The 576,716-nt window shown below is 37.8% G+C and overlaps 30 protein-coding genes and 2 long non-coding RNA genes across 41 annotated transcripts in view; 15 read left to right on the top strand and 17 right to left on the bottom strand.

The window, feature by feature from the left end:
* LOC134746678 (protein gustavus) overlaps nucleotides 1-51,735 on the top strand; it is an 89,757-nt gene extending 38,022 nt beyond the window's left edge. For 2 of the 4 annotated variants that reach the window (XM_063681189.1, XM_063681187.1), the window contains 4 exons: nucleotides 39,257-39,559; nucleotides 41,920-42,181; nucleotides 44,161-44,416; nucleotides 48,734-51,735. In XM_063681189.1, coding sequence (XP_063537259.1) covers nucleotides 39,369-39,559; nucleotides 41,920-42,181; nucleotides 44,161-44,416; nucleotides 48,734-48,870 — 846 coding nt within the window. In that variant the 5' untranslated portion in view covers nucleotides 39,257-39,368 and the 3' untranslated portion in view covers nucleotides 48,871-51,735. Of the gene's footprint in view, nucleotides 1-3,620; nucleotides 3,737-18,356; nucleotides 18,593-39,256; nucleotides 39,560-41,919; nucleotides 42,182-44,160; nucleotides 44,417-48,733 lie in introns of those variants that run through there. The other 2 variants (XM_063681190.1, XM_063681188.1) reach the window with 2 other exon arrangements.
* Nucleotides 51,724-73,287, bottom strand: LOC134746630 (uncharacterized). Of its 2 annotated transcripts, XM_063681070.1 has the most exons (18): nucleotides 73,095-73,287; nucleotides 71,380-71,468; nucleotides 71,110-71,147; nucleotides 70,719-70,907; nucleotides 70,225-70,307; nucleotides 68,439-68,560; nucleotides 66,978-67,385; nucleotides 66,310-66,687; nucleotides 65,066-65,188; nucleotides 64,293-64,337; nucleotides 63,559-64,176; nucleotides 62,494-62,637; nucleotides 61,397-61,574; nucleotides 59,422-59,779; nucleotides 57,847-58,012; nucleotides 57,234-57,429; nucleotides 56,158-56,290; nucleotides 51,724-53,717 (listed from the first exon to the last, which is right to left on the bottom strand). In XM_063681070.1, exons 1-18 carry the CDS (start codon nucleotides 73,199-73,201, stop codon nucleotides 53,586-53,588), a joined length of 3,507 nt encoding a protein of 1,168 aa, XP_063537140.1. In that variant the 5' UTR covers nucleotides 73,202-73,287; the 3' UTR covers nucleotides 51,724-53,585. The 2 variants fall into 2 exon arrangements, with proteins under 2 accessions (XP_063537140.1, XP_063537141.1); XM_063681071.1 differs by lacking the exon at nucleotides 65,066-65,188.
* Nucleotides 73,288-78,121: 4,834 nt separating this feature from the next.
* Nucleotides 78,122-79,851, bottom strand: LOC134746580 (transcriptional adapter 3-A). The gene has a single exon (XM_063680999.1). It carries the CDS (start codon nucleotides 79,594-79,596, stop codon nucleotides 78,193-78,195), a length of 1,404 nt encoding a protein of 467 aa, XP_063537069.1. The 5' UTR covers nucleotides 79,597-79,851; the 3' UTR covers nucleotides 78,122-78,192.
* Nucleotides 79,852-80,145: 294 nt separating this feature from the next.
* LOC134746649 (zinc finger protein 595-like) lies at nucleotides 80,146-100,247 on the top strand. Of its 2 annotated transcripts, none has more exons than XM_063681150.1 (15): nucleotides 80,146-80,637; nucleotides 80,807-81,052; nucleotides 85,922-86,079; nucleotides 86,927-87,086; nucleotides 88,095-88,217; nucleotides 88,618-88,764; nucleotides 89,912-89,998; nucleotides 90,613-90,712; nucleotides 91,024-91,243; nucleotides 93,054-93,159; nucleotides 94,567-94,687; nucleotides 95,799-95,957; nucleotides 96,343-96,511; nucleotides 98,818-98,907; nucleotides 99,721-100,247. In XM_063681150.1, the coding sequence occupies exons 1-15, from the start codon at nucleotides 80,361-80,363 to the stop codon at nucleotides 99,772-99,774; spliced, it is 2,217 nt and encodes a 738-aa protein (XP_063537220.1). In that variant the 5' UTR covers nucleotides 80,146-80,360; the 3' UTR covers nucleotides 99,775-100,247. The 2 variants fall into 2 exon arrangements, with proteins under 2 accessions (XP_063537220.1, XP_063537219.1); XM_063681149.1 differs by having other exon boundaries at nucleotides 90,610-90,712.
* Nucleotides 100,248-101,816: 1,569 nt separating this feature from the next.
* On the bottom strand, nucleotides 101,817-103,172 carry LOC134746579 (protein twist-like). The gene has a single exon (XM_063680998.1). It carries the CDS (start codon nucleotides 102,951-102,953, stop codon nucleotides 102,144-102,146), a length of 810 nt encoding a protein of 269 aa, XP_063537068.1. The 5' UTR covers nucleotides 102,954-103,172; the 3' UTR covers nucleotides 101,817-102,143.
* Nucleotides 103,173-121,565: 18,393 nt separating this feature from the next.
* LOC134746577 (ATP-dependent DNA helicase PIF1) lies at nucleotides 121,566-123,926 on the top strand. The gene is made up of 3 exons (XM_063680995.1): nucleotides 121,566-122,391; nucleotides 122,471-122,634; nucleotides 122,737-123,926. Exons 1-3 carry the CDS (start codon nucleotides 121,653-121,655, stop codon nucleotides 123,730-123,732), a joined length of 1,899 nt encoding a protein of 632 aa, XP_063537065.1. The 5' UTR covers nucleotides 121,566-121,652; the 3' UTR covers nucleotides 123,733-123,926.
* On the bottom strand, nucleotides 123,923-125,672 carry LOC134746578 (uncharacterized). The gene is made up of 3 exons (XM_063680996.1): nucleotides 125,460-125,672; nucleotides 125,072-125,276; nucleotides 123,923-124,522 (listed from the first exon to the last, which is right to left on the bottom strand). Exons 1-3 carry the CDS (start codon nucleotides 125,534-125,536, stop codon nucleotides 124,118-124,120), a joined length of 687 nt encoding a protein of 228 aa, XP_063537066.1. The 5' UTR covers nucleotides 125,537-125,672; the 3' UTR covers nucleotides 123,923-124,117.
* A 2,805-nt stretch (nucleotides 125,673-128,477) lies between these two features.
* On the bottom strand, nucleotides 128,478-149,603 carry LOC134746628 (protein brunelleschi). The gene is made up of 17 exons (XM_063681065.1): nucleotides 149,197-149,603; nucleotides 148,387-148,477; nucleotides 147,214-147,432; nucleotides 146,252-146,550; nucleotides 145,690-145,866; nucleotides 144,759-145,394; nucleotides 144,184-144,348; nucleotides 143,370-143,530; nucleotides 138,759-138,996; nucleotides 137,065-137,558; nucleotides 136,307-136,617; nucleotides 133,582-133,663; nucleotides 133,261-133,385; nucleotides 132,736-132,905; nucleotides 132,143-132,340; nucleotides 128,992-129,199; nucleotides 128,478-128,833 (listed from the first exon to the last, which is right to left on the bottom strand). Exons 1-17 carry the CDS (start codon nucleotides 149,384-149,386, stop codon nucleotides 128,611-128,613), a joined length of 3,987 nt encoding a protein of 1,328 aa, XP_063537135.1. The 5' UTR covers nucleotides 149,387-149,603; the 3' UTR covers nucleotides 128,478-128,610.
* Nucleotides 149,604-150,284: 681 nt separating this feature from the next.
* LOC134746699 (U6 snRNA-associated Sm-like protein LSm7) lies at nucleotides 150,285-152,049 on the top strand. Its single transcript, XM_063681222.1, has 3 exons — nucleotides 150,285-150,445; nucleotides 150,531-150,714; nucleotides 151,855-152,049. Exons 1-3 carry the CDS (start codon nucleotides 150,410-150,412, stop codon nucleotides 151,992-151,994), a joined length of 360 nt encoding a protein of 119 aa, XP_063537292.1. The 5' UTR covers nucleotides 150,285-150,409; the 3' UTR covers nucleotides 151,995-152,049.
* Nucleotides 152,050-152,457: 408 nt separating this feature from the next.
* Nucleotides 152,458-162,184, bottom strand: LOC134746658 (chitin deacetylase 1). Its single transcript, XM_063681161.1, has 9 exons — nucleotides 161,717-162,184; nucleotides 157,348-157,520; nucleotides 156,823-156,959; nucleotides 155,570-155,695; nucleotides 155,084-155,292; nucleotides 154,694-154,813; nucleotides 154,360-154,517; nucleotides 153,141-153,394; nucleotides 152,458-152,812 (listed from the first exon to the last, which is right to left on the bottom strand). The coding sequence occupies exons 1-9, from the start codon at nucleotides 162,055-162,057 to the stop codon at nucleotides 152,534-152,536; spliced, it is 1,797 nt and encodes a 598-aa protein (XP_063537231.1). The 5' UTR covers nucleotides 162,058-162,184; the 3' UTR covers nucleotides 152,458-152,533.
* Nucleotides 162,185-164,372: 2,188 nt separating this feature from the next.
* On the top strand, nucleotides 164,373-170,206 carry LOC134746576 (chitinase domain-containing protein 1). The gene is made up of 6 exons (XM_063680994.1): nucleotides 164,373-164,741; nucleotides 165,767-165,947; nucleotides 166,369-166,575; nucleotides 168,058-168,219; nucleotides 168,689-168,926; nucleotides 170,018-170,206. Exons 1-6 carry the CDS (start codon nucleotides 164,487-164,489, stop codon nucleotides 170,157-170,159), a joined length of 1,185 nt encoding a protein of 394 aa, XP_063537064.1. The 5' UTR covers nucleotides 164,373-164,486; the 3' UTR covers nucleotides 170,160-170,206.
* Nucleotides 170,207-171,340: 1,134 nt separating this feature from the next.
* Nucleotides 171,341-178,713, bottom strand: LOC134746573 (short-chain dehydrogenase/reductase family 16C member 6). The gene is made up of 7 exons (XM_063680993.1): nucleotides 178,693-178,713; nucleotides 175,940-176,219; nucleotides 174,000-174,115; nucleotides 173,290-173,409; nucleotides 172,748-172,909; nucleotides 171,929-172,128; nucleotides 171,341-171,570 (listed from the first exon to the last, which is right to left on the bottom strand). The coding sequence occupies exons 2-7, from the start codon at nucleotides 176,208-176,210 to the stop codon at nucleotides 171,468-171,470; spliced, it is 972 nt and encodes a 323-aa protein (XP_063537063.1). The 5' UTR covers nucleotides 176,211-176,219; nucleotides 178,693-178,713; the 3' UTR covers nucleotides 171,341-171,467.
* Nucleotides 173,862-246,614, top strand: LOC134746575 (uncharacterized). Its single transcript, XR_010128242.1, has 2 exons — nucleotides 173,862-173,980; nucleotides 244,254-246,614. It is a non-coding gene; the product is annotated as an uncharacterized LOC134746575 (long non-coding RNA).
* On the top strand, nucleotides 188,325-246,614 carry LOC134746572 (estradiol 17-beta-dehydrogenase 11-like). Of its 2 annotated transcripts, none has more exons than XM_063680992.1 (7): nucleotides 188,325-188,553; nucleotides 208,299-208,712; nucleotides 230,101-230,225; nucleotides 230,666-230,776; nucleotides 231,257-231,504; nucleotides 241,600-241,716; nucleotides 243,212-246,614. In XM_063680992.1, exons 2-7 carry the CDS (start codon nucleotides 208,406-208,408, stop codon nucleotides 243,402-243,404), a joined length of 1,101 nt encoding a protein of 366 aa, XP_063537062.1. In that variant the 5' UTR covers nucleotides 188,325-188,553; nucleotides 208,299-208,405; the 3' UTR covers nucleotides 243,405-246,614. The 2 variants fall into 2 exon arrangements, with proteins under 2 accessions (XP_063537062.1, XP_063537061.1); XM_063680991.1 differs by having other exon boundaries at nucleotides 188,326-188,553; nucleotides 208,292-208,712.
* Nucleotides 234,220-235,017, top strand: LOC134746367 (uncharacterized; the record flags this gene model as incomplete). Its single annotated transcript, XM_063680737.1, has 1 exon — nucleotides 234,220-235,017. A coding segment is annotated over exon 1 (645 nt), but the record flags the coding sequence as incomplete, so codon positions are not given.
* Nucleotides 246,548-279,092, bottom strand: LOC134746571 (integrin beta-nu-like). Its single transcript, XM_063680990.1, has 13 exons — nucleotides 278,776-279,092; nucleotides 270,169-270,304; nucleotides 265,357-265,514; nucleotides 264,927-265,092; nucleotides 263,501-263,645; nucleotides 262,162-262,351; nucleotides 260,820-260,941; nucleotides 260,371-260,700; nucleotides 258,288-258,457; nucleotides 254,130-254,321; nucleotides 250,296-250,465; nucleotides 249,614-249,808; nucleotides 246,548-248,439 (listed from the first exon to the last, which is right to left on the bottom strand). Exons 1-13 carry the CDS (start codon nucleotides 278,843-278,845, stop codon nucleotides 248,054-248,056), a joined length of 2,430 nt encoding a protein of 809 aa, XP_063537060.1. The 5' UTR covers nucleotides 278,846-279,092; the 3' UTR covers nucleotides 246,548-248,053.
* Nucleotides 279,093-283,253: 4,161 nt separating this feature from the next.
* Nucleotides 283,254-286,323, bottom strand: LOC134746366 (MORN repeat-containing protein 4-like). Its single transcript, XM_063680736.1, has 2 exons — nucleotides 286,170-286,323; nucleotides 283,254-283,635 (listed from the first exon to the last, which is right to left on the bottom strand). Exons 1-2 carry the CDS (start codon nucleotides 286,318-286,320, stop codon nucleotides 283,268-283,270), a joined length of 519 nt encoding a protein of 172 aa, XP_063536806.1. The 5' UTR covers nucleotides 286,321-286,323; the 3' UTR covers nucleotides 283,254-283,267.
* A 1,165-nt stretch (nucleotides 286,324-287,488) lies between these two features.
* Nucleotides 287,489-298,471, bottom strand: LOC134746570 (dihydrolipoyllysine-residue acetyltransferase component of pyruvate dehydrogenase complex, mitochondrial). 2 transcript variants are annotated; one of them, XM_063680988.1, is made up of 10 exons: nucleotides 298,234-298,471; nucleotides 295,424-295,602; nucleotides 294,841-295,023; nucleotides 294,176-294,211; nucleotides 293,061-293,243; nucleotides 291,661-291,935; nucleotides 290,521-290,615; nucleotides 289,575-289,774; nucleotides 289,259-289,361; nucleotides 287,489-288,812 (listed from the first exon to the last, which is right to left on the bottom strand). In XM_063680988.1, exons 1-10 carry the CDS (start codon nucleotides 298,350-298,352, stop codon nucleotides 288,683-288,685), a joined length of 1,503 nt encoding a protein of 500 aa, XP_063537058.1. In that variant the 5' UTR covers nucleotides 298,353-298,471; the 3' UTR covers nucleotides 287,489-288,682. The 2 variants fall into 2 exon arrangements, with proteins under 2 accessions (XP_063537058.1, XP_063537059.1); XM_063680989.1 differs by lacking the exon at nucleotides 294,176-294,211.
* Nucleotides 298,472-298,924: 453 nt separating this feature from the next.
* LOC134746365 (large ribosomal subunit protein eL43) lies at nucleotides 298,925-300,345 on the top strand. Its single transcript, XM_063680735.1, has 3 exons — nucleotides 298,925-299,025; nucleotides 299,214-299,342; nucleotides 300,164-300,345. Exons 1-3 carry the CDS (start codon nucleotides 299,023-299,025, stop codon nucleotides 300,302-300,304), a joined length of 273 nt encoding a protein of 90 aa, XP_063536805.1. The 5' UTR covers nucleotides 298,925-299,022; the 3' UTR covers nucleotides 300,305-300,345.
* A 792-nt stretch (nucleotides 300,346-301,137) lies between these two features.
* On the bottom strand, nucleotides 301,138-303,818 carry LOC134746671 (solute carrier family 41 member 1-like). The gene has a single exon (XM_063681181.1). It carries the CDS (start codon nucleotides 303,540-303,542, stop codon nucleotides 302,232-302,234), a length of 1,311 nt encoding a protein of 436 aa, XP_063537251.1. The 5' UTR covers nucleotides 303,543-303,818; the 3' UTR covers nucleotides 301,138-302,231.
* A 499-nt stretch (nucleotides 303,819-304,317) lies between these two features.
* Nucleotides 304,318-342,787, top strand: LOC134746656 (polypeptide N-acetylgalactosaminyltransferase 5). Of its 2 annotated transcripts, none has more exons than XM_063681159.1 (12): nucleotides 304,318-304,929; nucleotides 308,683-308,905; nucleotides 317,041-317,170; nucleotides 324,423-324,589; nucleotides 325,104-325,268; nucleotides 327,081-327,234; nucleotides 329,235-329,412; nucleotides 336,360-336,540; nucleotides 338,249-338,388; nucleotides 338,872-338,970; nucleotides 339,944-340,078; nucleotides 342,605-342,787. In XM_063681159.1, the coding sequence occupies exons 1-12, from the start codon at nucleotides 304,771-304,773 to the stop codon at nucleotides 342,773-342,775; spliced, it is 1,902 nt and encodes a 633-aa protein (XP_063537229.1). In that variant the 5' UTR covers nucleotides 304,318-304,770; the 3' UTR covers nucleotides 342,776-342,787. The 2 variants fall into 2 exon arrangements, with proteins under 2 accessions (XP_063537229.1, XP_063537227.1); XM_063681157.1 differs by lacking the exon at nucleotides 336,360-336,540 and adding an exon at nucleotides 331,455-331,635 and having other exon boundaries at nucleotides 304,320-304,929.
* A 45-nt stretch (nucleotides 342,788-342,832) lies between these two features.
* LOC134746901 (uncharacterized) lies at nucleotides 342,833-346,993 on the top strand. The gene is made up of 3 exons (XM_063681473.1): nucleotides 342,833-342,884; nucleotides 342,941-346,824; nucleotides 346,898-346,993. Exons 1-3 carry the CDS (start codon nucleotides 342,833-342,835, stop codon nucleotides 346,991-346,993), a joined length of 4,032 nt encoding a protein of 1,343 aa, XP_063537543.1.
* Nucleotides 346,994-347,024: 31 nt separating this feature from the next.
* On the top strand, nucleotides 347,025-351,281 carry LOC134746569 (uncharacterized). The gene is made up of 2 exons (XR_010128241.1): nucleotides 347,025-347,125; nucleotides 347,637-351,281. It is a non-coding gene; the product is annotated as an uncharacterized LOC134746569 (long non-coding RNA).
* Nucleotides 351,282-353,537: 2,256 nt separating this feature from the next.
* On the bottom strand, nucleotides 353,538-392,573 carry LOC134746568 (mitogen-activated protein kinase kinase kinase 7). Its single transcript, XM_063680987.1, has 10 exons — nucleotides 392,306-392,573; nucleotides 391,930-392,229; nucleotides 391,566-391,745; nucleotides 388,602-388,737; nucleotides 387,786-387,886; nucleotides 386,643-387,476; nucleotides 385,546-385,636; nucleotides 356,783-356,964; nucleotides 355,543-355,653; nucleotides 353,538-353,807 (listed from the first exon to the last, which is right to left on the bottom strand). Exons 1-10 carry the CDS (start codon nucleotides 392,393-392,395, stop codon nucleotides 353,715-353,717), a joined length of 2,118 nt encoding a protein of 705 aa, XP_063537057.1. The 5' UTR covers nucleotides 392,396-392,573; the 3' UTR covers nucleotides 353,538-353,714.
* A 424-nt stretch (nucleotides 392,574-392,997) lies between these two features.
* Nucleotides 392,998-396,840, bottom strand: LOC134746900 (putative ankyrin repeat protein RF_0381). The gene is made up of 5 exons (XM_063681472.1): nucleotides 396,816-396,840; nucleotides 395,865-396,090; nucleotides 395,439-395,606; nucleotides 394,613-394,701; nucleotides 392,998-393,290 (listed from the first exon to the last, which is right to left on the bottom strand). Exons 1-5 carry the CDS (start codon nucleotides 396,838-396,840, stop codon nucleotides 392,998-393,000), a joined length of 801 nt encoding a protein of 266 aa, XP_063537542.1.
* A 949-nt stretch (nucleotides 396,841-397,789) lies between these two features.
* Nucleotides 397,790-400,879, bottom strand: LOC134746567 (putative neuropeptide precursor protein). Of its 2 annotated transcripts, XM_063680984.1 has the most exons (5): nucleotides 400,660-400,878; nucleotides 399,895-400,020; nucleotides 399,379-399,634; nucleotides 399,103-399,255; nucleotides 397,790-398,991 (listed from the first exon to the last, which is right to left on the bottom strand). In XM_063680984.1, the coding sequence occupies exons 1-5, from the start codon at nucleotides 400,736-400,738 to the stop codon at nucleotides 398,448-398,450; spliced, it is 1,158 nt and encodes a 385-aa protein (XP_063537054.1). In that variant the 5' UTR covers nucleotides 400,739-400,878; the 3' UTR covers nucleotides 397,790-398,447. The 2 variants fall into 2 exon arrangements, with proteins under 2 accessions (XP_063537054.1, XP_063537055.1); XM_063680985.1 differs by lacking the exon at nucleotides 399,895-400,020 and having other exon boundaries at nucleotides 400,660-400,879.
* A 2,810-nt stretch (nucleotides 400,880-403,689) lies between these two features.
* On the bottom strand, nucleotides 403,690-406,581 carry LOC134746566 (peptidyl-prolyl cis-trans isomerase-like 4). The gene has a single exon (XM_063680983.1). It carries the CDS (start codon nucleotides 406,451-406,453, stop codon nucleotides 403,781-403,783), a length of 2,673 nt encoding a protein of 890 aa, XP_063537053.1. The 5' UTR covers nucleotides 406,454-406,581; the 3' UTR covers nucleotides 403,690-403,780.
* Nucleotides 406,582-430,715: 24,134 nt separating this feature from the next.
* Nucleotides 430,716-432,672, top strand: LOC134746899 (sodium-dependent noradrenaline transporter-like). Its single transcript, XM_063681471.1, has one exon. It carries the CDS (start codon nucleotides 430,716-430,718, stop codon nucleotides 432,651-432,653), a length of 1,938 nt encoding a protein of 645 aa, XP_063537541.1. The 3' UTR covers nucleotides 432,654-432,672.
* A 7,163-nt stretch (nucleotides 432,673-439,835) lies between these two features.
* Nucleotides 439,836-488,425, top strand: LOC134746564 (runt-related transcription factor 1). Its single transcript, XM_063680982.1, has 6 exons — nucleotides 439,836-440,115; nucleotides 450,420-450,743; nucleotides 451,268-451,484; nucleotides 473,303-473,500; nucleotides 487,363-487,515; nucleotides 487,803-488,425. Exons 2-6 carry the CDS (start codon nucleotides 450,564-450,566, stop codon nucleotides 488,294-488,296), a joined length of 1,242 nt encoding a protein of 413 aa, XP_063537052.1. The 5' UTR covers nucleotides 439,836-440,115; nucleotides 450,420-450,563; the 3' UTR covers nucleotides 488,297-488,425.
* A 1,622-nt stretch (nucleotides 488,426-490,047) lies between these two features.
* Nucleotides 490,048-504,350, bottom strand: LOC134746898 (uncharacterized). The gene is made up of 15 exons (XM_063681470.1): nucleotides 502,779-504,350; nucleotides 502,255-502,400; nucleotides 501,731-501,916; nucleotides 501,244-501,476; nucleotides 500,396-500,492; nucleotides 499,064-499,210; nucleotides 498,716-498,979; nucleotides 497,892-498,000; nucleotides 495,975-496,190; nucleotides 495,118-495,251; nucleotides 493,666-493,826; nucleotides 493,055-493,177; nucleotides 492,493-492,598; nucleotides 490,821-490,967; nucleotides 490,048-490,332 (listed from the first exon to the last, which is right to left on the bottom strand). The coding sequence occupies exons 1-15, from the start codon at nucleotides 504,040-504,042 to the stop codon at nucleotides 490,048-490,050; spliced, it is 3,618 nt and encodes a 1,205-aa protein (XP_063537540.1). The 5' UTR covers nucleotides 504,043-504,350.
* A 4,030-nt stretch (nucleotides 504,351-508,380) lies between these two features.
* On the top strand, nucleotides 508,381-513,279 carry LOC134746563 (carboxypeptidase B-like). The gene is made up of 8 exons (XM_063680981.1): nucleotides 508,381-508,599; nucleotides 509,675-509,911; nucleotides 511,029-511,162; nucleotides 511,695-511,855; nucleotides 512,217-512,342; nucleotides 512,537-512,633; nucleotides 512,712-512,858; nucleotides 512,936-513,279. The coding sequence occupies exons 1-8, from the start codon at nucleotides 508,569-508,571 to the stop codon at nucleotides 513,179-513,181; spliced, it is 1,179 nt and encodes a 392-aa protein (XP_063537051.1). The 5' UTR covers nucleotides 508,381-508,568; the 3' UTR covers nucleotides 513,182-513,279.
* Nucleotides 513,280-513,313: 34 nt separating this feature from the next.
* LOC134746897 (carboxypeptidase B-like) lies at nucleotides 513,314-520,035 on the bottom strand. The gene is made up of 9 exons (XM_063681469.1): nucleotides 519,901-520,035; nucleotides 519,545-519,715; nucleotides 518,830-518,904; nucleotides 518,486-518,619; nucleotides 515,735-515,895; nucleotides 515,156-515,281; nucleotides 514,523-514,628; nucleotides 514,301-514,447; nucleotides 513,314-513,783 (listed from the first exon to the last, which is right to left on the bottom strand). The coding sequence occupies exons 2-9, from the start codon at nucleotides 519,696-519,698 to the stop codon at nucleotides 513,499-513,501; spliced, it is 1,188 nt and encodes a 395-aa protein (XP_063537539.1). The 5' UTR covers nucleotides 519,699-519,715; nucleotides 519,901-520,035; the 3' UTR covers nucleotides 513,314-513,498.
* Nucleotides 520,036-576,716: the final 56,681 nt, after the last annotated feature.

Genomic DNA, 576,716 nt, shown 5'->3' with positions numbered 1-576,716 from the left:
GACCTGTACCAATAACTTCTGAGGTTATAAGAATATTAATGTTGCTTATTTTTTATATATAGTTTCCAGACCATATACTAAACCTAAAAATAATATTTTGTGTCATCCTAGATATTTGCTTAGGTAGAAATTTAGGTATTTCTTTTTTCAATCACCATTCTGTAAAAAAAATATTCGAGACGAAATTCTTTGTTTCCCTGTAAAGGCAAAGTGGCTTCCGACGTACACACGCATTTTGTGTCATTTTCATCCACGGGTATAATGGCATTTAATAAATACCTAATATTGATCCTAAAACGCCTAAAAAAATATTAGAGTCGGTAAGTGAAGTGTTGTACTTTACAGAACATTGTTATATGTTATTCAAACAAATCTGTGTCAAATTCATCCACCGCTTTTATTTAAAAAAAATTTTTTTCTAATTAACACCCTGTATCTGCCACAAAAAAAAATTCATATTATTAAGTTTACGTCTACAATATTATAATACCACATTGAGACATCATTCATAATTTGGGTCATTTTGATCCACGGTTTTTTTACTATCTGGCAAAATAAAACTCAATTGAGCAAGAAGGGCGTGCGCGGGGAAGGGTACCTACGCGGGTGGGGTGCTTATTATACTTGCCGCAATATCAGCTGGCGACTGAGATCTTAATACTATCTCCTTTACCCTTGTTAAGACCAACCAAGAGATGGCATTATGAGCTGTCTCGCCACTTAGTTTTGCGATACAGTGTATTTATTTCATTCGGAGGCATAATTACATTGTCTTATCAATGTTACCGTAGTAGGTATATAAATATAATTAAAAATAAACTGTAGGCTGCACTCCTCATACTGACCAACATTTGTGACGTTCCTAATCAAAAGGTACCACTTTCTCTGACAGGTTATTTGTATAAAGATATAATCAAATTTCGTCTTTATGGTAAACGACAAAGTGGTACCTACCTTTTGATTGAGAATGTCACAACAGCGACTTAAAAATTACTTTTGTTTCGATTTTTAGTAGACTTTTTAAGTTTATTTTAAGACGCAATTTATTGTGATTTTTGTTATGTTTAAGCGTGGCAAGCAACATTAATTACATTGATGATGATGTTCATTAAATACAATATTTTTTCATACTATACTGAACTGTCACCCTATACATGAGAATGAACAGCGCCCTCTTGACAATGATCATATATTACTGGTCAGGCTTTAATATGTGTCATAATTTAGTAAAGTCCCCTTTGTGTATTCTAAGTTTCCGAGTTACAGCAGTTTAGTGAAAGCGTTTTTTTTTAAATATAAATTAAGGGTTGAATAAAGAGGAAAGAAAATTTGATTATTTTTGCGCTACGACGCACGGTTTAGGAGATACAGCCCTATAAAGTTTTTATTGTTTTTTTCTTTTTTTCTTTTTTACATTGTGTTTTTTGTATATTACTTTGGGGTTTCATAAAGGGGAACGAAAATTTATTTATTTTTGCTCTACGACGCATGGTTTAGGAGATCAAGCCCTATAAAAAAAAACTTTTTTTTTGCGTTTTTTTTTTTGTATAAATTAATGGTTACATAAAGGGGACCGAAAAGTTGATTATTTTTGCGCTACGACGCACGGTTTAGGAGATACAGCCCTATATAGATTTTTTTCTTTTTCTTTTTTACGTTTCTAAATATTAATTAAGGGCTTCTTAAGGGGAACAAAAATTTGATTATTTTTCGCTACCATGCACGGTTTAGGAGATACATCCCTAAAGTTTTTTTTCTTTTTTTTTCTTTTTTTTGTCATTGCGTTTTTTGTTATTACTTTGGGGTTTCATAAAAGGGAACGAAAATTTTATTATTTTTGCGCTACGACGCACGGTTTAAGAGATACAGCCCTAAAATGATTTTTTTCTCTTTTTCTTTTTTGCGTTTTTAAATCTTAATTAGGGGCTTCTTAAAGGGGAACGGATATTGATTATTTTTGCGCTACGATGCACGGTTTAGGAGATACAGCCCTATAAAGTTTTTTTGTTATTATTTTTTTCTTTCTTTTTCTTGTGTTTTTGTATATTATTTTGGGGCTTCATAAAGGGGAACGAAAATTTTATTATTTTTGCGCTACGACGCATGGTTTAGGAGATACAGCCCTATAAAGATTTTTTTTTTAAATTTTGCGTTTTTTTTAATATAAATTATGGGTTGCATAAAGGGGAACGAAAATTTTATTATTTTTGCGGTACCACGCACGGTTTAGGAGATACAGTCCTATATATTTTTTTACAATGCATGTGCTCGAAAAGTGCGTTTCCTACGGAGCCATGTCGTGCGGAAAGTACTGCTTTTCCGCACTAGTGCTTTTTGTTTTCAATTTTTTTTTACAGTACATATGGTGCTACTTTCTCGCACTAGTGCGGAAAAGAGCACTTACCGTGCATATGTCGAAAGTTTAAAGGGCCATATGTACTGTAAAACGTACGATACACGTGCGAATAGGTAATTCGCAACTCGTGTCGATTTAAAACACTCCTTTTAATAATTAAACTTATTTGCCATGACATGTTTTTTTATTTACTCGCACAATGCATAGTAAAACATTGTATGATACACGTGCGTAAAGATGATTTCCGCACTTGTTGCATAAATAGCAATTTTTTTTATCAAAGAATGAAAGAAAGTCTCGGTATTTATAACCAAATTTTACTTTAGTGGTACCTTTTCCCTATCACTGTCACAAATGTATGTGGCGTTCACGTAAACGCGATATTTTTAAGATTTCCCTGCGCAATGTTGCCAGCTCGCTCGCAAATCAAACATGTACTTACAGTTCTTTTGCATAATGGTGACATTGTACAATATCTATGAGATTTAAATAGGTAAAAGATAATTCGACGCATTCTTTGCTTGCTTGTTGCTTGTTGTTGTGTTGTTTGCGTAACTTCTTTGAATAAGTTGCGTTAATTTGGCGCACAGGCGAAGTAAACATGCGTTGCGTACGGCAAGGTCACGCCGCGGCCCCACCCTGCACGGCCTCCGTTGCCCATTCAGACCGCCCGCTAGCTTCGTTTGAACGCAAATAATATTTTTGTAATATTTGTTTATGCAGTGGATGCAAGTGACACAAATTCATACATCTTATTTATCCCGCATTTCAAATTAATAAGATGTAAACTCTAATATCTTTAATATTCTTTTGTAACGGTGACAGCCTGTTACAACAAAATCATCAAATATCTTATGAAGCTATGCCTTAATAAGACACAAAATCATTTAATGGACCTATTTAAACGATTAAATTCGACCTAAGTAATTTTTTTTAACTCTAATTTTTTTTTGTGTCATTTAGAATATTATGACATAGTATCAGATTGCAGTGGACGTAATTGACACAAACTATGTTTTCACACTAAAAACACTATCCTAAATGCAACACAGTTACATGTTTTCTCTCGAATATTTTTTTCTCCAAGATAATTCAAAATAAAAAATAATTACCACAAAATAACAAATTACTAGAAAAGCAAATTATATATATGACACAAAACAAAATGTAAGATTTACATCTTAACAAAGTATTCATAAGCGAAAACAGAATTGACTTTAATATTTTTATAACCTAGGGGTCAAAATATAGCCAGCGGTACAGGTCTAACTCGGCAATAATGTGCATAATGTGGACCGTGACTTATTGACTACAGTACAGTGATGTCTTTAGTGTCGTTAATGGAACGTTTTATTGCAGTATTGATCTTCACGCTCTAAGGTTTACCATTTTTGTTTTGTTATTATCGCACATAAGAACGTTTTTTTTTTTCAGTTGTATACATATTGTCTATACCTCCAAGAAGGTAAAGTAGTGTTACTTGTGAGTGCGTTATATCAAAAGTATCAAAACCAATAGACAATTGTATCATGAAAATCCACCCTAAAGTCGAAATCGCTAATAGTTTTTAGGGTTCCGTACCCAAAGGGTAAAAACGGGGCCCTATTACTAAGACTCCGCTGTCCGTCTGTCCGTCCGTCTGTCTGTCTGTCTCATGAACCGTGATAGCTAGACAGTTGAAATTTTCACAGATGATGTATTTCTGTTGCCGCTATAACAACAAATACTAAAAACAGAATAATATAAATATTTAAATGGGGCTCCCATACAACAAACGTGATTTTTTTGTTGTTTTTTTTCGTAATGGTACGGAACCCTTCGTGCGCGAGTCCGACTCGCACTTGGCCGGTTTTTTTTACATTGTATGTTATTTTACACAAAGTACTGTCAATTTCGTGATTGCTCATCCCCTTTTGTCGTCATTGTTGATCGTCATTAGATACAATAAATTCATATCTATGCACGTCGTATTCAAGATCATCATCATCGTCACTTAATTATTATTATATTCATAAGGAAACGATCGTTGGTATAGACTACACGGCAGATCAAGATGTGATCTAATTGCAGCCTTGACGTGTTTACTTTGCCTTGGAAAATGTCATACATAATCATTAAAAACGCCCAATGGTCTAACACCTATTTCCTACTTGCTTACTGCTCTGAGATGCGATGTTTCTTCTTAAAAAGTTTATTGGAGCTTTCACATAATATGGTAAATCAGGAATAGTTCAAGGGTTAAACGAATGCTATTCTGTTACAATGGCGAAAACAAAGCTAAATGTACACTCAGCTGCTGAAATAGTTGACCTGCAAACTTCTATGAAGTGGGGACAGTTATCTCTGCATCTAACTGTATATAGATTTAGATTTATTTATTTCAGGATAAAAATTACACTATAAATTTGCATCAATGTCAAAATTATGCTTATCTTCTTATCATGATCGTCAAACATTACATACCATTTATTATATAACATTTATTATGTATACATATTTATATAACGAACAACTTGCAAGTGCATTTGGTTGATATAAGACTTCCTATTTGGGTGGCATGTTATCATACTCAGACAACTATAACAATTAGATTGACGAACACTTCATCGACGAGCGATATCACTGACCTCTGCCCTCAAGTTATATGTACTTAATGGTGAGGAACAATAATATCGGTAAGGAAAATAAGGTTATTTCGTTTCTTAAAATGTTAGCATCATGTTTGACTTGACCCCAGTCTAACAATGACGGCAATATCGCGTTCCATCGGCGAAACTTATCTTTCACGTGTCTATATGTATTCAATTACCTTGAATATTTTAGAGCGAACATTCAAGACTGCCATATGTTATTGACATTTTGACAAATAGTCACCCTATCCTCTCGCCTCTCACTTATATGTCCTTGCGATCATGTGAAGTACGAACTTCGTTCATTATTCATTGTATGCAATACCTACCTATGAATGAATGTCGCGGCATATATACACATTAATTTACGCTTAAACATTCAAATTTAAACGAAGTCTTGCACACATATGAAAATTGTTCGTTACAGAAGTGAGCGTAGCTCTTAGTGCAAAGACGAAACATACGTGTAAGCGCAGTCGCTAACTAAAAGTGGTAAGCCTTGGTATAATCGAGCAGGGTAGACATATGTGCGGTCATTTAGAAACGGCCGATCGTTAGGTTAGCAAATATTTATCTTAGAATTGTAGCAAGTACCTACGGTTAGACACAAGTTCTATCATCATTATCATCAATCAGAATATTTTATATCGTAGCCATCATAGGTGATCGGATCGTAACATTATGTAGGTTAATAAACCGTTTGATGGAACGGAAAAACCTGCTACTAGTATCTTCATTAGTAAAGCACGTCGATGTAATAACAAATGAGGGAGGCAGTGTTCACAACATAAGATGTTCCAGGTATAACGAGGGCACGTACCACGCCTTGACAAGGAACAAATACCAGGGTGCGTTCGCGGCATTCCAAAGATTTTTACTCTTTGTGTTATATTTTTCACCTTTTTATGAGACATATTTGTAAACTTGAGTTTTAATTTGTTGCGTATTATTATTATTTTACATATCATGTCCATTGCTCACCGAAAATTATTGCTCAATTTTTTTTCTCTATGCAAACGCGTTTAGAAAGTCAGAATCGTTGTATGGCATTCATTTCTTATAGGTACTTGTCCTGTATATTGTATATTATAGTATGAACCTTCTCAAATTATTTTTACGCCCAAGTCCCTAAGTCCAACTCACGCTTGACTGCACATTTCTAATAGGTTTTCCTGTCATGTATAGTTAAAGAACTATTTTGTGTATTTTTTTGTTAATTTTAGACTCAGTAGTTTCGGAGATAAAGGGTGGGGATGGTAATTTTTTGGCTATTTTTTTAAATAACTTCTAAACTATTTATTTTATAATTACAAAAAAAATATAATTCAGATTCTTAAAATTATCTCTTTTATTTCATATACAACACAATACAGTTTGAAAAACTTTATTTTTTATTTTTCTCATTTACCCCTCAAAAGTGGCCCCCATGTAAACACTTCATTTGTTTACGTTATACATGTCCGTCTTTGGGTCACAAACTTATGTGTACCAAATTTCAACTTAATTAGTCCAGTACTTTTAGAGCAAATGGGCTGTGACAGACGGATAGACAGACAGACGCACGAGTGATCCTATGAGGGTTCCGTTTTATTCCTTTTGAGGTACGGAACCCTAAAAAGTTTTAGCAAAAACTCAATATATTAATAGTAATTGTACATTGACTGAAAGTGTAGCGAGACTTTATCAACAATATAACATAGACTAATGGCAATAGAAGGTTTTAAAGATTATCTAGAAACAAAAAGCAGATATTCCAGTCAGTTTCCGAGAATATCTTTTCAACTTCAGGAGACACTTTATTTATATTCATGCCTGAAGTACGAACACACGTTCTAGCTACATCCAAGCATATAGGTTATAATTACCTCATCCAAGATACTAGATAAGATAACAATAACCAAGTAAGTACAAGTGGTTAGACAATAATTTATGCACGACATACACAGAGTTTGTCCCGAAGAGACCAAGTTTAGTAACTCGGGATCAGCGACGCGCTCCGGACTCGCTCATTATGCTTGCTTAATTTTGCATGCTTTTAAATTTCCTAATTGACAAGTTTGGATGATATATTCTGCCTATTCTATTAGGGTAGAAGTCGAGTTATTTTGATAGGTATACTCGAAGCCAAGATTAATTTATGCCACCGTATGGAAACTCAATAGCTCTATTCAATTTCAGAAACTAGGTACAATCTAGATGACACCGAGAATTGATTCGTAGTCATACATATGCAATTAGTTAACATGTCTAAAGCATACTTAATGTATTCGGATCTTATCTAATCCCTCACCGTTACTTGAGTAAGCTCTTGGCAATAGAACTATTTGCTATTCTCTAGTCTCTGTCAGACTTTCGACCTCCACTCTTAACTTTTCTCAAACATAATATAACAACAAACATATTTAAATTACAGCGAGATATCAAAGTCCATAATCGTAACTGTATTAACGCTCCTTTTCCACATTGCACTTGTGACCACATGACAAGAACAAAAGTACAGTGAAGTACCTTGGAATTATGATAGACGAAAATCTAAACTTCAGAGAGCAAGTTTCCGCGATTTCAGGTCGGGTCCGAAAGCTGTGATACATATTTGTATTTATTTATTGCGTATGGTAATTCAGGTTACAATAGCAGGTACTGATAGATACGGAAAGGAGCGAGTAAAACCACAGACGGCCGTTAGCGCACTGACATATATTTCAACGAGTAACAGCGTGTGGACGCAGCCTCACGCACACATATGCAACACTTCCTCCCCCTAGTTACATAACTAACCTAAAACAATTCTTAAAAATATTTCTTAAAACTAATATTGGAACGCTTCCGTAATATTCTTTTGGGGACTATTGGCGCATTGCTCGCCATGTCTGGCTTCTGGCCTCCTGCTTCCGCCTCATGGAATTCATCCTCATCATCTGAGCTTGTCACCTCTTTCCTTACTTCGCTCTTTGCCTTACTTTCCCCCTCTGCGGGGTCGTCCGATGATGGGGCTAAAGTCCCCGTGAGTGAGGGACCCGGCGGTAGTTCATGGGTTGACATCGGCAATGGTGACGGCAGTGGAGTTGGTGGCGATGGCGTTTGCGGCAGCGGCGGTGCACACATATGCAACAGGTACAATATTGCATATTACAACATAGTTTCACTGAACACTACCTTTACAGGTGTACACGCTTGTATATACTTATTACTCTATTAATAAAAACTAATTATAAAATGTCAAAATAAATTAATATTAAGAATACCGCTAAATAATAAAAAATTATAATAATTATGTGGGTTCAATGTCCATGTATTCTCTTAAACTATAATAGTTATTTGTTATACAAGGGTGCAAAGTTGTATTTTACCTGCGAGTGTGGAATTGAAACACGAGCAAGCGAAAGGATTCTATAGTTGAACCACGAGCGAAGCGAGTGGTTCTAAAATAGAATCCTGAGCGTAGCAAGTGTTTCAACACACGAGAAGTAAAATACATTTGCACCCGTGTGTAACACAAAACTTTTCCCCTCACTATAGCGAGGAAAGTGCAACATCCACAGGCGTTAGATCATTTTCATCACTGGAATCACTCATTTTTTTACGATATTATATCAGAAAACACTAGAAATTCTGATTTTTACGCGAGTCGGTGAGAAGAACAGTAAAAATTTTGTTGACATTTCTGTTCTGACGTATGAAATGTCAACGATGCGTTTTGAAATTGCATCGACTCAACTTGTGCGTTCAGAATTATATTTAACATCATTACAAAAAATCTAACGTTTCTTATGGAATTTTAAGGTTTATGACTTAAAATTATTAAATAAAGCTAAATTTGGTATTTTTTATTAGATTCTCAAACCATTTATTTAATGATAATTAATATCGAACGAACCATTATCATGAGCGTTTTACGTTTTGTTATCTGTCAATCTACTTAAACACGCTCCATCCAAGGTCAAATTACTTTCCCCACTAGTGGATAAAATGCGTTTTTCCCCGCTTGTTTTAAAGGATAATAGACTGCTTTCCGAGCTAGTGAGGGGAAAAAACATTTATTTATAAGCCAATCCTGAACTGAACTTTTAAATTGTTTTATGTCTAATATTTTAAAATTATCGGGCAATTTATTATAAATGTCAATGCACATCATGAAGCAATTTTTGGAGGATAACTTCAGTCTTACATAGGGCTTATATAGCTTGTGTTCATATTGACTTCTTACCATTCTAGAAGACATTGCCTGAACCTGTTTAAACATATTTATGTGCTTATAAACAAATAAACATGTCTCTAAGATGTACAGACTATATAAAGTAAAAACGCGTACAATTGATACAATGAAATTGCTACGAGAATCAGCCGATTTTTCACTGTTGAAAACTATATACTTACAGCAAAGATAGATATAACTCCGTGTTAGATGGATACATTCTAAGGAAAAAACGTGCCTCGAAAATCACGAAAATTTGATTCTCGATCAGATGTCGCTACTACCTTTGGCCTACTCTCGTATAGAGGGCGTTGACGGTTTCGTTTGTTATTTAACAATTTTAATGCATATCAGTGACAGAACATGGGTCAAAATAATAAAAATAATGAATGCAAATAAAAAAAATCATTTATCCATATTTAAATACATTTTATCGTATTTTTATAAATCTTCATTTTTAGTTTTAAAGTGTGTCGATAGATGGCAGTGAATTTACTGTGGTTACAAAATTTACTATGACAGTACCGCTCTATAATATTATATCCTGTTTGAATGAATGAATGAATGAATATGTATTTATTGCCACAACAGCGAATACAGAAAACACAATATCAAAAAGTTACTTAACCTATAAACATTATATCTATAATCTATAATCTTAACCTAATATCTGTAACTTAATAACTAAACATTTGCTGTGACAAATGGTTTGGGCGTCAGCATAATGCTGCCAGCATCAACTCAGCGTGAGTGACACTGCAGCGCTGTTTTTCAGCCCAGACCAAGATACCAATTAAAATAAATTAAATTAGCTCCGTATTTAACTACACAACACAAATACAATTCTTTGCTTACAGTAACGGCAAATAATCTATTATATTCCTATTTTCTTGCAGGCATTCATTCGAAAATTCGTGAAATTAGTCTTTATATCATGTAAACCATGATTGTATCATCATCACTATATATATCTATATACATACTAACGTCCCACTGCACGTGGCAACATAGGCAGCCACGTTAGCACAATGCCGATTGAGGACTTCACGCACACCTTTTAATGCATGTTATAAATATTGAATTTCTTATATGAAAACACTCAAAAGCGAATCTTACCAACAATAAAACCTAGATGGATCGATTTTTCACCCTCGTTAGCCTCTGGTTTGAAAACTAAATATCACTAAATAAATGTTTCTTTTTGTTGTTAGTGTTAGTATTGTTTTAAATGTAATACTCCTATTATCTTATTTCCGAAATAAAACATTTGTATTTTTATTTCGAATTCGTACTGATTCTGATTGTTAAAGATTTTGTTATTATAATCCATAAAAAGTAGTCTCACTTGCTTATTTATGATTATAATCATACGAGTAGCAATTAAGGCCAACACCTAACTTAGCAATGCTGTGAAATGTTTATCAAGGCTAATTTACTTTACCGTCAAAACACGTAAATAAATATTACATAACGTGAACTTGGTTAACCGCGTTATGTTTCAGCCAGGCAGGCCACGCAATTTTACCTATACATATTTTTGGTCATATAGCATAGTAATGTGTAGTAACGTAAAATCTCCAACTGCTGATAAGTTTCAAGTTGACTTTATAAGAAAGAACGGGTATTTTTCGTGCTTCGCAATCACGATAGAGAGAGATTTTAAGTTTATTCTTTTTGGAGATACAATCTTTTTCTCTGTATCGGAAATGAAATCTCTACACAGTAGCGTCAAACGAGTATAGCACTTATCTGAACATGTGTACGTACACATATAAAACTAATAGTGTATTTCCAAACTTCTGTCTCGGTAGTTATATATCTTAAGTACTAATAGATTAAATATTAAATCTGAAAGTTTGGATACTTGGATCTTTGTAAGTACATAAGTACAGCGGCCAGAGGGCCTAATACGCCATTCGATGTGACTGGACAGTATTCTACCGACAAGTGGTATCGTTGTGTTCGGTAGAGTTTACTGAGTACGAAATAAGAACTTGTCACTTTCTGAGACTGTGATATTCAACTTACTTATTTTTCTTAGTTTTTGATATATCTGTTTAATTATTTTTAGATTTTAGCCATTTTCAATTTAGAGCAGTTCAAAATCAACTCAGGATTGTACAATTTTTGAGCGTTTTCTAAAAATTTGTTAGACCAAGTAGTGAAAATGTTAGACAATGTTAAGTATATATTTGTAACCTACTCACAAAGCCCTTTCATTTGGTACCCCACATGGTATGTTTAAAAAAAAAAGTTAAAAACTGTACTGCCGATTTTGTGACGTCACAGTTATCCCCCCTCCCCACCCCCCACACTCTTAGAAAGTGACAAGTTCTTATTTCGTACACAGTAGACGCTACCTAACACAACGATACCACGTGTCGGTAGTATACTGTACAGTCACATCGAATGGTGTATTAGGCTCTCGAAAAAAATTACACTCAGGTATGTACTACCTAATAGGTAGTACCTACCACTAGGTACCAGGTAGGTAGGTAGTTTATAACCTAGTAAAGGACGTAGTTTGCCTTTATTCTACAATAAGGGTTGCACATTAAAAACGTCTAAAACAATTGCCCAGCTTATTTTTTAATAGTTTAAAAACTAGCACAACTCTACTATATCTACTATGCATACTATACTATGTTATTGCCATGTAAAATACCTAAAATACCTATGCAATAAGCTGTGTTTGCGTTTTTATTTATTTATTTATTTAAACTTTATTGTACAGATTTAGTTAAATCATGTTTTAACTCTTTCTTACAAATACATAAGTCATAATGACAGATAATGACAAAGGATTCATAGCTAATTTAGGCCAGTAACGTATTTATGAATAACGCTATAAGAGTGTCTGTTGCTTTATCAGAAATGAACGGATAAGTACAATTTCTTTTGAGTGCTACGTAGTTGTCGTAGCTAACAGGCTGGGTCCCAGTGTCCCAGTGACGCGGTGCCTCAAAAATATTCGTAGGCACGCTGGAGCTCGCTTGGATTTCATTATCTTTAAATTAGGCTAGCCGGTAGGAAACGTCAACGTCGTTCTATGGGCTTCCCGCCACTGTTGCACGCGTAAATATACAATTTCAATTTGAACCACATGCTCAAATGTACATATGTCGAGAGGGTAACCTATGCCAAACTTGAAATATTTTAGTCCGATGTCTCATTTGCCAATTCTCAATTTAAAAGAACCCTTTTTATTTTATTTTCAAAAACCATCGGATTTTCAACAGGTCTACAAATCATAACTTACCTAATGGCTTCTACAGGATGCCACTCAAAAGTTTAGAAAATTAATGATTTTTGAGTATAACAAAATTGGTCAAATAAAATTTTGGTAAATAAAGCATCGAACAAACAGTTTTCGAAGTTGCGATGGGATGGGATACCGTTCATATTATATATTGAGTGAAATACACATGTTATTACGATACGACAGTGATTAGACGGGACGTAATCGCTAATCGTGTATACATATACATAAACAAGTACCTACTATTTAACTTACTCTCCTAAGAAAATAAATTATGATAATCGAAAATGGATTAAAACATCACTCATACACTTTTTATTGCGGTTTCATAGACATCAAAGGAGCTGGTGAGCCGAAAATTTATGTTACTTTTGATCTAGCTACTGCAACGGTGCGGAGCTTTCATTTTGCTGAAAAGCTCAATTTTCCTATTCAGTATGGCCGCCCAGTGAAATCGTTATCGTTCGCTGCGGCGGCGCCCATTTTCTAATGGCCGCTTCGCGTGTAGACAGCTTTTTATTAAATGTCTAACCAAACACATTGTTAAATATCTGTACTTTTAGTCTGATTCTACTAGTACCTGGCTTATGCTTTTTGAGTATGATCTCACTTATATGGTACAGTGGTAACTGGTAATGTACCAAACACACCTTACTTAGTACTTCGACATAACCCCCGAAATAGTATTCCAAAAGGTAAGGCAAGGTATTTTTAGGGTTCCGTACCCAAAGGGTAAAAACGGGACCCTATTATTATACTAAGATACCGCTGTCCGTCCGTCCGTCCGTCTGTCTGTCCGTATGTCACCAGGCTGTATCTCATGAACCGTAATAGCCAGACAGTTGAAATTTTCACAGATGATGTATTTCTGTTGCCGCTATAACAACATATACTAAATACAGAATAAAATTAATATTTAAGTGGGGCTCCCATACAACAAACGTGATTGTTTTGGCGTTTTTTGCGCAATGGTACGGAACCCTTCGTGCGCGAGTCCGACTCGCACTTGGCCAGTTTTTTTATTTAATAGTATTGGACTGGACTGCCGAAGGACTGTCTTATTTAAACTGAAAACACAAAAATACGTTTCGCGAAACTAAACTTTAACATAAGAAAGTACATTTAAATAAATCTTACTTTTTTTTGTTACAGGTAACCACCAAGATGTTTTATTTGACGACGGATGTGACATAGGTATTATACTAACAGCCACCCAGGCAAGGATTCAACCTTAAGAAAACAAAACGCTTGCGTGCTTGTTGTAGTGACCGCCGCAATAAACAACCATTTGAGCCAATTCCACGGGGAAATGATCACAGGCTTAGAAAGTTAGTTTTGCCTAAGCGGGGCGTTATTAAGCCCAAATGGAACGGATTTACCTCACCTTGACAAAGACGGATTTCCTTAATTATGTCAATGTTGTATTTTAGAATTAGGTGGTATTTTGTAGGAAATTTAAATATGCTATGCTATGAAATAATAAAGAAGTTAACGAACTAATTTGGTTCATGTCCATCCCTGTGGTATAGCTAGCATACCCATTACTGTAATTTAGTTTCCCATCCTGGGATAATCCGCTCATTATATTTAGGGATTCAAAATAATAGGAACTTACCGCGAACATGGCATTTCTTCTTATACCTAGTACCTATTTAGTATTCATTCTAACTCGTAAATAAAGGCATGTTATGTTGTCATATTATCAAAGTGTCGTGTTACTTTTTAAATACGTTTAAATAGCAGCGGGTAAAATAGACGCATTTATTTTCAAGTGCTCATGCAAAATCCATAAACATAATATTCATGATAGGCTATCGATTCGGCGAGCCATCGTGTATGAAAATGTCGGATGTCGGTTCGAATTTCCGCGCCGGTGTCGGATCTCGCTGCCTTACTTATTATCTGCTTTCAACCGCGTCATCGCCCGCGATTGCAGTAGGTACCCCTGTTATTAATTCACCATGAATTTTACATTTCAAAGGAAACGAATTTATCCAATAATTGCTTATCGATGTGTGCCATCTACTATCTGACCGTATGTATACGCAATTAGTAAGTGCTTGGGGTGCTCAAAGTAGGCAGTTTTATCTTATCGCAGTTCTTCATACTAGATTTAAAGACACAAACAATGGTTTATACCCTAGCGATTTCGGAAGAGCGGGGTTTTCTGTCACAAGCATATCTAATGCTTAAAAGAAGATCCCATCCCATGGTGTAAACTACTTGTAAGGAACCAATAAACATTTTTTCATTTTCGTTCATAAAAAGAAATGTTTTGAACTTTATTATCGGTATTCAAACTATTTCTAACATTGTTCGTACTTGGACTTCGTTGATATTTTCTAATAATAAGTCCTACCTGCCTGCACACATATCAGTAATCTGAAACGAAAATACACAAACTAGATATTGGTTTGTACTTCTAGGTATAAGTGCCCTAACTTAAGTACACATGTGACCATACTGGATGTATAAAAAAGTGGATACTATGTTAGGGCACTGATTGGCATTACATACTGACATAGTTACTATAATTACAGTCTTATAATCTGCTAAAATGATGTTACGGACAAAGGCTAATATACGATAAAATCATAAAATAATTTGATATTAATATTCAGTCAGATAGTTAAATACATAATTAGCTGGTTATATTGACGCACATGGCCGTTTAGTATGCTGTTGCCCTAAACTTGAATCTACGTTAAACACCGATGTCACCGATTAATGTATTCTTATACCAGCATAATATTACCGATACTCGTTGAATTCTGTTTTTTTTTTTTAGATTAGTTATACAAATTTGAAATAACTGAAAAGCATTTCATTTTGTAGATAGGAATTTACAAGTAATGGCAATAAAAGCATGCTACTTCAGTAATGTCACTCTTCACAACAATTTAATTTACAACTCGGGAGAGATTTTCTCATTTTAAAAATTTGAAGTCGTTGCCTTTTGCGCTCCGTTACAAACTTGGTGCACAATAAACTAAATTACCCAGAGAACAACGGAGCTCGAGGCAAAGGCAACAATGATATTTTGGCAGCTAGGAAAAAACGAGAGGGTCATTTAATTCCGGACCCAGTGGGAATACAGTACCCGTTGCGGGTCGTACTCGGAAGCGTTCAGGATGTTCCTATTAAATGCTGTTTACATCGTCACGCAAATGTAAAGAATCAACATAAACATGAATGGCTAAACGAATTGTCCTTTGGTAGCATGCTGTAGGAAAGTAAATAAAACTAGGATAGTGACTTACTGAACACATGCATAACGTTTAGCAGGGCGAAACACATCATAGTACCAAAGAGAACTAACAGGCATAGAGTGCTCTCTCCATCTCCATACACAGACAAAAGCCTATAATAAGTTTTAAGCTACCTTTGCTAGAAATGTATAGAATAAAATTGCGCTGATGGTTTAAAACTTATTAATCATAAGTTTTACTGTAACTCCCATACAACTTATTATTAATAAGTAAGTAAGGATGGCCTTGTATGGAGTGAACACTAAGCTTCCTTGTCGATGATAGTACCCAGTAGATATCTACATAGGGTGACAAAGGAAAGCCACGGCCTGATTCGAACAAGATACACCAAAAACTTGCTAGAAATACGACATTGATCGGATATGTCAGTGTCAAAAGTGACGTTTCTTCAAACAAAAACGTCACTTTTGACACTAGCATATCCTATCCATATCGTATCTTCAGCAAATCTTAACGTATTAAATTATTTTAAACTCACGTATTATTAAATTGGACCGAAACATGTCGAGCTATTCGACTTAATAATACGTGAGTGACCCGGTTTAAAATAATTTAATATGTTTGAGTCTCACGGGAGTTTTATAGTTAAAATCTTAAAGTTCGAATCAGACCGTCAAATAAAAACCCGCCTTCATAAGACTTTTGGGATTTTTTATTTAATTTGATAAGACGCTGGGTTTTTGTGAAGGGTTTACAATTATAACCCGAAATTTCACTTACAATATAATCGGCCAATTGAAATTCGAAAATAACGACGTTTCTTGTATGATTTGATTAGTTAGAGACTTCGGCTCTTATATATAGGTATATCCGAATTTTTTATTATTGTAATGCAATTGGTCTCATGATTGACCTTCATTTGGCCCTCACATAAAACAGGGGCGATTGTGAGACTATAAAAAAATGCCACCTAGTTTATTCGTAGATTTCGTAGTTTTGTCCCTTATTTGGAGCATTTGCAGCAAATAAATGGTTTACAATTTTATCACAGGCATCCTTGTAATGTAAAATGTAACGTTGCGAGTTGCGGGGTTGACTGGCTGTTATCATATTATAATACTGCAGTTCAAATAACTGCCTTTTGACTTTGGGCCCCTTAGAGGATATAACCAACGGAGTAGCCATTAACAGGCGTTCCCTGCTGTCGAAAATAGTCGGCCAATGGTCATACACAATGTATGGACTGACGTTTATCTGACATGGCAATTTTTACGTTACGTATACATACCGCAAAAATCGGTAGACTTTTTTGTACAGAAATTTACAGACAAGGCGTCTCCGTTTGGTTATATCCTCTAAGTTGGGCCCGGATGGATACGATTAGTTCCTTTTTACACACTTTTATTTAGCTTCACTGCGTATATACCCTTGTATATATCTATAGTGCCTCAAATCTTGTAACTAAAATTTGAACCACTTCCCAGTATCTGATTCAGTTGAAATTTGGAATACTATCGTAATTCCGGTGACAATACAATAATATGCTAACATGGAGGTGTTCTGATGATGCAGTCGGTAGGTAGCCAAAGGAAAAACACAAACACATCAAGTTTAGGCTCATTAGAAAGGTCATAAGAAGTACCCAATAGACATTCAAATGAGAAGAAGTACAGTCAGCAATAAAAGTGTGTGTCACAAAAAAAAAAATTTACAGTTACTTGTTGGTCGTTTCCAGATCGCGTCGGGATCTGCAACAAAGGGCCGTTTGGCTACGAAATACGCTTAATTGTAGGCGCACGAGCACGGGTGAAAGTCGGCAGGGCCTTCGGAAATGACTCATGTTTGTGGCAAACAATATTCACATGTAAATTAGGACGTAAACTCAGTTTTAAGTTTCTCTTCAGTTTTGAAACACTTCGGGCCAATTGTTACTTAATAACTCGGAATATGTATCAATTCATGAATGCATGATTAAACTCCCATACCACATAACATCAAAAACATATGTACTTATTAATTGTGTACGGCTTACCCAAACCAACCTGCGTCAAACTACTGAAACAATTTGAACTTTGTGTTGTGGTTACAGTTTAATTAAAATATTTGAAAACCCTTCATGAAAATAAACCGAATTTATGATACGGCCCGTTTTAAAATGCCTATTCGACTCCCTTTTTAAACTTTACAATCGTTTCGAACTTTATTACAACAAACTTTTTCCTTAAAGTGTACGCAGCTATATCTAAACCAAACCCCATAAAAACCGGCTGTTCTCTGCGGTGTTGTTTTGTGGTAGGGCAGCGACAGCGAGTATGTTTTGACGGGGAGCTCGAGCCCTGCCGGTCGAGGCAGGCGCATGCAGGTAGGGTTACCAGATACAAATTTTGAATTACCTGACAAAATTCCTGATTTGCGGATATTTTTCCTGACATTCATATCAGTAACGACGATTGGTGACTTGACTGAGGCGGCAAGCGGGGCGGGGGGAGCACAGCATATATGTAGTAAATAAAAAGGTACCTACATTATAAAAAAGTCTATAAATTCATAAAAAATCTTGAGATTTTCCTGTTCCTGACATGTCAGGAAAATTCCTGACGTCTGGTAACCCTACATGGAGGACTTTTGCGGCATAGCAGAGAGTGGTTGATCCCTCCCCCTCCCTGCGAGCGGTGTGGACCTGCGCGCGCGCTGCGATGCGCACCTCCGCTTCGCCGCGCCGCGGAAACGGCAGGTAGCTCGCGCTCCGCCGGCCGATCGTGCCTCAGTGCGCGCGTTCTCTCGCCGCCAGTGGTAGTGTCCGTGGTGCCTCGACGTTACGCGAGCGATCGTGAGCATGGTGTCAATGCCTCGCTGGTGAAGTGGTCTTCGAAGTGCACTATAACCAACAGACGTCATGTCCTGTGATAGGAGAAAAAAGAGCGCACGTTACCTCGATCTGCGGTGAGTTCTCATCGCCGCCCCATGCTTCCTGTCACACTGCTCGCGACTACGAACAACCACGGATCCTTTGTTGCATCCTTACTTCGAGTGAATTGATGTGTGTGTCTGTCTCTTTTCATCGCGCTCTACCTGCCGATGCCATGCCGATACGACAGATGCTCTGTCTGTGTTGTGTTGTACTTATAATGATTAACTATGATCCTGTAAGACGTTCTTTTGAAATCATTGTTGCAGTGCTATCCATTGTTGATGTAGCAAAGATGCCTCAACTGAGATTGCGTCTAATAGACCAATTAGGTGCACAGGCGATAAGGACAAGGGCTCAGCTGAAGGAAATACTATTGCAATGAGTTTCTTCGTCAGTTACGTTAACATTTCAAGTACAAAGTCATTAGTGTAGTGACCTTGACAGACTAAGTTACGAAACCAGCGAGCCGTACACGTAATATCTACTAGGCATATTGACGGTCACGATTTTCTCTTTATAGCTTTTACGAGAAACCAAAAGTTTCAAAATGATGAAACTTTGTAAACCCTACTTATCTATAGACTACTATAAAGTCCTTCTAACTTATGGGTTTCGCAAAATCATTTACTATATATCTATATATAGATCTTATCTATTTCTGATAGGATTTTAAAAGGGCAGTTACGAATTGTTGCGCCTTCTTTCTCAAGGAATGCAGGCGGGAGGGCAAGAGTGGCACGGCTCAGGCGCAAATGTGGGGCGCAGGCGCACCCCGCCTCACCTCCCGGCCTTGAAAGGCTCTTGACCAGGCCAACGCCGCCGATGTCGTATTTATTGCAACCTCCACGATCCGTACCGACGAGGTTATTGACGCTTCGCAAGCTTGCAGCCCCCGAGCTTTACATTATTTTACATGGAATCGCAATCTCCAACGAGCCGACTCAACTCGACGTCCCCGCTAATGCTAGCCTTCTCCTTGACGCGATTGTTCTCACGCTGATCTGTATAATGAATAGCTACAATAGCTACTTACTTATTACGTCATTGCTAAATGAATTTCCGCCTTAAAATTTTGTTAACGATGTGAGTCACGCAACTGACATGCTTCAATAGTAATACGTTAGAAACACGTTGTATCTGAAAACAAAACGAGCTCAGGAGCATTGTCCGCTGTAGCTATGTCGCTACGTACCTACTTGAGAAGACAACACATTACATAGAGTAGCCGAGTTGATTGTCACTGTAGCGAGAAGCATCTATAAATAAATGCACGCGTCAAGCGAGCATGGGCAAGATCGACGCCCAGCCAATCCTAGGTGAAGGTCGACCATCCGTAGTTCTTCGCCCCCTGCAGACAAGCTCTCATTGACGAGCCAATAAATTCATTTTGCTCAGCTTATAACTCGCATTTATCAACTTAAATGCTCGCTCGCTTCTACAGATATTCGATTTCACATGCTACTCAGTTTACTTCTTTGTTTCTTGTTATTGTCTGTCAACATCAAACATCGTCTTATACAAACGCGCAGGTACTGTAATTACTGAGTATGTTGCAATTGTTTACTTTGTTTTAGTTGTAACAATAATACGTATAGTTACCTGCCCAGATTGTTATGCCCACAAAAAGTTGAATCAGCTGTCCCCGTAACATATGGCGTGGCGCCGCGACCGCACCACACTTCATAACGCGAATGAGGCCAGCATATGCTACAGCTTTCACTCCCTACACTACACAATCCATACATGAATCTATCTATACAATTCGCTAGGCTTTAAAAGAAAAGGTGGCAAATATTATTTATTGCCATGATTAGTTTTGCCAAAGAAGAATGAATAGATAATATGAACAAAAAAAGACTTTATGTAAATAAAATTTGCGAGAATGGCTTACCTTTTGTTAGCTTGCCTTAAATGCCTAGCCGAACAGTAGATGCAAACAAGATTTTGAGATAAGCTATCCTATCTCAGTATAGCAAAATTTTAGTAGCCTGGCTTGGGTTAAAAATAAAAAATAAGTTATTCAATTATCAGATAATATCGATGCGTTAGGTACTGTTGAAAAATGTATACCTTTATCCCATTTTAAATTTTGATTTTCGTTTTCTGGATTTAAAGCTAATTTGACCAAAAATTTTAATAAATTGATCGTCAAAGACCATGATCTATTCTTATTTGGTCAAAATGACTGTCATTGCACTCATTGCTATACCATCGACGTCACAGTTATTACGACCATATGAGTCGACGACCATATATTAACAACGTGATAAAAATCTTCTTTATTCACTTCTTTTTCACAACAAAGACACGTTTGTTAGTAGATTGTTTCAACACATTGATTTTCTAACCAACCAAAGTTTACAAAGAACAAGCGGGGTGCTCCATCGAAAGCGAGGGTAGTTTTTGTCCGCAGCAGCTGTCTACCCCACAAGTGACTCACGTCCTGTGCCCCACTGGTGTGCACCACCGTACGGGGTGCGTGTCATTGACCCCACAGCGCCCCGTGCCTAACATATACACCACATACAATTTATCCATTGCCCTTTATACTCTATTATTTATAGTTCATTCATTTAATTCAACCCTGCGCTTTTTTATTTTGCACGCTCCCGATTATCCTTTTAGTTAGGGATTGTTTGTCACATTTCACGTTGTAGTTATTGTTATCAATATAAAAAAAAGTATATCATACTAAATTTTTCAACCCGTGTTTTATACAGAAAGGAAATTGAATACAATCGAATACCAATTTAAACCAGACATAAGGTTTTAGTGGTGGTGTCAACGTTATTTAAGAGGGTTTTCTGATTTATGACATATAAGTATTTTTAATCCTATATTTACGGAGCAGTAACGTAAAGCAAACTAGAAGGTCCAGTGCTGGATAAAAAGAATCATATACTTGCACGAAAATGAAAGTTTCTATGAGTACTTTATGAAATCCGCTATATTCCTTATGCCTTAGGAAAACTTTAGCACATTTCATGGCTTATATATACATCATGAAATTTCAAGATTCATCAAAATTATTTATTTAAAACGTACTTATCGATAGCACTTCATTTTGCTCTGGACAAATTAAATCATACAGTAAGCACAATCGCAAATTAAACTCAGTCAATATTTTGTGTGGCCTCCTTTTGCGATCAAGCCAAAGCAGTGAAATCTATAAATTTTCTTGCAAAATGTTAGTATTATAACCTTCAGAAGTCATTATTCCATCAATTCGAGGAAAGCTGCCAACTCCAGAACAAGCAAATGAACCCGACACCATAAAATTGCCCCCACCTGCTTAACAGTTTTTTTATATATGACGTTATGCCAAACGCTTCGCCAGGCTTACGCCACACCCTAAACTAGCTTTTTAGTCCAAATTACTGAAATTTACTTCAATCAGTCCGTATCCGTAATACTGACATCCAGTACTCCAAAGTCCAATTCAAATATGTTTCTTCGCAAATGTACGACGCTTTTGCTGGTGGGTAATGCTTGCTGCAAGATGCGAAAAAAATTTTTAGGGTTTCGTACCAAAAGGGTAAACACGGGACGCTATTACTAAGACTCCACTGTCCGTCTGTCTGTCACCAGGCTGTATTTCATAAACCGTGATAGCTAGACAGGTAATGTGTTCTGTAGCCGTTATAATAACAAATACTAAAAAGTACGGAACCCTCGGTGGGCGAGTCTGACTCGCACTTGTCCGGTTTTTTCAAACCATTTTCTCTAAGCTTGCGAGGTCTAGTTTGGGAACTGACCTTAACATCTATCATTTCCCTTACAACTCTCAATGATATTTTTGGATTTAACTTCACGCATCGTACACTACTAGCATCATCCCATTGATTTTTTGATCGCCTGCGACCAGCTTCAGGCAAGTTCGCCACAGTTCTCTGTTTTTAATTTTTTTTTTCTCGAATGTGCTGTACAGCTCCAACCGAGATTGAATATTTTACAACAGTTTTTCGAGACGAAATTTTCTTTTGCCTATGACGTATAACTAGATTGCGAACATCAATGGAAATCTGTTTTCCTGACATCTTGAACGTTTAAGTAATACAATAATAATAAAACTTTACTGGGACAGAACTATTATCACCGACAAAACAATACATTACAATAGGCCTGACCTTACCCTCCACGATAAAGTTGCAAAAACTGTGTATCTCATTGACGTAGCCATACCCAACACACATAATCTCACTTCAACTCACACTGAAAAGATAAGTAAATACGCAGACTTATCAATAGAGATAAAAACCCAATGGCGGGTGAATACCGTAAAGACTATCCCAATAATAATTTCATCTACCGGTGTTATCCCTCGTACTCTGCATACCAGCCTCAAAACCCTCGATATACATCCACTCACCTACATTCTTCTTCAGAAAGCTGTTATAATGAACACATGTAGGATAGTACGCAAATTCTTAGCTTTAGAAAATTTGGGTATTACATATCCTTCTATATTCGTTTGGCCAAAAGCCCGCGAATATGGAAGTAAAATCACCTCCAACCGGAGAGAAAAACAAATTGAAACAAATAAATAATAATAATACAAGTCATTTGTTATTATTTCCACCCAGGTTATTGTATTGTAAAGCGTTCGTATTGTTTATTTTGTTCAGAGTAAAATGATAAAGTAAAAGTAATAACGCTCTAGAAGACCAAGATTATGATAATCACTGAAATACGTCTTAATACTATAGCTCATTACATGTACTATAAGTTTTCTATAAATACCAACAGGAGGCGAAGTTCACAAAAGAAGTATACTTTTTTTCTTTTTGTCCAACACTGTAAATACTCTATAGACATACAATTTCCTGTATAGGTTTTTTTTAGTAGATTGACCAATGGTTTGTTGCATTCAAACACTAAATAAATTTTCGGCTTTGATAAAGAGCTTACTACACTATCCTAATTTATTGACTAACAAGCGGGACGACGCTAGACGTGATAAACGTTAGGATGTATCGCGTCTCACGTACTAGTAGTCACTAAATTTAGCAAAGTGTAATAAGCCCTGTAAGCCGAACTCTGATGCTATTTGACGTTTGCTAAAACTTAAATAAACAGTTGGAAAGATTTGAATGCCAACTAGCGCAACTGAATGTTTAGTTACATAGCGTGCCTGATTATTTTGTACATTAAAATTAATTTAATTAATATGTTAATTTATCTTAAAATTTAAGTCCTATGACCTTATTAATCAACTAAGAGCAATAAACTCCTAGGTGCCAACAATTATATTTAAATAATAAGTATTGGATTTCGACTTTGTATTAGTTGGATCTCTAAATCTGAGCGTCGAGTTTCTCAAATGCGTAATAAAACCTTCCAGTCTATAGTAGTTATAAAAGGCATTTTGTTAGCTGCATAAAATTTCTGCCGATGATATTAAATATCTACTAAATTAAAATCTTTTGAAATACCTATAGTTGCTTCTTATTACAATTTTAAATAGAATGTAACAAACATACATTGTCCAATTAGATTGGCTAAATGCGCTCGAGATCCGCTCCGCACCCTAATCCCAAGAATAAACTTTGGCACTAGTTCTGCCTTTAGCAAATACATATGTATTTGCTAATCTTCATACTTCCTAACTCAGAGGAGAAAGAAGCCTTGGTAGGATTAGACTTTGTCATTTAAGTAGAAAGCTACTTTTACTTATGCAAGAGTAACAACATATTTACGTACAAAGTTTTAAAGATGTTTATACTGCGTGGTGCAAACGTGGTGGTTACTTGTGTAAGGATATCGTTTGCGGAAGCGTCGGAATCGGCCAGAATCCTCGTCATCGCTGGTCACGCATCGCCGACGCGATTTGCCTAGCAAACATCGCTGTTTCCTGCCCGTGCCCTGACCTATTCAGAAACCTTGCCTACCACTCCCCTACAGGCCAACTAGTATCACTGATACCGTCGATCACATGTAGTTTTTACTGCCATGGGTCAGATAATACTAGCCAAGAGCTAACAATCAAGCACAAAAGGTGTGGAAACAGCTTACACTCAAGACAAGACGGTCTAGCGTGCATACCATTTCTTAAACTGAAGGACGTTAAACGACTTTTGGCGATGTGCCTTTGTCTTGGTAGCTACTGTATCAGTATTATAGCTAGGGTTGCCACTTGCCAGACATTCTATAATATATAGTATTTTACTATATTTCCCTCCGTATACTAAGAAATACGAAACATATAAAGTATGCAAAAATACTTTATTTTAAACTTAAACTAGAACAAGCAAAAAATAGGTAAGAAGTAAAGAAATACTTTATTTTTGATCCTTTAAACCGCGAAATACTATCTATATCTCAAAAAAAACAACTGGCAACCCTAATTATAGCTAAGATTGAGTACGCAGTACGCACGCACGTGCTACTGCCGTTTTGGCTGTTGTTTAACATGTTTCGCATATAATTAAATCAAGAGATGGGTACATACTTAGTTATGGAACAAAATTTTACGTTAAAATAATAAAATCATCTTAACTACCATTTTCACTCAATGTAATCAAATACCTAATATCCATTTAATACAGCTTGCCTCAGAAATCACTACACCTTATAAAACAAAGTGCGCTGCAGCGTCTGTCTGTATGTATGTTCGCGATAAACTCAAAAACTACTGAATGGATTTGCATGCGGTTCTCACCTATCAATAGAGTGATTCTTGAGAAAGGTTTAGGTGTATCACTTGTTACTCTGTGCGAAGCCGGGGCGGGTCGCTAGTAACATATACCTTCGTACAACCTAGAGACAACACATAAGTTGACATAACGAGTTTAATTAAGCGCAACTATTTTCGTTCCTAACAGACCATACACGTATAAAACTATTTTACACTAATTAAATTACGATCAATGAATTAGAATTTACATTGTACCTGGAAAAGTCATTGCTTTGTTTCTGCAAATAGGTAATAAATTAATAATGTTAGACACTTATATTTAACTCCCAATTGGAGAAATCAGAAATGGTTTCATATGAAATTGTATTAGACAGATGTGAAATTAAAATTGTCTGTAGACACAAAAGCTTCCCAAGCTTTATACAAAATGCTTGCACCTATGTAGGAGTAGGTATAGCGGCGCTTAGAAAGCGATTTGTCATTCAGGTTGTTCCATAATTCCAGTGCCGAATCAATGTTCTCACGAAGTAGTGTCTGACGAAGGTGGGTATACGCCGTTGCATATTGCGACGGGCTGACGGCTGAGGTCCGATTGTATGAATAATTCAGAACCCGGCACCCTACGCCGACGCGCCCCGTTCCCGACCATCCAGGCTGTGTATTCCTATTGCAAACGAACGTAGCACTGGAAAACCAGTCGAGTTAAGTAACAACTAATCAGTACTGATCTATTAGGTGACATGCTCGGGACCAACCATATCCTACTTAGATCCAAACCAACGTCGATAACCGTAAATTAAGTTTACTGTAGTGCAACCTGGAATGAACTTTATACCAAGCGTTAGTTTGGTGCAACCCAACCTTTGTAACGTATAAGTATGTTTTAATGTTTTAGTGTTTTAAAGTATAATGTTAAAATGTTAAAGTTTAATTAATTGTCATTTGTTTTTATCACAACCAATGTTTTTGAATTATGTACGGACAGTTAAAAAAGTAACAAGAGAAACCGTATGTATACAACTGGCAGAGCTGATGATAATCAATGTTGACCTTGATCATGAAACCAGAATCATCCCTTAAACGTACCTAATGTGAAGCTGGTTATACTGTACCTACACTTGTATGGTTGATCAGCGGGCGCAGCATGGTTCCATTTTTATCGCCTGTAACTATGCCCGTCACTTTCGCACTTACATACTTGTTAGAATGTGATAGGCATGGTGACAAGCGATAAAAATGCGTCCGTGCTACCGCCGCTGATCATGCGACTCGCTTGGTAAGTGATGGGAATGGCGCTGGCTGTAGATTCAGCGCCTCGCGGAATTGAGTCTCTCGCTTACGTTTATGCCAACTTTAACGGCAACGTACACAGCCTGTAAATTGTTTTTCTCTAACTCCGCCCAGCTGCTTATGCTGTTTTTCCTTTTTTGTGCAGACATTGCGATTTGAAATATGTGTTCACTTCAATAACAATAAAATTAGGACTTGAGTGTTCTTCTTTTTCATCCAGCTGATTGACATGCGATGCCGGAAAATTCTTAAACCGTATTCTAATAAATGACAGGAATATGAAATATATTTGTCGTGGCCAGATCATACAATTTGATCATTTCATGAAATGCCATTTTAGAATTTGAATTTCATGATTATGGTTAGGTTAGGTTTGACTTTTTCATGATGTGCCAGCCACCGATCATTTCATGAAATTATCAATTCTAAGATATGGCCACGACCACGACATATTTACATGACAGCCCATTCCATATCGATCTTTAAAGAATGTAAACAAAAAACACGTGACTGTCATTCGGCCAATGAGGTAAACTAAATTCAACATTATTATTATATTCAATATTATCCATTGAATTTTATCATTGGCCGAACTACCTAGTCGGCTCATAAGTTCTGTCACTGGCCTTTAAAATTTAAATTTGGAACTCCTAAAACAAAAACCGTTCTGCATTTGAATTTCGAATCTTTATTAAATATTTGAGTAGTATAATTTTGCAATTTTCTGTTTTCTTCAACATGGAGTGGACGCTTAAAGATAGCCGTACCGCAATAATTGCACTATATCGTTGTGGTCACTCGCCGACTAAAATTTTTAAGCTACTTGAAAATTTAAAATTCTATCTAAGATTTGTGTATCGTACCATAGAAAGATACAGTGAGGTCTCTAGTTTAAATGACAAGAAAAGAAGCGGTCGTCCGCGTACAGCTAGGACTCCAGCGGTTGTACAAGCAATTAGGGCACGCATTGCCAGAAATCCCGCTAGGAAACAAAAAGTTATGGCCCTCCAGATGGGTTTGAGCAAAAACACGGTGAAAAGAGTGCTTAATCAAGACCTGAGACTTCGTGCTTATAAACGAAAAACTGGCCATCTTCTCAATGGTCGGCTTAAAGCTTTAAGGCTTAAAAGATCTAAAGCTTTATTGAAGAAGTACGCTAAAAATAAGCACCGTTGTATACTGTTTTCGGACGAGAAAATTTTTGACATAGAAGAAAACTGTAATAAACAAATGATAGTGTACGCTCGCAATAGTAAAGAAGCGTCTAATAGCATTCCCCGTATTCAAAGAGGTCATCACCCTTCATCTGTGATGGTTTGGCTGGGAGTTTCTTATGCGGGCGTCACTAGTATGCATTTTTGTGAGAAAGGAGTAAAAACTAGTGCCAAAGTGTACCAAGACACGGTGTTGACTAATATTGTGAAACCACTATCCCATACGATGTTTCTAAACCAGCATTGGGTTTTCCAGCAGGACTCTGCTCCAGCCCATAAGGCAAAGTCTACACAAGCCTGGCTCGCCTCCAATAAAATCGACTTTATACGGCATGAAGATTGGCCCTCCTCTAGCCCAGATCTTAATCCTTTAGACTATAAAATATGGCAGTATTTAGAGGAAAAGGTGTGCTCAAAACCTCATGCAAATCTAGACTCGCTGAAAAAATCTCTTGCTACGGCAGTGGCCAATATCGACATGAAAGTGGTGCGTGAATCCATTGACGACTGGCCACGAAGACTTCAAGCCTGTGTAGATAATTATGGCGGTCATTTTGAATAAATGTTATACATTTAGATTCTCTAGTTTATAAGCTTTCAAACGCTGTACAAATTATACGGAATAAACTTAAACTTTTGAAATAAAACTATGAAAACGGATTATATCGCGTATATTGAATTTATACTACATCCCGACGTTTCGAACTCTTCGAACGTCGGGATGTAGTATAAATTCAATATACGCGATATAATCCGTTTTCATAGTTTTATTTCATGAGTAACTATCGCGGTAACCGAAGACAATATTAAACTTTTGATTTTATTTGATACTATGTATATGACAGAACTTATGAGCCGACTAGGTACAGTCACATTGCTTCTTTTGATTACATTCTTCTAAAATCCATATTGAGTAGAATAATGTAGGTACTGGTTTTCTCCTGTGGGAATACTGGACAGTAGACATTTAATGGAATTCTACCGGACATTTCGTAAGATTTCTCGCAAAACTCAATACTCAACAAAACATTGATCATTTATTCCCTTTCGAAGGAACCTAAAATTCAGTTTGATTCCTAAACATGAATAAATTTCAACTCGACATGAAGTTATTCATTCCTCATTAGATATACATTAAAGGAAGGTTTCAGAGGGCGATATTTCTGTTTCTCATTCGGCTCCGTGAAGGCGGGTTGATTCAGTGGCGCTAAAGGCATTTGGAGCTGGAGGGTGCGCTTATCTCAGAAGGGGAGGTGCGGGGTGCGGGGCATTGTTCCCAACCCGCCTGCCGACCACTTAGAAGATTGCTCGGCTTTGTCTTTCCACACTTTACTTCTCGCCTTCAATGTGGGTTTTAGATTTAGAAAATTCTACATTTTATTTCTACATACTTAACACGCTCCGAGCCATAATAGGTAGGTTATCCGAATGGATACAAATTCAAAGTTACCGAGAAGTACATCCTCGTATACGAAGTAATGCAATATATAATGTATTTTGCGTTCCTTGTCTGTGTTATCCGTAAGGAAACGAAATCTGGAATAAATAAAAAATCTCACTTTATCTGGAGTAATCGAATTTAACTGTGAGACATGCTAACATTAAATAATTATACGGTTTAGACTTACTGGTTTTTAGTCACTCGCGCGACATGTTTCGGAGAGCCTAGGTCTCCTTTCTCAAGCACTAACAGTGCGAGCATCGTTCACGACGACCGTCTATCACGTACACAACTAAAAACAAGTGAGTCTAAACCGAAAAATTATTTTTTAATACAGTTGCTCAAAAAGTGCTACTTTTCGTGGCTGTTTAGCGTGCGGAAAGTTGGTTTTCGCGAACTAGTGCTTTTTACTTTTCCAATTTGACTACTTATTGATGAGTGTTAATATTAGTTTCCTTTAAACGTCGTAATCAACATAAAAACCTACTGTTAATGTAAGAATACGAAAAATATGCATATTTTATATTTTATTACTTACCTCTTCATCATTATAAGTATTATAACACGTTTATTTTTTAATGTTGAAAAACCGTTCTTAATAAGTTGTCTGAATGGAACGGAACGCCTGTCAAAGAAGAGGCGTATTTTCTTACTGCAAGAATGTTTTAAGTTTCCAAGGGCAACATTCGATATTGTTTTTATAAATATACGATACGCAAATAATCGTAAATAATGATATTTAGGTAATAATAGTACAATGTTTTAATATTTACAATTGTTTCTGTCTTATAGAACATGCATTTGAAAAAAAAAACTTTCATTGAAGTGGGTTCAATAAAAATCTATTCTAGTCGAATAAAAGCTAGAAAAACACCTCTTCATAATGTCAATGTCAATGATATCACAGAAGTAATAATATAAAAGTTTCGAATTCCATTCCTTACTTGTTGCTTTTCTTATTTTTTCGCAACTGTATTAAAAAACGTCGTTCGATACACGTACGGAAAGGACATACTTTCCGCACTAGCATCGAAATGTACTATAATGTTATCTGGAGTATATAGTTTTTGTATCTGGTCTAGAAGGATGCATTTATATCGAATTGCCTGGCCTTCAGGAGATTGTGCCATTTGTGCCCTTTTATGGTGGTCTCTGAAAATGTTATTTAAATATTGATAATGGACATCAAGAAGTAAATTTTGCGTTTATATTGGGGACAAGAAACATGTTACACAGCTTCACCGCCCTTGACTAAAACTGCTTGTCCACTAATGCGAACGCGGTCCTCACAAGGCGAAATCTGTTTGCATCTAATCAGGCCGCATAGCGAACGTACGATGCACGGATCGGTCGTATTCGTATGGGTAATTCATTTGACGTTTAAGGCCTACGCTACACGATGGCTGCTTAAATCGTTTTTACCTTCGCTGTGTTGTTATAAGCCATTTGTGTGTCAATGCTGAACCGACATCCGACTGACTGACACCACGCAAATTTTCCGGCATTCGGTCGCTAATTAGTATTTCAGGACCGATGATATTTGCATATAGTGACTGTTATCTTATATTGTTGCGTTTTATAACCTTGCTTATTGTCATATGTTCCTTTAATTTAAATACTTCTTGTCAATTAATGTACTACATCTAGGGATATACTTTTGTGTAGAGGTAGACCACAGCTGTTTTATTTATTTCTTCTATTTACAACATCTTATCGGTAGAGTTTATCGCACCCGTAATCAACAGTATATCTTTAGTAAGTAGTTAACCTATATGGTTAATGTTTCTATTTTTCTAACCAGTATTATCACGAAGTGGGTCTACAAAGTTATAAATGAGCCAACATTAGTTGTCATAAAATAAGGAAACCACAACAATGAACATGCACTATCGCATCTTCCGCGCGTCACGTATTTAGTATTTAATTTCCTTTCAAGATGTAGATTTATCATAGCATAGCGGAATTTAGGAATTCTACAAATATAGGTGAAATAAATTCTACTTGTGTAGGTATAGACTATAGGTGCAGCATATTTTGGTTTTGGGGGACTTTCACATGGTCTGAAGGTTAGATTTTCTAGCACCGCCTGTATACGAGTATCTAGGCTCGGCACAGGCGCGGTGGCGGCGAAAGCAGCGCTCCCTTGACACGCTACGCCGCTCGCGCATTGCAGTCAAGGCCCCCCCTCCCCGCGTCCAACCCGTCTAAACTGCACACAATATATACATTGTACTAATGAAACAATATCGGCCAAGTGTAGGCAGATTACTTATACTTAACTGTAAAGGCGTCGCAAATTTATTATTGTTTTGCGTGACCAAATTCCGAAATTAATTATTCAATATGCCCAGTTGATCCAGAAAGCTACTTACTCGTCGTAATGTAACCGAGTTCTAATTGCCTATTCACTGGCGAAGTAATTGAGGTAGTATTTTATTCGACAAGTAAGTTATGATTTGAAATTATGTACCCCCCCTCCATAGACTGATTGTATGCAGGGGGGTCACCTCTCTCTGCAGCTGACTGTACCTATAGTATGTATGAAGTTCTGAACGTCACGTGCGTTATCAATTGAAAGTATGATACGCATAATAATAAGGAACTAAAGTCTTAAATATAAACAAATGACCATGGCACAATAGCTGCATTAAAATATGCCCAAGTCGACGCATCCTTGACACGAGGAGCGCAGCGCGGCACAGCAACAGGCGCGCGCGCAAGTTATGTAATCTTCACCGAGTATCGTTTGTTCACGCCTCTTATATCATCTATTCTGACCCCTCCAGTACTTGCTACTGTCCGTCAAAACTGTCACCCGCACAAAGAATATTTACGAGTTTAATTCTACCGCTTAAGTTATTGATCATGGCAATGCAGCGCTATTTTCTTTAGGTCACGGCAATGTTATGTAACAAAATCGATAGGCACTAAACTTGTACGTAAGAACCTACAAGTTTTACTGAGTCAGTACAAATGGGGTTTATCGGCACAATCCATGCCAAATCTATGTTGGTGATTTCACGCGGCCAGGGAAACTGCTATGTAGGTTTTTCCTTGACACGGGCCCTGTTGCAACCGAGACAAGGTTACAACGACACGCCCTAGCAATTATTAATTGTTATTTAAGCTAGTGCATCGACGCAATGTCGCGCCGCACAAGATTTTTTTTATTGTGAATGTGCAAACATTATAATTAGAACAAGCAAAGAATCTAAATCCATGTTTTTATTTCAATATTTACTTCCATAACAAGTACCTACAGGTGTTTAAATTTTGATAGACACCTAGATTATCAGATAATCCCAGCCACAGGAACACGATTAAGTAAACCATACTCAAGAAGCTTATCTTCGGAAGATTACTAACTTTGGTTATCGATTTTGGCGTAACTTTAGAGAAATATGATTTGGAGCGCGATAAAGAGAATACTATCGAAACTTGCTGTATTGATTTTGAAAGTCGAAGAAGAAACTGACAATGTTGACATTTCTTAAAACGTGATTAAGTTCGTATCCCAAAAAGGCCGTGTTGCGCGAGGCTCGTGGCATCTTTCGCAAGAGACGCCACCCTCGATTCCAAGCCGCACTTTCTCCGTCTGACCCGTCGGGAAGTGCACAGGCTCCAGTGCACGAGTGCATGCACTCGACCCGAGCCTTTGACTTGAAATATTAACGTCTGCCTACGCAGCGCATGTTGAAATATCGCGTACGAAATACAATTAAAGCATAAAAATGTCATGACATCGTTTCGCACTGACAACTATGTACTTATTCCGACAGCCAAATATACTAATACGAATATGTAATTATTTTAAATGATGAACGTTGTATCATTAACAAAAATCGCGACGTTTCTGCAATCAAGAACTGTTGGACATCGTAGCATATTAAATTCTGTTAAATTATAAATCTACATGATGCGATCCGATCCAATTAATAATTTAATCCTTCCGATACGATTTCAATTTCGTTTATAAAAACAGCTTTTATTCGAGTTTTTTATTGAGTAAGTTCATCTTCATTAACACTGAGGGACATCCGTTGCGCTGACAGATGTTATTGATGTGTACCATATCAGTAATCAGTATACCTGATTTGCGAAATATCTGTCATATGTCATATGTTAGTTAACTATATATATGTAGTCGACTTTTACGACAAACCTTGTTTGGCTTGTTGAACCTTAACATAATAAATATTCAATGCAACTACTTTCTTAAAAATAATTACGTTTTTTACGCAACGCCCTCGCCTTTCCAAGTTATCAGTGTCACTGAAATTTTGTCTTATTATAACATCATTTGCGAACAGGAATGGAGCCAGCAAACCTTCGCTTAGTGCATAAGTAAACAAACACCACGCTGCCAAATGAATCGTTAAACCCGATTAAAATTGAGTGAAATGTTTGTGGTGGTTTTAAACAGCCACGGTTAACCAGTTCATTATTTGCGACAAATAACACGCCGGCCGTCGGTTATAAATAAACGTTGTAACACATTATAAATATGTAATTATAAACAATCACTATTCATTATGTGTGCGTACTTATTGTGCACATATCTTAGGGTGGTATTCCACCTGGCCAATGTCATTGCGTCTCACTCTCTCAATAAGCAAAATGTGAGACAAAATACACATTGGATCAAGATATTGGACCGATGGATTACCACCGTAACATGTATTATCATCATACATGGCTATAAACTGCTGATGAAAGATGCCGGAATCTTCGTTGTTAGAATCATTTTACTTATAGAGTTTGACCAAAGAGGATATAATAGGATAGAGCGGTACTGTCATAGTAAATTTTGTAACCACACTAAATTCACTGCCATCTATCGACACACTTTTAAACTAAAAACGAACATTTTAAAAATACGATAAAATGTATTTAAATATGGATGAATGATTTATTTATTTTCATTAATTATTTTTATATGATTTTGGCCCATGTTCTTGCACTGATATGCGTTAAATTGTTAAATAACAAACGAAACCGTCAACGCCCTTTACACGAGAGTCGGCCAAAGGTAGTGGCGCCATCTGATCGACAATCAAATTTTCGTGATTTTCGAGGCACGTTTTTTCCTTAGACTGTATCCATCTATTACGGAGTTATATCTATCTTTGGTTTGACAAAGCTAAGTTAGCAGCGATTTTGGTAGCCCAGACTGCAAGTGTTATTTAAACGTCATAATTTCATAGAAGTTTGACTTTTAAAGTAAGTCTTGGGCGTCTTGTCTATCAAAATCGCTGCCAACTTAGCTTGGTCTGATGCTAAATAGTTGTCCTAATACTAAGATTTGTGTCACGTTTAAAAGAGTATCATAGAGATGTATGAACCAGTCGACAACCAAAACTTGCATCCTATATAATATACTCACGTATTTTTTAAACCAATAACATTATTGGACGATTTGCCATTAAAATACAGTCCACTCGTAATTTATATATATTTGATTAAATCTGCACATCATTCAATAAACCACTATCCTAAATATGTTAGGACAGTATACAATATTTAAACGTACCTATAACTCATGCATGTTTACCATAGCGCGTCACATGTTTAGTTCATTGTTCGGGCTCGTTGGCACACGCTAACCAGTGGCGTAGCATTCACCGATTCCATTCACCTCTCACCGAGCGTGAACGGCGATCTACTCCACACCCAACTCCCCCTTTTTCAAAAGACAATTTTCTAGTTTACATCGCCGACTAAGTCACTCTGAAATCCCTTCACCTTTATCCGCTACTTCTACTTCCCACGGCGCCGGAGGTAAATGCAACGCGATGTCAGTGCTACTTTGCTACTTCAGCGCGCGTGATTAATGACATAAGCTAATTTTAAATGATATTTGATATTCAATTACGTGTTATCTGAAATCCTCACTTGTTACTTATATATATATATATATATTACGATATAACGCATATTTTATTTTAAACATGAAAACGATTGACGGAACTCAATTGAGGAGTTCCAAACGGACCAAACGGTACTGTCACGTGTAGATTTGTACACAAGCGGACACGTGAGTTTATGGATATCAAATGCTATCAATTTTAATTTAACCCTTGCCTGCAAACTTGATGAGAAGGGATTAATATACTTGGGAACGTTTTAGTAGGGATAGGGAAATTTGGTTGGCAGTATTTGAAGAAATAATTTATACATTTTACGAAAAGCTTTTGATACTTGATAAGAATGATAAGTAATAAAACTACAAACGATTGTAGTGTGAATTTATATATTATTCATCTAGAGAGCAACCAAGATGCATTAATGCGGAAATAGCTGGAACGCACGCGGAGCAAAATGGCATCGATAATTGCGCATAGTTCGTTACGAATTCAAATAGTCGTGTCAAGTTTATCGAACCTGTCTGCGGCCGCAGTAGTCGCAGTACCCATTCGCCATTTGAGGCATAATTTGGAAGATTGTCGCCGGCTCGGTATTCGGTCGTTGTTTAGTTTTGTCAGAGGCGACGGAACGGGACGCATTCAGTGCCTTTCACTTCCCGCTTTTGTCGTGCGGCCCGCTCTAGGCTACGGAAAGGCAGACGGCCTTGTAACTTACATGCCTTCTAGGCGTCCCTTCGCATCCTACCTACATAGCATTGTTGTAAATTTACGACAACTTTATTTGTAAACTCAAACATAGACACCGGCCTCGTGCTGCAATGACATCATAGAAGTTACCTACTCGTGTCGGCATATCAATTACAATGATCGTTTGCGACGTCATTATTATTTAGAAGTCGGCGGGCTTACCGCGCGCGCGGAGCAATTATATGTAATTTTATTATATGATATCATAGTTAAGGAAAAACATACAACGCCTGTACATAAGTCATAACCTTAGAGTAGTACGTTAGCCTCAGAACGAAGCAGCCAGGGGCATGTTAACCTTGGATTTTGAGAGGCGACTTTCACGGTTAGACAGTCGTTTTAAGATGAACCCGATCCGCCAGCAGTGACGACACCGCCGTAATCTCTAGGCAACCAGACCGCTCACGCGGACCGCCCGCGCCCGCTTACCAGAAATCAAACAATACCACTTTTAATTGCCACCACACGATTACTGGAATGGAAATCGGATCGTCGTCATCTTACAATTTACTCAAACGAATTGTTTATATTCTGATTTATTCAATCCAGTAACTTTCATAATTTATATCTAGCGATAACTTTGTAATAGCATAGAGTAACTTATACTAGAGCGGTACTGTCATAGTAAATTTTGTAACCCCAGTAAATTATTTACTATGCTATTACAAAGTTATCGCTAGATATAAATTATGAAAGTTACTGGATTGAATAAGTCAGAATATAAACAAGTAAATTCACTGCCATCTGTCGACACACTTTAAAACTAAAAATTAAGATTTATAAAAATACGATAAAATGTATTTAAATATGGATAAATGATTTTTTTTATTTGCATTAATTATTTTTATGATTTTGACCCATGTTCTTTCACTGATATGAGTGATATGCGTTAAAATTGTTAAATAACAAACGAAACCGTCAACGCCATCTATACGACAGTAGGCCAAAGCTAGTAGCGCCCTCTGAACGAGAATCAAATTTTCTTGATTTTCGAGGCACGTTTTTTCCTTAGACTGTATCCATCTATTACGGAGTTATATCTATCTTTGGTAATAGCTATACATTTATGACAATTTAGTATTAATTTCCGTTTTTAAAGTTAATGACCACTACCAATAATATCTTAACATCGGGATAAGCTAGCAGGTAGCAACAGACTTTTACAATATAATCTAAGTATGTAGATTGTAGATATAGCAGTGGGTTGTATTTTCCCACGCTTTTACGATATCGGATCGGGCGTGCGATTTCGAGTAGCTTTATACAATCGTATACCTGTCATTGCCAAGGGTTCGAATCTAGGGTCTAATTCGCAGCTGCTTATCCGAGGATAAGCTAGACCAAAATACCTGTTCTAAGTTTTACGAGTATTACATATTAGCGAAGTATTTATTTGATAACAGAACTTCGTCTTAGTTTAGACTACCTACTCATAAAAACTAAATCCTCAAGAATCTATTTCCATTTAAAGTGTAACAACTGTCAAGGATTAGATGGATAAACGTCAAACTTCTTGTAACCGGCCCTTGCGTATTGTCTTAATAACTTAAAAAAATATATATTTGGCAACAAACTTCTGTACAAGCCTCTATTCGAACCCAATTTAAATACAGGGTGACCTTAGCCATTGGACAAATTCTGGAATCCCACGTAGGGTTACTTCTCAGGAATGCTCTAACGTTAATACTTTTTTAATAAGAAAAAAAAATAAAATAAATATTTTTTCTAACAAAAGTTATTTCCAATAATCGACATCAAAAAGAAACATACTGTATTAAACATTGGCAGTGCCTTTGACAATTTGTTCGAACGGGATACCGCCGTTTAGCCAAAATATTTTTCGCCAAATTTCACTTCCCAACAAACTTATGGTATCAGTTTCATTTCCCAAATGAAATTTTAGCAAGTTTTTTACTTCGCAACCATTTCATTTCACAACCCCATATTGCGAAATGAAAATGACGTACTAGGTTGGGTTAGGTTAGGTTGGATTATGAAAATTTGCGAAATGAAATTTTGCCAAATGATAATTTGCGTAAAATAGTTTGGGAAGTAATACTTTGGGAAACGATTTTTGGCAATACATTAGTAAACCTGTTCGAACATTTCGACATTTGTCAAAAGTCAGAATCTTATTAGTGTCATAAATAAAAATGATAATCAAAAAGGTCTATGAAGGTTTCTACAGCGGTTGTTATGATTCTTTGTATAATGATTCTAAATACCCTAATACATATATACATTTCAGCTTTGTCCAATGGCTAGGGACATCCTGTATAAACGAAGAAACAGACCACCTTAATAATTTTTGCCATTATTCAACATTTCAGTTATTGATCATCTTCCAAAAGTGAAAACCGACAATTACATTAAATTTAAATCCTATTTCAACGAGTGCTCAAAAAACAAGGGTATCTGGTACAGGACCATTGTAGACGAACCACCGCGCATACCTTGGTTTGCCTCTCGAAACCTCAACAGAAAAGAATTAGTTATCTGCTTTCGAACCCGAACTTATCACATCCCACTCAACAAATTTAACTTCATAATACAAAAAGAGGATCCAAACTGTTACACGATGCGAGAGAGAGGAGGACCTCCTCCACTTAGGTCTCGAGTGCAAAATCAACGAACAATCTAGGTTGGATCTCTTAAAAGAAACTCGGTGCTCTGCGGGGAATCTTCTCTTCTTCTTTCATCAAATCTTAAGCTATCAGAATATAGTGGTAGATTTATAAGTTTTATCATACAGTCATTGGACCTTCGATTCGAATATTATAAAAATACTCCTCAAGTACTCCCAATTGTTTAAGTAACACCTAAAGTTTAAGTAACAATGTTAATTTTTTTAAGCCGGCTTAATCATAAGATGTATGGCTTATAAAATAAATAAGATAAAAAAAAAACTCAGTTATTAACAGAGGAGGAAAAAGTACCACACATTCTTGCATCTGGAGTAAACTAGAAAAATCTCCTGGCCCGGACAGGATTCCAAATGAACTAATGAGAGGCTCCTTCGAGGAGATAAGGTAAAAAACTAAGGGACAGAATCCGGAACGAGGAACTAAGGCGAAGAACAAAAGTAACGGACATACTCGAGCGTATCGACCAACAAAAGTGGAGGTGGACAGGTCACATGCTGCGGGACAATAAATAAAAATGGAGCAAACAAGTGACCCACTGGTACCCACGGCTGTAAGCGCAAAAACGGCAAACAAATAACCAGATGGGAAGATGACATCCAGTTTACTCTAAAACCCCACTGAACCAGAGTTGCCTTGGACAGGCAGCACTGGAAAGAGCTGGAAGAGGCCTATGCCGACAGGCTCACCACACTAAGAGACATCCTATAACATAAACAATTAAATATCTAAATTTGTATTTACAAGTTTAGTGTCTCTTATATGAATTAAGGCTTATTTAATTTAATTTATTAATTTTCTCAACAGGCTGGCAAGATGAAATGTACATTTCCAGTATATTAATAGTGTTATTATTGATTGCAGGTACAAGAGCGGGGTGCGCTCAGTGAGGAGCGGGGCCGGCGGCGGCGCGGAAGAGGCGCGGCGCGGCGGCCTCAAGGCGCTGCCGAAGCGCGCCCGCACCCGCTGCAGGGGCATGAACATGGGGCAAAAGCTGTCCGGCGGTGTCAAATCGGTGTCGCGGGAGTGTTCGGCGCCGTACAAGGCGGTGGTCGCGCGCGAGCTGGCTCCCGAGCCGCCGCGGCCGGCGCGCCTCGACGCACTGCTCGACGCGCCGCCCGCGCATCCGGAGATGCAGCTCAAGCATGCCTGGAACCCGGGCGATAGGTGAGCTCACTTTATTGTTACTAACCCTGTGTACAAGAACTGTTACTTACTACTTATAGCTTCCTAGAATTGTACACCGATCCACAGAAAAATGCATTCATAAAGTTAAAATCATAAAGCCCCATATGGCTTAATACAGTTGTGCGCAGTATAATAGCAGTCTATAGGAAAATGAAAATTAGGGTAAAACTATAACTTTAGATCAATTTTAACCTCTAGCTACCCAGAGGCCTATAAAAACGGGCCCCCTGTTCATTGTATTTTGAATCTTCATATTGAGAAATCTAAGTTGCATTTGTCTTGGCAAGTTTTTATTTCTGGGCGGTTAGAGGATATTGGATCTTTTTTTATAATTTTTCTGCATTATTCGACATTGTTTCAAAATCAGCTGTAACTATCATAGAATAGCTGTCACTAACATAGGACGTGTTTATTTCGGGATCATTTTTTACTTACCTACATACATAGGTTTCCAGATCAAACCATTTGGAATAATCTGAAGTCGAAAAAGGTCACCAAATTTATATAACATTTTTCTCACTTATCCAAGCCTCACCAATAAGTAAATCTTTCACGCCTTTACGTTCCATTGAATTAATAACTTATTTTACTTTCCTCAAGAATCGTTCAATTGAGGTATCACAAAAACTAGTTACTCAAGTTACGGAGCTCGGGATTGCTCGGGCTCTTGATACCAATTTCCGAAACCCAAAATTTTGTATTTTGGGTCCTTTTCCGTGCGTGTGCGTCTTCGTCTTTCCGTAACATACGATGTATGTTAATCAAATATTCCCAGCTTTGAGTGTCTTGCCCGAAACTGGGCAGTTACCTTATTACTATCTGGATAATTTATCACTGTGTGGACACCCACAGAGCAATCTCAGTTATCCTTTCTCGGCTCCCTTGAGATATATATCTGTATGAGGTCGTATGGAATGCTGAGACTTTGTGAAAACATTTCTGACATATTTTCGACGTAATCTCAAATAACAGTAAGGTAAACGGCCTCTAGTGCTTGACATCCTAACGCCCAATAGATAACACCCTCCTTTATTGACAATGACTTAAGTTTAAAGCTGACATGTACTCTGACAGCCACGAGCACTAGGACGTCTACCTTATGTATGAATTAAAACATGTTTTCATCATTAAGTCACGTCATCCAAATGTTAAACTAATAGTCTTCGTACAGAAGCTATAAATGCCAATACAGTAATTGACCTGATTTACTACATACACTCAAACATCTGTATACGTACGACGTAACTCCTGTAGCGTGTTTCTCTCCGCCGCGTCCCAATTCCGGATTAGCTCAATAGGGTCGCCTCTAAACATGCTATTTTAAACCCCCATAAACGGATTACCCTTTGCCCTAACAGCTGATTATAGTAAAATATCGTGTCCCAGAGTGTTTGCTATTCATGTTCACCGTACGGTAAAAACGTTAGCATTTCAATGGATCTCGTTTCGTTACGAGTCTTGTCCTAGCTCTATACAACATAAACTATTTCCCTTCGCTTTCCTACAGCCCTACCCAAGCACCTGCACATGTATATATCTATATTTATTGTACTTTTGTATAAGTGCGGTAGAGTAGGACCATATGTACCTACTGTAAAACATATACAGGGTGGCTAAAAATAAGTGCATTCCCGTTGCCAGGGAGGTTTTGGTATATACTGAGCAACTTTTACTATGAGATCAACCACGAAATTGCGGAATTTTTTTTTACCCTCCCATTGAAAATGGACCAGCCAAAATGTATAAAACAGCCAAATTTTTACAGTTTAGTATTATGTGTATTATGTAATATTTGTTTTCCATCTTTCTTACGCGCATCACTGCACCCACCACCCACCTTGACATTTTTCTGTTTGTGCCCTATGACTGACTGGTAGAGAATGCCATGAGGCATTAAGACAGCCATTTGTACTTTTTTTGATGAGCAATAAAGTTTAAAATAATAATAATAATAGTGTCCTCTCAGTGTAGCTCAGCGCGTATTGCGAACGCACTGTTCTAAATATGGATTAGTAAACACATTTTACAGTCCGTGGGGATTCGAATATTGCTTCCAGCTCAATTAGGCTGAAATTTGACACGTATGTAAAATATCATAGTACATCGAGACCCACAGAGAAATTTAGATGCTAATGTTTCTCTCATATATTCTGCAGACGTGATATATATCCACAATTTAGATGCAAACTAAAAGTAAATTTAGATAAGTCATTTAGATAAATCTTATAATTATAGATACTTAACATCTAGAAATTAACTTCAGTATTCAAGAGAAATATCTCTGTACATTTTCCTTCTTACGATTAAAATCTTTAACATAAACCTCCGTCCAATTCCAGATCACTAAACATATTCGTAAAAGAAGAGGACGCGTTAACGTTTCACCGGCACCCGGTGGCACAGAGCACAGACTGCATCCGCGGGCGTACCGGTTACTCGCGGGGCCTACACTGTTGGGAGGTGGTGTGGCCGTCGCGCCAGCGCGGCACGCACGCCGTCGTCGGGGTGGCCACGCAGCACGCGCCGCTGCACTCCGTCGGATACCAGAGCCTAGTCGGCGCTACGGATCAGAGCTGGGGATGGGACCTCGGGAGAAATAAGGTGAGGCTTTGGAACGAAATTTTTAACTTACTGTCATAGGGCGTCCGCTAGCTGGCACGGAGCGGGCGCACGCGCATATGCGTCCGCGTCAATTAGCGTCGGTCATACTATTTTTCGTTAACCCGCTCATCAGGATTAGCCGACGACCTCAGGGGTTAGGATCCCTAAGTAACTGCATTAAATCGAACCTGCACTGTGAAGACGCCGCAATACTGAGTTAGTGATTAGTCATATAGGAAAAACCTTCGTGCATAGCAAGGATTACCATGATGAATTACTCTATAGCATGCCACGTTCCCCCAAACGGATATTTTGTTAGCCTGGTTGTCTACTCTAAGCAAAGGCAGGGAAATTACCAATTTCCTCCAGCGTTATAACGGTAATCATGCATAAATATTTTTCACGTTACTCTTTTTACTTGAGTTAAACAACCTTTAAAATGAGCAGAAACCATTTTGAAACTGTAAATGCAAATGAAGCACTTAGCAGCATATTTCCCTCACTAGTTAATTCACAATATGTTTCTTAGTCATTGTTACGTAGCTTGCAAACAGAATAGCGAACTATTTTAGCTTTTCTGCTATGTAGTTCCCCGTAATTCTCGCTAATCTCGCTCGATTGCTTAATGTCGAAATAGAGAGAGGCGTCTAGATAGCTACATGGCACAGTTCTCATAGTACCAAAGCTCCCCTAATTTACTACGAACTTCTCTATGGAAATGTTTTGCTATCCAGTTGCAATCGATTGGCCGTTTGATGGATTGATGTTGCCAATAACATTCAGCGTCGAATTAGTATTTGGGCACTGAATTAGTAACATTTAGTTTCCTGTTTTGTAGATATTGACGATTAATTTATTGCTATTGGTTTCCAGTCTAAATGACAATTAGTGTTGTAAATAATTTGTAATAGAACAAAACCACAACAGTCTCAATACTTATACTAACAAAAATCATCGATATTAGCGCGAATCTAGCGGGCTAGTTACTACATACACTCAAAGCTACTTATTGTATTATTGTAATAATTATGTGTTTTTATTTCCCAGGTGGACTAATTAGGGCAATTAAACTGTAATTTTAGTATCTGGCTATATAAACGAGGTTTTGTTATAGTCTGTATGGTATAAACTTTATGTACACGTCGTTACATTAAAAAATCCCTCTGACACGTATTTTGACATCGTAACTTGCAACGCCAAGAAAACGCAATATAGCGTGACGACTGAGTTCAGCGTTGGAACGTCAACAAGGCTTTTACAAGCTTTAAAATTTATTCACGTATAGGGTTAGTTCAAAACTTGTAAGCTTTCAGTACCCTTTCAGATGTTCAAAATGCTCAAATAATTATGTTACATATTTGGAGTCAGACGACGCTACAATATTGAAAATTATTACATATTATAAAACTACGCAACGGATTTTGATGCGGTTTTTTTAATAAATAGAGTGATTCAAGAGGAAGGTTTATATGTATAATTTGTAAAGGTTTTGTGTAAATTAGATGAACTACCCGTGCGAAGCCGGTCGCTAGTAAGGGTAAAGATGAGGGTATAGTAACTCTAAAAATACAAAATGAAGTTTTAAAGACGAAAACTGTTAATGTATATTATGTATATTGTTATTGTAAGCAAAATGAATGAATAAGGTACATAATTACTTGGCTAATATATACGGGGCTGTCACCGTATTTTACCTGTCCCGTTTTTGTCCCGTAGGTATATCAGTACCGCTGTAGACTACGTACATAAATGGACACAATCATCTCTGTTAAAATAGATGTTGTGTAATTGGTAAATGAAAGATTGGTGCAATAAATCTTAAACTGAAGCACAGCAGCTAGAGCAGCACGAAGTTTTAAACCTGGAGTTGCAAGCCTCATAGGCTACGGTAATCACTTACTGACAAGCGGGCAGTATGCTCGTCTGGCACCGATCTGATATAAAGAACCACGATTAAACCTTGTACCGCTCCGTTTCAGGTGTACCACAACGCGAAAGGCACGGGCGGCAGCGGGACGACGTACCCCGCGCTGCTGCGGCCCGACGAGCAGTTCATGGTGCCGGACCGCGTGCTGGTGGTGCTGGACATGGACGAGGGCACGCTGGCCTTCTGCGCCGACGGGCGCTACCTCGGCGTGGCGGCGCGCGGCCTGCGCGGCAAGACGCTCTTCCCCATCGTCTCCGCCGTCTGGGGGCACGCCGAGATCACCATGAAGTACATTGGCGGCCTCGATCGTGAGTACACAAACGCAACACTTCTATTCATAGTCAATGGCCGCTACCTAGAAGACGGTGCAATTTTTTTGTCAGTCATTAGCCGTCAATTAAAGATAGTGTTAAACCGACTTCGATCTTTAGATTTCGGGGTCTAACGCCCAGCGCTCATACTCGTAGTAACAATTCACTTTGTCGGCAACCGGCGGCCCGCGGGCCGCATGCGGCCCGCGAACCGCTCGCTTGGGGCCCGCGAGCCTCCGGGTTACATCAGTCCTATGTCACTAAAGTGATCGAGTTTCGCCCGACCTTTAAGTGCGAACTTTAAGGTTGAGGGAGACGATGGCTGAGATACGCGTCATACTCGTGAACGGGTGCTGTTTGTGGAGACCGGTCTGTTTAAGTTTACACGGGCTTCATTTTACCTATGTAACTTTACTTTTAAGTGGCATTAACGTGAGGCACTTCATTCGGTTCTTGTCTGTTTGTCTGATTTAATATCTTGTCTTTTTATTAATTATATAACAATTCAAGTCTTGGAGACCCTTTACATCTCTGGATAATTTGATGATCTTTTTTATTATTATTATATACATTTTATCTGACACCTAGAGACTTTTACATCTCTAAACAATGTTAGTACTTCTGTTGTTTGTATATTTTTTTATTAGCTTTTTTTGTGTAATTTGACATTTATATTTATGTAATTGTTTATTTTTTTGTAATATTGGGTTAATTTTATTGTTTGTAAAAATTGACATGTAAAAGTGCCCCTGTGGCCTATTTGCTGAATAAATGTTTGATGTTTGTGAGGGGCGCCGCAGGCGCCCTGCATGTAAAGAGCGCGCGAAAGGCGCTGAATAACTGTTTAGGGCGCCGCAGGCACCCTGCATGTAAGAGCGCGCTTTCGCGCGCTGAATAACTGTGTGGGACGCCGCAGGCGCCCTGCATGTAAGAGCGCGCCAAGCGCGATGAATGCCGGGCTCCGCCCGACCTTTAAGTGTGAGGGGCGCCGCAGGCGCCCTGTATGTAAGGGCGCGCGAAGGGCGCTGAATAACTGTGAGGAACGCCGCAGGCGCCCTGCATGTAAGAGCGCTCCAAGCGCGCTAAATAACTGAGGACCGCCGCAGGAGCCCTGCATGTAAGATGAATAACTGTGAGGGGCGCCCTGTATGTAAGAGCGCGCGAAGCACGCTGAATGTCGGGCTAAGCCCGACCTTTAAGTGTGAAGGGCGCCGCTGGCACGCCTGGCACCCTGCATGTAAGAGCGGGCGAAGCGCGCTCTGAATTTCGCCACTTGACAAACGACAATGTAGTATGTCTAATAAATTCACGAAATATTAACAGTGTGCGGCCCGCTGCAATTTTGCTCACCGCTATGTGGCCCTTGGCTGCTAAAAGGTTGCCGACCCCTGCCCTATATGATTAATCATTAGCTACAATATTGGTTTTGCTTTTCTTTTCTCAGTATAGAAAAACTCTACCTAAAGAGTAAATTGGCTCTATCTAATTCCATACATGTCTCGGGTATATATTAACTATACTTCAAGTTATAATACAAAACTATTTCACGCAACCTGTAAATCCTTTATCAAAAGGGTACTTAATGTCGGTTGTCAATAAAGGCGCTATTTCCATATAGCTTCAATTTGAAATCAACCTTATCGACAACCGACAATTTGGTACCTTTTGGTTGAAAACGTCACAAATACAAAGTTTCAACGATCATTAACCTCCCAACTCCTACCGTCGGGAGATTGCGTTTGCAGAAAAGTAACTTCTACCTCCACGAGATTCCAATAAAAAATGTATGAGAAATGAAAAACGTCAACAAACAGCTACATTTCGAAATGTCAGAAATCTGCTTCTCCCAATAAGGTTTTAATTAAGCTATAGCAATTATAATCAATGAATCCCTTTTGAATTTATGTCACATTCACATATCATCGTTTAGAGTCGGAGCAAACTCGACTACACTTAACTGTCGGAGTCGAAGCATTCACTTTGGCATAACAAAGTGGGGAACTGTCAACTATGGTTGACCACCTGTCAATTATCTTGCTCCAATGTGCATTGCGTCTCACTCTCTTACTGTGAAATGCAAATACACATTGGAGAAAGAAATGGGACAGATGGAATAGCACCCCATGACATTTATAATCATAATTACACACTTTGTTTTCTTTGTCAAAGTGAATGCAGAGTTGGGCTAGACGGACACAGGAGTACGATTAATAAAGATTATGAATAGTTATTTGTTTTGTTTGAGATTAATCTTGGTCAATAACAGCTGTCAATCATTTATAGTTTAGCGTATATTGTTAAGAAACCTTGTAATGACCGTTGATATTAGACGGATCTTGGAAAATAAGCAACAGTTAACTGCAGAATTATTGTGACAATTAACGTTTTTATTCTGCGTAAGTAAGCTATTACTCAATCATTACCTACGCTTTACCATGCTACGATTAACTGTGTATTGTGTATAACAAAGTAAATCAATAATCATTTGACAATGTATTGAAGCACCAACCTCGATTTATAGATAAGCCAGTCAATAGAGACAATTGTAAATTGTAAAAATTGGGTTTCTTGCCTGCCAAATAAATAATTTATTATTAAAAAAAAAAAATACGTCCCGAAAACGTTATCGGTCTGTTGAACCAGACGGGGTTGTTCATACGAATTCGAATTCATAGGTGCTTTTTTAGGGTTCCGTACCTTAAAAAGGAAAAAACGGAACCCTTATAGGATCACTCGTGCGTCTGTCTGTCCGTCTGTCACAGCCTATTTTCTCCGAAACTACGGGACCAATTAAGTTGAAATTTGGTATACATATGTAAGTTTGTGACCCAAAGACGGATATGTGACATAAACAAATGAATTTTAAACATAGGGACCACTTTTAAGGGATAAATGAGAAAATTAAAAAATAAAGTTTTCAAATTATATCAAATGAAACAGCTTATTGTGAGAATCTCAAATATATTTTTTTTATAATTTTTGGATAAATAGTTTAGAAGTTATTCAAGAAAATAGGCAAAAAATGACCATTCCCCCCCCCCCCTTTATTTCCGAAACTACTGGGTCTAAAATTTTGAAAAAAATACACAAAACCTACCTTACCTTACCAATAGATTACAGGAAAACCTAAGAGGAATGTGCAGTCAAGTGAGTCGGACTTAATTACTTAATTTTTGATTTTTTTTAAAGACATTTCACTCAAGTTTCACATACAAAAATACATTGTTTAAATTGTGTAATGTACGGAACCCTTGGAACGCGAGTCCGACTCGCACTTGGCCGGTTTTATAATTCAATTAAGTTTTGGAGGTATGGAGGCTAGGGATGTCGTGTCGGTTGTATTTATCTGTCTCACACATTAAACAAGCAGAAACATTTTACAAGGAGTTATTATATGTATAGAAACATTGGTTACAATTTAATTCGGCAATAGGGTTGGCAACTGTCAAAGGTTTGCATAGAAGGCGCCAACATAAATTGCCCCTTTCTCTAGTTTAGTGTTATAACATTCCATTAAAAAGACAATAATTTGACAGGGCAAGATATGCTGGCGCCATCTGCTGAATACTTTGACCGGCCAAGCCCATTAAATAATATATTAATTTTACTTATATTTGACGAGAACAAAGATTGCGATAGAAATATTAAGAATAAACACTACACAAACACTGTTAATACAAATACTGTTTATTGCTCGATATAAAAAATAATACCTACAATGAATATAGCACAACTCAAGAAGAGGTAAACAACAGGCGGTTCAGTGTAGATGGAGGAAATGTAGGTATATGGGAAATTTAACATGTTTTAAATGCAATTGTAAATAAGGTGGATATCGAAGGGTTCTAGTCCTTTATCTATAGTCTCATCAGTAGAGTTATCTAGATTAGACCTTATTATTTTCATATCTACTGGGAAAAGCTCGGCCGCAGCGGAAAGTCGCCCGGCTCTTTATAAACGGTCGCATTTAGGAGGCGCCGTTTTTCTTTACGTTTGTAATTAACAGATTCAGATTATATACGGTGACTCGTAGTTCGATGTACTTTTCGGAAGGGGTCATACTTTGCAGCGATCCTAATCCGGCCAACCGGGGCCCACGTTTAAGATTCGGGCGGAGCGAATGCATGTGCAGACGTCCTTACGAGAGACGGCACACCGCCTGCGGGACGGCTGTGTGTATGGCTCAAATATTTTAGCGCCCGCACTCGTGCACGTGTATGCACACGCAGCCGGTGTGCTCGGGCCTTAGTGTATTTCTAGTTTTCCTGTTATTAGTTTACCCTTGAGTCTGCTAACCGTGGCGTTTCGTTTCAGCGGAGCCGCTGCCGCTGATGGAGCTGTGCCGGCGCGTGATCCGGCAGCGCGTGGGCCGGCCGCGCCTGCGCGCCGCCGCCTCGCGCCTGGCGCTGCCGCCCGCGCTCACCGCCTACCTGCTCTACCGCGCGCCCTAGTACCACGTGCGCGCCCGCCAGCATCGCCGGCACCGTCTGCACCCGCACCCGCACCCGCACCCGCGCCCGACCGATACCGACACCTAGAACGATACGTGCATTCATTCCTTTTTACTCCTCCTATTTGGTACCTGTTGATTTTTACTCAAAAGTGTCCCAAGTCTACTCGACGATGACGCTAACATTAATGTCCTCGGATTATCGCGCCGTTCTCCAAAAGCGGTCCTCGTGCTATGTAGATAATATTTTCGACCCGAAACGTTTCCGATACGAAACTGACAAAAGTAAAAACGAACCGGACCCGCCTCTCGTCAATATTTACTAGTCTTTTCGACGCCCGCCCCCGGTCTTCGTGAAATTATAAGATATCAAAAAAATTCATAGTTTGACCGAGACGAACGAGTCTGCGGCGATTTTGATAGCCCGGACTGTGCAAATGTTATTTTAAACGTCAAACTTCTATGAAATTATGCAGTCTACTATGAAAATCGTTGCACAGTTGTCTTGGTCCAACTCTCTAACACGTAAAACGGCCAAATAACTTGAGTAAAAATAAATGAATTCAAATATGGTTCCGGATGCGGAACCCCGACTTTACGCGAGTGGAACTCTTATGTACAAGCTCACGAGCCCGTCCGTAGACTATGCCCGTGATTAGGCGTCCGCTGAATTAGCTCAACATAGAAAATTTGTCTGACGAGACATCAAGCGCTTGCAATGTGACTACAAACACGCGTGTACGCTCCACGCAGAAACATATGTTTTTTACAGACACCTATATCTTGTCCCTCAAGATGTATCTGCGTAACGACCTGACGACGCACCATTAGGTTTGTTAAATGATATGACGAATTGTTACTGAGCGATAGAATCTTCTACCAATCGATTTTAGAAGCATGATGAGTGCATTCGCCAAGAGAACGGTGTTTCAATGCAGACGTGTAACATTTAATTTTCACTAGAACCGTCAGCGCCTATTCCAAATGACATTACCTTCTTGCACTGACTGATTTTTGTTAAAATAAATATAATGACGTAGTGGCGTAGTATCTACGAATATGGACGTGTGGAACCTATAACACCAAACAAATATTGAAAACAATTTTATTATAGAAGACATTTGATTATTTTGATTTGCATTGCAACATACCTTAAATTTATTTTTATTTCAATAATTACTGTGATAATATTTTATTGATTAATCAAAGTCAGAATTTATATAAATAGTGATGAATAATTTTTTCAAACATTTAAGTTTGCAATGATAGCGATATCTCCTATGCTCCGAAAGGGCATTTCTCATAAAATTAATGTGAATTGTATCGCCTAATTAATTTTGAAAGTGTAATGGTGGGCTAGTTCCGGGTATCGTTACCTCGAATCGCGACGAATTGACGATTTATATACGACACTATTTATAAGTTAGATGTGGCAGTAAATATTGCGATGTATTTACATTGTCCTGTAATGCAAGCCGCACGTTTTAAAGCCATATTGATCTCTTAAACAATACGATTTCTGCCGTGACTCTCTCGGGTGACGGCAGAGAGGAGTGTTTCCTCGTTAAGAAGTATATATTATTGTAGAACAACAGGCGGAGCCTCACCGCTCACAGCGTGTCGGCCGCCCCTCTAGGCCAGTGTGTATCGTTGGCGATCTTACTAACTATTATATAGCTCACTAAGCGACTGGTTTATTTTTTAGTTTAGTACCTTTAATTCCTATGTAAAAAACGTGTGAGTGTGTAATGTATATAATATACGCATTAATCCGCAGGAAGTTAACATGTCACCCGGGGATTATTTTAGATGTACATTTCTGAAAGTTTTGCTTTAAGACGATTCCTAGTATGTATTGGTATGATTTGCAAGTCGATCGCTCCTCGTTAAGTCTTCTGTTTTACGACTTAGTATGTAGATTGCAATTAAAGATAAATAGTATCGTGAAAGCACTGTACTAATCGACTCGTCAGCCATTTTTGACCCAAATTAGTTGTATCGTAACCTAAAAATGTGTAAGTACTTCCATTTTAATAAGAATTTTTTCGTATGTAGACGTACGGCATGTAGGCGTCCCTCGTGGAATCCACTTTTGTACGATGTTGATATTCCCATTTTATCTCCGATATAAAAATATATTAGACGTAAACCGTTTAGTTGACTTTCGGGAGATGTTATTTTTTGACGCAGCATTATTTGTAATAAGAGTTTCATGTGAATATCGACATGTTATACGTAAATAGACGATGATAAACTGCCAAATGCGATGATTGTGTGCGTAGTGTGCGTGTGAGAGCGTGTGCGAGAATGTGTGCGTGGAGACGGAGCGTGCGTGCGAGGCGAGGGACGAGTGGCGAGGAATGTGCGAGGAAGCGCGTTAGAATATTTTTGTTGCGTAAGTGATATAAACATGATATACACCAAACTTGATGTAACTGTTGCCACGGCCCCTTACGATAAACCCCTCACTGAAGGACCAACGATTTCTCGTTTCGAAATACCCAAAGTATAGTTTGTTTGCATTCGAATTCTTTCATCTTACCTCCCACTTCTCTCATATCCCAATAAGGGGTTTACTGTAAAGGATTGTCACGTTAGTAGCAAAAAGTAACCATTTGAATTGTATGAACCGTCTTTAGTCCTGTATATATAGTTTATCATTTTGCGGTGTTTAATGACTACATTATAAGTGGAAATGCATTTTAGTTTTATAAGTTTAGGCAATATTTTTAAAAGATCATTTCTAACGGATAACTGCGATTGACAGTCGGAATCTCTTAGATACAATGATTTAAAAAAAAAATAGGAAAACGATTGGAATAAATATAAATGGTTAAGAAAATAATAAATGATAAAGAATTGAAAATAGTTTTTTATTGCTTCATATAAATTATTTATACCCTAACTAAACAAAGCAAAACCTTATACCTACCTAAACCAAAATTGTGATCCATGCTACAGCTAGCTATTCTACATCAAGTTCATAGAACTAAAAAACATTCTGAGCAAAACGCCGATTTCAAATGGACGGATTTCGAAATAAGGGGTTTGTCCATTAATTACGTCACACGAATTTGAAGGGTTTTTTTTAACCCTGCCCCCCTTCCCTTCTTGTCACACCTGGTCACATTTGGCAACCTCCCCCCTGGTGTGACGTCACATATTTGGCAATTTTGTCTTCAACGAAATCAGCAATTTAAATAAAGTATCATAATTGAAATTTCTTTTTTTTATAAAAGCAATATTAGTAATTTTATGACATGAAATCGATTAGGAATAATCACGAATAAGAACTATTTATCATAGTATTTAACTGTACAGGGAATACAAAAGAATCCAAACAATGTATGGAAACAAGAGAAGTTAAAGTGACGTCACAAAGTTTGTGACCACCTTGTCGCACCGTCACATTTTCTGGACCCCCTCCCTCCCCCTAAACGTGTGATGTAATTAATGGATGACCACTAACCTAGTTATTTATGCAAAAAGAAAAACTAAATTAACTATATATAATATACTTTAGCTCCTCTAGTATGGTGAGCAAGCTAGTTTACATAAAAAGGCAAAAGTAGCTAAGCGGTGAAACCATTTCTCTCCCCGCGCCACGTGACCGCCGCCATACATGAGACATGAGACGGGGCCAGATGGGAATGATTCATATGAATCAAAGATAGTTATACAGTCTAAGGAAAAAACGTGCCTCGAAAATCACAAAAATTGGATTCTCGATCAGATGGCGCCACTAGTTTTGGCCTACTCTCGTATAGAGGGCGTTGACGGTTTCGTTTATTATTTATAATTTTAACGCATATCAGTGAAAGAACATGGGTCAAAATCATATAAAAATATTTAATGCATATAAAAAAATCATTTATCCATATTTAAATACATTTTAACGTATTTTTATAAATCTTCATTTTTAGTTTTAAAGTATGTCGATAGATGGCAGTGAATTTACAGTGGTTACAAAATTTACTATGACAGTACCGCTCTATCTTATTATATCCTCTTTGATATGAATGCAACTATTCCCATCTGTGCTCGGCGGGGACGAACCAAATACACCGCTAAGGATGGTATTCCAATATTTGATCAAATTTGTATTTGTGTCACATTTTGCTTTATGTTTGACAGGTGGAATACTACCCTAAGCGGGCGAGGAGTACTCTGTCCTAAATCAGTAAATGACGTACACCCCGTTCTTATCTAAATAATAAGGTTGTGTTCAGTTATCACAGTCAAAATTATCAAACAATTCATTATCACCTGCTTGTTAAGGATGTCTTTTATTTCCTAAATAACAAGGTTCAATTCGTAACAAATTATATACACAAATTTAACCGGTTCGATGCGGATGGCATGGCACGAGAGGCGTGTCATCATATTCTATGGCGTAAGGCACGCCTGTTTCATGTCATGAAACAATTGTTCGCCCGCCGCAGCCAAAAGTTTTTGAAAATGGAACACTCAACGAATCGGTTAAAAAAATTACAAGACACTAACTCCTTTTCCAGTCATCCGTTTGGTTCTGGAACTACGCGGATGAAAGTCAATCTTTTACGAAAATACTGTGGTTGGCTATGAATACTATATACTAAAGGCTGACCATTTTTTCCTAATGTTTGCTCATTTATATATAAGTACGAGAAAGCGACCCAGTCGCATATTAGTCGAGCATTTCATCGCGTTCGACAAGAAACATTTACAGATGATAATTTATTCGAAAAGCGTATGGTGTTCTAACACCGTGTCGTCGACTATGATGATGGTTTCGTCGGAGAGGTCGACGGGCAAATCTATCTGCGCCTTCAGCTCCTGCAGACCTCCAATCAGATCAACCAGGGATGCCTGAGGAAAGATGAACAATTTATAAGTATTGGATGGTAAGGAATACTCTGCTTTTTAGAGTTCCGTACCTCAAAAGGAGAAAACGGAACCCTTATAGGATCACTCGTGCGTCTGTCTGTCTGTCCGTCTGTCACAGCCTATTTTCTCCGAAACTACTGGACCAATTAAGGTGAAATTTGGTATACATATGTAAGTTTGTGACCCAAAGACGGACATGTAACGTAAACAAATGAATTTTAAACATGGGGGCCACTTTTGGGGGGAAAATGAGAAAATTAAAAAATACAAAATAAATAAAAACTTTTCAAACTATATCGTGTTATAATATCAAATGAAAGAGCTCATTGTGAGAACCTCGAGTATATTTTTTTTATAATTTTAGGATAAACAATATAGAAGTTATTCAAGAAAATAGGCAAAAAATGACCATTCCCCGCTTTATCTCCGAAACTACTGGGTCTAAAATTTTGAAAAAAATACACAAAATAGATAGATTACAGGAAAACCTATTAGAAATTGCAGTCAAGCGTGAGTCGGACTTAATTACTTCGTTTTTGATCCGACCCCTACGGGTTTTTAATGATATTTTACTCACGTTTCACATAAAAAAACACATTGCTTAAATTGTGTAATGTACGGAACCCTTGGAACGCGAGTCCGACTCGAACTTGGCCGGTTTTTTAGGGTTGCATTGCTCAAATTGCTTTTTTCCAACTTTCTTTCTTAGCAATAGTAGTATTAATTTTACTTTCTATTCTTATTACAATTGTTGTTGACGTGACCTTTTTTGTACGAGAGCTTATTTGCTTAGATTGATTATTTGTAAATGATATGCTATAGTCAATAGTGTACAAATGTTTTATTTTACCATAAACATTCGAGTTTTAATACATTAACTGGCAGGAACCAGTTCAAGGTCGAGATTTATAGCGCTATTCATAAACGCGTTACTGGCCAGAATTAGCTATGAATTGTTTGTCTTTATCTGTCATTTTGACTTATGTATTTTTAAGTAAAGGATAAAACATAATTTAACTAAATCAGGCCCGTCAAGTTTTATGAATAAGGGGGTTAGATGGTACAAGTATATATAGTGTTGGTAGGAACTGTAGTCCTTTGAGTGAATTTGAAAAACAGCTTGAGTCTTTTAAGTGCAGAGTCCTTTGTTGAGTCTTTTTTAAGAGCAACTCAAAAGGACTCGAGCCTCCGAACAAAGACTATGTCAACAATTTTATAGGTTTTTCTAAAGAAATTAGGCGTTATTGTATGATTTGCGTACCTAATCCACAAATTTTGCATAAAGACAATGCATTTCGAAATCGTTTGTTAAAAAAATCAAGAGTTCTCTGAAAAGGACTCGTCTCTACAAAACTCTCGAGTCTCTAACAAGTTGAAAATAACTCAAGTTTAGGCTTAATTATAAGCCTGAAAAATTGAGTCGAGTCTTCAACCAGACGACTCAAAGGACTCGAGTCCTAACAAACGCTAAGTACATTGTCGAAAATTTCGTAGCTATCATATTGGCAGAGTAGATCGCTGCTGCAAGGTGGATTCTAAACCGCCAGCGCTAGCTTGTAAATAGCCCTACGTTTGATACGAATCGTGGACAACTCCGTCATCTACGATTCAGTTAATCTAAGCCTATAATACGAGGGCTGGTTGAAAAATTCGCGGCCTGGCCTATAAAAAAAGTTTTCTAAACATTCTTCTCATGCCAAATGTCAATATGTACAGTTTGTCAAAGGACTGTTTCATTTCAAACATAGACAGAGAGAATCATACTATCTTTGTCTTACATCAGTACTAGCACCCAAAAGAAAATGATGAGAATAGTTTTCTTTTTTCTTATTTACTGACAATTTGGTTTGACCAACTATAGCTGTCACCCTGTGAATTTTCAGATGGCGTCATTATTTAACCTTTAGGACTAAGAGAAGATGCGCGGAGAAATACAAGCCAGGAAATGAACATATTTCCGTTTTCTTTTTTTTACAAGCCATAGAATTATTATAGAGGCAGTGGTGGCGATAGCTTTTCGAATGAACGGCCTCATGACACGGGCGGTCTCTGTGCGACTTCACGTTAAACTGAGCGCTCGATGTTGGCTCAGCCTCACCGTGGCTAGTGCAAGTAGTGCAACGAATCCTACCTCTCGCCGGGGCTGTCTAGGCTGCCTCGCGCGGCAAACGTCCGAGGCTGCTCGCTCAGTCAGTAGGCGTGGCGATGGCGTTCAAAGGGTTAAGTTGTCCATTAATTCCGACATGTAATTGTGGAATTTCCATTAAAAAAGTCCTTATTGTCGATGGCGCTTACGCCGCACAGCGTCGCGCGGCGTTGTATTTATATCGGAGCATCGTTTATAATGGCGCCATTAAAGCGCCATCGATAATAAGGTCCCTTTCTATAGAAAATACCACATTTATTACGTAATGCCTCCTACCTTGGTTTCCTCGAAATCCGTGAGCACAGTATCCAAGTCCACTTCTTCGCCTTCGAATGGTCCCACCAACATCTTCAGGTTGTCCGGCAGCAGGGAGGTATCCAGTTCGCCGGTATTCTCGTCTCTGAGTATTCTGTATTGGAAAACATTACTTTAGCTGCTAAGTAAGATCAATATCATCAAATCTTTAATGAAATTGTGAATAGAATTGGAAATCGGTCTTATTAAGCCTTAAAGGCAGAGGCAATATATTTCTGACGTGAACTTTATTTCAAATAAGGTTCAATTTTGCATAATTCCCGACACGCTTATTTATGCCTTATAAAGGGTTAACAAGCCAATGGAGTAACTTTTAATTGAAAACTTCACAATTATTCGTTACGATAACTGCGTTCCTTCACTTGTTACGATAATTAAGTACTCGGTTACAGGCTCTTGTAGTGAAAGCATTATGTTATAATAAAAGTAACATAATTACCTACAGTAACAGAAAGGGGTTAAAATATAGGATTTCCATTTTTAAAAAGCGAAGTGGAACCCACTCGGTTTCAAGATACCTATATTGTCAGGACTCAGGCGTATTAGAGCGCCTCGGTAGTTCATAGCACGAGTTTGGAAATTCAGATCTGACCCTATCTGTTGTCTGACCCTATTGGTCAGCGTGGTGCAATTTAAAAATACTCAAGTTAGACCCTCAGCACACGGCGTCGTAGCGTAAGCGTATCGTAATACGCGCGTAGGACAAGAGTACCGCTCGTAATCTCATACGATTCGCTGCAACAACGCTTCGTGTTCGGACTTGTTTGACCATACGTGCTCGGAGCGGTTTCGTTCTACGCGCGTATTACGATACGCTTACACTTCTCCTACGTTACGACGCCGCGTGCACAGCACCCTTACGCGTCGGTCACGACATTGCGCGACTGGCCTCCGCTAAGGCGACAACCATAGGTCGGTGCGAGACACAGCGATCTGACCTTTCGTTCCCACCAATGGTTTTCGCCTTAGCCGAAGCCAGTGAGCAACGTCGTGGCTCGGCCGTCACCGTCAGCCGTCAGCGTCACGCCGTCAGTGACCTGAGTATCCGGTGCCGCGTGAGCTCGGGCCCGGTGAGCGCGGTGAGCGTGGCGAGCGTGGGCGCGCGCGCCTCGAGCGCCCGCCGCTCCACGCGCGCCCACTCCACGTGCAGCGACAGCGTGTGCGCGCCGCGGCCGCGCACCACGTGCCGCGCGCCCGCCAGGCGGGACGAAGCGCCCAGGGACATGTATTGCACTGAAAACGACGCACTTATTATGCCGAGTACACGCACTGACTCGACGTAGGCCAACCTTAGTGTAAGGCCTGAGTGGACGCTCGTTCGGCGGGGCGTGCAGCGTGGCGTCGGGCTCATGTGAGCAGCGTGCACTGAGGCCGCTCCTATACGTTTGCATTTGTTTAACATGCACGCCGCACGCCCCGCCCCGACGCACGCCCGACTCGAGCGTCCACTCGGGCCTTACACTAAGGGACGCAGTTATGCGTTAGAGGAAGCAACGATATTATAATCTCATTCTACCGCATAGCTGCTTTCCTTAGATTGGCTTACGTTGACTCAGTGTAGTCAATATGTATTCTCAGGATTTAGTCGGGACCGACCTCTCTTACAACGGTTGCATAAAATACTATTATGTAGTTGTCTACATTACTCACGGTTGAAGTTCACCCTGGCGCACACGAAGGCCGGCATGAGGGACTTATTGGTCAGCTTGAGGTCTATGGAGGAGCGAGCTACAGCCCGCACGAGTGCGGTCTCGCCGTAAGTGGCCAGCCCGACCCAGCGTAGAGCGTCACCGCTCGCACAACCGAAGAGGTTTACCTGCAATAAAAGGAAAATTTTAAATGCTATCGTATATATTGTTTACAAGTTCCTAAATAACAGTGTTGACACAACAACACCAACACGACAGCAACAACAACAATACAACAACACAATACAATGCAGTAACAGTTTATAAAATAAAATAAAAAATCGAACCAGCGTCCTCTGCTATCGCGGCAGGTGCCTGTGCCATTATAATATTCATTATTATTATATTCAGTATATGACATTTATTTCAGTTTATAATTTATATAGTAGTGTTTCTACTTGAAATAAAAACAAATTAATATACTTAGTTAACAAGGTTTTTGGAAACGAATCATATTATTTTATTAAATATTTTTATTTGTGTTTTTTAAGTAGTCGCATTACTATCACTATATATAAATTATAAACTCTAATAAATGTCATATATTTCAAAAACCTACGCCTACGACGCCTACGCCTAGTCTTACTAAGATGGCATATAGTCGAGAAATTGGGACGGGTACCGCCCCTACCGCCGTGGCGAGGTGGCGTTAGCCGCGATAGCTAAAGACGCCGGTTCGAATCCGGCCTTCACCACTGGAGGGCTTTGTCACTTTTTCTTTAATATATGACATCTATTATAGTTTATAACAATTTAATTCCTAAAAATGACTAGGCGGACGAAGTGTTCAAAATGAACAGAACACAACTTGTTGAAAGAATAGAAGCGATTGTAGGGCAGTCTGAATACCATACCAGATTAGCTATTTCAACTGTTGACTGTACCGTTTAAACCAATACACAACAAAATTACCTTTAAGCTTAATTAAACGATCAAACCTTGCTACAGATGGAAAAACAAATTACTGTTTTCTTTTAACATATTTATTCACTGCAAACACTTGCTACGCTCTATCGTATGTAGCGATAAGCGCCTACGAACAGAGAACCCGCTTAGAAGGTCGCTGGCAAATGTTTTAATAACCTTTCAATTTAAACTGGAATATAAATGTCATATTCGAAGGAAAAAATGACCGAAGCCTCCAGTGTCCAGAGCTGGAATCGAACCAGCGTCCCCCGTTTACCGGACAGGTGCCTGAACCGCTCGGGTATCCGACCCGATCCGATCCGGATTTATAGTTTAAATAGTAGTGTGTCTACTTGAAAAAACAAAAAATTTAAATATTTTCGTAGAAAATAATTTAATTTGTTCTTAGACCTTTCAATTTATTTCGTTCCAATCAAAAGTGGCGGACGTCGGCTACGTAACACATTTAGGCTTTATTGCTATATAACTGTATAATTTAATTAATTTGTTAGTAATACTTAAAGCATTTTAAGCATGTTAGTAAGATGAGAAGTAATAATTGGTTGGACTTTTTCAACCAATACAAGTGAAGTGACAGGTAAACAAAGTTATACGTTACATGTCTGCTTACCTTCTTAACGTGATCATTGTTCTTATCCAGCTTTATAAGCAACGTCGCAGCATTCGGCAATTGCGTCGTCGGAGCGTACACAATCGGCAACTGCCGGCATTCGTTCGGACTGAAGCTTATTATACAACTAGTGCCTCTCGCGTCCACACCGGGCACGTCAATAGTATACGCATCACCGACTATATCACAACGAACCAAAACTTTCTTGGGTGAGAAATTTTTCAAATTTATTTCCTTTCGGCCGCTTCGGACCCACGATAGGATAGCCTTGCTGGTTTTGATGGGGAACTTTTCCGTGCCACCCTGTATTTCTATGGCGGTTTTGGCTCCAGAGAATGTTTCTTCGAACGTTAACATTCTGTGGAATAGAATGGATAAATGTATAAAGCCATATGATAATTCGGATTTCTAATAAACGATTGACGACAGTAGTAAAATAATGCAGAAAAGTGCAATTGCAATTCGAATTTAAATTGTACGAAAGATCCACCGTTAACGGCCTCGTGATCCTGGTAGCCTCACGCCCCAATGGTTTATATGCATGATTCGGCCACGCAAAATGTATTTTCCCCCTTACTAGCTCGGAAAGTTGTAGTTTATCCTTCAATACAAGCGGGGAAAAACGCGTTTTATCCACTAGTGGGGAAAGTAATTTGACCTTGGATGGAACGTGTTTAAGTAGCTTGACAGATAACAAAACGTAAAACGCTCATGATAATGGTTCGTTCGATATTAATTATCATTAAATAAATGGTTTGAGAATCCAATAAAAAATACCAAATTTAGCTTTATTTAATGATTTTAAGTCATATAAACCTTAAAATTTCATAAGAAACGTTTGTTTTTTTATAGTGATGTTAAATTATACTGAACGCACAAGTTGAGTCGATACAATTTCAAAACGCATCGTTGACGTTTCATACATCAGAAATGTCAACATTGTCAACAATTTTTTTACTTAAAACCTTTTCTCACCGACTCGCGTAAAAATACACAACTTCCAGAGTTTTCTGTTATAATATCGTAAAGAAATGAGTGATCCCAGTGATGAAGATGATCTAACGCCTGTGGATGTTGCACTTTCCTCGCTATAGTGAGGTGAAAAGTTTTGTGTTACACGCGGGCGCAAATGTATTTTACTTCTCGTGTGTTGAAACACTCGCTACGCTCAGGATTCTATTTTAGAACCACTCGTTTCGCTCGTGGTTCACCTATAGAATCCTTTCGCTTGCTCGTGTTTCAATTCTACACTCGCGGGTAAAATACAACTGCACCCTTATATAACAAATAACTATTGCCCACATAAAAGCTTTGCGTATTATATTTTGTTAGTAGTAGTAGCACTCACAATCTCTCTGCTTTGCCTTAAGGTTGACTGGTAGAGAATGCTTTTGGCATTAAGTCCACCTTTTGTAAGATAAGTTTTTTCTTTTGTGCAATAGAGATTAAATAAATAAAATTTTGTATTGCGAGGTCACAGAATTTTGTATTGTCTTATTGTAGTTTGTGTAGTTATTGTTCTATACTTGAATTTTAAACTTTTAAAGGTTTTTTTTCTAATGCTATTTTGTTTTAACTTAGTTTTTTGCACCTCCTAATTGGTTAATTTACGTGTCATTTCTCCACTACCTAAAGGTTGTCTGGAAGAGATCGCTCTTTAGCGATAAGGCCGCCTGTTGTCACCTCTGTCTTCATGTATTATTTGTGTTTCCATTCCATGTACATTTTTTCTGAGGTTGTGCAATAAAGAGGATTTGTATTGTATTGCGAGGTCAGTGGATACGGCAGATCCGGATATTTCCAAACTAGTTGATCCGTATTGCAAATCTTACCCCGCCTCTGACATACATATATAGATGTGAGCGGCGGATTGAAAAATGTGGCTTAGTTTATGATTTGTTTAACTCTTTTGTAATTTTAAATTAGACCAATCTGTGCAGGACTGCCCCCAAACATTATTTAAATGACAACTTACGCTTTATAGACAACATCCTCCGGCCCTTTATACGAGACAGTGATCCCCTTGACTTCCCCAGGAGCGAGCTCTACCATCTTCGCAGAGAACCCAAACATCCTGTTGTCATCAACCTTAAGCTTGAGGATCCAAGTTCCTTGGAGGGATCCAACATTTTCTAAGGTTAATATTTTTGGTTCTGTAAGGAAAAGCAATTGATTTATTTATAAGAGAGTCGACAGTGGTTTAAATATATAATTTGAGATAAAAATAGGAATCGGGCGGTGGATTGTATTTTTTTTTAATAGCCTGTAGTGTCCCACTGCTGGGTAAAGGCCTCTCTTCTTTGATTTCCATGACTCCCTTTGTTGAGCTGTTTCCGGCCAGTTATTAGTGAAGGTGTCTAAGTCGTGCCGCCATCTCCGCCTGGGCCTGCCACGTCCGCGCTTCTTTTGCGGCATCCACTTTGTGGCTATACTAGCCCACCTATCCGGATACATGCGGCAGACGTGACCTGCCCAGTCCCACTTCAGCCTAGCGGTCTGCTCCCCTACGTCAGCTATGCCTGTTTTGGAGCGCAGTGTAGTGTTTCGGATGCGATAACGCGTAAACTCGTTGACATGTGTATTCTGCCTGTCCTAACCTACGGTGCCCAAACATGGTCGCTCACCGAGAGTCAGAAGTCCAAATTGAAGGTTTGCCAGCGAGCAATGGAGCGCAGCATTCTAGGTGTCGCAAGGATTGTACTAAAACGAAAACTGTGTATTCGAAATAGTGCTTTTACCATTTAAAAGGCCGGTAATAAACTGCTAAAGCAATAGAAAGTCGCTTTTTTCATACTGGGGTCGAGGACTAAGCTAAGTTTTCACGAACTTGGCAGTGTCACAGTTGACGAAGCATTTTGGAAACTTAGCGTGGTCGGTAAGCAGTTAGGGCTAAGTATTCCGAAATTTGTAAGCAGAAGTGTTGTTATCAACACTTAGGACTTTTGGTTGACTTGGAATGGAACGAAGAACTGAATGATTGAAACAGTCGTTATTAACAATTATCAGTATTAAGAGCTACCACTATGTACAATACTTTTTCAATAGATTATTTGTATTTGTAGTTATAGTTACCTTTTGTGAAAGACGGCGTGTCCTGGGTACTGAGGCGGAGCGTAGCGACACCTACAGAAGCGGACAGCTCTACCGTTTTGATCGAAGCCTCGACGCCGATAAGGTTGACGACCACGGCGCCTTGATACTTCTCCAAATCGTTACCTATACAAATAAATAGAATAATAATCAAATTAACTGTTAGTATACTGTATGTATGGTATAAGTTACATTTTTTCAAGTTATAAAATATACCTTTTCAAACATTTTTGCTAAGACTGGAACGGGTCACATGATTAAAATGCCAACCGATTGCTTTATGCTTTTTGCCCACAACCTTATGTTAATATGGTTTGTCAAAGGACTGTCTCTTTTCTTTGTCTTACACTAGTACTGGCACCCAAAAGAAAAGGAAGTGAGAGAGGAGAAGATCTCATTTACTGACAGTTTGGTTTGACCAACTATACCTTTGCACGTGTTACCGTAAAACGTATAGCTATGTATAACGATAAAATAACTTAATTTACAGTGGTGAAGGGTAGAATAAGTTTTCTGCCGACAAACTGCTATGCAGTTTGGCAGATAAGTAGCAACAATTACTGTACCTCTTTTTTTCATAATAAATAAATTGAAAAAAAAAACAATATTAAGTACCTAAATATTTTCACGGGCTATTTTTCGATCACGAGATACTATAGGTATATATCATATATATGTAATAAATAATAATAAAAACGGCAAAAAATCACGTCTGTTGTATGGGAGCCCCACTTAAATATTTATTTCATTCTGTTTTTAGTGTTTGTTGTTATAACGGCAACAGAAATACATCATCTGTAAAATTTAAACTGTCTAGTTATCACGGTTCATGAGATACAGACAGGCCTGGTGACAGACAGACAGACGGACAGTGGAGTTTTAGTAATAGAGTCCCGTTTTTATCCTTTGGCTACGGAACCCTAAAAAACTGCCGAAATATCGTCTTCTTCTTCCACGTATGCCGATCTTCAGGAGTCTTCCGACAGTTTTTTTCAAAAGCTCATTCCGCCAGTGCCTAAAATATACTGAAATCTAACAAATACTTACCTTGTTTAGTAAAAGAAGGAGCTTCGAAAATAACAGTCGCTCTAATAGCGTTTCCTTTCGTCAACCGGCATAGTTGGACAGCAGAGCTAACTTTCTTCAGTTTCGCCAACGCATGTTTCTCTTCCGCCGCCCCGAGCATCTTATTAACCTCACTCATTTTAATCTCTTGAACATTTTTCAGTGAAAACACATTATTTCCGTCGACAAGCGACAATGATAATTGTAAATCGACCGGTGAATCGCTTAGCAAAACCAATGTCGTTGCTAGTAAAGTTCGTTCTTGAGTCGGCGAAAATACTACTTTATTGGGTCCGAAACTGGATATAGCTTGGACTTCAGGCATTTTGAAATTCACTGACAAAGTTCCTTTTTGATCTTGTTCGCTGTCTATAGAGCTATCGTTGACAGTAATAATGAATGGTATGTCAATAGATAGTTCGGCATTGGATGTGATGTTTAGAGCAAGTTGTTCGGTTTTGCCAGGAGAGAGAAGTAATGGTTGACGGGGCAGCTCGATCCGCAGGGGCCTCGTGGTGTCGGAGCGGTCGTATTTGAATGTGGCAGTCAGCCAGCTGCTAGATTTGGTTGTTATTGAAATTGATGCGGGGCAGTTTACACCTACAATTGTGAAAGGAATATTTTTTTGTTATTTTTCCTTACAATAGAAACTCGCAAACGCAGACAAATAAAATGAACAGTGCAAGTAATGTACGAAATTATTTCTAAAAACTTACCTACAAATCCTTTAACAGACGTTGTTTTAATTTCGATCCATGGTCCTGGAAAAAGCGAATAAGCATCATAATTTATGTGTTTGTGTGAAGGTATAGTGTTTTCAATTTGTAGATTTTTTAAGCACAGTCATGTTAGGTATTTTAATCGGTACCTAAAATGTTTCGTAAGTATTCATTAAAACAATGATATTTGGTCTTAATTAAAAACTTCTAACAATATGGATAATAAATAAGTAAAAAATGTTGATTATTTGAAAACCTATTCAATCATCGTTTTTCGAATAGTAGATCTCCTTCATTAGAATGAGTGTGTTAACAGGCGACAGACACATGACAGGACAACACTTTGTTAGTGAATGTGTATGTTTTGCACTGTTAGTAAACATTGAAAAAGCCAATGACATTGTGAAAAGAAAGATGATCTAAATTTCTATAGTTTCTATACATCAAATCAAGGTTGTATAAGACAAAGTAACTTCAATAAAGACATGTGTCATAATAAAAAATACAAATAAATTACAATAAAGAATTATAAAATAAATAAGACAGAGAAAAAACAAATTGGTTTTGAGACAGCTTGCAGAAATGTAGGCACACATTAAAAAATAAAAGAAGAAAAATCATCAAGGTACTACATGGATGTTTATGAATGGGATGCTCTTGGTTATGATTATGAATAATGTCCCCAAAATGCAGGATGAAGTTTGAACGAATTGGTTTTTTTTTTCACACAGATAACACCCCTCACCGACTGTGCCAAAGCGCCCACAAACCTTGATTAGCCAAGCTGGACTGCCGCCTACACTTCTGTTGCATAACTTCCCGCCAATCTACCGACTTATCTAACTCTTTATACTCAAAGTTTGGGGAGGGGACAGGCGTAGGTTTTACTTCGCCTGAAAAGTGCAATCATTTTATACCAGTGCAAGTGACAAATACAGCTTGAATTTACGATAGAAGTATTACCATTCACATAAGATACATATATGGACAATGATTTAAACTAACACGATTTTCACTCATAATAACAACACAACCCTAGCGTACAAGTTAATAATCAAGATCAAGTGCGGGTAGTTAAACCCGCGCAGCAAGAAGATGTTGATACAATTCCTCGCCAGTCTGCCTGTGACCACGAACATAACGTCACGTTCGAAACGTCAGGCCATAAATAAACGGAAGTTTTTTACGCGATTAAGTCCCGTGTTAGTTTAAAATTATAATTAAGCCTGTTAAGGCGGTTCCCTGAGCCAGAAGGCGTAAAATCTCCTTATATGATCATGTTTTTCTAAGAGGCGTTGATATTCGTAGACGTGGAAAAAAATGTAGTTCTTGACTATATTATCTTTAATAACATAGCTTCCGATACACGAATTATGACACTTCGCACGATACAATTAATTTCCAAAGTAACCTCTAACTCGGGATTTTAATCAAACTTTATTCGGTTATTTATTATGTGATACTATAAACAAAAAAAAGAAGAAAAAACAATCTTAACTTAAATAGCAATTAGATAGCTTTCGAATTTCGATATTGTAAGGTAACGTTTTTAAAATAAATAAAAATCGACAAAATTCGATCAAAATTTACACTTGGCGCGCATGATCTTTCCCGTTCTTTCTTGCGAAATGTGACAGTGACAGCGGAAAACCGATGGAACGGCCTTAATGTCATAAAATACTTAGATGTCGATTTTAATAGTCAAATCCTAGTCAAATATTCTGTATTTTTTAGGACTACGCATATAAGACGCCATCTTATATATATTGCAATTTTATAGATATTGCAATTTTTAGCACCATTTATTTTTGGACATAGCACGACATTATGATTGACTGTTGTATGTGAGCGCGCCTTTACCGTCTAAATCCAGAAACCTTTAGCCATCAAGAGGTAGATTAGATACTTAAGATACATTACTTGATAGTTCTGAAAGATTTAGCAGAATAACACTACAAGCAGAGGTTTACCCTTAAAATAAACATATTTATAAATTGAATTATCTAGAATGTACCTGTACTTTTGCTCACGGGGCTCTCCACAGCATAATTCTCTTGCACCGTACTCAAAGTCGAACGGGTTTTAGACGAAGGTGATTTAGACCGAGTGTTCTCACTCTTAATACTTTCCCTGTCAGCCTGAGCGTTTTTAGTTAGAGAATCCCTCGTAATTAACACTTCAGGAATGACTCTGTTCTCCTGATTTTTCATAGAAATCACTGTATTGACGCTGCCTTCGCTGTTGGCAGATTCGACGTTACGAGTGTCTTTCAAATAGGTAACGGGTATTAGTTCCTGATTTGGTATTTTGTTTGCTGCTAGCAGAGGCTTGGTGTTGTCCTTTTTACAGTATTTGTCGATTATGTCGGAGACGTTGACGACAGATTGGTTTCCTGAAAATTGTAATAATGTTACGAAAATTCCATCGTGTTCGGTCTTGAGGCAAAATCTGTTTAAATGGGATATAGTAACTAATTAAAATAAGAAAATTACTTGACTTGAGACTTCCAACTCGAAAAAAAATTGACTCATAGCAAATACATACGTAAATCACGTTCAGCAACTCACATGAGACACCTCTGTCCAGTAAGGAACAACGCTTTTCGGTGGCCGTATGCTATTAGGTATTAAAAATGTGTTGGGATGGGAGTTGAGACCTTAAAATAAGAACAAAAAAACTTACCCAAAAACTCCGCAATCTTGGAAAGACTAAGCGAATTTTCAACCACGGAGCTCTCATCTCCTGTGGCCGGTTTAATAGAGGACCGTGTAACTGCCTTCACTAAATACTCATTACTAGATCCCGTGGCTGCAACCTTTGGTTTCTGAGGTTCCAGTTTAACCGTGGATGGCTGAGGCTTTTTGAATAGGTCTACATTTTGTGAATCTCCATCTATTTTTAGTCTATAATCTGTGTGGCTCGTATATGGGTTCATGAGTAAGTGGTTGATTTGTTCTTGTTGTTTGACAGCTTGTTTTTCTAATTCGTCAGCCTCATTCATGATTCTGGGTTGACGGACTGGGACACTATCTAAAGATGGGTCATTGCAGGGCAAGTGTCGGAGAGAGTACGGTTGTTCGAAATGTGAGACTAAAATAAAGAGTTGGTGTAAAAATTATAATCATGAAAAACATTTACCAAAATAAAAGCTTTGTCATCTTTTTTATAAGACTTATATTGACCGGGATATAGACCTAAAGAAGGAAGTCTAGTGAAACTAACCGTGAATCATTCAAAACTCTAATCTTTTTTATAGTTAAAAACAAAGACGAGAAGAAAAGAAGAGAGATTGCTCCAAACCGAGACGAATGGAAATCGAGGGGATTGGACTGTCCAATCAGTGGGACACCGTATAGGCTTATAATAAAAATAATACCTAATTCTACATGACATTAAAGCTCTCCAAACGGCCTCTACGTATTGGATCTATATTCTAACTGACCGAGCTTGAAAACCCGAGAGTTTGTGACGGAGATACAAATAATAATAAAAACAAATAGATTATCTGATTAAATTAGATTATGTATTTTTGCGCATACTTAAGGCGGTTCCCTTAGCCAGAAGGCGAAAAATCTCCTTATATGATCATATTTTTCTAAGAGACGTGGAAAAAATATGTGTAGTTCTTGATTATATTATTTTTAATTTATAAGCTTCCAATACACGAATTATGGCACTTCGCTCGATACAATTGATCCCCAAAGTAACCTCTAACTAGGACTTTTAATCCAACTTTAGTCGGTTATTTATTATGTGACACTATAATCAAAAAAAAAGAAGAAAAAAACAATCTTAACTTATAGTAATTTTACCGCTTTCGAATTTCGATAGGTATTGTAAGGCAAGGTTTTTAAAATAAATAAAAATCAACAAAATTCGATCAAAATTGACACATGGCGTGCATGGTTTCTCCCGTTCTTTCTTGCGATATGTGAGTGATAGCGGCGGGCGAACCGATGGAACGGCCTTAACTATTTGAACGCCACGTTTATCGTGTGCGGCGCGTCATCGTGAACCTTGTCGCAATGCACGAAGGTTGATATTGGGCTGTAGCCGCGCGTCAGTTGACGTCTTGATCGTCGTGAGGAATGATGCGATTTTTTTTTACATTTAAGGTTTAAAATGCGTAAAATAAAAACTTACCTTCTGTTAAGCTAGGCTGCATGCTAGATCGGTTAGGACTATCCGAATGGCCAAGAACACTGCTAAACTCAGGGCATCTGTCCACGAAGTAACCTCCAATAGAGCCCACAGACATGTCTATCCTGCAAGTGTATGTTAAGATATTTATGAGCAACTGGATAACGTTAAAATAGAATAAATAAAACTTCACGAGAAATATGGGGAAAGCCAGTAATGAAAATGTCAACTGCCAGTAAAAAGGTCTATTAATGATTTCCAAGGGGTCCCTTTGTTATAATTACCTATGTCAAACAATAGAGACCCGATTTCCAATCATTTGGTCAATCACTACCTAATGGGAATTTTGCATACTTTCCAAACTTCTATAGTATACCTATAACTAAATCATTATGATGAGTTCAGGCGGCAATCCACTGCGGCGCATATTCAGTAAGAATACTAGCACGCGTTCGTAACTAGCGAAGCTGGTGCCAATTTATCTGGCTATATTTATTTTATTAGAGGCAAGTTTTAAGACAAAGCTTAGACGCCTTAATTAGGTCCAAAGGCAGCCAATGCCAAGCTTTGCGTACAGTTCCTTAATGCAGTTATGAAAGCAGATTACCAAAAGGCAAGACGACAATTGGCTCCAAAGATTCATTAATTGACTGATTGTATTTGGTATATTAATAATAATATTTTTGTTTTATATCGTATAATGTTTAAATGTTAATTTATTTATTTATGTGTCGTTGGCGTACGTGTCGCTATTAAATTAAATTGCAGAAAACCAGCGCCACCTATTTTAGCGTCCAAATGTTTTTTTTTTTTATGTCTGCATGCCTTTCTTTTTAGGGCTCCATACCCAAAAGTTAAAAACGGGACCCTATTATTAAGACTCCGCTGTCCATCCGTCCTTATGTCTGTCACCAGGCGGTATCTCATGAACCGTGATAGCTAGACAGTGGAAATTTTCACAGATGATGTATTTCTGTTGCCGCTATAAAAACAAATACTAAAAACAGAATAAAATAAATATTTAAATGGAGCTCCCATACAACAAACATGATTTATTTGCCGTTTTCTGCGTAATGGTACGGATCCCTTCGTGCGCGAGTCCGACTCGCACTTGGCCGGTTTTCATGTACCTACTATTAAGTGGCGTTAAATTTATGTACTTTCTTTCTTTCTACATATTAGATATGTAAGGTCTTAAAAGTCTAAGACAAATCGGTTTTCGAATTTTACATCTTAATGTTTCCATACAAACACCTGTCATTCTGTGTGTGTTCGAAATAAACAAAAAAATAGCTAATGTAAATGGCGTTGTAAGGCTCCGTACATTATGCCGTAACTCTGGTTGTGAAAAGTTGGCGTTTGGCAATTCAGATACCACAAAACATAGCGCCGTACAGCGCAGCGCCATTTTCTTTCTCTGTCAAAATTGGAAACACAATTTTTTTCTTAAACTTTACTAGTCTTGTAATTTATCGTATCGTAATCGTTTATTGCAGACAAATAGTCCATATTATGTACCTACACACTATTTACAAGTAGAATTAAAAATAATTAAAAATAATCAATCACAAAATTCATAAACCAAGTCAAAAAATATAAATAAACGAACAATTATATCATAAAAAAAAATTAAATTAAAATTGAAATAAAAATTAAAAGGATTAAAATTCAAATATTTTAAAATTACAAATCAAAATTTATAAGCATTCTTCTAATTTTTAATTTATACAATAAATAGATGTTTTCTGGCTCGAATCCGATTATTACTAGTTTATAAGTAGAGACTTACGACGAAGGTATGATGATATGAGTCTGTTGCACCGGGATAGGGGCGTAATTAGCCACAAAAGATGCTTCATTTGCTGTTAGGTTCTGAAAATACAAGAATATTTACATAATCATAGACGCAGGGCAGGCAAACGCGGAGCAGGCTGAAAAGCCTTGGCACAAAAGAAATATAAAATTAATTATGTATTGTAAAAAGGTCTGAGAAGTAGATAAAGATACATGCTTTCCCGAAAGCAATTCTACGGTTTTCGGACTGAGATAAAAAGGGAAGAACACTGCGGCACACACAACGAATAACGCAGAGCGGACCCATGAAATTTGTTAAAATGTGTGCCGCCTTTTTTATACGGTAGAGCTGATAAATCGCCTGGGTAATTGAACACCGTTTTAAAACGCCTTAAGCCTTAAGGCCTCAAGGCTATCAATATTTTAAGTTTGGATTGGAATTCAAACTTTTATCATTTTGTAAGCATAAAAAAAACGCAAATATCTCACCAAGGAATGAAGTGAAAAATTCGTAGCAATAGAATGTCTCATAATCTGATTGACTTCACTGGATTGATCATCTAATTGCTTACTAAGAGAATCTAAGTTGAATATGTGTGAATGTCCCATGGCTACATTGGGTAAGTTTTCTTCTGTGCCAGTGGATCGGCCAGTCATCTCTCCGGGGAAGAAGCCAGTCTGAAACATGAGGAGCTTTTTACATACTGGTCCTCAGCGGCTACCTAAGCTAAGGCTATATGTGTTATGTGCAAATTTTCACTACAAGAAGATAGATTAAGGCTGCGTTTCCACCAGAGATGTGTCTCTAAACTCCCTAAAATTAATTTTACTTGTAGTTTTGGTTTACTTGTATGACCAAAATAACGTTTTTACGACTTACAGATTTGCTTATGGATCCAGCCTCAGTCTCACCAAAACCTGAAATCAGTATAAGATTAACACATAGTTTAAGGGCTGACAATTAAAAGGTTGCTTATTTTGTTTTCTTGTGCTAACTGGAACACACACCAAAATAATAACGGATAGACAGACAGTGGGAAGTAGCTAACAAGCTTAGAATCTAATCAATTTACAAATATACAAACATAATTATGAGGTAAGTATATTTAAAAACTTAAGTCATACCCCTGAATGAAATTTATAATATTACCTTGTATTTCGTCTAAATCTAAGAGACCTGATGAAGACTCACAGGCACCGGATTCCATACTATACAAGGCTGCTAAGTGATGTCCAAGGCTGGTAATGAAAAATAAATATACTGGTATAGAAATATACGAGTTAAATTATGTAAGTTTAGTAAAGTTTAGTAGTGTTTAGTAATATATAATAATAATGGGACATTTTCTATGATAATGGACCTTATTGTCGATGGCGCTTACGCCGCACAGCGTCGCGCGGCATTGTTTTTATATCGGAGCATCGTTAATAATGGCGTAAGAGCCATCGACAATAAGGTCCCTTTTTATAGGAAATACCACATATTTCAACACTTGAATGTCCATCTTCACTGACTGAAGCTAAGCAACACTGGTTCACATGAACCAGTCGGCATTAGGTTCTCTTTAAATTGCCTAAGAGAATAACTACATGAAATTCATATGAATTTTTGTTGCAATATGCAAACCAAAGATATAGTCAAGCTAAATCAGTTGTTGAACTCTTTTCACTCCACCAGACCAGTCCATTTTTTTTGTTTTTGTTTTTATTAGCCTAGTTTGGTGTCCCACTGCTGGGCAAAGGCCTCCGCTCGTTTTCTCCACTCGACCCTGTCATCGGCATTTTCCCACCATTTGGGGTAGAATGCGTCCAAGTCATCCCGCCATCTGCTTTTCGGTCTGCCTGAACCCCGGCCTGCACCGTCTATGGTGTTGCGTGGGTCCCACTCAGTAACCATTTTGGCTCACCTTTCCAGGTGCATGAGACAGACATGTCCAGCCCAGTCCCACTTAAGCTTAGCTATCTTGACGCCTACATCTACAACTCCAGTTCTGGAGCATAGTTCCGTGTTTCTGATTTGATAAGTTCTACGAACACCTAATATACTACGCTCCATCGCTCACTGGCAAACCTTCAGTTTCGATTTTAGAGCCTCAGTTAATGACCAAATCTGGGCACTATAGGTTAGGATGGGGAGGATGCACAAGTCAAGGAGTTTGCGCTTAAGACACAAGGGAAGGTCAGCCTTCATGGACCAGAAGCTCTTCCAGGCTTTCTCGATACGTCTATCGATTTCGATAGACCGCCTGTTCTCGAAGGACGCAATAAACAATAAAGGGATCTGGCCCAAGTAAATGTATTCGTCGACATATTGTATATCCTGCCCATCTACTACTATGCTATGTTTAGCTTGATTGTTCATCAACTGAGTTTTCACTCTATTCATTGTAAGTCCAATCTCAAGGCTCGCCGTGCTGAGGTCTTGCAGCATTTGTTGCAGATGTGATGACGTGATAAACAATAAAGGGGAGGATCTGGCCCAAGTAAACGTATTCGTCGACATATTGTATATCCTGCCCATCTACTACTATGCTATGTTTAGCTTGATTGTTCATCAACTGAGTTTTCACTCTATTCATTGTAAGTCCAACCTCAAGGCTCGCCGTGCTGAGGTCTTGCAGCATTTGTTGCAGATGTGATGACGTGTGGTAGAAGAGGACTATGTTGTCAGAAAAGCGCAGGTTTATTAACCTCTTGCCGCCGACTTCAATGCCCATCATCGTCTCCCATGAGACCGTCAGCTTATGAAATATCTCTTGGAGGCATTTGGTGAACAATTTTGGAGCCCAAATGTTGACGGGAAATTAGCTCTACCATAAATCATTAATTAATTTACAAGCACGATATGAATTATAAGTTACTCACGGTTTCACTTCCGTTGGAAACAATTCTTCTTGCCTGCGTTTATTGAAAGACGCATCTTCGGCTAAATGCATCAGTCTCTGTATTTTATTTGGCGTTAAAGGATCCATATTTAACAAGTTTTTTAACGAACCAATAATAAAGAAAACAATTTTTAGCACAACACAAAAACATACACGACATCAGCCTTAACAATTTATTCGTTGAAATTCGAAATTTCAAATCAAATGACGTATATGACAACTGACAACATATGGCTATGACGTTTCGTAACACGCAAAATTGATATGCTGATTTTTAATGAGGGTTCATGATTAAAGCGATAGAGACATTTTAAAACTCTTTGGACGGGACAATCCTCAGAATAATGACTAAAGCATAGAAGTCGGGCAAAAATGCTTCGCAAATATGTATACCCGTACTTTACTTCCTTACGAATTAGATAATGTGCCGAAAAGAGATGCATATATGCTTGTTATTTCTCATTTACGTACGGTGTCATAAATTTGATAATTTGCTAGGGATGTAACTGTGTCGACTTTTTATATCGATAAATTATGCCTAAGTTTATGTGCCGTGTAAAAGAATAATCACGAAATTGGCAAATTGATAATTGTCTGGCTAATGAAAGTTGAACCTGAAAAAACGCGGCAATTTCAAAAAATCTGTAGCAGGCGGCTCGTTGAAATGAAATGAATACAAGGATTGCATAACTTTTATACTTTTTATAATTTTCATATGCTAAAAATCATAATATATTTATTGTGACTATAGGTAAAAAAAAAGGTGTTACATTTTATGGGTACTAAAACCATAGCCTACCATCTTAATGGCGTACAATATTTGTTACTTAAAGCTAAAAATAATATTTAATGTCAAAAGAGAACATAATTAGTACTATTAAAAAGTATAAAAATTATGGAATCCTTGGAATCAAAGAGCCGCCTGATATGAGGATTAATGCATGTACCTAATATAGCTTTTATCTCATTTGCAGTCTACCACTCAGAACCGTCTAACTATACCTCTCGTTTTTTTATCATTAGAAAGAAGGCGAGCGATCTTAACGTGTCGTTTTATCGAAAAACACTGAAAATAAGTCACAACAAATATAATATACGATCATTTACATACTTTTGCTTTCATAAGTAAAATATTGCTATATATTTATAAAAAAACTTGTCAATAAAAAGACACGTGGAAATGGTTTACCGTTTTTTCTGATGCTAAAAGACTAAGTATAGTTTCTAGTCATGTGCAGTCAGCTGCAGAGAAAAAGCACCCCCCCTGATACAAAGTTCTGTAAATTAGTATGGACGTGGGGTACCTTTTCTCTGCAGCTGACTGTACCAAATAGGAAATGAAAAAAAAAACGTTCGTGTAATATATTTTTTTCATTTAATAATAGGGAATATTACGCGAAACTCGGCGTAGGTGGCGCCACTATCACAATCTGAGGGTCTATCGCGAAACAAGAAAATCTAACTTTCGTCATCTAACATCTCTGTCACTCTTGCGTATTCGAGCGATAAAGAGGCAGCTAGATAACGAAATTTCGGATTCGAGTTTTCCGGTAGGTCCCCTGAAAACTTGTCAAAAACCTGTTAAAGGTACAGTATGAATAAGTTACTCTACGGTGCACTAAAAAAGCTAGTGCTGCACTCTGGTGGCAGAACATTGCAGTAATATCCCCTCGTCCTTTGGAAATCTGAAATAAAAAGTTGAGTTTTGTGAGATAGGTAAACCAACAATATTAATAAAAGGAACATTCATCAATGATCATTAATGTCTTTTTTATTAGGGTTCCGTACCCAAAGGGTACAGACGGGACCCTATTACTAATACTTCGCTGTCCGTCTGTCTGTCACCAGGCTGTATCTCATGAACCGTGATAGCTAGACAGTTGAAATTTTCACAGATGATGTATTTCTGTTGCCGCTATAACAACAAATACTAAAAAGTACGGTCCCCTTGGTGCGCGCGTCCGACCGCACTTGACCGGTTTTTAGTATTAAACTATAGTCTGGCAAACACAATCTGTCAGTAAGTAAGAACAAAGAAAACTATAGGTACCATGAATCTAGTATAACTGGATCGGTCATGAGGGGTGGGGGAAAATGACCGAACGGGATAGTCTTATGTATCTTTCAGTAGGAGTAGCAGAGAAAGCGCTGTTATTGTTTGTCCTTGTCATAGTTTCACTTTTCCACCGCTGCCACAACCGAGGTTGTGGCAAACAAATAAGTACGTGACATGTCATGTTTGTTCGTTGCTTGTTTAATTATCGTTGTTTTGTATGAAATTGTGCTTTTTCTTATGAAATATAGTGATGGTTAGCGTTTTGAATGCTTGAACTTTGATAAAATACTAGTGAATTGTTCTGTAATCGGCTGTAATAGCCGCTCTGAGCAAAAATATGAGATCATAACCTTTCACACGTAAGTACGGTATTTTACACCTTCCTCTTAACGCAATATGAGAGAATAACATCGTAAAATTACGTTACACTCAAAGCAATGTAGAAACAAACGATTTCAATAAAAATATCACAATTATTTACGCAAATTAACAAAACATTATTTGTAAAATTATCCGCCCAAATTACGTAGGTAGGTAGGAATCTGAGTTCAGCCATTTTTAAACTTCTTCTTAATTTAGCTGCATAACAATCATGTTAGGGATACCAGATGAAAATATCATAATTTTATGGGTAATTTTGACCTCGAAGTTTTTTCGTACTTCTAATTCCAAAAAATAAATAAACAAATGTTGTGAAGATTAAATGTGGTGTACATTAATTGGTGTGATTGCGATTTGTGATTTCTTTAAATTAAAACCCATAATACATTTTATTTTACGTTTTATTTACCAAACATGTTTAGTTTTGTACCACCTGCGCGAATTATAAGAGGTATTCCATTGTTCATACGCCTAAAAAGAACGGCCCATTGACATTTTATTTAACAATTTTTTAATACCGTCAAACAAGCTAACTTTGCCTCCAGGGTAATCGCCCCAACGTGATATCAAATATTGGGGTAATTTCTACCAATATGGTATCCCCACGTTTATGACGTCATCTATGTCTATCCCTTACGGGCGCACGCGTATAGCTGGTCTATGTAATGCTAGGTCTATGATAGGTACAGTCGAAGGCAAAAATATCGTTCCAGACAAATGGCTTAAAAATATGTGAACACGATTTTATTGTCTGAGCGTACACATATTTTTGAGACTTTGGGAATGTATATATATTTATGCCCTTGACTGTACTCATGAATTAAAATGAGACAGTCCTGGGCCAAACTATAAGAAAGCTGTAAATGTCGATAGGTTATTGATCTGAGGTCGATACATCACTATGCCAAAAATATAACCTTTCATACTTAGCAGAAAAGTTCGAAAATATATGCAAAAATCTATATAGACTTGAATGCAAGTAATAATTACATAAACAACATATCGATTTCTATGTTTAGGGTCAGGTCCTATAAATTAATTTCTTCAAAATTGAACAATACTCACCGATTAAAGGTTATCGGTTCGTGCGTATTTTCTTTTCTTCCTGTATGCGATTTACAGCCCTCGATCACACAAGACATTATCACAAAGGGAACTTCAAACCATTACAAATAAAAAATCAGCACGTTTTCCAACAATCTTTCAGGAATAGCAACAATATAATTAAAATAAACCAAGATGACCGCTGAAATTCCCGAAATATTTCAACTAAAATAATACGACTATGTCAAGTTGTTACAGTTGACACCTACCTGTGAAATAACGAACATATATTTTATTTGGCTGGATTATATTCGAACCACATAGGACCATTTGTCATTTTCCTCAGTTCATCTTATGACAATACTGAAAAAAACGAAAGAACTTGCGGATTGTTGTCTCACTCACTCATAGACAAAAAGTAATAGCGTGTTATGAATACGATATCTTTTACCAAGCTTTTATTTTTGCCCGGCTTCTTTGCTTTAGTCATTATTCTGAGGGACCAACATCAACAGAGGCGCCAACTTGTGAGCAAAAAAACGATAGCCCTCATTGCCAATGCCAAAGATAGATATAACTCTATGCCAATGCTCATCTAGCGTCTATAGTTGGTCAAGCAAATCTTGTCAGTAGATAAAGGCGCGAAATTCAAATTTTCTATGGGACATTATACCTTAGCGCCTAAATTTTTTAAATTTGCCGCCTTTTTCTACTGACAAGATTTGCTTGACCAACTATACAAATCAAAAGTCTGCTCCAGACTAAGCAGCACTAAGACGCGAACGCGAGTGTGGAGCCGTTTTCGCTGATTAGCGAACTAGACTCCACACTCGCGTTCGCGATGAGTATTATATTCTTTGGTTCGCGGCTTCGTGCATGAGTGTGGAGGGCCCAAAAGAATATAATACTCACTAGCCCAGACCGTGCACGTGGTATTTTAAACGTCAAACTTCGACGAAATCATGACGTATAAATTTAAACACCTACACTGTCTGGCCATACTTACTTGGCTTGGTCTAACATATAGAAGCAGCACAAGTGGGCATTAGGGCTCCACTATTCTTCCCAAACCAAGCATGGCGAGGCCTGTTTATGTTTTTTTTTATGTCTGAATTTAAACTCTGTTTATTTTCGAAAATACCCGTCTGCTCTGGTTCCTGAAAACCGCTGTATCCTATTTATTTATTACTTTCTTGAAATAAAACTATGAAAACGGATTATATCGCGTATATTGAATTTATAATACATCCCGACGTTTCGAACTCTTTACAGCGTTCGTGGTCAACGGGTGTCACCCGTTGACCACGAACGCTGTAAAGAGTTCGAAACGTCGGGATGTATTATAAATTCAATATACGCGATATAATCCGTTTTCATAGTTTTATTTCATGAGTAACTATCGCGGTAACCGAAGACAATATTATTACTTTCTTGTTCTCACACATAGCTGCATCAATTAGCATGGACCTAATGTCCTGTACCCATCCCTTAAGGACAAATTGTTCTCTAAGGTTAATTAAAACAACTTATTTGCTTGCCATACTTTATTAATTTTAAGCTAAAATAAAAGTTGATACTTAATGCTAGTTTTACTTAATTAGCTGGTATTGGGGCCTGTAAGGGGCAAAGAATTAATTTCCTTATTAAGCCTAATCTGTTCATTTATCGCGCGCCATGCATCTTCTTTCTCTTTCTTTGTGATTGGCCGTTTCTTTTGTTTGGCTGCAACCATCTTCTTATAAATATCAATACATTCCATGTCCACTTGGTCTAATTGTTTCTTTAGGTTCAGACGGATCATCTCTTGCTTGCAAAGGCCTATAAGGTTCTTTAAATTACGACAGTTATCTTTTCTCACAGCCGTCAGTTCAGTCTGGCATTTTTTTATCTCGGCAAGTATTTCATCATCAGCAGGATTGGTCAAGGGAGGCAAGTCTTCAGGATCCAAAATGCCTTGCTCTACAAGCTCTTTTCTTAGACATTTCTCTAATGTCAGGGAGTTTTTGTAGTTGCTCTTGGCATTGGTTGTCTGCTTCACTTTGATGTCTGGTACTTCATATGGCAGTACATTTTCCTCCATTAGGGCTGACACTAGCCGCTGTGTCAAAGGTCCAGTGATCATATTTTCATTCAACTTGTCAGACTTTTTGCGCAACATAGAGGCATCTGGTGATAGCCCAGACGATTTTTGTTTGTTCGGGTTAGATGCATTTTGGTCTTCAGTCAAATGTTCATCAGCCCATACCTCTGAATAATGTCTGCCGAGAGGGGGGATGGGAGGTAGAGTTGTATTACTGCTTTGAGCCAGCAGAGACTCAAGAAACTTGATGTCGTCCAATGTTACAGGTGCACAATATGGTTCTACTGAATTCCAAAACTTATACGGAATATTGTTTTTAGGTAGCGCTAACTGGGACATTTCCAGTTTTACGGAGTTATCAGAGTTCATCAGATCATTTGAGTAATTGTTTTGTGATGCTCCAGATGATGTATTATTAGGATTAGGATAATTCTTGAATTTGGGCATTTTGGGCTGGTTCGACAACTTAGTGTAGTCTTTCGTCTTAACAAGCTTATCATCTTGGAATTTCCTCTTGACAGGGTACTGTAGTTGTTTGCCAGCAGCTTTACCCTTTTTTTCCCGTTTTGATTCATTTGTGTCGATGCTTTCAATTTCTGATTGAAAATATCTCACCCGGAGTGCTGTGTTACAGAGTAAGGACTCCAACTCTAGTTGCAAAGCATCTAATTCATCCATGCCAATAGGTTCATCTGCAGATCGTGCTGCAATAGCCGTGTACCGCGGCAAATGGACAACATTATCTTGAATTTTAATGTAAGGGATCGGGCACGTTTCTACCTTGGTTTTGCCTACAGACACAGAACCGGGCATTTTCGCTGGCTTGCTGTACGGTGGAATGCCCGGGCTAGATGGTTTGCCGTCGTGCCCTTTGCTCGCTAATCTACCTTTGCTGTTGTGGTGCATCCTCTTTCCCAGCATCTTGATAAACAAACCAAATTTTCCCGCGCCAAATTGATGTACATAAACAAATATATAGGTGTTCTCATTACTGGGCTTGTGTCATTATTACAACTTAACAGTTAACCTCCAAGGATCAAACTATTTTCCCAAACCGACTACTATCAAACACAAGAGCTGTACCGTTAAAATGGACTGAAAACGATATATTTGCTTAATTAACACAATATAATGAGAAAATGCCACGAAGAATACTACAAAATGGCGATATTCTTTTTTTTTTTAATTTTGTTTAGTGTATTTAGTGTTGCAAGCTTTACAAATATGTTTTCAGATATGTTTTCATATTTGTAAAAAAAAAACCTGCTTTTTTTAACGTACGGTTGCTATACATATATTATTTGAAAGTTTTTTTCTAAATTATTAAGACACAATACAAAATCGTCGTCCCTTGTTTCAATTCGCGATTCACATTGACAATAGTGGCATAGTTGTAAAAAAACTTTGTATGCTTAGTCTTTGGTATTTTAAGGCACTCTACCGCTCTACTCAAGTACTCATAGACACGTGCTGTCAAGATGTGTCATGTCCGCCGCACTTCGTTGCGTGTATTTGGATTTTCGTTCGTCTAATCTTCTATTAGTGTGAAGTTGTTCAGGTTAAAAAGTGTATACAAATAATCTGAATTTAGCACTTGGTCGTCACCGAGGAATGATTAGATTATGTTTACAAAATAGTGATTAAACTTTTATGATTTAGGGTTTAAGAATAATTGCATCTAGATAATGGGCGACCTATTGTTAAAATGTCCCTTATGTTGTAGCGAGGTATTTAATTCTCGAGAATTGTTAGTTCATCACTTGTCTAAAGTTTGGCTTAATTTGCGCTGTCCAGTTTGCAATGATGAATGTTCCTCAATATCACATATGATAGATCATTTAAATCAAGATAATTGTGTACCAAAGCCTAAGTCTGAGGTGGTGATCCCAAACCCTATAGTTCCGGCGGCAATCCATAATATTGCTGAAGAGACTCCAACTCTAGAACATCACAATGTGGCAGGTCTGTTGGTTCCAATTTGAATCACTTTATTAACTTGAATTACACCCTTTACGCCCTTATAGAAGTGTAGGTACTGTGATAACTAAGAAATATAATCTATAATCTTAGAATTGTACGACCTGAAATGATTAGAAAACTTATTAATACATATTAAATTCTAATGTTTCAGAAAACCAAGCAGATCAGATGTTAAATCAAACCCAAGATGTGTCAGATGTCAGTAGAATGTATGTAGAACTACTGAGCAAGCAGCTAGCCAAGCCCTGCCTTCAGACCCAGGAGCTGAAGCTAGTCAAGGAAGATGGTGAGAGCCGGTATGTCATAGTCACGCAGGAGGAATCCATCTTGAAGTCCGGGAGCACGGTATTCACTAAGCAAAACAGTGACGGGACTATATCATTGACTACAGTTAAAGGTAATTTTGTTATAGCTTTCCTTGTTGACACATTCGCGGATGGTAAGTGACATCATGTGTCATACGGCCAAAGTGTTGTGTCCGCGAAAGTGTTAAGGACAAATATTCTAAATGGATATAATGTTAAGAAAAAATCATTCTTTATTCAATATAAATCCTAATTGTAAATATTTATTATTTATAATACGGTGGAAATTATTGAGGCATGTCAGTTTTCTTTACAATTTAGGAGGGATTTAAACCTTCTTGGGCAGAGGTGTAGGGTTAGAGCTGATGTAACTTTATATAACACTAGCTTTTGCCCGCGACTTCGTCTGCGTAGAATTAGTATTTTGGGTAGCTTCTTTTTTTATTCAATCTGCTTTTTATTGATTGCTTAAATATACCAACTTCCTTATATCCTTAGTTGAGAGACAATTCTAACTTATGACACCTTGATAAAATGTAAAAGCAATGATTTAATTTGAGCATAATACTACATCATTGTCAGGTGATGCATCAATTATCTCACTTTTGGGGTGGAAGTGAGATAATTTTCACCCTCTTAAAGGGATGATTTCTGGGATAAAAACTATCCTATGTCCTTCCCCGGGACTCAAACTATCTCTATGTCAAATTTCAACTGAATCGGTTCAGCGGTTTAAGCATGAAGAGGTAACACACAGACAGACAAACAGACTCGCATTTATAATATTAGTATGGATTCATTCTAATATTGAAAAATAAACTATCTTTATTTTATCTTTTACTAATGAGTAATTGCATTGGAATTATTACTTAAATTAACTTTTAGACTTAATAATATTTTAATTATGTGAAGGATGTACAATGTACAAAGAGGAAATAATTAATTTCACACTCCTAGGACTCCACGTCAAAAATTCCAAATACCTATACCAATTCAACTCAAACACGCGCACAAGAGGACACAACCTTAAACTAATAACAACAAAGCACAAAACAAATATCGGCAAACACTTTATTGCAAACCGAGTAGTAAAGGCTTGGAACAAATTACCCTCAGAAGTTGTGAACTCTACAAGTGTTAATCAATTTAAAAATGGACTAGACAAACTATGCTAACTGTGCTAAGTGAACTATGATTTAGACGTACCAGCATCAGCTGCCTGTCTAAAATGAAATAATAATAATAATAATTATTATTATTATCTTGAACCCACCATCACCGTGTCGGAGCAACGATTATCGGATCAGGTGCGCGTCATTCAGCGGCTAAAGCGTTTGGACGATGCGACACTTGATCGGCTTCGCCTGGAGGCTCTCTCTGCTCGCGCAGCCTCCGCCTCGGTGCGAGATCTGCCCGCCACGTCGCCGGATCCGGTGCCCGCACCCGACCTGGCACCGGGGGCGCCGCGGGTTGATTTTAGTACCGACGAGGGGGATTTTGCGAGTCAGAGCGTGAGTACATCTGCCAATGAGCAACTGAGGAGGACTTTGGAAGAGGCGATTACGCAGTATCGCGCCACAACCAACTCTAGGCCACGATTACCACGTCTGCCTATAAATAGACGCAATCTAGCGCTAGTGGGAGCCCTAAACGCTTTACTAGAGCCACATTTACGGACTAGTAAAGATTTAGATGATACGCACTCGATCATGTACTGCGGAGCCATCGCGGCGTGCCGTGTTGCTCGAGTCAAGTTTCCGGACGCTGAACGTGCACCTAGGACCGCCGGAGGTGTCCCTGCATGGCAAGCGCGGATCGAGCGACGTATCAGCTCGTTTAGGACTCTCATTGCAAAGCTGATCTGCTTTAGGGGGGGCAACAACCGCCCCCGAGTAATGCGCTTTGTGAACCAGGCGTTCGCGGGGACGGATGTCAGGCCCCACGACTACATGGCCAATGTCACAGAGCGCATCGACTTTCTAAAGCAGAAAGTCTATGCATGGGCAAACCGTATTCGCCGCTACAGAAAGCGTGTGGATCGATTCCAGCAGAATCGTCTTTTTCAAAGTGACCAAAGGAACGTGTACCGAAGGTGGGAGGAAGCCGACTCTCGTGTGTCCGACGTGCGGCTACCGGATGCTACTGCCATGACTGATTTCTGGCGTAGCATCTGGTCAGTGCCTGTGGAACACACGGAGGGCGGTTGGATAGACGTTGTCGAACGTGAGTGCGAGAACATCGAACCTATGGGGGCTATCACCATCAGCCCCGATGACGTAAGTTGTGCCATCCGTACGACCCAGAACTGGAAAAGTCCTGGACCGGACGGATTGCACAACTTCTGGCTAAAATGGTTTCGATGCTCGCACGCACGGTTGGCAACGCAGTTCCAACAAGCCCTAGAGCTCGGTTCCCTCCTACCTTCCCTAACAACTGGTGTAACCTTCCTGCTCCACAAGTCCGGTAGTACCACGGAAGCAAAGAACTACAGACCCATCACGTGCTTGCCTACACTTTACAAGCTCCTTACATCCATTTTGAGAGCAAAAATTAACGCGCACATTGTCGCTAACAATATTTTGGCCTCCGCTCAAAATGGATGTAGGGTTGGGTCCCGTGGTACTAAAGAGCTCCTCCTCATAGACATGACCATATGCCAGCAAGTTCGACGGAACAAGGGGGCCCTCTCGGCCGCCTGGATTGACTATAAGAAGGCCTATGATTCGGTGCCTCACTCATGGCTGAGAAGGGTATTGGAGCTGTATAAACTTGATGCAGCTTTAATATCCTTCCTAAGTGCGTGTATGAGGCAGTGGATCACAGTCCTTCGTCAACCAGGAGGTGGAGATGACCGCCCTGGCCCGCAGGACTTTATAAGGATCGAGCGAGGAATATTTCAGGGTGACAGTCTGAGTCCCCTGTGGTTCTGCCTAGCTCTGAATCCCCTCAGCACCCTGCTGAAGGATTCAGGGTTAGGTTGCCAGCTTCGGAGAGAGGGTGAAGTCATTTCTCACCTTCTGTACATGGATGACCTCAAGCTATTTGCGCCAAATAACCAAGACTTGATGGTGCTATTGAAAACCACAGAAGTTTTCAGTACCGCCATCAGAATGGAGTTTGGTGTCGATAAGTGTGCGGTTATGCATGTACAGCTGGGGGAGGTTGTAAATTCAACAAATTTACAACTTTCTGAGACAATGTCTTTTAGATCTATCTCTGAATCAGAAACCTATAAATACCTTGGTATGTCACAGTCGTTGGGTATTGAGGGCGAGGGTATTAGACGGTCGGTGAAGGAGCGCTTTTTCAGTCGGCTCACAAAAGTCCTTAACAGTCTTTTGTCAGGAGGCAATAAAGTGCGCGCCTTCAACGCCTGGGTAATGCCCATACTCATATACTCCTTTGGCATACTAAGGTGGACTCAGACCGAGCTGGACGCCCTGGATCGGAGGGTCCGTCTACTACTCACCACACACCGTATGCTACACCCACGCTCGTCAGTTATGAGATTGTACATCTCACGGAAGTGTGGAGGTCGAGGCTTCCTTAACGCCAAAGATCTCCACAACCGCGAGGTGTGCAATCTCAGGAATTATTTCCTTAACAACGAGTGTGGGATGCATCGTGATGTGGTGGCAGTGGACAGGCACTTCACGCCGCTCTCCTTGGCAAACGAGAACTGGCACAAACCTGTGGTACAAAGTGCTGCGGGCCGCAAGGCGGTATGGGAGAGTAAGGTGCTACACGGGCGGTTCTACAAGGCCCTCACGGGACCCGATGTAGACCTGCTCGCGTCGGTGAACTGGTTACGATTCGGGGACCTCTTCGGAGAAACCGAGGGTTTTGCCTGTGCAATTGCGGACGAAGTTATGATGACGAACAACTATCGGAAATATATCCTGAAGGACGGTACGGTCGACATTTGCCGGGCATGCCGCCGTCCCGGAGAGTCACTCAGGCATATCATTTCCGGTTGTTCTCATCTTGCTAACGGCGAGTACTTGCACAGACATAATCTCGTAGCCAGGATTATTCACCAGCAGCTTGCTCTTCTATACGGCCTTGTGGACTGCGAAGTACCGTACTACAAGTATTTACCTGTGCCAGTTCTCGAGAATGGTCGTGCCACGCTCTATTGGGATCGATCTATCATCACTGACAGGACTATTGTAGCCAATAAGCCTGACATTGTGATAATAGATCGATCGCAGCGCCGGGCCGTGCTCGTCGACATCACCATCCCCCATGATGAGAATCTCGTGAAAGCCGAGAAGGACAAGTCCAGTAAGTACCTAGACTTGGCTCACGAGATAACCGCCATGTGGGATGTTGATTCGACGATCATTGTCCCGATAGTCGTTTCAGCGAACGGTCTCATAGCGAAGAGTCTCGACCAACACCTTGAGAGACTCTCGCTAGGTGGTTGGATCAAGGGTCAGATGCAGAAGGCGGTGATCTTGGACACGGCGCGGATAGTCCGCCGGTTCCTCTCTCTGCGGCCCTGACCACCGGCAGCTTGGGCCCTGCCCCGCTGCTGGCGGCACCCTAGGTTAGGTTTTTTATAATTTGTTTATATGTATTTTGTATTGTTTTGTAAGTGTTTTTATATTTTACTTTTATATGCATATTATAAAAAACCTAACATAAGAAAAAGAATAAATAAAGAGAATAATAATAATAATAATTTCAAAACATTAAAAGAAGTAGGTATGTTGAAGTAAAATGGTTTTTTTTTTTCAATAAACGTCATAGGAACTTGTTATAATAGAAAACTATTAATACCGGACAACGCCGTCCTCGAAACGTCGGAGGTAAATTTGAAACTATTTTACGCGATTAAGTCCCGTGGAGATAAATAATAATGAAACTATTAATTGTCTGTTTGTTGAAAATCCTTAAATATTCTCTTGGTATCAACCTCTGAACCATCTGAACCATCAAAACTATTTGTTATATTCCAGATATGAAGTTAGAGACGGACCCCGTGGATCCACTTATGCCCGAGAATGAACCAGAGGAGACCCAGGAGATCTACAGCTGTAACACATGTGGGGTCTCCTTTTCATCTGTAATAGATCACATACAGAACTACCACAATGACCAGGAAGTTGTAGTTGAGGTGAATATAAGATATAAGACAGATTCATCCAAGGGTGTTGCTATGGATTTGTTAATATTCTTGTCTGATGATGTTCCATAGCCTGATATAAGAATTTAAAGGTGTTAAACCAGGCATCCTGAAAATTAAAAAAAATAGCATCATAAGCAACATTGTTGTGAAATGATATGATATGTGTTGTGTTGTTTATAGCCATCATATAAACTAAAATTTGGGACCTGTTATTTGCATCTGCATGTATCTCCAAGAGGCAAGAGGCAGCGTCAATACTGTCAAATGGCATTTTCAACTAATAAGTACCACATTGTCGGTTGTCAATAAGGTTGAATTCAAATTGAAGCTTTATGGTAATATGTAGCGCCTTATTGACACATGATAATAAGAACCCTTTTGGTTGAAAATAGAACAAATATCTCAAGCAACAGAATTTTCTTATGGCACAGGTATTTTATTAAAGTATTACAAGTTAAACTCTACAGAGTTTGATGAAAGAGCAGAATGGGTAGTAAGGACGCGACTTTCATCCCCATCACTGCTACAAGTTTAAACTAAAATTAAATTATTTTTCAAGCAAGCCATAGCCAAAGACTACAGAGTTGTATAATCCTTCTGCACATTTAATGAATGTTGGACGAGTTATTTCCATTGCTCCAATTATCAGACCAAACCCAGGCTGTTATTTATAATCACAGATTAGCATTAGTTGTTTAAAAATCCAGATAAGTTCTGGTGGGGTAATACAAACATAGTTTATTTTGCTGGGGGCAACAGAATGTCATTTCTCTATTTCCGTGGTGTTTCTTTTAACCCTTACAATGATTTTAGTAGTTTTTTCAATTTATTACAGGAGTCTCTAGATAGCTGCCAGTTACCCATGGACTATGAACAAATGAACGGTGAAGACGTAACAACTGGGGAGCTGCAACAATCGCGGCGCGTCATCACGGACACGGGAGATATTGTGGAAGCGCCTGTGCTGCTGAATGCTACTTTAGAGGACAATCAATGTAAGTTCACTTTAATCTGTTATCTGTGTAATATTGTCTTCGGTTACCGCGATAGTTACTCATGAAATAAAACTATGAAAACGGATTATATCGCGTATATTGAATTTATAATACATACAATAGGGATGTATTATAAATTATAAATTCAATATACGCGATATAATCCGTTTTCATAGTTCTGTTATCTGTGCTGAAATCTGTTATCCTGGAGATATCCATATCCCGGAGAAAGACTTCTTCGTCTTCTTCATGTGCCATCTCCCTCCCAGAGGTTGGCGACCTTATGTCCGAGCGTCACTCTGTCTGAATTCATGCGCATTAGTTTTTCTATGCAGATAGCTTCCAGCCAGTCTTTTACATTTCTCGTCCATTCTTCTCCTGCCGCGCCCTCGTTTACATTCAATTTACCTTCAAGTGTCGTAGTAGGTCGTATGTTTTATTTCTGAACTAGCGGCCCGCCCCGGCTGCGCACGGGTAGTTCAACTAATTTACACAAAACCTTTACAGATTATACATATAAACCTTCCTCTTGAATCACACTTATCTGTTTAAAAAAAACCGCATTTAAATCCGTTGCGTAGTTTTAAAGATCTAAGCATACAGACGGACAGACAGCGGAAAGCGACTTTGTTTTTATACTATGTAGTGATACTTATATGGCCGAAACATGCTGCTATTTTTTAGGGTTCCGAACCCAAAGGGTAAAAACGGGACCCTATTACTAAGACTCCTCTGTCACCAGGCTGTATCTCATGAACCGTGATAGAAATTTTCACAGATGATGTATTTCTGTTGCTGCTATAACAACAAATACTAAAAACTGAATAAAATTAATATTTGTGGGGCTCCCATACAAGAAACGTGATTTTTTTTTGCCGTTTTTTGCTTAATGGTACGGAATCCTTCGTGCGCGAGTCCCACTCGCACTTGGCCAGTTTTAATGGTTGCCGGTACTGATCTTCTAGCTTAGTTTTAATCTAATGTTTTATTTCAATTTTATCATTACAGTGACAATCGAACCTTTGAACACTCTAGTTGAAAGGAAGCCAAAGCCGCCGCGGCCCGTAGCCACGGTGGAGAAAAAACAAGTGCAAGTTGACAGTGTTGTTACTGACTTGAAGAACAAGGAAGGTAAACCGCGCAATGATATGGAGGGTAAATTGCCCATTGATTGATGCTCTCATTCATACGAATTCATGTGGAGGGATGTCCTATAAAATAAAAAAGACTAAATAATTTGCGCAAAGTTTTACAGGACTGCCAATGATACTGAAATTGAATTAATAAGTTGTTAAATAGGGGTTAAAGGAATCTTAATTTACCTGAGATATTTTAGCATAGAGTGACGTGGGTACTTGGTGCTCTTGTTATACTTTTACTTTTGAATTCGACATTTAGGATGGATAGAATGTCTTTTACTACATTAAAAAAAGGGTATATGTTATCACTACGGCGGCAAAACCTGGCTATAGATAACAAGAAAACGATCATTCCGAAAATGAAAATTATATTGATGCTATTTCAATTTCAGATGTTAAAAAAGGTCCATACCACAAGGTGGTAGTGAAAGAGATGCAAATGCTTGAGGGCGGCAACAAAGTTAAAGTGTACAACTGTATGACTTGTAATATCTATGTCACCACGTTGGACGAGTTTAAGTTACAACCCTGTAAACCTCGTAAGTAAACGCATGAATTAAAGAGCCAGGTTCAAATAGTAAGTAATAGTCACAGATATACAACTTTATGTGACTACTAGGGAAGACAAAGTCAATATAGCGCTGAAGATAACCCATTGTAATGCAAAAATACTAGAAAGGCTGACTTCAAGTACAAAGAGAGAAGAGAACCAAGTGGCTGGGTGAGTGGGGTTGGCAACTGCCAAAGGTTTGTGGAGCATTCCATCGTTACGTAAGGGATATTCGGACCCATTTTTTCGACTATCCGAGTTGGCCTGGTTGTTTTTTGGCTTGCCTTTTTATAGTGTAATATTGGTATCCTCTCAAAGCCGCTTGTTTTCTTAATAAACTATTTAATTTACTTTTACTATAATACTCAAGTCGACAAAGTAATTTGGAATTAAAGCAAATATTTCGTAAGCGATTCGCATGCAAAATACGAGTAGACATTGCATAAATAAAGAATTTTGTTAAAAAAAACTAGATGAAGAACTTAACGTTTTCATGCAGTTTTCATGGAATGCCCCTTGTATAGATGGCGCCAGCCTAGGTTTTCCATGTCTCGCTAGTTTTGTTCTATGAGATTTGCCATAAGACCCAGGCCATAAAATAAAAATAAAACAAGAATTTGGTACACATTTCTTTCTAGGGAATGACAGGAAAACCTGAATGTTAGCGCCATCTGTAAAATACTTCGACTGGCCAACCCCATTGAATTTATTAATCTTATTAAACAGTAGCAAATGTCACTTGCGACAACGCGCGCAAGGAACAGACGAATGCTATATCAATGTCATGTCATGTTCAATAAACGTATCCGTAAAACATCTGGTGGTTCTGTTACGTGACTTTCATTTCTATTCTGTTGCCGATGTGCGGTCAGGGTTCCGTTTAATAAAAGGCTTGTAAACTGTAATTATTATATGTCACTAACGAATGTTGTAAGAACGGCAAACAGAGCCCACAGGTTTCATGCGTTGATAAAATCAACCAACCAGTCAATTCACTGCGATAGGAAATAGCCAAAAGTTTACTCTGCTCTGACAAGATAAATTTAGATACATATTATCAATTTACTACAAGTGCTTAGCGATAATTATCATGCGTCTTGGTTGCTTAAGGATGATTAATCTTGTTTATATTTCAGAAAAATTCCAATGTCCACACTGCTCTGTTGCATATGAAAATTCTAAGTCATTAAGTGCTCATATGAAAATCCACAAAGCTCATGCTGGTATGATTTATTCCAATTTTATTATTTACATTCATGCTTACACACATCCTCCTATTTGTACAGATATTTTAGTTTTTTATGTCCTAATCCTAACCTTTGTACGCGACTTCTACGTGAAGTTGGTATACTGGATCCTATTTTTTATGAAACAGAAACGTCTGCGAGCGTTACTTCAAAATTTTTAATTAAAGGAAAAATGGAAAAATTTACACCTCCGGCCGGACTCGAACCTGCGGCCATTGGAACACCGGTCCAATCACTTATGCCAACTGAGCCATGGAGGCCTCAGGTCCACGGTCTGGTCAGGTGCACGGGGTCGCAGGTTCGAGTGCCGAGCGTAAATTTTTCCATTTTCCCTTTAATTTAAAAATACTAGATTTACTTTTCTTAATCCATCCACTTCCACCTTCCTATAAAATTTATAGTCCCATACTAACTTTTCCCCCTTTATTTCATGCCATGCCATTTTAGGCCATGATTCCCGATAGAAAGTATCCACCGCAGGGCAGGTCAATCTGTTCACTAATTTTGTTACAAACAAATATTCAATTACTAAAATTAAGACGGTTTTTAGTTGACAGTACCTATAGGATGATTTTGTTTGCTTTCAGAAGACGCGGACTCAACAGGGCCGTTCAAATGTGATATTTGTTCAACCGTGTTTCCCAGTAACAAATCATTAAAGTTGCACAAACGTATGCATGATCCAGTCAAGTACGTATTCCAATAAAGAATTTTATAACCTTAATCCTCACTTCCCATAGGGATCCTCAATCCCAAACTTTTGAGACGAAGAGCCAGTCGGAGTAGAAATCACCAGTTTTAGGAGTCTCTAGTCTAGTCGCAAATGGCAATAACTAGTGGTCTAACACTAAGTGTAATTTAATTGCTTGTAATAATTATTTGATTGATCTAAGTATAATAATTGCATTACTTGCCAAAGAGCTGTTTGCGGTTGCAACGTTTTTCCGGCCCCTGTCCAAATTCAACAAAACACAAATATAATATTCTATTTTTATCCACAGAGCACGGCCAATAGAGCTACCAGTAGAATCCGAAGGCACAGAAACCAGCAACGACAAATACATCTGCTCGATATGCGACAAATTAATCCCCACCGACTACCGCGCCGTACACCACAACTCGCACAGCACCGATAACAAGTACAACTGCGATATATGCAACCGCAAGTTCCACTCCAGCGAGTACCTCGAAATGCACATGAGCGTGCACAACTTAGATAAGGTGCGTGTAAAGGTCCCTTCACACTCGTGCGCGAATCGCGGCGCGAAGCCGCGAACGCGAGTGTGGAGTCTAGTTCGCTATTGTTGGTCAAACCAAATTGGCAGTAAATAAGAACCAAAAAAACTATACTCATCCTTGTTTTTGGGTGCTAGTACTAGTGTAAAACGAAGATAGTATGATTATCTCTATGTTTAAAATGAGACAGTCCTTTGACAAACTATAATCAGCGAAAACGACTCGCAGCTTAGGGCCACGTAGGCTGTAACGGGCTTTATATACAGTACAGGGTGACCAACTTGGATGTATACAACTTTTTTTTGCCGCCATTTTGTTTTGGCGGTAAATATGACAGTTGTTGCATGAAAATTACTTTGTGTAGATACGGCAAATTTGTTATGGAGGGTTTTACGACGAAACAACGTGTTTTAATTAAATAAAACGTTTTACTAAACCCAATGTATTGCGGAAACTCTAAGAAAATTGCGGCCAATTTCGAGAAACGGTGACATTGATTGGACACCCAAGTTCACCTGATTTAACAGCTTTTGACTTTTTTCTAACGGGACGTGTCTATGCTAACGGGATAATGAACCTTCAGCAATTAAAACAAAATATTTGAGACACAGTCACTGTGATAACTCACGAAATGTGTGAAAATCTGATGAATAACGCGATGAAAAGGGTTCACATCTGCCATGCTGCTAGAGGTGGGCATTTGTCTGACATTATTTTCCATGTTTAACTGCCGGCCCTAAATACTATATTTAACAAGGAATACTTAATATTTTTTATATTTCATAGAATAAAATTACAAAACTGAGGTGTACACCTGGCCCCAATTTCACCACGGTGACAGGTGCGACAATTGTCGAAATCACTATTACTGACGTCACATGCCTCCATAGGCTACGGTAACCGCTTACCATCGAACGGGCTGTGTGCTTGTTTGCCACCAACATTTTAATAAATAAAAAACTCCATTATATCGCCAATAAATTAGTACTTATTTTGCGATGCTAATGACAATTGTCACAAGAATTACGACAATTGTCGCAAAATTCCGACACAGAACTTATTTCCTGTCAAGAATTACCGAAAATTCTTATAAATCTTGTGACAATTGTCATAATCATCGGCATAAACGTACCTGTTTTATGCCGATATAATAAAGTTTTTTTAAGTATTACAATGATGGTGGCAAACAGGAATACAGCCCGCCCGATGGTAAGCGGTAACCGTAGCCCATGGATGCCTGTGACGTCAGCAACATTGATGTTTTACAATTGTCGCACCTGTCACCGTGGTGAAATTGGGGCCTGTTATTTGGCCGTCCTGTATATGCTGATTGACTTTTAATTTCGTATAAAATAAATCACATAAATAGCAAGATGCTAACGTAGATAAACTGAATAGACCGTTTTACTACGATTTGTCTGTTAAGGAGAGTGATAGAAGTCTTATTCAAAAACTCGGAACCTATTAAAACTGTTTGCTTATCTAAACTGTAAAATGATCTGTGAACGACTCATTAATAATCAACATTATAATCCGTGAAATCATCATCTCATTCATATCATACTGTCCTGGCCGGTTTCGACCACGCCGACTGTTTAGTACTGATTATTGAGAGCGACGCTCGTGAGCTCTCAGGTGGATGACATAACCGATTTTAGCAGCAAATGTACGGCGGCATTCACTGCAGGTCAGCACCCCTCCGACAAAATTGTAATTGATTAACGCTCTCTTCTCATTCATAAAAGAATGAATCCTTATTTCCAAGCAACAGGAATTAAAATCGCATCTGTTTTAGGTCCCAGTGAACAAGCAAGATAAATCCCTTCCGTACAACTGCATGTATTGCACTAGGCAGTTCGCGCGGCCGCACGAAAAGGTCAAGCATGAGAGGATACATACAGGTATGTATTGAGTTATACAATCAAAGCAATGAGTCAGTTTGTGGACTCTGACCACGCTAACTTTGCACAAACTTGGCAGTAAGGATGCATACATCCATACTAATATTATAAATGCGAAAGTCTGTCTGCCTGTCTGTTTGTGTATTACTTCTTCACGCTTAAACCGTTGAACCGATTTAGTTGAAATTTGGCATAGAGATAGTTTGAGTCCCGGCGAAGGACATAGGATAGTTTTCATGTCGGAAATCACCCCTAAAGAGAGTAAAAAGGGGGGTGAAATTGAGAGATTTCATGAATTGCTTGGCGCTAATCTTACTCTAGCTACTGTTACTGATTCCACGCAGACGAAGTCGCGGGCAAAAGCTAGTAACCCTATAAGTTCCATAAGTACTTGACGTAGCACTTGGCATGAAAACTGCGTGGTTCGACTATATGGAAATTCCCGTAAAAAATTACCCGTTTTCATTGATTTCGTTATTGGTTGCGTTTAACCGTTTATGACAGTGACGCCGCTCTGGCGACGTTCACACCTAGTTTCATACTATTTGAGAGTTGACATCAAGTGATATGAAAATCTAATAGTCCATCGAAAGGTATAAGTTTTCTAAGTGGACTGCGATCATCGCTATAATCTGTCAATAATCTGTGATAAGTAAATGTAGGCGTCCATAGTGTAACACCGGAAAGAAAAATATTATCACAGAAATAATGTGTACTTTTTTAAAAAAAACACAAATTTAAAAGTGTTGCGTGATCTCTTTGCCACATCGTCTAGTGATCGTGTTTTAGTACGAATTTATAATGAGCCAGAAATAAAAGCTAGTCTTAATAAGTTTTTGCCAAAAATATAATTTTTGGTACAAGCTTTTATCGCTGACTATACTTTTTTACCACAGGCAACTAATACTCATCGAGACAATGCTAAAAACCCCAAACACAATTAGGTTTGTGGCCACCTCCTGTCTCCATCATCTGATTAGCTCGATGGTACCATAATATTGCATTGTCACCCGACTTACATATGTATGTATGCAAATTTTCAGCTCAAACGGAAATCGAGAAGTGGTTCAAATTAAGCTTCCAAGATCTGACCCACACTAACTAAAGAAACCAACGTACTAACAGGGCAAGTTAAATAAAATCTTGTAAAAAAAACCGGACAAGTGCGAGTCGGACTCGCCCACCGAGTTTTCCGTACTTTTTAGTATTTGTTGCTATAGCGGCAACACAAATACATCATCTGTGGAAATTTCAACTGTCTAGCATCACGGTTCATGAGATGCAGCCTGATGAGTGATGACAGATAGACGGACAGTGGAGTCTTAGTAATAGGGTCCCGTTTATACCCTTTGGGTACGAAACCCTTAAAAGGAAATTCTATCTAACGTATGTTTTTTGTATTGTAAGGCGAGAAACCACACTCGTGTGAAATCTGCGGCAAATCGTTCCGGGTGTCATATTGTCTAACACTACACATGCGTACACACACCGGCGCGCGGCCCTACGCCTGTCCACATTGCAACAAGAGGTTAGTAGAGTTTATATATACATCTTCCTATTTGAAATAAACGTAATTTTGGACTTTAAGCACCTATGTAATTCAGAAAAATGTCTTAGGGTGGTATTATAGTCTAATTTCTTTGTCCAATGTGCATTGCGTCTAACTTTCTCATTAAGAAAAATGTGAGACGCAAATACACATTGGACCAAGATATTGGACGGATGGAATATCAATCTTGGACGAGTATTTGCGAAAAGAAATTATTTATTTCGCAAGTAATTATCAACGCTGCCGGTTTTGTAATTCAAAAGTGTCTGTTATCTTCTCAATAACTTATCTCCCAAAAACCTAGAAAATGAATCCTAAGACGACTTTTGCAAAAAAAAACAAGGTCTCATCGCATCTTCATAATATGTAGTACTTCAGAATGATATCTTGTGGTGTTTTTCCGTTTTAATAATTGTGTATCGTCAAGGTTAAGTGCTAATACGATACGGGCCAAATACGATATATCGTAAGTATCGTAACACACCTTTCTTACCATTGACCAGCAATTATATCGTTTACAACGATTCGCGCGAAAAATCCTAACGCCATCTTTTTTTGCGTGCTTCACTTATGTACAAGTTGTTGTTGTAATAAGAACATATTTACCATTTTAAGTAGACATAAAGTAGTTCGCGAATGAAAGATTCAAATGAAGTACTTCACTTGATGTCACTCGTTCATTCACTAGTTCAGTTCGGACTCATTTAGTTCTTTACTTCAGCACTCCAGTTCAAAAACCTTTTTATTTACGTGCTCATTCGCTTAGAGAGTGACAAGTACGCCATGTTAAACCCTCGATTCATAAATTAATATATTTGAGTGATTCGCATTGAATGAAATTTTCCATCAAATTCTTCATTCAACTCAATATATCCGCGAATGAGAGAAATGAAAACAATACTGTTGAGCTACTGAACTAAACTGAAAGTCTGAAAGAGTGAAGTACTTCACAGCGTACAAAACGAAAGATGCATATCAATATTTTCTTTTCAGTGACACATTTTGCGCATGACTAATTATGAGCTTTGGTTACGTTGCGACTTTCGTCGCTGGTTTAGGTATTTAATGCTCTATTAATTGTCGTACCCAGGTTTAAAGCGCACAGTGTATACAACCACCACCTACTAACACATTCGGAAGTGCGCGCGTACAAATGCCCGTACTGTCCGAAGGCGTTCAAGACCAGCGTGCAACTCGCAGGGCACAAGAACTCGCACACCAAGCCCTTCTCCTGCACACACTGTAACAGGTAATACAATTTCAACTTTCTTGACTTACTGATTTGTTTAAAAGCCGCTTATCCACTAGAGGCAGCCTCGGATCAAGCGGGCTACCTCGCTCCGAGGCAGCGTCTCGTCATACGTGGCTAAAAATGGGAACAGGGACCGCATTTTATAAAGCTAAAAGGTACAATTTTACGGTAAAAACAATCAAAACGCCCCTTGCCAAAGTCGTCAAACCCGTGTCAAACGCCGTTATTACACCTGTATAAAACGGGGTCCAAGGCTCTCTGAAAGATATTATCCCAACGATTAAAAATTTACGACGATACAGGCGATACATGTAAAGTTAATTATTGTCCGGGTAAGCATCCGCCTTGTGTCAAAAAGAGTCAACATTAATTTGTCTTACAGGCCTTTCGCATCATTATACGCGGTACGAGCTCACACAGAAACGCATGCGCGGCAGAACAACCTCAAGTTCGCGTGCACGTTGTGTGGGGCGAGCTACGCGCGAACATTCGCGCTCAAGGACCACATCAAACAAGTCCACAACAAGGAGTTGGACGCTGTCAATAAAACGGTGAGTTTACTAGTAAAAACGTGCGCGGCAGAACAACCTCAAGTTCGCGTGCACGTTGTGTGGGGCGAGCTACGCGCGAACATTCGCGCCCAAGGACCACATCAAATAAGATCATTAAAACTGTGTGTTTGCTTTTGTAAACGGATTTACAGACAGGGCTGTGTTGCTTAAGAGTCCCCGGCAAGCTCCGTTCTCCACACAAACGTAGTTACGCTCTCTTTTTAAAACGACTCGCTAGATTGCTCTGAAACTTTGTACTTACAGTAAGATAAGGTATATCTAGGTCTGTAATTAGTTTATGTAGCTTCAAATACAATAGTAATAAAAAAATACAGCGAATTTAAGTTTTTCATACAAAACTTGTTTTTGCTCTATTTCGTTTGTTTTATAAACTGGTGCTATATAAACTAATTACAGACCTAGATATACCTCTTGTCATTGTATGTGCAAAGTTTCATTTCAATCCAACAGGTAGTTTTAAAATGAGAACGAAACTCCGTTTGTATGGGAAGGTGAAATTCTGCCGAGCTTGCCGGGGACGGGGGTCTTGTAGAATGTAGCTCATTTTGGGGCTTAAACTAGTGCAAAATGCTATGTATTCCATGTATCCATGTAACACTGCAGCGGAGCGCGGTGCGTAGTGCGCGCATCTCGCGCTTGTGCGGCGCTCGCCCAGCTATGGTGTGACGAAGCCTATTGTATTTTATTTTAGATTGCTACAGATACAGTCTAACACACAGCTAAAACTTTAACGTTTACATAACGTAACGTGTTTTACGTTTTTTAAGTTTTTTTTTTTTTTTCAAAAAAGTATTTCACACTTTAAACTTATACAAGTTTATACTAACACCCACGGTTATGGATCAATGCAGATCTGAAATAAACGATTTTTATTTATTTATTTAACCAAATCTTAGTAACTCACTAAATCTTCTTATCCAATAGTCTTGAGTTGAGATGTTTGCACTGAAATGTTTTTGGCATGCGTCATAGAACATGAAAATACAATGTTTTTTATATTATTCGCGTGCGTTGAATTGTCACACACATAGTTTATAACCTGTATTAAAGAGAATTAAGTAGACATAGAGTGCTCACTCCATACATCAGTTTTGTTACCAAAACGACTATTATTTTCGTAGTTGACATCTAGCGTCAAGTAGCGAAATTATCAGTACTGATACTGCTACTCGACACTAGATTTCCCGTGTGTCGCCGCCTTACGAAAAGTGTATTGCTCAACATATATATATTTTCATTTATTTATTAACACGAAGCATATACATTCTAATAATTATGACAGCGAACAAAGCCCCCTAAGACTTAACTGCCGCTATAATCGCTCTTATTTACTCTTAGGGCCTGTTTCACAATGTCCAAGTAAAGTCCTGAATAAGCTACTTGCCACTTATCTGACGGATAAAGTCATCGTTGGCGTTTCACAATCTCCAAATAAGCTTTATCTGCTGGATAAAGTGCTATTTTTGTAGGAAATTTTATCTGGCAGTTAATTTATTTTTTAATTAGCTATCCAATACTTTACTTGGACATTGTGAAACAGGCCCTTAATATTATCTTCTTATATATAATTTTTCAAGCTATGGAGTATGTATTTCATTTCACGAAGTCGGCAATCATGTTTGTTATTATAGGGTGTTAGTCTAGATTCCGCATGTACTTACCCCGCCTTCGTGATATGAGACATTTCTTTAAGTGTGACTTAGTGACGTCAACGACAACTAATATTATAAGCAGAAGGACTTGAAAATAGAGTTCCGGTTAATCCGTTTATAATATTAGCTGAAAATCGTTGAACTTTCCGTTCGTCGCGACATCTATTGTCTACTTAATTCTCTTTACCTGTATTAAAATGTGGGACACTATATTTCGGATTAATTTTATGGTGTATGATAACTTGATAAGCGAATTATGTGCGAACGAACTCCCGAGAACAAGCCAGTAGTTTTAAGATTATTTTAATGTAAAATGGACCCAAATATTGGTTATTTTATTTGTAAATGCTGCTGTGTATTTTCATGTCAGTATATGAGGTCACCACGAGTAAATGTTTTATTAACTTTAACTTGTATTAGTATTCTTGAGGCTTCCTTCCATATAAAAAATAAATTATAATAAAGTCAACCTACCGTTGAAAAACCTACATATCATATCAATGTAGCATATTAATAAGCTAGAAATCTCTCTTAAACTGTTGAGATATTTAAAACCATAACCTTCTTTTTTATCTAAATGCTAAAGCTTTTTATCGAGATAGTATAGTCAACATCTTGTGTCATTTGTTAAAGACGGTGGATCTCAAAGAGGAGGGATGGATATTGTCGGAGGGCGACGCCGACACTGTGCAGGTGTCTCTCGACAAAACTGTGCCAAATGAGGTAAGCATTTCTAATAGAAATAAGTATGTATTTCGAGACTACAGACTAAACTTCATTAATAATGAAGCTTGCTTCATTAGCAAGTTTTGTATGAGTTACTAGCTTTTGCCCGCGGCTTCGCCCGCGTGATTTAAGAATCTATGTCGTTTTGTCTAATGTATAGGGTGCGGGGGAGGCAGGAGATCTACGAAAATATGGTTTTTGTGTTGTAAAAAATCGTTAAAACAGATAATTCTGTAAAATCAGATTGATCTACTTGGATGTTGTAACGCCACGTTGCCACAGATATAATTTTATATTAGTCAAATACATGAATTTCTTTCTCAAAAGGCGTTTTAGTCAGCTTATCTAAAAGTTAGTTAGCTACTTGACATTCCATCCATTTTTTTTATAATTTAAATATGGTTTACAACTCAACGTGTTCGGCATTTATACAAATTACGTATTTTTCGATAACATTTCTAAGGCTTAGGTAAAGTGGACGTACTTACTTACCGAGTTATTCAAGATTCTGGGATTGAATTGAATCCCAATTCTGATCCGTTTACGGGTTTGTATAGTTTTTTTTATTGTATTTTAATTATTTAAGTCACAGTCAAAGATGTAAGTTTCAGACTATTTTTGTGGGTTTTACTATTTGTAATATGTATAACATTTTTAGTCGCGGAGTCTTGTTCTATTATAATAGCATAGTCGACCCCCCAGGGTTTAACGCGTTAGTGTTAGTGAAGACTAGAAAATACATAACTGTCGCATTCTTTACTGTTATAGGTATAAGTATACGATTCATAAATGTAATTTTGTGATTTTCAGATAAATCAACTGGTAGAAGCAGAGTCTGTGATGATTTATGGAAGCCATAAGTGAAATAAGTACTATAAGATAATTAAAACTTATAAAACATTCTTTTAAAATGGTCGAAGTGACCTCGTTTTGATGTTTTATATTTTTTGTATAGGTACATTAGGTACATACGCGTTACCTAAGGCAATAATCATAATCACCAATTATTTTTATATAAAATTTTGATCAACTGTATAAAATAAATCAAATTGTAAACACCATTTTTACGCATATTTTTGTACAGTGATTTTGTTTAGGAAAGTATCACATTTGTTAAAGGGATTATTGTATCTAATGAGCTAATTAAGAACAAAGGATTATTATCAGTGGTATTGTCCTGGTAATTTCAGTGGCCGCCAGCTGCGGCAACCGCGTGGGCTTTTACTAGACCTCCTACAGTTTATAATTTTATAATCTCTTTTGCTTACTGATTTGCGTGTCGTTGTGGCGTGGCGTGGTTTTATTTTATTACTGGTGCTACTTGCGATTTCTAGAGATGAATATAAAATGGTATGTTTGTTAGCACAATTTGATTTTTATAAATTTACTTCATACAAGTCATATTCAAGCTTCTTCTTTATTTATACCATAAACACTTGTTTATTGAGAGAGATGGATAATAAATGTCTCGAATTCGCTACTTTGTTGGTTATCAATAAGGCGCTACCGGCATACAAATTACGACTAGTAAGGGCTCATCCATAAATGACTTCACACGAAATTGATGAATTTTAAAAAGTTTGTAACTGATAAGGGGAAAGCCCCTTGTCACAATTTATTGACCTCTCACTCTCCCTAAACGTGTGACATTAGTAGATGACCCCTATAGGTCCTTATTGGGGAATGCAATCTTGATCTCGCAATTTCGAGATGTCGCGCGACTTCGCACGAATTTTCGAGATTCAATTTCGTTCTCGTTGACAGGAAATTTCGGTCAAGATCTCGATTAGAGTATACACTGCGGCCGCTTCTCCATACAAACGTTTCAGTTTCCTCTCTGGATATTGACATTATTGAAAATGTTTTAACATATTTTGATGTATATTAACCATATAGCTGTGCCCCTATATTTGACTGTTTTCGATTTTTTTTATTGGTGAAAAAATTAGGAGCGATAAACAGATTCCATACAAATTTTTAAATGCTCCTAACTCTTATAAAATTTAAAGATTCGAAAAAAAATCAAACAGCAATATAGCACGATTCTGATTAGCAATGATTTTTTTTGGTACAACAATGAACATGTTAGTGCCTAAAGCCTGTGCTTACAATTATAACTAAAAATAATTATTACCACTTTTCTTACTTACATGCAAATTAGAGTTTTATATGTATTTTGTTTTTTTTAAATAATAGTTGTTTTTTTTATTATATGTTCATTTAACTTGTTGCTTATATTTTTAAAATATAACATGGCGTACCCTTAGTAAGTAGTACTTATATAAGCAAATCTTAAAAAAATTAAATCAAAATAACATCTTTAATTATTGTCAAATCTCGATCTCGAAAGTCTGACGGTCGAGATTTCGAAACACCCAATCTCGATTCAGATTTTTTGTGCGAAATCTCGAATCGCCAATCTTGGTGCGAGTTTGCATTCCCTAGTTCTTTGTGTCAACAGTGTCAATTTTCAAGAACAAACTTTTTTCTTAAATGGAAGCAAATACTTAAATATTAGGGGCCGGTTGAACTCTACCATGTAACTAGGGACTAGGGAATCTTACTATTAATATACATTATATAGTTACTATGTAATTTACGAAAAAAATGTACCAAAATAAAGTAGTGTAAAGGTAATCAATAAATTGTTTAAAAATGATTTGTTGTTTTATATTTGAAACCCATAAAATCGATTGGGGTAGGATCTAAAAAATAAATGAAATGTTTTGATAATTAAAATTTATTGGAATTAAAAACACAATACATGTAGGTTCCTAGGTTCTAATGACTCTTACTAACATTGTGTTTTTATTTTTGGTAATCAGCTTCTTAAATTATAAACACTTAGGGCCGATACAGACGGACTGCAATTTGTATGGAAACTGTGCAATCGGTCTGTGCATAATCCTACGAGATTAATCTTATTTTATTTGTGTTTAACATGCTTTCGCGACTCTTTGGAGGTTCTAATAACTTTATTTACAGCGTGTAATTTTCGTATACACGTCTTCGGTATTTTAAAAAATACCCAAAAATACTTAACTATCACATTTTGTGTAACAATGCATTATGTACAAAATCACTTGGTCTTGGACGAATATCCTTTATGCCAGATGCAACATTGTGAAAGATTTCTATCATTTTAAAATAATCACTTTAAAAATAATCAACAATCCTTAATACTATGGAATAAGTCAAGCGTCTTTTTTCTTTGGTCAAACACTAGATAAGAATCACGTCTGTCCATTCCACTCTCCTTCCATTCTCCACACAGAGAAGGCATAGCTAAGCTTGTCCTGTGCTAAGTACTTGCCGTGTTCACCGCCGGAGTCCGTTGATTCGCTCGGCGCGCACTCGTTATTCGACAAAATCTGGTACAGAAACTCGATATACTGAGTCGCTAATTGAAGAGTCTGTATCTTAGACAACTTGTCGCTTGGCAGCGAAGGTATGATCTGCCGTAAGCTCGCGAAGGCTTCGTTAAGACTCTGCGTCCGCTGGCGTTCTCTCACGTTAGCCATCATGCGTTGTATCTGCATTTCTTGGAACGATTGTGCTTTTTTTCTTGACGATTTCGAGGAACGCCTCTTCGATCTCCGTTGCTCGTCACTTCCGTCGCTGCGTTCTTCAGTGGAAGCTCTGTATTCCCCGTTTTCATTCGGTTCGTAGAACGTCCGTACGGTGTCTTGCGAGTTGGAATCGTCGAAGTAGAATGTTTTTTGCCTCTGCCGCTCCTGGCCGTACTCTGGTTCATACGGGTGGTATTGAGGCTGGTATTCTCGCTCGTCGCTGCCAAATATAACGTTGGACGGCCACTGTTGTTGCGTCGGTCTTTCGGTACCATTGCTGAGGTCCATGAGGTGTGTAGGGGAGGAGGGAGTAAAGCCCTGCTCCGCGGATTGCCTTTTGATTTCCATAGGAGGGTAGCTATAGAAGTTTTCGTCGTCGGGGTACTCGGAGTCCTTCTCTCGCTTTATAGGCACTGTTCTGTAGTCACAGTGTTCGTAATGCATATTTCGCGGATCGGTGTAATCGTGCAACATGGGTGCGCGGTGCAAGCGGGTGCAACTGACTGACTCCTGGGGCCGGGCGTCCCTTCATTGACAAGACACAAAAAATAACCATTTAACCGTTTCCATCGCGCCTCCCTCCACTCGCTCCGCCTCCCGGTCGGCGAGAGCGAGACGGGGATAGACGATCGTCGTATTCGTCGTTTGTTTATCTTGTCCATCATCTTCGGAGCGTATTTACCGCGTATATAGAGGTATGTATACGGTCGCCATTCTGATCGCATCGGTGATGGCGCATCCTGTATAGGGTAGGGTGTTGTGAAGATTGGAATTTTATTTTTTCTTTTAAAATGGCTAAATTATTATGTTTTTGGACGCAGTTTAAGAGGATAGGGGACAATCGATTCTCCATAAAAACGTAGTCCTCATTTTCCTCCCTGGATATTGACATTATGGAAAATATTTTTACACAATTTGATGTATTTTAATCATAGCTATATGCCCCGCCGTTTGATATTTTTTTCGATTTTTACTTTATTATAAGAGTTAGTTTCTAAAATTTTGTATGAAACCTGTTTTTCGCTCCTAAGTGGGGCTCGCGTTCCAAGGGTTCCGTATACATTACACAATTTTTAACAATGTATTAACCTCAAAATAATAAAACGGAACCCTTGTAGGATCACTCGCACGTCTGTCTGTCTATCTGTCCGTCAACGCGCGGTCGGCCATAGCTATGATTAAAATTACATCAAATTGTGTAAAAATATTTTCAATTACCTATGTTAATAAAGATCCAGAGGAAAGTGGGAAATGCGTTTGTATGGAAAACCGGTTTCGAGGCGGTCGTCCCCTTTCGTCTTAACTTGTTCATTACTTAGGTCCTAGGTATTGCGACGTATGTAACTTACCTTCCTACCTGCCTTCCTTTTCAGATTACTATTTACATACCCACCTACAAAAGATTGTAATAACATTCAATTCCACTTAATTCCAACTTGCTTCTTAAATAGGTATGTATAATGATAATTAGGTCACTTTTCGCAACTAATGTCATACTGAGCTGCTCTAAATTGATTTGGTTGGCAAATTAATTATTTGATCGGCAGTAAGCGATCCACCATTAATCAAATTTTATTAAACAATCAGTGGGTAAGCGGATTATTTCATTTTGGATTGGAATTTACCTGATATCTACGCAGAATTTGGTTAGCTGAGAAATCAGTAAATATCTAACCAACCTAACCTAGGTACCCCCTTTGCTGATTTTATAAAAAAAGAATATTGGCCACCATTAGCTTACTTCCCTTTCATTTTGTATTTCAAAAAACTTACTGCCCATTCACAAAATGGGCGCAACTAAGTCTTTGTTGGAGAGGGGCCGGGGTGAAGCAGCGCCTCCGTTTTCGCAATTGCTCTCTAGGGGTAGGACAGACAAGACCACGTGGATAGTGGGGTGCCCGGATTCGGTTTTAGATGACCTTGAGATTTTGGTGACCCTGAGGATGGTGGTGTGGTATCGTGTCATATGGGCTGATTTCGCTCTGCCTGCAACTCTGCCGATTTTTCAAATCAAAGTTAGCCACCATATATTATTATATCAGATTACCATTCCTTTAATATGCTTAAGTACGTCTCAATTAAACTGTAAACTTAGAGACGTTTTTTCTACCAACCAATTTTTTAATCTTGCTGACCAAATAATAATCTTGCAGCTCAACTGTTTATTAAGCAGATAAATTATAATAAAATCAGATCGATATTTGTTATAATGTTGACCGTTTGTCAATTATTTGCTGAACAAGAGTAGGTATAGTGAGTGTAGCTCGATTTTTATTTATTGCCAGCAAAATCTTTGTATTATGTCTGTCCAAATGATTTTATGGCTATTTTTTTTGCAGATCAGTTTTTAAAACTGCTGATCATTTAGGGTTGGATGGACACAGTACAGAAATTCGAAGTAACCATTACGCAATAAAATACTTAAGCTTTCGGATATAATAGGTAGCCTTGTTTTGTTCCTTCAGCTTGCATGATTTACAAAATAAAGCGTCATGTTCCTTTACCGCTCAAAAGCGCAAAATAACGACCACCACCCTCCAAGTCCTCCAACCGCCGTCATCCGAGCGAGTCTGCCTTCGGCGCCACCCAAGCTCCTTCTAATCTCAAATCATTTTACTCGACTTTAATCTCGCCACTAGCATATTTAGAGCTCCACATTCGTAACTACTACACGCAATCAGATATCAGGCTTACACTTGTCGGCTTAGGAAGTCGATATATCGGTAAACTTTACGAAACAGTGCGAGTTTTTTGTTTGTCTCGTCCTGCCTCGCACCGCAGCTCCTGAACTAAAAATACCCGTGACGTAATCGGACCACGGCGGTGATCCCACGCCGCAGCCTGCTCTTTGTTACAACTCGTTATAAATATTTAATTTATTTATCTCACGCTCTATAACACCGATGGCATCTGGGTAACGTTAAAATTTAAAGTACCCTACCATGTAAATTTTAGATAATTAATAATTTTAATAAACATAAGTTTAAGTGGAGATTTGTCCAAGTCCAAGATGCGCAACGGAAACGGATGCATTAGGTAGGGTAGGGTACCCATCGTAATACCTATCCGATGGAAGACTGTTGGTAATGTTGGTCATAGCCAATTAGTTATCCCTACCGTACATTTACTTATCACCTACTTTGTTTAAATGTAGTTAATTATTGGTTGTGACAAGTATATTATGCTAGCCTAGATACTTGATTTAAGTAACTTTTTATAGATAGATTATTATACCTAGATAGTCTAGATACCATCAAAAACGACAATTGTTCAGTTCACTACACACAGCTGATACGCGGTCACCATAGCCAACGGCCAAGCATATTGTTTTTCCCCTCACTAGCTCGGAAAGCCGTCTTTTATCCTTTAAAACAAGCGGGGAAAAACGCATTTTATCCACTAGTGGGGAAAGTAATCTGACCTTGGATAGAGCGTGTTTAAGTAGCTTTTGACAGATAACAAAACGTAAAACGCTCATAATAATGGTTCGTTCGATATTAATTATCATTAAATAAATGGTTTGAGAATTTAATAAAAAATACCAAATTTAGCTTTATTTAATTATTTTAAGTCATAAACCTTAAATTCCATAAGAAACATTAGTTTTTTTAAATGATGTTGAATGTAATTCTGAACGCACAAGTTGAGTCGATGCAATTTCAAAACGCATAGTCAGAAATGTCAACATTGTCAACAAAATTTTTCTTGCCGACTCCGATACGTAAAAATACACAACTTCCAGAGTTTTCTGTTATAATATCGTATTGTCGTAAAAAAAATTAGTGATTCCAGTGATGGAGATGATCTAACGCCTGTGGATGTTGCACTTTCCTCGCTATAGTGAGGGGAAAAGTTTTGTGTTACTCACGAGTGCAAATGTATTTTACCTCTCGTGGTTCAACTATAGAATCCTTTCGCTTGCTCGTGTTTCAATTCCACACTCGCGGGTAAAATACAACTTTGCACTCTTGTATAACAAATAACTATTTTTAATCGGTAGCTACTAGCTACCTACTAGGGCGGCCTAAGATGACAATCGTTGATAGAGTTGGACCAAAATAAGTCTGCAGCGATTTTGATAGCCCAGACTGTGCAAGTGTTATTTTAAACGTCAAGCTTCTATGAAATTGTGACGTAGGTAGGTACTTATAAATAACACTTGCACAGTATGTGCTGTCAAAATCGTTGCAGAGTTATTTTGGTCTAACTCTAGAATAAATGCCAATCGAAAATAATGTATGGAAATAGTCACGTGACTTCGTAGCATCTGTCATCCCGATACATGATTTATTTTCTTTTGGCGTCTGTCGATGTACTAATACTAATGTCATCTTGACTAGACTCCTAGCTTGCTACCTAGGTAAGCTGCTTTAACTAACACTCCTGCCTTTATATTCTACCTACGTAAACAAAATAAATATTTCGAAACGAAAATTCATCAGGCATAGTTTTAACATCCAAAACGTTGGAGCGTTTCATGATCTATGCATTCAGTTACGAAGATAAATAAAGATTAAAACCGCACGAAAATAAGTTTGAACGTCGGTTTAACACAAGGTAAATCAATTCAACGGATTTAGGCTGAAGTTAAAAAGTCAACTCATAGTAGGTTAACCCTCGTCATATTATTATAGGAGCTGTTTCACAGTATTTCGGGATTCTCACCACACCATAACGCGGGTGGCTTATTCATATCTACGATTAATATTCAGTTGTAATTTAAATAAATGCGTACGATATATATAAAATTGATTGGTATAAAGTACCCCTAAATAAACAAGGTAGGTACCCCTAGGTATTACATTGTACCTACTTAGGAACTATAATAAGCTCGGATCTCCATACAAACGTAGTTATCTACGCTCTGATTTAAAAACGACTCGTAGATTGCTCTAAGATTTTGTACTAACAATAAGATAAGGTATATCTAGGTCTGTAATTAGTTTATGTAGCTTCAGATGCCATAGTAAAAAAAATACAGCTAATTTAAGTTTTACATATTAAACTTGTTTTTGCTCTATTTCGTTTGTTTTATAAACTGGAGCTATATAAACTCATTTCAGAGTTTTGTTTTGAAGACAGTTTAATTTCGTATAAACGCAATAATTTTCAACCCTTTCAGAAGTAACGTTGCTGAAAAAAATATTGCATTGTTTGAGTCACGATGACACAACGCACATTCTTACCTATGAAGTATAATGCAGGTGCGTTTTATTGGCGCGCGGAAGGCCCATTGTGTCTTCTTGTCCAATGAGGCTGACGGGATTTAAAGGAGGGACTGCAAACAGTCGCCATAGCTGATTTAAACTGCAATAAGTAGGATTGCAATGGAAACAGGGCCGTGGTTTAGTGTTATATTCTAGAATGTACTAGTATGGTAAAGAATTTTAAGAGATATAACTAGGTATAGTGCGACATAAAATACTTAGTTAAAATTATAGTTGGTCAAACCAAATTGTCAGTAAATAAGAACAAAAAAAAACTATACTCATCCTTTTCTTTTGGGTGCTAGTACTAATGTAAGACAAAGATAGTATGATTCTCTCTGTCTATGTTTGAAATGAGACAGTTCTTTAACAAAATATAAATAAAATGGTACTAAAAAAATTCCATACTAAATTCATACCATGTTTAAGCATTTTATGTCAAAAATGTGACAGTTACGTAGGAAGTGGCGCCCACAATAATTTTCTACAATTTCTTGTCGGACGATAGGTTTCGCATATGCAAATCAAGATTATATTTTATTCTTTCATTTAAATCACAAAAAAAACAGACAAGCAGACAATGCTAAAAAGCTCTCTACAAGTCTAACAGTCTCAACCACCAAAGATCTATTGGGCAAAAAAAATAAAACGGCTGCGGTAATTCGGTTAATTAACTTACCAAGGTATAGGTACGTGAGGACATTGCTAAAGACCTAACGAACTAAAATAAGGTGGAAGTAGGTAAGTAGGTACCCACGTGCTAGGGCGACGTAGGTACCTACAGATTATTAATATCAGTATTAGGACTAAATTGGTTTGCGTTTGTTTTTATACATATTCGTATACCTAATACTACGATAATTTTCGTTCTCGTAAATGTCGGATTCTGCTGCTGACTGACTGACTGACTGATTTTTTAATTAATCGATAAGGTATATATGTAGGTATAGCTTTACATATAGGGAATGTAGGGGTGTGTTTTCAACTTATTTTTATGGAGGCTTCTTTTATATGAATCTATAGAAACTTTTTGAGTATTCAATGAGTCATATGCCAGATGTCGTCCTTGTATTCCCCAAAGGATGCAAACTAACGAGGCAGCTTTAAAACACCGAACCACTCACCGTTATCTCGCTTTTTAAGTCTTTAGTTCTCACACATTTTGTCTCTACCAGTCTACACTGACTTGCCGGCACATTTGGTAAACAGGAAATTATGATCAGAGGTTCATCCCGACAAACTAGACAAAAATACGTATAGAAATTTATAGGTTTATAACAACTTCCCAATTTATTTTAAATATTAAATAACAATTATATTTCGGCCTATATACGTCACACTGCTGGGCATGCATAGGCCTCCTCTCATGCACGAGAAATATAAATAAAATATTAAATATAAATAAATATTAAATAATTTAAATATTTAAATGTTTGCGGTAACCTATAATTAATATTTTTTTTCTTAATGAGTAGGTGTAATAGGTATTCGGTATTCGGCCGAATAGTACGCAATATTTGGCTGAATACCGAATGTTCGGCAAAGAGGCCGAATAGGCCACATGGCCGTGACCAAATATAGACAAAGCTCTACAGTTCGCTTCAAAAGTTTCTGTCCCAGTCTTATTGTATTTAATAAATAGGTATTAATTATTTATTGCAACCATTTGTATTCATACAGTTCCTAAAAATAGAGGAACTATATTTATTTATTTTATTTATTGCACAAATTTACACAAAAAGAGTACAAATGGCGGACTTAACGCCTTGAGGCATTCTCTACCAGTCAACCATTGGGCTAAACAGAGACAGTTAGTTTGGTGCAGGATTGTAAAGAGTATATCATGGACCGTGGTAATTAGGAGCATAGCAAATTGTTCTACATGTAGGGACATATTTTATCTCTATTTGCTAAGTAGGTACAGAGTAGAATAACTAATAGTACTACGTAGGCTAGGTACTAGGTAGCTATTTATTCACTAAGTGTCTGTAGAGAATGGTAGATAGGTACTTTTGACGCGTAGTCTGATCCGTTACTTTTGTCGCTGACTGTACCTTTACAGTATAATTAGAGAGTAATGTTGTAACGCTTTTTAACACTAATCTCTCAAGATTAGGGAAAGCACGTTAAGACGAGTTCGGATGAGGCGTTGTCATCCCCTACTCGAGTGTACAGATGTTTCAACTGTGGGTTTAACGCCTCAGTTTATTTGGTTAAGCGTTTTACGGCATTGTGGTTACCTATTGAAGTTTTTGTGCTGAAAGTGACACCTGCTTTAGATAAAACATTTACGAGTACGATAATTTACACACTCGTAGCGTCTATGGTGCGTAATGCCGCATTACCGCATTAACTTTCTATTAGCATTAGCCTAATGCGGCTCTACTAGAAAGCTGAAAAAGTGAAAAACTTAGGAAAACTCATAGATGAACTTCTATTAGAGCAATACTGTATAAATTAAGATTATTTAATATAATAAGTTGATTACAGATACACAGGTAGGCACTATCAGGTAGTACAGTCACCTGCAAATAATACGTTACTCTTTGAAGGCCGCAAAAATATGTGAAATGCTCTTATGGCTCTACAAATAAGATCGTGTCATATATTTTTGCGACCTTCGTTGTGTAACATATAACATATTATTTATTGCTGGTCACTGTACAATCTAAGTAGAAAGGAAATTATGTTATGTAGAGAACTCCATTTGGAACACTATAGCGCTGTATTTTCTATTACAGCATAGCTTTAGGTACTAAATTAAGTTCAGGATGGTTCAGGTTAATTCCTGAGAGCATATAAACTCCGACTCTTAGGTATAATATTCCAAAAATTGATAAATAGGATTAATTATATTTTTGTAACGATATGTTTTTCCTGTTCCCAAATTTCCCGATGGACAACAGATTAAGCAACTTACGAAGTCCGATATTTTGGTACAGTTCAAAATTATACGCAATTTATTTACGGCCTCTCCCGCCGGCCTTACTATCCATAGTATCTATACATCAAGTCGGCCTAGAAAAAGGCATGATGCCATGCCACAATACAAAGCATACAGCTACAAAAATAATACGATATATCAGTTAAATGTCTCGTTGATGGATGCTGGTACAGTATTAAGGCCAGGCTGATGAAACTGCCATAACATAACATTATTAGTCAATACGCGTACTTACCTATCTATGGCTAGTACATAATTGAGACGAGTAATGTACAAACAAAAGTAGCACATTAGGCAACATCTGGCTTTCGGCCTTGCTGTATTTACTTTAACTGGTCATTGTAAGCGACAAACGGAACCAAAACGGAAATCATTAAAGGACGTAATTATAGTTATTTTAAAGGAACGCCGAAGACGGCCCAGCGCCGTTTCCCACGTCAGCTCACCACATCTGCGTGCCGTATGCCAAAAATGACCGGCGATGACCATTGTTTTCGATAATAAAAACAAAGATTAGGTTCTAAACAGTATCGTAATAAAGTCTTGGAATTGTCGGAGTCATAAAACATCTGCAAGCGTAGCGCAGCTGCGTAGGGCGTCACACGTGTGGCTGATGGCTAATCGGCTAGGCTAAGCTACCTGCTTGCTAATAAAAACCATTGTTCTAGCGGGATTGGGATTGCACACCTGAACTTTGAATTGAATCAAAATCCTTGGAAATGAAAGCGGTATATTAAGCTTTAGTCCAAGAAAGGCTTGCCACACAACGTGGTAACGTCACGTGCTGCTGCTTTTAGAAGACAGTTACACAAGCTTTTGTTTTCAATTGGTCTTTTAACTTGTCACTACGCGTAAGAGATAGATTACCAAGAAAATCGCTCCAGTTATTAAAAAATAATTGTTTATTCGGTAAATGTTCGGCAATTCGAACCGAATTATTAGGCCGAATACGAACATTGAAAAATATGCCGAATACCGAATAATTACCTATAATATTCGGCCCATCTCTAATGTATCTATTATAAAAACCTGTACCAACTATATTAAATCAAAAAATATTGAAAAGATGTCATGTGGGCCGTTAAAGCTTTATTTAAAATAAAAACAATGCGACGGATATCTGCACTTTACAATTTTTTTTCGAAACCGCTGACTTGTAAAATTCTGTAACTGTATTTTTACGGAATGAAGAGTCTTAGTTCTATCCATAGCAATCAGTCAACAAAAAATCCACATATCCACCCGTGTCAAGTTGTCAACCAAGTATATTAAACTATAGTTAAAGTTATAACTTTACACGAATAAATGGTAGATATAGTAATGTAAATAACTTATTCGTTCATAGGTTGAGCACTTTTTACCTATGATAGGTAAGCCGAAGCCACAGCACTATAGCTTTCCTTTTATCCATAACCTGTGAAAAAAGTGCTCAACTATCTGAACTAGCCGGAGGGTATCGAATTATGGACATCACTTCAGATGGCACAAGTAAGTCTTGTGCCATATTTGGCATTAAGTCACATGTCACATTACATCGTTACTCATTCATTACAACAGTAAGTACCAGTACCAGGTAACTTTTAACATCAGGTAATAAAGTTTGACCTCAATAGTGCAACGGCTTTTTCTGAAGAATCTGTACATAACTCCTGAAAATAAACAAACCCCACAAACGGCCAAACGTTACAGTTACAACGTTTGCGACACGCGGAATCGATCTCAGGAAGCGGCAGAATTAGCGAATGTCTCTTGTCATCTGTCTGTATCACCCTACATCGAAAAGTTACATATGCATTCCAACTAAAAAGCCACATACGCCTTTTTGGAGTATTACGTTATCACAGTTGCATATTGCATTTTCTGGAATGCGGGTGGATTGCAGGAATTTAGACTTTAATGTTAGAACCATAGGTAAATCGGTTATGGAGTTCTTTGTGTAGGTGGTCTATGCGGAAGTTTTTGGTGACCCGCCAGCATGTATTTTAACCTAAAATTGTTCTGTTAGAATATATAATATCTACTATCTACACTACATGTAGGTATAGCTGTAATAAACATTTTAACAACGGTTAGGTTACCTAAAAGAACTAGTCTTTCAGAGTTTACAGTGTGGTAAGTATATGTAGGTATTTTGCGAATGGGGTAGAAAACCATAATTACTTTTTGTTTGTTTAAGGCAAAAATGTTTAAGCAAAAATAACTTACGCGACGCGGTGAAATTTTCATTTGTTTGTATTATAATAAGGAAGAATTACCGACATGGGCGACATGTGAATGAAATCTCAAGGTACCGCTTACTTAAATGATTTTATTTTTACTAAACACATGTTTATTTTTGATCGATCCTAAACTAAATTGAATTTAGCAGTAATCGATATTCTAATAACATTAGCAATTAGTACAGCATCGAAGGTTTGTTAGTATTGTTTGTAGTTGGCAGGGCTCCGAGCCGCGCCCGCGCAGCTGCTGAAACCAAACGTCGTGTGAACGCCGGACAATGCAGGGTGACGCTGTTGACACCATCGTGCCGTATTTAATAGGACAAATATTTTGTTCACGATCTGGCAAGCCAACTTTGTTTTTATTTATTTTTCGTTAACTTCTCTGAGCGACGGCCACTCAAAAATGAGTGATATGAGTTACGTAAGTTGGCTAACTAAACCTTAATTCGTATTTTCGTTAACTTTCGCTACACAAGGGGACGTATGAAATTGTAGAAATCAAACCAAATTTCATCTACCTACCTATATCGAAAAATGGAAAAAGGGTCACATTTAATTTTCACCACACCAACTGGTAGGCTCTTTTGATTGTTCAAAAACTGATAAGAAATTTGCATTTTGTCCACATGTGGGGCAAACCGGGCAAAGTATATAATCAGATGCATATTTTAAGTTTTTTCCTTACGTTAGCTGGTAGAATTGACTTTTAAATAATGATTTATAATGATAAATATTTAATTACGTTCATTTGGATTTGATTTTGTTTGATATGTTACAGTTAATATTTTCTTCGGGTTGGTGTGGGAAAAAAAATTGTGTTTCACTCGGGGGAAAAATTTGTGTAACCATCGTGCTTTGAATTTGAAACCCTCGCAACACTCGTAGTACAATATTGGAATCTTTCGCTTGCTCGCAACAATTCTTTGCCCCTTTGTAAAACAAATATAACAATTACCCGTATGTATCCGCCCTGAACGGTAAAACTCATGTAAATATTTTAGTTTTATTATAATTAGTTAATTGTTTAGTATTAAACATGTTTAGTAAATAATCTTAGATAATAAAGATTATACTAAACGGAAATCACATGTACTTAGGTACCTAAATGAATTCAATAATTGATAAGGTAAACAGTTCAAATCATTATTAGGGTTCCGTACCCAAAGGGTAAAAACGGGACCCTATTACTAAGACTCCGCTGTCCGTCTGTCCGTCCTTCTGTTCGTCTGTCTGTCTGTCTGTCACCAGGCTGTATCTCATGAACCGTGATAGCTAGACAGTTGAAATTTTCACAGATGATGTATTTCTGTTGCCCCTATAACAACAAATACTAAAAACAGAATAATATAAATATTTAAATGGTGCTCCCATACAACAAACGTGATTTTTTTGCTGTTTTTTTCCGTAATGGTACGGAATGGTGGCGAGTCCGACTCGCACTTAGCCGGTTATTTGAAGAATGCAAAGACTTTAAAATTGAACTTTGTTTAAAAAAACGCTTTTCAACGACGGACGATGACTAAATAAATACTCCAGCGAGACCGTCCTCATTTTCCCTCCAGCATAGCCAGCCGCGCAGGCGTCGGCAGCGCGGCGGTGCGTGAGCGCACACATGGGCCGCATCTGCGCAGCCCCGACCTGAGCTACGCTACAATCTTACGGATATCTTCCTAGAATGGCGAGAAACGGTCAACAATGTAGAAAATAATTGCGTGATAAACATTGCATTATTGTCTGGCTTATATTAGGTCCTCGTGTAGAACTTGGATATTGATTCGAAAGTGCTGTCGCTGATTTCTGGATCACATAGTAGGTACTTATTGTATACCTAATAAAGCGTGACAAATGCCCAAAAACAGTTAACTATTGTACACACTACACAGGGTTGATGGTAAGTTTTGTTTAAGAACACAAGTAATGTGTATGACTCTGCTGTAAAACAACCGTACCTAATACTTCAGTTGGTTATAGAGCGATCGAATCTGTGTTTCGAGGGGGCAAGGGGTCGCGAGTTAAACGCTTCACAGCTTCACACTGTTCAGTACACCATGAATTCAGTCGTCCTAACCTAACGGATCCTAAAAAATACCGTCTTCCTAGTTAGTCCAGTCAGACTTACTAAACGCGGTTAGGTACGTAACAGTACCTTTACAATTTAGGATTCTGAATTAAGTACCTAGATGTATGAAGAATAATAAAGCGTTATTATCTCACAACCAGGGATCGGATACCAGTATTTTTTGTATGGGAACGAAACCGGTATTTTTTCGTTCTTTGTCAATAATTGGGCAATTTATATTATGGTTATTTCGAAGTTTTTGCAAAAACAACACTGGCTCAACTTCTCTATTTTAGTTTTAACTCATTAGTTCTCGCACGATCCGTAAAATTAGGAGCATCTTTCTAAAGTGCAGTTCTTTTTAAGCGCACAAGACGACAAGTGAAACACGAAACCATACTAATACTGTCAGACAGTAAATCGGTACTACAAGCGCTATGCAGCGACAAACTTACCTCAGAGCTTATACTTGAATGCCATCGGAGCCTCACTGAAGTGAGCAAAGAAGGCAACAAAGTAACAGTACAATGGATAAAGGGGCATAGTGGATCAAGAGGAAACGATGCAGCGGATGAACTGGCCAGGAAAGGTTCAGAAACACCGGCATATGGACCCGAGCCAATTATGCCTCTACCAATATCCTACATCCACAACCAGCTAGAACAACATCACAGACAACTGCACAACAAGTACTGGAGTGAATTGAAGACATGCAGGCAAACCAAAGAAATTCTACCGGAACTGAACCACAAGCTTACCAAAATATTACTGAAAACACCAAGAAGCCAACTACGTAAAATAGTAGGATTAAAACTGATAGCCCCATGTGCAGAGCGTGCATGGAAGAAGAAGAAACAACAAAAGATATTCTCCTAGACTGTAAACAGGTAGAAGTGTATAGGAGCAAATACCTAGGTAATCCATGCACACTAAAAGAGGCAATTAGCAACCTGAAGACTTTGCTAGGCTTCGTGGAGGAGCTGGGGTGGTTAGAGTAGCGCTACCTCGTTTCACGCAAAATAGGCACATTTGGATGTCGATTTGCGGAAAATGCCCAGCATAACTAACTAACTAACTAAGCGCATTGTAATCATGTCTGTACATATTATATGATTTCCAAAGTGGCAAAACTTAATACTTAAATACTGTGGAAAAACAAGGAATAATATTCGTATAAACATAAGCCAAAAAGAATTAAGTACTTATAAAATGGATCACAAAACGGAGTGAGTAAGCAAGTACGAATTTGTATCGAACTGACTTTAATTCCTTGCCATTAAATATCCCAGCCGATGAAAATAAGTTGATAGGTATTTACTTTGAAAGCAGCCGAGTGTTGATACGTTTAGTGGTGGCTTCCGCTGGCATTCAAGTCTCTTCGAATAAAATGTTATTATACCCAATATCCCGCCGGGACGTCTACTATTTCATTTTGATGTTGTGCTGTTGCGAAAATCAGTTATGAATTCACATTTGTGAATAATATAGTTTTATATGCTTATAGATTGCCTACCTATAACATATAAGCTACCGAATCGATTCTCATCGGAATAGATTCTAGTATATTTTTGTGTATGTGTGTGTATGAGATCAATTTTTGGTTTTTGCAAATTCAGTAACACCTTTAACCACTCACTTGCTTACAACTTACAACTCGAGTAACATCTACTGGTGGTCCCTGGAAGCAACTAAGGTAAGTGAGGTAAGACTAATATGTGTCGTTTTAAAGTAAAAGGTACCACACTGTCGCTTACCATAAGGACGAAATTTGCTAGTATCTTTATACGAATATCCCGTCAGAGCGTCCTTATGGTAAGCGACAAAGTGGTACCTTTTGCTTTAAAACGACACATATTAGTCTTACCCCACTTACCTTAGTAAGCCATATGCGACCCTATTGTCTACTGTTTACGAACCTGCTTTGCTTAAAATATGTTTTATTTAATAATAATTAAGTTTAAGTGACATAAATACTTACTCTAGAAACGTTGTACCTACTATGTACCTATATTTTACTGACCTGTAAAACATTAACTTTTACCAATAAATGTCTTGTATCTTGTTAAATTCTTGTATCTTCCAGGGACCACCAGTGACCCGTACGGATCACCGGTTAAGATCCAATCCTCTAAACTAAATCAACTTATAATTTCGATCAAAGACGCATGTCAGTATTGTCAGTCTGCCCTCTTCTGTCTGCTTACACCCGTAGCAAAATGTACTCATTAAAAGGCACTTTGTAGATTAAAGTGTGAGCACGTACTTACAGCACGATTGACTGATGACCTCATGAATCGCCTGGCATCGAGGAATGGTTTCTGTCACAGCGTGCTTTTGAAATATGTATTGCATATCTTTGATATCTTCTCCATCTACTACATATCATATATTACCTAAACCTCACATTCAAATATGGCCTTTATTTTTTACAAGGTAAAATAGACTTTGCTGTAATATAAATAAATCATATACGAGCTTGCTTAAGAAAAAGGTGTAATGAAATTCGTGTACGGAAGGCATTACGTTAGGAGTTAGGAGCAGAGAAAATGTAATAATAGAGACTGCATGTAAATTCCATTCGGAGTCGGGCTCCGGTCCGGACTCCTTATTATTGTAAAAGATGGCGTCACCACGCGTCACATGTCGAGATATCAGATATCATAATAATTTTATTACTTATTGCTATTTAGAAACCTATTTTATCTATTTTTATTAAAGTAAACTCAAACGGTAAAAATATATTTCGCTAACCTATTCGAAAATACTTACGGATGCATGTATGTTGGTATCGTTTGCCGAAATGTTACCTACTTGTCCGACCGAATACATACTACATACTTACATAGTTTTTTGTAAAAGACATCGTTACTTTAGAAGCTATTAACTTACGTTAGGTAGGTTACATTTCGGGTTAGATCAAGCTACGGTTGCAGCGATTTTGATAGCCCAGACTGTGCAAGTGTTATTTAAAAGTATAATTTCATAAAAGTTTGTCGTTTAAAGTAACACTTGCAGAGTCTGGGCTCTCGAAATCGCTGCCGACTTGGCTTGGTCTAACTCTATGACCCTTTTGAAAATCGGCGGTTTTTGAAAAAAAAAACGTTATAATCGGTCAAATTAAACATCGAATTCTTTAAGTAAATACGTCTCACAGTCATTGAAACCGCTACATATGCGATATCTACTGTAATTATGAGGAACGTAATTTCGTATAGGTACGTTGATAACTAGCAGTTTTTATTATTGTCAAGTCTTTAGTTAGGAGATTCTGCACAGAGGGGCTCTGAAACGATAATAACACTGTCTTGTCCGTCTGTCCGCGGATCACGTTACTTAGCATTAACTGCGGGTTATTTAGGAATGGTCTTGCAAAAGATATTTTGTAACTCCGTATAAGATAAGTAAAGTATAATAGTGACCTGGCCTTTTCTCGAAAAGTCTTCTAGAAATCGATTTCTAGAAGGCGTCACAGCAACTACCCCCACCACTTTCGCGCTTGTCATCTCATATATTTGTGTTGGACATGGACATCAAACTGAATGCATTGATACCATATTCACCCACATATGAGATGACATGAACAAAAAGTAACCTAAAACCTGTTCCGCCACCCTGCTAAAAGAAAATAAAACCGGCCAAGTGCGCCGGCCTACACTTGGCCGCTTATTAGTTTTAATCCTGTCGAAAGATGGCAGTAAATTTATTGTAACTACAAAATTTACTATGTATCTATACACTGTTATTCTCTTTGGTCTTGCTAATAACATATATACTAACATATATTCACGCAAAATAGGCACATTGGATGTCGAGTTGCGGAAAATGCCCAGCAAAACTAATTAACTAGATGGCGCCACACCTTTGGCCTATACTCGGGTAGATGGCGTTGGCGACACCGTTTGATTTTTAAACAATTTTAACACATATCAGTGAAAGAACATGGGTCAAAGTCATATCGCGTTCTAAAAAATAATACTAATAAAAAAAAAACATAAAAATATATATTTTTTGATATTTTTATACATTTTCATTTTTAGTTTCGATCCTGTGTCGATAGATGGCAGCAAATTTACTGTGACTACAAAATTTACTATGACCAGTGGGGGGACACTCCTCCTTTCGGGCAAACTCGGCTCCGCTCGGCTCAGCATTGCTCCGAGCAATTATTAGGGTTGGCACAACTTGACGTCCCTATGCGTGCACGACCACAGATAACATAATGACTTGAATTTTGACAACCCTAAATAGCCGAAAGGGACAGTGCCATACATTAGAAAGGGACAGCATGATTCGACCCTGAATCGCTGTCAAACTTCTGTACGCTAGTACTATTACTTATTATGTGCCATAACATGACAATGTCTATACAGTCTAAGATACTATCAAGTATTATTGAAGTAAGTACCTACTCTTAGTCTTAGCAGATGCGTAATGATGAACCAATAAGCCATAATATACTACTACTGAAAGCCACTGTGTGGATATAGTAGGGTGCGTTGGGGTAAGATTGAACGAGTTTTTCATGCGGGGTAAGATGAAAAGTCGCCCGTAATGCTTCGGCATACGGACGATTTTTAGTCTTATCCGTCATGAAAAACCCGTTCAATCTTATCCCAACGCACCCTATAGTACGTACTATAATACCAAAGATTATCCTCTTTGATAATACTTAATAGTATAGTATGTACAGTCAAGGGCATAAATATATATACATACCCAAAGTTTCAAAAATATGTGTACGCTCTTACACCTTAGACAATAAAGTCATGTTCACATATTTTTGAGCCATTTGTCTGGATCGATATTCTTTCCTCCGACTGTAGGTATCATGCATGTATGTATGTAAGAATGAGTGTCAGTCAAATATGTATACTTGATGGACAATCCGGAGCTTATTTGGCCAGCTTAATATTATTCTTATTCGAATATCTGTAGGTAAGCCGAAGGGAGTCGAGTACTATGGCCGGTCCACAACGGTCACCCCAGCCCCAGTAAGTATGGCAATTATTATTATTGTTAACGAAGTACCTACTCCAAACTACTAAATAAAGGCCACCACCTAGATTTATTTGCTGATTCAAGAACTGAATAACTGAGCGATCATAAATGTTTAACGTTTAAGTGGGTTAAACAGAATTACGCTGATCACTTTATTTTGCTAATTTAGCAAAGTTAAATAACAATGCAACAAAGTACAATTACACCCGTATGTAGGTAAAAAGTGTTTTGAAACACATAATGAGCTATTTCTGTTTAGTTCTGACAGTGTGTTTATCTTTAGCCGCGCTTTACGATCCGCCGATGAGTTATTAGCCGTCCCGCCTGACAGCCTGTCTCCGGGAATGAAATAAAATGGAAATAAATACGAAATTTGTACTGTTTTATTGATCCATTAGCGAGAACTGTGCCTACCACGCGTAGTGTAAGTAGCTACTAGGATTTGTGGACCTAGTAAGTGTAGGTTTAAAATCAATGCACTAATCGTTAGGTACCTAATTGACTGGACTAGAAGGCAGGTATTAAAGTCAGTCCAGACGGGATGATCAAACCTCAATATGTAAATATATAGTTGGTCAAACCAAATTGTCAGTAAATAAAAACAAAAAAAAACTATACTCATCCTTTTCTTTTGGGTGCTAGTACTAGTGTTAGACAAAGTTAGTATGATTACTATGATTCTCTCTGTCTATGTTTGAAATGAGACAGTCCTTTGACAAACTATACACAAGAATTGCTCGTTTAATAGTAAGATCAAAGTCAATAGGCCTTGAGTAAGATACCCTTCGAGCCTACATTTTTTAAATTTGCCGCTTTTTTCTACCGGCGGAAATGGGTTGACAGACTTTATTTTAAGCCGCCGCGAACGCGAGTGTGGAGTCTAGTTCGCTAATCAGCGAACTCGACTACACACTCGCGTTCGCGGCTTCGCGCCGCGATTCGCGCACGTGTGGGGGGCCCTTTAGGTACATACAGGTTTTAAAAATGTTGACCTGTTTCGCGAGCGTTACTTTATACATTTATTTAAAACAATGGGTTGTTTGAATTTGAAAATTTAAAAAAACTAAATTATCCGTTTCCACATTAGGCATAGATCTAGTATATACTAGATTCATGACATAGATCTATAGCATATTAGTTATTCTGTGTCTATAGCCCGCTCCAAACTACGCAGCGCGAAGCCGCGAACGCGAGTGTGGAGTCGATTTCGCTGATTAGCAAACTAGACTCCACACTCGCGTTCGCGGCTTCGCGCATGAGTGTGGAGGGCCCTTATGCGTTTCCAACATACTACGATCCGAGTTAGACCAAAGTATGTTGTTCAAGCAAATCTTGTCAGTAGAGAAAGGCGCGAAATTCAAATTTTCTATGGGACGATAACCCTATGCGCCTACATTTTTTAAATTTGCCGCCTTTTTCTACTGACCATATTTGCTTGACCAACTACAGTAATTTTCTTTCATTTTAATCATAATAACTTCCACTTGTAATAAATAATCCTTGCGTATTAAATCTTTGTCATAGTTAAAGTAATTGTGGATATGTGAGATAAAATAATGATACTACAGAAATGTAATTTGGACCGTTGTAGGGTTGTTGACCCTGTTGGCGTCTGTCACCTGCCAGGTCGTTATCTGTCAAAGCAAATTGTGGCGGCGCTGCGTTTGCGCATTCTTGCAGTTTCATTGTTTTAAATTTAAAATTTATGAGATAAAAGCATTAGTTTGAATCGCAAATTTAATCATGGAGGGTGGAGATTCGTTTTTGTCTTGTGCAACAACATTAGAATGGACGACCCCTCAAGGATCCATCTTGAAAAAGGTCAACTACAGAACTGCATCTCTTCGCCTTATTCGTAATGAATTCCGTGAAATGTATATGGAAATATCAAGTGAAAAGAACGCAGCCATTCGGCTGGCATTAAAAGGAATAAACGTGTTCAAAAAGTTCATGGCTGAAGGCAAGGCAAGTGTAAAGTTCCAAGAGGCGAGATGCACGCTCTTTATATCCAACGCGCCGCCAACAAATCTAGTGTCATTTTTAAGGACTATTTTTGTTAAGATGACTGGAGACAAGGAAGCATCGTCAAAACAATCTATGAGAGCTAAGTTGCTCTGTGGGAAAGCACAGTCTTTTGAGGAAATAAGTCCTATAACCGTAGCTGACATACACAATGCTAAAAGTAAAATTCCAAAGTCGACTACAACAACACCTTCTCCTCCTTCAAAAAAGCGAAAGCATGACGACCCCACAAGGGGCCCTGCACCCAAAAAACTGTATTCTCCATCACCTCTTACAACAATTAGTTCTTTGAATCCAGAGCAGCAGAGAGTACTGGAAGCTTGTCTTGGAGGGAAGAATGTGTTTTTCACAGGATCTGCTGGAACTGGCAAAAGTTTTTTGCTAAAACGAATTGTAGCAGCATTACCTCCTGATGTCACAATAGCCACTGCCTCTACTGGAGTTGCCGCTTGCCATGTTGGTGAGTAAAAATGTGATGTTTAATTAACTCATAATTGATGTTTCTTGGAACAGTAAAATAATATTTATTGCTATTTTAGGTGGGACAACACTTCATGCATTTGCTGGTATAGGAGATGGAAGCGGGTCCATTGAACACTTATGTGAGAAAGCAATGAAACTGCCACTTGTGGCACAAAAGTGGAGAAAGTGTAAACATTTAATCATTGATGAAATATCCATGGTTGATGGTGCATTCTTTGAGGTAATTACTGTAATCCTTTAATTCACTAAGCATTTATTTTCATTATAATCTTTGTTAATTTTTGTATTATGTTAACATAACATTCTCCTTTCCAATTTACAGAAATTGGAAGCAGTAGCAAGACATGTTAGAAGAAATGATAAACCATTTGGAGGGATACAGCTCATACTGTGTGGAGATTTCCTACAATTACCACCAGTTGTTGAAAAGGGACAGACAGGAAAGAGATTCTGTTTCCAAACAGCCTGCTGGGATAAATGTATACAGCTGTGTTATGAACTAAAGCAAGTTCACAGACAAAAGGATCAAGAATTTATATCCATATTAAATAGTATAAGAATAGGGAGAGTGACTAAAGAGATAAGTGACAGGCTTATAGGTACTGCTAGACAAAAGATTGAAAGTGATGGAATTTTAGCAACAAGACTGTGCTCTCACACAAATGACTCTAAAATGATAAATAACTCTAAATTGCAAGATTTGGAAGGTGAAGAAAAAGTGTTTACATCTCAAGATAGTGATAATGCTAGTAAAACACTTGACATGCAAACTATAGCTCCATCAAAATTGGTCTTAAAAACAGGAGCACAAGTAATGTTGCTCAAAAATATAAATGTAAACTCAGGTTTAGTAAATGGTGCCAGAGGAGTTGTAGTTCGATTTGAAGAAGGATATCCTGTTGTAAGATTTAAGAATAAAAAAGAGTATACAGCCAGGTCTGAGCGTTGGTATGTGAAGAATGCTAGTGGAAGTCTGTTGTGCAGAAGACAAGTTCCATTGAATTTAGCTTGGGCATTCTCAATACACAAATCTCAAGGTCTAACTTTAGATTGTGTGGAAATGTCTCTATCAAAGATTTTTGAAGCCGGTCAGGCTTATGTAGCTCTTAGCAGGGCTCAGAGTTTAAACACATTGCGAGTTTTAGACTTTGATTCCAGGCATGTGTGGGCTGACACCAGTGTGCTTGAGTTCTACCAAAAATTCAGGCGCCGTTTGCAACAAATGGAAGTTGTGCCTCTTGGTAGACCCCTGGCTGACAAAACCAACAAAAAATTAAAATTAAGAGAAATTCTTGAGAAACAAATGAGAAGGAAATAGTTTTATTTTATTAGTGACAATTATAATATTGATTTAAGACTGAATTGCATCTTTTTTCTAGACATTTTATAATATAATACATACTTTGTAGATAAGATTAAGTTTTAGTAAATTCCATTTAAATTATTTTAAATAATAAGCCTTATAAGTAATAAGACTTGCTAAGGGGTTTTAAATAAAATGACTTCAATAATTATCTGTGTATTTATTTAACTCAGTTCAAGTACAAATTAGGGATGCAGACATTATAAAGAACACTTAATAAAATCAGAGAAATTTAAATGTCATATTTAATGCAAAATTAAAACATTCTTCACTTTATGAAATAACTGGAACATTCAGTGTGTCTTAGTGCTTAAAGTATCAAGAAAATGTAATTACTGTATTACCGAGACTCAACAGCAGTCAGTATTTCAACCTGTTCTTCTAAAGTGGCTTGTTTCTCTTGTAAGCATTTGATAACATACTTATAGTTCTCAATGCTTTGTTCCATTTCTTTTCGACCTGATTTAGTATCAGTCATATTCTTCTGTAGATTTTCAAGGTTTTTATTATTTTTCATGACTGCATCAGTCAGCATATTATTCAAAGATTCTTGTTTCTTGATCAATACCCATAGCTTAGCTTCCATTGGGGCATCAGGCTTACATTTCAAGTCATCATAGACAAATTCATTCAAGTTAATGGGCTCTTTCATTCGAACCAGAGTTAACTTTACGTCGGACATGAGTTCCGCTTGTGTCATTCTGCTGAGAGCCTTATCCAACTTAGAGCTTGAAGTGTTACTATTCTGCAAAATATCAAGAAATAAAATTGGAATATGAATACAATTCTAAAGTGAATCTTAAACCAATCAAAATTTATAACTAACAAGGGCATGCTCTCCAGGACAGGTTGTATACTTTTAGCTATTTGCTAACAAATAATATGGTTTGTTGATAAATACACGATCTTAGTATTAGCATATTTATTGTCCATACAAATAAATCAAAATTTTGATAGAGTCCATGATATAAGGAATGATTTATGTAGTCAGCTGCAGAGATAACTTGACTCAGGGGGGTCAACTAACTCTGCAGCTGACTGTACTTTTTATTACAGCAATTCTCAAAGTGTGCTCCGCGGACCGCTGGGGCTCCGCAAAGCCTCTGTTGGGGCTCCGCGAGAACACTTGTAATAATAAGAAAAAAAACAGCTATTCTACAATGTATCTGGTCTACAGTGACAAATTATTTTTGTTAAATTTGGGACTCCCGTCAAATATTTTGCTTTCCAAAAGGGTTCCATCACCAAAAAAGTTTGAGAACCACTGTCCTAATAGAATGTGAAGATTATATACCTTAACAATAGTCTTAGAAGCTGAATCTGTCCCCATTGCTGGGAACAGTGTAGGTATAGCATTTGGTTTAAGTTTTCTTTGGGCATCAAAGTGTTTATTCTCAAAATGTTTTGAACAAATTCTACTTTTCGTCCAATCCAGTATAGTACATCTATTCTTCAAAATTTGTAACCACCTGTTCCTCATTTCCAGTGAAGTTGGACATCTGAAATCGAGAGAGTAAATAAATAAATACATTTTAGGTTTTTAGGTTATGTTTAGTTACAACCTTTATAACAATCAAAGTACTCGGATCTTTTACATAATTAATGTATATTATTTATTAATATAAGTTCTTGATGTAATTGCAAATGTTATTTACAGCTAGTAAATCACGAAATTAACTTACGGATGAAAGTTTGTGGAGAGACCTTTGTTGAAAAGTGTTGTTTTGCAGCCTTTCACTACGCAATTACTTGGAGCCATTTTGGTGAGGGTTTATTTATATATTGGTAAAGCACCGAAGTTACAAGAGAACGACAGTAATTGCTGTTTATTAGTAGTAGTATTAATTTTTAAATGCAATGAACAAGCCGACAACATTCAAGTTGACACTTATCAGTGACAGTTTGAAGTTTGAGTTAGGCTTGAGTCGGTCATGAACTAAGAACTGTTAAGAATGAAATCCCGTGAAGGACCGAAAGGAACTAAATCTTTTTGCACGCTCTTAATCGGTCTTTAGGTCCTTTAGTTCAGTGGGATCGGAGAGCGCTTGACTGACTAAAACGGTAAATGGATGGAACGAACCGGTTGACAATGTCGCTGGCACAAGTGTAAACGAGATGAAGGAACGACGTGACACTCCTAAGCCCGTAAAATATGAAGAAAAATCTAATATTTTTTTCAGATTTGTTTTTTTTTATTGTGTTAAGGTGTTTTACAGATAACAGATGGACAACATTAACAACAAAATGGAAAGGACCATTACCAGCGAAGAGGAAAACTGGAAGACCTGTCAAACGGTGGACCGATGACATAGTAGAGGTTGCCGGGAAAGACTGGATGTACAATGCCAAACATAGATATTTATGGAAGAAATGGGAGGAGGCCTTTACCCAAACGGGATCCATACCCCAAGAAAGAAGAAAAAATAACAGAAACAACAACAGCATAAAAACATATTTTAACCAAAAAAAAAAAAAAAAAAAAAACTAAATAACGGAAAAGAGTATGGAAACAAAGAGGCTATAATAATAATAATAATAAGGTGTTTTAATGTTTAATATCGACACATCGTATCGTACAAATTAAATTGTATTCAGTTACTAAATATTGAAAAAAATCCAATGAAAAACCGATTCCTATTCATTCCCGGCTCTCAACAACCGAACTGAACTAAAGGAACTAAAAGACCGAACTAGTTCGTTTGACCGATTGACCGAGAGCGGAGCGCTCTCTGTAGTGACCGAGCAGGCACAAGCCTAGTTTGAGTGAAATTGTTCTTTTACTATTCGGTAAAATGTGACTTAGGAATTTGGACATACAACCGAGTAGATATGTATTATAGTCTAGCAACCCAAATTTATCAGTAAATACAAAGAGGATATAATAGGATAGAGCGGTACTGTCACAGTAAATTCACTGCCATCTATCAACACACTTTAAAACTAAAAATGAAGATTTATAAAAATACGATAAAATGTATGGTTTTTTTTATTTGCATTAATTATTTTTATGATTTTGACCCATGTTCCTTCACTGATATGCGTTAAAATTGTTAAATAACAAACGAAACCGTCAACGCCCTCTATACGAGAGTAGGCCAAAGGTAGTGACGCTATCTGATCGAGAATCAATTTTCGTGATTTTCGAGGCACGTTTTTTTTTCTTAGACTGTATCCATCTATTACGGAGTTATATCTGTTTGGCTCTATGGTTGACTGGTAGATAATGCCATTTGGCATTAAGTCCGCCATTTGTACATTGTTGTATATATTTTGTGGAATAAATTTTAAATAGATAAATAACAAAGAAAACTACTCATAACCATAGACCTAGCATTACATAGATCAGCTATACGCGTGCGCCTGTGAGGGACAAAACATACGCAATGCGACAATATGATTGGTAGAGTATATTTGTAGCCAACCATAAACCATACTAAATTTACGGTGGGGAATAAAAAAAAATGTGAGACTGACAAACAATAACAGACTACTGAAAGATACATAAGACTATCCCGTTCGGTCATTTCCCCCCTCCCCTCATGACCGATCCAGTTATACTGGATTCATGCTCATAACCCTTTTTTTTGGGTGCTAGTACTTGCATAAAAGTATGATTGAAATGAGACAGTCCCTGGCCAAACCATAGTTGGTCAAGCAAATCTTGACAGTAGAAAAAGGCGGCAAATTTAAAAAAAGTAGGCGCGAAGGAAATCGTTCCATAGAAAATTAGAATTTCGCGCCTTTTTCGACTGGCCTTTTGGTTGACCAATATATTATCACAAACCATAACGTTGGCTCCACGCTGTCTGACAGGGACAACATGATAGTATCGATAGTGTTTTTATTATGTTGTCCCTGTCACACATGAATACAATTCAAAAACATTTTATTTATATTTATAGCAGCTAGTGTAGACCATATAAGGCGTTATTAAGCCCAATCAGGACGGCGGAACACTCAAATTTCCAATTTGATCAAAAATCAAATAGGGAATATTATGCGAAACTCTGCGCAGGGGGCGCCACTACCACAATCTCAGGGTCTATCGCAAAACAAGAAAATCGAAATTTCGTTTTGTAACATCTCTGTCACTCTTGCATATTCGAGCGACGAAGAGGCAGATAGCGAAATTTCGGAATAGCGTTTCCCGGTAGGTTCTCTGTAAACAAATCGCCTTGGTGCAAAGAATATAATACTCACCCTTGGTGCATCAATGTCATATTTTATTATCTCAGAAAACTTGTCAAAAAACTGTAATAAAAGGCACGGTATATATAAGTTACTCTATGGTTTATTACTAAACGGGCTAGTGGTGTAACCTACAACAGACTACAGGGTATTCGTACCAACTTCGTTTGTAAACCACTGATTTAAACTTTCACGATTTCTACACATTATTAAATTGGTCTTCGTTTGTAAACGCCTGCACCTGTTCCTGTGTAAGGCAATACAAGGAAATTTTTCGAACAGCATTTCAAATACCATTTGTGCTATAAACTTTCTTTGGGAATGTAACTGAGGAGGCACTAGGGAGGTGGAACTCATCTGTAAAATTGGTTTAAAAATAAAAAAGCAGTGTAAATAATGAATGAAAAATATATTTTACACTCTAATCGTTAGCGCAGGCTACTTCCCATACGTAGAATTTAAGAGCATGTAGAAATATAAATTGTCGAGTAAAAATATCTTTAGAACAGAAATATAATTTCTAGCGCCCTAATTATTAAGTAACCTGAACTTACAATTACAAAAATGAGCCTCAGATATAAATAGACGTGCCAATACATATTTTAGATTCGTAACAAAATAAATAATTAAGCTTAAAACTTAAAACTAATCAGTTACACTGATAGCTACGGGCGGTATGAATCGCCAGGTATGGCTGACCTCCGCGCAGGTTTGGATTAGGGACTGATGGTCTTCCATAGAGGGGTCGTCTAATATTGGTTCTGTCGTGGAGCATTGGATGTCGATTTTGTATTCGCCGGGCGTCAGGAACACGACTGTGCATTCATGATAAGCTTTAGCAGATTCTGGCAGTGTAGTGAGAACCACTCTAAAAAAAAAAGAAAAATGATTTAGGTAATATCTTTTACAAGTTGTACAATACTCGTAATATTACGAAAGAGAGTCAAATAGAGTCGTAGTCTTTTAGGAAGACAAGCCTTAAGTTAGAGTTTTGCACAATCTCTTCCTAGTTTTAGAATAACTCACTTGTTGTTCCCGGCAGTAGCGACCCTGTTGTCGAGCTTATAGCTCAGCACGCCGTTGTTATAGTCCTGGTACAGCTGGACGGACAGACAGAGGCGGTGCAGCGGCCGGCTGAGGTGGTTCCACACGGCCACGCCGAGCGAGATGCACTCGCCGGCTGTGCAACTGTATTCTTCTTGAGGCTTGATGCATTGGGAGTTCACGCTTACTTCTGCAAAGGAAAAATAATGTTAAGTAGCGGCGAAAAGTTTTCACAGATAATTTGTTACTTATAAATATGGCATTGATGCATCAAGGCGGTTTGTTTACCGCGAATCCCGAAAATCGACATTTCGTTATCTGCCACTCTATCGCTCGAATATGCAAGTGATAGAGACAGATAACGCTATTTCGATTTTCGTCTGTTGTATGTCTGTTAAGAGGCCGTAGTCGATTTTGGAGCAAAAATTTAAAATTGATAGATTTAGACGTTGAAATTATACACGTTTTGTTACGTTATATATAAATAGGATATGAGGGTTGCAGACATCGTCACTCTATACAAAGGAAAAGGAGATCGCAGGGACTGCAATAACTACAGAGGCATATCCCTACTGAGTATTGCTGGTAAAGCATTTGCAAAGGTGGTGTTAAAGAAGCTTGAAACCTTAGCGGTGCGTGTTTACCCTGAAACTCAGTGCGGATTCCGCGCCGGACGGTCGACAAGCGACATGATATTCACTCTTCGTCAGCTCCAGGAGAAATGCCGCGAACATCGTGTTCCACTGTACATGGCCTTTGTAGATTTGAACAAGGCATTCGACACAGTGAGTCGAATTGGTCTTTATGAAGTGTTGTGCAAGGTCGGATGTCCGCCTACTCTACTTTCCATAGTGAAATCTTTTCACGATAACATGCGTGCTTCGGTAGTGTATGACGGAGAAACGTCGGGAGCTTTTGATGTCAACCGTGGTGTGAGGCAGGGCTGCGTGCTCGCACCTACTCTCTTTGGGATTTATTTCTCGGCGCTGCTTCTAGTGGCATTCAGGGATTGCGACGTCGGAGTGCATCTGCATACTAGAAAGGATGGCCGACTTTTCAATGTCAACCGTTTAAAGTCTACTACAAGACGTGATGACCTATTTGCCAGAGAGCTTTTATGCAGATGACGCTGCACTTGTTGCCAACTCTGAGGGGGATCTTCAGGTGCTAATTGATAAGTTCAGCCACGCTTGCCAGCTATTTTCCATGAGTGTCAATGCCAAGAAAACAGTGGTTATGGTGCAGGGCACAGATAGGAAGCCTAGCATTCTGCTTAATGGTTCGGCTTTGCAAGTGGTCGATCATTTTTGCTACCTCGGTTCCACAACAACATCTATATACGCTTTCTAATAGCAAGGAAATAGCTTCTCGAATAGGCAAAGCCTCGAGTACATTTGGACGTCTTCACACTCGTGTTTGGAGGAATGATAAACTCAACATAGCCACCAAAGTCCTCGTATACCAGTCGTGCGTACTCAGTACCCTTTTATACGCTTCGGAAACGTGGACTTCTTACTCTAAACAAGAACGCCAGTTGAACGCTTTTCACATGCGTTGCCTGAACCATATACTGGGAGTGACCTGGAAGGATAAGATGACAAATGAAGCTGTTCTTGCAAAGTCAGGCATCACCAGCATTACGGCGATTCTCAAACAAGGGAGACTGCGTTGGCTGGGCCACGTACACCGTATGGACCCAGAAAGGTTACCACGCCAAGTGCTGATGGGTCAGATAGCACATACAAAAAGACCTGTGGGACGCCCAATGTTAAGGTTTAGGGACTCCTGCAAGCGCGACATGGAATGCTTTGGCATCAGTACCGGCGGTTGGGAGGAACGTGCTGCATTGAGACCCGAGTGGCGCAGAGACCTATGCGTGGGAGTGAAGAAGCACGACGAAGTGTGGCTGGAAAACTTGAACCATAAAAGGCACAGGCGTCACCAGGCTGGCAGCCTGGTCTCAAATCCAGAGGCTCAACAAATCCATACATGCGACTTATGCGGCAAGAAGTGCCGTGCAGCGATAGGCTTGTATAGCCATAAGCGAAAATGCATTGGCCGTCTCAACCGCTCTTGACACAGCGTTGCAACAATCATCCGTCAGGGATGCAGTGGCCATTGATGATGATGATCTAAATAACAAGTATTGGTTTCTATTAGCACGTTTTCTTATCTTGCCTTTTAATAATGAGGTCGCGAGCGTGCGTCACCGGTAATATATGAAGAGAAGTGGCAGTTTTTAAAAATTCATCAAAAAATTATGGTGGTAAATTATACAAATTGATGTATATGAATAGTTTCAGCAAATGTTGTAGATTGTTTAAGTATCAAAATTACGTTGAAATTAAGTCGATTTTCAGAGAAATTGTCACTTGTTTTGAAGTAATTACTGGAGAAAATTGAATTCGTTTAACTTTCATTTCGTCGAACTCTTAAGTCATATAATAAAAATGAAATCTGATAAACGTCAAGTACAGAATATGTGTAATACAAATTTACCATTTTTAGCAGTCCAAACTACGAAATTTACAAATAAGAGCGACAAAATCAGTGCTTTACGCGCGTTTACCTAAACGTCCATCAGAAAAAAAATCATTACTAATTTAGTGAGTCTGTTTTCAAAAAATTGATCTGATAAAAGGCAAGATAAGAAGACGTGGTAATAGAAACCAGTACTTGTTATTTCAATTAGGTAACAAAAGGTGTACAATTTCACCGACTAAGGGCCAGTTGCATCAACCACAATTAACAGACTGATCAACGTCAAGCAGCAGAGAACTAAGAAACTTCCCATTCAATAAAATTTAGCGAACGCTAAAACGGTGACCGACAGTTTGGTGCAACCCGACCTAAATCTATCAATTTTACATTTTTGAGACTAAAATCGGCACCGGCCTCTTAAACCAATTTGTCAATAAAAAAAGGCGCTGAATTCAAAATTTGTAGTCTCGATTTCTCACCTACATTTTCCAAATATTCCGCATTTTTCTACTGACAAAATTGTAATGTATAGTCTGACAAACAATTTGTCAGTGGAAAATGGGGCTGAATTGAGAATTTGTATGGAGTTCTTCCCTTCACGAATACATTTCTCTACTGGAAAAATTGTCCGACTAGACAATATGTAACATACCCCAATTCAAAGGCGACATGCGCACGATATCCATCATAGCTTGCGAGAGCGTGATGCCCTTGACGGAGGCGCGGCCACGAGTGTCGGAGTGAACGAGGTGCCATTGCAGTTCCACGTTGTTGGTGATGTGCTCGGAGCACATGAGTTCAAGGCTGTTGGTGGACGTTCCGGTGCTTATTGACTTTGATTCCATAGTATCTGTAAAAGGGGAAAAGTATAAAATGTTATTCAATTTTGTCATAACACCCTACCTCTACAGTGGCACCTCAATTGATGAAACTTAAACCGAGTACTTGTGCATAAAACAGTATTTATGCTACACGCAAGATCCTGTTGTAATTTAGTTACTATACACTGGGAATTTCGTTAAGTTTAGTTCTAGATGACGCGTCGTACACGATAGGCGTGGCGTTTAAAGGCTTAAGAAGGAGAGGGGAGTACAGTCGCCATCAGATAAATCGAAGCGGTCAAAGTTCTCGAAAATTTGAACATGAAACTTAACGTCTTGATAATGGAGAGGCTTTGTTTAGATATTTGTAAATACCATGGCCGCTCCGATATTTCTGATGGCGACTGTAGGAAGAATGAGTTACCTTCGTCTTTCTTGCAGGGCTGCACGTTGAACGGGCACCTCGGCAGAGGTACGGGCACGCGGCACGACTCGCGGCTCTCTATGAGGATGTGCTTGTGAGGCGCGTAGTGGAACTCCATCTCTTCCGACGTCAGGTTTGAAACGTCGAGCACTAGGTAGAGTTGGCTGGGGCTGTGAAACATTAAGATAATTAGAGTTTTTCTATTCAAAGTTAATTTGGTTTGTTTTTAAGTTGTCACTTCAGCTTTCACAGCTAATACATACTATAATCTCTAGCCACACTTTAGAGCGTATACTTTTCAAAGATTGCATTTATTCGAGGTTGCCATGACTGGGTGGCTTAAAGGTTATGGCGTTAGCAGCGAACGCTGAAGTCCTGGTTTGGATCAGTTCTCAGGCACCCAAGGGCCTGATCACTTATTCTTTAGTATAAGATATATATTTCACTTCATAACTAGAGTTATTCTTTCGTTGGTGGAGTATCTTTCGCGGTTACATAGACAAAGTGAGAGAAAGTGGTGCTTACATTTCCGCAGGTAGAACATCCCAGTGAGTGATAGACACGCTCGGCAACAATTCTAGATTGATCTGTAGCGTGGATTGCCGACAGTGCATCTCTTTACCTCGGCCCCCGGAGTACCTTATTATCACCTACAAAACACAAACAAAATACAAGAATTAGCCATAGATTTTTCACAGTTTTCATGTGATCTATTTTTCACACGGGACTAAAGGGATCATAAACCTTTTGAATGTCCGCAAAGATCAAGGGCGCAAGCGTGCCTTTTAAATATAATTATACTTACAATGTTTTTATTAAGTTTAAAAATCAATAAATAAAACTAACCTGTGTTTCAATCTGTCTTCCACGTGAAGGTGGCATCACCGATATAGGAGCTGACCAGTTGGTTGTGTGAGAGTTAGTCGACCTGAAAAACAGAAATCAAGTACCTAAAGTATTTTACAATGCATGTGCTCGAAAAGTGCGTTTCCTACGGAGCCATATCATGCGGAAAGTACTACTTTTCTGCACTAGTGCTTTTTGTTTTTAATTTTTTTTTACAGTACATATGGTGCTACTTTCTCGCACTAGTGTGGAAAAGAGCACTTTTCGTGCATATGTCGAAGGTTTAAAGGGCCATATGTACTGTAAAACGTTGTACGATACACGTGCGAATAGGTAATTCGCAACTCGTGTCGATTTAAAACACTCCTTTGAATAATTAAACTTATTTGCCATGATATGTTTTTTATTTACAATGCATGTGCTCGAAAAGTGCGTTTCCTACTGAGCCATATCATGCGGAAAGTACTACTTTTCCGCACTAGTGCTTTTTGTATTCAATTTTTTAATAATTAAACTTATTTGCCATGATATGTTTTTTATTTACTCGCACAATGCATAGTATGATACACGTGCGTAAAGATGATTTCCGACTCGTATTCCTTTATACACTCGCTCGCTTTGCTTGCTCGTGAATAAAATTCCACTCGTCGGTAATCATACACTTTCCGCACTTGTTGCATAAATAGCATTTCTCCTCATTAGCTCGGAAAGCCGTCTTTTATCCTTTAAAACAAGCGGGGGAAAACGCATTTTATCCACTAGTGGGGAAAGTAATTTGACCTTGAATGGAGCATGTTTAAGTAGCTTGACAGATAACAAAAAGTAAAACGCTCATAATAATGGTTCGTTAGATATTAATTATCATTAAATAAATGGTTTGAGAATCTAATAAAAAATACCAAATTTAGCTTTATTTAATAATTTTAAGTCATAAACCTTAAAATTCCATAAGAAACGTTAGATTTTTTATAATGATGTTAAATATAATTCTGAACGCACAAGTTGAGTCTTCTTCTTTTAAAATTATGGCTTCAGCCCAGTGGGACTATTTCGCCAGTATCAAGGTATTAAGAGGTTTAAAAACGACAAAAATTGTACGGTTGTACAAGACAGTGTACGGTGATTTGTTAGCTCTTGTAAATCGATAGCTAGACTTTACAAGAAGCACGTGGACTACCGGCCGTTGACTCCAAGATGGTGGTTAAACGCGCTTCAAAATTAATTCTCCATTCACTGCACACTACCACATTAGTTTACTGTATAATAAGCTATCGATATTACACTTTAAACAATATTAATGAGCAAAAAACAAAGTAATTAATCACGATGCTAACTATCAAGATGGCGCTCGAACCGGAAGACACAAGTTGAGTCGATGCAATTTCAAAACGCATCGTTGACATTTCATACGTCAGAACAGAAATGTCAACATTGTCAACAAAATTTTTACTTAAAAGCACTTCTCACCGACTCACACTCACGTAAAAATCAGAATTTCCAGTGTTTTCTGTTATAATATCGTACAAAAATAAGTGATTCCAGTGATGAAGATGATCTAACTCCTGTGGATGTTGCACTTTCCTCGCTATAGTGAGGGGAAAAGTTTTGTGTTACACACGGGTGCAAATGTATTTTCCTTCTTGTGTGTTGAAACACTCGCGGGTAAGATACAACTTTGCACCACAGTTAGAAGCTTTCAATTCATTTGTGTCTGGGATGTTATCTTTAGTGCTCGACTGCAGGGGACGGTGCGTACGCAACCCGCTGGTGATAATTTCAAAGTGCCCGTAGGCAACGTTGGCACTTTGAAATTATCACCAGCGGGTATCTTGTTCTCCATTGCACAGTTAGAAGCTTTCAATTCATTCGTGTCTGGGATGTTATTTTTCATTTCTCATGCTCTGAAAGAGGGTCATTGTTGTTCTAAAAGGTGTGCAGAAAATGCACTAGAGCATTTTACGTTCGAAGTACGATTTTTTTAATATTTTGTACGATAAACAATTGAAATTAGAGTTTAAATGGATTTGTTATACAATTTCCATTCCGATATTTGACTTTTCATTCCATAAATAACGATACTTTTGCCTGAATTGTGAATTGAAAGTACCCTCAAGAAATACTATAAAAATGTATACTTAGTCATGTTTAAAAAAAACACATGCATTTTACTTTCCTCGTACTCGAAATGAAAAGTAGAGTGTTTAACTCGGGTGAAAGGCATCATTTCAGCCTCGGACTATTGGCGCTCTCACTGCATTCGAGCACCAAAATACCTCGGCAAAAATGAGTGCCTTTCATCCCTTGGTTAACAATCTACTATTTAGTGCTCGACTGCCGGGGGCGGCGTACGGGCAACGTTGGCACTTTGAAATTATCACCAGCGGGTTTCTTGTTCTCCATCGCACAGTGACTGACAGTGAGAACAAGAAACCCTGTCAGTGAGAAGAGATTTCATAAGTTTACACTATATGTAACCGTAAATAATTATTATAATTATAGAGAAAATATTATTTCGTGGGATTTTTGAGAAACTCGGCAGTGAAATTAGTTTTTCTAGTCTAAACAATTCGGGGACATGTTTTCCCTTTATCTCGTTGAATTAGCGCGCTTCGTCGAATAGTTTTTTTTAATGCTCCTAGTACCTTAGTAATGACAGCTAAGCCTCGAAGCGCCCGCTAGACAGGTTTTTTGCACTGATAGAGCACTAGGAATGACAAGAAAATACCTGAAACTGCCAGAAAGATTTCTATTAGGCACCAATCCGCTACTAAGCGACGTATGCGCATTAGAGCTCTGCGTGGGCAGTGACGTCTGTGCATTAGGAACCGGCGATCCAACCCTCGAAGGATAATTCGACGTCAAGCTGTTCGGGAACATGTTTTCACCGCCGACCCCCCCTAAGTCTAGGAAGTCCGCTTCCCCGTAGAGCTTCATGGTTATGGTGGCGGTGTCGTTGGGCTGGATCGGCAGTTGCGATTGGATGTCGTCGTTGGACCATTGGAACACTTTTGATTGGAGCTGGGTGTCCATGTTTGACTAGAATAAAGAATGCAGATAAGTAAGATGCTGAACATGTATACATTATTCAATTTGATCAAATTCTTTGGCCATTATTAGAAAAAGGTTAGAAGAGTGTCAAAAATGCACTGAACGAATATCACTATTCGATTAGAACCATATTTTACCTAGTTACATTAGGTAGCAAAAATTCATTGATTGGATTAGATGTGTAAATTTTAGGAAAAAAATCTTATCTGCAAGTTTGACTGTACGGAGCCATATGTTGTGTGGTAACACTGGTAACTGAATTCAGTGGACAAATGTCAACTTTTGACGACCAGAGTTAGCACATACCTAAATCACAATGTACGGAGCCGTACAGCGCAATCTACATTAGCTGACAAATTCCAAGCACATTTTTTTCTTACGCAATCAAAGCCTTGTAGGTATAGAGATAGCCGTAAAACCTTTTTGAATTCTTACCTGAATCGCCAAATCCAAATACTCAATGGGCACGTTACTTGTATTAGTTATCTTCATTGTACAATCCGTACCTTCCCCATTATGCAGCGAAATATTCGTAATACTCCCAACATTCTCTACATTAGGCAGGTTCAAATTTCCAGATGGCGCCACTGTAGTCTCTATAGTTATTGTGGGTAGGCTTGGGATGACTTCTATAGTGTAGGAAGCTGGGAATTTGTTAGGGGTAGGCATGTTTTTGAGTCTACAGTTCGACTTGACTCCTAGGGTATGGGTAGAATATCCCATAATTTGTAAATCGCCCACTTCTTTTGGAGTTCCATGTAGATTGACGGTGGTTGGAGAGTCGGGGGGTAGGATGATGGTTTCTGGAATGGATTCGAAGACTATTCCTGAGGTTAAGAGGCGCATGTTGGATACTTTTAATTCGAACGGCAGCGGGTTGGTTAGCTTCATTTGGACCTCGCATATGTCGTCTTCTACCCAGAGGTATTCTGAAAAAAAAAAAAAATACAGTGTGAGCTAATGGAACACCTGCTTTATGGCTCCTCTACACGATGGCCCAGCGTAGGCCGGTCCAAGGGACGCATTGATGCGTTAGAAGGAGCAAGTGATATTGCTATCACATTCCACCGCATAGCTGCGTCCCTCGGACTGGCTTACGCTGGGCCATCGTGTAGCCTTTACATAAAAACTGCCAGCGTAGCTGGGTGATATTAAATCAAAAATTTGAAAAACCTTTCCCATATAGTTAATTTTATTTTGCGGTGCGCTTTTTTGTGCTTTTCAGTCACGAGCGCTTTGAGGTTTGTGGACTGTATATATTTGACTGATTCTGCGGATGTAAAATAGTGAAAGGAAAAACAGAGGGGAAAATGGGAAATTCACACTCACTTACTTGAAAAATGTCCGTTTTGGGAATGCCGGCACGTGTGTTCCTTGCATGAGAGCTGACTTTTCACCAAGGCCTTGGACTTTTCTCGTTGTCTTCGACAAAACACTCATCACACACGTTCATTATACGGATTGTTCGATTAACACATAAATTGCACAGATTTTTCTTGATTAGAGACGAGAGGATTCGACACGGAACGCTCAAATCGCCATATTGGATTAGATACAATTGCTCCACTAGGTGTCGCTCGCAGCACGAGTGCGACCGAAACAGCAATATACAAGAGTGTGAATATGAGGGAGCGGGTGAGGTATAGGAGGATTTTTTAAGGGCGTACAAAATCTAATTATTTACTAAAACGAAACTTAACAGTAGCTTTATTTGACGTTCATAAGCGCATTGTAATATGCCTACTTGGGAACCAAAATTAGGGCATATGAGTGTTAGGACAAATGATCTTTTTTTTTATACCACGTCGGTGGCAATCAAGCCTACGGCCCGCCTGATGGTAAGCAGTTACCGTAGCCTATGGACGTCTGCAACACCAGAGATATTACACGCGCGTTGCTTACCCTTTAAAAACCCCTCCTGTAGCCCCTCGGGAAAACCTCGGCAGGGAGCTCATTCCACGGCCGAAGCGTCCGCGGGAGGAAATGACAAACAATATTAGGGAATGCAGAAATAGGATAATTTTTTTTAGGGATTCCCATATAGATCCAATACACATTGGGCCCAAAAATTGGACAGGTGGAGTATAGGACTCGGAGGAACTAGTCTGCCTTCACATTATAAAACGTACCCATCTTTCCCTCATCCTTCTTAGCCTTCCTCTCCAAGCTGCCGAAGTGTATGGGCGTGAATATGAACGGGCCGGTGTGCGTCTTGCACTTGATGAGGAGCGGCGCGCGCTGGGGCGGCGCGGGGCGCGGCGCCAGCGCCGAGCACGCCGGCACGTGCGTCAGGCTGGCGGGCGGGATCACCGCGCCCGACTCCAGCACGAGGGGGACCGGACCGCCTTCGCACTGCGCCGATAGGGCCTGGAGAAACACTCGACAATCGACATTCTAATGCGGGCTGTTTATCGAGCCTTAGCACCTGTACCTGTACTGTACGGAACTTTGGCTATCGGGCCAACTTCGACTGATCAATATTTTCTAAGGGACAGTCAATATATGTGACGTTTTCAAACAAAAAGTACCACATTATCGTTTACCATAAGGACGAAAATTGCTTGTATTTTTATACGAAAAACCTATCAGAGCGTCCTTATGGCAAGCGACAATGTGGTACGTTTTGCTTGAAAACGACACATGTGTCGTTTTTGGGTTAAGCCAGGCGTGGCTCCAAAGAGTAAAGTAAGTATAATAGGTAAAGAGAGCCCACTTGAAGCATTTTATGGAAACTCATTTGACAGCACCGTCTCTGTTGTCTCCCGAACATGGAGACTGTATAAAGGAGCCAAATCTCTATGTATGAAAAGTGTCCATCAAAAAACAGTAATTAGGCGGCGCCACCATACACCGAAATACTACCAAAAACAACCTACGTAATTTGGTCGGGTTATTTGTTGCCTTATATGGTTCATGTTATACTCATGTCCCAGAGCCTAACTAGCGCCACCGGAGAGATTAGGAACTATTATTTAAAGCTTAACGCGGTCACTTTTACAACAATTCTGCCATAAGAGATTGCGATCCTTTCTATACCATCCATACTCCCGAAACTAACTATGTATGCGTGCACAACTACATATACATACGTACGTGTAATTTCGTCCTACATAATATTAGGTCTACTTGGGCGGTTTACAAGTCAATTTTTTGTTTGATTTCTTGTAACTTATCAAAGATTTTGAGTACAAGATATCGAACAAAATATATGACTCGTAAACCGCCCAAGTAGACCTAATATTATGTAGAAAAAAGGTTTTTAAGAGTGGAATGAATATAACAAAAACATATTAGTAAAGTAAGTATTTTTATTGCCTTAAATTTGGTAGCAGAGTATCTGAAAGAGTTGGTCTGAAAATGAACATGGACAAGACGAAGATCATGTCTTACGTCCATGTTGTGCCAACTCCCGTATTAATCGGAGGCTCTGCGCTCGAAGTTGTTGACGATTATGTATACCTAGGACAAACAGTCCAGTTAGGTAGGTCCAACTTCGAGAAAGAGGTCACTCGTCGAATCCGACTCGGTTGGGCAGCGTTCGGGAAGCTCCACAGTATCTTTTCGTCCAAATTGCCGCAGTGTCTTAAGTCAAAAGTCTTTGACCAGTGTGTGTTGTCAGTGATGACATACGGATCTGAGACGTGGGCGCTAACAATGGGCCTCATAAGAAGGCTCAAGGTCACGCAAAGGGCAATGGAGAGAGCTATGCTCGGGGTTTCTCTGCGTGATAGAGTCAGAAATGATGATATCCGCAGTAGAACTAGGGTCACCGACATAGCTCGCAGAATTGCAAACCTTAAGTGGCAGTGGGCGGGGCACATTGCTCGCAGAACTGATGGCCGGTGGGGCCGGAAGGTTCTGGAGTGGCGTCCGCGTACCGCAAGACGAACTGCCGGTAGGCCTCCAACAAGATGGAGCGACGACTTGGTGAAGGTCGCGGGAATTCGGTGGTTGCGAGCGGCATAGGATCGGTCGGAGTGGCGAGCCTTGGGGGAGGCCTATGTCCAGCAGTGGACGTCTATCGGCTGACATGATGATGATGATGAAATTTGGTATACAAAGATAGTACCTTCAATAAGAGCAGGTGTAAGTACCAAGTATTTTGATTCCACCGCTTGCAGCTTCTGACTCTATATCCATTTTCTATGCAATAATTGTTTCATTAGGAGAATTTTGGGTAATACGCCACGCTCTGTAGCTCCGTACACAGTTTGCTCCAGATATTCTTTAAAATACATTAATAATGATGTGATCATTCGGATCCATCTTGTAGCTTAAGAATTTCAGACACATGAATTATCTCTTGTCTAAGCAGGTACCTCCATAGATGCGCTCTAGTTCCACCCACGTGTCTTTAGCGGAATCAAATCCTACGATTTTTTTCAGAATGTCATCAGACATGTTTGTCGTGAACCAAAAAAATGTATAGAAAGGATCGCAATCTCTTATGGCAGAATTGTTGTAAAAGTGACCGCGTCAAGCTTTAAATAATAGTTCCTAATCTCTCCGGTGGAGCTAGTTAGGCTCTGGGACATGAGTATAACATGAACCATATAAGGCAACAAATAACCCGACCAAATTACGTAGGTTGTTTTTGGTAGTATTTCGGTGTATGGTGGCGCCGCCTAATTACTGTTTTTTTGATGGACACTTTTCATACATAGAGATTTGGCTCCTTTATACAGTCTCCATGCTTTTCATACATAGAGATTTGGCTCCTTTATACAGTCTCCATGCAACAGTGTCAGCAATTACCGTTGCTGGGTAACCAACATTATAAGTAAAGAAAGGTCTTGACACACTAGGTATATGCAACCTTCTCAATGTTGGATTCATGATGTATTCATGCCTTAAAATTGTATCAATTTTATAGTGACATCTGGTGACGTAGTTTGCAAAATCGAAAGCATCGGAAGTCGACTACGCAAAAGTAGGTTGTCTGGGAGCAGGATATAGAAATGCCTGCATCTTTACCGACGTTAACTAAATTTCTAGTCGAAACGCCCCCCCCCCCCTGCGTGGCTCCCTCCGTGATTTTGTCGCTACAAATCCATGCGGCCCACACAAAGAGTATAATAATGTATGGGCCCACACCAATTTTGGTATTTTGGTGTCTAGGCGGAAACGGACGTTCGCGCCTTGCGCCACCTAGCGGTCATATCTGTCGTAATAGACGCGTTTTATTAGAGTGAACCTTCTGTACCGAGTACTATTATTTATTCTCTGGTTGAGCTAAAAAACTGTATAATTTATTCGATTCAATACAGTTTGTAATCATCAGTATAATGAATGACACAGTATTCAACAACTTTTACAGCTTTGCAAGTATTACGTTGCCGCTTCGTGACGTCTTATTTATTAACGTAGCATAAAACGAATAATATTTAATATTGTCTTCGGTCGGTTTCTTGCCAAGGAGAAGCGTTACATACCCAGAATGCTGCGCGAGGCCATTGAGATTAAGAAATATCCAAACTTTAATAGGGAAGATGGCTTTTCTCTACCACCAGCTTGGGATCCTGTAGTCCACCTGATAAAGGAGCAAGCGAGACATAGACTGTGAGACCGTAGTGTTGGATGATGCTGGACATTCTGATGTTTTGAAAAGATGTGTCCCGCCGAGTTTGTTGCCGGTCCCATATTGGGATACCCTCCTACAATTTAGGAGGGAATTAAATCTTCTCGGGTCCGTGGTGTAGGGTTGGAGCCGGCATAGTTTTTTATCGCGTATATATATATATATCTTTACTTGAAAAATAATTATAGTGTATAACTAGCCTTATGAACCGATTTTGCATGTACAACCAGCCTTAAAGTTTGTAGTCTATGATTGTTCATTATTTTAGTATGTGGGTATTTTTGCATTTTGTAATTTTTCCTCAGTCACCCGTTGACCACGAACGCTGTAAAGAGTTCGAAACGTCGGGATGTATTATAAATTCAATATACGCGATATAATCCGTTTTCATAGTTTTATTTCATGAATAATATTTAGTAACGAAACCTTGAACCTAACCTACTCTAGACTTATACCCTACTCGTATCAATAGTACAACATAACATTCAAAAATAAATAAACAAAACAATAAATCATGCAGAAATCAGTAGACGCTTAATACAAATGAGAATGCTAAAAAAATCACCAGATTAAGAAACGGAGAAATAATCAAAGGCTGTATAATTCTAGGAGTACAAGCAGAAGCAATACAGTAGGTAAATATAGGGCACATCAAGTAATATTATGTCTAATATTCAATGAGATTTAAAATCTTACCTCCAAGTTCTGTGCATGTAAGATAGGAATTAAAATTAGTTGTGTTTAAAATTATTTTAAACATGGTTTGTATTACAGATCAGAAAAAATATTCGTTTAATTTCATGAGTTCTCCCCGGAAGTGGGAGGTGAAATGACGAATTGACGATGGAGGAAAGAAAGGAAAGGTCCCTTTTTTTGTTACAATCACTTCTACAAAACATAACCACCGACGTGCCGACCGCATTATCCGCTATGAGAACGTCATGCGAGTGAGTGAGTGTAACTCTCGAAGCAGCTGAATTAGCAGTTCAACCGTTCCAAAAACGTAACATTTTACCTGGAGCTGTATAGCGAATTCTTTATGCTGCTGCTTGGTGAGATGCGGCCACATGGTCTGCAGTAAGGTCAAGTGCCGTGTTGCAAGCGCCGGATGTCTAATACAGCGATCACCAACTCTAGTAGCTGAATTAGGAGAATAACCAACCTGAAGCTGTATAGCGAACTCCTTATGTTGCTGTTTGGTGAGATGCGGCCACATGGTCTGCAGCAGGAAGGTCATGTGTCTTGTAGCAAGCGCAGGGTGTCCCATACGGCGCGCTGCGATCACCAACTCTTGGAGTAACTGGATTTGTAGGGCTGGCCAACCTGTAGAACAAATTTGAAAAACGGTTTAGCTGATATGTTATAGCTTACTGCAAGGGATGGTAGTCATACATCCTTATCATCACTGGCGTATACAAGGCGGCTAAAAGAACTGCGGAACTGAAGTCAGCAAGATTTTTTGGGCCCATATCACCCTTCCAATGTAGTTGTTACGCCTTTCAGTTCGATGTTTAAAGTGGTCGACTGTTTCACTGGCCGACTGCTGAGTGCAGGCCTGCTCTCCATCGATTTTTTTGTATTAACTGAACATCGTCATATTCAGAATTATTTACAATTGGAAGAACAAAACAATACTTAAATTAATGATACATTTATATGCAAGTCAATACGTTTCTATGTAAGTTAATTAGATTAAATATAATGAACTATACTGAACATGCCGTTTATTTCTATATGTAGTGCAAATTAATTTAAAGATATTTTCAATGAATTGTATTATAAAGATTAAAATATCATTACAAGCTTAGTTTATTCATTTTATGGTTTGAAATGTTTAGGTTACTCTCAGTGCTGATTAGGAATTACAAAACACTTTTTAATTTCTTCCCAGATTTAAAAAGCAAGTTCCGTTCCGTAGCGATGTTTTTCTTCACCAAAGAGCAATAGAATACAGAATACAAGAATGACGCACTTACCAACTTGATGCTGTATGACGTAGTTGGGGTCCAGACTGAGCTTCTGCCCCGGGAAGCTGTGCAGCATCAGGTAGTAGCACCGCTGCCAATCTGGGTTGGGGTTGTTGCTGCTGACATGTCTTGTTGCCGCCAGGCGTTGGCAGAATGCGGCTTTGCGAAGGAACCCTAAACATACAATGCTATTATATACAATTGTAATATTTTAGGCCTTGATCTTGGGTTGACGCTTTATGTTGCGTTTAGCATCAGTCTCACATTGCATGATAAAATAAGAACATTTCTATAGGTAGTTGTACTCGGCAATTTCTACTATGTGAACAATTCCCAAAGTGCAAAAATAAAATTTGGCTGCGTTTTGCCTAATCAGATTTTTTGTCAGTAATGATGACGCTATACGCACCATAGTATCAATATACAAAAGTCCAAGGCTTTATAGCCAGAACTGCTTTTGTCTATAATCAAAATTGTGTTACTAAATCATGGGGAAACTATGTAAAAAAAAAGTAAATAATTGTAGTTATTTTGTGTATCAACCTATTTATTAGAAATAAAACTTTAATAATAAAATAACGTACCTATTTCCATGTAAAGTTCGGCAAGCGTGTCAAATCTCTGTATCTTCTCCTGCTCACTCAAAGTGAGATTGATAAATATCACGTTCTGAAGGAAACCCGACACGTGAAGGCAATTCCCCTGTTCCACGGCGATCCTCGCCGCTTTGAAGCACGCCTCCGTCTCGATTATACCAGCATTCTGATACTTGCTATAATGGATAATAGCTTTCCTATATTTCTCTACAATATCATCCCCATTCAGCAGGTATTGGTTGATTATTTGAGACTGAGGTTGTCTAGGTATGGAAGGCAAGTCTGGACCTAAGTAGGATTTTTGACTCTGGTATTCAATATCACTGGATGAAGCTAAGGATTCAGAGTCTGCGTTGTCAGTTTCAGATTGTCGCGAAGACGATTCGATACTGTCTGATGACGAAGGAGTTAATTCACTGGGAGGATTGACTGGACTAGAGGTCTTTGAAGACCGGAGAGGGGAGGAAGTGGTTTTGAATTTTCTAAAAGGGTCGGTTTGGGATTGGAATAGGGTTAAGGATTTCGACTTGTTGGGGGAGCTTTCTTGTAAGCTTGCGTTTCTTTGAAGAGGAGTGGGGTTTCGTAAGTTTGGGTAGAGAAGAATGGCGGACGATGCACAGAGGCCTAAAAAAATAAAACAATTTTTAGTAGGCAAAAAAAACATGGGTACCTTAAGACTAATAATTCCATGACAGAACTGTTTTACGAGTTTTGCAAAAAGAGCAAGACTACAGTATAAACTTGTGTCACCTGAACTTCTGAATCACACATGTGCATTTAATCATAAAACCTTCTTGCAATTAATATGACCACAATAATAATTACTAACCTACTTCACCTCCCAGTTCCATTTGATTCATACTTTTCGACACTAAATACATTTTAAGCATTCTAAGCATCATTGTACTTATATACGAACCTTCTTTAGCAGCAGCCAGCCACAGCCAGTCATTAACCGATTTTAATATCTCCGCAGACGAGTGGTAGAGGCTAAGGCTTTCATTTACGAGACCGGATTGCAGTGTCAAGTCAGCTAGGTTCTTCGTGACACGGCCCATGCAACGTTTTTTGTTGTTTCGGGACTCCATATCTAGACCTGGAAAATAGAATTAAAAAAACCAACAAAATAAAAAAACAATGACCCACAAGGTCACAACAGTAGTAGGGTAAATATGCCGATTCTGGACCAGGGATGACGACGACAGTCATGTGATGACGTCATGATGACGTCACTGGTCCAGAATCGGCATATTTACCCTACTAACAGTCAAGTGCTGAGCAAGTGAGCACTCGGTTGTTCATTCTCGCTATAGAATATAGTGTAGGTTTTTAAACTTCTACGAGTATATATGGTGGACTTTTTAAATATGATTCCGGATCCCTTGCTGCTACGTCCAAATGGTCTTAAAGAGCCTCAGCTTCCCTCCGTGCCCTATTTAATAAACCATCTTGTATAGAAATTTCCAGAAACAAAAACTTACCAACAAAATCTTTCTTCTCAAAAGGCGCCAAAAGCAGCGAAACCTTTTCCAGCTTTTCTCTCGACCTCTCCAATCTCCTAGACTCAACCACCCAGAACAGGGCATTGATTAAATCGGCGACATTTTGTTCCAAATCTGGCACTGGGTCGTTCTCTCCGTAGAACATAGCGTGGGTCTTGAAGTTGGAAGGGGTGGTGAAATTTTCTTCTGGGAGGGGGATCGACGCGCTAGATGAGGCGGATTGAGGAAAGCTGTCAGCTGAGGACAGGCTGTCCGTTTGTTCACTGGGGATTGATGCTCTAAAACAGAAATTTTACTAATGTCAAACCTTTAAAAGGCAGAGGAAGTATTTACCACTTTGAACTTCATTTCAATTTTGCGTGATTTCTGACACCTTTAAAGTGTTAACAAATATCTGCAATCAATTTCGATCATTATAATATTATTTTAGGCTGACCATATTTCATATATTTATTCAGTATAACAATAAACATTGTGTTTGAATTTCTATTATAATTAACTAACCTAACCTAATTAAAAAAATAGTTAAAATTAAATATTATATAATAATCCATGCTCATTATTTTAAATAATTACATACATTTCATTTTCAACTTATTCATTATCAACATATTATTACAATTACAAGTGCGAATACAATTAATATAAATAATGTCATATATGTCTATTGTATACAAAACTAGCATAATTAACTAATATCTTGTATCGTCAACCATATCCGTCACTCAAGAAGTTGCAAACGTTTTACACTTGACTAAATTTGGCTTTGGTTTCCAGCTTACAGCCACCGGCGCTCTTCCTCATTTTATTCGAGGTGTTTTGTGTGACCTGAGAAGATTTTACTGGAGAACATTGACTGCATTTGAATTTTACACAAAACTGAACCCATTGAGACCGAGTGCATTTGTATGCTATGTGAAATTAAATAAATTTATTCTCACTTGTCACCAAAGCTTTCTCTCGACTTGTCATCCTCGTAGCTGTAAGTCTCAGGCTCCTGGTCCGGTCTTTTCATATTGCTCACCGGACCAAACATAAACGCGCGAGAATCGTACAACGTGTTGGAGTACTTCACCTTAAGTGATTCATGTACGCGGCAGACTTCGTTCAGTTCTACTTGGTTATTGAACTTGCTTAGAGTTATTAGACCAAGTAGTCTCCTGAAATCAGATATTTACGCAATCAGGAATAACAATAACACACAGACTTAAAATATATAAAAAAATATTACTGAAAACACCAAGAAGCCAACTACGTAAAATAGTAGGATTAATAACAGGACATAACACACTAAACAAACACCTACATAATATGGGTAAAACTGACAGCCCCATGTGCAGAGCATGCATGGAAGAAGAAGAAGAAACAACAAAACATATTCTCCTAGACTGTAAACAGGTAGAAGTATATAGGAGCAAATACCTAGGGAATTCATGCACACTAAAGGAGGCAACTAGCAACCTGAAGACTTTGCTAGGCTTCATGGAGGAGCTGGGGTTGTTAGAGTAACGCTACCTCGTTTCACGCAAAATGGGCACATTGGATGTCGATTTGCGGAAAATGCCCAGCAAAACTAACTAACACACAGACTTTCTCTATTGGGGGTGGGAGGAGGCAACCCAAACTGCATAGCTAAGATTGAAATCGGTAAGAGTATGATTTCAGCCCTACACCCTACACCCCAACAGAACTCTTAATTCGGTTTTGGTTGGTGTTATTTATCTATCAAAAGTTGAAACATCAATAGTAATATAAATATAGCTGTTACTTGGTTCTGTTTCATGGAGCAAGAGATAGGTGTTTCGGGGAGGGTATATGAGGGGGGGAGCAAAACTACCTAGCAATGAAGCAATTAGTGTAGTGCTAAGGTTTGTAACTATTTTGTACCAATGTTATTACAATTTTATCACTCTTGTAAAACAGTATTGTATATCTTTACAGCATATCACCCATCAGCATATTAATGAGAATGTCATGAAAAATACAACATAAATTTGACATAATTAAAACACAAAATATTCTATGGAACATTAAAGACTATTGTGAAATATATCTTTCCATGATTCAGGGTGCAAAAATTACGAAGACTAGTACTAGCATTTCAGTCACAATACCTGTGTGTCTGAAAGTCGCCCCAGTCATTGTTCTCCACTGGGTAGTCTCGGACGTAGCGCACCCAGATGTCTCTGACTTGTCCACTGGAGTCTAGAAGAAACAATGGTTATTGTATAATTCTCTTCCAATTGCTGTAGTGTTTGTTTTTGACATTATTATATCATCTCTCTCTAATGAAGGAGGCCTACACCCAAAGGGTAGAAAAAGGCTAAAGAGAGAGAGAGAGAGAGAGAGAGAGACAGAGAGAGATATTTTCTCTCTGCTGGCTAAGGATCTTGTTGTGTAGCGCCACAATCTAGCATTGTGGCACACACCACATATTTGCTCAAACATTTGACAAAGTAAAGGAAGCCATAGATTGCAATAACAAACTAAAAGAACTAGCAAAATATTGTCCCTTGATCTTTATTTGTTTTTTATTTTGTTTTTATTTAAATGAATTATCAAAGTTTACTTTATACAGTACTAGCAACCCGCCCCGGCTTCGCACGGGTTCCACAAAATCTTAACAAATTACACACCTAAACCTTCCTCAAGAATCACTCTATTGATAGGTGAAAACCGCATGAAAATCCGTTCAGTAGTTTTCGAGATTATCGCGAACATACACACACAATTAGACAGATGTGGCGCGGGACTCTGTTTTATAAGGTGTAGTGATTTCTTTTCTTTATGAACATAACCATGAAAGATAATTTCTACCACATGAGATTTCAAACCTGAATCCACAATCGCTGGTTTCAAAGGCAACAATGTGTAGGTACACATAGAACAACTTTATCAGCCTTAGTATAGCAAAAGTAGCTTACCAGTAACTTTAATGTTGTTCACTCTCTGTATCCTCTCCCATAACTTGTTGAAGTTCTTCAGCATGCCCCCAACGCCTTTAACGAGCACCAGCAGGCAGGCATGGTGCTGTGCCTGCTGCGCGTAGTCGGGGTGCGACATCACCGACTCTCCGGGCGCGTGAGACAGGATGTAGCTCACTGACGATCGCATTGATATCTCATTTGGTCACTCTTTGATATGTTTCCACGTACTTTTGAAGAATATAGGAAGGAGACTACAGGATCGGATTGGAACTAATGGAAAGTTTATGCAATTATCCACGGGAGCTGATCGTTTTAATTGGAGCTCTGGAATTAATACATAATTGAATTAATTGAACAGCAAAATATTTTCACGGGCGTATTTCTTGTTTACGTCAAAACATTGGAACGTCAAATTGGGGTGGCATATACAAAAGGAAAATCCCTTCAATCTGCCATAAACCATTTGAAAACCCCGACGCGACGTGAACCGAACCTTACCATGAACACGTAAACTTAAGACAAGTGATACATATACATATCTCCGAACACTATATAAATCAGGTTTTTATTTTATTTTATAATGACCATTTTGTTATGATTCAATCTTTAAAATATTCAAATTGAGTAAAGTTGTAACAACTAGCAACCCTGAACTAGGTTTCGTTCGGAAATAGTGAAAACGTAATAAAATCTTTTTATGTATTACATAAATAATTATAAATAATCGAATTTAAACTGTTGTGAGACATACTAACATTAAATCATTTTACGGTTTAGAATCACTTGTTTTAGTCACTCGCGCGACATGTTTCGCAGAGTCTAGGTCTCCTAAACATGTCGCGCGAGTGACTAAAACAAGCGAGTCTAAATCGTAAAATGATTTAATTATAAATAAGTTTTGAAAAGATATTTTGTGCTAAATAATCATTAAATAATATCCCATTTTATGGTTTTTGATTGTGAATAACTGTAAATTACTTTTGACCTGTTTTTTTTGAGACAAAACATGTTTTTTTTCCATATTCGTTCAGAAACTACTTTTTTCCTTCCAATATACGATTGATCGTTTGACAGCGGGCGTTCGCGTTTAACATAACCTTAAAATATTGTTTTGATTTGAACTTGTGTTTTGTATTTTGCATGCAAACACAGCTGATACCGCCAGTAAAACTTCCTAGAATAGGCAATTATTGATTAGTATTGTCGTATAATGGCTTCAAAAGAAGGAAGCGGTGATAAGGCAAAGGTAACAAAAACAATATTTGTATGGAACACAAATTTAATATTCTCATGCATTTTCATAACGATTTTTATTTATACCTTACTTATAGGGTCCTCAAGGAGCAGGAGATGGAAAAGAAAAGCGAAGGAAAGAGTCTATTCTCGACTTGAGCAAATACTTGGAGAAGAGTATACGAGTAAAGTTCGCCGGAGGGCGCGAGGCCGCCGGCATTTTGAAGGGTTATGATCCTCTGCTAAACTTGGTGCTCGACAACACCACCGAATTTCTTAGAGGTTAGTATAAAATCAGCCTTGCAGTTAAGGAAATATGTGCTCTTTAATTCATATAACATTTTCCTTTCATATCTCATCTCACAACACCTCAAAAGTGAGATAAAGTCAAAGATGAGTCTGCAGCGATTTTAATATCCCAGACTGTGCAAGTGTTATTTTAAATGTCAAACTTCTATGAAATTATGATAATATGTATAAATAACATTTGCACCAGTGACCGGACAAACACGGCTAACACATTGAAAGACTTTCCCTTTTGAACCCTTACCGAAAAGCTAACCAAAAATAAGGCTAGCTCTTAATAAGGGTTACCCTTATCTTTAAGCGCTTTTTATAAAGGTTTCCCTTTGCGTGAAAGAGACAAGATTAGTATATATCTACGGTAGTGTATGAAAAGGAAAGAAAATACGTGCCTAGTCAAAGAACGCCGACATCGCCGCCGACGATAGCTCGGATTCAAAGTAATGTGTGCTTTATGAACGAGGTAGACGACTTAAATTAGCACGCTTATATGCTAAAAGGGAAGCCCTTTATAAGGCTAACCCTTATAAGCAATATGCAAGGTGTTGGTGAGCGGATGATAAGGGTTTGTAAGGGTATTTGGGCTACCGATTACTCAAATGTGGTAGCTTTATATAAGGGTTTTTAAAAGCAAAACAAAGGGTTTCGTCTGGCAAAGGGTATGGTGAGTTAAGCTTTATGCAATACCCTTATAAAACCCCGATAAGGGATAGCGGGCCGGTCCCTGGTTTGCAGTCTTCCCCCCTTCCACATGGTGGAAAAACATAGAAAGAGACCTCAAAAAAGCCCAATTGCCTGAGCAGACAACCCAAGATCGTATGACTTGGCGCAGAAAAGTGAGGAGACCCGACCCCAAATAATGGGATAAGGAGAAGATAAAGAAGAAGAAGAGAATGTTTGCACAGTCTGTGCTGTCACAATCATTGCATAGTATCTTGGTCTAACTCTACACATGTCATTAAGTTGTAGTTTTAATTTAATACTTTCAATGTGTAACCAACAACAACAATAGACTTATGATTCATAACAAAATGATCAAGTAAATTATGTTTTGCAATTATGTATCAAAATTTCATTTTAAGTGGTTGCTTATAACAGTCTTAATTTTTTTATATACAGATCCTGATGACCCATACAAACTGCTAGATGACACCAGAGCCTTAGGACTAGTTGTGTGCCGAGGAACCTCAGTGGTGTTGATCTGTCCCATGGATGGAATGGAGGCAATTCCAAACCCCTTCATAACCCAAGAAGGATAGTCTGTGTAATGTATCATTTATATTATTAAGTCTACATTAAATAATTTAAGGACCATTCTGTAGTTTCAAATCAAAACCAACAAAAAAATATTATTTTCATTTATTATCTACAAAAAATAAATTATTGCACACATGCTTAACATTTAAAAACCTATTACATTAAATAATACTATGGAACAACCATGTCCAAATCCATTTATCAAGTCATCTGCTCCACTGGTAACTTAAGTCATAAGTTATAGCATATTTACTAACACCAATACACTTAATTGATTATCGATATACTTTGTCTATACTTGCCGCAGCACCATGTAGTGAGTTTAGCAATAAAAGTCAGGCAATAAATGCATACCTTTTATGCATAATACTACCTGCACTACTATTGTGTCCCACTCCATAAGGCGAGTGCGTAAGAGACAGCATGATTCTGATGATTTACCTGACCTGACTCTCCACTTAGTTTTGTGGCAAGCATAGTTGCAACAAGTTATATAAATAGTCAATTAACTGTGTCAATGATGGTACATTCTTTTTAAATATTAATCTAGTCCAAACTCATTTCTTATCCATGGATAGCTCTGTGGACAACCCTGACAGGTTATCATGTATTTATCATGCTGTAGAACCTTTGACTGTAGTTTACAAGTCCTTGGTTTGTGGCAGGCATATTCAACATCCTCCAAACTGTGATTTTTGCATTGCCACGGCTCAAACTTGTTCGTATGGAGCACTGGCGTTGGCCGCTTCATCCATTCAATAGCTTGTTTGTTTGTCACGAAGTAGACATCTGGTAGTTTCATTAATTCACTAATAAATTTCTGTAAAGGAAAATTACATTGCAGTATTTCATTATTGAAGTTGAGGAAGAGGAGATGAGGAAGTGGTTTGGAAGAAATTATTTTCTCATTTTGCCCATATTGCCATATTGCAAATTAGCTAAAGTCTCCATTTTTCATTATCACCTGACAAAGAAAGAAACATGTGGAATAATGATCATTAAAAATATTATGGACTATGCAAGTTGTACAAAAATCAAAAATATTCTATAAGACTCTAGTTTTAATATTTGTGAGTACATTGTTAGTATCTAATGGCGACCCTTTTGCCACGCCTCAAAACTGTGTGTTCATAAATATAATTCCATACCTTAAATGCATGCAAATATTCAGCATTCTTCAACCACGTCGCATTCAAATGAATGCCAAATGGAGCCCTGTTCTTCAGATAATGTCTTTTGAAGTTGCTGACCAGGACATCATACACATCTTTGTCAGTCAGCTTGGGGCAGTGTTCCAGGGTCGTGCACACTTCGTCGCCTTCCTTTCCTCCTTCGTTCAGGAATGGGTTTATGGGCATCTCCCATAGGCCGGCGTAGCTCCGCGTTGGGCAGTACTGGTTTCCTGTTGATACATAGTTTTAAATTTATGTGACTCTAAACTACAGTCTGCAAGCGTGGTCAGAGGAATTTTTGAGGAAACCCTGCCCTCTCTCCCTCCAATCTGTAACGTAATAACGGACTGTACCTATGGTGTCAATTAATATAAGCAAAGTGTATACCGAAGGAGTTAAAGATATTCTAGTAGGGGCGCAATATGCCCGTGCTCCACTTTTATCATTAAAGGAAAGGTCTTCCTAAGGAAACAAATCGCACAAGCGTGAAGGCAGATTCCTTCCTGTCATTAGCAGCTCGAATAAAAAAAGTCATAAACAATAATGTCGAATGGTAATTGCGCTTTTATCATGCAATCGCATGACGATATTCGGAACTGTGCGCGGAAACATGCGTTAACAAAATTCGATATTGTCATGCATGTTTACGTTACGGAAAGGCTTAGCACTTTTATGCCAGGAAAGAGTGTAGTGTGAATATTGTGATGCCTTTGTTATGTAATCTATACGTACATCTTGCGAGTTTCTAGTCGACAGCGGCATAACTGTTACTTAATCGGTCGCACGCTCTAATTACATGTTGATCAAAGATGTCTCGTACAAGTCGTACACAATGAACATCGCGTATTAAAAAAGAATTAACGGTACTTTTTGCATTGTTTATGTTTTCTTTAGTATATCTTGTTGTTCTCTTAAAGCAGATATACGGTTCAATAGCTGTAATTTTCAATTTGTTTAATGATTAAGATTGGGACACCTATATGAGCCCCTTTTTTCCGCTTTCATTCTAAGTTAGCTAAAGCTGTTAGCTACATGGCTGTGGCAATTGTTTTATTACACAGTGGATCGTGTACGGTCGATCCACGCGCGCGCCGTACAGTACACCGACCCAAACATATGAGACATGAGTAACAACCCAAATCTTCAGTAGGTGGGTAAATAATAAACAATTAAGCAACTCATAAGGAATGTTTACCGGAACACTTGTGCGGCATTTTATAATCGAGCGTGTACGGCCAGTACGGCGGGTCCGACACCGGCGCGACCGCCGTTGCATCGTACACGAAGCCAAACTCTTGCATCATGAGAAACTGACGGTTCCAGCCCAGCGACAGGTACGGCACGCGGAGGCCCCTGAAACAATTGAAAGTCGTTAAAAATCTTGCATTTGTTTTGCACTTTTAAGCTGCATATAATCCTTCGACAAGGACGCTATAAATGCTTTTCCGAATTTATAACGGTAGTGGTCCTTCGAGCCGGATACAAAATGGTCTTTGGAAGTGACTGAATGATAGTATTTATGTATTTACCTGAAGTCTTCCATGCGTACTTTAGCGAATCTGTTGACTATGTTCGCTTGACCGACCATTTCATCGAACCAATCCTCTACAGTGGCGTTTTTGGACCACCATTCTTCGGGACCGCGATTCCTGTAATCAAAAGGTTATTTATTGTACTATGTGACTTGTACTTATTTAATTATTTATTCTAAAATAGGGAACGGAACTACAATTAAATAGCTTTACCGCGGCCTTTACCGTTTCAATATAGGTGTACCATTATGAGGTGTACCTACCTCAACTAATTTGATTCCTAGGCCACTATAGAACTTTGTCGCTTTAACTACTAGATACATGCATAAATACATACAGTTTTCGGTACTCGGGCGTGAACAAGTACTGTTTGACCACAAAACTTACGTAATAGAGTTGACAGCGATCTCATGCCCCTCGTTCCACAACTTTTGCACGTGCCTGTAGTTGGTATATTGGTGCGGGATGAAGAATGTCGCCTTTATGTTGCAGCCGTTTGGATTTCGGAGCTCAGGAGTGAACAAGTGTTTTGTGAACACGTCCCAGTTCTCGTGGTTCACTGGGCCGTGGAAGGTCAGGGTGATCATTTGAGGAGTCTACAACAGAATATTTAACACTATACGACGTAGAGAACTTAAGAGTTTCTTTCGGTGTTCATCTTACTTGGGACTCGAGCTGGAGTAGGTAACGGTCAAGAAACTAGGTTTTTGTACTGCTACTATTCTTGCTACATTAAATTTTTACTTCGTTTTTAGGCGGGAAAACCAAAACATCTTAGTCTAACATTACATAAACAACACAACAAATATTTAGGTGCTTCGAAATTTAATTACTCCTAAAATATGTCTTTTATAATTGGGTACCTATTTTTACCTGATTTGGAACTAAACCGCCAGGGATTTCAGTCCCAGTTTTGGTACAAAAGCAGTCCGGCAACTGGCACAGTCCCGTGTCGCAGGGCGCCGCAGAATTAGGGTCGTACTGCACGTCGCACCAGCCCTAAAAATAATGCTTGGTCAGGCGCAGAGAAAGTAATTGCAGTCAGGTGGCACCTATTACATGGGTTGATGGGTGATGATATTATGTAGATAAACTCGTGACACTGTGTATTTATTAACTCGATGACTTACTAGAACTGGCTCAAGATTTGCATTAGGTAATTAATCAATATTTACATACACACTCTTGTATCTCGTTATAATAAAAACAGCCGAAATATTTAATATTTAAAAGTAACCCTTATAGTACTTGTGGGTACTTACCTAGGTTCAGTATTCTTTAGTATTGAGATCAACTTGATAACTAATTTGTAAACTGCAATAGATGTGAATATACTAAAGAAAAAGTGGCCAAGCCTTCCAGTGGCTGAGGCCGGAAACGAACCTGCGAGCTGCGTCTTCAGTTTAGGCGGCTATAGCCATTAGGTACCTCTAGGTCACTCGGTGTCGGTCCCTAAGAAACAATATTATAACTACCTAACTGTATGAAACTCTGTGTCAATCAACATAGCATCTATCCGGGTGTATCTGTAAATGGGCAATTGGAGTGAACTATCTAGTACTACTTTTTCTTTGGCAAAGTTGAGTCGTTACGTGTGGTCTAGAGAAAGCTGACTGGACACTTGGGCACCAGTATTAACAGATAAACAACGCTTACTTGACCTACGCGACGTGAATAAGATGTCTTGAATTGGATAACTTAACTTTTAGGTATTAGAATTTAAACGAACTTCCTTAGGCCATATGACTTTTAATTATCATTTGATTTAGAACCATAAGTATGTATATGTGATCGAAATATGTTGTAAAGATAATCTTGCGGAGAATCCAGTTATTAAATGTTGCTTAGACTGGCAGTTCTGTCGCGTCGCGACCTTTGTATGGTTAGGTACTTTATTAGTCCACTTTTGGATTTCTTTGTTGTAACTTCTGTTGCGTTAAGCTTACTTTTAATTGAACCGTCTTATTTTACTAACGCGATTGATGACAACAGATAATGCTGATGAAGTGACGATAACCGAAATTTAAATTACATTGTCGCCGTGAACTTTTAAGCTGCGTCAGGTATGTTGGGTCAACCCTTATTACTTGTCTTCGTCTGTCAGCTTGAGATAGAAAGGTATTTACTTCATCAGAGGAGTCTGCGCAGTCGTTGGATCCATCGCAGAAGTACTCCGCAGGAACACAGTTCCCGTTAGCACAGGCGAGGTGCGTCTCGTTGGCGCACGAGCCGTTTTCCAGCAGAGGCTTCGGGATATGTGTCTCTGGAACAAAGATGTTTAGATATCGTAGGTACGCGAAATCTGGCCTGAACATGGGTTGTTATTATATGTAATGTACTTTGACCCGAGCAGAAATTCTGCCAAGGTAGCGAAGAAAGGTAGGTAGGAATAAAAAAATAAAATTAAGTAGTTCGGAACAAATATCGCACTTTTGAGTTTGAAAGTTATGGAACTTGGGATCGAATTGGCGTTCTAAAAGGTAGGAGCTTTTTAGAACGCCATTGAAAAGAGCAAATGGGACAACTAAGTACTTCTTTTACAACAAGGGAAACCACAGAGCTACAATTAATATCTTTGTTCTGGAGGCACAGGTAATGTTTGGCTTCATAAAGAGCCCATACACGGCAACAATACAAGGCAAACAACTCACCAGTAGTCACGTCACAGTTGTGAACATTCTGCGCCTGGTCACAAAGTTGCCTGTTCACGTCAAAAAGTAGGCCCGGAGAACATCGAAACTCGAAGACCTCATTCTGGAGACACAGGTAATATTTGGCGCACTCGTCATTTGTCCACATTGCTTCTTCCGTGCGATCCGGGTTTCTGGTTAGAAAATGAGTATAGAGCAAGGTTTGATAAAAAACAAGTTCAAATTTATTTACATAAAGTGGCGTTTAAATGTCTATGAAGATATTGTCAACCTCCCACCAATTATGGATCGTAAATGTTTGATTGTCGTTGAGTGAAACTTACGTACTTCACTTATTATTTGGCAACTCAGAATTCCACCAAAATTACTATGACGATGTTGTAATAGCTCCATTTTTTCTCGACGTCAAATTTAAGGAGTTAGTCTTAACTTTCAACTCAAGATGATATTAGTAACCTTATTACAGCTGGGGGATGACAGATGCTACGAAAAGCCACGTGACTACTTCCATACATTATTTATATTTCCATTGGCGTTTTATATCAACGATTGCCATCTTGATGGCTAAGCCACCGGCCAGGGGCTAAAGCTGGTCCTTCGAACCGGACAAAACAATTGACGATAGATCACTTTCCGAGGCAACTCTAATGTAGAAAGCTACATAAATTCACAGTCATCATTAACGCTTGAAGAAAAGTTTCTCTCGAGGGAGGATTGGGCTAAAAAACGCGTTCAAGCTAAGTTTTAAGAAAAAAAAACCGACTTCAATGGAGGAAGCCGTTGAGAGGTTACTTATGGTTGATGGTGCACTCCAGACAATGAAATGAAAGAGACAGCTCTGTTTGCCTAACTAAAAGGAGGTAAAACCACCCACTTTTCTAGTAGCATTTCGTTTCTGTAAGGGTCACAGTTCTAACCTAACCCAATATTCTGATAGCATTTCGTTTCTGTAAGGGTCACAGTTCTAACCTAACCTAACCCACTTTTCTGATAGCAGTTCGGTTCTGTGAGGATCGCAGTTCAAAAAAGTTCCACTTCATCAAATGACACTTTTTTAAATGGAAATGCTGGATTTGTTGAGGAAAATACAAAAATCACTATATGTATGCCTTTCACATTTGAGGAGTTACCTCGATTCCTCATGGATCCCATCAGAACTCGAGCTTGACAAAAATGCGTCTTGAAAACCTAACTTGCTTAACAAACATAACGAAGAGGACAAATCGCCACACGCGAACTATGCTTCATTGAAGAGTTCCGTTCTGATCATCATCAGCAGTTCCACTTCATCAAATGTCACTTTTTTAAATGTAAATGCTTGATTTGTTGATGAAAATATTAAAATCACTATATGTATGCCTTTAACATTTGAGGATTTCCCTCGATTCCTCATGGATCCCATCATCAGAACTGAGTTTTGACAAAAACGGGACCAATCTGTATGTATATACTTACAATCAAATAAAGAATTTTCAAAATCGGTCCAGAAATGACGGAGTTATGGAGTAACAAACATAAAAAAAAAACAAAAAAACATACAACCGAATTGAGAACCTCCTCCTTTTGAAATCTTGAAGTCGGTTAAAAAGACAATCGATCACAGAACAACAAACTACATGGCAATCAATTAGTATGGATATGATGGTAGTATTTGTCTACGTGATAATGATGTGTCCGTCTTTTTCAATCGTGAGTTAATAAAAAAAACCCGGCCGAGTGCGAGTCGGACTCGCGCACGAAGGGTTCCGTACCATTACGTAAAAAACTGCAAAAAAATCACGTTTGTTGTATGGGAGCCCCACTTAAATAATTATTTTATTCTGTTTTTAGTACTTATTTGTTGTTATAGTGGCAACAGAAATACATCATCTTTGAAAATTTCAACTGTCTACCTATCACGGTTCATGAGATACAGCTTGGTGACAGACAGACGGACAGCGGAGTCTTAGTAATAGGGTCCCGTTTTTACCCCTTGAGTACGGAACCCTAAAAATGACGTTTATATAACGTGGATAAAATCCATAATACGGCTGCGGATCGTCGTATGTGAATATATGTACCTAATTATATGAAGAGCGAAAGTTTCTCTGGACGGCGGAAATGTAGATGCGGCGGACGGACGGTATTAGCGTCAGTCAAGGTTGCGGCGAAAGTCGACCGGGGTCGTTGCCCCGCTGGGAAATTTGCAATCAATGCAATTCGCGGACAACATTGACGTCATTGGCTATTTGCATTTAGGTCTTACCACTTACGTAAAGTATAGTCTAAGGTTTTGCTATACTACATCAGTGGGCCTAGATTCTAGGCCCTAGAATCTAGATGGTTATAGGTACTTATGGTCTGTCATCCGCACCACACTCCCCACACACACACAGTCATGTCACTCATGTCATGTTATCAATCGATGGAGCAAGTAGGTATACAAAGTGTAACAAAAATATTGGAGGTGAAAAAATTTGGTATGGCGGGTTGACCTATTTGACCGACCTGCCTTGCCCCATACAAGATTTTTATTCACGTTATTTTTATACTTATTCTTAATCGGAACACGATACCGATTATTTAACGGATCACCACTATTTTTGTTACCTAGCTCTATATATATGCGTATCTTGAATTACACATGCTTGACATGCTTACTTCTGTTTAAGTCATGGTTCACCAAACGGTTAAGTAAAATTATGAAACTTTAAAAGGTTAGTGGTTACGATGCGACTGCACCTTTAATGCTCTTTGACCGCAGATCGTGATAAACATTATAGCTATGGTATGGATTCGTTAACGTAATCTTATGGTATTTTGCAGCTCATACCGTAATGGGATAGAGTGTATACCTACAGGGAAACCGTCTAGGGTTAGACCAAGCTAAGTTGGCAGCGATTTTGATAGCACAGACTGTGCATGTGTTTTGAAATTATGACGTTTACTTAACACTTGCACAGTCTGTCCTATCAAAATCGCTGACAACTTAGCTTAGTCTGACTACATGCTCTTTCGTCACTTCGAAGTCTTGCGTTTGTAGGTACACATATCTTCCACTTATACTTATGTAAAAGGTCCATAGAGCTGAAGGAGCGAGCGAAGCTCTTCCTTTGACTGTGTCTGAGTGAAGTATGTACCTAGAGTTCTTGCCTCATGTTATGACGGACTTCCCAATCAATTTGTATGCTGTTCTTCTCCACATGACGGTTGGAGTTTTTTTTAATTTTTACTTAAGTCTGGCGGTGCAAAGGGGCAACGCCGCCAGCGTCCTGTTAGGCACCATTCCAGAAGCGCGGGTAGCTTTGGGGAGGTATTTTATATTTACTTTTATATACCCATAAGTGTTGTTATTAATATTTACTTTTAGTTGATTCTTGATTTCAAGAAATAAACAGATATTTATTTATAAATAGTTTAGGTACTTATACGATAAAATTTACACACGCGCTTGTCTTTGTCATTGTGCCTGTTTCCGTCCACATGTTCAGTTTTCGTCCACTTGAAGGATTTGCAAATAATAATTTAATTTTTAGTTTGCTACTTGCAAAATATCATTTTTATGTAGATAGATATATGAAGGATTGCAATAAGTCCAAATTTGTGCTGCAATGTAGGTTATTTCAAATTTCGTCAAGTGGACGAAAACTGAACAAGTGGACGAAAACAATTACCCTATCTTTCCGAATCTTAGCGATTCCCCGTTCGCTAATGAACACCTAATATATAAATAGGTACCTAATAGGTACCAATTAACAAAAGGGATTAGGTATTATAAATTTATGAGGCGTCTTAAACATTAATTCGTGTTTTAATTATGTGTTTTTTTCTTATGTATTACATAAGTATCTACTTTAGTAGGTATGTAGTTGAATTTCGTGCCTATAAAATGACCGGAAATTCGTATTATGTTATGAATAACTGTAATTTTTCGACCAGTTTTTAAAGTGGACCGATTTCACCTCGCTACTGAGATTACCGAGTAATGACATAATGATTTCTTTTCGAAAGGTATGAATTGTCATCGATTATGTGTTAAGCTTTTCCTTTTCTTTACCTACACATTAATAACCAATCATAAACTCAATTCCATCTATTAATTATTTATTCAACCATAAAAACAATTGCTATTTTTAAAAGTTAAGAAAGCACTTTTTTGGATGTCGGTCAGCCTAATAGCATAGCCTAACTTATGTTTTGCCTGGTACCAATACAAATGATGAGAAACTGATCATCATCATCATGATCAGCCCTTAATTCTCAGGAGCGGAAAATGTATTAGCACCCTTTCGTGTTCATATATTATCGAAAGATGACTCGGTTTGATAAGTTTTACTAGCTAGGTTAATAAATGTTAAATGTATTGATAAAAAATCTATGGTAACCACACCTGTAAAATCTTCCATTTTCATGACACTTTAAATTACTGGTGCTTCTTTTGCTTAGCACATGTTTCTTATTTCTGTGCTTTCCTTGCACTCCTGTAATTAAATTCGAAAATAACTTCGCATATTCACTGATCGTATAGGTAGGTTGCTTGAAACCTTTAGGAACTTTTTTAATGTAAAGCAAATATTCAAACTGCTTCTCCGGCGAAAGCAATGGAAATTTGGAATCTTGGCCGCGTAACGATGAAATTATTTTTTGTTTACGGTTAATCGGAAGTCCCTTTAATTTCGAACAACTACCTAAAGCCGCGCACACGGCGAGGGTCGCGAGAAGGAGCCGCATGGCTGTCGCGAGCTCTGTCTTGGAAGCACTGAGTTATCACCGAGTCATTATTGTCGCGGGGTTACTTTCTTCCACCTCCACGACGGCTGGTCGTTCGGCGAGGTGGAACGAATATGGCGACTTCATGTTGTACTTCAAGGTACGTGAGCGAAACACATAAATAAAATATGTACCTAGTACATAAATAGTATAGATTAGATACACAATATTCTGCTTTAGACATAATTTTCTAACTAAGTACTTGTTTTTATACATTATTAAATATCAATTGTTTTTAGATACATTACATAAGCAGTGAAGTTAAATCAAAACTACTAAAAACACACTAACAGCATGACGTTTTTCACGTTTTTATACCTTTTTAGTGTTCCGTACCCAAAGGGTAAAAACGGGACCCCATTACTAAGACTCCGCTGTCCGTCTATCCGTCTGGCCGTCTGTCCGTCTGTCTGTCACCAGACTGTATCTCATGATGAACTGTGATAGCTAGGCAGTTGAAATTTTCACAGATGATGTATTTCTGTTGCCGCTATAACAACAAATACTAAACAATACGGAACCCTCGGTGCGCGAGTCCGACTCGCACTTGGCCGGTTTTTATATAACTATTATCCTGTCCTCACTGTGTCCCCCTTAATACGATTCGAATTTAATTCGAATAAACCTGCACAGTATAAGCTAATCTTGCAACAATGAGTAGGAATAGTCTTCCGTCAGTAGAAAGAAAACAACAAAAAAATGTAAGCGCTAAAGAAAATTTGAATTTCACGCCTTTTTCTACTGACAAAATTGTTTGACTGACTAATTATATGGCCTGACTACTATCCGGGCCGGATTTCCGCCTAGGGCCACAAGGCTCGCGCCTAGGGGCCCATCTAACAGCAATGGTTCTGAGATGGAGAAGGGGGCCCCCCCCCTAAATTCTAAGTGCCATACTAAGTGCCTAGGGGCCCTAGGTCTCTAAATCCGGGCCCGTTGACTATACATACATAAGTATATGCGTACCTACTTTTTAATATATTTTTTTTGCATGATAATAATTCCGGTTTAAAGTGATAAGGGTAGGTATTTCTCAACGTTAGCTCAACATAATTATAAATAAAAAAATAAAATAAAAAAATGTTTTATAGCCACTACCAGAAAAAATAAAAATAAATTGACAAGAGAAAAAACAAAATACACAATACATTTAATTTCACAAAAACATTATAGAAAACATGCACATAAAAGAAAAAAAAATTGAACAGTAAACTATTTACATCTAGGTCTGTTTGTGGTATAGGCAATCTCAGCTTTTTGCTAGATATATGTGGATATATACCCAGCGCTGATTTTCAGACGGGCCCCTTTTATTTAATTATTTACAGGCCATAGAACGTTGAGTAAGTACTCTCCAGTTGTATAACTACAAAAAGTACAAAATCCGGATCGAAGGACCGACATTACAATGTGAATTTTCGCGCGCAAGTATGACGGTCCGTAATGTAGATTCGTGTTATGTCACTTGGCTTGATATGTCATTTTTATTCACTAAATTTAAAATCATGCAGTTTTTTGTTTAACAGTTTTTTTTTGAGTGAACAATATCGTACTAACGAGTTAAAATACTTTTATTAACTATAGTACTTACAGATATATAGTTGGTCAAACCAATTTGTCAGTCAGTAAGAACCAGGAAAATTATACTCATCCCTTTCTTTTGGGTGCTAGTACTTATTATTATCTCCTCGGATTTCACGGGCCTATAAATCCCGGTCTTTTGATAGGCTTGCGTGGGGATATAGTTAGTACTTATTATTATTATTATAGCCTTCATTGCTGGTGACTAAACTGCACATCATTGTATATCAGTTTTCTTCGCATCATTTTCTTGGGTTGTTGTCCAGCGTGTTCTGTGACACAAAGGCCTCTTCCAGCTTCTTCCATTCCTCTCTGTCGTTGGCTTTTTTAGGCCATTCTTCCTTCAGGTGCTAGTATTAGTGTAAGACAAAGATAGTATGATGTATGATTCTCCCTGTCTATGTTTGAAATGAGACAGTCCTTTGACAAAATATACTTGTTAAATGACTGTTCTTGGTGGTAGAGTGACATTTTCTGTATCGCTGCACGATTTTTTTGTACTATGTGGAATCCACCTCCCGCCTCGTTGTCCAAGGCGCCAGACAAATATAAATAGGTAATCGCTCTTTGTTGGGCAAATGACCGATTGTTAGCCGCTTCCAATGACCGCTCCATGGCTGACGTACGGTTTGGACCAAACTCTAGTGTTGACTAGTGTTGACGTTTCGCCTACCAACTACCAAATCGTGGCCGGCGGCGAATTGATTGTTTTCTTTCACATCAGTCGAGACAGTCGATAAAATCTGCAATAACTATTTTCCGAGACAATATATTAATATTAAAACGTGGCGTGTAAATAAAATAGAAAAATGAAATGTTTTCATATTATTCTACATGTTTTAGTTTTGCTTTGCGTCTGTTTAGCGACGTTATCACCACCGTCTGATAAGAAGGGACAGAAAGGTATAAAACCGCAGGAAGGACCTCGAAAACACAATGTTTTGGACAGGAAATTAGTGAATGAAGCACCCTACATTAAAGACATAATAAAGTATCATGCCACTTATCATCAAGACGTGTCTACAAAGAACTTTGAGAACATTGTGTTGGGCTATGTAACGCCGGTATGTACTTATTTCATGAATTAATGCTTTCTTATCATAGGTTATTGAAATTTATAAATGCATTGATTTTTGCAGTGCATACTCAAAGGGTTGTTTCCGTTGTACCGAAAGTGTGAGTTCACAAATGGCACGAAGCAGATGTAAAACGAAATGATCCAAATTTCTCAGGGGCTCACTGGGCTCATGTTTTGCAGATGCTTTTGGTTTCGAATGTTCACTGTGAGATGCATGTAAACTTGTTTTAGACATTCACTGAGAATTCTGCCACCTAGCCCAGTTAGTAGTGACCCTGCCTACAAAGCAGTAGGTCCTGGGTTCAAATTAGAGAGGGGCCGAATATTCGGCTGGGCTAAAACTGCCTAAAACACTAAAAACAAGTTCATTCAGGTCCGCGGTCTGCACTCATAACGTGTTTTTGGCCCTTCTCCCGACCGACCAGGAATGTTTATGCCAAGAAACTGACACGTCTCATACCTGATCGCGATGTTCATCTGTGCTACCTAGGCAACACACTTAAAAAAATATTGTTCATTCGGTATATATTTGGCAGTTCATACCAAATTCGGCCCAATACAAACATTGAAAAATATACCGAATAAGCGGGATACTGAATAATTACCGAATATTTGGCCCATCTGTAGTTCAAATCCTGGTAAAAGGGCATTTATTTGTGTGTTTATCACAAATATTTTTTCCTGGGTTATGGATGCTTTCCATGTATTTAAGTATATATCTACAATATCCATCTATTATTTATATTGTCATCTAGTACCCACAACACAAGCCTTTGTGGGGCTAGGTCGATTTGTAATTTTGTATAATATTGTCCCATAATGTATATTTTTTTTGATGTCCACCTAGTGTTTCATAGAATTAAGCACCACCAGAAGTCGTTTTTTATTCTATTGTCTACAACTCTACACTGAATCCATCCTATTCTCTGTCCGCAACTATTGCTTCAAGGCCAAGAATTTTATTACACTATTTTAACATTTAAAAAATCTATTTAAATTCTTCTGCTTCAGTGGAACAATAAAGGCTATGATGTGGCAAAGACCTGGGCGCCCAAGTTCAACTACATATCCCCGGTGTGGCTGCAGATCAAGCGGCAGAGCCCTAACATCTACATCATCTCGGGGCTGCATGATGTGGACCATGCCTGGATGAAGTCTCTACGCCAAAAGGGATCTGATAGAAACTTAAAAAGTCAGTATTGATATAAGTTTATCCCTTATCAAAGCACACTGGGCTGGCTTATTATGCAAAGTTATTTTTGTCAAAAATTAATTTCCATCTCACAACTGTTTACCTGGCCTGCCCTGCTTAAAGCCAAATGTTTTTGACAAAGAATTTCTTGTTGATGCACATCACATACCTACATATTACATAATAATTATATGTCATAAGTTTCAATACAGTAGTTCATGTCATAAGCTCTTAATACTTTTCTGCGGAACAAATATTTTAAAGTGGGTTCTACCTTTCAAACCATATTCTCGTTTGATATCATTCATAGAGAACTATTTTTTGTACAATGACAACGTTCTAATTTCTCTGTTTCATCTGTTTTGCAAAACCTCTATTTTAATTCATTTGAATTAAATAAATTTCAAAATTTCAATTGCAGTTCTGCCAAGAATCCTATTTGACAACTGGCAGTTGTCAGACCTCAAGGCCTTCTTCATGGAGCCCTCGTCACTCTCAGAACAGAAAGCCCTCATCGAGGAGGTGAAGAAAGCTTGCAAGCAGTGGAAGTTCGACGGAGTGGTGCTTGAGATGCTCTCGCAGGTCGGGAAGTATGCTGACCGCTCTGTTAAATTCATACAGCAATTTGGTGAGTTCACTTGCTCTGATTATTTTATTACTAATTTGGGTCTTAATTGCTTTAAAGCTACATTACCCTATATTCTAGATTCACTTTTAATTTTTTAGAACTTATTTGTTACCTAATAATGTTGCTAAACCTGATTTAAAAATCTGTTTTACTAGCAAAAACAGGCAATATACGTAATTTGAATTTTAAATGCTATTCTTACTGTTGGTAATCAAAATCATAAAATCTGTAAAAAAATTAAATAACTTGCATATTAGAGTTACAAGGCGATAACCAGGATAAAACAAATATCCACAATAAAAATTTCATATACAATTACATTTAAAATAAAATAACTAATCTTAAATAAAACAATAACCTAATAAAATAATCAACTTTGGGAACAAATCAAATTATTTTATTAAATATTTTGATTTGTGTTTTTTAAGTAGTCACACTTATTTATTTATTTATTTAAGCCTTTATTTTTTCTTAAATAGTTTTACATGATAAAAAAAAGTTTTCTAATATTATTGTTTTCCATTTTTACTATTTTAAGGACCCCTGTTGGGTATAGGCCTCCTCCATATCTTTCCACCTTTCACGGTCTTTTGCCTTGATTAGCCAATTTTCTCCGGCTTTTGCTATAATATCCTTGGACCACCTAGTCACACTACTATATAAATTATAAACTGTAATAGATGTCATATATTAAAGAAAAAGTGACGAAAGCCCTCCAGTGGTGAAGGCCGGATTCGTTCCGGCGTCTTTGGCTATCGCGGGCCTGTATTCGTATAGGAGGTGCAAGCATTACTGCTTGCCCTTAGAGTTGGTCAAAGATGCCTAGTCTTATTAAGATGGCATATAGTCGAGAAATTCGGACGGGTACCGCCGTGGCGGGGTGGCCTAGGGGTTCATGGCGTTAGCCGCGATAGCTAAAGACGCCGGTTCGAATCCGGCCTTCACCACTGGAGGGCTTTCGTTACTTTTTCTTTAATATATGACATCTATTACAGTTTCTAATAAAAAAAATTAAAACTAACTAAAAAAGTCCCCCAGATCTGATTCCTGCGGAAGGGTGCCCATAATGCTGGCTACATTCGACCGCTGAATGGCAATTCCGATCCTTTGGCTAAGGAATGAGCCAGCCCTAGGATCTCTGGTGGTGTCAAGGAGCATCTTCTTTAAGTCTTTAAATAAACTCAGCGCCTCCTGACCCCAAGGTCCCAAAGTCTCCACCGCAAACAAGTGATTGCTTGATAGTCCAGCATATTTGCGGCGCTTTAGAGCTTCAGCTGCTTCAGCTACTTACATATTAGTATCCTTCAGCTAGTGATAAAATTAAAACAGTAAAAGATACACAGCACTGCATTGAATACATTTTTAAAAAGGGTTAAAAGGGCAGCAAAAATGTATGTAATCAAAAAGTAAGCATCAAAATTAATAAAAAAAAGTTTTGCAATAGTAATTCTGTATCTAATAATGTATCATGAAATGTTGCAGGTCTGGAAATGCGAGAAGACGATTTCAGATTAATCCTAGTGTACCCGCCGTTCAGAGGCTACCCCACGGACGAGTTCTTCATCCAGGCCTTCAACGACATCTACCCTTACGTCGAAGCCGTGTCGGTCATGACCTACGACTTCTCGAATCCACAGAAACCTGGTAAGGAACTTTATATCACGTAAAAGACGGTGATGATTTATTTATGCTAATGATCTGGTTGAGATTGAGAATAATCTGGATGAGACAGTTGTGTTGTGACCGGTCATTGTTTAGCACCAGCAGATATCTTTTGGCTGATGTGATATTTTATAATGCTTTTTTGGGATCTATTGGGAGTTATAACCTTATGAGTGGGATTGTGTCCTTGGGATAGAATGGGTTTCAATACCCCATATACCCATTTTCAGTAACCAAAAATCTTAATCTATTAAAATTCTACTTGTTTAGAGGTTTTTTAAGTCTGCACGCGTCTACACAGCTAGCGTTCAATCAATGTTGGTGTTGACTGTGTTAGATCTTGGCCTTAACGAAGCCCTTCACATTGTACTATATAGCATGTAGCGTACGGCATAAAGATGAAGCTAAATACCTACGCAGTCTCATAATTTTATTATATTTTGGCTTCCAGGACCAAATGCACCTTTATACTGGATGAAACTATGCATAGAAAAACTCATAGACGACGACGAGAACCCCGCCAAGCGTTCCAAAATCCTACTCGGGCTGAATTTGTACGGCAACTCGTACACGGCCAACGGCGGCGGGCCCATCGTCGGCACCGAGTACATTGAGCTGCTCAAGAACGCCAAGGCCAATCAGGCGTTGACGTATAATAATAATACGGCGGAGAATTATGTTGAAATCCGGTTAGTTCAAGTCATAGACATAGGAACACTAAGGGCCACTTGCATCATTCACTAACCCGGGGTTAACAGGTTAAGCCTGGAGTTACCATGGTTACTAGTACAATTTGACACTGGGTTAACAGTTTAAGCGGTTAACCCTGGGTTAGTAGGATGGTTTGAATTGTTTATTTGAAAAATATAAACATTAAAACAAACTCAACATACCGTAAAATGGTCCTACTTTGCTCCTTGGTGGGTAACTATGCTCCAATTCAAAACAAGGACTTAACGTCTAATATATTCAAACATAATATTTCTATATTATTATTTATATACTCAGATAAACGAAATTGTATTCCTATATTATTTTTTATTTTGAATTGCTACGTTTTAGTCATAAAATTAATCTCACTTTTTTTGGCCGGGCCTATTAATTTGGCGCACATTGGGGTAACTTTGCACCCCGAAGTAAACTATAGGTAGGAGCAAAAATACCCCAGTCAATGGGTATCTTGCGGTCCTTATTCATAGCTTCGTTTTATATAAAACAACATTTCATAAAGTCAAGTCGATTTACCGATAAAATGTGTTACTTACATAAGATGTTCTTCTTAATATTCAATTCGTCTGAATATTTATTCAAGAACAGTTTAAAAAATATTTAAAATTTCCTTAAAGTGGAGCAAATATTGGAGCAAAGTAGAACCATTGTACATTGTAGTCATTTTTTTCCTTTTAATTCTTACGTAATAAATATTAAACAGGAGAAAGGGGGTCGGCCTATTCTAATTTTCTCTGACATAGGGGGGGAGGGGGTAAAACTGATAAAACACGTCTTACGTAATGAATGAATGGCGCCTTATCTCTAAAAATAAATTCCGACTTCGTGGTCGTTGTATCATGGTTGGATTGGGTCATGAATTGCATATTTCTTTTTTGTTATTTTCTTGTTATAGGTGTAGGTATGCAGTTTTTTTATCCCTTAATAGCTAAATGCCTACACAATTTGGTAACTGACAAAGTAGTCTCAAAATACAATGGAATGCCATTTTATAGGCTTTTGGGTGTCTGGAGGACAATTTTGCTAATTAACCAAATCTTTCCTTTTTCAGGACATCGCAGGGTACAAAGAAGATATTTTTTCCCACGCTATACTCCATACAAAAGCGGCTGGAGCTAGCGCGCGAGTACGGCACCGGAGTCGCCCTCTGGGAGCTAGGACAGGGTCTTGACTACTTCTACGACCTCTTCTAATTATGTGATATTAACTTTAAGTTGTAATAAATGTTTGTGTTAGTTTATTGGCGTCTTTTTTAGAATCCCCGATCTTTCGGGAACCGTTTGAAGTTGAAAATCTACAATTACAGTGTCAGCGGATGTGGTTAAAAAGATGTTAAGGAAATAAAGATGAGGTAAGTGATATTTAAGTAGCTTAACCTTAACTTAATTGGCTATTAAATATTTTTAAAGAATCAGATCAGACTAAGGATCGAAGCAAATGGTAATTAGTGATATTTTTATTCTTTGTTTATCTACTGCTTCAAAAACAAACATGATTATAGGGAGCGTGCATTAAATTTAGGGGGCAGCACCGGCTTAGAGGCGTTGGAGCCTTACAGTGTCCGATCCGATATCGGATGTCGCATACGACTTCAAAGAAGCAAAAAGTAAAAAATACCTTTTTATTTATTTTTATACCTACAATTAATTTGTTTTGTTTTAGAATTTAATGCAAAAATAAAAGTACTTTATGCCATAGAGTATTTCTAGCAGCTATTTTTCTCCAAAGGTCATCCGACATCCGATATCGGATCGGACAATAGCAGATGTCCAACGCGCATGGTTTTTTTAGGAGACAAAGTTGCATAGGAGACAAACGAGCAGACAAATCGCCTAATGGTAAGCAATTACCGTTGCTCGTGGACACTTGCAACACCAGAGGGTTTACAAGTGCGTTGCAGTCCTTTAAGATGGTACGAACGGCTACCGGCCGCTTTATTTAAGTCCTCCAGTCAGGTACGGTAGGTAAAATAATCCTCTTTATCTTATTAGGTTAGCATCGCTAACTATTACTATGCGTAATTAATTCCTACGCTATCCCAGCTTTTTCCCGCCTTGTAGAGGAAAGCGACTACAAAGAGAGAACCCACCTAGCGGGTTCCCGGCACTCAATGTGTTAAGAAAATCATCTTTGTTAAAGCAACAAGAGGCAGCTGTGGATTTCATGTTGTTAAGGAACCATTAAATTAAATCGTCTCCGTGCTAATTAAGCAACAATACAACAACAATGCAATAACAACAACTTACAACTTGGGGTCACAATTTGGTTAAAATGATATACAAGTATGTTGTTAAACCTCTGTATTAAATAACAGTTCAGTCTTATAAGTTAATCCTTAACTAACACAAATCATTCTATAGATAATTACCTAAATTACAAAGTTGAAAGTTACCAAAGCCATCACTCGTCATTTGATTTTCTACTTTATGACACAGTCATAAAGTGTAGAATCAACTTTGCTTAGGTAACCAGGCTTGCTACAAGCCCGCACCAGCTATTTGTTAGACGCCAGCCACCTTCGGTTTCCGCTTGAGCTCCATCATTGACTGGGGCCCCTTCATCACACGGTGCATCAGGTCCCAGCACATTTTAGCCGGAAGTAAGCTGGAACAAGAAGAAAAACTGTAACCTGATTACGGTTTTTAGGGTTCCGTACCCAAAGGGTAAAAACGGGACCCTATTACTAAGACTACTCTCCGTCTGTCTGTCTCATGAACAGTGATAGCTAGACAGTTGAAATTTTCACAGATGATGTATTTCTGTTGCCGCTATAACAACAAATACTAAAACTCGCGCGGCTATGTTGATGTCAACTTTAGCCAGTCTTTTCCGAGACCACGGGGACAACGCCGTCCTCGAAACGTGGGAGCTAAATTTATACGCGATTAAGTCCCGTTTTGCTATTTAAATAATAATGAATAAAAATCGCGAAAAAGCGAATTTTTCGTATCTAGGTACTAACCATTTAAGTGGTAGGAGGTACCGCACGGAGCCGGGCATGATGCAGTTGACCTCGTTCTTGCGGATAGAGTCGATCATGGTCTCGGCCACATAGTCCGGCTCCAGCATGGGCATGAGGCGTGGAGTCACGCCGTCGAACATGCCCGTGTTGATGTAGTAGGGGCACACTAGCGTCGCGTGGATCGTAGTGTGGCCGTGTGCCTGGAAATATGTGAAAGTTTATCAATTTATCATCCAAAATATGATGAACCGAAGGATAGGTATCGAAATCCACAGCAAAGGGGTTGTAAGTACGTTGCCGTCAATTAAGATGGAACTCTCCGTTTGTCAATGATTGCCACAATAATCGTGATGCCTTCTTTGCAACAGCCGCACATGCCCGCTTATCGCATTCATATTCCCTGTATTATGTTTTCGCATCAACATCAAAACATCAAACATTTATTCAGCAAATAGGCCACAGGGGCACTTTTACATGTTAATTTTTACATACAATAAAATTAACCCAAAATTACAAAAAACAATTACATAAATATTAATGTTAAATTACACAAAAAAAAACTAATAAAAACTATACAAATAACAGAAGTACTAAAATTGTTTAGAGATGTAAAGGTCTCTAGGTGTCAGAGATAAAAAGTATTTTGCATTTAGCATATTAAGTATTTTGCATTTTCAACATTTTTCCCAACTGTCACCAGTGGCAACAGCTGGCTTTTTAAATCCAGTGATTACTTCTAATATCTACAGCTGGGATTTCTTTCCATCTGTTAATACTAGAGGTAGCAAATTGCAGCAGACAAGCGAGAATAATTCTTACCCTAAGTTCTGTGAAGAGGCTCTCATGGAAGCCGACCGTGGCAAACTTGGTGGCACTGTAGTCCGTACACCGGTAGGTCCCGAGAAGTCCCGCTACTGAGCCCACCGTAACAATATGCCCTTTGCCTGTCTCGATCATCTCAGGGAGGAAGGCTTTTACTGTCTGAAATATGTTAAAGCTTACTTAAACGAATTTGTACATTACGTAACAAACAACATAAGTGTTTGTTTAATACTTTAAACGATGATACTTGGGGCACAGAATAAATAATTAGTAGTATTATACTTGGGGCCAGTTGCACAAACCACAATTGACAGACTGATCAACGCCACTCAGCAGGGAACTTACCTACTCTATGAATTTTCCCATATAACCAAATCTATCGAACAAACGGTTTGGTGCAACGGACCCTTAGTAAGTGCCTTGAAAGTCTACATGCGATTATGTTTTCGACTCTCAAAAGAAGGTCAATTTTAATTTATAATAATCTTTACAGGTTTTAATGGCAAGGTAGGCGACCTTGTTCACCAGTCACCACTCACCCAATAATGCGAGAGGATGTTGACTTTGTAGGTGGTTTCGATGGCCGAGTCGCTCAAATCCAGAAGTGTTTCCCCAAACACGGTGCCTGCGTTGTTGATGAGGACGTCCACTTTCCCCACCTTCAATAATGTAAGTAAATTTGCATTAGTTACACAGTTACAGTGTAAATTTACATACGATGCAGGCATATGTACACTGTATTGTTTGCATAATGACTTGCTGCTTGTCAAGTTTTAAGAAAATGTACATTGAACAGACAGCTGTAGAAAAATCTAATGGAAACGAAAACTGCCTTGGGGTAATCTAAGACACTTTACTGTAAAAAAACAAAAGAAGGTACATTGCAGAGATACCTACTTACACAAAGAAAGTACCTATACTACAAAAGGTATCCCTTTCAGGGATCTCTTCCAGCTAAACTCAAAAAATAATCGAATTCTACCTATATCTTGTATTGTTATGATAAAATATATTGCTATACTTACAGGAGATAACTTGAATTCTAAGTATTAGGTACACGTAGCGTAATAAAAACGCGCTCTCTATTTGACGTGCGTTGCATGTCAAATAGAGCCCTGAGGGCCTACCGCGAACCACGTTCGACGTGTTGCCTCCCTGTCACACTTACGTACGAATTTACAAGTGCGACAGAGAGGCAACATGTAGAACGTGGTTCGCGGTAGGCCCTCTGTTCTTTAGCTTTTTTTACCTCCTTCTTAACATTTTCAGCGGCCGCGTAGACGGCGGCGCGGTCGGCTAGATCCACGACGTAGCTAGCGATTTCGTAGCCCTCCATCGTCACATCTGCGCACGTCTTCTGCAAACCTGGTAAGTACATATTCCCAATTTTACTTAACTACCATCCAACTATAGCCCAAAAGCTTCTAACTATGGGCCGAAACTAACCCAAATAGTATCTACGTTCCAGCACCGAATAAATAATAGTACTTACTAGGTACAGAAGGTTCACTCTCTAGCAAAACGCGTCTATTATGGCAGATAGAATGGCAAGGTGGCGCAAGCGCGAGCAGGCGTCCGTTTCGTAGCGGTGCGCGGCAATTGCTATGGCTAGACACCAGAACTGGTGCAAACATTTTACGTATTAAACTTGTGGAGTGTGGACCATAAGTTGTAGGTTTGGACTATGCATAGTTGGATTACGGTACTAACTGTATTCTTCCCGCATCTTAGTCGGCGTAGAATAATGATTTCCGTGACAAAAACTATCCTGTCCCCCGGGACACAAACTTTAATACCAATTTTATTTTCATCTTAATCAGTTCAACGGTTTAAGCGTGAAGAGTTAACAGACAGACATTCAGATCTACTTTATCATTTGTAATATTAATAGGGATAGGTAGGCGTGTCTTTTTCTTTAGCACGTCCTGCAGTTCAAATTGCTTGATGCTTGACTATAAAGAGCGAGGGGTTGGTAGTTCCGCCTTAAACTTGAATGTAATAAAAGTACTTTGTATATAATTGTTCCTTTTTAGGTCGAGGGTGGGTAGAAATTAGTCAGGTGTTTAAAATTTATATATGTACATATTTATTCATGCAAAATACTTACATAATTAAAAATGTGACTATTGGTATAAAATATCCGCGTCTAAATTGTATAAAATAAAATGTAACACTTATTTTATTATTTGTAGCTTCGGATAAAGTTAATTATTTTAACCCGAATTTTAATCTCGTGCCGCGTAGTTATTTATTGTAATTATACACATTCTTGTTCACAATCTCAGATACTATTAACTTATTACCCAGTCTAAGCACGCGAGTTTAATTTATTACAATCACTAATTTGTCATTCTTCACAGCCATCTGATGGTAAAGTATCTCGGAAGTTACCTCTAATCTAATGCGATGAAATCTGTCGTAAATCTGTGTCGTTTGCATAATGACACAGATTTACGACATATTTCCTTATGTGGGATGGTTATATTGTCAACACTTCATTTTTAGGGTTCCGTACCCAAAGAGTAAAAACGGGACCCTATTACTAAGACTCCGCTGTCCGTCTGTCCGTCCGTCTGTCCGTCTGTCACCAGGCTGTATCTCATGAACCGTGATAGCTAGACAGTTGAAATTTTCACAGATGGTGTATTTCATTAAATTATTAAAAAAGAATAAAATGAATATTTAAGGGGGGCTCCCATACAACAAACGTGATTTTTTTTGCTGTTTTTTGCGAAATGGTACGGAACCCTTCGTGCGCGAGTCCGACTCGCACTTGGCCGGTTTTTTAAAAGTTGTTTAGTTTAGTTATTGTTGTAATTATATACTCTAACTACTTACTTTATATCAATTACTTATTATATTTATGTTCTACACCATATCAACAAGAGTAGAGTATATTTAAACAAATTATTCATACAGCAACCAGCAGTGCAACCTAGCAGAAACGTCGGATTAACGGTAAAATAATGAAATTTAATCGCGGTAGACCTGTTAATGTCGTTAAATATGTGTACAAAACGCGAGTTTAAAGTGTTATAAATTATACAAGGTGACCCTAGTCTCTGGACATTCTAAAACATGCAAGTTGATTTATAAATTTCTGACTAATATACGTATTATAAAAAGCGGAACAGTATCTAAGGTCACCCTGCATTAATGAGTCGGCTGTATTCGTAGTTTCAAACATACCTTCTTTATTAATGTCCCAAACAACCACCTTAGATCCCAGCCTCGCTAACTTGACTGCCAACTGTCGACCCACTCCTCCACCGCCGCCAGTCACCAGTACCACATCACCCTTCAGGCTCTTCATAGGCCTTATTGCATTTGGCACTAAGGTCCAAAATAGCGACTCCATTATGTAGTAACATGATAAAATGAAGAATAGGACAGTGTCCTTTGCGATGTCAAAAATTTTCGACATCTGGGAGTGTGGGTTTATTTTTGTTCCTTCTAACATTTTCGTGTTCTGTAAAAGAGACAATACCTTTTTTTTTAAATATATATACATTTTAATGACTTAAGTTGTCTAGATTATTAATAATAACCCTTATACCTAGATTATTTTTTTGCCGTAGCTTAGGGATATCATACATTATATCTCTGTAGGTAAATTGAGTAAGAAAAGGCATCAATTGTAAGTGATATTGTTAGTAAAGTAGATATAAAAGGATATCGTGTAATAGGATAATAAATATCAACATTGGCAATAAAAGTCACATAAATAACGGTTCTCGTGTAAATGTCATCGTTGCGCAAAATTGGATGGCCGTTTCGAGGCCTAAATTATTTTAATTTGGGACATTCTGGGTCACCTTTTTCGTGTGTGAAATATTCAGCGGACCGCCTTATTATTTTCCTCAATGCCTTATTTTATTTAGTCAGGTCCGTTTCTTAAAAAAAGGCTTTAGTAAAAGTCACCTAAGTATCTCGAGTCTTTAACACGTTTTTATATTAATTTCACTTGTAACAGTTACAACAATGTAATAAGTAATGCAAGTCGATTTTAAGTTTGACCTACTACGAGTATCTATTTATAACAGCCGTATCGTTTTGAAACTGTTCAAGTGTATAATTATAATAATACAGATGACAATAAAATAATCTGGTAACAAGTAATTAAGTACAGTCGGCAATAACTGTGTTTTTGAAAATGATATTTTTGGCAAAAAAAATATTTTACATTGATTTACGGTCTAAAATGAGTGGTCATATGTGTTGTTGGTGCACGCGACGCGAGAGCTGATTGCGGTCATAATAAAACCACTTTCTGCGATTTCTGACATTGTGCGAGTATGTTATATTGCAACAGACAATGTTGCAGTCCAAGAAACCTAGGCTATCGGATTTCCCTCTGTAGGGACGTAATCATCATTACCGGACGATAACTAGAACGTGCCTGCGTGCTTAGAACGACGCTACGTGTGACCCCAAACTGACGTAATAATCCTCTCCTCTCATTTGAGGTTTAAAATAACAATTTAATAACTATAGTGTCTGCAATTAGGGAACTAATTACGATTGTAATGCCAAAATTGTAATTGCACTTAGCATTTACATATGTGATTGTACTTTTGTACTGTCACCTGCAATAAGATCTTGTACCACAAAGTGTGCAAAAATATATGACAAGATCTTATGGCTACAAAAAATAACACTGTCAGATATTTTTGCGCCCTTCATTGTAGAAGTTATTATCGCGGATGACAATGTGTACCTAAGTAGTAGTAGTAGTAGTAGTAAATCACTTTATTGTACAAAAAAAAATTGTTAACATGAAATTCATATAAAGTAAGTATAAGTACTAAGTATTATTTAACATGTCTTTTTATTTTGTTTCTTACACAGATCGACAGAAATATGCTCATGATTTTACGTATTTCGCAAGACGTGATTAGTAGGTTCTCATTAAAGATTAATTAGAACTGATCGAATATTAAAATACGAGTTCACTTTCATCGGTTTCTTCAGCATGCATGTCATCAAAATTTACGAACGGTAGAAGGTCAACGAGTTTGTTTGTTCTTAGAAAGTAGACGAAAAGAAAGTGGGACCGCCGGCTCTTAGCGTGGTTGGTGTGAATTGGAATTGGTATAAATAGTGTTTGGTATTTTATGTCGGTGTCTGAACAGCCTTAACTTATAAGTTTACGTAGTTTAGGTATAGTATACAGACTGACGAGTGTACTGACTGTGAGTAGTAGACTGTTTGATTTATGCTCGCTTGGTAAAATCCATGGGCCAGCGCGAAAGCGTAGCAATATTTTTGCCGGTAAGGGCATTTATTTGTGTGATGAACACAGATATTTGTTCCTGAGTCTTGGGTGTTTTCTATGTATTTGTATATTATATATATCGTTGTCTGAGTACCCACAACACAAGCCTTCTTGAGCTTACTGTGGGACTTAGTCAATCTGTGTAAGAATGTCCTATAATATTTATTTATTTATTTTTTACTTTCGTAGGTATTTAAATTATTAAAATAAGTAAAATTATTTTTTTTCACAAAAAATTGGAACGTGTACTAAAGTTAACTCGCATATTTACTCGTCATACTCCTACATTTAATTGGTTTAATTCACACCAACCATTATTCACACGTTACAATTTTGACACAGTTTTAAATTATATATATAACGATGATATAATACATAATCAAAATCATGCTCTAGATTTTTTGCAATGTCGATAAAAATGCTGCAAATAAAAAGTGGGTCATCTTTTTATTAAGATGGTATCGATAACTATATTCATTATTTTTAAACACCACTTAATCCATTTTATGAATTTTATTTAGAATAATATTCCATAGTATTTTTTAAACAAGTGAACCAAAACGAATACTACATTAAGGCATTATAAAATACTAAATTTTGATAATTTCGATTAACTTCTAAATGAAATCCTTAAATTAAACTAACACAACATAAAACAAAATCATACCTTCGTCCGTTTTTGCTCAATGAAAAAATGTGGAAAAAATCCAAAATATTTTGATCGAAGCGCGCGTTATCCACTCTCGCGCAAGTCCCGTGCGTGCGCGGGCGGTCTCGGTTGCGACTGGCTGCGCCTGCGTCGACTTACGAGATCGCGGACAATACGGGAACCTACTTTTTGACTGGACTGCACTAAAGAGCAATGACAGCGGGACACTTTACTAAGTGTGGTAGGTATGGTAAATTCTTTACAAGCGACCAGTTTTCAATGATCTTGAGTGTGTTTATGATATAGGTAGTTAACTGCGCTCAGTCACAACTTGTTGTCTGAAGTGATATAGAACTGGGCTATGCTATAACCGCGAAAATCGAAGTTCGCATCTTTCTGTGTCACTCTAATTACGCCTTCATTGGAGTAAAAGAGAAAGATCCGCGCAATTTGCGAATTTCGGTTTTCGCAGCAGGCCCTCTAGTCCGTAGTTCTAAATAAATTTTATATACTTTCAATCAGCTGGTCCTTACATATTCGTGCTTTCCGAAAGTAAGAAAGAAATAATGGTAGGTAAAGCTATGAGAAGAACATGGTATTAGGCAGGTACGTATGTAAGTAATACTTACTCATACTTACCTACTTGCCCTGAAACTAAAATGTGTCGACTTTTTTTATTAATGTTTACTATTTTCATCGTTTGAAGCCTCAAAGTTCTAATCCTTAGTCTCCAAACTGATATTTCGCATTTGAGTTTCTAGGTTTTTTGAAATCTTTTGACAGATATCCATATCCATAAGTATATAAGTATAAAAAAATACTTGTCAGTCATATCCACGATATAGATAAATGTCTCGTAGTGCTGATCGAGTGTAGTCCGCTAGCGCATTTTGCTCCACTCTCTGAACTTTCTCTGCAACGGTACTCAATGCATGTGGTTATCGTCTCCGGGTAACGTAATTCAAGGTCAACTGAGGACGTTGCCCTATTTGTAATAATTACGATTAATGTTTACTTTATATAATGATGATGAAACTATGGATGATCTAATTGAGTAGGTCTTATCTTTCATTAATTCCGATGTTTTCGATGTTTGTGGTATTTTCGACTCTTTTTCTTTGTGATCATTTAAATAATCGTATAGGTATAACCATTTAGTAAAGTAGCTGGTCCACTGCAGAACTCAATCTATAGTGACATCTTGAGTTCGAATATTATTATTCGTCGTAATCGAAATATTTTGTTCAGAAGCTTTGAGAGTTGAGATACATATGAATATTTGGCTTCAATAGCTCCAGAATATAAAAAAACCGGACAAGTGCGAGTCGGATTCGCGCACCGAGGGTTCCGTACTTTTTAGTACTTGTTGTTGTAGGGGCAACAGAAATACATCATCTGTGAACATTTCAACTGTCTAGCTGTCACGGTTTATGAGATACAGCCTGGTGACAGACAGACGGACAGCGAAGTCTTAGTAATAGGGTCCCGTTTTTACCCTTTGGATACGGAACCTTAATAAGCTAGACGATGTAAATTATTTGATCTAAGCATAACCTACTTATTACTACACTCATTAAAATAGTGACCGGAAAATCCGTCATAATATTAGTCTATTTTTAGTCCAAGGATATTATAGAATTAGTCGCTTGACTGATGACTAATTCTCAGGTTACTTGGACATTTTAAAGGTAATTTGAATACCGAGGTGGGGTATGTTATACGTATTTATTGTAGATATTATAGGTTGTCTGTTCGAGATTTTGTTATTACTTTATTTGATGTTGTTGAAACTGTTGAAAGTGCTTAAAGCACGCGTTGAAGTCTTTTCCTAGAAAAAAGGCAGCGACAGGCTGATTCTATAAGTTTTTCTATTCATTAATTCAGGTACGAGACAATAAATATCCCGTTTATGTTATTAGTCTCAAGTACTGAAAAAATGTATCCTTGCCTGTATTTAATGTAAGGGTGCAGCGGGTGCAGATTCCCTTCTTTGCAAATCGCTGCTGAAGCGGTCAAGTTTTGATATCCGATTTAGAATTTGCATGTCACTGTGCGACAAGGTAGCTTGGCTCACTTACTGTGAACTGTAACATCCTATGTATACCCTATCTTTCGCAAATAAATTACTTATGACTTATGAGAGCCTTCGGAAAAGAAACGCAAAGGAAACAATGTTTCAAACGAATTACTAAGATTCCATCATCACGGGATGTGACGATACCAGCTAACGTGCAACGCGTTTCTTCACAAAGCTGCTAGTGTACTAACGGCGTAATGGACTACGAGATTCGTATACAATAAAGGCAATAATCCTTTGAACAATGAAACGGTTGAGCGGGTTCGTAATCAATATGTGGCTATTAACGGTAAAACGAATTTATTGTTTTTATTGATCTTAGTAATTCTTTTGTTTTTACTTAGTTTTATTTGAGTGAGTAATGTATGCCGCCGGCATGATCCTGCATGTATAGGTATCTTTCGGTGCATATGCATATTCGTAGGCAAGCCGACCTAATTTGGATTTAGTAATATTTTTTTGCTGTAATCAAATGCTCAAATTAGACAAGCTGGTAGTAATCATGTTATATGAACGATCCACAACTGATGTAGGTATTGAGTATCACGAAGGATGATTGCATCCGAAGGATGACGAAGGAGCTACCTCCTTTTGAGATGTTACCATCTAGGACTGACAGGAGAAACCTATGTGTTGTGTTACCTGTTACCTGTCGTGATTGTTTCACCGGATGGTCTCACCGGAAGATCAGCGCTGGAAGTCGCCAGCAACATGCTGAGGTGAGACCATTTCGTGGCACTTTTTCTTTTTATTTATGTTTCTCTGTTTTGTATAAATTTCTATTTGTGTGTGCTAACGAATTAATTATTTCTATTCTATTCTATGCTGGCGCCATCTGTAAAAAACTTCGGCCTGCCAACCCCATTTGTAAGCGGTTACCTACTTGGGAACTTCAGTGTGTGATGTCTTACAAAAACGGATATACGGAATAGTCAGAAAACGGTCCCTGCGTTTGGAAGCTAAATATTTACTGACAGATCAAATGAGGGCTAACGCGTATGAATTCGCCGCTAGGGGCGCTAGTGTAGATGGTGGTCTTTTCCATAGTTCGAAATGTCAAATGTCACTTGTCACTTCAATGACTGACAGCTGTTCTTTAGTCTTTTGGACCACCATCAACAGAGGCGCCAACTGGTGAGCAAAAAAACAATAGCCCTCATTGAGTTTTATATTTGATAGCGGCTGTGGGGATATTGTATATAGTGCAAACGGCTTAATCCACGATCTATGGCCCAAAAGTTACACAACTGCGACAGATAGGTCTGCGGATGCTCATTGGCTATGCACATATTCATAAAGGGACACCAGATTTATCAACACGTGCCGTCTTTATCAAAAATATGTCTACAACATTGTACCTTAATCCGTTGCAATATGGCGAAACGTGTTTACATATCTTTGCCGTAGATCCTGCAAGATACCGCCATTTGTATGCAGCTCCAGTAAAAGCCATTATATGCGAGGACACGCGTGCCGATTCTGCACTTAGCTGAATTGTTTATTGCCTGTAAGACTAACCTTTGATTATGGATTACTGTAAGGCATATGCAAAGTCATAGTTTGAATGAAAAGGTCATTAAAAGTCGGGGAGACAGGCGAGGTTGTAGCAGAAATCATATGAAACATTGGAAAATAAAGTTATAGTCGAAATGTACCTAGGACAATGACTACAAATGGAATGAAAGACAGTATTAAAATATTTATCGCTAGTGGTAAGTTCTTTTGTAGAGTTCAAAAACTGAATCCATATAAATATCGAACCTGGTCACAAAATTTAACGAATATCGGTTTAGACAATCCACCTAACCTAAGTATAGATTTAATAATCGGACTTACGCATTTTTGGCCAAGAAACGAAAACGCTTAGCGCTCGCTCGGTCAATAAATTAAATGACTACAGATCACCTGCTTCGTTAAAAGTTAAGAAAATGAAAAACGTGAAATAATTAATGATAGAATCCACTAGCCCACATCCCACGTAGGGCATTTTGTTCTAACGAAATAATATAGTTACATGTTACATATATAATTGTATAATCTATACTAATATTATAAATGCGAAAGTCTGTCTGTCTGTGTGTTACCCCTTCACGCTTTTACGTCGGAAATCATCCCTAAAGAGAATGAAAAGGGGAATGAAATTACGTCAAGCAATTAAGCTTATGCTCAAATTGAATGATTGCTATTACACTTTATCCAGACGCTAAACTTACTCTAGCTGCTGTTACTGATTCCACGCAGACGAAGTCGCGGGCAAAAGCTAGTACATTATAACTAGCTAAAACTAATAGTTTTACGAGACCTAGTAAATTTTGCATTTGAAAGCCATAATACAAATAAGTACCTAAGCTAAGTTTAAGGTTTTCTTAAGCAAATGTACTATTTGTATCCATGTAAATAAACTAAAGGTGCGTTTCGTCAAGCTTTCGCAATGTAAACGATGCTCGTTATGAACATGCACAGACTGCACAGTACCCACAGTGGTCGTTTAGGGGGTCATGCCTTTGAAGGTACAATTTGACGAAATTAAGTGTTGAAACAATAAATATCATAACTACGTATGTATGCCGCCAAAGTTATACCTACTTTTAACAAATAGGGAAAATCAATTTCATACCGTAGGTACGCCACTTTAAAACACTTTAGTTCATGTACGTGCCACAGCCGAAGCGTTCGCGGGACGAAATTTCTGTAAAACCGACCAATTGTAACTTAATAATATAAAGTCTAATATACCTATGTAATTAAGTAAAGACATATTAAGTAATACCAATATTTTAGTAATTTTATGACCCAATAGATGCACTCTAAGTAAAAAATAATAATAGAAATACTTTTTAAATTATATGGTATTTGATTGTTTACCAGGGGATTAAAGCGCCACATAGTTTGAATCAGAATAAGATAACAATATTGTATGGCACAAATGCACATCGCAATAGAACGGTGGGTACAAACACAAACTAAAAGTTTAAAGGCTATCTATTTAATTTAAATATCAAGTAACAGCTTCAGCAAAGATAGATATCTCCGTAATAGATGGATACAGTCTAAGGAAAAAACGTGCCTCGAAAACTACGAAAATTTGATTCTCGATCAGATGGCGCCACTACCTTTGGCCTACTCTCGTATAGAGGGCGTTGACGGTTTCGTTTGTTATTTAACAATTTTAACGCATATCAGTGAAAGAACATGGGTCAAAATCATATAAAAATAATTAATGCAAATAAAAAAATCATTTATCCTTATTTAAATACATCGTATTTTTATAAATCTTCATTTTTCGTTTTAAAGTGTGTCGATAGATGGCACTGAATTTACTGTGGTTACATAATTTACTATGACAGTACCGCTCTATCCTATTATATCCTCTTTGGCTTCAGATACTCGTGTTTTTTTATCTTCCCCTTTATTTTTTTTATCTTATAGGTCTCTCAAATTTCAGTTTGCGGGTCCTCTCGCCTCAGTGTCCCACTATTGGTTAAGATATTTAGAAGTCTGTGGTGTGCTTGTGATTATACTATCATGGAAACAGTTACTAAACTCGGAAACTTTTGCATTCCTAAAACTGGTTCCGTTTAGCGTAAGCATGACCCAGCGCATAGGATTGTATTTAAATCTATTCAGCGTATAATACTTAGGTCATACTGAAAGTTCATATAATCTCAAAAACTGTCGACATGTAAAATTGTGTTTTATAATTCTTTTTCTTAACTTTTTCTGACAATGGGCTGGTACAAATTTTCTTTACGATAGGAGAATTTTCGAACTGCCAACATTCCTAAAAAACACATCACACCCAAATTAATTGTACCTGAAAAAATGTTAAGGTGTTATATATTCAAACAATAAACCTTTTGTTTCCCTGCGTCATATCTAGGTGGCTCATTACAGGAATATTTAGCCCACGTATAATGTAACGATCTATTGGAATTGGGTATTGGCCGCCAAAGTTATACCTACTTTTAACAAATAGGGAAAATCAATTTCATACCGTAGGTACGCGACTTTAAAACACTTTAGTTCATGTACGTGCCACAGCCGAAGCGTTCGCGGGACGAAATTTCTGTAAAACCGACCAATTGTAACTTAATAATATAAAGTCTAATATACCTACGTAATTAAGTAAAGACATATTAAGTAATACCAATATTTTAGTAATTTTATAAGCCAATAGATGCACTCTAATAAAATTTTTTTAATAGAAATACTTTTTAAATTATATGGTATTCGATTGTTTACCATGGGATGAAAGCGCCACATAGTTTGAATCAGAAGTGGATGCTTTCACCCGAGTTTAACATAGTTTACACAGTTCATTTCAAATACGAGAAAAATATTGTACATGTGCACAACATTACAACACTTTCATTAAACAACTGAGGTCAATGGATCTTTATTTATGGAATCGGGAGTTAAACATCAGAATGAAATGGATATTACACAAAATCAATTTGGAACCGAATCTTCATTGCTAATCATGAAAAAAAAATATACTGAGAAAGTAAAACTCCCTAGGTTCTAAAATCTAAACGCATCACTTTCAACCCGCTTCGTAGATAAATACTGAGTCACTTTAAGAGTATGAGAAATGATAATAATAGGTACATAAGTATTTACTCGGACATCATGACAAACTAACAAAGGCAGAACAACAACATATTATCCAATACTATCCATAAAGTATATGTATACGCCATACGTTGCGTAAATTGTTTAAAAATAAAAGCTCATGTAGGTTTGTCAAACTCAAGATTAGATTGAAATCTGTACTTAAAAAAACAATCAAATGATCATGACCCGTACTTAACAGCAACAACTTAATTCATATACAATTTAATGAGATGATTAGATGTAATGAGGCGCCTAACAATGCTGCATTGCAATGAATGGTAGTGCTACGATAGTGCCTACCGACCCTTACCCTTCGAGAAGGGATTTAAATGAACTATGTGTCAATGTTTGCCTTTGCGGCCTGAGGCGAATGAGGCCTTTGCCCAGCAGTGGGACACTAAATTAGGCTAGTAAAAAAAAATGTATCAATGTTACATTCTAATCCATAGATCCTTTTTACGTGATTGAGGAACAAACGTATACCGATCTAAACCTGCAAACTGTCAAATTTGTGTATAATATAATTACTATAATTAGTAGTTGCAACAAATGTTACTTATATGTATACGATAGCTAGAAAATATTTGACCCGAGCCGGTAAAAAATATTTATACTCATTCTATTCTAGTTTATTAGTTAAAAGTGGCCCTCAAGTTTCCCATGAAATAACATTTTTAAAAGTAATAGGTACCAAAACATTCGGTACTTCTTTTTTTTAATTAAAAGTACTTGGTTCTTCAACCGGATAGTGGTCCTCTTTTCTGCTACAGTGCTTCCATCTAGTAGCGATGACGGGTACTAGTACACTTGTACGGTGTACCATGTTAATCGAAACTAGAATGCGATGGTGATGGGCTATTAGTGCATGAAGTCCGACAGAGATGGCGCAGGCGTGGTGATAATGTGATGTAATTCAGATTATTTTATTGTCACAAAACACAATATCAATTATCCCATGTTTGCCAAATAATTTGCCATATTCTTGTGGCACTGGTTTTTAGTTTTTAGTTTTATTTTTCTGGAAAAATCCTAAGAGCTTACTCGTTTTAACTTGATTTATAAAAAGAAGAAAGCATTTTTTGGAACGTGTAATGTTATACGTCTCTTTTAAAATTACTTGCAATTAAGGTGGGTGAATTGCATAAAAATTGTACGTAATTAAGGAGCTGTACGAGTAATTACGAGTATATAGTCAAAAGTTAATTGATTCCATTGAGTTTGACAATTAAGCCGTTTCTACTATATACATAAAAGTGTGTTAACGTATGCTATAGACTTATAGGTATGTGTATGAATTAATTACCTACAATGGCTACAATAAATACAATCGAATACAATTTACATAGTAAATTTTCGTAACACAATGGAATCAATTAACTTAAGACTAATTGTGACGTTTTCAAGCAAAAGGTACCACATTGTCGCTTACCATAAGGACGAAAATTACTTGTATCTTTATACGAAAAACCTGTCAGAGCGTCCTTATGGTTACCGACAATGTGGTACCTTTTGCTTGGAAATGACACAATTAAAGATCCTTAACTACGTGCAATTGTTTTGCAATTCTCCCGTCTAATACCTTCTTAAATGACCCATAAAAAGTGTTTTATTATGCAACAATTCAGTAAAAAATTATTAAAAATAATCATGTTTTATAATTATTTTACAAACCTCTATTGACTATTCCATCCTTTCTAATGATGTGCAATGATGCCAAAACGCCCAGGATAGGATAGATAAATGGGTAAGTACTCACTTAAAAACATAAACAATATAACTCTTAACACATTAAATAATCTGTAAGTACATTACTGTGATATCTTTGTTTACCGGAACTTGAACCTGTCCTATTAGGTTCCACCGATTTCGTAGCAATATAGTATTTAGAATTTGTACTGGTCTTGTACTTGCTTTTGCTACGAACGCGCTACGGCGTAGCGCTCCTGGGAAACGAACAGTGAAAGCGTAAATAACAATGTTATATGTACCTACTTATTAGTTAATTTAGCAAATATAACTTTTATTTTTAATTTAGGTTTATTATCAGAAAATAATCACTTTATTAAAAAATAAACTAGTAATTTTTAAAAACTTATCGAATGGCGTGCCTAGAGATGGGTAGTGAGACTAGTAAGTAAAAACTCACTCACAAGTATTTACTCGTTTATACCCAAATTGGTGGGTATAAACTATCTAGAGTGGTGAAAGGTGTATACAAATTTAAAATATGGGTGTATCTTGTGAGCTTCTACTGGATTAAGTACTAAAAATTGTAAGAAATGTATTTACATATTAAGAGGGGTTTTTCATGCTCCATACACGTAACTAATTGTCGCAAAAAAAATCTGAAAGCACCAACGTGTTCACATTATTAAGTGGGCCTTTAAAAATAACTTGAATGTTTCTTAAAACTTTTTTGGATAAATTGAATACTTTTGGAAAAAAACCGTCTCTATAGGCCGAAATAATGTTTATCCTTCTATAACTTTTGAACTAAAGTTAAAAAAATATGAAAAAATATCGGGAGATTAGCCGTAGAATAGAGTACAAAAAATACGTTGAACAATGATCGGTTAAGCCATTTTTGAGTTTTCTTAAAAAAAAAACCCTTAATAAAAAGTCATAAGTGTCGCGTAAACACGCACTTTTGCGGGACATGCACTTATCTAGAACATCGATAGAACTTAATATAAGTCCCATATTTTTTATATAGATACCTTCTTATTTAAACAAAATTGTTAACTACGCATTATCACAAATTGCTTCTCACTAATAATTACCTTTTTTTTTCAAGAATTAAGCGTCCTATGTGCATTTGTGTGTGTGTTGTGCGTACGCGACATACCCTCTATTTGCCCAGACTATCCTGCGTGCAAATTGTCACCCTTACGCCAATATTGTTATCGAGGTTAGGGTAGTCACCCCATGTCTGGCGGCAAGGTCGTCTGCAGTGGGTCCCCGTGCGCGCGCAACGTCGGTCGCAGCTCGTACGCTCAGTCGATCAGAGTCGCGCGTCGAACCGAGACACACCGGCGTGCGCTCGCAAAGGCCTAAAATCCACAAATCGGTATTATAGTACCGACCGTGTTCGTTACCTTGAAGGTATTCAAGCAATCGAGCAACGGCTTAGTGAGAAGTGAGTGAACAGCTGACTACCGGCTGCCGAATTGTGTATGATTGGAGATTTGGTAAGTTTTCATTTAAGGATGCATTGGCAAATGTTTAGGTAGCCGTGTAGGTAAATGTTTTCGCATAGTTCACGAGTGTTTGAAAGTATTTCAAGGCGATCGTGGTTCTCGCCGGTCTCAAATTGAATTAACTATTCTATGTACCTGAGCTTGGAGGTTTTATAAGATTAAAGGAAAAGTTTTTATGTTGCTTAGATACAGAAATTTTGGAAAAAATCCTACCCTAGGTACCCAACCTAAGTAAAAAGATGAAATTATAAAAAGTATACATGTTTTTATCAATCTGTGCAAGGATAGGGAGAAATAGGAATATTTAGTGTAAAACTTAAGTATGTATTATATATCTAAAAGATAAAATATAATAGTGTCTTCGGTTACCGCGATAGTTACTCATGAAATAAAACTATGAAAACGGATTATATCGCGTATATTGAATTTATAATACATCCCGAAGTTTCGAACCCTTTACAGCGTTCGTGGTCAACGGGTGACTGAGAGATAAAATAATAATATAATAAACTGTATGTACGTACAATGAAATTACAATTACAAAATTTCACACGTATCCAAACCTCACGCCTATGTTAATTATTACAAGGATGACCACCCGTAAAGGGTTATTAAATATATACGGTACCTACACATCACATGCAACTCAAGAAACTGGGATTAAATTTGGAAAGCTTAAAAATATATTACCGACACGCACATTAGAGTTAGACGGCCAACTTATAAAAACGAAAGACGTGAAGGTCAGAAAAGTCTTAGACTCAAGTACTTTTTAAGTAAATTTTTTATGCCGTATTGCGGTCGTTTGTCAGATGTTCGTGTTCAAACTTTCTATGGGTTAAGTATACCTATTGTTAAATATGATCTGACGAAAATGAAGATACATATGTTTTTAAGTGTTTGGTAGGTACCTCCCCAAATTAACCAAGTTAACAACCATCATTTTGTTCATCTCGTTACTGAATACCTATGAGAAATATTCAGCATCAATTTTGCTACTTATCTCGCGCTCTTTTTCACACTACCTATTGATACTGTAGGTATTAATTCAGAAATTAGTTCCATCAACATGATGAATAGAGCATACGGAAGGAAATTATTATAAATGCCGCTACATTGGTTGTTCATGTTATGTAAACGTGGAAAACTGTACCTACTCACCGTCTACGTGCTCACTCAATCTGTATCAATATTCTAGAAGGTTATAATGATATTGATCAAGATTTGCAATATAAACAAAAAATATGCATAGTGTAATATAATAAACGCATGCGTTCTATATAAATATATTGGTCAGGTCATCGAATCAAACAAGACAAGTGAAATGTACTAGGTCAAGTTCACGAAGTCAGTACCTACTGATTCTAGATATGACTAAGATTAAGTAATACTTGTTATGATTTAACTTGTTTGCGACTTTGTCAACATGAATTAAACCACGTTATGTAGCCACGTAAACGAAAGTTAACTTTAAAGCCACGAACAATATAAAATTTGCACGTTAACGTGGTAATTTCATGAAAATCTACATACCGGCAAATTCTGTCAGCTTAGTTTTATTTGTCTAATTCTGGATACGAGTTAAGCGTTTTTACATTGTCCGATCCGATATCGAATGTAGGATCCTACATCCACAATGTCGGGCCGCGGGGTGTACTGGTACGGGGTACTGGGGCGCGCCGTCCCTGCTTCAGCGGCACATATATACGCACACAAACAAAAATTATCGGTCCGTCAGCTGACGGAGGGTCCGACATGTCTGTAATTATCGGAAGTGTCTATCTAATATATGACGGATGTCGGATGGCCTCTATGGAAAAGACAAGATGTTAGAGTGCCCTGTGGCCCCTGTGGCATGAAGTCAGCCATTTTTAGGTTAATAATTTTATTTTGTCATGCAAATTTTTAATGAATAAATAAATAGGTACAAAAAAAAACATTAACTTCTTATCGATATCCGTTATTGGATAGGACAAATTGAAAAAAAAAAAAAAAACTCAGGTGGACGTCCGACTTATGACATCTATTTACCTACTTTTAGTAATCACATGTCTTTGATTAATGATGGATTGTTTATAGATAGTTCGATAGTCAACTGTTCCTGTAAAAAAAAAATAATAATAATAAACCGATCAAAAATTTCCAAAAATAAATAATTTTATACCGAACTAAAAATACCCTGACGAAATGTTAACGCCATCTTGTGATTTCAAAAGTAAACGCATGTTACTCATACGTACCATGAGTATTAGGTACCGTCTCTGTTCCCTTGTGGGTGAAAATGTACCTAGGTCATGAAAATCTAATCATGAAAATGGCTCTGACAAACCAAAACTCAATAATGTTAATTTTCAACTCCAGAGTTAAAATCATGCTTGCAAGTTTGTACTTACTAATAAAAACAAACGAACAAACGCCAAAAGTTAAATAAAAATATGGCACATAAACATTTATATAAGCTAAACCTTCGGTCGCCTTAATATTGAGTTATTGTCGAATTATCATTATCAAACAATAGCCGGTTAAGTATAGTTTTGTAGCTGTAGCGGTTTTGTTACTGGCCAGTTACTCTACTGAATATTTCGCTTCAACTAGCATGCTTATTACCTAGTTATTACACTGAATTCTCAGTAAATAATAGGTTCTTTTGCTTTGCATATTCCAACATTTGAAGGTAATTATCCAATTATACAGCTAAGCCCTCATACTTTAGCGGGGCCTTGGGTTTGAATTTGACCGCTATAACAAGTCATAATACAGTAGAGTGGTGATTTTGGAAGAGGTTGTGTAATCTAAACATACGTGACTTTGACGTTGCCTTGACTGTTCAGCGTCGTAAGTGGATGTATTATAAATAACCTGCTAGCCTCTGCTGACTAGTGCTAGGTTACCTATTCAAGTCAATGCTTTCGATATTCTGTTATTTCGATATACTTACACATTTGAACGGAAACTGCTCTAAAAATATTTTTTAATGTATTTAACTTTTAACATCAAAGTTGAGCTCAGGCTTGAGGTAAAGGAAAATCTTGAGGTAACCTGTATAATCCCAATAAGAACTCATGCCCCCCTCTAGGTTGAAAGGTCAGATGGCAGTCATTTCATGAAAGTGTGACTGTGCAGTAGTTGTACTAAGGATTAGTTGGCCAAAAGAACACACTGAGTTCTTTTACTTTTTTAGACGAGTCCAAAGGAACCGAATCAAAAACTCACGTCAAGTGGAAAATTGAATAAACCGGAAAAAAATTATAGTATCCACGTTTTTATCGCTCTCAAAAATAAATGTTTACGTTACAGTTTTCCTTTGCGACTTAATGCAGGAAGGTAACACAGTAGTAGCTAAGGTCATAACCATAAATCTACAGACTACGCAGTCTATTGATGAAATAGAATCGATTGAGCTAGAGCCAGCGCGGGCGCAGGTATCGAGCGTCCTTCCGTCGTTCGCGTGCGCGTTGGGAAACGCAAGAGAAGGCCGCCCGGTCCGCTGATCGATCTTCTTGCACCGCAATAGAAATGCACACGTCTAAACTTTTATTCCATTGACAGATGGCTTATTATTGCTTGCCCGGTTGTAACTTTTGTTGTGTTTTTGAAGCGACTGTTTCGGAAATGCTTGCTCATTAAATTCCTTAACTCGTAAAATTAGGAATAGGATTCGGAATGTACGCAGATCGATCTTCTTGTATTTATCAACTAGGAAAGAAAACCTAAACCACTTAAAAGTTTAAATGTATTAAGAAAATATACGTACTTACTTAACTAATGGTTACCAATAACAGTTAGTTTGTTATGTTTTAAATCCATGCCATTGGTCGTTTATTTTGTAGTAAGAAGGCGTAGTCGAACATAAAAACATGTCCACCTAGCCCGCCGGTGTACTTGGTCACTTTTTCTTTAGTGTATGATATCTTTTTCAGTTTTTAACAAAAGCATGTTATTTCTTTTATTATTTCAAATTAACAAAATATATTTTTAACTGCTGTGAATCCCTCTCCACCCCGACCCCGACGTATCGGAGATTTTGTAATTGTAAGTCACTAAATAATAAATATCAAGCATTATTGGGCTTATCGTGGGATTTAGTCAGTTTGTGTAATAATGTCCTATAATATTTATTTATTTATTTAACTTTGAAGAAGTAGGTTTTAACATGCCTGTGAGGGTAAATTAGGCTTTAAAATCCGTTGAAATATTTTATGACGCCCACAAGAAAGATGCATAACCTAAAGTAAAATACTAAAAAAGTATATGACCATATTCAGGAAAAATGTAAGGGTGCCTTCTCTTTAATGCGGTACATTTCTCATCTTAATACCGTACTTTAAGAAGTTTCGTTTGAAAACATGATATAATGTAAATGCGAGAGAATCATCGTAGTACCAATTATATCTTCATTGTTCTGAAGCTGCCCATTGAATTGTGAATATAAAGTTGTGACACCTGAAAGGATCAGAGTCCAACTTTAATAACTTCAATTATTCGGTGTAGCTATCTATTACTATAATTTAAAAACCAGTCTCTTAGTTGCCACAATCTTCTCTTTAATGACTGCCTGAGATAATAGAATGAGAAGCTAATTACTCCCATTATCTATCATCTCATCAATTTAACCCGAGATTGTAACACTTATGTTGTATATAATAAACTGTCTTACTAGAGCTCAAAATGTAGGTTCTATGCGTGACTAGGTACAATTCCTGTATTTTTAATTAGCATGTTATGGCGTTAAGCGTTAACCAAACTTTGGATACGCGAGATTTCCGTGTTTATCATAACAAGCGATGAGTACCTAAATTGCAGAATAAGAAGAATATTTTATGGAATTTCTTTATTTTTCCCATGGTAAATTCCGAAAACTTGACAGCACTGGCATAAAACAAAGCTCAGAATGCACATTACTGTCATTATCAAAAAACGTGGTCCAGCAGGTGAAAGTAGGAGAGAAAGTTGTGACAGAGACGGAAGATCTGCCCAATATTGGCTAAATGATGCCAGCGCGATAACCATTTCTTTCTACGTATGATCATAAAGAAACGAGAACGATGAACGAGTTTTCACCATTGACATTTGATACTATGTATGTACTAATAAACAGAAAATCGTTGGTTATCATTCGACACGCAAGGTTCAAAAGTAAATGTGAATGAACTGTCATGTTTATACGGATGTTATTACATTTTTACTGTTTAAAGTACTTTAAAGTAACATTTCCGTACATGACCTTTTTAAACTCGGATATTGCTCAGTGAATGAATCAACTGTTTACTGTTTACACAAGGTAAATGCACTAGCTGTACCTATTATCCCGTTGTAGCAAAGTATTTAAAAAAATACTGTATTTTCAATACAACCGAAAAACGAACATGCGATACAACTTACCCTAGCAATACCAACTTCTTTGGGGCCTTTGATTTAATCTGGATGTACAGTCAGCTGCAGAGGAAAGGTACCCCCCCTGCATAGAAGTTTGAATGCAAAGGTGCTAAGCGAATAGTATTGCTGACTGTACATCAAGTTTGCACATCCATTGTGCAAAACAAACGCGCTTGTGACGATTTTGATCGATTTAACTCCCGGGAAAATTCGTTCAACTGATTTTTCACGCCTTTGCAGATCTGGTGAAATCGTTATTAAATTACTCAAAATCGTAAGACAGGAAGTTCATTATAAATGTAATTTAATTAATTTTCTCCCCCTTTTGACAACTGGCGACGATGTCATGCAGTCACACAGATACGAAGGTATGAAGATTTCAGAGTGATGTGATCTGCACCGACCGACGTAGGCGCTCATCAAATACCGCCGATGCGTCTGTTTGCTCCGACATTATCGCAACGACCTTCGATTATTTGCTTTATTCAAATTTATTTTAGACTATTCCGTAAATGGTCAACTGCACATAATGTTTAAATACTTATAAAAAACGGGGATTTCCTGGGTATAAATTATTTAGTGAACACGTGAATATATTTACTGTCTGTAATATTTACATTTAAATTTAAATTTATATTTACATTTATGCAAAATCATTCTGCAATCATTTGCCTTTTCCTTCATGAATTAAATTTGTTTCTTTCATGTTATAAGTAACTAATTTTACGTACTCAGTAGCGGTATCATGGTCGCACTTTTATCACCTGTCATGCCATGCGTCACTTTCGCACTTACATATTTGTTAGAACGTGACAGGCATGGTGACAAATGATAAAAAGCCGACCATCTTAGCCCTACAGGACCACATTATTTCTATGTATCTAATTATATTTTAATATTAAAATACCATTGAACATACATTAGCAGATAAACTTGGTGTTTAACTAATTGCTTCAATCTCTATCCGAGACGTGTTGACCTCGGCATATAGTTATATATTAATTACAAGTTAAATTACTATTAGAATATACTTCTGATTATCATATTAGGTATAGTGTTGTAAGTTAGTATGTTTCTAACCATAAATAGTTATTTGTTATACAAGGGTGCAAAGTTGTATTTTACCCGCGAGTGTTTTAACACACGAAAAGTAAAATACATTTGCACCCGTGTGTAACACAAAACTTTTCCCCTCACTATAGCGAGGAAAGTGCAACATCCACAGGCGTTAGATCATCTTCATCAACTGGAATCACTCATTTTTTTACGATATTATAACAAAAAACTGGAAATTCTGTACTTTTACGTGAGAAGTTCTTCTTCTTCTTCTTCTTTTAAAATTATGGCTTCAGCCCAGTGGGACTATTTCGCCAGTATCAAGGTATTGAGAGGTTTACAAACGACAAAAATTGTACGGTTGTACAAGACAGTGTACGGTGATTTTCTAGCTCTTGTAAATCGATAGCTAGACTTTACAAGAAGCACGTAGACTACCGGCCGTTGACTCCAAGATGGTGGTTAAACGCGCTTCAAAATTAATTCTCCATTCACTGCACACTACCACATTAGTTTACTGTATAATAAGCTATCGATATTACACTTTAAACAATATTAATAAGCAAAAAACAAAGTAATTAATCACGATGCTAACTATCAAGATGGCGCTCGAACCGGAAGTCCACGTGAGAAGTTATTAAGTAAAAATTTTGTTGACAATGTTGACATTTCTGACGTATGAAATGTCAATGATGCGTTTTGAAATTGCATCGACTTAACTTGTGCGTTCAGAATTATATTTAACATAATTATTAAAAAACAAACGTTTATTATGGAATTTTAAGGTTTATGACTTTAAATCATTAAATAAGGCTAAATCTGGTATTTTTTATTAGATTCTCAAACCATTTATTTAATGATAATTAATATCGAACGAACCATTATTATGAGCGTTTTACGTTTTGTTATCTGTCAAGCTACTTAAACACGCTTCATCCAAGGTCAAATTACTTTCCCCACTAGTGGATAAAAAGCGTTTTTCCCCGCTTGTTTTAAAGGATAAAAGACGGCTTTCCGAGCTAGTGAGGGGAAAATACATTTTTTTAACTAGGGTAATTTATTAGTACCTAACTATTCTCAATTAAAGTAAAAAATAATAATAATAATTTGGTAACTGTTTTTTAAGTACTTATTTATTGGGTAGCTGGCATATTTCATCTTTGTTATTTTCATTAGAAGAAAGTAATGTTAAAAAAAATGAAGCTATATAAATAAACCGAAATCGTTATTAATTTAAAGTAGGAAGTAAAACTGCCGCATATGTTAAATTAATAACGGCTCGTTCAACATGTAATGAATGTAATGATACAATACAAGTGCCTTATAGAACACAAAACAAATAGCAATGCGCGGTATCTGTGCAATTTCCGAACGATGAGGCAATGGTGACTTTGTTGGTACAACTGTCTTTTTTTTTTGTTTTAGTTGAGAGTTAGATGGATGATTACAATACTTAACACTGTAATAAAACAACGTAAAATAAAATCCACTAAATCTACCTATATAACAGTACAAATCGTTTTATAAAGGAGCATATTCATTAATTGCACTGCGAGTAATGTCAAATGACTATCAAATCAAATACAGATTTTAAAGTAAACAATGTTAGTTAAGGATATTAATATAACCGTTGACAACATAGTGTTAATTAAGTGCCAAGTATTTTTTTTATTGCAAACGACTTAATTTTCATATTACCATAGATAATGATAATATCACTAAGATTTCGCATTTTATGTGAAGTATAGCTGCCTAATTCATTTTATATTTTTATGAAGGACCTATAAATTTTTATAAAGGTCAAGGTAGTTTCGAAGATACTGTTTTCTGTAGTCTAAAAAAATGTTTGTGCTAGTACGACCTCGTATTGCTTAAACTGGTATAGCTTTGGTATAAAAAAATTGTAGCACTAAGCGTCACTTGCACAATCCCACTAACCCCGGGTTAGTGGGATGGTGCAAGTGGCGCTAAATTTGAGAATTTATTGTATAGGTATTTACCTATACAATAAATTCTTACACTATACATGATGATGTCATGCTTGACTCAACTGCATTTGGGCAGATACCAACAGGTAATAATTTGAAACACGTGTAAGTAGGTATTTAATTTATATTATATAGGTACCCGTTTATTTGATTTTTCGTATCATTATTACTTTAAGTTGTGATAGATGTACACGCTTCTAAATTTTAGAGTAAAATTATCTGTTATAGCTATTCAATTGTAGGGGAGACCGAGGTGAGTTGAAACAGAGGTAAGTTGAAACAACGTAAATTTAGAGAGATCTAGGTATGACTGTTATCGAGCTGGAAAAAACGATGTATAGCCGCATTAGCCGCTCCCCACGGTCCGCGAGTTCCTCCATATGTATAGCTCAAGACGATTAAAGATATCGAAAAAATTACGTTGTTTCAACTCACTTCGGTCTCCCCTACCTACAGTAATCTCTTAGCAGTTATAGCTAATGTCTCGTAGTTCAAGATATAAGACCTGTATAATATTGTGATATTTACAAGGTACTTACCTAAAGGGGCCCACAGACTATCAGACCGCCGGACGATATCGGCCTGTCAGTTGTTCGGAACTGTCAAATTTTTGTCCGGCGAACTGATAGTCAGTGGGCCCCTTAATTACCAATACACTAACTGGAATGTTCTTTTAAATAATAACCACAAGCAGATATTATTCTGCATCCCAAGCAAATAGTTACAACAACAAATCCGAACTAAAAAATGAGGACGCAATTTCTTACCAGATACTAGAATGTATGTATATACTACTTATATTGTATTTTATAATTTTTATATAACCGTTAGATAAAAGGATTAAGTGAAGTGCAAAACTGCAGAAACAGGTACAGAGAACGCGTTGAAGTCGTTTGTTCCATTTAGTAACAGAGATATTTAAACTGATGCGGCTTCGAACGAGGTGCCTGTAACGTGTGTACCTTAGAAATGTAAATGTTTTCAACGCCAAAAAGTTAACATCATAGCTTTTAGCACCATAGCCCTAATTGAAAGAAATAGACAAGCAGAAAAAATACGTCGATCAATTATATTTCTTTAAGATGAAACATTGTAAACAGTGATAAATTGTAATCTTTCACAACAATGCGCGGAAATAATAATAAATATGTATTATACTCGTAATTTATCTGTAAGAGGAATCAGCAACAGTATCTCTATACAAGTTTAAGAGTCCAATTAGTTGCAATATGCCAATAAGTGGGTACATAGTACCTATCAAGTAACGTTTTAATAGTTTGACCGACGTGTCAAGACATACTTCCCATTGTTTCAACCGATATGATATCACACCATGTGTCAAAGTGTCAACTTAAGTAGTGTTGCAGTCATTAACGATAACGACTGGCTATTTATAAGTAGATATATCGTATGGATGTAATTAATAAATTATCCGCGATGAAACGTTTAATAATATAATATTTTAATGATCCATCTTACAGTCTAGGCAAAAATCATTAAATAAATGTTATTTATTCAGGTATTAAACCATCCCATTACATACAAAAAAACATTAATTATATTTGGATGTTTAATTTTAATTAAAGTAGTTACTTACTCTTAAAAATGCTTATTAAATAGGTAGGTGCAACGGAAACCTTACTTTTACAGTAGTAGCAGGTTGCGTATTATATTACCTTAACAATGCTGTTCTAAAAAAAAACTAGTATCTATGAGTTGGGTTGGTTTGGTATCTTCATAAAGAACAAAGGTTGTCTGGAAGAGATCGCTTCTGAGCGATAAGACCGCCTGTTGTTATTGTTACATAATGTAATGTGTGTTCTTTAGCTGTATTCTTTTTTCATTATGTGGTGCACAATAAAGAATATATTATTATTATTAATAAATTACATAACTTTGTAAATGACAGTGTAGTGTCACATGACTGTCATCATTAATATAGTCAGGTACTTGAGATGAGATTTTAGAATGTGATAGTATTTAGTATAACTTAGTTGATTCATTAATATGGTATAAAAACCGGCTTCATTTTAATCAGGGGGCTATTAAAGTAACACGTGTTAATGAAGGGTTTTGTTTGTGAAAGTTTAACGCCCTCTGAATGCAGGGAGAGACAGATCCGGTCGTAAACTCGTTTGGCAATAACTTGAACAAAAATTATGTGGGTTTCAATAATTTTGGACTGGGTACGTTTTTCTATTTTTTATGACATGTTACACAGGGCGATATACCTACGTCATTCCCTGGTTGAACGTTTATAATGTTTATATAGTGAGAAGCTCATATGTATAAATGGTATACCTACGTTTTTTAAATTTAAATGCTAGCTAAATTGGTGTGCTTCCTTAGTAGGAGATATAATAATATGAAAAAGCGAGAGTAGGAAGAGGTAAATTAACAGTTTCTTGTTTCCTAAAAAACGATTTCTCAAATCTATCTATATATTTCTTTGGTATTTCTGTTTTAATATCTATTCAGACGTATTGACATGTTTTCATAATCTTTAAGACTTTTAGCCACGTATCGTGCAATCAGTACTCAGTATTCGGAGTTCTACAGTCGCTTTGTTCTTTTCTTAGAGCCTATTTGATTATTGTGTTAATCTGCCACACATGACACTTGTTACACTAACCTCTTCAACGATACATATTATATTATCTAAACACCGATACGATTGACTGGCGCTGTGGAAAACCGTCTGCGATGGTCCTTGTGCGGCCAGTGGAACAATCGTGGTTGATTGAACCTATAGAATTCTCTCTGTGTTGACTTGCCTAATCATATTCCAATCACGATGCAGGACGATAACGTATGCGCTGGTCATGATGCATTGATGTTTTGGTATACAATTATGAGCCGCTGTAAGTACCTATAAATAAGATATACTTAGTATCATGCACTGCTATACGATGGAGTAGTGTATACATATATGGAATGAGTATTTTGATTGACAATCTTTGAGATCGATTGCTTTTGAGATGCTAGTTTTTGCTAATTATAGGTTTATGAAAACTGATGGCGTGCTGTTTTATGTACCTATTTCTAAAGCATAACAAAAATAACTAAAGCAATTTTGACTTGATTTAACGTCAGCTCGTGACATGGCTATGTTATTCTGGACCCTTTATGAAAAATGCAATATCACCAGCGCACTCTTAAATGTTACTATTCAAAATTTAATGAAAGTCATAACATAAACATATGCGGTTTTTTTAGATAGGGTATTGACATACGAGCAGGTAGTATAGTTAGAATTATAATTATTATATGTATCACACAATTTCTCTCTTACAATTTCTGTCACAAATATTCGTACTAATACTACTCAGTCATGTTTATTATCACATATTCAACATGAAATACGTGCAACAGACCTACCTACACAATTTGGAAAGTCATAGCAAAAAGGACAATTTATTTCCGATTAAACTTGATCACCTAAAGACTAAATTAATAATACTGGACTTTGTATCTACATCATTAAGACATCATTTTTTCGGCCACGCGTTTCAGGGATAAAGTCATGAGCATAAAATTTCTGGTAATATTTTCCTGCGAGTATTTCAACGTCAAGTAACGTAGTTAAACTTATAAAATGTAGGTCGCTGGGTCATCCATCACCGGTGTAAGACATCCGAGAATTTATTGTCTTTAACATTTCGTAAATTCATTACGCTTTTTACTCAACACACGCAAACACCATAGGAGGCATAGATAAAGGATATGTAATAGCCGAAAACCATATTCGTACCTAATGACCTTTGTGATTTTTTAAACAATATTATTTTTTGTCGCTTTAAAATAAATAACCAATTTTTGTCAAGTTTATTCCTCAAAACAAAAATATTTTTTTAGTTTAGCTTGACATACAATTAGATATTTGACGATTGTGGCCAAAGAGTAAGTATGTATAAATGGTGGCTGACAAGTTGACATATTTATTTATATTTCTATTCAAAATATATCGATTTGGAATAATAATTTTGCGTCATTGTCCTTTAACCTCGTAGTAACAGTAAAATAACAACTAGGCAACAAACAATCATTTTATCAAATATTCTCATTTGTGTTTTAGGTAAACGACATTAGACGAGTTGGAGACAGGTTGTGTTACTGTTCAAAAGGCAAAACAATTTTGCTACAGTTACATTTGTGCCGTTTTCAATAAACACTTACTTATTTTTGGTTGTACCTAAATAACCTTTTAACTGTCACATTATTTAAATATGTCTCATGCTTGGACGTCTTGGAACTACCGAAATTATTTTACAAAACGCGATGCAGTTCCCCCATATTGTATCGGCTCAATCGGCTGTCGAGCATTTAAAACGGATATGCAATGCGATTCTGCAAGAGCTGCTTCAAATATTCTTATGAGGTCTTTATCGACAACATTGACACCGCAATCAACTTATTGTACCTATACATACGGTCTCACGATAGACAAATTTAGATCGTATTGTGTGGATGTACTTATTATCTGTGGCAATATGTTATGTGTATGTAATGCGCTTAGCTAGGTGTATGTTATTGCTTATTGTTGTCACTGATGTTTCGTTATGCAACGGCAACGGCACGATATCAATGAGATATAGTGAAGCAAAATACCTAATTTTAAGTTTCCTTTTTTTCTACGTCTTGGTGTGTTTTATGACATAAGGCGACCTTTTTAACGTAGGTAAGTAAATACAGTGCTGCAGGTAATATGAAAATTAACGACCTTACTTAATTAAACGGCTAATTACGTTTTAAAGTATTTCTTTAAACTGATCTTATTTATTACTTCCATAAAACAAGCATCTCTTAGTTTGGTCTCAAAATTAAATACGCGTGAATTAATTAATATGTATCCTGGACAACCTAAATGACAATTAAGTATCAGTAAACATTTTAGTTACCTAAGTACCGTTTTTAAAAACTACCGTAATTGTTCTTGTGTAGGGTAAGAGCGTTTTCACATCATTGTCCGATCCGATATCGGATGTAGGATCCGACATCCGCGTAGGCAGGCCGCGGGGGCGCGCCCATTCGCCGTTTTTAGCGGTCACGCACACTACAACAAGTATTATGCCTCGTTGCCTACACATACGTACACAAACAAATATTATCGGTCTGACAGCTGACGATGACGGGGGGCTTCGACATGGCTGAATTTATCGGAAGCGCCTTTCCGATATCGGATGTCGGAAGGCGCCTATGACAAAAAAGCTGCAGGAGAGTGCCATTGGCATTAAGTCCGCCTTTTTTGAGTGATAATGATTTATTAAATGCATAAATAAATACAGAGAAAACATATATATATCTTACATTTTAATTCCTTCCGACATCCGATATCGGATCGGACAATGTGAAAACGCTCTAAGGGTTGTAGAGCTCCACTAAGAACGAAATATTATCTGAAATTCAACTGTAAGAGGTCGAAAATGAGGCTGAATGGTAGTGGGTAAATTCCTACACAGACGAAGCCGCTGGCGAAGCCTAGTTGCGTTATAAATTAGTAGAAAAGGATTAGTGAACGAGCTTGCTCTTGTTTAATTGGAATTTTTTAGATACCAAGTAGGTAACTGTAGCGGCGAATTGGGTTTATGTTCCATGTTTTGCTTATTGGCATTTTGTTCAGTCTTTTTTACACTAAGTTAAGTACATATTTAAATCCAAATATATAAAGTTCTTCATAGCGAAGGTTTGCAAGGTATGCGTGTATATGTCGTGGTTTTGCGACCATGAAAATCTGTCGATTGCCACTCGCTCGTTGTACATTTGTTTCGGACAAGGTTTTCGTTGTAATTGCTACATTTTCTTCACAATCTACTGGCTCTTGCTCAACACATGTACTTGATAGGAGAGGTGAATGTGCGCTTCTTCACCTACGTGGAATAAAACACTAATTACGCTAATCTGATTCAAACGAGCCTCACTCGCTAAACAAAATTTGCTGCCTGAAATTGTACTAAGTACATTAATTATATTAACGTGCACGTAGTGATTAATGAGTCGTTTTACTTATGTATATTTTTTCAAATGGGGTCTTGAAATTAAGTCACATAATTATTTGTGCAACAAAAGAGCAAAATAGTTTTTTCCCCTCACTAGCTCGGAAAGCCGTCTTTTATCCTTTAAAACAAGCGGGGAAAAACGCATTTTATCCACTAGTGGGGAAAGTAATTTGACCTTGGATGGAGCGTGTACTTAAGTAGCTTGACAGATAACAAAACGTAAAACGCTCATAATAATGGTTCGTTCGATATTAATTATCATTAAATAAATGGTTTGAGAATTTAATAAAAAATACCAAATTTAGCTTTATTTACTGATTTTAAGTCATAAACCTTAAAATTCCACAAGAAACGTTTTGTTTTCTAATAATGATGTTAAATATAATTCTGAACGCACAAGTTGAGTCGATGCAATTTCAAAACGCATCATTGACATTTCATACGTCAGAAATGTCAACATTGTCAACAAATTTTTACTTTAAAACTTCTCACGTAAAAATATAGAATTTCCAGAGTTTATTGTTATAATATCGTAAAAAAATGAGTGATTCCAGTGATGAAGATGATCTAACGCCTGTGGATGTTGCACCTTCCTCGCTATAGTGAGGTGAAAAGTTTTGTGTTACACACGGGTGCAAATGTATTTTACTTCTCGTGTGTTGAAACACTCGCGGGTAAAATACAACTATGCACCCTTGTATAACAAATAACTATTGCTGCGTGCAAATTTAAAGACCCGTGCAAGTGAATGATCTTAAGAAAGAATCACGAGTGAAGCAATGATGATACGAAACCCTTCTGACGGGAAAAAAACGAACATAATTTTCATGTTTTTATTTTTATTGCATTGACAGGGCCGCCCGACTGACTAATTTATTGTTAGGTGTTTTTTTTTGATATTAAGCCGATTGACATATCTACTAGGCATTTTGACATATTCATGATGTAATGTTACAATGAATTTTTAATTGCACGTCAAAATTGACTGAAAGATGGAGTATTTATTAATTATTTGTCCTCATAATTTAATTTAGGCTATTTTCTGCGCGTTCCTTGTTGTCTGTTCTTAATTCACAGACAATGCAATATCATATTATTTCTTTAATATATATTTAAATCATACATTAAAAGTAACAGAACAGCGCTGTGAAACCCTGTCGGGTTTGTGTCGACACTTTCGTGGGTACAAATTACATTATAGATAGTTGTGATATTGTCCATAGTTATTTTATATTAATTAGATCTAGATTAAGTTGTAAGTACACATTTAGAATTGCTGAAATACGGCTTAATTTGTAACTATAAAAAAAAGTAATGAACAAATATAGGTAAATAAATATTCAATATTGCTCCCATAATAATAAATTTTACATGTAAAATTACAAAACAAATTTAATGAAAATAAACTTACTGTAAGTTTACTTTTTACCTACTAATTGATTGTAAAAGCTAGTTATTAATTTCGTTTACGTAGTATATATCTTGTATGTAAATAAAGAGTTTAAAAATAGTTATTTGTTATACAAGAGTGCAAAGTTGTATTTTACCCGCGAGTGTGGAATTGAAACTCGAGCAAGCGAAAGAATTCTATAGTTGAACCACGAGCGAAGCGAGTTGTTCTAAAATAGAATTCTGAGCGTAGCGAGTGGTTTCAACACACGAGAAGTAAAATACATTTGCACTCGTGAGTAACACAAAACTTTTCCCCTCACTATAGCGAGGAAAGTGCAACATCCACAGGCGTTAGATCATCTTCATCACTGGAATCACTAATTTTTTTACGACAATACGATATTATAACAGAAAACTCTGGAAGTTGTGTATTTTTACGTATCGGAGTCGGCGAGAAAAAATTTGTTGACAATGTTGATGACATTTCTGACTATGCGTTTTGAAATTGCATCGACTCAACTTGTGCGTTCAGAATTACATTCAACATCATTTAAAAAAAACTAATGTTTCTTATGGAATTTAAGGTTTATGACTTAAAATAATTAAATAAAGCTAAATTTGGTATTTTTTATTAAATTCTCAAACCATTTATTTAATGATAATTAATATCGGACGAACCATTATTATGAGCGTTTTACGTAATCTGTCAAAAGCTACTTAAACACGCTCTATCCAAGGTCTGATTACTTTCCCCACTAGTGGATAAAATGCGTTTTTCCCCGCTTGTTTTAAAGGATAAAAGACGGCTTTCCGCGCTAGTGAGGGGAAAAATTGATTGTTGAAACGATATGAGCTAACATAATATTTATATCTTTATTTATTTATTTATTTACCCAACCTTAACCATTCCTACTAATGTTACTAAAATCGTGGGGTCAATCCAAGCAAAGGTCGTGCTGTACAGTCGCCATCAGATATATCGGAGCGGCCGAGGTGCTCACAAATATCTGAACACGCCTCTATTGTCATATATCTGATGGCGACTATACAAAGCAATAAAAAATCGTGCAAAAAGGTGACTGCATGCACTAAACAAATACACGAAAGATTGTTGACGGTGTTGTTTAAAATTATTTTTAAAATTTAAGTAGTGGGTGCAAATTTATTAAGTTGGCAAATGTTTATAAGCGCACTTGAGATGGAATGCGATATTAAGACGACCTTCTTGACGAGTGTTGACGGACTCCGGATGCTCGGGAGCGGTCTAAAACGAAGCGGATTCTAAATTTTACTTTCTATTAATTCTTCTTAATTTTATATCACGGGCGTATTAAGTTAGATGTTGGTGTTTTACAGGCAATCCAATAGTAAGCATTCTCTTATTACCTATTGTTTGGAATTAAGATTTAAGATCATATGACAACTACTAGGGTATTGGGGCAATATGAAATATTGGTACATTAACTTTATTTCGTTGCATGAACGATAATAATGATGTTACATTGGCCTTATGGCCGTGAGGTATATTCGTTATTTGACTGTTGACAAATGTGAAATATTATCAAATATAATTATTTTTATTTTTATTAAGCCGTATCGTCTGCAAACGATATCACAATGCAAATTTAATTATTAAACTCCCATCACACTCGAACATATTAAAATTATTTTAAACGTATTATGAAGGCGAATAAACGCTTGACAATTTTCGATCCCATTTTCGAGGATCTTCTTCACGGACCACCGACTGCACGCCTTTACTGTTCGACCAGCATTTTGAAATTTTGGAATAAAAATGGGGTTTCTACTTGAATTCTTAGAACATTACTTTTATATGAAATAAAACTATGAAAACGGCTTGTATCGCGTATATTGAATTTATAATACAACCCGATGTTTCGAACCCTTTACAGCGTTCGTGGTCAACTGGTGACTTAGGCAAAACTGCAAAGTGCAAAAATACCCACGTACTAAAAATAATGAACCATCATAGACTATAAACTTTAAGGCTGGTTGTACATGCAAAATCGGTTCATAAGGCTAGTAATACAATGCAACTATATATATATATATATATCTTTACTCGAAAATAGTTGTATTGTATAACTATATATAATCCGTTTTCATAGTTTTATTTCATGTGTAACTATTGCGGTAACCGAAGACAATATTACTTTTATCAACTTTTATAACAAAAATAAAATTGTAGGGATGAATAAAAAACTGATAAGAAAGCGTTTAATTTTTACTCGGTCGCTTTTAAAAAACTGTCTAGATGCCTTCGAACAAAAGCGGGGAAACCCGGATGGAAATCAGATATCACACTGAAACAGCACTGCTTCCGCTGCCTCTCTAGTGTGTGGCCGCATCTTGTACCTACCAACTGTGAGTACTGTGACTGGCCGAGCTGCACCCGCTGCAGTGTTGCGACACGGTCTGTGCGTCCGAGCGCCCTGCACATACCGACATTCCACTTTATTTACTACCATCCAAATATGTTTATGAGTATTAAGTAAACATTGTTATCGAATGAGCGGCGATGAATTAAATTTTTTGAACCAATGAAAAATTTAAAATTACATTTTTTTTAAAGGTTAGCTACATTGGCTGCTTTTTTACCACCTCAGTAACATTTAAAGCTTTATCTATTTTCGTCTGTTTATAAATATAAATTCATATGTCCTGACTGACTAACTCATCAACAACGCAAAGATGAAACTATTAAAGCTAGAAAGTTTAAATTCGCATATCCGATTACATTTATAATAAGTAAAAGAAAGAAAAGCGATTTTGAAAAATTTGACCCCTAAGGAGGTTAAAAGGGGATGAAAGTTTGTATGTACCTACTACAAGTTTAGTTTTAAGAACTGGAACCTTTGCAAAGTTTTTTTATTAAAATACTAAATAAAATATATTTTTTTGCGTTTTTTTTATTTATCTCTTAAGGTGATAAAACATTAAACAAGGGTTGAAAGTTTGTATCAAGTACGATTTTTTTAGTGACGCACTCGAAAGTCGAAACTTCTTAGAAAGACACATTATTAGAAAAACTGAAAAAGGATTTCAACGTTTTTTCGTAGGGGGTTCAAAGTTTGTATCGAGTAGGTAGGTTTTTTTTGAGCGACTTGAAAATTCTAACAACACAAAAAAAGCAGAAAAGTTATTCTAGTGTTTTTGCAAATTCATCCTCTAAGAGTGTAAAAAAATGTTAATTACGTGTTGTCAAATTATTAACCCAACTGTTATTTTTAGTAGCACAGTGTTCATGTAATATCATATACATATATATCAAACCTCATGAAGCCATTAAATACACGATCGTAACTGCCACTTTACTTTTTTTCTAATTTTGGATACGATTTAAGGAGCCCCACTAGTTTACTAAATCGTGGAGCCCCACTACTTACTAGGCGGAATTTTCCGACGTACGAGTCCGAACCTAGCGAGCTAGATTTTGCAATACGTCTAGAACTATCTAGCTTCTAGATCTAGCTCACATGTCAGTCGGATACTCTATAAACTAGAAAACAAACATCATTTTAATTTATGTTATTTATTGTATGTCAGTGATAAATTAAATTACAGGTATTGTTTTATTTGTGGGTGCCTATTTATTAAAGCAGTTCTCTAGCATAGTTTGTTTTTATTTAGCAGCGTATTTTAAAATAGATGGATAATATTTAAAATACACATTTGACTAAGTGATGGCTTAGGAAGATATAAGATTCATTTTATACAAGTACGTACCTGTACAATTATCACATGTTTGAAAAACTATCAGTATATAAATTTGTCATTAAGCATGCAGGGAAAATACCGACAATGTCAATTTTAACCAATTTAGCTTACTGTGGACATTTAAAACTCTACTTACACTTTATTACTGATAAGCCAACTAACGTGATCTTCCTTTGATTTCAGATGACAGCGAAATTCAGTGAACTATGTGTCAGCCCAGCTAGCACCCAACGACATCCCACACAAGTGATGCACAGCGACTTCAGCCCCCTCTAGCGCACCAGTTCCCCCTTCAAGATGTCCGTGGAAACCCAGGAGTATATCAACGGCATGAGGGAGGGCCCCCTGACCAGAGAGATCCCAGAATGCATGCGAAACAAATATACTATAGTGCAGACCGTTTTCGATATTATATGGTTCCTTCTCCTCGCCGCCGGACATATTATCTTCGGGATATACAGATACATTGTCGGATATCCTAAGAAAGATTTGAAGGGGGGAATAGCGGTGGTGACGGGCGGAGGCGGCGGCCTGGGCAGTCTCATAGCGCTTCGCCTTGCGAGATTGGGATGCAAGGTCGTGCTATGGGATATTAACAAACAAGGTGAGTAATTATTTTTATTGCATAAAACCACGTACGTGTTGATTGTAATCAGGAGTCGTAGCACGGTACGCCTATCACCATGCCCGTCACGTTCTAACAAGTATGTGAGTGCGAAAGTGACGGACTTAGTGACAGGGGAAACCATGCTGCGCGGGCTGGAGGAGTTATTTGACGACATGCGTGATACATGATCTTGCGTAATTCAGACGTTTATTTACATACATGATATTATCGTTATGAAGTCATACTTTTGCTAATAATTCTAGCGAGTCAAGGTGTAATCGAACTTTGTATTACAATATAAATTAGGCAATGACGAAAAGAAAAACAGACATTTATTATTATTACTTATACATTATTACTTATACAGCATGTACTGTACATATCACTGTCAAATAAATAAATCAATAAATTGCATTTCGTCGGAAATTATAGATTTATAGTTTCACCATTTTATACCTATATATGGATTAATTGAATAGGAACGTTGTTCTTTTACAGAATTTCATTGTAATTACTAAAAAAATATATTGTTTTGCTACTCGGCTAAATACCGAAGACTTTCTAGCTGTAATTTCGTTAATCACAAATTAGAAAGAAGAACATTCAGAAATACCTTCAATGACATCAATGGAAACGTGTCACTTTGTCTGAAAGATGTTATGCGATGATACCATATAGTGTAGTGTCTCAAAGATGTTATGATGTATGAGCCGTTTTCACTACTCATGAGTGTAGTTGATGTATAGGTATCTCTAGTGATTGCCAGCATTGTTGCACTTGCAAAACTGTGAGCGATCGTGGTTTCCTAACCCCGAGATATATGTAAAGTGCGTTCCATCCACATCCTTAATCACTGTATTCACTGTGCAAATATCTACATTGACAGCCTAATGCGACTGTTGCAACACTTCATGTAGAATATGATATTGCTTCACGCGAACAAGACAAATGTTCGCGATTTATGATTACGATAAAACTAATGATCATACCACATTGTATAAAGATTGACGTGGCCCACCCAATAACTGCGGTCAACTTTTGTTCTTTTTAAAAATTGTTAAACCGCGATAGTCACGTTCGATTGCCGCTTGGCATCAGATTGTTATTTAGCGGTCGAAACTGCCTTATGATTTGTAGCACGCTTCTAGTTGGTCAAATTGTAACCGCTGATTGTTCCACGTTCCACTCCATCTTCCCCACGCCGCACGACGTGACGGTTAGGTTGCCTTGCACCGGAAACCAGCAGCCTTGATTAGTGCAGGATTCACTGCTTCGTATAGCAAGAACGTTGCAATACACTGGCTACTATGAGTGCGAACACCTACTAATTACTTACTGCACTGCAACTGGCCAGATATAATAACTGTTAAAGTTGGTTTAACCGTATTCACTAATCTTAATTCGACGGAGCGAATTTTTAATATCTCGCGGTTTCGTTTTTGTGTGAAGCAGATGGATGTTGATTTGAAGGTAACACCTACGCATCCTTCTCCTATAATTACCGTTATTTAATCCTACGTAACGGATAAACTCAACGATCATTATCCTGTACCGAATGAGCACATTTTAGAGAGCTCAATTTTAATTTTCTTTGCAGTTATCATAACAATACAAGTAGGCAGTTGAGATAACAATATAAATAGACAGATGGCATGCTATGGTAAAGCAATCAGTGCAATTCTGTCATGTCAGAAGGTCATTGCAAAATTGCATTTTAATGTGGAAGATGCAATCTAGCGCGGCCTTAAGAAAATTATCGTACTTAGAGCCTAGAGCAGAATAATGATGCATGTTGATTAATTTTGTGCAGGTAATTCATAGAAAGCGCTTTATTACTGTCATCAACATGCAGCATCAGCTACTTATTGCTATTGTATTCCATCGACTTTCTATCATTTAGGCGGGTCATTTAAACCGAAGAAGAACAAACGAACACTGCCTTGACATTTAGGAATGTCGTTATGCTGTGACTACGACGATGCACGCTATCAACTCGTTTCAGAGTACGGTCAAACAACGTTTGTTACGTTTTTATGCCGAAGAAACTGGTTTTAAGTATCGAGCAAGTTTTCGGGCGCGATTACGAAAAATCCAGAGTCAATGTCGCGTCGGGGCCGCGGGGGCAATGCGTGTCGGCGCGGCGTGCCGATTGGTGTCCTAGCATGCTCGTTTAATGTTTGCTGCCTAGCTTGCCTGTCGCAACCTACTGTTTGCCCTACCACTCTGTCCTAAGGCCGGAGATGCTTTTGCAACAGCTGATCGGTGTGTACTCGTTCAAACTGCTTGAATAAACTCCACGCGGTCTAATCAAAACAATAAATATTAAAGAGAAGTATAATATCCATTATACTCAAGGCGATTTTTTATTTAATTCTAACGGACAACGGACATTATCTGATCGTGTCAATACTTATACAATTAGTAAGCTTTTCTTTTTAAATAAAATAAAATTAGCTCCTCTTATTAAATCTACCTAGCCTGCAAGTTTCTAATTTTATATCATCTCATGAAATAAACCGAACCGAAAGCGATATTAACCGACGACAATATTTTATATTATCTGTTAATTGGAATAGACTGTCGTTGTAGAATTCTGTATTCAATCTCAAACCATGCTCAGCGAAGCGTTTAAAGCTCGACCTTCAATGCAAAACTTTACAGAAAAACAGGCAATTAGAACAAGTTTCGTTTATAGTCCTGTGAAATACCTACTTTGATATAGAACCGTTATTTATTTACTATCTAAGAATATTTGCAACCAGTTAATGTAGGTTAATTAGACTTATAATTCCATGTTAATTATAATTCAGACTGATTTGAACATTTCATATTTTAGTTCCCGTAACAAAATATCAAATTGAAACAAACTACCTATATGTTGAGCAAATGATAATTTTTTAGTTATTAGGCAGCAAACCATGCTTGATCGGAAGAATTTGGTGATTACTACGAGATTCTTAATTATTATTTATGGACCTTACGTAGGTACTGTGTTAATTACAAGTATTTTAAGAACTTAAGTAAATATAACAGAGCAAGACTAACTGTAATAATATTTTGTCTTATTTTACTCGACATTCGGTTACTATACCTAATATACAATACAATCCAGTCAATATTGCATAAACAAACAAAAACTAAGTAAATACTTAAATATACGTTAATTATTGTTAGCATAGATAATTGTTAGCAAAGATAGATATAACTCCGTAATAGATGGATACAGTCTAAGGAAAAAACGTGCCTCGAAAATCAAGAAAATTTGATTCTCGTTCAGAGGGCGCTACTAGTTTTGGCCTACAGTCGTATAGACGGCGTTGACGGTTTCGTTTGTTATTTAACAATTTTAACGCATATCAGTGAAAGAACATGGGTCAAAATCATAAAAATAATTAATGCAAATAAAAAAAATCATTTATCTATATTTAAATACATTCTGTCGTATTTTTATAAATCTTCATTTTTAGTTTTAAAGTGTGTCGACAGATGGCAGTGAATTTACTGGGGTTACAAAATTTACTATGACAGTACCGCTCTAGTATAAGTTACTCTATGTTGTTAGGTATATACGGTGCTTTGAACTGAATTAAAGTGCCTTTTATTTACACGATTAATTAGTATGTATCTTATAATGAGCAATTTATGTTTCTTTGTATTTACGTTCTTCACAAGTAAGTATTGTTCTCTTCTCGAACAACTTATTTGTATGGGGTCAACTACAATTTACGTGTTCTGAAAATCTACAGAGGAGAATAAGAGAATGCCAACTAATGGTTTAAAGATTAACACGGCGTAGTGAAACAAAAAAAAGCAAAACGTAACTGCATATCTCTGCCCGTGAGATACGAGTTGGTATCCCAATTACGCCGCAAGCAATGAAAACTCAGTTCAATTTGAGATTTGAGATAGGGAAGGCTTTAATTTATTATTTCATGTTATGATGGCCTTCGCAAAATTTTCAATTTTGTTGAGGTTTTCTAAAGCGCTGATTTCATTAATATTATAAGGCAATAAAGGGTGAGAGTCGGTTACGCAATAATCAAGTGCAAGGTCGGTGCAACAAACCGGATTGCGTCCTCCGCGTCGGACATTGCAAGCGTACCCCTTGCCGGCCGGAACAGTAGTGAGTAGTGAGTCGTGAAGTCGTGATGCTTTAGTTCTAATAGCAGGCAATAAAGAGTAGAGTGAGAGTCTGTTATGCAACGTCTCAAGTGCAAGGTCGTCGGTGCAGCAAACCGGATTGCGTCCTCGGGCGACGGACGATGCTAGTGTACCTACCCCTGCCGACCGGAACAATCATGTTCATAATTATTGATAGATACCTAGATTTCTAAAGTTACGCAACTAGCTATTATAGCAGGTAAAGAATCTCGGTGTCATGATGGACCAGAGTCTCTCTTGGGTACCTCAGGTGAATGAGGTTAGCAGGAAAATGTTTGCTGCAACTGCATCACTCCGCAGACTCCGTAATTTCTTGCCTTACGCCACTAAGATTGCGCTAGCTCAATCCCTCTTATTGCCCATATTAGATTATGCCGACATTTGCTATCTGGACCTTACGGAGGACCAGCTAAATAAGCTCGAGCGCCTCCAGAATCTCGGTATAAGGTTTATATTTGGTCTGCGCAAATTTGACCATGTGTCACAGTTCCGTTCTCAGCTCAAGTGGCTTCCTATTCGTCTTCGCCGTGACTCTCATGTTCTCGCCCTTCTCTATGGCATTCTCTTTAACCCCGCTACACCACCTTATCTCAAAGAGCGTTTCAAGTATCTCTCTTCTATCAGATGTTCTCAGACTCATATTCTTGCTTCTCCCTCATCTACTTCTAAATTTTATAATAGCTCTTTTACCTTCCGGGCTGTTCGGCTGTGGAATGCTTTACCAGTAGAATTAAGATTAGCTAAATCTCTCCCCATATTCAAAAATCAGCTAAAACTATACTTTCTATCTCTGCCTTAAGTTGCCATTTTATATATTGTATATATGCTTGTATAAATATATATTATATATATATATATATATTGTATTGTATATTTATTTGTGTGTTAGGTTTCGTTTTAATACTTATATGTATAAGTAGTAATTGTAGTATGTGTGTTTGTGTTTAATAGTCTCCATATTTAAGCTCTTTGCACTACCTGTTGACTTTTGTATGAGTTCTACATTTCCTGCTACCCAAAGGTTGTCTGGAAGAGATCGCTTTTTAGCGATAAGACCGCCTGTTGTTACCTGGTTCTATTTTTTCTTTAAATATTTCTTTGTAGTTTTACATGTATGTAAAATGTATAATTTTGGTGCAATAAAGAATATTTACTTACTTACTTACTTACTTACTATTATACAATACGTATAATTTAATGCCAGTAAGGATCGTTATTCCCTTATACTTATGTAGGTAGTAGAAGAGTACCTACTTATTGTTAAATATTAATTGATATAATTTCACGAGGATGAACACTGTGAATGAGGAAGATTAATTAAATCTTTATTCAATAGTAGCAAACAGATTATAATAGTAAATAAACAAGTGTATCAATAAGAATGAATGAATTTATTGAGACATATTTCAAAATATTTATCAGTACACGACGTACAACCGCCGCGGACACTCGTGCCTGAGGATGGATTCCCAAAGAATCCGAAACATGTCGCCAAAAGCGACTAAAAATAATAGTGAGTAAAAACCGTACTGATAAATATTTTGAATTTATTAGAGTTTTGTTCAACAATAGAGGTACATTTAAAATACAACTTATTTCTAAATTTACAAAGCGTGTGTGGTAACATAAACCCCATCGTTATACTTCGGATGGTGTGGTGTAAATAAAAGCTAAAAGAAGTAAAATGACCTATTTTACACATATCTGGATCCACGTTCGCCGTCAACATTTTATAAACTGCCTTATTTCATGAACACATGCATGCCGAATTTTAATTTGGTTTCCGGATTTCCGGTATTTCCGGTTTTATCGGTTTATGATTTCTGAGTCTATAAGTGACGATTGCGATGATCATTTGAAAAAGTAGGTACTTTCTGATTCTGAGGCTTTTCTACAGGACGTTTTATTTTTCATCATCACTTTAAAGTCGTAAGAAGTCTATTATAATATTATAAGGTGGCCTAGAATAGTGACCGGGTGGAGTGTAGGTACATGGACTACATGGGCTCTCCAACGAAATAGTTCAAACAAACGTAAAGCCTTAACGACACCGTGCACCGGCCACATACTCGCACCACATGTCGAGGACGTTTGCACAACATTAATTATTATATGCACGTTAAGTACGGCGATGATTTAAAACGATGGTTTCAACTAAGCGTTTAGGTACCTATGTACTTTAAAGCTTTAATTGCCATACTTAAATAAATGGATTTCTGTTAAGCTTACTTCGGATCTGGCTAAACGAATACGTAGATAGTTAATAAAATACCTTCTGTTAATTATTATACGATATCCGTTAACTGAACTAGAAATAAACATTTACGATTACGATATAACCTCAACATAGAAAGCTCTCAACTATGTATGTACATGTGTGTTCCCATATCAATTCTAAAGGGGCCCACTGACTATCAGTCCGCCGGACGATATCGGCCTGTCAGTTAGAACAAAAATTTGACAGTTACGATCAACTGACAGGACGATATCGTCCGGCGGACTGATAGTCAGTGGGCCTTTAAATCTTCGTAACGGTCATCCGTACTATTATTTATTTAGTAAAAAATATTTTCATAATAAATGGTGTATTGAATGAAAAGTTACTGTTGTAACATCATTTTACTCTTCCTGGACTATAGTTAGAAACCGTACCTATACGTAAACCGTACCTATACGTTAACCGTACCTATACGTAAGGCTAGGAATATGAATGGGACAGAAATATTCCCATTAAGAGGTAAACAGTTTTCTCAGGTCCCACTTAATGAAAGTTTGACTGTAATAAACTTGACAGTTTTCTCTTTGTTAAGTCCGCTTAGTTGCCGTATGTTTGCATGGATTTACGACACACAAATTCACGTTTCTCGCCGACGCGACGGTTGTCTCCAAAACACATATCTTTGTTTGCTGTATCGGCTTTAGGAAACATGAACAAGGTTGAAGGTGACGTGCCGTTGCTGAGATTTCATCTTGTAAAGGAAGTGAATGTTCGCCATTTTCGTTTTCAGTGTCCTTATTTGTATTGGTCAACGCTCCGAAAAAGGAAAATGTTTGTTCTGTCTACTTCTTTTGTGTCAGAAATAACCTGTTTTGTATGACGACAACATTAAGAACAAAGGATGTCTATAATAAAGGATCGACATAATCGAAGCCTTATTTCATACTCACAGTGACGCGGGTAATTCATCATGTTTTTAACTAGTTCCAATGCCAAACCGCAGCATAAAGGATGACTCACGTTAGACCAGGCCGGGTCCGGGCCGGAGCTTTCGGCGCTTACTTTTCTATGACAAATGACCAATTATCACGTGATGCTTTCCATAAAAAACGAAGTTCCGGCCCGGACTCGGTCCAGTCTAACGTGAAAAGTCCTTAAAATATTCTAAATCTGAACAAAATTGCACAAAAGGTGTAACTGATAGCTTTTCTTGCTCTGGAGATTAAATTACTCTTTATGAGTTTTATGACAGTCCATGGGGTTAGTTTTAGAAAGTATATCAAAATTTTAATTGTCTATTAAAATTAACAGACGTCTTGTAATTGCAGAGAAATGGGAGAAAGCTCATAAATCTGCGAATCTTTTAGCAGCTCTAACACCAACAATAAAATTCAAACAGGCAATAGATAAACCTGATCACCATGTTTTTTGCATGACGATTTTAAATGGAATGTGTAAAAAAACAAATGTTAAATGTTAGCTTTCTCTTGGACTACTTACTTAAATGGTGTGAGGTATATTTTGAATTCAGAAAAATGAAGTAAAGCAGGACATTGTTTGAAAGCATGATGACTTTTTAATGTTTTAGAATTTATGACAGGTACTTTTATTTGGTTGAATAGACTATGAATGCCGTGCCGTTACAATGTTCATTTACAGTTACAGGTAATTGCTAGTAACCTAGTTAGCTGATATCTAATAAAAATGGTACAATGCCTCAAGGGCCTATTTTAGATTTAAGCTAGTTATTATTTTGTTTACGTAGTACCACTGTATGTATCTTGTATGTAAATAAATATGGTAAAATAATATTTGCAAATAGATAATAGATACAAAACAAACACAGCCGGGCGTCATAGGGCATAAAATGACTTGTATTTATTAGTGTGTTACTAACACTGACGCAAAACTGGAGCAAGTTTATGTAGTAACATCCGAATACAAACCAGAGTAAAATGAGACAAATTAAGTACTGGCCCCTGCGACAGAAGCATAGAAAATCGTACAATGCCTACAATGACCGGTAATGCGGCCTCGTTACTGACAGAAGGTTTTTTGTAGGTCGACTTCAGAGACGTGTTATTTTTGCATCTTACTATGTTGTAATACGATACGGCACATATTTTGGACATCGTCTGTACGGGTCTTAAGGGTCCCCGGCAAGCTCGGGTCTCCATACAAACGTAGTTACGCTCCCTTTTGAAAACGAGTCGCTAGTTTGCAATGAAAGTTTGTACTTACAATAGGATAAGGTATATCTATTAGTTTATGTAGCTTCAGATACCATATTAGTTTTAAAAAATACAGCGAATTTAAGTTTTTCATACAAAACCTGTTTTTGGTCTATTTCGTTTGTTTTATAAACTGGAGCTATATAAACTAATTACAGACCTAGATATACCTCATGTCATTGTATGTGCAAAGTTTCATTACAATCCAACCCGTAGTTTTAAAATGAGAACGAAACTCCGTTTGCATGGGAAGGTGAAATTCGGCCGAGCTTGCCGGGGACTCTTAATCGAGATCGATTTTGTGCACGCTTCGCATTTCTTGGTAAATATTGTGGTATTTACATCTTTGTTTCGGGACTTTACAGTCATGAAAAAAGCAAGTAAGACAAGATTATTACAGTAGCGTAGACCCGTAAAAAGACCTTCATAATGCCATGTTGACGTAACATATTTATATTTATGTATATTAGGTAGCTAACGTATATAAGCTAAGCTACAAACAGACAGACGGACATAACTAAACTACTTATACGTTCATCATATGTTCAAACGCATATGTAAAAAACTGCCTATAAATTATAAACTGTTAACACACAAAACACATGCAGTGATTGCAGTGCTCGTAGACTTCTATAGGAGCAGTGTAGTCAGTAAGACAAAGGAAAAGAGAATTTATAACTAGAATAAAACAGAAGTGTCAGTTCCTTAATACATAATGCAAATGCCATTAAACACCTGCACAAATTAAAAATAATAATGAAATCCTAGTCATTGCCTTATTATACTTTATAATTATTGCATGTGACCATAGAATAAGTAGATATGTCTTTTAAATAACCGGTGTTATTGTGATTATTGTGAATGAGCATCTTCTAAAGTGTTTGGATGAAACATTTATTATATAAAATTTATTACATAAAATAATAGATATTTATACAATAAGAGTAATTTTGCTGCGAATGCTGATTTTTAATCAGTATGAATACAAGCCAGAGATCCTATGAAACTCGCTATGCTCGTGATTTTGATTCGCTTAGAATTTCTTCTGAAAATACGAGGAGGAGAGGCAAAATAATATAAAATGTAACTTGAGGTAACGAAAGAGGCAACGAAAATGAAATCTAGGCACTTTGAATTTGTGTTAATTAGACCCACCATTGTGGAATGAAGAGCTGCTTGTGAGTGAAATTGACTAGGCATGCATTTTACTTATTTTTTACGGGAAGCAAAGTAAAATTAGGAAGCAAATTCCGGCAGCATACTGAGATGAGACCATTTCGTGGCTTTTTCTCCTTTTTATGTTGTTTTTTGTATAATTTTCTATTTTGTGTTTGTGCTTACGAATAAATAATTTATATTTCTAAGTGTATGTATATTATACAAAGATTACAAAGCTTTTTCAAAAAGTTACGACAAAGCATATGAAAATGATCGAAAAAAAAACAGTACCTATAAATGTGTTGAGGGTTAATTATTTTAGTTAGGTATTTTAATTGCGCCTTGACAGAAGAGAAATAAAGTTACAGTCGGTAGCCAAATCATAGAACTGAATAGCTAACGACTTTATACTTTGTCTCTGCCACTGACCCCCATACATATTTATTTATTTAAACTTTATTGTACAATTTTTACAAAAAGCGAATTTAATGCCAGTGTGCATTCTCTACCAGTTAACCCTCGGGCCAAACATTTAAAAGTAGTATATTACTTTGTAAGTAAAATGTGCTACGGAATGAAACCCTGAACAAGGCCCGACGTGCTGATATCAATGCTATCCAGATTTTACCGAAATAATTTATTATCTACCTTTATATCTTTTATAATTCTAGTGCCAAACAGGTTACAAAAGCCTTCAATTAAACAAAATAAATGGAACAAGTCTTTGTTTTTGCCAACGTGAAGGATATATTTTTGTCAGTTTGTGGCTGTTTATCATATGTATATTTTCGGTTTTTGAATTTTTTCCAAGCAATCGAGGTTAACAACATTTACTTACCGTTTTAGAGATTCTAGGATATTCTTTTATAATCCTAATAGTTTTGTTGATTCAGATAGCGATTAGATAACATGGCACATTTATGATTTTAAACAACATCTCGAACTAACATGAAGCACGAATATGTACAACATTTAGGAGTTTCCTGAATGCCATAAAAAAAGTTTCATTAAGATTACTTTTCGAGTGACATAGAATCGGACCAAGCTAACTCTGCATAGCATTAAAATGACAAAAGTTTAACTGCCTCACTTTAATGAATAGAATCAGGCGTTACTTTGCGGAAATCCATATTAATTAATACCAAAATTTTGCTAATCCGCGAAAAGATAACGTGCTAGTCAATCAGTGCTAACGCGTTACACTTACTTGCGTATTTTTTACATGCAATTAAAGTTCACACCCTCCCACCGCAATAATAAATACGCAAATAAATATAATAAACCACCACCAAAAGAACACTCGACAGCGGCGGCAAGACATTCAACATGTTACATATTTATTACATATCATTATCATTATTCATATCATATGATTATGCATAATAATTGTGCAAGTCGGAACATATTGTATTTTATATTTTATTACCAAATGTTGTTCATGTAGCTATACCTACATTAACTAAATGTGAAGCTATTACATTTTAGCACCTTATCTTCTTAAATATGACCCACATTTCTTTCTACACTTTTCCCCACTGCGCACCTAAACTTATAGTCCGACAAGAAATTGTAGAAAATTATTGAGGGCGCCACTTCCAAGGATTTTTTTTTTGACTTAAAATGCGTAAACATGGCTTAGTATGGCAATTTTTTAGTTCCATTTTATTTAATAGTTAAATACTATGTTGGTAAAATGAATATACATAATTAATCCAAGGATACATACATGTCATACAAAATAAAACATTACAAAAATCTTAACCTAAACTAGAACCTAACAAACACAAAAACTATTCACAAAATGCGCCCCGCGCCCGTCCAGATGCAAAGGAGCCCATCACGCTCGCCGCGTTGCCACGTTGAACAGTGATGGACAACCTTTGCAAAAGGAACGACCCGGAGCGAGGGTCATGACCACTCTCCCGCAACCGTCTGCCCACTTCCCCAATAAAAGTCTTGGCCTCAGCACACCAACAGCCAGTGGTTTCCACGGCAAGAGGGACAAATAGGTAGTGCGTCAACACCGCATATTTTTTCCGCCTTTTATTTAATTTCTACTATTTTTTGTCGCACTATAAGTGATACATAAAAGAAATTATTGAATGAACATTAAATATTCTATTAAGATAAATTTGTAGGTTTACAAATAAATAATAATATGTCTATTATTAGGTAATTGGGTAATTTTTGAGTAGATCTATTTATATGTAGGTGCGTTAGTGAATATTCATGCAACTTATATAATCCTTTTGGGAATAAAAGCACGCGTAGGTTTCCGAACGTGTTTCTCTCATTAAAATTCTTGTGCGTTTTGACCACAGCGTAATCGCCGGACATTTTCAATTCCACCTGGATTACCGCTTTCGAACGCTCTTCTGCTCTAATGCTCTTTCTTACCGTATACTCTATTACGGTGAATAAACTTGCAAGTCATGTAAATTATTATTACTATAACATAATTACTTTATTGAGAATAATTCGTAGAAACTCACACTAATTAGGTTCAAGATCTAAATTGCAATCTTGAAGCTTGGTATAGTCGACGTCAAATAAATGTTCATATTTTTCGCTTTATTACACAGGAGTAAAGTGCAAAAGTGTAAACATATCTTTTTCTACTCGTCGACTGTAATTGTTGAATTAAGATTTCATATACAAAAGCTTAATTGGGTAGTTTTCATGTATGGATTCCCAACTCAACTATAATATTCATTTCGAAACGGTTTACTCGACTATAATGAAATTGACCAATCACAGCTCGCCGCGGTCAAGAGGATGAAACAAAACGATAGCTCAAATGAATTACTTATTTTAGGTTGTATAGTAGAAACATTTGCTTCATAAGTTTGAAACGCGAATGTGTCACTGTCACCCTTACACTACATCCATATACTACGAAACCGCTTAGCATTGCTTGTTAGTCTCCATGGGCTACGGTGGCCAACATTGAGAAAAAAACTGTCTAAAATTTGAATTTAGCAAGGAGCAGGTACCGGGGCCTCATGAGTTACGAGAAGGTGTCGTTGACCAACCCGCCGGGGGCAACGGGCGCCGGGCCCCATCGGCCGGGGCGCGTACGAGTATAAATGTATCGCGGATGCTTTCGTGTCTTATCTGTATACTTTTGGTTTGTTTACCTATACGATTCTAGTAGTTTAAAATATTATTTTTGTTGACTCGTAGAAAAAGTATTGTATACAATAGTGATATAATTAAACTTTTCAATCTCGTACCTAATTAAGACCACTCAGCAAGCTTCGTGGCCGTACTCGACTGAAAAGCTCTCCATTATGTCACGATTGCATAAAATACTATTGACGTCGACTGTATACATTTATCTAAGCGTATTTTTAAATGTGGTTAAAACTTCAGTTTATGAATATTAATTAATAAATTAATAATTAATGATTGTACAGTCGCCATCAGATATATCGGAGCGGCCAAGGTGCTCACAAATATCTCAGCACGCCTCTATTGTCATGGCGTTAGAGTGCTTGTTCAGATATTTGTGAACACCTTGGCCGCTCCGATATATCTGATGGCGATTTTACGATGATGTAATGACAACGAAGTTAGGTAGGTACTCGAAAACAATTCCGCTAATTTGCGAATAAATAAGATTTCAATACAGTCCGGTTTCCAACAATTCATTCCTTTGTTTCAATACGCTGGCATTGATGATAATTATTATCGCCTGACTATGCCAATTCACCATAAATTGCTGAACCCACAAGTAAAAATTGACCCTATGACGCTACCGGCTATAGGTACCGTCGTTACCTCGTTACTTACCGACCCCGAATTTTACATTGATCATTGATGGAAATTGTCCAAGTTGATGAAGGTCAAGTGTTAGTCGCCTGTTTAAAACGTTTGTCTAGAAAATGTTCTTTCTTATAGTCCGACAAGAAATTGTAAAAAATCAATTAGGGCGCCACTTCCTACGTAACTGTCTCGTTTTTGACGTAAAATGCTTAAACATGGCAACAATTTAGTATGGTAATTTTTTAGTTCCATTTTATTTAATTTCTGCTTTTTTATGTCGCACTTGTACAGATGATTTTTCTCAATGACACAATGATCTGAATGTTCAGTTTGTTTATTCAGGTCTTAATTGAAAAGAATGCACTGAATTTATATTGAAATCGAATCGTTGGTAGTTCACATTGACCCAGTTATTTTGGTTAAGGTCAAGCAGTGTTTGTCCTTCCTAAAAATGATAGTAGCGTTACAAGTATTAATTACGGCAGAAAACTTATGCACACTTATGTAAGCTTTTACGAGCTTTCGGACTGTTACGGTCAATACCATTATTACGATACGATATAATTAAGTGTAGGTACATGTACATATATTTAGACGATTGTCGCCAAATATTGCTTAAAACGGTAGAAGTCAAGTCATGATATTATTTACGTTTAAGTTTTTTGTTTTTAAGACTTTAATATCAATCGATATGTATTTATTAGATGGTATTAAAACTCATTTTTTTATAATATGTTTGATATTTTTATGATTTATTCATATTCTTTTATTCAGTATTGATTATACATTGTCAATATAAAAAACAGTAGTAATATGCTAGTACATATTAGTACTGTCATATAAATCATACAAAAACCATAAAAATATATGCCTGATTAAAATGAGTAATTATGCCCGTTCTTAAAAATAAATGCTCATGAATAAAACATAACAAGTAAATACATATAACATATAAACTAAACTTAAAAATAAAAAGCAGAAACTAAAACTAATCTAAAATACATCTAAAAGAGGCCCCCGATGACATACTTATGTCGTGTATTTTTTATTTAATGCTGTTAACTCACTGACATTTTTTCAACATTTTTCGGTACTTCTTATCATAGAGTAACTTATACTAGAGCGGTACTGTCATAGTAAATTTTGTAACCCCAGTAAATTCACTGCCATCTGTCGACACACTTTAAAACTAAAAATAAATATTTATAAAAATACGATAAAATGTATTTAAATATGGATAAATGTTTTTTTTATTTGCATTAATTATTTTTATTTGATTTTGACCCATGTTCTTTCACTGGTATGCGTTAAAATTATAAATAACAAACGAAACAATCAACGCCCTCTATACGAGAGTAGGCCTAAACTAGTGGCGCGAGAAATGCCTCGAGAATCAAATTTTCGTGATTTTCGAGGCATGTTTTTTCCTTAGACTGTATCCATCTATTACGGAGTTATATCTATCTTTGTTCTTATTTTTTATTTTATTTTATTTTATTTATTAAGGTCTACCAACAGTTATTACATCTGACATTTAATTCAAAAAACAAACAAAACATTCAGTGATGCACAACTAATTAGAGGTAAACACAGCATTTAAAAAAAAAAAGGAAACAGTAAACTTAAAGTAACAGTTAATGGCTAAATAACAACCTAACCTAACAACCTAATGAAGGTATGTATTCTTATTTAATATTTGTAATTATTTTTGTGATAAATATTTGAATGCTGAAATTCCGGCCAGACATGTAAAGAATTGAATTTGTATATATTAACATCTGATATGTAACTCGTGTTTTATCAAATAAACGATTATCTTATCTTATCTTATCTTAAAATAAATTATGAATAAGAAAACGGAAACAAACAATAGGTACAATAAAACAGTGTTACATTTATAACTGGCCTAACCACCGACACCACCGTTACCTCTGCAGCCGAAGATCGCTACAGTGAACTCGTTATTGTACACTTGTTCCACGGGCCGTGGAACAAGTGTACCGTGGACCACGGCACAACATATAACTTCTGACGTTGCGTGTTATTTTTAGGGCACGACGGAGTTCTTTTATAAAGATACCTATGTACTAGGGTTGCCACCTTTTTTCTATACACATATAGTATTTTTGTCAAAGTATTGAAAAAATATAGTATTTACTGGGAAATTTAAAAAAAGTAGGACGCCGATTTGAGGCGAATTAAAAATTCAAGTCGCATACGATGCGATATCGGTGACATTTGTATACCCCATTCTTGAGTGATGAAAATATAGTATTTTTCGTACTATATCGTTTTTGTATAATATATAGTACAAAGACTAAATATGTACTCTTAATTAAATTTGAATGATCGTTAAAATAAAATTAAATTGGTTTACATTTATGTTAGATTCTAATGCCTCATTTCTAACTGTGATCTAAGTCGTTCAAAAGTAATTATGATATGAATGATAAGATTCATACATTACATTAATCGGAAAGTATTCGTTTTAACAAGCACATTATTTAATCAATATGAATAAAGTATTTAAAAAAGAATATTAAAATTAAAAATAATTGTCACTATAAAAATGTAAGTAAATGTGAATTACTGTCACTAGAAAAGTAATTCAATGTTTATAAAAACTCTGTTTAATAAACATAGCGTATGAGTATCAATACCTAACAGACAATAAGTATATTTAGCTGTTACGCATAAAGCATTTTTTTTTCTAAGTAATTTTGCAGTTTAGAGGATATAACCAAACGGAGACTGTAATTTTCTGTACAAAAAAGTCTGCCGATTTTTGCAGGGAGGGGAACGTCAAATGCTCAAATGTATACGTAACGTAAAAATAGCCATGTCAGATAAACGTCAGTCCATTCATTGCGTATGACCATTGGCATTGGCCGACTATTTTTGACAGAGGGGAATGCCTGTAAATGCTTACTTCGTTTGGTTATAAGTTTTGCAGATATTTGCTGAAGGTACTAACTAGTATAGCAAAGTAAGTATATTCCCAAATCCCTTTCAAATACGATGCGCTGCAACGTTAATGGTTTCATACAAATTTTAAATTAACAAATACTCGTAGTTTTCATACATTTGACATGCAATCATGTTTGTGACTTGCATGATAGATAATAACATTAGAGTAAATTTAGACATTTTACGACACGTGCCTGGCAAATGCCTCACGTGCGTGCGCCGTCGAAAGTTTTCTTTGCTGACTGGACCGAGATGGGTACGTCATCGTCACGACTTTGACCGTGTTCTGAGCAAAATATGCTTAATTTGTGAAATGCTGACCGAGAACCAAATATCGCATATTCAAGGTTAAAAATATATAAAAGTACTTTTGCATAATTCAATCTAAGTACTTGAGGGCTAAAATGAATTACGATAATTACGAGTAGCTGACCCTCATTGTATAAAATTGAAGTAATTTAAAGTCCGCTATTGTATCTCTCCAAAACTTTTCCATGCTATGCTAGATTAATATCAATGCTAGAATTTGATAGAAATCTGTTTGTACAGTCAGCAATACTTTTCGCTTAGCACCTTCTATGCAGGGGGGGTCAATTTTCTCTGCAGATCACTGTACATATTTCCTTCCTCCTGGAGTTCAGACATGACAAACATTAAAAATTACTTGGTAGGTTTTGCACTGAAAATGGAGCCCTAATAGGCCAAGAAACAGAAAGGTATAGAGGGAAATGCTTGGAACAAAATTTTTGACTCTGTAACTTTGTTTGGACTAGTTAGGAGGTGAACATATCAAAAGTCCCCGGCCGTAGCCCTGAGCCGAGGGCTCCCCCTGCGATAGGCAGGTTTGATTTGAAGGTCCCATTTTTCGGTTTTTTACTTATATCTTGGAAACTTTGCGTCTTAGCGACATGACTACTTACACAAAACGAACGAAAGCTAATTAAATTTAATACAAGTTTAATTTTGTCAAAAACCCTCTTCACGCTTAAACCGCTGAACTGATTTAGTTATAGATTAATAAATTTGGTATAGAGATATTTTGAAATAGAGAAACAATGTTTCAGCTACGTACAGTTTGTAATAAGTACCACAAAGATGGCAATGGCAATAGATAGCCCATCACAAGCTGCTTAGTGTGTCAATGCCAGCGCGCGCCTGCGCCGAAGGAAGCGCTTCCGCAGCGCAATCGCACCGTGCGCGTTCTTTCTCGAACCACTTTCGATATTTTTATAATTTTCTGGGAGATCCGCTAAGGTATCCTTCTATTGATTGATATAAGTACTTGTTGATTGGTCAGTAACTGTACTGACGATAGTACCTACGGTGATAACCTGATAACAGAATGCTATGATTCCACTAGCTGTTGCCGGCTTCCTTCGCGTGGACTTTTATGCTCGTTATTGTAATGCTACTTAAACATTGTGCTGCAAAACATAGGTATAGTAGTTGGATTCATAACAATTGTTTGTCACAATGTAATACTGTATACTACATTTAATGTAGTATACAGTACAGTGTTAACATTAGGTATTCTTATTTATTTAACTACCTTAACGTAAGGATCTCGTCCCACAATTGTAATGTCATTCTAATGACATGACTGTCATTGTAATGACATTCAGAAAATTAAAGTACTTAGTAAACAATTTTTTGCTCTTTTTATGAGTTTATGTATGTACTGGGTAATTAGAAGTCGTTTGTGTTAATTGACGACTTCAGTGAGACATAAAAAAACGGAAATATTATTTGACAAATGACACTTGACTTACGAGGATTAACAATGAAACAATAAGGTACGTTTTATTTGCATCTTCTTCGTATGGAAAGTTCAATGCTTTATGCATGCTCGCGTATCTGTGGGTTAATAATATGTTGCGTCGCTAGTCTTTGATCGTCATATTACCTATATTCTACCACACATTGTAGATGCATTGACTTTCTATAGTCACTATCTCGACTGAACCACTTACTCTGCAACCATACTAAAAGAAAACAGATTGTTGCACTCTAGTAATATACATGTAGGTACATAAATATAGATGCTAATTTATCAGTCTAATTGGCACTAATTATATGTCTTTTATATCAGCAAAAATATTAGCTTAGCACCCCTGCACACAAATATGTATGCAGGGGTGCTATTATGCTTATCGTTTTGCTGATTCTGCATACACATGACATTCAATTTTTAACTTTAGGTACTTAAAGCGGCCTTCAGTTTTTAAATTGTCATTTTTTTGACGACAAATATTTCAAAAGAAGTAGGTGCTTAATTCGATTATATTGTTTTTTTTTGTTTTTCATTAATTGAAAATTTTTTCACACATTTTGACAAAGGTTATTCCCATCAAGCATCGCGATTATTCGGCTAGCATACCTACGCGACTTTTGTTGTTAGAGGAGAGTTATCCTCTGACCATTAGCGTTCCCTTTAACATTTATTGCATGCTTAACATTGTATGTATTTGTATTGGTATAATACGTATAAAGAGATATGTGAAGGTTTGAATTTCAAAAGTTACCGCTATTCATCAAATTTCTCACAAAGTAAGATTGTAGTGAGATTGTAGACTCGCGCCCTTGCGCGAAATATCGCATGTCAATGCTGAATTTGTTTAAACACTAACATTTCTTCTATTCATTCTCGAGCACATTGCTGGATGGTCACAAGCAAACGCACTTGCACTAAACCCTACAAAGTCTAAAGTCATGTTACTGGGTACAAAACAACAAATAGCAAAGCTTTCTGAAAGTAATTTCGAAGTGCACATAGGCGGTAATGTTCTTGAACGTGTTGAAGAGAGTAAGAACCTGGGGCTTCTTATGGACGGAGAATTAAGGTTTGAAAAACATGTGCTTAATGTGGTTCGAAATTGCTTTTATAGACTGAAACTTCTATATAAAATAAGATCCTTCCTTAGTGTTCAGATTAGGGTGAGGTTATGCGATGCACTTGTTCTCTCACGATTTGATTATTGTGATACAGTTTACGGGCCGCGCCTCCTATCGCGTACTCAGAGATTAATACAAAGAGTGCAAAATGCCTGTGCACGGTATTGTTTTGATGTCCCTCCACGCTCGCACGTAACGCCATATATAAATAAGAACTGCATTCTGAAGATGTCCACGCGTCAAAAGGTCCATTTAGCGTCGCTTATGTTTGGCATTGTGTACCACCAGATACCCTCGTACCTTTACGATAAGCTAACCTGGGCTCATAACTCCAGATCCTCGGAGGTCAGGTCATCTAGGTACCTGCAACTTGTCTGCCCTCGTCACCACTCATCGGCCTTTCGTGGCTGTTTCCGGCACGCCGCTACGAAGATCTGGAATGACCTGCCTCCACCAATCCGTTCGCTGAAGTCGTTAAGTGGCTTCAAATCGAAATGTCGTGCACACTTGTTACAAATTCAATTACAGACATCACAGTAACATATCAGTCACTCACTCGCACACTTATCACACACACTTTTACATTTCCGCGGCAATTTGATGATTTGTTTTAGTAGTAGTAGTAGTAGTAAATCACTTTATTGTACAAAACAAAACAGTTTTAGTTTTAGTATTTGTTTTAGTTTTAGTCTTAAGTTTAGTTCGTTCTGGTGTTGGTTTTTTCTGTAACTTTCGTTATAAATATATTTAAAAAAGGCGGTTATTAATATTTTGTTTGTCTTAATTTTCTGTTTAATAATGTTTGTATTTTTATGTCAATGGAAATTTTATTTATTTGTGTGTCGTTGGCGTACGTGTCGCCATTATTTTTAGATTAAGCCAGGTCCCCACAGAAAACCAGCGCCACGGTTTGCCGCGGCACTATGCTGAGTGGGGATCCTTTTTGGCGTCCAAATGTTTTTTTGTCTGCATGCTTTTCTTTTTTATGTACTATGTTGTGGCGTCAAATAAATGTATTTTCTTTCTTTCTTCTTTCTTTCTTCTATTTACGGGCACAATAAAGAGTATTGTTATGTTATTTATTGTGCCATCATTTAGCCTTGGTAACTTTCCATGAACCTGGATATAGCCGTATTTAAATTAAATGTTACGTAAAATCTAACCTACAGCTTATGTATCTACTGCCACTAAAGCGCTCGCAAGAAGAGGAGTAACTTCCCAGTAGTTATTTATCATTAAACTGATTAATTATTTTTCATCGAATATATATATTGTGTTGTTTTCTCAGTTTTGTGGTTTACACGTAGTACCCATTATAAATAGGATGGTAAATTATGAATATGTATGGTCTTAATTAGGTAATGATTAATAAATTAATTATAAAAAAAGAATTAAGAAAAATTGAAAATGATTTATTTGTGTATCAAAAATGCAGCTTATTACATAGTAGAATTACATTTTTAGGAGTATTCTATTGTTAGACAGCCTAGGAATAGTGTCCTGAGCCCTAAACTAGGTAAACCTGTCTTATAGGGATATTGTTTTGTTTTGTAATCTAAAAAGTACCATATCACATCTACAATTTATACATTGTATAGGGACTATAGAAAGCATTTTAATGCTTCCAATTTGCGAATCATCTCCAACGAGGTCGTCGACACCACATGCACCGACCTGCGGGCCCTGCGGCCGTCCGTCAAAATCTCAGGTCGCAATGTCTTGATCGTAATATTCGTAATGATGTTGGTCGTTCAATTTATGACATATTTTTATCTACGTGATCTTGACGCTTAGAAACTAATAAGCATTTCGTAAAGTTTGACTAGTGACCAAGGTTTATTCCTAGGAGTTTCATAACTCGTTGCTAGACTATTGTTGCCGCGTCTTTTAAATGTTAATAAAGGAGCCATGAAATTATTAGCAACGAGATATACCTAGGTAGGTATCCTATTATAGTTACGATATAATAAATGTGCTTATTTTGTTGTTTCAGGATTGGATGATTCGGAAAAACTAGTGAAGGGTATTGGAGGGGACTGCTACTCCTACGTGGTGAATCTAGCCGATAAGGAAGACATTTACCGAGTCGCCAAAAAGGTTCACGAGGAAGTCGGTAGGGTAAGTGTTATACATTAATCGGATTGAATGAATAGGATTTAAACAAGCCTGTTTTATTAAAATAGATTGGTTTGAATACACAACTTTTTAATACTATGTTGCGGTCAGCTGTAAGATAATTAAATTTATTAACTAACTATTATTATTATTAGGTAAGTTTATAATTACATGTAGGTACTTAAAACGGAATCAAATTGTGTCTACGATTCGCTTTTCCAGAGATCAATGACAGTAAATAGCATAACTACTACGACTAGCGTACACAAAAGATCAGTTCACTTACGCCTGAACCGGTTTTATAGGCATTATTTCTGTCGTCATCAGAAACAGTTACATTGTCAAGGCACATTTTGATATCGGCATTAAAAAACACGATAAATGTGGTCCATTGTTCGTTGGCTTGTCAGGTGCTTGAGCAACTGTTCAATTTGTTCTTGCAGGTAAGTCTGTTGATAAACAACGCCGGCGTGGTGTCGGGGCAGTACCTCTTGGATACGCCGGACTATCTCATACAGCGGACGTTTGACGTCAACGTTTTGGCGCATATATGGGTAAGCAATTAAGTATAAACACGGTCCTGCTTTGCTTCAATATTTGCTCAACCTATAGTTTACTACTACTATAGTAAACATAGGAATACATATAATATTTGAATATATTAAACGTTGTCATTTTACAGAATTAGTGCATAATTACCCACAGGGGAACAAGTAGGACCACTTTACGGTACATTAAGTAAATGGGATCAGCTATGATCATTAAGAACTGAAGTAGGTACATTGGCAGCGAAAATGTGAGCCCATTCTTATTTTATTACTTCTATTAGCCGTATTGATCTAATTTATATTAAACGCTTTAATCAGATCTTATCGTAAATCACAAACTTGAACATATTACCTATCTACATACCAGCAAGTTTCCTTGACTCCTTTGCATGTATCTCTACATTCTCTACCAAATTATCAAAAGAAGCAGACTTTATCCGTACATGTTTAGGTACCTTTTCATAGAAATTCCTCATCCTTTTCCAGACGGTAAAAGCCTTCCTACCCAAGATGATAGAACACAACGACGGCCACATAGTGACCATAGCGTCCATGGCGGGCCACGTAGGCGTGGCCAAGCTGGTGGACTACTGCGCGTCGAAGTCTGCGGCCTGCGGCTTCGATGAAGCCCTGAGATTGGAGCTGGAGGTGCGCGGCGCGAAGGGGGTGACCACGTCGCTCATCTGTCCGTACTTTATACGGTCTACGGGCATGTTCGAGCAGGTTAATTCGAGGCAAGTAGAATCTTAATAAATAATATGTATATTTTACTATGCGTCTAACTGTATTTCAACTTCGACGATGTCCTAAAGGCGTGTATTGTAGATTGTAGGTACACTTCGTTAAACTTGGCATAATTAAATTCCATTGCCATATTGGACCCCACGTCATAAAAAAACAAGTTCTTTTCATTATGGAACATATGCTTTCTGACTTCTGGTTGTAAAAGGTCATACTACCAGAAGTAATTGTACATAAACGTATTCATTCGAAAGGCAATAAGATATGTCGATGAACTTTAAAGGTATGTGGGTGATTACCGTACGCCAGTTTTCAAGCTTTAAAATTATGTTTACCAAGGCGATTACCACCTTTAGCGAATGTTTATTACTCAAATTAAGGTTCATGAAAAACGTGTTAACGTGCAGTGCTACTAAAGCTTATACGTCATATCATGACGTACATTACCGACGTTAAACTTTTTATTGTGGCTACTCCATTCCATACATCTCTGTTTCTTTGTAGCATTGTTTATGTCATGTCATCAGTTATTGTATTTTATTAATTAATTACGTGGATAATTAATAATTTAATGTATATTCAGCCTTTTAAAGTCAGTCTTTTAAAGCTATAGTTCAGAAAAATAAGTTGGATTTTTATCTGAATGATAAGTTATGGCCAGACGGAATAACATGTAGGCGTTTTATGCCATACAAGAAGCAAGAAGAGAGAAGCAATTTTAAATAAATATGTATAACACGAATTTCATCTCGTACAATTGTAAAAATATTAGAAGGTCAATAGATGGCGTTAAACAACTGTGCAGCGAAGGGGACGTTATTGCACTTCAGGAGACGTGGCTGCTGGCCCACGACCTCCCGTTCCTGGAAACTGTTCACGAGGACTTCGGGAGCACGGGCACGTCGGCCGTCGACACTGCCGCGGGCATTCTACGCGGGAGGCCGCATGGCGGCGTGGCGCTGCTGTGGCGCAAGTCTCTCTTCCAGTGCGTTACAGTGATTCCGTGTGCTAACCCTCGCGTGTGTGCAATTCGCGCGTTAACGAACGACGCACCCATTGTTGTGATAAGTGTTTATATGCCTACTGACATGATAGAAAATACGATGGCTTTTATTGATTGCTTAAGTGCTATTTGTGCTATCATAGATGAGAGTGATGCTGAGTCTGTGTTTGTTCTCGGCGACTTTAACGCGCACCCGGGAGAGCGTTTCTACAACGAGCTCGTTGAATTTGCACGGGACCAGGACTGGGTATGTGCCGATTTAAATATTTTGGAGTCTACGGGAGCATTCACATTCATTAGCGAAGCGCACGGTTGCCATCGGTGGCTCGATCATTGCGTTGTAACCAAGGCCGCATTGCAGAGTATCACTGATATACATGTTAAATACGATGTCTTTTGGTCGGATCATTTTCCACTTATAGTGAAATGTAATTTAAACTTAGTGAGCAAAAAGACTAATTTAACAAGTTTTAAATATAATAGTAATAAGGTAAAGTGGGGGCATAGAAGTGTGAACCAAATAAATGAATATTTGGAAATTTGTAATTTAAAATTAAAGGCTATAGATTTTCCCACAGAGTTTCAAGAATGTTGTAGTAGTTATTGTGAAATTGTATGTCATAAGCGCCTTATTGATAAATTATATAAGGATGTAATTGAGGTTCTGTGTCATGCGGCTACTGTAACACATAAAAATAGTATGAATGGACGTAAACAGCGCTTAACAGGTTGGAACATGCATGTAAGTGACGCTCACAGACACGCTAGGCTTGCATTTGATATATGGAAATTGTATGGGAAACCGGGCTCTGGACCGGTTTATGTTGACATGGTCGAGGCCCGTAAGATCTTTAAAGGGAGGCTCAGATGGTGCCAAAACCATCAAGAGCAAATCAAAATGGACTTACTGGCATCCCATCACTCCAGTGGCGACTTTAAGGCTTTCTGGAAGGCTACAAATAAACTAAATCCCAAGAACGGCGTACCTGTGAGTATCAATGGAGTTTCAAGTCCTAAAGAAATTGCCAACTTATTTAGAGATAGATTTACCATTAGCTCACCCTTAGGCCCGTCGTGTCGGAATCTCGAAGCTCTGAAGGGTGACTTGTCAATTTGTGTTTGCGCTAAAGACGTAAGAATAGCAATAAATAAAATGAGAAGGGGCAAGTCGCCTGGTCATGACGGCTTAAGCGTCGAACATCTCCGACATGCCGGGGTCCATCTACCTCGAGTACTAGCCTTGTTGTTCAACTTGTGCTTGAGTCACTCTTATTTACCGCCTGAGTTGATGGAGACCCTGGTGGTGCCTATCATTAAAAATAGAACCGGTGATGCTTCGGATGGTACAAATTACAGGCCTATATCATTAGCGACTATTGTAGCGAAAGTGTTTGACAGTGTGCTTAACTCCTATCTAAGTGCACGCATAAAACTACACGACGCTCAGTTCGGTTTTCGGGCTGGGTTGTCAACAGAGATGGCCATTCTCAGTTTAAAGCACACTGTCAGATACTACACAGACAGAAAAACGCCTATTTATGCCTGTTTTTTGGACCTGACGAAAGCTTTTGACCTTGTATCTTATGATATTCTGTGGGCTAAGTTGCATAGGTCTGGGTTACCGCCAGAGTTAATCCATCTTCTCAGGTACTGGTATTTAAACCAGGAAAACCGTGTGAGGTGGGCAGGTGAGGCTACGGAACCATACAGGCTTGAGTGCGGGGTGCGTCAGGGTGGATTGAGCTCACCTTTACTTTTTTGCCTGTATGTAGACGCACTTGTCGAGCAGCTCAGCGGTACACATGTCGGGTGCCATGTTGATGGCGTATGCCTAAACAACATCAGTTACGCGGACGACATGGTACTGCTGGCTCCCTCCATTGGGGCGCTCCGTAAACTTATAGCTGTATGTGAATCCTACGCCTCCTCACACGGTCTGTTGTATAACGGGAAAAAGAGTGAGATAATGATTTTTAAGGCTGGAAACAAGTATCCCACAATTATACCTCCCGTCCAATTAAACGGCATCGCCCTCACGAGAGTCACACGCTTCAAATATCTCGGCCACGTTGTTACTGATGATCTGAAGGACGATGCCGATATGGAGAGAGAGCGAAGAGCATTGTGTGTGAGGGCGAACATGCTGGCCCGCAGGTTTGCTAGGTGTTCAAAAGCAGTGAAAATTACGCTTTTCAAGGCATACTGCTCTTCTTTTTACACTGGCAGCCTGTGGGTCCGATATACCCAAAAGTCATACAATGCTATTAGGGTGCAGTACAACAATGCTTTTAGGATGCTGATTGGCCTGCCCAAATTCTGCAGCGCATCCACCATGTTCGCGGAGTCACGCACCGATGGGTTTGCAGCAATCTTGCGTAAAAATGCAGCGTCTCTGCTGAGCAGAACGAGGGACAGCCCAAACAGCATCCTAAAGATGATTGCTGATCATGTGTGTTGTCCTGTAATTAATGAAATAATTTTAAATGTAAAATCAAATTTAATTTTTAAGTACTAACATTATTTTTAAGAATATACTAACAAAAATTAAGATCATGTTATCTTTATTGAATAAAATTGAATTGAAAAATTGAATCAGCATATAAATAAAGACGGCAAAATAAGTGGCCAAAATATCGGGACACATCCTTATTTCTATGGTAACAGAAGTGTGTAACGATATATTTGGCCACTTTTGGACTATGTTTGTTTGAAGTGCGCACGCACGACGCACATGCGGCCGTGCCCCTAAGCCCCTAACACATTTTTAGGGTTCCGGGACCCTATAACTAGGACTTCGCTGTCTTTCTGTCTGTCCGTCTGTCACCAGGCTGTATCTTATGAACCGTGATAGCTAGACAGTTGAAATTTTCACAGATGATGTATTTCTGTTGCCGCTATAACATCAAATACTAAAAACAGAATAAAATAAATATTTAAGTGAGGCTCCCATACAACAAACGTGATTCTTTTGCCGTTTTTTGCGTAAAGGTACGGAATCCTTCGTGCGTGAGTCCGACTTGCACTTGACCGGTTTTTTCTGATACTTGCAATACGAGTACTTATTAACCCTTTTACCAGGCATAGTAGAAACGCCAATAAAATTTCAACCAGCATTCCGATTAAGCTTCAAATTAGATTGCACTTTCGGAAAATGTGACTTATTGTCTTTAATTAAATTAATCACCAAATTCGATTAAGTAATAGGAATATATTTGAATTTTGGGAAAACTTGCAATTTGGTGCGACCTGGACAAGGGTTAAAGTATCTTGCTACGGACTACGGCGTAGCACTCTCTAATGACACTGCGCATTGAAAGGAATGTATTCAGTATTCAGTCATTTATTGCCTTCATAGGTACATAATAAGATGTTACATAATAATTTTGATCAGCTATGAACCCTGTAGGGCACTGCAACTTAATACTCACTAATTAACTACATTCTTATCTACGTAACTTACTAACTAAGTAATTAGTAATAAGTAGCTAAGGATCACGATTATAGGTTACAATACATAATATATTAAATTTGACATTCCAATTAAAGATTATATTACATGTTATTGAATTTAACATTAGATAAGAGATCAAATATTATTAAATTTACATTAAAATGGAATTTTACATTGCGATTGGAGATTAAATATTGTTAAATTTACCTTACGATTGAAGATTACATATTTTTACATTTTACATCACGATTAATTACATATTAAATATTTTATTATATTATATTTCATAGTTAATAACATTACATTATATTTCATATAGTTACATCTTCATTTAAGAATTCTAGTACAGAGTAAAAAGCTTTTTCAATTAAATATGCTTTGAGTTGGGTTTTAAATGCACCTATGTTACTCAGTTCTTGGATCTTATTTGGGATTTTGTTAAATATTTTTATTGCCATGGCAGAAGGACCAGTGCTAACCATCTTCAATTTAGTCTCAGGTAGAGCTAGTTTTTTTCTAGGTCGTAATGAAGATGCGTGTGAGTATTGTGGAAATAATGACAGGTTGTTTTTCACGAACATAGAAGCTTCCAAGATGTATATTGATGGTAGAGTCAAAATTTTTTGTGCTATAAAGTAGTGTTTGCAGCCTGTCATTTGATCCACATTAACTAATATCCTTAGGCAACGTTTCTGGAGTATAAACAGTTGTATAGTATCTGTACTGTTTCCCCATAATACTATTCCATATTTTAGCCATGCGTATGCGTAAGCATAATAGGCACAAGTCGCTGTTTTTATATCGGTGCATTTCTTAATTTCATGCAAGGCATAGATAAATCGACTTAATTTAAGGGATATTTGATGGACATGTTCTTGCCAGTTTATTGTAGCATCAATATAAATACCCAAAAGCGCGGCAGAATCTACACATTCAAGTTTTGTATCTTTGAAGCTATAGTCTACGTTCAAACTGCGTTTTTGGTAAGGTCTGAACTCTAAAAGTTTAGTTTTGGAGAAATTTATTCTTAGGTTATGCTCGCTAAGCCAATTCTCAATACTAGATATTGATTCATCTAAGTGATTTCTTAAAGTAATAGTATTTTTGCATGAAATTACTAATGATATATCATCAGCGAAAAGAGTGCAGGAGCAATTTATCGTTTTGGGCAAATCATTAATATAAATTAAGAATAAAATGCATCCGAGAACACTGCCCTGAGGTATTGATTGAGTAACCCTTGTCAGCTGTGATTGAATTTGTTGTATGTTGCCAGTTACATTATTGTGGTAGTTAACTTCTACACATTGGTTGCGATTTGAAAGATATGAAACAAACCAATCATAAGGTAGTCCTCTTACACCAATTCCGCGTAACTTTTGCAGTAAAATTTCGTATAAGACCCGATCATAAGCTTTACTCATATCAAGCAAGATTCCAATTGCATATTCCTTGTTATTTATTATATTTAATACTTCATGCATGTATTTAAAAACAGCTAGGGTTGTTGACCGGTTTTTCCTAAATCCGTTTTGCGAATCGCTAAATATGTTGAATTTTTCGCAAAAGGAGTTCAGTCGTTTTGCCATTGCGGTTTCTATGATTTTTGAAATAGTTGATAAGAGAGCTATGGGTCGGTAGTTGGTGCTATCGTTTTGTTTTCCTTTTTTATACATTGGTTTTACAACCGAGATCTTAAGTAAATCCGGAAATGTGCCCTCAGAAAAGGACTGGTTTATGATGAATGTTAATGGGAGAGCTAGTTCATCAGCACATTCTTTGATTAGCAAAGGTGGTAATTCATCATGACCGTAGCTGCGCTTATTTTTTAAGTTTTTTATTATTTTGAAAACTTCGTGCGGAGTAACTGGGCTCAAAAAGAATGAATGTTCTGGGCGCGTAATTGGTAGCCGTCCTCGCGGTGGTGTGGTACTGCCGTCGACAGTTCCCACCGATGAGAAATAATTGTTAAAATAATTGGCTATTATTGTTGGATTTTCCGTGAGTTGGTCGTTTATATTAAGTTTAATATTGGCTTTTTTCCGTTTTGGAAGTTTGTTAGTTTGTTCATTTACGATTTTCCACATTGATTTAACCACATTGTTTGATGTTCTCATCTTTTTGATATTTATAGTGTTTGTTTAGGATGGGGTTATTCACTTTCATTATAAATGCTTTTAATAGTCGTTTATTCCTACAAGATACTTTTATACCCGTCGTCAACCATTTTTTGTTGCTGTTATTTGTTTTTATTTTGGTCTTAGTTTTTGGCATGCACACGTCCAATAACTGGGATAGGTTTTGGTGTTATATATTGTAGTTTTCATTGACAGTTTTGCCATTTGTTATTATGTTCATAAAATCTATTTTTCTTAGCTCTGATTTAAATTTTTCAATATTTTTCTTGCTAAAGTGTCTTTTCCATGTATGCCAACTAACTTGTATGTTTATTTTTATTGATGGTATACTAACTAGAATTCCTTTATGATCTGAGAATCCATAATCATTTACTTCTATAGTGGTGTTGCATATGTAGTTTGTAAACACCAGGTCAATACAGGTAGCGCTTGTGTTTGTTACTCTAGTCGGTTCATGTACATTTTGTTTATAATTATAGCTAGACAATAGATTTAAGAGAGTTTTTGTATTGTTTGTATGTTCGAGTACATTTACATTAAAGTCACCGCCAATCGTAACATCTTTTTTAGCGTATTTATTTTGTAAGTGTTTTAAGAGTCGTTCCATCGACGCAAAGAAAGTATCAGGCATTCGTTGGCTGTTGGGCCAGTATATAGTTACTAACACTTTATTCGATTTTGGGAGTTCGACGGCACATACTTCAAATAATGATTCAATCGACATATCAGCTATTTCCTTACACTCTAAATAATCCGTATCTTCCTGTACGAATATACACACTCCTCCTCCCTCGGTGTTGTGGCGGCAGTAGTACGAAGCCAGTTTGTAACCGTCGACGCGTAAGAGGTCAAGCTTATTTGGAGAAATCCACGTTTCAGTTATGCAAAGGACGTGCAAATCTTTATTCGTTTCGTTTTCTATTAAATGCCGTTTGTTTTTTATACTACGTATGTTTTGGTAGAGAACTTTTAGATTACCTTCAAAAAAAGGTGTCATGTTTTGGTTGATTTGGAAGAAAGTGGTTTTCTTTATGTACGTCTGTATCGGGGATCGCTGCTCGTAGGTGTTGGTCGTGGCGGTCTTCTTGATCGCCATTAGCAGATGAAGGTTGTGATGTGTGGCCGCGGTCATTTGATTGTAGTGGTAGATGGTGATTATTTATTTCCTCCGGAGGTGTGAATTCTCTCCCGTTGATTATCAGTTTATTGTTTCTAAAAATTGCAAAATGTCCGTTCCGTCGCGCTTCGATTAAATATTCCTTTAGTTTTCTTCTCTGTTGTAGAGCTTCTTTAGATAAGTACTCTGAGACCGCATAACCGCTATTTTGAAAGCATTGGGCGTGTTCAATCACATATTTTGTCATGCGCTTGTTTATCAGTTCGACGATGACAGGGCGCCGGTAACCCGTTCTACCTATTCTTTTAATGGATTCAACATAGCCACTTATGTCTATGTAAAGTAAGTCGCCAAGCATATTTGTTATTCGTTTACACACGTCTTCTTCAGTTTCTCCACGGTGCTCGTCTAGTCCGAAGATTACAAATTTCCTTTGGTTGTCTTTGTTACAATTTAGCCCGATATTATCAAAACTGTTTTGTAGTTCGCGTAATTCCGAAGAAAGTCTTTTATTTTCTCTTTCTAGAGTGTCTATTTTGTGATTTACGGTCTGAAGTTGTTCCGAATGGGATTTTTGTTGTTCTAAGATAGCGTTATTTTTTTCAGTAAATTCCAGTTTTAACGTGTTGATTGCGCCTTTAATGTTACTTTGGATTACTTCTTCCAGGTCATGTAGGACAGTTTTGCTATATGCAAGTAATTTTAGATCAAGAAGAGCACTGATTTGTTCTATGGTGATTCCGTTCTGTGAATGGTTTTGAGTCCCCATATTTCTTGACTCATCAATTGCTGTACTGCGCTGGGTATCATGCGCCAGGTAGTCGCCAGACATGTTTGTGACGTTTAGTGAGTTATTTTGTATTAACAAACTTGATATGGGCGTGTTGTCATTTCTACGCCTATATGTAATGTTACTCGTAGAACAATCTCGGCATATCCATGAGCGTTTTAGTTCATGATTTTTTTCTCTGTAATATGCCGACGTCATATTCAGGCATTGGAAATGGTATGTGTTTGTGCATGTCGTGCAGGACAGCATAACTAAATTGCTTTTGATTTCTGATTTGCATTCTTTACACTCCATTTTTTTTTTTTTTTTTTTTTTCAACAAATAATAATTATAATCGCCCGCGCGAGCGCAGCGCGAGAGCTGGTTGATGACTCACCGCTTGCCGGCTTGCGTTGCGGGTGCGAGATAAATAAACGTTAGATTAAGAATTTAAAACGTTTTTGCTCGTAATTCCTAAACTAAAACACATTTTTATAAACTGTTTTTTGAATTTTGTTCTTCAATTCACTGGCTTTAAAACAGTATAACATACGGATACAAACTATCACTTTTATTACACTTTCTGAATTAAAAACAACGGAGATGAATATAACGTGACTGCTTTGCGCTAGCGGTAACGGCCGGCTCCCTGTAATGTAATATTAGGGTTCCGTACCCAAAGGATTACCCTTACCTAAAGGGACACTATTACTAAGACTCCGCTGTCTGTCTGTCCGTCTGTCACCAGGCTATATCTCATGAACCGTGATAGCTAGACAGTTGAAATTTTCACAGATGATGTATTTCTGTTGCCGCTATAACAACAAATACTAAAAACAGAATAAAATAAATATTAAAGTGGGGCTCCCATACAACAAACGTGATTTTTTTGCCGTTTTTTGCGTAATGGTACGGAACCCTTCGTGCGCGAGGCCGACTCGCACTTGGCCGGTTTTAATAATGTCCTCAGCAATTACCGTCAGCAGCAACTGTTGAATACAAAATGATTTACGACTCTATTGTCAAGCTAATAAGATGTCACTATAATTTCAAACCTTCGCCTAGCTATTTTACCGCTCCGAGTGTGATAAATCTACATTATAATGCGTTTCTATAGAATTAACCTTTTCAACGCCATCTGTCAAACCCAAGAACGTCATGCACACGGTAATATCAATATCTAGCAAATAAAAACGGGACAAGTGCGAGTCGGACTCGCCCACCGTACTTTTTAGTATTTGTTGTACATTATAGCGGCAAGGCAACAGAAATACATGATCTGTGAAAATTTCAACTATCTAGAACTGAACCGTGATAATTCATGACTTTCATGAGATACAGCCTGGTGACAGATAGACTGACAGACAGACAGACAAACAGACGGACAGTGGAGTCTTAGTAATAGGGTCCCGTTTTTACCCTTTGTTTTTGTTCGTTGTGATTGATATATGTACTTAGGTACAGTCGCCATCAGATATAAGGCAAATATCTGAACACGCCTCTATTGTCAAGGCGCTAGGTGCGTGTTCAGATATTTTTGAGCACTTCGGCCGCTCCGATATATCTGATGGCGACTGTACATATAATTTATGCAAATGATGTGTTTTCAGGTTTGTGCCTCAACTGAACGCGAACGAGGTAGCGGACCGAGTGGTGCTCGCCATCCGCACCAACGAAGCCCTGGCCGTCATGCCGGGATACTTCAGTTTACTGCTGCCTCTCAAATGGTAAACATTTACTCTTAAGATAGCAGTAGTATTTAAATTATTTAGGTGCACTTGGAAGAAGGAGACAAATATAATGTAACATATCTTCAATGCAGTAGCGAGTAATTACTAAGATCAATGAGTCATGAGGGGCAAATATGACGTGCTCGCTTAGGGCGCCATCGACATTTATTCCGCCTCAGCTTTTACGCTAGCATGCTGTTACATACACGAGCGTAGCGACAAATTTAGGGCACATAATCTCAGAAAATGTAATCTATTTTTTTTACTATAGCGGTATTCGTAGCAGTAATGTTGGGATAACCCCTAAACATCAAATGCTATATTATATACACTTCAATCGCAATTATTGCGTTTCTTGCTTGCCCTCCCTGGCGAAATATTTAATGAAGCTTGGAGATATTATTTAGTAGGTACCTAGGAATACTTAGTACTTATATGTAAGACCGGCCACCGTTGTCGGAAAGGTGCAAATTTCAAAGGCAAACAGCATTATTTATGTAAGTTTAAAATTAGAAAATATCGAGCCGGTTATTCATAAGCTTTGCATTAGACAATGCAAGAATATATTATTATTTGCTGTTAACTTATGATAATTGTTATAGATAATATTTCGTTACACGCACTGCGCAATTGCGCATGCATAATTTTATACATAAATGTTAGCTTATTTTAACTGTGGTAGATTCTACTATAGGTACCTTCATGGTTCTCAAGTTCATTGTCACAGAAAAAAACAATGGTAATTACTTAAACAAGGAAATACGGTAGGAAGTCAGAAAGGTCAAACCAGTCTAAGGTATCATGAAAAACAAACCTTTAGTAACAAGATTGACAACGAACTTAACCCAACCTACACCTCGTGCTATTCATAGGTATACCATACACTTAAACAGCGTGTGATATACGAGACTTTTGTTAAACTTTAGACGTTGATATCTTTGTTCAAAGCGTTAGTATACCTACTCGTAAAATGCTAACTAAGTATATCAAGCGATAGTAAAAACCCCACATATATTTAACGCTAGAGGTAAATAATTACCTTGCCTATTTATTTGTTTTTTGCTCAATTCAACATCAAGACACGAAATTGCAATTACGACCCTGATATTCTCTCATTTTCCCATTATTATGACGTCTAATGTAATTATCGCCGCTATGATGTAACTTCCCTCAATTTTACGAATAAATTTTGTTTGATCGTACATTTTAGTTATTATATTGCTAAACCACTATTTGACTTAATATACAGGATGTCCCATAAGTGACACGTCACAGTGGCACTGTAGGTAGACCAGGCCAAGAGGACCCAATCTTAACAGCTTTTTTAAAAGCTTTGTTTATTTTTAATTTTGAGATCAAGCTGATTTACAAACGCCGGCTCTTTAGCCTTTTTCAATGTATCGGATTGCGCTTTTAAATATTTTCGAACACCTGTCAGACCTTTTATATATTTAGATAGACCCTCTACCATATAAGTTTACTTTCCTTTCAGGCTCGTCCCCTGGCCATGCCTGTCGGAGTTCCTGCGGCGCCTGGTGCCGGACGCGGTGCCCGCGTCGCACTCGCACGTGCACTCGCCGCCGCCCCCCGCCCCCGCCCCCGCCCCCGCCCCCGCCCGGCCCGCCAAGCCCGACGCGCGCCCCGTGACGCTGGCGCCGCCGCGCCGACACGACAGGCACGTCTGACGCACGAGCACGCTGCGCTACGAGACATGCGACATGCGTCGACAAGGGTGATATTGCTAACTGGATTACCATTGGACCCTTATTAAGTGACGAGACAGCACCATTAGGCCCACTTGCACCATCCCCCTAACCCTGGAAGGTTTAACCGGTTAACCCGGGTTAGTGGAATGGTGCAAGTTGGCCTTAGCTGCTTAAGGAGCTGCCTTCTCTAGGGCTCTGTTCTATACTGAGCGGTCGATGAATTTATTATAGATATTTTGATTATTTTGACCAATGGTGTTGTACGCGGTACGTGTGATTGTGGCAGCTTGATGACATCAGAAGAAAATGACAAACCACATTGTTTTTGTGGCTAAAAGCCATAAAAGATTAACTTTATCGCATGATTTGCATTGGCGAACGAGCTTCTTACTGTATCTAGTTAGCCGTATCGCGGTATCTTTACGCGAGTAAGATTAATTCCCAGATTGTTATATCGTGATGCATAGATGAGAGACTATCAAAATTTGGATGATCAAAGGGAACCTAGTGAATGCTGTGATAGAAGCTGAAGCTTGATTACTTATTGATTAATGGAATTTTATACAATCGGCATCAAAATGCGTTTTACTACACTTCAGCCTTGTTATTTTAAACGGAAAATAGACCCAAATAACTGTAAGAACGATATGGTTTTTTTCTAGTTATTTGGCATTGTTGTTGGTACCGACGTACTTAGTTAATTTTAAAGTTGTTATAGCAATTGTTGACCAAACATTGCGTGTATTGAGATGTTGCGTTTCCAAAGTAATTGAGGTATATTTAAGGTTCCCGTTATCGCAAATGTTGTATAAGAGCAGTTATGATCAGTGCCCTACAGAAAAGTGCCATCGACAAAATACGTAACTTCTTGTATAGAATTACATTAGTACAAATTGATTAACTGTCGCGAACATTTTCTAAATAATGCGATTAAAATAAAACGGGACCTTAGATTACGATTCGTATTTCTGTAAAAGTAAAAATTATAATACCTGTACATACATATGTTAAATAAGTAAGTATTTTAAACGTATCTGTTTAACCAGTACTCTTGAATCTGATGCAGCTTTTAGATTTTAATTGAGGGTAAGGCAGGGCTAAATATCGGTAGGTAAGGGTGAAATGGCCACTATATCTTATCTACTCCGTTTATGTAGTCCATTTGGCTTCGAAGTGACTGTAGTATGAACGAGTTACATTACGTTTCATATTTCTAGGCAAGGCCCTCGGTCATTTCTACCTAACTCTAAAAGTGTGGAGCTGCTTTTTGTACCGACAAAGTAGGTAAATATAGGGAAATCACCCAGCGCCACTGAATTACGTGTTAATCGAAACATTTCCAAAATCTTCAGTATCGCTAAAATATGGATGGAGGCCAATTCGAAGTTACATAGCGATATAAAAATGATGTAATATTGGTATTATTGGCCTCATGATCAGTCTTATATCATTAAGTGGAACCCTATCATTATGACGATAACTTAACACTTCAGTCACAGTCGTAGTGTCTCTATTTGATATTGATAGAGCTTCCTTTAAGTTGCAAAATCTGTGGTAATTGAATTCAGTCTGTTAAATTCTGGTTGTATTCATCTTTTTGAAACAGCCCTCAATATAAAGTTAACGTGCGTGGCGCGTCATTTGTCGGTGTCCACTAAGGGTCTTCGGCAGCCAAAGGAAATCATTTGATTTTGATCATCATACGATCGCCGACGTCCAGATTTTGCAATTGCGCTGTTTGTCTTAAAGGTCTGTTTACTTACCAAGTTTTCAACTTTAACTTAGGTTAAGTAATGTAGGTAGTGTATTGTTACTGTGGTACTTAGTCAAACTAAGAAACGACGAGGATGTGATAGCGATTACCTTATACGATATTGTAGCGACATCGATATTAATTACATTCCATAATTAAGTTACCTTTTAAATACGTAATCATCAAATGTACAGGATCTACTAATGAATAAACTGCACCCACTAAATAAATAAGTACTTAAATGGACCGTTCGTAGGCCTATTTCGAATATATCAGAACTTTTGAGATCAATGAGAAACTTTGAGGTCGAATATTTTACATAGCATTTGAAATAGTCCCTCGTGACGACATGTGTACAAAAGCCTAATTTGTAACGGTTTAGAGATATTCAATGGAATGAAGATTGCTGTCTTTATCATTAACTCGTCTCGACTATAGAGCTTTTACATTACAAGTGCTAAGTTTAGTTAGCATGCAATGCAAAAAAGATGTTGTTCTTTCGTAGCGAAAATAATTCACGAATTCGATAATCGACAAGTTGACGAGAATTAAGAGATAAATCCCGCTGTTACATAGCAGAAGGGACAAATATGATGTAGAGAAAGAAAAAGACATCTACACATTTTTCAAAAGTTTACTCTCTTTTTACGCGTAGGGACAGTACTGTCTGGACGATTATTTATTCATTACCCCTTTTTAATAGGTACGCATCTACTGTAGGTAAAGATAAAAATTAATTTCTACAATTTATCACAATTACTATTAAGTTGTTCTCAACGAAAGTTGGAAATTATTACTATGTAATACTAAAACATAGGATTTAAGGTAAACGTGAATTTGAAATTTGCTCAATTTTGGCTTAGTATATGTCAATAAATTACTTTTAATTCGGGTGTTAATGGGCTTCCGTGTATATAACGATGTATATAAGTATGTATAACGCGGAAATGTGGCTGTTATATTATTGGCATAAAAATGTATTATATGGTGTATAGCAAATTACGAAAAATATTCAAAACCTTGTGACATTCTTAAGCGGGAGGGAACATAGAGCTGTGTTTGTTGCGAAGTCTCGCATTTGTATTAATGCAGCATAAATAGTATAAGCACCTGGGGACCTAGTCAAGGTGACAAAGAATAGAAAAAATCAATGTTAATTGTATATTTCCATACATTACGAGTTAAATACTCGTAATGTATGGAAATTGTTAGATTATTGTTTTCTATCAACGATTACAACATCTTGTCTAGACCTGCTGCCATGGTATACGTCCCTGTTCTTTGAGAATGACACATTCTACTGGAAATTTTGTTTACCTACCTAAAAGAGGGACCTGAAGAAGTTGCATTTATTGCAAAAAATAAAACCGTTTGTTCGGTTAAAAATATATTTGTATTATGATGAAAAAAGGGAATAAAGATATAAATGAAATGTTTTAGTGTGTTTTATTTATGAACAAGATAAACTGTGGTATATTTGTTTACAATCTCAAGAAACTTAATGAAAAGTTTGTCAAAATTGTCATTAAGTACATACTTTAAGAATCCCTATTGAATTATATTAGTAAGGTAACTCTTAACCGGTAAAAATATAACGATAATAAACTATCAACATCAATAAATACTGTATAAGTAACATGCAGTAATACTTAAGTGAATACAAATGTATCGGTGTAGTGTTTATAATATAAACTTCCTATTGTGATTCGTTTCGTAATAAAATATGAAAAATATTACACGAGTTCTTCTTTGAAGTAAATGTTGAACTATTTAAAAGTGATGATAAGTAATTTGGTAATATGAAACAAACGTATAACAAAATGGACAACCTTAAAGCTAAATAACTATGGCATTAGGTACTATTTAGGAAATACTTCAATAAAATCATCTTATGTATATACTACATAATGCGAAAGACTAGCAAAATTACGTTGAACATTAATACGTAGGTAGGGTAGACCGAGGCGATTGGGATCACTGACCATGACCGACTACTCATTACTCATAAACAAACAAGAACTTCGGTCTTGTGATCGAAGAATTTTCTTTACATTTCGACTAGCTTGGCTTGCAAAGCGGCATTATGCTTTGGCTCTATAAATCACCCGATCCTAAAAAGGGCCAAAATTTTTTTTATTAAGAATTATTTAATGAATTATGTTCGTCTTTTTGTCTATAAAAATAAAAGGCAGGTATGCAATATTTCAATTTTGTAATACTTGACTAAGGAATTTATTCAGTTTTGTTTATATAAATCATACTTATGCCTGCTTGAAAAATATATTTATTTAAGTACCGTTCCATACCAATCGTACCATTGGTCCGATTCGCCTCGTTTTACCCTATATTACTTTAATATTGACTCAATGTAACACGTAACTATCAAACTATTAATTGTAAGCACCTAAAGGATTTAACTCTCAACATTTAAATTACATTTAAAATATCTTACTTGAAACTTAAATAAGTACCTACCTACTATGTATATTATACCTACATATATTTGGTTCCATAAGTTTCCTTAACATTGAGCTGGTCTTAGACCAGTTTAATATGTTTTTAATCTTAAGATGTAAGTACACAGAAAGGCACAATCTCGAAACACGTAAGATTACAGATATTTACAGTCACTGATAAATAATTATGTAATTAATACAAATTTATACTTTTTTAGACATGAATAATTCTAGATATTTACGTTAATAAATGAGTTATACAATTCTATCCTTTACGAAGAGTGCATTTAGAGTTTTATATGCCCTCTATCCCCCTCGTAACTGAGGAACTAACTATTAATTTAAAAAAAGAATACCATTAAAAGAAATACTCAACCCATATCCCATCCATCATAATACACACTTCAAAGTTTTTAAAACTAATCATTCTTATCCCTAGGAAAACTGTCCGGTAACCTGAATTCAGTGATCGGTGATATATACAGCGGGTTCAACTCCTGAGCGTTTAACCTGCTCATCTCCGCTTCCTGAACAAACTTAGCATATGCTCGTCTATCTGACACTATCTGTGCACTCTTTATACCCATGATAATGACCACACCGCCTGCTATAACACAAGCCATGATGATTAAGGCGCTGGTCATGAGCTTGGCGCTCGTCAGCTGGCCGCATTGCTTGGAGCGGATGACTATTTCCATGGTGACCATGTCTTGGGCGCTGGCACTGTAGGTATACCTGTATTCGCACTCCTGGCTGCCCTCTTCTACACGGAGTATGCAAGAGACTTCCTCGCTGCCTTCCGTAACTGAAAAGAAAATTGACATTTTAACCGGAAACTTGCTCTAAATTATTTAATTAAACTAAAGGGAGTGAATAGTTAAAATACATTAAAATAAGTCATTTCATGTGTAGAATTGTGTACGCACTAAATAATTATACGTTTCTGACGCACCACGTACCTACAAACGTCTAAGAGTTAACTCACGTTAACAAACTTTCTGAAATGGTAATCTGCATTCGCTAATGAAGTTAATTTTAATAGTGTGAAAGGTGGTTAATTTAACAGTTATTTGTTCACCACAAACCGCATCGTGCGACCGTAACGATTAAAGAGGCTTTCGAGTCGCCAACGTACGACCACAAAGTAACAGATCATAATTAACCTATTTTCTGCCATCATTACTCCAACATGCACTTTCTTGATTCCCATTTGTTAATAAAAAGATGTGATGATAAGTCTAAGGAAATAAGTTCTTAATTGAGAAAATTCGATTTTACTCAACTAGCAACTGTTCTTGAGTCATTTGATACTTTTGACGGTATATGAGCTGTAATGTAAGTAAGGTGTTATCATAAAGACCACTACTGTTATATGGGCAATTGTATTTTTAATTACTTAATTATCTAAGTGCATGCGATCAAATCAACGCTTCAGCTTTGGTATTTAGTATCTTATCGTTTTGCCGAGGATTTGCCGATAGTTTATAGTAAGGCGTTTCCGCGCTTGATATGATTTTTGTGGTGAATTTTTTTATGACTCGTATTTCATCGACCCCTGACAATTTGCCGTTAGCATATCACTGTGTCGGCAAGTAATTATGATACCTAATAACTTAAATTGATATCTCAGAAATGCAGAGATAATTAATTATCAATACATACTGACAAATCTGACAATTATCCAGTTACAGTAGTATAGACATTAGATCTGTAGATGTTATGCCATATAGATACCTTAGGTAGCCTTACCTGTTTTTTTAATTTCTTATCAGTCACAGTATAGTAGCTGCTACAGTATAGTTGCTGCCTCCAATGATGCACACCTCAGTACAGTTCTTGGATAGGAAAACGTGACGCAGGGCTCTGTATTCACGCAGAGGGTATAACCTAGACCAATTCTCAGGATGTCACTCTCCGAATCAGTAGCTGGAGTCACGACCGAGAACAAACTGAAAAAATGAGAGTAATGAAGACCTCACCTGTCTCTGAGAGTTTCTCAGCCACAGTATAGTTGCTACCTCCAATTATGCACACCTCAGTGCAGTTCTTAGACAGGAAACATGTAACACAGGGTTCTGCATTTGCGCAGAGTGGGTTCTCACACGTTGCGCACGTCTCACAGAACGCGCCCGTATACTTGCTGCCTTCCTCCGAGGATGAGCACTCGCAACGGCCTAAAAATTAGAAGGGTATTGACGATTAAGGTACCAATTATTAACCTCATATTATATTAACAATGTAACGAGCGAGAACAAAGGAACCAGCCTGTTCAGTTGGGAATTTGTACAATCCGGCTCGAAGGACCATGTCGACATTTCTATACTTTTAATTTAAGGTTCATTTTCAAAGATCAAGAGGCTTAAAAATATTTGAGATTGCAAGAATAACGATTTGAGGCCCTCTATAAAGCAATGTAATAACTATACTATCAAAGAAATATAATTATTATCAGCTACAAAGGCAGCTGCATTTGAAATATAACCTATGTCACGAACGTATGTCAAGTCTCCGTCACAATTCCCGTGATGCTCGCCGTCTCATTCTATGTCATAAGCCCTGGACATAAGGTCGACTTTACTCTCATGTCGTACTCGGCGAAGCAGTCACACGTGCTGCCGTATTCTGTGCCGTACGGACTGGACACAAGGTCCACTAACTCACCACAAATACAGTCCCCGCGCCCCGAGCACACCTCCCCTCCCCCCGGCGCGATGCATGCGTCGTTCCTGTCGATGCAATCGCACGCGCTGCCGCTCCAGCCTTCAACGCAGACGCACTGGCCGCAGGCGCAGTCTCCGCGACCAACGCCGCCGCATTCTATGCCGTTCTCCCTGAAAACAGAGTATAAATTAGCTTGACAGGGCTCATTGTACGGTCAACCGCTGCGTTGCTAAAAAAAATTGGTAAATTCCAAGTATTGCCGTAAAAGGGCCCACTGACTATCAGTCCGTCGGACGATATCGGCCTGTCAGTTAGAACTAAAATTTGATAGTTCCGAACAACCGACAGGCCGATATCGTCCGGCGGACTGATAGTCAGTGGGCCCCTTAAGAATAGAATAGAATAGTTTATTTGTGCAAAAAAGGGTATAAATTGTTGTTACATAATATTGTTTCCAGTCCTTGATTTACCATAATACATGGCGTACAAATATTCTTAAATTACTAACTAATATTAATCCTCCATTAAAATAAAATGTCACATTGAAAAATAATAAAAATACAATTAATAATAATAAATTATAAGGGCAGCTTGTGGCGAGCTGTTGGGGAGTGACGACCCTACGGACCCGAGTGCTCCAGAGAGTCGGTCGGGGTCTCCGTCTCCGGCGTGCCTTCGTCGGTCGGAGTGGACCCCAAGGGGACCCGCAGGACTCTCAGCTCTGGCTTGCCTTCATTGGCCGTCCAGAGGGGAGTCGTAAGAGCTATATGCTCCAGGGGTGGAAGTGAAAGATGCATAAGATGCATCTTTCCTTTAGGCACCACATTACCATTATTTGCAAGAAGGCATATAGGAACTTGGGATTCGTTCTGCGGCAGTGTCACGGGTTTTCCAACGTAAGAGCTATACGCGCACTGTACGAAGCCCTTGTCAGAAGCCACATGGAGAGCAGTTCTTGCGTCTGGAGCCCAAATGAGGCTAAATACAAGTTTATGTTGGAACGAATCCAAAATAAATTCATCAGGTTCTTGTACCTAAAGTTGTATGGAGTGTACCCCTTCTATCCTCGAATGTATCCAACCCTGTTTGTGCTCGGAATGGTGGGATATAACCAGCTAGAGGTTAGAAGGGAATTGGCACTAGCCTCTTATATATTTAGGTTAGTGCGTGGAAAGGTCAGTAACCCAGAGTTACTAAAGTCAATAGGTGTTTACGCGCCCCCACGGTACGTGTGGCGGAGGCGCAGGCCGCCCCTGCTGGCCGAGCCGCACGCGCGCACCGGGTTGATGCGCACGGCCCCAAGGACGAGAGCCACCAGCACATTTAACGAAGTTGCCAATCGAACTGACGTATTTTACTGTTCCGAGAGTGAATTTGTAAAAGTTACATTGTTTGTGTTGTGTTATTCTTAGTTATAGTATGTATATACCTAGTTATAGTAGTAGTATAGTTATAGTAGTAATTTATTATTTTTTAAGGTTAATAGACACTATCGCATTGGGTAACTGTAATGATAGCTGTAAGATTTATTAAATAAATAAATAAGACGCGAGTTGGCACAGTGGCTGTTAACAGTCACTGGGTAGAAAGCGGCGGACACCTCTCGACACCCCTGAGCCGCTCACACCGGTGTTGCTCCTGGTCGTCTTCACGACGGCAGTTTCAGGGGCCCATCTAGTCAGCGGCAAGTCACCACCTGCCTCGATAACGTGTTTTAACATTGTTATGGCAGGTGTCCGGACTTCTTTACAATAGCCCAGTCTTATTGTTCACCCAAACTTCAATCCATAGACCGGTATACTGTTCACTTTTTCTACAATAGTCCCAATGCCTGCTGCGACCGGTTCATGGGTGTCTATTGTTGCGCCTGTGAACGGGTTCCAGCAGGCGTTCTACATGACATTAAAGCTCTCCAAGGGGCCTCTACGTGTTGGATCCATATCCCCAAGCAAGCCTTTTAAAAGACCGGGATACATAGGCCCGTGATATCCAAGGAGATATAAATAATAAAATCATAAATTGTCAATATAATTTAAGATTACAATTTGTGTAATATGAAAATATACAATCATTATAGAGCATTATAAATGTATCAATAGTCAAACAATGTCAAATCTATAAAAACCTATAATTTACATAATGTCAAAAATTCATCAATTGAATAATAACAGTTCTCTATCAAATGGTCAAATAATATTTTTTTTGAATAATTTTATTGGAAGGGCTTAAAAATCGTCAGTAAAAGTATTAAATAATTGTATTGCCATGTAATGCACGTTTTTTCTGCTCAGTGAAAGGTTTGTCCTGGGCATGTAAGTATGTCGATGGGTACCTCTTTGAGACCTCATGGTGATAGTTTCAAAACATGTGGGGTGCTTTTTGACAAAAGTACATATTTCAAAGATGTACATTGCAGGTAATGTCAAAATTTTATTGTGCCTAAATAAAGGTCTGCAGTGATCCAGATACCAAGCCCCAGATAGAGACCCTACACATTTTTTTTGTGTTTTAAATATTATATCAGCATCGACTGAGTTCCCCTATATAGTCAAACCATATCTCAATAGGGATGACACATACCCGTGACATGCCGAAAGAGCGGCTGCTTCCGAAACCACATTGCGGATACGATAGAGTACATTAACAAATCGATCTAATTTAGTGCGTAGGCTATCAATGTGGCTCTTCCAATTGCAGAAGTGGTCAATGTCTATTCCAAGGAATGATGCAGAATCTACTTCCTCAATTTTAGAACCATTGTACTTAATTTCTAAATCAATATGTTTACTTCGGTATGTCTGAAATTGTATCATTTTTGTTTTAGTTATGTTAATTTGTAAATTATTGTTTTCTAGCTAGTCTATTACATTTACTAGTGTGGTTGATTTTATTATCAAATGGCGTATCGTTGTCATTTTTAATAAGCAACGTTGTGTCATCCGCAAAGAGGATATAATCATGGCCTAACTACGTTTGGGAGATCATTAATATAAAGTAAAAATAGCAAGGGGCCCAGGATACTGCCCTGCGGCACGCCAGTTGTGTTAGGTTTGTAGTTCGATTTATAAGCTATTTTGTCATTACCATCGATGGTGGTGATTTCAACACATTGGTGACGGTTTCTGAGGTAGCTAGCGATCCAGTCGTAGTCGTAGTAAGCCGGTGGTGTTCTTTACGCCAAACATAAACATTGTGAATTTCCATAAAAAATACGACATTTTTCTAGCTGGTTGTCCTGCTAACTAAACTAAACGGAAAGGATGAGAATTGACATGGAGGTTTCAGATTTGCTTTGTTGTATAGAAAAATGTATACACCTTGTAATATATACCTATACCTACAACTACTTAAATTAAACAAGTAATTCCAACCAGCATGCTTAGCTGCAGCAGGATTAACAATTTCGAAAAGGAAATTAATCGTTTCATTATGAAAACCATAAGAAGAAGAATAAGAATGTGTAAGAATGTCCTATAATATTTAATTATTTACACATAGCTATAACGATGGTACTAACAATATTGTATGGAATCTTGAATGTTCTGAAATAGTTTTTTTTTTATAAGGGTTGAAATTATTGAAACCAAGCGCCTGGAAAAATAGAATGAGCAATATTGTTTGAATGTCTAATGTTTATAAGAAATTCTGACGTCAAAAAATATCAGTAGAAGCGCTCGCAGTAGTAGCTCTTTTTTAGCCAATAAATGTGGGCCCATTGCGCGGAATGGTCATCAAGAGCTTAAATTGAGCCATAGGTACCCGATGATTTCTGAATCGGGTTAAGATTTTTTCCACTGTTCTCTTTTAATCAATAGAAGAAAACAAGAAACAAACCGGTTAATCTCGCACGCCTTGCACTGGCAGTATTTCCCGTTGAACCCGCGGTCGCAGTTGCAGATGCCGCAGATGCAGTCGCCGGCGCCCGAGCACGGGATGTAGTGCGTCGAGTTCGGCGCGCGGCACTGCGCGATGAGAGCCATTGACTTCTCCTCGTCTTCGATGGAGCAGTCGCATGAGGGGCCAGACCTGTGTAATAATAAAAACTTTTATAAAAAAAAAGATAAACCGACTTCAAAAAGGATGAAATAAAATATGATCCTTTTTAGGGTTCCGTGTTTAAGTATATGCGTTACCAACTGATATGTTTGAAGAAGGATTAATTACGGCGCCGTGCTGCGCCGCTTAGCGTTCGCGTGTTGTTCGCCTACGTAGTACGCTGCGTTAGGCAATCCAACGTACATACTTATATAGCCGCAGCCTTTATCGAATTGCACCAAAATCACTATGAATATATGGTTCAAAATTTGGCTTGGCACCGCAGCGTACTACGTAGGCTAACAACACGCGAACGCTAAGCGGCGCAGCACGGCGCCGTAATTAATCCTTTGATACCTCTAGAAGTGTCCTACGTGGGCGATCTCTTTGCGAACGCGAACGCCTTGGGCCGGCCGCGCCGCGCCGTGTCGCTTCGCTTCGCGTTCGCGACTGTTCGCCTATGTAAGACGCAGCGTTACACGACGACAATAAACGAACTTTCTGTAGGTATTTAAGAACACACCTCAGAACAGAACACACGGTTGAACCTTCTTGGCGCAGTTCGTACCATGCTTGTCGGCACATTAGTGTAAATCTTAAATAAAGTGTAAATCTAATGCGTTTATTTGTCATCGTATTTTTTAAAGAGCATTTCTTACTAATTCTTGAACAGTCCATAGCACGCAAGTGTGGGATTGGGACTGAGTTATTTTCTGTCGCTTATCCAGAGGACTACATTTCAAAATATAAAACAATTCAAGGAACCTTCATGCCAAATTTCAGCTAAAGCGGTTCAGTTATTTAGCCATGAAAAGGTAACAAAGAGGCAGACAGAATTACTTTCACGTTTATAATATTTGTACAGTGGTAATGGGATTTATATACATAAAGCTCATTATTTTTGACTGGTATTGTTACTACTTGGCTTGCCACCGACTTCAAACATATCAGTTGGTAACGCATATACTTAAACACGGAACCCTAAAAAGGATCATATTTTATTTCATCCTTTTTGAAGTCGGTTTATCTTTTTTTTTATAAAAGTTTTTATTTTTCCATTTTTAGTTTTGACATTGTTAAGAGCGTGAATGAAATGAATGAATGAAAAACATAATCATGTTTAACTCTAAATTCGTAAACTTTATTAAATAATCAGAATTTTCCCCGAGTCCGTCTGGGAAATCATTCCTGTCACTAAATCTATTCTCCGCCACGCCACTGTCCCAATCCCTCAAACCCCCCGATCACTCAACCTCACAGCACATCAACCCCTGATCACTGAACCACTCGACCCTAAACCACCAACCCCAGACCCCTTAACTCCTAACCCTAACCCACAATCCCCTAACTCCCAACCCCTCAGTCCCCGACCCATCAACTCACCTCCCCTCAACCCCCAAACCCCCCAAATACTAATACCCGCTACCTTCACCTCTCACACCTACCCCTCACTTCTCAGTCTCTTTGGTTGTTTCCAACACTACCTACATCAAAAATCATAATACACATACGAGGGAAGTTCCACATTTCGTCCGTAGTCTTCATCATCAGTAGCCTTACCACGAGATTGACATTGATATATTCGCTATCGTGTGCGTAACTTACTGTTTATGTTACTGTTTATGCATCTCGCTCGTACTGGAATATTAGTGTACAAAGTTACGAAGACGCTAGCGAATATTTAGTGTCACACTCGTGGTTAGGCAGTTGCACTACATCAAATTGGTGGTTTTTGGGAGGAAATGCTTGAGTTACTTTAGAAAACACCGAAATCACCATACACATGCCTTTAAAAATTGAGGAGTTCCCTCAATTCCTCACGGATTCCATCATCAGATCAAAACAAAAAATGTTACGAAAATACCTTGGATGTAACTTCTTTCAAACAGAAAAAGAATTACTCAAATCGGATCATGGGTGCCGGAGTAATCGCTGAAATCATTATCATCAAAACAATCATCATCATCAGCTCCACTTCATCAAATTGGTGGTTTTCGAGAGAAAATGCTCGAGTTGCTTAAGAAAACACCCAAATCACCATACATGTGCCTTCAAAAATTGAGGAGTTCCCTCAATTCCTCATGGATCCCATCATCAGAACAGCACCAGATTAATATGGGACCAACTTGGAAGTAGCTCCTTTCGAACAAAAAAATAATTACTCAAATCGGACCACGGGTCTCGGAGTAATCGGTGAACATACATAAAAAAAAAAAAAATATATATATATAAAAAAAAAAAATAGCCACAACCGAATACAGAACCTCCTCCTTCTATGAAATTGAAGTCGGTTAAAAATATGAGTAAAGGGAATAGGTACAAATTTAGGTTCTGATTCGTCTTTTAGTTACCTAGTTCTTAAGGTAAGGTCCCTGTGCCTTAAGCTTGTTTATTTTTCAAAATTTCATAACACAAAACACATAAATCACAGTCACATAAATTTCACACTTTTATAAGTGTGAATGGATTTAAATTTTGCGCCAATGTTCGCTAGTAGTAGATACCACAGAAAAAAAAAGAAAAAATAGATGGGCTTCTTAGGCGCATGTACTGCCTCACCCACAAAAGGACATTGATGAAACATAATTATGTTTGTTTTTTTTTCTAAGGTAAGTACATAGAGACCGGTTTTATTTGGTGTATGCCGCAATTAGAAATAAAGCTTCATTATCTTAAGAAATAAAATAATGAGGTATCTAAGGTTACCTTCTTCCAGAATATTAAAATAGGATACAATAACATTGGAAAGAAAAGTGCATCAGTCCTAAAAATATCTAAGTAGGTATGTGCTGTAATCTGGCTGTAATAGCAACTGTAGGAGCAGTTTTTACGAACGGAAATAATTTAGTTACTATACTATACCTAATATAATCTTCCGGGTAGTAGGTAAATATATTCTCGTTAGCGCTGGATTTCACTTTTACCACATAAAATTTAGCAATTTATTTATTAATAAAACAGTAAATAATCATGATAACGATCATGTTGCAGCTGTATTAAATAAGTAGGTAGGTAGTAACAATTTCCCGATCTTTTGTTTAATAATAGAAAAGCCTGTAAACTTCAAAATTATTGGCAATTATGTGAAATTTACGTGCCCACTAGTCTTGTTTACAAAAGCAGTCTAATTAACAAAACCGTTCGCAAGCTTCTAGCCTCGCCGAAATATGTCGTTTGAAATACAACCGTATTTTTTAAATCTTAAGGCTGAAAATCAAACTCATTCTGTGTTCTTTCATTCTCAAGTTGTGTTACCACGGAATGAAGGAATATTGCCCAGAATCGTAACATTGTAAGTACTTCGGTGCTTCCTGTTCCAGGACTTTGGACCCCCTACGTCGCAGAACATCGCTTCAAATACTGCAAAACACCTAGCTTTTAACAATAATAAGGTTGCAAAAACATTTTAAACACTTCGCGCAGTTTACATACTTTTGCTGCTGAACGTAGATAAAAATTCTGTTCATCAAGATTACGAGTGTCATGGTTTTTATTCAAGCGTATGGCGTAAAATAAACATTGAAAATAACCAAGAGCTAATTAGTTATAGATAAATCCACATTCCACATACGTATATTTAATTAGCTAATGCAGGTACATATTTATAAACTGAGATGCATAACCCTCATGAATTCGAATTCATCTGCATTTTTTATTGCTATCTATCGGAAATAGATAGAGAAATTTCGAATAATTATATACAGGGTTTTTGTTCTACCCATACATACTAAAAATGGCTCTCCCAAATATAAATCGACATCTTATCTGCCAAAATATTCATATGAAACGGCCAATTTTTTTTCGCGATTTCATGGTTGGTCATAGTAAAAGTTACTCAGCATAGTATAAGTAAAAGTTATCTCGCAAAATATAGGTAAGGGTGAAAAAACACCCCGTATACTTTAGTATTCTATAATAAACTGTGTGTACTCATGTACTGTTTAAGTGTGTACTCACCATCCTTTATTGCACTGGCACACGCCGCAAACGAGGTGCGAATTGGCCGGACAAGTCAGCGAGTCCTGATCGGTGTTAGTGTCGCACTCGCATCCACACTGGACCTCCACCTCGAGCTCCAGCGAGTCTTGGCCTAGCTGACTCTCCGATATGCGTATCGTTTGGTTTGACTGGAATTGTACAATGAAAGATTGATGTGAAAGACGATTTTTGCAATTTTACACCGTCATAACATAAGGTTTCCAAAATATCTAAGTTAATGATGAAAATAGTATGGCATTTCTTAATAAGTAAATAAAAGAATGGGAAATGAGACGTATTTCTTGTAAGTGGCCTCTAGGCGTTCTCCTAATATTCAGCTGAAGCTAGTGACACAGTGCCTAAATTCGACTTATTTTAATGACAGTTCGTGATTATAAACTCTATTGAAAAATTACAATTATTACAGATTACATTACCTATACATAAATTGTAGGCATGTAAATATACAAGAATTCATGTTATGATCGTCAAAAAGAACAATAAATAAAAAATCAATTCAAAAATGAAATAATTTACAGGATAATAGGATTTTAAAATACCTATTTTTTTATTAATTTTTTTATTTAAGTAATTACAACAACAATATCTAACTAATTTACAAAGTATCGTTAAACCCGTAGGGTTTGTCTCGATACCTAATGCAATAAATACATTCTAAATGCAATTACATAGAAAGTTCATATTATAGGTAAAATACGCTATAGATTGGACTTTTTTTATGATATAGGAGGCAAACGAGCAGACGAATCGCCTAGTGGTAAGCGATTACCGCCACCCATGGACAACACCAGAGGGGTTGTAAGTGCGTGCCGGCTTTTAAGATCTACTTCTGTCATATCCCAGTCATCTCACAATATTGTTGATATCACGTGCAGTCAATAAACAATCTCGAACTGATCCAAAACAACAATGTTGCTTCTATTTTTTATTAGTTGTATAATACACATGCATTATAAAGCTGTCATTATAAAGCTGTCATAACAAAAAACAGATTTACTGTATCTAACTGCAATTTTACGGCTATTAATAAACCGCGCCGCATATGAATAGTATACTGAGTGCTACAGTGTAGGTAGTGTGTCTGTACAATCTGTGTTAACACCCAATCGTAAATTTTAGTGCATCTTTTTCCATATGGCCATAAAGAAATAAGTAAGCATAGAGTGCTCACTCCATACATCAGTTTTGTTACCAAAACGACTATTATTTTCGTAGTTGACATTTAGCGTCAAGTAGCGGAATTATGAGTACTGCTACTCGACACCAGATGTCACTTGTGTCGCGACTGACGCAAAGTGTATTGCTCAACAATTTACAACTAACATTACAAGCAGAAGGAGTTGAAAATAGAGTTCCGGTTAATCCGGTTAATAATAGCTGAAAATTGTCGAGTAACAGTACTGATGATTCCGCTACTTGACGCTAGATATATCGACTACGAAAATAATAGTCGTTTTGGTAACAAAACTGATGTATGGAGTGAGCACTTTATGCTTACTTATTTCTCTATGGTATAGCTTGATCCGCACTTCCTGGATGCCATGATTTCTATTTAACTGAAGTTTACTGTTAGGTGTACATTGTATGTAAAATTGAATGTTTAATAGTTTAAAAGGCGCTGTGTTCATTTTATGTATAGTCTATGAACGCAATTTACATGCATGAGCCTTTTTTGGAGTTGAGACTTTTAAGGCGTCAGTGAACTGTTCATGGCTCCACTATTCCGATTTGGTTAGGCAATAGGTACCTACGCACAAATATTTATACAGTAGGGTCCTTACCCTCAGTTGCATTTTGAAAGAGCACGTGGATATGTCTGATTAGAATACATAATGTTAGCGCGTCTTCAAATGAAATATTGCTTATGCGTTAATGCATAACAGAATAGAATTATTTTGATGTGTAATTTCGAGTGCAGCTTCAAAGCGTACGAACGCACGTGAGGGATGTAACGGAACTGATACGACGTAACAATAATGCGCTGCGTTCAGCTACAGAATACTTAAACAGGGGCGCTACTTGATAGTAATTAATTGACTACCTTCTTGTATTCGGGGCATGACTCCAATGTGACATGGACCTCGTAGTTAAGCGTCATGCCGTATTCGACGCCGGCGCACCGCGTAGACTCTATAAGCGAGCCCCCTTTCACTCCACAATCCGTGAAGTACTTGACCTTCACTGGCCCTGCACTAGAGTCATCCTCAAAGTCCACAACACTCACGATGTCTTCGTAACCCGTTTTGACTAGCTTCAATATGTTCGAACTGTCACTCTCGAGCTTAGCGACGTACGTGAAATCGGCCATCAGCTGGTGAATGCTGTCGTAATGATTCTTCACTCTTTCCGTCACGGCGAATATTACGTTAACCTAAAAATAACCACATCTTTATTCGAGATCATAACGATGTAAACAGTGGGCTCAGTTTGCTTACATTGGCCAGACTTTGTGTAACGAAAGCTTTAATCCGGAGAGGAAACATTATTTACCTTGTACTTATCTAAGAGTCTATAGACTTGGGCGAGCGACGGATAATCATAAATGGAGTACTCGGTGTAATATCCATTATCGTCCAAATGGCACTGTTCGTCGTTTTTTCTGATAGCTCCACCTGAATATAATTTCAGATTAGTGTCATGTTACTTGATGAGAAAGCGGCTTAAATAGAGCTTTTTATAGCATCTATAAAATCCGGTAGCATTCAGCTATAGCCCTTAATGGCCCTTATCATAGTGCATAGAATTTACAATATATGTATGCCGTTATTATAAAACTTTTGCACCTTACTCCTTTGTAATAAGGCGAAAATGTAAACATTATCTTTGACGTCGACTCTATCTTGAGGACCTTAGTCTTATGCATGTGACTTTTCTAGGTTGAGCAAGCATGGAAACCATAACAATGAGATTTATAGAATATTGCATAACATTTAAAGCATTAGAATACGAAATGTCAACACGAAAGGAACTCTGCACTCTGCTCTCTGGCTTGAAATTGGAAAGTAAGTACAAAAGTAGGTGACAGTAACGTAACCCTGAAAGTGATTCTTTTTCAATGCCATTCAGTCGATGTTAACTTTACTGCGTATGTTTCCGAGCGTAGATACGGAATTCGGTATACTTCCATAACTTTTAAAATGAAAATTCAATAATGTAATAGGAATATGACCAAATATTGGCTTTATTGCTTATGTTTAATTAGATTAACTGCTTGATACAAATATTAAAAAACTCGTAAGTTCCCCCGGTGTATGATTGAGTCGAAATTTGGCATAAGTGCTTCCGTAACTTTGATCATTGATGGCTATGCTATCATGCTATCATGGAGCTGATTTGACGATGTACAAAGAAAATGGCGAGATTTGCTCCTTGGCGAAAATACGCAAACAAATAATGTTTGGACACTTTGGACTCATTGAAGCAACTGATAGATGTGCAAAGAAGCGAATTTACAACAGCATTAAAAGCATGGGTCAAAAACGACAGTTGTTTCTTACCAAGCTTCCCATTTTTCGCGGTGTGCAGCAGCCCATCAGACAGAACTGTGCTGCGACGAGCCGACTTTTTCTCCTCAGGTGACGGCCTGCACTATTAAGGAGCCCACTGACTATCAGTCCGCCGGATGATATCGGCCTGTCAGTTAGAACATAAATTTGACAGTTCCGCACAACTGACAGGCCGATATCGTCCGGCGGACTGATAGTCAGTGGGCCCCTTTAGGGCGTCTATCTGTGCTTCCGCGTTGTCCGTTGGCTGTTACCTCGCTGTCGTTTATGTTCTTGATGAAATCGCTCACCTGGGTAACGAAGGATAAAAGACAGTTGTTTCTTACCAAGTTTCCCGTCTCCCGCGGTGTGCAGCAGCCCATCCGACAGTAAGATGACGATCTTCCTGCTGTGCCGCGCCCAGCCGACTTTGTCCCTGCAGGTGACGGCCTGCACTAGGGCGTCTAGCTGTGCTTCGGCGTCGTCCAGGTTGGCTGTTACCTTGCTGTCGTTTACGTTCTTGATGAAATCGCTCACCTGGGCAATGAAGGATAGATTAACGAGGACATGGTCAACTTTTAAGTTTATTTTTACCGACTTTAAAGTAACGTCGTGTGTAGAGTTTTATAGTTAGATTAGACCAAGAAAAGTGCAACGATTTTGATAGCACACGCAGTACAAGTGTTATTTTAAACGTCAAACTTCTACGAAATAACACTTGCACTGCGTATGCTATCAAAATCGTAGCAGACTTTTCTTGGTCTAACTCTAGTAATTTTATTTCACGTCAGTTTTGATAGGTAATCGATATGTAGTAGCAATACACCAAAGATTAAAAAATCATGAAAATTAGTGTAGTTCTTTCTTCCTAAGTTTATATAAAATATCTAATAGGTACATTAATCGATTGCTCAAATAATTATGTATTAGGTAATACCTACGTTTGTATTGTTAGTGTTAACAAAAGTGCGTAACAAAACCGCAAAGCGCGGAATTCTTAAACAGAACCGCTGACCCGCCGCCAAATGGAGCAGCTCATAATAAATTAGATTACATTTGGCATGTACTTTACTATTATTTATAAGGACAGTCACAAGCGCTAAACTGGTAAACCAGACAGGCTTATAAATTAGTTGTCTGATTAAAATTCTGATAGCTATGTGCGTGACTTTGACCAAGCCTTTTTAAAGAGTTCTTTAGTCATGTACGCGTCTATCCATTACCTTCCCATTTTGGCTCTATGATGTCAGGTAACTGATAAAATGGATTTCAATCATTTGATTACATTCATGGAAATTAGGTACTTTTCTCCTACAGTAGATTCAAGCGCGTGCACACAATATAATATTATTAAATAAGAAACTAACGTGACGTAATGACGTAAAGGTATTTTATGTAGAAATAACAAGTTAATCGAGTGCAACGACTTAACATACACCGGAGTCTAGCCTTAGTAGAAAAAAATACAATATGAGATTCATTTTTCTAACTTAATTAGGTACCTATATAAGCAGTTATTTTATAACGTCAAAGCCGTCAACTTAATGATGAATTAGGCATGGTATATGTATATGTGCATACTTGTTAGGCCTCCTTGGCCTCTGTTGTACTATGCATAGGCAAATAGGCATGTAGTATCAAGGGTGCTGTCACGTCATCATGGTATCACGTCAGATAGGTACTTACCTGGTTAGTGAGAGAGAGGTGGTGCCGGTAGCTGTATGTAGGTTCGCACTTTTCCTCTTCGACGTTGCAAGGGTTCTCACGGCGTTTCTCATCGATATTTATATACGGCAGCACTGGTTTGTCCGCGAAACTACCGAACCCTAATCTAAAAATGAGGGATTAATGTGCACAAGGATACAACATTGGTGCATCTGAGATAGCGCGAATAGGCAGTTTGAATATTTTCTGAGATACTTGAAGCAAGTGTAAGCTAGAAACTTTTTAAGTACTTAAAATTTTAAATAATCAGATTGAGAATTAGATCAAAGTCAATTCCGAATCTAGGTTAGATTTAGATTTAGATTTATTTATTTTATAATGTTAAATTACATTATAAATTATTTTAACTTAATCTATACGAATTTATATTATGATCGTCACTTATTATATACAAATGTCAATACAGATAAAAATTCATCACAAAGTCAAATAAATGTTGGGAAATAAATATACGATGTCAATAATAGCATGGTTACGAAAAAGATGTCAATATGGCTAGTTATACCTGGGTATCTCGTAATGGTCGTCAAATTATAGTACAATGCATTACAATATAAGAATAGGTAAGCAATATCATATCATATAATTAACTAAATCTATTGATAATATTATATAGACGTCATTTCCATATATTCTTTTACAGAAATTGGATTATCCAATAAAAAGGATCTCAATTGGCGTTCAAATGTTGTTACTTGTACAATTTCTATAAATACAATGATAATTACGACGAAGTAAGGTAGATTTGTATTTACTAAATATTTAATTGAAAATAAACAGATTAACGAGTAATAAATTGTTCTTCTAGGAGATGACATCATGTTACCACTAACCTCTGCCTATGGTTATAGGTTCAGTCATTTAAAATTGCAGATTTAATAGTGCCATTCGTACTATCATACTATGTACTCGTACTATGTCCAACAATAGTATCAGTAGTCATATAAATGAATAAATATTACTTATAGGACAATTTTACACATATCGTTCTGTTCGATCTATCTGTTTTAGGAAAATAGTGTTCGCGGGCATACCACCCACATGCCAATATCAGATGGCAACTTTTTATTTTCTCAACCAATCTGTTCCAGTAGACCATGCCTATATATAAACGAACTTCTACTCATATAAGACTTTATTTATCATTGTTGACATTTTATAATTATATGTTTGCATGTCGAACAATTGACGATCATAATATAAATTCATATAGATTAGTGTAAGAATAATTTATATTGTAATTTATCATTATGAAATAAATAAACTAACTAACTATTCCTATTATAATTTGAATGACAATTTCTGAAAACTATTCTCGATCGGGGTTTTGCGAATAGCCCACCAATGGCGTGGCCATGGTAAACTTTGCGGGTCAATCCAGACATACCTAAAATTATCAGTAAGGTTCTTCAGCATGCTGGGCAGGTCGTCTCTGAGCGACACCAGGGTCTCCTTGTCGTCCTTCATCGACCACGTCAAGTCCATAAGGTAGTACAAGTCGAGCGGGTAATTCTTCGCAGGTCTATATGAGAATTTTACCTTCACCGTTTCTCCTAGAAATAATAGAATATATGTTAATGGATTTTTATATCTATTTTTTCCCTGTTTTGTGAAGCCGTAAATTGGCCAAACTAAGAATTTATAAACGCCTGCCAAAGAGCAGGCACACCGAAAAGTTCGATGGTCCAAAGACTTCAAAGCATCAACCGGGAATAATTAGAAAATTCGTCTTCCAGATATGTGAGGAGTAAGGGAACTTAAAAGTTGGTTGAGCTTTCGTTTTGACCCATATGCAATGTCAAATGAATATCACTTACGTGGTTTGAGTGACAGCCGTACCCTCTGCGGTTGTATCTGCACCACTGCCTCCACGTCGTTAGAGTCCACGTCTTGGAGGGATCGGTTCTCAGCCACCTGCCACACCGGCTTCGCTGGCTTCTGGATCATGTCTTCTTTACAGCCACTGTACACTAAACTGGAAACATAGAAGACAAATGGTAAGTAAACTAAGGTAAGTGTACTACACTGTGTATCTATGATGAGTAAACAGAACATTGCAGTAACAGTGAATAAAAAAACGGGGCCTTTCTTGTGAAACAAGGTTTCTATACCTATGCATATTTTAGCCAAGGCCTACTCCAACCATCAGTTTTTAAATGAAAGAGGCCGATAAGAGAAATAAATATTGTCCAATTAATGAAAAAGAAAAAAGGTTAAAGGTGTATATATCAGATAAAATAAATATCGAAATAAATCAGTCAGCCGCGAGATATTCAGGATGATCTACCCACGCTGTTACAACTTCAACAATACAGGTGCTTGCTCTATTGCTGAATGTACAAAAATAAAACCTTCATATTTTGTAACAAATGCGAGGTAAATATAAAGAAGTAGGTGAAAAATCTTGGGTTTTACCTAATTAACGACATTCAAAAACGTAAAACGGTAGACAATTATTAATTAAAAATCTATTCACACTTCCGGGAGCAATGCTCGTTAGGAGGTTGGTCATAAATTGACCAACCAATTTATACTAGCAATTAATAAATATTTAGGCATTTCTTCACTTTCCTGGCGGCCTATAACGAGCACTTTTTATTACTAACCGGTAACCGCTTAGGATAAAACACCCGTGGCTTCCGCACTTACATATTTGTTTGATCGAGACTGATGTCTTATCCAACACGATAAGTGATAAAAACGCGACCTCGATATCCGTAGGTACTGTCGTCCGTGCTAAGCAAATTGAGTAAGTGAGCATTGAGCAATTTTCATTATGAATTTTGCATATAGAGCCTAGAGGCATGCGTTGGTAGAATAGCGCTAAGGCTTACGACTTTCAAATCAGAGGTCGCGGGTTTGAACCTCAGCTCGTGCCGCTGAGTTTTAAAACTTAAGTACGAAATATCATTTGATATTGATGAATAGCAGTCACTTTCGTAACTGCTTGGGATTAGGTAGCCGCGTGGACCTCCGGTTTCCACAGTAAGTCGAGGAAAAATGCAGGGACAACGCTAGAAAAATACGACATTGAAAAACAAAAATAGTACCTCTTTCGTTTGTTTATTTGCTTCTTGTCTAGTATGGATGGTATAGAAAGGATCGCAATCTCTTATGGCAGAATTGTTGTAAAAGTGACCGCGTTAAGCTTTAAATAATAGTTCCTAATCTCTCCGGTGGCGCTAGTTAGGCTCTGGGACATGAGTATATATAACATGAACCATATAAGGCAACAAATAACCCGACCAAATTACGTAGGTTGTTTTTGGTAGTATTTCGGTGTATGGTGGCGCCGCCTAATTACTGTTTTTTGATGGACACTTTTCATACATAGAGATTTGGCTCCTTTATACAGTCTCCATGTTGTCTAGGAAATGATGTGTCAAAGTGAGTAAGTCAATATAATTTTCATCAGGGCGACACTTATTGTTAATAGAAACTATGCAGTAGCAACGTGAATGCTTATGTTATGACATATGCCTGTTGTACACTCAGGCAAATTACCAATAAATCAAGAGATTCCTTACAATTTAAAATATAACTCCAAATCGATATACTTTTATGGTGGTCCATGTTTTTATTTATAGACCGTAGCTACGATGACAGAAGATGGATGAAGCTACAAAATCCAGATTTATTCTCACGTTTCAAATGATACGGACAAACAAACAAAAATTAGGCTCATGACGAAATGATGAGCCCACGGTGTTTAGAACAAACCCATTGAAAACTACTCATCCGAGTCATTCGTGTAAGCAGCACAATCAATAATCAATCACGCTGATCGTGGTTACGGGAGATCGGGCATTTTTGGACCATCGAGCCTAGTGATGTACCTATTCCCGTGGATATGCCCGACGAAACTCGACCCATTTCTCGATAATATTCTTCTTACTAATATTATTCGTTTAATAAATGTTCAATTGAAAAAGTTTCCTTTCTATGATAGACAATAACAATATATGTCAAAATCCGGCCATTACACACTAAGTTATAGTCTTCATCTTCTCAAATGATTTTTACGCGCGTGCCACGGCGCGTGCGGCGCCAACACACAATGAGACATAAAGGCCGGCCGCTCACACAAAAGAGACAATGGCTTTTGTTTAACAGATTACCGTCTTAAACGTAAAAATCATTTGAAAAGATGAAGACTATATGTCTGCGCAGTTTTGCCGGTACAGTTCAAGTGGAGTAACTGGACAGGTAAAAAGGAGCGTATGTAGTATTCGGTTGTGCAGTTTCCTAATAACCGGCTCTACCTGTGAAGTTGAACTGTACAGGCAAAACTGCGCAGGCATGCCCTAGTGAGTATGACCACTTGAGCAGCTTAATACCATTCGAAAAATGGGCCCCTGACTAGGATTGACCTCACAAGGGTGACACGGAAAACCGAATAGTTAAAGCGTCTAAGCTACACGACCACTTATCAATCACGTTGATCGTGGTTACGTTACGGGAGATGCGACCTTTTTGGATAGTCGAATTTAGTGATGTGCCATTCTCGTGAACGTTCCCGACGAAAATCCACTAAACCCAAAACATCCAAGTCACAATCAGTAATCATTCACGCTGCTAGCATCGAACTTACGGGAGTTATGGCCTTTTTGGACGACATTTATGTCCAAATATCGAGAAGTACCTACTATAACTATTGTATAGAATTTTATTTTGGTATCGCATACATAACACTATAAAAGTATAAATTATACTAAGAATACCTAATTAAAAACTATGTTTGGTCTAAAGGTTAACTGGTAGAGACTTTGTATATTTTTACTGTGCAATAAAGTTTATATAAACAAAGGAACATTATTTGTGATTTTATTTCAATTTTTTGAGGATTATTCCCTGGAATGATTCCCATCACTAATGGAGCCCGAATGTCAGCGAACATCGGCCGACGAACGTGGGAACAAAACGGGACCTCACAACCACACCGCACCGGACGGACCCAAAGAATGCGCTAATGCAACGTCTACCAAACTATCAAATAAATAAAAGACCCGCCTTTTATAACTCTTATCTCACAGCTTTTTCATCTAAGATAACGCGGCAAAGGCAACGTGTTAAAAGCTTAATACTAAATAACAAATTGACCATTATTGTTGGTAATTAGTCCCCTGCTGTGCGGTCGACGCCTGCTGTTCGAGACCATGCATGGAATTATCAGTTAATTAAACATAGTGTTAATACTTTGGCATCGGAAAAAACCTACTTAATTAAGTGTTTGAGAATAAAAATAGAAGGACCTCTTTAATTAAGCTAATTTGCATGACCATGACCCCTAGTGATGTGGCCCATGGTGGCATTATGGTGTGTTGTGATCGTTTATAGTTCTCCATAACGAACTCCGCATTCAAGGCTTAATGGCATTAACATTAATCAAATTACATTTTTTTTTCTTAGAATAAAACGTAGGTACCCTTTATTAATTTACAAATTGTGGGATACTAATACATGTGGTACTAGTGGTACTATTATAGTACGATACTACTTTAAACTTGTGGGATACTAGATACCGGAAACAGTGATGTGTTTCCGGGTATACCTACATTTTATTCTAAGAAAAAAATGTAATTTGATTAATGTTAATGCCATTATGCCTTGTATGCGGAGTTCGTAATGAAGAACAATAAACGGTCACTTCCAAATATGCACATGTTAAGTAATGATGATAATTGCCACAAAACAAAAATATGACTAAAATGAGATATTGAGGTCGGTTGACAAATCAAGCTAATGGCGAGATTTTTCCCAGGGCGAAGTTGAAAAATAATTGAATTACAAATAACTGAGTTATGGTCATACAATATTTTTTATTAATACACTCTCTTTATTAATATCAGGTTAGCTGGAAGAAATCCCTTATAGGGATAAGCTCGCCTTTGTACCTAAATTTATATGAATTTCATGTTAACAATTTTTGTTTTGTACAATAAAGTGATTTACTACTACTACTACTACTACTCTGATCGTATACAAATTGACCCGTTTTATTTGCTATTTAGTGCAAGGCAATGTAACTTGTACTAATATAATAAAATAATACAGTGGTTAGAAAAATGCATGACGTATCATCAACCTATCCTAATACGAGAGACTCGTAAAGATAACAAGGGATTGACATAAGCTTCAGAAAGGTCACATTATCTAAATGGAGGTACCGTTATAACATATCTAATAGAATTATCTCTAGTAGTTAATCCTTTTGTGGAGAACTTACAACATCAACAATTTTGGGCCGCAGACATATCTACACTATTCATAGTTTTTACATCACTTTAGCTTATTAACTCTGACTAAGATTAGTCTTTTGGCATTTGTAATAATAAACGAGTTTGCAAACTGCAGCAGATGTTGATGATTTTATGTAGGTAAGTACGTATATATATTATCTGTTCGTCCTAAGGTTAGCGAAACAAGGACTTTTTCACATAAAATAAGATCTAAAATACAATTCTTGGGCCCCAGGGAAGATAACATTTAAAAAATGCATAATTCAAATGTGTGCATGATCTGCCAGTAGTGCAGTTACCAGTACCAGTGCCTCCGGCTCCTATGATACCCTCAAGGGAAATGCATCCCTGTATTTCTTAAATACAACTTTTCATTAATAATTAACTCACCTCTCTTCATCGTTACATCTGGCAGCAGCGCTGAAAGACGGGTCCGCGCACCACCGACAATGCGAGGCGGCGGATAGGCACGCGCCGCAAGAATCATGCTCGATGCAGACCAATTTGTTCTGTATTTGTTGAGGCACTGTAAAAGAAAATCATGATAAGCTTGGTTTAGAGCAGCTTCGGTGTCTTAGTACTAACCTACCAACACTTAACTGGCCATCGGGGAACCTTATGTCGTCGTAATGAGGTTTTATTTATTTAATGATATAGAAGGCAAACGAGTAGACGAATCGTCCGACGGTAAGCAATTACAAATTGCCACTTAAAGGTGTGGACGATGAACGATGTAACATGAACGAGAAAATCTGCAATTTTAATGATATGGGGTTTTCCAATCATGTATGTATAATATATTTCTGAACAATAGTAATATTTAGGTGAACAGACAGACCTGACCAGAAGTGTGAATAGGATGAACAAATGAGACTTGGTTATTGACCCGAATCTATTCATAATTTATAAGTAGGTATTTTTGCATAGGAAATACAGATTCATAGCCTGTCTAGTGCCTTTTAAAACAAAGTACCTATTAGTAGAGTGGTACTTATCTACGAGTAGGATATATAAGAGTAACAAACGATGACGACGATCATGCATAACTTCGAGTAAAACGGTAAAACGGCAGAGCCCACCCGTTTTTATTCGTAGAAATAAGTAGTTAGGTCACATTTTCAAGCATCGCATTACAGTTGGAAAGTATGCTACAGAACCAGTCCCCACTTGGTAGATTGATATATGATAACTGATTATATTTTGGTTCCATTTATAAGTAAAGCGGTAATGCTGACGAAGATACAAATTTAAACTAAAAGCGAGATTGCGAGGTCTATACTTAATGCTCAGCGTGGCGATATCGTTACTTTCGATTTTAAAGCTACTTATTGGAATAATTAAATTAACTGTGTGCATTCTTAGATTTTTATTACCAACTTATGCATGAATTAGACGTTCGTCGTTCAATGAAGATAGAAAACTGTCGATGTCGAGAGACGAAAAAGCTCGTCAATCGGCGTACGTACTGTAGGTAGAATTGAATAAAATCCGCACACAAAGGACACCTTAGGCCTTAGGGAGACACCTAGCATTGTCGAAAGTAAGCGACTTATATGTAAATAAGTCTATACGTACGTCCTATCCTATCCGTGAGAAATGGCTCTGAAGTGCATTAGTGCATAGGAAAGTAGCTAGTCCATTCATATGCCATCTAACTTACTTGTCAGGGGGCAAAGATACTAGACGCTAGGAGAGAGGTATAAACTACCACTGATACAGGTACAGACTACATATACTATATGCCACATCCAGGCGCGCGAAAATATCTCATAGGCAGATTTAGGTTTTCAAAATCGTGATGGCACTTTTAATGCATCTGCAGTTTCATTTAAGTGATATCAAATAACTAAAGAAACAAAAGCCGTGCGGCATAGTTTTTGATTTCATGTCACCTTCTTACATAATGGTTTTGCTTTTATGTACTCGTATCTTTGAATAAATAGCCCAAGAGTTTGCTGCACCTTATCATATTGAACATAAGTACATGTTCATCCTCACACCCTAGAACCTAAATGGTCGGGTACTGTGTGGTTTAAGAGAAATTTCCTCCCGCGGACGCTTCGGCTGTGGATTGAGTTCCTGCTGAGGTTTTCCCGAGGGGCTACAGTATGGGGTTCGTCAAAAAAGGAGTGTACATGCAGGTTTTTAAAGGGTCGGCAACGCGCATGTAATATCTCTGGTGTTGCAGGCGTCCATAGGCTACGGTAACTGCTTACCATCAGGCGGGCCGTATGCTTGATTGCCACCAACGTGGTATAAAAAAATGTAAATTTGCCACTATTTATATTGGATATTAGGTACATGTAAATTTATTTCTATAAGTCCAACATTTTAAATAGCAGACTGTACCTTAATAAGAGTCCAATTTTGTCTTCTAGTCCGTCACAAGCTAAGTACTAAAACTCGCCACAGATTTAATGTGTAGACCTACATTTTCCGGCATGTGTTTGCGAATGTAAATCACGAAGTCCACTCGTTAATTTTAAGTAAACGAAGTCGGCTTTCTAGTACCAAGATAACTCTTCACTGACCACTTGTAGACTTTATTCCTTTGCAATAAGGTTTAGGAATAGTCAGTAACAGTGGTATGATGACGGTATCCATAAGGAAACATGAGATGGCGTTCCATCCATATTATTGATGTGATTATTGAATCATATTGTAATAAAACCATGCGATTGCAAACACTGCAAGTCTACAACACTGAACTGAACATTTTAGGGTTCCGTACCGAAATAGTAAAACGGGATCCTATTACTAAGACTCAGCTGTCCTTCCGTTTGTTTGTCTGTCTGTCCGTCTATCACCGGGCTGTATCTCATTAACCGTGGTAGACAGTTGAAATTTTCACAGATGATGTATTTCTGTTGCCGCTATAACCACAAATACTAAAAACAGAATAATTTAAATATTTAACTGGGGCTCCCATACAACAAACGTTATTAATTGCCGTGTTTTGTGTAATGGTACGGAACCCTTCGTGCGCGAGTCCGACTCGCACTTGGCCGGTTTTTATAAGACTACAAACCATAACTTTGTTTGTGATAGTGCGCACTATCACAAACAGACAGTTTAATTTGTAAGGGATGAGGATCTTAATTTTTCATAAATCAAATGTACTTACTCTTACTAATTATTATCTTTGAAAGAAATAACAAATTAGCTTTTTGAAGGCTCTATAAAAATATTTAAAAAATTGTGTCCGATATTTTTGCTCGCTAGGCTGCGCGATATTTAATTCCTAGTTGTAACTTAACTAGGAAGTTAAAACTACAAGACACACTTTCTAATCTTCAGAAATTTAGGTCCATCGCCGCCATATGGATCTGTTTTATATGTAAAGCCGATGAGATAAATCCCTACCAAATTCAACATTTCAATGGAGCGGCAAAGGAATGTGTCCTCTCTCTAAATTAGACTGTTTATATATGGACTCTCTATTTTAGCCGCGTCTCCACTTGATGTCCGCGCGGAAGTAAAATCAACCACCAAATAGGTTGTGGTGTTCTCAGACATATATCTGACGACGTATGCGCGAGGTTCGTAAGAAAATAAAGATTGCCAGTTCAATAAGTAGAGGGTTAGGAGGTGAGAGACATGTATTACTGAGATATCATGAGATGTGAATGTGAGTTTTAGTGATAAAATTCAGATAAACCAATTGAAAAAGAAAATGGATCAGGTAATTATCGTCCTTCGCCAGTGGAGTAAAAATCCGTTTTAATACGATACAAACAATATTTTAACGGCCATAAAATGTGCTCGGGAAAGCATAATCACTGGCATGCTTAATAGGGGGCTCTTGGAAAATCTACTTAAATAAGTAGACAAAATATATCCGCAAGTGGTACATGTGGTTGTGGTAACATTGTTTACGTTCCGTAGCCGTTATTTACGAGTGTAGGCGTGTAAGGTTGCGGGGTGAGGTGTTAAGGCTGATTTAGATTGATCCAGTAACTGTGGCGCGACGTTGACGTCACCGATCGGCGACTATCGATGCAAGCAGATGGCATTGTGTTTACTTTTATCAGTATATATGTATGTGTAATAAGCAATGGAAAATGGGAGAAAGTCTTATAGCAATTATTCAATTTGAGCATATTATGCACACACATTAGCAGACACTTCATTAATTATCTCAATTCCACCCCGCTTTTTACTTTCTTAAGGGATGATTTTCGGGATAAAAACTATCCTATGTCCTTCTCAGGGACTCAACCTATCTCTATGCCAAATTTCATCTAAATCGATTCAGCGGTTTAAGCGTGAAGAGGGAACACACAGACAGACAGACAGACAGACTTTCGCATTTATAATATTAGTATGGATGGATGAGGTCTTGGTGGCTCAGTTGGCAGAGCGAGAGGCAGTAATTTTTCCACTTTTAAATTTATTCTAAGCTTAATTTAACCCTTTACCTACGGGTGTCAACCAGTATAGTTGATCGAAGATATGTTCATGTTCAATATTTTTTTAAATCGAAACGAGACCTCGTGTCTTGGTAATAGCGGTCACATTATGCATTGGGATTAATATAGATGCAAAGAAAAAAAATATCATAATGTTTCGGTAGATGGCTCTGACATAAACATATTTTTAAAATTACCGTTTTTTGCTGTCAACTGGGGTTGACACCCGTATTGCAGAAGCGCAAATAATTGAACTCAATATGGCCGTCCTAGTGTTATTTTATATTTCATCGACTTGTTGTAGGAGTGAGACGTGTGGGTGTTTTGAATGTTATTTTTAGTTTTTTGAATTTTCTTTGTCCAAAAAGTTACAAAATTGGAATATAATATTTTTTTTACTAAAAACATAACTTGCTGAGCTTCTATCCCGTACTTACAGAAATATCGACAGTTGTATCGATATGCGCACATCACTATTTTTCGTCAGTAGCAGAGATTTGTTTCTATGCAACATTTTAAGTAATTGATTTTTTGCAATATTTCAGTAATTATCATCATTTAAGTATTTAGTTGTGTTACATATATAATAAACTAATACTTTAAAACTTAATCTTGAGAGAATTGCTAATAGTTACTTAAAATTCTTCAATTTCTTAGTGATTAATAGTAAGCGTGAAATAAGAAATATTAGCTCGCCAATACATGCCCGTATTGAGCGGTGACTGGGTGTTCAAAGTCCCCGTAGGTAAAGGGTTAAAAAATTATTAAGAATACCTATTGAAAATGTCCAGTTCCAGGTTTAAAGTACTAAAATACCAGTTAAACCCATAAAACATCAATAACATCACATAGTAACATGGCATTGCCAGTACTTATTGTCAGTATAAGTACTAAATCAGACTAAACGGTGGTAAAACGAAGTTGTTTTATTGGGAGCTGACGAATTAGGAGCCGACATCGTGTAAAGCGATAAATTATTCAGAAAAGTAAATAAATGGGTGTCCCAAATTAATGACAAGACCGAAGACAGGTAATTGGAGCTCTAGGTACGAGTATGTAGTGATGAAAACCACTATTTGTTTTTATTATTTTCGTAAGCTTTACAACCCTCAATCAGTCCTGCAACTCTGCTCAGATCTAAGGGTTACTTGTAACTGATGGAGTAAATATTTGGCATTAAGTAAAATATTACATACCTATGTAATAATAATGCAATGTTTTAATAGAGTTTAAATAAATTTAACAATGATCAATGCTCAATACCGGTGCAACTAGGTCGTCATTACATATTTTCGTGACGGTTGAATGCACACTGTATTTTCACACATGACTGTACCTACAATTGTTTCGACACCGTCGAAATTTAGGAGGCGTAATCTTTTTTATATGATGCTAATTTTTTTTTGTCTTCTGAATTCTTAAAATTTTAGGGGCTTTCTACATACAAATTTTACTTCACCAATGAGAGAAATTAAGTAGTACGGAATACATATTTAATAATATCCCTACTAATAGTATAAATGCGAAAGAAACTGTCTGTTTGTCTGTTACTTCCACGGTTACTTCTCCGCGCTTAAAACGCCCTGGCCGTGGGAAAGTTATTGCCAAAAGTTTACAATTTATTTACCAATTCAGATGACATCAATTAATATATCCATACTAATAGTACATTGTGCAACATGGGGCGTAAGTTAAATATTGCAAACGAGAGTATAGTTTGCAATATTATTACTCCCCGAGTTACACACAATGTTTTTCATCACACTTGCGATACAAAAATGAAATATAAAGACAAAAAACTGTTAATTATAATACTAGAAACTTCATAACTCCCTAGGGAAAACGCTTTTTCTATAGTTCCCGCTAAGCCTGCGTGCAATACTCCACATTTACTGAGCGAGTGTGATGAAAATATAGTTTGAGGTCCTAAGCCGAAGGATACTTTTATCAATCATCATCATCATCATCCCACGCAGACAAAGTCGCGGGCAGAACCTATTAGTGATTTATAGTACAAGTATAACATCGGTGAAACAAATTTCCTCAATTTCAATAACAACACAAACTACATATACTTATACGTCGGAAGGTCGGAATTTATTTATATACTTAGGCGATATGAAATATGAGTCAAAATCAGATATTCAGTCATCATTATCCTTAACTTTTGGGAATAGAAGAGACTTACGTGTGTAAAACCATAAAAAAAATGTATGTGTATCATATCTAGATATAATTTATTGAAACATCACACGTGCCCCATACGGCTCGGACAAGGCTTAGATCGGGGTGATAACGCCCATTGATTCATTAAATGCGTCAATTACAGGTTTGTTGTTCATTTTGTTATTCTTTTTTAATTATTGTTACTGGCCAGATGTTCTGTTTATCGTGTCTCGTATTACTGACTTTTGTTTTTACTGGACTACGGGAAAAGTATTCATTTTAGCAGTCTACGTTATGTAATTTATGTCATGTACCGTAGCGTCAAAACTATAGAGCCGATTTTGACAAATTCAATAATGTCTCAATCGATTTTTAATTGGTATCCAGAAGAGAAGGAGGTACAGGTATACGAAAAAAAATAGGTAGTCTAGTTAACAAAATATACTTAATTACAGGGACAGACAATGTTGTATAGAGTTAGACTAAGATAAATCTGCAGCGAATAGTACACATAGAAGTACTATCATAAACATCAAATGTCATCAAAAGGATACACCAGCCATTGTAATATTTGTAAAGCTTTTAAAAGAAATAAAGAATTTGTAATTTGAAATATCTATGAAATTATAAATGACGTTTAAAATAACACTTTTTTTTTCTATCTCTAAGTCTATGCTATCAAACGCGCTGCAGAGTTAGCTTGGATCGACTCTATCGAAGTTCAATGATGGTGTCAACTAACTGGATAGTTTGAGATTAGGATGTTGATGCTGCACGAAATGATTAGATACGCATCCATAGTAACGACTATTTAATTGAGGATACAGTGACCGTTTGGTAACGCACAGATTCATATTAATAATTTGCATCCTGTAAAAATTAGTTACCTAAATAGAAGTGATCCAGCCAGGAAAAAAGTACAAAAAGTGGGCTACCCTAATACGTAGAAATCTGCCTAAAGCAGTAAATTATTTATATACATACATATAAATGGGAAAGGAATATACTACGAATGTCAACTAAAGTTGCTAAAGTTGGTGTATTTTATAGGCGGGCCATAGGTCGCTGTCCTACTTTTATCTCGAGTTCGGCTTGACATACTTATTCTGTATTATTCTGGCACTGTATTTATGTTTCAGTCACCTCACTTGGGTAGGTAGGTACTTACTTTTGTTACCTAATCAGTGGGCAAGTTATTTCCAAAATTATACAATTAATTAAAAAAATATGTATGTTGTGCTTTTTATGAGATAATTTTAATTGCTAAATTGATTATCGATATATAAAATGGTTATGGCATAAATTGATTATACAACTATATGGTGTGGTTCGCGCCTTAGTACATATGTATTCAAGAATAAAACAAAAAAGGGCCTTAGGTGTGCCGATCTTGCCATTTTTGCTGTCTCTAACGAAGCTTTTGGGTGGTAGCCGATGGTTGATTGACGAAGTTTTTTTTACCATTTCTGGCTCTATTTTATAATATTAATATAAACATTTCATTAATTATAGTTCTGAGATCAATGAACCAATAGAATAAAATAATTGTAGTTTTTTTATACCTATACCTAAATATGAAACATGCATCACACATATAGACTATATTATATGTAGACGCAACCATCCACCAACCAACCAACCAACCATATCCACTTTTATTTTATTTACCTACGTACCTACTGTAAAACGGTAATCCAACAACTGTGTCTGTGTCTTCTACTGAAGATACAGTTTTAGGAAAACAATTCGATGTTGTTAACTTAAATAGGTTGACTCTCCTTCTAGTTATATCTTAGGTGTTTAGTTAGGTTGACTTTGCTTCTATATCATACATATATACCTATTACCTATTTAAACTAAATCTTATGTTTACAGTTTACATTTCTTTAGGCATCAAAGTACCTATGTGTTAAAATAGGTGCTAACCATCCTTACACGCGAAAATCGAATTCTTTCGACCCGAGCACATTGCCCTTCCTCAGTTTTACACTTAAAACTTATAAATAACACTGTCAATCTCTATTAGCATTTCTCCTATCTTAGTAAAGTAATGTCCGTAGCAGGTGGCGGTGTGGTGGCGCCTCGTCTACGTCTATTTTAGTATATTTTAGTTTAGACATGGATGTAAAATAAATCACTCCTTTTGAAGCCACGTAGATAAGAACGAGTTTTATTTCAGCCTGTAAAACCGATTAAAGACGCTGCTTATTTGAACACGTGTTTTCGTGAATATACCTATTCTTAGTACCTAACAATTTCAGAACTTATTATTGTGAATGATTTTTGTTCAAAAGACAAGTTACACAAAGTTGACTAGTTTTTAAACTATGTCAATATCACATTAAACAAACACGCCTAACACGTTTTCAGTTATCACGTACCAATTTCAGCAAAGGAAAGCTTATCACTCTTATCAACTTACCTTGGCCACTTGCGTATTCCAATAACATATAAACACACAAATTAAACACAATATTCCTGATCATGATCATAATTAAATCTCACATATTAAGCGGGATATTCGCGAGTGTGCTGAATCGATCGTTCGTTTGCGATGAGTAAATGATAAGGTTTGATAAGGCTTGATAAGGAGATATTAAGGGCGCGAGCAGCGCGCTCGGCGCACTCGCTCGCGTCTACGCGCGGCGGCATCTCACACTACTCTAGGCAACTTGTTGGGCGCTCACTCCACAGTTTGAAGACTAAACACAGTAACCTATCGTCGAACATTTAGGAATTCACTTTCGACTTTAAAATCTCGGATGTAATTAGAATTAGGACTTCCACCAGAATATCTGTGCCCTTGTAGCGTACCTATACCATTGGTTGAGTCATCCGCCTGTAAGGTTTTATTTGTACAGATAGAGTACTTTGTACATATCGACTGTGTATTCGTTCCCTTCGTAGTAATGTCATTGTAATTGACTGTAAGAGCCGATAAGATGGTTTCAGGTCTGTCGCTGTAATGAGTTCACGCTTCAGCTGTCCGGGCGTGTTTGGTTTGACGGGCCGATTAACAACAAGGGGATACAAGGGGAGATAAATATTCATGTTGTTAGTGTAGCGTCGTGTAACTAAATGAGACTGCGTTTGTTATTTATTTTAGGGAATATTGTAGGACCGCACCATCTTTAGTAATTATTAGCTGCCTACGTAGGTAATATAATTTTTCACCTCAGCAGCTCGAACAAGCCTACTTTCTTCACTCCCTGGAGTGAGTAAAGTGCGACATTCCTCACTCCAGCGAGTGAAACAAAGTAGCTTTTTAATTTAGTGAAGGCCATGAACTGCCACTTCATACTTTTATTACAATTTTTTTTTGTTTCTGTATTATTCTGTGTAATTCGAAATACATTTTAACCTTTAATATGTTCTCACTACTGAGGTGAAAAATTATGTGTGCAACACGAGAGCAAAGTTATTTTATATCTCGTGTTTTTGAGTCCCTCGCTACGCTCAAGATTCTAACTTAGAATCTTTCGCTTTCTCGGGACTCAAAATAAACACGCGCAAGAAAAACCAACTTTCCACTCTTGTTGCACAAATAACTATTGTATAGTTTAGGAGCTAATAAAAAAAACCTACTTAAACATACATTAGCTAGTGGATCTGTGAGCTGTAGACTGTAGACCCCGGTAAAATCCAAAACTGAATCATCGAACCTGCTGACAATATTTCTCGAGAATCGGTGAAAAATGCGACCTGTAGACGAGAACATCCGGACATAAGCAAACATTTTTTCCCAAGCTATAACGGAGACCTTCGCTGACTGTCAATTTTATTTTATTTCCCAAAACAGACACACATACTTATCAATTAATCACAGGATCATCTTAGCAATTTGGACGTGTACCTATAATAGTGTTGATACGTCCATCGTTTCAAAAATACCACTTAGGTATTTTTGTATACATAATGTATCTTTGTATACCTATACATATTGTAGTCATGAGCGATAGTTACATTCATAACTACATCTGTAGGTATATACCTAAGTAAATGAGTATACCAGATGCAAGTACTAGGTACATAAATTAGTTACGTATGAGACACCACACAAGTCATTCATAAACATGACGAAATTTCTACACAACAGGACAACTATTCAAGTGTCTTTTGCAACGCTAATAAAATAATTTCCTTGAAACTTATTTCGACCCAGATACAGGCGTCGTAAACCTAAAGTTAGTTTAAAAGCTAATCATTTTCCATCTAACGCGTCGCTATTAATTCCCTGTCGTTCTTCGACGTTATTAATACAACGCTGCGTTACCCTGCAAGATACACGACTTCGGAACACGCATCAAAACCACTCCTAGTTCCACAAATGTTCATTATTTGGAAACCAGCATAAGTTGGACCGCCTCTCCCACCGCCTTCTAAAGCACCTGTTGCTCTGAAGGGGAAATGGCGGAAAAGTTAGAGGTCTTGATATTTTGGTGGGTTGTGGGCGTACACTCGAGGCCGAAATAACAAAGCGAAACAAACGTTCGTTAACTAAAGCCTTAACATTATGTTTGGTCAAAGATCTCAAAGATGTGTCCGTGGGCGGGCATGTCCTTTATATTTAGTGATGCAAATTGCACGCTAGATTTGGGCACGCAAAAAGTTTGCGCAGCCTACTCAGTGCGGCATCGCATAGATTTAATTTTATATCTACAAGATACTATTATTAGGCGGCGTGACCATACATGGTTATATGAATGCCACAAATAAGATAGAATTTATTAATTTGGAAAGTTTTAACTTAAAGGAAAATGTTAGACCTACAAAAAAGTAGCGTAGTGTTTAAAGATTTATTGATTTAACCTTTCACGGTTTTCACACATTACGTATTCAATAATGAACGGGACTTTACTACGTAGTATTAGTTACTTTTAACGTTTTGATTTACGTCTAATATACAGGGTGCCCAGTAATTAATGGATAACCTTCCAACCACCGACAGAACACCTTAGGCTGGTCCAGAAAATGCACTTATAGGTCTAGTAAAAGTTTTATGGTTTTCGAGATAATCGAAGCAATCGAACTTTTCTGTCTTTTTTAATAGCTAGCACCTTACTTAATGCATTAATTACTAGGCACCCTGTATATTGCGTTCACTTCGACTTTTCGAATATGTTTTCTAAGAGACATTAAGTCCTCTCATTAGGCTCAATCGCTTATTTTTGCGCATGGGATGCCTGATGAATGCCGCAACTCAAGGTCGTATCAAAATGAAATGAAAACCATTATCAAATGTTTAAACAGAATCGACCTCCTAATCCTGTAAATTTGAAATAATATTTAAGATTTTGTCCCCATGTCAAATTATTAAATGTAGGTATTTAGTATATATTAAATGCCAATTATTTATTTTAAAGCCATCCTTTGTGCAATTAAAACATGAATCAAACCACTTCCTATACAACGTGATAATATTCTCTCAAATTCACGGTTACTAACCCAAACAAGTTTTGTAAATTAACAATACCATGTAGGTACGAAGTCGGCCCTTAAAATACCACTGCCACCGAGCATACCCACTTTACCGTAAGTGAGTTCAAAAGTGAAGTGTCACTCACGTCTAACAGTTAGCGTGCAAGGTGCGTCTTACTAAGTGACTATTTTGTTTACACAAACGCATTGGTGCTATTTAGTGATTTACGTTCGACGTTATGTTAGGTGCAAACCAGTATAATTAGATCCCTTAAGCTTTATTATCACTGAAGACGAATGAAAATTGATGTGACTGAATTGGCAGCGGAAGCGGATTCTTGCGAACGACTGATAGCTAATATTATAACTATACCCATATAGTAATCGAATACCAAATTAATATCGTAGCACGTGCTTTTATTTTATACCTTTTAAGGGAAAATTTGATGATTTTATGGTACCGTAAAACAGGGTGGCTTTAGGAACCTTTGGGGTTACTTTGATAGTTTTAAAACGGCCATAAAATTACCATTATTCATTATTTACTGAAGCTGTTCTTGTAACTAGTTAGATTACTATATATTGATGTTTACGTACTGTAAAATATCTCGCATAAAAAAACCGGACAAGTGCGAGTCGGACTCGCCCACAGAGGGTTCTGTACTTTTTAGTATTTTGTTATAGTGGCAACAGAAATACACATCATCTGTGAAAATTTCAACTGCCTAGCTATCACGGTTCATGAAATACAGCCTGGTGACAGACAGACGGACAGCGGAGTCTTAGCAATAGGGTTCCGTTTTTACCATTTGGGAACCCCAAAAATAGATTGATGGCTTAAGAACTAAAATTTCAAAGTCGCCCCTGCATTTGAAAGCCACCCCGTTTTACGGTATGTGGTTTCCTATCAACTCGTAAAAACTGTTTGTGGCTAGCCACAGCGTCGAGCGACGAGCACAAGTAGATGAATAACCACAGTTAGCGAGTTAGTGTAGATGTTTACTTGAATAATTTGAGCAATTTCTTTTGTAGTGTTGGCAAGTGCGATATCCGAAAGTACTTAAAAGATGAGCAGGTTTGAAATAGATGCTCCAATCAACTTTTATTTATAGAAAAAACAGGAGGGAAGACTTTTAAACTGTTATGAAAGGAAATAAGATTTCATACTTAGTTAAAATAATATAATTTGAAGGGAAGTAACTATTACACAGCAAAGTAGCGTACAATAGTGAGTAGCAGCAACCTTCTTCAAATATACACGAAGCAGTTAACTGATGCGCGTCAAAACATTATCCGCGTAAGAAGCCTTCATAGTCTCCTGAGTCCCAGAGGCCCTTATAAAGGTTTTATTTTAAAATTAATTGTAACTTTTATTAAATAAGACACGGTTCCTTCCAAATTCAACAATAAAACTTAAGCTTCTGGAACTTAGAAGGTATGTCAACGTTTGATAGTTTGGTAAGTATGAAAAAAATTCCGTATTGTCAGTTGTTTTTCTAATTATTTTGAACAGCCCTGTCCTGGCTACTCTGTGATTTCTCACTCGGTCTCTCTAACCCCTGATAGAAGTGATTCCAAGGATCCAGCCGTCCAAACCCGACGTCTGCACGTCCCAACCAAACATGGCCGTTCGGATCTGTCAGCAGCATCTCTTTTACAGGACAGTTTTCAACAAAATCCGTATTCAACACCGTGCCATCAGGATATGAGTATTTGCCTCTACCGTTGTAGCTCCACTCTTTGAATGGTCCCTCATATTTGGAGCCGTCGGTGTAAGTGATGGTAACATCGTCGCCGACGAGGCGGTCGCCTTCCCAGGCGCCGGTGTACACATCACCTTCTGCTGTAGTGTAGACGCCGGGACCTAAAAACATCGAGCTTTGACCTGACTGTCACAAACAATAAGCCTACTCAGTAGTCACTTGGTAGTCGCATACACAACACGGAAGTTATGGTATTTCAGGACCGATACGACCTTCAAACCTGCAAGAAAAGAGCGTACTCCATCTTAAAGGCCGGCAACGCACTTACAACCCCTCTGGTGTTGCGGGTGTCCATGGGCGGCGGTAATCGCTTACCATCAGGTGATCCGTCTGCTCGTTTGCCTCCTATTTCACAAAAAAAAAAGTTTTTATAATGGGTGTGAAATTGTATCTTCTTTTTACCCGATTACCGCAAAGCTAAAAGCTCTACTTACGTCTCTTTGTTTGGTAGCAATAATAAAGAAAGAGATGCAACAAGAATATTTAAACAATAAAGGCGATGTAAATTCATGAATTACCACCAAAGATCAGGTAAAGATAGTGACAATTAGTGAGGTAGTAAATAGTGGTATCAGAGCTTTAACTGCACAAGTACTCCATTAATTGCCAACTCTCAAGTGGACTCCAAGACAAGAAAGCAGTGTGGCTCTGTGTGCCTAATAGAGAATAACCCCTTATTCATAAAACTTGACTGGCCTGATTTAGTTAAATTATGTTTTATCCCTTTCTTACAAATACATAAGTCAAAATGACAGATAAAAACAAACGATTCATAGCTAATTCAGGACAGTAACGCGTTTATGAGTAACGTCCCAGGACCACGATTAAACAATGTAGGAGATAATTATATCAACTCGCGTAGATATAGGCAATTTAAGTACCTATTCCACTTAGGTACCAACTTATTAGAACCGTGTCGTTGTAAATTCATATTCCCAAGGACTATGCTATGCTTATTGGCACGTGATTTTATTTAATATGACAAAGTAATACATAATCCCTCATTTCCGTGGGCCGAACGTACAATGGATACATACCTACCGTACAATTAGAGCGTGAACGTTTCGGAATGATGGCACGGACCATTAACTCTGGATAAGAGACAAATCGGGAGTTACTTTGACGAGCTCTTATTTTCCTAGAATTACCTGGTGTAAAATGGACCTTGTTGAGTTATAAATACAATATTGGTTCGGAAAAGTATTGTAACCCTGTTAGAAGTTTTTTGTTATTAATCGGACGCTTCAGTAATGCCTGTTTCTAAAAGGTTACGATTTTACCAAGTATAATATTCTTTTAACCCATGGACAATTTTATTTTGCCGAAAAATATGGGGTACTCCTATTTGATTTAAGTATAATTAAATTTCAATGATAAAAAATTTTTTGGAAGTACTTATGAAGAGAACCACAATACCACATAAAATATAAACCATAGCAAACCTAGTAGGTACCTAACCTTAAGTAATAATACTTTGATTAAACAAGACGTAATCGAGTAAAACACATAATTTCTTTACCTCGTCGTTTTAGACGTGCTGTTGGTGTAGCAAGGTGATTTCCTTTGATGGGTTCAATTGACCGTTACTACCGTTAGCTCCTGTCTAGGTACTATTAGTAGGAACATACTAAATATTAAAGTGCTTATTTCACCATTCCTCGCTTCGAAAGACTCCTCGTAGGTGCACGAAACACGCCTGGCCAAAGACGGGATTTTCTGTTGGCCGGCAGTCTCTCAGTCTATTTCACCTGTAATTAACCGTCCTAGTTCCTCACCGTTCATCTTCAAGAACCTGTCCTTCCTCGCCTCGAAAGAGCCTTCGTAGGTGTCTCCAGATTCGTGCACGAAGGTCCTCTCGCCGAACCCCACTGCGCACTGCGATTTCTTTCACTGGCTTCTTTTGACTCTACTTACCTTTCATCTTCCGGAACCTGTCCTTCTTCCTGGCCTCGAAGGAGCCCCCGTAGGTGTCCCCAGTTTCGTGCACGAAGGTCCTCTCGTCGAACACCAGTATCACCACTGTGCACTGCGATTTCTTTCACTGGCTTCTTTTGGCTCTACTTACCTTTCATCTTCCGGAACCTGTCCTTCTTCCTGGCCTCGAAGGAGCCCCCGTAGGTGTCCCCAGTTTCGTGCACGAAGGTCCTCTCGTCGAACACCACTGTGCACTGCGATTTCTTTTGGCTCTACTTACCGTTCATCTTCAGGAACCTGTCCTTCCTGGCCTCGAAAGAGCCCCTGTAGGTGTCCCCAGTTTCGTGCACGAAGGTTCTCTCGTCGAACACCACTGTGCACTGCGATTTCTTTCACTGGCTTCTTTTGGCTCTACTTACCGTTCATCTTCAGGAACCTGTCCTTCTTCCTGGCCTCGAAGGAGCCCCCGTAGGTGTCTCCAGTTTCGTGCACGAAGGTCCTCTCGTCGAACACCAGTATCACCACTGTGCACTGCGATTTCTTTCACTGGCTTCTTTTGGCTCTACTTACCGTTCATCTTCAGGAACCTGTCCTTCTTCCTGGCCTCGAAGGAGCCCCCGTAGGTGTCTCCAGTTTCGTGCACGAAGGTCCTCTCGTCGAACACCAGTATCACCACTGTGCACTGCGATTTCTTTCACTGGCTTCTTTTGGCTCTACTTACCGTTCATCTTCAGGAACCTGTCCTTCTTCCTGGCCTCGAAGGAGCCCCCGTAGGTGTCTCCAGTTTCGTGCACGAAGGTCCCCTCGTCGAACACCACTACGATTTCTTTCACTGCCTTTTTTTGTTCTTCAGGCTCTACTTCGTCAGTCATGTTTGCTGCTGAAGGGAAAAATATTTAAATAGGTACGTGAAAGGTATTCACGTAGGGAACGTTTTATTCTCAATTTTTATTTTTATTTTAACCTTGTTAATTAAGTAATACCCATTTCACCCTATTAAGGGACTGATCTCGGGGATAAAATTGTTATTTGAAACTATTGTGTACTTAATTTTAACCAACTAACTTAAAACTAGGCAGTTAGGTACCAATTACGTAGGTACATCCCATTCAGACTTTATTAAAACCAGAGTACCTACCATGTAAGTACCTATTACACTTTGGGTCTTGGGTATTTTTTTATGTTTTGTTATATTTCTTTATTCGTTAGATTTCGTTCATTCTAAGAGCTCCTCATTTTGGGCGGAACAAATACGAAATCCTAATTTCTCCCAATAAAAAATGTATGTACCTAATTTTCCGGTAACGAAAATACCATTCATTTTCGTAACTTATATTGTAAGTATATAACAGGGACAAACTATCTACCAAAATTCATCAAAATCTAACGTAAAATAAATTCTACACAAAATTGGCCCATTTACTTACAAATTTATCCGTTATCACGTTCACGTCACAATTTATTACACGTGCTCGTCGCGATAATGGCGTGACAACCTTGTGACGTGCCCGTCACAACGCCGTCAAGCGTTTATGTCTCGTTCACGCCATAACGTGGCCGTGACCAGACTATAAACTAATGAGGTTGTAAACCACTTCTAGGGAGGGCCCAAATAAATAGCTGTTTTGTGCAAAGTTTCAGCTGTTAATTTGTTGTCTCACGCGATGTTCCAGTAGCGTTTTTGCAAAAATTTAGTTTGTGGGCAATTTTTAATGCAATGGAATCACGAATTAGTTAAATGGTTTGTGAAGGAAACTATAAATCAACCATCCACACCAACCACATAACATCATCACCAACATCACAACACAATTTTATGTTCTTCTTTAAAATCTCTTTTGTTTAGAGATTTTAGAGTTAATAAGGGATTTAATACAGTAGAAGTATTTATTGAGTATTTAGAGAAATTCAAATTTATAATTTTGAGTTTTTTACCTATAAATATGGACTACAAGATAGGGTTTACGTTGACCGTCAAATACTCAAATACATGAAACTGTCTGCCCATCTACTTGAGCCGGGTTAAATAAAACAACCCACTTTATTTATAAATAAAATATATTTACTAACATTCATAAAATCATCTATCGGCATCAAAACTCGACGCATGATAACAAAACAATATCTTGCGGAGAGTCACAACGCACGCCCAATAATACAAAGACCCAATCTGTTATAAATTCAATCCTAAATGAATACAAATAAAGTTCACAATTAAAAATAGCCTATCGGAATCAATATTGTAGAAAATCAGCAATCTAAAAATCTTTACAAATTCGACCGTTTTATGTAAGGTGTAGGGTTGAAAGTTGAAAAACTACGAATTGGCCTTTATGTTACTACGCGTGCGGCATTTGTTCAATATGTACACCAGCTACTCTGCCAAGCTCACTTCAGTCCCCAAACTGGCACTAGTAGTAAATAAATAAAGATCTGTACTCCAAAATACATTCGAATTATATAATTCGGAATTATATAATGCATATGCATTCTAAATTTATTGAAATAATACCCATAAAAAATCTCGGAGCAGTTTCTCTTACTATTGAATTGTACGTAATCATTCTTTCATTTACACTAAATAAATAAGCCCTTAAATAACGCACATCCTTCGATGTTGTGTGCTTATATGTATACAAAAATGTATTCAACAATATCAATACAAAAATGTGTAAGGTCAACGCTGAAATACAGCCTCGATTCTATTCAATAATGAATAAAAAATATATATGTATATGACGACGGTAACGAAGGATATGAGGTTACTAGTTCTAACCCGCGATTTATACAATGGACCTTCTGATAAAAGCTCGTAAAAACACTGATTAAAAAAACAAAAATAAACAATGATGAAAAAAAAAACAATGATATGTTGATAACGCTATATGTACAATCTCAAGCGAGCGAACGACATACCCATGAATATCAATAAATGCTAATATGTATAAACATTCACACGACTGTATTTTTTTTCGAATCACACAAAGTCGTGCATGTGCTCATTTGATAGGGCTATTTGGGGGCGTAGGGTAAACGTAACACTTATTGGCATAACCTAACGCCCAAAAGTCTGTAAGTACTTGAATCCCAACAAAATTTTATCATCAGAACGGTCGCATGTATCTCGCTACCGATTTAAAAGCAAACCGTTCCCTGTCGATCAAATTTGACTGGTTCAGTGCAGCGAGCTTATCGGTCCAGCGGACAAATGGGGCGTGTCAGGGTACAGGGTGTTCACAGGATGATGTTGGCGGGGTCCTCCATGTTCTGTTTGAACACCCTCATCCACTCGGCTCCGACCGCGCCGTCGATCACCCTGTGGTCGGCGGACGCCGTGAACGACACGAATTTGGCTAATCTGAATCTGAAACAACAATTTTTATGAGTCTCAGCAAGGCCTAGAATCATTCGGGTGGATTCGGTTTTAAATTCCAAAGTATAGCGTGATGTACGGAGCTGCGAAATTGCATGGAGAAATTATCAATGAATTCTAAAAAAATTGACTTAAGCCATTTTAGCCAATCTAATCAATATTTTACTTGTATTCTAAAGGCTTTGAGAACTTAGTCCCGAGAATACTCGTAGGCACTAAGTAATTTCAACGAAAGCAACATGTCATCTAATCAAATCTAACTTAGAGGGAAAGTAGCTATATCACTTAGGCCTTAGGTATTGAGATAAGGAGACGACTTCCGAAGTTTTTTTTTAGTCTGGTTTTGTATAAAATGATTGTTGTATCGGGCAGATTGGGTGGCAATGGGCTAGAATATAAAAACATAGCTTATAAAATGTAATTCATTCGACACCTACCCTTTCTCGGCCTTCTCATCGGGAATAACCAGCTCCTGCACGCCTCCGCACGCCAGGATCAGCGACTGCGGCGGGTTGATGATCGCGTTGAACATTGTGATGCCTGAAACAAATAATTAATCAAATAAATATAGTACCTATTTATCATCCAACACGGGGAAATCAAAACGTTAAACAAAGTTTAACCCGGCTACGACTCTCCTCCGTATTCACAGTGGGATACAAATGTAGTCGATTGATTGTTCTTTTACACCGAAAAATGCAAATTTGGCCGCCCCCTTTCATTTGCCACCCGCGGTCAAAAAATGTTACTCACCATACATTCCAAGGTTGGAGACAGTCACAGTGCCTCCCTGGTACTCCTGGGGCTGCAGCTTGCCGTCCTTGGCCTTCTGTGCGAGCTCCTTCATGGTGTTGGAGATGTCGATGACACCGCGCGAGTCCGAGTTGAAGATGATGGGCGTAATTAGGCCGGTGGGCGTGGCTACTGCTACACTCACGTCCACGTTCGAGAATCTGAAATTGATTAATAAATATGATTCTCATTAAATAAATAAATAAAAGAATTTTATTTCGGATATAAATCCGGAATTAAAAGGTCTGTTATTGTCAGTATTAGACATAATAATAGTGTACGTACGCAAATACACACTACTTATCACAATAGGGATGTGTTCTGTATTTGAAATAAATTACACTATGTACGAAATAAACTGGTGCTTTATTTAAATTAATCATTAGAAAAAGGTAGCTACGAAAAACATAGTGACGTCACTATAGCAGTTTTCATGTAAATTCCATATTGGCAAATCGTTTTGTGAGTTCTAAAAAGAAACTGATTTGAGTTTATAGTAGAAGAATACCCTAATCAGTCTCTCCCCACACATGATCTTCAATAATTTTAAACGATATTAAAGACATTTAAATGGACTTCGATTGGGACTAGGTCGCCCGTAGACGACTCTAGGGTGTGGCGGTGGAAATTGATCTTTACATATTTCAACTAAACATCGTGTAGCAGAACTAAATACCATAATTTTACAAAATATCAACATCAACAGGTAATTATGTGTTTTTAGTTGCAAGTTACCAAACCGTAGCCGCAAATTTGAAAGCTGAAGTAGGTAGATGACAATGTACGGCACCATACGTTTTGTGGTACCTTCTCAAATCTTATAACTCGTCTACCTAATTGTAGCTCTACTCTAATGATTATCTATGATTTTGACGTAAGTATCTAAAGAAAGAGCATAAAAACGTACTGTCTGATAGAGGTCTCCATCCAGTGCGAGTTGACGGTGGGCACGCGCTTGCACGCCGCCGCCACGGCTTTGATGATGAAATCGTTCACGGACACCTGAAAAAAAAAAAAACCTTGCTTAGCGTATTAAGAACACTAAATTCTAAGGACTGGTGTATTGTGTATTGCCAATTAAACGATATACATTGTATAGATAATAGTATAGAAATAGTTTTCATTTTACTGGACAGAAAGGTCTTTAAAGGTTCACAAAGGTAGTTTCAGAGTAGACAAACTTATAGACTAGCAAGAACTTGCATGAAATTTACGTTACATTACCGACTACTAAGGTAAACTCGGGGTAAATTGCATTCAAAAATGTTATCAGATACCGCAATGTTACGAGAATTCAAGTTCTCGCTAGTCTAAACCTCGCTTAAGAGTCACATCTAAACAAAAATTGTAGAAGGCAAAATTATCTTAACACCGCTTTCTTTAGCTAATCTAACATTGATATTCTCTCGCATTTCCAATGTCTTCTCAATATTAACCGTAGCAACCAGCTGATAATGAGGAATCTGCTGCTTCGCCACGCTCAGTCTCTCGGCAATGATTTCCCTCATACCAGAAAGTGGTGGTTTATTGACGAAGGTACCACAGAACCTAGTCTTATAGATACGTTAAGGCGGTTCCCTGAGCCAGAAGGCGAAAAATCTCCTTATATGATCATGTTTTTCTAAGAGGTGTTTATATTCGTAGACGTGGAAAAAATATATGTAGTTCTTGACTATATTATCTTTAATATCATAGCTTCCGATACACGAATTATTAATTATATTATATTATTAGTATGACACTTCGCTCGATACAATTAATTCCCAAAGTAACCTCTAACTCGGACTTTTAATCCAACTTTACTCGGTTATTTATTATGTAATACTATAAAGAAAAAAAAGAAGAAAAAACAATCTTAACTTAAATAGTAATTTCATAGCTTTCGAATTTCGATATTGTAGGGTAACGTTTTTAAAATAAATAAAAATCGACAAAATTCGATCAAAATGGACACTTGGCGCGCATACTCTTTCCCGTTCTTTCTTGCGAAATGTGACAGAGACAGCGGCAAACCGATGGAACAGCCTTAAGCAAAAAACACAGTTACCTTAACACCGGGGCTTTCTTTAGCTAATCTAACATTGATCTTCTCTCGCATCTCCAATGTCTTCTCAACATTAACCGTAGCAACGAGCTGGTAATGAGGTATCTGCTGTTTCGCCGCGCTCAGTCTCTTGGCAATGGTTTCCCTCATGCCGGACAGGGGGATGTCGACGAAGGTGGCGCCGGGCGCGGGGGCGGGCACGGAGAAGGGGGCGGGGGGCGCGGCGGCGGCGGAGAGGTCGCCGCTCTTCAGGGAGCCGTACAGGCCGGAGCCCGTACCTGGAGTGAAAGGATGAATATAATTGCCGTCAATATCTGATGATTTACATGATGAACTTTACATGATGATTTTGAATGATGAATATTTAGTAACGTTCATTTGGATTTGATTTAGTTTGATATTTTGCAGTTGGTTTGTTGATAATATTTGTGTTTCACGTGCCTTGAAAATCTCGCAACGCTCAAGATTCCACTTTTCTAACTTTTCAAATTTTCGAAAAAAAGCGGTTATTGAATTGGAATCATGTATAAAATGGACTTTTTTTATGGAAGGAGCATTGTTTTCTTTACGTATTAAGATGTAAATACAGCGCTTGTTTAACGGCACACTCGCCAGATCTGGATGCACCTTAGCGCCTTGGCAATAGAGCAAAGATTCTTTGATTGTATTCGATGTGTAAACTAGTGTAAGGTTTAAGAAGAATGTGGTTGTTCTAGTCCATTTCGAAGCAAATAGACTATAGTCGTTTAAAAGAAAGCAACTAATATACTAAATACAAGTATTGTAACTCTAAAAAACAACAAACTCGAGAAAATACGAACTTTACGAGCAAAGGCTACACAAAAAGCGTAATAAAAGTAGAAAAAATATAAACTAAAAGTAGGTACTGTACAAGTTTCAGGCATAAAATAGCTACGCTAGATTAACCAAATAAAAAAAATACAGAATAAATATAAAAAATAACCAGGGAGGAATCTTATGCAGACGCTTCTTTGACATTAACTAAAACAAAGAAAGAGAATAATTGTATAGCAGACATCCATTCACCTTACAAGTTGAAAAGTTAAGTCATTCAGAAGATGTAACTACCACTGTGTACATACACGTGAATCACATGATGTGATCTTGTAACAGGGAACACAATAATTCATTTGTAAACATATAAATCATTCGATCATTAGAAGTTCGCCTTTGTACTGTTATATTGTATTGTACAAAAATTCATCAATTCTATTAAATTCGATTTAGGTTGTCCTTGTCATCTAAGCGAGTTGTCGCAGAATCAAAGCAGTTTAGCAAAAACAAAAATATTTCCTTTAGCATTTACAAAATTAATCATTCAGTCCCCTTATCCATCCAAGCCTCACTTGCACTCACAAAAAGCCCCTGCACCATCCTCTCACCTCCCAGTCGGATGTTCCTAATCTCGGCCAGTCTCCGGGCCATGGGGCTCGCGTACACCCTACCTCCGGGCGGGGCGGCGGCGGGGGCGGGGGCGGCGAGGGGGGCACGGGCGGCCGTGGGGGCCGCGGGGGCGGCTGCGGGGGCAGGGGCGCCGGGCGCGGCCGGGGCGGCAGCTGCCGGGGCTGGAATATACACCTTATTTTTAATACGGTAAAGTTGAAATTACAATGCGCATTGTACAGTCGCCATCAGTTATATAAAAGCGACGCCTCGGCCAGGAAACGCACGCTTTGTTTTAACAAATGTAGGCTGGTCGGCGTTGGCGTCAAAAGTGCACGACGGAGCACTCGTTTAGTGGCCCAGGGGCCGTTTCTCAAAAGTTTGTAACTTGTAATACAAGCGGATGTCACTTTTTGACAGCTTTGGTTAGAAAGGGACTTCCACTTGTATTATACAAGCTTTTGAGAAACGGGCCCCTGGAGTGGATGCTCAGTTTTTGAGCACCATGCTCGTCCCGATATACCCGATACTGATACGTAACCCGTATCTGATGACGACTACAAAGCAGACGGTGGTAAAGACATTTCAAAAGTTTCAAGATATGAACCAGTTTAAAAAAATAACTACATGAAATTACTTTGATTAATTTATTCCTAACGTGAAAAAATTAAGAGATAGTCTTACGAATAGTTTAAGGGCATAAATAAAAGAAGAAGTATATAGAATGAAAATCAAGAAGTATGCAAGAAAAAAAAATAAAGCATTCAGTCTATTGACAATCAAAACTTACTAAGAAAAACCTACAAACTAAACTCGTATCTCAACGCCAATTCAACAACGAGTCACACACTAACTACGCATTTCTAGATCTTATTTCGTTGTATGTAGTTCACAGATAGTCAATTATTGTGTCGACGATGGCAAAGCGAAACATGCGTCCACTTCTAGCAAACGCGCCGTTAGTGCGTACGCTAGTTTGCTGTAGAATGCTCACTTCTGACACATTCGCTTAATCTGGACGCACCTTTAGACTAGTAAGTGTTGGTTGTACAGTGACCGAATATAGATATTAGATAATATGCAACAGAAGTTTTAGTTATGTTTAATAGGTAACCTTTTTGGGCTGGGCGCTTCGCAGGAGCTCCAGTGGCTGTGGATGAATTAAATGAGTTATCACACCATGCAATGTCATACTCGTATGGAACTGATGTAAACTTTTAAATGTGCAAACAAAACTAGTAATCATTAGTCACCAAAGTATTTTACATGCATCTTAGTCATAAATTGTTAGGCATATCTTATGTATAAGTATAGGTAAATAAATACTAACTCAGGATGGAACCACATAATATCCAATTTCTTTGTCCAATGTGCAATGCGTCTCACATTTTGCTTAATGAGAGTGAGACGCAATGACATTAGACACCCTCAGGTGCGTAAATTAAGTAAAAAAAAAGTAGAAAAATAATTGTGTCCGCAAATTTGATACCTGGATTAGATGACGCTGTCCTGCGTCAGACGTTTCTCTGTCTGCACAATTTCGAAATGAGCAAGAGGAGGGATATGCACAGTAGCCAAGCAGGTTTCCCCAAAATTCCTCGATATTCGTATGCAGTATCTTCAGAACAAGGTCTCAACTCTCAATACTCGATCAAAAAAACATCTATGATAACACAGGCACTAAATCTGCACAATTTCGAAATGAGCAAGCGGAGGGATATGCATAGTTGCCAAGTTGGCTTCCCCAAAATTCCTCGATATTCAAATGCAGTATCTTACAGTCATCCTTAAAGTCCTTGAAGGCAGCAACGTCAGCCTGGTTCTCCACAATGATGCAGACCAGCTTGCCGACGGCCACGCCCTTGGTGCCGGCCGGGATCAGGATCTTGGCCAGGTAGCCTTCTTCGGGGGTCTCAAAGCCCATGGTCGCCTTGTCTGTTTCGATTTCGCAGAGCAGGTCGCCTGTGAAAAAGGTGTTTGTAAATCATAATGTACACAGGGCCAAAAAATTCAATGGTGTGTGTTTCCAATCCACGTTAGGCTAGCGTACCGTAACCCGAACCACCGCTTACGCCTCACGCCGCTCGGCACCGACTGACTCGATCTAAATGTATAGACTTGAATCTACCTTGGACAGCCGCGGCGGAGGGCGGCAACGGTCGCAACATCTCCCGCTGGCCGCACCATCGGTTGTGTGCATGCCGTCAGTCCGTGGCCTTACGTAAATTACGAAGACTTTCTTGTAAAAAGTAGCCTTTATGTAATAATTTAAGTACCTTATTAATATATCCTTGACTTTTGATATACTGATTTGATACACAAAGTTTATGAAATCCCAGCATTATTCAGTTTTTTAAATTACCTTCACTGAGCTTATCCCCCTCCTTCTTCTCCCAGCTGACGATGGAGCCGCTTTCCATGGTGGGCGACAGCGCCGGGAGGTTCACCTTCGAGTGCGAGGGCAGGTCGGAGTAGTGCCTCAGCTGTGGGGTCCATTGTGGGGAGGCGAGCACTCGCTTGACGTGTGACGTTGAGAGTAATCTGCAATGTTTATAAATATGTTTTCAGGCAATAAATATATTACTTTAATATCATAAAAAAAATTCGTAAAAATGCCAATTATTTGGTATAAATTACAAACATTAGGAAGATACTTTTTTTTCTATCCAATCTACCTATGATTTAATCATCAGCTCCTTTCTCCCGCTCTCCTCTGCGACAGTATATCGCGCGCGAGATAGACTACCTGTCTTTTTCTGACTGTATTAATCAGAAACGGACGAGTAGTCAATCTCGCGCACGAGATGCTATCGCGGAAGCACTCTCGTGCAAAGCAGGCAAAGGATCATTAATACAATTATTATCCAAGTTACAAACCCTACTTTGTAACCAGATGTAAGAAAAATTGATACTAAGGAACTACTGAATTCGTGTTATCTCCATTATCATTATGCTAACAAGCCTAATCTGTCAAGCATCTGGAAGCATCCTATAGAGAGTTCATGAAATACTTTAAATGTTTGATCTGATGATAAATTGATAATAGGACAATATTATTAAATTTAAATTTTATTTATAATTGCATCATTTGATTTCATCCAATTTAACCATATCAGTTCTGAAATTGGATTCCCAGCATCCTCAAGAATAACATTCTGTGATTGCAAAACTTGACAGGCAGAGAAAGCCCTAAAATATATATTTAAAAACCGGCCAAGTGCGAGTCGGACTCGCGCACGAAGGGTTCCGTACCATTACGAAAAAAAACAGCAAAAAAATCACGTTTGTTGTATGGGAGCCCCATTTAAATATTTATATTATTCTGTTTTTAGTATTTGTTGTTATAGCGGCAACAGAAATACATCATCTGTGAAAATTTTAACTGTCTAGCTATCACGGTTCATGAGATACAGCCTGGTGACAGACAGACGGACAGCGGAGTCTTAGTAATAGGGTCCCGTTTTTACCCTTTGGGTACGGAACCCTAAAAAGTAATGGGGTAGGTACAGGCTACAGGTAAACTTATAAGTTGCATGATAAATGTAATAAAATTAAGTTTTGAATTTATATTACTAGAGAGGTCATTACTAAAGAAGTTTCATTTTATATATAAACATACTTGTAACTTATCAATGTCAGGGCAATGACAAATAAGCTTCTTATCAGACAGGAGGAAATCTGATTTGGTATGAGTTAGCAGTCTCAGCTTCATGTCTAGGCTAGTAAAAATATAGAATTTAAATGGGCCACCATACCACACTAATAAATATTAGGATAACTTAAGTTTGTGTTATATTACACTTGCAGTGTGGTCCTGTCCTGGGCTATACAAGTTTTATTAAATAATAATGTGTTAAAATAATGAATGTTTAACTCGGTACTATCTTTAGTTACAATAACTATATGACCAATAACTTAATATATCAGTGGTAAAAGGCATCCTATGAAACTGATTTGCAAGGTGAGACTGATTCTGAGACAACAAGAAAATTCTTAGAAAAAATATTCTTATTGACAGACAGACGGACAGATGGCCAGACGGACAGACGGACACCGGAGTCTTAGTAATAGGGTCCCGTTTTTACCCTTTGGGTACGGAACCCTAAAAATCATATAGTTTCTAAAATAAATAAGTAAGCAGATTTTCTCAAAAACCAGTTTAAAGAAAATCTGCCCATCTATTCCTGCGCACATGAATCATGCAGCAGTTATTTATATATAAGCTATCAACCCTGTCCGCAATCATGGTCAGGATGCTGTTGGAGCTGGCCCGTACTCTGCGCACCAGGGATGTGGCTCGTTTGCGCATCGTGGTGCAGAAGCAGTCTACCCGCGCTTCCGCGAACATCCCTGACGCGCTACAGAATCTGGGCAGGCCCATCAGCACCCTGTACGCGTTGTAATATTGAACGCGTAGGGCGTTGTACCGTTTATACGTAAAGTCCGCCCACAGGCTGCTTGTGTAGAAGCTCGTACAGTAGGCTCTGAACAAACTGATTTTGACTTCTTTAGAGCACTGAGCAAACCTGCGGGCTATCATATTCGCTCTGACGGACAACGCTCTGCGCTCGCGCTCAATATCGGCATCATCCTTAAGGTCAGCGTTCACCAAATGTCCTAGGTATTTAAATTGGTTAACGATGTTTAGCCATTCAATTTAACCGATCTTTAAAAGTAATTAAAAAATTAAAAAGAGCTGGCAATAAAAATGTATATAATTGTGTGTGTTGTGTATGAAAGTTACACTGTAAACTCCAATATAAGTTTAATCTATTTTAATGTTTTATAGAATTTACACACACATGTATGTTAGGACCTGTAGTATTTTGTATATATACTAGGGTAACATGTTACATGTGTTCAAATAGGGTTTCAAGGAGTTACAAATTACATTCCTCTTACATTTTTCACAACACTAATGTTTACACGTGGACTGGTGAGGCTTGACGGGTGCTGATCATGTTCACGTCTGATGACAGTGATGACAATTCGCAAGGTGAAGACCATTTGACGTCTCGGTTATGCAATTGTTACCGCTAACTAAACCTACTGGAACTTACGCAAATACGAAATAACGTAACTTATGAAAACAAAAGGTCCAACTTAATAGCTGAAATTAGGAAAATATACTAATTGTTAATTTTTTTTATAAACAATTACAGCAAAACTCACTTGCTAGGGTGCTTTCGACGGGCCAACTCGGTGCTTACACATCTCGTGATATTGCTCCTGACCACTTTATTTAAACTATTGTTTAGTAACTGGTTTCGTAATACAATCGTTCGCAACATGTTTGATTCTGGATGAAGCTAAATCTATGCCGTCCTGATGATCTGGACGGTTTTTGTTAAACCGTAGGATCGACCTTTTCCGATTTGTAGGTCGTTGAAATCACAGATAAAGTAGGGTTAAAGAAATGTCATTATGTCAATGTCACCGTGACATTTTTTACCCATAGACAAAAACAAAGTTCACAATCTCTCAAGTATTTCAAGGAAAGATTAAAATTTTCACAAAATATCCAAGGACTAAAGTTAAGTATAAATTTTAGGTCTGTGACTAAAGTAATTACAAGTAAGTAATTTACAACTCAAATATTTTAATACTAATGAGTACTTTAATTTGTAATACCTTTTTTTTACATAGTTATTGCACATGGAGCATGTAGCTTGCTTCTGTTATACTTACACAAAAATAATAAAAACAACTACAAAAAGTAAACGAGTTCAGTATCTTTCGTTGCTGCTGCATTTATTTAGCTTTCAGCTCACGACGATTGCGCAAGTAGCACTCGAATTTATTAATTTTGTACCAGTTACATGTGCCGTGTGTTATTAACAGTCTAAGGACGTTGCTAAAAAACTTGGAATCCAAAAAAGTTTAATTTTTATTTACCATAACCAATTTTCTGTCTTTTTCTTTTCTCTTCTGTCAACTGTTGTGTTAGACAGGTTATCAAAAATGGTGAGAAATTAAACTCGTAAATATTACTGCAATCTTGGTGTAAAATCCGAGTTCAATTAACTGAAACAAGTGGTGACACAGTGTTCTAAATCATGTTAAGGCTATTTCATCAGTTTCGCTCAGGTATTGAACTTTGTGATGGTGTCAAGTGAAATCGTTTGTTAAACCGCTCTCCTCGATTTTTTCAGGCCAAACGCACGAAAAAGGTTGGAATCACTGGCAAATATGGCACACGTTACGGTGCCTCCCTCCGTAAGATGGTCAAGAAGATGGAAGTGACACAGCACGCTAAATACACTTGCTCCTTCTGTGGAAAGGTTAGTTTTGGTTATAATTGTATTTGTTATCCTAGGCAACTAGAACACTTACTATTCATATTAAGTTCTCACACTTCTGTATAATATTCTTTTCAACCCCACTACCCCTCTATATCTTAGAGCGTTTCAATTATCTTTCTTCCAAGCATCTCCTTGCTCCGCCATCTTCTACATTAAAATTTTACATTAACTCTTTACTTTTCGAGCTATTCGGCTGTGGTATGCTTTGCCGTTAGATATCAGATGTGCTAAATCCCTTCCCATTTTTAAAAATCTATTAAAATTACATTACCCATCGCTGCCTTAACTTGCCTTAATTTAAATGATTATATATGTTGTGTATATATTTATTGTAGGTACTTGTATGTATATTTTATTTTTCAAGTTTATAAAATGTCAATTTATATGTATATTGGCACTACCCATTCAAAGTTGTAAGTACTTAACGTTCCTGTTCCTGCTACCCAAAGGTTGTTTGGAAGAGATCGCTATTTAAGTCTTAAGCTTGTATGTCACTTTCTATGTATTTTTTAACTTTATGGTGCACAATAAAGAATATTTATATCTATTGGTGGGGTTGAATCACTATTGCAATTGATTATTCACAATTCTCCAACACTGCCGGTATCTTTAAAGATCTGTTCATAACAAATTAACTAATGAATTACAAGTTGCTTATTGAAAGTATGAACATATCCACATCCACTAGTGCATCCTACTAACAACCTTTTGTTCGTTTTTTAACAGATGCAAATGTTGACATACATTATTTCATACATTTATATTCTTTATTCTTAACAAATACTATTCCCATTTTCCAGGATGCCATGAAGCGTTCCTGTGTTGGTATCTGGTCCTGCAAGCGCTGCAAGAGGACCGTAGCTGGAGGTGCCTGGGTGTTCTCCACCACCGCTGCCTCCTCCTGCCGATCTGCTGTGCGAAGATTGCGTGAAGTCAAGTAAACAGATACTAGCATAAGCCAATAAAAGAAAATCTAAATTCACTCTTTCATTTCATTTAAACTCCTTAGCCAGGGTTATAATGCCCCGTAGATTTGTAAGACCAAAAGTTTTTAAGCTATCATTTTGTGTTTTGATGACAATATATAGTAATCGTCTGACTTGGGTTAGCTGTCTACTAATCAATTAACTTTTTTCATCACCATATAATAAAAACTTCAAAAATCAGTGTTCAGTCCCATAAAAAAAATGTTGAGGAGTTTACACTGTATTTGAAAGTATAATTTGAATGGGTACTAGATTTTTAACACAAACAATGGTGGCTTTAAAACTTACCTATATGTAAAATCCATAGCAAACAATAGTAGTTACACCATACTAAGTTGGTGGTGATTTTGATAGCACAGACTGCAAGTGTTATTTAAAATGTCAAATTTGCATGCAGATGCAGCAATCAAATTTATAATTTTCAAGGGTATCTGTTCATATTTACAAACACCCACATAGTCTTTGCCATAGTTATCTCCTGGTGGAATTGAGAATACATACAAAACACAAGACTTTCTTTTTTTTTTTTTTTTATCCTATCTGGCTTTTACTCCCCGCAATTTTGCACGGGGTGAATTTGCCAATGTCGGTTTTTGACTTTCACACGTGAGGAGAATGTTCGGTAGTCTGGGAGGTGCGGTTGGGAAAACCTAAAAACGAATAATTGTTATGAACATCACAGACAAACACATGACGAATACAAAAATTAGTAGAAAAGCGGGAAGTGGGTGACAGAACGTTAATAGTGCCAACATGAAGGAAGTGGAAGAGAAGAAAAAACACAAGACTTATTTAAATATCAAATATATTGTAAAATATAGTTTTGTGTGACAGGTATTTTGCTATCATAATAGTTACTCTATACAAAAATAGTTTGGCAATTCAAAAAAGTACATGTAGTCACATTGAAAAGTGTAAACTTATTTAGTAACAGACAGTAGCACCAATTCACTTTATTATTTTCCTTATAGTCAGAACAATTGTAACCTTGTTAAAATTACCTAATATACATATTAATAAATAGGAATAACAATCACAATTTTTTGACTTAATAATCACACAAGTTCTTAATGACACATGCAAATTAAGTAACAATACATTTACAAACAATTTAAGTATATATTTATTTAAGTAATTGTAAGCATAGTCGCATGGAGTTTGATTACGCCAAATAAAGGTATTACCGACCTTTATTTAGTTGAAGTTTTTTTTAGATTTCAATAAAATGTGGTGGATTGAATAGACAGTTCCCTATTCTATACAATAGAAGGGCAGTTTCACAGAAATAATCTTATCTTTTCGGAACAAGTTGTAATGTATTTATCCCGCCCAGAATGAGGAGCTCCAAATGTAATGAAAAAAAAATGATAAAATAAAAATCTGTCCATCAGGTGACACAGGCGCAGTCACTTAATTAGGGAACAGGCCCAAAAACGGCTGTCTTATTGGCCTTTAAATAGTTTAAATCTATCCCCAATTACACAAAACAAACAAAGTTACTGGCAAATTCATAAGTACTGAGTAAAACTTAAGTAACAGTCATTGATAATATGCAGTTTATCTTAATATTGTTATCTAAAAATGTTAATTGGATTTCATTGTGCAGTAAGCATAACTTATTTTAATACAAACTGGAACACTATTAAACAATTAATCATTTTTTTTGCACTATAATATTTATTTTTGTAGATAAATTAGATAACCAAATAAAAACTACTTAATTTTAACACTTAGCATATAGTAAATTTGAGATATGTGCTCAGTCAAAAAGGATGACTATATGATATAGTTTTGAATGGCACTAGATAAAACAAAATGCCTCGGTAAAATTGATACAACTGAAACTGAACAAAGACCACTTGAATTATCTCAAGTACATACATTAATCTCCCAAATCTTTGTCTTTATCTCCTATGGCATATAGTATATGAAAAGCGACACCTAACAAAGCTGTGCCCAGCAGGTCTCCCAGTGCTGTTAAATATGGTATGGCAGAATTGTCAGGATCCATTCCCATCTTCCACATCCATATAACCATGTGGTGGCTAATAGCTAATAAGAGGAAAACTTGCAGCAAGGCTGCTGACATGTAAATGAGGATAAATATAGGGGTCATAGATGTGTGGCCAGCTTTCAAATAGCCTATAGTGTATATAAATATCAACTGTCCTGGTATGACCATCAAGAGTAATAATTTTGTTGTTTTGCCAACAAGAGGCCCGGGCTTGTCTCCTGTATGTAACACAGTTGACAGTCTAGAAGCATGCACTGCTACCATGTTGCCTCCTATACCATTAATAACTAATTGAAATACTGCAATACCCTCATAGTTAACTACTGTGTAGTCTAAAATTAAACCACCAATACTGCTGATAACCATGGCAGAGACAACCGGCACCCACCCTTCATCTAAAGCTTGTTTAGTGAACTTATTATCCCAGGCAATGTAACCACAGACCGGCACAAGAATTGCGCCAGCAGTGATAATAATAGATGGCAGTACAACACTTGTGCCAATATTTGAGTACAGCTGCGATGCAATCCATGACAACAGTGCCAAAGTTGTCAGGTCACCTAGACTAGCCGCAATTGGAGTGGCAATATTGTCTGGGTTAATGTTTAATTTCTTTGAAATAACAATCACACCAATCATGATCAGGCCAAGGATAAAACTGGCAAATGAAGCAGTGAGAACACTTGATGCTGCAAGCAGTAATGCATGGTGAATATCAAACTGCCCATCTGGTATCCAACCCATTGCTATTGCAGCCATGGCTGCTAGAAATCCTACCAGAACAGCTTGACATTGTATCAAACACAAGTTTCCTACCACTAATGCGCTCAGGTCTGTGTCCAGATGCCCTAAATGGGCGTGAGTAGACAAACGCGATGCCAACGTCATTTCTAAATTTCCTTTCAGCCCTAAGAGGGCAGGCACTAGTATATACACTTCAGATACTTGCTCAAACACCTTCCAATGCTGCACCACATCAAGCAGAAGACTTGCAGCAACCATGCCGAAGCCGGCGAGCAAGAAAGACACAAACATCTGCACCCCCGCCACCCAGGAATTTTCTTTTCCATGTTTAATATCTGGAGGCTTACTTTCACTGTTGAGGAGCTTGTACCCATTTGTTTCTTCAGTTGTCTCGGGTCTTGCCATTTTAGAATTACTGTTCTTGCCTCTGTTCATCGTTACAAATATATTTATTAATTATACCGGTCTAATAAGACACTTAAACATTTACAATGACAATTCTGAACTTGAGGCCAAAGTTATGAAATTCATATTATAGTTGAACACATACTGTTTTAGGAAATTTAGGACCGTTCCTTGGCACTGACTTATCTCACAACTTCGTATTATTGTTGGCTAGGGATTACTGAACAACAAATTTATAAATGTTTGTTTCGACATTTTTGTTAGACGGCAATCGAAAATAATCTTGGATGGTGACAAACAAAGATAACGTTGACGTCTCTCTCTCTCTCTGACATTGACATTCACAAGCACAGTACGTTCCAAAACATAATATTATTGACTAGATTTTAAAATGGTGGCACACTTTAATAAACATATTTCTACGGATAGGTATGGTTTTTAGCATGTTTTTAGGGTTCCGTAGTCGACTACTTACATTTTAATAAATAGTAGAAATATGCAGGTGAAAGTAGAAAACGATATAATATATGAATAAACCAGTAACTTTTAGTATCTGAACGTATTTTTGTTTTTTTTTAGATACGCATGTCCGCATTACATTATGTTCAGCCATCTAAAAAACTATACGATGATTAGCAAAATATTGTTAAAGGATTATATAGTAAGATTACAAATTAATAAGTTTGTAAATTACGGCCGCAAATCTTTTCCCCCTACATTTTATTTATTCAGTTGGTAATACCTGCACGGCCACCAGCACGAAGAGATGACGCGAGGTAGAAAGTTTGGTTTGACTTTTGACGTGACGTCTACGGTCTACGTTTTCGATTGTCGACCGCTCATTACCGCTAGCCAGCCGACATGCACTCCTTCCAACTCATTAAATTTATTCACGGAGTGTAGAGTATTTTACTCAAAACAAATAAAACATAAAAAAAGAAACGTGTCGGGTTGCGAATAAATACGGTAGTGCGGATAAAGTTCATAAGATGTGTTCGCCATAAAAGTTGTAAAAACATCGGTGCGATATCCACATTTTGGATCCGGAAACCTACTTCCAATATTCGCATACTTATTATCTCTCGTTTTAATTTAACTGTTCTTCTGTGATAATTGCCGTAGATATTAGTTTAACGCCTTTTATTGGATCGGTGGTTATTATCGTCGCCGCGAGTAGTTTCCTATCACTCGGTCAGCGCGACCTTTAAGAAACCAGCGTGTACGAATTGTTATGTGGCAGTGAAGTGTAGAAGTAAACATGTTTAGAAGCAAGATAAGGATTCACACATGCAGAATAATCTTGCTGACATCCTTAGTGTGGTTGTTGGTGGATGTAGTTCTACTGACTCTCTACTCTGACTGTATTGGTGATGGCTGGGATTGCAATAAAAATAAAAATGCAGATTTCGTTGCGCCGGTGAGTAAACCTTTGAATGTTAGAATAAATCCACAAAACCTTATAAACCTTTTTGGGCAATGCCCTCCCTCAGACACAATACCACCTTACTTGATTATGAAGGGTGCTAAAACCTTTTATGATTGTTAAGCATAATTTATAAATTTGTTATGTTTTGCTGATCTCTAATATGTATGCAATGTAAAGAATTGTTGAATTAAAGTAACTATGTGTTTACAATAATTCTTCATTAATAATTAGCTTCTCAACATATTATGAATGTAACTCAAACAAAGACAAAAATTAAACAACTTCCCAAGTCAAACAAAAAATAATGGAATGTGAACTAGTTTTAAATTGTTGCATTGACTTGCAAGAATTGTTGACAAAATTTAAAGTGGTGTAAGTTAACATTTCCTATTATTATCTTATTGGTCTTGGTAGTGAAAACATAGCATTGTCTGATTAGCAACCTGAAGGTCAGGTTTAAAACAATTCCACAGTTGATTTGTTTTACGGACACACTTTGCACACTTCCAATAAAATGTAGTATTTTGTTGCAATTTAAAAAAAAATTGAATAGAATAGAATATCATTTATTTCAGTATAAGTACACAGTTATACAATACATACAGAGAAAGAAAGAGAAAAAAAAAGATAACTAACTTGTACACTGTATATAATTATACTGAAAAAGGTGAACACTCAGCATAATGCCAGGTCCTACAGAAGTAGTACGCTGACACTGGTCACTGGGCTGGTGGTTTTACAATTGGATAATTTTAATACTTTTCCTCTTATCAGTTACAACTCAGCTGAGTGCATTCTGAGGTCTTTTGAGCACCTTGGCGACTCAGATATTTATTTATTTTTGTAAATGGCTTTCCCCTCTTGTGGGTTTGGCAGGAGGGATTTTGCCAATGACGACGTTTTATGACGTACCACACACGATGATAATGTTCAGTGAATAATTAATTTTGATTTGATAAAAGGAATTATGCTGCGAACCTAGAACAAAAACATTTATTGTTATGGACATCACAGACAACACAGGACATTATGTACAGTTCATTAGAAAAAGAGCAGGAAAGGGGACAGTTTTGACAGTTAAGAAGCATGCCAACATAAGGAAAAAAATAAGAAATGAATAATATATAAGATCACAAGTACCAGAAAGTGTAGAGCCGTTAAAGTTTTATATTATTTTCTTGTATGTGTTTAAGAAGAATTCCAGTGATGGGAGCATCCTTGCACTCGGATATATCTGATGGTGATTGTACAAATTAGCAGGTGAAAGGGAGTCTAACTGGTTCCTAATGACTGTCAGTGTCATTGCTCCAACAAAACACATTACCTTACCTAACTCTATATGATTTCTATTGTAATGGAAAAATATTGCAAACAAGAACAGTTATTTCTCAACCTTTTATTTACAATGCAATTTTGATAATGGAAAAGAAACCTGCTGAAACAAGTCCTTTGTTAACTTCAAAGCTTATTTACTGTGCTATGATAACTGTTATAGTGTTATACAGTGTGGGAAAAAAATAATAGGCTGGAGGGAAAGTGCCTTAAAACCTTAAGTTGGCTCAATTTACTTAAAGGACATTTCCATATGGTTTTGACACACATTAGGTTTTTGGTGCTGCTTTTTTGTAAGTCCCCAAGTTTGGCAACCATAAGTTATTACTGGTATTATTATTGAAATTTCTGCCTTGTTGGTATTTCTTTTGCCTTAAAAACTTCTTTCAAAGACCAAAACTTTCTCCATGCGTTTGTGATTATTTTCTCAAGTTCCTTTTAAGCAACACTTCCGAGGTGTTCCTTTGCAGGCTATCCATTAAAATTGGTCATGTATGTGCATTTTACATTTGAAAAGAGAGAAAACTTTTGTGTGAATTTTCCCAAAAACTTTAAGAAGTATGAACATACTTGAAAAAAACTAAAATCATTATGTACTTACACTTAGTAATAAATAAGTAGTAACAGCTCACTCTGAGAAACATCATGTTAAAAATAGCAATTTAAAAGCTTGTCTAGACAACAAGGCTATAAACTGCCACAGGTGTGCACTATGCAAAGTGTGCAACCTATAAATAAACTGTTATACCAACTTATACCCGCGTCTTTAGTTCACAAGCATAGTTCGTTTTTTAATGCCTTAAAGGGCTTAAAGTAGGTACGCCATTCCTTTTTATAATCCAACTTACGCTAAACTATTACAAAATATTATCATAACAGGAAAAACCTAAACTGTATACTTGTAAATATTTAGTACCTATACCTACAGAAGAAACCTTCGATCATCCAAGGAACGTTAATAGCCGGGTCCACACAGAGCGAGCATACGCGCGAGGCAATTTTCTCGCGCACAAAACGGCCAGTGTAGACGTGCCTCGGCCGAGGCGGCGCGCGCGATCACGTCTAAAAATGTCGATACAACACGAGCGCCTCGGCCGAGGCACGTCTACACTGGCCGTTTTGTGCGCGAGTCTCTGTGTGGACGAAATCCAGCCAGTTAGTTATTGCAAAACACGTCCTGCTCTATGATGAGACCTAGGCCTGTTACTTCAATTAGTCGATTACTGTACCAGCCTGACGATCTATTATTTTATGCAACGGTCAGAAGAAGCTCTTATGTCCATACTATAAAAGTGATATTCATGCGATGCGATCGATTTATTTGGCTTCGATTTGGACGACGCGACCCGATATTTTTAAAATATAAAAGCCAAATCACACCGCAAACGTAAAAAGCTCTCTGCAAACTGCAATCAGCATCAAATAGATAGCCAAATTGGCCAAATATATTGCTACACATACACATCCTTATTTATATGGTAACAAAATTGTGTTACGATATATTTGGCAACTTTGGTCGCCATCTATTGAAGCTGACCGAAACAGTACACGCAAAACTAGACTTTACACGTCGACTGCTCAAGTTGATACTGCGTCGCAAAATGTGGTGGCATTCTCAGCGTGTGTTTATAAACCGACGAATTGAGACAATGTAGTTTCGTAGCTTAAGTGTTCATTACATCTATCCTGCCGCCGAACACTTTCTGCTGAGACGGAGTAGAGATATATTATTTTCCTGTCGGTCTTATGAGCAGGATAGCCGAATGTGTTTAGCGAAAGTATACATAATATTAACTAGAGATGCCCCGAATAGTGGTTTTGGCCGAATACCGAATATTCGGCCCCTCTCTCGGCCGAAGCGCCGAGTATTCGGCATGACATGCGAACATTAAATTTTGAGTCACAATTATCATGAAAAGTATTCGCCGACAAAGCACAACCTTTGCTAAGATATATTTGTAGTTGAACAGAATTAATGAATGTAGTTAAAGTCAATTCCATGACACAAGAATCAGAGGGAATCAGATCCATGATAAAAATAAAATATTTTGTAATCAATAAATGCTCAAAAAAGGGTCTTCGTATTTACCAACTTTCCAAGAATACATTTTTAATATAAAACTAGGTTTTGGATATTTTTTGTGTAATTTTTCTTTTTAGGTAGGTGCAACAGATAATCGGTATTAGGCCGAATAGTAGGCAACATTCGGCCAAATATTTAATATTCGGCAAACTGGCCGAAAACCGAATAGTTGCCGAATATTCTTGGCATCTCTAATAATAACCCCTTTATCCTTTGGCCTCGTCGCCGCACCTTGCAAGTGATGAATATCACTAGGTATTCCATTCCAATTCAATATCAAAAAACTGAAAAATTGCCTTATAAAGTCAGTATCTCGTCTTTGTCAACAGGACAACACACACAAAGAAGAGTACAGAGGCAAAAAAGCCGCTATAGCGGCAGCGCTCAAATCGGAACAAGAGAACGAGATAGAAGATTCCATCGTCGGCGTACATGACGTGGAAGATGTCGGGGAAGACGGGCTGCTGCTGTCGCCGTATCCCAAGTCGAGACTTAAGCGGTGGGAGAAGGCGCCATCTGTGCTACCGCAAGGGAACTCGCCTGGCGAAATGGGTAAGTGGTATTTGTATGCGTCCTTGTACTCGTAGGTCACCGCACCAGGGCAGTCTGGTTTTTAATCTTTTAAATTTTTTAGGGCGTTATATCACCGCAAAGCATCTTAGGCGGTCGTTAGCGTTACCGAGATATAGTCGTTCGATTTGTAGCTGGCCCCGAACGGCTATTCCTTTGACTATTGTTTAGTAAAACCGCATGTGGCACTACCTGCAAAAAGAGGGTCGTATAAATTTAATTGGCACGAGCGCGGGCTAGTCCAACGCTCAAAAAACCAGTGTAGGTGCGCTCTCCGATAATGCGCCTTTGTTACGCATCTCGATGACACATATTTTAGACTGGTTCTGTAGCGTTCGACTCGCCGGCACTCAGTAACCGCAGAGGGACCACACAAGAAATCGCAAATAATTTTTCCACTTCATTATCTTATTGCAATTTCCATAGGAGTTGTAATTCAATAACCAGTTAAAGTGACCGAATCATTTTTTATGCAGGCACGTGCGGTTTTACTTAACAATAGACAAAGGTTAAGCCGTTCGGAGCCAGCTACAAATCGAACGACTATACAAACTACTTAGTGTGGTCAGTGATCGCTATTTTGTGGTCGCGTTTACTGATCGCTGCTACTACACACGCTCTTAGGGCGTGTTTACATTGGGACAGATTCCCATGTTTTTATGACCATGATGCTGTCGATTATCGGAGACAGCAGTCGACGAAGACCCAGTTTAAAAACGCCTTTAACGTTTAAACCAACAAGAAATTATAGCATTTAGTTACGGCTCCGACTAAATGAGCATCCGTCCTTTAGGTTCCTCGAAAAGTATGAAATTGTTTGATGAACTTTGACATAACCTTACCTACTTTTTGCATGTCATTAAGATTCGTCTTCCCATTCCCAAAGCTTAGCCAATGATGCATTGAGAATACATACTTCTAGGTACTATATTCGTCTACAACGATTGCTTAATGATTCGGTGACCCAGTTTTCAATGGTTATGTTTGTTTATAATGCTGTCTGTAGTTTACAGCTAGAACATAATGCGGCATGTTTAGAAAACAACGCTCAATCAGTGCCGTACCTATTACGTGCCCTAACGAAGTGTTACATTTTGATGTCTCTGTCTTGTAAATGCCTAATAAATCACGCGACAGCCTAAAAATGTCACTATGCATTTAAACTGTGAATTCACTAGGGGAAAGATTGTTTTGCAGGCGACATAAGTCACAATGCGCGTGTTTCCTTGACATTGTTGTCGATATAAACACTTTAAACTATAGAACTGAACCTTGTCTTTATATGCCAGATACTAAAGTGACTTAAAAGTTTCTCCTTATAAAAATAAACCAAATAGATATAATATAACGTATACTTTATTTTTAATTTATCGCTAAAGTTCGAATTTCTAGTAACTACTGAAGGAACCTCGACGAAGCTAGTGTGGAAATTTAGATGTGTCTGGTTGATTGACTGCTCTTTTATGATAACGTATAGTATAGGTAGGTAAAGCGATGGGTGTTCTACCGTCCCGCAAGCGGTGAGACTAAGTGGTATTAATATAAACGTTCACCCCACGCTCCCAAATAGACATTCACATTGTGATGCTCATACTGTAACACAATAAATTTGACTCAACAATTATTCCACAGAGTCACAGTCACAATGTCCAAACTAAATAGAGTATGTAACTCCTTATTTATTTTAATATTTCTCTCTGATATGTGCAACTCAATTTCTTAGTTTTTTAAGTCTAAATTTAAGGTTTATCTGTAAAAAATGTACTACGCTATCTGTTAACTCTGCCATTTCATGTGATGTTGAATAAAAATGTTCTATTCTATTCTATTCTATTCTAAATCGCTTATTGAACGCAGCAACGCAGGTGACTCAAATGCTTCGGTTAAACATTATGCGTTATTACACTTTGCATTCAAATTCCTAGGAATTGTAGAGGAGGCCCGCTATAGCCTGCCACATAAGGCTTAGAACGCACTGCGGTTTTTTTCTTGCGGTTTCAGTCTAATTTCTTGCGGTTTCAGTCTTTTAAGTGCGTGCGCTTATAAAGCATGACGTACGTTACATTTTTTGCGGTTGCGGAACCGCTTTTGAGAAAACCGCAGTGCGTTCTAAGCCTTACCACGCTTGGTGCTCAACGCAGCTCATCCTTTGCTCAATTAAGCACGAAAATGCACGGATATCGTGCTCGGACTCTAGTTATTGATATTTATTTCAAGGTATTAGAGATTTTTTGCACTCTTCTGATTAGTTTGATCTTTCGACTCTGCTGCGATGGCGTTGCCCTGATGGGAACATAGACTAACGGGTTTTCGTAGTTGTTTACTTCATAATAACACACCTGGAATCCGTTATGATCCCGCCAGTGTGCCTGCCACTTAACATTTAATAGAAACATTCACTCCGAACTATGACATTACCCTAATGACAGTGCAACATGCAATGAAAGGGACGCGCATACTGTTTCACACAATTCAGACAGTCAGCAGCAGACTGAATCAGGGTTGATTCACAAATCACACCGCGTCGCTTCACTTTATGTCACCATCGCCAGTCACCAACCGGACCCAATTTTATAAAAGTACAAGCTACAAATGCTACAATGCTACAACATTTGTTTCATCAATGATGAGTGTTTGAGTATTTGACCGGTGTTGCCGGTGAAGACTGCAGGACTAGAAATTATATCTTAGGACTTGGGCCTAGTTGGTACCTAGTACCTATAAAATATGTATTGTAGATGTACCTTAACGAATAACGTAATACTTATTACTTACATTAAATCATTTTACGGTTTAGACTCACTTGTTTTAGTCACTCGCGCGAGTGACTAAAACAAGTGAGTCTAAACCGTAAAATGATTTAATGTTAGTATGTCTCACAACAGTTTAAATTCGACTCATTACTTAATTGGAAAAATTTATTTTGACGTTCCGTACTCGTTTTCTTTTAAAATCGAATCTACCAAATTATTTTTCTTTATTATGTGGCATGATTTTTTTTTACCACATCACGATATTTAAAACAGACTATACAATATTTCTTTTATTATTCCGACTAGCTTCAGACCGAGATTTGGTAGTGGCCAGGGATTTCATATTGTGACATTCTGAATAATCGCTTCGAGCAGTCGGTTCGAGCGCGCCCAATTATTAGAGGATATAACACTGCTCATATTACACGTAGCTAGTTTATTACGGACTTTGGACATCTTATACTGTTAACCAGCAAACATTCGCGACAAAACGTTTTACAAATGATGTTGCACCAGAATGAAAGCATCTCTCGTCCCAGGCATGACTAACTATCTATTGCATTCACTTCATCAGTGTAATTATTTACAGCCATTGACCACCAATTGCTAGCTCGTTTGTTTACAATATCGATGGAATTGTATAAAGGAATGCGTGCTGTTACCTCTATTGTGTAAATTTGATTATATATTTCCATCGTTGATTGACGGATGCATGAAGACTATATAAAGGAGCCAAATCTCTATGTATGAAAAGTGTCCATCAAAAAACAGTAATTAGGCGGCGCCACCATACACCGAAATACTACCAAAAACAACCTACGTAATTTGGTCAGGTTATTTGTTACCTTATATGGTTCATGTTATACTCATGTCCCAGAGCCTAACTAGCGCCACCGGAGAGATTAGGAACTATTATTTAAAGCTGAAAGCAGTCACTTTTGCAACAATTCTGCCATAAGAGATTGGCATCCTTTCTATACCATCCGTAGACGGATGTGCGTTTATTCGGCACTACGTGTATAACGTGTATTTATATTTCCTAACTGTGTACTTTTCTATCCAGTTTTCTACAAAACTATTACGAAAGTTAAAAGGAAATGTATGCTGGAGTTCAGTTCAAGTGGTATTCCAAAAATATACGTATGTTCATATCAAACGTAGGTCGATCTTATAAATTTTTATGCAGTTTGCTCTTTTCCTTAAAAGTGCCGACCCCTGTTGTAGGACTTTTAGCACAGAATAACATGAGAATAATTAATAGTACTTTGTAGGTTGATTATAGTTCGTGCATTTCACTCAGAAACTCTATTCTGGTTCTTATTATTCTGATGTTAAAGTCTGATGTTGTTAAACTCAATAGCTTTCGTTTGACCTCCGAAATGTTTTGCAATCTATTTTTTGCAACCGATTTTAACGTAATGGATGACACATCGCATCAACGCTTTGTAACCTCTGTCCAACTATAGGTGACATTATGTGTCAACGTGCAATATTGCACACTCAACATTACCCCTTGGTTTTTATAAGACATACTTTTCGTACTCGGTCCAGAGGTTAAAATTTATTTCTTAAGGATATGTAACTCGTAATAACAATTTTATATTAACTACTGTTACTACTATTGTTGTTAACCACTGTTGATGGTAAATGCCTACAGCGAGTCCAATAGTCGATAACGCGCTTGTTACAGTTGTAACACCATTAAAGCACACAACAAATAATATTACTACTGTACAGAAAGGAAACTTCCTACAAAACCGAAGTTTGACAGTCATTCAGGGCCGAATCATGTTGTCCATCCCTTTCGGCTATTTAGGATTGTCATAATTCATGTATATCTTCTGTGGTTGTGCACGCAAAGGAACGTCAAGTTTTGCCAACCCTAATAATTGCTTGGAGCCACCTTGGAGCAGTGCTGAGCCCAACGGAGCCGAGAACGTCCGAACGCTGCAGTTTCCTCCCACTGATTAAAGTTGCAAGTGTCGATAGGCTACGGTATCAGCCTATAGGTGGTCATTGGAATTCTAATTCCTCAGATTATAAGTACTGATTTCATCAGAAAAAAAAGTAAAGTCCAGCGTCAACGACTCCGTAGCGATTTTATATTCAGGTCGTTATGAATAATGCATGTGAAGCAACGTTTATTGTGCTATTAGAGCATTCCATGAAATTGTCTACCGTTGTCCCATACAAACGCGAAACTTCTGAAGATTTGCACGTGTAAGTTTTTTTTTCTATGAAAAATGGTCAAAAATATGCACAGATAAATAATCACCTGCTTTAAATGCCGAAAAAAAAGTCGCAACACAGGAAATAAAATGCGTCTGTAACGGGACAGCCCGTAGAATGCTTCTATTAACGACTCTTCACAACACCTTTACCATATCCACATCTAAAACGATGTTATTCAATTTTTTTAGCTAAATGCACAATTGTTTGTTACATGTAATTGGTTGCCAACAATACGCTTTCTATCTAAATTAAAGATAAGACCGGCATTCTCACACTTTTTACACGCGCTTTTATAGCTTTCAAATGACATTTATATCGCGCGGCTAACAGGTTAGGCGATTTACAGTAAATGTTATTAGACAAACAGACAGTTTCTTTTTTTGTTCAATAATGTGAGCGCCATTTACAAATACCGTTGTTGAAGCATGCACATATAGAAAACAAAAGTTGTTCTTTCTGTCGTGACAGTTAAGGATAGGTAATGTATTCTAATTTCGTATATCGTCCAAAACCAGTCCTGAACTCTCTGAGTCTGTGCTGAGGCTGTTTAAATGTGTGGACATTTGTTTCACACTTTCACCAGTTGTCATGGGTACAGAAAATATTAAATTAGAGCCTAAATCTGTGACCCCCTTGTTGTGCTTCTAGCTCCAAGAAATATTCTATCATATTCACTAACTAGCTAGGTAGGTAACAAGAAAACTTGAAAGTTATAAAAAGCGGCTTTATTACAACGGAGTTTGCACTAATAGTCACTATGAGAACCAACACAAATTTATTGACTCCTCATACTTAGAAACACAAGAAAAACTAGAAATAAATACAAGTTAAACACATTCAAAAATTATGACTCTTCCTTTTCCGTTAGCCAGGTATAATCGTGGCGAGTAAAAGCTTGACGAAATGTTACTCTATATTCTCATAAACATTTCCGGACATCTACCTAAATGTCAAAGGCTCTAGAGACTTGTAATTTATGTAAATATATTAAACGAGTATGCCTCCTCAATGCTAGCTCTCGAATGAATGGGCCGTTTCGAATTTCTATCAATATTTAGGAGAATTAGAGACATTTACGGCACGTACACTACTTTAAACTTTATTACATAGGTGTACGTATTAACGGCAGCAAAAAAGGGTAATAACAATTTCCGCAATTTCCGGTGTTTTCACTACCATAGTAATTATTCTATCATATGTCACTATCTGCTGATCATAAGCTTTATTATTCATGTGCTATAAGGATATAAATTGAAACGCTGTACAGTCAACACCAAATAACGAACTATGGTATGTGTTTAGCAATTTATTTATCGTATGACTTATATAATATGCTTTACAATCTAAAGTAGGTTAGTTTAGTTTGTAATCTTCCTACTGTCAGTTTATAATGTCACTGGATACTACATTATTTAAATCATTTTTTTTTTTATAAATTTTAGTATCACATATATTTGTATTGAGACTATTATAAACATATTAAAGCTAATGCAGATTATGTCGAGTATTTTCACGTAGCAACTTCAGCTACGGACTGTATCTTTTTAGGGTTCCGTACCCAAAGGGTAAACGCGGGACCCTATTACTAAGACTCCGTTGTCCGTCTGTCTGTCGCCAGGCTGTATCTCATGAACCGTTATAGCCTAGACAGTTGAAATTTTCACAGATGATGTATTTCTGTTGCCGCTATAACAACAAATACTAAAAACAGAATAAACTAAATATTTAAGTGGGGCTCCCATACCACAAACGTGAGTTTTTTTGTCGTTTTTTGCGTAATGGTACGGAACCCTTCGTGCGCGAGTCCGACTCGCACTTGGCCGGTTTTTTTGGTAACAGTAGCGCTCCGAAGAATAAATCACCTCGGTACCGTCGCCACGCAATTATCCGACAATTTGTAAACTTTATTACAAAGATGTAAGGCTCACCGATGGTCAAAGAGTGCTGTTAGTAGATCGAAACTCGGACGGTACGGTAAAATATAGCATGTGGAATAGTAAACCGATCCGATTATCATCTTACTGTTTTGCTTATTAGATCGAACGGTTAACAGAGCTGTTATAGAGTAAATAAGTAAGTTTTGCCTCTAGTAATTTCACATAGTTCGTATAAATAGGTAGGTTTTCCTTAGTAATAGGCCCAACCCATTTTACTGTCACTTTTTACAACATTGAATTGTAGATAATTTGAATCAATAGTCAGCCCACCCGAGAATCTATTAGTAACGTCCACAGGAAAGGTATCACTTTGTCGGTTTGTCAATAATGCCGATTTTCAAAAGCATCTTGCGTTGCCAGTAACGTTGATTTAATATCCGGCAAACTGGTGCCTTTTGACCAAGCATGTTACAATTCATGTATGCTGTCTTTTTAATTGGCTACAAAAACAATCACGCTTCATGAGTTTAAATAAGGGGCATTTTATAGAGTTAATATCCATATTCATTCGATTCGATACGCGTGTGTTTTACATAGGTAAGTACTTTATAATAATCGTTTCGTTTCGATAAGTTTTGCGCCATAACGAAGTGAGAAATGTGGACGCGGAATAGTTATTATTACATATATATTTCCAATGTAATAACAGTCGAATTATACACTCAACAGAAAAGTAATGTAAGTATTTGTTTGGAATTAAATTACCGCCGTTTACACTGTTTATAGTAACAAATTGAAAGACATGGTCAGTTCGAGTGTATTATCTCTATACACGGTGGCAAAAAAATAAGTGCTTTCCCGTTGCCAGGGAGGTTTTGGGATTATACTGAGCAACTTTTACTATGGGACTAACCCCGAAATCGCGAAAAAAAATTGGCTGTTTCATACATTTTGGCTGGTCCATTTTCTTTGTGACTTATGTGAGGGTAATCTGTAGACTTATATCAATTGAGAACTCGCATGCGAGTTTAATTAATTAGATTGCCGTTTAATTAATTAGATCAAATACCGTAATTTACGGCCTGTAATGTAACGAAACGAAATAAATGAGATCTATTAACACTTATTTTGTTATATAAACTGAAATAAATGTCATATATAACTAAAGAAAAAAAGCCCTTCAGTAGCGGAAGGTCGATAGAGATATGCAATCTTTGAAACACTAGGCGTCTTTAACTGACTTATTTTGTTACAGGTAAAGCGGTGAACATCCCCATAGAGCAAGAGAAGCTCATGCTGGAGAAGTTCCAGGAAAACCAGTTCAACCTGATGGCTAGTGACATGATCTCACTCAATAGATCGCTTACGGACGTCCGGTTTGAGAAGTAAGTGACTTTAATCTACTTACGAGTATATACTTACTTCACTGGCTTAGTGACCCAAAATGGATCTTGGCCTCCGAAACAAAAGAACGCCACTCTGCCCTATTCTGCGCCACTTCACGGCAGTTGGGTACTCCGAGGGCGGACAGGTCTCTAAGGGCTTCGTCACTCCAGCGGTATTTAGGACGTCCGGACAGACGTTTTCCACCTGGGTGCCCCACATACGCTCGTCTCACAGCTCGATCCTCTCCCAATTTTATTCAGGTGTGATAAAATATTAAGTAGAAAAAAGTCGTCAACCCATAGTTCGTGATCAGCAACGCAGGTGTCGTCAAGTGGATACAAAAATAAATACTACAAGTTTAACCACAAATCTTAACCACTAAATTAAACTAGCCATTAGACATTAGGGCCGGGCTGTAGTCGGCTTCAACGTCCCCATGCGTTGCCCCATTGTACTGCCAAGGATATATATCTGTTGGATCCATAGACCTAATAGCATTACATAGTTCAGCTATACACGGGCGCCCGTGAGGGACAAAACATACGCAATGCGACAATATGATTGGTCGAGAAGATTTGTAGCCCACCATAAACCATACTAAATTTACGGTGAAATGTGAGACTGTGACAAGGACAAACAATAACATCGCTTTCTTTGCTACTCCTACTGAAAGAGACATAAGACTATGACCCTCATGACCGATCCAGTTATACTAGATTCATGGTTGGACCAGGTTTGTTCCGCAGCGAGGATCGCGACTAATATCTCCAAATTTCTAGTGACTTTAGCATATTTTATTTTCAATCAACAGGGACGGACTTCGGACGGGTTGCACAAGCACAAGACAATTGACAAAATTGAACGGTGCAGCTCTCATAGGGAACTATCAAATTTCATGTACATTTTAACGAACTATGATTATAGTATATTTAGATGGATTGGTGGAACGTGCAACTAGTAGTAGTAGTAATCACTTATAAAACTAGTATTTATGTAAAGGCTAGGCGGAAATATCACATAGGTAGGTATAATATTCACGATGGGGGGAGATGATGTGACAAAATGTCACGCATAATTTTTCGTACACAGCGCGAATTAAAAATTGAGGCAAAACTTTATCACATGATTTCTGGATGAACCCTTGGTAATGTTTCTTTTATTTTGCAAAAGGTCAATGTATTTTTGTTACAACCTAACGAAAAATGCCTTTAGTCATAAATATCGCCGTTGTTGTATTTTGGCATCTTGATGATAAATCAGAAACTCCATACATGATTAGCATATTGATATATGTTATCAGATTTAAGTATTAATTACACCACACTGTCGTTTTTAGCCATCAGTTTTTCCTTAAAGTTATTTTTTTGTGCTCTCGCGAGTCGCGACTCAACCAATGTGAATAATTGATGTCACTGTGTGATTTTAGAACAGGATAATATCAATTTGTTGAAATTCTACACTACACAATACACATAGATTAGTGTTTAGTCACTAAACTTTAGTGCGAGTTCATACATTTGCCACTAGACGCAAGTAGCAAATGTAGGTATGAACTCGCATTAAACACTAATCAGTGTGAAAAACTGTAAACAGGCCCTTTACTACCCCGCACTTGGATAACGATTGATAACTATATAATACGTAGAGCGCTAGCTTTATTCATTGAAAACTTACTGCTTTTACGTCCTTTTCTATAATGGGAGAATTAAAACAATACCAACCAGCGTTATAAAAGTTGCAATAGGTATCCTATCTTTGGCATCTCTCTCTTGTGAAAAGTTCCAATAGGTATCCTATCTTTGGCATCTCTCTCTTGTGAAAAGTTGCAATAGGTATCCTATCTTTGGCATCTCTCTCTTGTGAAAAGTTGCAATAGGTATCCTATCTTTGGCATCTCTCTCTTGTGAAAAGTTGCAATAGGTATCCTATCTTTGGCATCTCTCTCTTGTGAAAAGTTGCAATAGGTATCCTATCTTTGGCATCTCTCTCTTGTGAAAAGTTGCAATAGGTATCCTATCTTTGGCATCTCTCTCTTGTGAAAAGTTGCAATAGGTATCCTATCTTTGGCATCTCTCTCTTGTGAAAAGTTGCAATAGGTATCCTATCTTTGGCATCTCTCTCGTGAAAAGTGCTTCCGACTCGACTTCCAAATTTCATTCATATGTGCCTCTCGTCTCGTCTCACAAAAGAGCAGACTCAGAAACCATTACAATTTTATCCACGGAACGCTAAAAACGAACCTTAAGATCATTGTTTTACCGTGACAACTGTAATGGCCTACAAATCATATTAATTGGTTGAGTGAAATTAATCGATCTTTTACGACCCATATGATTTGTATGACTTGAGGAATTTGAATCGGCTCACGCAAATCACGTTTAAGAAGAAAATAACAGTCTGTCTTTATTTGGATTTTATAAGTTCACACTTCACAAAGTTTAATGAATTTTTAAGAGTGGACTTCAAAACCGTGTTCAATTTCAACTTGCTTGTGTTCACACCATCATTGGCTCCTTCGTCTATTCTATTGCAAAAGATTTATTCTGCAATCGGATTTCGCCTGCAATTCCATTTTAATCCTTGTTGTCAAACTTATCCCCCTTGGGTCGAGGTTTTACCCCAGCACCTTTAAATTCAGAATAGTGTTAGATGCCTTCTGTAATAATTTGAGCATAAATACACCTAATGCACTGGTGATCCTAATTTTCCCAAGGTTGATTGACTATTATAGCCCCAGAACACTCAGCGAACCACATAATAATATTGTAGTAGTAGTAGTAGTAAACTCTTTATTGTACAAATATACACATTAAAAATTACATGGTACAAATAATAAGATATTAAACACTGAACTCTGAAGAACGCATCTATTTTAACTCTCTTAAGTCTAAAAGCATGATGCGATTGCGTATTTGAAACATTTATGGAAGTAAAACTGAATTATAGTCTACTACAGTAGACAATAGTTTTAATTAGATAAAGTTACGTAGGTAAAGTATGAAGTGTAAGTCAAGCATTATACTATATTTTTTGGGTAGAAGTATTATTTTTCTATCATTAAGAAAAAGTGAAAATAGCAACGAAAGTTAAAATTATTATTTTAATGTATAATTTTATTTTAAAATTACATTATAAATTAAGCCGTCATTAGGTAATTACTTTTAAGAGTTGTAACACTTTCCAGCGATAATTTCTCGCTTTGTAGCAATACTAGAGCAATGTCTTCGGCAAGTAAGACATTATCTTAATGGTAATTGCTAAGGGTATATGACTGTATTTAAAATAAATTATTTTACACCATGCAAGAAATAAAGCACCAGAAGATTAATAGAGAAACGTAGACAGCAGTTATTTTAAGACACAATTTATATTTTAAAACCCGTATGAAACTATAAAGAGTAGGTAGGTAGGTAATTTGATTATGACGTCACGTGCTAGTGTTTTATATAAATTCCATAGTAGCAAATCGTTTTGACAGTTCGAAAACAGAAACTTGATTCAAAGAGTCAAATACCCTTTAGGCTACGTCGTTCTATTAGTTTCATTCCAAGGTTAGTGGCAGAACAAATACATAAAAATCGCCAATTTTCATTAGTTTTATGTTGTTTAAATAAACTTGTACTGTAAATTAATTACTGAGTTTCTATTATTAATTCATAATTAAAAACGATCAATGTACGCCTGACTGCTTGCAGGATTGAAATCGAAAAAAAATACTCCGACCTATAAAAGACGGAAGTTTTCTAAGCGCTCAGTAGTATCACAAAATAAATAATAGTATTAGGTACAGAAGGTTCACTCTTTAACAAAACGCGTCTATTACGACAGATATGACAGGCGTCCGTTCCGCAGCGGTGCGCGGCAACTACTATGGCTACTAAATTGGTGTGGGCCGCATGTACTTGTAGCGACGCGACGAAATCGCGGAGTGAGCCACGCCTGGTAATACTCGTAAAACTGAGTTCTTAAGAATCATATTTAACGTAAGACTCCACTTCTTGCCAACCCTGTTGCACACATGGTCGATTCTACTCACGTCCAAATACATTTGCATCGCGAGTTCATTTCCCCCATTTTACCATAAATATGTCGTTTACCGCATATGAGACGCCATTATTGCCTACACCTAATAAAGATGAGTCTTCTCTTTTAATATAATACCTACTCGCACGTTTACGTTAGGATTTTAAGTTGTTTGTAGTATAATAGTGTTAAAGCCGCCATATTTCGTAGCAGTTTGTTCATTGAACGTATTTCCTATACGTATTTTGTTTCGTTTGTGTTTACGAATAAAATTATTTATATGTCATATGGCTCTGCGTGGCTGCTAAGTAGGGTAGGCTGATGTTGCTCTATTTTCCTTTAACAGCCACACAGTATAAGAACATCAGTATCAATGCTACATTTTGCAGTTTTTAAAGCATTGGGACCACTAGTAGCCGGTGGTAGTGGTAGCATGCAGGTAGATGGCCCACTAGTAGGTACTAAACATGAAAAGCGAAAAAATATTTTCCATTTTATTCCAAAAACCACTTTCTGCCAAAACTTATGTTTTTTTTTTTTACCTAAGAAATGTCCCAATTGTACCGTTCCGGAAAACACGCTTTAGTGTGGACTTTTTTTAATTGTACGTGCGTGGCGGAGTAAAAACGACAACTAAGAAAAGGGCACACTACTTTTTATAAACATCAAGATAGAAAGTTGTGTTAGGTTAGGCGTGAAGGGAGAGATAGAAAAAAATATCTTAGGCGCAGTAATATTTCGGGAAAAAAATTGAAAACGTTACACTTATTAGGTGATCGTAAACTCTCCCACTACTCCCAAGTATAGTTAAACACCTCTACAAAGGTCCAAAATCACATCTAATAATATTATTAGTAATTAACTTCTTGTCTGTAAAACACTTATTTGAACGCAGCTTGCAATGTATTAAACTAACATTGTTTCGTCTGAGTTTTCTTAACTCAGACGAAACAACAAAGGGCATTTATTTTAATACCATAGTTTAGTTATTCTTCAGGGCTATTGTTTGATGTCTTAAAAAATGGTTTTGGTCATATATGGGTTAAGTTAACTCATAATTATCCACAGCGACATTATTGGTGCGCTCAAAGTCAGAAATAGCATAGCGATGAAAGGGAGACTGAGCTTCCGCGTACTGAAAACCCGGTAGCTTCAGACAATGAAGTGTTAACGAGTTCTTAAATTCATTAAACTTGTAAGGCAACTTTAGCCCGGTATCGCACGGACGTTAGCTTAAGACGAAAGTGGAGGACCCGCGCGCAATCGCCTTCTCAAACAAACGTAGTCCTCATTTTCTTACCTGGATATTAACATCATTGAAAATATTTTGACACAATTGGTTGTACATATCGACCACAGCCATGCCCCTACGTTTGTTTTATTTAAAATAGTATTTAAAAATTTGTATGAAACTATTTTTCGCTCCTAATTTTTACAATAATCAAAAAATCAAAAAAAGTCTAACGTAGGGGCATAGCTGAATGCTGCTGAAAGGCAATAATGTGTCAACCCACATCCATTTTGCAATAAGATATGAACTCAAAAAATTTACCCTTAAAGTTGACATTTTATTGAAAATGTTAATATCCAGAGAGGAAAATGAGGACTACGTTTGTATGGAGAAGCGGCCATCCCCATTCCTCTTAATGAAAAATTACTCTGTTGACAAACTTTTGTCGTTCAAATAATGGTTATTTTTAATCAGGTCGTCGGTTATAAGAGGCCGTTTGAAATGTTACAGCACGCAAATAAATGTAAATAATGGATATGGGAGCGGTAAAAATGCCATTTTTGTAATAAGAAGGCTTTAGACAACGTTTCATGAAAGTATTACCTTCTTTTATATGTCTAAGAGTTTCATGGAAACATATTTGGTTTGAACAACATAGTACAGTCGCCATCAGATATACCGGAACGGCCAAGGCAATTGTCAAGGCGTTAGAGTCCGTGTTCAGATATTTTTGAGTACCTCGGGCGCTGTACATTGTGCAACGTTGGGGGTAGGTAAAATTTTGCTAACGAGGTCTATATATTTACCCCCGGAGTGACACACAATGTTTTGCATCACACATGCAAAGAAAAAACTAAGTTTTAAGCGAAATAATTTTGAAATACGGTGAAATTTCAGAGATTCGCCCTTTCGCCCGCCATTTGTCATTTTTTCATAGAACCTACTTGGTTCGTATGAGTTAGTGACATAATAAAAAAAGCTATAACTTCCGTGGGAGTAAAATGAACTTTAGCTCCCGCTGTACATGCGTGAAATAGCACGCTTACTATTACTACGCAAGGTTGAATGAAAGAGAAAAAGAATTTAATGGCCACTTCCAATTTTACGACAATCAAAGAATATAAAAATTAATCGATTTGCGAGCGATAAAACTGCCATTAGCTACCCACACGTAGAATGACGATTATTTCGATATTTTGTAGTTTATACATTGTAACATACATGACATTTAATTACCTAATGAATTAATGAAATGTTAACAAGTTTTAAAGCCCTCGAAAAATTGCTACATACTAACAAATAAGTAACACTAACCGATCTTCAAGCTGTAAAAAATATTGAACGATTAAGAACATAATAAACGCGGCGGTCGTGTAAATCGTCCAAGACAAATATTGTAACTATTGCTTAGTAGCGACCTTACTGTTCCAGCTCCTCTTCTAATCTTCTCCTTCCTAACCCTAGTTAGTTATACTATTAGGCATTTTCCACAGGTCGACAACTATTACTATTAGAAGTATTATAACAAATTTATTTATTTTTAGAAAATAAATTAATTTGTTTTATTTCAAGTAGAAACACTACTATATAAAATAAGTATAAACTGAAATAAATGTCATATTCATATACTAAGCAAAAGTGACCAAGACCTCCAGTGCCCAAGGCTGGAATCGAACCAGCGTCGTCTGCTATCGCGGCAGGTGCCTGAGCCATTCGGCCACCTGGGTCACGGCGGCATAGGTCGATTTTTTCCAAGTACCTATATGGATTTCTTACTGAAGGCTTATGGCGCCCCCTGGCCATCCCTAAGGTAGAACAGTGTGGTTCGACCTTCTAACCGAATCAACACAGGTGACAACTATTGTGCCTTTTTTTCGTGAAAAATCGTGGTAGGCCTACTCTAACTACCCGAGCTCCTCCACGAAACCTAACAAGATTTTCAGGTTGCTCACTCTGCCTCCTTTAGTGTGTATCTAACGCTATTAATAATTCCACAGATGCAAAGACAAGAGCTACCCGGCGCTCCTGCCGACCACCAGCGTGGTCATAGTATTCCACAACGAAGCGTGGACTACCCTGATCAGAACCATATGGAGTACGATTAATCGTTCACCGAGGCCGCTACTCAAGGAAATCATACTAGTCGATGATGCTAGTGAGAAAGGTACGTGTTTACTTATATATACCTATACCTGACTTTTGTTACGTATTTTGAGGGCCTAGATACGGACTATAATTGTGGACCAGCACTTCGGTCGCTCGTACCTCTAATTTGACTCTCTATCGCCATTGAATATTTTTGCTAAAGAGAGGTAAATAGACGAAATATCGACTTTCGATATTTACGGTAGGCCTCCTTGCGAATATGCCCCTAGCGCTGCACAAGTGCGCATGCACGTGCGCTTTACATAGTTTTATACTTGATAATGAGCGCAAGCAGTTAGCGAGTCTTTTGTAAATACATCCGCGAAGCGTTCGCCAGATCTGGACGCAACTTAACAACTTTAATATCCTTGTATTATTGACTTTCATACCTACGCAAAACACCTCTGCAAGAACTTAGTAAAGAGCGCAAGCAGTTAGCAAATCTTTCGTAAATAAACTTTCGCCAAATCTGAACGCATCTTAACAAGGTTTAAGTACTTGTATTCTTGACTATATGTTGCTTACTCACACAGAACACCTCGGCAAAAAGCTAGAAGACTACATAAAGACGCTGCCGGTACCGACGCACCTGTTCAGGACAGAGAAACGCTCCGGTCTCATCCGAGCGCGTCTGCTGGGCGCTAAACACGTCAAGGGAGACGTCATCACCTTCCTCGATGCCCACTGTGAATGCACGGGTAAGTTGTACATTATTTCTATAATAGGGTCCGTTGTCTCATTTCTTCCGTTCTCGTATAAACTATCTTGGAAAAAATACGTAACAAGGCTAATTTCCTTTGCTCACTCATCTGACAGAAAACTTAGGGCTCAAACGAACATTATTTAAATAAATTCTATAAATAAACCCAATCGCATTGCTTCTATGCTTATAACGACAGTCAAGTGCATTTTATCTAGATCTATTTCCGCTTTTAAAACCCCTCACACTAGCACATGACGTGACATGACATAAGTAGAGCGGTAACGCTTTCCTTGAAGTCCTTAGATAACTAAAGTTCGATCTTACGTACTCAACGCAAGTAGTGTGATAACTTCACATTCCTCGGATTCCATAGATATAATTCTGTATCGCCTTCGTTTCTTGCCCTAGATAGTCTAGGTCTGGTTATACTAGATGAAAAATAACTAATACAAACTCAGTGCTTTCATAAAGAGTATAATATATGATATTTAAAATACTACTGTTTCAATCGTCTTTTGCATTTTATTTACGGAAGTTTTTTGCTGTATAGGTGGTATTCGTTTTTCCTTGATATTTATTGCCTTCTTGCCGGTGTATAAAAATAAACTATTTTAATATATTTGAGGTGGGCGAGGCAATACGCCATCCGGTATCTTAATAAACTAATATTAAACGGTCCGAGGTAATTCCCTACGTTCCTTTTCATTAGCGGAACCAAAATAGTTGAACATTATATTTTATTAAGTTCAAACGGGAACCCGTGAAACGTGTATATAGGTCGACCACGTGGTTCCACTATGACTCTTCAAAGAACAGGTCAACTCGTCACGACCCAATTAACGCTAACGAACGCCTTGCGTTTTAGATTAAAGTGGCTAATCTACTTCGTTAATGAACAGATTTATATTTGTAGTCTTTCGTGCAATATTGCGTGTCCGGTTGACACACTTCTAGTAATCTGATTGAATTAATATCGGCTCGAATGTGTTGTTTCGACTTGAAGATTGTCATCGCACAGTTAACAACCCGCACGATCATTTTCCTAGTTTAGATGCAAATACAGTCAGCTACAAAAATGTTATCACTACTAACGCGCTCGGATTCGGATGATACTTGAGACCAATTAAGTTTCTATATTTACGATTATGATTTATGATTATTTTCCCGTTTTTAGTATTTTCTTATCTGCCTATTGATGAATCAATAAGTAAAAAAGCTCGTCGAGTATGCATACTACTATAGATAACTTACAAATGAATATCGTGATATTGAATAAGTACGTATCAAGATCGTGACAGGCTTTATTATTGTTAGCAGTATGTTATTAGAACAAGATGATAAACAAATATTTAAATAAGCCGAAAACCTCAAACGTCGCAAGTATGCTGCCCTTGGCAGTAGCTACTTGTTTGCGGCGTTTGGGGTTGAAACCCTGGGGCCGTGGGGGCCAAGTGCGCGCCGACTGCACAAGGAGATATCGGCGCGTCTTATTGAGGCTTCCGGTGACCAGAGGGCTGGTCACTATTTCGCGCAGCGCATCAGCATAGCTATACAGCGCGGAAATGCGGCCAGCCTTTTGGGCACCCTACCACACGACCGAGACCTAGGTCAGATTTTTTATTTGTAAGTTTTTTAGTTTAGGTCATTATGTTTTTAGCTCACTTTATTGTTTTAATAGAAAATAAAACAAATATTAGTATAGATGGATACCTACCTCTACTACCAAGGATCACGAAAAAAAAATTTGACCTCATCACACAAATATTTGCCCATATACGTGTTATTCATGGAATCTATTATATTATAGAGGGTTGGCTCGAACCATTACTGGCCCGAATAGTCGAAGACAGAAGCACAGTGGTGTGTCCCATCATAGACGTCATCTCGGACACCACGTTCGAGTACATTCAGGCTTCGGACATGACCTGGGGAGGCTTCAACTGGAAACTCAACTTCAGATGGTAAGTTATAAAGTTCAATTTTGTTTACCGCTTTGCTAGTTTTCGAATTACAATTGGCCTGAATCTTCGCGCCATGAATGATGTCATCTTGGACACTACATTCAAATACATTGAAACGTCAGTTATGACCTGGGGAGGCTTCAGACGAAAAGTGAACTCTATATGTTAAGATATAAAATTTACGTTGACTAACTAATACATTGCTATAGTTATTGAATTTAAACTATCGTGAGACATATTAACTTAACTAACTTAGCGGTTTCACTCACGTGTATTTAGTCACTCGCGCACATGTCGCGCGAGTGACTAAATACACGTGAGTGAAACCGCTAAGTTAGTTAAATTGCTACAGTTTTCGTAGACGTTTTTTTATTATAATCAGTTATGCAGAATAGAAAAAAGTCGGTCGACTCTGTCAGTCATATTACCATGTGAATCCGATTTGTTACAAACTCTTCGATCTAGGTATGATATTTCAAAATGAATGAACGAAGAGCGTAGGAGCCGGTATCTTTGCTCTTTTGCAGAAATTTAATTAAGCCTGTATTTATACAAGATGTTTTCTTTGACTTAGTTGTGGATGTGGTTTCATACTTTTATTGACGTTATTTTTACTATCAGAGCCTTATATAGGTATAATATTTATAGTCATAAGGGTTGGAAGTCAATATACACAAAAGTAGATCTTTTGTACGCTATTCTGGTACAGTTGAGTTGATTCTAACAAAATATGCATTGAATCAAACGTTGTTTGAATTGACTTACGGAAGCATAAAGGCATGGTTAGAAATGTTCGATCAACTTGTGATGTTAAATAAACAGAACGCACGGATTTCCTGAAAATAACAATAAAAAAACGTACCTTCGTCTGTGTAATGCTGATTCATTCTTATTTATCCTCTTTATTCATCGTTAATCTTACCAAATAATTATTTAAAAAAATAAATACGGATTAGATAAACATGACGCCTTCTTTAAATGAATATTGAGTCACGTTATACGAAATACAAATTGACGAATTCAAGTCGCACTTCTAAACTAACATCCTCAAATTCTGACAGGAATCAATTAGGTTTAGCCCTCTGAATTTATGGCTAATAATAAAAAACTAAATCTCTACATATTGATATCAGTATCTTCTTTATTTGCTAGTCGGTACAAAGATAACGTCATTGATCAATGCCTCACCTTGTACCGGCTATTGTATTGAGTATCTCAATATACCCTGACCGCTTGGCTTCCCTTTTACTCTTAACTGACCTACGGAATCATCCATCCATCCAAAGCCATTGTCTTGCCAGCCCTACGTTCTATTGTTCCCCATATGAGGCTAGCACAACACCCACAATATACACTATACCTACCTAGCAATCAATTACAACCGTACAAGTGATTAGGAAAACGGCTTGTGCTAACCCGGCGCACTTAATTAAATAACTATTCCTAATCCGTATTGCAACTACATAAAGTCTACTTTTAGTCAGTAAGTTGGTTTATACTTTGAAACGAGCCTACATTAACGCACTTCCTTCGATAAGATTTGCCAAAGCAAATTGCGTAAGACGATGAATTTCGTATCGAGGTTAGTTACGATGTTTTGCCATTGTAAAGTAATTATGTAAATAAATAACCATGCTATAATAAAGCTCAATGAGACTGAAAGGCAAGAATAATTTTGCGCAAAAAGTTAGTGGACAAATCGGACATTTCAAGTTTAAATAAGGCAATTTAACGTTACAATTACATTATTATCAATAAGTTATTGCTTCTATAACATGTGAAAAAAATCGTGCCCCGAATTAATCAGCAAAACTAGATCGCGCTATACGGCACCATATGTTTCGTGGTAATGGTAAACGTGGTAAAAGTCTAACAATTGCTGTCAAATTCGAAACCAGATTTTTTTCTTAAGACTACCCCTCTAATACTCTTAACAGCTCTTTGTACGTAACGTATTTGCAGTGAACATCTTTTGCCTGACATGGTATTTCTTTCCCAAGGTACCGCGTCCCCGAGCGCGAGATGCAGCGCCGCGGCGGCGACCGCACGGCCCCCCTCCGCACCCCCACCATGGCCGGCGGGCTGTTCGCCATCGACCGGGACTACTTCTACAAGATCGGCTCCTACGACCAAGGCATGGACATCTGGGGCGGAGAGAACTTGGAGATGAGCTTCCGGGTATCGTATTGGATATGTTTAACTTTGGGCAGCGACAGGGGGCCTCGCATTGGATGCGGATTCGTACGGCGCTCCCGTATTCGAGCGGGACAACGCTATATACGTGCATAGCGCTGTCTCACTCACACACCGAAGCGAGGTACGGAACCGTATTAGTGTCATAATCGCGTAAAGTACGGCCACCGATCACAAAAAATTGACACTGGACAATGAACAAAGTTGTTCAAGTTCCGTGGCCGTACTTACTTCCTCACGGGACCTAGGAATAGGACGGGGGATAGGGGATATCTAGTATAAAATTTGCGATTGCGATGCGACGTCTTTTTGGTAAAGTTTGTAAACGCGTTTACAAAATCTTTATTAGTCAATAATACGTATTCAAGGTTTTAGTTTTTATGTCTTTGCCTATACAGTAGTGTACTTACTACGCGGCCTATACGTGTCGTTCGGTTGTCTAAAAAGCTTTACAACTAATCGTAAAATTAATCGATTCGAGTTATGAATTTTTTTTTTTTTTTAAGGCGTACAGTTGAATTTACCTTAGCAATGTTAGGCGTATAATCTCTTCAGCTATTCTTAAATAACGCAAATTAAAATTACATCTTTCACGCTAATACGAACGCAATTATGTACTGCAATATTCAAGGTGACACGTCTTATCTTGGAAAAATATGTAAGTAGATAAAAATACTAAATACGGCTCATTCTTTAAGCGCCACTTGCACCATTCCACTAACCCGGAGTTAACCGGTTAAACTTGAATTTACCCTGGTAGTACAACCAGTACCAAATTTAACGGATACCAGGAAAATACATCTGGATAAAATTCCTGATTTATCGTAAAACCTGGAAAGGGACAGGCCTGGGCAGAGACATTTTGCATGTTTGAGGTGCAATTAGCTCCCATGCATGATTTTTGTAATCATAATTTATATCGTTCGAACACCGGAAAAAAAGTTGTAAGCCTTCACATTATTTTATTAAAAAATATTTAAAATGTTGAAAACTTTTGAGCGGATGTAACGTTAAATTTTTTTGGCGCGAATTCGACAGCGTTTTGACGTCACACGTTAGACGGTCCAACTGACGTTTGCTACTAATGACACTTATGTGAACTAATCTGTCGAACGCGTGACGTCACGTGACGTTTCGCTCACTAGCTTTTCGCGGGCAAATTTTTGTACTTTTTATTTAATATTTTAAGCAATTAAATGATAATTTCATAACGGAAATGCATTTGTAACATGATTTAACGGTAACAAACACCCGAATAAAAAATATGTCATTCAAATATAAATTTCATGCATGAGGCTAATTGAGACAACACTGTTAATTGATGGATTGAAATTCACTGTCTATAAAGGCAATGCAATCTTTTAAGGAAAATTACCATTTACCATACCTTATTTAAATTGTTTAAGAAAAGTATGGGTATGTCAATACCTCTTAACTTAGAATGACCCATACGTTATTTGTGGGAATTTAAAGTTATTTTTACTCTTTGATTCATAATGATTAAAGCTAATAATAACAAAGTACTGTTTATCGAGTGATAAAAATTTGGAATAAAGATAGATTTAGTGCATTTTTAGTAAAAGTAACCTAACCTGTTTAAAATTTTCCGTGTGATTAAATTAAAAAAAAAAAATGTTTCTTGGATTTATTCGAATTTTATTGGAATCGTACAAGTCGTGTAAGTCGTCTTAGTTTTGAAACTCGATTCTTAACATATTTTGACGTCAGAAGGTAGAAAACCGAAAATATGTGAATCAGACAGTAACCAAACACAATATTTTTCACCTAGACATCCGGTGTCTATGGTTCAAATAAAGATTAAAAAAGACATCAAAATAAGAACAGTTACTAGCTATAAATTGTAATGAAAAGTGTGACAATGCGGCTGAAGATCGAGCCGTGCTCGTACGCAGGGTACTTGTTCCGCGACAGGAGTGTTTCTCGCGTTAAAATCCTCTAAAAGTAGGGTATATCGCCTTAAAAAGCAGCCTCGTACGACGGCTCTTAAACCCTCGTTATAATGAAAGGTGTGGCAATGCGGCGGGCGGCTGGAGATCGAGCCGTGCTCGCACGTGGGGCACGTGTTCCGCGACAAGAGCCCCTACTCCTTCCCCGGCGGCGTGCAGAACGTGGTGCTGCACAATGCGGCGCGCGTCGCCGAAGTCTGGATGGACGAGTGGGGCGAATTCTATTACGCCATGAACCCAGGTTCGGAGTCGCTGCTAACATTTTTGCTGGGTTTTGCTAATCATACAAAGGAATATATCGTCGGCTCGCAAACATCTTAACTGCATTTGAAGAAGATAAAGAATTTACGATCAGCTGATAATATATTCCTTTGGTGTAATAACTAACCTATCCTAACCTAATTGTACAGGAAATAATCGCTAGATGACGACGTTGTAAGAGTATGAAATCTAAAATGGTCATCGTCATTATAAAAAAAATACGGAAATATTTGTATTAGCCAGTTTATATTAGCTCGTTAATGTGTTTTAAACCTTTGAAACAAGTTAAACTTTTAGGATTTCTTTACACTACTTTAAACGGAAAATAATAATGTATAATTAAACCAGTTGGCGGGAACAATTTATGTCACTTTCACGTCAAACGTCGTTAAGCGACAAACGTTTATGTAACTTAATTCCATACATTTTACCTAATGGGTACTTAGAACTGTATGTGACCATGTTATACTTTCGTTGGAAAATTACTACCCGTTTCCGACCATTCGACATAATAAATTGCTAAAGTCAATGCGAAATAATGGCGTCTCTATTGTTTCCCATAAAGTTTTAAGTCATAATGTATTGTTTGTCCACATTTTCGTTAGTCATAATTTGGTTGTTCTCAGAAACGCGTAACTTTTCAGGATTGCTATAAAACAAACCGAACCTAACCTATCTATAGGATAACCTTACGAAAATTCTGGAACGTTAATGGTTTCAGAATAGGGTATTTGACTGTATTTAAAATAAATTATTTTACACCATGCACGAAATAAAGCACCATAAGATTAATAGAGAAACGAAGACAGCAGTTATTTTTAGACACAATATATATTTTAAAACCCGTATAAAACTATAAAGAGTAGGTAATTTGATTGTGACGTCACATGCTAGTGTTTCATATTAATTCCATAATAGCAAAATCGTATTCCCAAATACCTTATTATGACTAATGAGAATATGACAATCATTACATTATGACTTTCAATAATAAAATTATTTCAAACAATGGGACCCCGAAATAATGGTTTTTAAATGGTAAACTCGATAGCTTTTTCAAGTATATGTATGACATTATTAGAATGCAGTTTAGTAAAACTGTAATTTATATGACAGGTTTTACTATTAATTAGACTAGCATAATTGATCATTTGCTCCTTTATGAGACAGTACACTAGTGCGAGAATAGTAGATTATACAACAAAAGCATAAAGTAACCCGCCGCTTACTCGCGACTAAAACGCTAACTTTACGAGCATGTGAAGTGTTTTTTTTTATTATATCTGCAATAAACTATATAGAGATACATGTACAAGTCTTGTTTAATATGGTACCTCTACGACCAATCCATCTAGCGGTTTTTGTCTGTCTCCTGATAACATAATGAGAATTAACTTCAATTAATGTTGCAATAACAAAACTAATTACCCAAATGACCGTTATCATAGCAATAACCCCTGCAAAATGATAGCAGTAGACGTACAACTAAAGTTTTGTTGTGGCTTGGGGACTAACAATGCCTTAGACGAACTTAAAGATGTATTTATTGTATAATATGTGTAAAGTCTACGAATAAAATCGTAAATTTGAGTTTGACATCTGAAAATGGCACTGTACGGCGTATAATGTTTTGTGGTAATCGAATCAAAAACCAACTTTTACCAGATATACCGTATAGCACGGAGTCGGGAAGCGTATCTACATCAGGGGGCAAATATACACTGATGTCTCTCTGTCGCACTAATATGTAAGAGTGCAGAAGAGAGAGATTACCGTTTCGTTCGCTACGGCGTAAACGATTGGCATCTTGGCTAGGCCCTCAGCTGCCAAACTCGAAGCACGAATTGTCTTAGACTACACATCTAATACAATAAATGAATCATTGGTTGACATTAATGAATGTAACAGTTTGAGCAATCTTAACGGCTTCATATTAACGTTGATCGCCATTGCGGCTGCATTCCATCCATTTCGCATGTTCATTTTTGTTTGTTTCCTACTTCATTTGTATGTTTGTGTTTCGTTTTTTTTTTTTACTACTTTAGACTATTGATGAGTAATAATAAAAATGTAATCCCTGTATAAAATTACGTTTCTTGTTGTTGCTTTTAGTCATTGTTGCTTTATTGCATTCTCAGTAAACTTAGTAGACGGTATTGTAATAGGATATCAGAGTTACAGGTTGATTCACGTTTCACATAAGCTGGCACAAATGGAATGAACGAAACTTTCATTGTATGAGTGACACCTGTATCGTTATAGCCACTATTTAATTGGTTAATGATATAATATTTTCATTCACTCATTTATTCCATTTATGCCAGCTCTTGTGAATCGACCTGTGTTGAGAGGGTCTATCCTGACTTATGGATGCTAAATATGAACTCCAATAATTATGCTTTGAGTTTTTTATAAAAAAATATTCACAAATGCGACGGAGCCAAATTAGTGGCTAGTGGGCAAGTCCCCGGTCACTTGGCTGCCCCCCGCTCGAACCTCACCCCGCGGTCGCCCTGCTGGAGTGGTACGCGGCAACCTGTATATCAAAATGTATTGGGCATTTCGGAGGAACGTATTTTTATTAAGAGATTGACAGTATTACAAGTCTCTGATGTTACTTTAGATTTTTCTAACTACTCTTTTTTAATCTTTGTGTTTTTATTTTTACTATTATTTGCTTTTATACGTCTGCTTCTTCTAAATGCAGAAGCAATGAGTAAACTTCGGGGTTTTCAGAATTATTGTGTCAGTTACCACACCAATTCTTTTGACTAAGAATTGTATTACTTCAAGAAATACTAATTTTGCAGCATATAAATTGTTATTATTAAAACTTTGACCGCCAAAGACTCACGGTTACAGTATAATATTATAACCTACGTACATTCTAATAAGGCTTACTATCGCGCGTTATATACAACGTGTCTCTACCCTCTGGACATTAACACGGAATAAATAATAGTACTAGGTACAGAAGGTTCACTGTCTAACAAAACGCGTCTATTACGACAGATATGACCGCTAGGTGGCGCAAGCGCGAGCAGGCGTCCGTTCCGTAGCGGTGCGCGGAAATTACTATGGCTAGACACCAAAATTAGTGAGGGCCGCATGTACTTGTAGCGACACGACGAAATCGCGGAGTGAGCCACGCCTGACATTGATGAATAGAACGTGTCGATTAGGGTATTTCTAACCTATGTACAAAGTTTATTTCTAAACGCCACGGTATTCACGGAGAAATTACTGATTTACGATTTAATACTTCGGAACAGCCTGTATGTAGATACACGGTAATTAAAGAGTATGTCATGTCACTAGTGCCACTTTTATCTTATCGTCATTGTGAACTACTGATACAGTTGCTCCTATTTGATGATTTATTTGAATTAATTAAACTTTTAAAATATATTTTTTTTATGTTCATCTAATCTAATAATTTACCATATTAGAACATTCCTGAGGAGGAACTCTACTCGGGATCTCTGTCAATGTCCAGAGAGTAAGGACACGTTGTATGACATTCAAAGGGTTAAAAACAAGTACACACAGCTGCAAAAGTGTACTTGTTTTTGCAGCTGTGTGTACTCGTTTTTAACCCTTTGAATGTCACGGCTCCAAAAACAAAAACAAGTACACTTTTACAGCTCGCAGTATTAGTTGTGTTAAAGTATGACAGTTCTTAGTTAATCATGGCTTAATAGAATTATATCTATTATCGTATCGCAATTATGTCATAACATGGCTTAACAGACATCTGATATGAGATATTTTGAGTAATTTTATCGTATTTAACTATGATTAATTATTGTATATCGTTAATGTTTTTACTAACCGTGGTATTTAATAATATGCATAGACAATGAAGCTTGAATGTTTGTCCATTTCAATAATAACGACAATAAGATGTTATTTTAATACTACTTAATAAGTTTATACAACTGTTTCGATATTGACGTACCATTATAACTAAGAAAATTTCATTCATAGAATAAAATATTAATGACGTATTATAATAACTAGTAAATAATTTAATGAAAATTTGTTTGAACAAGTGCAAATTTTAGTAACATGATACGTCAATATCGTCTAGACGTTTGACTTTACTTACAAAAGAGTTAACATGCCATTTGGGTAAACAATGTTCAATGAAATACGTATATTGTATTTATACAATAACACTGTTAGTCTTTCTAAATTGAAAAATAAATTAATTTAATATGTCGTATTATACGTAGCTATCAAGTAAGCACGTGTATTCAAATTATATGTTGTGGTTATAATATAAGTATAACGAAACAAAATTGATTTTATAGTAATTTAACTTTATTTGCTACGCTTAACGAATCGATTCAAAATTCTATCAATGAAACGGGTATGGGTTATATTTACATTATTAGTATATTATAAGTGTGTAATATAATACTCTATTCAAATATGTAATTAGATTTTTCACTAAGAAAAGTGCTTCTAAATTTTTTACGTAATATCTAGCAACAAAATAGTGTTAGCAGTGGAGATAAGACAATCGATAAATTACTACTGTAAAATTCTATCTTCTAAAATATTACTAGTTTTTTTTTTATCAAAGTCGCTGTCAGGGCCAACTTGACATTGGTCATAAGGGCCTTTGCGACATGTGCCTTGTTGCATAAAAGCAGTGTTGTATGTACTTAGTTCGTTGAGCATTGTCACTAACACGGCTAGGTGTGGATGTGCGGGGGCACGCTGGAGATCGCACCGTGCTCGCACGTGGGGCACGTGTTCCGCAAGACCACGCCCTACTCGTTCCCGGGCGGCACAGGGCGAGTGGTCAACCACAACAACGCGAGGCTGGCCGAGGTGTGGCTCGACGACTGGAAGCATTTCTACTACAACATCAACCCAGGTTGGCACTAGACAACTCCTACTTCCACACCGCCAGGTGTGGATGTGCGGGGGCACGCTGGAGATCGCGCCGTGCTTGCACGTGGGGCACGTGTTCCGCAAGACCATGCCCTACTCGTTCCCGGGAGGCACAGGGCGAATGGTCAACCACAACAACGCGCGGCTGGCCGAGGTGTGACTCGACGACTGGAAGTATTTCTACTACATCAACCCAGGTTGGCACTCGACCCTTCTCTCTCCCGTCACCGTATGGTCAACTACTACGCCTGGCCGAGGTGTGGCTCATTTCTACTACAACATCAAACCCAGGATGGCAGTAGACCAAGCCTTAGTCATCGCGTGGTCAATGTAACCAGCGCTTGGCTGAGGTGTGGCTCGATGACGAAGCATTTCTACTACAACATCAACACAGGTTGGCATTGCCACTACTGACTGGCTCGCTGTTGGCACCGTGTGGTCAACAACGCGCGCCTGACCGAGTAACTCGACGACTGGAAGCATTTCTACTACAACAACAACCCAGGTTGGCACTCTCCAAATTTGCTCGCTAAGGACACCGTGTGATCAATATCCGCCTGTACGGGGTGTGGCTTATTTCTACTTCAACAACCTTGGTTAGCACTAGATCAAGCCCTAGTCATCACGTGGTCAACGTAACGAGAACGAGCGACTGGCCGAGGTGTGGTTCGATGACTGAATATCAACCCAGGTTTGGCACTACTTCCTCGCTCTGTTCGTTGTAAGAACAACAAACTTCGTTCAGACACTACAATATTTGACTTAATGATACGGTAATCTCTCAGCAGTCTCAGCACCCCAGGCTGATATGTAAATGATGATACATAAACACCGGTAACAGGGATGTTAACCAAGTCGAAGTGCTATTTCTACTTAACGCACGTAACCACCGACCACCGCAATCACGACCAATCAACAAGTTGTTTCTAAGAGATACTACAATAAAATATGAATTCCCAACAGGTAAAGGCAGAATGCACGCCATTTTGTTTTATGTTTGCATGATAACTTTAGCGGTCACATTGATTTGAGTTCATTGCCGATGTTGCCACCAATTATTTGAATCGACGAGGAAATTTCAATCGTAAGTTCTGATGAAATATTTGCTTTTATGTTGTCTTATTGATCTGTTTTTCGTTATACATTTGTTTCGAATTTATATTGTAACGAAAAAGGGAGACATTTAGACAATAAAATGTATTTTTATACAAAACGTTATACATATTTTTGGTAATTAATTTTATAATATATTTATTTAAATTAATAATAATTGGTATTGCTCATTATTCTCAATAACTTGCCGATCAGTAATCACATATGTCATTTAATTATTTTGCTTGGGATCATGTATTGAAATCATTAACACAATTAACCAATTTAACATCTTCATCCATGTTTGCTTTTTGTGTGTTAATTAAGCTTATTGTGAGCTACATGCTTTATAAAATTACGCAAAGTTCACTAACTGCTTTTAGAAATAGTGTGTTGACTGACGAATTTGATTTCTATACAAACCCCTCATATGTACCATGTACCTACTGTTTTCTGTCAAAGAAGCCCACACTTCGACGGGTATTGTTAGATTTTTTTAACTGTCCTTGTGAAAAAAGCTAGCAGGTCCATCTACAGAGAGTACCCAATTCCCCTACCAAGTATTCCCCACGTTTACGACGACTTTATGTACGGTCCAGGAGCGCTCAACGTGCCCGTTGGCGACGTGAGCGAACGAAAAGCGCTACGAGAGAAACTGAAGTGCAAGAGCTTCCGCTGGTACCTCGAGAACATCTACCCGGAGAGCCAGATGCCACTCGACTATTACTACCTTGGAGAGGTTTGTCATAATACTAACTTAATAACCTATCAATTATGTATGGTGAGATAGATTTATTTTTTGAATAGCTGTATTTTGTTTCTTGTGGTGTAGTGACCGAGAAGATTCAAACTGAAAAATATATAAAAGAAGTTACATAAATTGACTTCAGGCTCAAATTATGTTAGTTTTCTATTATGTATATTCCAAATACGGGACAAGTTCACACTAACCGACTAGCACTGAAAAGCAATTTTAACAGAGATTTTTTATTGAATAATTATTTAAAATCCAGCCCGTTTGAATTTGTCTAATACTGAATTAATTTCATTCTCATTGCCTAAATACGCTGTCCGATATTCGAAATCAGTAACAATTAATAATTTCGCACGACTTGTGTTTGATTGTTTATTCTCACATAAACAAAAGTGAATGAATGAAGATGAATGAATAATTAAGTCATTGATAAAAGTACAATAGTGTTATGGTTACCATTGTTTTCAGATACGCAATGCGGAGACGTCCAACTGTCTGGACACGCTCGGAGGGAAGGCGGGGCAGCCTCTCGGCATGGGCTACTGCCACGGAATGGGGGGCAATCAGGTAAACCATTTGTGGTTTTCCTTCAGAGAAGGGTTCTTATGCTTCATGTGCATTCTCTGATGGAAAATGACATTTGTACTTTACTCTCGTAACATTGGCGAGAGTCGCAATCCTCTTTGATCCGTTTGTAGGAGTTAAACGATTTGCGACTTCTGTTGGACTTTTACTAAAGTTGCAAACCTCTTTACTCCTTCAAATGTTTTATGCATTTGGGGTTTGCAACGTTAAGTTTGCGACTATAGCTGATAATAAGTAGTGTTGCAAAATTCTAAATTAAGGTCAATGTGAAGAAGACCGGCTATACAATTCATTGCAGGAAATACCGGCACAGTCACAGGGCAAGAATTCTCGTACATTTGTACTCGTACACACTCAGAAAAGAAGAGCTTCACTCCTTCTGCTGTAAGCTTGTAGATGGTCTTCCATTATAGACCCTTCTTCCCCACATTGAACTTACTTTTTAGGGTTCCGTACCCAAAGGGTAAAAACGGGACCCTATTACTAAGACTCCGCTGTCCGTCTGTCACCAGGCTGTATCTCATGAACCGTGATAGCTAGACAGTTGAAATTTTCACAGATGATCTATTTCTGTTGCCGCTATAACAACAAATACTAAAAACAGAATAATATAAATATTTAAATGGGGCTCCCATACAACAAACGTGATTTTTTTGCTGTTTTTTTTTTTCGTATAATGGTACGGAACCCTTCGTGCGCGAGTCCGACTCGCACTTGGCCGGTTTTTTTTTACTTATAGTCCCTGTGACAGCTGTTACTACGGGACAATGTTCGACTTCCATTTAAATTTTAATTAACATACCAGAAAGTATGCGGCCTTATCGCTAAAAATCGATCTCTCCCAGCTTCCAGCCGAAAATCCCCGGTAAATTCCACAGTCTGTCTAATGTGCCCTGACACATTCTTTTAATCTTCCTGTTTTCGGTGGACTTAAAATGGAATCATGGTGTTCCAGGTGTTCGCGTACACGAAGCGTAAGCAGGTGATGTCCGACGACAACTGCCTCGACGCGGCGCACCCGCACGGGCCCATCAAACTGATCCGCTGCCACGGCATGCGCGGCAACCAGGAGTGGACCTACGACTCCAAGGTATTTTTATTTGCAATTGTGTTAATCACGAATTAATAAACTAGTGGATGTGAAATGACTCCTATTTAGTATGAAAACCAGTGTCGCTAAACTCACACATTCATAGCCACGTTAAAATACGTCACACACTTACAAAATTGCTCTGATTCGTAGCAACTTTCCACACCAAAAAGTTATTACCGGTGGACATTTCTCGAACGAATATCAACTGTAGGCTACATGAGTGACGGTTTAAATTATAATGTCAAAGCTATATGACATACGACTCTTTCATTATCTCATTCATCTCACAAAAGCTCGCTCAACGTTCACCTAATACAACTACTCAACACCAGATGGCGTTATTTTATATAATTTTAAAATCACTTACTTATTACAGGCGAGAAAAGGGCTAAAAAACCAGTATAAGTAAGGTCTAATTACGCATGGTTTGTTACGGATCTCACGGTCACGTTACACTGGTGTTTTCGAGACCTCTACACGCCTGCGAGTAGCTAACCGTTGGAACTTCTTTCCATTCGACGATATAGGGAGGGGACAGTGTAATCGGAGTGTTTTATCGATATTTGTGTGTTCAGTTAGGTATTGATATTTCATTACCGTATGTTTTAACACATTTAGATGATACTTTATTTATGATTATAATATAGGTAGTGATAATCGTGATTGTATGAAAAATAATATGTAGTACAGTACAACAAATATCTAACTAGAAATTTGTTTCTTATTAATTGACCAACTAGGTTGTTAATGTGAACATTAAATATATCTTAAAGTCAAACAGATAAAATCATAGTTCTTTAAAGGTCTATTAACTCGGTATTGCTGTTATTTTGTGATCACAAATCTGCAATTACTTACATAGGTAAGTATTCGTCTTTAACAATATATTTACTTGTAGCAGCATTTAAGGCCAATCTAGACGGGACAACCTGATTAAATTGTCAAATTAATTGTATGGTGTGAAAGCATACATGAAACTGGCTCATCGATCCCACTTGATTTGATTGTAAGATTGTGACCTATCAAATCAGGAAGGGGTGCGGCAAAATTCCAATATTTCACGCTAGTTTGCGTGGTACGGAACACTTTTTATTAATTAAGTGAGCCCGAATGTCACTAATAATTACTAAATTAGTAACTAAGTTTTAGGCGTGTGGACGCTAGATGAGATGTATGGCAATTTTATCCCCAGAAATCTTTCTCTAAGAAATGCTCCTAGCAAATGGTGCTATATTTTTGCGGAAACTAATTTTCTTGCCCAGTAGCATTGACCCATTTATTTTTAATATCGGCATCTTGTGGTAACCTACAATAATTAATAATAAAGAAATAGAAAATATAAAACGTTTATTCATGGCACATTGCATGCATTGTACGCATAAGTGCATTAAGTACCTAGTCTAATTATATTAACGATGAAAATATGATGGGTGTAAAAAACAAAAACGTATGTAAAGGAATACGAAGGTTTGAAAGGTTGCCATGAAATGACCCCGACTTAACTTAGTGCTTGATGACCAGAGCTGCCATATTTACTAAGACATTGATTATCCCAAATAATAATTAGAAACGTGTCTAAAATAATAATTTATTACCGAACTACCAAACATCAAACTTGAAATATCGTAACTTTAACTTTATCGATATAAATATCGACATTGCGCAGCATCTGAGTAGCGAAGTTATTTGACATTTAGGATAGCGAATATTCCAGATAAACGTAAAGAATAGTGACAAAGGATTGTGAACTCTAAGTTCTAACTGATAAAATATAGATTTACTTAACTAACATTCGTAAATAATGCAATAGAAACAGATTTTTCGTAGTTATCGGATTATATTTAAATAAATAACCACCGGTGATAGGAAATACCTCCACGTGAAAGATTTTTTAAACCGCTGTGATTTCTGCAGCTTAATACTGCACAATACGGCATTTTAAATTTAATTATCAATTTTTGTTAGACGAGCGTACGTACGACGTGAATGTCATTCGAGCATGAAGTTTACACAACAACTGAGCATAGTCTGTGCATAAAGTGAGTCGGTCGCTACTAACTGTCGGATAGACGGGAACGCCCACTTGCCATCTCCATCCTACTCCGTGGTGTTAATAACGAATGGTCCGCGAATAGGCCCCGGGCCAGACACCAGTTATTTCTTCAAGGGCCAGAACTCGTGGTAGTCGTGGTTAAGGGAGACGTAATTTAATGCTTCGTGAACGTAAGCTACAGCTCCGTTGGTGGGTATTATGAGTGGTTGGTTGATGGTTGTAGTGTTATGGTCCCCCCCCCCAAACACATATAATATATTTAGAATACTGTTTTGTAATCCACATCAGTCATAAGTTGTTTCTGGCTCGCAGTTAATTTAACCGGATAACGTTAAAATAATGTGGCTTACTTGCATTATGATGGCGGTAAGGAAATACTCGTAATTGCTGCAATGCACGTTTTTCCAACTGTGGAACGTATGTGAAGTGTGAACATTTGAAACTATAACTAATCTGTTTATTGTCGACAGGCGCGAACGATAAAGCACACCAACACGGGGATGTGCCTCGACAAGCCCGAGTCCGCAGACGTGTGGAAGCCGGTGCTGCGGCCGTGCAACCACTCCCGCGGCCAGCAGTGGCTCATGCAGGTCGACTTCAAGTGGCAGGCGCGCCGCAACCAGAGAGAGCAGGACAGCTAGTCCGCGACCCCCGCACAGGTGAGACAGCTATACCGCTCCCGCGGCCAGCAGTGGCTCATGCAGGTCGACTTCAAGTGGCAGGCGCGCCGCAACCAGAGAGAGCAGGACAGCTAGTCCGCGACCCCCGCACAGGTGAGACAGCTATACCGCTCCCGCGGCCAGCAGTGGCTCATGCAGGTCGACTTCAAGTGGCAGGCGCGGCGCAACCAGAGAGAGCAGGACAGCTAGTCCGCGACCCCCGCACAGGTGAGACAGCTATACCGCTCCCGCGGCCAGCAGTGGCTCATGCAGGTCGACTTCAAGTGGCAGGTGCGCCGCAACCAGAGAGAGCAGGACAGCTAGTCCGCGACCCCCGCACAGGTGAGACAGCTATACCGCTCCCGCGGCCAGCAGTGGCTCATGCAGGTCGACTTCAAGTGGCAGGCGCGCCGCAACCAGAGAGAGCAGGACAGCTAGTCCGCGACCCCCGCACAGGTGAGACAGCTATACCGCTCCCGCGGCCAGCAGTGGCTCATGCAGGTCGACTTCAAGTGGCAGGCGCGCCGCAACCAGAGAGAGCAGGACAGCTAGTCCGCGACCCCCGCACAGGTGAGACAGCTATACCGCTCCCGCGGCCAGCAGTGGCTCATGCAGGTCGACTTCAAGTGGCAGGCGCGCCGCAACCAGAGAGAGCAGGACAGCTAGTCCGCGACCCCCGCACAGGTGAGACAGCTATACCGCTCCCGCGGCCAGCAGTGGCTCATGCAGGTCGACTTCAAGTGGCAGGCGCGGCGCAACCAGAGAGAGCAGGACAGCTAGTCCGCGACCCCCGCACAGGTGAGACAGCTATACCGCTCCCGCGGCCAGCAGTGGCTCATGCAGGTCGACTTCAAGTGGCAGGCGCGGCGCAACCAGAGAGAGCAGGACAGCTAGTCCGCGACCCCCGCACAGGTGAGACAGCTATACCGCTCCCGCGGCCAGCAGTGGCTCATGCAGGTCGACTTCAAGTGGCAGGCGCGGCGCAACCAGAGAGAGCAGGACAGCTAGTCCGCGACCCCCGCACAGGTGAGACAGCTATACCGCTCCCGCGGCCAGCAGTGGCTCATGCAGGTCGACTTCAAGTGGCAGGCGCGGCGCAACCAGAGAGAGCAGGACAGCTAGTCCGCGACCCCCGCACAGGTGAGACAGCTATACCGCTCCCGCGGCCAGCAGTGGCTCATGCAGGTCGACTTCAAGTGGCAGGCGCGCCGCAACCAGAGAGAGCAGGACAGCTAGTCCGCGACCCCCGCACAGGTGAGACAGCTATACCGCTCCCGCGGCCAGCAGTGGCTCATGCAGGTCGACTTCAAGTGGCAGGCGCGGCGCAACCAGAGAGAGCAGGACAGCTAGTCCGCGACCCCCGCACAGGTGAGACAGCTATACCGCTCCCGCGGCCAGCAGTGGCTCATGCAGGTCGACTTCAAGTGGCAGGCGCGGCGCAACCAGAGAGAGCAGGACAGCTAGTCCGCGACCCCCGCACAGGTGAGACAGCTATACCGCTCCCGCGGCCAGCAGTGGCTCATGCAGGTCGACTTCAAGTGGCAGGCGCGGCGCAACCAGAGAGAGCAGGACAGCTAGTCCGCGACCCCCGCACAGGTGAGACAGCTATACCGCTCCCGCGGCCAGCAGTGGCTCATGCAGGTCGACTTCAAGTGGCAGGCGCGGCGCAACCAGAGAGAGCAGGACAGCTAGTCCGCGACCCCCGCACAGGTGAGACAGCTATACCGCTCCCGCGGCCAGCAGTGGCTCATGCAGGTCGACTTCAAGTGGCAGGCGCGCCGCAACCAGAGAGAGCAGGACAGCTAGTCCGCGACCCCCGCACAGGTGAGACAGCTATACCGCTCCCGCGGCCAGCAGTGGCTCATGCAGGTCGACTTCAAGTGGCAGGCGCGGCGCAACCAGAGAGAGCAGGACAGCTAGTCCGCGACCCCCGCACAGGTGAGACAGCTATACCGCTCCCGCGGCCAGCAGTGGCTCATGCAGGTCGACTTCAAGTGGCAGGCGCGGCGCAACCAGAGAGAGCAGGACAGCTAGTCCGCGACCCCCGCACAGGTGAGACAGCTATACCGCTCCCGCGGCCAGCAGTGGCTCATGCAGGTCGACTTCAAGTGGCAGGCGCGCCGCAACCAGAGAGAGCAGGACAGCTAGTCCGCGACCCCCGCACAGGTGAGACAGCTATACCGCTCCCGCGGCCAGCAGTGGCTCATGCAGGTCGACTTCAAGTGGCAGGCGCGGCGCAACCAGAGAGAGCAGGACAGCTAGTCCGCGACCCCCGCACAGGTGAGACAGCTATACCGCTCCCGCGGCCAGCAGTGGCTCATGCAGGTCGACTTCAAGTGGCAGGCGCGCCGCAACCAGAGAGAGCAGGACAGCTAGTCCGCGACCCCCGCACAGGTGAGACAGCTATACCGCTCCCGCGGCCAGCAGTGGCTCATGCAGGTCGACTTCAAGTGGCAGGCGCGGCGCAACCAGAGAGAGCAGGACAGCTAGTCCGCGACCCCCGCACAGGTGAGACAGCTATACCGCTCCCGCGGCCAGCAGTGGCTCATGCAGGTCGACTTCAAGTGGCAGGCGCGGCGCAACCAGAGAGAGCAGGACAGCTAGTCCGCGACCCCCGCACAGGTGAGACAGCTATACCGCTCCCGCGGCCAGCAGTGGCTCATGCAGGTCGACTTCAAGTGGCAGGCGCGCCGCAACCAGAGAGAGCAGGACAGCTAGTCCGCGACCCCCGCACAGGTGAGACAGCTATACCGCTCCCGCGGCCAGCAGTGGCTCATGCAGGTCGACTTCAAGTGGCAGGCGCGGCGCAACCAGAGAGAGCAGGACAGCTAGTCCGCGACCCCCGCACAGGTGAGACAGCTATACCGCTCCCGCGGCCAGCAGTGGCTCATGCAGGTCGACTTCAAGTGGCAGGCGCGGCGCAACCAGAGAGAGCAGGACAGCTAGTCCGCGACCCCCGCACAGGTGAGACAGCTATACCGCTCCCGCGGCCAGCAGTGGCTCATGCAGGTCGACTTCAAGTGGCAGGCGCGGCGCAACCAGAGAGAGCAGGACAGCTAGTCCGCGACCCCCGCACAGGTGAGACAGCTATACCGCTCCCGCGGCCAGCAGTGGCTCATGCAGGTCGACTTCAAGTGGCAGGCGCGCCGCAACCAGAGAGAGCAGGACAGCTAGTCCGCGACCCCCGCACAGGTGAGACAGCTATACCGCTCCCGCGGCCAGCAGTGGCTCATGCAGGTCGACTTCAAGTGGCAGGCGCGGCGCAACCAGAGAGAGCAGGACAGCTAGTCCGCGACCCCCGCACAGGTGAGACAGCTATACCGCTCCCGCGGCCAGCAGTGGCTCATGCAGGTCGACTTCAAGTGGCAGGCGCGCCGCAACCAGAGAGAGCAGGACAGCTAGTCCGCGACCCCCGCACAGGTGAGACAGCTATACCGCTCCCGCGGCCAGCAGTGGCTCATGCAGGTCGACTTCAAGTGGCAGGCGCGGCGCAACCAGAGAGAGCAGGACAGCTAGTCCGCGACCCCCGCACAGGTGAGACAGCTATACCGCTCCCGCGGCCAGCAGTGGCTCATGCAGGTCGACTTCAAGTGGCAGGCGCGGCGCAACCAGAGAGAGCAGGACAGCTAGTCCGCGACCCCCGCACAGGTGAGACAGCTATACCGCTCCCGCGGCCAGCAGTGGCTCATGCAGGTCGACTTCAAGTGGCAGGCGCGCCGCAACCAGAGAGAGCAGGACAGCTAGTCCGCGACCCCCGCACAGGTGAGACAGCTATACCGCTCCCGCGGCCAGCAGTGGTTCATGCAGGTCGACTTCAAGTGGCAGGCGCGGCGCAACCAGAGAGAGCAGGACAGCTAGTCCGCGACCCCCGCACAGGTGAGACAGCTATACCGCTCCCGCGGCCAGCAGTGGCTCATGCAGGTCGACTTCAAGTGGCAGGCGCGGCGCAACCAGAGAGAGCAGGACAGCTAGTCCGCGACCCCCGCACAGGTGAGACAGCTATACCGCTCCCGCGGCCAGCAGTGGCTCATGCAGGTCGACTTCAAGTGGCAGGCGCGCCGCAACCAGAGAGAGCAGGACAGCTAGTCCGCGACCCCCGCACAGGTGAGACAGCTATACCGCTCCCGCGGCCAGCAGTGGCTCATGCAGGTCGACTTCAAGTGGCAGGCGCGGCGCAACCAGAGAGAGCAGGACAGCTAGTCCGCGACCCCCGCACAGGTGAGACAGCTATACCGCTCCCGCGGCCAGCAGTGGCTCATGCAGGTCGACTTCAAGTGGCAGGCGCGGCGCAACCAGAGAGAGCAGGACAGCTAGTCCGCGACCCCCGCACAGGTGAGACAGCTATACAGGAACATTATGTGCCTCGACAAGCCCTACTCGGGCCCGATACACAATTTAGGAGGGAATTAAATCTTCTCGGGTCAGAGGTGTAGGGTTAGAGCCGGCGTAGCTTTATCGCGTATATCTTTACATGAAAATAGTTGTATTTTATAACTAGCCTTATGAACCGATTTTGCATGTACAACCAGCCTTAAAGTTTTTATTATGGTTCATTATTTTTGTGTAGGTATTTTTGCACATTATAGCTTTTCTTCAGTCACCCGTTGACCACAAACGCTGTAAAGGGTTCGAAACGTCGGGATGTATTATAAATTCAATATACGCGATATAATAATAGTTTTATTTCATGAGTAACTATCCCGGTAACCGAAGACAATATTACGTAGTACAGATGATAATCATTTATTGACAAAGTAAAAGACTACTCTCAATGCATTTTATGAACGTTTGAATTAAAACTCTTACTCATTGAATTTAATTAATATTATTTTGTTTGTTTCAGAATCAACAACGATAGACCATAACAGTCTTCCCCTCTCGTTAGATATCAGATTTTATTCCTTATTCCTATATCTGAAGTTTTATATCTATTAGATGTATTGACATTAGTGAAGTCCTGTGAATTGTTGACAATACATAATGTATGCTGTAATAAGTTGTATTCCCTATAAATATTGCTCAAACTTATGTATTTGTTTGGTGTGTTGTGGAGTGAGTTATTTTTGTATTGTTTAAATTTTTATGTCCTTTGTAAATCATGGATGTTTTAAATTTTATTTGCGAAACTGCTGTTTCGAGGGGAGTTCGTTTATATGTAAGTGTTCAAAACTAGGAAATCAGTTGACAACCAATACTTACTAACAAATCTGTCGCTACTCTTGAAAACCTCATCTTTAATACTAAGTGCTGACTTACGAGCTTTATTTACATACAAATACCTTTAATTATACATATTATAGGTATTGTTACTTTGCGAGTTTTGGTTGTCAACCTAAAAAATATACTTAACCTTTCGTATATTCATAGGTTACTCAAACCTCAGTCGTATCGTATAGAGCAAATTGTTCAAATGCTATATAGGACGACTTAAAAATGTGGTCGATCGTAATGAAACAGACGAAAGGTTAATGTAACCGATAGTGTAAGCATACCCACGGTGCATCACAAGTCGTGCGTATTGTTATCAAACGTTCCCCGATATTTATTAAAATAATTGAAATTATTTTTGAATCTGTACGATACTCTATTCCATGACCAATAAGTTTATCGCGAGCTCACAATCTAGTATTCTAATGGACTTTAATATACACTTTATATCGTTTAGTCGGCAATGTTTTATATTAGTATAACGTTGTTAATACGCTGGTGTTCTTATCTGAGAGTAACGTGTAGAAATATTATTAAAATATTATGAGGTAAATATGATTAGCACGGGCTAAGACATTATCTAAAACGTTAAAAATCACAACAAAAGGTGCAGTAGTAACCCTCCCGGATATTTAAGTTAAGCGAAACCCGACCTGAAAATTAAGATTAGCTCATAATTTTTCTTTGGGTTAGTTGGACCCTTTTTGCTTGACTATTCGTAAAAGCTGGTGTTTAATATCCTGGCCAAGTTTACTACGAGTAAAGTGATAAATTCCATCCTCCTTGGCTTAAGCACATACCACCCTTTGTTGTAAGTTGGGTATAATGGGTATATCCTCACTAAGTTTATCATCAATCTGTGATTTTGTCACAACTTTTATGTCCAGTAGTGACAATAAACGTAACTCAATTTCACTCAAAAGTCTATTACTATTTTTTTAACACACAAAGGTATAACATTGAAATAGTTTTTTTTTTTAATACCGATGATAAAAGTACTGGGAATATACCGTTAATTTCACCGATATTCACTGTTAGACTTATTTTTATGTAGGTAACGATTATTTTCACAGAGCGGTGCTAACGACTTTGCCACTAAGTATAAATTACCTGTATATTTTATTAACGCGTTGGTTAGGACGGCTCGGCACGCAGTTTGTGCCATATCTTATGCCAGACAGCCCAGATTTGCCACAATTTAATCTTTTTAGAAAAATATATAACTTTAGCAAGTAAATAGACTTGTCTTTTGACCATCATAATTCCACATAGTAAAGACTATTTTTATTTCATCTAAGTGATTCAATTTTTTCTCATTTTACGAGGAATGAATTTTGTATCTGAGAAGGAATTGTTTTGTTTATTAGGACTGTTATTATACTATTACTGCCATGTTTTGTAAAAATGTGGGGAATCTACGTCGAATTGTAAGGTTATTTTGTAATTTGTACACCATCACTTTATACTCGAGTGTGTTGTGATGCCACGTCTCACGAAGTGCTAGTGTTTCAATCATTCGTAGGTCTTTCGCATGTGAGATTACTGTAGGTAAGGGATGGAACTATTTCACCGTACATTGTATTGCAGCTATAATAAACCGAATCCCGCATTTTATGTATTTTAGCTTTTATAGTCATGAGAGTAAGTCAAACTGACTTGTGGAAAATGCGCGAAAAGCACGTGTGATGAGATTACGTTCTAAAATAATTTAATTGGAAGTTGCCTTGTTTTTATTAGGGCTTAAATAAATTCACGTCACGTTCATCGTATATAAAAATTTGTATAAATATTTTAAAGCATATCGTATGTAGGGCTTGATGAATTGGCGCCGATATATTTTCTTAAATAAGACATTAAATTTCTAATGTAGCGTAGCGTAAACGTAGATCATATTCCTCATATTACCCTGTAATAATAATAATATTTTATCAAAATCGGGCCCCTAACAACGAAAGTAAATTAAATTAACTTTTTTATTGATTGTATAATATTAGGAATAGTAATATAAATATATTTGTTCCATTTCGCTTTTAAAGTTAGCTAAGTGACGGCCAATCGAGGGCCATTTTGTCCTCTTTTTGCCGAATTATATGTAATATTGTATTATGCATTTAATTCATGTCCATTTAATATTTATTTTTAGTTTGTAGCATCACAGAGTGAGTATGTATATTTTTGTGAAAAATTCTTCACGTTTTAGGAGTTGCTCAGCACCAGTCGGTGGTAGATTAAATTAAACCGTGTATGATTTGCTTATTGTTGATAGATTTCTATATGTTGTAGATATACATTTTAAATTTTAAAATTCAAAATTCAACTGTTTTTTACGGAGCATAGAAAAAATAATGTATTTGGATTGAACATGAACATATCTGTGTTAGTTTTGAACTAGACATTAAACTACTTATTGACAGTCTATCTGCATTGACACATTATGCACTCGATGAGATACTAAATTGAGATTTATTACGTTAAAATAATTACATTTTAAACTGAACATAGTTATTTATTATGTACGCAACATTACGGAGTCGATAATGTGTTGTTATACATGTCCTGTGTTGTTTTTTAAGCATTAATATTATGTAGATATTATATGTATAAACGAGATTGTATTCTTTTGTAAATAATTTGTTTAATGTGGAATTGTCCTATTGTGAAGCTATTGATTTGGCAGCTATCCCATACGGCGACGAGAAAGCGATTAGCTATCAAATATTTTCTTGCTCAAGATACGTACATCTATGAATCGATACAAATTTGAACGTTTTAACTGCCGTGGACTGATAAGACATACAATATCCAGCTTATTTACTCACGAAACGCTCGATAAAAAGCGGTTAAAAAAAAGGTTTAGATCGTCCACTTTACCGACCAGAATTCTCTAGTTCTACTCCTTCCTTTTCTACTCATCTCACTGATCTCAGCCAGTGGGCCAGCTGCCTTGGTGTAGACCAACACCATTAATAAGAACGCATTTATTTGTCGTCGGTATAACGGCTGGAATTTACACGATATAATGCATTAAAAAAATATATACTTTTATCGGACACACTAGAATTTATTTATAATTAATTAGACCCAAAACGCGGGAAAAAGATTTAATTTAAGCCATCATATCTAAACGGAATCTCATTGTTTTTCATAAAATTGATATTTTAAGTGCCAAATTCGCCGTTTATTTTAAATGTAATAATTGTGTATAACCCGCGAATACCATTCCAACTGACGATAACTAAACTTATATTGTGAGTATTGAATATTAAATATTTGGACTGAATTTTATGTTTTGTTTCATTTACTTATACTCCTTAGCATTATCCCCTCAGACTTATTATTTGTGTAAGATGGGGCAAGAAAAGAAACAACCACGGAAACAAAGCTGTAGGTACCGCTGCAATCCAAGCCGTTTTGTTATTTATTGAACGATTTAGTGGGTACTCTGGGTAACTACTAATAGCAACACTTAACCGACTCAATTGAAAAAAAATAATTGTAGGGTCACTGCTATAGTTATGGGCCACTCCTAACAATTCAGAAAGAAACAAGCCTTATTGTTAAGAATGGCCAATAACTATGGCAGTCACTACATAGTGAAGGACCGTCCATTTAAGTTATAAGCATGAGTGTCCAATGTGCATTGCGTCTCACTCACTTTATCGAGTCACGGTGGCCGGTCGAAATATTTTACAGATGGCACCATCATAGGTTTCAGTCCCACGAAGCGTCAAATTATTGTTTTGGCTTGGATGTCCTTTAAGCCTAATACCATATAAGAAAACGAGAGACAGATAAACCTATACTGGCGCCATCTAAGTAGGTATACAGACAGTTGTCAACTTCATTCGAGAGACGGAAACGCGCGAGTAAAACATTACGTGATGATCGTATCTATGCAGCATAGTTCTGGTTTTCTGCGTCTGCGTAGACTCCCATTATGTTATGTTACAGGCACAAATAGCAAAATTTGGAAGTCGATCTACACATATAAATAAAATAACAATTTTATATATCATTTATTTATTAAGCGTTATTTTATTCTTAATACTAAATTCTATCTTACATTTATACAATCAGAACAATTCCAAACACACATAATAATTATACTAACGAAATATAATAAAACCTGTGTCCGTGTGACCTGTATGGGGGTGTCTTGCCAATTTCTTCACATGTATAATGGGGAGATCAGACACTCTTATTGCACAATATAGCACTAAAACGTGCTAAACTTACACAAGTAACATACAACGAATATACAAATTGTTGTTTAAGATAATAAGTACATAAAATACAATGTAATTAGTAAGGTGGGACGCCGCTAACATTCATAGGATCTAAAATAATTCGTGAAGTTAGCGGGCTCTGTACCCTGCAAGAAAATTAAACATTTTGACTGAATTTGTTAAGTATAAACACCATCTACATTATAGTTAAAGCATTGAACACTGCAAACAACTACATGACTGTATCGGGCACGAAACGTGCGTTCAGTGTACGCAGGGAAGACATATTGAAGGCTTTTTGAGATCAATATACAAGAATGTATCTACGGATGCCTCCTAAGCTAGGACCAAAAGTACCGGTATATCTAAATATAGGTAGGTGTCCTTTACGAAAGGTAACCTCTATTTTGGAAAGAGACGCAGGTGAAGTATCTTAACCCTGAATTCGGCAACGTCTAAAACACTGGACCCTTTATTGTATTTTTTTTCTTAACCAGAATCATTGCTACTATTGAGTACCGAGGAGGTTTGAACTCACGATCTTCCGTGTTTTCTGTTAAATTTGTTAGTCGCTACCGGTAACCTGTATTGGTAGTAAGGTCCCTGGCTAAGTAAGCTGGCGTGCCGGCTGATCCCTGGGTGCAGCTTGCGGCGTGCGGGCTGGTCCCTGTGTGCGGCGTGCCGGCTGGTCCCTGGGTGCGGCTTGCGGCGTGCCGGCTGGTCCCTGGGTGCAGCTTGCGGCGTGCCGGCTGGTCCCTGGGTGCGGCTTGCGGCGTGCCGGCTGGTCCCTGGGTGCAGCTTGCGGCGTGCGGGCTGGTCCCTGTGTGCGGCGTGCCGGCTGGTCCCTGGGTGCGGCTTGCGGCGTGCCGGCTGGTCCCTGGGTGCAGCTTGCGGCGTGCCGGCTGGTCCCTGGGTGCGGCGTGCCGGCTGGTCCCTGGGTGCGGCGTGCCGGCTGGTCCCTGGGTGCGGCGTGCCGGCTGGTCCCTGGGTGCGGCGTGCGGCGTGCCGGCTGGTCCCTGGGTGCGGCGTGCCAGCTAGTCCCTGGGTGCGGCGTGCGGCGTGCCGGCTGGTCCCTGGGTGCGGCGTGCCAGCTAGTCCCTGGGTGCGGCGTGCGGCGTGCCGGCTGGTCCCTGGGTGCGGCGTGACAGCTAGTCCCTGGGTGCGGCGTGCGGCGTGCCGGCTGGTCCCTGGGTGCGGCGTGCCAGCTAGTCCCTGGGTGCGGCGTGCGGCGTGCCGGCTGGTCCCTGGGTGCGGCGTGACAGCTAGTCCCTGGGTGCGGCGTGCGGCGTGCCGGCTGGTCCCTGGGTGCGGCGTGCCAGCTAGTCCCTGGGTGCGGCGTGCGGCGTGCCGGCTGGTCCCTGGGTGCGGCGTGCCAGCTAGTCCCTGGGTGCGGCGTGCGGCGTGCCGGCTGGTCCCTGGGTGCGGCGTGCCAGCTAGTCCCTGGGTGCGGCGTGCGGCGTGCCGGCTGGTCCCTGGGTGCGGCGGCGTCACTCGTGCGTGTCGTCGGGCAGCAGCCAGCTGTCGTCGTCTACTCGCGCCAACTGCTTGTTGAGGCTGCAGAACAACTTGATCAAGGATTCCTGAAAAGAAAGAGGGAAAAGTTTTAGCTACTTTGCGTTGTGTTAGCGTGATTAGTCGTATCAGTCAATTGTGACAGGCGTATCAGTAAATTGTGATCTATAAGAGGTTTTTTGATCGCTATACGCACTCGCAAGTAAGCGAGCCAAGCGTCATCAGCAGTGATCGGATCTAGGATGCAATTTCCCGGGGTTTAATTCCGTTATCTTAACATGGATATGACTTACAATCCCGCGAGTCTTTTTGTTACCTATTTTTATAAAAAGGTAAATAACTTAATTTTAAATAGTTTACACTATAAAATTAACAAAATCTAAATATATAAAAGAAGAAACTGACTGACTGAGATATCAACACACAGCCCAAACTGCTGGTTCTAGAGATTCCAAATTTGGCACGTAGGTTTCTTATAAGGTCTAGGGGTGCACTAAGAAAGGATTCTTCAAAATTCACCCCCCCCAAGGGGTGAAATGGGGGTCCGAAGTTTGTATGGGGAAACAAGATTAGTTAGACTATTTTATTCGAAACTTCACAGGAGTATTCCTAACGATAAATGAACAAACACGTGCTTCAGGTTTTTTGAAAATTTAAACCCCTAAAAGGGGGAAATGTGGTGATAAAGTCTGAAAATCAACATGGGTATTGTTTCTATGGTTTATCGGGTCGCTGATTTTACAAATGAATCTACAAGTGACGAAAATTCTATTTACAAATTCGCTCCGCTTACATCAGTAGAAGTCGAAAAGTCTTTTTCCACTTAAAAATTAAAGTATATGTAAAATAAACGACTGAATGTATGAATAGATAGCGAACCTTTTTATTTTGTTTTCGACAAAAGTTATTAATTATTAACAATAACCCATTTCATCCATGTTGAGCATAACGTTTGAGGTCGTTCATCCCAAATTGCATCCTCGATCCGATCACTGGTCATCAGCCCGACCGACATCTATTCGCCACGGGCACATTACACCATTTACACCTGGCACATTACACGGGCACATTACACCTGGCAGGTGTTCATGTTTGCCGCTCCCGTAATGGCTTACACAGCCATTAAAAAGGTGGTCGCCCTACCTGACACTGCTTATATAGTCTGTAGTAGACTCGAAGGCCAATGATGATGATGATGATGATATGTTGGATTTATGTGATGCCGTAGTTGCATCAATCGTCTGCTATCAATAAGACACTCTTCCGTTTTGGTTAATAATGTGCACGTTTTTTTACAACGTACGTATTATGGATGGTATAGGCAGGCTCTGAGACCAAAGAGTATTGTAATATATAGGAGACTATGACATGAACCATAGAGGTAAAATAATGTAAAGATGAAATGGGGGAGGGGCAGCAAATAACCCGACCGAATTACGTAGGTTGTTTCTGGTATGTTGTCAGGAATGTTAAACGTGTTTTTAATTTTGTCGCATTGCGTATGTTCTGTCCCTCACGGTCGCACGGGTGCACATCTATATAAAATACTAGGTGTATGGTCTAGGTACTTCAGTGTATGGTGGCGCCGCCTATTTACTGTTTTTTACGGTCACTTTTTGATACATGAAGATTCATTTCCTTACCTCTTACCTTCCATAGTACGTTTGGGAAGGCACATATATTTGTAACCGCTTGTCTATCGTAGATTAACAGAACAAGAAAATAACGAATTACAAATAATGTTATCTTTTTCACTGTAAGGAATAGATTAGTATTCAACAAGTGATGTTTCTTAAATCTTACCTTTTCATTTTGTAACTGTATGACTTCCCTCTTCTGCTGAAGCTCGCTGTGGTCCATCTGCTCTTCGAGCTCAGTCTTGTGCTGGCTAAGATACGCCAACTCCGTTTGTATCTGAAATATGAATATTGGTCATGTCAATTTCAAATCATTATTGTCTATAAATTATTTATTTTTTGTAGAATACCGCCTAAATGCAATGCCAGTCACGTCTCACGCTAAAAAAGGTCACAAAAATGCAAACCGCACAATACGACATTCGCGGTGAACCACCTTAAGAGCAAAAATCGTTTAAACGTCTTGCAGGCGGTCAGGCGATAGCAATAAAAGTGATGACCATATAGCATGGCACTTAACAATGTAGGTGTTGAAAAAAAAAGGTTAGCTCAGATAAAGTTTATTGCCGTCCATTGTCTTTGTGACGGCCGGCATTTGCAAACTAAGATAAGGAATCCAAAATGCATCCTCATTGGTTATCTTTATGGGGAGGCGAAGCTTGGCCTAAACAATAACTAATAAACTGTCCTTACTATCTATTGTTTGTCTTATTACCTGCTTTTAACCCTTTTAATATTAAGATAAAGAATGAAAAATGCATCGTAATTGGTTATCTCTATGGGAGGCGGAGTTTAGCTGGCAAGTTATAAAGGATTGAGGTAAAAAAAAACTGAACTGGTTCACCGCCAATGTCCCCGATAGTACTGTCGGAAGTAGGGATCGAATATCTTGTTATGTTTGCAATTTCATCAGATTTTCACATAATTTAATGGTAGGTACATAGAAAAGATGTTTTTTTTTGGATAAACGATTTTAATTAATGCCTGTAACAGTCACATTGGTGACTTGGCTCAGGTCAGGTTTGACTGGTTAATGGCGTTAGATATCTACCTTTTGCTTGTTGCTTTGTCTGTCAAGGTTCCTTTGTAGGACTCGTAACAAAGACGCACTGAACTCTTCCTTGGTGAGATCTTGCGACATATGCAGTTGTTGAAGTTGGGAGTTCAGGATCATGTAGAAAGGAGTCGAGCGCCGGGTCAGGCTCGAAACTGCTATATTTCTAGACTGTAACCATGTAGCGTTGGTTAAAAAGTGTTACCTTGAGGTACCACTGCGCGAGCTGCTTGTGCTCGTCGAACATGCGCTTGGGACTCCTCGTTGTTGAGGTACGGGGATATTGGCCGCAGATGCGGATCCAGCATCATGTGCATGGAGTCGAGCGCCGGGTCAGGTTCGACAGTGTTACCTTGAGGTACTCCTGCGCGAGCTGCTTGTGCTCGTCGAAGATGCGCTTGGACTCCTCGTTGTTGAGGTCCGGGGATATTGGCCGCAGGTGCGGGTCCAGCATCATGTGCATGGAGTCGAGCGCCGGGTCAGGTTCGGGCGGCGCCGCGCCGCCGGGGCCCGAGGGCGAGCCGCTACTGTTGCCTGCAACAACATAAAAGGACCACTTACAAACGTGGACTGATGACATGACTATTCAGTTAGAAATATAAAAAAAATTCGATGGCCTATGGGATTAAAACGCTTTCATTACGAATTACGAGTAACAGCGTCCTATCCTAATCGGTAGTGACCCTGCCTGCCTACGAAGCAGGGCATTTATTTATTTGTTTATCACAGATATTTAGTACCCACGATACAGGCTAGATCAATTTGTGTAAGATTGTCCGAAAATATTTCTTTTTTATTAAATAAGCAATATGTAAAAAATAAATTATGCCTTTCATCATTGAATCACAAATAATAGTTCGTTATCAACCCTGTGAGGTAAGACAGATTGATTTTAAATGTTCAGTTCAAAACGTGAATATTTTTTATAGTAGATTTATCTGTCTAAGGTCTAGGTATCTCGGACTCTATCAATCGTACATTTTTAAGATTTTCCAGGTTAATAAATTTGCAAATACTAGTAATCTATGGATCAATAGTAATAGTTTGGAGCTTACATGAAGATACCCGTTATCAGATCAGTGGTACTCGGCCTTTTGTTTCTAAATTAAATTACAAATACGCTAATAGTATTACTCTGTGTTAATATATATAACTTTTAACAATCTGTTTTTGTTCAATCTGTTTAACGTTCAATATGCGCGTCATTATAGAAAACAATGTTTTAAGCTAAAATTAACAAGGAATAGAATTTCTAAACCTCACGCTCCACTACAACCTCAAAAATCACTCTCCAGAACCAATATAGGACATACCAATTTTATGTTTGTATAATGCTTACATAGATATAAACAGTGCGTGAATGTATTAATATTCGCCGTTAGCCTCACGTGCTGCGGTGATTCAGAGAGACGTAATTATAACAATTGGCGGTTATAAGCAGGCAATACGAGAACAATCCGTGTGTTTAGAGGAATCAGTCGCACTTCCACAGGGTTAAATACGTCAAGAGTTAAATTTACTTTGAGTTGCTGATGTCAGACGCTTCACCTAGATTTCTGTTTTCGGAGTATGATTCTTTTCTCCACAAATAGATGGCAGCACCGAACTAAACAAGGCGACCTCAGATTTTCTTTTTTTCAGATTTTTAATTAATTTATTTTATATAAACAAACACAATTTTAATGTACAACAATTGTAACAGTAAATCACTGCGAAAACTTTAGTCGATCACGAATTTTTTTCTGATTATTTATGACTTTTTCCAAGATTCATATTGTTGATGGTTTACAAAGAGGCCGCAAGTGTTAATCGAGGAGAGAAATAGAAGGACGCGACGCGCGCAAAGCAGTTTCCGCGTAGCGTGGGGCGGGCGGCGGCGGTGGCGATCGACACTCACTGTAAAATATCCAACTACAGCTGACCGTGTCCCTGATGGTGGTGACGATGCCGGCGGAGGCGTCACACGCGTCGAGGCGCTCGTGGCGCTCGCGGCGGCGCAGGCGCGCGGGCAGCGGGGTCATGGCGCGTGTTCTCGCGAAGACAGTGCGCCGAGCACTGCACGCCCGAGGCCGAAATACGGCGGGAGAGCCGGGAGCGGGCGGTGCAACAAACAAACCGCCGCTATTCGCGGTGCGGTGAGTCAGCGACGTCAAGCGAGCTAAATGCGGACGCCGTGTGCTGGCCGCCCTTCGTGAGGTTTTCTGCCGTTTTCGCCGGCAGGGCGCGCTCTGCAGCCGGTCGTCGACCCGCGCCCACGCCGCAGCTTGCACCCGGCACCGCCGGCCGAGCCCCGTGCTCCGTTTGCCTACGCGGAATCACCGGAACCGTAAAGCGAATCGTAAACATGTGCGGGGCCTTGCATTTCCTACGAGAGAAATGCCAATGCATGCAATTATTATGCAATGCATCGTCACTTGTCAAAGAATTTGCCCTTGAAGGTGTGAAATTATACAAACACACGGCGAAACAAATGTACAAGAAGAGAGTTTAGACGGCATCAACGCGTCAAACAATGCTACACCAAGCCAACATTTTTTGACACAATTTATTACGGTTATGATATGACGCAAATAATTATAAATGTCGAGGCCGATTAAGGGTTGTGTGTTAGTAATGTCAACAAGTTTACGATGGCGTAGGCGCGCGCGCAGGGTCTAATCAGGGCTCGGTGATTGCGGCATCGTCCCTTATTCATAGAACGATTGCACGCTCAGCTCATCGTAAGGTGCAGTGCGAACGATTGGTCGGAAAGCTGGCGATCGAAACATATATTACCGAATCATGACGAACGTATGCCTAATTTAATGTATCAAAAGAATGTGGCCAGACTAGGCTCTTAGAACAACTACTAGAACCTACACGAATAATAGGTGGGTCGTTCTCAAATTAAATGCGATGAAATAAAATGACTGCGGTCAGCCTCAACTCCGTCAAACATTTCATACACACTTAGTATGATTTGATGGAGTTTAGACGCAGTTACAAATCTGGAGAATGACCCAGGCCAGGTAGGCACTCGGCCTGATGATTCTTTTGATAATTTAAATCTATTGGTAAGTACAGATCACTACACGACTGGCTAAGCGGCCAAAGAAGATGTGTGACCTCTGACACCAGAAAATGCTTCCTATTCATTAGGTATATGTGCTTTTTTATAGTTATAGATGTATGGAATTAAAAATAGGACAATAATATTGTCTTCGGTTACCGCGATAGTTACTCATGAAATAAAACTATGAAAACGGATTATATCGCCTATAATGTATTTATAATACATCCCGACGTAATAGGACAATAATAAACGCAGACGTTTTTGGATGCCCAACCGTTGCCTAGAACTCATTGATAAGACGCCAATTTGTCACAACTAAAATGTGCAGTGACAGGAGCTAAAGTGTATTTGATTTCAAACAAAGTTGTTGTCAAGACCTACTGAAACTCTCTACTAAATTAAATTGCCATTTAAATTTATGATAATTCCTTCAGCGAAATGTACATAAAAGTACCCTTTTCGATTATGTAATTAGAGGGCTATTCTCTTCGACAAAAATAACAATTCAACGTTAAAAAATTCAAGAATTTCAGGGTTCCTGAATAATAAGCATAAATATGAGTCACGTAAAGCGTAGTACCTACGTGTCATCAAACGTCTAGCACGTGCCCTTAGAGAATAATGCATGATGGCGCCGCGTGCCAACTCGAGCTTTAATAGCTCATTACAAGCGTATAACTAGCGTAGTCTTCTGCTCTAAATAATTCAACTCATAAATCACGCCGAACAGCGGAAGTAGAAGACGAGTTATTTGTTTTAAATTTCCGCAACCAGGCAAGTTTTTGAAGTCGACGCGCTATGACAGTCGATAACGCGAAAGTGTAATTCCAAGAATGTGCACATGGCTCAAAAAGTAGTATATAGCAGGTACATATAATGTGTTTATAATTAGCAATTAGCTCAAATGTGGCGTTTCGGAGGGTAATTAACAAGTCGTAGGCGAAGACAGGGCGTGCGAGCGGCAGGGCCGCTGACGGATGGCCACCTCTCACCACTCGCTGGATATGACTAATACGCGCTGAATTTTACGACTCCTAACTTCGATGAACCATAAAATTTAAACCGGGAACAGGAAATTTTACGCGTATTTTATTCTGGCACGGGCCAAACTTGGGACGGCGAAGAGAGATGCTTGATGTAGAATCAAACTAAGAACGAGATGTGACGAGATAAGATTGTAATTAATGTCAGTGACATAATTGAAATATAAGGAGCGTCAGCAGCGCGGCGCGCGTCGCGTTTGACGGATCAGCTCAGGTGTCAGGCACTAAGCGATCACGAGCAAACATGACAATGGATGAGAATCTGTCTTGGCAAATGCGCGTTCTTATCGAAGCCATCGTGCCCGAGCATCATATCTTTAGTGGGTGCAAATACTTCGCAACGGACATTAATGGACTTAGATGATAAGTGACGGCTGTTGTTGCAGACAGGGCCAAACAAAACACGCGTAGGTATCTAATCTGTGCGATTGTTCAGTAAATATATATGCAGTGTGATGGGATTGCGTAAAGATTAACTATTTTTTTGGGTTATTGAGACGTCTTGATTTAGTGCGCGTTCGAAACTCCTCTGGTCCGTCTCGCCGAGTGGCATGTGCTGCGTATCTGCTCAGTGGATAATCCAATAAATCTGGGCATTAAGGAAAGTTTTCTTTGATCGGTGGCGTTAATATGTTTTCAATTTGGCGTCGGGCGGGACGGCCGGCAGACCGGCCCGATTGCGTCAGTCGCGCTGACATCTCGTGGAAACTGTCCACGGAACGACAACATATTCTATAAGCGACCTGATTTATAGTTACAGGCGGCGATCAGGAAAGTGTCTGCTAAGTCGGTTAACGCTTCCCGACATTGATGAGTTGCATGAATATAGGTGTTGCTTTCACGGGGTCTAAATGCTAAGGTTGAATCATAAACTGTTGCTACGCCGTCTCATCCTATCATGTCTAGCCAAAAAGAAAAAATTCTGGTGGGCACAAATTCAAAAAGCAAACGTAAAAAAGAACAAAGCTAGATTTGATTTATTCTTGAATAAGGTTGTTGGCACGTTTGATCGATGTTTTTGTTTGAAGGAGTTTTCACACAAATACCTATATTAATTTAGCTCTATACTTTACATACACTGTATACATAACTTTCTCGTCTTAGTCATACTGCACAAAAAGAACGGACCAAAGCGGTTGGTAAAATTAAAAATATACTCGAATCGAAATGCCGGCACTTACTTCAGAGCTGATTGCCAAAACATCTTCAGAATTTCCAAACTTTTATTGTCGGCATCACGTTTGGCGTGTTACGTCGCACATCCAGCATTCGAAAGTCTGATTCACCGGAGACACTTTTATTCGCCACGGAAATATCTCCGAAGTGAAATTAGGCGTCCTTGCGTCCAGTTTTAAATGTAAATAAGGACAATAATACATGAGTAAATCTATACAAGGCAGCTAACCTCAATGAGTCGTCGAGTCGTGTAAGAGATCCAGCGTACGTGACTTTTTATGTACATTCGAGAATGCGCTGTCAGGTAAATTGCTATTGTATTGAATTGACCATAGCGACAGTTCCAGGCAGTAAAGGAAAGGCGGGTGTCTCAAATGTCTTAATCACTGCACAAAAGTCACCGTGAATCTAGCTCAGAAATGTTTATTCGTCAATGGTGGGATAGTATCTATAATGAGAAGAACATTATTTGGGTGTATCAACGCTTAGTAAAGAGGGCAGTTTACAATATCGTGCCAAATTTACGGCGAAACTAGAACTGGGCCGTCACCATTAATGTGCTATTTTACGTGATTGTTTCCAGATCACATCATCAAAGAATTGTTTGTGCGCGGATACAAAGCAGAAGACGAGGAACGACGGCTGGAGACAGGCGGCAGACTGGAAGATTAAGACCATTTTAATTGGCATTTCATTACACTTCAGGCCTTGTATTCCCATCGCCGAGCGCTGGCGAAGGGACGATTGGAGCGGGCTAACTAATCTGTTTTTACAAAACTAATAACTTTGTTTAGAAATGTCTTTACAAACCGGTTAGCATTGCTTTTGCAAATATTAAAATAAGGTGTCGTGTCCTGCCTTTTTTATTATTTCCTAAATATACATTATACATAAACTCACGATTACATCACACACGTAATAGATGCCATTGGTGGTAACATTAATCAATAGCTTCTTGTACAGGGCACAACATTTTTCTATTTACTTTTCAATACCGATACCAAAGGAAAACATGATATTTCGCCTTACTGCCCACATTACGTCCTTGAATCCACATAGGATATTATAAATGGATATTAATATGGCCCAGCAACAGTAACAGCTACAAATACTTAATCGGAAATCACACTTAGGTACCAATAGGCACTGGTTCACCTTAGGCGACCCCTTGCTCTCAATGCTCGCTTAAGTGATGGGAACAACGCCCCAGTTCCAAAAACTCGAGGTTCTCTGTACGTTATTGCTACCGTTTGCGTAACAGTTTCCTACACGAATCGAAGATTGTTTAGCTTCGTATACTACAGTGAGTGGGCGCGAGTCGGAAGTGGATTAGATGCGAATTATAGCCCGTGGCGTCGTTAGTAGAGCACTTTATTGCCGACGATGACATAATAAACTATTCTTCAGCCATAATACATCATTGAATACTCTGGCTTTTGGCCCGTCATACATCATTTAGGATGGTTCGGTTACCTTCAAGTTTGACGACTAGACCCGCCCTGCGGCGTTGGTCAAAAATATAAATATGTGATTATTAAAAATAGTCGAAAGGTGTGAAGTCCAAGAACAATTCGTGCCTCAAATAACGGTTTAAGTACATGGCGATGTATATAAATATATTATATGTTTCCCTGTATATGTGTATACCTATGTATTTTGACGATGCCTGTAGTTGTTGTTAATGATGCGGGATTGGACGAACTTTGCATGGTGCAGATACTGCTATAAGGTTGTGTTGTGATTTTAGTTCATAACAATCATAAGTTAATCATTAATGATGATGCGGGATTGGACGAACTTTGCATGGTGCAGATACTGCTATAAGGTTGCGTTGTGATTTTAGTTCATAACAATCATGTTAATCATCCAGGCTGTATATCATGAACCGTGATAGCTAGACAGTTGAAATTTTCACAGATGATGCAGTTATATTGCCGCTATAATTACAAATACTAAAAACAGAATAAGATTAATATTTTAGTGGGGCTCCCATACAACAAACGTGATTTTTTGCAGTTTTTTGCGTAATGGTACGGAACCCTTCGTGCGCGAGTCCGACTCGCACTTGGCCGGTTTTAATATTGATTCCAAGGATCAAATTTTATTAAGGTAGTTCATGTGAACTGCTAATTATTTTGCAGCTCGACTATTTATGAAACAGATAAATTATAACAGAGGCAGATCGATATTGGTTATAATGTTGACCGTTTGTGAATTGTTTGCTGAACAAAAGTTGTAGCTCGATTTTTATTTATTGCCAGCAAAATTTCTGTATGCTGTCCAAATGATTTATTGGCTATTTGTTTTGCAAGACATTTTTAAAAACGGCTGATCATTTAATTACTTCCCATTTCTTAACACGTACCTGCTTGGATCGAAAAACAGTGTACCTATTCAATTAAAAATTTAGTCAATATGTACACATTGTACAGCAACAAAATTTAGGCAAGTTCCTAAATCCAAAATCGATTTTGTTAAAAGCCGAATGCCGATAGAATAAATTCTGTAGAAAGATTATTGGTTGTTGCAGCAAAAGGTGGTCAATTTCAACAAGAATAACAAAACATGGTCCAGCCTGGTCGTATAATGAATTTATTCTTAACATGCGACCCGCACCGGCTTCGCACGGGTTAACAAGTTACACACCTAAACCTTCCTCAAGAATAATTCTTATGATAATTTGATACTTAGGTGAAAACCGCATCAAAATCCGTTCAGTAGTTTTTGAGTTTATCGCGAACATACATACAGACAGACGCAGCGGGGGACTTTGTTTTATAAGGTGTATCGATCAAAACATCCACTGCGATTTTTTCCTGTGTACAAAACGTATGTCTGTATAAGGCGGTTGTTACGTTGGTATGTTATCAATAAATTTAAAACGCATTCCCAAAAAACCGATGCCAATAAATGCGCTCTCGCAGATAGGAAGTAATACAAAGTTATTGGCAAAGGTAGCGTTGTGAAATAGCGCGGTGAGTCACGCGCGTATTTAGAGCCGCGCCGAGCCAGCCCCTCATGTCGGCCTAAACATATTCTCATAGAGTAATTCTGAGGAAGATGGCCAATGGAACAATTTATTGGACCTCTGGGGTCCTAGTCAAGATACTCAAGATGAGAATCGTACATCGACAAATGCCAAAACGATAAGAAAAAATGTATCGGGATGACGGGTTCTACTCGTACGAAAAGTAACGTGACTGTTTTCATACATCATATAAATTTTGAAAATAGCGCTCGCTAATGAAAAAGGGAGGGGGGGGGGTTCTTACTATAGCAATATGGGTACCAAATGAAAGCTAGTGAAAAGAATATTTCAAAAATATATGTAAATAGTCTGGTTTATTGTTTGTTTTAATAATAGTTGCAGTTTAATGTAACAGAAAATTATACTTTTGTTCAACTTGATGTACCTACTTTTCTTATTTTTGGTTATATCTAGTTATCTTCGGTTACCGCGATAGTTACTCATGAAATAAAACTATGAAAACGGATTATATCGCGTATATTGAATTTATAATACATCCCGACGTTTCGAACTCTTTACAGCGTTCGTGGTCAACGGGTGACTGGTGGTGGATAGTTTTATTTTATATCTAGTTAATTATTTTTTAACGTTATATAGAGGATATTCACAGTCACTTGGTATGTATTTTGAAATGATCCTTTCAGTCATTTTTCAAATTAGAGCAGTTCAAAGTCAACTGTGGATTGTGAAATTTTTGAACGTTTTCTAATAATTTGTTAGACGAAGTAGTGAAAATGTTACAGTATGTTATATATTTGTGATCTACTCACAAAGCCCTTTCATTTGATACCCCACATGGTATGATTTAAAAAAAAGTAAAAAACTTTGTACTGCCGACTTGTTGACGTCACAGCAACTACCCCCACCACTTTCCATGCGATTGTCATCTCATATATTTGTGTTCAGGACATCACACTGAATGCATTGATACCAAATATGTCCATATTTGCCACGACATGAGCGAAAATCGATTTCCAGAAGACTTCTAGACCAAAAACCATCGTACTATCAATACCGATTACAATTTAGATTTTTTAAACCCTTAATTTAGGAGACCTTATATTATTATTTAAAACGGAAGAGAAAAATGAAAAAACGAAAAACCGGCCAAGTGCGAGTCGGACTCGCGCACGAAGGGTTACGTACAATTACGCAAAAAACGGCAAAAAAACTTGTTATATGGAAGCCCCACTTAATTTTTTTTTCTGTTTTTAGTATTTGTTGTCTTAGCGGCAACAGAAATACATCATCTGTGAAAATTTCTACTGTCTAGCTATCACGGTTCATGAGATACAGCCTGGTGACAGTCAGACAGACAGACGGACGGACAGCGGAATCTTAGTAATAGGGTCCGTTTTTACCCTTTGGGTACGGAACCGTAAAAATGAGATACCTAAGCAGAAACACTTGACTGTACGGCGACTGAATGGCTTAAACCGTTGCATTTAAGGGAGATTTAAGTACCAGCTGTCTTCAAAATGTGTAAATAAATACGAGAAGAAAAGCGACGCGCTCTCGCGCAAAGCTGGCAATCGTCAAGGCGTGCTTATGTAAAGTATTCGTTTGACTGACAAGGACCGGTGTAAGCGATTACGCGGAGGTAGCATTGAACATAACGCGAGTTAGCGTAAACGTAGCGACAGCGGCGCCGGTACGTGACGCAGGAGCGAGCCCCGACCTACTTATGTCGTCGAAAAAATCAGCAGATGTTCAACTTTGAGGCGGGATATATCGAGCGGGGCAGAATGTGTTGTTCCGAATAGAAATAAACTTGTCACATATTTTGATTGTATCTAGAGCGGGCGGTTAGTCATAGCGGCTGATGCCAACGGCCCGGCAGAGTCGAACGCAGCAGCTATAAAGGCAAGGCAAGCGTTCCAGACCAAGCTGATTCAGAGGAGGCGCCGTCTGCAAAATGTCTCTACACTAATTATTTACGACCAATGTTTATTGTGACAATAAAATAATTGACTTATCACGAGATCCCATTTAATTTCGTGTTAGATTAATAAAATCACGGCGTAGCTGGAGGACGTAGGTGAATAAAAAGTTGCGGTAATTTTCTATAATTGCTGAACAGAAATACTTCCCACTATCATTGCAGCCCACGTTCACTACGAATAAACTCGAGCGCACGTGCTCACCCGCTGTTACATTTCAACAAACAGTTCTTTAAGGGTCCCCTTGAAATAGTACGAGCTCGGTACGCGTTACGTAAACAGAGTTATTTTTGAATCTTCAAAGGGGGTTGTTTTATTAGCGTCACTTTGAGATGTCGCTACAATAAAAGAGATAACAATGGGAATAAATTTAGAGCGGTCGTAATATTGGACAGCGTCCGAGCGTTGCCGTTAAAGCAGAACTTGTATTCGTATTGGTCATAAAGCACAGACGAGTGTTCGACTCTGGCAATCCAGCATAAACATGATCTCCTATTATTTATACATAATTGTTACGTATCTCTGTGCGGCTGGTACTGGTTACCTGAGTTGGCTGCGCGCGGATGGCGGAATAACAGCCGAGAAAACGACAGGGTCGATGTGGCCATACGCAGAGATGGCCGGGATTAAACTAGCTCGTATATTTAATTGTTTACATCTGCGGTGTACGCATCGCACATCATAAAATAATTAGTGATTCATCGGACCGGGTGGGGGGCAGCGCAGGGCGCGAGAGCTTTTGGCATTGCCTTTTGACAGCCGATTATTTCGCTGTCGGCGATCGTTATTGGTGATTACTTTACGGTGGAGAGTTGGGCGTTAGTAGTATTTATCACAGTTAGCTATATTGACGATTAGGAATCCAAAAAGGTCACATAAAAATATAAACGTAGTTTAAACATAACATATATCGCGTTAACAAGAGGGGCCCGCAGTATATATTCAGGTTTTCAGCACTACAAATGTACGAATCATATAGGCACAACTGACAAGTGAAAGTTGAATGTTATAATATAATTTGCTGAAAGAGATTAGGAGGCGAAAAAAAAAGGAAGGAACTTGCGGAACAAAAAAAAATTAAGGGCGACATAAAAGCTAATGACTGGTTTAATAGAAAAATAAAGATAATATAGTCTGTCAAGCTATTTCTGTCAGTAGAAAAAAAGCGGAAATTTTAAGAAATGTATTAGGCGCGAAGGGTTATCATCCCATAAAAAAATTGAATTTCGCGCCCTTTTCTACAGACAAAGTTCTTTGACAGACTATAATTATCAAATTTAACAAGCCGTTGATAATCGGTTCTCCCTATGCGTCATTTTGGCATTGATGTATTCATAAGAATGTGACAAAACTTTACAAAGATTTCTTAAGTTTTATGATCAAGGAGGTAAATTAAACCTTGTACCTAGATTTGTTTCTTACTACTACTTCACAAAATTGCTAGGATGGCAGTCCCGGTATGCTATGGTCCCGAATTCAAACTCGGAACATTCAGAAAGGGTCTTGCTTAGACATCACTTCTAATCTAAATAAAATTATAAGGATTATATATTCTACAAACATCCTTACAAAAATAGTATTACAACAGGGAATTACACATCCGGAACACGAGTATATACCTAGTGGAAAAGACAAGATGAATCGCATAAGCATTCTTGTAAATCGCATGTAGCCTGATAACTGCCAGGCCAGTATAGCGATTGATAAGAACACGGTAAGCTCGGTAAGTCTCTCTAGGCTGAATTGTTAATTTGTTATACATATTAACTTTGCCAGTTCGACTATTTCCCCTTAGCAAATCACCCGCGTATCATCTTGACTAGATTATATTCACTGACCTACGAGTATTTATGCTGAGTTATGTTCGCAGTTAAACAATAAAGTATTAAAAGTAAGTACGGTCTAACATTTCATTAAATTGATTAAATAGATCGAATCGAATGCGAAATTGTTCGGAACAACATTGTTCCGTATACAGAAAAGCCTAACGAATATGTATTATATCGTCATGCTGTAGGTATTTAGATGTGGACCGTGGACCCAGAGCCGGCCCGAGTCCCTGATCAGGGTAGAGCGAAATCGGGTTATGGCGCCCTTCGTTGAAGCTTTTTACCCAAAAGCAAAACGAACCGAATTTTGGGCCCGCGTCACACTCGCGTCTTTTAAAACTTTTTTTTTTTCTCATTTGCCCCCTTGCCATGCGGGGCCTAGAGCGGCCGCTCCACTCGCTCTACCCTAGATCCGGCCCTGTGTGGACCTAATAAAAAGGGCGATTCCCAAGATTAATGTTGACTCCCCAAGAAATTCCCAAGATAAATTCCTAAGAATGATGTCATATAATAGTCACGTTTATCGCGTGATAAAAGACAAAATAAAGGATTTAACCTCTTCTATCTAAAACTTGGCATATTCTCGCGATTTACTAAAAACTAATTCTTATCAATGTTTCGCATGGCGCTTTAGACGGTACGGACAGTAGCTTCTAAAGCCTAAGGTTTCACAAATATGGACTAATAATTTAATAACATATTTTTTTAAATAAATATTTGGGGACAATTTTACACAGAGCGACATAGCCCCAAATTAGACAGCTTGTACGGTCAAGCAATTTAATTATAGTACCATTTCGTACCTTGTCAGTGACAATATTATGAGATCCCTAGCGTGATCTCCTCAATGCTTTCATATTGATTGTCACTGTGACAAGGTAGGAAATGATACAGATTGACTGTACTATGGGTACTAGGCGACGATATACGTCCAGAGACAGCAACGGAATTGAGAGCCGTGGCCGAATCGGCCGTGGAGTTATTATTATTATAGATAGATAGATAGATAGATAGCGTTTATTCGTGGCAAAAAAGAGGAAAACACGTACATAGGAAACACAACATAAATAATATAAGCCACGAAATAGTCCCGACTCAGCATGGTGCTAGCCTGGCTGGGCTAGCGCTGATCTTCCGTCGGGGCCATGAACTAGTGCAGTTCTAAGAATACTAACACAGTATAAAACAAATAATAAAAGACACGTCAAGATTAATTAAAACAAACAAGATGCAAAAATAAAAATAAACAACAATTCGTTAAATAATAACAATGAGAGTGAGTGGCGGTTGCGGAAGGGACAAAAAAGGCAGTAAGTACATACTTAATACACTTATGTAAATATAATAATCTATATTGAATCTAAACGTAGCTTGTCTCAAGTTTGAGGCATTCCTCGTTAAATTGATGTTTAAGCATAAACTTTTTTAAAGTTGTTTTAAAACTATGAATGCTTTGCAGGTTTCTGATAGGAGGTGGGATGTTGTTCCAACACCTAGTGGCTGCGTAACGAAAACTGCCTCTGAAGGCTGCTGATGTGTGTCTAGGAGTTAGAAGTTGAGTCGCAGACCGCCGACCCCAGCGTGACTCAGATATGGAAAGCTTCTCATACAAATAAATAGGAGTCTGACAGTTTATTACTCCAAAGAGTAAAGAAGCAAGGTGCAGCTTACGGCGGTGGTGCATTTTGCATTATTGCTTATATAGATAAATACATACTTAGATACATAGATAACATCCATTACTCAGAAAAAATATTCGTAATAAACACACAAATAAATGTCCGGAGGCCGTCAAAATTGAATCCTGGATTATTTTATGATTCATCGTAGAATACTCACGTCTTTCTATCTTTCGTTTATGAAGGATTTATATAGAACTAAAGGTAGCACAAATTTGGGTGGAGAGAGTTGTCTGGGAGATAATTCAATAGGATAATACAATCAAAACACCAAAAGTGGAAAATATGAGAAAAGGAGGAGATGAATGAAAACTGTGAATTCATTCTAGATAAAAGAAACTTAAGGGTCCCCGGCAAGCTCGGTTCTCCATACAAACGTGGTTACGCTCTCATTTTAAAACGAGTAGCTAGTTTGCTCTGAAACTTACTTACAATAGGATAAGGTATATCTATGTCTGTAATTAGTTTATGTAGCTTCAGATACCATAGCTAAAAAATACAGCGAATTTAAGTTTTTACATAAAGTTTTTTGCTCTATTTCGTTTGTTTTATAAACTGGAGCTCTATAAACTAATTACAGACTAGACTAGATATACCTCATGTCATTGTATGTGCAAAGTTTCATTACAATCCAACACGTAGTTTGAAAATGAGAACGAAACTCCGTTTGTATGAAAAGTGAAATTCGGCCGAGCTTGCCGGGGACTCTGATTCAGTAAAATACTACTCAAAATCTTTGCTGGATTGGGGTGATGATAGGTTACTCCGGGTTATTTAAAGGTTTGGACCAAGTTATATTCTGGCATCTGGAACTGGTTGGTTTCTCATTAACATTGCAATTTTTGCTTACGAACATCGTTCGTTGGTAAGTAAGTATAAAAATCGGAATAACGTACATGGCTACCTACAAAAATTGTTCCATTATTCAAAATTGTAGTACCGTGATAGCTAGACAGTTGACATTTTCACAGATGATGTATTTCTGTTGCCGCTATAACAACAAATACTAAAAAGTACGGAACCCTCGGTGCGCGAGTCCGACTCGCACTTGGCTGGTTTTTTTCTATTACAACTTTTTTGTACATTAGGAAATGCTTAGAAAATTTCCGAAGCTTAAAACACTTGATAGTATCTTAAAATTATTGAAAAACAAACCACCAAAAATTACTCACTCATGAAAACGTCAACAAATAATTCCAATGTATCCTGTTGCACTGTTATAGAAACCTGAACAGAACAGTCTGTATTAGGCATCTCACTGGATTATAACAACATCGGGATCTCCCTACTACACTGTTTGTTGTCGCGAGCCGCGTGGCTGCACCCGGGTGCAGGCGTGCACTGAGACGCGAGACTGTGCGACGTCGCCCGGCCGTTCGAAACCTCCCCAATAACCTTAAATTAGATTAATTGTATCTGGCTGATTCATGCTTGCCGCGCATCGTACTGTGACACCAGAATAATGAGCTTGCTCAATATGAGTATAAAAACATTTGTTTTGTAGTTGGTCTCAACGAATTTTTCTATAAGTCATCCTGCATTTCAGTACCTTGTAACTGTCCAGAACTGACATTTACATTTAAGAAACCATTCTGTTTGAAATTAATATCACATTACTCTTTGCTATGGCAATAATTTCAAAGTAAAGAGTATGGTATGCCAAATCTATAACAGATTTTTTAAAATAAAAATGAATACCACTCCGAGTTAGAATTTATTTTAACGGAACGTCTAAGGGCAGCCAGACCTATTCTTAGTCATCTTCTTTATGGTTCCCTCTCATGACTGCAAATCGTGACCAAATATAATATCCCCATGCCTACATGTGACGAGAGCCATGCGGCCCTCTGCATGGAGTCCTCTACAGACGTCTTTTGCTAGGCCCCTTAAGCCCAAATAAATAAATATCATAGGACATTCTTACACAGATTGACTAAGTCCCACGGTAAGCACTAGAAGGTTTGTGTTGTGGATACTCAGACAACGATATCTATAGACAAATACTTAAAAACATAGAAAACACCCATGAGTCATCTCATCTTCACTCAGGAACAAATATCAAACAAATAAATGCCCTTACTACCGGGTTTCGAACCCAGGACCACCGGCTTCATAGGCAGGGTCACTACCCAATAGCCAGAACGGTCGTCAAAAGAGTAAAGGTAGACTTTATTCTGTCTAAGTTGACTGATTCGTCTGTAGTTGGGAGATATATATTTCTAATCTAAAAAAGTTTCAAACGATAATCGGTAACGGGAATCGATGGATACTGGATAGCTCGCCGATCAAAGGCCGTTACTGTATAAAAATCAACACACTTGTTTATTTGATCAGCGCATAACGGCCGATGCTCGTGCGTCGACGGCGCACATGAAAATATTACGACTTTTATTTACTTTAACCACATCGATGTCTGGATGAGTCAGAGGCAGCCAGGAAACTATGCGGGATCTTGCGCGAGGACGAATTACGCATGCGACAAAATTTCACTGAATTTCTCCTCAATGCTTTTTCAGCGTTAAAGCGAGGCGAAGCGGGGAAATAGATCATTCGAATTTAACTTTTCGTAACATTTCAAGCTACTGATTAAGGTGTACATCTGGAGTATAGCCCTTTATGGAAGTGAAACGTGGACAATGACCCTAAGAGATAGAAAGAGAATGGAAGCATTTGAAATGTGGTGCTGGAGGCGAATGGAAGGCATTAGTTGGAGAGACAGGATAACGAATGAGGAGGTGCTAAGAAGAGTGAGTGAAAGAAGAGCTATTCTGAACACTATTGCAAATAGACGCGGGAAAATGATTGGACACTTAATACGACACGACTACTTCTTTAAAACTATCCTGGAGGGGCGGATAGGAAGGAAGCGGGGTAGAGGAAAACCCAGACGCAGCTTTTTAGATCAAGTGAAAGAAAAAGTAGGGGTCGTGTCGTATCAAAAAGTCAAAGAGCTGGCGCGGGATAGGGAAAGCTGGAAGATACTCCACCGACAAGAGAATAACTCTTAAGTTAATGATGATGAACATTTCATGGCCGCTTGAAAGAAATTTCTATTCAATTCTTACAGACTAGCCGGTTTCACACAGTGTCACACAGTATAGCCGGTTTAAAGTTGTCATGATACTCGTACGCTAAAGTCTTGACTCTTGACTGTTACACTACCTAATATAGGTACACTACCTTCTTCCCGCGGCTTAAATTTATGTGGGATGATGATAATGATGACTGATAAAAACTATCATGTCCTTCCTCGGGCCTCAAATTATCTCCATATATAATTTCATCTTAATATGTTTAGCGGTTTAAGCATGAAGAGGTAACAGACAGGTACATTCGCATTAATAATATTAGCAGGGATTACGCACTTCAAAGTAAAGTCAACAACGCCAAATACGAAGATCGTGATCCTCAAATGTTTGAAAACAAATTGTGGTCGATGTTGTTTCGCCGCAAACTGGATTTTAGCCAAACAACTCAAACAAGTTCGTAACATTTTTCCTTTTAAACAATAAAACTTTTAAATGTAACTATAACTAGCCTCTAGTAAGCCTTAACCTTGTGCAATAGCACAGAATTCTTTATTCATTCATACATCTTATTAATTGTTATTTGCTAGAAGAGATAATAATGTGCTAAAAGCAACGCCATCGCCATTGACCATCATCACTACATAGTATAAAACAAAGTCGCTTCCTTCTGTCTGTCTGTCCCTATGTATGCTTAGATCTTTAAAACTACGCAACGGATTTTGTTGTGTTTTTTAATAGATAGTGATTCAAGAGGAAGGTTTATTATGTATAATACATCAGCATTGCACCCGTGCGAAGCCGGGGCGAGTTGCTAATAGGTGAATATTACGTACGGTCGAGTCCACAAACATCTTTGTACAAACAACGTTGGCTTGTAAAGACAAGCCAACGTTTCAGAAATATATTTTTACACGATCTTATTGTCAGTGCCTTAGAGGCGATATGCAATAAGTTTTACGATTGTGAGTTAACAATGTGACAGAGCAGAGTAGTACACACTTAACATGTCACGTAATGACAGCGAGATTTTGAAATATTAGTGATCTTTTTTCGTACCGATAGCATTTATTCAAGAACCAACCACAAGTATGGACGAAAGTATTTTACATATTAATTGCCTTTTTTGCAAATAAGTACGGTGTGTTACCTTAGCTTGTGTGTATTTGTTTACCTAATCATTTACACCAACTCTCCTGGCGACACCAATAATATATTGAGGTTTAAGGTAAAAAGGCTGTTTTATTCGTCACTACATATTAAAACGTAAAACTTAGTTACTGGATAATCCTATGGTTGACAGTAAGAGATATATCTCCCTACGCCTTTTCCTTTAGTGGCCATGCGTATGTTGCTGTTATAATTATACTCCCGTAAAAGTTGTCATACGTGCCGTGTTAAAAAGAATAATGAACATAAACTCCATTACTCATACAAAAATATTATTATTGGCGTTACATTGTATAACGATATCCATAGGCGTGGAAATGCGTAATTTTCTTCAGAGAGATCTGTCTGCATGCCGATGCCGCGGCGGAAACGGCGGATAAACAGAAGACGATCCGTCTAGCCATCTGCGACCGTCGATACTGACGCGACATGTGCTTTTATCGTAATGTTTGTGTTATGGAATAGACACTGAAATAACGGAGGAATTTGTTTTCGACGAATTTTGCATGAGTCAAAGAGGGATATGGAGACTATTCTCATAAGCAAGGAGCGAAATTCTCATAGCAGACATCAAATGTCAAGAGGGATTGACTAGTGTGTTTTATCGACTGTCGATAAATATTTGTCACAACACGACATCGTTTAAGTAATGAAATTAGACTTTTGGATTAGTAAAATAATGGATAAAACAGAAAATACATTTATTTTATGCTTCTTTAGTTGTTTTAAATGAACTCCACAATTAGAGCAATATAATATAATAGAAGAATCTGCATTGTATAATTATGTATTTATATTTTATAACTTGGACAAGAATATTTATTTATCGATTTGTTTATCGTTATTCTTTTAGGATAAACCATTTTAGTAACAAGGCACCGTAAAGACTTATGAAAACTCAAGCGACATAAATGACATATGTAACGTTGACGTGATTTATTTTAATATGGAGATAAGAGATAAGAGGTCAAATGTTACAGAATAATGTAAAAAGGTGCAGGTGATCGGTAATGCGAAAACATTCGATAACATCGATAACTGGAATCGTCGATGAAATACAATGGTCAATCTCTCTTGAAGTTTGATTTCTGCTATGAGAATCCCGCTCCGTGCTCATAAGTCAACATATTTTATACACGGATATACTGTATCCGTGTACATGAAAACTCAAGCGACATAAATGACATATGTAACGTTGACGTGATTTATTTTAATATGGAGATAAGAGATAAGAGGTCAAATGTTACAGAATAATGTAAAAAGGTGCAGGTGATCGGTAATGCGAAAACATTCGATAACATCGATAACTGGAATCGTCGATGAAATACAATGGTCAATCTCTCTTGAAGTTTGATTTCTGCTATGAGAATCCCGCTCCGTGCTCATAAGTCAACATATTTTATACACGGATATACTGTATCCGTGTACATAGCCTTGCAAATACCACATATTATGAAATCTTTCTGTAGAAGATACTCGTAAGAATGGGTATAGTATGCTATCCTTAAAAGATATTTGTTCACTATCGCGGACTTTTTTGTAGACCAATAAAAGAGAGACAATACCATACTTTGTGTTGTTATATCTCAAACGGATTGAACAGCGTTTTCGATTAAAGCGCTTAGCCGGCATCATTTTTTTCTGACTTAATTAGCAAGTATCGTCATATTTCAACCAATTTACACAAAACCTTAACAAATTATATTATAGGCCTTAACCTTCCTCAAGAATCACTCTATTCCTAGGTAGGTAAAAACCGCATAAAAATCCGTTCAGTAGTTTTCACTGAAATTATTACGATTTACTTACTTCTCGCTATATAGTTGTGATAAAATACGGGCCTATATGTAGTTGCAACCGCTGTGTGGCGCTGTCGTCGTGCACGGTCCCAATAAACCATATTTTGAAAAATGACACTTGCTTAGAGCACAAATCTCGAGAAATGTAAGAGCATAATCTGAACAGGAATGAAGAGAAGCAAATTGAGTAGATATTCCAATAGTTAATGCTCAATGATTTTCGTTCTTCGGTTACATAAATATCCACGACCAAAAGACGGCACTCAAATGTGACCAGCCACTCACATTTGATTAGCAACCGCAAGACACCGCTAACGCTTCCTGGACGCTCCTTTTAGGTTACCGAGAATAAAATAAGGAACCGCTGTTAACCCAGGTCTAACAATACTCGGGCATCGGTCGTTGGTCCCGAGCTTCCTAGAAGCTAAGCGGACACGGTCTAAAATAACTGCCTCTTCCGAGTGAGTCATGCAGCGAGCCGCATCTGGACCAGTGCGTTGCTTTGCTTTTGTATGCATCTAGTGTTGAGATGCGTGCGCGCGAGCGATGTTCGGACTGCGCCAAAAACAAGAAAAACGGGCAAGAGCATGTCATGGTAGTGTAGGGTTTCGTTGTGTAAGAAATTATTGCCGATGACTGTATCGTAAAATAAAACATTGTAAGATTTATATTTTATCACATTTCAGCGTAATAGAGAATATTGCGCGAAACTCTGCGTAGGAGGCGCCACTACCACAATCTGAGGGTTTATGGCGAAACAAGAAAATCAAAATTTAGTTATCTAACATCTCTGTCACTCTTGCATATTCGAGCGATAAAGAGGCAGATAGCAAAATTTCGGATTCGCGTTTCTCGAAAAACGCGCGCGCGTTCTTTGTAAACAAACCGCCTTGATGCATCAATGTCATATTTTATTATCTCTGAAAACTTGACAAAAACCTGTTAAAGGTAGAGTATGTATAAGTTACTCTATGGTTTACTAAAAAGGCTAGTGCTGCACTCTGGTGGCAGAACATTGCAGTAATATCCCCTATTGATATTCATATCCATGCCAAATTACAGTTTACTAGCTGTCTGTAGCTATGCTGCAGATGGACGAACGGACGTAACAAAAATATAAGGATACCTTGTTGAATACGGAACCCTAAAAAGTAAAATAGGTCCCTTGTTGTTGTCTGAACGTGCTCGTATTTTTAAATAGTAGATTGTTAACCAAGGGATGAAAGGCACCCCTTTCTGTCGAGGTAGTTTGGCGCTCGAACGCAGTGGGACGAGAGCGCAAAAACATATTGCTCTGCCGCCAGAGGGGTGCTCCTTTCACGTATATTAGGGACGTTTTAAACATAGCTGCTGTTAGTTTTTGGCCTAAGGACTTGGAAAGCCTACTTTAAAATGCAGTCGAAATAAAAAGGTGCTCAAAGACTTCAATAATATGCCTAAGAAACACTTTTATCTATCTACATGTCGACTCAAAAATCCTGTCCCACAGACCAAGTCAAACCTTATGTCAATGTCAGAAAGGCTGAAATGGATGATCTTTTCTCAATACCTCTGTGAGTGTTTATTTGTATACCTACGAACAACGGGTTAAATAATAGCTTTTTCGCAGAAAATATGAATCAGTAAAATGTATTTCAGAATAGCATAGCAAGAAATAATTTAAAACCTCTTCGCTAATATGATTTTGTGAGATCCTAACTTTCCGGGAGAATTTCAAATGATACCTACCTAAAGTATTTCAAGGACACGACCGGCAAATATAAATTTCAAAGAATTGTAAATATGTATAAAATTCTACAAGTTCTTTCCTATTTGTCGCAAAATAAATCGTTTATCAGACGGAATGGGAGATGGGAACCATACAATATTACATTTTTATAGCAGTGGCGCCATTGTGGTTCATCCCTGATATTACATTTGTATTAAGTATTTAATAATGTCGGGAAAAGATCAGGCACTACTGTAATACGATTTATACGATATTTATTAGTTCTATATGGGACTAGATCGATTTGTGTAAGATTGAACCATAATATTTGTTTGTCCGTACCCAAAGGGGTAAAACGGGACCCTATTACTAAGACTTCGCTGTCTGTCTGTCTGTCCGTCTGTGACCAGACTGTATCTCATGAACCATGATAGCTAGACAGTTAAAATTTTCACAGATGATGTATTTCTGTTGCCGCTATAACAAAAAATACTATAAACAGAATAAAATAAATATTTAAGGGGGGCTCCCATACAACCAACGTGATTTTTTACTGTTTTTTTGGTGGTACGGACCCTTCGTGCGCGAGTCCGACTCGCACTTGGCCGGTTTTTATCTAAATTATTATTTATGTCTTTCCCGTGTACAATTTATAGTGTTACAGACATTTAGAAGGCGTGCATGGAGGCGAAGCCAACACTTTCGCCAATTCAATGAAATTTAAGGGGCACGAGTACACCGAGCGGTCTTCTGCCTTTGTGTCCCGTGTCACGGGGCTCACTGTATGTTAATTTGTATTTATAGGTTAGGTATATGAAATTAATTACCTACATCCTATACGTTTACGGTCAAAATACAGTAAATAAACAATACTTAAGTTTTTTACACGACTGCCCAAAAAAAGGAGTGAATTGTTTTCAGGGTTCATGTTTGTACGTATGTGAGTTTCTTTATTCCACCATAATTTAATCAAATATTTGACTGGTCGCTATTTTTTCTTAAGAGGCCGTAGTAGATTTTGGAGCAAAAATTTAAAATTGATAGATTTAGTCGTTGAAATTATACACGTTTTGTTACGTAATATCTAAATAACAAGTATTGATTTCTATTAGCACGTCTTCTCATCTTGCCTTTTAATAATGAGGTCGCGAGCGTGCGTCACCGGTAATGCATGAAGTGAAGGGGCAGTTATTAAAAATTCATCAAAAAATCATGGTGGTAAATTATACAAATTGATGTATAAGTATAGTTTCAGCAAATGTTGTAGATTGTTTAAGTATTAAAATTACGTTGAAATTAAGTCGATTTTCAGAGAAATTGTCACTTGTTTTGAAGTAATTTCTGGAGAAAATTGATTTCGTCTAACTTTCATTTACACTACTTCAAAGTCATAATAATAAAAATGTAGTCCGATAAACGTCAAGTACAGGATATGTGTAATAAAAAATTACCATGTTTAGCAGTCCAAACTTTACGAAATTTACAAATAAGAGCGACAAAATCAGTGCTTTACGAGCGTTTACCTAAACGTCCATCAGAAAAGCAAACATTATTAATGTTGTGAGTCTGTTTTCAAAAAACTGATCTGATAAAAGGTAAGATAAGAAGACGTGCTAATAGAAACCAGTACTTGTTATTTCAATTAGGTAACAAAAGGTGTAAAATTTCACGGACTAAATCTATCAATTTTACATTTTTGCGACTAAAATCGGCACCGGCCTCTTAAATCATCCCATTAACAATCACTACAATCAGGAATATCAGGATATCTTATAGTAAAATCAAAGCATTATGTTCAGAAAATGATTAATATTACACAAGTAATAAAAAACCTAGACAGAAACAATAAATAACCTACAGCAATAAAATTAATAGATTTGAGTTTTACGAGTAATAAATGTTTTGACATATCTCCAATGTAATTGTTTAAGAGAGAGTGTCATAGTTAAAATAAACGTACTGTCGAGGTCAAAGACTCCTTTGTTAGCGCGAAAAATATAAACATATCTTTAAAGTCGACTCGACTGTACCTTCATTACAGCTTTTTTTTAAATTGTAGAGTAATTTTTGCTTTTCGGAGTTTATGATAACCAATATCGATAGGAATAAATTGATTATTTGTGCCATTTTCCACCAAAAAAGGTACTTATAATCAGTTGTCAATAAGGCGCTATTTCCATAAAGCTTCAGTTTGAAATCAACCTTATCGACAAACAACAATGTGGTACCTTTTACTCGAAAAGTCACATTTATATATACAAATGTTTGAAAGTAACAAAACGAAATTCAAAAACACATCAAGTAATCTTTCCCTCTTAAAATATCATATCGTCAGGTGACCTACCAGGCTACCACCACCCCAAGGACTAAAAAAAGGTTGATTTTCGTTTAAATATTTTTTAGTAATTAGTGCGTTTTGGTTGTCACCTGACGATATTCGACTGGAGCTCGAATTATCTCTAAAGAATCAAGTTTTCGCAACTAATCAAACGATACACACAACATACACAGAACATTTTATCTACAGCGATTGCATCGTATGGCATCAGGCCGGCAATGCATAACTGCGCGTGAGTAACCGCTCCGAAATAGCCAAGTCCTTTGCAGGACCACAGTGACTCAGCTAGCGATCATTAGTCGTTCGTAGAACAGATAACTGATCTTCCTGTACAAGCTGCAACTTGACTCTGTAGGTACACCTAATTACGTTGCAATAAGATTGACGAATGGTCAATTAATCGTAATCTTACGAGTTACAAGCTAAATGGGTTCTGTTGATGAAAGTTCTGCCAATGTTTTAAGTCTTGTTTTAGTTGCATTGGCATTTTAATGATCGAAGCCGTTGTAGTTTAGATTTAAGTCCCCGGCAAGCTCGTTCTCCATACAAACGTAGTTACGCTCTCATTTTAAAACGACTCGCTAGATTGCTCTGAAACTTTGTACTTACAATAAGATAAGGTATATCTAATCTAGGTCTGTAATTTTAGTTAATGTAGCTTCAGATACCATAATAAAAAAAATACAGCGAATTTAAGTTTTTCGTACAAAACTTGTTTTAGCTCTATTTCGTTTGTTTAATAAACTGGAGCTATATAAACTAATTACAGACCTAGATATACCTCATGTCATTGTACATGCAAAGTTTCGTTACAATTCAACACGTAGTTTTAAAATGAGAACGAAACTTCGGTTGTATGGGAAGGTGAAATTCGGCCAAGCTTGCTGGGGACTCTTAATTGCTTTGGACAGATTAAAGATTGAAAGAGTACATGAGCCATTCGATTACGAATGTTTTATCACAAGAGTTCCTATGGCGACCTCCTGTCTCCATCATCAGATCAGCTCGATGGACCCATAATATTGCATTGTCACCCGACTTACATGTGTATGCAAAATTTCAGCTTAATTGGAAGTCGGGAAGAGGGTCAAATTTAACTTGCAAGATTTGACCCGTACAAACATAGTTACATAAGTACATACATAGGTACATTGCAAGTTAATAAAAAGCTTTGAATGAAGACTCCCTCCCACGCCCCTATAAGAAAAAGTAAGACATGGTCGACCCCCCCCCCCCCCCCCCCCTAAATCGCCTTACGTAATATATGAATGGCGTCAAAGAATAAAAGGTAACAAAATAATCAAAGATTTACTTCATGTTACTAATCACACGAGCAGTGCCATCAGATTTACTGGTGATCAAGTGAGTTTTGGTTGTCAATTGACGATATGTATTTAGGATGTGGTATTTGCAGTTGACAACTGAGGAAAACAGGTTGTAATCCGCTCCCCTGACATATGCGACAACATTTCACAGATCAACGAGAGATTTGGTTTTATAAATAAGAAGCAGGATTACAGAATCATCGAAATTATATTTTTTAAATATAAAATGAAGCGGATTAAGATTTAAGAGTATACTGTTTGTTCCTAGCATAGTAGCGACATCTGGTTAAAGAAATGAAGAGTTTTTAGTTCACACATACATACCATACATAGACTACAAAAAATTATAACGTAGCCCTTAATTTTGTCTTTGACTTAACCAGCCATTACACTAATAACACTAGGTTTATTCCGGGGTAGATGGCCATAAGGGCGAGATTGCCCATCGAAATATTTCATGGCTCTGATGATTAGATGTCGGAAAAAATTGTAAAAGTACGTAAAATCCTTGTTGATTGTTTTGATTAGTGCAAATATTTTTTAGGTTCATATTTTACATGGTGGTAATGCTAGTGTCTAATTCTAATGGTGTTATTTGCTTTTGGTGCAAAGTATAGGGTTGTAGTTTTGTTCTAACCTTAGTAAGGATCAAGTTCTAGTCTCAACACTCTCAACTTGTTTTTATTTTAGGCGTAGTCACTCCCGGATGGAAAGGAGAGATGTCCAGTTTCAGTCGGGGTATTATGGCCATATGGCCGTGAACCGTGAAGGTACACAGTGGTAAATATGTATCTATCACCGATAGCCGATAGGGTATTCCGAAGGTTATCAGATAGCAGTGACGATGTCTCCCTATGCATGATAACAAATTACAAAAAGAAAAATCGGCCAAGTCGCGCACCGAGGGGTTCCGTACTTTTTAGTATTTGTTGTTATAGCGGCAACAGAAATACATCATCTGTGAAAATTTCAACTGTCTAGCTATCACGGTTCATGAGATACAGCCTGGTGACAGACAGACAGATAGACGGACAGCGGAGTCTTAGTAATAGGGTCCCGTTTTTACCCTTTGGGTACGGAACCCTAAAAAGAGTTAATTGAGAATGTGCGGGTGCTGCGGGTGTGGGAAAAAAAATTCACGAGCATCTTCTCATCCAAGATTGCTTTAAGTGCGCTGTTTGCTGGTATTGGGTGGCGTAAACGGGGTCTTGAGAGAAAAAAAGGCACATGGGAAATAAAAAATTAAATCTAAACATATACTAAAATGAAGAGTTAATTTATCGTCATCTCTCCTGTAATGGTATGGCCATCACTCCCGGACACCTCGGGAGAGATCGCCAATTGTAAAAAAAATTGAGACACTTTTTCAAGCTTATAAGAGATAATTTTCCAAGTCAATTGTTCATAGTTTATGAAAAATAAAGATTTCTTTAATTACATGTAAACTTATTTTTTTATCGCGTTCTAAACAAACTGGCCAACTGCCCCGGACTTACCCTAATAAGCAATCAAATTTGCATTAAAAATATGCATATGCGAACTATTTGTTATATATTGAAAGCATGTTTTATGTATGCATTTCTACTTTGAATTCGTAACTTAGCCCAATAATAAAACAATAACGTAATACTGCATGCACTGCATTATTAACTGGTAAGCGTTAAGGACTTTTTTTATCTTCCTCATGAACTTATAATGTATTAATAATACTTATCTTTTCTTTAGTCAATGTCTCCCAGAGCCTTAAGCTCCGCTAAGCTTAAGGTGGTATATAAGCTCCGAATAATCAAAATAATTGTATTTATTAAGTGGTGAACGGTGTTCGTCACACATACTGTAAATAGTGTTAAAACTACTATATTTAAGTTTCTCTTGTAGTGACTGTTTGTTTACCTGAATAAATTGAAAAAAAAAAAAAAAAAAAACTATATATATACACGGTGTTACTTGAGCCACTGAAAACCTGAGACACCAAGAGTTTTTTTTTTATTTTGAACTCATCTTGATTATTGTGGCGTAAAGCCAGTGGACTGTAGTTGATGTTTAAGCGTATATTAATCCAATAGATTTAGGTGGGCTTACCGGATGGGTTTGTGGTCTGCTGCTGGCAGAGGCCTCTGCTGGAGGATGCCTGGTGTATTCTTTCGTGGTGTATCCTTCCTTCGAGCACTTTAAGAGGGTTTTTACTGAATATTATTTGCATTCGCGTTAGGTTTTTATCACGTTTTTTATGACACTGACGTCGTCAGTTATTATGTTTTTCAAGACCTCTTTTGTGACCGGCCAGTAGCCGTCGCTACTTCCAATGAGTTAATATAGCATTTACTAAACAATTATTTATACTTTAATCCGATAAATATTTAAAAAAATATTAGTTGTTTAGTTTTCTTAACAATTCTATTTAAATGGTAATTCTACACAAGATGCTTCGTCGATTTAGTGACATCAAACAATTGCTAGTTACCATCATAAACACTGTTAACAGACCATATGCATACCTTACTGCAACGAGATAAGCTTTACCAATGGCCAGTTAAGGGTGTTGCTCATTGCCAAATAACATGTCAAATGCTAGTTATTGATATTGTTGCCTTACAAACCTGTAGAATTGGCATGTAAAAAAAATAAAAATAAAGCCCCATTAATGTGCGATCGATTCTCCTACCGATTCTGAACAAACTGTTTTTAGGTTTTCAGTGGGTCAAGAAACACCGTGTATATATATCATTAAAATAAACAAGTCGTTTAATTTATTAATTTACAGTCAATGGCATTATATATTGCGGAAAGCAATCCAAATTGGATTCATCCTTGTATTTGCAAATAGACTAGTTCTATTAATACGTATAGCGGCGACTAGCACCATCTAGCGCGATATCCTCGCACTTTTTCTTACATTATGAAACGTTTCGTCAGTTGTAGGCTATGGATGATACAAAGATATCAATGGGATGTAGTTGGTAATCAAAAATCATAATCACCGCTTTCTGTGCTCCGGATTCCTTGGCATAAGGGAACATAAAATAATCAAGTGTTCATACAGAACATAACTGCATAGTCGCATATTATCACTCTAATATTTGATTCGGTGTCCTATTTATGCATTTTGGTAATGATTGGCTTATGTTAAAAAATGGCTCAGGAACGGGACAAGTGGCGTACTGGAAAAGGCTGATATGATGATGATGAATATTGAGTGACGGTTTCAATAAAAACGTTCATCCTATTAAGATATTATTATTATAGTATAGTATAGACATTTCGATGAGTCTACGGTACGCTTTTGATATATAATTAATTTAAAAAAAAATCTCTGGCTTAATTGTCCCACACTGCTGGACAAAGGTCTCGATCACCAGCCGGCTATGTGCTTCTTTCTAGGCCATCTCATCTTCCAGTAAGGCCCATTAGAGCCTAGCTTTTTCGTACCTCAACCATACAAGTTAATGCACTTGTAGAGAGCATTATGATGTTCCTAATGCGATCGATCTTTTTATTTTAATACCTAATCAAATATTAAGTACATCTTCAAACTACGACCTCTTATCTGACCCGCGTAAAGGAAGTGGAAGAGCCAAAGGCCGTGGTACTAGTCTAAAGTTCGATGACCACTATTGTACAACATAATCATTGTATTTCCAAGCCAACCGTTTTATTAAGTTTGAGGTATACATTATTGCTGAGGCCGGGAAATGGCAATTCGTGGACGAGTATCGATTTTGTCGGACGATGCGAAGTAGAGTAAAAAACAATACAGTAATAACTTCCCGTCCGTTAAAACAGGACAGTAATGATTTGTTTTTTTTTTTTAGTTTGAGTTTGACCATAAATAAGAACTTCCAGTTCTATTTTTGCTACAATAAGGTGAACATTTCCGAGCATATTGGTTTTTTTTTTTCTAAACACATTAAAAAAATAGAACGGTTATTGAACATGTGTTCTGTTTGTAGAGCAATGATGGGCATAATTGTGAAGGTTTCAAAGTCAATAGAAAAAACTTACCCATAGTGATGAATTTATCGAATCCTGCCATGTTCTTGACTCCGACGTAATCGTACAACGCTTGATCATCTTGGTTGAGCTCCCACGCGTTCTGAAAATAAGCACTCAGCTTATAACAGAAACAAGGTCGTCTTACACTATATGCGATTTTACGACGAATAAAGTTGATTTGAAAGTAAGCATTTGAAAGTAGTATATTCTAATGTTGCATGTTGCAATCTAGGTGATAAGATTTGCAGGATTTTGGGGTGCGGAGGCTAAGGAGTTTGTGTGGCAATTGGGTCTACGACTAAGAGAAAGGGGTTGCGATCCTCGCTCCGGATCGTATCTGGTCCAACAGATCTCCTTGGCAATTCAATGGGGCAACGCTACCAGTGTCATGGGGACTTTTGGGCCGGCTACGGTCCGAAGTGGGGACTTGGCCTAGTTTAATTTAGTGTTTAAGATTGACAAAGCCTGTTGCGGATTATATAATTTGTTAGTAGGTGACGAAGCCTGTAGCTGATTTGCTGTTGAAAGCACTTGACGAAGCCTGCGTTGCTGATCATGAACTATGTATATTTTCTACAAAAAAAAAATAAAGATAAATCAGTTTATTCATATGACGTGATTTATGTCTTACAATGTTACAGAAAATTGAATTTATACATTGATATTATTCATCAGAAGATCAGCGATGGAAGTCGCCAGCAACATGCTGAAATGAGGCCATTTCGTGGCACTTACTCTTTCTACGTTTTTCTTATATGGTAATTAAGTGTCTTGTTTGTCTGTTTATGAATAAAAATATTTCTAAATCATATTGTAAGATCTACAGGTGGATTTCAGTTCATAGAATGTTTCTCTTATTTAAGCTAGGACTGTGGCAGGAACACAGAATTTTAGTTTGACCTTAACTTTACTACTAGTAAATGTAGTGACAACTATTTTACTAATTGTAAAAAAAAGAACACCCAGATGTTTGACAATCTAACTACAATAATGGACATGATATTTGTCACTACAGCTGTTATGAATAAAATTCGAGTGTGTCAACTAATGGGCCAGTGTCACTTGCATTAGGGCATTACTTATACAAAATATAAAGCATTACTCACAGGATCTACTTCAATCTGTAAAGGTGTATATCTCGCGTCCGCCGGCAATCTCTGTACGTTTCCATTGTACATCTTGTTATTGTTACATGTCCACTCGTTCATTGGCGTCATTGGACTATTTCCTGCGCTTAATCTGTCACAATAGTTCTGATTGTAGTCCTCACGTACTGAATTACCTGTATTACTGGCCAGAGGACTCCTCGCGGGGGATAATTTATCGCTCTGGCTGTTCCAATACTGCTCTATGTCTATATGCCTAGGGTTCATATTGCCGACGTTATAATTGACTATAGGAGAGATTCCTCTAGGCGATGAACTCTCACTGAAAATATTAGGACTCCTTATAACTCTTAATGTATCTTGAGGCGTGCTTCCTTCGCTTAAAGGGCCTCTGCCGGGAGCTGGAGAGCTTGAAGTAGTCTGTATGACTGGTGACCTGTCTAACTCCGGCTTTCTGAATTGCTGTGGTATGCTAACAGGGCCTATCCGATTGTGTATGTCGGGTTCTTCCCTGGCTAAGGCTGATGTTTTCGGTTGTGCTTCGGCAGCCATTATGTGTTGGAGCTTTGAAACTTGTGTTTCGACGAAGCTTCGGGGCCTAGGGGAGGTGGGAGGTTTGTTTCGGAGAGGTACTGGGTTGGACTGGGTTTCAACAGGGTAGTTTGTGGGGGTGTTGGATAGGTTTTCGCGGTCGAGGCTGTCCATGGTGTCGTTATACGAGATCATGTATTCCTCGTCTAAGCTTTCAGAGTCGTCGTCTTCGCAATCGTCGTAGTTGATTGGAGTGTCCGCGCCAGGGAAGAATTCGCATAACGCAGCCATTATCTCCACAACCTGGAATATGATATTGTTAAAAAAACTTTTATTGTGATAAGTGATTGATTTACGAGTTGAACAGCGAGTATCTTTGGACCACACGAAATATATCATTAACAATCAATCATATGTTATTTAAAATACACCAAATTTTCTTTATAATTATTTGAATTATTTATTTTTTATTTATTTTTTTACGTTGTCTATGCAGGCATAGTCCTAGGGGCAGGGGACTCGAGGGTATAATATATGAAACGAAAGTGACGCAGTCATATTTGCTCAAATTAGGTATAAATGATACAGCCAAATGTGTTAAGGGCAGCTCACCTTAGCCATACTTGGTCTCTCCGCTGGTTTCTTGTGCCAACACTGTGTCATAAGTTGCTCAATGGGTTCGGGACATCCCTGTATTAGATTTGGCCTTTGCCCTGAAAATCACATTAGAAAAAAAATAGAATACACAAAAATATTTTTGCCAAAAATTTCATTTTTGGTACAAGCTTTTATAGCTGACTGTACTTTTCTTACCACAGGTAACTAATACTTATCAAAACATTTCTAAAAACCCCAAACACAGATCAGCTCCATGTCATCATAATATTGCATTGTCAATTTGTCATCCGTTTTACATATGTATGCAAAATTTCAGCTCAATCGGAAATCGGGAAGTGGGTAAAATTTAGCTTTCAAGATTTGACGCACACTAACTAACAGGGCAAGTTAAACAAAAGCAGTAAAAAAAGGTCAACATACTATCATTCCAATTTTAATTCTAGTCAATTTATTTAACTCTGAGTGTACTGTCCACTGGTAGGATGGTAAGCACAGTAAGTGCCCCAACTTAAGTACCTACCCACGTCGCCATACTAGCTGTATAGAATAGTGTAGGTCTTTTATTTTAGCTTTACGATACGTACAATTAAGCGGCCTCGAACATGCAAGAGAGAGAGGCAGATAACGAAATTTCGATTTTAGTTTTTCGCATTAGGGCCTCAGGTTTACCTATTCATTGCGGCATTATGCATTTTATTCATTTTCCGTTATCTACGATATCTATGCGGTTGTATTAACTTGGTTACAAATATATTGTGAAGTAAAAAATATCTACTCTTTAACCATAAGATGTATGTGATAAAACATTACCTAAATGTACTGCCCACATAATTTGAAATGCTGAACCACCTTCTTCGAAGGGCTTTCTTCTAGATAACACCTCCCATAGAATAATACCCCACGAAAAGACATCACATTTTTCTGTGTAGTTTGAGCCCTCAAATACCTAGAACAGAAACAAATAATATCATAAATATTGGAGCATTTTACACTGCATCAGTAAGTTCAAATCTTAGTCTAGAAAAAATTATACACATTGTGCATGAAACTCAGGGATTACAGGGCTGAGGAAGCGGGAGTGTGTGCACAGTGGGCCGCCATCTAAAGGCCAACATCAAAAAATCGAAAATCATTGTCTGACTCTCACGCCTCCCTGTAACTCGAATAGAGAGGCAGATAACGATTTCCTATGTTGGCCCTACGCCTTTTGGTGCAGTGGCCCTGGACCTCGAATAACCTTGAATATTTTTAAAGCTACAAAGACATATTTTCGAATTAGAGTTTTGAAAGATTCACGGTTAGTTGAGCTCCCGATATTTCGGAATATCGGGAGCTCACAAATAATAAATCAAAAGGTAATCACGGTCTATATCCCGGTCAATATAAGTCATATTTTCGAAATTAAACTATTGTGAGATATATTTCAAAATATTTAGATCACTACGGTTTCACTCACTATTATTTTTAGTCGCTTTTGGCGACATGTTTCGGACTCTTCGGGAGTCCTTCCTCAGTGCACGGAGTAGAGCCGCCACGGACACTCGTGCCCGAGGAAGGACTCCCGCAGAGTCCGAAACATGTCGCCAAAAGCGACTAAAAATAATAGTGAGTGTGAGTGAGTGAAACCGTAGTGATCTAAATATTTTAAAGACATAACATCAACATCAAACATTTATTCAGCAAATAGGCCACAGGGGCACATTTACATGTCAATTTTTACAAGCAATAAAATTAACCAAAAATTATAAAATACAATTACAAATATGGAATCAATGAAATATTAGATACTTTGTTAGAGATGTATCCAGTCTAAACGTCGAATTACACAAAAAAAATATCCATATTAATCCAAAAAATATATTTTGCATTTCTCTTTCCTTATAAAAGCCATACAATGTGATAAGATAACATAGCAAGAAGTGAATTGTTGGCATTAATGAAATAAATTACTAATAAACAAACCCCTTCCGAGTAAAGAATGCTTAATCACAAGAATAAGAACTTGGTCTAGGCTAAGTATAAATTCATCACTATGCCTTAGAACAGGGGTATTTAAATTTATTGAGCCAAGGGCCACACTGCAATCAAAGACCTATTATAACTCCATATAAGATGAAGTCTTTAAGGAACAAACGTGCCTCGGAAATCAAGAAAATTTGATTCTCGCCCAGATGGCGCTACCACCAATACCAACCTATGGCTTATTCTCGTTTAGATGGCGTTGACCGTTTCGTTTGTGATTTAATGATTTTAACACATATCAGTGAAAGAAAATGGGTCAAAATCATATAAAAATAATAAATACATATAAAAAAATTATTCATCCGTATATACATACCTACATTTTCTGATAATTTTATTTTTAGTTTTAATTGTGTGTCGATAGATGACAGTAAATTAACTGTAACTACAAAATTTACTATGACAGTACCCCTCTATCCTATATTTACTAATCTGTGCCTATATATTCTCTTTGCCGAGGCGAAAACTTGGCTTTCATAGCCGCTGTCACTGTTGCAGGTAAGGCATTTGGTCAGCCATTTTTTCCACAGGCCAGACTAGAAGGGGCTTACATGGTGAACCTAACCCGGCTAACCCCTGAGAGCTGTATAGAAACATAGCCTGTATAATAATGCAGTCAGCTGGTAATTGATCTATGACTAGAGATATGTGGACTGGAGTATGAGAGGATCCTCCTTATGGTATGGGAGGAGGAGGAGGAGGAGAAGTGGAGGAGGACCTTGCTAACTATATAGCTGGGCAGTAATTCGTTAATCGTTAATTCATGAAGTTCTGTCTAGCTAACACAGTTCATGAGATACAGCCTGGTAACATACAGATGGACAGCGGAGTCTTAGTAATAGGGTCCTATTTTTACCCTTTGGGTACAGGACCCTAAAAACAAACAAACATTTTTTTCGAGTACCTCACCTACATGGGGATGAATTATTTTTTTCGCTTCAACCCGATGATGGTGTGGCGTGTCGTTAGATAGGTCTTTCAATAATCTCCCCGTCTAAGAGCCCCCGTTTAAAGCAGCCTATAGTGACGGATGGGCAAAATACACTAAGCGTGGCCCGACACGCTCTAGGCCGATTTTTGTTTCTAATCTGTTAACTTTCAGAACCCAAACTAACATTTTTTATAAGTAGATCACCATCGCAAGTATCGCAACAAACAACACAAAAAAAGCTGTTTTTGTTAAGTGTTAATGGATTAACGATTAACGTTACTTCTGATAACTCGTCTGAAATGTGATGTTTTTTAACATTTAACCTTTATATCAACGGATTAGCGATTAACGAAGTTAACTATTTGATTAATGGTGCCCAACTATGGCTAACTACACTCATGCTACTCACAGTCATAAGTTGTTTCCAAGAGACCCTTTAGTGACAAGACTGCCTGTTATCTACTTTGTCTTTTAATTCAAAAAGTGTGTACTCTGTGTACTTTGTACAACTTACTATTTATTAATGTATGCCACAAAGGTGTTGGGTTGTAAACACTAATTACTCAATCATGGAATAACAGCTGAACAGATTTGGGTGAAGTTTAGAACTTATGTAAACTCATTCACTGCAGCACTGCATAAATGCTGGAGTAAGTGTTAACATTTTGCATCGCGTGCCCAGAACATCATCATGAACCTTGTCCAAATGCACAAAGGTTGATATTGCGCATGTCAGTTAACATCCTTGGCAGTCAAAGTGTTAACAATTTCTATGTAGATCAAGTCACAGACAGAGTATAAGAGTAAAATAATACACTTACTTCAGGAGCCATCCACGCTGCACTGCCTTTATTATTAGTCATGTATGTAGCTTTATCAGCAGCAGTTCCGAAGTCACAAATCTTCAGACACTGCCCACCACCCACCAGCAGCAGGTTCGGGGGCTTTAAATCTCTGTGTATCAAAGGCTTGGGCTTCATTGAGTGGAGATATGCAACACCCTGGAATTAAAATATGAATTTATCAGCATTTGTTGAAATTATTATAATATATGGATTTCAATGCTTATGTCAATACATTAGGCTCATTTCAAGCAGTATGCTATCTACCGTAGCATTTTAAATATAATCAAGCTAATACAACATCACCATGAGCAACAAACAAGCTATAATGGTCAATATTTACCTCTGCGCACTGCCGAGCCCAACTCATAGCATGAGCAGCATTGTATTTAGGCTTCGGGCGGTTGTGTAGGACGTTATAAAGGGAGCCCCCCTCAGCATATTCCATCACCAGACATACATTTGTGCCCTGTGTACACGCCCCATACAGCCGCACGATGTTCGGGTGCGACACACGCGACAACTGTCGCACTTCTATCGCGAACTCACGTTTCTCAGCCTCCGAGTTGATATGCTTCACAGCCACGAATGTGTTCCGCCATAGACCCTTCCACACAACACCAAACGCCCCCTTTCCTACGACCTGTTGACAAACCGATTATATCACCTCACTGTTAACAACAACACCAATAAATACATGTTTGTTTAGCCATATTTACCTGTAACTCTTCTATCTCACTGTAATTTATCTCTTCGACAAATGTTAACGTCTGCTGTACGACAGGCGAATCTTGCGGATTGGAAGCCATGGGTACACTAAATATCACATTATCAAGTTGACTAGTTCTTACAAATATTACTAATTTAAAAGACTTATTTAAAATTACTTATCATTAGGTAAAATTGGTTGGTTATATCAATTTTCTCAGTTTTGTTTGGCAGAGAATAGCAACTGCGACAGGGCCGCCATATTTGAAACTGAAGAAGAAATGTCACATACTTAGTGTTGTCCTCAACAGTTTATACAGAATACCGATTTTTAGCTAGAAATCTCGAATCAAGCTCGAAAAGAGTTAGACCAAGATAAGGCTGCAACGATTTTGATAGCAAATGCAGTGCAAGTGTTTTTTCATACGTCATAATTTCACAGAAGTTTGACGTTTATAATAACACTTGCACTGCGTGTGCTATCAAAATCGTTGCACTTATTGGTCTAACGTGGTCTAACTCTATACCTACTGTAAATCGTATTATTCAATTTTATTTCAATGAAAACGGTGATTATTCATTAACAGCTGATACCTTTTAATAAAATTAAATGTATTTAAATACATACTTAAATCCAATCAAAATTCAAAGGGTAGAGGTTTGAACAAATCAACCTGACGATAAATTAACCATTTTCTATTATTCAGCTTTTGCTTGGACTAAGATTCATGTGATCCTTTAAACAGTTCATTGCTTCTTTACACTTAAAAGTTACAGCAACATCGTAAGGGGTCTCACCCCTGTGGTTTTTGGCAAAAATATCGGCTCCAAGTTCGATTAAGACCTGAATGAGCTTGCAATTATTGCTCATAGCAGCGAAATGTAACACTGATCGACCACCTGGTACATTAGGATCGTTGATCAAGGCCCCTTTTTCAAGGAGCAAAGCAAGAAGTTCAGTCTCTTCTGGTGTTGGAATACACATCATGGTAAATTCTGAAACAATCAGTCCAGCAAATAGTTTTGGGTGCTTCTTAAAATACCAATTTTCTAAGGATCATGATCAAACTATGACCAGTTTACAAAAGAGCATTATACTAGCGACCGACTTTGTCTGCATATAAGTGATCTTTTTCCATTAAACATCAAACATCAAACATTTATTCAGCAAATAGGCCACAGGGGCACTTTTACATGTCAATTTTTACAAACAATAAAATTAACCCAAAATTACAAAAACAATTATATACATAAATATAAATGTCAAATTACACAAAAAAAAAACTAATAAAAAATATACAAACAACAGAAGTACTAAAATTGTTTAGAGATGTAAAAGTCTCTAGGTGTCAGAGATAAAATGTAGGTATATAATAATATAAAAGATCATCAAATTATCCAGAGATGTAAAGGGTTCCAAGACTTGAATTGTTACCTATATAATTAATAAAAAGACAAGATATTAAATCAGACAAACAGACAAGAACCGAATGAAGTGCCTCACGTTAATGCCACTCAAAAGTAAAGTTACATAGGTAAAATGAAACTCGTGTAAACTTAAACAGACCGGTCATTGTAACATCTATTGTAATATAATAAACGATTTGCAATAAACGATTGATGACCTGAATCAGGATAAAAAAAACTATTCTAGGTATGTCCTTCCCTGGCACTCTATCTAACTATCTCCACAAGTAGATACCAGAATTGCATTATAATCGATTCAGAGGGCCTACCGCGAAAACCGAAATTCGCATGTTGCGATGAACTTTCTCTTTTACTCCAATGAAGGCGTAATTAGAGAAGGCGTAAAAGAGGAAGAGGCGTAAAAGAGAGAGATTATTGATTTTGAGATTGAAATGGGGGACTGTGGATATGAAAACGTGACAAACAGCGTTAATTTTCTATTTAAGTTTCATTCGCAGCAAATGTTACAATTAAACTAGACCTAATAGTTTCCTCGCTGGGAAGTTCATAGAGTAATGAGTAAGCTTAGAGTGCTCACTCCATACATCAGTTTGCTTATTTAATAAATTGTATGGGAGTATGGTGAAACGTATTATTATAAGTTTTAAACTTGCTAAAAATTTAAAAATTATTAAGGGGCCCACTGATTATCAGTCCGCCGGACGATATCGGCCTGTCAGTTAGAACAAAAATTTGACAGTTCCGAACAACTGACAGGTCGTTATCGTCCGGCGGACTGATACTCAGTGGGCCCCTTTAAGCGTGAAGAACTAAGAGTTACATTCGCATTTAAACATTTTATTATAATAATTATAATATTAGTAGGGATGAAAAATATGGGTAATGCTTACGTAAAAATAATCCTGTGCTCAGAGGTTTTACCCGAGGTAAAATGACAGCTCCGTAGCTAAATAAAAGCTTTGCAATTTCCACAGATGGCCTGAAATAATTAACATTTTTCTCGCCTCGGCAACTCGAAAAGCAAGTGGTAATATGGTAAGGGGGTTGTGAGCTGTATTGTATTTTAAGATTCCTTCTTTTATGAAAGCTGTTCAGTATGACCGTAAACAATCCTCACACTCACTTCGCAGAGTATGCTAATTAAATTAAATTCAATTCAATTCAATATTTTTATTTCGAATAAAAAATCCATATTATCCATGCTAAGGGTTGAAAAAAAAATCCGTGTATGTGTAAATAGGGGTCAAATCAAGCGCCTTTGTATATATACGTAACTATTACGAAAGACTTAAGCCAACGTAGGTACCTACTTATACATACCTATATGTTTCTACTTAGTTGTCCTAAGTACATATTTTAGAGGAGACATGAATTAGGCTACCTAATTCATGTCTCCTCTAAAATGAATGTGGTAAGTTATGTCTTTGTTAAATGGCGACCGTACCTAAGGAATAACAAAGTACCTAATAATGGTTGATTGGATTAGATTATTAGGTAAACCATGCGCATATGCGCCGAATGCGTCAAATGCAATGAAAACAGGTCGCTTTGTATGGACATTTTCATATAAGAAAATCATTTTGCAAAAAAAGATCTGGGCAGACAACACTATATACTTCCATTGTGGTTCCGTAGGTAGAGGTAGGTACTTTATTTTACCATGCGTATTTTTATAAACCCTAGTTGTGGCCTCAGAGGTTTATAAAAAAAACTGACCTCCTCATGATGCATATTTGAAGTGGGGTCAGACCGACATTATCCATTACAGTTGTACTCGCTCCTGCTTCAAGCAGCATTTTGATAGCCCTAATGTTACCATTGTGCACTGCAAAATGCAGTGCAGTTCTACCGATCGGATCCCTCAGATTTACGTTTACACCCTCTCTAAAAATAAAAATAAACCATGCCAATTAATGATTCAATTAAAAAATGCATTTATAAAACATAATAAAGCGAGGTTCACGCTATGACGTGGCACCGTCAGTTTTTATTTGGGTTCCCTTGTCAATTAGTAACCCTTATTAATTTTAAAATCGTTGAAAGCTCGAAAGAGGTTTGTTCAAGATTTTATAGGGAAATGATTTATCTCGAGGCATAGCCTAATTACTAATCGAAGATACCTCTAAATTTGAAAATGATCACCTGATTAACTTTTCAATTAGATCATTGTCACCAAGCTCACAAGCTAAAATTAGATCGTTATCAGATAGGAGGAAATGGACAGCTTTCTCCAATGCAGGATCCGATACTGCTTCGTTCTGAGTTTGGCGTTTCTTAACCGTCGTGAAATAGCCATCGGAAGTGTCCGAGTGGAGTGAGGTCCAGCTAAAGTTGTGATCACAAGAGTTATCTGATTCTTCTTCGGAAGCTAGAAATTATAAAACAATTGAAGTGGAAGAAATATGAAAGATCATAGAAAAAAATATGTCGAACTAGAGCGACATATATGTGGAAATGAGACTTGCAGTAACAGGGTTGTGACGAACAAGGCTCGTTGCATTTTGGCGAATTTTCCGATTCTTCCTGTATCTAGGTAATTCGTTCGTTTTTAAAGAAATGGATTATAAATTAATTAATAACACTGAATCATTTTCATTTCATCACAGCCGACAATATTTTATTTTGTGGTGGTAGGTATTCTTAAATAGGTATTTATTGAAATCAACAATCTTCATGAAACTGGGCTCGGGGAAAATGTATGCGTAGAAAAATATTTCGGTATCTTAACTGCGGCATAAAGTTGAAAAAGGCGCACCAATCGAAGGAAGTTAGCATCTTTAGCTTTATTTTTCTATAGGATGTTATTATTAGTATGAACGAGAATTTCCAGCGGCGCTGATGTGGGCCAGTGAAATTGGTCTCTCTTTACTCAATGCATCAAAAGACTGTCTCCGTATACGGTAGTGGCTGTAAGTCACTAAATTCCCTCCCCGTTCCAACCGAAGCCGCTTGTGAAGTTTAATAAGTTCAGCAATGTGATCAGGTAACACCCGATCAGAATACAATTTAGCCAGCAGCGATTGAAATAAATCTTTGCATAAACGTTTCAGAAACATTTTGGAGTAGTTAGTCACTAAACAAAATAATTCATACGTTGACCGTGATCGGGCTGGGCCATCTTGGATAAAAGGATCAGTAGCAGATGTACATGCGTCCAGTTGACTCGAATTTACAAGTTTCCGCTTATTGTTACTGAATGTTACATCAATTTCTTCACTCATATTAACATGGGAGTATTAGACTACTCTAAAACTAGTTAGTAGCTTAAAATAAATTTCAGTTACCTAATAGCTAAACAAGGAAACCACTCATAATAATATGATTATATGACACTGACATATTATACTCGTATAAAATAGTAGCAGAGTACGACAGGTTAGCGTTTATCACTATGAAGGTTTTCCTAGGCTAGCGGTGCCATATAGCGGCCCATATAACCATTCCGGTCGCAGAATCATCAAAGTATGGATGGTATAGAAAGGATGCCAATCTCTTATGGCAGAATTGTCGCAAAAGTGACCGCTTTCAAGTAGTAACTAAATGTCAGATGTGTCGAAACGGTGTCGTAACGTAACAGTTGCGACTGTGTTCAGTTTTGGTTACTTAGTGTAGTAACATGTGACCAGAATTGTTTCAGTAACTAAGTGTGGTCACCGTGTCTACACTTTCCGGTAACAAGGTGTCGAAACATTGTGTGCACTTTGCGTTCAGTTTATGACCAAATCTGGACATAATGTGGACCAAAAATGTTACCAGAATATTTGAGTGTCGACACAAAAGTGTCGAAAAATGTAGTAATTGCGACTAAAATGGTTGTATGGGGGCCGTGTCCATACAAAATAATACGGCTAAATATTGATGGAGTACCTAGTATTTTGTATGGAGACGGCCGCTATATGACGGCACCACTCTATTCTAGGAAACCAGAGTTTTACGGAATGATTACCTGCATTGAACACACGACTACTACTTACTACCTTGCACTAACTACACAAGAGGCTTTACTTAACTTTGTGAGTTTGAGACAGTATATATTAAGGAATTTAGGTTATTAAAATTACGAAAAAGCCAAATTAAACAACATTTATTCATTAGATACTAATTTAATACAGCAAGTTTATAATTTACACATACTAAACCATACTAGGCATAATTTAATTTAATAAAATGTGAAGTTTGACTTCACTGTAAATATATAGACATTTCGGATTCTAAATTTCCACATTAATGTAACATGTTTTATTATATATATTATGAATATTGTTTAATTCGTACGAATGCAGAACAGATATGCAGGAAACGAGGTAGAGGATAGTCACACAAAATATTCGTAGGTATTTCACACTAGGCTAGGCTAAAGAGAACAAAGTAATATTGTACCTAACCATCTTAAAACATTGATTGTTCGTAATACTGGTCTATATTTAATACAAAGTAATTGTGTTTTAGGCCTTTTCGCTTTTTTCCATTTATTAAGAAGAATGACTTGTACTTAATATACTAAGACGTATCATCTTGTTACTAATACTTACTATTCTACTTATTACTAAACTGGTATCCGCTACAAACTGCGAATTAAATGCGCGACAATCTCCCGCCCCAAATTGCTAGATAGGCGTCCATCCGACTAATAAAATTTATTGTTCTGACATCGAAGCAACAGGACCATCATTTTAGAGTTGTTACGGCGATGCAACGAATGGACACCGAAATATGCGGATTGACTTAAAGTATCAGTCGCCGATAGACTGGAATGTCTTGTTCCTGCACACGTGGTGCAGAGCGGAGCAGCTCGGCAAGCGTGTAAAGGTCGTCCCTGGGCCTGTAGTTATTAGGTTGATGCATCATGCCATCAGAGCGCTTCCTTGCCACCATAAATCTCTTCATCTTGTTGGCATATTGCCGCTTGCGTCGGGCCTCCTCATATCTTTGGGCAAGTTCAGCCGGGTCGACTGGATACACATCAGGGTAGCCACGAGTTAGTGCCATGCGGTTCTGCTCAGAGAAGTATGAAGGTTGATGGGGGTATTCATGCTCATGAGGGTTGAGAACCACGGGCTCATTGTACCAGATGTCACCGTTCTCATCGACCTCGGGCTGTTCATCGTCGACTGAGTTCACGCGTCCATAAAAACGGTCTGCAGGCCATTGGTTGGCTGTCCACTGACTGTCTTGCTTCCTTCGCTCTTGAGCTTCCCACAAATTCAAAAGAGCTCGAACATCGGCAGCGCTTAGTCCTGAGTCTCGCTTGCGGCGTTCAGAAATGGGCCTAAAAAGAAAAAATGGAAGAAAATATTTTACTTCACTGCCGGATGGAGGAAACTAATGGAATAGCTTTTTAGCAACTACTTAAAACTGTTAATTTTTTTTTGTTGCTTACCTAAAATTCTTCTTATTGCCCCCAGAGTTTTTGGTAGCCGTTTTGGCTGATGCGGCGGCTCCACCTACTTTCGTGCCACTGCCACGTTTGCTTCGGTGGTCATGATCATGGCTCAACGAATCAATTGGGAAAGGAGCCTCGTGTCCCTCGGGCCTGGCGATCAATATAAGTAAGTGTAAGTATCAAGTTTTGAGTTTTTCAAAGTATTATAATAAAATCTGACTTGGGATTGTATCGTAATTACTATGTAGTTGTAGGTATACCAGTTTGACTTACTTAAGGTTCTTCTTGCCCGAGCCGTTTTTGGTAGCTACCTTGGTAGCAGCACCAGCTCCTCCAACCTTTGTCCCACTCCCACGCTTTCGTCTGCGCGAGTCGTACCCGGAGGACAAGCCCTCCTCCCGCCTGCCCGGAGGCTCAGCGTACAGATCTGCTCCGTATGCTGGTCTCATGATAAGGTTATCAAGATCAGCCTGCGGTGGCGCGACATCATAACGCTGCGCTACGCCCTGTTCGTATCCTTCAGAGTTGCCTAAAATATAGATTAGGGACAATTAATAGAAGACATTCATATTGAAAGAAGTAAGTAATAAGTAAAATTAATGTAGGTTATATACTGTGAAATTTCAACTTAACAGTTGAGAAATATTCGTTTAAAAGAGCATTCCGTTTATTGAGTCGCGCAGTAGAAATTGTTGAAGACGGACAATAAGCTCATGACAGCCATCAGGAACTGTCCCATTAAAGAAGATTGGATGTGAGTGAGGCTCGCTTTGGTGTGGCCATTGTTACCTTCTTCGCTGAGCGCGAGCGGATACGGTTCCAAATCGTTTTTGTCGCTCTTGTTGAGGAATAAAGACTGTGTGTCGTCTTTTGCTTGGTCCCAATTTTCAGGTAGTTCACCAATTGGACCGGCATCTAAAATTCAATTGATTGTTTTGGGTCTATTTGATAGAAAACAATATACTATCTAGTTTTAATATTAAGGCTCATACCGAAGCGAGCTTACAGAAAAGATTTTTTTTACTGATTTGCGAAATTGTTAATTATCTCATAAGGGCATGCAATAGCATTAATAAATTAGTAATGGCTGATTAGTCGAGATAACGCACATTATAATTACTTTTAAATCATCTACATATAGCCCCATGCAAGTTAACTTTATAAACCTGTAAGTAAAATTTAAAATGTTGAAGTAGGTTAACAATTTAATGACCTTAAAAAACAATATTTTAAAGCCATAGATCAATAAGTGGTCTATAAATAGAAATAGGTGGATTGCGGTAGGCTCCATATTTATGTTAGAAGAAGTTGGTGTCTCTTAAAGGAACTACGCAGCACCGGAACCGCGCAGACACCTGTTGCTAAATTTAGAGCGCAGCGAGCACCGGCTGATCAATACATGATAACAACACAATCTGGTACACTGTCATTAAAAAACAAAAGTTTCCTTTAAAAATAACAAATTGTATAGTAGTTATAATGATTGCCGAAATGTAACAAAGAGTGAAATTAGTAAATGAAGAAAATTGTGTAGTCTATAATAAATATACGTACCCTTGCTGTTTGTAGGGGTTGGCACAGCATGAACTGCTAGAAAAACCGCGAGCAACGCGGTTAACGAAATGTATAACATCTTCACGGCAGTACTAGATTGAATATGAGCTAACAATTTAAAGGTAGCAAATACAGGACCGGATGCGATTGTTAGGTGGCCACTAGCGGAGCACAAGTGTCGCCTATAACAGCTCACTGGAGAGAAAACCCGGTCTGTTGTCGATAAATTCGTAACATGCGCAGTAAGGACGCACACAGAGACGGATTACCGGACAACAAACATCTTCTGACGCAGACAGGCCTCGGGTCCTGAACTCCTGACCTTACCCTGTTGTTAATGCCAGAAACTTGCTACTTATACTTGCTACTTATGAGGATATTTATAGCTTGATTGCCTACCCTTATGTTTAAAATAGGACGCATTCAAGTGAGAAAGTAGTATTGTTTATGAATAGTACAAAGTAGAAAAATCACCAAGTTAACCCATTCAGCGCTAATTACGACACGTTGTCATTTTGCCTCTAACTTTCGGAAGGCCGTGTTATTTATTGGCTACGACGTAGCGCTACGAGTGTAGAAAATGTCCTTTAGTAGGCATGAAATAGACGAGATTGCGTGCCTTGAGTCGAGTACCCGCGTTTAGTACGTTCAAGTCCTGGTAAGCAATTACGAGTATTTATACACGGATAGCGAGTTGAGTTGAGCTGCTTTGTTTAATCCCGGTAAAAGTGTATAATATATGTATTTATATAATTATAATAAAATACTATTAACTACCGGATTAAGTGAAAAATCGGTATTTTTTACCAAAAACCGGTAAATGCCAGTTTTGTATTCCCTACGATAAGTGGGGAAACAGCTTGATAAAATATTTTTTTAATTTGATACCGTTAACATTTCTCTATGTATGAAATATTAGCAGGGTACGGCAGGTATACCCAGTTCCTCCCTGGCACCCAACGTGACAGACCTGAGATAAACGGAGTGATTTATAAAATACCAGTTAAGCGCCGCGACGAGACGGCCGGCGTCGTTGATTATTAATTTCGGTACATTAAATATTATGATGCGACTACCGTTCTGGAAATGAGTTTTGCTGTGATATTACTTTAGGCTCTAGGTAACGACTAACGAGTCTGGGACTCATTTTTATTTTTACTTATCTAGACCAGAATATATAAATGAAAAACATTTTTAATATTATGGCTTATGTATGTAGGTAGGTAATGGGTATACTATGTATACCTACGCGCGTTATTGGCATCTACAAAGCCTACCTAGTCTTTTTAGTTATAATAGTCTAGTATTAAGTAGGTTGGTAGGTACTTAATACTGCATCTCATGAGATAAAGCTAGGTTATTCCAACAACCCCATTAAGGGGAATCCCGGGGTTTTTCATCCCCGACCCGGTCTACTTATTATTAGGTAGTTCTACTCTAATATGTTTGTGACTAGTTAAGATAGTTAGGTAATCTTAGCCAAGTACAAAATAGAATGTACCTAAGTACCACAAACAAATCAGCCAATCTGATTGAGCTATCGAGATATCGAGTGCCGGTTAAAAAAGAACCTTTTCATCACACTCGCTCAGTAAATGTGGAATTGCACGCAGGCTTAGCGGAAACTATAGAAAAAGCGTTTTCCCTAGGGAGTTATGAAGTTTCTAGTACCTATTATAAATGACAGATTTTTGTCTATACTTTATTTTTGTATCGCAAGTGTGATGAAAAACATTGCGTGTAACTCGGGGCGTAATAATCTAATAATATTGCAAACTCGAGTCTATAAATCGCTCCGGCAAGCCGTCGCGATTTAACTATACTCTCGTTTGCAATGTTTAACTTACGCCCCATTTTGGACATGTACTAATCTACAATCTACACTACAACTACAATGTATACCACACAGATACCTTTTTGAGCATAGGTACCAATATTGTAATGACTGTAATTTTCCTTACGATTAGAGTTTGGCCAACGAAACATGATATTGACCTTGAATGACAACTTTTTAGAGAAGGGAAGGGTGCAAAGTTGTATTTTACCCGTGAGTGTTTCAACACGAGAAGTAAAATACATTTGCACCCGTGTGTAATACAAAACTTTTCACCTCATATAATAGCGAGGAAAGAGCAACATGCAAAAAAACAGCTTTATAAAAAATAACACTTTATTTGTACACATTATAATATTCATCAGGTTAATTATAATTATCATCAATATATTAATTTTTTTTTATGAAAAAATGATTTTTTGACATTTCTTAAGATGCGTTTTGAAATTGCATCGACTCGACTTGTACGTTCAGAATTATATTCAACATCATTAAAAAAAAAACAAATGTTTCTTATGGAATTTTAAGGTTTACGACTTAAAATTATTAAACAAAGCTAAATTTAGTATTTTTTATTAAATTCTCAAACCATTTATTTAATTATAATTAATATCTAACGAACCATTATTATGAGGGTTTTATGTTTTGTTATCGGTCAAAAGCTACTTAAACACGCTCCAAGGTCAAATTACTTTCCCCACTAGTGGATAAAATGCGTTTTTATCTTTTAGGTGCTAGTACTAGTGTAAGAAAAAGATAGTATGATTCTCTCTGTCTGTTTGAAATGAGACAGTCCTTTGACAAACTATATTTATTTATTTATTAACATGAAAGCTTTTCTTAGCATTGGCCACAACCTAAAATCTCTAGGAAGGTTGTTCTCACTGAATGATGAACATATATTTTAACTAGAAATTTATATAAATAAAAGATTAAGTACCTCCCTGTAGAAACTGTTGATAATTAATATCATAGTTTTTCTTAAAAAGTGCGAGAGTACGAAGTTAAATTATTCGCCATTTCTATTAAACTCCACTTGAAATTAAATTATTAAAAAATACCTATATTAATTCTTTTAGGAGGTAAATCAGCACTAGCTCCCTGTACGTCTATGTACATGTAGGTTTGAGCAAGTGTAATGCAAATAAATTAGATCACTTGTAATGTATTGGTAGCAGTCTAAATAATATACCTACTTAATAGACAAAAACTTCATTTAATGCTAAATTGTAATCAACACAAAATGCACATTGTATGGCAAACATAATAAATAACTATCATTGTAATTCATTTCCTTTTAGACTTGGTCATAGTCCGTTTCTTCTTATTTTTCTTTTTCTTTGCGTCACTATCAGAGCTGGAAGTTGACGAATCGCTAGATGATGAACTACTAGAAGTACTAGAGTCACTGCTGCTGGAGGAAGAATACTTCCTCTTCCTTTTTTTCTTCCTATGGTCTGAGTCACTGCTGGATGAACTGGAACTTGAAGAACTTGAATCTGACGAGTCACTTTCAGAATCTGAAGAAGTAGATGGTTTGCGCTTTTTCTTTCTAATGTCTTTCTTATTGGAAGACTTCTTTTTATCGCTAACTTTCTTTTTCACATCTTTTGTTTTAATTTCTCCCTTCTTTTTCTTAACTTTTTCATTCTTTTGGGGATCATCTTCTGCATACTTAAGAGTAGACTTTTCAATTTCCCGTGATTCTGTTTCAGCAGGTTTCTTCTTTTTTATTTGGTTACTATATCTGTCCTTATCCTCTCTATCTCTCTCCTTCTTTTCTAGTCTGTCACTTGATTTATGGTCTTCTCCTCTAGCTCTACTGGTATGTTTTTCATGTTTCTTCTTACTTTTAGCATCTTTAGCAGTTTCATTATGCTGCCTATTTTTATTATGTACAAGACCATCTTCATTGACCTTTTCCTTTCTAATTTTGTTATGCTTTTCATATCTTTCTTTATATCTATTTACTTCATTCTCTGTGTGTCTGCTACTAATCTTTTTATTGAGACTTTTACTTTCATTATTTTCATATCTCTCTTTTACATTGTCTTGTAGATCAATTCTTGATGTATTTTCATCCCTATTTTTTTCTTTTTCATTTCTATTTTTGTGTTTGTTTTCATGTCTATTATCTTCACTTCTAGTGTTTTGTTTGTCTTTATAAGAATTTGATTTGTGTTCTTTTTCTGGAATTTCATTGTCAGATTCAGATTGCTGTTCAATTTGCCTTGATTTTTTCTCTTCATCTCTAATTCTTGATTCATCACTTCTCTCTTCTCTCCTACTTCTTTGTTTGTGTGTTTGACTATCAAGTTTATCATCATATTTTTTACTAGAAGACTGATAGTTTCTGCTAGGGTCTTTTTCGTTTGAATCATTCTTAGATACATCTCTACTTCTTTGCTGATCTTCATTTCTTGATTTTCTTACATCATCTCTCTTATTTTCTCTATCATCTTTTCTAGTCTCCTCATATTGCCTGGATTTATTATCTTTCCTGTTCTCAGACTGGTCTCTCCTATGATGGGACTTGTCTTGGTTCCTGTCTCCAGTTTGATCATCATATTTACTTCTATGGTTGTCTTCATATCTGTGTCTTGATCTGTCTTTTTTGCCGTTAGATTTTTCAGTTTTATTATTTGATGTCTTTGATTTTGAAGAACTTCTTTCTCTTCTTTTTTCTCTTTTTGTATATTCATCAGATTTTCGTGAGGATTGTTTTTCTCCAAGTTCACGATAATTCCGAGATTTAGATCGGTATTGATTCTTAGACCTACTTCTACTTCTTTCTATATAACTTCTTCTATTTGTGACATTTGTATCAGTCCTATCTTCATTTCTTTTATTGTCTGTGTGTTTTTCTCTGCCATATTGCCTTCTTTGATTATATTCTCTACTCCTAGATCGCCTGGACCTATCTTGTTTACTTTCTGGAACTTTTTCACCATCATCATTAAAATGTTGTACTCCTCTACCTTTCCCAAGCCATCTCATTTTGGATACAGACTGAGAAAAATCAACATGGATGCGCCTATCATCAATCAATACATTGTCCATTTTAAAATATGCATCTTCACATGATTTCTTATCATCAAATTCAATAAACGCATATTGTAAAGAGTCACCAGTCTTTTTGTCTCTTATGACTTCACAGCTAACAATTTTACCGAAGCGGCTGAATATAATTTCTAAGTCTTCGTCAGTTGTGACAGGATTTAATTTGCATACAAACAAAACATTTTCAGGCGGAGCTATATCAGCATCAGGTAAATCACCTACTATTTCAAGGATGGTAGCCCTGGCTTTGGCTTCCTTTTCTTCAATCATTTCCTGTATTTCAGCAGCTGTTTTCCCTTGAGCTTCATCTAGTTCTTCATCCGGAGCAATACGACCACCTTTCAATCTTTCAGCACTAGGAGAAGGAGACCTTGAAGGTGCTCGCAACCCCGGAGGGTCACTAAAGGGGTCCTCGAGAACAACAGTGTGCGTAATTCGTACATCCTGGTAGGGACGATGGGTCTCGTCGCAAATAACGTCGTTCAGTTTCCGTAGAATTTCATGGCCTTCCGTAACCTCGCCTATGACACAATGGACGCCGTCGAGTGAGTCCAGGTCCGGCCCAAGCGTAAAGAAGAACTGTGAGCCGACCATCATTTCCCCGGTACAAACCATAGAAAGTAGTCCAGCATCAGTGTGACGTATTTTCGGCATTTTCTCTCCCGAAAAGAATCGTTTCTCTGGACCGTTCAAAAGTCCCCATATTGACTTTCCACCGGATCCTTCACCACTCGGATCCCCAGTTTGAGCGATAAAACCGCTTCGAATCGAGTGAAACAAGTTGAAATTGTAGTATTTCATCTTGCAGAGTTTTAAGAAATTCAGACATGTTATAGGGCGTTGTTCTAAGAAAAGGTCCACTGTAATATCTCCGAGCGTAGTCTCTATCACAACAGACATAATTTATAAAGTATTTGGCACAGCAATAGTCAAAATTTAATTTAATTATTTCCTTTTACTTGATTACAATGAATACTGACACATCACAATAATGAAAGATAACCTCAATTATTCAGTTTCATTTTACGTTAGGTGGATGGCGTCACTATTCTGTATGTTGTCAAACGAAATAGTTTTAAATATGTCGCAATAGGGTGTATATTGGAATGTCGTATTTCGTTGCGTACGTTGGCCTCGATATTTTCACGTTACGTTCCGGTTTACAAGAAGTTATGCGATGTGCTTTTTACCAAACTTTTTACACATCAATGTTGTTTGTAATGCCTGGTAATAGTGGTAATGCCTCTTTCAGGGTACTTAGTTAAAACTCATTTTTATTTTCTATAAGTCAGATAAATATAGTTGATCAAACTAAATTGGCAGTAAACAAGAACAAAAAAAACTATACTCATTCTTTTCTTTTGGGTGCTAGTACTAGTGTAAGACAAAGATAGTATGATTCTCTCTGTATATGTTTGAAATGAGACAGTCCTTTGACAAACTATAACTATTAAACAACACCAATAAAACCGTACCATTTTGGTATTACACACGTAGAATGAAACGATTTTATTAGTAAACGCCATCTACCGTCAATGACTGGAAGTTTTTCTTCTTAAGCTTACATTTGTCAGAGTCAGACAGCCGGGTAAATCGACTGAAACGGCACTGCACCTGGTGACAACCAAAGCAGAGCAGGCGATAGAGAACAAGGAACTATGCCTAGCCACTTTTCTAGACGTGGAGGGGGCATTTGACCGCACCACGTATCAGGCAATCAGCACTGCAGCATCTAAACATGGCATAGAACCGACAATCTGTAGATGGATTGGTACTATGCTAAATAGCCGACTAATAAAGTCCACCCTCATGGGAGATGAAATATTAGCCACGGCCACAAAGGGTTGCCCACAGGGGGGGGTTCTTTCACCGACTCTCTGGAGCCTGGTAGTGAACTCACTGCTGGAAGAACTAAACAAAGGCCCAATATACACGGTAGGGTATGCAGATGATTTAGTGATTCTTGTAAACGGGAAATTCCCGGGAACGGTATCGGAAATCATGAATACAGCACTGAAGCAAGTGGAGAGGTGGTGTACCAGTAGTAGTACCGTTTACCAGGAAAAAGACCCTTAACGGCATGAAACAGCTGAAGCTTTATGGAAGGGTTCTGGAAATGTCCGATGAAGTGAAATATCTAGGTTTAACACTAGATAAAGAACTGAACTGGAAAAAGCATGTCGAAACTACCATAACCAAGGCACTGAGGGTGTTTGGAATGTGTAGAACGGCATATGGCAAAACGTGGGGTTTAAACCCAAAGGTACTGAGATGGATCTATACCATGATGGTAAGACCTATCATTCTGTACGGATGCCTGGCATGGTGGCCAAGGACACTAAAGAGCACATGCAGGGATGCCCTTACGAAAATACAAAGAACGGCGTGCATGGCTATTACTGGCGCGTTTAGAACGACGCCAACAGCGGCGATGGAGGTACTACTAGACCTCCCGCCGCTGCACCTAGTGATACAATCTGAGGCGCGGAAATCGTTACACAGGCTGGCTTTGACAGGCCTCTGGAGCGATAACAAGCCAAAGACTAAACACACAAACATGGAATGTGAAAATTTCATGAAAAGGATTACGAATATGGGCTGCGATAAGATGCAACCCAAGTTTGTGTTCCGTAAGAATTTTAATGTTAAAGTTCCAACAAGGGCTGAATGGACCGAAGGTCTTGAAGCACCAATGTCTGATGAAAATGACATCATATGGTACACAGACGGGTCCAAGACAGATTCTGGTACTGGGGCAGGCATTTATGCAAATGACTTTAGTAGTAGCATAAGCATGGGCAATTACGCCACTGTCTTCCAAGCCGAGACATACGCTATAATTGCCTGTGCACATGAGAATATAGTTAGGCAAACCCAAGGGAAGAATATCTATATTCTCAGCGACAGCCAAGCTGCACTCAAAGCGCTTATGGCGCCTAGAGTGGACTCTAGACTGGTATACAATGGCATCCAAGCTCTGAACAAGCTTGGAAGGCAAAACAAAGTGCAACTGGTGTGGATCCCAGGGCACGAGGGATTCATGGGCAATGAAAATGCAGATGAACTTGCCAGAGCCGGATCTGCAAACAACCTTATAGGTCCGGAACCATTCGTGGGGCTCTCACAGGGAACCATCACAACGGCTATCAAAGACCTTACTAAGACCAAACACCAGGAAGAATGGGACAGTCTGACGGGTCTAAAGCACTCAAAGCTCTTTATACAAGGGGTAGACTCTGGTTGGAGCAAAAAGCTTTGGAAACTTAGCAAACGGCAACTCCAAATAATAACGGGGGTGTTTACTGGCCATTACGGGGTCAAGGGAATCCTGGCCAAGATGGGGCACGCTGACAACACCGATTGTCGTATGTGTGGCGAAGAGGAAGAGACAATAGAACACCTTATGTGTGAATGTCACGCCCTCGCCAGACAAAGAATGAAGGACTTTGGAACAGGCTACCTGGTACCAAAGGAATTCAAAAAGCTACCCATAAGGTCCATCATCCGGCATATGGAGATGGTGGGGAAGGCTCTTGAGTAGCGGACGGATCTTTTCTAGGGGGTAACTGCACAAAAGATCCCTATGGGTCGAAGTGTATCCGAAAGGGCCCCCGAAACTATAAGATAAGATAAACAACACCAATAAAACCGTACCATTTTGGTATTACACACGTAGAATGAAACGATTTTATTAGTAAACGCCATCTACCGTCAATGACTGGAAGTTTTTCTTCTTAAGCTTACATTTGTCAGAGTCAGACAGCAAATTCTAGCAAGTCAAACGCACGACATAGTTGCAGGAGTTGTTAACAGATGTCGTGGTAATCAATGCAGACATTCCGTAGATCAGCCATTCTCAGTGTGGTCCGCCTCTGTTGGGGCTTTGCGGGAATCGCGAGTATACTTGTAATAATAAGAAAAAAAACAGCTCTTCTATAGGTATATCTGGTCCACAGTGACGAACGAATTTTTTTAATTTGGGGCTCCGTCAAATATTTCGCTTTCCAAAAGGGTTCCGTCACCAAAAAAGTTTGAAAACCGCTGCCGTAGATATATAGGTACTTGAATATAATAAAATTGAATATTTCTTAACCGACTTCCTTTCCCAGAAAGGAGGAGGTTCTGTATTCGGTTGTGGTTATTTTTAAAAAAAATATACAAACAACAAAAGTACTAGAACGTAGTGATTATATGCTCTTTGAAAAGTACTAAAATTGTTTAGAGATGTAAAAGTCTCTAGGTGTCAGAGATAAAATGTATATAATAATAAAAAAGATCATCAAATTATCCAGAGATGTAAAGGGTCTCCAAGACTTGAAATGTTATATAATTAATAAAAAGACAAGATATTAAATCAGGCAAACAGACAAGAACCGAATGAAGTGCCTCACGTTAATGCCACTCAAAAGTAAAGTTACATAGGTAAAATGAAGCCCGTGTAAACTTAAACAGACCGGTCTCCACAAGCAGTTGCGCACCCGTTCACGAGTACGACGCGTATCTCAGCCATCATTTATTCATCAATTGTGCATTACAGGTAATGAATACAGGTGTTATAAACAATTTGTTCTCTGTAATATGTCTTGTCTGTCTATCGTCTCCCTCAACCTTTATTCGGGAAAGTGGCGACCCGATCAACGACGCCACCAAAGACTTTTAAGCGAGCATGACATGTTCAAGTTGCCGGGCTGTATTAATATATATAAAGTAACATACAATAATTTTACGGTTTAGACTCACTTGTTTTAGTCACTCGCGCGACATGTTTCGGGAGCCTACTAATAGTGCGAGCAGCGTTCACGACAACCGTGTATTGCGTAGCCACTGCGGAGTTGCTGCAATCCATCTTCTTTACACTCCGTATGTGTTCTAACAGTAGTGGACACGTTGCGTCCGGTTTCTCCTATGTAGGATTTACCGCAGTCGCATGGTATCTCGTAGACGCCCGGGTTACCCAGCGGATCCTTGTCCTTTGGAGAGCAGCACATTTCTAATCTTTACATGAGGACGGAAAATATGCTTCTTTCGAAACGCGGACGCAGGTTCGTCAGCGTTGCGAAAGAAGCCTACAGCGGAGAGAGCACCTGCGTACCGTGTGACGGACGAAATTGGACGCCTATTACGCTAGTCTAACCCGTTCGTATAAAAATACCGCAAATCGATGTACAGGTTAGCCGTTTGGCACACACATACTAGAGGCCAAAACAAAATTTTTGAAATTTTTTTGATGATAAAACATTTTTTTTTTGTATAAAAAAAAAAAAAAATTTCCAAAACCTATCGTATGGGGTATCATACGAAAGGGCTTTTTGAGGCGATTCTAAAATATATCACATCATTGCATTTCGGGTATTTTTTTTTATTAAAACAAAAAGAATTTTCGAAACATACCAAGTTTGGGCTCCTCCAGACACGATATGGCAGATTTTTTTTTGTACAATATACCACAAATGATACGTGATATCCTCATGTCTAACTCCAAGAAAGCAATTTTGAAAATAATATCATTAACAATTTTTTAACTATACTGCAGATATGGTACATATTAATCATAAAATGATACGTAATATCCATTTATCGAACGGGAAATACCTCTTTAACCCTTTAACTGGCCCTTCATCAGTTGGTATGGTTTGTTTAGTTTTTGACACTAAATATCAAGATTGTATCCTTCAGATACGATATACCCTATCGATTTTTCTTTGTACAGTATACCACAAATGATACGTAATATCTTATTATCTAACCCCAAGAAAGCAATTTTGAAAATAATTTTATTTAGTTTTTTTTTTAATTTCTATATATTGTAATATTGAAAAATTATACACATGAAAAATATTTTAAAAAAATCTTAAAGAAATTATTTTCAAGATATTACGTATTATTTGTTGGTATATTGTACAAAAAAAAATCAGTAAGGTACATATATCGTATCTGAAGGATACAATCTTGATATTTTGTGTCAAAAACAAAACAAACTATACAAACCGATGAAAAGGCGCAGTTAAAGGGTTAAAGAGGTATTTCCCGTTCGATATATGGATATTACGTATCATTTTATGATTAATATGTACCGTATCTGCAGTATAGTTCCATAAGTCTCGTAAAATAGGTATTGAAGTAGAACTGTGTCACTTTGTAAAATTGAAAAATTAAAAAAAAATTTGTTAATGATATTTTTTTCAAAATTGCTTTGTTGGAGTTAGACATGAGGATATCCGTATCATTTGTGGTATATTGTACAAAAAAAATCTGCCATATCGTGTCTGGAGGAGCCCAAACTTGGTATGTTTCGAAAATTCTTTTTGTTTTAATTAAAAAAAAATGCCCGAAATGTAATGATGATATTTTTAGAATCGCCTCAAAAAGCCCTTTCGTATGATACCACACTCGATAGGTTTTGGAAAAAAAAAAAATTTTTTTCCATACAAAATCCCCCCCCAGCGAATTTTTTTTAGGAACTGCGGGTCAAAAATTTTGTTTTGACCTAGTATGCGTGTGCCAAGCGGCTAACCTGTACATCGATTTGCGGTATTCCTTTGAAATTGGGGTCGAGCGGCTTCCGCTACGCCGGAGGTTTAGCATTAGGACAATTTTCCGTCTTCATGTAAAGATTAGAAATTTGCTGCGCTCTCCACGCAATATTGATTTGAAAGGGACGACACTACAGTGTTGCCACTTTTTAATTTCTACTCTTTTTTGCGAGACTGTAGTTCGCTAATCAGCGAAATCGACTCCACAGTCCACACTCGCGTTCGCGGCTTCGCGCCGCGTAGTCTGGAGCTGGCTTTATACATTAATTTTGGAGCTTGGACATAACATACTAATGCTTTTTAGATTTCCGTATCCAAAGGGTAAAAAACGGGACCCTATTAAGTACTAAGACTCCACTGTCCGTCTGTCCGCTGTCTGTCAACAGGTTGTATCTCATGAACCGTAATAGCTGTCGAGCAACTGTCGAGTTGAAGTTTTCATTGATGATGTATTTTAAAGTGGAAATAATTACTGCTACAACAAATGCTAAAAACAGAATAAAATAAATATTTAAGTGGGGTCCCAATGGTCCCATACCTACAACAAACATGATTTTTTTGCCTTCGTGCGCGAGTCCGACTCGCACTTGGCCGGTTTTTAGTATTTGTTGTATAGCGGCGGCAGCTATACTAGATGTACCACCAGCAAAATCCTCAGAGATTTACTTACCGACTTTATGCATCACCACCACCAGTATAGGGCCATGACGCATGAGGCTGTGACACGACACGGCTGAGAACGTTACGGCTACAGACGAGATGCCGTATCACGAGCCTCTTCAATGTATGAAGATGTATACCTACATACTGAGCTACATTTCTGAGTCAATATGTGGTACATTTTTTTATAAAAAATGCGATGTGGCAGTCCGTCCATAGACGGGAAAACATCTAGTATGGGATTTACCTGTGCCACATCACGCATTTTCGAGAGTGGGTCTGTGTCCGTGAACGGTTTTATAAATTACCTATTTGGTTGTGAACCGTCAATTTACAGTGTCATGTCAGTTTTTCTGCGTCTGCGTCATCACGAAGGCGTGACAAGACCAAATGATATGCAACCGAGCCATAGGTAAGTATAATAAGTACCTACCTACGGAACTACGTATATTCCCTCTGATTTTCAATATCGAGGTGTCGGACGCAGACCATGCTATCCGCCGTGCCTCGATCCTGGCAAATCTAATAAAGACCGTTTCAACCCTCCTTCCGCGCCACCCTAATAAAGTGAGTATTGAAAATTTACCAACCATTCTTCGAAGAATATAAGGTTAGCCTAGCATGAATGACGGTGAAACGTGAAATTGCATGCCTTGCAGTGGAAAATGACCTTTGAGTTTTAGTTTTAACGTTGACTTTTGCTTTTGTTTCAATTTCAGATGTTTTGAAATTGTTCTCTCTGGACAAAGTCGCATCGCAGATATATTATATCAGAGTAGATCAGCCACTCTGCGTACTTACCAACGAACAACGAATAAAATACAAGCAAATTCGTTTCATAGGTTTGTGATCAAAACAAATTACTTATATATATAGGTATCTATATACTTACAATACTTTTTGAAAGTTATCAATTGAGATATTTATCGAATTATAAGTATTTTTATACTTGCCGGACTAATAAAATCGTTATCGGAATCGTACCCAAGGATTGTCATTTCATATTTCCTAGTAACTCTTCAGTGAAGGAAACCATCGTAAGGCCCTAATCCCAACAAACGATTAACGGTGACCAGTTATGTAAACCTGAAGTGACCTTAACGGATAAAAAAGTGTAGGAATGTACAAAAAAAGTGTCATGTACCTACTTCTTATTCATCGCGGTACTTCTTTAATTAATGGCGTCTAACCTAAATTATGTTTTGTTACTAAGATATTGACAGACAACACACATGACACAGCCTTAATAAAATTGGTAGCGCTTTGCTATTTCTTGAAATTCAACCCCTAAAATGATAATGAAAAGTTGAAAGTTTTAACGACTTCCGGACGAAGTCGCGAGAGGAAGCTAATTTAATATATGTCTGTGCTCAGCACCGATGAGGTTTCGCATCGAAATAATAAAACAGATCCGCTGCCGGATGGAAAATATGATATAAACAAGGTGGCACGTGCCGACCCTTGAGCTAAACGGTCGCTGTTCATTTTTTTATAGCGGGACTGTTTGACTTTTGAACTCTCGGGGTGAGCCACGGCCAGAGGGAATTATTGTGAATTTGGAGTAGGGTGGGCGAGAGAGATTTTTAACGAAAATAAGCTCTTTGATAATCTCTCCGGACATATACAAGTTATATAACATTTAAAACTTTCGCGGTTTGAACACATATTAAATCACATTTAGAAAACGGGTCTATCGCGAATTTATTTTGTTACCTTTATTTACCGACGTTTCGACACAGGTTTCACTGGTCGTGGTCGCGGCTAACTGACGTCCCAGCAAAATGTCAAAACAGAGATTTGTTTGACTACCCCACGAAAAGTGCATTTAAAGTTTGAGGTAGACATCACATTTTCAAACCACCCACTACACATAAAAGTTAATTATTGTCAATAGTCCGACACACAACACTCACAACACTTTAACTTCTGGATCACTGGTCCCCAAGTTGCCGATAAATTCGCGATAGACCCCGTTTCTAAATGTGATTTAATATCTACAAGTTATATTTGTCAAAATTAAGGTCATAAGACATTTCTTCGGTGAGCGTTCTTCATCTTCGGCGATATACACACTTATATTAAGGGGATCCCATGCCCCAATGACCTTCGATTTGAATCCCTTAGTTTTCTAATATTTTTTGTAGCTTATTAACAGCAACGGATTTTAGCAATATAGTATCCCATATTTACTTCAAAGTTCATTGTTTTCGAAATATTTGGCATCAAAGTTGAACAATTTTAGGCCAAAAAACTGGTTTTCTGGCCATAACTTTTGTGTTAATTAGTTTAAAATTAAAACCTTAGACAAATTTTTAGAGACGTCTAAGACGAACCCAAATATGTAGATTTCGTATAAGTAAGATCTTTCACAGCAATCGAGATACGAAAAAAGTGTTTTTTTAGACAATGTTTAAAACAATCATAAATAAATAAATATTCATTTTTTTCACAATCCGGTAGACAAAAATGGAGATAAAAGATTAAAGAACCGATAGCCGCTTGTCTTATAATTCTATATGTAGTGCAAAAGTAGGAGATACGATTCAAAACTTGTCAAAAATCGATGAAAACCTCAGGTAGCCCCTTAACTCTCTCTGCCTCGGTGAACGTATCTAGTTATACCTACTTAAATCATTGCGTTCGTACTTATTCTTAGTGTATTGAACCGCGTGCGTTTTTATTATTAATCTGATGTACAGGAAGCTGCAAAATTGTATATCGCATCTTTGTGAATGGCTCAATTTTGCGTTCACTGCTTAAGTATATGCTGGTACATTATTATAATATCAGCCACTCCACTCGTAATAGCTACCGTGTCAGTAGTGAATACTGTGTAAGGCAATAAGTACCATGTGATTCGCCTTAGATCTTGTCTCTTCTTTGTTTATAGCCGTATAAGATCGTTTTGATAATTTGTTCTTACTAGATGTCTTTATCTAACTCCTTCTTACCTCTACTCTACTTAGACCAAAATAGACCTTAGACATTTTGCCAGCTTGCACGCAACATTTATTGCGTAAACAATGTAAACATCAAATATGTCAGTCACTTCCCCTTACTTGTTGACTAACGTTTTTCGAATAGTATACACTAGGGTTCGATACCAAAAGGTACGCTAACGAAATATAAACAAGAATGTCTAACACAGGTTTATTTCGGAAATGTACCTAATAGTTTTTATCACTGTGTCATTCCTAAATATTAATTAAGGTAATCAACAACAATGGCAGATAAAATAAAACTAGTACGATTCAATGCTTGCTTTACAATGCAGGTATGCTATCTGTAGCTGCTTTTGAAGAAGTTTAAATCATCTCTTTCTTGTCTTTAAAATCGACCCTTAGAAATGATTTACCTGTGTCTTATAGTTTCAGAGCCCTTCATAGAACAGTGTAAATAAACACATAATTAGTGTTCACCGTAGGTATAGTTTATGGTCACCCCGGGATAGGACCAGGACCACAGTGACCAGGAGCTTGGCAATACATAGTTGTATACACACCTCTCTGACAGATCTGTAGTGCAAAAATAAAAACAGTGATTGGCTATAATTGCAAAATCAAACTATCATATTTTAGTAACAGGAGTATCAAAACAGAGCTTATAAGAATATATCGAATCCAAGCGGTAATTAATTAACAAATTAAAATTTTAACAATTATTTTAGTAGGTTCTATTATATTAGTTAGTACGGTTCTATTAGGAATAAAAGACTGTAAGGTACACTCTGTAGTACGATGTAGATATCCGTAGCTGACTGTACCTAAATACCTACTGTTGACTGCCTTGCCTCACGCGTTCGTCGGGTAAACATCAATATGTCAGTCAACCCCCGCTTGTTGACTGGCGTAAACGCTGCTTAAGAGAGACCCCACACTACGTTTCGTTTCCCGCGCGTCGTCGTCTAGTCAGCTCTATGGCTGCTGCATGACGCAACATTGGCGCAACTGCGTAGCGACGCCATTTTCCATAGTGCTGACTAGACGCCGACGCTAAAAAAACGCTAGTGAGAGGGCCACCTCTTACTAGCGTTTTTTGAGCCTCGGCGGCTTAGGCTTTCCGCGACTTTAGAATTTAAATTCGTTTGCTAAGCTTTTATTGTAAAATTAATTTCAGATCACAGTCAGTTGTTATGGATATTGCGTCCCCTGCCTGCTATACGGCCACATCTCAAAATTTACGATCATTGGTGGTTCAATCTTAGTTAAAAATAATAATGTTAAGTTTTCAATAATCATTAATTTAGAGATTTGGCCGTATAGCAGGCAGGGGACGATTGGACTGATATCTATACGCCTAGCGTGCTTAGTGACAAAATTTTTCTTTTTAATTGAAAAACCACTGTCTAAAATTAGCTATTGGTGACGAAGAACAAATTTAGCTCTATATTTAATCTATATATTATATTTAAATTAAACCCATTGTGCCTATTGAACGGTCAGTGGACTATCATCAGACTATCGTTAGCAAGTAGAAGACACACGTACACACGTAGTGGATAAATGTTATCACATTTAGGACCGAGGATTCGACGACTTTTATAATACGACATACGACACTGTCATAAACTACAATGAAATACGTATATTAGTACTTTACTGTCATATAGACCTTACGCAGCGTACTACGTAGGCAAACAACACGCGAACGCGAAGCGAAGCGACGCGGCGCGGGCGAATCAATCCTTTGATACCCATAGAAGTGTCTTACGTGGGCGATCGTCTTGCTCGAACGCGAACGCCGTGGGCCCGCCGTGCAGCGCCGCGCCGCTTCGCGTTCGCGAGTTGTTCTACCGTTAGAATGTTAAGGGGCCCACAGACTATCAGTCCGCCGGACGATATCGGCCTGTCAGTTGTTCGGAGCTGTCAAATTTTTGTTCTAACTGACAGGCCGATATCGTCCGGCGGACTGATAGTCAGTGGGCCCCTTTAGTTCTCAACGCCGATGTCGTCGTAATGTCGTATGAAATAATATCGCCCTCCGCGCCCTCTCGACTGCAGCCAATTTCTCCCGCCATTTCCCTTGAATTTTTTCAATACTCGTTCGGGAACATTTAACATTTTTATGTGTAATCTTGCTACGGTAATGGAACAAGGATTTTTGCCCGCTTCACACTTTGTTTTATGGGCGTCTTTTGCGACTAAACAGATTAAATCTAGTGGGGCCGTGTTTATTGGTTTGTTTTGATGGAATGATAGGTTCGATTCACAGAAGTTAATCCGGGCGGAAATCTAATCCCCGATTGGGTTTGTTCCCTTTTCATATGAACGGCGGATACGTGGCTGTAGCTGTAAAATCAGTATAATATATACCTATATAAGTATACGAATATGGAGGCATCGTTTTGTCAAACAAGTTTTCATATAAATCAGTATAATTACTTAAAACCTTGCTGCATTGCTGAACAGAAGAACGATACTTATGTCAATAATTACGCGTTGTATACTAGACTAAATAAGTACTTGTAGTATAAATATATGTATAGGTAATGGGTATTACAAGTGCCTTATAATAATAATATATTCTTTATTGTGCACCACATAATGAAAAAAGAATACAGAAAAAGAACACACATTACTTACATTAGGTAACAACAGGCGGTCTTATCGCTCAGAAGCGATCTCTTCCAGACAACCTTTGCCTTTTGCCTTATGTCCGATTTCAGTACAAATAAATATTTGCAAACTGTACATATAATGATAAAAATCACATGACTTATAAACATAGTGTGTACGTTATTAAAATCCTAATGCATAAAATAATCCTCAACTATCACATAGCGTTCGACTGCGCCCCCGAATTAATTGAACGGCCTCACGCCATGAGCAAAATACGACTTTGATACTTGACATCCAAGTTGTTTTTAAATTATGCAACATTTGTATGGAAATACGCGTCGCCCCGGCCCTTCGCCGCCTACTTAAAAATACATCCCGTGACATCTCGCCTTGGTTTGACTGTCGCTACGATTTGATGGCTTTTTCATGTAGATTATTTATTATATGCGCTATATTTGACTAACATAAGGTTAGGGGTGTAGAGTCATAAAAAATGTAGTTTTATGAAATAGAGCTTCTATTCGGTGTTTTCTAAATTACATACTTACTTTTTTTATAGAGAGGTTATTCTGACCTGTTTTGGTTTACTGACATGTTACATTACATCTCAAAAGTAAATGAGTGTTAAACTCAAACAAAACAATAACTCTTATAATTAGAGTTTTGAATGAGTCACGGTTAGTTTCACTAGACTTATATTGACCGGGATATAGACCGTGATTACCTTTTGTATTATTTGTGAGCTCCCGATATTTCGACGCAGTTACATGCATCATGTTCACGGGTGACTGAAGATAGCGGGTGGGTGTCAAAGTTGTGTAGACAGCGCTCTGTCTACCCTCATTCTTGCGCCCGCCCACCCGCTATCTTCAGTCACCCGTGAACATGATGCATGTAACTGCGTCGAAATATCGGAAGCTCACTAATAATACAAAAGGTAATCACGGTCTATATCCCGGTCAATATAAGTCTAATAACTCTTATTTCTATGGGAAAAAAGTGGTGATCATAATTATAACAAAAACTTAATAATTAGAACAAAAACTTCCAGGGGCCCATTTCTCGAACGGTATTAGACTAATATTATTAGTCCACGAACTGTCAAATCGTATGGATTACCATGGCAACACACTAATAATACATATTAGACTAATACCGTTCTAGAAATGGGCCCCAGACATTCCATTCCAACAAGGGCAGTAGTTAAAATTGGGTTGTTGTTCATTCGCGTCTTGATTGTAGGCATCGCATCGACAGTTAAGAAAATCAAACAAAAGCTAATTTTAACGATGCAACCTCACAAGCGGAATACGTTTTTCAGTAGTTACTTAAGATCTAAACAAGAAAAGCATGATATATACCCGGGACGTTAACTTATATTGGAGATTGGAGACAAGATACCTTTTTCTGAAATCTGTTTAACCTGTTAGTATAGTACCTGTTCCTCCTACGTGTACACGTTCAACGCAGCTGGCCAACTTTATTGTCACGCGTGCAATAGAACATTTAAGAAAAAGTTCGGCCTGGCCAGCCACATTAGGGCTCACGCTAGACAACGTCCATAATGTTTATTTGGGGTCGCCGTCATCGAAAACGATGAGGAGGACTAAATATATAGTACCTGTTACTAGTACAATTTTTATAGAAGTTACTTTAATTCAAAACATCGTACCAAGACACCAACACACGCAACTCGTAACAAAAATCCTCCGTCGGTTCCCCTTTATTTAACTTGAACTCGAGACTAACAATCGGTGTGTAGCGGCGTGAATAATTAACGTCTTCGGCCTTTGTCGAGATCTGTGTCGAGGTGCCTACACGGCCTACACCTAACAGGCGCGCTGGCAAATGTACAGTCGGCACCAAATCATACAAAGCTAACGGTATAATAGAAATCAGAAGAAAATTATTGCACAGTCTCACTTCACCATTCCAGAGCTTGACCCGAAGCTATTGTTCAATTACTGGAATATAAAAAGTAAAAAAAACATTCTAATATCTAACAGTGTCGTTGAAAAATTCTCGATCGTCCGAGTAATAAAATAATCCAATCTGTGGGGACAATAAAGAGGCTGCTGTACAAAAGGTGGAGGTAAAATGTTTTAATTGGTATTGCTTAGTATAGGCTAGTCATGAAAACAGTAAGTTTTCGATCTCGAGGGGTCACAGCGTTAGAATGGCACGATTGAAAATCTTGAAACAGGTTTTTGGAGGATCTCCAATCGGCTATTATAGGTACATTGGCCATGGTCAATTATATTAACAACCTATCTAAATCTATTACAAAATTTTTGCAGTCGTCTCACTTGCTCCTAGTATAAATAATTAGACCCAGAGATCCGTCGCTATTATGCGTCTTTGGAGGTCAACTTGTATTTCAGTTGTATCAATCGTTGTGAACTTTGGTGAATAGCCTTGTACCTATACATTCGTATCCGTATTCGTACTTTATACTTGATCAACTCATCTCCAGCGGATCCGCAGAATCACGTGTTTCCATTTCCGTCGTGATTTCTCACTTTGCTACAACAATCTCGTATCTCTATAAAAACAATTAACTCCAAAACAACCTTAGCTTGTAAGGAATTAAGGTGAAATTTGGGTGAAATGTTAAAGAGACGTATAAGTTTGATGCAAAACGTCGATTTTCGAGTGCAAGTAGGCACACTATGGTAACAGGCAGTTCGTAAACATTTGCATTGGTGATTGCAATTGTTGTTTGCGTTGGCGTTTCTCACCTCCACTCTTGAGGCCTCGTGTTTGGTAATCGCTTCACTACACACTGTTTTTTATTTTTTCGAAACATAAAAGAATAAGGTGAGGTGGAACAAGGTTGATGTTTCTAGTGTGTTACACTAGTGAGATGGTTACATGCACTCAGTATCGGTCCTCGGCCCACTTTACTTACCTATAATGTAGAATCTAAAAACCTTTCTGTTTTGCTCACTACCACATTAAACCGGGCAAGTCTCCGGACAATGGACACAGTCAGCCTCCTAGTCTACTTGTTACGAAGTTGGAGGTCCTGGGTTCAAATCCCAGTAAGGGCATTTATTTTTGTGTTTATCACAAATATTAAATTTGTTCGTAACTTACTGATATTAACATTAAGTCTATTCACAATTAAGTACTTATGTACTATGTAGGTACATCATCGCATAATATCCATAGTAGAAAATTAGCTTTGTTTGGAGTTAGGTTAGTTTATGTAAAATTGTCCCCATATATTTATTAAAAAATATTTTTGTGTTTTGCCTACTGCCACTGAGTCTGGCAATTCTATGGGCTATGAATTTTGGCTTCCTTGTGGGTTTCTTTATAAGCGTTTAATGTTGATAGTTTATACATATAGTCAGTATAAATAGATTTATACAGACGTACCTATAATGCCTATATCTTCAGCGCGATAAAAGTGAAAAACTCGCGCATTAAGATATTTAAGATGTGATAGAGCTTGTTAGGCTGACCTAGAACTCCAATCGCTGCAAGATTCTGGTGTTAATTAATAATTCCGCGTTATATTTGTTTAATAACGTAATAATAAATGAGCTGGCGAGTTCGCTAAGCTAGTTATAATCGCGGAGTGCAGCTGTGTCTGAGGAACGAGCGCGGTAGGGACGGCGGAATTCTATCGATAAACTATTAAGGGCCACTTACACCATTCACTAACTCGGGGTTAACCGGTTAAACCTGGAGTTACAATGGTTACCAGTACAATTTGACACTGGGTTAACGGTGTAACCGGTTAACCCCGGGTAAGTGGGATGGTGCAAGTGGCGCTAAGATACGATAAGATGAAATAAAATAACATTATTTGTATAGTTATGAATAATTAATACATTAAAATTGGAGATTGAATATCGTGGGATTGACAGTAGACAACATCACATGAATAGTTGACTTTGTGTTAAATATTTGAATCTAGGAATTATTAACTTTTTAAAATTGGTTTTATAGTCTTTATCACCATCCTTTCTCTACATAAGCTTTGCACTGCTGGGCACAGACTTCTCATTAAGTAATTATACTGGGTTGTAGTAGTATTCCTTGCGCTAGTCTTACCTACCACTTAAATAAATTGAAAGAAATACTTTCGACAAGAGTATGCTGTTTTCAAAGAAACTAAATTAACTGATATGTGCATGTATATTAACGTACGTACGTACGTACTAACGTAGTGTCATCAGCAGTGACCGACAGAAACCAGTAACCGACACTTTTTTTTTTTTTAAGGAATAAAGGGGAGGAAAGTGAGGAAACCGATTTCTTCCGATAGTGCCAGAACCGGGAACCCGCTCGGGCGCTCTGTTCGTAGTATTATGTAGGTACTAAATTCTACCCAAATATCAACATGGATACATCGACAATCGACATCAACACCGCCCAACCCTACCGCCCGCCATATGCCGCCGCCGCCCTTAAATTACAGAACTTCCCGCTCATAATAGAGAGATATGCCTTTAATATCTGCGCGCGGGCTTGTTTGCTTTTTGCTGCTCGTTCTTATATTAGAAATTGTGCTGCATTGTACGATGAGCTTGAGCTAGGGTTATTGCATACATGTGCCTACGGGCAGTACAGTCGCTATCAGATATATCGGAGTGGCCGAGGTGTTAAAAATGTTAAAATATCTGAACCTACACACTTTAACGCCTTGACAATAGAGACGTGTTCCGATATTTGTGAGCACCTTGGCCGCTCCGATATATCTGATGGCGACTGTACCATGGAAGGATTTTTAACTTTTTATCCCTACAATGTAACCGCTGGCATGACTGATGCGTCTCGCTCGTACTTACCTGTAAATTGATATTAGCGATGTGCAGTCAGCAAGTGGACGAGGTGTAAAAAATGGTTTTACACACCCCTTAGGAAGAGGGAAACTATTAGTAAAGTCTAGTTTACAGAAAGCTATACCTACAATTTAGCGGTTTGGTATTATTTATTATTTCTGTTGCAAAAAGCACAAAATTTACTATTGACGCACAGAAAGCACGCAATAAAGCATTCTTTAATTAACCACAAAACGAAAAAAAAGAATGAATCGGCAAACATTATAGTTATAGGCACTTTAAAGTTAATCTACCAATTGCGTATTTTACACATACATTTTTTTTACTAATGATTTGAGGAAACGTCGGACTTGTAATGAAAAACGAGGGTAGGGTACCTATACATAAGAATTATTTTCTGCTGAGAAAGATAAGTACCGTAATACCTACCCGTTCCAACGATTAAGCTAGACAGCCAAATCACATTCCCGCACGGCTCGATTCCCGCCTCGCAATAACCCGGAAAAATTACATTACAAAATAGCCAATAAAAGTCCCCTCGAAAAAACGGGCCAATTTCAATCACAATGAGCACGTTGAGAACACCTGCTAGCCAAGGGCAACACGTGCCCAACTAAGAGCCTACTTAACGTAAGTGACCTGGGCAGTGACTTGTGTGATATGGACAGGGTAATTGACCACTTGACCATTGATTGGACTGTTTAAAAAAAAAGTCGCGGAGGGAAATTTATTAATTTGCTTGCTTGATGTAAGCGACTTGTATGGACTATAGGGGCATGGTATATAGTTACCACTAGACCAGTGTGCAGTGGACTGATTAAACAAACAACGGGACAACCTACAGGTCCCCAATCAAGAATCAATTAAATGTGACCCTATTATGGACATGATAATTGACAACTACCACTTTACCAACTCGCGCCTGACTATTATAAGAACCTTATTTACGACTTGCGACCCACCCCGGCTTCGAACGTGTAGTTCAAGTAAGTCATTTACACAAAACCTTTAGAAATTATACACCTAAACCTTTCTCAAGAAAAACGCGTGAAAATCCGTTCAGTAGTTTACGTTTATCGCGAACATACAGACAGACAAACAGACGCGGCGGGGGACTTCGTTTTTCAATAATATGTATTGATGTGACCTGGGCAGTAATTTGTGTGGTATGGAATGGTAGTGACCACATGACCAATCAACTGTTATAAAAAAAACGGTGGGAAAATTACCAACATGTACATGTGCCAGACTATGAACCTTCTAACTAAACTTGACATTGACTCAACGTGCTACGTTGGACTCGGATCGGACACGGACCAGCCAAATCCGAGCTCTTAACTGGGCATGTGTGCGTACTACTGTGCAACAGATCAGTCCGCCAGATAGCAACCTCAGATGCGCTCCATTGCTATACACTATAGAAGTAAATGCGGGCTTGTACGAAAAAACCAAGCTATACCTCTCCGTCGAAAGCTACTCAGTTCAAATCTTACAAGAAACATAATCGACATAAGTACCACTTTATCCAGTCCATACGTTCCATATCCTTGTCAGTTGTCAGGACCCAAGTGCTCCATCCGAGACAGTCCACCTCCTTCCCATTCCGCGCCCCCGGCCGCCAGATGCGACCGACGCCAAAAAATAACATCCCCAAAAACATTTACGAAAGAAAGGGATATTAGTCTCCGCGGAGCCATAATCGAGCCAATCGGCCCGCGAGCCTAGCGACACTTCCCTTATTTATATCGATATTTTACTTTTCACCGGCAAAATCTAACTAAAATGTCATATAAGCTTTTGGAAAGGAATGTTTATATGCCCTTTTTGTGTTGGCTCGTTTGGGTAATACATGAACGTATAACGCATAATTTCAGATTTTTATTTTATTGATTTTGAGATTGAAATGGGGGACTGTGGATATGAAAACGTGACAAACAGCGTTAATTTTCTATTTAAGTTTCATTCGCAGCAAATGTTACAATTAAACTAGACCTAATAGTTTCGTCGCTGGGAAGTACATAGAGTAATGAGTAAGCTTAGTGCTCACTCCATACATCAGTTTGCTTATTTAATAAATTGTATGGGAGTATGGTGAAACGTATTATTATAAGTTTTAAACTTGCTGAAAATTTAAAAATTATTAAGGGGCCCACTGATTATCAGTCCGCTATCCACCTGTCAGTTAGATCAAAAATTGGACAGTTCCAAACAGCTGACAGGCCGATCTCGTCCGGCAGACTGTAAGTCAATGGGTCGCTTTAAGCTTAAATATTATGACAAAAAGTTTTCGCAAAGGTCGCTTCAAACTTATTATAAATGAGTTTTTAGGGTTCCGTACCCAAAGGGTAAAAACGGGACCCTATTACTAAGACTCCTCTGTCCGTCTGTCTGTCTGTCCGTCTGTCTGTCTGTCTGTCTGTCTGTCCGTCTGTCCGTCTGTCCGTCTGTCCGTTTATCCGTCTGTCAGTCTGTCTGTCACCAGGCTGTATCTCATGAACCATGATAGCTAGACAGTTGAAATATTTACACATGATGTATTTCTGTTGCCGCTATAACAACAAATACTAAAAACAGAATAAAATAAATATTTGAGTGGGGGCTCCCATACAACAAACGTAATTTTTTTGCCGTTTTTTGTTCGACTCGCACTTGGCCGGTTTTATCTAAGTATGTTTGGAGTGAGTACTAAGCTTACTTAATTAAGTACCTATTTCTCTATACCGGGTGTTTCCTGTAACAGGAGCAATAAATTAAGCTGTAGGCTGTACTCCTCAAAGTGACCAACATTAGTTCAACAACTTTTAAAAATTACTTGTGTTTTGATTTTTATTACACTTTTAAAGTTTATTCTAAGACGCAATGTATTGCAAAATTTGTTATGTTTAAAGGGTGACAAGCAACGTCAAACACACAGATGGCAGCATACATTGAAAATAATATTTAATTTGTATGAAAAAGGTATAATTTAAAAATTTCATAATTTTAAAAAGTTGCTGAACAAATGTTGGTCAGTTTGAGGCGTACAGTCTCCAGTTTAATTTATTGCTCCTATTACAGGAAACACCCGGTATATGGGGCATTTGTGGGTCTGTCTAAGTTGGAAAATGAAAAGTAGTTGTTTATGTTCCAGCTGAAAATGGAGATATGTTTCTAGTGTAGAGTCTAAATATACTGTGATGACTTTTCGGCTTATTCGTCATGTATGTTCAGTCCAGTGTAAAAATATGGGTGCAAACATCATACTCAAAAACATCTGCCATATTTTTGAGTAAGTTATATGCACCCATATTTTTACACTTGACTGTACCTGGTCATTAGTATCATGTATCATGTCATGATATTTGTGTATTTATTTATATATTATGTCGAATAAATAATTTAATTTAGTAAAAAAATAACAAGTGTTCTATCAGTTCTTTTCGCGTACAAAGACAGGTAGGTAACCTAGGTATCTACACCTACAGGTCTTTACACCTACACAGAAGAATTAGTACAACGCAAATGTAAAGCGCGCTTTTAAACCCTTCACGCGTTAACGCAAACAACTCTAAAATTGGTTGTCAGAAAACATAATGTCAGGAAAAGGGAAGGGAACCAACCCTTTCCCTATTCTTGACATTTTAAATTGTTTATTTGCAAACAAGTGTCAAGTTATTTATTCAGTGACGACGGTGTTTAGTTGAGTTACGATGCTCAGGTTGAATTTTATAGGATTTAGGTTAAGGTGATAGAGATGACAATTGCTTATTATTTTATTTATTATTGTTGGGGTGTTGTGGGCCTGTGAGTGTCACGTCGACCAAGCAGTGATCTATTGTGACGGCCCTTTAAAGTTCGTTACTAATGCCCGTTGAGTCCAGAAAATTCCAGATTCTTTGGGCCGTAATGTTCTGTACCTCATAGGGTTGCAGTATGTGCCGCCCTAAGTGGATACTTCTTTTTGACATTAGTGGTCCACAGGAACAGAGAATGTGCATTGCAGTCTCCTCTGATTCCTGGCAGAACCTGCATGTCGCATCCTGTTTCTTCCCAATTCGGAACATGTGTTTGTTCAACTTACAGTGTCCAGTCAATATTCTAGTCACTGCGCAGGTTTTATATCTTTTGAGCCTTAGAAGCTCCTTAGCAGTTTTGCCGTTGAACCCTTTGATTAGAGCTTTCGAGTGTTCTTGTCCTTTGACGAACTTCCACCAATCGATTGCTCTCGTTTTTTCTATGTTGCTGAGCAGAGAGTATGCATCCCGTTTTGTGATTCCACAGAACGGTTCTGGGCCGACCAGGGGTGTGTCTGCGCCCTTTCTAGCAAGTTCGTCCGCTTCTTCGTTTCCGTTAATGTCGGAGTGCCCTGGTACCCATCTAAGTATGACTTTGTAAAGCGCGCTTTTAAACCCTTCACGCGTTAACGCAAACAACTCTAAAATTGGTTGTCAGAAAACATAATGTCAGGAAAAGGGAAGGGAACCAACCCTTTCCCTATTCTTGACATTTTAAATTGTTTATTTGCAAACAAGTGTCAAGTTATTTATTCAGTGACGACGGTGTTTAGTTGAGTTACGATGCTCAGGTTGAATTTTATAGGATTTAGGTTAAGGTGATAGAGATGACAATTGCTTAGCGGATTGAGAATATTTGCTTAGCGCGGCATATGTTTTGATTTTAGAATATTATAGTATGGATAGTGTAAATGGTTGGCTTTTTTGGATGTCTTATTTTTTACAATATAGGTAGTTATTAAATCTTATTAGTTCTTAAGTAAAGAGTTACTAACCATATTATGGAACCTGTTTTCTGAATTAAATGATTTCTATTTTTTTTTTAATGTTTTATGTCGTATACTGGTGTATGTACAGAGTTATACATAATATAGCTTGGTGTAAATTGCCTTAGACGATATATAAAATTTGGCATTGGATATAATTGTACCTGCGGAAAAAATTGAACTTAAACTTATTTAGGCGCGAGGGTAACTCAGTTTTTTTGTTACGGAAGTAACGCTCAGTTGTGACACACGCACAATAGGACACACGTCAAAGTACCAACATAGCGATAAACGTCAAAGAAGTGTTACATCAATCGCGCGTAAAGATTACACGCACACACTTTTATTTTAAAGAGCGACACATATTCCACGATATTTTTAAGATTCTACTTCGACGAAACCTTCTACTTCAGTGTAATATAATCATTCTATTAACGTCTTAATTTTGTACACAAAAGTACCCATATATTTAAACTATCGTTTGATAAAGTTACATCCCATCCGTCACATATGAACTAGCGGTTGACGGGCATTTCAGCAGAGCTCGCCTCAAAGTGGTCGTAGCGGCGGGAACTTGCGTGTGGCCACATCGCGGGTATAGGCTCACCATTATGATGGTAATTACGATACATTCTACGCTTGTTGTGACGTATTTTATCGTTGACAATCTAGCTAGTAGGAACTTATAAGTAAATAAAGTTAAAAAATATCTAATGTCTTTTCATATTTTCTTTTCTCATGCTCGAAAACTGGCTCATTGTTTTATGTAAGAAATGGGAAGAAAGTGATACGTTTCGGCTCTCGGGCGTTTTACTTTTAATTACGTTTATTCCATTTTATAAATGTTGTAAATGGAATTGATTCTGACATTTAATTCCCGAATCTGTAAATAACGATCATTTTTCTTAAATTGTTAATTGAAATTTTAAAGAATAGACGGCCTGATTATAATTTCAATAAACGTGAAAATTTTGATCTCGATACGATATGGATCAAATCTGCCAGTATCAAAAGTGATTTTTCTTAATACAAAAACGACACTTTTGATACTGATAGATACGATATAAGGATCGGATCTGTCAGTGTCAAAAGTGAAGTTTTAGAATCAGACCGATATTTAGTTAGGTGTCATTTGAATGAAAAACCTAGGGTCAATTACTCAATGATGAGTACTGTCAGGGCCCGACATCACCAATGCAATTTATCCGTCATTTTCAGAGTTCGTGGCGCCCCTAATTCGCGGCGGGCGGCATATCAAAACAAAATGGTTGCTAATCGCGATCGGGCGCGGCTGCAAACCAGCGACCGATGTACTACACCAATCATGTTTCGGGAGTGTGGGTTAAGGTAATTATGTTTCAGTATAAATGAGAAGCGACAAAGAATCTAGATATCCATATGGCGTGTGAAGGAATTTCTTCTAAAGAGTCATTGACTTCTTCCTCTACAAATTTTTTAGATTCTAGTTGTGTCGGGACTTCGTTTCTTTTACAGTTTTGTAGGGTTCCGTACCCAAAGGGTAAAAACGGGACCCTTATTACTAAGACTCCGCTGTCCGTCTGTCCGTCTGTCTGTCTGTCACCAGGCTGTATCTCATGAACCGTGATAGCTAGACAGTTGAAATTTTCACAGATGATGTATTTCTGTTGCCGCTATAACAACAAATACTAAAAAGTACGGAACTCGGAACTCGGAAGTCGGACTCGCCTACCCCTCGGTGGGCGAGTCCGACTCGCACTTGTCCGGTTTTTTTTTAACTTGAGTTTTCTATGAATTGCAAGCAAAAAATACACAAATAAGTGTAACGGGTTAGCACTAATTGTCTAACATGATATTATTGTTTCGATTAATATGGATTTCCGCAATGTAACGTTTGACTGATTCAATAAATTATAACTAAGTAATGTGTTTTAAAATTCAGTTAGGTAGTCATCAATTTTTCGTTATTACAATTATGTTCATATTATAGCTTTCAAAGTGCATTATTACTACTGTAATTTTAAATTAGACGCATTTCTAAGAATCGGTTGTATGCGTCCATTTATTTTAACCCTTTCTAAAAATATATTTTACAAAATATTTCAAGACGGATAAATACAAAGCATTGTTGTATTCAAATTAAATTTACGGTTTATATAACCAACCTATTTCAATTGTGAAAATGTTCAGTTTTATACCGACAAACAAAAATTTTGAAAAGTAACAGACAAATATAGTACCTATAGGTAGTCTGTACGTAAAAACTAGCCAAGTCAAATCCTGAACTTTAATTACCTACATCCCAAGTTAACTAGAATTTGACACCCATAAGATTCTCAATTCTTTTGCAGGCGAAGTCAACAACGACGCATATTCTTAATATTGACCTTGGCTCTCATTTCACATCTATGTTTTTGATGGGATTTAATTTAACGTGTATTGAATAATTCATGATAACGTTTGCGTTTGATTTAGAAGCATTCTAAAACAAAAACAAAATGCAAAACATATTGCCTAAAATCGTTAATACTTACCTCTTTGACAGACCGTAACCATTAAGAAAAACGTATTGCATAGGTATTGGGTGGTATAGGTAGGTAGGTATTGTTCCGCGGAAGGGAATCATCAGAACAGTGTCAATTTTCCTGCAAACCGGAAATATTTATGGTAATGAATGTACTAGCGGTTACGTGCAGGTACATCAAATTAGGAGGGTTTACGTTGACGTTTTGTGTACGCACCACGCACCATCAGGGTTCCGACGGAAAAAAGGCAGAACTCGAAAAATCGGTTGGTGTTTTTATGTCTGTATTGTATCTAGTTGGTCGTGGCTCATTATTTTATTTACCCTGATAAACTAGTGTTAAAATAAAAGGTACGATGTTTGCAAGGAGTAAAAACGATTCTTATATGGCAAAAAGAAACGAAGATCAATCAAAATCCAAGTTTTGGAAGAAATATAGCGACTACAGGCTTATTCTGTGGATGTGGATGCTAGGAGACGCGGCGGTGATGTGGGCACCAGCCGAGCTGGCCCACAACGGATTCTATCTACATTCAATAATATACTTATTGGCTATTATCGTCGTCGCTACGCCCCTGCTTTTCTCCGAAATCTGCTTAGCCCAATATACTAACTGTGATGTCATCACAATGTGGAATTTTTTCCCCCTTTTTCGGTGCTTTGGCTACGGTACTATTTACCTGGTGACGATGAAAATTGTGTACATGCTGGTGCTGACTTCGTGGTCCCTTGTGTATGCGGTGCACTCGGCAGTGTCACCGGCGCCCTGGAACACCTGCGATGATTACGATGGAAATTCAACGACACAAATCTGTATGGTTAAACGGAAGAACACTTCGGTTTTTCAAAACTGTCTCGAAGTTCAAAGCATGTACGGAGGAGATTGTGGTATCAAAACGGCTAGTCGCTGTTTCTTCGAAGTTCAAATCGGAAATTACGTGACACCGGTGTGGCCACAGTGCACTCCGCGCTATAAAGAAACCATAGCTCTATGGTGCATCGCATTCGCTTTGTTTGTTTTGACATTAAAGCGAAAGTTCCTGAGAATAGGTGTAAAACTGGCGCTGGGTTACGTGGGAGTGGGGACGTTTATGCTGGTATGTATAGCTTTGGGAACGGGAGGCACATGGTTCTCGTCGAATATATCGTTCGGGTGGGCAAGTATATACAATATCAACAATATGGACCGGACTGAACTGACTGAACTGTTCTCACAGTGGTTCATGGTCCTGACAAAGGCCTTCCTAGCTGTGGGTGCGGGCTGCGGCATGGCGGGCGGCTGGACGAGCGGCGCGGAGTTCCGCAGCCCTGCCTGCATGACGGCCGTCGCCTCACCGCTGCTCGCAGTGCTAGCCTCGTTAATGCTTAGCCTAGTCACCTTCAGCGGAATCAAAACCATGTCTTTCTACCACGGCGACGAGGAAAACGTCGTTGAGCTCGGCAGCAACTTCTTTTTCACCCCGTTTGCCTCGATGTCAGAAACTCTTAGCTATTTTGACGAATACAACCTTTCAGGATTTATTTGGTTCTCGGTCACTTTTGTTTGTATGTTTATGAATACCTGGCTTTTGTTTAGTTATCTGAAGGACTATCTGGTAAATAACTTGACCTTTGCACGGAGACACCACAAGAGTAGCTCCATGTCCCTGGTAGTATCGCTGGCGCTGCTGTCGTACCCGTGTTTCTGTTCGGACGTGACGCCTGCACTGCTGGATGCGGCTGAAACAGTGCAGATTTTCACTAGTTTGATATTCTCAATAACCATTTATTGGATTTACGGCTATTATAATCACAGTGTAGACATTATTTTTATGATCGGAGTAAAGACTAGTTACTTTTGGAAGTTTTGTTGGGTTTTAAGCCCAGTGTTTATTTTTTGTATATTGGTCTCGAAATGCAAATTCTTAGCGCTTCGCGAACACCAAGGAATCTCACATGAAATTGAAACATTCGGAATAACTGTTGATTTGCTGCTATATATAATTTTACTTGGAATTTATGTACTTATTTTACTTTTCTCACTTGTCGTACAGTTAGTAATATACATAGCAAATGGAGATTATAAAGGTCTGTTTACACCATGCGGCGACTGGGGACCGAAGGATGATATTTTGTTTAAAAGTCGAAAAATGTTTGTGCCCGAAATTATGACAACTGAGTTTTTGTACCGGCAAGTTAAAAAACATGGATACAGCAAGAGAAAAAATGTTAATGTGATGAAGGAGCTTTCTCTACAATCTGAGGCGAGTCACTGCTTGCAGCCCACGGAATGGAGCGTATTGACATCTAATTAAGCTTGTTTTGTTGTTAATTTTTTTATAAAATAAAATAAAACCTTGATTCGTCCTTACTTTTTTATTTCCACACCAAAACGAACTGTATCATATAACTAACAATATATCTTTATTAAAAATATTTATTTGAATGTATTTTAAGATAAAGTAAAAGCTAAGCAATCCTGCCACTCAAAGAGGTTGGGCTGACATATTGTGTAAGGAGGTGGTTACAGATTTGCTGAGCGAGGCAGTTCGGCTCAGATTTAGCGTGCCTCATGGCCGTATTTAGACCGGTGTGATTTAGGAGCATGGCTTCATGCTTTACCTTCCCCCCAGTTAGGCACGCTGCTAGATAATGATTCTTTGAGGATTACGGTTGCCTTAAGAATGGGTTTGATGTATATGTGGAGCCATGGTTCAGGAGGACGGACACCATGGCCTTAGCTGTCAGAGGTGCGCTGGCCGTTTATTCAACCCAACGTCAACGTTCCCTGTGTCCTGGAGCCTCCGGGTTTGTACTGTACGGATGGCAAAAGGCCCGATGGTCTTACGTTGGTTCCTTAGCAGAAGGGTCGGGACATCTTTGCCCCGTCCCATCTGTGTTGCATCATTAGTGCTGCTGGTTTGGCTGCAGAGTATGCGGCCAAACAGAAGCATCCCAGGTAGCAAAATGACGTAAAATGACGTCAGCGACGTCATAATGACGGCATTATTACGTCATTATGACGTCCCTGACGTCATTTGACGTCATTTTGCTACCTGGGATATAAAGTACTCTGCCTTGGAACCCACGTATGATTTCATTCCAGTTGCAAAGGGGTTGCGATCCTCACTCCGAATTGTATCTGGCCCCGTAGACAATATGCCAATCGCTAAGGGGGCCCACTGATTATCAGTCCGCCGGACGACATCAGCCTGTCGGTTAGAACAAAAATTGGACAGTTTCGAACAACTGACAGGCCGATATCGTCCGGCGGACTGGTAATCAGTGGGCCCCTTAACGCTCCGTAGCGAACGAAATGCAACTGTCACTGTCACACTAATATGGAAGAGTGATAGAGAGACGCAAAGCGATTCAATGGCGAAGCGCAAGCGATTGTCACCTTGACTAGGCCGCCTGGTCCAACAGATCTCCTTGGCAATTCAACGGGACAACGCTGTCAGTGTCTTGGGGACTTTTGGGCCGGTTACGGTCCAGGATGGGGACTTGGCCTAATTTATTTTAGTGGTTAAGATTGACAAAGCCTGTTGCGGATTATATCATTTAAGTGACGAAGGCTGTAGCTGATGCGTTATGTAAGCACTTCATATTTCATATTTATTTATTGCAACCATGGTTTTATAGGTATTACAAATTCTTGGTAGTTCCACATGGACCCCGTGGGGGCATAGCAATATTACATGCATACTTGGGATCTAATCTTAAATCTATGTGTATAATATAAAAGTAGGTCAATTTAGTAGTTTTTATACATATAAGCCGAATTGAATCAGATAATTGTCAGTGTATTAAATACAAAAATAAGACACTTGACGAAGCCTTTGCTGATCACATGGTGTTGACGTTATGATGAATAATGATGATATCATCAGGCCGGTAATTTTGTATCAATTGACCAGGTTTTCCATTTAAGCTGGACGATTTTATGTTCTGCACAAACTATATGCGACGAATTTGTGGGCCTTTTAGGTGACTGGAAGAAAATGCTACGTGGCATCAGTATGCCGTTTATTTACCTATTTTGATGTATTGTCTTGTGCAAATAAAATTAAACAAATAGTGCCTCAAATATTTAATTTTGGGCTCTAATTAATAGATACCTATGGAGTGGCGATTGACATTACTTAAAACCAGTAAGCTAAAAATATAGAAAACTAGCGAAATTGATAATTAAACATAATGTATAAGTAATGCGCATAGCGTATCAAATTTTTCAATTTCCTCAAAACATGCGCATCTCTCGCTACCGCGAGACGACTGCTCGCCAAAACTTTTCTCCACAACTGTCAAACTTGGCGCGCTGAAACCTCCCTGGGGTGCTATTCATACTGCCTACCGAGTATCACTGCCCCGATTCGCCATTAAACCAGTACACATACACTCTTTGTTGTTATGCAACTGAAGGTCACAGTTACACTGGTTTTCAGGTCGCCTGCGTTCAGAAAGCTAAGATAATGAGATAATGCGCGCGCATTCATCTCTCCTCTCTTTTGCTTCCGCGTTATGAGGTATCTATTGTCTCGTTCTGTTTCTGCGGGTCGCGGCTAACCCTCGGCGCGAGGTTTGCGGCGGCAAAAATGTGTGTTTTGGTGTGCCGATAGCGGGGCGCCGCAGCCCTCAGCCCCGCCTCTGCTAACGCGTCTTCGGCCACTTAGTCGCTAAGACGTCGCGCACACTGCGAACTTTCAGCGTCTTTGTTCTTTGACTTGCTTAGGAATGATGCGGAATTAAATATTTTGGTGTGTCTATTTTTAGATTCTTATATGGCTAGGTGGATGTTCCTTAGGGACTTAGGACTACTTTAAATTTTGTGAAGTGCTAATAACAGTTTAAATCTTTAGGACATTTCTAAGAAGTTATTGTGAAATGTTAGCAATTTTTTATTTTGTAACTTATGTTACTGACATTTTTTTTGTAAGATGATACTTATATAGGTATGATGTTAGATTATTTTGCTGGAGAATTTTGAGGTAGAGGTTTAATATTTTAGGAACGTATATTGGGTGTATCATTTCCAAGGCAATTTAAGCACTAACTCATCAACAGCTAAGCTACGGGGATAGCGTTACTTCGTAGGTGATACCGTGGGTTTCCTGATATGTAGCGGAAATGATTCTTAGAGACGATGACGAACAAAATTGTAACTGAAAGCAATAAATTAAGTTTCAAATCAACTAAGTATCTGTGAACGCTGTCTTATTTTCCGGCCAGATATGGAGCCGCGAGCTGTCAAAATGGAGTGGGAAAAAAGGCGGGAATGTGGCTCGCTTTATGTGAAGCTCGTCATTGCGGGACAGAGAGAGCTGCAGGCCAGGCGCTGTGTTAGAGCGGGACGTTGAACACAACGTGGTTTATAAGAAAACCCAAGACGTTGGGCGTGTTTGGCGGGTGGGCGTGTGGTTCCGTGCGCCTGTGTGGGTAATGTAATCATTTGCGGTGGAGGTGTGGGTGAGGTGGGCTCGCTCATCCTTTTGTCAACGATACAGCGCTATATCGGCTTGGCTTTAGTTATTAAAGTGCGCACTTAAATTTTATGACTGTATAAAATTTCCATTTTCGGGTTTTAGGGGTTGTAAAGTTTTTTTTTCATAACGTGAAAACACTCGAGTTTGGGATTGGGAGCTTTAAATTTTGAATGACTTCTGCCCGTGCCTTCTTATAGATAGAAGTAAAGATGCAAATTTTAATATAAGTACCTAATATCATTCACATTAAGTAAACATGGGATAAATTTGTGTATAATATCTTCACCGACTCCTAAACCATGTCCTTGATATACATGTATGTCAACGAGCGTCACAACTTCTGACAAGTTTTTTTATTATTATTTTGAATCGAAGTAACTTTTTTCCCAGACTTTTACGGACAAACAATTGGTTATTTATGACTCAAGTAATTATAAATATTTAGAGATATTGATTTTTTGATATCTGTATAGTATTTTTATTTCACGATATAATATAAGTGTAAGACTGTATTTATACCACAAAGCCAATAATGAAATGGCGTTTTATTGTTTGTCTTTTGTCAAATACTTACGTGATCTGTGAACGCTGGGTTTAACAAGCATATTCACTTATTTTGTATTAGTATATGTTTAATAAAAAAACCAACGTTGTATTATACCTACGTTAAAATTGCTATTTATCAGTGTATTGATGTGTTTCTAAATATCATTTTTTCTTTCAAAATTATTCATAAGTCACATTTATAAAATACAAAAACTTAAGATTAAAAAGATAATTATCATCCGGTTAACCGGTTGTAAGCGAGAGCGTAACCGCAAAGGTCGGGTGTAGCCGCTCGTAGCTCGTAGCGCTACAGAACCGCTACGACGAGCTACGCCAAGGAAATAATATTTAGGAATTTTAAGAGAGTTTTAGATATTAAGACATATTTTATGATTCTGTTGATAATGGTATTGTAGAAAATTATCTTGACTACAAACATGATAAGATTGGTTTAATTTTTATTGCTATGCCAGTAAATTTATTTGAGTATTATTTATTTTTCAAAATTTTTATTGAATTGTTCTAGATGAAAATATATTTCTTCAACATTTCTGCTTTGATTCTAATTTAGAACTTTATTTTACATCATATTTTTGAGAAATACTATTTTTTACGTTTTTGTGATAGCGCTTACTGATAACCGATATTTTAAACGCCAATATTAATCGGTTTTGGTATTGATTTGGATTTTGATTGATGAAACTCAAATTTTCTTTTTATTTTTGATTTTGTACCTACAATCAAATAAAGCATAATACTGACTTTGTTTATTACCATTTGTTAGTTTTTATCGGTTCCAACGATCTGTATTTATTGTTTACTACAGTCATGTCATATCATTAACAAAGAACTTACCATTTTAAGTAATAGAAAAGAAAGCCTAAAGCCCGATACTGATTTTAATTTATTGTTCTAAAACTGTTATAGATTTGACTTATCATTTCTCGTCTAAAAAAATAAAACTGGTCTGAAATAGCATTTCTAGACCAGAAATGACACTGTTGACAGCTAACAAATTAAATCCATAACAGTCAAAATCAATACAGAATCAGGCTCCATGTAAAATGCTTTGTTGAATTCTGCAATTTCGTAGGACTTAAGGCAAAAACGCAAAGCCAAGAGTACCGTAGCCTTTGACGTAGCAAGCTAAGAGCTCGCTACGACTTTCAGCTACGCGGGAGGAAATTGAATTGAGATGTATTGGTGAATATTAGCCTTACAGGCTAATTCGAACGTACACTGGCATCAGAATGATATTTGAATCATGTTATTTAGTTATCGTGCGTCTCGCCCGCGCCAATATATGTACGGACAAGTATGAGAGAAATGCAGGATAACTGACTGACATTTTAGATGTCATTTTGATGTCAGTTTAAGTTCGAATTGGCCTGCAAGAGATTGTTCCATATTGTGTTGTTACCACTGTGCTAAAATATGTTAGTACAAGATACTTAAGTTTAGAATTTATTTGTGAAATAAGATAACTAGCCTCTAGCATTAGCCTCTTCCTAAATAATATGCACCTTCAACCTTATTTCGAGTACCTAACGGCAAAGATAGATATAACTCCGTAATAGATGGATACAGTCTAAGGAAAAAACGTGCCTCGAAAATCAAGAAAATTTGATTCTCGTTCAGAGGGCGCTACTAGTTTTGGCCTACAGTCGTATAGATGGCGTTGACGGTTTCGTTTGTTATTTAACAATTTTAACGCATATCAGTGAAAGAACATGGGTCAAAATCATAAAAATAATTAATGCAAATAAAAAAAAATCATTTATCCATATTTAAATACATTTTATCGTATTTTTATAAATCTTCATTTTTAGTTTTAAAGTGTGTCGACAGATGGCAGTGAATTTACTGGGGTTACAAAATTTACTATGACAGTACCGCTCTAGTATAAGTTACTCTATGCTAACGGTATCTACTTATACTAACATAGAGGACAAAACCTGTACTTTAAATGCTAATCATTAGGTAGTTTACCTATCTTGTTTTTACAATTACATAGTTACTTATTTAAATCATTTAAATTTTTAAAGTTGTTTTTCCATCCCTTTATGCAGGCGACAATGTCCCGTTTGATCCAAGAATTGCCTTTGAAATTATTATTACCTACAATTTAAAGATTTTAATGGATTAGAATTTATACTATTTAATAGAGTTAGACCAAGATAAGTCTGCAACGATTTTGATAGCACACGCAGTGCAAGTAAATCAATCAATCAATAAATCAAATGTTTTATTCGTGATAAACTTAAAACTAAAATTACATACAAAAGTATAACTAACTAAGTGTTATTTATACGTCATAATTTCATAGAAGTTTGACGTTATCTTGGTCTAACTCTAGTAAGGGAGGCGTATTCTGATCATAATTACAGGTAACGAATTCGACCTGGATTTTGATTTTGGAATTTAATTCGTTATTGATGAGATCAGTCAGAGTCAAAAGTGACGTTTCTGGTTGAAGACATGTCACTTTTTACGCCTATTCTATGATCATAATACGCCCCCAGTACGACACATTTAAACTTTTTGTGCCAAGCGCCTCATTTCCTATACTAAATTATCACACCTAGCGTGTTCTTGGCAGTGAATGTGTTAACATCATCATGGCGACTGGCGATAGAGAGGTATTTTATATAATCATAAGTATTATAGTTGTTTGCCTTATGAACCGCTGTTTTTAGGGTTCCGTACCAAAAGGGTAAAAACGGGACCCTATTACTAAGACTCCGCTGTCTGTCTGTCTGTCTGTCTGTACGTCTGTCACCAGGCTGTATCTCATATTTCATGAACCGTGATAGCTAGACAGTTGAAATGTTCACAGATGATGTATTTTTGTTGCCGCTATAACAACAAATACTAAAAACAGAATAAAATAAATATTTATTGCGTTGCGGTTTTTTGCGTGATGGTACGGAACCCTTCGTGCGCGAGCCGACTCGCACTTGGCCGGTTTTTTTATAATCATAAGTATTTTTTTTTGCCTTTTACTCGCAATGAACCGCTGTTTTTTAGTAAATTTATATGAAATTGGAAGTGACGTCCAAACTTGAAAGTGGATCTACTTCGCTACTAGTGTTTTGTAGCTAACGTTTGTTGGTTAATATAAATATATATTTTTATATAATAAATATTTTATATGATAAATATTTTTTAGTTATAATATTATTAATTAATTTAGTACTTAACATAGTTTTTAGGTTTTTTTTATATACTAACACCGTTATGGATCAATGCAGATCTGAAATAAACGATTTTGATTTTATTTTATTATTTATTTTATATCTAAAATTTTAATAGCAATTACCAACTTTGTTTTTCGTAGTGTCCCTTTGATAACGTACAGTCAACGTCATAAGTATCAGTACCTATGTGTAATTTATTTATAGTGAAGTTTCTAAAGTGTATAGATAGATGATCTATGCTATCGACTGTACGTACGGCGTCATGTGCAAGGTACGTCTTGCCCAACTATCTCTTTTAATACTTATTTCTATCCTACCCCACGCACACAGACGCAGCGTCCCCCCGTCTTGCCGTGTACACACCTCGTCTGTGTGGGTGGACTTCTTTCGGGGTGGCTCTGTGTGCGAATTTCTTTCGAGACGTAATAAGGGGACCGTTTCTTTCCCGCTAAGGTTTTAATGTCGACCACGGTTCGGCGGCGGACGCGCGCCTTCGCGGTTGCAACTTTTTGCAGTGCTTGTGTTTTGTGGCTAAGGATTTTCTGATCCAGGTAAATTAAAAAAAAAGTTTAAAAATAAATGTTTTTTCTCGCAAGTTGTGTTCGACTGTAAAGTTAGTGGGTATTAATTGTAAAGTTTGCAAGTGTTGGAAGTTGGGTAAGGCGCGCGACCGCAGGCTCATTAGCCCGGGCGCACACTGGCGATTAAACTTCGCAGATAAGGCACACGTGATAAACCGCTTTCTCTAAGTAATTACAACTTTCATTTGTAAGTGATTATGTTTAATTTTATGTAAAGTGTTTTTTATTGTAAATGCGTTATGTTGTATTGTATAATGCGTCGAATTCGTATTTATAAAGAAACTGTTTTAGATTTTTTTGGATTTATGTTCTACATATTCGTAATGGATTTAATAGGTAATTAATTTAATCCGGAAAACAGTGTTTTAGATTTTTGGTTGTTCTAAGTTATCTAACAAAATAATAAAGTTATATTTGTTTTTGTTTTTCAATGCGAATAGTTTACTTACAAACTTAAACCAAATTATTTATGATTAAGACGCCCTTATAAACTAAAATAAAATGTACTAGATGCGTTTTAAATAATATTTATCTGATTTTACGTGTGTCAAAAAAAGTTTAATATTAAGTACCTACTTAAAAGATGTACTACTTCAAAAAGATAAATACTTTTTTACTAAACTAAAAAATCTATGAATTCGCATTCAAATCATACCATTTAATTTAATTCAGAAATAAAATCCATAAGATTGTTAATATTTACACACTTGCCAGATCTATGTTATAAAAAATAAAACTGTTATAAAAGATATATCAAAACTCGGACTACTACAAAAAATATTAAGTTGTCGTAAACGTAAGCAAGTATTAAGTAAGTAACAAGGTTGAAAACCAATCGCAACTCATATAACACAGATCCACAGAGCGGACCTTGGCGGGAAGTTGTTAAAAAGCGACACAACTGCCATTAACGGCAACTTTACCTGTAATTGTTGCGTAACGATGTAGGCGCCACTTTGGGAGAAAATGTTCTATTATAATTACACCTACGATAAAAAGTTAATACATTGTACGACTCTGATATTAAAAAAATGTACTGATACGAAATATATTGTAAATTTTACAGTTTATGTTTTGTATGATATTTTATTTATTGATAATCGATTATGTCATTTATGTCATTATTGTAAAAATTGTACTATTTTGTTTTTTGAAAAAAAAAATCTGAGTTATAGTGAAATATTTTTTAAAACCAAGCCATCTTTGCAGGAGTTTACTGTCATTAGGTACAAATGGAAAATCGTCCACTTGAAATGACCATTCTGAAGTTGGATCAAAAGTATCCAAAGTGGATCTAGTTAAAATGTAATTGTGCTAAAAACCGTTTTTAACTAAATTTGTAATTGTTAAATTAATTAAACCAGAATGGAATTTTGTCCATTATCAATTATACTTTTTCTAAGTGTTGCTATGCCTTTACGGGTGCATGTTGTAACCTAAGATATAAATAAGACCCAGTGTAAACACATGTATGCAGTAACTGATGATATGAATATGATATGAATATGAGTGTACGTAAACAAAAGTGGACAAATATTTTTCGACATCATATTTGACATTTTTACTATTGGACATAATTCTTTTTCGACATTATGCTGGATAGACAATGTTCTTAGTTGATATACTTGAAATTGTAATTTTTCTACTTTGACGTATAATTTCGAGTGGACAATTTTCCATCTGTACCTAATGATAGTAAACCCTTGCAGGTACCTACTTTGTTTCATATTTATCTTCTTATTTCGTGTAAAAAAATAGCATATATCTAAAACCTTTTAATCTTGAAATTGAAAAAACTAAAAAAATATAGTATCTTTATTTTGAGCAAAATTTTTCTAACACACGCTAAAATTTAGGAAGCACAACAAGTCATGCAACAATAATACTAAACCTGTCAATCCGATCTAAAATCAATAACGCGATTTAATTTTAATTCGCACTGTGATAACGACGGAGGGGAGGCCGTGTAAGATAATTCCTTCATCGGGTTCACATTTTAGCGTTTTAACAGATAAGGTTAAGTACTCTTGAAAAATCATTCAATTATACACCTTACACAGTGGAAATACGGTGCGTAATTGAATGGTTTTTCAAAGTTCGTTAAGACACATTTGATTTACGCGGCAGCATTGTTCACGCGCCCCGACTTGTTGTTTTCGCGACGTTTGAATTTCGAACATTCAATGTTTTGAATTTGGAAGTCAGAGAAGATAAATGAAGAAGCTGATGTGTACAAACCTTTATTTATAGGTACAGTCGTATGAAAAACACGCATACCTAGAATGTTAAATTGAAGCGGTGAATATATTGATCATCATCCAATAAAATAAGATTTTGTGTAAGGAAATCATGTTTAATATAGTTTGTCAAAGGACTATCTCATTTCATAGTACTAGTAGTAACATATACAGAGAGAATCATACTCTTTCTTACACTAGTACTAGCACCCAGAAGAAAAGGATGAGTACCTAGTTTTTTTGTTCTTATTTAAGTACTGACAACCAACTACAAAAAGAAACTACTCATCCTTTTCTTTTGGGTGCTAGTACTAGTGTAAGACAAAGATAGTATGACTCTCCGTCTATGTTTGGAATGAGACAGTACTTTGACAAACTATAAACAAAGAGGATATAATAAGGTAGAGCGGTATACTGTCATAGTAAATTTTGTAACCCCAGTAAATTCACTGCCATCTATCGACACACCTTAAAACTAAAAATGATGATTTATAAAAATACGATAAAATGTGTTTAAATATGGATAAATGTTTTTTTTTATTTGCATTAATTATTTTTATGATTTTGATCCATGTTCTTTCACTGATATGCGTTAAAATTGTTAAATAACAAACGAAACCGTCAACGCCATCTATACGACAGTAGGCCAAAGCTAGTAGCGCTCTCTGATCAAGAATCAAATTTTCTTGATTTTCGAGCCACGTTTTTTCCTTAGACTGTATCCATCTATTACGAAGTTATATCTATCTTTGCTATAAATAAAATGGAACTAAAAAATTCCATACTAAATTGTTGGCACGTTTAAGCACTTTACGTCAAAAATGTGACAGTTACGTAGGAAGTGGCGCCCTCATTTATTTTCTACAATTTCTTGTCGGACTATACTCATTCAATGAGGGCTAACGCGTATGAATTCGCCGCTAGGGGCGCTAGTGTAGATGGTGGTCTTTTCCATAGCTCGAAATGTCAAATGTCACTTGTCACTTTAATGACTGACAGCTGTTCTTTAGTCTTTTGGACCACCATCAACAGAGGCGCCAACTGGTGAGCAAAAAAACGATAGCCCTCATTACACACTTACAAGTACCCCACCTATCGGCGTATTATCAGCGAACGCGTCAAGATCTTTGGCATAGTTATCGTTAATATTAAAACACAAATAGGTATAAAACTTTAAACATCACGTACTTAGGCCCGCGTGTATTTTAAGAGTGCTTTACCCTAATGTAGTGTTATTAATTATTAAACTCAAATGCAAAGACCTGAATGTACTGGACTAATAGTTAACTTTTATTAGAAATTATATTGAAATATCGTCAATATCGTTCTAATCAGGTCGTTATTTTTAAATATAGGTATTTAATGCTCTAAGGGTATTTATTAAGAATGAATACGAGTACATACTTGAATAATAAGAGTACCTAATTAAATTCATATAATGGAACCTTAAGTGATAACACTTATTTGTATCATAGTTACATAATTGTTAAATGCATAATTAATTCGCATGATAAAAGCTATCAATGTTTATTAGGCCACCTTTGAAATGTTTTTAACTTAGTGTCTAATCTCATTTACTCTTAAAAAACCACTCATATAGAGCCAATCACGACACGTTGTCGTTTTGCTTTTACCAAGCATTTTCGCTCCATACCGGAAAACCATTTCGGTATTTTATTTATAGTAATACTATTTCATTCGGGCTAAAAAAAATTGTTTTTATTAATGTATTAAGCTTATACGTCTTTCCTGTGGACAAAATAAAAAAGAAGTACTTTAAAGCCTAACCTTCTTGCCGGATCCTTATAGGCATGTTCTAAACTTCTACTTTTTAAAAGCTGAATGATTAAAGCATCAGTTAAATGTACCTAAAAATAAAAAAAAAATAAATAAATAAATAAAAATAAATGTACCTTGTAAATTTTCGTTTTGTGCCCATGGGAAAGACGGACACCAGTTTTTTCGCACGGTTTTGACCGATTGAGCAATAAGATGAATTAAAAACACTATAGGAATTAATATAAAAATAATGGTTTGTGTATAATTAACACATTCACTGCCGGCAACCCGCTAGGCGAGTTCTCGCTTTTCGCTACATACATGTAATTATGGTTTTCCCCGTGTTATCGGCTACGCTCGCTGCGCGTAGCTCGCGCTGGCACTGATTGTGTTACGCTGCGTCTTACGAGTACGTAAGCGAACAACTCGCGAACGCTAAGCGAATCGGCGCGGCGGGCCCACGGCGTTCGCGTTCGCAACCCACGCTCGCCCACGTAGGACACTTCTATAGGTATCAAAGGATTGATTTACCCCGGATTCAGTGACTGCCATATTATTACCATATTATTATTACCATATTGTCGTATTATTATCTGAGTGTTAATGGCAATATTCTCTCTAGTCTCTAGTTGTACATATACTGATGTCGTTGCGCGTTAGCAGATTTATGTGTATTATGAAGATGCGCTTTATGGCTTATAGCGGCAGTGGAAGGGTTAGGGGAGCCGGGATGTGCTTTTTATACCTCTACTTTAATTATGTTGATACCTTATGTTTTTAATTGGCTAATTGATATCGTTTAGAAGAAGAGGAAGTCAGTCTATTGATTTACGTGTGTGTACTTGTAATTAGGTCTGCTGGCCCCAACAATATTTTAATGGAGAGAGTAACCAAGTAGGTACCTAGTACCTTTTTAGGGTTCCGTTCCCAAAGGGTAAAAACGGGACCCTATTACTAAGACTCCGCTGTCTGTCCGTGACGAACCGTGATAACTGCTAGACAGTCGAAATTTTTACAGATGATGTATTTCTGTTGCCGCTATAATAACAAATACTAAAAAACAGAATAAAGTCAATATTTAAGTGGGGCTCCCATACAACAAACGTGATTTTTTTGCCATTTTTTAGGGTTCCGTACCTCAAAAGGAAAAAAACGGAACTCTTATAGGATCACTAGTGCGTCTGTCTGTCTGTCCGTCTGTCACAGCCTATTTTCTCTGAAACTACTGGACCAATTAATTTGAAATTTGGTACACATATGTAAGTTTGTGACGACCCAAAGACGGACATGTAACGTAAACAAATAATTTTTAAACATAGGGGCCACTTGAGGGGGGTAAGGGAGAAAATTAAAAAAATTAAATTTATCAAACTATATCGTGTTATATATCAAATGAAAGAGCTCAGTGTGAGAATCTCAAATATATATTTTATATATTTTTAGGATAAACAGTTTAGAAGTTATTCAAGAAAATAAGCAAAAAATGACCATTCCCTCCTTTATCTCAGAAACTACTGGGTCTAAAATTTTGAAAAAAATACACAAAATAGATCTTTACCTATAGATTACAGGAAAACCTATTAGAAATTGCAGTCAAGCATGAGTCGGACTTAATTACTTAGTTTTTGATCCGACCCCCTACAGGTTTTTTAAAGACATTTCACTCACGTTTTACATAAAAAATACATTGTTTAAATTGTGTAATGTACGGAACCCTTGGAACGCGAGTCCGACTCGCACTTGGCCGGTTTTTGCGTAATGGTACGGAACCTTTCGTGCGCAAGTCCGACTCGCACTTGGCCGGTTTTTAGTAATAGATTGCAAGATATTTTGATAGTTATAACATTTGTAGGAGGTGCGGAAACATTTTCTTAGATGCCTTCTCTAGTACTACATAGTACCTCAATGCTCCCAGTGATGAGAATACTTCCCGAAATGTACAACCACTAGCTTCGGGTAGGGAAGCTTCTAATAAATGACGTCGCCCGCATTTCTCGCATTCTTATTTAACTGGCTGATTGTGCGATCTTGTTTATGTGCCGGGGTGTTTTTAAGATTAAAAGTTTTAATCTCTTGTCAGGGGAGGGCCTTACTGTTTTTTTATACGGTCGATTAAATAAATTTACCAGTGTACACCATACCTATGGGGTACCCATGGAATTTTTAAACGTTACCACAAACTTTCGAGAGGCTTTTTCTTATACCGTGTATGATACACGATTTTCGCAAAGTTCTACTCAGTGATATCTCAGTGCATAATATTATTAAATTCGCGATTTCAAATAGAGGGAATATAATATAATATAGTAAAATTATTATAAAGACAAATATGAGGCAAATACATAATCACATAACCTGAACAGCCTAGTCTATGCTGCGCTGAGCCTGCCAGTGGCTACAGTTTTATCCTGATATACAGTTCTCCCCTACATTTCCTCAGATAAAGTAACCAGCCCTACGCGGCGTCAAGCACACTCCGAATTCAGATCGTGTGCCACAATCAGGACATCCGGCGTCCGTCTTGCGTCCAAGACGCCATTTGAATATCACCTAGGGTCGGACGGTCGGATATTACATTTGCTAACCCATTTGTAACCGTCACTGGCTGTACGGTCATTATCCTTGTATCCCTGGGGACGAGGCCCTTAGGAATTTGTCCCTTTGCACCATTGATTCCCTTCTCTTTAAAATTGGTCCGATAATCGATGTTATTGGGAATGGTAGGGCGGAATTTTTTATTAGTCGTGCAGATGTGACGCGAATGTGTGATTGACTAAATCAGGGGCTCACAATGTATTTTGCGTCGAGCCTTCATTGAAAAATATTCGTATCCCCTTTAATTCTTATGGTGGTACAGTCAAAGCATTTATTTCTCACCAATTTTGTACTTTAGGGCACTACCTCCATTTTGGGATTTTTTTTTAAATTAATAAAAAAATAAAATAAAAAAATACACTCCAAATGTATTTGGGTAAGCGTTGTTCATAACTATTCCAAATTTTAAACCAATAGCTTCAGTAGTTCTCGAGATATTTAGCAATAGACAGACGGACATCAGAGTCGCACCATAAGAGTTCCTTTTGTAGATTTTTGGTACGGACCCCTAAAAAGATAATCAAAAAGGTCGATGAAGGTCTCATACTATTTATAACCTCAAGAGCTACTAACACATACAGGCTGCTCCATAGTAAAAAATCGTAATTTGTTAATTTATTCGTAACCGCTACACCAGTTGTTATGATACTTTCTATACTGGTTCTAAATACCCTAATGCATATGTACATTCCGGCTGTGTCCAATGGCTAGGGACACCGTGGCTTTTTGAGCCAGTTATTGTTAGGTATTAGCAGTTATCTAATCAAGTTTACCGTTTTATCAGTAAGGGTATTTTAAATCGACGATGGTAAGCGTACTTTCATCAAAATCCCGATCTACTCAAGTGTACGAACATCAAGACAGACATGTAACAGCCAGTAAAGGGTGTAACGAGCTCTTGTACTCGTACTTGTACGATGGCAACCCCGCAACCCTACAAGCTTTATTATTTACGACTGAGCCCTTTATATGTTTTACGCTAAGATTTTATTGCGATCGTATTCATGAGCCCAATGTTCACCGGAATCACGACTGTGTTTTGTTTTTGAATTGTTTTGATTTTGTAAATGTTGTAAGGATGTGAAAAGTTTAATTTTGATTTGTATAAAGCAGATATTATTATACAAACGTAACAGTCAATTCATAGACGATTAGCAATTACTTATAACTATTCGAATTATAGGTTTAGAGTATTCTAAGTAGGTACACAGTAAAAGAAGACAGCGCTGCTATCATGCAGATAACTTATAATTTCATATCAACGAAAAAAACCTCATTTTCGCTATCATTGACAATATGCCTATTTATAGCCTAACCATTTAATAAATCTGTAGGTTTATGTGGATAATAACAACATCAATAAATATACTTGTTGCGACATAACAGTCTTGACTTCATAACCCGTCTCTAGCTAAGAGCAAAATCTCCCTCATAACTTATCGATAAAACCTGCAGCAATATAGACAAATTGTCTAAACCTTTACGACAAAGAGTAAACACGGCGACATGTTACCCTACCGGAATTAGGTTTAACATCACGATCGACATATCGACAGCCGCTATTCGAAAACGTCTTATCCTCTAAATATGCTGCAATTATTCCCATTTCCATGTAGCGTTCGCCTAAGAAAAGCCAGCATAAATGTGGTTTTAAGATCCTCAACAACAATGCATGTTCAGAGATCACTTATAAACTGGTTAGAATAAGACTATTAAGTCGCCTGCGTAAGACGCTTTGGAAACTTAAGACATTCGGAAAAGGAGCATGTTATCAACAACTGCATTTGAAAGAGGAAGTCCCTATAAAGTGGATTGTGGGGAGTTACGGCGTTTTAGATGCGAGAGATAAAGCGTCGTAACGGCCTATTTGCGCCCCCGGCAAGGGGTGTAAGTATTATCGCCGGTGTGTTAACCTTAGTCTCAAAAAATATGAGTACGTATCCATTTTATTTGGACTTTTGAGAATGACTTATTTACGTTTACTTTTTTGGCCACAACGAAATAAGAAAGAAGTAAACAGATCCACTACTTAGTAGTGTTATTTTTTCACTCAATTTAATTCAAAAAAGCCGTGTAGGTATATGTATTTATTAGTGCCAAACCGTTCGCAATAATATTCTAGCACATTGAGTACTGGGGTACTGGGAACCGGCATGACGGGTTCTATGTTCGTACTGTTCGTAGTCGCTTTCCTCTATAAAGCGGGAAAACACTGGGATCGGCTACGAGCGTAGCGCTACGAAAATGTTGGCACTCAATGTGCTAGACTTTGAATGTACTGAGTGCGGTAGACAGTTTAGGGGAAAGTTCGATGATGATGGATATGACCACCTATATGTATATAGCTATATATTATTCTACAATTTTGATTTCTCTTGAAATAGACAAACATCAAAGACGCATATGGAATAAAGTTTCACCTAACCAACCGTAGCGAAGGGAGCACTACTTATTTCCATAAACGACTTTGAAATGCGTCGAAAAAATATAAAGTGGTAGAAAAGGTTGTCGATACATGTTATGCATGTATGTATGATGTCTCGTACCTACATACTTTCGGTGCTATACTTCAAATTCTATAATATCTACAAAATAAAATTTGACAAAAGTCAAAAAGGAACCATGTGTACAAGTACAGTACGACGTAATTAGCTACACACTATCATTATAAACACTTTGCTTTGTGATTCTTGCTGCTGAGTGTACAACTTCCTCATAAACGTATATTTATTGTATTTCTAAATTACTTACAAACTTAATATACCTATAAATAAATGGTGCATGGTGCCGTAGATTCTGACAGCATTTCCTCGCACTTCTTCATCATTCAGACTAGAATTCACCTAAATACTTACGCCTTTCCAGGGCCACGATCGCTTTACCAGTAAAAATATATATTTATAAAATAACGTACCTTCATATTCTATTATCCTGCGAACACGTTGGTAAGCAAATAATGCGTATACATATTGCGTACCTACTACTGTGTATACAGTAACAATCCCGCGCCGCGCGGAAGTGGGCCCGGCTAGTTCGATTGTCAAAGCAAATTGCGCTTCAAAACGCGTTCACTTTCATGTTTTCCCTTTTCGTGCGATGTCTGTGAAAAATGGGATAGTTAGGGACGTATGCATTTTTTAACACGTTTCTAGACACCATGTCACCAATTGTGCTTCCTTTTTTTAACTTGAAACTATTAATAAGTATTAAAAACTGAACCTACCCTGTATCCTAGCTACAATTTGCTTCGAGTCTATTATTACATGGTGTGTAAGCACTTATGTTTCGGATGAAAACCTCAAATATTGGCTGAATGTACAGTCGCCATCAGATATATCGTAGCGGCCAAGGTGCTCAAAAATATCTGAACACGGACTCTAACGCCTTGACAATAGAGGCGTGTTCAGATATTTGTGAGAACCTCGGCCGCTCCGATATATCTGATGGCGACTGTACCTATATTTGCAAGAACATTTTACTTTAGGTAAGACGTGATCCGAGTATCTCATACCTACTCCCGACATATCCCATCTCATATATTCCGAGTATACCTAATCTAGAGATTGTGTTTATCCACTGTTTATCCATTAATTCTATTATTCTTCTTGCTCCCCATTTTTCTCATTTCTGCTTATGAACTCTAATTCAAGACATTTTTTACAGGTCTGGCCATTTAAAATGTCTGCGTCATCGTTATTACACCGGCACACTGATGCCGATTTCAGCACGAAGTTCTTTAAATGGGACATGTGACAGACCATGTGTTCATAGACAAGTGAATGTGCAGAACAATAAAGTGTTTAGACGATGCATTTATCGAGTGAAGTGACGTCGACCACGAGTGGGTTGGGGCATGAGGCGCCGTCGTCTAGTTATGGGGCGTTACCCAGCCAGCCGTTGACGGCTGAGCTGCTAGCTGAGCGGACGCTGGAAGGCCTTTTGGCTGATCATCCAGGCGAGCTGGTCAAGACTGGCAGTCCGCATGTGGTAAGTTATGTGACATCTTTTGGTTAGATGATTAATTTATTAAGAAAAATGTCGAAGAAGGGCAGGTTGGGGCATAAGGCATAAGTCGCCATCTTCTAATTATAGGGCGTTACCGAGTCAGCAGATGTTAGCTGAGCGGACGCTGGAGGGCATGTTTTCTGACCAGGAGAGCTGGTTAATACTGGTAGTCCGCATGTGGTAAGTAATGTAAACCCACAATTAAAAATAGACGAACGAAGCATGGTGTTCCCCCTGATGATCAAACTACTGGTCTGCTAGTAGTTCATCCGAGTGAGATCCAGTTTTGTTGATTAATGGGTATTTGTTTGATTTTTCCGTCATTGGTCTGTTAATTGGGTTACTTGTTCCTAAATATCGTGCTATTCAGTAGGATTCAAATAGAAAGTTAATACATAAGTACCTCTATCATATCGTATCATTCTATTGTAAAATTTGTGAAAACCCTGAGCATGCTCTAAAATACCTTTTCTGATGTTTTACCATCTTACCATTCTCTTCTCCAGGTTTGCACAGTCCTGCCCCCACACTGGCGCTCCAACAAGACCCTCCCCGTGGCCTTCAAGGTGGTGGCCCTTGGCGACGTCGGCGACGGCACCCTGGTCACAGTGCGAGCAGGGAACGATGAGAACTGCTCCGCGGAGCTGCGGAACTGTACGGCGGTGATGAAGAACCAGGTCGCCAAGTTTAATGACCTGAGGTTCGTTGGGAGGAGTGGAAGGGGTAAGTGAGAATTATGTTTATTGTCTAGTAGCAGTAGTTTTCTTGGTGAGCCCTTAAAATGGTGACGGAATCCTTACCAGAGTGCAAGTAGGAAACGATTAGAACTGCTTCGCAACTGGACGTGGAACTATATATGGCTGATTTATGAACCTAAACGCTAAGTTCTCAATGGTCAGAATGGGAGTAGCAATCAGTGATCGGAACGGCAGTAACGAGCTAGACTTGCTTTATTTAGTGACTTATCTGCAAAAAAAATATGTGTAGGTACCTACGTATTGATTTGTATGTATATTATTTGAAAAATGGTTTCATATTTTAACCAAGGTTGAATATGTTTAGGATCAAATAATATAAAGCCTGACCAGTTTATATGATATATGTCAAGAGGGCGCTGTTATTTTCATGTATAGGGTGACAGTTCAGTAGGTACTCAGAATAATAACTAAAGCATAGAAGCCGGGCAAAAATGCTTCGCAAATATGTATACCCTTCCTTTACTTCCTTACGAATTAGATAATGTGCCGAAAAGAGATGCATATATGCTTGTTATTTCTCATTTACGTCCGGTGTCATGAGTTTGATATTTTGCTAGGGATGTAACTGTGTCGACTTTTTATATCGATAAATTATGCATAAGTTAGTGTGCCGTATAAAAAAATAATCACGAAATTGGCAAATTGATAATAGTCTGGCTAATGAAAGTTGAACCCTGAAAGAACGCGGCAATTTCAAGAAATCTGTAGCAGGCGGCTCGTTTGATACAAGGATTGCATAACTTTTATACTTAAAGTATAAAAATTATGCAATCCTTGTAATCAAAGAGCCGCCTGCTACAGATTTCTTCAATTTTTGCCCTTGACTGTACTCATCAATTAAAATGAGACAGTCCTGGGCCAAACTATAAGAAAGCTGTAAATGTCGATAGGTTATTGATCTGAGGTCGATAAATACACAGTACATCACTATGGCAAAAATATATTATAACCTTTTATAGTTAGCAGAACATTTCGAAAATATATGCAAAAATTTATACAGACTTGAATGCAAGTAATAATTACATAAACAACATATCGATTTCAATGTTTAGGGTCAATTCCTATAAATTAATTTCTTCAAAATTGAACAAAACTCACCGATTAAAGGTTACCGGTTCGTGCGTATTTTCTTTTCTTTCTGTATGCGATTTACGGCCCTCGATCACACAAAACATTATCACATAGGGAACTTCAAACCATTACAAATAAAAACTCAGCACGTTTTACAACAATCTTTCAGGAATAGCAACAATATAATTAAAATTAAGCAAGATGACCGCTGAAATTCCGCGAAATATTTCAACTAAAATAATACGACTATGTCAAGTTGTTACAGTTGACACCTATCTGTCAAATAACGAACATATATTTTTATTTGGCTGGATTAAAAGACCACCAAAAACCACCATTTGACATTTTCCTCAATTCATGTTATGACAATACTGAAAAAAATGAAAGAACTTGCGGATTGTTGTCTCACTCACTCATAGACAAAATGTAAAAGCGTGTTGTGAATACGATACTTTTTACCAAGCTCTTATTTTTGCCCGGCTTCTATGCTTTAGTTATTATTCTGAGGTTCAGTATACCCCCCGCTACCCGCGCTACCCGCGTCACCCCCGCTACCCGCGGCGCACTATAATAGCTCCACGTATTTTAATAAGTTTAGCCAGTAAAAATGGCTAAATCCACGATGGAAGTACTGGAAAAAGTTATGAATTAGTTCCAGTGAAATTCCGCAACATGGCGCGTGATCATATTATATTCCTGGTCAGGCTTTACTTTATTTGGCATACCGAATTTACAATCCTCTTAAATTAAAAAGGTTGGCATCGTACACCTGTTATAAATAATCACCTACTTACTCTTTGAGCAACCTCTTCCATCAAGCTCTTTCCAGATTTATCTCAGATCAATTACCCCATTGACTTAATATCGTGCAAAGAGAGCCCGTTCAAATATTCACCAGCCTTCCGCTCCGGGCTTTGTCTTGAGTGCTTACTTAGGGGAGGTTTTTTATGAGTACATGTCTGTATTACCGTAAACATTCATATTTGTTTGTATAGAAAACAAGTTTAAGATGCGAAGTCGCTTGAGTTTATCATTTAACATACTACTAGTAGTTTGTCGAAAGCTCTATAGTTTATGAATGACATATAAGTAAAAAGTTATTATTTAGCTTTTTCTTTTTATGTATATTTGACCTTGCAGGCCAAGATTCTGACCTTTAGTTTCAAACGTTATGAATCTTATTATTTAGGAAAAAATCGTGCCGGAAAAAATATAACGGAAGAGATGGCAACTGCCGTTTTAACGTAACTTTTCTAGACAAATGTACCATCTTGCTGGTTGTCAATGACTATGATTTCCATAAGATAATGTAGTATACAGGGTAATTTCGGAGTCGTGGAGCAAGAGAACAAGACATCATACAGAATTCAAAGACGAGTCTAATGATTTTGTTAATTATTTTTTATCACCAATACCAATAATGATGATTATTTTTCAAATGACAAGTAGAAAAAACATTTTTGCATACAATTGGTCACCCTACTCAATGTGACGTGACGTCTTGTCGCTTTCCATACAGCCTATGTCAAAAGTCATAGATAGGGTGACCATGATTACTTAGTATAAGATTAATTTTACTTGAAAAATGAGATTAACTAATGATTATTTAATCAAAGACTACCATATGATAGTGTGGATCATTTGCAGTCAGAAAAAATGGTTCTGGATCACGAATCATCCAAAATAAGCTTCCGTATTTTTTTTTTCAGCAATTTCCAAGATTTTATTCAGCTTTTTTGGTATCTTCCCGCAATTTGCATATCTGTGATGTCAATGGTGTACAGTGTAGGCAACGGTACCTACCAAATAACAGACTGTGAAACAATGCCGCTGCCGTGGGGTTAATGCGCGGTCAACCGCCCCGGTGTGACGCGAGTCGCGGCACTTCTACTGATTCCCGACGGCTAAGAATTAGAACCAGCTACCGTTTAACTCAGACTTTTGGTATTTTAGTGCAGGTTTTCTAGTTGAAGGTTGGCACCAAATCTACGAGTAGTTTAAAAATTTAATGCTCACTGAGTAAAACTCAAACCTTATGAACTTCTTGCCAATACTCTCTAAGTTAAATGGTATAAGAATTCTTTGTTCACAATTAAGGTAAAGGCGTCTAATACCGTGGTAGGTAATTTTGAATTTTTTGGAATGATTCCGAACAAATTAAGGATATCCAAGCTTCAAACGACCGAGAATAATTATTTTATGTTTATTAAACTTTCACCTACTTAACTTTTAAGACTCCTTTTAGTTTATTATATTCAAGAAAATAATTATTGAAACCAAAATGCGCCAGTCTTCTATTACCGTCGTGGTAATGACAGGGTGTGATTATATTACCGCCAATTGCGATTCTATTCCCGAGGGTATATAATCAGCCATTTTCTACCATCGGTTATTAAAATGTACTTAATGGAAGATCAATAGACAAACCTCCTGTATCCTTGATACAAAAATAGTGCCGCGCGGGACAACCACATATAGGCTTTCCTGGTTTTAATAATTAACGCATAATTTTTTATAAATAAGCAGATCGATTCTCTAAATAATTCTCTACATAAAGGTATCAAGTATTTGATAACACCTGTTGCCTACTAAATACATCCAAACTCATGAGTTTTTCCCGAGCTAAACCGCACATGGGCCACGCGAAATAGCGGTAGATTTCGCCGTTTTTAGGTTTGGAAATGTGATTTTGTCACAAAAATATGGTGAATATTTTTTTGCTTCATTCACACACCTAGCACTAATATGTCCGTTAGTAAACTAAATAGGCTTCGTTTGTGTAAAATATGTTTTATAGAAAATCGATCAGTTTGGTTATAAAATGCGTATTTTAAAATAACACGGCGATAGGCGCCAAATTTTACAACCAAGGTAATAGGCGTCTTTACCTCAGTTGTCCAAACTTATTAAAGATGCTTTGATTTAGTGCTCTCGACTATTTCTACTTTGTCTATTTCCTTTTTACAGCCATCAAATATGCTACCGCTTTTTTTTATTTTATCATTTGGGAGCCATTTTCGGAGACTAAGTTAAAAAAAACTGAAACCAGGCATAAGTCGAAAAAATTAATTAGAAAAAGTTTTGTGCTTGTTGGGCTACCCCTTTCCATAAACACTGATATTCTGTGTAATGTTGATAACTGTTGTGCAATAGTGGTATAATCGCCATAATCGGTTAAGTCGAGTGAAGTGCGGTCAACTGCCCCTTGCATTTGTATTGCTTCGCCGACGGATCACTACGAGACTATAAGCTATAGATATATCATATATCGTATCATATATATGTAGCTACTTTGGCGACAAATAAAATTAATTCCGATTATAGGTACACGTAATGTTTGTATGTCAAAATTGAAGTCATTATCTTATCTGTGGTCGTGCACGCAAAGGGACGTCAAGTTGTGTCAACCCTAATAATTGCTCGGTGCAATGCTGAGCCGAATGGAGCCGAGAATACCCAAAAGGAGGAGTTTCGCGCAACTGCCGCGAGACAGTAAGAGAAGAGTTTCTTACCTAGATTTCTATATTTTTCTATAAATTTGCACCTAATTTAATCTTAGCAGCAAATCTCAGTAGTCAAATTCAACTTGTGACTGGGTGTGCAACAGGCACTATATGAGATTATTTTTTTTGTCCAAATTGACTAATTTCGGCTGTTTCGATTTTTTTTCTACGAACACAATTAAAATAATGATCTTGAACTAAATTGAGTCTATGTGCATTTAAGAAATGGCAACTTTTTTAAGATTTTAGGGTTAAATTTGACTAAAACTTTGACCAGTTACCAAACTTGTTGTCACAGAAACAGTGTGGCTACCACCAGTTTGGCACTGACATAAACTCTATCAAGAACGTAACTTACTTACTATGCATCTCGCTCGTACTCACATATTAGTGCGAGCGGGATGTATAGAAATCATATTACGTAGAGGTTAGCGTATATGTCAGTTTTGACACTGTCAGTGACTCATGGTACGGGATAAAGAGTAAAGTATGTATATTAGGTAGTACGGGATCAGGAGTAAAGGATTCAAAGACAGTTTTACTCCATTTTCACTCTCACTTGGTTAAAATAAGAAATTCCTGTTTTAAATAGCTGAAATACTTCCCTAATGGGGCCCGCTGATTACCAGTCTGCTGGACGATATCAGCCTGTCAGTTGTTCGGAACTGTCAAATTTTTGTTCTAACTGACAGGCTGATATCGTCCGGCGGACTGGTAATCAGTGGGCCCCTTAACTACTACTATCTCGTTGCGTCCATCGATCAATCCAGAACAACGGAAAGCGCAAACTGAAACTTTAGGGTCGCAAACAGCCGAACTCATATTCAAATAGTGCACTAACGAAGGGGCAAGTTGTAAGAAATACTCGGATGGGGGTAAGTTGTCTGTTATTACAGATTAGCGAGCGTGGGTGTGGGCAGTACCAGTGTATCGCGACCACAAAGCGAAGCGAATGTTCATTGATTGTTTGTGTAAAGTATAAAGCTGGCCATACACACTAGGGTATGCCTGCGCAGTTTTGCCAACTGCACAGGTAAAACGTAGCGTGTGTGGCATTCGACTGCGCAGTTTTCTAACCAGTTTTACCTGTGCAGTTGAACTGTACAGCGTACCCTAGTATGTATACTGTGTATGGCCAGCTTTAGACAAATTTGAGAGTGTGTACAGTAGGTACTTATATATTGCGGTAATAAAATAACCACAAAACATAATGAATGACGAAGTACAGCACCATCTACAACTATCAAACACGTGAGCACGATTTTTTCTTAGACTTTGCCAAAGAGAATTAAGTAGACATAGAGTACTCACTCCATACATCAGTTTTGTTACGAAAACGACTATTATTTTCGTAGTCGACATCAAGAACGTAACGGAGAACGTCAAGTAGCGGAATTATCAGTAGGTACTGCTACTCGACATTAGATGTCCCGCGTGTTGCGACAGACGAAAAGTGTATTGTTCAACAATTTACAACTAATATTGTAAGTTAAGTATATTTAACTAATAATAAGTTAACTAATATTGTAGTTGAAATTAGTTCTGGTTAATCCGGTTATAATATTAGCTGAAAATCATTGAGCATTAGACTTTTCGTTCGTCGCGACATCTATTGTCGAGTTATATTAATTATTCTATAACTGTGCAATCAGGCAGGGTACTACCGCTGGTCACAGCACTGGCAGCCCATCTCGCTCACACAAATATAATAAGAGTGAGATGCAGTGCGAATGCTAGAAAAATAAGCTCAATTTGTCAAGTTGAGCTGAACTCAACTAGTGAGTTCTCGGTAAGCAGTTGGAATGTCACCCAAAATGTTAGTTTAGGCGTGCTCAGCTATCACAATTAGGAATCTCGCCAGTTTAACTTGTAATCTTAAGTGATGTACGCAGTTATGTAAAGTGGGATTGCTGTTTTGATGAAATAGGAAACTATGTTTATCACATTGAAAAAGTGTAGTACTTAGCAGAATTGATGCTGTTTTTCCTGAGAAATTAAAAATAGGTTAAAGACATTTTGTTTGTATTTCGTTTTCTAATAACTTCTTATTTATTTAACTTTGAACGCATGTCGGTTAAGGAACACATTTATTATCTGGGCATTGTCGCACAATTTCGGCAGCTGACTTACGTGTATTTTTTTATCACAGTATGTGTCGCCATTGCTTTTAGTTCCCCATCACGAAATTCACGAACTTCTATTATAGGCGATAGGTACCACGTTACAGTTATATTTAGAAATTCTCTTGTTCGTTTTTAAAATATTCTCACCTACTTCAATTTTATTTTTGCCTCCCTGCGAAAGATGAAATTTGCAAGAAACAGGTGAGTGCGCAAAAAATGTTTAATTGTGATCGACACGTGCCAGAAAAAACACGGGCTCCCCAGGCAACACAATAAAAATGCTCATTAACATTTCCTTAAACAAACAAAAGCTTTCTGGTAGCACACGGAAAAAACCAATATAGCCCAGAGCGGCTAAAGTGGAAAAGAAGTTAAGAGGTGTCTATTTGTCACGTTCCTTCCTGAATAACGCTCTGCTTTCCAATTAAGGGTAAGCGCTCTCTTTGTTTATCTTAAATTGCGAGAAAATCTCACTCAAATTATCGAGTGAAAAGACAAAGGGGAGATCGGTGCCCCGCGAACATAACTTTTGTTTCGTTCCGGGATAAAAAGTTGGATATCTGATGCCGAGGGACGGGGCGCGGGGAATTTTTAATAAGCGAAAAATTTAATGAGGGCCCCCAACGTTTTTTGCTTCGGTTTGCCGTGTCAGCGGGGAGCGGACAGCCTACACTTTCATTTAGCTAGGAATTATTAATTACAGAAAAGTTTCCATTCTAACAAACCGAATTGATGATTAAAATAATAGGGTAAGTTGGGGCAAGTTCAAGGGAAAAATTATCTTTTATTACACGAGTAAATATAATTTTTAAATTTATTCGTAAATTTTGTATGATTCAAATTGAATTTTTAATTCATTAGATGCAATGCAAGTATAAAAATATCCTTACCTAGATTTGAGTCATAAATGTGAAAGGTTATTTTACACAATACTCGTAATTATATATAGTAGGACGTCGTCACTATCATTCCATTTTGGTTCTTTACATAACCTCATAAAAAATCAATAGAAAGAATCAAAGATTGAAAATTTAATTTCGCATTTAACTAACGATCCGTCCTGCCTTATTATGCCTTCGTGCAGTAAGAGCCCAATTTACCGCACCAGTAGTCAAGGAGTGACATCTGCTAATCGATTGATTGACCCCCGCCTTCGAGTCGCGATAAAAAATACACCCTCACCCTGCCCCCACACGCGTCTTTAATTGGCTGACATTACATTTAAAGTGTACTTTTTAAATGTTTCCAAAAATATAACATGTCAAGGACGCGTGTTATAAACTTATGAAGCTACAAATTAAATGTTTTCAGGTGTAAAATGTCTTTAACACGCTAGACCAATGCTGATTAGCGTTTTTGTCAGTGTTTTTGCGACTTTGGACTGACTGATTTTGTTGACTTTTTTATGGTTTATGGCTTGAAGATTATCAACCTGTACACATGCTGCTGTTCATAATTTTTTTATTCATATTCTACATATCTAATTAAAAATTTATTGGGGCAAAGATGTAACAGCTTTATGATCCCTGCGTTAGACTAGATGTAACTATCCAATGATAAATAAAAAGTTAAAAAAATATCTTTTAACTTCGCCTAGACATTTCTATTCACTCTAGTAAGTAGTTGATACTTAGTAACTCTTTGTATGACTTTTTTTTTACATTTTATTTCACATGTGCAATCAAAGAATCAAAATAGTACATTTCGATGCTATTGCGGAAAGTATGTCATTACTCCATATAGATAAGACTCGGGACGCGTGAAGAATGACATTTCCGCACGTGTATCGAATGACGTTTTTTAATACAGTTGCTAAAAAATAAGAAAAACAATAAGTAAGGGATAAAAACCATATCGAATGTTGCCTTTGGAAACTTAGCTTGCAGTAAGAAAACCGCCTCTTGTCTGACAGGCGTTTCGGCAGCTATCTTCCATAGCTATTCCGTTCCATTCGGAGAACTTATTAAGAACGGATTTAAAAACGTGTTATAATGATGAAGAGGTAAGTAATAAAATATGAAAATGTTGGTTACGACGTTTAAAGGAAACTAATATTAACACTCATCAATAAGTAGTCATGAATTGGAACAAGTATAAATTAAAAAAAATGGAAAAGTGAAAAGCACTAGTCCGCGAAAACCAACTTTCCGCACGCTAAACAGCTACGTAAAGTAGCACTTTTTGAGCAACTTCACTACATTTTACACGCATCGTCTGCAACCAGCACAATACCTCCTCTACGTCTGTTCAAGAATATGAAGCTGCTTACCAACTACATCATACACTTCAATCCTTCTTATTTCTAAAGGCGGAGAGTTCAAAACTCTTTAGTCTAAGTGTAAATTGCACCTGTTTCTGGCCTCCCTTGGAGGTGAAATTATTTTTGTAAAAGCCGTGGCGAAAAAGATCTCCGCCTCACCTTTCGTTATTAACTGGAGCCCCTTTGATACAGTTCACTCGGCCCTTCGCTGAACTAATGATTTTAAATTAGCCTTGTTATTTCAAAACATCTCGGCGGATATGTTGTGGGGTGTTTTTGCACTTTTGGACGATGTTATATTGAGGGCGCATTATAATAAAATACTTATTTCATAACTTGGTATCTTATTTTTTCTTATAAAAGAAGTATCCTTAGGTATACTTAACTCAAGACACTTCGCAAATAATGTACAACCTTCTGTAATTTTTTGATCAATTACTTTCAGAGTACGTATTACTCGTACTTACCTAATAGTACTATGATAAGAATCTGGTGTTTCCAATATAGGTTTGGTGTTTTTATATTTTAATAATATGTAAATTATAGAAAACATTGCTGGTGACTGGTGCAAGTCGATGCGAAGTGATCTGCCTTGCGTCTATAAATATGATTAAAGGTCGAATTTAATTTCACGGTTTACGCAGTACGCGATGCACGGCCGTCGTGAACGCTGCTCGCACTATTAGTGCTTGAGAAAGGAGACCTAGGCTCTCCGAAACATGTCGCGCGAGTGACTAAAACAAGTGAGTCTAAACCGTGAAATTGTTTAAAATTATTAAAGGAACCTACTTTTCCTTAAAGCGGAAGACAGGCCAAAACATTCATTACAATTTTAATAAATTTAAAAGAAGAACTATGGGGGTGCAAAAAATTCATAAAGCAAATTGAGATGAGCGAAACGGAAGCACTCACTTAGCTAACATCAGAAAGGGACAAACTCACTTTCTTTACAGTTTAGCCCGTCTTTTTCGGGTTGTTCTCTTTCCGTTTTTAATTATTGAACCACTCATTCCTAATTATTGTTATTAGCGCTGGGGAGAGTGGCGAAAATTGAGGGTCTCGGTAATATTGACCGCTTGGCTTGAGGTGCTTCCCTGGAGACGTTATTAATTGCGCTCGCTTTTGACTTTCTTGTTCTTTTGACGCTTCAATAAACTCGGATTTTACTACGCTGCTTATTGGCCACGTTCTATTGTGGAGGGGACTTTATGCTGAAAATTATGTGTAGGTATGCGTGTGTCAGTGTGTCATACGTGTGTAGTCAATTGGTTAATATCCCTAATGCGTATCGGGCTGTTTTATATCCAAATTGGCGCTCTCGCAAATCCCCAATAAGCCCGTGAAACCCAGATCAAAGGAGCTGGCAGCCATTACGATTGCGGCTCATTTTTTATTTAGCGGACGGGACTCTTATCTTAACGCTCCTCCTGCTTTATGATGGCATAAAGCTGATTTTTAATCTGACGCACCCACCCGGAAGCTCTTGAGAATAATGTGTTTTCTTTTCACTGGCATAATTTTTTATTTTTACAAATTTAGCGCAGGTATTATTGTGTTTTTTGCTGTAAATGCAAATGTTTTGCTAGAAGTTGATAATTAACAAAGTGTACTTATCTACAATTTAATACTTGTGATAATAATGAATAGTTACTGCAGGCTTTTGTTTTTTGACTTGCATTTGAATAATAAAACGGTTTAATCTCTATTATTTACCTATACTTACTTTCAAATGTAAGATATTAAACAATGTTAGCAATCATATTATTAACGACGATGCGTTTTAAAATTAAACCATACCCTTTGAACGCTCTTCATAACTTATTAGTTCCACACGCGCTTGCTAGATGGCGCCACGCGTCCTATTACGAGCAAAATTCGCTCAAACAGAACTAAGCAATAACTGCAAGTTATTTATTCAGACACAATATTTGTATGAGCCCGTGTAGGTACATTGTGGCGCCCCCTAGGGGATCAATATCAGCAGTTTATGAAGTATGTCGCACGTGCAAACTGCAATATGTTCGCGAGGGGGCAGACGAAAGCCTTTTTATGAATAACTCAGTGATTTATGTAGAAGGCGGCAAATGCCTTCATTTTTTCCCTTAACGTTCCCTTTGACATGTATGGGTTGGTAGAGCATATTATATTTGCTATCTACATTTATGTAGTATATGCTTTGCGTATTGGAGAGATCCGATGTCTTTATATGTTTCAATGACATCTTATATATATTTACCCAATGCTAGATTAGGGTAATAGAAGCTTTGCGATGACGGAAATATAACAGCGCGGGACACTGCTCCTATAATTGCCACCTTCCATTTTTCTTGCAAGCAATAGAGGTGATAAATGGGCTGTCAACTAATATAAGTACCTGTATAAGTATTTGTATAATATGATTTTAATGTCGATGACACATACATTGATGCAAGAAATAGTCCAAACGGTTGCAAACTACCGTAATCATCATCATCTGCCTGCGCCATTTCCCATTATCTGGGGTCGGCTCTCCTTGTTATTTTCTCCATTCCGGGCGATTTTGGGCGATATATGGGTTCATGTCTGCTTGTTTCAGGTCTTTTTGGACCGCAAACTACCGTAATAACACAAGTTAATATGTGATTCCTAAATTTTGCGAATTCGTTCAAATAACTTTTTAGTTTAAATGAATATAGGTAACATAGACAATTTGATATGAACACCAACACACTCAACATAAAGATACATATATAAAAGAAATTGGATACAAAACAAGAAGAGCCGACGGGACTATCTCATTCCCAGCAACTCACGAAATTGCTTATTTTGGCGAAAATTGGAGCTGAAAAACAATTTCTTGGTCTCTCTTAAGTTCGCGTTCACTTTATGTGGGTTTTATGAAAATAAGTGGGAGGCCGCTCATTTCGGGTCGGAGGGGGGGTTGGGTGCGGCCGGAGGGGGGGTGTTTATGTCGTTTTCATGGCCCGAAGGACCACGGCTGCTGGCATACAGCCAGACGCTGGGAATGTAACACCCTCCTTTATTTTGAACGCTTTGCGGAATTTTTATCTTGCGATTCGTTCAGACGTAATTAGGATTCGAATGTGTTCAACGGTCAGCTGATGTTGTAGTAATTAGTTATACCAGGATTAGTAATTAACATTACCAACTTGCCGTCAGTAGGTATTATTCCTTTTTCTAGACAACAAAAAAAAATGTGGGATCCGACGGCGCTTATTTAGCAAAACTAAAGGTAGGTCGGTCTATTCGTTTTCAACGTACTTAGAGCGGCGTTTTCAGGAGAGATATGTTGTAAAACTCGTAAATGTACGATTGTGGCCAAAGGCAGCCACGGGAAATATGGTCGCATCGGGCGTTGGGGCAGACCGCGGACCCGCACTCGCGGTATCTTGAGCCCGCACGAAAATTATGCTCTCATTTCATAATATCATAACACAGGTGTGCCTAATTAATCCGTAAAATGCACTGTTATATTATTATAACACATTTTCGGTTGTTAATAAACCGATACCTATTCACTGACATAAAACTGCAACAAGTTTGGGAACAAATCAAATTATTTTATTAAATATTTTGATTTGTGTTTTTTAAGTAGTCACACTACTATGTATATAAATTAAAAACTGTAATAGACGTCATATATTAAAGAAAAAGTGACGAAGCCCTCCAGTGGTGAAGGCCGGATTCGAACCGGCGTCTTCTTCCATACTCGGTTCTTATTCCGGTGTTTCTTTAATATATGACATCTATTACAGTTTTTATAAAACAGCAAATTAAAAATCGTCCTTGATCCGACAGTGGGGTAGATTGTCCATACTCGTACCTACATTTTAATGAAAGCGTTACAATTACAAAAAGGGAAATGAAATGGTCTGATGAAAATCAGTTTACTTAAGAATTAGTGACACTGTCGCATTTGCTCCGACAATTCTCGTGTTATTGGGTTGCGTTATTTTCTTCTCTCTCACCAATGAATATATTAAACAAAATTGACCCAGCGTCTAGCTTGGCTATCGCTTAATTATAGCACGTACCTAGGTATCTGTTACGAAGCGCTATAAAAGAGACCAATGTCGTATAGACACGATTGTGGCCAAACTCAGCAAACCGAGTTATGGAGCGCGTTAGGGTCAGGGTAGACCACGCAACCCGCCGCCGCGCTCGCGGTGTGTCTTATGCCCGCAAATAATGTTATTATTTCATACGAGTATCATTACTTAAATGTGCTTTATTATACCGTAAAATTACCAAAAAAACGATTTCCTTTAACGAATATCGAGCGGTAAATTTCAAATTATGTAAAATTCCAAGAAACTAATTACAAGCCAAAAGTTACACGTCATACCGCTAACCGTATTTTCTTAATCAATACATTGTTTTACCCATTCAGTGTTAATCACGACACGGTTGTCGTTTTGCCTCTACGAAGCATTTTCAATACATATCGGGAAAGCCACGTTATCGGCTACGACGTAGCGCTACGACCGTAGCTTAGCGGTGAATGCGTGTTAATCAGATCTGAACTGTGAGTTGTAGCATCTCATACCTGGGTCCTAACTCCCAGTCCTTACTCCCACGGGCTGATCCTCTGGATTCTCCAATCGGTTATACTTCCTTAACGCTTTAGCCTTGTCTTCCTGTCTGATTCTCGTCTTCCAAATTACTCCCTGAAACTGTTGATTTAAAATGTTTTACTTTTTGGCTACCATTTCTAAATTCTCCCTAAACTCCTTCTACCCTAATACGGCCCTGACCCGTCCGGTTACTTACCTTGCTGTTTTTCTAATCACTTCATGTTTTTATTATAATTTCGAAGCTAATCGACCTAAAATTCACTATAAATTTTCCTTGACATATTTGTTTTTTTGTTTCGACATAATCCGTCAAACTATTAATTTACTCTAAATTCTTTAGCATGAAGTTTAGGTCGTATAGTTTTCAAGTAGTTTTTTCTAAATTTTATCTAAAAATTGTTACTGGTGAACAAATATTTTCAAATATTTTCAAAAATAATTATAAGATAATGTATAATTCTAGAAAATGTTATCGCTAGCTATATAAGCGGCCCAGCGGACATCTGAATTCAGTTTTTGCTTCTAGTTCCCAACTAAGGAACGTCAGTTATAAGGGTCCGTGCGGGGCCAAGCCAGGCCCCGCACCATCAAGAAACCCTCGCTCGCGCTCCATAAAAAGTACCTGTGTTCCTGGCAAAGTCTGGCGTTCTCTCTGCACGCGCCCAAGTCCGGTGGTGCTTTGCGGTTGCTCTAACGGAGCGCCTCGTCTCCTAGGCGCGTGCTATCGGCGCGCCTCGCCTCAACAGGCGCGTGCTGTCACCGCGCCTCGCCCGCTATCGGTGCGCCTCGCCTCAACAGGCGCGTGCTGTCACCGCGCCTCGCCTCTTCGAAGAGCGTGCTATCAGCGCGCCTTACCCAGCGCGCCTTACCGTGCGCGCGCTATCAGCGCGCCTTACCCAGCGAGCCTTACCGTGCGCGTGCTACCAGCGCGCCTCACCTTGCGCGTGCTATCTGCGCGCCTTACCTTTGCGCGTGCTATCTGCGCGCCTTACTGTGCGCGTGCTACCAGCGCGCCTCACCTTTGCGCGTGCTATCAGCGCGCCTATCCGTGTGCGTGCTCCTGCCTTGCGCGTGCTACTAGCGCGACTATAATCGTATTTTTATTCTTTTTGTAATTAAACCATCTGTTAGCGTGTCATATTTAGACAAAAGCCGATAAATAAAGAACCTACCCCTGTTATATCTATCCTTTCCTTTCTACCTCCTCACTCCCAGCTCCGTTACTCACTCCTCCAATATACGTGGAGGAGGGAGTAACGTGACAGAGTCATTATTGTAATTCTTGTGTCTGTAACTTATTTTGTGAGCCAAATAAATAAAATAAAATGTCATAAGGGGCTGAAACGAAATGAGCGCCTCGATAAGCTATCTCTGTTCGCACGTAAATTTTGTAAAAAATAATTGCCTAGGTCAGAGCATTGTTACGCAGCCCTAAATATCTTTTTTATTAACACAAAATTCACAATACGTTATTACAATCAGAATATACCTCAAGGTCGATAAGTGATACATTCCGCATGTTAGTGGGCTGCGTGGTCTGTCACGCTGTTCAGTATTAAGTACTCGTACTTTAGTTTAGCACCATTATTAGTGGCTTTAGCATTTGCACCGTGAAATGCAACGAGTATGTATCGGTTACCAATTGTTCTTAATTAAATAAATTATGTGTGTGTGTGTGTGTTTTAGCAGTAGTGAAACCTTCGTGTTTGTATATATTAAATGTACATATACATATAAATAAACAAGTTCACAGGTAAAATATCTACCTATTTTAAAAAAACAGACATGTCCACATTGGCTAGAAAAACGACTCTGCGTCTTAAGTATGGACCTATGGACTTATAGTGAAAGCTATAATCTTTATATTTTACTTAAACAATCCCACAACCCTTTCCTCAAGGGGTCACGTAGCTGCGCGCAACCACGTTGCGAGATCATGTCGCAGCGGAGCTGTCGGCGGCTGATTTGTGGCGTGGCCCGCGTGCCAACACGACCTAGCCGATTGACACGACAAAACGTTTACTTTCAATTTTAATCTGTAGTAATTCTTTAACTCTGAGGAAGCTAGCACACGGTGACGTTTTGCAGCGATTCAGTAGCGCGATTGTGTAATGCAGAGGGTCTACCGCGAACAACGAAGTACGTAAATTGCAAGCATCTTTCTCTGTCACTCTAATTACGCCTTAATTGGAGTTAAAGAGAAAGATGCCCGCAATTTGCGAACTTCGGTGTTTGCGGTAGGCCCTAAGAGTCGTGTTTAGGTGTGCGAGGGTATACCGTATACTCTATACCACGTATACGTATACGTACCACGTATACGTACGTATACGTATACCATCGACAGCATCGCGCCTACATAATAGATACTGTATCGTGGCTGCACCGTTACTAAATGTCCGTATAATATTTATGTATTATCTATAAGAACCATAATCAAGACGAATCTAACAACTTTTTAAAAATAAATAAATATTATAGGACAATTTTACACAGATTGACCTAGTCCCACCTTGTGTTGTGGGTACTAGACGACGTTTTATTTATATCTAAATACTTACACTTACTTACTTACTTACTTACTATAATTTATTTTTGTAAACCTGTGTTGTGGACAATAAAGTGATTTCTACTACTACTACTACTACTACTTACATAGAACACATCCATAACCTCGTAAGACCCACCATATAAAGTTTTTAAATTTTTAATTTGAACCTTATTTTATAAGTAAATTGGAACGAAGTTCGTTTGTTTTACAACGCAGTAAAACAAAAGAAATGCTACTCTATTTGTTTCATCAAAAGGTTCAAAGTAGATTGCAATGAATATGTACATTTTAATGTACATTTAGACTCACGAAGATAACTCAGGGACAAAATTTTTAGATACACACAAAAATTCACTTCACTCATTCACCGGTCTTAGCTAGCTACCGAGAGGACGTGTGCTTATCGCAAAGAGCTGTTACTTAACGCATCAGTGCAATTTAGTTCTTATCTCTAGAGTGATTAAGTTGTTTCTCGCTCGTATTTCGTATAGTGAATTATAAATACAATTACCGTGTTTTGTGTTCTAAGGATTATTTGTTTCGGGTGTGTTTTAATGCATTTATCACGCACTCCAACTAAAACTACGCCACATATTAGTGGTGGCTCACAGCCCGATCTATCCAAAATGAGTGATCATGAGCACATATCATTTCTTCGCAAACGTAAACAACCCGAGCCCGAGCACGAACACGAATGCAGTATTAAAGAGGACCTGGCAGCATTTCGGAAGGAGATGATGTCCATTTTGACTACGACTAGTAATACACAGAATGTAAACCTCCAAAATATGCGACGAGACATAGTTGACGACATCAAAGTTGAAATAAATTCCGTCAAGGCGCTGGCCGAAAAAATGTCGGAGGAGCAGGACCGTATGAAGTCGGAATTGGCAGAATTAAACCATAGGATGTTGTCAGTTGAGGAGCAAGGAACTAGTTTATCTGCAGCTGCTGACAGTGTTAATAAGGTAAAAGATACCATCGAGGGCCTGGTCGCCGAGAACAACAGCCTCAAACAATTCGCGTTGTTAAACAATATTGAAATATCGGGTGTCCCGCTTACTAAAGGCGAAAATTTGAACAATATTTTTCGAAACATTTGTTCTAAGGTCGGTTACACCCTTTTAGATACCGATGTCGACACGATTCATCGAGTACGTCGCTTTCAGGCCCTGCATAGCAACTCGCAAACCAATGTACGCCCACCCGCCATAATCGTGAAGTTCACACAACGCAGGCGAAAAGATGAACTACTAGCTGCTGTGCGAGCGAGACGCGGCCTTACTACTGTTGACATAGAACTGCCTGGACCCGCATCTACGTTATACCTGAGCGATCACCTCACGCCTTCAAATAAATTATTATTAAAACTCGCGAGACAATTTAAAACGGAGCGTGATTATCAATTTTTGTGGACGAGGGACTGTAAAATATTTTTACGTAAAAACGAAAAATGCAAAGTTATCCATATTGCCAACGAGTCTGTTCTAAAGAAACTTACCTGACTCATATCCCTTTTTTTCATCGGTCTTACAATAAACAATGTTATACATATATATACTTATCTACCCTTGTACTCTCTAATTTACACACAAATGTTATACCACCGCATACAATTTAAATCACTGTTTTTGTTTACTATCGTCTGTATAATACCTAACTTAATTATCCTGATTTATTGTTACATACAATATAAATGTTCTTACTCGCGTTGCTATGTAAGTAATAATATTATTCCCACACCTGTGCCACTGCCTGTATTTCAACCTGGTTGTTTATATAAAGCTTTCAGTACCTACCGTTTACACTTATTGTTGTATAACGCTCGTTTGCTCCCGTCTTTGCAAAAAAATGTTATTATTTACGTTAAAAAACTTAGGGACGGTGTCGGTGGGTCCCTCTGTATAGAAATACTAATACAGGGTGGCCCATTTTCATTGCTCTTGAGTGTATTATGTACTTCAACTGTTTTAAGTGAATAGAATATTATTTTCAGGTTATTATCAAAATGTTAGGGGCTTAAGAACAAAGTCACATGATTTTTTCTCACAAGTAACCAAATCTGACTATGACTTTATTTGCTTAACGGAGACGTGGCTGACTGCTGACTTTTACGACTTAGAGTACTTTGATAATAGGTATAGCGTTTTTCGTTGTGATCGGTCAGCAGAGGCGAGTGGTGCATCGCGGGGCGGAGGGGTCGCGGTTGCCGTGCGCTCAGAGTACCAGCCGCTGCGCCGTGACTGGGCTGTCCCATCGCTCGCCCATTGTGAATGTTTATGGGTTTCACTTCCCATTGTACGTAATATACACAACATGACATCATCGTTCCCTTGTCATAATGAAAAACAATCTTATCTTAACATAGCCTGTATTTATATTCCTAACGGACCCAATCACCGAGATGCACTAACCACATTCGTTGACCTTGCTAGTCAAATAATTGTCGACCGGCCGGATGACCTGTTTTTAATTTCTGGTGATTTCAATATACCTGAGGCGAACTGGGCTATGAATTCTGCATCTGGGATGGATCTGACGGCGTGTTGTAGTTTTGGTACACAATTAATATATGAATTCTTATCATATACGGGAACTAAACAGTATAATTCAGTAATTAATATCAATGGCCGAATATTAGATTTAATTTTTTCCAACAATGACTGCCGCTTATCAGCTTGCGATTCACCACTCACGCCGGAGGATGCGCACCACAGGGCTATTTGTTTAGACTTAAAATTTAATACTTTATCTCACTTAAAGCCGGCGCCGCACTTCGTTTATAACTTTCATGCTGGTAATTTTGAAAAAATTAATGCTGAACTTTCTGTTATTAATTGGATTAATTTCTTTAGAAACTTGAACATAGATGATTGTCTGACAAAATTTAATGACTTGATTAAAACTTTAATTTCCAAGTATATTCCACAACGAATTGTTCGTCAGCCTACTCGTTCTGCCCCTGTCTGGCATAGTTTACCCCTACGTAAGATTTTAAGAGAAAAACGAAAATATCATAAACGTTGGAAACTATATCGCAACCCCTTGGACTATCAGACTTTTAGTACTCTGCGTAAACGAGCCAATAAATTAGAGCTGGAATGCTATAATAAATATATATCTTATTCAGAAAGTAAAATCAAAAGAAATCCAAATTTTTTCTGGTCTTACGTAAAGTCTATATTTTCTAAAAATAAACCACCTCAATCAATGCACTATAAAGGCATAACTAGTTCTGACGGCGAACAGATATGTAATTTTTTCAATTGTCATTTTCAATCAGTTTTTGAAAAACCTAGTAATCTAGACCTGGGCGATATAATAAAAAGTCCAACGCCTGATTCTATTATCGATCTAGGTACCATAAAGATTAATTACAACACAGTTTTACAATATTTAAAAACAGTTAATGTCCATAAAGGTGCTGGACCCGATGGCATTCATCCGCTACTAATTAAATCCTGCAGTTCTGCTCTTGCAACTCCTGTCACCTTATTATACACTAAGTCAATTAAAGACGGCGTTGTGCCCAAAACTTGGAAACAAGCATGGGTCACTCCTATTCCCAAGGGTTCAGTTAGTAGTGATGTTGTAAATTACCGTCCTATTTCTAAATTATGTATTCTTGGAAAGTTGCTTGAAAAAATTGTTACTGACCAATTTTTTAATGTTGTACGTCGCCATATCATTCCAAATCAGCATGGTTTTTATAAAGGTCGATCTGTTGACAGTAATTTACTAACTTTTACTGATGAAATTTATAGTGCAATGGATGATGGTCATAGTGTGGATGCTATTTATACTGATTTTTCCAAGGCATTCGATAAGATTTGTCACTATAAGCTATTGTCTAAGCTTTGGAGGCTTGGTATACATGGCGACCTCTTTCGCTGGATCAAATCCTACATTGAAAACAGGAGTCAGGCGGTTGTCTTGTTGGGCTATCAATCTCAATGGGTGTCTGTTAGTTCTGGAGTCCCTCAGGGCTCTCACTTGGGTCCTTTGCTCTTTACTCTTTATGTAAATGACATGTCTAATTACATCCAGAACTCTAAATTATTACTTTACGCAGATGACACAAAGATTTTTAGGACAGTTAAAAATATTGGCGACTGTGAAAAATTACAAGATGATTTAAACAACTTAGTTAGATACTGTGCAATAAATAACCTGTTTCTTAACTTAGAAAAATGCAATGTCATCACTTTCTCTAAAAAGAAAAATGTAATTAATTACCCCTACACCTTATCCGGTAAAACCTTAAACAGAGTAACCGAAATCAGAGATCTTGGTGTGATTATGGATACCAAACTCACATTTATCCCACACATTGATAAAATGCTAGCAAAATCATATAAACAGTTAGGTTTCATTATGCGCGTTGGCAAACCATTTAAAAGCCGCCTAACATATAAAATTCTCTACAACAGTTATGTTCGAAGCCATCTTGAATTTTGTAGCTCAGTATGGAAACCTTTCTACAAAGTACACATTGACAGAATTGAGAGACTTCAAAAAAGATTTATTAAATCACTGGCCTTCAGGACTGGACTAGCCTATACTGCTGACTATACCTATACCGACACTTGTAAACGTTTTAATATTCAAACTCTTAGTGACCGTCGTGATTCCACTGATTCCGTTTTGCTCTTTAAAATTTTCCATTCTCAACTAGAAGCCCCTATTCTTTTACATAAAATCTGTTTTAGAGTTCCGCGAAGACGAGAGCGCCGTTGTCGTAAAAGAAACTTATTTTCTATACCATTCAGTAGGACTGGTTACGGTGGGAATGTATTCATCAAACGCGCATGTAAACTATTTAATGAGAACCTTAAACTTAATGATATAGACATTTTTAACTGTACACTAACACAACTTAAGAATGCATTTAAATAGTAAATATCTATAACTAAATTTAAATCTTGTTTAAACTCACTTACAATTTTAATTTTTACAAAGGTATCAATTCATTGATTTACATATTTTAAGTATATTTATAGTAATTGTAAAATACAAACTAAGTCTTTCTCTTATGTAGTTAATAGCCACGGACCTATTTATATGTTATTTTGTTATGAAACTATAGGTCTGATTTTCTTGTCTTTAAACTAAGTTCATAAACTATGTATGACTGTTTGTTTCTGAATAAAAAAAAAAAAAAAAAAAAAAAAAAAAAAAAAAAAAAAAAAAAAATATGCCCTTACCAGGATTCGAACCCGGGACCTGCTTCGTTATTATACTTTAAAATCCGGTAAGCCGTTAATGTCGTATAACGTGCGAATGAAATAGACATACAAACAAATGGAAACATGGATGGTGGGGGTATTTTGGGCTTTCGCCAAAAGGTTCCAATTTCAAAATGTACTTTCTACTCTACTGTCTTCGTCTAATAATACGCCGTGCTTTTATCTTTAGACTACGAGTATGCTATTTTTTTTTATTATGCGCGCAGATCTAGATCTAGATTAATCAAAGAGTACGTCATGGTTTAAGCTAGACAGCATAAGTTTTTAGCGTAGTTATGACGTAAAATAGCAATTGTTTACTTATTTCATTATTCTTACCATCCCACTAACCCGAGGTTAACCGGTTAAACAGTTAACCCAGTGTCAAATTGTACTGGTAACCATGGTAACTCCAGGTTTAACCGGTAAAGCCCGGGTAAAGTGGCCCTTACTGTTTACTAATGTGAATATCTTTGCAGGTAAATCCTTCACGCTGACAATAATGCTGGCCACGTCACCGCCACAAGTGGTGACGTATCAGAAAGCCATCAAGGTGACGGTGGATGGGCCGCGCGAGCCGCGCTCCAAGACCCGCCATCATGGCTTCCATCCCTTCCACTTCGGGCCGCGGTTCGCGCCGGACCCACTGATGGGATCCCTACCGTTCAAACTATCAGGTAAATAATTATATTTATCTCCTTTACTTATTGATGATACTGACCATGATGCCATCACAACTGTACGGTCACTTTGCTCGTCACTATCATAGAGTAACTGATACTAGAGCGTTACTGTCATAGTAAATTTTGTAACCCCAGTAAATTCACTGCCATCTGTCGACACACTTTAAAACTAAAAATGAAGATTTATAAAAATACGATAGAATGTATTTAAATATAGATAAAAGATTTTTTTTATTTGCATTAATTATTTTTATGATTTTGACCCATGTTCTTTCACTGACATGTGTTAAAATTGTTAAATAACAAACGAAACCGTCAACGCCATCTATACGACTGTAGGCCAAAACTAGTAGCGCCCTCTGAACGAGAATCAAATTTTCTTGATTTTCGAGGCACGTTTTTTCCTTAGACTGTATCCATCTATTACGGAGTTATATTTATCTTTGTCACTATCTATTAGACGCCGATTTCCAAGACCCGCCATCTTGACTGACCTAAATCTCTTCCTTTTACGCCCCTGGTTCGCGGCACCACAAGTTCAGAAAGCCATCATTTAATTGCTTAAGTATGAGAGTGAGAACCAAGCACTTTGGTTCTCACATCAACGTTCAAAGAGAATTGACTGACTTAAAAAGACAGTGCTTGTAACAGCTACGATCTTAAGCCGTTAAGCCGTACCGTATCGGTAAAGTCAGACAACACACTTCAGTGACATAGTAGATCTTATTTCATCGCAGTAAGGTTTAATTTTAGTTATGATACACACATAGCTACAGAGGTGCGAATAGGTGTGCAACGTTGCAGGCGTTTGAGTCTTCGTGTAACGGCGCGAAGTTAGTCACGGAGACGGCTCCCCGTTGCGTCGCTTTGGAAATCATAAGTGAAAAGCGATCAGCGGTTTTTTTTTTTAATATTTCGCACTTACTAGTTCCATGGAACATTGGTTAATCAAACAGTTGTATAAGAGCTGTTCAAAATATAAATATAGTAAGTTAATTTAACTATTCAGTTCATCTAGTCTACAAGAAAAATAAGAGGGGAAAATTGTAGGGAGAAGAGGTTGAATATGGTTGTAGGATGCATTAAATGACTACTATATGTCGCCTCCATTTTTTGGTTTGTATAAATAATGGCGTGGAAGAGGTTAAATAACTACGAGATGTTACGTAAAAGAAGTCCGCGAGATAATGGTTTACTTAATTAGACAGTAACCAAATCGGTTTGGCATGGATAGCGTCATGGGACTATAAGTAAGCTGTCGGGGAAGCCACTAGCTTTGATGCTCTGATTGTACTTTTGTGGCCAGGAAAGTCGGATTTTAAGTCAGAAATAGCAGTTGATGACAGATTTTCTAGGTACCTACGTATAAAGCTAAAATAGTAAACTATTAAATAGGGACGCGTGGAACGGTGTCTTGTATGAAGGTCGTCCGTCATGTAGGTATATTTACTAGTTTCTGCCGCTAACGCATATTCCTTAGACCGTCGCACTTGCAATCGTAGGTCGAGGCAGGGTCGACGTTTCTATCCGGCAGATATTAAATTGTCACCGTGGACCTTTGTCAGTCCGCCGCGTCCGACGCCTCAAAAGGGATTTAATTTGCTCCAGAAGTTTTGCGAAACAATTAATTATCAATTTGGAACCCTTCTTTTGGCACCAGACTGTCTCATTATTTTACCTTTGTGAAGTTTTGTTTTAGAGCTATTCCTATAAATAGATAGGGTTTGATTGGACAGAGGCTTTTCGGTAGGATATTTTCACCTAAATAGTTATAGAATTATTATTACACAGAAAAACAAAAGTTGTCTTCGATATCAAAGTTCAAATCGTTCAATATTAACCATTATGGGCCATTGTTGTCTTTTTTAAATAAATAAATTGAATTGAATTAACTAATATTGTCTTGTGTCTAAGTGTGTCACCCGTTGACCACGAACGCTGTAAAGAGTTCGAAACGTCGGGATGTATTATAAATTCAATATACGCGATATAATCCGTTTTCATAGTTTTATTTCATTAATTAACTAAGTCATGGCCGGTTCCATTAGTTGCCAGTTGGTTCCCCGCAATGTTCGAAATCGTCTTTTCATACAAACGTAGTCCTCATTTTCCTCTCTGGACATTAACATTATTGAAAATATTTTGACACAATTTGTTGTATATCGTTTGATTTTTTCGAATTTTTAATTATTATAAAAGTTAAGAGCATTAAACATTTGTATGAAATCAGTTTTTCGCTCCAAATTTTTACAATACATCAAATTATTTAAAAATATTTTCCATATCAATATGCAGAGAGGAAAATGGGTAGTACGTTTGTATGGAGAAGCGGCCGTCCCCTTTCCTCTTAAGCTTACGTAGGTCTCTTATTGTTCTTCCCCTGAACTCTTGTTATGTTGAGAGAAGGTTAAAACTACAGATTAATCTACACGTATAGTTGCTAGCCGGAAATCCCTGGCAAATTAATCGGCGTAATAAGTGGCGACGCGCGTAGGGCGTCGCTAGGCACCTGGTTTTTCGCTAGTAAGTGGATTCTCGTATTACCTACCTACATTTAGGTAACATAGGGGTATATTATTAACTAAACGGGAGTGCTTAATAATTTGATCCATTAGGAACGTTTAGCACATATTTGCCCTAATCGGACTTAAAGTGTTATTACTGCCACTGACCTATTTTGTGTAAGTACAAATGGATTTTAATCAGGTCACATTAAAATTATTTTAACCCTCCATGGCTTTTATTCCATAGCGTACGTATATCCGTAAACAAAGTAGCTCCAATTAGAGAAAAACTCCTTGAAACCCGACTAAGATGGTACGGCCACATACAAAGAAGAGGAAAGGACCATGTCGTCAATATTGCATTGAACCTTCCGGAACAACCGAGAGGAAGAGGACGACCAAAATCCACATGGTGGTCCAATATTAGAACCGACCTAGAGAACTTGAACATAGCAGAAGAGACAACCCAGAACCGACTACTCTGGCGCAGTGACAAGGAGACCCGACCCCACGTAGGTGGGATAAGGGAAGGAAGAAGAAGAAGAAGAAGAGGGTGTTAAATTTCAATAAGTGCCTACAACATTGTAAAGCTTTCAGTATACATGTATACATATAACACACTGAAAGGTGATGAAAACATTATTAGTCTTAATTATTACAGTGTCTCACCCTACAAAAAATACAGCCACACAAGTTTCTAAAAGCAAACCTCATTACAATTCCATTTATCACTTTTCCCTATCTATATCAAACGAAATATCCACCTGTCCATAAGCATCGGTCTTAAGCTGTACCCACACAAACCATAGTCAACTACCGTTGCCTTTGTATTGCGCAGAGGCGAGGCAAACCTCGTTAAGGCGGGTGTCAAAGGGCCCTAACCTAATTACACACCTCGCGCTCCTGCGCCCAAGATCCTGCCGGCATTAATGCATGCTAATATACTTTAGCTTTTAAGCTGGACGTATATTGAGTTTGGAATAAGTTTTGTTTCGAAGGGTTTCGGCGAAGCGATAATTCTGTTTGGAAGTTGGAAAGAAGTAAATGAGTGACTTACTTCACGAGATACGTAGCGAAACGTGTTGTTTGAATTGAAGTTACCTACCTACATAATACGCTTATAATAAGTGTAATTATAGCATTATAATTGTAATTAGATATAAGTTTACTGTAGTTGGGTTAAATAATATGCATAGGAAAACCATTTAGTTAACCCCTTTTCATTTGCAGAAATAATAATGATCTTACAAGAAAAGAAAAAAACATATTGTTAAAATTGTTACACCCAGTTGATTCATTTCAAGACGAGTTACTTTGCGTGAATTTAAAACGTTAATGATATATGTGGCTGATAATTATTACAATTCCTCATAAACAAATAAACATATATTATTAACTAAACGGGAGTGCTTAATAATTTGATCCATTAGGAACGTTTAGCACATATTTGCCCTAATCGGACAAAGTGTTATTACTGCCACTGACCTATTTTGTGTAAGTACAAATGGATTTTAATCAGGTCACATTAAAATTATTTTAACCCTCCATAGCTTTTATTCTATAGCGTACGTATATCCGTAAACATCCCCATCAACTACCAACAAACAAGCTACAAGTAGCTCCCTCCGAATCTTCTTTCAACGCTCTCATTCGCTTTGTTCCTCAGAAACAATTTAGCCCACTTCAATATGTAAATTCCCAAGCACCGTCTCTGCCCTCTTAACTGTAGTAACCCCGTAATTATAGACAGGTCGTATGTGCTGCACCATCGCTTACACCTTGAACTGTGAACTCGTAAACCTTATTGCAATGATATAAAGTCCATCCATGGTCAGTAAAGAGTGTTGGTGTTAGTACAATTGTACCGCTCACTTACGCCGTTTTAACGTGGAACGGTATTGAAGCACCAATAACCCCGCGAAATCATGATAAATTATCCACATTCACGCGGCAACTTCAACATGGAAAGGTGTGGATGAGGCATCATAATTGCTTTGCTAATTGACGAGCACTTCAATGAAATGACTAAAGAAAATTTCTTCTGTTAAAATTGTTCCACCATAAAAAACATCGGTGTCATAACTAAAGAGGCTAGAACTCAAGATGTTTTTTATACTTTATTAGGATAGTGTTAGGGGGTGAAGGGTAAATTATAAATGTAAAGGTGTCTGTAAATTAACAAACGATGTTTAACTCGTCTGAAGTTAGACTAACTTTTAAAGACAAACTGTCTAGAAAAAGTTTTTTTTACTTAACATTTTACGAATTGAGTACTTAAGCATTCGAAAATTGATCTTTTGAACTTGACATAATCAAGACCAGGAACCTGGACCAGCATCAAGCTAGCCTCAAGAAGACAAAACATAAACAATTGTTAAATTTTTGTCAAGTAATTACTCGAAATAATAAACCCATCTGAATTACAGCACCTCAAAATAACCTTAATTACCAATTTATACTCGAATTAATGCACGTCACTCAGTACGCCGCGGTACGTTTCTTCCACGCGGCCGTATGAGCACCACTTTAAGTCGCAGCTCGCATTATTAATGAGGGAGCCTTAGAGAAAATTAAATATAGCATTAGGCCCGGAAGCCCCAGATCGTGGGGAGGGGGGAAGAAAGGTTAGGGGGTTAACCCTTCCGCCGCCCGCTCGCGACAATGCGGGTGCATAATTACGCATTTGTAAATTTTAAATGTCCCACCCACCTCATACAGCCTTTTGTATGGCGTGATTCGAGCTTTTACTGCGCATTCGAATAAATTCGAAATGATGACGCGGCCCCATTAACTGGTAATGCGCGTAATTTTCATAACTCTATATAGGCACACGGAGGATTGTAGGTATGTGTAAAGGTGTGTAGTAATCTATTAATCCTTTTAGAAACATAAGTTGTATTTGCTTTAAATCTTGTAGTTCGTAGACCGTTACGCATGTAGCGAAAATCGTCCGTAGGTTTACCTTATACATAGTGGCTTGACGGCAATGTTTAATAGGTTCTGCGAAAAAAAATATATGATAAGCGTTACGTATGCAGAAAACAGTGCAATCAATTTCTCCCTAAAAAAGTCGTGTTTTATAAAGTTCAGTTCATTATACATTATGGATTTACGGTTGGATTAAGTTAACTCGTTTTACAGTCAAGCGAAATTGCACAAAATGAATGAACCATCCCATTAAATTAAACATCACTATTTCATTAGCTGTTTATATATGCATCTGGAGACGCAAACTCTTTACTTCAAGTGGATTAGCATTTTAAATACCATTAAGATAACGTGGATGGTGAAATAAAACTGTTAGACAAAAGCTTATAAAAATAAACAACCATAGTTAAGCAAAATATCAAGACAACCTTCAGTCTCCCTTGTTCAAAACCAAAGGTTAATTAAGCAAAACAAAAAGGGGTTAAACAAAATCAATAGACACAAATTCATTAAGCGCTAAGTAGATTGAAATCCAACATGGCTGCCAAAGATGGCGGCGAGCGGGTTAAGGCGCGTTGACAAAGCGTAGTCGTTAGTTCGCAAGCCCTCTTATTAACCTTATGATGTATGGGGGATATCCGTCTTGTTAACCCATGCTGTGACGTAGCCGGCACTGACGTTCAACAAATCAGTGTATTGTGATTGGTGAGCGTTGTTAGCATGCTTGAACGTTTTTCTTTATGTCAAGAAAGAACTGGGTCATACAATAGGTATATGGAAACTCAAAACCGGTATTAGACCAAGAAAAGTCTGCAGACATTTTGATAGCACACGCAGTGCCAGTGTTATTTATACGTCACAATCTCATAGAAGTTTGACGTTTAAAATAACGCCTGCACTGCGTGTGCTGTCAAAATATCTGCAAGTGCAATCTCTTGTCCACTAAAGCTGATGAGTTGATGACTGAATTGACTGACTGAGTCAATGCTTTGCAACATTCGTCAAGTGTTGACAGTATAAGTAAAACATGTCTTATTTACTGCAATAAAAGTAACATTTGAGGTAGTTTTGGCCTGTCAAAATTCTAACGAAAATACATGATAACATTACAATAATTGGTTGGACATATAAATAATATTTATAATCGGGTAACAAAATAAATTCGCGATAGACCCGGTTATAAATGTGATTTAACCTATGCACCGTTAATCACGACACGTTGTCGTTTTGCCTCTACGATGCATTTCAGCTTCATACCGGAAAATCCATGTTATCGGCTACGACGTAGCGCTACGACCGTAGCTCAGTGGTGAATAAGTGATATGAATCCGTGATATATTTGCCAAATGAACTGAGCACAAAACTGGCAAAGATAAATAAAACAAAGTTAGTGCTGTAGCTTGGTATTTGAAGCGAGGCAAACAAGTGCTTAGCCCCAAATTTGAACTTTATTGTAAATGTAATAAAATGCGTGGCTGCTTGATTCATTTTATATTTTATATTTATACTGACAATACCTAATTCTGGTTATTGGTTTGTTGCTTATCTGTCGCATAAGGCAAAACCTGTAATGATAGATTTAAGTTTTAATTACTAAATAAAATAAAATAAAATATTTTTTACTCCTTATTAATAAATTTGAAGTTCCAATAAATGAATCTCGTATGTGCTAAGAATAGTGTGTATATATATATATATATATATATACATATATAGCTTTTGCTATTATGTCGGACTGTTCCCTGAATTATTACTTTCAATTTATAATCGGCAAGGGTTTCCGCTGCCGAATCAAACTCCTGTCGAGGAGCATGTGCCTATCATTTCTCATAAGTTTCCGCCATTACTCCAACCACCGACTTTGAAATGAATGTTGTAATTGCCACGCGTGACGCCCTAGAACTTTACGAAAATTAATTAAACTTATAAACTTATGCTCAGAAATAATTAAATGTTAACACTTTAGCAACTAGCGCGCCCGAGCCCTGACTCGTCTTTTGAGAGCAAATATTTGCTAAATATTTTAAGCTTTGCATGATAGTCTACACCGGTTTTCATTAAGCTACGATTAATATCTACATTCTAAACAACTTGGATACCTTTTCAAGCCGTGCAAAGGGAAGCGAAATCGCTGGCGCGTTAGCACTTCAATGATGTTCGAAGAAATGTAAAATAATTACTCGAAAGTGCTTCGAACCCTTTCTCTAATCACCGCGAGGGTTCGGAGAGCCGTTAAAAAATTCCTCCCTAATCTGGGACATCGGAATCACACTAAAAACGTAAATACTTTTATCCCTGTAATCCCGGTCTTCTTCGCGGATTAGCGCTGTAGCGGGGAAAGAAAAATGCAAGACGCAATCTAGCAAATGGCATTAAAATGTTTGGATTCAACCCTCTCGCGGCGGCGCGATTTTTCAAAGTCGGAAAAAACCCCTTCGTCTGAGGCAATGTAGCGGACGGGCACGTCTTCGAATGCGGCCGGCGCACTACTGCCGACGAGTCGCTCTTGATACTTGTTTCTGTTAAAGGTTTGTTTCTTAGTTTCAATTTAAAATAATCTCATATAGAAATAGGTACAACATTGCTTTGATTTGATTGTTTTCATAACTTTAACATTTGTACAGTCAAGGGCATATATATATACATTCCCAAAGTTTCAAAAATATGTGTACGCTCTTACACCTTAGACAATAAAGTCGTGTTAACATATTTTTAAGCCACTTGTCTGGATCGATATTTTTGCCTTGGACTGTACCTACATCTAAGTTTATGTATAAATTAACTACAAACTATAATTTGCCTGGATACTACCGAATATGGGTCAAGGTCACACGTCTAATGATGCACAATAGCGGTACCTGTGTAAATTGTTGTTACTTCTCAGGCGTAACTGTTTGTGATCAACTGATCAACTATTTTGTATTATTACATTTATGTTTAATGTTAGATTGTTTTTTTAATGATATTTTGTGTAAAGAGAATTGGCAATTTATGTACATTGAAAGAATGATTTTAAAACATATAAATATGTACTTATTTGAAATTAAATAAACAATCCCAGACTAATTTATTTAATTAATTTTATTGTTGATTTGTAATATGATCTTCAAATATCAAAATCAATCGGGCGCAGTGACGATTCCACATTGTGCACAGCACACAAACACGAAGTATTCCACATTTTTAACGAATGCAAATCGTCTGTAGCTGCCCTTTCTTTTGCAACTTTGATCAAGGAACACAACGAAAATGCCTCCTCGTTTTTCTTGTAACGAGTTCCGTGAATGTTGAGCTCTGATATCGAAATGGATATATACATTTGAACTTTCTAATGGGTTAGTTCAAAGGGATACGAGTACAATTTGACTAAATTAATGTAACTAATACGTTCCTTACAGCGTTCTGTCCGAATTGTATCTGTTACGGTGACAATGCATTATAGATACGTACATTATATCATAGCTAACAGATAATTGTAGATGTAGAGGTACTTAGGTAAAGTATCATCGTCAACATCACTGTCTATTGATTGTTTGATAGCCTTGTTGGACTAACAAAAGGATATCTTTTAGTTTGAGTTTGACAATCTACACCGCAAACCATGACATGTCAAGACTCAAATGTGAAGACTAAGATTATAATTATTTTCACTATGCAATCAACTTTAAATTGTTTACGTTGGCATTATTAAAAGTGAAATAAAAATATACAAAAACACTGATACCTATGTCGCCTCATTCAATAAAGTGTACTCAGATAAATTAGTCACATAAGTGTTTCATTGAATAGTGTATCTAATGAAGCTACTTTTGGGTCTGAGTGTACGCTGCACTTCGACTTTTGAGTGGTAGTGGAACAAAGCCGGGTAATCTTGAATTCTGCCGGTATTTTTTGCGTCTCGCGTCCGTGGATATTGTCTGAGCCGCTGCAGTATACATATCTTAAGCAGTATCTACGCACTTATGTCCAAAGATGGCTAAGGAACGACGTATGTGAACAATCGGTTGACTTACGACTTGTTTGTCTCTTAGTACCCTCTACTATGTCTTCTGAAGTTAATTTCAAAAGATGAAAATGCGTATAGTCGACGTCAAGGATATTACATTTTTCGCCTTATTACCTTTGTAGGAGTAAGGTGCAAAAGTGTAAACATATCTTTGACGTTGACTGTACTTTATTATTATACGCGATTTTTCTTCTATTTTCTTTTACATTTGTACCTATTTATATAAAAAAATCAAACCATATTTGTTATTATACTTACGTAAGGTAACTTGAAAATAGTTGAAAAACGTTGGTCATATTAGGTAATGCGTACTATGTTGGTTTACCTCGATAATTGATAACTATATTACTGTTAGGATAACATTTTCTGTGCTGACCTGAATGCTCTTAGCTGAAGAAAGGCCGCCCTGAATAGCGACCACCCTTGGCTACACTTATTAAAATGCAATAGAAATTCCTGCACAATCTGCTCTTTATTAAACCTTGCTACTTCGTTTGGCTGCATTAAAGATAATCGAGATTTTATATAGATTATATTTTAATCTTCCTCGCGTTATCTCGGAAAAATATAGATTATATTTTATTAAGCTATAAAATGGAGCATTCCCATGCTTAATAGTACATTTCGATGCTAGTGCAGAAGAAGAATGACATTTCCGCACGTGTATCGAACGACGTTTTTTAATACAGTTGCGAAAAAATAATAAAAATAACAAGTAAGGAATAAAAACTTTGGAAACTTAAAACGCCTCTTAGTAGGTAGTAAAAGTAAGAAAAAACGCCTCTTCCTTGATAGGCGTTTCGGCAGCTATTCCGTTCCATTCAGACAACTTATTAAGAACGGTTTTTCAATATACAATATTAAAAAATAAACGTGTTATAATGATGATGAGGTAAGTAATTAAATTATAAAATATGTGTATTCTTACATTAACAGTAGGTTTTTATGTTGATTACGACGTTTAAAGGAAATTAATATTAACACTCATCAATAAGTAGTCATGAATTGGAACAAGTATAAATTTAAAAAAATTGGAAAAGTAAAAAGCACTAGTTCGCGAAAACCAACTTTCCGCACGCTAAACAGCTACGTAAAGTAGCACTTTTTGAGCAACTTTAATAAAAAAATATTTACTTCACGTTTTTACGTCACCTTGAAGAAAAGTTAACTTAACCGCTTCTATGCATGCAGCCTGTCACAATTTGATTTAATATAAAACGATATGCTTTTGATTCCTCAAATAGTTATTGCCATTCCCATCAATGATAACATTCATAATAAGATACATCAACAGAACCACAAATATAAAACAAAGCCAGGATTTGCGTGATAAAAATATAATCATTAATTTGACGACGTGCTTGTAAAACGATTAATCAGCTCAAAGGGTTATATTGACGTTTTAATCCGATATTGATGGTCTATTACTGAGAAACAACTTAATCTTCAGACTTTCCCCTACACTGAGCAGCGGCCATTAGTTAAATTGTCAACGGTGAACTTTCTTAAATTTTTCTCCCCGAAAATGTGAGCAGATTTCCTTCGTTTTCCGAACTAGAGCATAAAAATGTGGAAGCAAAGTAACTACCTATTTAACGAGGCAAGTTGTCGAAGGTTATAAATTTTGCAGATGCAACGAATCAAATCGAGTCGTAAATATTTCCGAATAATCTAAAAATGGCACGAGCTTTATGAGACGTTGAATATACCGTGATTTTTATATGCCAAGTGAAGATTTATTGATTTATTTTAACTTTCGTGATGGCTTGACAGACTTTTATTTAAGCCGTTCTTTATTTTAAATAAAGTTTAAAAATATAAGAATACGATCAGATAAAACATTTTCTGAAGGAAATTTATCGCCACATATTTGGGTTATAATTAAACGCCAGGTGATTCGTAAGGTGTCACCAGAGACGACCTTATTCAATACAGTAAAATAAGAAGGACCGTGACCCATTTTGTAGCGACTGGCTGGGACATGCACTAAGCCGTGACGAGTGGCGAAGAACAGCGAAGTCCTTTACTCGGTGGGACCCAAAATAGACCATTCAGAACACCTTCCTCATGTCTACGCAAAAAGGCTTTCGTCTAATTGCAACAAGAACTATAAAGATTAAGCGGCCGGATTGAAAATAATGCGTTTTACATTTTCGCAGCGCCGGTATCTGTGACATAAACCGGTCTGTAATTTATTCTATTGCTGAAAGGGTCGGGTAGGGTGGGAATTACCCAAGGTGGGTGCTAAAGGGTTAAGCCGAATGTACGGGGTCGCGCCGGCAACTTTGTTAATTTATGCGCTTAAAAATGTCAACTGTGAATTATGACGCCAAAACAAATTTCCTATGTATAAATGCTTTGCGATTAACGCGCTTCTATTTTATATTGAAACTGACTACTATTATTGGTATGACGGTGTAAGATTTTATATTATTGACTCATATAATAGGAATACTATATCTTGAATGAGTATGTTGGTACTTACCTTACTGAATTAACTTTAGCTGTTGGACATTTATATCTATTAGAATAATTGATTTACAGGCGTATTTTTTTAAACCGCTGACGCAGAAAGAGGGGTGTTAATGTTTGACGCCAATGTTTGTCTGTCTGTCTGTCTGTGGCATCGTAGCTCTACAACGGATGGATCGATTTCGATGCGGCTTTTTTAACGTGAAAGCGAGTTTGCTTGTGGTGGTTCTTAGCTACGTAGCTCAAGATATTTGCCTATATTGTTAGTTGTTTTACCTTTATCCTTAAGTTTTGCAACTTGGGTATATTGTGTTTCTTTAATTTTTTGAGACGTGCAATGTTAGGATAAATAGAGCGTGTAGGTGTTTTGTTATATTTCGTTCGCACAGCGGTTCTTGCGGCTAACTGGACAAATTTAAAACTAATAAAACTATCTGAGTGCCACTTTCTTTTTATAACCTATTGTGTCCCACTGCTTGGCAAAGGCCTCATTTTCTTTGTTCCTCGCATCTCAGTCTATGTCAATATTAGACCAATCCTTCCGCCTTCGTCAAGGTGAAAAAAAAAGCCGCCATTTCATGAAGATTTGTCCAGGCATATCACGATGTGCCTTACAAATGTCGGCGGCTGCCAGATCATGAATTTCCTAAACGCCGCCATTTCATGATAAGCCTAAGGTTTGTTCAGGCATAAAATAAGTTTCATAAAGTAAGAACATGTATGATTTTATACCAGTTGCGGTGGAGACTGCTGGACCTTGGGGTGCGGAGGCTAAGGAGTTTGTGTGGGAATTGGGTCGGCGACTGAGAGATAGGGGTTGCGATCCTCGCTCCGGATCGTACCTGGTCCAACAGATCTCCTTGGCAATTCAACGGGGCAACGCTGCCAGTGTCATGGGGACGTTTGGGCCGGCTACGGTCCGGGGTGGCACCATAGCCTAAATAGTTTAATTTAGTGGTTAAGCTAGACAAAGCCTGTTGCGGATTACATCATTTGTAAGTCGATGACGAAGCCTGTTGCTGATTTGCTTTTGTGTCCACTTGACGAAGCCTGCGTTGCCGATCACGATCTATGCATGGATGTTATTTACTGTTTTATTTATTGTGACGTGGAAATTAATGAGAACATGTTGATATCGTAATTTAAAATCATTAGCATTTACCACATAGAAATACCCTTATCTGGTGATTGATGGTTTGCTCAGAGGATAGGAATGAGTTATATAAAAGACTTACGCATCTCCGCTAACAAACACTTTCGTTATTCCAAACACACTCGACAATCACATATAGGCACATATATAACCTACTTAAAACCGGTCTTATTTTGATTCTCGATCCGCGCATTTCAAACTTGTCAGAGCTAACAATTGAGGAGTGCCGCGACGGAGATAAGGCGAGAATTGAAACAAGCTTGTGGGGGAGCAGGGAATCGTCTCACTCATTATTTAAATATCCACAGCTACCCTCTAAACCTCTTATCTTATTAGTCACGTTAACGCAAATACTACCTTACCATATACAGCTTACAGCTCATATTATAAAATAGGGTTGAGATAATAAATTGCTTGAAAAGATAGGACTTGTATGCTGGCTGCGTTAAGTATCGCGATGCCATTGTAGAATTGATTGAGATGTTAAAAGCATTCGAAATTGTTCACGTTATCAATAGCAATATGAAGTTGACTCATCAAGAAAGCTTCTTTCACGGCCGCATCAACGATTCCAGTTATCGATTAGATACCGTAGATAATGACGCAGTCAGTTGGTGTTTGTCATAAAAACTTGGATTTTCAAATGTTACGTCTAGGAATTAGGTATTGTCATTTTAATGCAGGAAAATGACAAAGGCTTGAAAAGTAACACAACTTATAAGGTTATAAAATATATGCAGTATGTTTCTAGCCTAACATTAACTTATATTAAAAGTTGTTTTCTTGTTGCCAGGCATAGCTCATCAGTTGGCTGGCCTACCAAACGGCGAGTGGGGGGCGTTAGCGCGGCACTACCCCCCTCCCCTGCTACCACCACACGCACATTTCACCCCGCATGTGCTACCACCTCATGCGCCTGGGCACCCTCCACAGGCACACGAAACTGGTGAGCATGATCTTATTGTATTAACTCTTCTTGTTTAAACGGTATCGGCAGGCAGAATTATACCTGGGACATTCCGCCTTGAATCTTTGGGTGCATTTTACTCATATCTTGGTAGACACTCATGATATTAGTTCTTAGGGTACTTATTAGAGAAATATGTTTCTAATCAAGATAACGGTCAACATAAATTTTACATTAATTCTTTTATAATACTTATAGTATGTCTAGGAATAAATATTTATAGTTTTACTTGAAACACTATTGTTGAAATAAGTTGTGTTTCACAGATGTGACATCCGAGAACCCTACAACAGTGCACGCGCACAGCACGACGAGCCCTGCCAACTCGCGGCCGAGCTCCCCGCAGAGCGACGACATCTCTGTCACGGCCTCCATCAGCCCGCCACCCGACGACCGTCCAGGAGCCTTCACCTCCGTCACCAGAACAAGGAAACCCCTCCAGCCTCTACCAGCACCTTCCAGTCTATTCCACAGCGCGTTAGCTGCACAACTGTTCCTAAATTCCCCTATAATACCTACGCCGCCAGCGTGGCTTTACTCTCAACTTTACGGTGGCTACGATTGGTGGCTCAGACCACCACCCCCTCATGAAGATTCCAACTCCAGTCCAGACAGAGAAGAAGAAGCTAACTCTACTCCACCTAGCGGTGGAAAAAAGAGGCCCGCTTCACCGGAATGGACGGAACCAGGGGTCAGAACGCGCAGCAAAGCATTGACTACTTCCGAACGAAGACCGGTTGATGTGTGGCGTCCGTATTAGACTTTTTTTTTTTATCTAAGGACTCGTGAAAAATACAGGAAGACTTTAGTGTTCGGCTCGCTAACCGTCCGGAGTGATAAGTGTGTGGACAACCGGTTATAGATGTTAACGGTGGCTAAATATAGTGATTACAGTAATCACTGATTACTGTCGATAGATGGTATTTAGGCTATTTACGTTAGATAAATGAATGTGAACTTCAATTGTAATGTTTAACGAAATTGTTGACTGTATTATAAGATAATGCAAAAATGTGTAAATAAAGTTATTGAAATTTTAACTGTTTACTTAATTAAGTGGCGTTATTGAGTTTTTGATAAATAATTGCAGCTCATTTCGATGGCAGCGCGAGAGGCAAGTACTGTTTTGGATCGGACCTGTCGTTATTCAAACCGCAGCAGGAATATGTCGATTACGTCGCTTGGCCATCGGATCACAATATTTTATGGAAAATATGTATGTAACAAAATTTAAACACGATCAAATTGCAATAACGATCCTGATTCCTGAGTGAGTAAAATATTTTTGATTAACATAAATAATTAATATGTTGGTGTTGATTAATCAATAGATATTTTTTAATATCTTTAGTTAGAAGTAGATATTTGTGTACAACCAAACACAACAACAAACGATAACAAACGATACAACGTTAAAAGATTGTGCCTTCTAGCATAGAGACATATAAGATTAATTATTAAACTGTGCCGGGCATAAGTACAGATACCTCATTGTAATAACCTTGTTTACTCAAATAATATCAGACCGCTGCCGCGCGCGATTCTGCAATGTGTGGCCTGTAATAGGAGCAAAAAATTAAACTGTAGGCTGTACTCCTCATACCGACCAACATTTGTTTAGCGACTTTTAAAAATAACTTGTGTTTTGATTTTTCCAAGACGCAATGTATTGCGAATTTTGTTATGTTTAAGGTGTGACAGGCAACGTCAATCACAATGATAATGGCGTACATTGAAAGTAATATTTATTTTGCTTAGAATAAATTTAAAAGTGAAAAATTACTGCCTTGGGTGAGACTTGAACTCACGGCCTCTGGATCCAGAGGCCGTGAGTTCAAGTCTCAACCAAGGCAGTAATTTTTCCACTTTTAAATTTATTCTAAGCTTAATAGCATCGATCGCAGACGTTTCTGTTTGTTAAAAATTAATATTTATTTTGTATGAAAAATACGAAGTCCAAAGTCTAAGTCTTCATTATTTTTAAAAGTCGCTGAACAAATTTTGGTCAGTTTGAGGAGTATAGCCTACAGTTTAATTTTTTGCTCCTATTACAGGCCACACATTGTATACTTGTAGTCGCGCTTGAAATATGGAGTCGCGCGCGATAACGCAAGTCATGCTAAGTGGTCCAGTAACAATTGCACGTGTATGCACTATTTAAGCCTTTCGCCGCTACGTCAATGAAGTAACAAAGTGTCATCATTGCCATGTCAAAAATTGCACGTAGGCAACCCGTTAAACAGTCGTGGCTTGTGGGGCACCAAATGTACTGACTTTATATACAGTAAATGGCGGCGAAGAGGTTAAAAGAAGGAAAGGCAAATGGTGTAAGTATAAGCATGTTATTTCCATTTATTAAATCTTATAGAGATATCATATCAAAAAATATATGCAAAAATGAACAATGTTTCTAACGTTATTTTACTGGGTTGAGAAACGAACAAATCTCACTATGTAAATCGTACAATCTAACTCAAAATAGTCCGGCACTCAATAAAACAAACATTAGTGCTATAATTTACTATTACAAGAGGTAGCTGACGGTGACGTACCTTTACTCCTCCTGTCGACGAATTGCATTAACTCTATCACTCCACATAAGACTTCTATTGCTGTGGGGATGATCTGTTCCTTGGGTAAGAGGAAACGGTGCTGCTTGCTTGGTAGTTCTATCATGTAGGAGTAGGGGATGTTAGCGACGCCATAGCTCCAGTCTACGCTGGTGCCCGCTGAGTAGTACATGATGTCCCTAGTGCTTCCGACCTTGTATGTGCGCTCATTTACAGCGTGTATTGCCTGAGGATAGGTTTATTTTAAATTAGAATCATACGCAGCTTGAGGTAATTCTACAGATGTGCCTGCGTCTATTATCTTTATAACCCAATAAATTAACAGTCCTATCCCCTTCTTACTATTGTAGTACTTACAGTGGGTACTATAATTTTTGAATCAAAAATAATTTGGGAAGGCGATAAAATTTACCTACGTAATGGACTCTTATCGTAATTCTGCTGTTTAAAAAATGATGTCAGGTGCAATGTTAGCGAAGGTTCTTCTAAGAATTTGAAGTTAATTTTAAACGTTATGCTCTGGCATTTCAAATATTCGTGTTGTATTTGGAAAATATTCGTGTTGCATCCCTTTTGTTTTGTTTGTCAAAGGAAAGAGATGCAGCACGAATATTTGCCAAATACACCCAGTGAGTGCCAGCATTAAAACTTGCAGTTTAGCTTGCGTCAGTGTTAGATAAAAAGGTTAGAAATTAATGATTTCTTTATACATACCCGAGCCATAACCGTGCCTCCCTCAAGTAGTTCCACGTAGGACGGACAGGGCTCGCTGGTGTAGCCCCAAGGAAAAATTATCACTTCACCGTAGCAATGGAATGAAACGAACGCCTTGAACTCGGTGTTTGACTCGAGAATCGCCCTCTGAAAATTATGAAACATTCATGGAGTCCGTCTAAGCTAACTGCACTAACTTGGCGAGCGACAGAGAGTGGGAATACCCCCGTCTAAGATAACTGAACTAAGTTGGCGAGCGACAGAGCGTGGGAATACCCCCGTCTAAGCTAACTCTGCACTAACTTGGCGAGCGACAGAGAGTGGGAATACCCCCGTCTAAGCTAACTGCACTAACTTGGAGAGCGACAAAGAGTGGGAATACCCCCGTCTAAGCTAACTGAAGTAACTTGGCGAGCGACAGAGCGTGGGAATACCCCGTCTAATCTAAATTTGCACCAAGGCGAGCGACAGACGGGGGAAAACCCCCGTCAAATCTTAATGAAACCTTGACACTGCCGTTGATAAGTAGGTGTAGTTACCTTAGATTTTAAATAAGCTTTCTTCTAACATACAATTAACTATTGTCGTTATGTTCTTTATAAATAATAGGCTTCGATATAGCTCGTTTTGGGCGCAGTAGCTCAAGAGCAAGAGGACTGTAATGTAATTTTTAATTTATTTCCAATGGCGGGATGGTTAATAGGGTAAAATATCGACGGTAATAGCTATTATAGACGAGCTGAAATGAAGTATCTGAAACTTTGTTGTTACATTGGTTACTGAATTAATTCATAAAGTTATAAATATTATTTTTATATATAACCAGAGACCATAGACAATATTCATAATCCTCTGAATTCATTGAGTAACCATAGAAATCCAGATTCCTTCTTAATTTTAGCTACCATAAAATGGGGTTACTTTGATACCCCGCTAGTAACATTGATCATCGATTTTTGAGGAATAGCGAGTTTTGAACGCGAACATAAACATTTTATAATGTGGATAGCATGTTTAACAAGAATAGATGATGAAAGCGTTCAGAAGCGAATTCCTTATAGTTTAAAAATCGATGATCAATTTTACGATACCCCACGAATCAAAGTAACCCTAATTTACGGTAGTGTGTGAAAGCCCTAAAGCGTGATAGCAACAGCAGAGAAAAAATACGTCCGCAAAAAAAAAACATTATGGTGGGAAAAATTTAAAAATTTCATTGCTTAATTATATTTCACTGTTTGTTGTGGTTTAATATGATTGAATGTAATTTTTCTTTATTTCATTGCATGTTTGAGAAAAACACTGTACGCGCTTCTTTTTATTTTTTATTTATTACAATAAACTTAAATGGTATTAAAAGTAAAAAAAATATTATTTCGGACAATAAGGAATCCATATACCGTTTATCTACAATCTTATATACATTAACTAGTTATATTACTAAATTACATTAAAATACTTACATAATTATATTTCGCAAAACTGAGGACAGTTTGTTGACGGATAAGGACATTTTGTTGGCGGTTCTATTCGGCAATTGCTAATGACGATGATTATGTTGAAATAAATGATTAAGATGATTATGACAAGAAAGGTATAGTAGAACTAGTTGCAATCTAATATTATTGAAATGGGAAAATCATTCTCAATCGATGAATTGTATTATTATTACCTTTACTGCAGCGGTCTCTGGTTCTGAGAAAGGCTTTGGTCCACGGTAGAAAATGCTGCCAGGATCTTCAGACGAACCGTCTTCCCCTGCCTCTCCCCACCCGTAGCTATTGAAGCAAGGAAATTATATGATTCCTCTAAAAAAACGATACTCCTCAAAACTACTCATAAAAATGGAAACTTTCAAATAATTTTTGTCTATTGGATATTTTACAATTAAAAATAGAAAAAAACAGGATTCACAATCAGTTCCATAAAAATTCCGATATTCCAGGGAAACCATAACCGAGTTACTGTGCCCTACAAAATGACTGAATGAGTGAATGATGAATGGGTTATGGGTTGACTGTCCCTACTTGTCACACTGCGAGGGCTTGCACTCTCCCGTCAGTGTTATTTTGTTGTAAATTTAAGTCTCGCTGTACCTTACTTACTAACCCCTTAGTTTGTGTGACTAATAAAATGTGTCTTGGTTACATGAAATAAATGCATTGATGACAATGAAAATTATGGAAGACAAAAGAGATAAGAGTACCTAATAGGTACACAAACTAGAAACACACCTGAAGTTCCTATTGAGATCTACTCCCATACACTGTCCGTATTTCCCTCTATTTTTGCGCCACATTCGATCCGTTGTGTGAGTATACACGTAGCCGTCAGGATTCATCACTGAAAGTATATACCTGAAAACGAGCACACACTTTGCTATCACCTATTAGAGTTCCGTACCCAAAGGGTAAAAACGGGACCCCATTACTAAGACTTCTCGGTCCGTCTGTCTGTGTCTGTTACCAGGCTGGTGACACGCAGACTGACAGACGGACCGACGGACGGCGACTGTACCTATCTAACTAACCGTATAAGGCTACGGTGATTTGGATGAATGTCAGGTACCTACTATTTTAGTAATCGTACGCGGCTCGACAGAGAAAGCTTTTTTTATGGTATTGAAACAGTTAGGTATTAGTAATTTGGTCTAGGATCAGGCTCGTGATATTTGACTTTTTAGTATAACAGTGTAAACAATCAAAATCAAGAAAATTTACTAGTCCCTGATCGCTTACTTTGGCTATACCTACCGATGTACACACTCGAAGGAGTAGATGTTTTTGTCTCCGTCTAAGCAGACGAATTTATTGCCTACGTTCTAGTATTGCTAGTGAGAACCTACCAGTCCTTGTTGGTGACGCTCTCTGGCATCCTGTGGAAGTTTTTGACAATTTCATTGGCGATGTATGTAGTCACGGCGACGCTGACCCACTCGCGCGCGTGGATGCCCCCGTCCAACCAGACGCCTTTATTGTCTGGATTACCATTTGATATCTTCAGGAGCTGAAATCGAAATGGTAAGCATTTTTGCCGGTAAGGTCAGTGTCAGTCATGTAACATTCGGTATACGAGCGTTTAATTCAATGGTTGACAATAGTGCGTAATCCGATTTTGACATCTGAAACTCATTACTGTCGTTTTCGATTAATTGGAAACCTTGGATAGTTGCTTAAATGAATGCTTACGGTCATGCATGGAATTAACACTAGAGTTAGGCTAAGATAAGTCTGCAACGATTTTGATAGCACAAGCAGTGCAAGTGTTATTTTAAACGTCAAACTTCTATGAAATTATGACGTATAAATAACACTTGCACTGCGAATGTTATCAAAATCGTAGCAGACTTTTCTTGATCTTACTTTAGACTGTTTTAATTATTTTAAAATTAATATTGCTTAAAAAGTCAATATAATTATTGTACAATTTCTTTATGAATAAAAAATATATAAATAACTAGCGACCCGCCCCGGCTTCGCACGGGTTACACAAAACCTTTACAAATTATACACTAAAACCTTCCTCAAGAATTACTATATTGATATGTGAAAATCGCATCAAAATCCGTTGCGTATTTAGTTTTAAAGACCTAAGCATACAAAGGGACAGACAGACAGCGGATAGCGCCTGTTATTACTATTTTTCTGGCCGAGTTGTATACTAATTGTCCTCTTAAATACAGACTTTATTACCAACGCTAGAAGATTCAAATTACAAAGGGTGCGGGTGCTACGATAACCGGCTATCTTGAACAATTTACATAACTTGTAGGTTGTAGGTAAATAAATACATAGGTGCCATGCGATAAGTACCAATTACATTGTTTCAATACGGTCTGTTAATACCATAAATATAATGTATTGGTGATAAACCGGCCTTTGACGCCTTTGACGACCGGTCTGGCCTAGTGGTTAGTGACCCTGCCTGTGAAGCCGATGGCCCTGGGTTCGAATCCCGGTAAGGGCATTTATTTGTGTGATGAGCACAGATATTTGTTCCTGAGTCATGGGTGTATTCTATGTATTTAAGTATTTATATTATATATATATATATATATCCTTTTCTGAGTACCCATAACACAAGCCTTCTTTTGGACTTACCGTGGGACTTAGTCAATCTGTGTAAGAATGTCCTATAATATTTATTTAATAAGTAAGAAAGTAAAGCAAGAAACCAAATTGTTTAGTTACCTACATACTTTATATGATTTTGATTAAGATAATAGAGAACATGTCAATAAAACTGAGTTTCAAGATTACTGCCTATAAAATGAAATAAAAGTCATTTAAATAGGTACCTTGATATCTCTTCCTTCGCAAGTCTTCCCGATGACAAAGGTATTGCACAAGTATGGGTATGACTCAGCAAGTTTGTCCATAAAATTGTAAATCGTACGCAGGCCGTGGTAGGTGTTCCAGTTCATACATTCACCTGGAAGTTCCATTTTCACGGGTAAACAACACTGAACCACTGGCAGTAACTCGTAGTAGATTGAGTTTTCTGAAGAATCTGCAACTTGACTTTATGCAACCAAGTAAAATAAATAGAATGACCTCACTCTGGTAGAGTTGTAGAAGATATGAGTAGACAATATTGACTTGCTTTGTTTAAATACCTTACTCTCTGACACTTGCTGACACACAACCGCTAATTAGCGTAAGTTGTTATCTATTTTTCCTACTCTATTAAGTGCTTGTATGGCCCTTTTAAAATGGTTTTTTTTGCAGACAAACACTTAATGTCACAATGAAACCTAAATCTTACGTCAAATACCTATATTAAGATTGAGATTACTGCAACATACTGCGAACATAACTTTCAGTTTGATTATTGTTTTGCTCTAAAAATGTCCGTCATCGGCTATTTTGATTTAGGTAGTCTGCAATGTGCATGTTCAAAGTCTAGGAACCTTATATGTTTGCATAACCAGTTGTAATGTAATGTTTAAAATGTATGATGTTTACAAATTCTTACACGATGACTGATTAGGCTGCACAGTAGTATAAAGTTGATAATGATAGTGGATCCCTGCTCTCGTAATTTAAACGCTTCCATATCTCTTAGGGATGGAAATGCCTCTTTTGTGAAATACATAAACGCCACTTGGTCCTATTATCGTACCTAAATTTACAATGCACAATGTTCAATGCTTACACGGAGACTGATATTCCGATTGACCGGTCCGCTCAGTGGCGCTGACGTTGACAGTGATTGTGGAGCCCTGCTCACGCACCTTCAACTCATCCACGTCTCTGATAGAGACGGAGAATGGTATGCCTCTCTCGTGCAGCATGGATGCCACTTGGGCAACCCGCGGCTTGTCCACGAAGAAGTCCATCGTGCTTCGTTCTTCCTTCCATATGTTTATTGCTAGAAAGGTGATACAACGCTTTACCGTGCCTTGGAGACAAAATACGTGCATTTTCAAGTTAATTCTAATGCGTGTCAAAAAGCAGTGTGTTTTATCTCGCTTCTGCCCGTGACTTCATCTGCGTGGGATGATGATGATGACTGATAAAAACTATCCTATGTCCTTCCTCGGTCCTTAAAATATCTCCATACCAAATCATCTAAATCAGTTCAGCGGTTTAAGTGAAGTGGGAACAGACAGATAGATATACTTAGTTACTTTCGCATTTATAATATTAGTAAAAATTATCACTACGTAAGTATCAGCTTTAAGCTTCTAAATTCTTATCTGGTTATCACGTAACGAATAATAAAAAAACACATGCATTTACAAGTATACAGATTCTTGACTTCGGTTTCGGTTCGGAGGTCGGTTGCTTAATTTCTAATAAGGCTGACATAGCTAGACTGTTCCTATAACGTAATTTACAATTTCATGACACTTGCTTCATTATATCGACTGATGTTTAACAGAAATCTATTATATACCTAGTTAAATATTATTGCTACAGATAGGAAACGGATTTAATGCAATTACCAGAGCTGTTAATCTTAGTACCTACTCCTCTAATTAGTTTAAGCTACTTTAATGATCAGAACAATTTAGCTCATTATCATTAACAAAGTATGAAAAGAAATAATGTACTTAAACATACTTACTTTATTGTAAGCAAGTACCTACTTCAATTTTTTTTTTAATTCTTGCCACTTTATTAACCATTGTTCGTGTGTTCGGTCAAAATGAGTAGGTTTGTAAGGTACGAAATGATGAGTTTACAAAAATGTGGATACTTTACACGAGCCACACATTATAATAAATAAATAAAATAATAAAAGCCACACATTATACGTTTTTTAAACCGATTTTTGATTGCTGAACATGTAATGACAAAAATGGTGAGTAGAACAGTTTTACGTACTCTTTGTCGTCTGTATACCTAGAACTTTTTCTAGTAAAAACGAGGAATTGACAAAGTGAAATATCGACATAACCACATAACTGTTATCAATGTGTACCTATAGGTATCTCAACTCGTTACAAATTAGTAATTCCTAACGAGTTGTTAAACATGATAGGTCCCGATTTTTACTAAGACTCCGCTGTCTGTCTGCCCGTCTGTCCGTCTGTCTGTCACCAGGCTGTATCTCATGAACTGTGATAGCTAGACAGTTGAAATTTTCACAGATGATGTATTTCTGTTGCCGCTATAACAACAAATACTAAAAAGTACGGAACCCTCGGTGGGCGAGTCCGACTCGCACTTGGCCGGTTTTTTTTATGACTTTATTTTCGTTTTTGTATTCAGGTATTTATATAATATAGTAAGGAAAGGTATATGTCGATATGATTTGTCATATTTCACGTTTCGGTGAGTTACATCACATTGCAATTTGTAATTGTAATCTTCGACTTGCTTTGCTTATCGATAACAGGTTTGCCGATGTTTCATTTACTCAAGCAATCGTTTTTGTCAGGAAAAGTTCTAGAGTGGGATCACGCTAAGATTTCATGCCAAGTGTTACGCCAAGTAGTTTATAGGGATATGTACGAGTATAGATGTATTCATTCTTACTGCCAAGTTTGTGCACAGTTAGCGTGATCAGAGTCTAGCTCTAGTCGTCAGTAAGGAAAAAACAGCAACAATAGAACTGGGAACCTACCACCGCATGTGTCAAGTGACCTCACGAAACATTTTTGGCCTTCGTCAGTGAACCTCACTGCCCATACTTGTGGTAGTGGTGGCGCCACTTTGATATCCAAATAAAAATACTTTTACGATTACAAATTTTTATCACTGAAAATTTGGAGCCTAAATTCGTAATGTTTTTCTTTTTAATTACATTGATTTTGATATAGATGGATGTTGATTTAGTGACTTTTCATAGTGACAACTTTGACGTGTTGTCATAAGTTAATAGAGGTTTCAACTTATTAAGCAAAAGTATGAATATCAAAAGTAATATGCAAACTTAAACATATTATATTATAAACAATGATCTTTTCTGGACATCGATTAAGTTTCTTAAAACTTATGCACGAAATATAATTTGATATTTACCCATCGCGTTTGGGTGAAGGAAATCATCGCGAGGAAACCAAATGGCCGCCGCTTCGAGGATAGGATAATGATAGAAAAGTTTAAGATAACTATTTTGAAAATAATTTTAGTTTTCGGTTAGGAAACCCTCGTTTTTACGACGATACTTGGGATTCAAATGTTATAAGTTGTAGTAATATAGTAATGATACTAATGATATACGCATTAAGATATACAAAGAAATATAACTGTTATAGGTACGCAAATAATTTTTGAAATACTATAAGTTAAGATCTCGGCAAAGACGGCAAACGAATTCAGGATAAAATAATTCAGTTCTGAAAACTTTATTGTTTCAGTTGAAAATGTCAACAGAGTTTTTTAAATCATAATTGTATACTAACTGAAAATCACTTTACTGACTTTATTACGTATTCACATTGTCGCGTTTTCAATAAAGTTACCACCCAAGTCATAATTATCTACAAACTTCATCAACGCCATTATACAACTCAGAATTTCTTTGCCTGTCTCTTCTATTTCTATCTGTGGTAATCTGAACTTGTGTTTCTTGCTTCTAAGCTCTAGAAGGTAGCAGAAGGGTATCTTGGCTTGCCCGTAGCTCCAGTCGCAGCTGGTACCGGCGGCACCGTACATCACATCTCGAGAAATACCTACTTTGTATATGTTTCCATTTGCCGCATAGATAGCCTGTGAACGTGGGAATGATCGTGATATTATATGTGGGTTGTATCAAGGCTATGCATGTTTATAAAAACATCATCACTTGGATACCTTAGACATAACAGTGGCCCCTTCTAATAGACGGACGTAGTCTGGGCACAGCTCATCTCGATAAGCAAATGGAAATAAGATAACTTCTCCGAAGCTGTGCAATGTTATGTATACTTTAAATTGTATCCCGGACGATTGTAACGTATCCTGAAATATATAAATATTTTATATAATTTTTTTCTAATTTTTCGGGGATAAAACTTGCACAAGCCGACTTATCTTAATACTAAGTGGCAAACTGTGCTGGTATATAGCGAGAGGTCAATGTAAGGAAACACAATATAATAAAATTAAGGAAGATGGTCTTTAAATGAAAGTCGGTGCTTTCGCGAGCGCATTTTAATAAGAATGAAGCAGAAGGATATGTTATTTGACGGTATTTTGTAGAATGACATAAGTATTGCAACAGGCGGCACTGTTTGAGTATATCGCTACGCAAATAAGCGAGCAATTGCAACATTTAATTATTTAATGCGTAATATAAAACAGGTGCAGCATCGGACAAATCCTATTTGCCGTATAATCTCCGCGCCGTCCGGTGCCGACACGAACCGGTATCGGACGCTTCATTGTGTCCACTTTACCATTATAATGCCTTTCTGTTGCTGCGAAAACTACTTGAATAAGTACCAAATATTTGTTTCCAGCAGGCGTTTGGACGCTGTCTGACATGGCTCCGTGGAAAGATAGAGTAACCCGGTATTTAAACTGTAAACTCGACCACGTGGTCGGATGGGAAATACATAAGAGTGCAAAGTGCTAATTATAAATACTAGCGACCCGCCCCGGCTTCGCACGGGTTAACAAATTATTTAGTTAAACCTTCCTCAAGAATCACTCTATCGATAGATGGAAACCGCATGTAAATCCGTTGAGTAGTTTTTGAGTTTATCGTGAACATACATACACACAGATAGACGCGGCGGGGGACTATAAAAGGTGTAGTGATCATCTTCATTTGACAAGTGTCTGAGCCTGTGATATTTTTTCTCACTGTAGGTACTAGTAGGTAGTATAATCAGAAATGTTAGTGCCAACTAATTGAGCATTAATTGTCCAGCTACCGTAAAGATTCGAAAAAATATCTACATATCCATCAATAAGGGATACTACCTACCGTTGTGTACGGTTTCAACGTTTCAACTTCAACTGTGGTTACTCATAGAGTACGTCTGAATGTCTGCCAAATTAAACCAGTTTGACAGTACTGGCTTCCCTCAAATGCGGTTGCGGGTTGAAAGATGATTTGGAGTATATTCTGTAGGCTATAATCCAGTGTGAAACTAAATAAACTATAATAGGTACTCTTGTGGTCATATTCTGAAAACTTACTCTTACAGCTCTAGATTCCGGTTCAGAAAATGGTCGAGGACCACGGTAAAACGGACTCTTTGGCTCGTCTGATGAGCCTTTACCGCCCCAGCCGAAGCTAAAAAATATTAAAAACGTTTACTATAAACGTACACTAAAAACTAAAACACTTGTAGGTTGAATGTATAGTTGTCCGCTAGATCAAATGGTTTGAATGGTTTGGTGGTTGGTGATTTGGAGGAAAGCTGCGGGAGTACGCTTGATCAATGACAAAAGATCCATAATGTAGATACATACATACATATAATCACGCCTTTTTCCCGGAGGGGTAGGCAGAGATCACGGATTTCCACTTGCTACTATCCTAGCATACCTCTTTCGCTTGCTTCACTTTCATAACATTCCTCATACACGCTCGCCGGTTTAGGGTGCTCTTGACGTGACCTTTCTTCAGGATTTCCCCGATCTGATCAGAGAAAGTCCGCCGAGGACTGCCCCTTCCAACTCCCTTAATGTAAGACCATTTTGGAGCTTCTGGTGCAACAGTGGTCATCCTTTGGCTGATACTATATTATTATGTAGAAAATGGAAGTCTTATAGTTTTCTAGCTTAAATTATTACAAGTAAAATAACTCAATTAAATTTTTAACAAGCAGAAACGTCTGCGAACGATGCTATTAAGCTGAAAATAAATTTAAAAGTGGAAAAATTACTGCCTTGGGTGAGACTTGAACTCACGGTTTCTGAATCGATACTCCAGCGCTCTGTCAACTGACCGTGACTGGCCGTGAGTTCAAGTCTCACCCAAGGCAGTAAATTTCCGCTTTTAAATTTATTCTAAGCTTAAAATAACTCAGATCATTGCATACCTAAAATTCCTGTTAAGATCAACGCCTAAGCATTCCCTGCCGTGCCATGCTTTGTTTTTGCGCCACATTCGATAGTTAGTGTGAGAAAATTCGTAGCCGTCTGGGTTCATTACTGGGAGGAAATACCTAAAACAAGTCAAAGGAACATATTTCAGATAGGTGTTATAAAAAGTAATCAGATTGTTTCTCTCTATTAAAGCAAAACATTGACAGTTGAGTGGTGAGGCGCGCGGCTTTCAAACATTTGTCTCACCAATCCCGGCTCGTATCAATGACTTCCTCGGACCTACAAATTGCCATTTAAGATTTACTTTTTGCTTTTAGATGAAGAAAACATAAAGAGGAAATCTTTGAGGGCATTCAAAGGTGCATGTGAAGTGCATGGATATTCCGCATTGGACTAACATGCTTTTATATATTATAATCCCAACCGTTTTGTAGGAGGGAGTTAAACTTTGTTTTATTTACTTATTCTTTAAGCTAGGGCTAAGCAAAAAACGTTAGACACTCGCCAGTCCTTGTTCGTCATGCTGTCAGGCAGCTCATCGAAGTTTTTGACGACGTAGTTAATAATGTATGTGTTGACTGCGGGCGCGATCCACTCGCGCGCATGTATGCCGGCATCGATCCACACGCTGGCGTTCCCAACGTTACTGTTGGACACTTTCAGAACCTGGAACCACTGCTTTGTAAAAAAAGGATTTGCGAAATAAGTCTGTTCATTGTCTAACGAATTTTGTGTTTATATTAGTGTCCTGAATTATTATCCTATTGTACAAGGAAATTTAAAATTTTGAAATTTGATACCTATTTCTATTCAACTAGGCACCCGCAGCTCTAAATCGCTTTTCGGTAAAGGAAAAAATAAAAGGAAAAAACATATTTTGCCCCTAAATAAGATGATACTATTAAATGTTCGGTGGTATCTTTTGATTATGTCTAGTATTGAAAAGTAATAATTGACCAACTATTTTCATGTATGCATTGATGCAATGAGAAGGGTAAACGTACCTTAAGATCCCGGTTTTCTAGTGACGATCCGATGACACCGGTAGTGCAAATAGAAGGATAATTGTATTGCATATCATCCAAAAAATTGTGTATGGTGTTCAATCGATGATAATCTTTCCAGTCTAGTTGAGATGTCTTTATAGGGTCTAGAAAGGAACGGTTTAAAAATAACCCCAAAACTTGTGGTAAGTATGAGGTGCATTCGAAATGGGGTAGTTTTGAATATCTGTAATATATACTAAACTAGAAGTACATTACTTTGGCAACACTCATGGTATTCAAAAACTTACCAAGGCAGCTTGGTTACTGTCGCAACTGTAGAAGGTATTTCTAGTTTAATAGATATTAGCGTTTTCTAAATTATCCTGCTTCAGAAGCAACCCCGAAGGAGCTTATTTAACCATAACTTTGATCTTGGGATTATATTTAGTTTTAGATGCTGTTGACTTAATAAGAGTTGACCAAAAACGAACTGTTATACTACGTTGATAAAATAATGACGATATGTATCTTCATTATCTTACCTTTTTTCAATACTTCAGACGATCGGTCTTTTTCCCAGTCCATATACCGTGATTTGATTACGTTTGTTCTATGCGTATCAATTGTCTTGCTGGCAGGACACTGATCACTTAAAACTGTTTCGGTAGCTTCGTGTGGACAATTGTAGTGTGTTGGATTTGAATCAGGTGCATCCAAACTATATTCGTCAGCAGCCGATTCTTTTCTTTCATTTTGATTTTTGTAGTAAAAATCCATGTAACGTGATTTTATAGGTATGTCCTTCCTAGTTTTTCCTTCCAAGTCTATATCGATACAAGAATGTGTTGGCGAAACACGCATAGTTAATTCATTCTCCTCGTCTTGACATTTATGGTTAAAGTCCGTGTAAAGAGGTTTCATGGAAGGTTTTTTTTTAAACTTTCCTTCACTATAAGAATGTGAAGGCGAAACACACTTAGCTAATTCTTTTTTCTCATTTTGACTTTGATGGTTAAAATCCATGTAAAGAGGTTTCATGGTAGGGTTTTCTTGGAAGTCTTCTTCTTCTTCATAATGTGTTGGCAACTGTTTCATCAGATAATCTTGATCCATAATGTAGTTGAATAATCTTGATCGCCTGTCTGGATCGTCATAGTACAGAGTTGGTGCACGGGGGTTGATGACGTAACAAGCACTATCGCTTTCTTTACTATAATTACACTGGTCCTTCCTACTTCTATATACAGGAATAGTATTGAAGCTTTCATAATATGAGTGTGGTGGTGACTGGATTTTGGTACTTATGTCTTCCATTTCGTTTTTCGTCTTAAGATAATCCATATACCGTGACTTCGTATCGTTTCGCTTACGCTCCACAATCGTCTGCTGAACAGGACTTTGATCTTCACTTAAGGATACTGGTATTGGGGTTGATTCGCATAAAGACCAGTTATGGTTTATCATATTTGAATAAGCAACATTCGAGCAACAATCGCAAGTTGCCGATTGTTCTCTTTCGTATAGATTTTTGTAGTAAAAGTCCATATATCGAGATTTTACTTTAGGCTTATTTTCTACCAAGCTGACTTCTTCATGTGTTGGCGAATGGTGGGTTGGGTAACAATATTGATCAATAATGGAGTTGTATACCTTTGGTTCGGTGTCCAGAAGTAGCTTATGGTATCGGTATGGTGCATGGGGGTTGGTCAAGACATGACAAGCCTGGGGAGTCTTTTTGTTTTCGTTCCTTCTGAATAGTGAAATTGTGCTTACGTCCTCTTTGAAGTATTTACCTTGTTTCTCCATTTTGATATTTTATATCGTTTTCTGATATGGTGTAATAGATGTATAAGAAATATTGTTAGGTATTGATTACTTATGGTAGACTATTTCATGTTAATATTTCCAGGAGTTTATAACTTAACACAAAACAATAGGAAAAACTGCTTGGTGTTAAGTTATTTTTATAAATTTATGGCTTCATGTTGTTGCGGAAGGAAGGTGGTTGGCATTATCCATGGCGGATTTTTAATAATATTGTCCGCCGTTTTAATAATAACGAAGCAATTTCAGTATATTATGTTCGATGTAAACATGAGTAAATGTCATTAACAAAATATTACTGTCAAACATTTTCGAATCAAAGTGTGTATGAAGGTGGCATATAAAGTCTTTGCGGAAAGATAAGAGTCGTAGAATGAATGTATTTGGATCCCATACATTTCACGACTCTTCTCTTACCGCACAAACTTTACTGATAACACATGTACAACACAAAAAATCGCACTTTAGCCATGTTAACTTTGCTCCAACTTGGCAGAAAGAATGCATACACATTCCTACAAGATCCATGACTCAGTGTGGAACTATCAACAAACGTTAAGCGGCCCACTGACTATCAGACCGCCGGACGATATCTTCCCAAGGCCTATTGACTTCCTTGGAAATATATGACCCTTTATAATTGCGTATGTGTTGTCCGTTTTCAAGATAAAGTTGCCAGTAATTAACATAAAAATATTTTACTATAGCAACATTGCTCCCAACTAACTTTCTCTATACAACTTTGGGACCAAATAAGTTATCTTTATCAAATATTTTGATTCGTGGTACACTAGCCTACCAATTATGTAAATAATTATTATTAATAATGTTTTTTTCAATATAAATTATTATCTATTTCAATTTGTCTTTGATTTATAAGACTATTATAACTAATATAAGACTATTTTTTAAGAAATTATATTCTGTAATAGCTATGTTTCCTGCAAATTGTGTTTTTGGAATCTAGATTACAAGCTCTTTCGGTCCTAATAGGCCCAAAAATATGTCCAAAATTTATATTTATATACTTTTGTGCTGTTTTGTTTCCTTTTATATTTGAAGGACTTCAAAATCTAGAAATTATTATCCCGTAGGACAGAAAGACGCTTGTAATTTAGATAAAAATCTAACATAATATCATAACTAAAAAAACAAAAATACAAAAAAAAATTACCTTGCCGGGATTCGAACCCAGGACCATTAGCTTCCTGAACTGGATTACTGCCAATACCCGCTAGGCTAAACGGGTTGTCAATTTAAGTGTATGCTATACAACCAGAGCGCTAGTAGTATAAACGAACTTTTGCAAGGGACACTTTTTTTTGACAGTCGCGAACAACTGACAGGCCAATATCGTCCGGCGGACTGATAGTCAGTGGGCCCCCTTAAATGTAAACAGAAATTTAAATATGACGTTTAAAATGGCACAGCTTACATAAACTCTACGTACTCCCACACACACTAAGATCCCTATGGGTCGAAGTGTATCCGCAAGGCCCCCCCCCCCACACACACACAGGCAGTTTATCGCACCAGATCAATGTGTAGGTATGTAAAGTTCAGATAGAATATATATATTGTAAAATTATAAAATGTGGCTAAAATAAATTTAAGTGAAAATCCCAGTAGGAATAAATTTAAAGGTATTTTTATAACGTGTTTATGCCCTCAAGAGTTCAACACACTATATTATAATGACTAAAGACTAAACCGTGGTAGACTAAAGTCGGACCACGCTAAGTTTTCATGCCAAGTGCTACGTCAAGTGTGGAGTTTATCCGGCTATGTAAGTATGTATTCTTACTGCTAAGTTTGTCCAAAGTTAGCGTAGTCAGTCTAGTATTTAAACCAATATTATAAATGTAAGTAATTGTGTACACATTGTTGTTGTTGTTTTGTTGTTGTTGTGTTGGTTGTTGTTGTTGTTGCTATTGTAGACGTAAACCTCCTTAACCTGTACCTACATCTAGATTTAGTGTCTTACAACGTACGATCGTGTCTTGCTATTTAAGTCAGTCTCGGTACAAAAAGTACTGAGGTTGACTGAAGTAGGATGACAAATACGAACGTTTTCGAGAAAATACGATGGAAAATATTTATGCAGTACATCTCCTCCTTCTTCCTGGCTCATGGGAGCCTGGGGTCCGCTTGAGAACTAATCCCAAGAATTGACGTAGGCACTAGTTTTTACGTAAGCGACTGCCATCTGAACTTCCAACCCAGAGGGGAAACTAAGCCTTATTGGGGTTAATCCGGTTTGCTCACGATGTTTTTCCTTTACCAAAAAGCAGCTGGTAAATATCAAATGATATTTCGTACATAAGTTCAGAAAAACTCATTGGTACCGCTAGGCCACCAGCGCTTGTACAGCAATTATGCACTGCATCTGTACCAATTATAATAAAAAAGTTCTAATAATTTGATTTCTCTCATCTGATTGAAGCTCTATTCGCATTTACAAAATAATGTAGGTAGATATAAGAGTCTTCCTTTTAAACGAAGGTTTTGTGTTAACGCCGAGAATGCTATTAAGTTGGCAGTTAGGCTCTCGACTATGCAACGCGACAAGCTATAAGCGCCTAATGAAAAACAAAGCAGGGGTTTGCCACCCCTGACCCCACGCATCAACAACTAATAACCTCTTACAGTTAAATCAAGGAAATTTAGGCTTTATTCCTAGGGGGCAGGCGCGACACAAGGTGTTTTTTCGATTTGCATTCTTAGCGTAAATTTTGTTTAAAGATGCTTCGATTTAGGATAGATACTTTAAATAACTTGCAGGAGTCGTCAAACAGTGTCCATTGCCATCCTCAAAACAAATATTGTGAAAATTGTTCATCCGTTACAAAAACGCTACTTTCTTTGGAGCTCGTTATTGTAAAATTAGACGTAGTCGAATCGTAAACTTATTATTTTGCACTTAATTATATACCTAGCCTAGTTAGTGTACTTGATTTATGGCAAATATTATGTACCTACTTTTATCCAATGTTCACGGTAAAGGCAAGCAACTCTAACGATTTTATACCAAACTTTCGTAAAACTTGTCAGAGACGCTAAATTAAGATTTAGCCAATTATCTAATGGGCAAGTTATGGGTGTGTGCTATAAATCTAACAAGTTACCGGGGTAGCCTCAATTAAAAAGACAAACGTGTAAGACGGGCGACGGCGGGAGGGGACCGTCGCTGGTTAGCGGGTAACCAGGGAATGGCGTTACCTTCATTTCTCGACACTGTTTATTAATTTATGTTTTTCAGAATACAAAATTGTTTCAGCATTTTCTTTCTGATATCTAAAAGAAATAAATTTCTCGTGTTATTTGTAGGTATAGAAAGTGTTTGTGGTTCATAATAAATAGTGGTATAAAAATTGAACTATTCGACTTTTTGGAATAAGATTTGATCTAAACGATGTTACTTACTTAATTTATTTATTTATTGAAATATGTAACAAACGGTCATACAAAAAATGTTGTTACAGTTTCTTCTCTTAGTCTAGACCTATAGTTTCCATTTTTATTAAACATATCTTTATACAGATACAGATACGTTCTTTTGGTCCTAAATGCGTGTAATCCGCAGTAATCCGAGTTTGCGCAATCCCAGGAGGTGTACAAAATTTAGGACCAAATGAAGGTATTAAAATGATTTCTTGCTTGCGTTTAAAAAAAATCGAAAAAATATAATTTGATTGGCTTGGATTATGAGAAAAAAGATAAAATGTGACTATTTTTTTTATTCTACAACACCAATAAATGTCGTTCATCGTTCAATATAAATGTACTAAATTTAAACCATTATATAACAGCTATACTTTGCACTCACTTCACTTCGAGTTTGTAGTTTTTGAACAAAAGTCACGTCCTTACTAAAAGCCAATAGTAACGCGGTTTCATTAGGGGAGGTCGATAGCGCGGTGCGAAGGCGTTTACTGAAAATAATATATCTATCTGATTAAATCAAATTATAGGAGACCTTTAGTTCAGTCATGTAAAATATCGAAGACTCAAATTGACTTGGACTGTAGGTATTTATAAATGTAAAAAAAACGTGCCTAATCAGTCCTGACCTACGATTAAAGTAGTGGGCACCCGAGCCGAGACGGATATACCTATGTGCTTACGTATTTTTACACGACTGCCCAAAAAAGGAGTGTATTGTTTTTTGTGATCAGTTTGTGATAGTTTGTAGTGCTTATGCAATTTATTTTGTGAACTCTTTTGATATTTGATTACTTGTGAATTTCTTTGTCTATGAATCGTTTGTTTATTTTCACAAGTTTCTGTCATAGAGTAACTTATGTTTCAGTAAGCCATGACTTTGACATTTGTGCTCAACGACATTTTAACGAAAAACATGTTATAATATAAAAAATATTACAAAACTATTAAAACCCTACACTAACCACATGTTATATCCAAATTATAGCTAAAATTTGTTCAAAGTGGCCAAAAGATTCGGAATATATCAAATATGGGACGTAAAAACTGTGAAAGATGGACAAAAGATGTTTTTAAAAAACTTAGAAAGCAAAGGTGGTGAGTGCCAATACACATATTATATTGAAGGTTGATATATGAAAGAAACGTATTACGTCATACCTTCTTACCTATAGACAAATGTACATTACACGAGAGCAGAATCTAATTTAATGTAGATAGGTATTATTATACGGTACTTATCTACATGCATTCCTAGTAGTAGTCTCTTATGAGTCTTATGTTATGTTTAACAAATTTATTGACATTTTGGAATAAAAAAAAAAAAAAAACAAAAATCTTCGATAATCTGCGATGAGCGAACTTAAACTATCGTGGGACATATTTCAAAATATTTAGATCAGTACGGTTTTTACTCACTATTATTTTTAGTCGCTTTTGGCGACATGTTTCGGATTCTTTGGGAAGGGCACCTGAGGCACGAGTGTCCGCGGCGGTTGTATCTGCGATGAGGGTTTATTTGACTAAAATAAGTTCAACAATCTGTAACCGTAGTGATAATAAATATTTAAACTTATAATTAGGCATGCTATATCCAACTGTTAGGCAAAGGCCCTTTACTTTTTTCTGTTTTCCCTATCCTACGCAGTTTCTGGCCATCCAGTTCGTCTCGCTGTGTACGTATTGTTTTACCTACTATGTACCTAGAAATGAAATTCTCTAAAGCGCCTCTTACACTAACCCACTAACCCGGGTTTAACCGGTTAAACCGTTAATTGTACCGTTAACCATGGTGACTCCAGGTTTAACCGGTTAACCCCGAGTTAGTGGGATGGTGCAAGTGGCCCTAGTGTCCGTCTATGCCAAGTTTGCACCGGCTTAATAGTGACAATATCTGGCAGTCTGGCAGTGCCATACTTGAAGAAGAAGAAGAAGAAGAAGAAAGACATTTATTCCATAAAGCACACATACACAGGACAGGATATACTTGACGTAGCACTACGTCGTTTGCATGCTAAGTGCTACGTCAAATATAGAGCCATGTATCTGTGCAGGGACGGACGTATACCTACTTGACGTAGCACTCGGCGGGCGGCGGGCGGGTGCAGACGACGTACCTAGTGCTACGTCAAATCGTTGGATGACTCTGCCAAATTAATGAAATGTTATACAGCCATGAACATTATCCGGGAGAGTAAAGACAGTATGGAGCTGATGGTAGATGGAAACCGTAAGGTGCAGCTGGGGAAGCTCCTGCAGTCGAGGAGTATTACCTACGTAGTGTCCTCGGAGCGAACGCCCCCGCCATACTACCCAGCTACACCGAAGCTGAATTCTAGAAACAATAGTCCCAAGACAAGACCGATATCACCTTACAGCAGACTTTCATATGATTCAAGCAATTTTAACAGTAATGTATTCTGGTTTTCATTATTGTAGTCTCTAGTAGCCCTGAAAATATAATTAAGATGAAATAATTAGTACATAATATAATAAGTACAATACATACGACTAGACAAATTGCTAAAATAAACTTCACAAAAGTAATATAAACTATAAGTGGCTCTGTGGCTGCAGCTCTTGCGTTAAGCCAAAGATAGATATAACTCCTTAATAGATGGATACAGTCTAAGGAAAAAAACGTGCCTCGAAAATCAAGAAAATTTGATTCTCGATCAGAGGGCGCTACTAGCTTTGGCCTACTGTCATATAGATGGCGTTGACGGTTTCGTTTGTTATTTAACAATTTTAACGCATATCAGTGAAAGCACATGGGTCAAAATCATTAAAAATAATTAATGCAAATAAAAAAAATCATTTATCCATATTTAAATACATTTTATCGTATTTTTATAAATCTTCATTTTTAGTTTTAAAGTGTGACAATAGATGACAGTGAATTTACTGTGGTTACAAAATCTACTATGACGTACCGCTCTATCTTATTATATCCTCTTTGGTTAAGCTCAAAAAATGTTAGTGAAAAATACTTAATCCGTTGAGTCGTCATCATAGTGAACTCACAATTGTCTTAAGCGCCATAGATGCTATTGGTGCTGGATCGATAAAACAAACTATTTAATCATAGAATCTGGTCACAAAATTTTACGAGAATCGTTTAAAAATTGCGACCTGTAGAGAACATCCGGACATACGAAAGGTCAATTAAAAGCCTTATAAATAAAACACGTCCTCCAAGTCGCTGCCGATGGGCAGTGTGCCCAGATGGCTGGCATGCGTTGTCAAGTTGAATAACAATGCTTATGTTTTTAGCAAAATCTAGCCTGCTTTATGGTCACCTCTGTATATAGTTACTATAAGGAGCTTAGCTATACTATTGTAGAGATTTAATTGGAAAACCAGATCAACATGACCTTTATGTCAAGATTGACCATATACCTAAATCCGAATTTATGTGGTGGCACACAATTGCATAAGCTCCTAAATACAGTGCCTCGTAACTAGACAAGACAGCATATTTATTACAATTTAATAGATTTACAATCTTTTTATTTGTCTTATTTCAGAACGTGTTCTGGATTGGAGAGATTTTTACCCGCTGCATTTTATCAACGATTTCATGACAGATTTGGAAAAGCAATATCCGTCGACATGCACTGTTATATCATTAGGCAAAACCGTGGAAGGTAGAGACATAAAGGTAGGTACCATTTTAAACGTAAAAGTAATAGTTAACAATGTATCAATTATCATCATGTACTCGTATATAAGACTTGGGGTGTTGTGGGTGGAGCAATTTCCAAGTGTTTCCTTTGCCTTCTCTTTGACCACCTGATACGACACGTCGTTTACTTCTTCTTTTATTTGGTCAAATGTAAGTTGTACACAGTTGTTGCTACTAACAATAAAGACAAGATTTAAGTATAATTATTACATAAAAGTAGCGGCATTTCTACTTTGAAATAACTCAAGTTAAATTTATACACGTTTAATGTTTCCATATAACATCTCTTTCTGTACCTACATATGTAGATGTAGTGCTCCATCAATATCACTTCAGTCAACCTCAGTACTTTTTGTACTGAAACTGACTGAAACAGCAAGACACGTTCGTACGTTTCCGTGAAAAACGATGGAAATTAATTATGCACTACATCTGTAAGTTCTTGAAATAACATGGGGACAAATTTATGATTGTATTTGATTATTTTCGATTTTTAAACTGTTCTCAGGTGCTCAAAGTATCAAACAGCGACGCCGGCAACTCTGGCGTCTGGATAGACGGGGCGATACATGCGCGGGAGTGGATCAGCGCGTCCGTCGTCACGTACATCGCCAACCACGTCGTCAGACATTTCACTAAGAGCTCCAAACACATCACTAACAAGGACTGGTAAATATACTGGTTTTAGTTCAGTAATTTCAAATTTGTCAACCGTCATTTCAGTCATTTCAAACCTGGTTATACTATGTTTATTAAAACAAACGTCCTTTTTTAAATAATTATGTTCATGCCATCCTGGTTTTCTTGATATGTATTTCTGTAGTTGCTAAACAAACAAAAGATTGCTGAGACGCAAAAAAAAATCCGTGTAAGATTTTCAATATACCAAACCTGCTCAACAAACATTAATAGAGTACCTACTTTAGAAACATCATCAATCATCATTATCACCTTAGATATTTTGTATCCCAATGTCATATCATATTGAATATAATATTTTGATAAAATGCTTAAAATGTTTTATTTGAAGGTATTTCGCCCCTGTTCTGAATCCGGATGGCTACGAATATTCTCATTCCACTGACCGCATGTGGCGTAAAAATCGAAGTCGCTTAGGAAATAAGATCGTTGGAGTCGATCTCAATAGAAATTTCGGGTAAGCGTATTAAAACTATACAATAAATAAGTACCGACAATAAACTAACAACTGCAAGTATTAAGCAAATTTTACGGTTTAACTCATGTGTAGTGTTAAACCGTCAAATTAGATTAATGTTAGTAAACGACAGTTTAAAATCGATAACCAAGTATCTTAAAAACAGGAAATTTTATAATCAGAACTTTTTACAGAAATACGTGGACGTTCACATCTCAGGCTTGTGATCCAACCCACCAAAATTATCCAGGCACTCAACCGTTTTGTGAGCCAGAATGTGCTGCTGTTAAGGTTGAGGTTGAAACATTTTTGTGTGCTTATGTGTTCTTCATGTATAATGTATTCTTAACTTTTTTATAATACTTTTAGGACCTGATACTATATTCTGGTATACGGTTCAAGATATTCCTCACATTCCACGCTTACAGTGAGCTCATATCTTTCCCCTGGTGCTTCACAAATGTACCATGCCCTGACTACGTGACCTTGCTTGAAGGGGCCACCGTCATCACAAAGGTCTGTCACATGTCTTTTTTAAATATTCTTAATGTCAATTAATTTAATCTGCTAATTATTATTTTATTCCATTCTAGGCTATGTACGATACCACCGGCCGCATGTACAAAGTGGGAAACTTCAGAGATCTCATGTACCATGCAGAAGGTACAAGCATCGACTGGAGTTATGGAGTAGCTAACATACCTTTTTCATATCTCGTTGAATTGAGGAGTAAAGAACATAAATTTTTGCTACCCAAGGAACAAATTCTCGACTGTTGTAAAGAATCATTGAGTGGTGTATTAGCTTTAGTCGAGTTTGTTGACAAAAAAAAGTTTTGAAACGCTTTGCTGTCTTACATAAACCTTCGTGAATAGTATTTTACGTCCATGTATCTATTGTATTTAAGAAATATACGTTTATGGTTTTTAACTGGAAATCTAACTTATCAATCCAAACATAAGGCTTATTTAAATTTCTTTAACTTTATTACACGTCACTTAAAATTACAAAACAGTACAAACAGAATGATAAACTTCATAATCTACCGGCTGAAAATCTTGTCTGAATTTTAATTTTCTGCTGAATCTAGAACTTTTATAAATTTGTCACTTTAGCTGTGGACATGGAAAACCTGCCAAAGGAGAAGGTAATTTTATCATTTGGTGCTTTTCCTTTTTGTCGTAGGATTATGAAGTTTATATAAAGGATTATCAACGTATTCCATTAGACTTTTGACAGCACTCCAACTCTCCATGCATGTGTCAAATATTTGGTCTTTCGGCACTTTGAACTTATACTTCTTGCTTCTGAGTTCTATCATGTAAGAGTAAGGGATGTTCGCGATGGCGTAACTCCAGTCTATTGACGTCCCACAAGCATAGTACGTCAAGTCCTTTGTGCAACCGACTTTGTATGTCATTCCACTGCAGTCGTAGATTGCCTGAAAGGTAAAAAATAAGCAATACTTATATCATCATCATCATCACTTAAGAGCTTTGCTCTTGTCGGTGGAGTAATTGCCAGTCCTTTCTTTCCTGAGCCAGTCTTTTGATTTGCTCGTACGATGCATTCTCTTTTACTTGGCTCAGGTATGTGATTCTAGGCTTTCCACTGCCTCTCGTCTTTTCAATTTTTCCTTCCAGGATGTTAAGGATAAAGTTGTCGTTTCGTATTAGGTGTCCTAACATCTTGCCTCTCCTATTCCTTATGGTATTTAATAAGCTTCGCCTTTCTCCTACCATATTCAAAACCTCTTCATTCGTCTTTCTTTCAGTCCAGCTAATACTTATATATGGAAAATAATCTTTTTTAAAATTCCATTCTAAGTCAGCATAGTAACTCCCGTGGAATGTAAAAGTTTAGAGGAGTTTACACATTTCCATTACAATGGTGCAATATATTATTTAAAAACTTTCAATAAGTAACGTATATTTCAAGACGTATGAAAATGTACCTACTTTCGCCATCCGCATCCCCGCTTCCATTTGGTTTAAGTAATCTGGACTAGGATCCTTTTTGAAACCCCATGGGAATATTATCATCTCGAAATAGCTATGAAATGATAGGAATACTTTAAATCGGTTTGGTGATCCTAGGATGTAATCCTGTAGAAAATGACAATGTTTAGGTTACGCTATTATTATTATGTGTAAAGGATTTTCGAAGATCTTGATAACTACTCTGACAGCGGCAGTTTCTGGTTCTGAAAACGGCTCTGGTCCTCTGTAAAATATATTTTCTGGTGCTTCAGATGATCCTTCTTCTCCATTATGGCCCCAACCGTAACTGCAGAAAATGGTATTTACTATAAGTACAAAATTAAGTAAAAACAGACACTTTAATTATACTTGCAATAAGAGTTTTAAATACTTCACGGTTAGTTTCACTAGACTTATATTAACCGGGATACCTATATTAACGGGACCGTGATTACCTTTTGTATTGTTTTTGAGCTCCCGATACAAAATGTAATCACGGTCAATATCCCGGTCAATATAAGTCTATTATATTATTACAGTCAACGTCAGTTAGATAGTGATAGCGAAAGTATCCAAATATAGAATGTATTTAGAAATATTTAACTATTTTTGGCTGTCACTAACTATTTGACGCAGACGATACAAAGTTCAAACATTTCATAAAAAAACATGGTAATATCAGGTAGGAATCGAATGTTATCTTTGCATTACCAGTCCAATCATTCTTCTTAGATCATTGAAACTTTGCAATAATATCCTGTGGTATTATGTGTCTTTGTACCTCTGGTCATGTAATAAAATTTATTAAACTCAGTGCGATTGATTAAAGCATACCTGAAATTCCTGTTTAGATCAACCCCTACACAATTTCCACCATAACACGCTCTGTTTTTTCTCCACATGCGATCTTTTGTGTGTGAGTATTCATAGCCGTCTGGATTTAATACCGGGACAATGTGCCTGGAACGTCTCAATAGTGAGGAATAACAATATAAATATATAGTTTGATGTGTAAATTGGAAAGTTAAAGTAGTAACAGCGGATTTTAAAAGTAGTTTTTGGTCGAAGACAAACGAGTATCAAGTATATATAAAACCAATCTACACTAATATCGGGCTCAAAACATTTTGCATTGATTGCCAGCTATATGGGTACCTCCTACGCGTCAATAAATATAATTTACAAAAAAAAGTATTTGTCTGGCCAGCTCTCAGATCTAGAATGAAGCGTAAGCGTCAATCTAAATTTTTGGGCCAGCCATCGCTATTACGAGAAAGGAAAGTATTAGAAAAAGGCGGCAAGAAAAATGTGGATGCAGAAAGTAGACAACTTTACATTTTACATTACATTATTTATTTGATTTTATATTATTTTCTCCTCTTTATATTCAAGTGGTGCTTATTAGTTACTCACCAGTCCTTATTAGTTATAGATGTGGAGAGATTATGAAAGGACTTAACAATGTATTCTGCTATGAACGTGACGACAGCAGCGGTTATCCATTCGCGGGGGTGTATCGAACCGTCCAGCCATACGGAGGAGTTGCTTGCGTCACTGTTTGATATCTTCAACATCTTACAAGATAGACAACAAGGAATTGATATAAGGATGAATAGCTAGAAAGATTTCGTTTATGACCCACATAATGCATTCATGATAGTGAGGTAACATTAATTACGTGTCACATTGCAGTGATCGTGCTTTATTGCTAAGTAGGTTCGTCCAGATCTGAGCTATAACCGCGAAAATCGAAGTTCGCAAATTGTGGGCATCTTTCTCTGCCCCCTGGTAATTTAGCTGCGAATTATTATCATTTGCAGCTACTCTGCTCTAGTAAATATAAAAACTTAGATGCGAAGATGTAAAAATAATAGTGCTAAATTGAGATGCGTTGTCATAAATCGTATGGCATAAATACAAAAATAGGCAATTAAATATATTAGCATTATTAGGCCTTACTAATTAAATTAAATTTTTCTGATAGAAGTTGTAGGAGACGGAGAAAGATTGAAAATCGTCGAGTAGATGACGATATGACCTCCATCACCATTGACAAATTTGTCCGTAGCATACGACTGATACGACTTTGCACTTTAATGCCCGCCTTCCATTGCGAGCGGAACGGGCTCCGTACGGAGTCTGTCTGCTCGCAATAGCGAACTACATTGCTTCTACTGAGCGGAGCGGACTAAATGGGTTCAAAGAATCACGAAAGAGTTTGCAGAGTCGAGCGGATTCCGTGCGGACTCCGCTCAACTAGCAACAGTGATTTTCATACAAGCACTTTCATCGCGAGCGAGTAAGCGGAGCGAACTGAACGAGTTAAAATGGGTCTGCTGTGTCATGGAGTCTCCGCTCTCATTTCCCACTTCGCTCGTTCCTTCAAAGTCCGCTGGCAGGGGAAGGCAAAAGCTGAAACTTCCAGTGCACCAACATTTTACTCCGGTCCGCTCAGTCCGTTGCTTTCGTTTCCGCTCATTACCCTTGTGTGTGTATGTATGTATTTTCATTTTATTATTAGTGTTTTAAATTATTATGATTAATTATTTTGACTATTTTTGATGAAGTATTTTTAATTTTAGTTAATTAAAATTTATTTAATTTTTGTTGTTTGTGATGTAAAATGGGTGTTAAGAGTCCGGTAACGATTTTGGAGCAAACATTTTAAATTGATAGACCTAGTCGTTAATAAGTTTTTGGCAAAAATTTCATTTTCGGTACAAGCTTTTATCGCTGACTGTACTTTTCTTTCCACAGGCAACTAATACTCATCGAGACCATTCTAAAAACCTCACACACAATTAGGTTGTTGTTTTATCACAGAGTTCCTATGGCCACCTCCTGTCTCCATCAGCAGATCAGCTCGATGGTACCATAATATTGCATTGTCACCCGACTTACATATGTATGCAAATTTTCAGCTTCATCGGAAACCGGGAAGTGGGTCAAATTTAACTTGCAAGATTTGACCCTTACAAATATGTTACAAACATATTACATACATACTTACATAGGTACATTGCAAGTTAAATAAAAGCTTGTAAAATTATAAACGTTTTGTATAAAGTTATTTTGTTACGTAATATCTAAATAACAACAATTTGTTTCTATTAGCACGTTTTCTCATCTTGCCTTTTAATAATGAGGTCGCGAGCGTGCGTCACCGGTAATATATGAAGAGAAGGGGCAGTTTAAAAAAAATTATCAACAAATTATGGTGGTAAATTATACAAACTGATGTATAAGAACAGTTTCAGCACATGTTGTAGATTGTTTAAGTATCAAAATTACGTTGAAATTAAGTCGATTCTCAGAAATATTGTCACTTGTTTTGAAGTAATTTCTGGAGAAAATTGATTTCTCTAACTCTCTAATTTTGTTGTTTTTTTTGTTACCTGTCGTGATTGTTTCACCGGATGGTCTCACCGGAAGATCAGCGCTGAAAGTCGCCAGCAACATGCTGAGGTGAGACCATTACGTGGCACTTCATCTTTTTTATGTTTCTCTGTTTTGTATGATTTTCTATTTGTGTGTGCTAACGTATAAATTATTTCTATTCTATTCTAACTTTCATTTACACTACTTCAAAGTCATAATAATAAAAATGTAGTCTGTAAAAGGTCGAGTACAGGATATGTGTAATACAAAATTACTATTTTAAGCCGTCCAAACTTTACGAAATTTACAAATAAGAGCGACAAAATCAATGCTTTACGCGCGTTTACCTAAACGTCCATCAGAAAAAAAACATGACTAATTTAGTCTGTTTTAAAAAAAATGATCTGTACAACGGCAAGATAAGAAGACGTGCTAATAGAAACCAGTACTTGTTATTTCTATAACGTATCAAAAGGTGTACAATTTCAGCAACTAAATCTATCAATTTTACATTTTTGCGATTAAAATCGACAACGGGCTACGGTACCTAAAATAAACGAATTTAATTGAATTGAATAAGTGGAGATTGGCCAATGAGCCAAGGGCTACAACTATGGTGGTTGAAGCAATGTTGCACTAAAAATATTACAAGTGATTCGGAATTACGGAGAACTTTTCGTCTTACGCTTACCCCAACGCACCTTATTCCAACTAAAATAGGCACAATTAAACCTGAACCTAAATCTAAAAAAATTAATTAAGTGGTAACTTTAAATTAATAGGTACCTTTATATCTCTTCCTTCAGTTGATTTTCCAATAACATACACTGTGCATATTGCTGGATAATCTCTTTCCAAGTCATCAATGAATGCATAAATGACGCTTAATTTGTGATACCTTTTCCAATCCATATATTTAACTAGAAATTATTTATTGAAAACGTAAGTAAGAAGGAGAGCGCTACCTACATTCATTATTCGAACTCATCTGATATTTTTGGCATTACGATAGTTTATTTTCTTAAAAATTCTGAATGAATGCGGTAACTGTAAACAAAACCGTCAAATGCCCAAACAATAATTGTAAACAATGCACGATTGAAGCTAATCAGGTTCATGTTGTTACTTGCCTTTTCTCCGTTTGACTTTAGGACGAGGCATTAGCTGTTTCATGTTCTTTGGATAAGCAATCGGTATGCTGTTAGCTGCAATAGCTGCAACATTGTAATTAATCACTTCACTACATAGTATAAAACAAAGTCGCTTCCTGCTGTCTGTCTGTCTGTGCCTATATATGCTTAGATCTTTAAAACTACGGAACGGATTTAGATAAAGTGATTCAAAAAGAAGGTTTATATGTAATATATATCAGCATTGCACCAGTGCGAAGCCGGGGCGGGTCGCTAGTGTAAATAGATCAGAACTATAAAAATATTTGTAGGAAAATTTGAACGAACGAAAATCAGTTTTTACTTATTCCGACGTTTTAGCTGAGTTACACCAGTTTATTATGTTTATGTTGATTGTCTACGGCACAACACTCAACACTCGCAACACCCGTGCACTGGTCTGAATATGCTGGTATGCGTTAGTCATCCGTGACCACTAAACACAGCTGGTGCAACTCAGCTGAAACGTCGGAAAAGGTAAAAACAATGAAATATATAATATTTATAATAAGCACATATAAGTATAACAACGACCACACAGTCCAAAGGTAGAACCTTGAAATTGGAAATTGGAAAGACATGTTTTTCCAATGTATATCTATAAAAAGATCTTAAAGAAGGGAAATGGAGTTGAAAGTTTTTGATGACTTCTACGCTTCTGAGCTCATTAACTCACATTGTCGTATTGTCTGCTTATGTGTCTGTGTGCTATTTTCAGCAGAAATGCTTTTGGGTGTTGAGATGGATAACTCTTCATCACTATATCCTGTGCTTGGCCTTTTTTGTACAGAAGAATTCGGTCGCACACTTGACTTTCCTCTTAAATTCATTGTAGCACTAATTTGATCTGAAAATTTAGTAAGTATCTTAGGTAAAAAGAAAACTAAAATTACTTTGCCCTGTGTAACATGAATAGTTAAGGATTTTTAATCCTTTTCATATACGTATAACGACATAAAGAAGTAGAATAAGTTTAAATACCTTGACTTTTTGTTGAGGTTATTGGAGTGCTTATTATTTGATAGTATGTACCATCAAACACATTAGAAAATTTTGACAGAGATTGTTGCCTTTACTTGATCACATTTTAAATACGCCTGTGATCTAGCGTATTTATTACTTAACTAAAATTTTGCATGAAATCTAGTTGTTATCATTTCTAAATAAAGGATTTGGCATAAAATAACACTGACATATTATATGACACTAAATTTGACATTGATACATGTGCCATAGTTTAGTGTAGGTTTCCTATATCTATGAAAATTACTTACTATAGTTGGTCAAATCAAATTGTTAGTTAATAAGAACAAATAAAAACTATACTCATCCTTTTCTTTTGGTTGCTAGTACTAGTGTAAGACAAAGATAGTATGATTCTCTCTGTTTATTTTTGAAATGAGACAGTCCTTTGACAGACTATATCATTGAGTAACTTTTTATATACCTACTGCCTACCAAAGAGTAAGTATCTAATTAGGAAAAGAGAAGCATTTTATAGAAACTCACTTGAAAGGGCTATCTCTGATTTGCATCCGATCTAACTATGTTTGTGTGCATGTCACATCTACACATGCACCAGTATGTGTACTTTCGACCTACAAAATATTAGGTCTACTTGTTCCAACTCAATTTTTTGTTTGATTTCTTGTAACTTACTTTATAGTTTTTGGTTTACAAGATATCAAACAAAAATTTGACTCGTAAGCCGCCTAAATAGACCTAATTTTATGTAAAAAAGGTTTTAAGGAATGAAATCGAAACACAAAAACATAGATACTTAATAGTAAAGCACAGATTTGTATTATGTTTATTGTTTTTAATTTGGTATTAGGTACAAGATAGTAATAAACTATAGGGGTAAGTACTTGCAGCTTCTGACTCTCTTTGGAATTGTTCTTCTCTTTACCTTTGTTCATCTTTGTGTACAAAGCTGCATTTGCCTCGTCTTCTGTGACTTAGTGCACATGCCTGACTTGCCTGGTTCTCAACTGAGCGATCCTTCTTTGATCCTAACATCCAGCAGGACTTGAATTCAAGATATTCCGGTGGTAAAGTGTCTAAGGATCTTGCACATTAGGAAAATTTCGGGTAATTTCACCTCGCTCCGTAGCTCCAGTTCGCTCCAAATAAATACCTGAGAAATGATATAGTGATTCGGATCCTTCTTGCAGCTGATGAATTTCAGGCATAGATGGTATGTCTTGGTTACTCACGTACCTCCTTAGTTGCGGTCTTTAGCGGAAGCAAATCGCACAAATTTGTACACTGCAAAGATTTATGCGATTTGATTCCGATGGCATGTTTGTTGTAAACGAAATTAAAATTGCGCTTTGAATTTTCAAAATTGTAAAGGTCTTTTCATAGCTAGCCATCATTCGCTGCATTCATTAGCTGGCATCATTCGTTGCCATGAGCACCAATGATAGTCTCTTTTTCTTACCTTCGGGAATATCTAAACCTCCCGGCATTGCCTTGAGCACTATTAAAATTTTAAACCTTCAGGATTTGTAACATTAGGACAGTTGGGAGTCTAATTTCCCTATTTGAATTTCACTCGTGTTAAATGCTCTGCACTTTAAAATTAATAGAGAAAATGAGTTCATATCTCTGTTTACGAGATTTATTTTTGATAAACAACAGTTGCTAGGTAACAACATTATGAATAAAGAAAGGTATATTATTCACATACGAGGTATATGCAACCTCCTTAATATTGTATCCATGCCTTAAAATTGTATAATTTTTTTACTGACATCTGGTGGTGTAGTTTGCATAACCGGAAGTCAACTTCACGCAAAAGTAGGTTGTCTCGATCCAACGGATCCAATGAGGGCTATCGTTTTTTTGCTCACCAGTTGGCGCCTCTGTTGATGGTGGTCCAAACACAGACCTAAAATTTATCCTAGTTCTGTGACAGTAGCGCCCCTAGCGGCGAATTCATACGCGTTAGCCCTCATTAATAGAAATCGCGACCTTCTTTGGTAACGTCATTTCTAATATTTTCTAAGTGTCCTCCCCCTGTTGCCTACTGTCTATTCTGACGTTAGCAAGCATATATGCCTATTTAATTTAGGCGCAGAGGTATAAATTGTAACGCACGCATACGCCTAAAAAGGCTAGTGTCGAAAATGCGGTACATTTGTACTGAGATTAGAAAACCGCGGCGCGACCGCGTTCCGCCGACCCGTCGCGGGCGACACGGCTCGCGACGTGACCACGCAATTCTGGACTACTATCTCGATTGTGAACAAGTTTAATGTTAGTGTGACTAGAAAGTGAGTTAAAAAAACTCAAGCTAATGCAGAAAAAATGCTGAATATTATGTAAGTATCTACCTAATTATAAGTCATGTCTACATCAACCAAAAAAGTTTACCATCAATCATTTTATCATTAGCCAACATAGCCAATATACATACAATACAACATAACTTGAACAACAAAGCTCACGACACAGCTTGAAGTACACTGTTTTTAAGCTACTGTTACACATGCTTTAGAATAGCATGCTATAAAGCTTGTTATCAGTCTGCTTAATATGAGCATGCTTATGAACTGTTTATATTTGCAGGTAATAAGCATGCTCAAAGCAAACAGTCCAATACACATGCCAGTAAAGTTGAACTGCTACTAGAAAAGGTGGTTAGGTTAGGTTAGAACTGCAACCTTCACAAAAACCAACTGCTACTGGAAAAGTGGGTTAGGTTAGGTTAGAACTGCGACCTTCACAGAAACCAACTGCTACTGGAAAAGTGGGTTAGGTTAGGTTAGAACTGCGACCTTCACAGAAACCAACTGCTACTGGAAAAGTGGGTTAGGTTAGGTTAGAACTGCGACCTTCACAAAAAACAACTGCTACTGGAAAAGAAAGTTAGTGGGCAGTAAGTTTTTTGAAACACAAAATGAAAGGGACAATCAAATATGGCCAATTTTCTTTGTTTATGCAGCTGATCAGCAAAGGGAAGGTTAGGTTGGTTAGACATTTGCTGATTAATTACTACAAATACTTTTTCAGCTAACCAGTTTTTGTGGATAAGTTAAATTTAATCCAAAATGAACTAATTCGCTTACCCACTGAAAATTTGATTAATGGTGGATGGCAAATAATTAATTTTCCAACCAAATCAATTTAGAGCATAATTTTATATATATATTAGAAATATATATATATATATATATATATATTTGTTCCTAAAAATATGAATATTTCGCAGATCGATTAAATGACACCCTAAATCAATACTTAAAGGTTGATTGGAAGAGATTGTTTTTTAGCCATAAGACCGCCTATTGTTTGCCTCTTTTTTTAGTCGATCGTGTTTCCCTGTTTGTTTTTTGAGGTGTGCAATAGGTACAAGAGTATTTTACCTCTCTCAATGTGCGACAAGTAACTTCTTCCAATGAATAGTGTTTTTTTGTAATATGATTTATACCTACCTAACAGGTAGTCTAGTTTAACTTAATCGATGTGATATTTATTATACATGTGTTTGTTATTGAAAAATTGAGTCTTAGCTCCGAGTCTTTGGTTCGACAAGATTTAATGCCATGCCATGTCACCACCGGTGCAAAAATAATTCATCTTGAAAGTTCCTTTGTTTTTTTTTGTTTTTTTTATTACCACTCTCGATAGCTCTTTTCTTGGACTTTACCTGTATTACAATCATAACTATAATTCTTTGCTCTGGATAAAAATCAATGTAATCAAAAAATCCTGAAACTCCGAATTATTTCTCCATCTTACGTGTTAAAGTCGTCGTACTCAAGCATTTTAACAATTATCTAACTTTTAGTATCGGAGAGCATCAGAATAACACGGCCCAACTAGCACGCTCGACTTCTCGCCATGTTATATAGACGGACACTAATTGCAGACAAATGAGATTGATACGTACGCGGACGGACGCCATGTCCGTTTTTCCGCTTTTTACACTTCTAATCTTCTTAATTTGACAAGGGAAAAGTGGTGAAGAAATGGAAGTGAAATGTTTCGCTTTTGCGCGGCTTTCTGGTTATTTGCGCATGAAAGGTGTGAGTCTGGCCACAGGACTCTCGCCGCCGATCGAAGTTTGAATCCTCGTATGACTTGACATGTAACTTCAAATATATTATGTTTGTTATTGTTGTCATTCATTATCTAAAAGGAATTCGTAGAATTGACATTGTGCCTGTGCTCCGTGGTTTTACTCAATACTCCAGCTGCCCTCTCATATTCCCTCAGCCTCAAATGTTAGCAGAGCGTGATTCCTGAAACTCTGCGCCTGGAAATCATCGGGATCGCATCGACGAGTTATAGAAATATTGAAACGTTGAACAAGTCAAATTATGACACATGGTGCTTACAAGCGCAAGCCGTCCTGATAAAAAAATATTATTGGGATATCGTCAGTGGCGAGAAAATATTGTTACCAGAAGCGGATGAGGCGACGAACTCAATTTTCACCGAGGAAGATTTGAATGCAAGGGCTGAAACTTTATGTAGCTATCCTTAAATACTTACTATATCCTAATACTTTTCTGATTTTGTTTTTACCAATAAAAAACGCTGTTGGTAATTCTTTCTATAATTAAACTTCATTAGCTCACACTAGACCTAGACACATCGCAGTTCACGCCACCCTAAGGAAGGGTAGTGGCTCCGATTATCGTCACGGCACGATAATTAACGCGATTACGAAGATAGTGCGAACCCGCCCTAATTGAAATGTAGGGTGTCTCGGCTCCTGGGCCCTTATTGTAATAACTAACAGAGCATCGGTGGGTCGAACACGAAAACCAACCTGTCTATGTAAGCTCTCCTTTTATGCATAGCTGTTACCTATATTGAGGTCTTACTCTGTATTATCTGGAAGTTTGACTTGTCTGCGTTTGCAATTTAGTTGGCCTGTTTATGGTACCGCCTGTGTCGTAAATAACTTGTACTAACATTGATTTTGTTCAGTTTTTGACTAGTTTTCTGTTCTTAGTAGAATCACATAATCTATTGCAGGTATTACTGTATACTTACTTAATGCCACCCTTTCTGGGTCTTGGTCTCCTCTACTACTATCTTCCTCCAGTTTTCACGATCCTTTTAACTTTCAAGAAACTGGAAACTCCCGGTTCTCTCCATATAAATTCTTTCCTTACCCCGTACGTACTCGTAGGTACCAGATTTAAATAGGTAGGTAGTTATCACTTGCGCCGCATCCGGAGGCCGCTTAAATTTGACAATCGCCCTGAAAAAAGGAAACAACGCATACATCTACGAAGGAATTCAATGGAGTTTTTTTATTATTAAAACACACATCATCATCATAACTCTTAAGAGCCTGGCTCTTGTCGGTGGAGTAACCGCCACTCCGTTCTTCTTTCTGCCACTGTTTTGAGCTCCTGATACGATATATTAAAACACACAAACAATTAAAATTCAAAAACATGATATCCGCGGTCCCAAGCACGCACATCCATCTTGCTCTCGCTTACGCTCAGTGAGAGTGAGAGAAGAACACGAACCCACTGTGCCTTAAATTCTTAACACATTGGGTGAACATAGAGACTACCGCCCAAATCTAATGAATTGTCTAAATTAGATGTTGGTGGACTAGACTGAGACTCCTGACCCAGAATGGCTGCTGATCAGCTCAGAGAGACGGATTCTGACTCGGTTAATTGGTCTGATCCCGCATCGTGGTCGCGCGTGCCACGAATACAGGCTCCGATACAAATGAAACAGATAGTGTGAACGAGCGTTTCGGCCACTCAATTAAGGTATTTTGCTATCATAGAAACCTACACTATCCGTAAACCATACTAAAGACGAAGCGAATGCGTCCTCTCCGGTTCACGGGTTGGTCGTCAGTTTGGTGTGCTGACTAATTATCTAGCTTACCAGCCGCAAGTAAAGGTGACTGTCCATTTTCAACCGCAGCTGCGTTACTGCTCCGACACTACTGCAGCGGCCTGAACGCGTCGGTGTTATTGTCAATTTCCATAGTAAAATGAATGACGATATCGACTGCACGTAATATGGTGATTTTAACGTTTTCCCGACCGCAGCTGCACTACTGCTCCGACACGTCGGTGTTATTGTCAATTTCCATAGTAAAATGAATGACAAGACCGACTGCACGTAGCATGGCCATTTTTGCGTATTTGGTGTATTATTGCAACTGCGGCTGCAGACCGCACGTCAAATCTGTCACCTGCACTGAATTGTCTTTGATCACAGATATTAGTAGTTTTAAGCAAAGAGGATATAACCACTACGTTCTAAGGAGTTATTACACCCACGGATAAACAACCCCGATGGTACCGTCGCCATATATCGCAGATATATCGGGGCGGCCAAGGAGCTCACAAATATCTGAACACGCCTTTATTGTCAAGGCGCTAGAGTACATGTTCAGATATATTTAGCACCTCGGTCGCTCCGACATATCTGATGGCGACTGTAGTACTACTGTAAACTTTTTTGCTAATCTATATTGAGCCATACGAGTATCACAGAGCCAGTTAGGAAACTAGAATGATAGGTCCGAAAAAGAGAGTGTCAAATTCGGAAGTTAACTATAGTCTGGCAAACCCTTCGAGCAACACCGGCTTCCGACACGTCGAAAGGGAGGAGCCCAAGCGATATCTTACCGTACAAATCGTTCTGCCATTTTTTGCGGGGGAAAACGTGCACACAGTCGCACTTCTCACTCACTACTTGCAAAATCCAATCTCTAATTAGGATTGTTCATTTTTTTTTAATGTTCTATTTCGAAAACCATTTCGAGATATTAGGTTTTTAAACAGTTTCCGACATTTGCTGCGATATAATAATCGAGGATTGAAGATATTTCAACAAATATACTGATGACCTTAGTTTGACCTTCTCGCGAGGCTGAATATAATAATGTCATCGTATAGTAAAAGTTATCGAACCATAGTAAATAAATCCGTCACTCACGTAATTGTCAAAGATGTCATTGTCATCAATTGTCATAATATAAAAATTCAGTTAAACCGCTAGTTTCTTACGATTTGATTTATAATTTTTAATACCTAAACAGTAGATTTTGATTGCTTAATATATCAAAAACCTTGTTTCCACTTGTGGGAAGATTTACAAAAATTATAGTCCGCGAAGACCTACGTGAAAGACAGTGTTGTCGTGAAGTAAATGTGGAATGGAATACTTCAAGTGTTACACACAATATTGCTGTGAGGATCACGTCGATGTAAGTATAAAATTAATATTATTTTACTACGAATATTTAAAAGTCCATTTTGGTGGTCGGGTCACTATTACCTATTTATTTTCTGTGATGATGTGGCCAGAATATCTAAAGACAAACCGTTTAACACAGCTTGTCCGCTACTAGCTCCGTTTTACTGATTTGAAGTTAAATTCAACAAACAGACATACATATATGTAACTTATAACCATCTTGCAAGCAATAAATCATATACATACAAAAATACATAGTTATATTCAAAATACAACATGAAACTGAAAAGATAATTTCTAATTTCCAGGTACCTACAAGTTGCAGTTCAAGGCTCAAGCTGCTGATATCACGATCATGGCGGACAAAACTAAAGTTAATAAAGAGTTGTGAAAATAAAACATGTCTTATTTTTTACTTTTTTATTAATTTACGAAAAACCTGTTTCCCAAAAAAGTGTATACATTATATGTTCAACATGTTCTGCACGTAAGGTTGACATTGAGGGCTTTGTTTAGTAGCATTCAGTTGAAGTTGATTTAGGTTCTACTCTTGTTGATCCAGAAAATAATTGTATAGTTTATTATTAAATCTATGCCCACGCCCAGGCACTATTCTTGCTATAACTTTACATTCTCCGCCTTCTCTAGAAATTTGTACATTATATACATCCAATAAAACTAAGGTATATAACTTAAGGCAGATTTGTGGAATCATCTTTCACAAATTTAGCGTATTTTGAGATTATTGATTTAGGGATTCAAATAATACGACGATATTATTTATAGATTCATTAAATAAACTGTTCTTTTATTTTTTCGTAGTTTTGCGAGGATAGCTATAAGCTCGACAGGGCACGAGCGATAGAGAGGCAAATAGAATACCGAATATCCGGCAAAGTGGCCAAATACCGAATAGTTGCCGAATATTCCTGGCAACTGTAATTGTATTGTAATATATCATATTATATAATGTCGTTTATGGTGACAATTTCTCATTTTGTCATTGCAAAGCCATTCCTGAGCTAAATAAAAGAAGCAATCATTTATTTTTATTACAAGGGGCAAAGATGTTATTTAACCCTTAAATGCATAATGATGTATATATGCATCGTATATTTGATGGTCCGTGGCTCAATATGCAGCTATCCAAAATCACATTTATTACTTTTATACAGCATGACACATCTATTTCAATTTATTAAAAAGTTATACAAAAAATCATGCATTTAAGGGTTAATACCTCATGGTAACATATTGATATCCAAACATACGAAACGATACAAAATTGAACCACGAGAGAAGCGAATGGTTTAAAATTTAGAATATTGACAGTTGCAGAGGTCTCAAGGCATGAGGGTTAAACAAACTGTGTTACAGTGCAACACGTAATTCTTCACACCAACACGAGGAAACAATTTATTATTCAAATTAATTTATTAAAAGTTCTTTCTATCGGCCAAGGCGAGGGAAATATCTTTCTTCATAAAGGATTTCTTGTCTCGCCCGTCAAGTTTTATATGGATGGTGCGGTCATATCATAGAGTGCCGTCGCCCATTCACACCTGCAACTGGACAATATGAAGTGTAAATTATAAATTATTTTATTCATCATACTTCACTGTTTGGTACCTAAGGAAAGTAAAATTGGCTTAATATGGTACTTAGAAAGATAAATCTGTAATATTTTGCTAACACCGAACGACTGCCTGCCCACCATTGGATAATTTTATTCTTACGTGTCGCATCGTCATCTCCAGAACCCACGAATCACTTTGCAGAAATCAATAAAAGGCCTGCTAAAAGAGCCTACCTGGCATGGTTTTGAGGGGACGTTTATTACAGACTTCTAAATCCAGCCGCACTTTTCTGACGGCCGAGTACCTATACGTGATGCAGGTCCATGAGTCCCGTTTCCGTCGGATTGCTGTGTGCGGTGGTCACGCATTTAGGCAAGAGGATGGGGAAGAAAATTGCACATTGTGAACTTACCTTAATGTTAAGAATAATTTTTCCTCTGCATTAATTTTATTTGAGTAATTTGATTGTATTTCGTCAATTATTAAGTCTCATTCAATGTTGAATTGCTTTTCATTTAATCGGCAATATTATCTGAATAAAGGATCACCATTAAATATCAGATTTTTTATTAATATTGCGTAGCTGCCTTCGTCGGACTCTGACTATTGTAGAAAGGCAAACTGGTCTTCTTTTTCATGTAGCATGTAGCATTATCGTCACTCGCTTCTTCACGTAAAAATACAAAAGTAAATTAGTATTTTATTTGTACGTCTGACATTATATGACTTGACATTGACAAGCCATCAACGAACGCTGTCGCGACTGCACGCCGCAACAGCCGCAGTCGTGCTGCTACAGTAATGCGGCACCGCGTAACGTCGCAACTGCAGTGCAGCGGCAGTTACAAACGGACAGTCACCTTAAGCGTCTTGCGAATGACTGTTTTCTCGCTCAAGAAGTCTAAAGGTGACTGTCCGTTTGTAACTGCCGCTGCACTGCAGTTGCGACGTTACGCGGTGCCGCATTACTGTAGCAGCACGACTGCGGCTGTTGCGGCGTGCAGTCGCGACAGCGTTCGTTGATGGCTTGTCAATGTCAAGTCATATAATGTCAGACGTACAAATAAAATACTAATTTATTTTTGTATTTTTACGTGAAGAAGCGAGTGACGATAATGCTACATGCTACATGAAAAAGAAGACCAGTTTGCCTTTCTACAATAGTCAGAGTCCGACGAAGGCAGCTACGCAATATTAATAAAAAATCTGATATTTAATGGTGATCCTTTATTCAGATAATTCAACATTGAATGAGACTTAATAATTGACGAAATACAATCAAATTACTCAAATAAAATTAATGCAGAGGAAAAATTATTCTTAACATTAAGGTAAGTTCACAATGTGAAATTTTCTTCCCCATCCTCTTGCCTAAATGCGTGACCACCGCACACAGCAATCCGACGGAAACGGGACTCATGGAGTTCGTGATATATACGGGGGGAGTGCGCACTTGATCCACCTGCATCACGTATAGGTACTCGGCCGTCAGAAAAGTGCGGCTGGATTTAGAAGTCTGTAATAAACGTCCCCTCAAAACCATGCCAGGTAGGCTCTTTTAGCAGGCCTTTTATTGATTTCTGCAAAGTGATTCGTGGGTTCTGGAGATGACGATGCGACACGTAAGAATAAAATTATCCAATGGTGGGCAGGCAGTCGTTCGGTGTTAGCAAAATATTACAGATTTATCTTTCTAAGTACCATATTAAGCCAATTTTACTTTCCTTAGGTACCAAACAGTGAAGTATGATGAATAAAATAATTTATAATTTACACTTCATATTGTCCAGTTGCAGGTGTGAATGGGCGACGGCACTCTATGATATGACCGCACCATCCATATAAAACTTGACGGGCGAGACAAGAAATCCTTTATGAAGAAAGATATTTCCCTCGCCTTGGCCGATAGAAAGAACTTTTAATAAATTAATTTGAATAATAAATGGTTTCCTCGTGTTGGTGTGAAGAATTACGTGTTGCACTGTAACACAGTTTGTTTAACCCTCATGCCTTGAGACCTCCGCAACTGTCAATATTCTAAATTTTAAACCATTCGCTTCTCTCGTGGTTCAATTTTGTATCGTTTCGTATGTTTGGATATCAATATGTTACCATGAGGTATTAAATAACATCTTTGCCCCTTGTAATAAAAATAAATGATTGCTTCTTTTATTTAGCTCAGGAATGGCTTTGCAATGACAAAATGAGAAATTGTCACCATAAACGACATTATATAATATGATATATTACAATACAATTACAGTTGCCAGGAATATTCGGCAACTATTCGGTATTTGGCCACTTTGCCGGATATTCGGTATTCTATTTGCCTCTCTATCGCTCGTGCCCTGTCGAGCTTATAGCTATCCTCGCAAAACTACGAAAAAATAAAAGAACAGTTTATTTAATGAATCTATAAATAATATCGTCGTATTATTTGAATCCCTAAATCAATAATCTCAAAATACGCTAAATTTGTGAAAGCTGATTCCACAAATCTGCCTTAAGTTATATACCTTAGTTTTATTGGATGTATTACAAATTTCTAGAGAAGGCGGAGAATGTAAAGTTATAGCAAGAATAGTGCCTGGGCGTGGGCATAGATTTAATAATAAACTATACAATTATTTTCTGGATCAACAAGAGTAGAACCTAAATCAACTTCAACTGAATGCTACTAAACAAAGCCCTCAATGTCAACCTTACGTGCAGAACATGTTGAACATATAATGTATACACTTTTTTGGGAAACAGCTTTTTCGTAAATTAATAAAAAAGTAAAAAATAAGACATGTTTTATTTTTCACAACTCTTTATTAACTTTAGTTTTGTCCGCCATGACCGTGATATCAGCAGCTTGAGCCTTGAACTGCAACTTGTAGGTACCTGGAAATTAGAAATTATCTTTTCAGTTTCATGTTGTATTTTGAATATAACTATGTATTTTTGTATGTATATGATTTATTGCTTGCAAGATGGTTATAAGTTACATATATGTATGTCTGTTTGTTGAATTTAACTTCAAATCAGTAAAACGGAGCTAGTAGCGGACAAGCTGTGTTAAACGGTTTGTCTTTAGATGTCGTGATTCTGGCCACATCATCACAGAAAATAAATAGGTAATAGTGACCCGACCACCAAAATGGACTTTTAAATATTCGTAGTAAAATAATATTAATTTTATACTTACATCGACGTGATCCTCACAGCAATATTGTGTGTAACACTTGAAGTATTCCATTCCACATTTTCATGACAACACTGTCTTTCACGTAGGTCTTCGCGGACTATAATTTTTGTAAATCATTCCCACAAGTGGAAACATGGTTTTTGATATATTAAGCAATCAAAATCTACTGTTTAGGTATTAAAAATTATAAATAAAATCGTAAGAAACTAGCGGTTTAACTGAATTTTTATATTATGACAATTGATGACAATGACATCTTTGACAATTACGTGAGTGACGGATTTATTTACTATGGTTCGATAACTTTTACTATACGATGACATTATTATATTCAGCCTCGCGAGAAGGTCAAACTAAGGTCATCAGTATATTTGTTGAAATATCTTCAATCCTCGATTATTATATGGCAGCAAATGTCGGAAACTGTTTAAAAACCTAATATCTCGAAATGGTTTTCGAAATAGAACATTAAAAAAAATTAACAATCCTAATTAGAGATTGGATTTTGCAAGTAGTGAGTGAGAAGTGCGACTGTGTGCACGTTTTCCCCCGCAAAAAATGGCAGAACGATTTGTACGGTAAGATATCGCTTGGGCTCCTCCCTTCCGACGTGTCGGAAGCCGGTGTTGCTCGAAGGGTTTGCCAGACTATAGTTAACTTCCGAATTTGACACTCTCTTTTTCGGACCTATCATTCTAGTTTCCTAACTGGCTCTGTGATACTCGTATGGCTCAATATAGATTAGCAAAAAAGTTTACAGTAGTACTACAGTCGCCATCAGATATGTCGGAGCGACCGAGGTGCTAAATATATCTGAACATGCACTCTAGCGCCTTGACAATAAAGGCGTGTTCAGATATTTGTGAGCTCCTTGGCCGCCCCGATATATCTGCGATATATGGCGACGGTACCATCGGGGTTGTTTATCCGTGGGTGTAATAACTCCTTAGAACGTAGTGGTTATATCCTCTTTGCTTAAAACTACTAATATCTGTGATCAAAGACAATTCAGTGCAGGTGACAGATTTGACGTGCGGTCTGTAGCCGCAGTTGCAATAATACACCAAATACGCAAAAATGGCCATGCTACGTGCAGTCGGTCTTGTCATTCATTTTACTATGGAAATTGACAATAACACCGACGTGTCGGAGCAGTAGTGCAGCTGCGGTCGGGAAAACGTTAAAATCACCATATTACGTGCAGTCGATATCGTCATTCATTTTACTATGGAAATTGACAATAACACCGACGCGTTCAGGCCGCTGCAGTAGTGTCGGAGCAGTAACGCAGCTGCGGTTGAAAATGGACAGTCACCTTAAGTGTAGATGCCGTGTGAATAAAATAGATGGTTAATAAATAGTAATACACATTACGTCTCACTCGTGTCAAATAAATAATTTCGGCTTTCTACTCATTACTCGTTTCGCGCGTATTGTCGGCAGTGGGACAGCCGCTTAAAAAGCATTTAGGGTAAACAATTATTTAGTAATACATACATAGTTGCTCATCGAGTTCTAAGATTTTAATATTATATTTTAACACTTCATACTTAGAAAGACTGACCTACCTGACCTACACACTGATAAACATTTATTTTCAATTACACATAAGTTATGTGTAATTAAAAATGTGACATAACAAGAGTTTGAAACGCCCGACTGCATTGAACAGGCACAAATGAACACAAACACAAATTGTATCCGTAATTGTTCAAAGAGGTGACTTTGTCATTAGCTTGCGGTTAGGTCCGATGTGTAGATTCGTTGGGAACTTTGATGACGAACTTACTTTTAGGAGAACAGTGTTTAGATATGGCCTCGTATTTGCAAGCAAATATCAACAGCAAATCATTAAATGATCTATCAAATGTCTAAGTAGCAGGTATGTTAGGTATTGTTATATTGTATTCAGACAGTTTTATACTTGGTTAAAAATATCGTGGGTAGGATGCAACTGGGGGCCTAGTCAAGATGAGAATCGTACATCGACAAACGCCAACCGAATAAAAAATGTATCGGGATGACTGATGCTATATACGAAAAGTCTCGTGATTGTTTCTAGACATTTTCTAAGTTTCAATTGGCGTTTTCTAGCAACGATTATCGTCTTGGCTAGGACCCCTGGTGTGTTTTGAACTGTAGAAAAAGGTGGTCGGCTTATCTGTATGTATTGTTTTATATGTACGTATGGAAGCGTTGGTGGTCTAGCGGTAAGAGCGTGCGACTTTCAATCCGGAGGTCGCAGGTTCCAACCCCGCTCATACCAATATGAGATTTTCGGAACTTATGTACGAAATATCATTTGATATTTACCAGTTGCTTTTCGGTGAAGGAAAACATTGTGAGGAAACCGGACTAATCCCAATAAGGCCTAGTTTCCCCTCTGGGTTGGAAGGTCAGATGGCAGTCGCTTTTGTAAAAACTAGTGCCTACGTCAATTCTTGGGATTAGTTGTCATGCTCCCATGCGGCCCCCATGCTGCCATGAGCAGTGGCAAAATGCCGGGATAACGCGAGGAAGAAGACTGTTTTATGTATATGTATAACTGCTTCATTACAACGAAACACGCCTGCTTTGCACTTTCATACATATTTTCTGTAATTATTTTTGTGTATGTGTTATATATGTATGAATATGTCCAGGCACTACATTTCATCACGAATTTTACCTAACAAGTGCCCTTTTTAATTATACCTATATAACCTGAGAAGTGCAGTGACATATTATATTAGGTAGATGATTTTACGGTAGCTTCATATAGTTAAGTATCATTTAAATGTCTTAGATAACAGTATCGAAGAAATATAACTTATAATTGGGATCTTTCATAATCGAAATTAAATCTGCCAATAAAAGACGTTTTCCTCGAAAACCATCAACTTACCGATGCCGCTGACACTTAAAAAATGACCCACGAAACCAATCTCCCCTTCTCAGCGAAATATTTTTCACCATCGTCCAATCACTCCTAGCCCCATGCCGATTGCCTATAACCAAAACGGCGTAAATGTTATTCGTTGTAGGTTACATAAGACGTTTTGGGATATGACGGTGGCATTGTCTGGGTAATGCGAACAAATGAGCGACGGCTACGAACCAAATTAGATTCTCGCCGGACCGACGTCGCGCCACTTGCCGGCTCGTGTTCTTATGGGTTGCGCGAGTGGGGGCATGTCGAGTTCTCCGGTGAACCAGTGTAAACTCGAGATATCGAGAATATCGAGATCCTTAACAACTATGCGTAATGGCCTCTCTAAACATCACCGATAATCGTATTTGATCGATCGATTGAATTCGTTGCTCCTACTTAGCCAGCAATTATTTAAAATCGCATGCTATTTGTTGCAACGCCTTAAAAGGAAAAGGTAGGTACTTACGTAGGTATTTAGGTTAACCGTCTGTGGTAGTTCTTTAGCAATTTTTTTTTGTAATCGAACCTTTAGAGCAGAGAACTGTAGCTTCGATTGGTTCAACCAGACCATATACTACCGGTTAACCGACGGCTTAGTTTTTATAAGAACTCTAGAGAGACTTTTAAGCTTAGATTTCACTTAGTTTAAAACAAATGAATTGCGATTGTTGTGACGAATCACAAGGTGACACTTCACCATTTCCATATATTTTTAAAAATTAAACGTCAGTGGAGCGATTTAATGCACATGTCGGTATGCCGGTCTTCTGCCTTCTTGGCAGCCTGATACGAGGATACGACATGGTGTGGAGTTTTCCTTTACTTGATACTTGTACGCTCTCCTTGGTCTCCCCTTTTACTTCTTACTTCAACTCCCTTCTATAATGTTTTTGATAAATTCGTCGTATCGTACTGGTAACACTTCTATTAGGTTACACTTAAGCTGGTTGTTCTCGCTTAGCCATTCGGAATAACACTCCTGTTTGGGCGACTTATCGACGGTACAACACTAAATTGGGAGCAGTTTGTACCAAGTTATTGACGCGGTACAACACTAAATTGGGGATGGAAATCCAATTTAAGAAAAATTCTGAGAGGTTTCTTTTTAAGAATTTGCTAACGGCAGTTTTGTGAGTATTAACTTGATACTCATTAGTAGTAAATAAAACGTTATAGCTAGGTATAGTAAATATTTATGGCCCAACTATTTCATTTTCGACATCGACACGACCATATCTTTAAGTTATATCGTATCAAAAAGTCAAAAATTTGGTGCAAATTAGAGTACGCTGAAATATGGTCTACCGACAAGAGAAAACTTAAAGTTGATGATGATGAATGTGCCATCGCCCACACTGGTAACTGTCTATCGGTAAACCTTATTACAAAAGGCATAAGGTCCATCGATGGAAAGTTAGGAATGTTGCTGTTTGTACGACTTGTAACGAGTATCTTATCGTTTTTGACATATTATGCTTTGATACCAAAATCAAAACTTTGGCCCAAGAAAGTTCTTTTCTAACTAAATAATAATCACAACACGTCCATATTAAAATGTACCTTCATATAAAACTTTCACTAAAATATGAATTAAGGTTCAAATCTTGTCAGACGGTTTTTTAAATCAGTATTGACCGAATGCAAATAAATGCCCTGTTATCCGGTGTTTAAACATTGTACCTACGACCCCTCCGGCCCCTAATCAAAAAATTGAACTTTCAATAAAGGGCATCATTAATTCTACTTAGGGAGGGATCCCATAAGATTCTAACGAACTCCGCAAGAATCCGAAGATGTTTTTTTAAGGAATAATTATTTGGGAGTGTAGGGAGGTATCGGTCGGAAGTTTTGCTTGTTAATGGCATGTTTAAGAGAAACAGTGGTTATTTTAGTATAAGTAAATATAATACATAGAATTAGCTTTAACTTTTTATATGTGTGTGTTGGTCCATACTGGTGCAAACCTCGGTTGTGCTGTTTTAGAACGGCAAATACACACACACAAGATAAGATACACTTGTCGGCGTCGATAATTATGTTATTCAGATAATCGCTATTGATCGGTTATTTTTGCAAACGCCGCCATGTGTCGCGCCGACGGAAATTAACGACGTACTTTGTAAATAAATAACATAATCAAGGTTTACTGGATAACTATTAAGTATAAGATCCACTTGTCCTCTTCGATATGTTCTTCAGACAATCGCTATTGATTGGTTACAGACGCCGCCGAGTGCCGCCGACTGAAAGTAACGACGTACTTTGTAAAGGACATAATTAATCAAGGTCAGTTACTGAATAACTATATTTATGAACAGGTAGGTAAATTAAATAAATATACATTTAATTCGTCCAGGCCACATTATTTATAACAGTGAAGAACAGGCCAAGATGTAGGTTAGGTTCTGTAGGGGCTATTATTGACGTTATGCTGTCGGTTACCTTACCATAATCTGTACCGTGCATCTATATAAAATAAAATTATATAAAAAAATACTATATAAAAAACGATGCACAAGAAAACCTTTAAAAAGCGCTTCTCAACAAAAATGCAACTTAGAATTCTTCCTCTAAAATTCCTAAAACCTCGAATTGATTAATGATTTCCGTTTTTCACACATATTTGTGCACATCAAAAGGCGGCAAGGGCGGAAGATCGCGTTTGAGAAGAATGGCCCGGAAGGGAGGGATCCAATGTAAATAGGTCAGTTGGGCTGTGTGGAACTGCCCTTAGCTTATAGAGAACTTATAAATCAGTGTTCTAAAATAACCATACACTTTAAATGATTTTAGTAATATCAACGAATTTTGCAAGAAAATTTAAATTTAGTCTTGATGTTATTAATTTAAAAATAAAGCTATTGCTTTTTAGCTGTGATATCGAATATTACGTATACCTACATTGTACGCTGATTTTTTTAAGGTGTCATATAATCGATCTTCAAAATATTCCTATTTTGATTAACAAAAATATAATATATATTCTCAGCCAAACTTGGTCAGCATGTTAAGGTTAGCAAGTATTTCTAAACCAGTTCGAAATTAATGCCATACTGTACTGAGCTGCTACAAATTGATTTGGTGGGCAAATTAATTATTTGATCGGCAGTAAGCGATCCACCATTAATCCAATTTTGTTAAGCAATCAGTGGGCAAACGTATTATTTCATTTTGGATTACAATTTAACTGATCCGCAAAAATTGGTTAGCTGAAAAATCTGCTGATCAGCAAAAAAATGTCTAATCAACCTAACCCGCGTTAGGTTAGGTTAGGCTCTGCTAATCAGCTGATTTTTTTAACAAAAAAAAATTATATCCAAACATACAAATGTTCACAGGTAACAATATTAGTTTACAGCTATTTCAGTACCGACATTTCTAGGAATCCCGCCTTCCGAACTTCCTTGCAGATAGTACGCAACCACGTATAAAGCGTGTGCACACAGGAGGCACGGCCGGTAATAAGGCTGGCAGGTGTCGTTCACGCTTCGCGCGTCGCCTCACGGGCGTTGCTATGCGACGCGACGACCCGGCTTTCCTTGTGCCGGGGACAAGTTCACAGTAAAGACTGAGTGTCTGTTCTGGTTATAGTAGTTTTCAATCTGACGAATGCTCGACTCCAAAGTCTGGAGCATCGTCGCAAGGTTGCCAGCCTGTCGATCTTTTATAGGATACATTTCGGAGAGTGTGCCGAGGAACTGCACAACCTTATTCCTCCGTCCCATTTTTACCATCGGACCACACGACAAACGGCACTCCGGCATCGCTTCATGGTAGGAATTCCAAAAATACGCACGAAGCGTTTTGCTTCCACATTTCTTATGCGAACTGCCAAGGAGTGGAACGCCCTGCCCGAGTCTGTGTTTCCGCATGAGTACAATTTGAAGCTCTTCAAGGCAAGAGTTAATAGGTATCTCATAGGTAAGCGTGCTCCACCGTAGACCACATCATCACTTACCATCAGGTGGGATCGTGGTCAAACGCCTGCCTATTCATCATAAAAAGAAAAAAAAAAAAACTCGATAGGTAGGGTGACAGGTGTCATCTCCTAAAAACGCACAATCTAGCAAAATTGTATCGAGATGACATCTGTCAGCGCACCCATCCAGTTTGAAAACTACTAGTTTAGCATTAGTTTGGCGACGTCTTAATTTTGTTGTTTGTGAGCCTACTCGATAATTTGAGGCAACCCGCCGGGCCCGCCGTTTAGATGAAAATTTTGAGACCTGTCCGACATCTAACTAAATAATAGGACCGTGTATTTATTAAATATCTAATTATGTATGATATTTCGTTTCAGTGAGTTAACTGATAGTACAATCGGATTAAGTTTAACCTCGAAATCCTTCCAAAGTTATGAAATTTGGTATGTATGTCAATTAAGGTCTCTTTTTCATGTCCACACTATTTCACATTTTGGGACCTCGAGGAATCGCAGCCATCTTGGAAAATGTGTACCATCCTGGATAAATTTGCGTTTTACTCTAAATCTACGTTCTCTGTGAAAATACGGTGTAAGGCAACATTAATGCTTATTAAATTCTACACAAAAAAGTCCTAGATATCTTTGCGGAAAAAATACATCTTGTTATAGAAAATATTAGCTGAATCCAGATTTAGCGCTTATACCCTTTCAGGGGATATTCTCTTAATAGGAAACTTGTAGGAATATGAATTCCACTTTTGTCTATACATTTGTACACGTTATACCCCAATATCAACATTTTACTCGACTGCGACTTAAACAAAAAGAAGGGTTATGGGTTTAAATACTGATAATCAGTACACCCTGTAGCTCAGGATACTGGACGGATTTTTTAAAATGACGTATCGGTAGATTCCTCTTGCCCTTCACAACCTTACCGCCTTGAGAGGATGCCGAATATTAAATCATATTTTTACTTCTAGCGCCTAAACTATTGAGTGGATTTCAATGAAATAGCATCAGTAGATCCATAATTGGTACACGAGTGACCAGGGGGTATGCGTAACAGCATTACCACATCGTTTAAAAAAATAATGGTATAGTAGGTATCTTTAACACTTAAGAAATGTCCAAACTTTATGAAAATTTGTTGTGAGATAATAACTTTAAAAGATGGTCATGGTTAAAGCACGGATACGCTCTTTAGGTATCACACACACTTACAAAGCGTACGAAACTGAAACCAAGATTGAGGAATGCGGCTTGCGTAAATATTAACAGTCTTTATTATTATTATTTTTCTGATAGCACAGACATTTGTACTTCAGGAAAACCAGTTTAATTTTGATCTCTAATTCAAAATATACGTATTGATCACCAGCTCAATACTGTTAATGTATTCCCTTAGACGAATACTCGTTGAGCGATGGGAATATCAGCTGGGTGTATACCTTAGGTACTACCCGGTACGGTATGCGAAGCGCCTGGCTTCACAGATATTGTGTCCTTAGCTTTACATCGAGATGGATACGAGTAAGTTCACGTTTGATTTTAGCCGGTCTTGGGGTTCAGACAGATATGGTACATATATCTGCAATAAAATATCTATCTATACATATAATAAAGCGGAAGAGGGTCGAAAGTCTGTACATGGAAGATATTCGAAAAAAAATTGGCTGGGGATACTTAGAATCGATAACAGAACACATTCCAACAGTTTTTAGAATTTTTGTCTGTTTATCTGTTTGTCTGTTTATCTGTTTGTCTGTTTATTTGACCGCGCAACTAATGAAAACGGCTGAACGGATTTTGATGCAAACTTTACTAATCTGTCGAAAAAATCCACGGCCAGGTTATAGGCTATAAAAATTTGAGAAATTTTACCCCTAAGGGGGTTAAAAAGGGGATGAAAGTTTGTATGGGGTTCAAGATTTATTTTAAGCTAGCAATTTGAAACCGCGTAAGAAGATATATTATTGAAATACAAGAAAACTAATTTCAGCGTTTTTGAAAATTCATCCCCTAAGGAGGTGATAGAGGTTGAAAGTTTGTATGGAGATAAAAATTTTTTTTTTAGTGCGTTACTTGAAACTTTGTATAATGGGCATATTATTATAATACAGGAAGTGATTTTAGCGTTTTCAAGAATTCGTCCCCTAACAGGGTTAAAAGGGGGTTGAAAGTTTGAATCCATTACAAATGCTTTGAAACTTCTTAGAAAGGTATGATAGACGATTACAAAAAAAAACTAATTTTGACGTTTTTGGAAATTTAACCCCTCAGGGGGTTGAAAAGGGGATGAAAGTTTGTCTTGGGTGCAAATTTTATTTTAAGCTAGGAACTTAAAACTTTGCAAAACGTTATTATATTAAAAAGCAAGAAAATTACTTTCAGCGTTTTTAAAAATTCATCCCCCATGGTGGTGAAAAAGGGGTTAAAAACTTTATCTTGATAACTATATCATTTTAGCTACTAGGCCAAGTTAGGTATCGTTTTTGTATAAATCGGGTATGCCGAATTCATTTATGATATCAAAATAACACCATTCCCGAGTGAAAACACAAAAAATATGAAAAAACTTTTTTTAATTTCTCTTTACGCTTAAACCGCTAAACCGATTTAGATAAAATTTGGTATAGAGATAGTTTGAGTCCCGTGGAAGGGTTAGGTTAGGTTAGAACTGCGACCCCCAAGAAAACGAACTGTTGCCAGAAAAGTGGAAATTAAAAAATTGGGATATTTAAAATAGGAATCACGTTAATTCGGAATAAGGGCAATTCCGAATTCGTGATTTTGAAAATTGTAAATGTTAAATTCGGTGTTTGCCATCATCGGAATTGTTATAGTCGGAATTATGTAGTTCGGAATTTACAATATTCGGCTTTTTGGGTTTTCGGAAATGTAAATCTTCGTGATTTTCATCATTCGTAATTATGACAGTCGGAGTTTTGATGGGTCGAGCATTTAAAAATCGGAATGATAAAATTCGACATTCTAAAATTCGGAATAAAAAATTTCGGAATTATGTAGTGTACCCGATTTGCATATGTACAGTCAAGGACGTAAAAATACAAAAATGGTACTGTATCGTTCGATATACACCTACTATTTACTCTATGCCGTTTAAATCACGTCAAAAATTTGAATAAGGGCAAAAAAAATATTCATTTTGGAGTGTAATTTTATTTAGTGGTAGCAAAGAGGATATAATATTATAGAGCGGTACTGTCATAGTAAATTTTGTAACCACAGTAAATTCACTGCCATCTATCGACGCACTTTAAAACTAAAAATGAAGATTTATTAAAATACGATAAAATGTATTGAAATATGGATAAATAATCTTTTTTATTTGCATTAATTATTTTTATTATTTTGACCCATGTTCTTTCACTGATATGCGTTAAAATTGTTAAATAATAACAAACGAAACCGTCAACGCCCTCTATACGAGAGTAGGCAAAGGTAGTAGCGACATCTGGTCGAGAATCAAATTTTCGTGATTTTCGAGGCACGTTTTTTCCTTAGACTGTATCCATCTATTACGGAGTTATATCTATCTTTGATTTGTGATTTGGGTTGTTTGAGATAAATTAGGGGTGAATTAGCCGCTTACTGACACAGACCGAATTCCACGCAGGCGAAGCCGCGGGCACAGCTAGTCTGCAATAAAACTAGATGCCGTTCATACAAATCTTTGATTTTTTACTTCCGTTAACTGACGTGATAGGTAATTTATCTTAGTTTTAATAGGTTCTTTATCTGCCCTCTAGTCACCATTTGTTATCTTATATAATTGGCATATGAACACTACCATTCTATAGGTCCATTTTGTCTATATAGTGTAGACCACACCTAATATTTAACTAATACGCACAAAACCTTAAAAAATTCATCTTAGGAAATTAAATTGGCCTTTTCGCAACCAATAGGTCGGATATCGCCGTTTGCACCAAAAAAAAAAGTGGTTGGTACATATAATCGCTGGCTGATGCTGGCTGGATTCTTGAATCTTAGTTATTTTCTACTAGGTAGGTATGTTAACAGAAAACAAGTAATTTTTTGTGTAGTAAACCTCTCAGCAACTTAGGTATCTACATTTAAAAAAACTTCGATATAAAGTTGAAAATAGAAACCATTAAACCATCCACCTATGCATTCAATAGTTCCACTTCAGGTACGCAGCTTTACTCCCACATCCCCAGATCCACTTAATCCAAACAACTTGAATGTCCCCATAAAACTACCAACTAATATAATTGTCATCCGTACCAATATTCATCAAACCTAAAACGACTTGTTATAGTTAAACTTTTCATACTAGTTATCTCCAACTTTCCCGATATCCGTACTAACATAACAAGATGTGTTTTTATGCACCAGACAATGAGATCCATTGATACGTCTGCGTTATCAGAGTAAATTCATATAAAGTAATCCATTTTCTGATAAATTTATATGTACTGTTGAAAATTATGCATCATTAAACGCTACTAGGGTACAGCTTGTTTGGATCTATAGGAATGAGCAAACGCTATGTCCGAGATTTAAAGGTCGAACGTGAATTTCCAAATGTTAAAAGAAAGTTTACTGTAACTTTCCTTTTACTAGAGGGTTACTCTCTTCGTGGAAGTAACTTGTTATCTTTATATAGAACGTCGGAGGTCTAGTTAGGGTTGTCACGAGATTCAGTGGTAATGCGCTAGGGGTGTGCTTTGCTTTATGTCCCGTGAAATTTTATTGTCGTGAGCCGGCGGCGCGCCAGTGGCCGAAGCTACGGATGCCAGATATTACGGCCCAGCTTGTTATGAGTGTTTCGAAAATACGGGAGTAATGTGGAAACTGGTGGAAAGTAATTGAAGCGAAATAGGATTACATTGGCGACTGGCAGGAAGAGAAAGTGTAATAGTTTGAGTGCAGTAATAATATAGCTAGTGGCTCTGTGAGCTGTAGACTTCGCGAAACCCCGTGCCTCTGCCATTTTGAAAAAACAAAAACTCATACGATAAAAAAATCTATATAATTATCGAACTTCCTCGCCAAATATCTGGCGTAGAAATGCGACCTGTACAGGAAAACAGTTTCTTTTAAAAAAAACACTTACTTAATGAAAATAGTTATTTGTTATACAAGGGTGCAAAGTTGTATTTTACCCGCGAGTGTGGAATTGAAACACGAGAAAGCGAAAGGATTCTATAGGTGAACCACGAGCGAAGCGAGTGGTTCTAAAATAGAATCCTGAGCGTAGCGAGTGTTTCAACACACGAGAAGTAAAATACATTTGCACCCGTGTGTAACACAAAACTTTTCCCCTCACTATAGCGAGGAAAGTGCAACATCCACAGGCGTTAGATCATCTTCATCACTGGAATCACTTATTTTTTTACGATATTATAAAAATAAAAAATCTAACGTTTCTTATGGAAATTTAAGGTTTATGACTTAAAATTATTAAATAAAGCTAAATTTGGTCTTTTTTATTAGATTCTCAAACCATTTATTCAATGATAATTAATATCGAACGAACCATTATTATGAGCGTTTTACGTTTTGTTATCTGTCAAGCTACTTAAAGACGCTCCATCCAAGGTCAAATTACTTTCCCCACTAGTGGATAAAATGCGTTTTTCCCCGCTTGTTTTAAAGGATAAAAGACGGCTTTCCGAGTTAGTGAGGGGAAAAAGAATAAGCTTATTTTATGTTTTAGTGTAAGCTAACCTAGAAACGTGACAGTATAAAAAAGTAATCCTTAAAAGGATTGGACGATACCAAAACAAACTTCCAAAAACATTACTAATTCAAAACCGGGTCCTCCATGTTTGCGCACCATTACCCGAACGAGACATACCTACATAAGGCGTTACACAAATGAGAAGAGACGGTACAAATGAGACTGAAGGGCTTTGTCCACGTTTAACTCGCTAAATGAGAATGTACTAAGCAAATAACGTACTATTTACGTACCGCTGTGTGCTACAGTGTTCTCATACTTAGATTAGGTATTCTAGATGTGGACTCAGGAGGGTTCTTTTGATTTGTGAATGTTTAATGATAATAATGATTTTGTATTTTGTATTTATTTATTGCGTATGGTAATTCAGGTTACAATAGCAGGTACAATATTGCATATTACAACATAGTTTCACTGAACACTACCTTTACAGGTGTACACGCTTGTATATACTTATTACTCTATTAATAAAAACTAATTATAAAATGTCAAAATAAATTAATATTAAGAATACCGCTAAATAATAAAAAAAATATAATAATTATGTGGGTACAATGTCCATGTATTCTCTTAAACTATAAAAACATTTGTTTATAAGCCAATCCTGAACTGAACTTTTAAATTTACGAGTAATATGGCTAAGTTAATTGTGTAATATACGAATCTACATTTAGGTCTGGAGGATAGGCAACATACAGATTTAATATAAGTTGACGCTGAAACTCCGCTACGTGTAGGTACCCACAGAGGCTTTTTCTTGCTATGTAACTTATGTAGGTACATACTCGTAAATACTTAGTGAAAATCGTACATAGTACAGAAATAAAAACGGTGATCGCTTTTATGGTTTCTTCTTCTTCCTTGTCGTAACCTCATGGCTGAGGGACGTGACGCGTGTGGACACTCTTCACCAGTGCTCTCCAGGCCGCTCTTGGGCCCAGTGCATGCTAGCCTGCAGTGTGGCGTTTGTCACTGACGTTATTCTGCCCGTCCAACGCGTGGCCATACGTCCATCCCTACGCTTCCTCGCTCGCTTTTATGGTTTAGCAGTCAAAGTCTCAAGAACTGAAGAACTGTTCCCGGGAACGGCACAACTCTAAACCCGACTGCAATTTGTATGGGAACTGCACGCCGACGTATGCAGTTGACGTGCAGTTGGCATGCAGTCGGCGTGCAGTTCCCATACAAAATGCAGTCGGGTTGCAGTCCGTCTGTATCGGCCCTAAGAAACGAAAAGATGTAGTATGTGACAACCATTTGATTCGCAGAACAAATACGATAGAAAATTTAGATGGGTAGTTTATCGCACGAGCGAGATACTGTCGCGGCGCTCCTGTGCTAAGCCCACTGCTTCCATAATTTAAGGTGTTAAAAGAAATTTATTAGAAAACTCATTATTTCACGTGTAAAAAGCTCATAAAGTACATAATTATAAAATTTCAAGTCACGGTATGCCCTAGAGGCGCTCGATCACAGTCATGGCGCACGGCAAACCCTTGACGGATCGCGTCTTGTCGGAATTAAATCTCATTGTTGACGTGATCGAGGGAATGACGCGGGAAAATGGCTTTCAATTGCAAGTGTTACCGGGTGATCGGTTTTTTAAGGAAACTCATTCAATCTATCAGTGAATCTGATAATTACTAAGGAAATAAGGATCCCGGATAGGTACATACCTACTCAAATTATTTCAATTGCCTCATATATATAATTTTAGTACAGTAAAGGTATTAAAAACCGACACGAACGAAGTGCCAAAAATTGTAGTACCTAATACCTTAATGTACCTACTGCCTACGTAATGTACTTATTCCGTCGTTTGCAGTATGTATGTAAACACTGTTGTACAGTCGCCATCAGATATATCAAAGCGGCCGAAGAGCTCAAAAATATCTGAACACGCACCTAGCGCCATGACAATAGAGGCGTGTTCAGATGTTTGTGAGCATCTTTAAATCTATATTTCATATTTTAAACTGTAGGTGTCACCAAGAGACACATCTACCTACTAGTGCTACTAGGTATCTCTTAAGGCGCCATTCATTTATTACGTAAGGCAATTTAGGGGGAATGGGGGATCGACCGTGTCTTATTTTTTCTTACAGGAGGGTGGGAGGGATTCTTGATAGTTCTTACGTAAGATCACAAAAATGCGCAAGTAAAGATTTTACTTCGAAAAAGTGCGTGCATCCGTGAAAGTGCTGACAAAGAAAAACCATAAAATTATGCCGAAGCTGATTCTTGCCAAAAAAAAATTTTTTTTGTACTTTTGCAGGTACCAATTAAAAGTTCCTCAAATTATTTCTTGTAAAATCGAAATAAAAACAAAACCGATGTGTAATCATTTTTCCTTTAGATTCTTACGAAATAAATATTGACTAGGGGGTTGGGGGTCGGTCTTTTCTTATTTTTTCTTACATAGGGGATTAAAATCTGGCAAAAATCGACTTACGTAATAAATGAATGGCGCCTAATAAGCCTAGCATTCGATAATCAACTCTAGCTGTCTACAGCTCTTACTGGAACAACTATGACATCACTTCCCTTTTCCGACGCAGTCCCTAAAAACTAAATCAAAAGTCTTGTGATACAAACGGGCAAGCGGCTTCAGGCCGTTAATCCCCATCATAAAAGTGCGCAGCAAATGTCTGGACACCCTAACTGCAAACAGTCAAAAGTACGCTATTTTTAAGCACTCATAAGCCCTTTTGGAAATGTCTGGACGGCGATCCCGGGCCTTGACCCTTGACCACGCAATGACGCAGGAATGGGATGAGAGTACTTAGATTTATGGGGGAAGAAAAAGAGGGCAGTATAGAACCTACTTACTTTTATATTAATGTTATTGGCCATTTTGGTGATTATCGGATTACAGATGGATTGACGATCGGTTTTGGAGAATATGGGTTAATATGGGTCTAAGAAGTAATTCAATAGTTGTATGTTGAATTAATTGCAGAGATATGGGAAATGGACGGATTTGTTTTTTATTAAACTTTTCTTTCCCTCAATATTTTCTAATAACCAAACCTCCGTCTAGACTGTCTAGAGCACTATACGCAAAAAATCGAAAAATATGTTTTTACTACTTTGGTGTCCCACTGCTGGGCAAAGGCCTCCCCTCGTCTTCTCTACTTAACCCTGTCGTCGGCATTTTCCTGCCATTTGGGGTAGAATACGTCCAAGTCGTCCCGCCATCTCCTTTTCGGTCTGCCAGAACCCCGGCCTGCACCGTATAGGGTGTTCCGTGAGTCCCACTCAGTAACCATTTTGGCCCACCTTTCCGGGTGCATGCGACAGACATGTCCAGCCCAGTCCCACTTAAGCTTAGCGGTCTTGACGCATCTACAACTCTAGTTCTGGAGCGTAGTTCCGTGTTTCTGATTCGATCAGTTCTACGAACACCTAATATACTACGCTCCATAGCTCGCTGGCAAACCTTGAGTTTCGATCAAGTTTGTGCACTGTAGGTTAGGATGGGCAGGATGCACATGTCAAGGAGTTTGCGCTTAAGACACAAGGGAAGCACTCATAAAAACAACAAAAAAGGCCAATTAAGAGCATATCGGGCAATGCTCAGTGTAGGGTTCCGTAGTTACCATTCTGTCAGAATAGGCTAAATAAAAAGCCGTGGATGGACAGACGGACATGGTGAAACTATAAGGGTTCCTAGTTGACTATGGAACCCTAATAAAGAGATGTTTGATTTTTTTTTCTTGCTAATGTATTTTCATGAGGCTATAAATATTAACGAACTCTACTGCAACGAGAAATCCTTAAAATGATTCTATACAAAAGTTTAAGCGTAAGACAAATGGAAACCCGTGTCCACTTCCCCTATGAGCACACAAGTACATATCTGCATACGATCCTTCATCCCAACACGCATCACCGAAGTTTTCAAACTTGCATTAGTTCCCATGGGGACAAGTCTTTACTAAATTTACACAACCTCTCATCTACATCAACTGCGCTATTCTAAAAACAACCTTAACAAAATTCTGTATGGTATAAATCTGAATTAACTCCTAGAAAGGTTAAGAAGGTTTTGAAGGTTGATTGTTAAAGAGTTGTAACTCAAAATAGATGTTTCCTCACAAGAAGGGTCTACGCGGATGTCTTAAGTGAGCCAAAGGGCTCGGGGCAGGATATTTATATTCCCAATATATCCGAGTTGCTAACTCCTGTTTGAGATAGTTGAGGCTTGTCGCATTTGTGATGAGTATTTGTAGTATTTGAGGGCTTAGGTATTATTGGCAGCGGTACGTTCATAAATTACCCCTTGAGATGCAATGTTATGATTTGATTTTGTAAACATACTTTTAACAAACTCTACTAGCTACATGTGCGCAACATGCCTAACATTGACAAAAAATTGACACAACAGTGAATCTCTTATTCTTCCCGTTATTTGAAGTTGCGTGTAAACAGCCGTTTAGTACTTTGAGAATTAATTTTTTTTTCAAGCTAGGCAATATTTGTAATGGTAGTTAATTAATGAAGTTTCCGTAAAACAGTAATGGATTTTCTTTAATGCAATGGATTCTTGACTCGTTACTAGTTCTGTCGTTTCGTGTGTGTGTGTGTATTGTGTACTTATGGTAATCTTATCTTCTAAGTAGTAGGAACTCAATAACTGACACCACTCTAGAAGTGTAATAAGTGAAACAAACAAAAAATATTCAAAGAATTGGAAAATCTTTTTTATGGTTAGGTTAGGTGGGGTAAGAGAAACACCATGGGGCAAGAGAAACACGTAATAGGGAAAATAAACAGAGAAAGCTACTTAGATATTTAAAACTAAATTAAAAAAAAAATACTTTAAATAAAACTAATGCATTAATAAAACGAACTTAAAAGTACTTACGTAGAAGGACTTTCCTCACTTAATCCTCACTCTTACGGTTTATTTTGCCCCAAGCAATATAGTTTGTCAAAGGATTATCTCATTTCAAACATAGACAGGGAGAATCATACTATCTTTGTCTCACATTAGTACTAGCACCCAAAAGAAAAGGATGAGTATAGTTTTTTTTTGTTCTTATTTACTGACAATTTGGTTTGACCAACTATATGAACTATGTTTCTTTTACCCTACCGGACGGCGGACCTTCCATTATAATAATTGGACGCTATTTATCACATGATAATATATATATTATATTTGTCCTGTTGTTCCTAATCTGCCGTTATTTTGTTTCTAATATTATATATCACTCATTTAATTCAATAAAAGGATTCCCGAATTATAAAAGTTTGGAGAAGGCATTTTTATAATTACCTACTAATGAACGAATGGAAGTTAGAAGTTAGAACTAAGAGTTTGTTCGACTGACAATTCCACAGATTCCTATACTAAATTGTACCCTATTTTTTATACCTACTAAATGTTTTCTTCGTTCTTTATTGTATTACGTTCGTCATTTTATAGTTAATTGAAATATCTGGTTTTATATATGGTCATATCGGAAAATTTGTCTTGATATTACTATAGTAATATTACATGTGTACCTATTGCATAATCCTTTACTGTCGTATTTTCACGGAAACGTACGAACGTGTCTTGCCATTTTAGTCAATCTCAGTACAAAAAGTACTGAGGTTGACTGAACTAGCATGACAAATACGAACGCTTCCGAGAAAATACGATGGTAAAGGATTATGCACTACATCTGTAGTAAAGTAGGCTAGACATCTAAGCGCTCATCGCTGTCATCTTGCCAAAAGAGGTGATATCAGGGAGTTATTATTGGGCATTAGAATGTCGAGCTGGACGTTTACCTGAGAGTTTTCAAAAGATTTGCGTGCTCAATTAGTTTTAAACATCCGAAAAAAAGTGTAGTTTTCCGACTTAATATTATAAGCTATCACTCCTCTGATCTGTGATAATATCATTGCTTAAAGTGTCGCTTGCACATATAAAATTTAGTTATATTTTTTCGAAATTTTTGCCACATTCAAAACAATATGCTTCCAGGTCAAGGGAGAAAAATCAGGCTGCTTACGCTGATTGAATAAGTTTCGGCCATGGCAGCGTTCTTGTGCGAAATTATTTAGCCTCCGACGGAATTCGGCCTGTCGTATTAACGCCAACACCGAGCCCCAGCTTTTATACAGACTTCTAGAGTAGCAGGTTATATAGGTGGTCCAATAATGCGTTTTCAAATCCTAATTTTAAATATCTACAAAACAATTGCTTCTCCAACTTAGGTCGCTAGACTAAGTTACTATTGGTTATAATTTCTAAATTCTAAGTTATAAAGTTACAATTTCCTTATTATCACATTAGGTTTTTTGCGTAATGGTATGGAATCCTTCGTGCGCGAGTCCGACTCGCACTTGGCCGGTTTTTTGGTACTTAACTGGTATGCATTTCAGTTTGGAGAGAACATGGCAATACAAGTATAAGAAATTAATACGAACCATGCCAAACAATTACTCAATACTTCTGTAACCTTATACGAAAACTGCACAAACTATCAACTTTACAGCGTCCGCGATGACCCTTTGAAATGCGACTCGTTTTTCTTACAAATACCAGTGTTTCTATTCACTTAACTAGTCTTTTATTTTAAGGGGCTAAGGTTGAAATTGGCTTGGGTGGTAGGTAAGAGGCATGGGCTGGTAATATTGGCGTGATCACGAGGTTGACACGTGGGACGAGCGGGCAAACTTTGGCGACGGCAGGGCTGCCATTACTCGAATAATGGAAGGAAGTCGGTATTGTTGAAATATTTAGCAATAGTAAAGTATGTATGTACTTATATAAAAAATATTCTCTGCACTATGACCAGAACATAAATGAACAAAAAGATACATAATAATCTTCGAATCGGAAGGTTTTTAACTTTTCAGATATTTAACAACAGGTTGATAAGAAGACTAATGATCTCCGATAAAAATATAATACATATCTGGATATTTTTAGAATGTAGGTACAGGGAATTCTGAACTTCTGGTACTTAAGGACATATATGGGACCATAAAATTAAAAAAAATACCTCTAAGGGCCAGTTGCACCAACCACAGTTAACAGACTGATCAACGTCACGCATCAGAGATCTATGAAGTTTTGGTGCAACCGACCCTAAGAGAATTGAAGTAATCTATGTTTATAATACTTATTCATAGCCAAAAATTTTACCCAAGAGGCCAAATACGATAATAAACTAGTCGGTATAAGATAATAAATTAATATTTAGTTCTATGAGGCTTAAGACGAGATGAAAACCTTTACTTTAAGGTGGATTATGCTGGATAAAGTAGTGTTTTCTAGTTGCACTAAGCTAAACACGAAACATGAAGACGTAAGTTTGGATTTATTTTCTATCGAGAAAATTTTAAGCATTCGTGTTTCGAATAAATAGTATCAAACCCCTTATCATATAGTCAAGAAACATTTATCTGAAAATCACATCTGTTTGTAAAACGTTTCAAAGATCCTGTTATTTTTCGATGCAGGGCCTTAATGTAAATAGAGCATGGGTTTTATAATCTCATTGAATATCAATAGCAGACTTTTTTACAACAAAACTGTTTGACTGTTGAAACCATTTATACATAGTCCATTTATAAGGTTTAACACATGCTCATACAAATTTTATTAATAGTTCGGTACGGACGGGACGCCCTCTTGTTACTAGAAAACGCTAAAAATTCTATAATTTAGCTACATAACGCGCACAACATCATTCCCCGCAGGTGAGTACCCCGCATTCCACGCGCACCTCGCACCCTTCGCTCGTATATATTGACTCGTGTCAATTTCACGACTGCGTTCAAAATGCGCGAAACAGGGCTAGGACACGTTGTTGATTCATGAAAGTTCTATGCTACGGGGAATCACGAACGTCTGTTTGCTAGATATATTATGTCATACAAAAATTGGTAGGTTAAATTTAAATACGGGGTCATATTTTTTGAATACGAGCAAGTCTACTAGGGGGCCTAGCCCTGGTGACAATCGTTTGGACAAACGCAATCGAAAAATAAAAATGTATCGGGATGACAGATGGGAACGAAAAGTCACGTGATCATTTCCATACATTATTTATGTTTTTGTTTTCTAAAAACGACGACGACGCGACGGGCCACGAGATCGTCCACATAGGACACGTCTTCTATAGGTATGAAAGAATTGATTTACCTCGCGCCGCATCGCTTCGCTTCGCGTTCGCCTACGTAGTACGCTGCGCAAGACCCCAGCTGATGTAAGTTTCGCGTCATTGCGTGTTGCAAAATGAAAAGTTTTCTCTTAAATCTTTATAAAGAGTTTTGTTTGATTTAAACTCTTTTGAAATGGTTGACCTAAATGACTGACCCGTATGAGGTTTATGTCATTTTAATGTTATCTAGGTATATTATATTATTACGAAAATGAAAAAAGCTAAATAAACATGTCAATTGTCTTCCCCTAGGACAAAAAGCAGTTGATCTTGAAGTGAAATTTATCGATGGAATTGTAAACGACTGATCTCAAGCATTGAATATTCCATAGTATACGTATTACAGCGACACATACTAGTAGCAACATTATCGTTTGCCACAGGTGAACCCCCGAATTCCATGCGCCCTTCGCGCGAGTATTGGCTCGTGTCGATTTTATGAACCTGCTCAAATAGAGATAGTTATAATGTGCGTCCTTTTTACTTAAAACGTATATTATAGTAGTTTAGGTGGAAGTTATACAGTAGAACTCGATAAGAGGAAATCCTCGGTACCACAAAATAAAATGCCATTCCCTTCCCTTCAAAGCCTAAAACCTCCATAACTCGAAAAAATTTACCTCATTAACACGAAGTACCCAACGATTCCCTTCACAACTGATATCCAACACAATATTTTAAATAAAACCCTTAATAAAATGGATGAAATGAATATTTTACCTCTATAACTCGAAAATTTAAATTTGACCTCCATAACTAAAAAAAAACCCGGCCAAGTGCGAGTCGGACTCGCGCACCGAGGGTTCCGTACTTTTTAGTATTTGTTGTTATAGCGGCAACAGAAATACGTCATCTGTGAAAATTTCACGGTTCATGAGATACAGCCTGGTGACAGACAGACGGACAGCGGAGTCTTAGTAATAGGGTCTTAGTAATAGGGTAAAAACGTTTACCCTTTGGGTACGGATAAAAAATAGGCGTATTGTTTTATCACCTCTATCCTCTACCTATATATCTCGAAGTTATTTTACTAACATACCTCTACGAACCAAATCCTTTAAGAACGTCCATAAGTCGATCTCCTCTATAAGGCAAGACCTCATTAACACGAAGTTTTTGGCGTATCTCTGGAGATTCGTATTATCGAGGTTCCGCTGTATTTACTAGTGAATACAAATAAATAATAAAAGTAAAAGTTACAGTCCGAATACAACGTGATACCTAAGATACAAGGTCAGCAGATAAATAAATTACGTTTATAAGCGATAATATTTTGACAATAAACAATGTGATGACACCATACCAAAACAATTCCGATAAACTACAATAGGTCACGGTGCTATCTATTTAAGTAAGCACATATTTTAGGTACCTTTTTTTTATTATAAACTGGACGCGACCTACATCTACACAGTTCACTTTTAAATTTGACGCGAATATATTGTCTTATCTGATCTCCATAATGAAGCTTACTATATTTGCCCTGTGTTGTTTAATAGCAGCAATTAATTTAGTGGAAGGTGGGGTGGTCAAAGAAGACATTGTGCATTTAGATGTGAATCAAATTTGGGGAGTTGACAGTGATGACAACAATAAGGCTAATCCAGATATTAATGGAGTTAATAAAAAAGTACCTTCAGCGGCAAGAGAAGACTCAAAAGTAACTGCAAAAACGACCACGTTGAGATCAAAAGTTGATCAAGAAACAACTACTGAAAAAGGAAGAGAGAATTTCAAAGGAGGTTGTCAGACTGGGTACAAGCGAACAACTGATGGCAGATGCATGCCGGTTGCGTAAAGAATAAGAAATCCTGTGATGAAAAACGATACTGAGGAGCGCTCTTTTTTTTTTTTTTATTCTTAATTTTTATAGAGGCTTCCGTACACTCGTGGTGACGATGCCAGCCTCATAGGGGAGTTCACGTGTGTAACTAACCTTCAGACCTAAGTTCCAGATATTTTTTATAATATGTAAACATTTTCTCAGCACCTTCTGATAGCGGTTGAGAAAGCAAGCTATTCAAGGATAATGCGCTGTCCAAAATATTTCCTAAAATGTTTTTCCGCTCGACTTGGCAGGAGCGCTCTAAAATTATAATCATAATTTAAAAAAAAATAACAAATTGAAAGTGTCTAAGGTGAAATTTGTGTGTTTATTATGGATAGGTACACCTAACCAGTGTCAATGCCACGTTAACTTTAAAACTTTTCTATTAATTTTTCAAGTAGAAATGTATACATATTTATGAACACGACTGTATTGATCAGATATAATGAGGTAAATAGGCCCCGAGTAATTTGTTCAGCTTACAGCGATAACGTAGATTATTACGTGTCTTTTAATCACCCAGGATCATTAAGTGACCGGTACAGTAACGCACACTGTGTCCACAATTACAATTACGAATAGGCATCCGTACATAACAATGCGCCTACCGTACTCAAGCTAACATAGTTATCATTAATCAGAATTGTATTGTATTCAGATAGGTAATTTACGTGTGGCATATCTTCTTCGGTCCCTAAACATGGAAAATTCACTGTTATTACATTAAGATAAAGTTGATATTGAAATGATGTTAACAAGATGGCAGTAGCAATCATTGGTGACAACCCGTAATGCTTGTTGATAGTAGGTAAATACAGCATTAATTAGACTAAGACGATTATTGCTTGATTTACAGCTTCGGTGCAGTGTTGACTTTGATTGAGTCTGCTAACAACCGTGGCCTTTGTATAATCAAGGGGTTGGCATAAACTGAGGTGTTAATTGTAAGCCCGGACAGGTGAGATGCTGTAACCGTTGCCTACAAAGGAGGTAGAGATCTAACAACAGTCATAGTAGGCATGGAGACTATATAAAGGAGCCAAATCTCTATGTATGAAGTGTCCATCAAAAAACAGTAATTAGGCGGCGCCACCATACACCGAAATACTACCAAAAACAACCTACGTAATTTGGTTGGGTTATTTGTTGCCTTATATGGTTCATGTTATACTCATGTCCCAGAGCCTAACTAGCGCAACCACCGGAGAGATTAGGAACTATTATTTAAAGCTGAAAGCGGTCACTTTTGCGACAATTCTGCCATAAGAGATCGGCATCCTTTCTATACCATCCATAATAGTAGGTATCACATGAATTCAGGTTTTAGTTTTTATTACATTGAACCACAGATAACGCCATTGTGACATGTATGTTAGATATCCATTATACTATCAGTTTGGCACTGACATAAACTCTATCGAGAACGTACCTTACTTTCTATGCATCTCGCTCGTACTCGCATATTAGTGCGAGCGAGATGTATAGAAAGTAAATTACGTAGCATGGAGACTGTATAAAGGAGCCAAATCTCTATGCAGTGTTGGCCGAACGCTAATGCCATTAACCATTAAAAATTAACAATTAAAAAGGTTAATGGCCATTAACCATTAGCCATTTAATTCGGATTAAAGTTAATTCGGATTAAATTTTTGAGACGTTAATGGCCATTGAAGTTAATTCGGATTAACTTTAATTCGGATTAACTTCAATGGCCATTAAAGTTTCAAAAAATTAATTAGAATTACTCTCAATTGCATTAACGTCTAATAAAATTACATTCGTGATATTTTAAAATGAGACAGCAAAATGACCCTGACTGAACCCTGGCAGTAGTAGCAGTACCTACCTACCTAGTAGAATTCTGGTTTGGTGCAACACAGACATACGCGGTTTTGGTCATTTAAATCGTCTTGATGAGCACTTCGGAGAGCCGTACCCATGATAGAGCTGATGCTGAACCCTGGCAGTACCTAATGGATCTAAGGTTTGGTGCAACATAGGCACACGCTGTTTTAGTCATCCGACTCGTCTTGATGAGCACTTCGGAGAGCCATACCCATGATAGAGCTGATGCTGAACCCTGGCAGTACCTAATGGATCTAAGGTTTGGTGCAACATAGGCACACGCTGTTTTAGTCATCCGACTCGTCTTGATGAGCACTTAGGAGAGCAGTACCCATGATAGAGCTGATGCTGAACCCTGGCAGTACCTAGCAGAACTAAGGTTTGGTGCAACATAGGCACACGCTGTTTTAGTCACCCGACTCGTCTTGATGAGCACTTAGGAGAGCAGTACCCATAATGGAGCTGATGCTGAACCCTGGCAGTACCTAGCGGAACTAAGGTTTGGTGCAACATAGGCACACGCTGTTTTAGTCATCCGACTCGTCTTGATGAGCACTTAGGAGAGCAGTACCCATGATAGAGCTGATGCTGAACCCTGGCACTACCTAGTGGATCTAAGGTTTGGTGCAACATAGGCACACGCTGTTTTAGTCACCCGACTCGTCTTGATGAGCACTTAGGAGAGCGGTACCCATGATAGAGCTGATGCTGAACCCTGGCAGTACCTAGTGGATCTAAGGTTTGGTGCAACATAGGCACACGCTGTTTTAGTCACCCGACTCGTCTTGATGAGCACTTAGGAGAGCGGTACCCATGATAGAGCTGATGCTGAACCCTGGCAGTACCTAGTGGATCTAAGGTTTGGTGCAACATAGGCACACGCTGTTTTAGTCACCCGACTCGTCTTGATGAGCACTTAGGAGAGCAGTACCCATAATGGAGCTGATGCTGAACCCTGGCAGTACCTAGCGGAACTAAGGTTTGGTGCAACATAGGCACACGCTGTTTTAGTCATCCGACTCGTCTTGATGAGCACTTAGGAGAGCAGTACCCATGATAGAGCTGATGCTGAACCCTGGCACTACCTAGTGGATCTAAGGTTTGGTGCAACATAGGCACACGCTGTTTTAGTCACCCGACTCGTCTTGATGAGCACTTAGGAGAGCAGTACCCATAATGGAGCTGATGCTGAACCCTGGCAGTACCTAGTGGATCTAAGGTTTGGTGCAACATAGGCACACGCTGTTTTAGTCACCCGACTCGTCTTGATGAGCACTTAGGAGAGCGGTACCCATGATAGAGCTGATGCTGAACCCTGGCAGTACCTAGTGGATCTAAGGTTTGGTGCAACATAGGCACACGCTGTTTTAGTCACCCGACTCGTCTTGATGAGCACTTAGGAGAGCGGTACCCATGATAGAGCTGATGCTGAACCCTGGCAGTACCTAGTGGATCTAAGGTTTGGTGCAACATAGGCACACGCTGTTTTAGTCACCCGACTCGTCTTGATGAGCACTTAGGAGAGCGGTACCCATGATAAAGCTGATGCTGAACCCTGGCAGTACCTAGCGGAACTAAGGTTTGGTGCAACATAGGCACACGCTGTTTTAGTCATCCGACTCGTCTTGATGAGCACTTAGGAGAGCAGTACCCATGATAGAGCTGATGCTGAACCCTGGCAGTACCTAGTGGATCTAAGGTTTGGTGCAACATAGGCACACGCTGTTTTAGTCACCCGACTCGTCTTGATGAGCACTTAGGAGAGCAGTACCCATAATGGAGCTGATGCTGAACCCTGGCACTACCTAGTGGATCTAAGGTTTGGTGCAACATAGGCACACGCTGTTTTAGTCACCCGACTCGTCTTGATGAGCACTTAGGAGAGCGGTACCCATGATAGAGCTGATGCTGAACCCTGGCAGTACCTAGTGGATCTAAGGTTTGGTGCAACATAGGCACACGCTGTTTTAGTCACCCGACTCGTCTTGATGAGCACTTAGGAGAGCAGTACCCATAATGGAGCTGATGCTGAACCCTGGCAGTACCTAGTGGATCTAAGGTTTGGTGCAACATAGGCACACGCTGTTTTAGTCACCCGACTCGTCTTGATGAGCACTTAGGAGAGCAGTACCCATGATAGAGCTGATGCTGAACCCTGGCAGTACCTAGTGGATCTAAGGTTTGGTGCAACATAGGCACACGCTGTTTCAGTCACCCGACTCGTCTTGATGAGCACTTAGGAGAGCAGTACCCATAATGGAGCTGATGCTGAACCCTGGCACTACCTAGTGGATCTAAGGTTTGGTGCAACATAGGCACACGCTGTTTTAGTCACCCGACTCGTCTTGATGAGCACTTAGGAGAGCGGTACCCATGATAGAGCTGATGCTGAACCCTGGCAGTACCTAGTGGATCTAAGGTTTGGTGCAACATAGGCACACGCTGTTTTAGTCACCCGACTCGTCTTGATGAGCACTTAGGAGAGCAGTACCCATGATAGAGCTGATGCTGAACCCTGGCAGTACCTAGTGGAGCTAAGGTTTGGTGCAACATAGGCACCCGCTGTTTTAGTCACCCGACTCGTCTAGATGAGCACTTAGGAGAGCAGTACCCATGATAGAGCTGATGCTGAACCCTGGCAGTACATAGTGGAACTAAGGTTTGGTACAACATAGGCACACGCTGTTATGGTCATCTCACTCGTTCTAATGAGCACTTAGGAGAGCAGTACCCATGATAGAGCTGATGCTGAACCCTGGCAGTACATAGTGGAACTAAGGTTTGGTACAACATAGGCACACGCTGTTATGGTCATCTCACTCGTTCTAATGAGCACTTGGGAGCGCAATATTTGAATATTATCTTGAGATACTCATAAGATAGATGACATATACTTATGGCAGTAAGCAGTAGGTCCTAGTAAGTACCTAGAGGTACTTACTAGGACTCAGGTATGGTCCAATCTATTCACGCGCTGTTTTGGTTCATCTTTTTTTATTAAGTTGATGGGAATAGTAACAAAAGTGCTGCCTAATCAATGTTTTGTAAATTTTTGTATTATTCAACACTTTCAGCGCCAAGCGCCCCATTTCAATAACAAAATGAACCCGACTATCAGGTTCTTGGCACTGAAAGTGTTACATGATTACCAATGTCATGGTCATGCAATATTATGTAAGATATGAAAGAATATGTTTGTATTTATGAACTGAATCGGAATCCTTACAGGGATAAATTAAAATAACATATTTATTTATCATTATTTATTTCTTTATTTATTTAAAAAAATGTATTACAAATTATATACCACTAATTATTTTAACAATTATAAAAATTAAGTCTTATTTTATACATAATGATACAGATGTAGTGCATAAGTGTTTGTCGTCGTATTTTCACGGAAACGTTCGTATTTGTCATGCTACTTCTGTCAACCTCAGTATTTTTGTACTGAGACTGACTGAAATAGCAAGACACGTTCGTGCGTTTCCGCGAAAATACGATGGTAAACAATTATGCACTACATCTGTATCATTATGTATAAAATAAGACTTAATTTTTATAATTGATAAAATAATTAGTGGTATATAATTTGTAATATATTTTCTTAAATAAATAAATAATGATAAATAAATATGTTATTTTAATTTATCCCTGTAAGGATTCCGATTCAGTTCATAAATACAAACATATTCTTTCATATCTTACATAATATTGCATGACCATGACATTGGTAATCATGATCAGTTAACACTTTCAGTGCCAAGAACCCGATAGTCGGGTTCATTTTGTTATTGAAATGGGGCGCTTGGCGCTGAAAGTGTTGAATAATACAAAAATTTACAAAACATTGATTCGGCAGCACTTGTTACTATTCCCATCAACTTAATTAAAAAGGATGAACCAAAACAGCGCGTGAATAGATTGGACCATACCTGAGTCCTAGTAAGTACCTAGACCTACTGCTTACTGCCATAAGTATATGTTATCTATCTTATGAGTTATGTATCTCAAGATAATATTCAAATATTGCGCTCCCAAGTGCTCATTAGAACGAGTGAGATGACCATAACAGCGTGTGCCTATGTTGTACCAAACCTTAGTTCCACTATGTACTGCCAGGGTTCAGCATCAGCTCTATCATGGGTACTGCTCTCCTAAGTGCTCATCAAGACGAGTCAGATGACCAAAACAGCGCGTGCCTATGTTGCACCAAACCTTAGATCCACTGGGTATTGCCAGGGTTCAGCATCAGCTCTATCATGGGTACCGCTCTCCTAAGTGCTCATCAAGACGAGTCGGATGACTAAAACAGCGTGTGCCTATGTTGCACCAAACCTTAGTTCCGCTAGGTACTGCCAGAGTTCAGCATCAGCTCCATTATGGGTACTGCTCTCCTAAGTGCTCATCAAGACGAGTCGGGTGACTAAAACAGCGTGTGCCTATGTTGCACCAAACCTTAGATCCACTAGGTAGTGCCAGGGTTCAGCATCAGCTCTATCATGGGTACTGCTCTCCTAAGTGCTCATCAAGACGAGTCGGATGACTAAAACAGCGTGTGCCTATGTTGCACCAAACCTTAGATCCATTAGGTACTGCCAGGGTTCAGCATCAGCTCTATCATGGGTATGGCTCTCCGAAGTGCTCATCAAGACGAGTCGGATGACTAAAACAGCGTGTGCCTATGTTGCACCAATCCTTAGTTCCGCTAGGTACTGCCAGGGTTCAGCATCAGCTCCATTATGGGTACTGCTCTCCTAAGTGCTCATCAAGACGAGTCGGGTGACTAAAACAGCGTTTGCCTATGTTGCACCAAACCTTAGATCCACTAGGTACTGCCAGGGTTCAGCATCAGCTCTATCATGGGTATGGCTCTCCGAAGTGCTCATCAAGACGAGTCGGATGACTAAAACAGCGTGTGCCTATGTTGCACCAAACCTTAGATTCACTAGGTACTGCCAGGGTTCAGCATCAGCTCTATCATGGGTACCGCTCTCCTAAGTGCTAATCAAGACGAGTCGGGTGACTAAAACAGCGTGTGCCTATGTTGCACCAAACCTTAGATCCACTAGGTAGTGCCAGGGTTCAGCATCAGCTCTATCATGGGTACTGCTCTCCTAAGTGCTCATCAAGACGAGTCGGATGACTAAAACAGCGTGTGCCTATGTTGCACCAAACCTTAGTTCCGCTAGGTACTGCCAGGGTTCAGCATCAGCTCCATTATGGGTACTGCTCTCCTAAGTGCTCATCAAGACGAGTCGGATGACTAAAACAGCGTGTGCCTATGTTGCACCAAACCTTAGATCCACTAGGTACTGCCAGGGTTCAGCATCAGCTCTATCATGGGTACTGCTCTCCTAAGTGCTCATCAAGACGAGTCGGGTGACTAAAACAGCGTGTGCCTATGTTGCACCAAACCTTAGATCCACTAGGTACTGCCAGGGTTCAGCATCAGCTCTATCATGGGTACCGCTCTCCTAAGTGCTCATCAAGACGAGTCGGGTGACTAAAACAGCGTGTGCCTATGTTGCACCAAACCTTAGATCCACTAGGTAGTGCCAGGGTTCAGCATCAGCTCTATCATGGGTACTGCTCTCCTAAGTGCTCATCAAGACGAGTCGGATGACTAAAACAGCGTGTGCCTATGTTGCACCAAACCTTAGTTCCGCTAGGTACTGCCAGGGTTCAGCATCAGCTCCATTATGGGTACTGCTCTCCTAAGTGCTCATCAAGACGAGTCGGGTGACTAAAACAGCGTGTGCCTATGTTGCACCAAACCTTAGATCCACTAGGTACTGCCAGGGTTCAGCATCAGCTCTATCATGGGTACTGCTCTCCTAAGTGCTCATCAAGACGAGTCGGGTGACTAAAACTGCGTGTGCCTATGTTGCACCAAACCTTAGATCCACTAGGTACTGCCAGGGTTCAGCATCAGCTCTATCATGGGTACCGCTCTCCTAAGTGCTCATCAAGACGAGTCGGGTGACTAAAACAGCGTGTGCCTATGTTGCACCAAACCTTAGATCCACTAGGTACTGCCAGGGTTCAGCATCAGCTCTATCATGGGTACCGCTCTCCTAAGTGCTCATCAAGACGAGTCGGGTGACTAAAACACCGTGTGCCTATGTTGCACCAAACCTTAGATCCACTAGGTACTGCCAGGGTTCAGCATCAGCTCTGTCATGGGTACTGCTCTCCTAAGTGCTCATCAAGACGAGTCGGGTGACTAAAACATCGTGTGCCTATGTTGCACCAAACCTTAGATCCACTAGGTACTGCCAGGGTTCAGCATCAGCTCCATTATGGGTACTGCTCTCCTAAGTGCTCATCAAGGTCGGGTGACTAAAACAGCGTGTGCCTATGTTGCACCAAACCTTAGATCCACTAGGTACTGCCAGGGTTCAGCATCAGCTCTATCATGGGTACTGCTCTCCTAAGTGCTCATCAAGACGAGTCGGATGACTAAAACAGCGTGTGCCTATGTTGCACCAAACCTTAGATCCACTAGGTACTGCCAGGGTTCAGCATCAGCTCTGTCATGGGTACTGCTCTCCTAAGTGCTCATCAAGACGAGTCGGGTGACTAAAACATCGTGTGCCTATGTTGCACCAAACCTTAGATCCACTAGGTACTGCCAGGGTTCAGCATCAGCTCCATTATGGGTACTGCTCTCCTAAGTGCTCATCAAGGTCGGGTGACTAAAACAGCGTGTGCCTATGTTGCACCAAACCTTAGATCCACTAGGTACTGCCAGGGTTCAGCATCAGCTCTATCATGGGTACTGCTCTCCTAAGTGCTCATCAAGACGAGTCGGATGACTAAAACAGCGTGTGCCTATGTTGCACCAAACCTTAGTTCCGCTAGGTACTGCCAGGGTTCAGCATCAGCTTTATCATGGGTACCGCTCTCCTAAGTGCTCATCAAGACGAGTCGGGTGACTAAAACAGCGTGTGCCTATGTTGCACCAAACCTTAGATCCATTAGGTACTGCCAGGGTTCAGCATCAGCTCTATCATGGGTACGGCTCTCCGAAGTGCTCATCAAGACGATTTAAATGATCAAAACCGCGTATGTCTGTGTTGCACCAAACCAGAATTCTACTAGGTAGTAGGTAGGTACTGCTACTACTGCCAGGGTTCAGTCAGGGTCATTTTGCTCTCATTTTAAAATATCACGAATGTAATTTTATTAGACGTTAATGCAATTGAGAGTAATTCTAATTAATTTTTTGAAACTTTAATGGCCATTGAAGTTAATCCGAATTAAAGTTAATCCGAATTAACTTCAATGGCCATTAACGTCTCAAAAATTTAATCCGAATTAACTTTAATCCGAATTAACTTTAATGCAATTGGTTAATGGCGGAACTAATGGTTAATAAAATTGATCAATGGTTAATTAAAATTAACAATTACGGCCAACACTGTCTCTATGTATGAAAAGTGTCCATCAAAAAACAGTAATTAGGCGGCGCCACCATACACCGAAATACTACCAAAAACAACCTACGTAATTTGGTCGGGTTATTTGTGGCCTTATATGGTTCATGTTATACTCATGTCCCAGAGCCTAACTAGCGCCACCGGAGAGATTAGGAACTATTATTTAAAGCTTAACGCGGTCACTTTTACAATAATTCTGCCATAAGAGATTGCGATCCTTTCTATACCATCCATATTACGTAGACATTAGCGTATATATATATGTCAGTTTTGACACTGTCAGTGACTCATGGGTACTAAACTCATTGCTCATTGCGATTGAGTCATATTGCATAAAATTAAACACTTGTTACTAAAGATCCATTCATATAAATCTTGTTACTCTTGAGGAAGTTACTCAAAACCAGCCACGTCGGATTAGCTAAGTTCTAGGATGGGGCTAGATTAGGCCAAAGCAGGATGCTATCGAAACTACTAGGATGTATGAAAACTTGCCCGCGGAATATTATTTACAACTCCTCGAGTGTTTCACAGCGCAGGCCAAAAATTAATTCACGAAGATCTGCCATTGTATATATCATTATGTACTTTATATGGTAACTTCACAGAGGAATGTTATTTGTATCTTGTAACTTGTTATCGTAAAAATATCTCATTAAGGTAGATTCGATTGAATGGAGTTTAGTATTTGTAACAATGTAAATTGTTAGATATTTGATTTACATCAGACGAGGCAAGCCTGCTGCTGCTCTATCCAGTGTCTCAGTTGGGTACAACGGTATTTAGCAACATAAGTAGACCAATAACCAATAATTATGCAAATGGCTGGAGTACCGCGGGGCGGTGGAATTGACGCATGCCTATCGTGCCGCGCGATGGCGCTATTTAAGATATGCGGACGGCTGCGATCTAGGAATGTACCTGTACCTACCAACACGTCGACACAGATCGTATAGTCAGCATCAATTTTAGCGGCCGCCAAAAGTATCTACCGCCCTGGAATACTTTTTCAAATAGAGGTACATCTCTACAGTTTACGTTTCAACCAAAGTACCTGTCACAGACTAATTGTTTTACATAGTAATAAATAGTAGATTGTGTCACAAGGGAGCAAAATTACATATTTACGGCGAGGGCGTACATTGAATCCTAAACGAAGCGAAGGATTCTATAATAGAATACCGAGAGTACCGAGGGATTCTAAAGTAGAATCCTGAGCATATAGTGAGGGATTCAAGTGTGTTACGCCAAAGATGGAAATAATTTTGCTACCATGTGACACATACTGCTTTTCACATCACCTATGAGATAATTATGATGTTTAAAAATTATATAAACTAAAAAAATAATGTGCAATTTTTTTTTTAAATAGTGTCTTAGAACGAAAAAGTGTTACTTTGATCCCTCCTAGCAGGGAAGAAAAAGCCCGTTTTCGAATTGGTGATGTGAAAACATATATTTTTGTTAAGTTATTAGGGAACTGTCGGTACTTTTGACGCCTAGACTGATTCATTATTTTGATGCTTATTGCACCTATAACTTTTGTATTGTGTTTGATAAATCTTCTTATTCGGAAAACCCTGACTAGAGTATCTGAACTATGATAATTATCACAAGCAATATCAAGCAATAAGTCCAGGCAAAAAGTTAAGGTTTTTTAATAGCTAAGTAAGTCAAATAGCCATACTGATGTTACCTAATCTGAAAATGCATCTATGGCAAGAATTTAATTAAACTGTCGAGCTGCTAATAATTACTAAATAGAAATTATTAAATAATGAAATATCTTTCATCAACTTAAGAGATTCTTATTGCTTTAAATACTTTTGACTGCTAATGAACATTAAAGTACTTAATTAATTTATCTTTATTGGTATAGTGTTTTGTCAAATTGTTGTTATATTTCCCAGCATCGAAGTTGATCACTAAAGCATCTCCGTCCACGGAGACCGATATATCTTGGTGGACAAAGAAATGATAAATAGCCGTGCGTGTAGGTACGTATGATTTACTGACGCAGGGGTGGGGCGATGAAATTATTATTATATATACACATACGATTGTTTTGGGCCTGTTTGATAAGCTATATATTGCTTTAAGGCAATTAGATAGCTAGTTTTCTATATACATTCTTATGTAACGAAAATTCTCATCGATATAATTTGACATTAAGATTGAAATTACCTAATACAGATTTATTTATTACTGAAGCTGGCGTCAAATTTAAGCTACTTTTTTTTCTCTATACAGGACATTGACACAGCTCAGAAACTTGTCATGCTATACGAGGCAGAGCTTAATTGTTCCGCCCATTTTTGCTCGTAGAACCGATGGACATTAGGGCAGCGAGGTTCAACCTGACCGTTAAATAAGAGCAGCGCACAAACGGTCATGACGGACATCTTTAGGCTTATGCCCAGGAGTAAACGGCTTTAGGCTGACATGATGACGTCAAATCTATGGATCGCACGAGACATATAGGTAATATACTAGTGGCTCTGTGAGCTGTAGACCTCGCGATAAGATTGATAAGCTAAAAAATGAAAAAACAAAAACATTTACTTCGTTAAGTCATTATCACAGCGTACTCACAATAGTCTTAAGTGGCATAGATGCTAATGGCACTTAACTTTTCACAATTTTGAACATATTCCAATAAAAGAAACGACAGAAAAATTATATGTAACTACTGAACCTGCTCACAAATTTTTAATAGTATCAGCTGAGAATTGCGACCTGTAGAGGAGGACATCCAGACATACGAAATTTGCCCGAGTCAAAACGGAGACCTTCACTAACGCTTCGATCAATGAATGAAAACCAAACTGGAATATAGTTACGAGTATGTTGTTATGTACCTACGTACCACAGATAAAGCCATACGTATTTAATAAATACTATATCAGAGGTCTAAGTAGTGTTGAGTGCATAAAACACGAGCCGGAAAGGTTCCTTTATCCTATAAGAACTTGGCGAGACCAAATAAAAAAACTAAGCTTTCTGTAAAGCTATGCAAATGTACAAAGTCTTGAGGGTCGCCCGCCGGAGGCCCGGACGGATTAAGGTGCGTCCATACGCTGTTGCAATGGTCATTCATCATTTATTCACATGCTTTTAACTTGAATTATTAATTACGGTTGCTTCATTAAGAGTATTGTCTTCTTTAAAAGTAGGAACAGTATTAATGTGGCATTCTATCAGAGAAGGGTCCTTATGCTCCAGTTCCATGGCCCATGGAACTCTACAAATAAACGTATTTCAAGATAACGGCCGAACAACACTCGTGTTTGTAATATTTGTTGCTTTTGCTAATCTTTCTTTACTCATAATTCGTTATGTTAAGCCTTAAACAATCGATATGCGTCTAGGTACAGTCAGCTGCATAGATAACTGACCCCTTTGCATAGAAATTTGTTTGTAGGGAGGGTCAACATCTCTGCAACTGTACTTTTTACCAGGCAATATTTATAGACAAACGAATTCTAACACGCAAGCAAAATTTGTCACCCTTGCAGATTCAATAGCTAACGGTGTTATGCCCGGTACAGTCAGTATAAAATAAATAGTGACGGTCAAAGTGGCCAATACATGTAACACAACACATCTTAGTTACAATACAATACACTACAAATACTCTTACGGCGCGATTCGGAAAATGAATTAGAGATTCACTAGATATGTAATAGTAAAGATATGTGACGTTTCACAACAAAAGGTACCTTATGGCGGCTGGCGCTTACGTCGCATAGCAATATTTATTGGACCGACGTTAATAATAGCGTAAGCGCCAACCGCCATAAGGTACCTTTTGTTGTGAAACGTCACATATCTTTACTATTTCGCATCTAGTGAATCTCTAATCCATTTCCAGAATCGCGCCGTTTATTGCAGTTTGCACACCTCAATACAGAAACCATAGTTACCGTAGAAATAAGGATATTTAGCTACTCTGGCCATCATTTGATGCTGATTGATGGCGTGGTAACTAGGTTGTCAAACGTACTTAAACGTTTTACTTATTATTCCTTTGTCTATCAGGCAGCATCGTGGCCACCTCCTTACGGGGTTGGGCGGGCCTGGACAGGCCTGGCCGGAGGGGCGCAAAATGCCCTCGCTTTGTAGCCGTCTCTAATCCTTTAATAGCAATCGAGCTTGCAGAGCCGGCTTCTTACCAGATTACCCTGTATAACTCCATTTTGGATACCTAATTATTGATTGACTTGTAATTCAGGAGGACTATTTGACTCGTCACTCGTCAGGTTGACAGTTCGTAAAGAGGCTACCATATAGTATCCGCTTTAGTGTTTTGTGCAAAAAAAACAACTGGAAACATACCTAGGTAGATAGGTACTCGTATTACCGTGGCCATATCACTCCGAAAAGTCAAAGAAGCGCCGAATGCGAGAATGCGTATCTAAATGTGGGTAATAAATTTATTAATTGGTAAAGAGTTTTGGGTATCCACTAACGATCTACATGGCAAATATTTCAGAGTAATAGTAATCATAGTGTAAATGACATGATTGTATTGATAGTAGTGTTTTATTATGTTGTCCCTGTCACACAATGTTATATACATATACTGAGCGTTCCAAGACTATGGGACATGTAGGGAAAGTACCTTAAATATCGTAGATAGGATATTTTCCTGAAAGAAGACTTTATGTTATTTTTAAAAGTTAGTAATACTGCATTCAAAGATTTTCAAAAAAAATATTTGCATCGTCTGGGAATCGAACCGACTTAAGTGTGAAAAAAAAAACACCCGAATTTTTATAACGCCAATCTAAAGAATAGACAAAACATATTAATTCTTCTTAAGTAACATAGTATCCTAAAAGAAAGGAATAACGTAAAATTAAGTTTTGGGACGCCCTGTATATATATCGTTATCGCGAGAGCAAAAACAAGCCTGTCAAAGAACACATGTAAAGCGAGGTTTAGACAAGCAATGCAATTTACGTTACATTGCTGACTACTAAGGTAAACTGCATTCAAAATGTTTATCAGATACCGCAATGTAATTAAAATTGCATGCAAGTTATTGCTAGTCTAAACCTTGCTTAACAGAACGTCTGTTTTGTAAAAGTGGAATATTCTGCCTACACATTTAAACTAAGATTTTCTTCATATCAAGAATAAAGTGTTTACTGGAAAAGGTCAATTAAACTCGTATTTCACTATGTAAACGCCTAACCTCAACGAAGTACAACGTGTCAACTTGAAAAATAAGTCACCAATGTAATTTTTTATATTAGTAGGTATTTGTTTCTTGAAGTATTTGATGTGATTTTAGTACCTATAGATGACCAAAAATTTTTCTGAATTCGATTCTTGTACATTTGTCATAATCTTTTACTACTGTCAAATCGTTGTTGTTGCTCCCGCGATAATGATGTATGGACTTATATAATATTTTAAAACAGCCAGTGTGGGCAGTGTAGGATCACCAATACGCTAACAAAAATAATCAATAGTGTATGCAGTTATTCTAGAAACACGTAAATTCAATGTTGGAATTACCGTAAAGCTCTCATAGCTTGTACATAGTGAAGCAAAGCTCGCCTCCAATGGACGGTAAGAGCCGTCCGCCATAGTAATGTGCCTTCCTGGGAAGATTCTCGTCGTGGGAATGTTCCATTCTGAAGTAACTAAATGTTTGGGAGTTTAAATTTAAAATATGTTAATGTAGAAAAATTGGTATTGGACATGTTTGTTTGCCGTTAGTATAATAAACCCAGTATTACATCTACCTGTCAATTCTCAGCGACATGGATATGTAGACTAAACAACTTTTTGTACGGTACTAACCCTGTAAATATGAATAAATTGGCTTCACTTCATAGAGTATATACCTACCTATTTCTAGATAATTATAAGTACTCTTGGTATGTACCTAATAGGTAATTTTACGTGAATAGTCGCAATGTAGCAAATTAAAGGACTTTCGCAGACAATGTTAACAGATATTTATGATTATTTGATCACAAGAAATCCTCGGAAGAGCCCTTGAATAGTTGTTGACACCTTTTGGTTGACTTGATTAACTAGTACCAACTGTAGCAAATATTCCCGGGAAATTAAATAATCCTCTTAGGGCATCACTAGCTGTAAGCAAGAAAGCTCATGTGCCACTTATCCTCTTAGTTAAGCTTTTAATTATTAATGACCGGACTTGCATATTCATTTATGTTCCGGAATTCTTGTTTTATTTAGATTACTAATCGTCTTTTGTTCTGTAGAGGTAATTGCAAAGATAATTACAATGGAAAGTATTTTGACGGTCTTAAAATAGCGGTAAAAACTATCAATTTAAAAACAAACGCAGTAAACATAAGACAAATATCATACGAGAAATTTTTAAAAGGCGCGAAGCGAACCAATGAATTACTAATATTCTTCACACGCGTAATGGGCACCATGCATGCCGCAGCGCAGGCGTACCTACCTGCTAGATGGGGTGTTCTTTTTATGACTAGATCTTTTTTTTACGTAAGTAAGTAAGTAAGGTAAGTTTACTTTTATTTTAGTATTAATAATAATATTAAGTTTTAGTTTATTTAAATATGTTCTTTTATATTTATGTCATTTAAGTTAATTTACGGAAATATATATTGTTCTATACAATTCTAGATATTCTTTTAGCGTCTTGAATATAGCTATGGGTCGAAACTAATATAGGTACCTACCTAAAGGTACTTACGTCCCTCTGAACTTGTATTGACAGATCGATAAGTTCAAAAACATTAGTAAGTCGACGAACCTAACAAAACCCCCAACTCTGTTTCTATTAATTAACGCTATTAGAAATTTTTGACTTCGTAATTTAATACTTTGTTATTCGATTCTGTACCTGATTAATTAGGGGCTGATATGAAACGCAGCTTCCTCGAACTTCGCCTTAATAAGCCAAGTTCGGTACAAAACGTCTTTTTAAGTGAAACTTGGCTGCTTTGATGGGTCGAGGGGCGCGTGATGAGACGGGACTTGGTAAGACTTTTCGTTCGTAAACAAATCGAGACAACGGAATATAACACATTTTGTTATATAAGAACAAACAAACATCGAAACTATGTATAGATATAGACTCCGTCTGGAAACCTGCACGATATTCTGAACTTGATTCTGCTTAAAGATTTTTATTAATAAAGAACTGTAAAATGTTGTTAAGTATTATTTACACATTATCGGTACGCTGTAAAGGGTTCGAAACGTCGGGATGTATTATAAATTCAATATACGCGGTATAATCCGTTTTTCATAGTTTTATTTTATTATTTACATATCTCAGCAGTTTAAGTAGGGGGCAATGGGCGTATTTACAAAAGCTAAACTATTTCAGTCACGCCTCAGATTATAATCGGGTAGCTTTTGTTTATGCATATTAGTTAACAATATCTATACCATTTCGGTAAAAAGTAGTCACTCAAATGGATTAGCTTTTTGCTTACATATTTTCAAATATTATTCACGACAAAACCTAGTCGAGTTTAGTAACGTCAGTTATTATATGATATCTAAATTTTAATAATACTTATTTACTCAAATGGATTATTCCTACCCACGGTTGGCAAATGTTTTGTACCTAACTGTCTACAAAATGGGAATCCAAAATTACACTAAATCAGTAGGTAGGTTAGGTTCGTTAGGTAGCTTTAAATGCCCGAAGGGCAAACCGCCCAGAAATAGGAGCCCCGCGAAGCGGGGCTCCGTCTAGTTAGCTGGAGTTCGTCGGACTGTTTCTTTAAAAAAATTTTTACTTCACAACGTAACTAGACGGAGCCCCGCTTCGCGGGGCTCCTATTTCTGGGCGGTTTGCCCTTCGGGCATTTGAAGCTACCTAACGAACCTAACCTACCTACCTATTGATTTAATGTAATTTTGGATTCCCATTTTGTAGCCAGTTACAAAACTTATTTACCAAACAATTCCACTCTGGCCCAATTCGTAATTGGCTACATACAAGGAATTTTAAATTCCTGTTTTGTAGCTAGTTACCAAATTTAGTTATCAAGCGGTAACACGCTGGCCCAATACGTAACCGGCTTCAAATTAACTGGGAATCTTGATTCCCATTCTGTAGCTGGTTACGAAATTTTGGTTACCAAACGGTACTAAAGGGAGTACTCGTACCTATGAACTGAAATAATTCTAAAACTAAAAAAAAATCTTAGGCATTGTTAAGTAATTTGCATGAACGGTAACTTATTTAATACAATCGGAGTCGTAACTAAAATATGATTCAAATTTTAGATCGCAACAGACTAGCATTTGTAGTAACAATATCCGTATGAATTTAGTTAATAAAGTCTATACGATTTCAGTAAATTTCTATACTATAATAGATTAAGGTTTTGTTAAGTTTTGTCCAAACAAAAGCTAATCTAGTTCAGTTCGCATCTGAACCATATCAGTATAGCCTTTGTAAATACGCAGGAAGGCTACCTTCACAACATTTTTTTACGCAATCAACATAATATGGGAGGTTACTTTAATTTAATGGTTTAAAAAAAGATGCTCTGTATCTGAAGCTAAAAGACAAAATATCCTTCGCTGTAACCACAGGGCTAAGTTAGAAAAGTTAAAGAATAAACTTGACCACTTGTATTCCGCAAAGCGTATGTAATGGAAAATACGAGTATCAACAAAACACATGCCATTTTTCTTCGTCCGAGTTATTTATGTGCGACAGCGTCCGAGATTTGAATAAGAGATTAATTGAGAAGATAACCTATAAGCTGTGTTGCCAATTGATTAAGACGTATAGCCAAGGCTTGAAGACGTATTCAGCTTTTAAAAATACGATACCAATACCAAACCAATCTCAACGCATGCCGTTTTTGCTTATGTATTGGTGCAAGAGGGATCAAATGCGAATGGTATTGTATTTTTGGAAGTCTGAATATGCCTCTTGGATATAAATCATACTGCCCTCGCCCGAGGGGTCTTAACTTAATATACTGGGAAAAAGTAACCCGATCTCGCTGGACAAGGAAATACACTTTTAGTTGTCGGCCTTTGGAAGTAGTTCGGGGAGTTTCATGGAAATGAATAAAGTAGGTATAGGCTGTTGCGATACTTATTGAAGATTTCGAGGCTTTTGGACTAGAATATTTGAATGTAAAGTTTAAAGGTTGAATGATGAAGTACCTAAGCTTAATATCGATGGTAAGATCAGGCAGATCGTGAAACAAATTCATAGGTATATCGTGAAACTTGAAAATCTTTGTCTCGTTGCCTGAGTCGACTACGCGGGGCTCCTTTTTTTGGCCCTTCGGTAAACTGAAGCAACCTACATACATACATACATATAATCAGGCCTATTTCCCGGAGGGGTAGGCAGAGACCACGGATTTCCACTTGCTACGATCCTGAGATACCTCTTTCGCTTCCTTCACCTTCATAACATTCCTCATACACGCTCGCCGGTTTAGGGTGCTCTTGATCTGGCCTTTCTTCAGGATTTCCCCGATCTGATCAGAGGAAGTCCGCCGAGGTCTGCCCCTTCCAACTCCCGTTTCTACCTCTCCCTTATACACTCTCTTTGTTAGCCTTCTTTCACTCATTCTTTCCACGTGTCCAAACCATCTCAACATACCTTTCTCAATTTTTGTCACTACATCTTCGCTCAGTCCACACTTTTCCCTTATCACACTGTTCCTAATTCTATCTTGTAATCTCACACCACATACACTTCTCAACGCTCTCATTTCCACTGCATTCACTTGGCTCTGATGCCTCTTCTGCCATACCCAACTTTCGCTACCATACATAAGTGTAGGCACCAGCACCCCTCTATGCACAGCCAACCGTGCCTTTTGCGACACCTTCTGGCTGCTCATAAAAGCGTTAAGTGCCCCATTCACGCGATTTCCAGCACTCACTCTCCTTTCAATATCTTTATCATGCTTACCGTCCCTAGCGAATAATGTTCCCAGATACACAAACTCTTTCACTTGTTCTACTCTTTCTACCAGCCAGCAACCTAACGAACCTATCCTACCTACCTATGGGTGTAATGTGACTAACGTCAAAAAATGACACAGGAACAGTACAATCTGCCATCTTACGATCGGCCGCCGACATATACACTAGTGTCACTTGGCGTTCCTTACTTTACTTATTTATTATTTTATTTATTTTATTTTAACCGATATTTTTTACAGGGAAGCGAGGCGAAAACACATACATAGGGTATTGGATGATCAAGCAAGCTTGGGATAGGTTTGGTGAAATTATACCTATGCACTAAATATACTGATAGTCGACAATCCTTACTATATAAAAGCTGCTTCAACAAATTTTCGTGAAGTGAAAACAGTTTTCTTACTTTTGAATTTTAATATTGTCTCGTGTTCCTTTGGATTACCTTACCTATATTAATAAAGACATTATAGCTTCTTGTATTTTTATTTGTATATATATATATATATAGGTACTTATGTATTTAGTCTATTGTGATAAGTAATATACATAATAAGACTTAGGAATTAAGACTTACGTAGGATGGGATTACTACGAGGTTAAGCGTAAACACGCGAACACTAGGCCCAGCCGAATTTAGTGGTAAAGCCTGCTTAATAGGAAACAATCTATGTAATACAATATTTAAAGGTATTTAAATATTTTTTCATTTAGTACAATCGGATTAAGTCTAACCTCGAATCCTTCCAAAGTTATGAAATTTGGTATGTATGTTAATTAAAGGTCTCTTTTTCATGTCCCCACTATTTCACATTTGTGGACCTTGAGGAATCGCAGCCATCTTGGAAAATATGTACCATTCTGGAGAAATTTGCGTTTTACTCTAAATCTACGCTCTCTGTGAATATATGGTGTAAGGCAACATTAAAGCTTATTAAATTCTACACAAAAAAGTCCTAGATATCTGCGGAAAAAATACATCTTGTTATAGAAAATAATAACTGAATCCAGCTTTAGCGCTTATACCCTTTCAGGGGATATTCTCTTAATAGGAAACTTGTAGGAATATGAATTCCACTTTTGTCTAAATATACATTTTTACACGTTATACCCCAATATCAACATTTTACTCGACTGCGACTTAAACAGAAAGTAGGGTTATGGGTTTAAATACTGATAATCAGTACACCCTGTAGCTCAGGATACTGGACGGTTTTTTAAAATGACATATCGGTAGATTCCTCTTGCCCTTCACAACATGTTTACACTTGTTTTATTAAAGAAAAATCAATACAGCCGCCTTGAGAGGATGCCGAATATTAAATCATATTTTTACATCTAGCGCCTAAACTATTGAGTGGATTTAAATGAAATAGACATCAGTAGATCCATAATTGGTACACGAGTGCCAAATTTACTAAAATAAATCCAGGAAAAATATTTAGGACTTAAAAATGCAAAAAACAGATTTTAGGTCTTAAATGGGGTTTAAATTGAACTATTGTTTAACCTTTAAACAACAACAGTAATGAAATTTGACACCTACAATTTCAGGGATCCTTGTTTGCGTGTCATAAAATTGGAGCTTCGGGGACCACGGGGATCAAACGCCATCTTGAAAAGTATAAGTCTTTTTTGGTTTTTCTGTTTTTCTCGGAATATCTGTGTTTAATGTGAATACTGTGTATGGCGATGGTGTGGTGTCTGGGTAAGACTTGCAATTTTTTTTTGATTGTGTATGTGGTTAATATTCAGTGAGCCGAGAAAAAGGTTTATAAAATTTTAAATCCAGAATCAAAGTCAACATGTAGAGTATTGTACCCTTGGACAATTGTTCTGATATTGTTATGATACGACATGGCAGATTTAAAGATCTGTATATCACGCGACTTCAGCATTTATAGACTTATCGTCATTAGCTCCTACACTGCTATCACGAAAATATGACAACAAATGCGTCCGATTAATAATAGGCTAACTACAGCAATCCTTTACTGGAGGCTGAGTCGGTGGTGGCACCTATAAATCAGCTCCAGGAAGCGATGATCGAGCGAAGTGAAGATAATACAGTAGGCCAGATTTGAAGCTAATAAATTTCTATTTTCTTTGCTTGCTTTTTGTATAAGTACAACACATTTCAAGATGTGACAATCTTACCCAGAAAGCGGTTCTAATTTTAGTCTTACCATAACACTATGGGATATCCTGGTTCCTTGATGTGTAGGTACTTAAGTGTTTTGGTATTTGGTTACTGATGAACTAATCAGCTTTTTCAAGGAAATACCCATTCAGTGAAAATTACAGTACTAAAGTGTCGATCTACTGCTCGCTTCGCTTGCAATGATTTTTTGAATGATTGTGTGATTTCGTTGTTTTATCTTAATGACTTAATGATATAAGTAATGTAGGTACAGTCGCCATCAGATATATCGGAGCAGCCAAGAGATCAATATCTGAACACGCACTCTAACGCCCTGACAATAGAGGCGTGTTCAGATGTTTTTGAGTCTCTTAGCCGCTCCGATATATCTGATGGCGACTGTACCTATTCGTCATCATGTGTGATGTTTCACTCTAACATTTTTACAAAATACTACATTACGAGTATGTACTTTAGGAAGAATGTAATGACTAAATCAGTGTATTAGTAAGTACTGTGTTCTATATTACTGTCATATTAGATTTCTGGTCAAGGGTCTGGCATTTTAGACATCTCATTTTTATCTCATTATGATATCACATCACTCAGGTTCTGTCACTGCACATCATGCTCGCATGCATATATATTATTAGGTGCGGGATGCATGATTTCCTATCAATTTGTTTTTTGATTATTAAAATACTATATAGGTAAGGTAAATACGCAACACAGGATACTACAAATTAACAACATTGATAAAAATTAAGCTTAAATAAGTGAATTTGAGGAATTATTGTTGCCGTGAGCTACAAGTTCTTAATTCCATAAACAAGAAAACGGTCTATTAATTTAAGGGTTGTAGCGTTTTGCGGTTGCCATCTGAGCTTAGTTTTAAGCGTATTTCGACATCGGAAAGTTCGGATAAGCCTCCTGGGTTCGTAGCCAACATGCCAATCGTTTACGCTCTGTAGCGA

Source organism: Cydia strobilella, chromosome 13, assembly GCF_947568885.1.
Source record: "Cydia strobilella chromosome 13, ilCydStro3.1, whole genome shotgun sequence".
Classification (NCBI taxonomy): Eukaryota; Metazoa; Arthropoda; class Insecta; order Lepidoptera; family Tortricidae; genus Cydia; species Cydia strobilella.
Note: the sequence above shows the minus strand (reverse complement) of the source record. Positions and strands in the feature narration are given on the sequence as shown.

Excerpts from the sequence above, each read along its gene's own strand:
- LOC134746630 (XM_063681070.1), bottom strand. The coding sequence starts at position 73,201 with ATGGATCCTTTAACGCCAAATAAAATACAGAGACTGATGCATTTAGCC. Across the intron at positions 56,291-57,233 it reads ACGCGGCACCGGATACTCAG|AATACTCAGAGACGAGAATA; the intron begins GTCACTGACGGC and ends TTTCCAATACAG. Across the intron at positions 53,718-56,157 it reads CGGATTTCGAGGAAACCAAG|GCATCCCTGGTTGATCTGAT; the intron begins GTAGGAGGCATT and ends ATCTTTCCTCAG.
- LOC134746580 (XM_063680999.1), bottom strand. The coding sequence starts at position 79,596 with ATGCTGGGAAAGAGGATGCACCACAACAGCAAAGGTAGATTAGCGAGC.
- LOC134746649 (XM_063681149.1), top strand. The coding sequence starts at position 80,361 with ATGGGCGACCTATTGTTAAAATGTCCCTTATGTTGTAGCGAGGTATTT. Across the intron at positions 88,765-89,911 it reads GTTACAACCCTGTAAACCTC|AAAAATTCCAATGTCCACAC; the intron begins GTAAGTAAACGC and ends TTTATATTTCAG. Across the intron at positions 95,958-96,342 it reads TCCTGCACACACTGTAACAG|GCCTTTCGCATCATTATACG; the intron begins GTAATACAATTT and ends TTTGTCTTACAG.
- LOC134746579 (XM_063680998.1), bottom strand. The coding sequence starts at position 102,953 with ATGTTGCACGATTACACCGATCCGCGAAATATGCATTACGAACACTGT.
- LOC134746577 (XM_063680995.1), top strand. The coding sequence starts at position 121,653 with ATGGAGGGTGGAGATTCGTTTTTGTCTTGTGCAACAACATTAGAATGG. Across the intron at positions 122,392-122,470 it reads AGTTGCCGCTTGCCATGTTG|GTGGGACAACACTTCATGCA; the intron begins GTGAGTAAAAAT and ends TTGCTATTTTAG. Across the intron at positions 122,635-122,736 it reads TTGATGGTGCATTCTTTGAG|AAATTGGAAGCAGTAGCAAG; the intron begins GTAATTACTGTA and ends TCCAATTTACAG.
- LOC134746578 (XM_063680996.1), bottom strand. The coding sequence starts at position 125,536 with ATGGCTCCAAGTAATTGCGTAGTGAAAGGCTGCAAAACAACACTTTTC. Across the intron at positions 125,277-125,459 it reads CTCTCCACAAACTTTCATCC|ATGTCCAACTTCACTGGAAA; the intron begins GTAAGTTAATTT and ends TCTCGATTTCAG. Across the intron at positions 124,523-125,071 it reads CTTCTAAGACTATTGTTAAG|AATAGTAACACTTCAAGCTC; the intron begins GTATATAATCTT and ends GATATTTTGCAG.
- LOC134746628 (XM_063681065.1), bottom strand. The coding sequence starts at position 149,386 with ATGCGATCGTCAGTGAGCTACATCCTGTCTCACGCGCCCGGAGAGTCG. Across the intron at positions 137,559-138,758 it reads GAAGGATGAGGGAAAGATGG|AATACCTCTGGGTAGAAGAC; the intron begins GTACGTTTTATA and ends TTTTTTTTTCAG. Across the intron at positions 132,906-133,260 it reads GATGTTCTACCTGCGGAAAT|CCCCAGCCAACTCTACCTAG; the intron begins GTAAGCACCACT and ends AATGTTTCACAG.
- LOC134746699 (XM_063681222.1), top strand. The coding sequence starts at position 150,410 with ATGGCTTCAAAAGAAGGAAGCGGTGATAAGGCAAAG. Across the intron at positions 150,446-150,530 it reads GAAGCGGTGATAAGGCAAAG|GGTCCTCAAGGAGCAGGAGA; the intron begins GTAACAAAAACA and ends CCTTACTTATAG. Across the intron at positions 150,715-151,854 it reads CACCACCGAATTTCTTAGAG|ATCCTGATGACCCATACAAA; the intron begins GTTAGTATAAAA and ends TTTTATATACAG.
- LOC134746658 (XM_063681161.1), bottom strand. The coding sequence starts at position 162,057 with ATGCGGCTCCTTCTCGCGACCCTCGCCGTGTGCGCGGCTTTAGGTAGT. Across the intron at positions 155,696-156,822 it reads GCGCAGACTCCTCTGATGAA|GGCTGGTGCGACGTGCAGTA; the intron begins GTAAATACCTTT and ends CATTATTTTTAG. Across the intron at positions 152,813-153,140 it reads AATATTTGCATGCATTTAAG|AAATTTATTAGTGAATTAAT; the intron begins GTATGGAATTAT and ends TTTCCTTTACAG.
- LOC134746576 (XM_063680994.1), top strand. The coding sequence starts at position 164,487 with ATGAAATGTTTTCATATTATTCTACATGTTTTAGTTTTGCTTTGCGTC. Across the intron at positions 164,742-165,766 it reads TGTTGGGCTATGTAACGCCG|TGGAACAATAAAGGCTATGA; the intron begins GTATGTACTTAT and ends CTTCTGCTTCAG. Across the intron at positions 168,927-170,017 it reads GAGAATTATGTTGAAATCCG|GACATCGCAGGGTACAAAGA; the intron begins GTTAGTTCAAGT and ends TTCCTTTTTCAG.
- LOC134746573 (XM_063680993.1), bottom strand. The coding sequence starts at position 176,210 with ATGTTAGAAGGAACAAAAATAAACCCACACTCCCAGATGTCGAAAATT. Across the intron at positions 174,116-175,939 it reads TTGGGACATTAATAAAGAAG|GTTTGCAGAAGACGTGCGCA; the intron begins GTATGTTTGAAA and ends TGTACTTACCAG. Across the intron at positions 171,571-171,928 it reads TACCTCCTACCACTTAAATG|CTTACTTCCGGCTAAAATGT; the intron begins GTTAGTACCTAG and ends TTCTTGTTCCAG.
- LOC134746572 (XM_063680992.1), top strand. The coding sequence starts at position 208,406 with ATGTCCGTGGAAACCCAGGAGTATATCAACGGCATGAGGGAGGGCCCC. Across the intron at positions 208,713-230,100 it reads ATGGGATATTAACAAACAAG|GATTGGATGATTCGGAAAAA; the intron begins GTGAGTAATTAT and ends TTGTTGTTTCAG. Across the intron at positions 230,777-231,256 it reads ACGTTTTGGCGCATATATGG|ACGGTAAAAGCCTTCCTACC; the intron begins GTAAGCAATTAA and ends ATCCTTTTCCAG.
- LOC134746571 (XM_063680990.1), bottom strand. The coding sequence starts at position 278,845 with ATGATCATGATCAGGAATATTGTGTTTAATTTGTGTGTTTATATGTTA. Across the intron at positions 270,305-278,775 it reads GGAATACGCAAGTGGCCAAG|TGCCTCAACAAATACAGAAC; the intron begins GTAAGTTGATAA and ends TTTCTTTTACAG. Across the intron at positions 248,440-249,613 it reads TGAGAAACTCTCAGAGACAG|TTACGGAAGGCAGCGAGGAA; the intron begins GTGAGGTCTTCA and ends TTTTCTTTTCAG.
- LOC134746366 (XM_063680736.1), bottom strand. The coding sequence starts at position 286,320 with ATGACTGACGAAGTAGAGCCTGAAGAACAAAAAAAGGCAGTGAAAGAA. Across the intron at positions 283,636-286,169 it reads CAGGTTCCTGAAGATGAACG|GTCCCGGCGTCTACACTACA; the intron begins GTAAGTAGAGCC and ends CGATGTTTTTAG.
- LOC134746570 (XM_063680988.1), bottom strand. The coding sequence starts at position 298,352 with ATGTTGCGAACGATTGTATTACGAAACCAGTTACTAAACAATAGTTTA. Across the intron at positions 295,024-295,423 it reads GGGGGATAAGCTCAGTGAAG|GCGACCTGCTCTGCGAAATC; the intron begins GTAATTTAAAAA and ends CCTTTTTCACAG. Across the intron at positions 293,244-294,175 it reads GAAGCGCCCAGCCCAAAAAG|CCCCGGCAGCTGCCGCCCCG; the intron begins GTTACCTATTAA and ends TGTATATTCCAG.
- LOC134746365 (XM_063680735.1), top strand. Across the intron at positions 299,343-300,163 it reads CTTGCTCCTTCTGTGGAAAG|GATGCCATGAAGCGTTCCTG; the intron begins GTTAGTTTTGGT and ends CCCATTTTCCAG.
- LOC134746671 (XM_063681181.1), bottom strand. The coding sequence starts at position 303,542 with ATGAACAGAGGCAAGAACAGTAATTCTAAAATGGCAAGACCCGAGACA.
- LOC134746656 (XM_063681159.1), top strand. The coding sequence starts at position 304,771 with ATGTTTAGAAGCAAGATAAGGATTCACACATGCAGAATAATCTTGCTG. Across the intron at positions 325,269-327,080 it reads TGCCCACTGTGAATGCACGG|AGGGTTGGCTCGAACCATTA; the intron begins GTAAGTTGTACA and ends ATTATATTATAG. Across the intron at positions 327,235-329,234 it reads TGGAAACTCAACTTCAGATG|GTACCGCGTCCCCGAGCGCG; the intron begins GTAAGTTATAAA and ends TTCTTTCCCAAG.
- LOC134746901 (XM_063681473.1), top strand. The coding sequence starts at position 342,833 with ATGCAGGTCGACTTCAAGTGGCAGGCGCGCCGCAACCAGAGAGAGCAG. Across the intron at positions 342,885-342,940 it reads CAACCAGAGAGAGCAGGACA|TGGCTCATGCAGGTCGACTT; the intron begins GCTAGTCCGCGA and ends CGCGGCCAGCAG. Across the intron at positions 346,825-346,897 it reads CGCGGCCAGCAGTGGCTCAT|GTGAGACAGCTATACCGCTC; the intron begins GCAGGTCGACTT and ends ACCCCCGCACAG.
- LOC134746568 (XM_063680987.1), bottom strand. The coding sequence starts at position 392,395 with ATGGCTTCCAATCCGCAAGATTCGCCTGTCGTACAGCAGACGTTAACA. Across the intron at positions 391,746-391,929 it reads GGGCTCGGCAGTGCGCAGAG|GGTGTTGCATATCTCCACTC; the intron begins GTAAATATTGAC and ends TTTTAATTCCAG. Across the intron at positions 387,887-388,601 it reads TATGTGGGCAGTACATTTAG|GGCAAAGGCCAAATCTAATA; the intron begins GTAATGTTTTAT and ends TGTGATTTTCAG.
- LOC134746900 (XM_063681472.1), bottom strand. The coding sequence starts at position 396,840 with ATGGCCCAGCCCGATCACGGTCAAC. Across the intron at positions 396,091-396,815 it reads CCAGCCCGATCACGGTCAAC|CTTCCGAAGAAGAATCAGAT; the intron begins GTATGAATTATT and ends TATAATTTCTAG. Across the intron at positions 395,607-395,864 it reads CTAATTGAAAAGTTAATCAG|AGAGGGTGTAAACGTAAATC; the intron begins GTGATCATTTTC and ends TTTTATTTTTAG.
- LOC134746567 (XM_063680984.1), bottom strand. The coding sequence starts at position 400,738 with ATGTTATACATTTCGTTAACCGCGTTGCTCGCGGTTTTTCTAGCAGTT. Across the intron at positions 399,256-399,378 it reads TCGGGCAAGAAGAACCTTAA|GCCCGAGGGACACGAGGCTC; the intron begins GTAAGTCAAACT and ends ATTGATCGCCAG. Across the intron at positions 398,992-399,102 it reads GGCAATAAGAAGAATTTTAG|GCCCATTTCTGAACGCCGCA; the intron begins GTAAGCAACAAA and ends TTTTCTTTTTAG.
- LOC134746566 (XM_063680983.1), bottom strand. The coding sequence starts at position 406,453 with ATGTCTGTTGTGATAGAGACTACGCTCGGAGATATTACAGTGGACCTT.
- LOC134746899 (XM_063681471.1), top strand. The coding sequence starts at position 430,716 with ATGTTTGCAAGGAGTAAAAACGATTCTTATATGGCAAAAAGAAACGAA.
- LOC134746564 (XM_063680982.1), top strand. The coding sequence starts at position 450,564 with ATGCATTTATCGAGTGAAGTGACGTCGACCACGAGTGGGTTGGGGCAT. Across the intron at positions 451,485-473,302 it reads CGTTGGGAGGAGTGGAAGGG|GTAAATCCTTCACGCTGACA; the intron begins GTAAGTGAGAAT and ends ATATCTTTGCAG. Across the intron at positions 487,516-487,802 it reads TCCACAGGCACACGAAACTG|ATGTGACATCCGAGAACCCT; the intron begins GTGAGCATGATC and ends TGTGTTTCACAG.
- LOC134746898 (XM_063681470.1), bottom strand. The coding sequence starts at position 504,042 with ATGGAGAAACAAGGTAAATACTTCAAAGAGGACGTAAGCACAATTTCA. Across the intron at positions 496,191-497,891 it reads GTCACTTGACACATGCGGTG|CAATAAACATATGGAAGGAA; the intron begins GTAGGTTCCCAG and ends TCACCTTTCTAG. Across the intron at positions 492,599-493,054 it reads GATCTCAATAGGAACTTCAG|CTACGGGTGGGGAGAGGCAG; the intron begins GTGTGTTTCTAG and ends TTGCTTCAATAG.
- LOC134746563 (XM_063680981.1), top strand. The coding sequence starts at position 508,569 with ATGTTTTTAAAAAACTTAGAAAGCAAAGGTG. Across the intron at positions 511,856-512,216 it reads CACATCACTAACAAGGACTG|GTATTTCGCCCCTGTTCTGA; the intron begins GTAAATATACTG and ends TTTTATTTGAAG. Across the intron at positions 512,343-512,536 it reads GATCTCAATAGAAATTTCGG|AAATACGTGGACGTTCACAT; the intron begins GTAAGCGTATTA and ends AACTTTTTACAG.
- LOC134746897 (XM_063681469.1), bottom strand. The coding sequence starts at position 519,698 with ATGAATTTAAGAGGAAAGTCAAGTGTGCGACCGAATTCTTCTGTACAA. Across the intron at positions 515,282-515,734 it reads TCTATAACTAATAAGGACTG|GCACATTGTCCCGGTATTAA; the intron begins GTGAGTAACTAA and ends GAGACGTTCCAG. Across the intron at positions 514,629-515,155 it reads GATCTAAACAGGAATTTCAG|TTACGGTTGGGGCCATAATG; the intron begins GTATGCTTTAAT and ends CATTTTCTGCAG.